General features: G+C 40.0%; 8 protein-coding genes, 3 long non-coding RNA genes and 1 pseudogene across 89 annotated transcripts; 5 read left to right on the top strand and 7 right to left on the bottom strand.

The window, feature by feature from the left end:
• The first annotated feature begins 3087 nt into the window (after window positions 1-3087).
• On the top strand, window positions 3088-52178 carry TFCP2 (transcription factor CP2). 10 transcript variants are annotated; one of them, XR_011440098.1, is made up of 17 exons: window positions 3163-3995; window positions 13061-13173; window positions 14042-14134; window positions 34345-34496; window positions 35026-35102; window positions 36142-36247; window positions 39245-39351; window positions 40414-40566; window positions 41655-41765; window positions 42108-42196; window positions 44069-44117; window positions 44497-44590; window positions 45469-45559; window positions 47412-47536; window positions 48166-48308; window positions 49543-50135; window positions 50513-50945. XR_011440098.1 is itself a non-coding variant. In XM_070271432.1 (17 exons), the coding sequence occupies exons 3-17, from the start codon at window positions 14118-14120 to the stop codon at window positions 50545-50547; spliced, it is 1401 nt and encodes a 466-aa protein (XP_070127533.1). In that variant the 5' UTR covers window positions 3163-3995; window positions 13061-13173; window positions 14042-14117; the 3' UTR covers window positions 50548-52178. The 10 variants fall into 10 exon arrangements, 6 of the variants coding, with proteins under 6 accessions (XP_001504347.1, XP_005611249.1, XP_070127533.1 ...); XR_011440097.1 differs by having other exon boundaries at window positions 50510-50945; XM_070271432.1 differs by having other exon boundaries at window positions 50084-50135; window positions 50513-52178.
• A 6293-nt stretch (window positions 52179-58471) lies between these two features.
• On the top strand, window positions 58472-73977 carry CSRNP2 (cysteine and serine rich nuclear protein 2). 8 transcript variants are annotated; one of them, XM_070271428.1, is made up of 7 exons: window positions 58521-58842; window positions 59711-59864; window positions 63478-63602; window positions 63830-64066; window positions 65158-65417; window positions 68653-68949; window positions 70563-73977. In XM_070271428.1, the coding sequence occupies exons 4-7, from the start codon at window positions 63916-63918 to the stop codon at window positions 71484-71486; spliced, it is 1632 nt and encodes a 543-aa protein (XP_070127529.1). In that variant the 5' UTR covers window positions 58521-58842; window positions 59711-59864; window positions 63478-63602; window positions 63830-63915; the 3' UTR covers window positions 71487-73977. The 8 variants fall into 8 exon arrangements, with proteins under 8 accessions (XP_001504343.3, XP_005611245.3, XP_070127526.1 ...); XM_070271427.1 differs by lacking the exon at window positions 59711-59864 and adding an exon at window positions 59470-59644 and having other exon boundaries at window positions 58584-58951; XM_070271425.1 differs by lacking the exons at window positions 59711-59864; window positions 63478-63602 and adding an exon at window positions 59470-59644 and having other exon boundaries at window positions 58509-58842.
• A 494-nt stretch (window positions 73978-74471) lies between these two features.
• On the bottom strand, window positions 74472-83036 carry LETMD1 (LETM1 domain containing 1). 5 transcript variants are annotated; one of them, XM_001504284.6, is made up of 9 exons: window positions 82526-83026; window positions 81801-81952; window positions 79833-79948; window positions 79141-79223; window positions 77599-77785; window positions 77374-77475; window positions 77117-77269; window positions 76623-76719; window positions 74472-75687 (listed from the first exon to the last, which is right to left on the bottom strand). In XM_001504284.6, the coding sequence occupies exons 1-9, from the start codon at window positions 82645-82647 to the stop codon at window positions 75617-75619; spliced, it is 1083 nt and encodes a 360-aa protein (XP_001504334.1). In that variant the 5' UTR covers window positions 82648-83026; the 3' UTR covers window positions 74472-75616. The 5 variants fall into 5 exon arrangements, with proteins under 5 accessions (XP_001504334.1, XP_023499336.1, XP_070127534.1 ...); XM_023643568.2 differs by having other exon boundaries at window positions 82633-83026; XM_070271433.1 differs by lacking the exon at window positions 79833-79948 and having other exon boundaries at window positions 82526-83036.
• A 14242-nt stretch (window positions 83037-97278) lies between these two features.
• Window positions 97279-145000, top strand: SLC11A2 (solute carrier family 11 member 2). Of its 23 annotated transcripts, none has more exons than XR_011440080.1 (18): window positions 97500-97648; window positions 109030-109101; window positions 110597-110745; window positions 111559-111684; window positions 112124-112243; window positions 113685-113791; window positions 114821-114891; window positions 114999-115066; window positions 116390-116545; window positions 117222-117380; window positions 118206-118292; window positions 119019-119138; window positions 119290-119439; window positions 119969-120042; window positions 120663-120816; window positions 122429-122482; window positions 128112-128277; window positions 129793-132424. XR_011440080.1 is itself a non-coding variant. In XM_005611178.4 (18 exons), the coding sequence occupies exons 2-18, from the start codon at window positions 105201-105203 to the stop codon at window positions 123808-123810; spliced, it is 1905 nt and encodes a 634-aa protein (XP_005611235.3). In that variant the 5' UTR covers window positions 97602-97648; window positions 105147-105200; the 3' UTR covers window positions 123811-125075. The 23 variants fall into 23 exon arrangements, 15 of the variants coding, with proteins under 15 accessions (XP_070127506.1, XP_005611233.3, XP_005611235.3 ...); XM_005611178.4 differs by lacking the exons at window positions 128112-128277; window positions 129793-132424 and adding exons at window positions 105147-105231; window positions 123604-125075 and having other exon boundaries at window positions 97602-97648; XR_011440083.1 differs by lacking the exons at window positions 97500-97648; window positions 129793-132424 and adding exons at window positions 98751-98955; window positions 144904-145000.
• LOC138924814 (uncharacterized) lies at window positions 98192-99465 on the bottom strand. The gene is made up of 2 exons (XR_011440094.1): window positions 99326-99465; window positions 98192-98493 (listed from the first exon to the last, which is right to left on the bottom strand). It is a non-coding gene; the product is annotated as an uncharacterized lncRNA (long non-coding RNA).
• HIGD1C (HIG1 hypoxia inducible domain family member 1C) lies at window positions 132353-170624 on the bottom strand. Of its 2 annotated transcripts, XM_023643562.2 has the most exons (5): window positions 169611-170209; window positions 167970-167971; window positions 145865-145962; window positions 141615-141749; window positions 132353-132507 (listed from the first exon to the last, which is right to left on the bottom strand). In XM_023643562.2, the coding sequence occupies exons 1-5, from the start codon at window positions 170106-170108 to the stop codon at window positions 132443-132445; spliced, it is 798 nt and encodes a 265-aa protein (XP_023499330.2). In that variant the 5' UTR covers window positions 170109-170209; the 3' UTR covers window positions 132353-132442. The 2 variants fall into 2 exon arrangements, with proteins under 2 accessions (XP_023499330.2, XP_001492695.2); XM_001492645.5 differs by lacking the exons at window positions 132353-132507; window positions 141615-141749; window positions 145865-145962; window positions 167970-167971 and adding an exon at window positions 164038-165398 and having other exon boundaries at window positions 169611-170624.
• Window positions 151535-162529, bottom strand: LOC138924813 (uncharacterized). The gene is made up of 3 exons (XR_011440093.1): window positions 162425-162529; window positions 159561-159646; window positions 151535-154386 (listed from the first exon to the last, which is right to left on the bottom strand). It is a non-coding gene; the product is annotated as an uncharacterized lncRNA (long non-coding RNA).
• A 14208-nt stretch (window positions 170625-184832) lies between the features above and the next one.
• Window positions 184833-185198, top strand: LOC100630500 (signal recognition particle 9 kDa protein-like; annotated as a pseudogene).
• A 16796-nt stretch (window positions 185199-201994) lies between these two features.
• On the bottom strand, window positions 201995-227883 carry TMPRSS12 (transmembrane serine protease 12). The gene is made up of 5 exons (XM_023643553.2): window positions 224716-227883; window positions 223549-223744; window positions 214902-215170; window positions 204738-204880; window positions 201995-202568 (listed from the first exon to the last, which is right to left on the bottom strand). The coding sequence occupies exons 1-5, from the start codon at window positions 224921-224923 to the stop codon at window positions 202317-202319; spliced, it is 1068 nt and encodes a 355-aa protein (XP_023499321.1). The 5' UTR covers window positions 224924-227883; the 3' UTR covers window positions 201995-202316.
• A 14252-nt stretch (window positions 227884-242135) lies between these two features.
• ATF1 (activating transcription factor 1) lies at window positions 242136-289305 on the bottom strand. 25 transcript variants are annotated; one of them, XR_011440085.1, is made up of 9 exons: window positions 287770-288168; window positions 281157-281255; window positions 263345-263464; window positions 260982-261082; window positions 253489-253619; window positions 250259-250441; window positions 250014-250173; window positions 247001-247119; window positions 242136-243617 (listed from the first exon to the last, which is right to left on the bottom strand). XR_011440085.1 is itself a non-coding variant. In XM_070271412.1 (9 exons), the coding sequence occupies exons 3-9, from the start codon at window positions 281247-281249 to the stop codon at window positions 243473-243475; spliced, it is 933 nt and encodes a 310-aa protein (XP_070127513.1). In that variant the 5' UTR covers window positions 281250-281255; window positions 287770-288168; window positions 288397-289305; the 3' UTR covers window positions 242136-243472. The 25 variants fall into 25 exon arrangements, 20 of the variants coding, with proteins under 20 accessions (XP_070127513.1, XP_070127516.1, XP_070127522.1 ...); XR_011440086.1 differs by lacking the exon at window positions 287770-288168 and adding an exon at window positions 287432-287627; XR_011440087.1 differs by lacking the exon at window positions 287770-288168 and adding an exon at window positions 287412-287576.
• Window positions 287057-310425, top strand: LOC138924812 (uncharacterized). 4 transcript variants are annotated; one of them, XR_011440092.1, is made up of 6 exons: window positions 287057-287235; window positions 299067-299282; window positions 302024-302882; window positions 307609-307746; window positions 307832-308089; window positions 308426-310425. It is a non-coding gene; the product is annotated as an uncharacterized lncRNA (long non-coding RNA). The 4 variants fall into 4 exon arrangements; XR_011440089.1 differs by having other exon boundaries at window positions 302024-306470; XR_011440090.1 differs by having other exon boundaries at window positions 302024-306470; window positions 307120-307746.
• DIP2B (disco interacting protein 2 homolog B) lies at window positions 298082-506191 on the bottom strand. 9 transcript variants are annotated; one of them, XM_023643546.2, is made up of 38 exons: window positions 505913-506191; window positions 407235-407306; window positions 390695-390823; window positions 373844-373969; window positions 363268-363480; window positions 360413-360568; window positions 359799-359918; window positions 356336-356533; window positions 354699-354790; window positions 352882-352992; window positions 351481-351604; window positions 350770-350879; window positions 347891-347993; window positions 346686-346750; window positions 344576-344669; window positions 343982-344101; window positions 342606-342720; window positions 341896-342035; window positions 341113-341249; window positions 338018-338098; window positions 335850-335977; window positions 333979-334093; window positions 329959-330160; window positions 324281-324390; window positions 324063-324143; window positions 320281-320404; window positions 318919-319040; window positions 317749-317860; window positions 315150-315259; window positions 314530-314660; window positions 312736-312904; window positions 311737-311907; window positions 310606-310667; window positions 309688-309745; window positions 307764-307838; window positions 306124-306301; window positions 304005-304128; window positions 298082-302190 (listed from the first exon to the last, which is right to left on the bottom strand). In XM_023643546.2, the coding sequence occupies exons 1-38, from the start codon at window positions 506010-506012 to the stop codon at window positions 301938-301940; spliced, it is 4731 nt and encodes a 1576-aa protein (XP_023499314.1). In that variant the 5' UTR covers window positions 506013-506191; the 3' UTR covers window positions 298082-301937. The 9 variants fall into 9 exon arrangements, with proteins under 9 accessions (XP_023499314.1, XP_023499313.1, XP_023499315.1 ...); XM_023643545.2 differs by having other exon boundaries at window positions 359796-359918; window positions 505913-506173; XM_023643547.2 differs by having other exon boundaries at window positions 352900-352992; window positions 359796-359918; window positions 505913-506172.
• Between the last annotated feature and the right edge of the window lie 479 nt (window positions 506192-506670).

The raw sequence follows: 506670 nt of genomic DNA, 5'->3' as shown, positions 1-506670 counted from the left end.
CAGCAGAGAGGCATCACTGTAGGCAAAGCTCAACTGAGAGAATCAGGGACCTGGACTGTAGTTCCTGGCTCAGCTGCTAATTTATATAATATTTGTTTTGTTACATATTCAATACCACATTTTTTTTGGTAAGTTATGAAGCATAACGATGAAACAAATAACCCATAGACCTATTGTCACCCAGCCCACTGACCCCATAAGGCATTTTAACCACTGCCTTGCTCAGAACAAGCCTAACACATTCTCTGTAACTTACAGGAAACCACAAAGAGAGGAAGGAGAAGATGGCTGAGACATAGGTCAAATCCAGTCAAAGGCGGCTGAAGTCAACATGGCAATCAGACTGGACCTGACATAGACCCCGCAGCTCCTTATATACTCATTATAATATATTACCATATTATAGAACACACTCACCAACACCAACACCACAGCAGTTTACAACCACCTATTATAACTATTATCCCTCCCCTTCATTACCTAGACCCCTTTAACAGCTGCTTGATGACCCCAGGAACTGAGAAGTTGATTTGTGAACTTAATTACCACTTTTCCATTCTTTGGCCGTTGAATAAAGCTTGCGCTGTTGAATGCTCAGCTTCCATTTCATTTTAAATCTGCAACACCAAACAGGAAAGAACTCCCCGAGGAAGGGACAGATTGTGGGTATGAGGCCCAGCCGTGGACCCCTCCTCGGAGCTCCTCCAAGTGTGGGTCGGAGTCCCACTGGAGTGAGGTGAAACTAGTAACGTTGCCACTCAAACACCACTGTCAAAGCTGCTTTTGAGTTCCTCCTCAGCTCATCCCCCTCCCGCTCCCCTTTCCTTATATGTGGCCACTACAGAGTGGTGGTGATCATTTCATTCCTTTTTCAAAGAAATGTGTGTATATTTCCCTAAATGATATATCACTTAATTTTGCTGGGTTTTGAGCTTCAAAAAATGATGTTACCTGTATGAGGACTTCTGCATTTCCCCCCTACATTTCAAAGATTGATTTATTCATGTGGTCGAGTATAGCTTTATTCATTTTTTAAAGCTTTATTCATTTTTACTGCTGTATAATATTCTATCCCACTCCAATTTATCCATTCTTTTGTTGGCGGACATTTGTTTTGTCCTATTTTGCTGCCATAAATAGTGCTGGGACAAACATTCTCATACAAGTCTCTTGGTATGTATGTGCAAGAGTTCTCCAGGGTTTATATATAGAGTGGAGTTGCTGAATCACAGAATAATTTTCAGGATAATTTCTAAAGAGGTTGTAGTCTGCTCGATCACTCTGCCCTCTCTTAGTCTCAGTTTCCTCACATTAAAAAAACAAAACAAAATCTTTCATGAGGATTAAATGAGACAATATATATTAAAGTCATACTAAAACTATAATACACCTTGCAATGTAAATTAATGTTTTTATGTATTTTTTTTTTTTTGAGGAAGATTAGCCCTGAGCTAACATCTGCTGCCAATCCTCCTCTTTTTGCTGAGGAGGACTGTCCCTGAACTAACATCCATGCCCATCTTCCTCTACTTTATATGTGGGACGCCTGCCACAGCATGGCTTGGCAAGCGGTGCCATGTCCGCACCAGGGATCCAAACTGGTGAACCCTGGGCTGCCGAAGCAGAACGTGCGAACGTAACCGCTGCGCCACCAGGCCAGCCCCTAAATTAAAGTTTTTAAATAGGATAATAATACCAACCCAATCTTAGAGAAGTGGAAATGGGCTAGTGGGAGACTGGAGCTAATATTCATTGAATAATTATTATTTATGTGGCATCTTGGCACTTCATCTAATCCTCACAACAATTTTAGAAGGAGGTATTATTTTTATTAATTTATGGATTAAGATACTGAGACTCAGAGTTGTAAAGTTATTTGCCCAAGATTATGCATCTAGTCATGGAGCTGTTGTTCAAACAAGGCATGGTTCTACCTAATAGATGTTTTAAAATACTCTGGATACAATGCTTGCATACAAAGGATTCTGCCAAGACTTGGATGCCAGAGTTCATTAAGGTAAGAAGATGGGTAAGCCAAGAGCCCTCAAAGAGAGAAGACTGCAGCTGAAACTGGGGGCAGGTTGTCAACTTCATGTCAAGCTCTTTCCTCTTTTTATTTCCTTTTTAAATTCAATAAGCATTTTTAAAAATTCCTATTGAATGCAGGTACTAGGAGATATTTAGAACACAAGCCTGAAAAAGACTTATTGTCTATTTTTTTGGAGATTACAATCTAGCGAAAAGGGCAGATATACACAAAATTATAATTCAAGGTAGATTGTAAAAAATTCAGTGGACTACAATGCACCATACTTTCACATATAGGCAATGCTTTGTAGTGAAAATTGTCAGGCTTTGGAATCAGCTGAGGTTGGCACACTAATTTAGCTCTGGCCAATTTAAACCCGTAGCCTCCTCTCCTTATTGGTAAAATGAGGGTCATAATACTTAACTTTGGAATGATAATTGTAGTTACAAGATTGTCTTAAGGATTACTGATAATGTAATAAATTCTTGGTATATAGTTGATGCTCAATAAACAATGGACATTATTTAATGCCCAAAGGAGGAAGGCAGGGCAGGTATGGCTATTCCTACATTTCAAATGAGGAAGCTAAATTTCAAGGAGATGAAACGACTATTTTGCAGTCACCAAACTAGTAAATGAAGAAATCAGCCCAAATCCTCATCTTCAGGCCACCACCTTTCAAAGACCACAACACTTTCACCCGCCTCACGCTTTCCTGTTCAAGTGCATTAGGAAGAAAGAGGAAAGTAAGATGATCAAGGGAAACAGGATTTAACCAGTCTTGACCTCCGGAAGGATGAGTTTAAGGAGAGAGAGTATTTCAGGAGCAAACGAGCACACGTAGCGAACACTTGCTAAATGGTCAACAGTCCGCCAGGACTGGGTGTGGAACGGGTACAACTAGAGCCAAGGCTCCACCCACGCCTTAGGGTGCCGACTTGGTAGGTAGCGGACGCCAGGACTCAGGTAGTCACAGGCAGGGACGTTTAAACCGGGACGCTTGACGCCAGCCGGGCCCTCTCCTCGGTCGCCCCGCCCATCTCCGGGGGCGGGGAGTCGTGGCGTAGCTAGCCTATCATCACTGCCGACGCTGACGAAGTCTCTTCTCCATTGGTGGACGACGGGGTGACGTCACGTTCGCCGGACCGGCAAAGGAAGAGGGCGCCATGATTGGCTGGCGGCGGCACGGCGGGTGGTGGAGGAGCTCGGCGAGTCTGGGTTTTACCCCGGTGGTGGACTTTCCCTTTCCATGTTTCGAGGCCTTTGGGGGCTGCAGAGGGAGGGGAGTCGGCTCGGCGGAAACCTGGATCTGGTTCTAAGAGCCGTGGGGTTGAGCAGGGGTGACCGGAAGTGATCTTGGGACTGACCGGAAGCGAGGCCTGGAGGGGAGAGGAGAGCGGGTCCCGGGAGGGAGGGGGCTTCCAGCGGGCGGGGGCCGGGGGAAAGGTGCGAGAACGGCGTGGGAGCGCCGGGTAGGCTGCGGGTCCCTGCTGCTGGGCTGTTTGGAGAGCAACGTGCCCACCACGAGCCTAAGGAGCTCGAGTGTGGGAGTCCAGCGCTGCCTCTGGGCAGTCTGGACTAGTTAAGCAAAGGGGCCCTCGTGCGGCTCCAGAGAGCTGGCGGGGAGGGATTTTGGTAGTTGGGGCAGCCAAGAGCAGGGAGGCAAGGGTACGGGAGATTAGTTAGGTTGTGCGGGCAGTGCGGTTGGGCTTGGGGGCGGCTGGGAGGTACTGTGTGGGAGATCTTGGCTTGGAGTTTTCTACAGTCCTGCCCCCATTGGGTAGAATCACACTACTCGCCTTTGTACAAGAGTCGGTGTCTCCTGGGGCAACGAAGGAGCCAGGATGGCCTGGGCTCTGAAGCTGCCTCTGGCCGATGAAGTGATTGAATCCGGGCTGGTGCAGGACTTTGATGCTAGTCTTTCCGGGATCGGCCAGGAACTGGGTGCTGGTGCCTATAGCATGAGGTGAGTGAGATTTTCCCAGACCCTGCACCTTCTGAATAACAAAGGCAGGATGGAGAATAAGGGGCGCGGGGTGGGGTGGGGTGGAGTGGAAAGAAGAGGTGTATAGAGTTAAAGAAGCTGTTTGCCGTTGGGGAAAAGGAGCTTGTTTCCTTTGTTGCTTTGAGTAGAGTATTGTGGAAGAAATGGAACAAGAGCTTGTAGACATGTCAAGTCTGTGCAGGATAAGTGGAAGAAGGAAGAATGGCCCTTGATTAGCAACCAGATGAATGTTGACAGGCCGTTGTGCCAGTGTGGGAGACTGGAGGCTGATGGTGTGTGTGTGTGCGTGGATAGATTGCGCTGGACTTGTTTGAAGAAGAGGCCAAACTGAGCATGTGAGGGATGTCTGGGAAGTTGAGAGCCGAGACTTAATAAACGTTGGTTGACTGCTTTTTGGGAGGAAATGAGACCTTGGTGAAGAAGTTGACCCATCTATATCTTAGCCTGCTTTGAGCTTTTACTTAATTCTGTGGTTTCTGATTTTTGAAATATAAGCTGTGAAGTGAAAAAGTGTCATAGAGAACTTTTGGATGCTTCTGGACCTTTATGTATCAAGCTAAATGTTGATAATAAATAAAAATCTCCTTTGAAAGCAGCATAACTTGCCACGTGATTTATTTGCATGCATTAGGTATTTCGTTCCCCCGATAGTTTGTTTCATTTATAAGATGTGCAAAAATCATGTCTGGAAATGTTGAAACATCTGCATCTTAGAGTTAGATGGAATATAATTGGGTTTCTAGATGTATTTTAAAGCTTAATCTCAATAAGTGAATCAAAAGAGACGTTAGAACTTAACACTTTGAGTTTATGGATTTATAGGAGAAAGATGCTTTTTAATGGAGAAGGACAAATTTTGCATTCTGATAGTGAGATCCTTTGAGAGTTATGTAATTGAAACTTCTTATCCCTGCTAAACCAAAGTGGGCTTTCCTCACTGAAGTAAAGTTATGAGTTAGAACTTAATAGTTCATCTTCAGGAATCTTTGCTTACAGTTAGGATAATAAAGGCTATCCCTGTATACATATTTTCATGATTTTTAGGGAAATTTGAGTTCTATCATGAAATGCTCTTAGTCTTGAGGAATTTAACTCTAGTTTTGCCTGTCATTATTTACGTAAGTCTGGCCATAAAAATAGAGATTAACTTGGTCTCACAGTAAATGTCCCAACCCTGAGTTTGCGTGTCAGTATCTGACATAATATTTGACAACTTATGCTGTTTGTGTAAAGATTACCACAGCAAAAAGTTTGTTTTTGTCTAGGTTATTGGAGTTTAGGATGGCGATCATGAAGTATAAGTGTTCTTGTTATAAAAGCAGTTCACATTGTCAACAAACATTTTCGCCTCTACTACATCTTCTCTCTACCACACAACCTTCCGTTTATGAGTACTTTCCTGTGTCGTACCCTGAGTGGCCTTCATAGGTATTAGTGGAATGGCTTGCATATTCACATGTAGAATTTTTTTCCAGCATCAAATCCACAAGAGTTTTCAAACATCACTTTATGTTTTCCCCAGGGCACACTGTGCCAATAATTTAAGTATTTTTTCCTTGTTTTTTTACCTTCCTCTTTTTCATCCCTTTTGCTCTTGTCACTTCTCTTGACTCTTACATACATTTAATCATTTGTATTGACTTGTGTTAACGAGATATTGGTTCTCAAACTTTAGTATTCACGAGAGCCACCTGGAGTACTTAAAAATAGTTTCTAGGGCCCCATTTTCCGTGACTGGGGCACAGACCAGAAATCTGATTTTTTAAACAAGTTCTTAGGTGATTTTGATGCAGGTGGTCCAGGGACCACATTTTGAGGAACACTGACTGGAGGAGTTTTTATACACAAAGACAGTGATCCTTTGCTTTTCCTCTTTCCTCTGTTAATTAGACCATGTGATCGCTTTTCCTGTACCTTTGTTAGGAAAAGTGTTCTCTTTGACAAGCAATTTGTTTTGTAAAATATTTTCCTTAAAGTATTTGTTTTACCCTCCCTCGTTTGCTTATTTTCTACATCTTGTAATAGTTTCGCTTCAGATGTGTTGGTTTATATTTTATAAAGATTCTTCTGAACTGGATTTCTGTTTTCGATTCTTAATCTTCCGCTGTATTCAGTAATATTCTTTTCATAAGTGGTTCTTTAATATTCTCCTTACATTTTCTATACATTTTAATACATGGCACAAATTTTATAGTTAAAATAAAGGACATTCCCTGAAAATATGCTGAATGAAAGAAGCTGGTCACAAAAGACCACATAGCATATGATTTCATTTCAATGTAATGTCCAGAATAGGGAAATCGATAGAGACAGAAAGTAGATTAGTGGTTGACTAGAGCTGTGGGGAAGAGGGAATGGGGAGTGACTGTGTATAGGTATTGGTGTTTTTGCAGGGGTGATAAAAATGGTCTAAAATTGTGGTGATGGTTGCACAACTCTGGGACTACACTAAATAAAATTGAACTGTACACTTTAAGTGGGTGAATTGTATGGTATATGAATTGTGTATCAATAGAACTGTTATAAGAATAAAAAGATTAAATTTTGTGTTTTGTTTTCTTAAAAATTTTCTTTCTCTCATTTCATTTTTTTTAAGTTGAGGTTTAATTGATGTTACATAGAATTAATCGTTTTAAAGTGAACAATTCAGTGGCGTTTAGTTTCTTCGCAATATTGTGTAGCTACCACCTCTATCTAGTTCCAGAACATTTAAATCACCCCAAAGAAAAACCCTGTACCTGTTAAGCAATTGCTCTCCGTTTCCCCTCCCCTCTCTCCCTGGGAATCACTAATATGCAGTCTATCTCTCTGGATTTACCTATTCTGTATATTTCATATACTCTAGTCTCCCCTATATGCTGGCGGTATGTTCCAGGACCCCCCAGTGGATGCCTGAAACTGCAGATAGTACCGAACCCCATATATCCTGTTTTTTCCTATATGTACATACTTGTGATGAAGTTTATAAGTTGTGCACAGTAAGAGATTAACAGTAACTAATAATAAAATAGAACAATTATAATAATATACTGTAATAAAAGTTATGTGAAATGTGGCCTCTCTTTCAGTCCAAACTTATTCCTGAATCTGTGTAACCATCCCTTACTTGCAGCAAAAGGCTTGGTGTCATGTGTTTCAGGGGATCCCTTGCTATAGTCTTCGTACAGGCTCAGTGCTTTCTGGCACAACACGTTGCCGCCATTTGGACCATGTTTTCTGTTTGTGTCTTCCACCCACAAATATAATTTCTTTTCCATCTTAACTAAGCACTCATCATGCACTGTGGCCGTAACTTGCAGCTTGAGGTGCAACAGCAAAACTAGCATGAATTTCTTTTTCCTCCTTCACAATTTCACTAATAGAGGATTTGTTCTTACTGTAGATCTTAGCAACCTCAGCATACTATTTTTTCTTTCCTTATTAAGTCAAAAACTTTCACCTTTTCACTTAAAGGAAACGCTTGACGGCTTCTCTTTCGGCATAGCTCAATTGCCAGCATCACTCTCTTACCCTTTGGGGCCATTGTTAAGTAAAATAAGGGTTGCTTGAACACAAGCACTATGATACCAGAGCAGTTGATCTGATAACTGAGAGGGCTACTAAGTGACTAACAGGAGGGTAGCGTATACAGTGTGGATACGCTGGACAAAGGGATGATTCACATCCCAGGAAGGATGGTGCAAGACTTTATCATGCTACTCAGAATGATGCGAAATTTAAAACTTATGAATTGTTTACTTCTGGAATTTTCCATTTAACATTTTTGGTCCATGATTGACCACCAGTAACTGAAACTGGAAAGTGAAACCTTGGGTAAGGGGGAGACTACTGTAAATGGAATCATGTGTGACCTTTTGTGTCTGGCTTCTTTCGCATAAGTTTTCAGGGTTCATCCACATTGTAGCATGTATTAATACTTTAGTACTTTCTTCTTTTTTATGGCTGAGTTATATGCCATTGTATGTATATATCATAATTTGTTTATCCATTCATCCCTTGATGGACATTTGGACTGTTTCCACTTTTTTTTTTGTGAGGAAGATTCACCCTGAGCTAACACCTGTTGCCAATCCTCCTCTTTTTTTTTTTTTTTTGCTTGAGGAAGATTAGCCCTGAGCTAACATCTGCACCAGTCTTCCTCTATTTTGCATGTGGGATGCCTCAACAGCATGGCTGATGAGTGGAATAGGTCTGCACCTGGGATCCGAACTCATGAACCTGGGCTGCCAAAGCAGCATGCTTGGAACTTTAACCACTTGGCCATGGGGCTGTTCCCAGGTTGTTTCCACCTTTTGACTATCATGAGTAACGTTGATATAGTGTTATGTTTATAAAAGAAGTGACCGTGAAATGTTTATAAACATTTGTGTACAAGTTTCTGTGTAGGCATTTTTTTATTGAGGTGTAATTGTATTAGTTTATATATATTATAAATTATACATATTGTACATTAGTATATAATACGGTGTTGATACTAACGCATTAGTTTCAGGGTTACAACATAATGATTTGATATTTGTATATATTGTGAAATGATCACCACAGTAAGTCTGGTTAACATCCGTCACCATACATAGTTACAAAATTTCTTTTTCTCCTGTGATGAGAGAACTTTTAAGATTTACTCTCTTAGCAACTTTCAAATACGCAATACAGTCTTGTTAACTATAGTCACCATGCTGTACTCGACATATGTTTTCGTTTCTCTTGGGTGTATACCTAGGATTGGAATTGCTGGGTCTATGGTAATTCTATGCTTAACTTTTTTTGTTGTTCCCTCCAAAATTTAAAGACTATTTTTTTAGAGCAGTGTTAGGTTCACAGCAATATTGAGAGGAAGGCGTCCAGAAATTTCTCATATACCCCCGCCTCCACACGTGCATAGCCTCCTCTCTTGTCTACATCCCCCACCAGAGTGGTATATGCTCTGTATCTACAGTGATGAAGCTACATTGATACATCATAATCACCCAGAGGTTATAGTTTATCGTAGTGTTCACTCTTGGTGTTGTACATTCTGTGGGTTTGGACAAATATATAATGATATGTATCCATCATTATAGTGTTAATGCAGATTATTTTCAGTGCCCCAAAATCCTATGTGCTATTCATTCCCCTACACCCATCCGAAATCGTGACAACCGTTGGTCTTTTTACTGTCTCCGTAGTTTTGCCTTTTCCAGAATGTCATATAATTGGAATCATACAATATCTAGCCTTTTCAGTTTGACTTCTTTCACTTAGCAGTATGCATTTAATGTTCCTGCATAGCTCATTTCTTTTTAGCGCTGAATAATATTTCATTGTCTGGATGTACTGCAGTTTATTTATCCATTTACCTACTGAAGGACATCTTGGTTGCTTCCAAATTTTGGTAATTATGAATAAAGCTGTTATAAACATCCATGTGTAGGTTTTGGTGTGAAGATAATTTTCAGCTTTTTTGGGTAAATACCAAGGAATACAGTTGCTGGATCATGTGGTGAGAGTATGTTTAGTTTTGTAAGAAACCACCAAACTGCCCTGCAAAGTGTCTGTACCATTTTGCATTGCCACCAGCAATGAGTGAGAGTTCCTTTTGCTCTACGTCCTCTTCAGCATTTGTTGTTGTCAGTGCTCTGGGTTTTGGCCATTCTAATAGATATGTAGTGTATGCTTCATTTTTTCAAGAACTACCAAGCTGTTTTACACAGCAGCTGAACAGCTTTGTATTCCCACCAGCAATATACAAGGGCTCCTATTTCTCTACATCCTCAGCAGCACTCGTTTCCTGTTTTTGTTGGTTTGTTTTTAATTAAAGCCATCCTAGTGAGTGCAGAGTAGTATCTCATTCTGGTTTTGTTTTGCGTATCCCTATTGACCATAATGTTGAGCATCTTCATGTGCTTATTGGCCATTCGCATGTCTCTTTTGGAGAAGTGTCTGTTCATGTCTGTTGCCCAATTTTAAATTGGGTTGTTGTCTTTTTGTTGTTGATCTGTAAGAGTTCTTTATATATTCTGGATACTAGCCCATTATCAGATATACGGTTTGCAGATATTTTCTCCCATTGTGTAGGTGGTGGTTTCACATTCTTGATAATGTCCTTTGATTCACAGAAGTGTTTAATATTGAGGAAGTCCAATTTATCTATTTTTTCTTTTGTTGCTCATGCTTTTGGTGTCAACTCTATAAGAATCTATTGCCAAATCCAAGGTCATGAAGATTTATCCTGTGGTTTCTTCTAAGAGTTTTATAGTTTAAGTTCTTATATTTAGGTTGTTGATCCATTTTGAGTTAATTTTTGTATATGGAATGAGGTAGGGGTCCAGCTTCATTTGTTTGCATGTGGCTGTCTAGTTGTCCCAGCCACCATTTGTTCATTCTTTCCTATTGAGTGTTCTTGGCACCCTGGTTGAAAATCAGGTGGTCACAGATGTAAAGGTTTATTTGTAGACTCTTAGTTCTATTCTGTTGATTGATATGTCTGTGCTTCTGCCAGTACCCACACTGTTTTGATTACTATAGCTTTGTAATAAGTTCTGAAATTGGGAAATGTGAGTCCTCCTTTGTTTTTGTTTTTCACTATTGTTTTCACTATTCAGGGCCTCTTGTAACTCCATAAAGTTTTGAGGATTGGCTTTTCTCTTTCTACAGAACAGGCCATTGAATTCTGATAGGGATTTCATTGCATCTGTAAATAGCGTTGGGAGTATTGCCATCTTAACAATATTAAGTTTATCAGTCTGTGGGCATGAGATGTCTTTCCATTTATTTATGTCATCTTTATTTCTTTCTGCAATGTTTTGTAGTTTCAATGTACTAGTCTTTCACATCCTTGGTTAATTCCTATATATTCCTATATATTTCTATATATTTTATTCTTTTGGATGCTATTATAAGTGGAATTGTTTTCTTAATTTTCTTTTTGGATTGTTCACTGCTGGTGTATAGAAGCACAACTTTTTTTTTTCTGTTGATCTCGTGTTCTGCAACTTTGCTGAATTCATTTATTAGCTCTAGTAGTTTTTTGGTGGATTCTGTGGGATTTTCTATATGTAGAATGATGTCATTTCAAATAGATAATTTTTCTTCTTTTCCAATTTGTATGCCTTTTATTTCTTTTTCTTGCCTAACTTTTCTGGCTAGGACTTCCAGTGTAATGTTGAATAGCAGTGGTGAAAGTGGGCATCCTTGTCTTATTCCTGATCTTAGAGGAAAATCCTTTTTTTGGTATGTATTTTGGTTATTTTCTTAGTGGTTATCATGGGGATTATAGTTAGTATCCTAAGTTTACAGCAATCTAATTTGAATTGATGCCAACTTGGCTGCAAGAACATACATTAAACTAGACTTATTGTGCTGATCATTTTACAATATATACAAATATCGAATCATTATGTTGTAGACCTGAAACTAATATAATGTGATATGTCAGTTATAAAGAACATACATTAACTCTGTTCCTATCCAACTCCATTTCCTCTCTTTATGTTGTTATTGTCACAAATTACATCTTTATACATTGTGTGCTTGTTACTATATATTTATAATTATTACTTTATGCACTTGTCTTTTACATAATATAGGAAACAAAAAGAGAAGTTAAATACCAAAAATGCAATATACTAGCTTTTATATTTACCTATGTAACCTTTGTAAGATCTTTGTTTTCCATTTGACTTTGAGTTACCATCCAGTGTTCTTTCATTTCAGCCTGAAGGATTCCCTTTAGCATTTCTTGTAGGGCAGGTCTACTTGTGATGAACTCCCTTAGCTTTTGTTGAGGAATGTCTTAATTTCTCCTTCATTTTGGAATTCTTGGTTGATAGTTTTTACTTTCAGCACTTTATCATTCCACTGCCTTCTGGCCTCTGTGGTTTCTGATGAGATATTGGCTGTTAATCTCATTGAGAGTCCCTCATATGTGATAAGTCACTTCCTTTCTGCTGCTTGGAGAGTCTCTCTTTGTTTTTCACCAGTTTGAATATAATGTATCTTGGCGTGGATCTCTGAATTTATCCTCTTGAAATTTGTTGAGCTCTTAGATATGTAGATTCATGTCTTTCATCAATTTGGAAAGTTTTTGACCGCTATTCTTCAAATATTTTTTCTGCCTCTTGCTCTCCCCCTTTTCCTCCTGGGACTCCCATAATGTGTTCACTTGTTGGTGTACCATGGGCCCCTTAGCTTCTGTTCATCTTTTTTTTTTTTACTCCTTAGCATGGATAATTTCAATTGTCCTATCTTTAAGTTCATTGATTCTTTTCTCTTACCTAGTCAAATCTGATGTTGAACCCCTCTAGTGAATTTTTAATTCTAGCTATTATACTTTTTTGCCTAGAATTTCTTTTTGGTTCCTTTTTATAATTTCTCTCTTTTTATTGCTATTCATTACTTGTTCATATGTTATTTTCCTGATTTCCTTTAGTTATATTATGGTTTCCTTCAGCTCTTTGAGCATGTTTAAGACAGTTAAAGTCTTTGTCTAGTATGTCTAGTATCTGGGCTTGCTCAGGGATGGTTTCTCTCAGTTGCTTTTTTTCCTGTCAGTGGGCTATGCTTTCCTTTGTCTTTGTATGCTCTGTAATTTTTTGTTAAGAACTGGTCATTTTGAGTATTGTAACGTGGTAACTTTGGAAATCAGAATTCTCTCCCTCTGTGGAGATTACTGTTGTTGCTTGGTGAAAGCTGCAGTCATCCATTTGTTGAGTGACTTTTCCAAACAATATATTCCTTGTTGTATGTGGTCACTGAAATCTCTTTTGTTATCTCTGTGATCAACAAGTGACTTGACAGAGATTTCCTTAAATGCTTGGATCAAATAAGAAAAGAAAAGAAAAAAGAATATTCTTTATCTTTCTCCCTCTCTCTCCACATACCTAGAATTATTTTTCTTTGAATGTTTAAGAGTAATTTGCAAATGTGATGCCCATTAACACCTAAATATTTCAGTGTGTACGTTTTAAAAACAAGAAATTCTCTTGCATAACCATAGTACAATGATCAAAATCAGAAACTTACACTGACACAACACTATTATCTAGGGGCCGGCCCGGTGGTGCAGCCGTTAAGTTCGCACGTTCAGCTTTGGTGGCCCGGGGTTCGCCGCTTCGGATCCCAGGTGCAGACATGGCACCGCTTGCCACACCATGCTGTGGTAGGTTTCCCACATATAAAGTAGAGGAAGATGGGCACAGATGTTAGCTCAGGGCCAGTCTTCCCCAGCAAAAAGGAGGATTAGCAGCAGTTAGCTCAGGGCTAATCTTCCTAAAAAAAAAAACCCAAAAACAAAAAAACCCACTATTATCTAATCTGTGGATATCTAATCTATCAGATCTTGGCAATTGTCCTAATATTGTCCTTTACAATAGAAGAATATCCAAGATGATGTGTTGATTCTGTTGTCCTATTTCTTTTGTCTCCATTAATCTAGAACAGTTCCTGAGTCTTTCTTTGTATTTTTATGATATTGACAATTTGATGAGTATAGGCCAGTTATTTTGTAGATTATCCCTCAATTTGAGTTTGTTGTTTGCTTATGATTAGATTCAGGTTATGCACTTTGTGTAGTAATACGTAAGAGGTGATGCTGAGTTCTTTTCTGTATATCATATTAGGATGCACATGCTATCGATTGGTCCCATTACTGGCAGTGTTAACTTTGACCATTTAGTTAAGATAGTATATGCCAATTTTCTCCATTGTAAATTTATTATTTTGCCTTTCATAATTAATAAGTATCTTGTGGGGAGATACTTGGAGACTATGTAAATATCCTATTACTTTTCAAACTTTCACCCACCCATTTTAGCATTTATTGATGATTCTTGCCCTAATCAGTTATCTTTATGATGGTTGCAAACTGATGATTTCCTAATTATGCCTTTCCTTTGACATTTATTAGTTTACTTTCTACTGTAAGAAAGAGCTTTCCCTTCTTATTTATATTTATCAGTGTAGCCTCATAGATTCTTACTGTATTCAATAGGTTATAATCTTTTACTATCACTATGTATTTTGATCAGATTGTTCCAGATTTGGCCAGAGGAACCCCTTCAAGCTGGCTCCACACAGAAGCCTTTTAAAATTAAGGTCTTGCTGATGCCTATTGTTCCGAGGTAACTATTAATAGCACACTCCTTCACTCACCAAAGTGTTCCTGTCTGAATGATAAATTATATGATCACTTTATTTAAAATGTAGATCAGATCATGTTACTTTTCGTGTCTGCTATTCTCCTGGCTTGCTCTGCTGTGGCAACATCTGGCCTTCTTACAGTTCCTCAGATGCTCTGCACACTCCCACCTCAAGGCCTTTGCGTTTGCTGTTGCTCTTCCTAAAATAGTCTTCTCCATCCCTCACTTGCTTTAGGTTGCTGCTCAAATGTCACTTTCTCACAGAGGCCTCCTCTCACCACCTTCACATAAAGTAGCAAGTACCTCTTTTCCTCACCAGCACTCGGCTTTCTCTGCTCTGCTTTCTCTTGTCCCAATATCTGATATGTTAGTCGCTTACTTGCCTCTTTCGCCAACTAGAATCAGTGCTCCATGGATGCAGGACTTTGTTTTGTTCTCGCTGTCTCCCTAGTGCCTTAGAACAGTGCCTAACAAATAGTTTGTGCTGATTGTTGAGTGAACGAACTGAGCTCACTCTCACTGTATTTTGTTTCAAAGGCAAGTAGTATAGTAGTTTCTGAGGCAACTATGTCTCTTGAACAGAACTGGTTTTTGTTGTTTCTTTTTTTCCCGTGCTTCTTTTTCAGTACTCTTTTCCTTCACTTTTCCCCTTCAGCTATCACCTAGCCGTCTTCCACATCTTCATCTCTTTTTTTGTCTTAGAGTTGGTCAGTTTTTACTGACTGTTCCTCTGCTTTCCCTTTAGTTCTGAGTCTCTTGTGATGGACAGTGTATTCCTCCCTTTGCCACAAAGTTTAAAAGTTTGCTACTTTTAAAAGATGGTGCTGCCGTAGGGCAACCTAGTGGTGTAGTGGTTAAGTTTGCACACTTCACTTCAGCAGCCCAGGGTTCACGAGTTTGGATCTGGGGCACAGACCTACACACTACTCATCAAGCCACACTGTGATGGCATCCCACATACAAAATAGAGGAAGATTGGCACAGATGTTAGCTCAGCAACAATCTTCCTCAAGCTAAAAGAGAAAGGTTGGCAACAGCTGTTAGCTCAGGGCCAATCTTCCTCACCAAAAAAAGAAAAAGAAAAAAGATGGCACTGCTGTAAAAATATCAAGAAATATGTAGGAATGTTTAACTTCAAATTGAGGATACTGTTGCCTCTGAGAGTTGGAGGGAGATATAACTGGGGAAGGATAAAGGATAAAGGGGGATTCACCTGTTCGTGCTCTATTTCTTAAGCTCAGTGGAGTGTACACAGGTATTTTTTACACATTTTTACAAAACTCTTTAGATGACTGAAATACTGCATAATAATAAGTTGTCCTGTGATTCATTGTCTTTTTACTGAAGGTTTGTAGATTTTTCTTTGCTTGCTTACAGTTTTCTTGCCCTCTTATAATTCTTAGGGAAGATGACCTACAGTCCAGCAATGTTTCCCTGCCTTCCTTTTCCTTCTTTGTTACCTTCTCTTTCCGTTTTCCACCTCTTCCTAGCCTGCCCTCATTCTGTGCTTTTTTTTTTGAGGAAGATTAGCCCTGAGCTGACATCTGCTACCAATCCTCCTCTTTTTGCTGAGGAAAACTGGCCCTGAGCTAACATCCATGCCCATCTTCCACTACCTTATATGTGGGATGCCTGCCACAGCATGGCTTGCCAAGTGGCGCCATAGCTGCACCCAGGATCCGAACCAGCGAACCCTGGGCCACCGAGGCAGAACGTGCGAACTTAACCGCTGCACCACTGGGCTGGCCCCCATGCCCTCATTCTTTATCTGCCTTGTTCGTAGTACCTTCCATTTGTAGGGATAGTTGACTCTCACTATGTGTCATCGGGCTAGAATCTGGGAGAAAAATTAATTTGGGACTTTGGATACACATTTGGGACTTTGGATACACAAGTTGGTGTTCTGATTTTCCTTTTACCACTGGTTCATGTTTTGAATGCACAAGTCCTGGTTGATTCACTCAGTCACTAAGCAGATTTTTATTCATTCATTCAACAAATATTTGAGTGCCAACTACATGCTAGGTTTTCTACAGCTTGATTCTGTAGCTTTGAGTCTTTTCCATATGCTCCCATATGCAGGCACTATGTCTAGTGCTATAGTGATTAAAAGATAAATCACAGAGGTTCTTGTCCTCATCTTCTCTACCAAACTGTAAGCAAGTAAAGACTGGTATGTATATAAAAAGGTATGATGCAGACTAGAAAATGATATGCCCAGAACACTTACAGATAAAGTGCCGTCGGAGTTCAGAACATGGAAAGACTACTTCTACCTCCTGAGGGTGGTCTCTGAAAGAAGAGCAGGATTTGGCCATGTGAAGAATGAGAGAGAAGATATTCCAGGCAGAGGGATTGTGGGAATAATGGAATTGCTGGATTATGGAGTTTGTGCATCTTCATACAAGATAATGCTAACTTGTTTTTCCTGATTACCTTGGAGTTCAAGTGTTTTGGTTCTTCTTCATTCTAGCCAATACTTTCTTTAGTCATTGTTTTGATTTTTGTCAATCTAGTGGATGTGGGTTTTATTGTGGTTTTAATTTGCATTTTCCTGATTTCTTATGAGACTGAGCACCTTTTCATGTGTTTATTAACCATTCATGTTTTTGTAAATATTCAAGTTTTTTTGTGTGGGGGGGTCTTTTTCGTATTAACTTATAGGAATTTTAAATATATTTTGGATACTCATCTTTTGTGAGTTATGTGTGTAGTCCATATCTTCTCCCAGTGTATGACTTGTCGTATCACTTTATGTGTCTTTGGCTACATGAGTTTGGCTACATGTCTTTGGTTCCAAAGTTCTTAATTTAGTGTATTATAAATTATCAATCTTTTCCTTTATAGGTATGATTTTTGTGTCTTGTCTAAGAAATTCTTCCTTCTCTAATGCCATAGAGTAATTCTCCTATGCTGTCTCCTATATTGTCTTCTAAAGGTTTTACGTTTTTGTTTTTCATACTTAAGTCTTTAGTCCACTTAGAATTGACTTTTTTTAAAAAGATTTTTTATTTTTTCCTTTTTCTCCCCAAAGCCCCCAGTACATAGTTGTATATTCTTCATTGTGGGTCCTTCTAGTTGTGGCATGTGGGATGCTGCCTCAGCGTGGTTTGATGAGCAGTGCCATGTCCGTGCCCAGGATTTGAACCAACGAAACACTGGGCCGCCTGCAGCGGAGCGCGCGAACTTAACGACTCAGACAGTGGGCCAGCCCTAGAATTGACTTTTTTAAAAATTGATTTTTGTATTGGGTGTTGGTAAGGATCCAATTCCATTTTTTTTCCTATAGATATCCAAATTTCCCAACACTACTTATTGAAAAGTTCATCCTTTCTTCCCTGGTTAGCAATACCAGCTCTGTGATAAATCAAATTTCTGTAAGTGTGAGGTTGGTTTATGGGTTCTATATTCTGTTATATAGGTTAATTTGTCTGTCCAAGTCAATATCATGCTGTCCTAATTACTAAAGCTTGAAGTAATTCTTGGTATCTGGCAGAGTAAATCTCTTGTTCTTCTTCAGGAGTACCTTGACTGTTCTTGGCTTTGCTCATTGATAGGAATTTTAGAATCAGCTTGTCAAGTTCAATCTGTTGGGATAGTGATTGGAATTGAATCTGTAGATCAATTTGGGAAAAAGTGACATCTTTATGATATTCAGTCTTTCGATCCTTGAACCATGATGTAACTTTCTAGTTAGGTCTTAGCTGAATATTTCTTGAATTTGACCCTCTGTATCTGTACTTTCATTGCTGATTCAGATTTTTGTTATTTCATACATGGACTGTTGCGTTAGCTTTGAACTGATCTCCCTATTTTTAGTCTCCTTTTTCCAAGAGGCAGCCTAGCATAAGTGAGCTCTGGAACCAGATTTAGGAGCTTGAATACTGGCGCCATCAGAACTGGGCACATTGCTTAACCTCTCTTTCATTAATTTAAAAGAGATAATAATAATAGTAGTCACCTCATAAGGTGGTTATGAATATTAAATGAGTTAATATATGTAAAATGATTAGGAGAGTGTCAGGCAAACAGTAAATGCTCAATAAATGCTAGCTATTATTGCTGTGATTTAAATTCTAGCAGTCTAACTCCAGAGCCTTCCCTGTTAATTCCTGTGCTCTACTGAAGAGAAGATGAACTCAAGATGTATTTTGTAGTTAAAAATTCATAGGGCTTGTTAGTTGACATGAGGATAAGAGAAAAGTATCAATCTCAGATGCCTCCCAGGGTTGTAATTTGAGCATTTTGCTGGCTTGTGTCACCATCCAATAGAAGAGTAGAAGACATGAGGGGAGGTAGGCTGGGCAGGTGTGGAGGAAGATCAAGAGTTCTCTTTCGGTTCTGGTCCATTTGATATCCCTGAGAGACATCAAAGAGGCAGTGTTAGGTGGGTATTTAAATGTGCAAATCTGGAGTTCAAAATAGAACTCTGGACCTAGTAGATATGTTTGAGCATCATCAGAATAAGGTGATATTTAAATGTATGGGAATTAATGAGAGCATCTGGGAATGTAGAAAGAGAAGAGCCAAAAGTCCTGAGGTTTTATAGAGGAAGAGGAGTTGCCACAAGGGAGTTGAGGAGATGCTCCTGGTAAGGTAGGAAGAAAATCAGGAAAGGGGTATTCAGGAGGCCAGAGAGGAGCGTGCTTAGCAAATGTAGAGTTTACAGCTGTGTTGAATGCTGCTGAGAGTCTAAGTAAGATGAGGCCTGAGAAGTCACATGACTTGAGTTTGGCTACATGGAAGTCATTGGTGACCATGACAAGCATTTTCCATGGAGTGTTGGAGTGAAAGCTTGGTTGCCATGGTTTGAGGAATGAATCAGAGAGAGATGAGGAGGTGGAAACTCTGTATATGTAGAGACTTTTAGTTATGAAAGTTACAGAGGAGTGTAACAGTAGTTGAAGGGGGATGTGGGAAGAGGGAGATGGATGGCATGTGCATTGGGACAATCAAGGGAATAAAGTTCTTGGGAATTGAGAACGGACAGATTCCAAGTCCATGGGAAAGGATCAGCCTTTTCTGGGAGGAGGAACTTTGTCTTTATTGTATCAGGTCAAAAGAGAAGACAGTGTCAAGGGCAGATAGGTTTGTAGGTTTGGTAGTGAAAGATAATTAAAAATGTTGTATGAGAGATTTAATTGGTTAAATTGTTGTGGAGAGGCAATTGCAAGTAACATGGAAATACCAAGGAGCTCTCCACAGGGGTTGTAGGTAGCCAAGTGCTCAAGACAGATTTGATGATAAATGATAGCAGCCTTTTCTGCACTATTCATCTGCAAGTGTAACCCAATCATGTTTGCTGAATAGCCTAATTATAAAGACCTAGATTCTTCTAGTGGGCATATTATTATTATTATTTTAATCATTTATTTAAACAGTATTTATTGAGTACTTACTATGGCCAGCCTTTATTATACTAGGGTGAAAAGACAAATGAGGTCCTTTTACTCTTGGAATTTGCATTCTTATGGGGGGAGGAGGAGGAGTAGGTAGGTAGATAGGTAGATAGATAGATAGATAGATAGACAGACAGAGAAGGAAATTTCAGAAAGACATGCCATGATGAAAATATATAGGATCTATTTTAGGTGGAGTGACCAGGAACATCTGTCTGTAGCCATGACAATTTAGCAGAGACCTGAATGATGAAAAAAACCCAGTCAGGCAGAAATCTGGAAATTCAACTTCTGGGCAGGGGAATCAATCATTGCAAAAGCTTTGAGTCCTTTTATTGGAATCAATTGATTGATACTATCATTCTATTAGGATGAATTGCACAAATAGCCATGTGTAAGCGTTGGAGTGTACCACCTCTAGAAATATCTTTGAAGCATTTAAAGGAGCTTTCAATTACATTTTTTTCTGCAGGAATGTTTTGAACAGTTTCTGCTTAATCTAGGCATTGAGTAGTAGAGAAGAAGGATACAACTTGGATAAAATTTGTTTTATTGTTTTCCCACTGTCAAAAACAGTGCCAGACACCTAAGTGCGCACAAAGTATTTACTGAATGAATGGATGAGTAAACTTGGATTTGTCTGGCTATCTGCTAGCTGTGTAACCTTGGGCAAATTATTTAACATCTCAAATTACTTGAGCCTCAGTATCTTCAACTGGCAAACAAGGAGGGGGAGACATTTCCTCCTACCCCACAGCATTATTTTGTGGGTTAAATGCAAATTTATGTGTAAAAAATCAGTGGTAGCAGTTGAGTGGGAGTAGAGGAGAGCAAGGGAAAGGAGCTGCAGTTTGTAAGCTGGAACTTTTAAAAACAGAAGAGAGGTGGGAAGTATACCAGACATGAGACTAAGAGGCAAACTGGGTCCAGTTTCGAAGGGCCTTGGGAGGGCTGTTGAGGAGCTAGCCCTTTATCATGATTTTGTCGGGAAGCTGCTGGAGTGTTGTAATCAGAGTAGTGACATTTTAGATTTACGTTTTTAAAGCTTCCTCTGGCTTCAGATTGGAGGATAATGATAAAAAGCTGGTTATTCCTGAGGATTGAAGCTTAGTGAACTGGGTATCTTCTGTTCTGCATATCCTTAGAAATGCAAATTAATTCTCTATCTATTCATAACAGAAAGGGAGCAAATAACAGTCCTGTTTTGATTACCTCATCAAGCCTAGTTGGGACGCCTCCAAGGAATATGTTGGCCATTTTAGAAGAAAGGGCCTTCATCGAAGATGTGGTCCGAAGGAGGAGCAGGAGAGCTAAAGCCTTGTCACCATTTCAGGGGACTAGTGTTTTGGTACTTTTAGGATATTCCCAAAAGTCGATAGCACTTAAAGCCTTAAAAAAGAGAAAAATGTCTGCTTGTCTCTCACTCTAGGGAGGAATGGGGGCTAGGGAGATGGCCGGCTTTTGAAGCTAGGCTTGGTAGCAGCGATGGAATGGGCAAGGCGGAAGAACTCCGAAGGTGGTAAGTGATGCTTGCCAGTGAAGAGGGAGGGAAGCTTAACTGCAAAAAAAAGGATGAACTAGTAGACATTTGGGGTCTCAAAAGAAGCTTTGAGGCTCAGCACCATAAGGGGCTAAATGTAGTTTCCCTTAGTCACAGAAAACAAAAACAAAACACTGTTTTTATTTTACCACTTAGGTCTTACTATGATGGTAGGTATCAGAACTTTGAATATTGAAATGGGAGTTCTACTTTCTGTATGAAAATTGTCAGATTCCCTGGAATATATAACCCATGAATATTGTCGCAGGTTGCCATTCATAACCTAAATGGGAAGAGTCAGTGATTTCAGAAATTTAATAAAAGAGCCTGGTACTAATGATGCCACAGGTGATGTTTTCAATTAGCAGTGTTTTAATGAGATTTGTAGCCTGGTAAGAGCTAATCCTGTAATGAAGGAAAAAAACTGAGAAAGCAGGCCTATATCTGGTAAATCTCCTGAGGTAGGGCTTTACTGATTCAGATTTCTTTGATTAAACTTTTAATATCTTACAAGCTCTCTGGAAGTAAATTTGCATCTGACATTGGTCAGATACTTTTTCAGCTTCCAAAATAAGTAAGGCTTGCAGACAGATCTGAAATCAGAAGTCTTTAGTGACTTTCTAAGCTAAAGGGAAATAAGAAGCATTGCCTATAGAAGTAAATAAGTAGTAATTGGCAAATAATTCAGCAGAGTAGAAATGAGGGACATTCAAAGACTTGGGGGGGAAAGAAATTAGTGTCATTTTTTGGTAACTTTGAGATGTACATAATGAATGACAACTATTCAAACCTTTGGTCTCTCATAACTGTGCTGATGAAATAGAACGGATTATACCTGGAAGCAGGCAGCCCTGATGGTCTTGTAGTTAAGATTTGGGGCTCTCACTGATGTGGCCCAGGTTCATTTCCCCAGTCAGGGAACCACAACCCCGGTCTGTCACTTGTCAAACTGTGATGGCTGTGTGTTGCTGTGATGCTGAAAACTATGCCATTGGTATTTCAAATACCAGCAGGGTTCTCCATGGTAGACAGGTTTTAGTGGAGCTTCCAGACTCAGACAGACTAGGAAGAAGGACCTGACCACTCCCTTCCCAAAAAATTGACCCTGAAAACCCTACGAATAGCAGCAAAGCTTTGAGCACTGTCTGATACAGTGCCAGAAGATGAGAGGATGGTGCAGAAAGACTGGACAGGGTTCAGCTCTGCTGTGCACAGGGCCACTAGGAGTTGGAATTGACTCGAGGACACTAACAACAGCAAATACCTAGAAGCACTTCTTAAAGTGATTCAAGAACGTTAAACCCAGGATTGAGATTTGGGGAAAAGTTCTAGAAACAGCATTCCTGAAGAAAGACTGTCAGATGACCAATATCTCTATCAAGGGCAGCATCAGCATAAAATTCAGATATGGTGTGTTTATCTGCTGCTCACTTGTGTTTTGACGTCATACTCAATAGTCCATGGTCCATGTTCCAGGTTTGAAGTTGGAGGAGAGTAGAGTAAAGCTACTTAGGGCAGGGTTGTATAAAACACCTACAAGAAACATTCTAGGCCCTTTCAAGTTACATTATTTTCACTATATATTCTTAAGTAACTCATTTATGCTTCCTTGAGTATTAGTAATACTGTAAGGACAATGAATTGGAATATCGGAAAATGATAGGTGTTTGTAGAATAATTTAGTATGATTTCTTGCTGTGCAGACATAGAAATTTAGATGACAATGATGCTCTGCTCTGTAAGGGGACCTTGTTTATAATTTGTGTATTCCTTGTTTATTCCTATATCCCTGCCACCTAAAATAGGGCCCAGAACATAGTGGGTGCTCAAAGACTATTTGCTGAATAAATGAAAAAAAAAAATGGTTTTGAAGGGATTTACTGATCCAATATCAAGCTGAGTGTTTTCCCCAGCAGTGGTGATAGAGATGCATACATCTGAACAAACTGCCTTACCTTTAGTGCTAATGTTTCAAGATGGCTCACTGGGTGCTTGTGTAAAATCACGTCTTGGTATAGAAACGTGGTCATCCTAGATGACATAGAGATCAAACGCATTGCCTTGGCTTCTTAAGACACAGCAGTCAGTAATTAAGCTCACCAACCACTCCCCCCAAGTTCTGATTTAATTGGTATGGAATATGGCCTGGAAAGGATTTTTAAAAGTTCCCCAGGTGATTCTTAATATGCAGCCAAGGTTGAGAGCCACTAGTGTTTATATGGCTTCCATACAGACCTGACTTTAATTTAGTAATGCAGTCTACAAGTACAGTGGAAGATGGCTTGAAAACTATTTTATTTCCAAGCATTTTCTGACTTAAAAAGCAGGATTTGGATTGCAGTTTTTAAGACAGTCTTCAGTCCAAATAGGTTGGCTATTAGATTTAACAGCATTCTCTGTTGCTTTGCAATGGAAAGTTATGTGCTGTATGAGTTTAACAATGAGAGAGCCAAAAGGGACCCAATAAGGATGAGCTGAAGAATCACTTTTCTGTTGAGTACCGTCTGTGTTTACTCTCTGTGTATTTGTTTCATTATCTATCCCTCTTCTTAAGTAGCTGAATCACAGTCTGATGTGGAAGACTTGTCTTTTGTTGTGTTAGTTTTTTGAATACTGTAAATAAACTTGATTTAATTTACTGCAAAGTTCTAAGAGAAAGACTAGAACAGTGTTTGTCAAACCGCAGGTTGCGGTCAGCATTTTAAAACATGAAGTCAAATAGAAAATACCAAAATTAATAAGTATTTTGTGAAAGTTGTTTCAGTTCTGTAGACACACAAATGTGTATGTGTGTCCTGGGTCTTAATATAAAGCTGACTGACTCAATGTGGGTGGTATTCAAGGATGTTTGAAAGCCATAGGACTAGAGCATGTGAGAAGATGGAGGAAAGAGGTGGTTGTCCTGTCGTTCCCTTCATGGGGCCAAACTATGATTATGCACATTTGTTTTCTCTCTCACACATTTTTGTGTGTGTGTTTTTTTTTACCCAGTTGCTTATTCTTTGGATCTGGCCATATTGTTCAAATTCTTTACTACTGTTTCTTTACTTGGAGAGTGAAAATAAGTATGTTAATTGGCAGTGTAGTTTTTATAGCATTAAATTGTTGTTTTAAAAGGTAATATAAATAGAGTGGAGTTGTCATACTGTTTTCTCAGATGGTTATGTGCTTTGTTTATTTTTCCTTAAATACTATAGTGACTTTTGGAATGTACCCTTTTGTTTTTTCTGTGTGTGTGAGGTATTTGTTTGTTTTTAACAGAGCTATTCGAAGTAAGGATGATTTAATATCTTCCTGTACATATTTGCCACTGCTGTGAAGTTTTGTAAAGAATGCTTTAGAAACATTGGAACAGCGGCCTATTCTTATTACTGAACAAATCACCCACAAAATGTAGTGGCTTGAAACAACAATTTATGACTTCTCATGAATCTATGGATTGACTGTGCAGATCTGCTTCATGTAGTGTCTGCTGAGGCTGCAGTCTTCTGGGGCCTGGGCTGGAACATTCAAGATGGCTCACTCGCATGTCTAATGCTGGGCCTTGCTGGGACGCTGGGATGGCTGGATCTCTCTCTCTTTTTCCGTGTAGCTCAGGGCTTCTTCCTGTCCTTGTGGCTGCTCCATGTGGTCTCTCCAGTTCAGAGTTCCCCAACACAAAAGTTTTGAAAAGCTAACAATCCTTCTTAAAGATTAATCCCTAGGCCAGAACTGGCACACTGCTGTTTCCTCCACTTTGTCTTGTTAAAGCAAATTACCAGCCCAGATTCAAGATGGAAGGAGGGCCACATAAAAGTGTGAATACCAGGAGATGTGGATCATCAGAGGCCATCTTTGGAGATTAGCTACGAAGGGGATATTTAGCAGCCTAGTTATGAAATCTTATGCAACTTTTCTGGTATATGAAACTTAAGGCTGCATTTGGATTATCTAGATTTTCTTTTCTTTTTTTTCCCCCAAGCTCTGTTTCAGCATTTGCCCTGTTAACAGTTAGGTAGGAACTGTCTAACAACTATTTAGCTGTAAGTTAGACATAAATGAAAAAGAAGTTAGTAAATTGTAAGTTGGTTAGGGAGAAGTGAGTACAGAATGGGGGAATAGATGATGTCTTAATGAAACTTTAGGTTAAAAACATTAGTAAGAACTAAAAAGTAGGGGCCAGTTGGGTGACGTAGTGGTTAAGTTTGCACGCTCTGCTTCAGCAACCAGGAGTTTGCAGGTTTGGATCCTGGGCATGGACCTAGTATCGCTCATCAAGCCCCCCTGTGGCAGCATCCCACATAAAACAGGAGAAGATTGGCACGTGTGTTTGCTCAGCAACAGTCTTCCTCAGGCAAAAAGAGGAACTTGGCAACAGATGTTAGCTCAGGGCCAATCTTACCAAAAAAACCCAAAACACTAGAAAGTACCATTTATTGACTACTGATGAAACATGGAATACCAAAGGAAAGAAAAAAAATGAGGAAAGAAGGAAAAGAAAATTACTTTATTTAAAAAAATTGATATATGGTTTTTAGTACTGAGAATAGTGTCTGACACTAGTAGGTACTCAGTAAATGTTTGAATGAATCATTGAAGTTTTCTTCTTAAAAATTGTTATCAATATTTCAGGAAACTTGTATTCCTCTTACTAGCCAGTTCACACATAGTTTAGAAGTGTATTCTGAGAGCATAGTTCATTAGAATCCTCTTTGGCCAAATGGATAAGATGTAGACTCTAAGAATTGAAAACCTTTTTTATGTCTTGACTTTAATCAAGAATATCATTTTAAGGAATTGTCTGTGTTAGAAAAAACTACAATGATGTGTCTTTTGGATTTTGTGTATAGAAGGTTTTGCATACCTAGATGTTATCTGTGCTTTTGCTATGATATATCTAGTCCTTATTTTGTCATGGCAGATAAGGTAGAAATAAAATTTTAAAAAATATATAGATAGGTTTATAAGCCAGTTGGTCTAGCCAGTATACTGGCTTTTATAGTTATCGTTTGGCTGCTGCTCTCTATAGCAGATGCCGTAGAAGAATATGCTTTGGACTATTATAGCAGTGAACTAGTGGTATTTCCTGTCTACTAGAGGGCACTATATACCAATTGGTGTTTTCTAACAATACATAGATCCTTAGGCCTATCCCAAGGCAGCTTCTAAAACCTGAACAGGCTCAAAACATTTAGTCCTTTTAGAATAATGAAATCATAGAATTGATTTGGAGGGTATTTTAAAGAGGCCACCTCAATTAGAAGGACCTACAACTAGAATATACAGCTATGTACTGGGGGAGCTTTAGGGAGAAGAAACAAAAAAGGAATATTGGCAACAGATGTTAGCTCAGGGCCAATCTTTAAGAAAATAAAAGAAAAAAAAGAGGCCAGCTCATTCAACTCTGAACTGATAATTTAATCTCTTTATAGAGTAGAGAAATAAGACTCCTTTGTTTCAGACAAACGTCCTGACTTCTTCACTTACTCTTCAAATGACGTGATGTTAGGTCCCCTCACTTCTTCTTATCTCTTTCCTTACATTTTTAAAGTCCTCTTTTTAGATTTCTTCACTCAGAACTAAGCACAGTACTATACTCAAATGTAGTCTGATTTGCATAGAGAAGAATGTCATTTCCCTCATCAGACTTTGTTTTTAATGAAACCAGATGTCAGCATTTTGGGCAGCCGTATCACACTGTTTGTCTCATTGAAATAGATTTTTTTTTTTATTGAGTTATTGATAGGTTACAATCTTGTGAAATTTCAATTGTACATTAATGTTTGTCAGTCATGTTGTAGGTGCACCACTTCACCCTTTGTGCCCACCCCCCACCCCACCTTTCCCCTGGTATCCACTAAACTGTTCTTGGTCCATAGTTTTAAATTCCTCATATGAGTGGAGTCATACACAGATTATCTTTCTCTCGCTGGCTTATTTCACTTAACATAATTCTCTCAAGGTCCATCCATGTTATTGCAAATGGAATGATTTTGTTCTGTTTTGCAGCTGAGTAGTATTCCATTGTATATATGTACCACATCTTCTTTATCCATTCGTCTGTTGTTGGGCACTTAGGTTGCTTCCACGTCTTGGCTATTGTAAACAGTGCTGCAATAAACATTGGGGTGCACAGGACTTTTGGGATTGCTGACTTCAGGCTCTTTGGATAAATACCCAGTAGTGGGATGGCTGGATCGTATGGTAGTTCTATTTTTAGTTTTTTGAGGAATCTCCATACTGTTGAAATAGATTTTTTTTTAAACCCTAGTCTTTCTCGCATATGTTGGGCCATTTTGTTGTTGTTTTTAGTTCTAAGTGCATGACTTTGTATTTATCTTTATTAAGTCTTGTTCTGTTAGATTTAGCCTCCTGTTCCAGCCAATTAGAGTTACTTTAAAAGTTGCTTCTAGGGGCTGGCACAGTGACACAGTAGTTAAGTTAGCACACTCCATTTTGGTGGCCTGGGGTTCATGGGTTCAGAACCTGGGCACAGACCTATATACCACTCGTCAAGCCATGCTCTGGTGTGTGCCTCATATAAAGTAGAGGAAGATTGGCATGGATATTAGCTCAAGGCCAATCTTCCTCACCCCCACCCCCAAAAAAAGATTCTATCATATAGGATATTTGCTTTCCCATCCCAGATTCCTATCATTTGCATATTTCATCATCATTCTCTTCAGTGTCCTCATCGAAGTCATTAAAAAAAAGATGTTGCAGAGAACAAGTTTCTCCGGGGTCCTGCAGCATAACACTAAACCTTCTTGTACACTTATCTGCACTCGTTAGATATGGTTGTGTAGTTATCTGTAAAGCCATTTAACTATTACAAAGTTCATACTTTTCACCTTGAACAGGGATATCAAGAGAGACTTTGTTTTATGTATTGCTGAAATCCAGAAATATTTATGCTTACAGCATTCCCTGGTCAAACCACATGAAAAAAGGAAAATGAATTAGTTTAGTTATGGCTCCTCGTGATCCCTCATGGTCTGCCTAAGTACTCATAAATTATTCTTTTACTAAGCTGTTCTACAGTCTTGCCTAGACTTCATGTCAGATCCCTCTGATGTAAGGTATGGAGAATATACTCTCTCCTCATTTTGGCAATTGCTGCTACAGACCTAAAAAGCTGATGTGATATTTGGCGTTATCAGAATCATGAGATTGTCTGATTTACAGAGGGTCACTTGTGTTTCGTCTGCTCATTCTTTAATTCTCCTGGCGTATAATTTCATCCAGGTACTTTTTGATAGTCCCCTTATTTATCTTGGTCATTAATCTACTTTTCCCATATTTGATCTTTTCTTTCTACTTTCAAGATGGTTTTTCTTTACAGAAAAGATAGAGGAAAAAGAAATTGAGATTTTCTTCTGTCTCTGCTTTGTATTAATTAGTAATGTGGCATTTACATCAAAGAGTGGCCCTGCGCCTTCCTTACCTTTTTTGCAAGTCGCAGCACATTCTGGGCTTCAGCTCAAGCTTGCTTCTTATTTACGGTATTGATGCCACTTTTTTTTTTTAATTTTTTTCTTTTTGAGGTAGATTAGCCCTCAGCTACCATCTGCCACCAATCCTCCTCTTTTTGCTGAGGAAGATTGGCCCTGAGCTAACATCTGTGCCCATCTTCTATTTTTTATATGTGGCATGCCTGCCTCGGTATGGCTTGATGAGCGGTGCATAGGTCTGCACCCAGGATCCCAACCAGCGAACCCTGGGCCACCAAAGTAGACTGTGTGAACTTAACCACTATACCACTGGGCCAGCCCCATTGCCACTTTTTTTTTTAATAGTTTCTTTCCTTTTATATATATTTATCTTGTGCATGTCCTTCTAATTCTGAGTTGATTGGCAAACTTTCCATCTAGTCTCTCTAGATACTTCCCCTCATTTTTCCTTCTGTCTCAGATAATGTGAGATTGGGAGAATTTCATTTTTGAGAACCTCAATCCTGTGTTCCATTTTAGCATCTTAGAGCATGGGTCTAAATCTTCTTCACTCTTTGAAGCCTGCTCTCTAAGAGCCCAGGAGTCACGTCTGGCTGTGTTCCCTGTTCTTCTTCCTGTCTGTCTGGCTTGCTTGCTTTCTTTTGAGACTCCCACCACTCCCTCTGTTTTGTTCAGTTTCTTCTTGGTCAAATTTGGTTCAGAATTGTAATTCCACTCATTTCTTCTGCCTTCTGGGTGAGAGAATAATTAGCAAGGCAAATTTTTTATTATATATGCTGCTTTTTAGTTGAATGAGATTTTTCACTAGATGTTCAGGTAACAGAAATCTTTTATCACTTTGTGACAGAGGGCTCCTACCAACAAAGTAAGCTAAGTGTGCCATTACTCACTAGTTAGGACATCTCACTGGCTTCTGTTAGAACTTGTCGGGCCATCTCTCCTTGCCACGTTTCCTCCCTGATCTGCCCTTCTGTCCTTCCCACAAATCCAAGGAAATTAGTCTACTTTCCTCTCCTTTTTAAAGTTGTTATGACCAGTTATTTACTGATACTTTTTCCCTTTGAAGTTGACCTCAAAGTAGGGTATAGTCTCTTCAGTTCTTGCCCTTTTATGTTATAATTAACATAGGGATATTGGCATGTTTTGTTGCAAATGTTTTATTTTCATCATCATAGAGTCTAAATGAGGATTATAAATAGGGAAGTTACAAATTCGTGACATCATACTGTCTCAAGTTAGTTTCTAATTTCCTTAGGTTCTGTGGACACCTGTCTGCTTGCCTCTCTTACTCCAGGGAGAGCTCATCAAACCTCTCCCTCTCTATGCTCCAGGGTCTCTCCAGAGGAGAGCATTCAACAGCTGGTAGGCCTAAAGGAGAAGGCTAAACAGTAGTTGGAAATTCATAGAAACCATTCAGAGGCTGCCTTATCTCAAAAGAGTAATTTACGCCTTAGGGGACCATGAAAGCAGCTCTTCGGGAATCCCAGTTACGTACAGGAAAGATCACTCCTGATATTGCTTCTGTTCCTCTGTTACTTCCACTCTGATGCTTTCTGCTATGCTTCCACTCTCAGGTGTGGATTTCCACCTAGCAGTGCGCAGTTTTAACATGTACTCGGTTTATCTTTTTAACAGGTAAGATTTCTATATCCTTATATTTAATCAGAGATACTATGAGATGTTGAGAATTCCAAAATGATCACAGCGTATTAGGGTTGAGTATTCTGGAGAATGCAAACAAACAAAAATATAAATTATACCAACGAATATTTACTAAGCACATAAAAGAGAAGTTATTTCTTCAAATGGCTTATGTTTCATTGGAATGAATTACATACATGAAGCAGTCAGAGAATATAATAAAATGCTAAATTATACATTGGTAGCAACTACTTAGAGTCCGCCAGAGTGGGTTTTCCTAATCTATACTCAATTTACCTCTGAGAAGGAGCAGACTTCTGTATCTGCAAAATTGTTTCTTGCTGACTTTGTTTGTTATTGTTTCGGTATAAGCAGGGGGCCTGGAACTGTATTTACCAGTGACCTTTAGCCTCCACCTCTAGGAATGTGCGTCTGAATGGTACTCTTGCTCCCACAGCAGAGTAAAAGAAGTGCAATGTTGCAAGAACATGAGTAATTCAAATATTTTTGCGGTTTTTAGACTTAAAATCTCAGATGAGAAAATATAGTTTTGTGTGTTTGGTTTAGCTGTAATGTTTTGAGTTAATTTTAGGGATGACTTTTAGAATCAATTTTAGAATTCCAGCCTCAAATGACAGTCCTTTGCTTAGTCATGAGGGGTTCGGTGTAATGCCACGTTATATTGAGAAGACTAGGGACTGTTGCTATATATTAACCTTGGTAGGCACTGACATTTGAGAAGAAAAAAACAACCCTGCGTTCGTAAAGGTTGAGCTGTTGCCATGTCGCAAAATCCGATTTGCCTTGATTCCTGGTAATCTTCACTGATCTTACAAGACATCATCAGATGTGATGTATTTGAGAATGATATGGCAGCAAAGTCACCCAAAGACTAACATCATGTTTCTTAAGTTTTGTAGTGTTCTGCTTTATTTTCTAAACTGTTTGCTGTGGGAGAGGCAGTAGCTTCCTGATTTTGAGAAGTGGAAGCGCTGAAACAGAGTACTTCTCTAGAAAAACCCATGTTTCTACAGTTTCATATAATCTCAAGGGAACAATAGTGTGTCTCCCCTGACAAATTAATATGGACAGAAAGAAGGATGCCTCCCCTTTTCCACTCTTAACGCCACCCCATATGAACGAAGCACACGACACCTCCAGGCAAAGGAAGGGGAAAGCCCCCTTTGTTTTTCTGGCCTTTGAAGTACTTTTTAGCTCAAGAAACCTGTGTTTCATAGAAACCAGTTTGCATCTTGGCTACCTGGATTCAACTAGTAACATATAGACATTAGCAGAAAGAAATTGCTTTCTTTTATTCCTCTGACCCCCACTTTCCTATTTTTTAGCATTCGTGCCATTAATTTTTTATTACTCCTATGTGGATTATTAGGTCAATAATCAGAACATTTGCTGCTCATTTTGTTTTCCAATAAGAATTTATAATGTTGTCTCTAAGATACACACAAGTGCAGTGATTTTTCTCTCAACAGTTGTTTTTGCCTGAATGTAATGACCCTATAATCTAAGGTTGGGGAGAATGTTTGGATCCTGCTGAGGGATATAGGTGCGTATTAATAATTGCCTTTCATCTATGGAAAGTAAAATTGATTTTGGTCTCTTTGTTTTATATTATAATTATAATTTTTAAATTATAGGTAAGGTTTGAGTGTATTTCATTTTGAGTGTGGGGAATGTTGACGAGAATCTCTAGATCCCTAACCTCTAATTTTTTGGGGGTATCTCAGTTGTTTATTTTATCTATGTGTTGCCTTTCTTTTGTACCTGGAAGTACTTTGTGACCTATACATGTTTTTTCTATTTTTAAAAAACTTTTTATTATAGAAAATTTCAAACATATATAAACAGAATAGTGTAATGAACTGCCTTGTACCCATCCCCCAGCTTTAAAATTTATAATATGCTGCTACTCGCTTATCATTTATACCATTTTTCATCCTCCACTCAATAATTTCTTTTTTGTCAAGGTAAAGTTTATGTATATTGAAATGCACAAATTTCAGATGTACAGTTATGACCATGTAACCCACACATCTAACATAATGCAGAATGTTTTTATCTCCCTAGAAAGTTCACTTGTATACCTTCCAAGTCAATCCCTACCCTGCCAGGAAACTGCTCTTCTCCTTAGTTTTGCCAGTTTTAGAACATCATATAAGTGGAATTATATGTTCTTTTTGTCTAGCTTCTTTTGTTCAGTATTATGTCTGTGAGATTCATCCATGTTGTTGCATTTCTTTGTTTTGCCGAGTAGTTTTCCGTGGTATGAAATCTACCACAGTTTGTGCATCTCTTCTCTTACTTATGAATGTTTGGACTCTTTCCAGTTTTTGCTTTTATGCTATGAACATTCATGTACATGTCTTTGAGTGAACTTACATTTTCATTTCTCTTGGATAAATACCTATGAGTGGAGTTGCTGGATCAAAGGGCAGATGCATAATTACTTTCATAAGAAACTGCCAACCCTTTTTCTAAAGTGGTTGTATCATTTTACATTCCTTCTGGCAAAGTATGAGAGTTCTGGTTGCTCCACGTCCTTGCCAACATTCGGGTTGTCATTCTTTTTAATTTTAGCTGTTCTAGTGAGTGCATGTACATACTCTTTAAAGTAAATTAAAATACATTTTATTTTGAGAATTTTGTGGCATGTCTTGAGATAATTGGAAATACTCTTTAATTTGGTACATCTCTTAAGATCTCTTTAGTTTTGTCTGGGATGAATGCTGATCATGACCGTACATCTCCAGGGCCCAGGATATTTGTCCCCACTAATCCATGGCTAGAGTTTACGAGGGAAAATTGTTGGTAATCCTTTACATCTGTTTTAGCCCATATGGTTTCCAAAATATTTTCTCATATATTTATTTACTCTTGACAGCGAATATGGTTCCCATTTTATAGATGAAGGGGACAAAGAATCAAGAGAGCTTGCATAAGATTTGCCTTCAGTTTTAGGGACTGAAATCCGGGACTTCTAACCTGGTGCAGTACAGTAGTCCCCTCTTATCCGTGGGGGATGTGTTCCACGACCCCCAGTGGATGCCTGAAACTGCAGATGGTACTGAACACGATATATGCTATGTTTTTATCTGATGTACATATCTGTGATAAAGTTTAATTTATAAATCAGACACCATAAGAGATTAACAACAGCTTCTCTTTCGCATAGCTGAATTGCCAGCATCACTACTCCTGCGCTTTGGGGATTATTAATTAAAATAAGGGTTACTTGAACCCAAGCACTGCAATTCCATGATAGTCAATCTGATAACCTAGACCGCTACCACATGATTAAAGGATGAGTAGCTATAAAGTGTGCATATGCTAGACAAAAAGATGATTCACCTCCCGGGTGGGATGGAGCGGAACAGTGCAAGATTTCATCATGCTTCTCAGAATGGTGCACAATTGAAAACTTATGAATTATTTCTGGAATTTTCCATGTAATATTTTTGGACTGCAGTTTACGCTGGGTAACTGAAACCACAGAAAGTGAAACCATGGATAAGGGTTGGGGGGCTACTGTACTCTTCCACTAGCACTTCAGAATGAGTAACATACTCAAACTCATTGGATGTGTATCTTTGGTTTGCAAGTTTAGATACACTGATACAGATATAAGAAGCTTTTCTTGGAGGAGGTAGCTGGTAGGAATATCTCAATATTAGTTGTATTGCCCAGAATGTATGATGACCTTGAAATATATTCTTGTCTTTGATTTGTTCTTTTCATGTAGCTTCTAGGAATTTTGACTCTTGTTTTAGTCCTTAGATCAGCTGATGTGGTTATAAAGATACTGTGGGTGGTGCCTTTCTGAGTCTGCTTTTCTCAGACTACATTACTGAATGTCTTAAATTGACATTTTGGAACTCTGCATACGGTTTTCAGAGCCCTTGTAGGAACCCCAGTCTACGGTTCCTAGAAACGTTCTCTTTGGGCACTTAGGTGTTTTTAGCAGTAAATATCTGTTATTGCCCACATTATTGTGGTCAGGGGGATATCACAGCAGGTAATCTGAACTGAATGGTTCAGATGAAACTCCACCAAAGTTAGTAACATTTATGATTTTCCAAAGCAAATTGCTGTTAAATTGTTTCAACAATGTCTCCTCTTGCACCATTGTCAGATGTTAACATAAGTCATTTGTTTCTTTTATTTCAGTGATGTCCTTGCATTGCCCATTTTCAAGCAAGAAGAGTCAAGTTTGCCTCCTGATAATGAGAATAAAATCTTACCTTTCCAATATGTGCTTTGCGCTGCCACCTCTCCAGCAGTGAAACTCCATGATGAAACCCTGACATATCTCAATCAAGGTTAGACGCATCCTTAATTTGTTAGTATTATTGCAGACCTGCTGGATCCATGATATTTTATTAGGTACACTTATATGTAAAAAGTACATCTTTCTAGTGTGACCTGTCGAAGTCAAACCTTTACTTCAGAGATTTGAGTTTAATGTCATATTTGATATGTGTTACTGGCCTCTTTTGTCTGTCTGCCCATTGTTAGTTCCCCTCTCCCTCTTTCTAATCCGTGTTCTTTGGACATGGGTCAATGGACGTCGGTTACTGTCTGAGAAGTATTACCCTACCCAGCTCTATTGTTTGCCAGTTGTGTGGTGTTAGACAAGTTACTTACATTCTTTAAGTTTCAGTTAAAATCGGATGGATAATACCTTAGAGAACTGTATCAATTAAATGATATAAATGTATGAAATTAGTTGTTGTTACTAATACTAATAATATTATACTCTTGAATATTCAACCAACTGAATTTTATTCTTTCTGAATCTTGCAAAGTTAATTGGTGATAGAAGTAATATGTGATTACTTTTTCTTCTAGGGCAGTCTTATGAAATCCGAATGCTAGACAATAGGAAACTTGGAGAACTTCCAGAAATTAATGGCAAATTGGTGAAGGTAAAAGAAAATGAATAAATCATTCTTCTGCACAGTATCTCTTTACTGGCCCTTTTTAGATAATATTCCTTTGCTTCCATAAAGGGCTTGGTGGTATCTCTTACTGGCCACAATCTGCTGGCAGAGTGGTAAATTCATAGGTTATTTCTTTGGGGTTGTAGTGTGCTGCCCTTTCCACATGGATTTTTCAGAGCTGCAGAAACAGAAGGCTTGTCACTTCATGTCCGGGTAGTCTCCTGGCTCAGTGAAGTTCTTTTTGGGTAGAATAAAATAACCTCCTTGAGATCTTTAGAGAAGCTCCAGTGTCTCTTTGGATTCTTGGTCTAGAAGCAATGAAAACAGAAGCTACTGTCGATGAATAACACTTTTCTTAGTTTAGACTGACATTAATGATTTTAAGACTTCACAGCACAATTGGGACAGAGGAGTTTGGCCAGCAGCTGTGAAAAGTGGTCAGAGGGATATTCATAGGCGGCTCCACAGAGTAAAAGTAACAAAAGGGAAGTTGATGAAAACAGTCCCTAAACCTCCCCTCAGTGTTTACAGGTTGTGTGGTGGGTTAGCAAGCAGGGAACTTGGTGAGTTTTTCCTAAACATCTGAAGAACTGAGCTGGGCATTCATGGTAGTGGTAGAGGTATGTAGTAATGCTTCCGATAGGAGTCCTTTATGCCTAGCTACCATTAGGACTGATGTGTAAACCAAGTTTCAAATAAGGTATCAGTAAACTATAAAGATTATGTCTGAGCACTTCCAAAATTTATCCTGAAGTAGAGCTTGGTATGGTATGGGTTTTAGAGTGAACAGGTCTTAAGAAAAATAATTTTAGAATTATTATAATTTATTTTAATATTATAGTTACATTTATTTCTATTTACTTTATATTTATATAGGTTTATAATTACAGGTATATGTAGTGTTACGTTATAATTATTATAATAATTCTAGAAAACAATTGGAGGTGACCCCTGCTAGTTTTCCTTTGTCAGCACTGACTTTTAAGGGCTCTTGTTATCATTTGATTTTGTGGCTTGCTTTTAGAGTATATTCCGTGTAGTGTTCCATGACAGACGGCTACAGTACACTGAACATCAGCAGCTGGAGGGCTGGAGGTGGAACCGACCTGGAGACAGAATTCTTGACATAGGTGTGTTAAGAGAATCTGTTGCCCAGGAAATGCCTGTAACTATGGACTAAGAGTTAGTTTTCTGTGCTTGATATTTACCTTGATTCACAATGCTTGAAGGGCTCAATTAGCATGAAGCTGAAAGTGGTTATTGACTAAGCATAAAAAATTACCTGTATGATGATAACAAAATTGAAGTTGGAAGTGTAGGCACTTCAGTTCCATAACAATTGCCCCTATTACTTCAGGGTGATTTTTTTGTTTGTTCTTTTAATTTAGTTGTAAAATATGCATAACATAAAATTTGGCATTTTAACCATTTTTAAATATATGGTTCAGTGGCATTAAATACATTCACATTGTTGTCATCATCATCACCGCTATCCATCTCCAGCACTTTCTTCATCTTGAAAACTGAAACACTGTTCCCATTAAACAATAATTCCCCATTCCCTCCTCTTCCCGGCCCCTGGTAATCACCATTCTCCTTTTTTCCTGTATAAATTTGACTAGTCTAGGTACCTCATATAAGTGAAATCATACAGTATTTGTCTTTTTGGATTGGCTTATTTTACTTGGCATAATCCTCAAGCTTCATCCATGTAGTAATGTGTCAGGATTTCCTTCTTCTTTAAGGCTGAATGATATTCCATTATATGTATTCCATCTTATATATAAAAATATATATTTATTTTATATGTACATTATACACACACACACACACACACACACCACATTTTGTTTATCCGTTCATCCCTCAGTGGACACTTGGATTGATGCCACCTTTTGGCTGTTGTGAATAATGCTGCTATAAACGTAAGTGTACAAATATTTATTTGAGTCTATTTTCAGTTCTTTTGGGTGTATACCCAGGAGTGCAATTGCTAGATCATATGGTAATTCTATTTTTAATTTTTTGAGGAAGCACCTTACTGTTTTCCACAGTGGCTGTACATTTTACATTTCCATCAGAAGTGCACAAGGGTTCCAATTACTCGGCCTCCTTGCCAACGCTTCTTTTCTTTTTTTTTTTTTTTTGCTAGTAGCCATCCTAATGGATGTGAAGTGGTATCTCACTGTGGTTTTGATTTACATGCCTCTGATGATTAGTGATGTTGGGCCTCTTCTCATTGCTTATTGGCCATTTGTATATCTTCTTTGGAGAAAGGTGTATTCAAGTCCTTTGCCCAGTTTTGAATCTGTTTGTTTTTTGTTGTTGTTGAGTTGTAAGAGTTCTTTATAGATTCTAGATATTAACCCCATATCAGATATATGATTTGTAATATTATCTCCCATTTTGTGTGGGTTGTCTTTTTGATAGTGTTGGTAGTGTCTTTCGATGCACAAAAGTTTTAAATTTTGATGTAGTCCAGTTCATTTTTTTTTTTATTCCTTGTGCTTTTGATGTCATGTCTAAGAAATCATTGCAAAATCCAATGTCATGAAGCTTTTCTTGGTATATTTTCTTTAGGTCTTACGTTTAGGTCTTTGATCCATTTTTGAGTTAATTTTTGTCTATGGTGTAAAGTAAGGGTCCAGCTTCATTCCTTACTTGTGGACATCCAGTTTTCCCAACACCATTTGTTGAAAAGACTGTTCTTTCCCCATTGAATGCTCTTGGCACCCTTGTCGAAAATTATTTGATCATATATATGAGGGTTTATTTCTGAGTTCTCTATTCTGTCTATTCATACATTTGTCTTTAAGTCCATCTTTAACTGCAGTTTTGATAACTGTAACTTTGTAGTAAATTTTGATATCAGAAAGTATGAGACCTCCAACTTTGTTATTTTCTAGGTTGTTTTAGCTAGTCAGGATCTGATATTTTGTTTTGAGTAGTATGTAAAAGGGGCCAGGTTTTTTCCCCAAATGCTGCAAATTCTTTTATTTTACTAATACCTGAGAGCCAGATTATTGGTTTGTTTTACCCAAAGTGAGAGATGGTGGGATTAGAATCTGTGTCTCTTGCTTTGCGGTTCAGATTTTTCCCTACTACTTTGGTACACAGAATAGGATTTGTTTTTCTTAAATCGTAGGGCATAAGGGAAGGCCCTTACAAACACACTTGCAGTCTCTCTTCATGAAGGTAATTTTAATCTTTGCATCTCATCTCATCAGAGAGTCTTTGATCTCTTATTGGTTATTATCTGCTGTTGGTAAACAGAGTTGTTAAACAAATCTAAGTACTACTAGTTTTACTTGAGAAAACACTGGTTCTCATACAGTTATTCTGACATCCTTTTGATAAAGTGACTTTAAGATGAACCCAAACAGCTAACACTGTGGAGTGGGACCCACTTAATGCTTTCTTGTTTGAATGATTGATACTAAAATAGTGGTATAGTTATAGCACAGTTATGGTAATAAATATCAGCCTGGCCTTACCTCCCCAGTTTGAATATTAATAGAAGTCAGAGAATGATATTTGAGTATATGACTTGTGGAATAGAAAGCCAAGTTCTACTAAAGCCCATTCATTGTTTCTTCCCTCTTGAGTGTAAGATTTATCACTCTGTTATGGGATTATTTGATAACTTCATAAATCAGCATCAATCTTTATGTTAAATTTTTCCCACTTCTATTGTGATCCAATGCTTTTTGCCTTTATTTGGACACTCTGCTTTATCCTTCTATAGCATGCTCTTAGTGTACATCCAGCAGTAACATTCATCTTAAAACTGTTAGTGAAGCAGATTACAAATTACAATTTTCATGACGCTAGAGCTAGACTAAGTGTAGACTAGATCTATCTTTAAGTAGAAGTTTGGCAAATTAAAACAGAAACTGCTTTTAAATTGTCTTATTTAAAAAATTTTTTTAAGTGGAAAAAAGAAAACTCAAAAGGAAAGTACCTAGGTCAATTTTTGCTCTAAACAAACACTTTTTATTGGCAAAAAGAGGTTTACGGTATGATACACAAAAATCGTGGTAACTAGGGACCAACAATAAGAATCAGTGCTTTCTCGTTTGAACCCAGGAACACTCAGAACTGTTCATTGATTACAATTTGTTTCTCAGATATCCCAATGTCTGTGGGTATAATCGATCCTAGGGCTAATCCAACCCAACTAAATACAGTGGAGTTCCTGTGGGACCCTGCAAAGAGGACATCTGTGTTTATTCAGGTAAGGCCTTGCAGATGGGGGTCCAGTTATGAAGAGCATCTCTTACTACCAATTTATTTCTTAAAGGATAAAATATGTTGAATTTGAAATCTTTAGAGGGTTCTGGCCTGACTATCAAGTGCAGACTCCTTAGCGTGTGTCTGAGAGCAATGAGGAGTTTCTGAATTGCTCGTCTAATTTCTCCAATTTATTGTTTCTCTCAAAAATGCTTGCTCGTGGCTGCACAATATTTTGAATATTTTTAATTTCTTTGAATGTGCTGTAATTTGCCTGACAATTATTTAGCATTTAGATTGTCCTAATTTTTCACTATTATCCATAAAGTTATTTTGATCATCTTTATCCTTAAATTTTGGTTTGCATATCTGATTGTTTTCTTTGGGTAGATTCCTTGAAAATTCCTGTTTGTCATAATGGTAACTAATAGTTTGTTGAGTACTTCCCATGAGATAGTCACTGTGTTAAGTAAACATGATTTTATACATGCTTTGTATAATGTATATGTGATTTTACTTAAGACTTTCAACAATAATCTTGTGGAGTAGGAATAGTCCTTGAGGCTTAGAAGTTAATAACATACCTAAACTAGTGTGTAGTTGATCAAGGTTCCGCCGTTGAGTCACCAAGGTCTTAGACTTTATGCAGTAGCTGAGCAAACCCTTTTTCCCCCCAGTGTCTGTGAACTTTGCTATTTACTATTTTTCCAGCATGGATGGTACTTCCGCTTTCTAAAATCTACCTTAAAAGCCAGAAGACAGAAATCATTTCTCTTTTTATGTTAACTCTATATTCTCTGAAGCAGTAAATGAATTTAGTTCCTCACAGTAGCTTTTGTTAGCATTAGATCTATACATTTACTTTGTTTACATTTGTAAATCATTTAAGTTTTCCTCATTTCCTCCATTAGAGTGTAAATTGTTCAAGATCAAAAAGAGAGTAAAAGTTTTTTCGTCGGTGTTCTTAATGCTTTTTAAAGGTTTGGCTGTTAGTAGTTGCTCGAAAATGCTGCTGCCTGGTTGGCCATCTAGCAGTGCTGAAACCTGGATGCTGTGCTCTTTTCAGGTGCACTGTATCAGCACAGAGTTCACTATGAGGAAACATGGCGGAGAAAAGGGAGTGCCATTCCGAGTACAAATTGATACCTTCAAGGAGAACGAGAACGGGGAATATACTGAGCACTTACACTCTGCCAGCTGCCAGATCAAAGTCTTCAAGGTATTCCTGGGCATCGTGCTGGTCCTTGGAACTTTTTCCCTCTTCTTTCAATTTTAACATTATTCACCAAGTCAGAAAGTCAACTTGTCTTTTTTCAAAAACTATGAAAACTCAATCTAAGTAGAGTCATTGAAATAATTACTGAGCTGCCAGGTGAAGAAATTTAAACAGGGATGGGCATGGGAGAAGGGGAACTTGAAAAAGGGAGTTAGAAGCAAAAGCATAGATTTTCATTGAAAGTTCTTAAAACCTGTTGAAGTTATAAGTTCTTGTAAAAGCTCACCAAAATTATGAGAAGTTGACATTTTTGGTTACATTCGTACTTGATCTTCATTCCTTATTTTGGTCTTTATTTTTATCACATGGTTAAATGTGTTCTCATTGCAAAAGATTCATGAATCCAGCAGTAGTCAGAGCGCCACACTGAAGCCCCCATTACCTACCACTCATACCCAAATCCCCAGCCTCTCCCCAGAGGTAACCACCGCCATGATTTACTCGTCCCCTTCTGTGCTTTTGTATATACTTGTTCGTAGGGGGAGAAACATATTTTCTTTTCTTTGAAACATAAATAGGAATTATTCATGAATTGTTTTGAGGCTTGCTTTTTTCAATTAACTATGAGCTTTAGAGATCTTTTCAGTAGCTATAGATCTTATTCTTTTTCAACTCCATCAAACATTTAAATTTCCTATTTTCAGACTTAGATGCAATGATGCTCTTGTCTTTTTATCATTATACATACATCTTTGCTTCACATGTGACTCTTTTAAGGTTTTTTTTGAGGAAGATTAGCCCTAAGCTAGCTGCTGCCCATCCTCCTCTTTTTTTCTGAGGAAGACTGGCCTTGAGCTAACATCCATGCCTGTCTTCCTCTACTTTATATGTGGGATGCCTGCCACGGCCCAAGTGGTACCATGTCCGCACCGGGATCCAAACCAGTGAACCCCGGGCCGCCGAAGCGGAACGTGTGCACTTAACCGCTGTGCCACTGGGCTGGCCCCAGTGACTCTTTATGTTTTCATAAGTAATATCGTTGGGTGAAAGGGTCAGTACTTGAGTTTAAAACAAAGTATTTCTAATTTCAGCCCAAAGGTGCAGACAGAAAGCAAAAAACAGATAGGGAGAAAATGGAGAAGCGAACACCTCATGAAAAGGAGAAATATCAACCTTCCTATGAGACAACTATACTCACAGAGGTAAAAGGATTTCTTTTGGTGACAATTTCAGTGAGTGCTTTTTACTTTTAAATGAAAAATCCAGTCATTTTGCAATGTGTACATATATCAGATCATTATGTTGTACACATAATGTTACATACAATGTTAAATGTCAATTATATCTCAATTGAAAAAAAAAATAAAACCATCACTTCTAGCCTGGTCAGAACTTACTTGTCTTGAGTATATTCTCTGTTACCTGTGGGGGCCTCTGAAGAATTAAGATTTACTAATTAAGATGTGCTATTCAATAACAATGTTTTGGTGGCACGCTAGGGTCAAATGCACTTTTGAGTTATCTAAGTTGTCCTTTGTTTTTAGTGTTCTCCGTGGCCCGAGATCACATATGTCAATAACTCCCCATCACCTGGCTTCAACAGTTCCCATAGCAGTTTTTCTCTTGGGGAAGGGTAAGTCTGGAAAATGAAATTGGCTTGTGTTGTCCTAAATATGTGTTCTTTTGTTATTGTTCCATAAACAAGATCTTTCCAAATCAACAGTACTTCTATTTGGTCAGTCTTTGATGGATTTATATGTTAACTGAGGTTTGGATTCTCTTCAAAAGAACTGAAAGAGTTTTATATAGCCCTTTCTCCTCTTCTTCTTTTTCCCTCCCATTAGAAAATAGCTTTTATGATCAGTTTTTAATGATTAAAGGTCTGATTTTTCTAGGCTTTTCACTTCTCCCTATTACTACTCATCTTGTGGTTATTTCACTTCCTGATTGTACTTTCACCAGAGAATGGTCATTGGGAATTGAAACATAGTTGTACAAACACTAAAATCTGTTTTGTTACTTATTAAGACTGATCCTAGGACTGGCAGTAGTTAGCTCAGGGCTAATCTTCTCAAAAAAAAAAAAAAAAGAATGATCCTAACACCTAATTATTATGAATCTTTGATAATTGGGGAAAGAACGTTGAAGGTGATAGCTAAAATGAAGTTTTGGAATTATCTATGGGATGCATTTAATCCTACGTTATTGGTTTTTACCATCAGAGATAATTGAAAGTTGGTACAGATGCCTACTCAAATTAAAATAAGTTGTCTTATAGCTGTAGCATTTAACACGTATTCTAAATAGGCCATATTGAAATTTGAAATAGTTAAGCTACTAAATGTGTGAGTACATTGTTTGGTTGTAATGTTTGTTTTTGAATTTATGTAGGCTCATGTTCAGCCTACTTCTAAAAGTACTTAATTAAGGTAGCTTAAATATTCAAAATGTAACTATTAAGAATAGAAATAGGTAGAAGTTGTAGAAGGAATGGATAACTAGGCCCCAAGATAAGTTAATTACTGCATTTGAATACTGAAGTTGAATTCTGCAGCTAAGTCAAAAAAAGAAATAGAAGAAGAAAAAGATCTTTTTTGAAGAAAAATCACTTACCATTCATATGGGATTATGCAGTCTACTTATAGGCAATTTTAAATAAGATACAGGATTTAAGAGTTGTGGTTTTAAATTTTTTCTCTTCTCTTTGTCATTACTTCATTATTAGGTTCAAATTTTTCTCCCATAAAAACAGTAAGCGTTGGGGAAGAGGGACAATCTATAGAGCAAAAGGAAGTAGAAGGAAAAACCAGGCATGTGGAGACGGCCTTTGGATCACAAATTAGACAGCGCTAATTTCTGAAGCTGCTTTAAAAATAATTGTGTTTTTCATTATAAAAGTGTGTGATCACATTGCATTGCATAATTTTCTTCTAATATTTTTTCCTGTATAAGTTTGTATGTATATTTATATATTTAATATAGTAGTAATACATTGATTACTTTTATATTCTGATATTTTTAGTTTACATTCTAATAAATTTCTTATGTTAAATGTTCTTTACACCATAATATATCTGATCAATTCCAACTTATTAAAATGATTTTGTTTTCAATTTCTCTAATAATAAAAAATGTTGCATAGGCAAGCAAATAAACACCCCTAAGTGTCTGATTTTCAGAGTCACTGAACCTAATATCTGAGAACCAAATTTTTCCCCTCAAATAGCTTTAAATTCGATATAATAAGGGCCTATGCAAAATAAAACCAGCTATCTCGGAGCAGGGGGAAATGTTGCAAATGACATAGTCCGTCCCCCCCCACCCCCTTTAAAGTCTTTAGGTTCAATTAACAGATAATAGAAGTATTGGGTCTAAGAGTAAGCATGTTTTGAGAGAGAGCACAGATTCTTTTAACTCTAGCATAAGAGTCATGAGGATGAAGAATGAGATGATGAACCCTAGTATATGTCATGTACTCACCCTTGCATTTTAAATGTTTCTTTAGAAATGGGTCACCAAATCACCAGCCAGAGCCGCCCCCTCCAGTCACAGATGTAAGTCTGAAGTTAAATGTCAGTTATTTGCAAAGTCTAATAATACTTGGATGACTGTATCAACTTTTAGGGAGTATTCATGCATTCATTAAACAAGTATTTATTGAATTTTATAATGAACCAGATACTGTACTAGGGACTGGAGATAGGAAACCAGTAATGCCGGACCCTTGCATTTAAGGAGCTTACAGTCTAGTGGGGACGATAAGGATGGAATTCCACGGGCATCTTGTATGGTTAGAGAAAGAAGACTGATGTGATATAAACAACTTCCAAGCAAAGGAGGTCTGCTGCGTGTGGGTGTGTTTGGCTGTGTGTTACCTAATGATGTAGCAGATGGGTCTATTTAGTTACCAAAAAAATGCTTTCTCTCTTTCAGAACCTCTTACCAACAACCACACCTCAGGAAGCTCAGCAGTGGTTGCATCGAAACCGTTTTTCTACATTCACAAGGCTTTTTACAAACTTCTCAGGTTAAATTTGCTTGTCCTTTTGTTTTCCCAAGCACAAAACATTCCTTTATATTCTAGGGCCTCCTGGCATCTCTGTGAGGTTTTGTGCGTGTGTGTGAGAGATCTTAGTGCATTTTTCTGATTAAATGAATTTCATAGAGCCCTTTAGACTTTCTCACTAGCTACTGCATCTGTGCTGTGAAATACTTAAAAAGAAAGACTTCTTAGTTAAAACTCACTTTAATTTTAAAATACTTATTATATGCAATACTTTTTAAAATGTATATCCCATACAGTATTTTATCAAGGGGCATACGCAGGTAGTTGGAAATTTTCCCCTTGATATCACTGTTTGTATTTTATTTCCATCTTCTACTTTTATTTAGCACCTTCTGTGTACCAGTTGTGGTAGAATACACAAATGGATAAGGGATACTTTCTGATCATTCATCATCTAGTATCAAAAAATAAACCAAATCAAATCAAAATAAAACCCTGAAAAAAGGGAAACAATTAGTTGTGATGCAGTAGAGAAGTGTGTAGAAAGTGAGGCGTTTGTGGGACGGTCTGGGGTTAGGGAACATGCATGATGCATGAGGTATGTCTTGGAGGATGAGGAGGAGTCTTTTGGTCAGACAGTGGAAGGATATTTCAGGCGGGAACAACTTGCTCATTAGACATCATCAGTATGATGACAGTACATGTGGAGAAGTTAATTGGGTGGGAGTTGAGGTCAGAGACGAAGTAGGGGCCAGGTCGTGGAGAGCTTATACACCATGCAAAAGATTATGGACTGTAACATACTAGTAATGAGTTGTCCTTGTAATAGAGCCCGTTTTAATAGTCACTAACAAAGAGAATCTTTGCCTTTATCACTCATTTTCTTATATTTACTCCAGGGGCAGATTTACTGAAACTAACTAGAGATGATGTGATCCAAATCTGTGGCCCTGCCGATGGAATCAGACTTTTTAATGCATTGAAAGGCCGGTATGTAATTAGTGTTAAAATATCAGTGAGGTTGGGTTTCAAATGGATTTGGATTCAGAGACTCTTCACAGTGCTCTTTGCACAGCTCAGTACATCTTGTCAAAACATTCTTTTTGAATGCCAGCTGTGCACCAAATAAACAAAGATGAAAAATATCTTTTCCTACACTTGATCCAAGGAATTCTCCATGATATCCCATTTTCCATTTCCAGGTAGTTTTTCCTTTCAGTAAATATTCATTGTCTCTATTATGAGCTAGGTACTGTTGCAGGCTCTTGGGATACATTGGTGAGCAAAACGGACAAGGTATCTATTGTCATGGAGTTTACTTTCTAATGGGGAGAGAGGTAAAGGTATAAACAATAAGTGTTTTGGATAGTGATAAGTACTTTGAAGGAAAACAAAACAAACAAATAAATAAAAACAAGGTTGTGGCCTATAGAGTACCCAGAATATGGTCAGGAAAGACCTCTCTGAGGAGGGGATATTTAAACTGAGTTATGAGAAGGATGGAAGCTATGGGGTCATGTGAAGGAAGAGCATTCTAGGCAGAAGGAACAACAGGTACAAAGTCCCTGAGTGAGTTTAACTGGAGAAGAGGTCATTCTCAAGTTTGGATAGGAATTACTTAAGTGTCTGCTTACAAATATTGCTTGTCATACAGAGTAATTTGTAGTCCCTATTTGGGATTTACAATTTCAGATAGGTAGTAGTAATGTTACTGGAACAAAACATACAGGTTAGGTTAATACCTCAGAACCACGTCAGTGACTAAATAGTGGAACAGATAGTGAAGTATTTGTGTTTGGGTGCATGACAAGAGATACTGTATCTACTGGTTGGCTGTAATCTTGGAAAATTTTAAATAAAGAGGTGAAATTCAGGAGTTGATGGCTTGGGGAAATAAAATGGATCTTTCATTTTTTCATGTATGATCTGAAGAGCATTTAGAAATAGGAAGGAATAAGATGATCTGATGAAGAGGTAATTGAACACCGTTGTCTAAGAAGTCAGTACAGAAAAAAGGCTCAGGCTGCTTAGGAAAAGGTAATGAGGGCAAGAAGATTCTCTGGTTTACCATATTGGTGCTTTTCAGTAAAAGGTGTATCTTAAACCTGACCCATAAAACAGTGGCTCACATATTGTGAACATTTCTAACCTTTACATCAAAGGTCACAGACTCAAATGACTACAGAGGACACATGTCAATGAATGACAGATCCGGGGTGTACTGAGGAATGCATGCACCATATGAGGAGAACAGCTGACTGTTTTCTTGTAAAAATAAAGGCCTTGGATTGCCAGGTCTGATTTTTCAAGAAAAGCCAAAAATTCAGAGGTTTATCTGATACCTTCTGTTGGAACTAATTCAGTTTAGGAAAACACACACACACCAATGGGGAGCTAATAAAACATAGCAAATGAGCTGACTGGCCCATGGGCTGCCAGTTTTCAACTCCTGCTCTATAGAATTTTTTTTTAATACAGTAATTTCATTCATTATACAATTTTTTTTTTTTAAGATTGGCCTTGAGCTAACATCTGTTGCCAATCTTCCTCTTTTTTTTCTTCTCCCCAAAGCCCCCCAGTACATAGTTGTATATTCTAGTTGTAGGTCCTTCTAGTTCTGCTATGTGGGATGCCATGTCAGCATGGCTTGAGCAGCGCTAGGTCTGCGCCCAGGATCTGAACCAGTAAAACCCTGGGCCACTGTAGCGGAGTGCGTCAGCTTAACCACTTGGCTACGGGGCTGGCCCCCTGCTCCATAGTATTAATGTAGACTCACCAGTTCTCCCTTAAAATTTGCTTACATGAAAAACGTAAAGCTAACACTCTTTTTTTTCCTCCTTAGGATGGTGCGCCCAAGGCTAACCATTTATGTTTGTCAGGAATCCTTGCAGTTGAGGGAGCAGCAGCAACAGCAGCAGCAACAGCAGCAGAAGCATGAGGATGGAGACTCAAATGGTTCTTTCTTCGGTAGGTCTTTCTGGACTGGCCAGGACAGATGTGGAGAAAGGTGAAGAGATGACTTAGGAGCATGTGTGATGGGAATTTATCAAACAGCAGATTCAGCATTTGCTAGAAATAATGGCAATTGCTAGTGTTTATTGAGTTCCTAATACATGCCAGGCCCGAGGTTCAGCACTTTTGTGTGCTTTCACTTTTTTTTTTCCCTGAGGAAGATTGGCCCTGAGCTAACATCTGCTGCCAATCTTCCTCTTTTTGTATGTGAGCAGCCGCCACAGCATGGCCACTGACAGACAAGTGGTGTAGGTCTGTGCCTGGGAACCTAACCGGGGCTGCCAAAGCCAAGCATGCTGAACTTAACCACTAGGTCCCTGGGCCTGGCCCTGTATCCTTTAATTTTTACAACAAGTATCTCCTCTTTGCAGATGTTATTGTCATTGCTAACATTTAGATGAGGAAAATGAGGCTTAGGGATGTTAAATAACTAGCCCCAGGTCACACAGCTAGTAAGTGGCTGAGCCAGGATTTGAACTCAGGCAGTCTAACTGAGTCGAGAAATGTGAGCATTCCTAGTGATCAGATTACCTTTAAGAGCAGAGAAACTTTGTACTGACGCCGTTGCTCTCTCCCTTTTGCAGTGTACCATGCCATCTATCTCGAAGAACTGACAGCTGTGGAACTGACAGAAAAAATTGCTCAGCTTTTCAGCATTTCCCCTCGCCAGATCAGCCAGATCTACAAGCAGGGGCCAACAGGAATCCACGTGCTCATTAGTGATGAGGTAGATTTTCAGTACAGCTGAATGACCAGACGACAGTGAATGTGTCAGGGCATGTGACAGGAGCAAGAGCAGTTCTACTGGGGCAGAGTGCTCTATTTTCTAGACCAGAGGTTTTCAAATGTTTTTGTTTCCTTGCTTCCTAAAATAATTCTTAAAAACCATGTATCCACTTGCACATTATTAGGTTGACTTAAAATTTTTTAAGTTTAAATAGTTGCAAACCACGTTTCTGGGCATATGACATTTAAAAATGAAATGGGTACTTCGCTATTCTAACTGTGTTACACGTAACCTAAATAGAAGAGTGATTTAATACCATCATCTGTTTAAAAAAATACATGAAGAATGTAAAGAATTTTATCATTTCTTTGTTTCCTTGAACTCATATTTCCATTCATTTCCCCCATAGAATTTTATCTTACCATAACCTATTTTTATGTTTAAACATGTTTTATTAATTACCCTAGCATATTTCTTTGAAACAAAATGTGTTTCAACAAAAAAATTTGTTTCAATAAAAAGTAAAAAATTATTTCTTCTGAATAGAATTATTATAATTATACAATCAATTAAAACAACAAATAAATGTATTACATTTTGTTAAGTAACTATTAAAAATTAAGAAAAAAACTTAATATTTGAGCCAGCTCTGATGGTGTAGTGGTTAAAGTTGGGCACTCTCTCCCCTTCAGAGGCCCGGGTTCATTTCCCGGATGCAGAACCATACCACTTGTCTGTCAATTGCCATGCCGTGGCGGTGGCTCACATAGAAGAACTAGAAGGACTTACAACTAGGATACACAACCATGCACTGGGGCTTTGGGGAGGAAAAAAAAAAAAAAGGAGGAAGATTGGCAGCAGATGTTAGTTCAGGGTGAATCTTTCCCTGCCAAAAAAAAAACCTTATTAGAAGTGCATCTATTAATGAGATGGACGGGATTTTTCAGTTCCCTACCCTCACCCCTGTGCACGATTAATTCATCTATTGATAAATACTGCCTATTGACTGCTAGAATGAAATAGAGTTCAGCATCAATTCCATCCTGCTTTTTTCCCCCAGATATAAGTGTTATGGAACCTTATTCACGTAACTTAATAGACAGGAATGGGTGGAGTTTTGTGATAACAGGATCACTGGGTTTCTTTTGAACTTCTGAGTTATGTGCCAAAAATTACATAGTGATGTTATAAACCATTATTTTGAATCATCTGTCATTTGACATTTTGTGATTAGGTCACTCTTCAATTCTGGCGAAAGGAAAGAATTGGAACCCATGTGACTCACACAAGAGCCGGTTACCCAGTCATTCGAGTTCACATTTGAGTGACACTTTGGCATCCTGGGGCTTTATACTCTGGCCAGTGCATCTTGGTAGCATTCCAGGAGGGTGAAACTCATGCCTTTATCTTATAAAATGGGAAAAAGGAGTTTGAGGAGGGAAAGTGGGAAAGGAAAACTGGAGAGGTTGTCAGGCAGTTTTAGGAAAGAATACATATGGGAGTTGAAGACCTAGAAGTTATTTCTCCCATGTGTGCCTACCTGTGTCTGTGTACCCCTTAGAAAGTCTTGGAGTTAACCCAGGAAAATGCATACTATCATTTTAAGATCACTGTTTTAGACTGCTTAGCTTTTAAAACTTAAAAACTAAACAGGGGAGATAACAAAACAAAGGATTATTTTTCACTTAAATCTAACAGAATAAAAAGCCACATAGTCAACATACATGCAGCAAATCAAAGTGTTTAATAATCAGCAAATTTTCTTGCTTTTTCAGATGATACAGAACTTTCAGGAAGAAGCCTGTTTTATTCTGGACACAATGAAAGGTAATAAAATAATAAGACAAACGCTTCTCTCTAAGGAGTTTAAGCGCTTTTTTCATACTTCTTTGAGGAGAGAGTGAAAGTATCAACCACCATATTTGAGGTAAAGTGACACTATTATTGACATACAAGTGATTATCAGACAGTGTAAGTGATGACTCAGCCGTTCTCTTCCCCCTTCTGTGGACAGATGAAGAAACTGAGGCATGTTGTTTCATAATGCATATTTATTAAAAGTATTCTGTGATAATTAACAAGTATACTGCCCTTTGTCCTTCTCTGTTTTTTTTTCCTCCTCAAAAGAACCGTATCATATTTTTTTCCCTCCTACTGTATTTTAGATGTGACTAAAAATTATTCTCTTTTTTTTTTTACAGCAGAAACCAATGATAGCTATCATATCATACTGAAGTAGGTGTGGGGCTTTCCATCCTGCGTTGCTGCTGCTTCCTTCGCCTCTCGGAAACCCCCTCTTGAAGGGGGTCTTGAACGGAGATTTGAAGGTTTGCCAGGACCAGACCCCTGACTGCGTGTGGAGGGGTCCAGGCCACGGAGGCGGAATCCCAGCTGTCTGTGTTGGCCTGGGCTCTTCTGGCAGACGTAGATTACTGCCCGACGTGCATTTCTGCAGCAGTTTCTTAGTTAACATTTTAGACCCTGTTGTTGAATAGCAACAGAAACTACACATCATTTAGGGTATGTGTAGGGCATAATGATGATGAGAATTGTGTGATGTTTAATGGAAAGATGTTAAATTTTGTGATATGGAGCCATGTAATTTTTTTCTAATATAAAAGTGAACATCTATATTCATCAGACTAGATCCTCAGTCTTTTTTGCATCAAACATACTGGCTTTTTGCCACAACTGCCCCCTGAAAACCTCATCAAAGAGGAGAAATACAGAGATAGAATAGAATTTTTCTTTTGGTTCTCTTGTACTATTATGACTAATAGTAATTTTAGCTAACATTTATTTATTGAACATTTACTTGTATCAGGCAGTGTGATAAATTCTTTAAATGGATTATCTTGTTTAAATCCTCTAAATAATCCTATCTGCAGTAGGTAATAATGATCCCTAATTGAAGATGAGGAATGGAGACGTACGGTGGCTAAGTAGCTTGCTAACTAACAGACAGCTCACAGGTAGTAACACTGAAATCCAAACCCAGGCAGCCTGGCTTTTAACCGCCACCTGTTACTGCCCCCCTTGCCATCGTTTCTCACTGTGGCTCTCCTGGTGAGTAGGAAATAACACTGAGTGAGAACTGAACCATCAACCACTGAAAGGGACGGACCACATCTCAGTAATGGTGAGCAAATCAAGACCTACAAACGCATCATTATCAGGTTCACAGGATTGGAGGTGGTGAAAACTAGGGATTATCTCTAACTCCCCAAATTCACTATTCTTTTTTTTAAGATTTTTAAATTTTTCCTTTTTCTCCCAAAGCCCCCCAGTACGTAGTTGTGTATTTTTAGTTGTGGGTCCTTCTAGTTGTGGCATGTGGGATGCCGCCTCAGCGTGGCTTGATGAGCGGTGCCATCTCCACGCCCAGGATTTGAACTGGCAAAACCCTGGGCCCTGAAGCGGAACACTTGAACTCAACCACTCGGCTATGGGGCCGGCCCCTGCAAATTCACTATTCTTGAATCTCCACCTCAAACTTTATTAATGAGTTAGGCTGACTCCTGCTTCCTCTTTCCCCTCTCTGCATCTTCTCTTGGTATAGGAACTTCTTTTACTCACGTAGTGTTCTTTTATATAAGCTTTACAAGAAATTCATTCCGATCCCATTCACATTCTTACCATGAATTTTTGTTCTTTCTTAAAGAATGATTGTGGGCCTGTGTGTATGTGTGTAAAACTATGGGTCTTCTGTTTTCGTTTGTAAGGTTTTATCCAGAAATCCCTTTACACATTATGTTGCGGTGAAAAAGATTCTGTATTGGATTTGGATCTGTGTGTGTGTGTTTTTAAAGCATTTGATAAAGTTTAAATGTTTTTATACAGAGATTTTTGTTCATTAAAATCAACCTGCAACATGGTCTGATTTCTTTTGGTTTGAAACTGGAAAATTAAGTCAAATGACTTGTTTAAAACTTGGCATATTAGGCCAAAATAATTTTTTAGTGAATGACTATGAGATGTCCTCTTTTGGGGGGACATTTCCAGTTGTGTTAAGTTCCTGTGATTGGTTCTTAGCTTCAGAGAAGTGGGCTCTCTCCTCAGTAGGTTGCTGCTTTTTTTTTTTTTTTCCTATTCTGTCTGTTAGGCTAGGAGGGTGGGACTAGATGACTTTTAAGGTCCCTTCTAAATCTGAATCTGTGACTCTTGTTTATTGCAAATGATACAAATAGAATTCTATTAATATATTTACCATAAATGTACACTTACTAATTTTCACTTGGAGTTAGGGGTGTTTTTTAGGGTAGTCTTCAAGTTTATAGAAATTAGTTTATACAAATGTGTGATCACAGATCCTTAAATTAACCAGAAAATCTTTCAGGCTTTCTTTGGCTCCAAAAAGTATTTATAGTGCTAATGCTATGTAATTGGTAAGAACTGGTATAGTGATAGAACGTTGTGATTATTCAACTTGTTTTAAAAAATTGCATCTGTTCACTGTTGATCCTTTCAATTAAATGAAGATTTTAAACTAACTTCCTTTTGCTGAGGAAGATTCGCCCTGAGCTAACATCTGTTGCCAATCTTCCTCTTTCTGTATGTGAGCTGCTGCCACAGCATGGCCACTGACAGATGAGCAGTGTAGGTCTGCGCCTGGGAACTGAACCTGGGCTGCCGAAGTGGAGCATGCTGAACTGAACTACTAGGCCGTTGGGGATGGCCCTAAACTAGCTTTTTCATTATGAAAGTAATACACAAAGTGATAAATTCAAACAGTAAAGAAAGGTATAACTTTTTCTGTTTACCTCCTGGTCCCACTCTGTAGAGGTAATCATTGCAAAAAAGTTTCTCCCACCATCTCTCTCTCTCTCGCTCACGCACACACACAGCTGGGCTCTTGTAATACTAATGATCTGCAATTTGCTTTCTGTATTTAACATATCTTGAACATCTTCCTATATTAGAATTTATAGTTCTACATCATTGTTTTTTTAAAAAGGGCCATTCTCTATGGATGCTATTTAGGTTAAGTCCATTTGAGCATGTATCTTCATAAGTTTTTTGCATGTATCTCTAAGATATATTCCTAGAAGTAAAATCTGCTGGGTTTTACCTTCTTAACAATGTGATAATTGATATTTAAAATGTAGTAGATGGTCTAAGGTTTCCATTTGACTGAGAGTATATGAGGAGAATAGTTAGATCTTAGGCCCTCCTGAGAAGTGGAGTAGCATCCTATTTGACTTAGTATTGTCTGTACTGTTCCCTTGGAATATAATAGGTTCCATGTAGAAGAATCTGCAGGGGCCAGCCCGGTGGCATAGTGATTAAGTTGGCATACTCCATTTTGGTGGCCCAGGGTTTGTGGGTTCAGATCCAGGCGTAGACCTACACACTACTCCTCAAGCCATGCTGTGGTGCCGTCCCACATACAAAATAGAGGAAGACTGGCATGGATGTTAGCTCAGCGACAATCTTCCTCAAGCAAAAAGAGGAAGATTGGCAACATATGTTAGCTCAGGGCCAATCTTCCTCACCGAAAGAAAACGAAAAAGAATCTGCAGAGTAAAGATAGTGTAAAGATTGTTGATAGTTATTGGGAAATAAAAGGAGGGAGGTCATTACAGGACTCTAAGGATTGAGTAGTAGTCACTACATGAAATGTGGCTATTAAGTAATAAGATTGAGCAATATTACGACCCAATAAGAATGTTTGCTCACATAAATGATTTATTCAAGAAGCCATTTAAAGGGAGGGGAAAGGGAGAGGGTCATATTGTCTGGAAAGAGATTACAGTGCAACAAATACAAGGCAACTAGAGCCCGAAAGACCTGAGGAAGTGAAGTCCACATGAGGGGGCAGACACGCCGAGTCCTGGAAGTCAGACGCTATCAGGGACTGGGCATGCTGTGAGGGTAGAGCATCGTCTCACCACTGTGAGTTGGAGGAGCATGGGGAAGCCTGGCAAGTGAAGAAGGCTTGGCATAATGGAACTAGCCATTTCTAATTTATGCCTAATGAAGGAGTGTTCTGAAAACGTTTTGTATCCCCAGGTATTCTGAGGGAGTCTTTTGTGCAGGGTTGCTGCAGAGATGGGGGCTGTCCTGCAAACTACCGTGAAGGGCTGAATGAAGCTTCAGCATTCGGTTTGGAAAGTAACACAAATTTGGGGTACAAATATTTGAAGTCAGGACTGAGCTGCTCCCTCCTAATGGTAGTACCTAACAATTCCAGATAGTTTGGGGACCGGAGAGCTGAAGATGAGCCATTTTGCCATTTTTCCGAGTTGTTAATTGGCTTCCTTGACCATGGATGGCTCCTCTATAGGAATTTGATCTGTCATGGCCTCTACTGTCTGTTATGAGAACTCCAGTCTCAGCAGGCCTGGCACAAATGCCCCACCAGCTGTGTCATTTATATACTAATTCGTGCAGAGTAATCCTGCATCTTTCTGCTTCTAAAAATGCTCTATTTTCTTAGTTGTGGGCTAAAGCTTGTCTTGCTAGAATATTTATTTTTAGTTTGTGATTAAATTTTCGTTTAATTATACGAACTCCAAGCCTTAAATGAGGCAGAATTTACTACCACTGCAAAATGGAATGAGCTGGAAAAGATGCCCTGTGTGACTTGAGATTAATTCCTTCAGCACCTGTTTTTTTCTATATTGTTAATACTTTATTTCTCCTCCTTGTTTCTTTAATGACCTTGTATTTTATCTTCGACTTTAAACTTCCATCAGTTTCCACATCCTCCTTTTTCTTTCTCCGTCTTTCCTCTTCACTTGCAGATCTCCTGTGTTGTCCCTTACGAACATGGGTCTATTCAACAAGTCACCTTGGAAACTACAACTAAGCCTAGCATTTGCATTCTCAAATTCAGCCATTTAAAAGTTGTGTATAAATTAAATTTTTCAATTGGATTAAAGTCAATTATAAGGGAACTTGTTATTTAAAAAATACTATTATTTATTGTATTATTGTGCTATTTTGTACTGTATGGGATCTTCTGGGACATGAGTAATAACCAGTTTATCTATTATGTGAATCTCTGTTTTCATATATTTGCATAACATGAGGTACACATTCTTCAATTTAATCGCTGCGGATTCCTGTTTTCTTTCTGAGTTCTAATGTCTGATTTTTCATTTAAGGATTTAGTTAATATCTTTCCTTAGACATCCTAGAACTTTACTTCAGACTTTGACTCACCTCCTTTAGGCTTATTAAGCTTGCCCTCTCTAAACTCACCCCTGCACTTGACCCCCTCAGACCTGTTATTTTGCTTTGTTAATTGTGTGTATGTGTGTACATTATGCACATATATAGATCAATTTGTGTATGTCCTTTTTGAAACCTTCTTTGATAAAACACACAGCTTCTTCGTTGTGTGTGCTTTTCAATTGCTGTGGCTCTGTCTTTTTCTCAGATTTGCACACACTGATCTCTTTTGGTTAGTGTAGAATTTGTCACAAAGAGGTGCCTGTCTCTCTAGATCTGGATTGTAATTAAATGTAAATCAGTAAAGTAACATACAACTTCAGGGCTTAATCTACAAGTTCTGTATCAGAAAAACAAATACAATGTCTTAGTTTTATCTTAACTCTTTTTCTCTAAGAAGCTCGGCACAGTGTCCTCTGACGTATTATCCCACGGAGGGCGTATTCTTGTTGATCTTTTGGTGGTAAAGAGTGGTTGATACAGTGTATACTTTGGTGTCAGATAAACAAATCTCAGATCTTGCTCTTGCTGGATGTGACCTTGGACAAAAAAATCTCTGTAAACCTCAACTTTCTCATCATAAAAAGGAGATAATACTTACTTCATAGGATTTGGGGGAGATTTAAAAGGATAATGAGTATAAAATAGTTATTTTTTACTTAATACACTTATTGAGTTGTTCAATAAATTCAGGATACTACTGACTACAAGATCACTCTTCGTGTAGACATAAGTGCAGACAGATGTGTAGACACCACCCAGGACATGAAATGGGACCTTGGTTTTCACTTGTGCCTGCTGTTCGTGACTGTATGTCTTTTCTTCCTATTCTGCTTTGACTTTTTTGTCCCCCAAACACACCACCTATCCGTGATTCGTGTATTCTGAGCTGGTCCATGCATATGTTGCAGCATGATCTGGAACAAAGCAGGAGCATTTAGAATTGGACATCCAATGTTATTATTTACATGTTAATTCCTCGCGGCATTTCTTTTCATTTTTCTCTGTAGTTTCTATTCTACTGCCCTCGAGCGTCCGTTACCTTCTACCGCATTTGCCCTCCATAGAGCCTGCTTAGACTGGAGGCAGAATTGCAGTTATTATGGACCAACTGGCATCATTGTCATAACTTACCTAGGGATTCTATCAAGACAATGAAATATGGTGAACAAGTGACTCTATGATAAGTAGTTATGATGTTTGTTAGAGGTCAAGATGATCTTTCGACTGATCTAGAGCTTATTGCCAAATTGGATTCTGCTATCTTCTCAAAGGATGTGCTAACTTTGTTCTGCCTATCTTCTAGTTTGGTATCATTACCCAACAAAGCCTGGGCATTGAGGCTGATGGTACCCTGCTGAATTTCCATGACTGCCCAAACTCTGGATGTGTAGGCACATGATATACTTTTTTAGTCTACCCAACATGGCCTTAGGCTGTCTTTTGATTACTCAGCCCACTGATTCTACAGTGGTCTGGGGCCTTCTCTTCCTTTTTGTCTTGTGTGTGTCCAGGGAAAACAGAATCATGAACATTTACATAGCACTGACTGTGTTGTAAACATTTTATACTATATTAACTGTTTAATCTTCACAAAACCCTATGAGATACCCATTTTATAGATGAGGAAGCTAAGGCACAGGGAAGTTATGCACCTTGCCAAGGAGTCACACCACTGGTGAGTGGAGGAGTTGGGGTTTATATGCAGTCCAGCTGGCTCCAGGATCCATGCTCTTGATCACGTTATATCACCCCTAAATTTCAGCAGATAGGGAGATGAACAGTACATGGTACCCTAAGGATGGCTTTTTTGTGATCTGCTGCTTTTTCATTTTGCAGTGTTGTTTTCTAGCCTCTTAGAGTCTCCGATGTCACCCAGGGGAAAGGACTAGGACTCATAGCATTTTTTCCAAGCCATCCAAGCTCTCAATTCTAAAACTGAGATGACTTGGTAGCCAGTAGATCTGGCGCCATAGTTCTTGGTTGCAGTGAAAGTGCACCAGGCTTTAGAATCAGCCTAAGCTGAGTTCAAACCCTGCCATCCATCCATCCAATAAATATCCAGTAAATATTTACTGAGTCCTAACTGTCAAATACCAGGTTTGTTCTGAGTGCTGAGGATAAGTAAACAAACCATACCTTGGTCTCATGGAATTTAGTAAAGTGAGAGAAGACTGAAAAGCAAATAAATATATGTCAGGTGGTAAATGCTAAGAAGAAATTAAGGCAAGGGGATAGAGACTAAGGGGAAGCACCATTTTAGAAATATGGTTAGGGAAGGTCTCTGATAAGGGGACATTGGAGCAAATATCACGTGAGGGAGTATGTGGCTAGCTGATGAGAGCGTGATTGTCCTGTTGAAGGGACTGCAAGGAGGCCAGAGGGCCAGTGTAGTTAAAGCAGAGTAAGGGAGGGGAAAAGAAAAACAAGATGACAAGATAGGGCGGGGGTTGGTGGGGCAAGAGGATACACCTACATCTTACAGGGCCTTATAAGGTCAAGGAAGAGACGTGTACTTCTATTCTGAGTGAGATAGGAAACCAAGGCTGGGTGTCCTTGGCAAATGACATATAAATTCTGAGTCTTCGTTTTCTCCATCTTACAAGTGAGTTGCAAAGTTGTGAAGATCACAGATCATGTAAAAAAATTTTTGAAAGAAAACACAAACCAACGTGTCAATACATATTGACATTGCTTGTATTTTCTTCTCTACACCTTGGGCAGGCTGCAGCAAATTATGCTGTTTAAGATCCCACGAGCGAGGATAAGGGGACATGAGAGTGTGGCCTGGAGAAAGGAAAGGTGGAGCTTTAGAGGAGAATTCGTTTAATCATTGAAGATCTGTAGTTGAGGGTCTCCCCTCTTCCTCTTCAAAAGGCTGCAGCGGCGCCAAACTCGCTTTCCCAGGGTCCGCTGCAGCAGAGACACCGCCTTCTGAGCCCGCTTTTCGGCGAGTTTCGGCTTTGTGCCGGTCTCAGCCTCCAACTCCCGGCATGCCGCTGGGCGTGGGGCCCGCACGCAGACTCCATTTCCCAGCCTGCCTCCGGGCTCGGTCAGGACGTGCCGGCGCCTATAAGAGCCAGAGCGCTGCGGCCGGATCCTATTGTTAGCCGGAGCCGGGGCGGTTCTGGGTGGCTGCTGCCGGGGGCGCCCAAGTTGCCGGAGCCGCCCGCCCTCCGCCTCCTGCCGGCCGACCTGCCCACCCGCCCTCCCTCCCCGCCCTGCCGCCCTGGGAACTCCCCGACCGTCGCCGCGGGCCCGGGACTCGCTCTCTCCTCCCTCCTTCCCACCCGGGCTAGGGCGGCGGCGGCAGCGGGGGCGGCAGAGACCATCACGGGAGGAGGCAGCTGCGGCGGGGCCGGTAATGGGCCTGGGGGTGTGGGGCGGAGGGTGCCGCCTCGTCCTTTCTCGGGATCGGTCCTCAGGCGGCTCTGGAGGAGCGATCAACCCTGCGCCGCGCGGATGGAGGGGTCAGAAATGAGGGAGGCTCGCACGGGAGCGGTCGGGGGGGCGGGGAGCCAGGGCGCCGCTGGGAAGGGAGAGTCGGGAGAGGCGTGGGAGCGAGGGGCACGGAGGACGCGGGCTCTGACTGCGGGGGCAGCTCGAGGGAGACCGATGTGCGGCTTGGAAGCCGGCAGGATTGCAGATGAGGGCTGAGTTCGGAATGGAGTGGAGATGATGTAGGATGGAGGGAAGTGAAGGAAGGGGAGGAGGAATAGAGGAAAATGTGGGAGGAGTGGTTGGGAATTTGTGAGTAGCAGGCAGGAAGGGCTGGGAAGGCTGGATAGGGGCTGCAGACGATTGGAATGAGCGGGAATGTTAGCAGGAATCAGAGAGAGATGGGTTCAACGGGGGTGTCCATTAAGGGGAACTGGTGACTTGACATGTCCTTTCAGCTCAGGTTCCTGATGTCTCCCATTTTTCTGACGTTGTGTGGGAAAACGAAAGCATCACTTGCCCTGGTTGCTAGCTTGATTTTTTTCCACAGGCCCAAACACGCAGCTGACTGCCATCCATCCCTTTTAGTGCCATGGTCTTGATTCATCCTTTTAAAGGGTTGTTTAGAGGGGCAGTGTGACACACAAACCGTTCTTCAATATGAAATGTTAGAAGTTATTCCCGAGAAACACAGTGTCCCCTTGTCCTGCTGTTTTCAGTTCAAGGTAAATCCATAGTTGATTCAAATTTTCCTTTTCTTTACTGACTTTCCATCTTGCAAATCTCCAAAGCCAGGAGGATGTTGGTGTGTGCCAGAGTTATAAATGACTGGATATCCTTGAGAGTTCATGGTTCCTGCAGCATCATGTTCCAGTTCTCCCACAAACATCTTGTGTCCTCTGTATGACGGTAGTTTAGACACAGAAAGCCAAATTCTAACCTTGTGTGAGTGAATGGGTGAAAACCAGGGAGTGAGGGTTGGAGGGGGGCTTCCTTGAAATACTTAAACAGGATGTTTTCACTTGAGCACTTTATAAGTTCACGATCCTGGTAATCACAAGGACACATGGATCCATGAAATTCACAGTATTGGAGAATCAACCACATATTATAAAAGGAGCAATGACAGGTCATTTTATTCAGGTTTATCGTAACACTTAGCAGCAAGCCTTCCTTCCTCTAATGCAGCTACAGATGGTGGCCCTGACGACCTTACTAGAGATTTTGGTCCCTTGACCTTTAGCAGAAGGTTGGGTTCCAGTTGAGTGGAGAAGCTTCCTCCTGTGAGATCTACCTTGTCTTATTCTTTTAGACTCATTTAAGAGAGAGGATTTTATTACCTAAAATTTGCAAATGTAATGTGCATCCACAAAACTGGGGCTGGGGGATTGGGACATCCCTCTTTTGCTAGTCTCATGTATGCTGGTTTTTTGTGTTTTGGGGTTGTTAAGGGAATTCTCACAGGCCTGAAAAGGCTTAGATCTAGTACTAAAATACACATATGCTGTAGATCTATTTTATTTGGTGTTGGCCTAATATCTTCTATATACTGTGGATCTGAATTGTTTCCTATACCTTTGGGAAATGTTCAGCTAGAAACACTTGAGAAGAGACTGTAAGGCATGTAGCCAGAAAGTGTCAGCTGACTTTTCATTTTACTGGCATTTGAAAGCTTTTATAGAGGTTTGCATTATTTTCTCCAAAAGCATTTGTTGTTTGAGTTGGTCATTTTGACAGTTAACTGTTAGTTATGACCTGTATTGCCAGTCTCACCTCGATTATTGCTGGAAGGGTTTAAGTGCTGGGAATATAACTTATAAGTATTTCTCTTGAACACAGGCATTGATCCTCTACCACTGAATAGCTGAGTAAGATGGGAATGACTGGTTTCTAATTATGGTTTGAAAGGAGGTTGGTTTGACAGATTGGAAAGTGTGGAACTATTCTAGTTGTTGCTGTTGCAGAGAAAGATCTCTTGGGGCCGCTGTGAAAGTGGGTGGAAGGTTTCTTGGTGCCCAGTGAACATCTTTAACGAGTCAGGTTCACACCAGAGAGTTGGACAGGGAGAGCTGGCTTGAAATTTAAACTTAGATTCGTTGTCAGGACAGAATTGATGGTTTGGTTTTTTTGTGGGTTTTGTTTTCGTTTTTGTTTTTATAATAGATCATGGAGTTACTGTCAGAGAAAGTGATGTTAACAGATCCTGGGTAGGGTGAAGAGAGCTAAGAGAGTGTGCACATTATTTACACATATAGCCATAGATTATTCTCAGGCATTTTTTTTTTTTTTAAAGATTTTATTTTTTCCTTTTTCTCCCCAAAGCCCCCCAGTACATAGTTGTATATTCTTCGTTGTGGGTCCTTCTAGTTGTAGCATGTGGGATGCTGCCTCAGCGTGGTTTGACGAGCAGTGCCATGTCCGTGCCCAGGATTCGAACCAACGAAACACTGCGCCGCCTGCAGCGGAGCGCACAGACTTAACCACTCGGCCACGGGGCCAGCCCCTATTCTCAGGCATTTTAAAGTAAATCTTTTTCTCCTAGGTTTCACATCTTTTTTTCGTTCTTACCTACCTCCTGTCATTGCCCAGAAACCACTATTCCAGAAGTGCAAGTGGGGAAGACATAGAAAAAAAGGGTGAAGGAGCCTGGAACAAGCAGCCAGCAATCCTTGCTGCAGTAGAGTGCACAAAAAGTAACCCAAAGAGAAATGATAGCCCTGAGGGCAACTGGGTTAAGACAGTGGAGACTCTTGATAATAAAGATGGTTTTGGACCAGACCCAACCTCCTGCAGGTCTTAAAGAGAAATATTCAAAGGGAACCCACACTCTTAGAAGCAAAGGGACACCCGAAGAAAGAACAGAAGTGCACATTTGCTTCCCATCATGAAGCCCTGAGTGCTTCCAGGCTGAGGAGAGAGCCGCTTTCCTGGGAGCACCGCCACCTGGGCCTCAGTTAAAACTGAAGCTTGACTCACGCCCTTTCTGAGAAAGCAGATTTTCAGCTCAGTCTGAGTTTTCATCTGGTTGATAAGGTTTTTAAGTGGGGAGGAAAAATGAGATTTAGTGGTCAACATTCTTATTTTTTTAAATCCCATCCACATAAGTACTCACTTGCATAGGTTCCCCTCCCACCCCAGTAATAGAATGAATGAGAAAATTGTTAGTTAATAGGTGTCTTTAAACCCAGCTGAAATCTTAACCCATAAAAGGTCCTTGGCTCTCCTCATTTTTACCATGTCCTAGGAATGTGACCTCTGATGGTAAGCTCGGTAACCTGAAGAACACAATTGATACTTTGGGCTCATTTTTAAATTTAATTACAATTCTTATCAAGCACTTGATTATTTTTTTTCCCCCTTGGCCAAATTTATTTCAGGAATGTGCTTGTCTGAGACCTGTGATGGCTGAGGTTTCCTAAGTACATCTTGTGACTTGAATGCAGAATTTTGATGAGATCTGGTGAGATAGATTAGGAAGTATCTTTCTAAAGTACTTATTAGGTCTGGTTGACTGTGTAGAACCGAGCCAAGAGCAGGCCTAGTGCTTCCAGGAGACACAGTCCAGAAAGAAAGCTCTGGAGCCGGCATCTCTTGACACCACAGTATATTCTGGTAGCTGCTCTGCAGTAATGCAGCCCTGTCTTTCTGGGCAGTGTTGTTATTCCTGCTGCATAATTAGCAACTAGTGAGATCATAGTCTGGGGAGATTCTGGCATTACTGAGGCAAAGCAGGGAGGTTCGTATCATCACATGTGGCTCTGGCTCTCACAGCATTTCTGCCAAGCAGATTCATATCCTTGGGAATTTAGGTCCAAAGATGGAGAAGGGGAAAGATGTGTACCTGGAAAATGGACCATCCCAGCCTCCTTGGTTGTGTGGCAGCATGTTGAAAACACTGCCTACCATATTGATGTAACCAGAGTAAATTGTCACTTCGTTTGCTATTTGTTTTCCCCTTGTCGGTCTCTTTACGGAGGGCAAAGATTGTAAAGCTAAGTTTTCCTTGCACAGAGGCTAAGGATAGACCAGCCGAGCCCTGTGTTTTGGAGCAGTATGAGATGGGGAAAGATTCTGGGTTTTGAAGCCAGAGTAGGTTCTAATCTTCTGTCCCTTCTTCAGAACCTAATCTGACCTTTTTAGGAGCCTGCTGAGACACTTTACATTTGTGAAGATCTGGATAAAGCCTTTCCCTGGCTGTCGATGTACTTTGAAATTGAGAGCCTAGAACAGTATTTCCCAAAGTGTCATTTGCCCCCTAAGGTACTCTGGAAAACAAAGGGTTCCATAATCAGGTGTGTAAAACCTTGTATTCTGTGTTTTCTCCCATCCTTCACCATGCTCATTAGCATATTAAAAGCCTCTAAGAGGTCCTCCCATAAGCATTTTGTAAACTATTTTGACACAGCAGTCCTATTTCCATGCAAAAGCTATTAATATCCATGGAACTAGTTTATTTAATATATACACTTTGGGAAATGCCAAGCTATATTTTCACCAGGAAAAATAATTGGATCCAGTCTAGGTTTAGGCACAGCCTAATTCTGCCTTTGATCCCCAGTCCCTCCTACTGGCCTCATGGAGAGCTCTCCTGTGTGATCAGAAGAGCAGCTACCGTTATCCCGGGGCTAATGAAGGCTAGAGCCCAGCTGGCTTGGAACCAGAGGCCTTCACTCCACTGGGAAGGTGCTCCTGTTACTCATCTCATTATTCTAAGAGTGACTGAGCCTGGAGGGGCTGAGGGGAAATAAAAGTAGAATGTTGGCTAGAATAAGCAGAGAAATGACCTAGTCTCGAGAGACTGGACGTCAGTGCTGGCTCAGGCGCTTGCTTCAGTTGGAGAGCCTTGGGTAAAGACTTGGGAGGGGTCTTTCTGAGGACAGGAATGCTGATTCCTCTTTTCCCCTGGGCAGAATCCTAATGCACCTGGCTAATTGGTGGTGAGCAGGGGCTTTGGGGCCAACGTGGTGGGCTCCCCAAGAAAACCCCTTTGAAACCAATGGATGCATTCACGGGCTCGGGTCTCAAGAGGAAGTTTGATGATGTGGATGTGGGCTCATCAGTTTCCAACTCAGATGATGAGATCTCCAGCAGTGACAGTGCTGACAGCTGCGACAGCCTCAATCCTCCCACAACTGCCAGCTTCACACGTGAGTGAGCCGCTCCCTCCCCACCCACGCTCACTCACACTCATAGCCGGCCCCCCTAACCCCCCATCCCAACACCCCCCCCCCCCCCCCCCCCCCCCCGCCCCGCACAGAGCATCAGAGCCCATTGCAGCTCTCCTAACAGCGTCTTCTATTCAGCTTGGGGATTTGACCTTGATCGTAATCTTTCCCCCTCTTGGCTCACCCTTGCTCTGTGGAGGACCTCACTGCTCTAATAGCATAGAGTTAAGTCTGATATATTCTAGCTGACTTTTTACTTGTGCTATGGTTTGTGAGTTAGTGGACAACTGGGGCAACTCCAGATTTCTTAATTCTTATGGCTCAATTGGTTTCTTGGAAAGAACTTCTGATACTATAGATCAGGGGTTTCCTGTGGGCCAAATCTGACTCACTGCCTGTTTTTGTAAATAAAGTTTATTGGAACACAGCCACACCCATTGTCTGATTGCTTTCATGCTAAAATGGCAGAGTTGAGTAGCTGCAGCAGAGCCCTTATGGCCTGCAAAGCCTAAAATATTTACCGTCTGGCCCTTTACAGAAGAAGCTTGCTATCCCCTGCTATACAACGCTGTCTAACAGATTCTGTTATTCCGCTATGATAGAAATGTTCTGTGTCTGCACCATCCACTATGGTAGCCATTAGCTGTACGTGGCTATTGAGCACTTGAAACGTGATTAGTGTAACTGATGAGCTGAGTCTTAAATTTTATTTCATTTTAATTAACTTAAATTTAAATTGCCACATGTGGCTAGTAGCTGCTGTATTGGACAGTGAAGCTGTATAGATTGTTACATCCTGAAAAGATTACCTAGAGATCCTCTTCCCAGCTGATGTCTAAAAATAGATTTTCTGGTCATCTGTTTGGGTAGAGTCAGTCTGGAGGCAGTGGTGTGGACCAGCTGATGTTCAAGGTCCCTTCCAACTGTGCGTTTATGATTTGAAAATTAGAAAGGTCCCTAGGTACAGGGAGCACCTTTGCAGAAGAATTGAGAGCCGAGATGGATGAGCAAGAACTGGTTCTCCACACAGGCCACCTCGGGGTTAGTAAAACTGCTCTGTGCTCCCTTCTCAGCCACCTCCATCCTGAAGCGGCAGAAGCAGCTGCGGAGGAAGAATGTACGCTTTGACCAGGTGACCGTATACTACTTTGCCCGGCGCCAGGGTTTCACCAGTGTGCCCAGCCAGGGTGGCAGCTCTCTGGGCATGGCCCAGCGCCACAACTCTGTGCGCAGCTATACGCTCTGTGAGTTTGCTCAGGAGCAGGAGGTGAATCATCGGGAGATTCTTCGGGAGCACCTGAAGGAGGAGAAACTCCATGCCAAGAAGATGAAGGTGCCTGAGGGGTCGGGGTCTGGGGCTTCACATGTGCCAAGATGAAATGGGAACCATCTAGGTCTACTGATTTTTTTTTTTTTTTGATTGTTGCCCTTGGCATGTCGAGATTCCAAATCTTTCTGTGAAAAGTCTCAGAAATGGAATCAAATCTCAGTCTGAGACACCATTCTTTTGTCTCTGGTGGGGAGTCTACCAGAGATAGCAGAATGGCTTCCCTAGAATTCCCTACCTTTGCCCCCTAAAAAACCCAAAGTTTTTTGAAGTTTAAAATGTGTAGGGCTGGCCCTGTGGCAGAGTGATTAAACTCGTGCACTCTGCTTCAGCAGCCCTGGGTTCATGGGTTTGGATCCTGGGTGCGGACCTACACACCACTCATCAAGCCACACTGTGGTGGCATCCCACATACAAAATAGAGGAAGAATAGCACAGACGTTAGCTCAGGGCCAATCTTCCTCACCAAAAAAAAAAAGTTTAAAATGTGAATTCCTTAAGACAGTCAAGTCTGCCACCCCTTGAATCTGAGGAGGCACAGTGTTTGTTTTTTTGTCAAAAGACTGTCCATTGCCCTGATGCACAGAACAGGTTTTGGATTTTTTACATTTTCTGAAAGGATCCTGCTGTTTCTATAACCCCCATTGCCTCTAGGTGATAGTCTTTTGTGTGTAAACAACAGCATTCCCAAATAGTTGTTTTGATTGTATAACTGTGGCTGCCCTCCATCTGATGCCTCATCAGCTCTTCAAGTGTAGGAGGGGAGCAGGGCTGGAAGACCCATCTCAGATGGCTCTTTATAATAAGCTACCCATTTGCTCTGCTTAGCACTGCTTGGCACTCCATAGCCATAGTTTCCACCAGTCCGCAAAAATTTCCCCCCGAATTCCTAGTTCCAGATTTGGAAAAGGCTGCTGTAGGCCTGGCCAAGTTCCTTGTGGGCCCGGAGCTGACCCATATTAAAACAGGTGGCTGCGTGATTTCCAGGGTTGTGGGTGAAATCCTGATGAGACACAGCAGAATGCGGTAGGGTTGGAAAACTGGTGGCCGAGGATGCAGGCTAATTAGATCTCATTCCTTTCTCCCTTTGAGAGCTATGTCTACTTCCCTCAGCCGCCTCCTAAAGCCTTACACCTGTTTTTCTAACTAGAATGACATTCGGGCTTCCCTTCTGTCTGAGGAATTCCATCACTGATCCTATCACCTTCCTGCTGCTATAGCAACAGCTGGGCAAATAAACACTCATTCTCATCATTTGCAGTGAAGGCCTTCTTCTCTTTCCCTAGGAGAAACCTCTCTCCTAAATCTGGTAGAGGAGTGGCCTGTCAAAACAGGATACCATCCTGGTCCACGGCCTCCCATATAGGAGGTGTGGGGACAAAGCCAGGCAAACTCAAGGCTGAGATAGCGGATTCCTACTTCCTAGCAGTTTGGGTGAGCAGCCGCAATCGTGGCATCTAATAATCTTTCTAGGTCAAGAGAAACGCCTTCCTCTGCCCTTCCCAGGTCCAGTGTACTCTTAGAAATTTTTCTTGTCTTCCGCATTCTATAGGGGAGGCAGTTGGTCTCCAAAATCAAAATTTGGCATCTCCTGTATGTCATCTAATATTTGTTTTCCTTTTGGGCTGCCACCAAAAAAGGGAAAAAAGCTGCTGGTGCTCTGCAGCTTTAGTTACCTATAATTTTTCTAATACTTACATTACTTTTTAAATTTTTTTGGCTTTTATATATATGGAACTTATTATGAAGAGTATGAATTGGGAATCTAATAACTTTTTTCAAAAGAATATCCAGTTGTCCCAGTACCATTTAGTGATTAGGAGATTCTTTTTCTCACTTGAAATGCCAGCTCTATCCTAAGACATTAAATCCTCATGGCTCCATGGGTTTCTTTCTATTGCATCTCTAATCTCTCTCCTTTGAGAGGACAGCAGGAGGAATGATGATTAGGAGGCCAACCCTGATAAAAGAGACAGGAGCAATCCCAGAGTCTGTGGAAAGGCCCCTTGTAGTTGGCCTGCTGGGAACAGAAATAATAGACGAGAGAACCCCAGAAGCACCACTTTATTTGTCTCCTCATTTCTCTACCACCTTCCCCAGAACGAACAAACAAAAAAACAGGTGTGTAGCTTAGAACCCAGGCCGATTGCATCACCTCTCTCCCAGGAGTTGTTCCTTTACCAGCATTACTCGGGCTGGCTGATGAAATAAGCCAAACCCTCCACTAGCCTGGCTTTCATCCTGCTGGTAGCTTCCAGAGCCCTGGGGCTTATGAGGCCTCGTTTTCTTTACTTGGATTCTCTAGTGAGTTTTCCAAACTCATTCAGCCACAGATTGTCTTTAGCCTGTCCTCCCACTAAGAGTCCCTTCCTTGGCTCTTTATCCCTCTTGGCCCAGAGACCCCAGATTTCCGCCTGTAGATATTACACTCAGTATCATATAATGCACCTTACCTCACATATGACTTTGCTTTCAAGTCAAAAAAGGATTGGGAAGGAGAAAGAATACATTTCTACTGGCCGTGGGTTGGAAGCAAGGGCTTTCTTTGATAGCCATTAATAATTTGCTCCTATTTGTTCTCCCAAGAAAACGAAGCCCAGGTAATCATTCACACCGTAGGGATTCCAGCTCATTGACAAAGACCTGGGAGCCTTGTACTACACTTTCATGTACTCTTCTTCCCAGAAGGTGGTTTTGGGTCCTTTGGGTACAAATGGAATGGTGTTTTGCAAGGTTATCTATACAGCCAAGGAACGTCCAGCCATTGACTTACCCCTTCCTCCCTGTGTTTGAAGGCATGTCAGCTGAAGTTAAGGGACACAAGGCTGGGAGTGGAGGGTATATTTGTTGGAATGGATTATCCTCTAGGAGAGAAGATGAGACAGAGGTTTTGAGAAACTTTGATCTAGAAAGGTGATGTCCCTTGTGTTAGAGCTGCATAAATCTTGTCTTTCTACTCTAGATTCTCTTGACCTACACTATCCAGTGTGGTAGCCTCTAGCCATATGTGGCTCTTTATACTTAATTAAAATTAAATAAAATTAAAAATTCAGTTTCTCGGTTGCTCTAGCCACATTTACAGTGCTCAGTAGCCACACGTGCTAGTGGTTACTACATTAGCACGGACATTTCCCTTACTGCAGATGGTCCGGTGGGACAGTGCTGCTCTAGGTGCGCACTGTGAGGAGGCGCGTGCTGACAATGCTCTAGAAGCTAAGCTTTCTTTCCTGTCTCTTGGCAGCTGACCAAGAATGGGACAGTGGAGTCGGTGGAGGCCGATGGCCTGACACTGGACGATGTTTCAGATGAAGACATTGATGTGGAAAATGTGGAGGTGGATGATTACTTCTTCCTGCAGCCTCTGCCCACTAAGCGGCGCCGGGCCCTGCTGAGGGCGTCAGGGGTCCACCGCATCGATGCTGAGGAGAAGCAAGAACTTCGAGCCATCCGCCTCTCTCGGGAAGAGTGTGGTTGTGACTGTCGACTATATTGTGACCCAGAAGCGTGTGCCTGTAGCCAAGCTGGGATTAAATGCCAGGTCAGTCCAACTTGGCCTGAGATGGTGTATCTACACCAGAGTCAGGGGGATGTGGTCTGGGTGCCAGTGAACCTGGAGGCTGCCCATCCACGGGTGGATTGCCTGTGACTATAAACACTCCCCATTTCCACAGCCCTCCTCCACCAGCAAAGAAAACGAGCATGACAGGATTCTTAGGCTGTGGAGACACTGATGATCTTTTCTCTTTTACACCTCAGAAGTGATAAGCAGCAGCTGTCAGCAGATGGAGGAACAGGGGTTAGTAAGTTTAACATTTAGTAGCTGTTCCCTGAATAGTGACTGATTTCTTGAGGTAAAGGAAGCAGAGAAACGAGGTAGGCCTTTAGATTTTATCTTGCAAACACGTACTTCACAGTACCTCCACTCCAGTTTTGTAAAAATTAACATAGTTCTGGGATCCTCTAATTCAGGATCAGACTTGGACTGGCAGAGCCTAAATCCATAGTGTCCTAAAAGGTAGAAAGCATCATCCCCTAGCTGGCCTTCTGACAAGGGACAGTTTGGAAGACACAGCTCAACTAAAAACAGCAGTAGTCTCCCAAACAAACATTTATCTGGAACCTGTATATTGAGGATGTGGATGCTGAGTCCTTGTGGTTGAACTTCTCCTAACCAACTTTTTCTTTCTTATTTTTAGGTAGGTATCAAATAGCTGTAGCAGATCTGGCCAAATACTGCTTTTCAGACTGAAGTCCCATAATGAATCAGTCTGTTGCACACACACTTGAGACCAGTCCTAAGACCTGGACTATCCCTAAGACCTGGATTGGGGAGTTCTTTATGTTGATACCGTAGGAAGACATTGTGTATTTGTACATACTTACTAGCTTTCTTGTGTTTTTAATTTTTTATTTTTGGTATGTGGGTTTTTTTTTCCTTTTTGGGATCCAAAAGGGAGATAAAGAGGTAGAAAGCATCTTCTTTCCAGATATCCCTGGTCTGTAAGTTAATTATCTTGGTAACTGCTTCAGAACCAAACTGGTCAGTCATCAGTGGAAAATGAAGCAGGTAGCGAAAAGCTGGCCATTCTTTTATTTGAACCTTCATTATAGCACCTTAGCAAACTAAGATACTCTTGCTTAGTTTCCCTAGAATGTACTGCTTTGGACTGCCTAGATCTTCTGCTTCCACTCCCATGCCTGTCACTGCAGAAGGCAGTAGGCTTGGGCCCCAGCCTCTTGTTTTCTCAATAAACCAAGTAAGTTCCGGAAAAATCTCTGAGGCACATTAATTTCTTCTGCTCAGAACCGTCAGCATTCAGAGAGCCATCTCTGGACTTTTTAACTACAAGGGCCCTTTGACATATTTTTGTCTACTTTTTGTTTAGAAAAGGAAACCAAAGCCCTAGAGAGATAAATGACTTTCTTGAGGTCACACTACTAATTATCGGCTGTGTTGGAATCAAAACACAAGTGGTGTGATAACTACCTTCTAGTGCTCTGTGAGCTCACGCTGCAAGTTTTGAATCGGTTGTTTCTCTTCTTATAAGAATACCTCAAATCCCAGCTGCCTGTGTTTGCCAGCCAGTCTCTTCTCTCCATTGTTCAGTCTGTTGGTCTCATCTTGCCTCAACCTCCTTGTCCCCTCCTCAGGTGGATCGCATGTCCTTTCCATGTGGCTGTTCCCGTGATGGCTGTGGGAACATGGCTGGACGCATTGAATTTAATCCAATCCGAGTCCGGACTCATTACCTCCACACCATCATGAAGCTGGAGCTAGAGAGCAAGCGGCAGGTGAGCCGCCCGCCAGCACCAGACGAGGAGCCCTCTCCCGCTGCCAGTTGCAGCCTGACAGGAGCTCAGGGCTCTGAGACACAGGACTTCCAGGAGTTCATTGCTGAGAACGAGACAGCAGTGATGCACCTGCAGAGTGCAGAGGAACTGGAGCGGCTCAAGGCGGAGGAAGACTCCAGCGGCTCTAGCGCCAGCCTGGACTCTAGCATTGAGAGCCTGGGTGTGTGCATCCTGGAGGAGCCCCTGGCTGTTCCTGAAGAGCTGTGCCCAGGCCTGACGGCCCCCATTCTCATCCAGGCTCAGCTGCCCCCAGGCTCCTCCGTCCTATGTTTTGCCGAGAACTCGGACCATCCAACTGCCTCAGCAGTGAACAACCCATCCTACTTGAACAGTGGGCCTCTGGTCTATTATCAGGTGGAGCAGAGGCCAGTCCTGGGGGTGAAAGGAGAGCCTAGTACAGAAGAAGTCCCGCCCTCTTTCCCTAAGGAGAAGGACCTCAATGTCTTCTCTCTCCCCGTTACCTCACTGGTGGCTTGTAGCCCCACAGACCCAAGTGCCCTCTGTAAATCAGAGGTGGGGAAAACATCCACCCTAGAAGCACTAGTGCCCGAAGATTGTCACCCTGAGGAGCCTGAGAACGAAGACTTCCGCCCCTCTTGGTCCCCCTCAAACCTCCCCTTCCGCACGGACAATGCAGAGGGCTGTGTGGTGGAGAAGACCTCACCGCAGAGTGAGGACCAGCGCCCTGAGGACCCTTCCCTGGAACTCCCTTTGGTGGTGTGACCCGGGGATGGAGGTTCTGCCTCTTACCCAGTCTCTATTTATTCCCTTATTTTATCTAACACATTTCAAAACAAAACTGTAGAAGCAGCTGCTGCTCCCATGTTATTTTATTGGGGTCTTTGGGGAAAGGGTGGGAAAGGATTGTTTGTACAAGTATTTTTTAAAGGGTAAACAGAACCAAGGAGACCAGCTCCGGCGTCCTGGGGCACAGGAGGCTGCCCTGAGCTTTCTGGGCCATTGGAACAAAGAACTAGGATCTCACAGGAGAAGCTGGGTAATTCAAGCAGCTATTTATATAGGGACCAGAACACAGTAATTTGAACAGCATGGCAAAGGCCCTTCTCTCCCTGCGCTCCAGGCGGGGAACAGGCTCATTTTTCTCCATGGTTGTTCTGATACCCTATTTTGGTGGATCATAGTAATACAGTTGGAAATGTCACCTGGTCGAACCTAGAGGAAGGGGTAGAAGGGTCTCTGCTTCATTACAAAACCTCGAGGATTTATCAAAATTTAACCTGCCTTCCCTGGCCCCCTATTTGGTAAATAAGTTAATATTTGACATGTTTTTGGTGTTCTCTGACCTGTTCCCCACACTGGGGATTCCTGGTCTGTAACTTGAATTGTTTCTTTCTCATCTTCTTAGGTACTAGAGTTAAACTTGCCTATTTGTCTTTTCCCCCTCCATCCTTTTTCCTTTGAAGAAAAAGAGCTAGATTGGCCGGGGGTGTGGTACCAAGAGCCTGAGTCTTGTGTGTGTGTCAGGCAGCGTCAGGCTGGGGCTCACACATCCACAGGAGGCATGTGTGGAGCATTAACTGTGTCCAAAGGAGGCAGCAGGAATGGGCTGCTGTCTGGAAAGAAGATGACTTTATCTGTGCCATGCTTGCTTTTTCACCCAGGTTTTTCTTCCCCCCCTTTGGGAGATTTGAGCTTTAAAGGAAAGTAGGATGTGGCAATTCAATGTCACCAACTAGTTTTTGTTCTTTTTTTCTGTATCTACCCTCGTGGTCCTTTGTGGATGTACAGGGTTAGAGAGTCCTTATACTATTCCAGTTCACCCCCAAGAACTGCAGGTGTTTATTGGACCCTCCATCTTGATATATAAAAATCGGAAGCCAAACCAATTCTGAAATGCTGCTACAACTCCCAGGTTCCAAAGAATTCAAGTTCTGCTTATAACCTTTGAGGTCTACAGAGTGGGATAGCCACTCCATCAGGGGGGATTTCTGTTCCTCTTATGTCCAGCTTATGTTCCAGGATGTGCTCCATTGAACACTGAATTCTTTTTATTAGCAAAGTTATTTGCCTCTGTTTTCAATTGGAGGCAGTATCAGGAGAAAAACACTCTTCTTTAGCATCCTTTGTACCATGCTTCACTTCTGGTATGGTTTACTAACTGGGAAAGAACAAAGAGAAAAACTTCTTTTTTGGAGGGGGAGATAACTGTTCCTACTTATCTTGCTCATAAAGCCTTTTCTGGTGGGATATTAAGGCCCTGGTATCTTAAAACAACCTTTTTGTATGTCGCAGCAGCATTTCACCTATAAAATCCCTAAACTGAGCCTGAAAGGCCTTGTACTTAACACAGGTACATCTTTTAACCCATTCTGCCTCTCCTGTTCGTTCCTGTTTTTGCTTGGTTTTACTTTTGTGGGGGAGTTCTTAATTAAGTACATAGGTCCTTATCGCTCCCCATCCTCTAGCCTCAAAAAACAGAGTTGAGAGTCTTAAGTACCTGAGATCTAGATGCTATCCCAGACTGAGCTACACCCTCCCACCTTAGATGGGTCCCCTCAAATACAAGACTGAGGCTTTACTGGGGATTTGACTCTGGAGAAGAGTCTTTCTGAAAGTTTGTTTTGGAAGGGGCAGTGAGCTCTATACATTCCCTCCTTAGGAAGGCTCCAGCCTAATCTAGGAAGTGGGTTCCAGCTGCTCAATAAGAGACACATTAGCCTCTGGGATCAAACCAAGAATTTGAATCTAATTATCAAACTCATTGCCACCCCCAAGATATTTGATTTTTCTGAAAAACTAGTTTCCTAATCTAAGTCCATCCCTTCTACGATTCTGACTCACACTGATCCCAAGCTTTTAAATGCTAAATATTAACATTTAGCATTAACTGTCTTGTCAAGCAAAAGGCCTTCTTTACCACCTAGTCCATCTCGTTTCTGGTGCTACCTGAGTTGGACAGAACTACAGCTCACAGTTGCTAGAAAAGCGAGGCCTCTGACCACAGAAGCAGAGAGCTTCAATCCCACTCAGTCTAGGCCTAGATGAAAGAAATGACTCATTGCAACTCTTACTATTTTCCAATTTCCTTTCTCACATACTGTACACAGGTAGTATTTTCAATGTGAATCCAAAGCTTGTCTGGTTCTCTGAAAATAATTTTTTTTTTTTTTTGCCTTTTAGGTCTTTTACATTGTGATAATGCTGTATTTAAAGAGAATATTTAAATGTAATATTAAAGAAATATTCAAAAGAATGGTGTGTTATTCTTTATCTTGGCAGGCCACAGTTCAGTTACTTGTTAGAGAAAGGATGCTTCTCCAGCATTATATATAAAACTAATTAGGCCAGTTAGAGATTAATGTTAACAACAGCAATGTTTTATGGTGGGAAAATAGAACATTCTCTTTGGAGCCTCAAGAGCTTGATGTGTACTATTTGCCCTTGTGCACCTCTTCGGCTGAGGCAGGCCTTGACCCTGCCCTGTTGGAACTTTCCCTTTCTGTAGTCCCTACTCTTGGGGCCCATTTTCTAATTCCATTACTTTATATATGTGTGAAATTCTCTATTCCTAGCTACCATCTTAAAATCCAGCAAGAGGATCAACTTCAAATCAGTTCCTTCATAACTTCCATCCCATCAGAAGGTGCTATTCTAACCAATTAATCTCCCCATTAGTTAGGTTATGTCAATCTTATAACAGGAGACTTAGCAAAATGATTAGAGTATGCATAAGTAATTTCCAGCAACTGGTTTCAGGCAGTCTTTACTTGGGTTCAAAAACAGTGCTTCATGCATTTACAATAAGTTACTACAGGTCACTGATGTACACAGACAAAAGCTAAACCCAACTTACTATCTTGACGCAGACCTCTCCTGGTCTCCTGGGCTGGGCAGTAATTAGTACCTTACAGGTTTGATCCATGGCCCAAAGAAGGCAGCCACTGTCAGTTACAGCTGGATTGCTGCAACACAGTGGAGGTAGCAAAGAGTTTAAGATCCACTGGGGCTGTAGCACAGCCCAGAAATTAAGACAAGGAGAGCGAAGCCTGTAAACGCTGGGGAAGGGGTCAAGAAGCACTTGTATTTCCTTTTATCTTTTCCATGAGAATGTTCCCATAAGTTATTCACTAAAAAAAAAAGTTAAGGGGCTGGCCCCATGGCATAGTGATTAAGTTCAGCAAGCTCCGCTTCAGCAGCCCAGGTTTGTGGGTTCGGATCCCGGGTGTAGACTACACCACTTGTCAGCCATGCTGTGGCAGTGACCCACATACAAAATAGAGGAAGACTGGCACAGATGTTAGCTCAGAGTGAATCCTCTCAGCAAAAAAAAAAAAATTTAAAGTTAAGGTGTTCAAAGGATTTGAAAAGGAAAGAGAGTGGTTAGCTCAGTGAGGAAGACAAAAAAAAAACCCCCTATTTTTGGTCATATCAGAAAGGATTGAGGGGAGCATCAAAACACTCACATGGATGCAAAAGCTCCAGTTTAACTAGTGCTGTTCTCCTTACAAGCCAGAAACTGTCTTTAACAAAAACACAGCTGGGTAGAATATGGCCATGGATAAGTCCTAGGCCAAATGAGGATTCCCACCTGGGGCAAAAGCTCACTTACAGGCATCTGAACTTAAAACATCACAGTAAGTGCTCGGTACAGAGGCTGCTGCCAGCTCCAGATAATTCTGAGGAAGCTGGGGTGACACTTCACATGGGCCGCCCCTGGGAACAGGGTTTGTTTCAGTTCTGGCTCCCACGTGGGTACCAGTGTGAAGCCTGAGGCACCTGCTTCTCTGCCTCCCACACACCTAACAGTGCACACACTCTGCTGACAAGTGCTGTTTGGTCCCACGCTGCTGTACTACGTGACTGCAGGACAATGCCATCCGCTCCATGTCCACTCAGCGCCTTGTCCCAATGTAGTTGGTGGAAAGCAGGACCACGTTGTGTAGCAAAAGGGACAGCTCAGCTTCTGAAAACACCATCAATGTTAATGGTTTGGCCAGGGAACAGTTTCCCTTCTAAGCACCTTGGTGTACAGGCCTTGAGACTACAGGCGGGAAGCCAAGTGCAGAGAGGTGTGACATTAACAGACTATTGTTCTCAAAGTTCCCCTGCTTCATTCCAGTCCCCATGAGTATGCTTTCCTTTCCTTCCACCCTATATTCATATCTACTCATCCTCATTTCTTGATTTCTTCATGTAATGGCAGTAGAAAATTCAGAGATGGTAATGGTACTAAACACCACTGTCACCCTTGGGATTCTTCTGGTAGAAACTAGTGCTCTGGGGACATTTCTCAGCTCCAAGGAGAGTAGGCCTACCCTGCTATTCACAGGCTTAGAAAGCATCACGGCCCAGCCAAAGGTTCCAAACAGGAGCCTCACAGGCCAAACCCACCCTCAGAAACTCTCTGTTTAGCCAATTGAGTGATTTTGTTTTGAATTGGAAGGCCTTTAGTCTAGTGCTGCTCTCCTGGAACAATTCTGCTTTCCCCCTCCACAGGACATTTGGAAATGTCTGGAGACATTTTTGGTCGTCAGAACTGAGGAAAGGGGGTGTGACTGCATGTAGTGGATAGAGGCCAGGGATATCACTAAACATCCTATGAGACACAGGATAGCCCCCACAACTAGCATCACTAGTGCTGAGATTGAGAAACTCTGCTTCAGACTAGCATGTTCTCACTCTCATGCTCCCACAAGCCCCACTACTCCCTCTTGTCTTGCTGAGTCTGCTTTACTACCTGCCTAGTTCCGGTAGGCTAGTGAGGTTGTGCCCTTTCAATTAGACATTTATGCTAGATAAGGGTCTTACAGTGCTTAATAATTGACTCCAAAATAATCTTAGAATAAAACAGAAAAATGACTTGGATTTTAGTGGCATAAGCATAGGGATTTGTCTTACCTTTCAGGCTGCAGGAAATCTGCAGCCATTCTCCCAGCCAAGTTCGACACCTGTCTTCAGCAACATGGGTAGAATTCAGGCCACGAAGATAACAAGCCTGTATCACTCAGAAGAGAAACGGTCCTTAATTATCACAGAGCGAGTATGCCAAGGAAGTGTAAATCAACAAATATTCCAAAATCTCCTTCAAATAAATTACAACCTCATCCCCACAAGAACCCTTTCAACATGGCAATCTGAACTATGATAGACAAGATTAGCAAAAAGGCCTATATAATCTAAAACAATGGTTTTTGAAGGGCCAGAAGAAACATAAACCAAAATTACTATGGGCAATTTCTTCCCATGAGTTAAGTTCACTGAGAAGAAAAGACATAGAAATGAGATGAGAGAATAAAAAACTTTGGCTTCGCTGTAACAAGCAAGACAAGGAGCTCTCTCTAAGCTCAGAAGCCCACCAAGGATGGAGGGTGACACTGCAATCAAGCTCTTACCGATTTCACTTCCTGAGCAGTCAGCTGGCCAATCCCCAGCTTTGCCAGAGCCTTGTCCAGGTGGTGAATCACAGTGGTATGAGTCTTTAAACGGTGTCTCAACAAGAGAGGAGGCAGATACGGTGTGAGAAGCATGGCTCGACTCAAGGCTTTCTGTGACACAACAACACAGGAGGAGAAAGCCATCAAAGAATTACCATAAGCAAACAGCGAAGCAAGGAGAGGCTGCGGAAAAGAGAAAGCCTCAAAGTGCTCACCATTTGCAAAGCATGGAGTTGGTTCATGCCCAGAGGATAGTTAGAGAAACAGTTTCTCAGAGCCAGGATATCATGTACTGCTGGGTGGGTGCCATGCTGTATCTTGGGAGAGGTAAGAGATTGGTAGATGTTAGGAAGGTCCTGACTAGCCCTCTTAGCTAGTTTTAGTGCAAACTGGATCTAACAAGATTCCTAGTTTGCAGGAAGGGTTAATTGGAGGAATACCTTGGTGCACAGCTCTGCCATATGCCACCGGAGTCCTGCATCAGAAATGAGGGGGATAACCCTTTCTAAACAACAAAGAATTTCTGGGTGGGACTGCTTCCGGAGAGCATGATAGATATCTAAGAAATCAATTTGTTGCTTTGGGGTCCAGAAATGTCGGATCAGAAGTTGCCTAGGAAACAGGTACCTAGAAGGAAAGGGAATTACAAAGTCACTTGCTGAAAGTGGCATCTTTCAAAGTGAGCTAAGAAGAAAGCATTTGGCAGACGCGAATACTAACTAGGAAGAAGAGATGGGGGCCCTACTTCCTTACCTCACTGTTCTTTTTTTGTGAATGAGTCGCAGACCAAGGTTTAAAAATACACTGAAGCACAATTTCAAGAAACATTACTGAGGTCCTGTGAAAAGCAGAAGCAGTGGAACAGCCTTGCACGCAGCATTCTGATACAATGACTCCTGAACTCATGGATGTGAACAGCATATTTGGGACAGAGCTGGAGAACTGCAGACGGAGCTGGACACTGTGTGTGATGCTGAGAACCTCAAACTGTAGCACAGGCTTCATGTGTGTGCAAAATAGAAGAGGCAAATTTGCCTTTTAATTCATTTCTCTACATGTGTGGTGGTGTAAAACCATGGCCACAAATTCTCTGGCACTCTTCCTATTGAGAAGTGAGGTCTATGTTCCCCTGCTTTTTAAATCTGGGTGACTGATTCAACCAACAGAATAGAGCAGAATGAGTCTTGTGACCTCCAAGGCTAGGTTATAAAATGCTGTGCAGATTCCTATTTGTTGGAACGCTCCCTCTTGGAGCCCTGAGCTGCCATGTAAGAAGTCCCACTACCCTGAGGCCACCACATTAAAGAGGTCACGTGTAGGCACTCTGGTTGACAGTTCAGTCTTCCAGCCATCCCTGCTAAGGCACCAGACATAAGAGTGCCTTAGACCATCCAGACTAGTCCATTTACCTGCTAAATAGCACTTTCAACACAACACGGAAGAGAAAAACCAATCACTCACCTACGCCCTCCCCAAATTCCTGACCCAGAAAATCAGGAAAATGGTGGTTGTTTTAAGCTGTTAAGCTTTGAGGTTGACTGCTACACGGCAATAGGTAACTAGAACAATAGGCAAGGTCACAGCTTACAAGTGTCACGTTTAGATATAAAGTAAAGCAATAAAGATTTTTGTTATCAGAATATGAAATGCATTTCTCTCCTGAAGCAAAAATTTGTCCCAAATTGGTAGGCCTCACAGGGAGTGGGTTGCTGCCTCTCAGGATGATGGAAAAGGTCACTATCTTATTGCACATCACACAGGGGCACCTAAGAGACAGGCAGAGTCTAGGCCACCTGCACCTACAGCTGTCCCAGTAACTCAGGGGTTACTGAGCGGCTTTCATGAACCTTGGGCTAACTGGAGCAGAAAGTTTGATAACCTCTGCCTCACTTCTAAAATACAAGGTTCTTCTTAAAATAATTTGTAATTTTTAAAAATCTACATGTCTTCAATATGCTGGGGACACAGAAGTCTGTACTCACATTAGCAAGAAGACCAGGTAGTTGGCAAAAGGTGGAATGGAAATAATACCTAGGAAAAGACACTTGGTGACATCTCGACGGAACTAAGCAGAAATAAACACAGATGCAGTTTTAATACAAGTAAGTTCTTAATACAATGGACAATCCCTCCCCGCCACTGTGCAGTAAACTTCCATCATGGCCCAGAAAAGGATCAAGGTTATTTCTATCTACCTCATTGGTAAGTTCTTTGAGGACAGAAGCCCTGATTTGCTCACTTTTGTATCCCAACTAAAGTCTAGTACAGGGCCTGACATCACACCAAATCCCTCAGTGAATTCCTCTGGATCTAGAGAATGGGTCCTAAATTCTTACTCTCAGCTTCAAAACTACCCATCAAGTCACCACCAAATACTACTTTCTTGCTGCCTTTTGGATCCTTGCAGATTTTTATATGTTCAGAAATGAACGGATTTTAGTATTTACAACTTTTATTCAGTAAGTGTGCCAGAAACTCCATGGAGCTCTGCTCTGGAGGGCTACACTCTGAATGAACCCATTCTGACAAATAATCTGACGTTCTTAGTTCAATACTTTGATCTCATGGCAAAGAGATCAGTGGAGAACAAGATAGGAAAGAAAAAAAACTTGCGATCTTGGTTAACTTTAGTTACTTCACCATGAACTTCTGGATATCTGCCCCCGGCCCATACCTGTCTCAAATGCTCCATCTCCCGGTATGAAAGTTGATGAAACTTTATATTGTGCTTCCACATATTTGTCTTTATTCTTCTAGCCTTTTTGGCATCAGCCCATAACATATGCAATCCTGCCTCATTAAAGTAGAGCACAGAGTATGATGTTATCCCAGGTTGAATCTTACCGCAGCCTCCTCCTCCAGGTTCACCCACAACACACACACTGGTCCCTCCCCAACACTACTCAAAATCACAGCTTTAAACTAGGTCACTTGAAACTCTTGTGAAGCCAACTTATTATCTTTTCTTTTCATCCTGTTCTCCCCCAGCACATCATCTCTCTTCCAGCCATGTTGGCCTTCTGTGATCTACTACGGAACGGTCTCCCTCTTCTGGTTCATTACTCACTCCCCTTCTAAAATAAAAATTCAAAGCTCCCTAACTTCACGAAGTCTTGCTCAATAAACCTTATATATTCTCCAACCAGGTATTAACTTATCTCCTTTCTATACAACACTTTTATAATTACTGTAATTCAACATATATCTACGATTGCCTTTTCTCTTTATAATAATTCTTACATTTATCTAGGACTTTAAAAATGCTTTCATATTTATGAACAAAATGATACAATGTCTAGGTTGGCTTCAAAATAATACAGGAGAGGGGCTGGCCCAGTGGTGTAGTAGTTAAGTTTGTGTGCTCTGCTTCAGCAGTCTGGGGTTCATGGGTTCGGATCCCAGGTGCAGACCTACACACTGCTCATCAAGCAATGCTGTGGCAGCATCCCACATAAAACAGAGGAAGATTGGCACAGATGTTAGCTCAGGAACAATCTTCCTCAGGCAAAAAGAGGAAGATTGGTGTGGATGTTAGCTCAGGGCCAATCTTCCTCACCAAAAAGAATAATAATGATAATGATAATAATAATAATACAGAAGGCGAGTGTAAAAATTCAATAAGATTGGCAGCCATGAGTTGATAACTGTTGAAGTGAGGTTAAGTAATGGAAATCCATTATATTATTCTCTCTACTTTTGTGTATGTTTAAAATTTTCCATAATAAAAGCCTTAAAAACCAACCAACCAAAATGCTTCCAAATCCTTTTCTCACTTGATCTGGTTATAAACCTGGAAGCAGACAAAGCAGCCATTCTTATCTCCACTTTACAGATTTTGCAAGTCCATAAAGCTAGTAGTAATTATGATAATATTCAGAGCTGACGATGTGGTAGTTTATTGTAACTGGTGTTACGGTAAAGTATACAGTAAAATAATAGCTATAGCTACACCTACTCTTAACCAGGCCCTAAGTACTTTACATGTATTGATTTATTTAATCTTCACAACCATGTGGTCAATAGGTAGGTTCTACTATTATCCCTATTTTAGAGATGAGAGAACCAAGGGACAGAGAGGCTACGTAACTAGTCCAATCACACAGCCGGTGACAAGCTGGGGTTTGAACCTAGGCAGTCTGGCTCCAGAGTGGACATTTGACACTACATCATCTCCTAGTAACTTGCAGAACTCTTGTTTGAACCAAAACATTCACAAACCAAGTATATGTAGTGCTATTTCCACAACATGCTACTTAGCATAGATTTATGACAAGCATTAAATCACATTTTCTTATGGGCCAAGTCAACTGATAAATCACAGGGCAGATCTGTGCAGCCATAGATCCCTGCCCTGGTGCATGACAAAGAATTTCTACTATAGTCGGATGAGTGCTTACGAAAAGTGTAAAAATACCTATATTCCCTCTGGGTGTTGTCAGAAGTCGTTTCTCCTAATATCTTTCTAGAAACATCCTCAAGAAGTGCTAACTTATAAGACTTAGTTTAATGCTCAAGTATTTATGAAACAGAATAATTCCAGCTCACACCCCCATAGAATAATCTGTAAAAGATCCTACTTCTTCTAACTCTGACATTGCCCAACAGCTGATTCAAGGGATTTCTATTTTAGTTTTGTTTTTACCTTTCATGAAGATTGTGTACAGGACATAGAAGCGGGGGAAATGACGACCCAAGAAACGATGGTATTTCCCATTAATCACTTTTGTCTTGGTTACCACATAAGAGATCAAGTTCTTCACATCTGTCTTTGGAGAAAGGTGAAGCTTTGAAGACCTAAAAGGAAGATCAAAGAGACTATCTGGGAATCAGTCCTGGAAGCCCCTTCACACCTGGGGTCGGTCCCTAATGTAGAACACTCAGCCTCGGAGATGCACGCTAAGACTTGAAACTTCTGAAATCCAAGGAAGATCTTGGGATCAAGGAGAGAGAAGCAATCAGACTGAGAAAAACAGATCAGGCCGACGAGAGGCCAGGCAGGAAGGGACGTCGAGGAGTGATAACAGTCTGCAGAGAGCGCAAGGCCTGAGGGACAACTGGAGAGGCAGGCTAAGGCCAGAGAGAGGCGGCGTCCAGGTATGTAGCGATAAAACCTGAGCTGAAAAAGGGAGGCTGACAGATGAGCTCAGGACACGCGGGGGATTCAGACCATATGGGGCACTGAGAATTGAAAGGGTCAGGAAGCCAGGTCACTAGCGGGGATTGGAGCGCGAATTCTGAGCAGAAGAATAAAAATCCGGGGGCCAGGGTGTGGACCCCTGAGAATTAAGAGACAGCATGCAAAAATAAGGCTGAGACACTGGAAGGGCCTGAACGCCAAAAATGCTTTTCTCTCTCCGGGTCCCTCACCCAGGGGCCCCCCAGGCCAGGCCAGAGCGAACGAGTTGCAGCTTCCGGGTGACATAAAGTCCAGGGGTGACCGCCGAACCCCACAGAGCGGCCCGAGCCCAGCACACTCTGGAGAGCGCCATCTTCACAGCGAGGGCGGGGGAGAGGAGAAGAGGTCATCTTCGGGTCAGCGTTCGCCTTCAGACGCATTCGTCCGACAACGCATGCGCCGTTTCCTGAGCGCTGATTGGTAACCGCAGACCGCTGGCCTCGCGCTACCCCGGCGGGGAGCCGACGCTTACACCGAGTGCGAAAGGACCAGGATTGGGTGCGGGCGGTACTTCGTGGTTTAAAGGCGCCGGAAACGGGCTGTCCCCGAGGGAGCGAGGGTATGGGTGCGCGGTTCTGTGTTTGGGCCTGAGGACGTCTCCTCTTTGAGGGTCTAAGGACCACACCCTCGATTCCCCAGGGCCTCAGAGCTTCCCAGCGCCGCCCTTGCCCCTCTCCGTACCCTGGGCTTCCGGGCCGGGGCGTGGTGGCTGGCAGATGTCGGTTTGGCAGTGCCCGGGGCCACGGCGCCTCCTGCGGGCTGGGAGGACCCGCGGCGCCCCCTGGTGCTGGCGGCGGGGCCGGGCCCTGTCCTTTGCCAGCCGCGGTGAAGGCGGCGAAGATCGGAGGCCTGGGAGCGGCCCCTGTGCGGACTAAGTCCGCTTTCTCCTGTTGTCGGCGTTTCCCAAACGAGGTTTGTGGGACAGTGTCTTCCGTTAAACGCCTGCTGAAAGACCACGCTCCGGTCTCAACTTAAATGTCACTTTTCTGTGACGCCTTCTCTGACCAAAAGGACACACATTTTCTCCCATCGCCCTGTGTGTTTTCCGTATAGCGCGTACCGCTTCCATCGTTTATACATGCGTCTCCTTGTTGGGCCGGATTCCTGAACCAGACCGAAGGCAAGCAGCTTCTTGCCCTGTTCGCTGCTGTACCCTGCGCCCAACACTAGGTGCCATGCCTGGCTCATAGTAGGTGCTCAATGAACATTTTTAATGAATTAATACCTGAAACCGGGAGGGATTCCCAGAAGTAGCACTTGAGCTGCCTCCAAGAGTTAACAGTCCTGTAGAGTACATCAGTTACCCTCCATGGAGGGCAGTAGAAAGAGCATCCCGTTTGGAACCAGGGGATTTGGTTCCAACATCGGCACTGCTGTTTCCTTAAGTGTGTATGTGACCCTGGACTTGTCACTTTAGCTCTGAGTTTATTCCCTCTGTAATAGTGCTTATTTTGTAAGAGTTTGTGAAGATCCAAGGAGAAAATGGGTGTGAAAGCTCCACATCTGTATAACGCTTTATATTAGCCTAGGCTGTACCTATAGGTTGTACGCTCACACAGTCAGAGGAAAAGTTCTGTAACTGGGTGGATCTCTGAGCGTTAGGTAAATGGGGTGGGTGCAATCAAAGTTGACTAAAACATGATCTCCATCTTTAGGCAATTTCTAAGTCCTCTCAACTACTATGCATTTCTCAAGAACGTTCAGCTGTAAAATTCTAGAACAGTCCTGGAAAGAAGGCTCTCTATGCTAGGAAACATTGGCCTTTCAGTTCTATTATAGGCCAAGCAACTTTATGCCCCTGGGCTTTTTTTTTTTCCAAAGATTGGCACCTAGGCTAACAACTGTTGCCAATCTTCCTTTTTTTTTTTTAAGGATTGGCACCTGGGCTAACAACTGTTGCCAATATTTTTTTTTTCTGCTTTATTTCCCAAACCCCCCTGGTACATAGTTGTATGTCTTAGTTGCAGGTCCTTCTAGTTGTGGGATGTGGGACGCCGCCTCAACGTGGCCTGATGAGCGGTGCCATGTCCGCGCCCAGGATCCGAACCTTGGGACACCGCAGCAGAGTGCGCGAACTTAACCACTCAGCCAGGGAGCCGGCCCCAATGCCCCTGCGCTTTTGCACCTGTTGCTCTTTGCTTGGAATTTCTTCCCTCCTTCCTCCTAGCTTGTCTTTCAGGTTCCAGCTGAAATGATGATAATGTCTAACATTTATCCAGCAGGTACTGTGTGCCGTCATTGTTCTTAGTGCTTTACCAGTAGTGAATCATTTAATCCTCACTACAAATTCATGAGGTAGATGCTGTTGTTTGCTCCAGTTTATGAGGAAAGTGAGGTTAAGTAACCTACTCAAGATATGAGTCAGGATTTGAATCCAGACGTATTGGCACGTGAATTACTGCTGCTGTGTATATAAACAGCACTGTTATAGGAGACTCTTTCTTAAGCCCACAGACTGAGGGTCTCCTGTTACTTAAAGTCATAATTAATTAGTTGTGGCATTATACATGTAATGACCGTCTCCCTATGGGATTCTAAGCTCACTGTATTTCTAGTCCCTCTCACAGTGCCTGGCACACAAGAGGCATTCATTAAATATTTATTAAATGGGTAAACATATGCCTGAATATAAGATAATATTTTACCTCTTAAAATAGTTCCTCAGAAAGGAAGTTGCCTTATATTTTGTGTTCTTATAAAGTCTCCTATTGTAGTCCATGGAATCTGATTTTTCTAAATATGATATTTTGTTTTGAATGCAAGTACTGTTTGGGGAAGGTGAAGCCTGAAATAACCTCAGTTGATGCCAGTTTTGCAAGCTTATAGAGGTCACTGGATGGACTCACTTAAAAATACAAAAAGGAGGCAAAAAAAATTAACAGATTTAGTAAATGGTTCTGGACTTAGGAACTCACAGTTTCAAGTGTTAAAAGTTGTTGCTAAGAAGCCTTTTAAAAAGCAACAGAAAGAGGTTATATTGTGGAGATCAGGAATATACAAGCATAGCATGAATTAGAAAAAAACAACTGTCCTCAAACAATTTAGATTTGTGTGAGGATGACATGATCTCCAAATTGGAGAGTTGACCATAGAAGTGACTTAAATGATGATGAAGGCACTGATAATTTGAATAAAATTGTGTTATAAGATCTGAATGAAAAGCATTATCTCTAAGTAAATATTTTATATATGATTTAAAATGTGTTTATGCTAAATATGCTAAATAATATTAGACAAACGGTCACAAATTAGTAACTATTTAAAATATACATTTGACCATTTTATATATATCAAGTTGACCAAAAACTATTTTTTTAGTTCTTCTTTTTGGGAAAACAAGGCATTACCTTATATTATATTTGGGCACATTTGTTAAAATGTACAATATATTCTATTAGGTGTTTTTTATTAGGTATTAGGGGACACAAAGATGGGCTGATATAAACTTGGCACATGTAGAGAACAAGAAGAAAACTAACTTGGCTGAAACAAATGGTTACATGTTAGGAATAGTTCATTTATTCAGTAATTCCACAATTATTGAGCATCTTCTCCAGGGCACGCATTGTTCTTCTTGCTTGGGGTAAACCAGTTGTCTTACAGATAAAGATTCCAACCCTAGTATAGTTTACATTATAAAGTGATTGAAGGATATGTTTGGAACACTAAAGCGAGTCAGGATCCTCACATGTGGAGATTAGAGATCTGGATTTGATTTGAAAGGTTCTGGAGAATCAATGCATTTTCCCCGGGGGAATGACAAGATGAAGGTGATGTTTTGTAAAGATTAGTCTAGAGTTGTATCCAGGATGGATTACAGTGGGAAGAGGCTGGAGGTTAAGGATATCAATAAGGTTATTATAAGGATGTGGACAAGAGAGAGTGAGGAACAGCCAAACTGCCCCAAAATGATGACCCAGATTTGTGGTGCAGTAAGATTAAGTGGTCCCAGATTTGTGGTGCAATAAATGAGAACAAGATTTGAGCGCCCCAAAGTCATCTGTCATTTAGCTTGTCATCAGCATTTGCTATTCCTTCAGCAACATTTGAGGAACTGCTCTGTAGCCATTCTGTTAGCTTCCAGGAAAATAAAGGCAAATGAGAGGTAGGCTTTTCCCTCAGAAAGCTCAGAGGTTTAGTAGAGAAGATTGACATTCAAAAATAATTGTGCTGTCATGTGATAGGTGCTGTAACAGAGAAATGTCCAAGGTACAGTGAGAGTTTAAACAAGGAGTAGTAAATCGATAAATTCTGGTGGTGGTGATGGTGGTGGGTGTCCAGATGAAGAGAAGTCAGGTTTGAACTGGCTCGTGAAGGATAGATTAGAGACTGACTGGCAAGTACTAGGAGGAAGGTCTTTCTGGGAAGAGTGCACAGATAGGAGAGACTGAAACTTCAGGGAAAAATAAATTTTTTTTTTGCTAGTAGAGATAACAACTGCAGGGATTTGCTATCTTTAGATACTAATTCATTGAGTTCCACAGGCTGGTTTGGCACAGGTTACTCTTCCCAAGGCACTGAATAAAACAATCCCAGGATGAAAGAGTTTTAATAACCAATGGTTAATACAATTTTATGATGCTCTCTCAGAATTCTGAGCAAGATTAAAACTTCTTAATTGCATTTCTTTTTTCTTCTGTGTTAAAAATGTTTTAAAAGGAAAAGAATAAAAAGTACTGTGTCATCTATGTATCCACCAGCCAAAATGAATAAATAGAATCATACCTATTTTCTCCCAAGTCCCGTTTCCTTTTCTTTCTTTAGGTATCCCCTTTATTATCAGTCCACTTTTAATAATTTGAATATATATATATATGGAGATGTATATATAACAGTTTATATATAAACAAATAGTATATGGTATGTTTTAATGTTTTAAAATTCATATAATTGGTTCCATGTGGCATTTAGTTTTCTGTTTTGCTTCCCTCAAATTTGTTTTCAAAATTCATCCATGTAGACCAAGTTCATTAATTGTAGCCGCTGTGTGGTGTTCCATCACATGAATACACTCCAATTTATCTGTTTGCTACTGATAGACATTTACGTTGCTTTCAGTGTTTCATTATTATAAACACTACCTTGCAGGGAACATCCTGGGATGTGTCTCCTTGTTCTTATGTATGAGAGTTTCCCTTAAGCAGTGTTTTCAGAGTGTTTTTTTTTTAAACCGTAACTCGTAATAAGAAATTCATATATGTTCATAATTCATCAGTTCATATATGAAATAAAAGTTTAACAAAATAATACCTACTTTTGCTATATGCACTCTATTTCCTATTCTATTTCATTTTTGTAAAATGCTGGGCATGACCCTCTAAATTGACTTCCTGACCCACTAATGAACTGAAAAACACTGCTCCAAGGCAGTAGGCTTTCTGGATCAAAGGATATGTGCATTTTCAACTTGAGTACATTTTGTCAAGTTGCTCTCCAAAGTAGCTGTGTCAGTTTTACAGGATATGAGAGTCCGAGTTTCTCCATAGCCTCGCCAACACATAAAATGGTCAGATTTTTAAATTATGTATATATGTATACAGTAGATGTGAAATGAATCTCATTGTCAGTTAATTTTGCATTTTCCGCATTACTAGAGTAGATTTTTGTATGTATTATTGGTTATTTGAATTTCTTCTTCTGATAATTGTCTATTTATACCTTTTGTCCATTTTTCTGTTAGGTGGTTTATCTTCTTTATTATTATTTTTGGTTTGTAGGGAGTCCTTTACAGATGCTGGATACCAATTTTTTTCTCATATGCATGTTTGTGGCAGATATCTTCTCCCTGTTTCCCCATCTGTTTACTTGTATTTTAACCTCATTTAAAATGTCTGTTATGGAGTTTTTAATGTTTGTTATAGTCAATTTTATCAAAATTGTTCATTATGACTTCTGCTTTTTCATAATTTGATTTAAGAAACTCTGTCAAGATCATAGAGATATGCTGTATTTTTTCAGATAATTTTGAAGGTTTTGTTTTACAACTTTAGGTCCTTAATTCATCTGGAGTTTATTTTGCCTATTTCTTTTCTGTCTTCTGAAACTTCTGGGGCTCACACTCTGAGTCTTCACCACATTTCTTTCTCACTCTAGTAATTATCTTTGGCACTCAAGGCATTTTACCTCCTCCCTCAAGTCTTTCTCGTAGAAATAACAGAATGAGACTATATCCGAGGCCCCAGCCTTAGAAAGCAGCTCTTTGAAGGCTTGTAAAGAAGAAGCAAGCAGCAAAGATGAGGTGAAGGGAGTCATCGGGAGGAATCTCTGCAGAAGACAATGTGCAAGGGTTCTTTCTCCTTCACACCAGGAACTTAAGGATTCTGGAAGAAGAACTATGCTTGTGGGGAGAAAAAAGCGTGTCTCAGAGGGCTGGCTCTGAAAGGAAGTGTAGACTCCTGACAGGATCCTTACAGCCTACTCTTACAGCACTCCACACCTCCTTTCTTACTTAACCTCTCTTTCCTACCTGCGAGCCCTGTGAGCTTTTTCTGTCTTGCACTAGAAAATTGCAAAACTGAGGCATGTAGAGTCACACGGAAGTTGTTGGTGAATCTAAGATTAGAACCCAGGGCTCCTGACCATCAAACTGAAAGCTTTCAGGGGAGTCCAGCTGAAACCAATTTGTGAGAGATGATGACTTGTGAGAGAGGAGGTTAGCGTTTCCAGAGGAGCCGTGTTCCAAAGTTACAAGAAGCCGCCTTTGATTTCTAGTGTAATCATTGCAGTCATAATCATCATCAAACAGCCTTTATCAGTGCCTGCTTGTAATGGGCAGTTAAGGTAGAACATGATCTAAGAATGTTCACACTCAGTGAAAATTAATATAAACAGATAAGCAAAGGACATACCCGTAGGACAATAAAAAAAGGTAGACCAATCTAGCTACTGTGGACAGCAAAGCATTAACATTAAACACATCAGAAGTCAGGGCAAATCATGGATAAGGGCATCACTGGGTGAAGAGCAGAGCCCAGTGGGGATTGGTTATAGGGGTTCTAAGTTCAGGGAAACTGCCGCCGATTAGGGAGGGTGGGTCTCTTGCTTTCTGACTTTTCTCACTCCCTTCCACCCTCCACAGACATGCCCCACCCCAAGCTTTTCCTCTTCCAGGCAACATAACCCTTGCTAAGGCCTGAGATCAGAGGAATTTTTACTTTGTGTTAGTCCTTGGCCCTGAATAGGGGGACCTTTACCCAGCATCAGCAGGAACCACCCTCTGGAGCCACTTTGTGCTGCCTGGCACGTCCACAGCAATTAGAGCAAAAGGACAGAGGTAAGAAGACTCCTGGAGGGAAGTGCTCCCCACCCAGCTTTGGCGGGTCACCGAGATCTCTCCCACCAGACTGATAGTCACTGTAGTGCATGGTTCATTGTTCCTCCCACACCAGTTACTGAGCTTCCCCTGGGTTCAATTTCTATGGGAAGAAAGAAGCCCCTGCTCGAGGTCCTCTCAGTCCAGCACATTTACACATTCAGCAAGATTCATAAATGTCTTACCTAGCTGAATCAATAATAGAAAGACTTCAAGGGTTTTGCAGTTTAATATCACTGTCAAAATCACTGTCATCACTGTCATATGTTTAAATGTAGGAAAACAAAGGATTAATATGTCCGCATACACATGCAAATGTACATATTAATAAACGCACATGTATTCTCCAGGGGGGAGATGCTGGCCCCATCTCAGGTGTTCGCACCTGCTCTTCCCTCTCCCTGGAAGTTCTTCCCCAGAGAGCTATTCACGTGACTTGCTCTCTCACTTCAGTCAGATTTATGCTTTGGGTCACCAATTGAGGTCTTCCCTAACTGTCCCTTCTGAGATAGTCCTTATCTCTGGCTCCTGCTGCCTCTTACCTTGCTTTTTATATTAATTTTTTAGTAGAATTTATCACTCCCTGACATAGACTTATTGACTTGTTTCTTTATTATTTGTCTCCCCAACAGAACATACGTTCTCTGAGAGCAGGAACTTTCTATGTCTTAATCATTGCTATATTCCAGTACGTAAAAGAGTAGCTGGCACATAGTGGATCCTCAATGCTGTATTTATTAAATGAGTGAAATGTAGTGGAACAAACGTAGGTGTTTGTGTGTCTTTTCTAATGTTGTGTGATGAAGTTAAACGGAAGAGACCAAGAAGTCTTTCTAAAGTAATCCTATTCAGCTTTAGACACTTGGTCATTCGGAACCTCTGACCCCATCCCTTGAGATTCCCCCACCAACCTCTTTTTCAGTCCAGGTGACTCAGGGAGGGCTGACCACACCACCTAGCTCCAGGGGTCATCTTGTGTCCCAGGCATCCCTGGGCACGGTTTTGGTTTGGGACTGGGCTCATGACCCAAGCTAGGTATCAGACAGCACCCTCCCTGAGACTTCCACTGGAACGCTAAGAGATACTCTACCGGCTAGCTGCGAGGATCACGTCAGCCCGGAGCAGATGGTGGCTGTCGATCCACCATGCAGGGAGAACCTGCCAGAGAATAAACCTGGGACTGAAGCAGAGCCCCGAGTGAGAGAGAGAAAGAAAGAGACAGGTGGACAGCGGCTTGGTGATATTATCTGAGTGCCCAGATCTAGCCCTGCCCAGAGCTAGCTGTACCATTGGGTTCCTCAGTTATGTGAGTGCTTCAGTTCCCTTTGAGCACAACCAGTCTGAACTGGGTTTCTATCACTGGCAATCAAAAAATAAAAAAACACAAAATCGTGCCTAATGCACATTCAGCTGTATAATTTATACTACATCATTTTTTCACCAGTTTACTGAATGACACATGCAGGTTTTTTTTTTTTTTTTTTAAGATTTTATTTTTCCTTTTTCTCCCAAAGTCCCCCGGTACACAGTTGTGTATTTTTAGTTGTGGGTCCTTCTAGTTGTGGCATGTGGGATGCTGCCTCAGCGTGGCCTGATGAGCGGTGCCATGTCCGCACCCAAGATTCAAACCAGTGAAACCCTGGGCCGCTGCAGCGGAGTGCATGAACTTAACCACTCGGCCATGGGGCCAGCCCCGACACATGCGGGTTTTTACATAAAACTTTTGGACATTTTTATAGTTTACGAAATAATCTTGTATATATGTATCAGTTAATTTTAACACAATTATGTGAGGTAAGGCATATGTTATTCTTTTAGTTGCTTAGACTGAAGCTTAGAGAAATCAAGCAATTTATCCAACCTCACACAGCTAATAAATAGCACAGCCGGAATTCTAATGTAGGTCTTCTGGCTCTAAATCCAAAGCCTGTTGTATGGCTCTCCAATGCTTTCTTAAGTGTTTATAGAGTTTCTTCGTGAATTTATTTTTTGTCTCCCTTAATGGAAAAGAAGCTCACTTGAAGACGACTGTGCTGTTTGCCTTGAGTCTTCTTTTAATTATACAGCTTCCTGGAATGAGTGGGTCTCAGAGTAGATGGTTGGCTCTCACTGACTGTAAGGTTAGAGTTTGCCAGATCTGCTTTCTCTCATCAAGGAGCTTGTAATCAGCTGACTGAAATAATGCATATGTATTACAGTAGTATTTTTCCACCTTTTTTGACTGATATACAGTAAGAAATATATTTTACATAAGCCCAGTATACACACACACACACACACGTTAGTAAAATAGTTTCACAAAACATTATCTACTTTAGTACTTGTGATAGTACTTCTCTGATATTTCCTATTCCATTTTTTAAAAATTCTGATTGTGGGGACTGGCCCCGTGGCTGAGTGGTTAAGTTTGCGCTCCACTGCAGGTGGCCCAGTGTTTCGTTGGCTCAAATCCTGGGCATGGACATGGCACTGCTCATCAAACCACACTGAGGCAGCATCCCACATGCCACAACTAGAAGGACCCACAATGAAGAATATACAACTATGTACCAGGGGGCTTTGGGGAGAAAAAAGAAAAAATAAAAATCTTAAAAAAAAAAAATTCTGATTGTGACCCACTAAATTGATTTCATAATCCAATAATGCATTGAGACCCGGTTTGAAAAGCACTGTTATGGGTCACATATATGTAAAGTCAAATCCAAGGCAAAGTTCAATATCACAGATGTTTACTGAGTGCTAGTGATGTGCTAAGCATATTGCTGGGTGTAGTGAATGATATAAAAATAATGTATAGCTATCTTTATGAAGCTTACAATCTAGTGACAGGAATTAGAGAATAAACTCAAATAATTAATGAAAGGAAAAATACTTGCCCAAAAAAACCCACAATGATTCAGGAGCAGAAGAGGTCACAGCCTGTGAGAATCAGGAAAGGCTTTAAGGAGCTGGCAGCCTTTGAGTTAGATCTTGAAAAATAGACAGGATTTCAGTACTAGAAGTGTGAGTGGAGGTAACAGCAGGAGCCAAGGCACAGGGTCAGGCAAGCCCACGGTGTATTTGGGGAAGAGAGAATATGAAATTCAACTGAGATGAAGGGTTTAAATGGTGGAGAGGGGGGAGATGAGGTGGAAAGAAGGCTAGAACCATGGTGTGGAGAATCTTGGATGTGAGAGGAAAAGTCTATTCTGTATTTAAATGTGATAATATGTGTAAAACATCCCCCATATGACATGAAGTAGGCACTCAATGTGAGCTCCCTTCCACTTCCTTCTCCTTTGCTCTGTAGGCAACAGGGAGCCACTGGAAGTTTCTAGGTAGGGAGGAGAAATGATCAGATTGATTAGGGGGATATTGAGGTCAGAGCAGAGGAGGCCTAAGCAGGAAAGTGGCAGTTGAAATACAAAGAAGGCGACTATTGACCTTGTGCAGGTAGACAATAGCAATTGGCATTATTTGATGTGAGGGAGGATGAGGAATCTATGATGACTTCCAGTTTTTTTTTTTTTTAAGGATTGGCACCTGGGCTAACAACTGTTGCCAATCTTTTTTTTTTTTTTTTCCTGCTTTATCTCCCCAAACTCCCCCTGTACACAGTTGTATATCTTAGTTGCCCGTCCTTCTAGCTGTGGGATGTGGGACGCTGCCTCAATGTGGCCTGACGAGTGGTGCCATGTCCACGCCAAGATCCGAACCCTGGGCTGCCGCAGCCGAGCACGTGAACTTAACCACTCGGCCACGGAGCTGGCCCTGTGACTTCCAGTTTTTAAGTCCCAGAAACTGGAAACAATAGGGAAATTGTAAGAACCAGCTGGTTTGAGTAGAGAGGAGGATAGTTTGGGACATGGCAATGTTGACTTTCTAGCTGGACATCCAGGGAGAAAGTGAGAGGCAGTTGTAACTCAGGTCAAAAGGCTATAGAGAGTGGCCTTTAGGAATCATCATCAGGAAGGTGAAATGGTACCGGGGCTATGAAGGGATGCTGCCAGCGTTGGAGTCCTCCCTGAGGATACAGCAGTGAACAGGACAAAGTCCTGGCCCTCAAGGAGGGATACAGACAAACAGCGAAAACAATTCCATGGAATAGTGCTATGGGAAAGGGAAGACTACCGTATATGTGTCATAGGACTACACACAAGACGTATCTCACTCAGACACTGGGATCCCAGAGGCTTTTTGGAGGCAGGAACATGTAAAGTGAGACATCAGTGGTGAGTAGGAGTTAGCTAGGTGAAGGATGGGCAGAGCAAGAATGTTCCAGCAGAGGCACAATATGTGAAAAGACGGAGGCAAAAGAGAACATTGGTGCATTTGGGGAATAAAAAGCATAGGAAGCATCCTTATGAGGTTGGTATCATACCCACTTCAGATAAAGAAGTGGAACACAAAGACTTAATAACTATTATCTAAAGTTTCCCAGCTGGCTGGACCTGGACTCCAGGTCTATTTTACCCTTAAAAGTTTCTTTCCGTTACTCCAACCTGTCCCGTGAATGTCTCTAATGCTGAGTGGGTTCCTAGTATTATTACATTGAAATTGCAGATTGTGCAGAATTAGAAGAGGACGAAGGATTGAATTTAAGGAATGCCTACTTTTAAGGAGTAGGAGGAAGAAAAGCAGCAATTGAAGGAAGTAGGGAAAGAGCAATTCAAATAGGAGAACTACCCAGAGGGTGCAGTATGACAGAAGCCAAAAAAAGACAGTTGTAAGAGGAAAGGTATAACATTTCAAATATGGATAATGTTGAAAAGTTAGTGGGTTCTGATTGTAGATGGCCAATGATGATCACATTTAGCTAACAAGAAAGTAATTCCTAGGGTGGATAACAAAGGGTGGAAAAAGAAATGAGTGTTAAGGAGGTGGAGTGAGTGCAGATCACTTTTTCAGAAACACTGATTTTCGGTTACGGGAAGAAGTAAGAAGGGAAGCTGACTCTGAGATGGAGGCCGTAGGTTTATTAGGAAGTGATCTTGGGATCAACACTAAGGAAGCCAGTCTGTGCAGAAATCAAGTTGTGATGCAGGACAAAGGTTCAGCCAACCTTCAAAGTTGTCCCTGCATTCTGTGAGTGAGATGAATCTTCATGTTCCTACATAGATCGGTCATTTGATGTGGGTTGCCTGAGAAAAGGGCCTGACATGACAGCAGAGGGCCATCTGCCAGCAGCATTCACACTCCAAACAGTGGGGGTAATAAGCCCTTCTTTCTCAAAGGGGGTCCTGCCTGTGCATTCCAGCATTTATCACAGGAATAGCTTACAAAGCTAGCAGAGTCAGGGGAGGAATATTTTTAGGATAGATAAGACTCAACTTTGGAAAGAGATACATAAATAAAAACAGACATATCCTAATTATTATTCTTTATTGCCTGACAACGATGACATATTAAAAAATGGGACAATACATTTATGGAACACCTCCTATATAGCTGCCCTTTGTTAGCACCAGGTGTACAAAGATAAGATAATCTCCCCTATGGCGAAACTCAGAATTTAGTGGGAGAAGAAAGCATTATTTTATTTGTGTTTGTATCTGTATCACCCAGCCTGTGCCTGGTATGTAGCAGGTTTTCAATAAATATATGCAGGCTGAGTTAGTGCTAGAGCACAGTAATAAGTGCTTGGGTAGCCCTAGAATGTAGGGCTAATGCTGCCTGGAGGCGTCATGGAATGCATCACAGAAGGGGATATTTTAAGGGAAACTTGAACAATAATAATAAAAATGAAGCGTTTCCCAGGTAAGGAAGAGGAGGGGTGGGAGGACTTAATTCCAGGCACTTGTTTCAGAAAAAACAAAAGCATGAAAAAGAATACTTGAAGAGGGGCCGGGCCGGTGGTGCAGAGGTTAAGTTCACACCTTCTGCTTCTCGGCAGCCCGGGGTTTGCCGGTTTGTATCCCGGGTGCAGACATGGCACCACTTGGCAAAAGCCATGCTGTGGTAGAAGTCCCATGTATAAAGTAGAGGAGGGATGGGCCTGGATGTGAGCTCAGGGCCAGTCTTCCTCAGCAAAAAGAGGAGGACTGGCAGTAGTTAGGTCAGGGCTAATCTTCCTCAAAAAAAAAAAAAAAAAATTTAAAAAGAATACTTGAATAGTGGACAGAAGGAAAGCATGGAAGGAAAAGCCTCCTAGTTAAATAAACGGCATACATGGTACAGATATGCATTAACATCTATTCAGAAATGAGTTGGCTATTGTGGTAACGTGGAATGTTCAGTGCATTTACATCAATAGGATTTTATGAAAGAGATCATTTTCAAGCTAGATTTGAATGGAAGGGAATTGGTTTAGGTGTACAACATGGAGGCAGTACGGGATGGTAGCTGAGTGCTAGTTCTTGGATCTAACAGGTTTGTGTTCAAAGCCTGGGTCTACTTAACCTCCCTAAGACTCAGGTTCCTAATCTGCAAAATTAGGTTCCTAATTTCCTGTCTCACAAATTTACTGTGAGGATTAATTCATGTTTGTGATGTGTTAAATACAGTGTTTGACACACAATAAGAATTAGACTAAAGTTGTCAGTTACTATAAGTGAGAACTGGGGACCTAGAAGGCAAGAGGGGGGTGTGTATATTGGGAGAAATTGCTGAGTAAAAGAAACAGTGGGATTATGGTAGAGTCTCATTGTAAAATCCATTCCTATTTTTGGAATTCCTAAACTAAAATAGGGCTTTTTCCTCCAAAACTTTAAGTCATGGATGACTTCATATGTACTTCTATTTTCCCTTGAGGGAGAACAAATTGGCACCCAACCGGATCTAAGGCAGCTTTGCCTTAGGGAACTTGACTGATGTAGACCAAGGACAAGGAGAGAGATCAGGTTGTAACCATATGACTTTTAGTGCTTGAGGGATCTTCATGTGGGGTCCAGGGCAAAAGATCCACAGTTCCTGCTACTGCCTGTGTATGTAGGAGCCAGAGTCCCTTGCTAGAAGCCTACTTTGACTCATATGAATTGATTACTGCTTTTCTTACTTTTCCATTCTAAGGTATTTATCTGTCACACTGATTTGCATATGTTTTTATGGTACTAAGCAGATTTTCTTTAAAACTACCAGTAAATTTCCTGAAGCCAGCAACTTCTTCCTTCCAGTGTCCTACCCCATTCTCCTCACCCCACCCCAACGCCTCTCCTTTCCTGGCTTTGCCTCCAGCTGGTCTACTAAACTATTTGCCTGAGGCAAATTCCCCCATTCTTTCATTTCCACTCGGCCAGATTGAGAAATTCTGGGCTTGCTCTGGACTGTTTATAGTCTCAGGGTGTTTTTTGGTCTTTGTTGTTGTTGTCGTCTTTTCCATCAGGCACTGAGTCCTGGGTTTGCATGGCTTTGTTGTCTGCCTGTGAATCACTGATTGACCAGGCTGATGCCAGCGGGTCCTTCCGATCCCAAAGGACAGACCAGGCGGCACTTTCAATCATACTCTGAGACTCCTCATAATTGCATTGGTGCTGCACGTACCTATCTGGAAAATAATTGTGGACTGTCAGGCTTGGGGTTAATTGGTTTCGGCTCACGTCTCAGGGGAGCAGAGTCCTAGTGCACAAGCAGCCCTGGTACAAGTGCCCGAACCGGTTTCACTCCAACAGGAGTGGCTTCCTGAAGAAAAGCAATTGCTTTTACTCTACCCCTTTCATCCACTGGCAGTCACAGGCCAGCCTCCAGCTCCTGCCAAAAGGGACACAGATGAAATCTGAGAACAAACGTTTTCAAACTCAACTGTTCATTAATATCCAGGAGTGGCAGATATACGATGCTTCCCTTTTCGTGGCAGGTCAAAGATGAAATTTGATTATGCTTTGAAGGGTGTGGTTTTGCCTTTTGAAATTCCCTGCTGCGTCGTTACCAATGTCTTATCCAGAGGAATTTAAAGTGTCCTTATCTAACCAAGGGAGGCGCACTTGTCTGCATATATAGAGACAAGAGCCGGCATTGGGAAAAGTCAAACCATTCTGCAAGATGAAGAAGCAGCTTAAGACAGAGGCAGCTCCACACTGTGAGCTAAGTAAGTAGCCGGCAAGTTAGCAACAGCTCAGAGAAGTTGCCCAGCTGAGCAGACCTGGAAGGGCCACAGGAATGGCTCCAGCCCTTTTGTTTTCTAGTTGCAGCAGAGGTTTCCAAAGGAAAGCTTCTGGTCTGGAGGGACTTCATCAAGCCTTTCTGAAACTCCCCGGATGTGTTATAGAGATTCTCAGAACTAACTTGTGCATTTTCTTTTCTCTCCAGGAGAAATTGTCTATAGAAACCAGCCTGTACCAGATAACTGATGATGCCCGGCCCAGTTTTTTTGGTCCCTGAGTCTGTTTTTATTTTGTACTTTATTTGGATTTTCCTTTTTGCAGTTCACTCTGCTTTTCTCCTCTCTTGGACTCTTTTCCCAACTAATAAAATTTTCTCCTAGCAGTTTTTACTTGAAGAAAGAAGTTGGAGGGGTTTATGCTTTTCCTTTCTAGGCCTAAGATTTGGTAGATAAGCTTCATTATCTTTAATGTAAGCGGTAGGGGGGTCTAAGAATGTTTCTGGTTGCGCTAAATGACACTCCAGAAAATTAGGGCAGTTTGACCATTTATTTTCTCCCCTCTAAAGCACCACTAGTCTGGCCGTCATCTTCAGAGAAAGATTGGGGTGTGAGGTTAGGCTGGGGATGGAGTGGGGTTGCTTATGGGCAGGTGGAGATAAAGCTCTGGGAAGAAGCGAGGCAGCTGTGTAGGATGGGGGAAACCATTCATTACTGAGGCTTGGGAGCAGGGCATCCGAGGCGGTCGAACTGGCTGCACTAGCTGGTGTTTCGCGGCGTTCCTCCCAGGTGTGGGACGCTCTTGGTGGGGCAGCAGATATTATGATGTGGCTCTGGGGGACAGAAGAAATGGTCCTGCCAGGTGGCTATGCTTTATAAGGTGGAGCTGTACCTCGGAAAGCCAGGTCTCCAGAAAAAAGGGGTTTAACTGCCAGTACCTGACGGACTAGACAGGAAATTTATCTGTTCCCGGGCTGCCCGAGCGGGAGCCTCCAAAGCCACGCTCTGTGGGTTGGACCAGCACAAGCCCGCACCTTCAGTACGCAGGTCCCGCAGGGGCCGCCGGGGCCCCGCCTCCTGGCTGACCTCGGGGTGGGCGGAGCCTCGGGCCACGCTGTCAGCTGGCCACGCGCGCCGGCCGCCTCGGGAATACGGGGAATCCAGCCAATAGGAATGTGCGGCTGCAGTCCTGTCGGCCAATCGCGGGGCGTTTTGGGGGTTGGCCGGCTTGGCGCTGGCTCCAGGGCTATGGAGCCGCTGGCGTGGGGGCAGCCTGTCAGGTGGTGGCGGAGCGGGTAAGGTGAGGGGCAGACGAGGTCAGGGGTCACGCGGGCGCTCAGCTCACCCCGGGCGGGTGGGGAGGACGCAGGGTGGCTCGGGGGCGGGCCTGGGAGCAGGCTCCGGGGCCAGTGTGGGGCACGGAGGGCCGTGCGGGGCTGCGAGGGGCGGTGCGGACAGGGAAGGCCTCAGGCGCGGGGTCCAGATGGAGCCGCATTGTTCGAAGGAAGCCCGAGAGTCAGGCTCCGGGGGTGGCGGCGAAGGCCAGAGGTCGCAGGGACCTGGCCCCTTCCCTGCTGCGGCCTCGGAGAAATGGCTGAACCCCCTGCTGGACCCGCGGCGGAGGCCGACGGGCAAGTGGCAAGTTTCCCGCTGCCGCCTTCGTACCTGCCGAGCGCCTGGCCCCGTCCGGCCCCTGGGCCTCCCGCTGCCTCACTTCAGCGGAAAAACGCCTTTTAGGGCAGCCGACGTCCATGGGGCGCCTTCTGGTGAAGGGCCGGGCGGGCGGCCGAGTGCTTGCGTGTGGGTTGGTTTTACGGTTTTTTGTGCAGCTGGCCGGCCCGGGGCACGTCGGTCGGGCCGTTATGGCACACGGTATGTGAGCGGGGTGGACGCTCTCCGGCTGCTCGCTTTCCTGTGTCCTTTCTTTTAAAGTTGTCGCTTACTTTTCGATATCCCGCCTTTGGATTCCTTTTCACTTTCAGTTTTCCCAAATACCCTACCTCATGTGACTGTTTCCAAGGGCGTCATTAGAGGAGACGTTGGGGAACCTGGGCTTGTGTTTTCCTTCCTGAGATGAAGATACCCTCATATTGTCCACTGCTTCCAAAGGAGTGTTAGGAAGTTAAAGGAATGTGACATCTCTTTAAAGGGGAAAGCAAAAGCAGAAATTATGTGGAAGGAGAGGCAAGCGGAATAGGTTTCCAGAAACTTTTGCTGGCCATAATTTTAGTGCATGTTGGTGAAACCAGGGGTTGCTATGTTTATGTTGACTCCTGTGGTATCTGAAGCCCAACCATTTGCACGACTTCTTGGCTTGTGTAAACCTTTGAGCAATTTGCTTGGCTTCTGTTTTTGCTTCTACATACTTAAATGGGGACTGATGATAATATCAATCTTATAGAGTTGTTGGTGAGTATGAAATGAGCTAATATATATAAAGTGCTTAGAACAGTTCCTGGCATGTAGAAGTTTTTATTATTACCTGCATATGCCTTCTTTCCCTTTGAAGATTCCAAATTAAAGAATTCTGACCTTATTACTTATCCTTTGCTCAGAATCCTATGAGCCTGTTGTTAATGAACCCTTAGGCCCATAGTTTTCATCCATGTCATTAAACCTTGATCTGAGGGTATAGTATAATTATGTGTGACTAGAGGCTTTCTGCTGGGTGTTTATTTTATCATTAAATAAGGTTGGAAATGATCATTGTACGTGGTCTTTTTTTTGAGGAAGATTAGCCCTGAGCTAACATCTGCCACCAATCCTACTCTTTTTGCTGAAGAAGACTGGCCCTGCGCTAACATCTGTGCCCATCTTTCTCTACTTTATATGTGGGACGCCTGCCACAGCATGGCTTGACAAACAGTGTGTAGGTCCACACCCGGGATCCGGGTCACCAAACCCCGGGCCGCCAAAGTGGAAGGTGGGAACTTAACCTCTGTGCCACTGGGCTGGCCCCACTTGATCTGTCTTTGATAAATGAAACTTGAGAACTTCTTTGGATATTTAGTTTTTCACTGGATAATATTTCATTTACGGTCCTGGCCCAGGCACAGTTTATTTTGGACCCCATACCAAAAAGGCCATGATTGCAGCATACTTGGTTTTTCATGTTTCCGGAATGGCTGTGGGACTTGGGAGGGGAATTTCTGGGCAGCCTGGCAGCATTTCTTGTTAATGAATGAGGAAGCTTGGTACTAATCTAATCTTATTCTGCTGTTAGGAAATCAGCAGTGGTTCCTTGGATTGCTCTGCAGAGCTGCTAAGCAGGCAGCTGTGGTTCAGTTTTGACTCAGTGAAGGTTAGAGGTTAGAGAATGGTATCCACAAAGTAGCATCTTTCCTGTTTGACTTTTTGTGCTTAGAACTTGAGTGGGTGCTGTGGAGTCAAAGACATCTTTATTCCCTGCCTCCTCACTATGTATATCAATACAAATGACTGGTTTATGCCCCTTCTGTGAGCTTAAAAGTCCCTCTCAAGTTCTCTTTGTGCTGTCTGGAAGGTTCTAATGGAAGACTTTTGTTTTCCAATTCTCCCCTTCCAAGGAATCTGCTATTTGTATACATAGCATTTTTGGGAACTAATCACAAAATGAGAAACTTTGAAGAACGTTGCCTATGCAGCAGTACGCTGGCACAATTTGGCTGTGGTACAGATGGTATAAGTTTAGTTATTTAACTTTGGAATAAGACAATGTAGTACTTCTATAGGATTGAAAGATGGATGTTGGCTTGGTGAGAGTGGAGGACAGTGTCTTTGTGAAACCTCTGTATTTGCGCTTGAATAAGGAGGAAAGGGAGTGATGTCTTTAAAAGGTTGAATGTTTGATGCAGAAAGGGAAGCCTTTTGCCCTAATATTTTTGTCATCTTTATTATTTGAGTCTCTGTGATTTGAATAAAATATTTTGAAAAAGAAGGCAGGGAGCATTTGAATGTGCAGAATATAAGCAGTTAGTAGACCTAAACCCTTGTCTCACTCATTGGATGCCATTTATTCTTTTGATAATTTAACAAACATATATTGAACAATTAACATTTGTTGGCCCCCGGAGACATAAAAAGAAGAGCCCTCCAGGTATCATCAGGAATATCATGGATAAAATAAAACATGTATGTATTATAAACTATATTTTAATAAAATCAGAATGGAATATAAAAATTGGCCAAGAATGATGAAAATATATTTATTGTCCAATTCCTTTCTCCTTTTAATTTAATTTACCCTTTTTTAGTATAAGAACCAAAGTTTCCAGTAAAAACTTAAATTAGGAAATTAGGGTTCTCAGTCTTAGTGCTTATTGCTAGTAGGTCAACTTGTATGGGTGATTTTATTTATTTCTTTGCTGAGGAAGATTCTCCCTGAGCTAACATCTGTTGCCAGTATTCCTCTGTTTTGAGTGTGAGCCTCTGTTAAAGCATGGCCATTGATAGACGAGTGGTGTGGGTCCTTGCCCTGGAACTGAACCCAGGCTGCCAAAGTGGAGCATGCCAAACTTAACTACCAGGCCACTGAGGCTGGCCCTTTGTATGGGTTATTTTTATTTGCTTTGGTCCCATTTATCACTGATAATCAAGTATCTGTGAAAACTCCTAGGTAATGAAAGGAGAAGGCTACTAGTTAATTATTAAAATTTTGACAGGCTCCAAAAAAGCAGAAGGAGGCATGTAGAAGGCTGGAGAATCTTGTAGTATGTGTCTGTCTTTATGTATAATTTTTCTTTGCTTTAAGAAAAGAAACATTGAGAAAAATATGTACTTAAAATTGCTAAGCCCGGTCTACATCTGGAGGGGTGCTGGTATCTGGCATTGGAATAAATGAGTTGAATTTAACCTAATGATAATCATTCTTCGCATTTGCCAGAGAAAAGCGACTCAAGCAAGTATGAGGGCAAAACATTTTTTCTGAGTCAAGAAGTGGGTATAGACTGATTTAATAGACTCTTCTTATTTCAGTATAAAGAGGTCTTTGAAATTATTTGTAGAGCTTGGAGTTGTGTTCCAGGACAGAGGTGTCAGGCCAAGGGGCCAGGTTGGTTCCCTAAAGGGAAATGCACTGCTGAGGTTGGTCCCCTAAAGGGAAACTCACTGCTGTAAACTTCTGGTTAGGAGGAAATCAGAGGAAGCTCACTCTGTGAGAGTTGGGAGGAACGAAACCAAGCTATAGCCTCTAGGAGTAAGACTTTAGTGACCCTGATATGTAAGCGAGTAGTCAAGGAGGTTTGGAAGCTGGTTAAGCCTTAGAGCACTGAGCAGAGGAAATGAAGAGTTCTATTTAACAGGTATCAGGCCCTTCTAATTCTGAAGTCTCTGGTTGATGACTGATATTTTTGTCTAAAAGATCAGTCCTTCTTGACAGCCTGGCCGCATTTCTCCCAGCTGTTATCGTCTTTGACACCCAGGCAGCCAGTTTCATTATCGGCTGTATTCTGCCACCACATATCTTACTCCCTCTCTCCTCTTCTTGCTGCTTAACATTTTCTCTTTTTCTTCTTTCTTTATCATTAGATGTTCTCAATGTTAGGTTTTTCTTTCAACTATAACGGATTCTCAGAAGTCCAACTCAGGTGAGAAACAGGAAACTTGATGTTGAGTTGAAATTGTGGTTCTCTGAGAGACTAAGTAAGATGTCTCCGATTTTGAGATTATTACTATGGCATCCAGAGTCAGTAAAACAAAGAACAGTCTAAGTTGGTATCTCAGTGGCCATTGTGCCAGAGTGAGAGAGTGAGAGACATATGCACATGCAGAGGCCCTGATGTGTATTAAGCACATTGTACAATAGCAGTACTGTTCGTACTTTATGAACTGGGCGTGCTTGTTTGGCTTTCAGTTGAAGACATTCTCACACTACCTGCTTAGGCAGGGAAGATTAGAGTTTTTAAGCCTTTTATTTTAAACGAACACCAGAGGGGCTTTTCACTGTTCCTTCTGTCCAGAAGTAGATGTAATCAGTCTTCAACCTGTCTTTTCTTTTCATTTTATCAATTTTATATTAAATTCATTTTCTTAAGAGAAAAATAGGGTACACTTATCCAAATTTAAAAAATAATTCCAAACTTTACATCCTCAAGAATAATTTAGGAATTCACATGGCTTTTCTAAGCTGTTTCTCTCCACTCATTGCCAGTTGGGGCAGATTGAGTTTGGGAACTAATTAGATGGATATCCTTGATGAAGAGACTCAGAAGATGGTGCTTTTTCATTGACCTGTAATGGAAAAACAGAGGAAGTAATAATCTCTCATTTAAAAAAAAGTGGCTAGTAATCTTCCTTATTAAAATACATAGGGTTCAGAAAACAATTAGCCCTGTTTGAACCACTTGAATATTTCAGAGTTTTGTTGACTCCAAATTGTCTCAGGGCAGGAGCTCACCTTCATGAAGAGCATCTTGTACAACACAGTTGTTAGATTAATAGTAATGGCTTAGTAGGAGTATCAAATACTTTAGCCTTAAAGTAGACCTTTAGGGAAAAGGGAATTTTAGAGGGATCTGGAAATCTTTACAGGTTCTTTAGGACAAATGAAGTGATACCCTTTAAAAAGTGGATTTAAAGCCTTGGTCTGTGCATCTGGCAGTTTCCACTTTGTTACCAGCATGTTGCTGGCGCTGAACGTTGTCTGAGGGAAGCTTCAAGAGGGAGAAGAGGTGTCTTTGCCAGTCAGCTTTAAACATTCCTGCTCACATTTAATCAGTTGCTTCCATGCAAACAGTTTTCTGGTTGTCTCTCTGAAAGTTCTTTTCCTACTTAATGTGGTCTTTGATTTTATTTATATAGGGACAGGGAGGAAAAAAGAGGGAAAGAATTAGAGGACTGTTCAAAAACGTTCCTCTTTAAACCTTACAGTTAATTTTGGGGAGACCTTTTGAACACAGCTCTAAAATCAGTGAAATGATTGTGAGTGCCTTTGCACTCTACGGGGGAATTTTATAGAAAAAAATTATTTCAAATTGAAAAAATTTTTTAAACCATAGGGGAAAAAAGTTTAAGTCATATGTATTTTAATATTCAGTATTTCAGACTTTCTTGGGGCATATTTTTAAAACAGGTTTGGGCTATCCAAATTGTTCTTCCAGAGTTCTTGTAAATGCTAAGAGAACATGGAGTTGTTAACTAGATGTTCCGAACTTATTATAGCTAGTGTGTGTTTTGGGGGATAACTTTTTATTTTGATATGCTTTCAGACTTACAGAAAAGCTGCAAGGATAGTATCAGGGAATAAATGATTTCAAGATAACATGATAAGAGTAATGATGGTGGTAAGCAGCAAGTGCCTTGGGGGAACATGAAGGAGGGCCATTTAACCCAAATTGGGGAGTCGAGAAAAGCTTTCCTGAGGAGGTGGCTTCTAATTCAGGTCAAACTCCCGAATCATAATTTCAGAGCATGGCTATTTGGGCGCTAAGACAAAGTAGTAGTAAGTTAAGCTTAAGGCAATATATGCCTGCCAGCTGGACAGCTGCAGCTGTCTGATTATCCATTACAGGAGCTTTTATCAGAGTTCAACTGAACATCCCTCAAGTGTTTGTTGAGAAGCTGCATGAATCCATATGACCTTCCATTTTTAAAAGGTAAATAATACATGTACACAGTAAAAGAAAATTTTAAGTGCAAAACGATAATACACTGTATATTGAGTGAGAGGTCTTCCTTTCACCTGACCTCATTTGTGCTCCCTCACTTCTTCCTCTTAAGGACAGCATTACCAGTTTTTGGCGTGTCCTTTGGAGATAGTCTGTAGATGTACATGTGTGTATTCTCCTTTTTACTATGTAATGATAGCACACTGTTCTCTGATGGATTTTCTACTTAAAAATGTACCTTGGAGATTGTTTCCTATCAATACATGTAGATCTGCCTTATTTATAATAGCTGCATGGTATTCCATCCTATGAATGTACGTAGTTTATTTAACCAGTCCCCTGCTAAGATCTAGGTTGTTTTTAGTCTTTTGATAGTGCAAACAATGCTATGGGAAATATCCTTTAGGATATTTAGTGTTTCTTTAGGATGCGTTCTTAGAAGTGGAATTGCTGAGTCAAAGGATATGTAGACTTTTGTTATTTTACACAGAAAATGTAACTTTATTAGCATTTTTATCTTGTAAAACAGTCTTACAACTTTTGATAAGGAATGGGAAAAAATAGTTATATTAAATTTAACCATGAGTGCCATTTTTCTGTTGTTGATTGCTGTTTGATAGGAAACTTACTGGCTTTAAGACAAGGTGGCACTTTATAGTTAGAGGTGAACTAGAATATCAAAGTAGTATTAATCGTAATTATCGAAATATTGCTGGGTTGATTCTGGTTGCTTGTATCGCAACCTCATCTTTTCCTTAATGTAATTAAATGACTGAAGTGACCTGGTGGTGCCATCCTAGAGAGAAAACCCATCTTAAGATTAACTTACTGCTTCCATGTGGTGTTACGTTGTCATGGAGACTTAAATAGTGTGCGGCTCACAAAGCATAACTGACCCTCACTGTTCCCTGTCCTGTTATGTTTTATGGACACTGTAAACAATGGAGCTTATGGTGTGCTGACTCAAAGTTTTGATGAGAAAGTTGGAATCTAGAGTCCATTTTCTCTCTTGGAATAATACATTCCTGAGATTTCAGAGAGATGACCAGACTTCTTGTATTTTATCCACTCTGTATGTAATTAGTCTAGGAATAATCACTTAGAATACTAATAATAATTAAAAATTTCATCATGACAGGGCTGGCCCCGTGGCCGAGTGGTTAAGTTCGTGCGCTCCGCTGCAGGCGGCCCAGTGTTTCGTTGGTTCGAATCCTGGGCGCGGACATGGCACTGCTCATCAAACCACGCTGAGGCAGCGTCCCACATGCCACAACTAGAAGGACCCACAACGAAGAATATACAACTATGTACCGGGGGGCTTTGGGGAGAAAAAGGAAAAAAATAAAATCTTTAAAAAAAAAATTTCATCATGAAATATTTCTGTCTAAAATTATTTGACTGTCACTTTTGCAGACTACAGGCTTGGAAAAACACTGCTATCTCAATTGTTTCTTTTTTAAATATAACTCTTAAAAGCCTATTTTGGATAGGAGTCGTCTTCAAATGTATTAAACATTTCTGTGCCTTCTTTTTTTTTTTTTAAAGAGTTTATTTTTCCTTTTTCTCCCCAAAGCCCCCTGGTACATAGTTGTGTATTTTTAGTTGTGGGTCCTTCTGGCTGTGGCATGTGGGATGCCGCCTCAGCATGGCTTGACGAGCAGTGCCATGTCGGCGCCCAGGATCCAAACCAGTGAAACCCTGGGCCACCGAAGCGGAGCACAGGAACTTAACCACTCAGCCACGGGGCCAACCCCTCTGTGCCTTCTTAAACAGGGTATCAACCATCACTACAAAAGTAATCTAATTTAATCAGTTCTTGGTGAGTAGGGCCATGATTAGAAACTTGAGTTGTTCTTAATAATAATAATATAATATTAATAATATATTAATAGTAATATTTTAAATAATAATGTTCTCAGAGCTGATTGAAATATAAGCAAGGACTTTTTTGGCTCATACCAAATGGCTCAAGACCTTTTCCTGTAAGAGCCATAGTCTCAGATCTGATTTGTGGTTTCTAATTTAGTATGGGTTAGGATAACCTGATAACCTGGCTTCTTAGAATTATATATAAAATAAAAGTAAAAACGTTCTGGGTGGGGCCAAGGAGCTCTGCTGTGATTGGAATCCAAGTGGCTACTGATACTCGGTGTGGTCGGATATGTAAATCCCATTTTGGTGAGGTGATCTTGTAACTGGCTGAAAGAGGGTTTGGGTTTAGAAAGTGTCATTGAGGTCTGTTGGCTGGTGTTTAGCCATCTGGTGGCTCAAAATCTGATAGGAGGGACGTGGCTAGTCGTCCATTATAAGAAAATAGTTGATATTGGTGACTATAGAGATGAAAGATTATGTTTTCCAAATTAACGAGTGGTGGTATGATTTACACCCCAGAAGACAGATGAAACGTAAAATCCCCTTCAGAGCTGAACTCTGTAATTTTATAAGATAGGTATAGAATATGTTAGTAGATTATCTGAAAAAGAAAGTAGAAGCAAAAAAGGGACAAGAGTGGAAAAGACTAAGCAGTAAAAGAAAGCTAAAGGAAGGCTTCATGACTTTTTCAGTAGGATAGTTGTTATTGAGATTTAAGTGTGTGAGGGGGTAACAATAAATATTACCTTGTCTTTTCCCTTCTAAATTTGGAATCAACTGGGAAGTAGATTCTTTAATTACTTAATTGAAATAAAAAAAAAAACACCCTTATTGGTGGGGCTGACTAGAGAATATGCCATAGATCTGTGGCCAAATGGGCTTACTAATATCCTCCCATCCCCCCAGTTAAACTTAACCCAATAGGATGCTGGACATCTGGGACACCCCATCCCCCACAGGTTGCTTATTGCAGGATGGAGAGAATTGCTGGCATCCTGCAGACCATGCCTGGTCCTGTTGGTCCTTAGCTCTCCTTGAGAGCCCAGGAGGGGAGGGCCATGGTCATTAGTTTCTTCTCCCAGTTGTTGAAGGGTTGGGGAATGAGATCTGAAACATTATAGCTGAGGTCTCTTCTCAGGGAACTTTGAGGCTGAGAATAGTGGTCCTCCACTACCAGTATGCTGGTGATGTGCTTTTCTCCCCCTTCCCAGAAAATTGAAGCATTAACTTAAATTGTTAGATCAAGAGAGTTACAGATCGCTGTCCTTAAAAACTCGTAAAAATGGGGCGAAATCAGTGTGGTTTTAGATATTTGGGTTAATCTGGAGGCAAAAGCAGAAACTGCGTGGTTGCCTAGCACCTCTCTGTGGATGTTCCTTAAGAAGTATTTGCCAAGGGGCTGGCCCAGTGGCTTAGTGCTTAAGTTCCCGCGCTCGGCTTCAGTGGCCCAGGGTTGGTGGGCTCAGGTCCCAGGTGCAGACATACAGACTACTCATCAAGCCATGTTGTGGCAGTATCCCACATTCAAAATAGAGGAAGATTGGCATGGATGTTAGCTCAGGGACAATCTTCCTCAAGCAAAAAAAGAGGAAGATTGGCAACAGATGTTAGCTCAGGGCCAGTCTTCCTCACCACATATACACACAAAAAAGTGTTTGCCTACTTCTCCAAAATACCTTCTGCTTCAGTTTGGTTTTGAAGTCTTCCTAGCAAAAATGTGTTTAAGACTTTTACATTTTTTACTAAATAAATTTTAATCATACTCTGATAACTAATTATTTTCGAGGTTATCTAATTCAGTAGAAGAATTACTTTTTTCACCCAGTAAATGTTGATTTGTACAGAGTAACAAAATGCTGGTTCTGAACTTGTTTGTTTTTGCTAATTCCTCCCCCTCCTTTTTCTCCTTTCCAGAATCCTATTCTAAGAACTCCGGCACTCAGGTATCCACCATGGTGTTGGGTCCTGAACAGAAGATGCCAGATGGTAATTTACAGCTTTGTGTTATTGTCTAATTTTTGTTTGGTTTTAGGCTTAAGTCAATAATATAAATTTACATTATTTTCCTGCTTCCCTATTCCAACAAAAATTGTCCCCATCTCTTCTACCCCAGCCGACAATATCATCATGGAGACCTGCTCCATTCAGAAGTCACCATCTGGTGAATTGAAAATGGGTTTATAGGCACAGAGACCTGCCTCATATCTTACTTCTAATTCTGAGATGAGCCAAAATAGCTACAAGTTTGGCTTCTATAGCAGTAATGCTTGCGGGGCAGTATTATTTGCAGACCTGGCATAAAGACGTCCAGAGTGCTTTGGCTGCTCCTGGCACTTGAGATGTGTATGGAGCAGTAAAATACTGAGTGAGCACCTTCTACTGTGTGTTTGATTAGAACTTCTTGAGTGCTTTGACTAATCGTTCCTAATACTAAATTTCCCCTTTAGAATTTCCATTCCTTTTCTGTAAATTTCCTCATCAATTCAGGGCCACTTAAGATGAAGTGGGTCAGCTCCCTGTAGAAAGAAAGCTTTTGTTTGGCTAATTGGAGGCTGCAGGGATTTCTTGGAAACACTGAGATTAGAGTTTCGTGGTTCAAAATAGCCATTTGATGGCTACAGCACACTGGGCTTTGTATCTTTCTGGCAGATTAGCCCTTTTCTCCAGGCCCTCCCCCTCCCTGCATTTAAGATGAACTGCAAAATGCAGATCTCGAGGGAACACTGATGCTCCTCTGAGAAGAGCCCTCCTGTCACGAGAGTGCCAGCACCCCGTGACCTGAGGCTCTTCACTGCAGACCTTAGTCAGGAGGCAGAGGGTTCTTGCGTGGTGGTTTCCCTGCAGCTGCAGATTTTAGCTTGAGCTGTGGGAGGATTTTGAAGCTTCCACATTTTTTGAGAAGCCTGACAGAGGTATAATGTCCAAGGATAATTCTTTGAGTAAGTCCTGCCCAATAATGGGGATGTTTGTGTGTGTGTTTGTGTGTGTGTATGTATGTATGTGTATGTCTTCCACTAGACTGATCTAGTTAGTTTCTTCTAAAAGTTACGATTTTAGGTACCAATGGGGCTAGTCTGGGAATGTTATATTTTGAGCCCTAGACATCAGTATTTTTAGAAGAAAGTGAAATAGGTCTGAAAATTGCCAATAGGAATAGAAGTGTGAAGGTAGGAAAACCATTTGTGAGATTAGTGTTAAGACTGATTTAGAGCTTAGTGACTGTGGAAGATGGGTGAGAGGGAGCTTTTTTACCATAAGCCTTTTTGTACTTCTTGAATTTTCAATGATGTGAATGTATTGCCTGTTCAAAAATTAATTTATTAAAAATATAAATAAAAATAAACTATTGGAAATCAATTGTGCTAGAGTCAGGCTGGTCTTGTGCATTTAGGTATTAAAAAGATTTAGTTTCAGTATTACTAAGGTAGAGTTAGCGTATTTGTTCATTTTTATTAATTTCTTCTCAAATCTGTTAATTCAGATGATGCTTCTGGAGACCATGGGGACTCTGCCAGTCTTGGTGCCATCAACTCTGCCTATAGTAACTCCTCTCTTCCTCAGTCTACTGGGCACTCAGAGGAACCCTTCACCACCTACTTTGATGAGAAAATCGCCATTCCTGAGGAGGAGGTTAGTGACAGGTTCTTGGAGGAGAATATTATTATTTAGGGAAAGCCTGTGAGTGAAAAGTCTGCCGGACAACTCAAGATCAACAGCCTTAGATCTAATTTTGGCAAGCAATCTCTGAAGACTGAAGTTTTGTAATCAGAATAAATACAAACTGTTGAGGAAAATGAGGGCCTTGAAAACAGTTGCCAAATTGTACTAGTGACTATTTTTTGATTAAGAAAGCATGAATTTCATGTTCCATTTTTACAGTGGCTTTTGTCCCATTTTGGTAATGGTTGGTCACAGAGGTATTGATATTGTTCCTTGGGTTTTAGAATAAGAGGCTGATGGAAGGAGCAGGGAAGGGAAGGGCTCTTATTTGGATAGAAAAGTGGCCAGCTCGTTGATAAGAATTGGATAAGATGGAAACTTGGACACACACAGTATCCAACATCCTAAATCCTTTGTTCTTGTGAAGCTGATATTGTTGCTTTATATGTGATAAAATAACAGATTAGTAGTGAATTAGATGAGTAGTTTGGAGGTGATAAAAAGTTTGATTTCTGGGGCTGGCCCCGTGGCCGAGTGGTTAAGTTCGCGCGCTCCGCTGCAGGCGGCCCAGTGTTTCGTTGGTTCGAATCCTGGGCGCGGACATGGCACTGCTCATCGAACCACGCTGAGGCAGCGTCCCACATACCACAACTAGAAGGACCCACAACAAAGAATATACAACTATGTACCAGAGGGGCTTTGGGGAGAAAAAGGAAAAAAATAAAAAAAAAATCTTTAAAAAAAAAAAAAAAAAAGTTTGATTTCTTTTCTTCTCTTGTATAGTACTCTTGTTTTAGCTTTCGTAAACTCTGGGCTTTCACGGGACCAGGCTTTCTTATGAGCATTGCCTACCTGGATCCAGGAAACATCGAATCTGATTTGCAGTCTGGAGCAGTGGCTGGATTTAAGGTGAACATCTAGTCCTACCCCTGTCCCTTTTAAATACACACAACACACACCCTCACATCCTTTTTTTCTACCTTGCCTGTTGGACATCAACCCTGGGGGCTATATGCAGATACTTCATTGGCAGTGACACTTAAGTACTTTCCCATCAGGTTTTTATTTTATTTTATCCACATAGTTTCCATGAACAAAGGGGAACCTGCAGATGGGAGAAACTAAGGCTCAGAAAGGTACAAGATGACAGAGAAGGTCGTGTGCAGAATCTGATACAGATCTCGGGTCACTTGATTCCTGACCTGGGCTCTTTCCTGAATGTAGTGTTTCCCATTCATGTTGCCAAACAACCAAACAAAAAAACCCCAGTTGTTTAATAGTGTTATGGTGGGATTTTGTTCAAAACCCGAGTTGTTTAATAGTGTTATGGTGGGATTTTGTTCTTTAGTTGCTCTGGATTCTTCTGTTGGCCACCATTGTGGGGCTTCTGCTCCAGCGCCTTGCAGCTAGACTGGGAGTGGTTACTGGCCTGCATCTTGCTGAAGTGTGTCATCGTCAGTATCCCAGGGTGAGTAATGTACTGTCTGTCTGTTACTCATCATAAGAATCTATGTGTCTGGCAATATGTGCTGGCTCCACTGTACTGAAACGGTGGAGAACATGACAGTCCCAAGGGAGATTTTATAACCTCTCTTGCTGCTAAGCTATGGTTCTTGGCTCCTTCAAAATCTAACTTGAGATTCACCTTTTTCCCACAAAGTTTCCTTAGAAAATTGCTGTTTGAGTAAAAATTTATCATTCACTTTGTTTTCTGGCATCTAGCAGTGCCCAGCCCATGGAGAGGGAGGCCTACTCTCTCTAAGCACTTTCATTCATACATCCATCCATATTACTCCATCACTTGGCGTTATACATATTTACTTTTTTGACTTTGCCATCAATTTGAAAAAAGTAAGTTTTTTCCTTTTATTACAAACTATATGTGGCAGGATCTTTGGATTTGCAACTAATTATTTTTCAATTTACCCTGACCCTGGAGGTTATGCTGTCCTCTAGATCTTCCTTCTGGACATTTCGGGCTTTCTTATGGCCACCTAAGGCAGGAATGGACCCTATGTCTGGAAGATAGCTTTAACCTAGCTTCATTTCTAGATAATATACTAATCTACCTCTGATTTGTCCTAAGTGTTTAGTTTCCTTTCCTGGCTGTGAGAAAGTATCTTTATCTGCTTTATTTTTTTCATATATGCTTCTCAAAAAAACCCTTGGTAATTTATCATTTCTTTAGCTTCTCTTTCTTCATGTACCTTAACAGTTGTTCTGTGTGACAGAGTTTTTGGATAGTAGGTACCTGGAGGTGGTTTTCTTTTCCTGGCCTCAGTGAGCCAGCATTAACCAAATTTGTCTTTCAGCTGGATTGTTTGACCAGATTAGTTTCCTATTTTGTTATACACCATCCAGTTCCAACCACTTTTCCCAGAGCCGTTTTGCATGTCCATCCTTTTTCACTTTCTTCTGTATTATTATTACATTAAGGATGGCACTAGCCTTTTCACATGTGTTTTGTCCCTTCAGCTATGGTCAGGATAGATATTTTCTTCTGCACTCATTTTCTGTTCTCTCCTGGACAATATTTTGACCATATTAGTATCTTCATTTTCCCCTAAAACTTTTAGAATTATTTTTAGACAGGAAATTTTAAGTGGAAATTAATGAATGGAAATTCCACTCCTCTCTTGAGTGGAAGGGAAAGAGAAAAAGTTAGGATCAGCTGCTGCCCTGACCTTGGCTCATAGGCTCTGCCACGTGGAAGCACCTTTGCCTTTTCCAGCTAGCGGCTACAATACGATGATGGGCCAAGTGGAGCAAAGTTCTGGTACTTCATCTCTAGACTGAATGCTTATAAAGAACTGTTTATGGGTCATTGCCAAAGTGTGAATTCTAAACTATGGAGGAAAATCTTAGAAATGATTAATTAGAATTGTGTCTTTCTGCTGTTTGGTATTTAGGTCCCACGAATTATCCTGTGGCTGATGGTGGAGTTGGCTATCATTGGCTCAGATATGCAAGAAGTTATTGGCTCAGCCATTGCCATCAATCTCTTGTCTATGGGAAGGTGAGGGGGTTTTCCTCTAGAAAGTAATCAGCATTTTGCTAGATTTCAAAGCAAATGTAAAAACAAAAACCCAACGCATTGTCAATTTTTAAGATTCAACTCAAGTATTATTTTTTTTTGTGGAACCTTTCTGGAACCAGTTTCTTCTCCCCTGGCAGATGTAGACTCGATATCTTCTATGTTCTTATGCCAGGTTATACATACCTCTATTATACAGTGTGTGGCATTTGTATTACAATTATTTATTTGTACGTCAGTTTATCCCACTAGAAGGTGAGCTCCTTAAAGGGTAAGACCATACTTTTCAGCTTTGTATCCTAAATGTCTGACATACTAGAACAATCAAAGTTTAAATGAATGTAATTCAGTTGATGGTGTGATCTAAACTACTGAAGGCCTGGCCTCCTGTCACTGTCCCTTCTCTCTTAAGTTCTTGCTTTTCCATGTGTTGTATATCTGGACAGTTGTTGGGAAGAGTGTTTCTCAGCGTTTTTCTTTCCTTTAATTTCCATTTCTTTTTGTGTGTGTTTGTGAGGAAGATTGGCCCTGAGCTAACATCTGTTGCCAATCTTCCTCTTTTTGCTCAAGGAAGATTGTCGCTGAGCTAACATCTGCCAATCTTCCTGTACTTTATGTGGGATGCCACCACAGCGTGGCTTGAGTGGTGTGTGGATCCGCGCCCAGGATCCAAACCTGTGAATCCCAGGCCACCAAAGCAGAATGTGTGAACTCAACTGCTATGCCACTGGGCTAGCCCCCCTCTTTTTGAAAAAAAAAAAAAATTAAAATTAAAAAATTTTTTTTAATTATTTCTTTTGGGTGAGGAAGATTGTCCCTGAACTAACATCTGTGCCAGTCTGCCTCCGTTTTGTATGGGGGACACTGCCACAGCATAGCTTGATGAGTAGTATGTAGGTCCATGCCTGGGATCTGAACCCACAAACCCTGGGCCACCATAGCAGAGCATGCAAATTTAACCACTGTGCCACTGGGCCAGCCCCTAATCTCCGTTTCTCATCTCTGACCTAGGGTTCCTCTCTGGGGTGGAGTTCTCATCACCATTGCAGATACCTTTGTATTTCTCTTTTTGGACAAATATGGTAAGGAGAGTGGGAATGGAGGGATTAGTCAAAGGAGCCACTTTCCATCTTGTGGCTGATGGGGAAGTCTGCCTTCTGTGAGCTCACTGCTGCATTTTTCTCTTTAGGCTTGCGGAAGCTAGAAGCATTTTTTGGCTTTCTTATCACCGTTATGGCCCTCACATTTGGATATGAGGCAAGTATTATAGGCGATTCATTACCTTTTTAAAACAAAATTTTTTTTCCCTTTTATTTTAAAAGATAGTATAATGCTAGGATGGTTTAATTGTATGTGTGTTAACAAAAAGCCAGTTCATCCCTGGGCCAATTTTGAAGGAATATGATCTATAGCAAAGAGTAGTGCCCAGGAAGGCCTGCAGGGACTCCTAGGTCAAAAATGACTAGACTTTCTAGGACTTTCCAGACTAGACTCCCTGGTTCCAAGTTGGCCATCCTGACAACAGAACAGCCTTGGAGAAAGTTAGGGAGGAGATTACAGGTTTATTCTTGGCTTTTAACTTAGAGGGTTCGGTTTTGCTATCCTGGTTTGTATTAACTACAGCTTGAACTTTCCCTGTATTACAACAGTTAAAACTAGGGGATATAGTGGATATTTCCTGATTTGTGCCCCAACCCAAACATTCCTGGGAATCAGTACCATTATATGCAGTAAGAGCATCTTTCTATGTCCAATCGTTATAAACTGATTTCTGCTTATTGGCCTGGTTAAACTTTAACAAATATATCTAGGGCCAGCCCGGTGGCGCAGCGGTTAAGTTCGCACATTCCACTTTAGCAGCCCCGGGTTCGCCGGTCCAGATCCCAGGTGCGAACATGGCACCACTTGTCAAAGCCATGCTGTGGTAGGTGTCCCACCTATAAAGTAGAGGAAGATGGGCACGGATGTGAGCTCAGGGCCAGTGTTCCTCAGCAAAAAGAGGAGGATTGGCAGCAGTTGTTAGCTCAGGGCTAATCTTCAAAAAAAAAACCCACAAAAAACCAAAAAATATATCTAATCTATGAGTAGATTATGCAGCTTGCTCTCAGGTTTCCAAGAGAAATGCTGAACCAGAAAAAGTACATGTAAGAAGTGTTAATGAATGAGTCTCAGCATATGCTAGTGGCAAACGTAAGTGATTTTTAGATGAACATAGATGAACAGAAGCATGGTAAATGTGGATAATCAGAATTTACTCTGTATTTCTGGATCTGTCTCATAGGAGTTATTGTGAAGCTCATATCAATAAGGCACTTAGCAGCCATTTTATTCCTTTAGAATATTAATTACATTCTATACTCATCTATTTTGTATATCTAGAATATGATACCCTGGTACTGAATTCTCTGACCTCTGGCAGCAAGCCCCTTACGCTGCTTGCTTTTTTGATAATTCCATATTCCTCATTGTCCTAGATAGTTGTTGAAGAAGAAGGAGTTGTAAGGAGTAAAGGATGCTGAGCATTTCCAGTACTTAGTCTCATTTTGCAGTAAAGGCTAATAGTTGTCATTTGGTTTGTAGTATATTACAGTGAGACCCAGCCAGAGCCAGGTACTCAAGGGCATGTTCGTGCCAGGCTGTTCAGGCTGTCGCACCCCACAGATTGAGCAGGCTGTGGGCATCGTGGGAGCTGTCATCATGCCACACAACATGTACTTGCATTCTGCCTTAGTCAAGGTGAGCAAGGCCGTTATCTCAGTGGCCTCTTGGATCGTTCATCGGGGGGCTGACCAGTTGCAAGGGACACCACTTAGTTTACAACAGTTAAGAGTCCTGAATGAGCAAGTTGTTTTCCCATGGTTGGACGTTTATAAACTCCACACACTTGGACTCTGTTTTTATCACCCTTGGTGACCAGAGATAACTGACTCCACAGAGAAGCTGGGACTAAAGTTCTTCATAAAAGGCCTGAAAGTGCACTCTTTCTCTTGTGTTTCCATCTCAGAAGCCTGAGTGGCCTTGTGGAGGTCAGGAGTAAAGGAGCCCAAACAGGCTTTTACCAGTCAGTCTTACACAATAGTTTGCTGAGAGATTTCAGAGACCTTTGTAATTAAGGTTATACACCTCTTAGGACTGAAATCAGCTTGTTTTTGTAGGTCAGTGGTTCTTCTAGCCACAATAACTAAGAGCTCACTAGTCACTTAGTCACTCTTCCCTATTTGGGGAGTGTGCAATGTCGTCAAAGGGTCATGAAGGTCTTACTCAATGAACTAGGATGTAAGTGAGTTCTCTCATAATTCATCTGGTCAATTGTTTGCTCTCTAAATCTTTTAGCTGACTCTAAACTCTTGAAATATTACAAGGAAACTTGTTCCAACTAGTCAAAAAATAACTGCTCTTGTTATCTCTCTAGTCCAGACAGATAAACCGAGCCAATAAGCGGGAAATTCGAGAAGCTAATAAGTACTTTTTCATTGAATCCTGTATTGCTCTCTTTGTTTCCTTCATCATCAACGTCTTTGTTGTCTCAGTCTTTGCTGAAGCATTTTTTGAGAAAACCAATGAGCAAGTGGTGAGTAAGCCAGGGTCATGAGTGGTAGTAAATGTGAGGGTAAGGTGAAGGCTGGAATGGGGTAGGAAAATATGACAATGACTTGGGCCTCAGGGGAAATAGATCTCTAGCCTCAGTGCTGACCCCTAAATCACTGCACTGGTCAGGGTCTATAGTCTGGGGACTGACCAAGCTTAGACCCATCTTTCCCAGCTTTTGGCTAAGAAGGGAGCTTGCCTCAGACTAAAGATTGCCTTATGCTGTTGGTGGCTTCACATCTATTTGGCTCTTTGTCATCCTCGTTTGTTTCCTGTTTATCAACTGCCAGTCCTGCCATTTGGTGTTCAGGACAGGTTGGGAAGAGTCAACAAACAGAAAATAGACCCTGTGGCTGGGACAGACTGTTTTGTCAATTTGAATTCTCTGTCACCTTGATTCCTGACCACCTATCTAGTTTTGATCACCACTTTCTTTCCCATCTATAAGACCTCTGATTTCTGGTTCTGCTTGGACTAAGGACTCCCTCTTCTGGGTGTCCTCTCATATTTGAAGCCATCTTAAGGGCCCTCTCCCCCTTTCATTATTTAAAATGACCCAGGATTTATGTATTACCATGCACACTCTAACTCAGTAAATATTTTTGATTACATGGGGGTATAGAAAGATTATGGAGGAAGACCACACGTGACATTACAGCCAGTCTCTGTCCCCATCACAACCTGTATCCAGTGTCTTACCTCCAGCCTATGTCTCATAAATGACTTGCATGTGATCTGTAGGAGACCTCTTCTTATCTGGTCCTTGCCTTGAAAATAAAAGTTGCTTCTAAACGGCTTTGTGTTCCAGGTTGAAGTGTGTAGAAACAGCAGCAGTCCCCATACTCACCTTTTTCCTAACGATAACACAACACTGGCTGTGGACATCTACAAAGGGGTAAACCTTCAGATTTGTGGTCTTTGCTCCTGAATCAGTATTCTGGGAATAGTATCCAGTCTTTTCTGTGGGTTCACTTCAGAGCTGAGGTCATCTTCTCTGGAATGTCATTTATTTCAGAGGTTCAGATGCCAGACAAACATTTTGGATTACATAGAGGGAATAGAGGATAAGCTGGAAAGATGAATTGTATCAGCAATTCCCAAACTTGTGTTGACAGTATATTGTTCTATAGGATATTAACTGGGGTGACTAAAGGAAGTGTTCCTGATAAAGTGCTCTTTATTGGGGTCTCTCAGTTCCTTTTATGTTGGTTACATTGTGAACCTCCAAGAGTAGAATTATTTATTTGACCTTTCTCTTCACTCTTATTACCATCTTCCAGAATAGCATGTTAAGGGATATAATTTGAGAAATGTGGTGCAGGCCTTTTTTTTTTTTTTTTTAAATATTTAAGATATAGGTTGAGGATGAAGGCTTTAGGACCTTGGAGAAGAGAAGGGAGTAGGCTGAGGAGTGACGGGACATCCAGCAAAATTTAGGTTGAAAGCCTTTATGATGAGGTCAGGACCTGGGTCTAGCTTTGGGGATAGTGCCCAGTGCGGCACTTGGTGTAGGTGGGTGCGTGGCAAAGAAGAGGGAGAAATGCCACGGAGAAGTGCTGTTTTGGGTGTTATCTAAGCTGATCATTGACACATACATATCTTTCTCTCTTGCTCCTCCCAGGGTGTTGTGCTGGGATGTTATTTTGGGCCTGCCACACTCTACATCTGGGCAGTGGGCATCTTGGCTGCAGGACAGAGCTCCACCATGACAGGAACCTATTCTGGCCAGTTTGTCATGGAGGTACGTGGTGTTTTGACTGCTATAGACTAGAGGAAGAGGACATTGCCTTTTTGTTACTTCTTCTTAATCCCATGCTTCTAAGGTCTTCCTGAACTTCCTTTGACCTTTTTCTTTTTCCAGACATTCATCCTGCTTCTGTGTTTTTTTCCAGGGATTCCTGAACCTAAAATGGTCACGTTTTGCCCGAGTGATTCTGACCCGCTCTATTGCCATCATCCCTACTCTGCTTGTTGCCATCTTCCAAGATGTAGAGCATCTAACAGGGATGAATGACTTCCTGAATGTTCTGCAGAGCTTACAGGTGAGGAAGGAGCTGGGGAAACTCACATCCCATTTAGTCAGGCAGTATAATGTATTGCTCTTAGGTCCCAAGCCTAGTGCTGGCTGCTGGGGAAAATTCAGAGGAAGAAAGAGGCGTGGTCTTGGTTTGCAGTAAATGTATATGAAATCCCTGTCATTAAAAGACTTTTAGAAATGGCATGATTTGTTAAAGCCTTTCGAATGGGAACTATAAGCTATAATTACATGTAGAACACAGAATTATTGTTCATTAATCCAACCAAACATTAAATAACTACTAGGTCCTATGGAGATTAAGAAGACAAGGCAGATACAAATATTTGTAAAGATCCTTGCGATCCTAATTGATGCTGGTTCATGACAACTTTACTGATTTTAGCATAATGCTCGAGCATGTTGGGATGATGGGAATAATTTCTCATGGGGTAGAGGAGACAGGGTCTTTGTTTCCCTTTTGCTAACAGCGCTGTTCTCTGGGGTGGTACAAGGACCCCAGTAGTCCCATCTGATCTTAATTCTTTCTTTTCCAGCTTCCCTTTGCTCTCATACCCATTCTCACGCTTACAAGCTTGCGGCCAGTAATGAATGACTTTGCTAATGGAATGTGAGTATACTCCTCTCAGTTCCCCAAAGATATGTGGGGGAAAGGTCTCTTTATCAAACAGTCCAGTCAGAAAATGAGTCATATAGGGGAACTATATGCTTTGAGAGATGACTGCTAGAGCTGCCCTCTCAATCTTTGGCTTAGAAGATGGAGACTGTGAATATAGTAAACGAGGGCAAGCACATTTTTCATTTCTAGGGGGAAAAGTTCAGCTTTTAGGGCTTTAACTCTTCAAACTCCAGCCCATGAAGTTTAAAGCACCTTAATTTCATGTTAAATGATCTCAATGAGAAAGGCATAAGCTACCTTTTATATACATCTTTAAAGGATATTGGGTATTTGAAATGATTTGTTGCATCTCTAGGGATTCTCATGACTTGTTGCATTTCTAGGAACTTAAATAATAGGGATTATTTGGTAGTTTATTTTTTCCTCTTTCTCCCTATCAGTGTTTAACTTTGGCTCATTTAACCTAATCTGAGACATATTAAGAACCATTTTTCGGTTCCTTTCGAAATGTTGCCTACTCCTGTCCTGTCTACCTGACAAGACACAGTGTCCTTTTCTGTGTGTGGACAGGTTAGACTATTCTACCAGTCACTGTGCTGTTTCTTTTACAGAGGCTGGAGGATTGCAGGCGGGATCTTGGTCCTTATTGTCTGTTCCATCAACATGTACTTTGTCGTGGTTTATGTCCAGGAACTAGGCCATGTGGCATTGTATGTGGTGGCGGCTGTTATCAGTGTGGCTTATCTGAGCTTTGTGTTTTACTTGGTAAGTCCAGTCGGGAGGGGGCAGGGGCATAGGTTTCAGGGATGGTAGAGGTGGGGCTGACTGACGCTTGGAAATGAGAAGACTGCAGGTAGCAATCTATCTCTGGGTTATTGAGACAATTTATGTGAAATTGTTAAATCAGGAATGGTTAAACAGTATTTTTAATCATAAAATTTACTTTGGTTCCTAAGAGCTATCATTTTTCTATTTCTGTCACTTCTGTCTGGTTTCTATTCTTACCAGTTCCTAACGAGAGAGTGTAGTATGTTTGAGGAACTAAAAGAAGAGCGGCAGTATAGAAAGTAGAGAGTGTACAAGCTGGGGTTGGAGAAGGGGCTGTGCAGTGTGATTTCAGAGCTTTGGGATGGGTCACAGGTGGATTCACAGCCCTCCCTGCTCAGCTCTGTCACTTAATAGCTGGACAATAAGGAAATAAGTAAATAGCAATATTCTCTCACTGAATTATTTTAGAATTATTTAAAAATGATGGTTATAAAACCATAGCCACATCTAAAAGGAATGTAGGATTATGTATACCCAGATGATAAAAATCTTTTTCAAAAGTCAAGTAAGTTATGTAAAATGGTAATAGTATTTGTCTTAGGATGCTAGGATTATGGATATGTTATTTTCTCTATTTTCCAAAACTTCTGTAATGTTACTTATATTAATGAAAAACAGCTACAGCGACAACAACAACAAATCCACCTCCCTGTTCTGCACAGGTTTCTCTGAAAAACACAAGGGTTGAGGATTAGGGACAGCAGAATGTATACAGTATCTGCTGCAGAGAATGGTTAAGGATGGAGGCTGGACACCTGCTGTGGATTTTTATATCACTTACCTAGTCCCCCTGCTAATGTTTGCCACAGCTTAGGTACTTGATTGAAAAAATACTTTAGTGAATATTGAAAAGTTATGTCCTGGATTGATATAGCCCTTCTCTTTTCTTCCCTGGTAAATCTTGGGCACACTAAGATTATGCTGACCCTGTAATCTAGGGCCTTACTCCAAGGAAACCCAAGTAACTGAATATGTCCTTGACAGGAATTGTTTTTATAATTTGCTGTAGAAGTTAAGGGAATCCTTCCTTCGTGCAAATTGGTTATGAGGGTCCTAAGTTGTCCTCAGTCAGCCTGAGACCGTTGAGATTGTTGAAGACCCATTTTGAAGGCTGAGGGCTGATTCTAGATTCTGTTTAGCTCCAAAACATGTACGTCATAGAGCAGCTCAAGAACTGTTCCAGTTGTTAGTCTGTCATTCATTCCCCCATCGTGAGGAATGGGGTAGGACTGAAGAAAAGTGGTCTTCAGGGAACTCCCAGTCAGAGAAAACAAACAAACCACAAACACAAAGCAGTATGAACAGAGGGAACTCAGTATTGAAAATAGTATAGAAAAATTTTGTTGAGGAAGGCAGATTCCAGGATGTTTTGAAGGGAGTGTGGGGTTGACAGAATGATTTGGGCAGCCTTGGTGGTAGAAGACAGGCAAAGCCAGATGTTCACGGAAGAGAGCAGGTTTGCATCTGAGCGGTGCAGTGTGAGCAGTCATGGTGGGAAAGAGGGCTCTTCAGAGAGGCTGGTAAATGATGACCGTATTTTATCTTCCAGAGTTGGCAATGTATGATTGCACTGGGCATGTCCTTCCTGGACTGTGGGCACACGGTAAGCATCTCTAAAGTCCTGCTGACTGAAGAAGCCACCAGTGGCTATACTAAGTAAACACTGGATCAGTCTGTCTGTCTTCCGCAGGTAGCCATCAGAGCCAGTGTGTTTCTATGGTTTACTGTGTGAACATAGCCAAAAGTATGTGCTGTTGCACAAACTGCATTTAGGACTCAACTATTTGCTGGGGAAGACTTTGTTTCATGTATGTTTGAAAGATGGGATTTTTTTTTTCTTCCTGACGTCCTAACCTGGGAACTGGATTAGGTAGGATCTTTGAAAAACTGACATTTGCTGCTATCGTTCCAACACTAAACTCTTAAGAGCTGCCCAAGGGCCAACTTGTTTTATCCTTTTGAGAGAGAATCCTCTATGCGTGATTCTTAACCAGGCTATGTGTTAAAAAAACGTACTTGGAAAATGCAGTAAGTTTTTCATGATACAAATTACCAAATGGGTATGCAAGTTTTGTTTATCAAAAGATAATGGATTCTAAAAGGCTGGGAAATACTTTCCTTATGCATACTCTTTCAATTCTTTTAATTATAAAAAATAAAATCTCCACTAGAGTGGTTTTGTCCATATTAAATATAAAAGTATGAGACATTTACCTCTATCAGATTCAGGATTCTTTCAAGTAATTTCCACTTCAGATTTCTGAGTGGAAGTTATGAAGGATGAGAAAGCATAAATAAATGGACAAATAGCAAAACTCACCTGTAGAAGGTGGTTACTAATTACCTTTGAAAATTACTTTGAAGATTTTCCTCAGAGATTGAAAGTTTATCAGGATTTTCCCAGGAGTCCCTGTTTTAATCATGTTAAAACAGACCTTTCCGGATGATATTTACTCTCGAGCATATAGAGTTGTAAAATCTTCACTGCCTCCTCCAGGAGGATAGTAATAAAAAAGATGGGAATGTTTATGAACTGACGTTCTCATCAGACTTTGGGGTGAGGCAAAAAGACTTGAAAGGAGAAGAGCAGCCATCTGTTTTACTCCTGAAAGCCACCTCCTGCCAGAATCGTCATGGTTTTCTGATGCATGTCCAAGACAACTTGCACGACAGTCTCAGGAGCTGTGGACCTAACCGTTGCAAAGCTCTCTCCCTCTCTCTCAGCAAGTCAACAGGTGTCACTATGGTTGCAAAGTTCTCTCTCAGCAAGGTTGCACTGGGCTACCTCTCTTCAACCATTCCCTCAGAGGGAAAAACTTTGAGACCAGACGGTGGAGCTCTGGAGTCAGAGGAAATGGGTCCCTTCAGCATGAAGCTGCTTCTCTTCAGCCACTTCTGACATTTTTACATGTGGAGCCTGAGACTATGTGATTGTCTCAAATCAAATCACATTTGTCTGGTGGAGATAATCAAGTCTGTTGTAGCCATTGACTTGATGAGGACAGTAATGGGAATGGCATTGAAGGACTTCTCAGTTTTGGAGCTTTCCTCCTGGAGTCCTGGTTGATTGATGTTCTCCGTTCATCTGAGCCCCTAAAGGCATTACTGATGATATTTTGCACACAGTCAAAAGCACAGACTGGATGGATTGTCTTTTACAAGGCATTAAGGGTAAACTACTGTGTTTCACTGACCATACCTTTATCTTAGCCCTTAAGTAATATAGCACAGGATCATGAAAGACAAATTTCCCTAACTGTTCCTCCTCATATCCGCCCCTCTCCCCTACCATCACTTCTCAAACTGGTCATAAGGGCACTCTGTGGAGACATCAGGGACTGACATCTTAAGCTCTTGTCTGGCTGTAGTAGGTGAAAGTCAAATTGACAAAAAAGATTCTTTGTAAAGACAGCACAGTAACATTTACCTTTGCCTTGAGTCTGGGTGAGTCCAGTCAGTCTCAGACTCACAAATATTTAGAAGCCCAGATAAAAGCTGCTTGTTTTCTTTTAAAAGTTATATTTATGATTTTCAGGGATGGAAAATTTCTTCCCAGTTAAATGGCATTTTATAATACTATGTGTGTCGTATTTTACACTCCCACACCGTATTCCGTTTGATCCTCTTAGAAAATGTACCTTAACAAGTACGAGTACTCTGGGTGCTATAAACAATGTTTAGAACTTGGCTTCTAATGCCAGCATGTGCAGTGTGTTTGTGTAGAATGTTTAAGGATATACAATTGTACTGTATGTAAATTGATCCCATAAATGTTCTCCATAAATGTGACATGAAATAATTGTGCTGCTGCTACAGTATACTGGAGTTAACAGTGATGGGGGTGCCGGCCCCGTGGCTGAGTGGTTAAGTTCGCGCACTGCACTTCGGACCCTGGGCACGGACATGGCACCACTCCTCAGGTCATGCTGAGGCGGCATCCCACATGCCACAACTAGGAAAAAAGGACCCACAACTAAAATATACAACTATGTACTGTGGGGATTTGGGGAGAAAAAGTAGAAAAAAAAAGTTTAAAAAACAAAACAAAACAAAACAAAAAGTGATGGGGAAGATCTGCAGCCCGGCTCCTGTGAGGTCCTGCTAGTGGCGTTAGGTGTGCTCACCACTGAGCTTTTAGTGACCACTTAACAGTGTGTAAACTTGGTTTGTAATTAAAAAAACTTTTCTTTTTCCAACTTGGTTTCCTGGGTATTTTTTTTAACTTTGAGAATACTTTATTAATGGAGTCTCAAAAACTTTGAAATACCAAAACATCAGTTACCACCTGGAATGACATATTAAGCCCACACTGTTAGTGATTTTCTCTTTAGAAGGGATAGAGGAATAAATATTTTTAGTCCCCAGAAGACTTGATTGCAGACCCCAGACACTAATTTCTGTTTACCCACTTAGTCAGATAGTTTTGCTATTGCTCAAGGTCACATCATTACCATAGTTAAAGTTGAAAAACATTGTTACTCTGCCCTTCTCTGCTCTAAGCCGAACATTTTTATATCTGTCGTCTTGTTTTCACCAGTGAAGTAAGGTTGTATATTCTGTATGTGCTACCAATAAAAAGTATGAGTATTTGAAAAGAGAAACCAAATTGTTTAGCTTAGAAATGAATGAGCATTTTGGCAGATGTGATATAAAGGGAAATATTGGCACCATTTAACAAAAACAAAGCTCAGGCCCAGTAAACTCCCAGCCCTGTCGCCAGACTCGACAGCAAAGTCAGCACTTCATTTGTCCTAAGAGTCACTAGAACTTCCTGTTCCCTTTCTCTGTTGCAAGCTTTCCCTCTCTGTCTCACAGGAGCCTAATATTGTAAGTGACACTGGAGAAGTGATCTGGGAATTCTGTTCTCCATGTTGTCCCTCATCATTTAGCTCTCCGTTCTTAATTTGGGTTTGATTTCAGAACTAAGATAGGATGCATAACAATGTGAAGGTCCCGATTTTGAGACATTTCCTTTAGCTCTGCCCTCTGGAATGCTTTCTGCTCCTTCATTGGATAGGAACAATGATTCTAAATGCGCCAGCTTCTCTTGGCACCTTAGCTTATGAACATTAAAAGTGGCTAACATTTATTACTATAAGCTAGTCCTGGTGTGAGCACTCATATGACCTCATTTAGTTCTTATAACAAGAAGATCAGCCTCTATATAGATAAAGCAACTCAAAGGCCAAAAAGTAAAGTAACTTCCCCAAATCACATCAGTAATAAATGGGCAGTTGGCATTTGAACTTGAATAGCTTAACTCCGGAGCCCATGTTATCATTCCCAAACCATCCTATATAATATATAGTACACCCTTCATGTGAGGCTAAGACATCAAGCTTTGGTGTGCAGCACAGCAACATCAACACATTGAAGCATTTGCTTGATACTCTGATTAGTGCTAGAATATGTTTTAGCTTAGAAACTGCCAACTGGCAGACTAATTTTGTTTGGCCTCTGCTAAATTTTAAAAAGTAACTTTGAATGCTTCTTGGCAGGCATAGAAAATGGGCAGGGCCCTCTGATTCTACCCCAGCAGTAACTAAGAACTTATAGTAAGCTTGCTCATTTGCATTACCTCTCTGCTCCTGAAAGTATTTTAGCCTATTCCTGAGCCATTTAACCCCATTTCTCAATGTCTCAGAGCCATATGACAAATTTCTCCAGTGATGGAGTTCTGTCCACCAAGTCCTCTAAGTGATAACCTCTGGGGATCATGGGACTAAAATAATACTGCAACCTTTGTTTACTACGCAATGAGGAAGCCCACCACCTCAGCTCAGCTGAGAAAAGGCTGCAATGGATTGTCCGTGTATTTGACAATTACTCTTGGTTACTAAAACGTAAGATGTAAGACCCAAAGTGAATTAAGCAAGCTGAGGTCTGAAAAGCTGTTTCTCTGCTCCAAGGCCAGTGTGACTCAGTAATTCCCTAGGCCACTAGTTGAGACTAGTTTTATCTTGGGCTCCATTTGTCTTAGCTTCACACAGTCATTACAATCCCAGACAATTTGTAATGTGTTAAAAACAACCCACTATACTCACTTGAAGACTAACATCAGATAGCATATTGATGTTCTTAGCATTTTCAAATTTATTCCCATTCTATAAATGAGTAGGATAAGGCTCCAGAAGGATCCATGATTTGCTCAAGTTCAAAGGAAGTGGCATAGTTAGAGCCTGAACCCAATTCCAGTGCTTTTTCCACTATACTGTAATAGGAATATTTTCTTCCAATGAATTTATAGTCCGCATTCTGCATTAACTCACAGGCTGTTGGTGCCAGGGGGCAGTAACATTCCTAAAGTCCTAAGTAGTAACAGTAGGGCTAAAATGAGACTCAATGATTGTCCCACAATGTATGCAGAGGAGAGAAGAAGAGTAAAATGCAACTTCACAAATCCCAACACAAAGCATCTGGATTCCGGTTTCCAGGACTGGGGTCTGGCAGTGTGTTTTTAAAGTAGCTGAAGTGATTCTGATTTAGCCTGACAAACATTTGGGACCCAAAGGTCATTTCCCTCTCTCTTAGCACATGCCATTTTATGGTGTATTTTTTTCCCTAATGAAAGGCTTTTCTCTCTCAGTGCTAAAGAATAATGGGGGGTGTTGGCCCCGTGGCTGAGCAGTTAAGTTCACGTGCTCCACTTCAGTGGCCCAGGGTTTCACCCATTTGAATCCTGGGCAGGGACATGGCACCGCTCATCAGGCCGTGTTGAGGCAGCATCCCACATGCCACAACTAGAAGGACCCACAACTAAAAATATGCAACTGTGTACCGGGAGTCTTTGGGGAGAAAAAGGAAAAATAAAATCTTTAAAAAAAAAAACAAAAGAATGGGGCCCAGATAATAGGGTTCAGGATTTAGACCATTTGAAATTTGATTTCTAACTCACACAGTACTAAAATACAAAGGCACTCCGTGTGTTTGCTCTTAATAGCCTTATCAGGAGCACCCATCTGAGGTGGAGTGACATGAGAATAGTCAAAGTGCAAATTTTGCTGAGGGTATTTGGCACTATCTCAATCCTTAACTATTTCAGCTCCTAGCTATTTTATGTACCATAAATCCTTCATGTATCTGTAAGCCATTTCTTTTCTGAAATAAAAATCAATATAGTGGTACTGAAAAAAGGCCTAGATTGATATGCTGATTATAGGTACTTAAGTGCCAATTTTAATATTCAAATACTTGCAAATCAGTCTAACCCTTTTCCATCTTTTTGTCCATAGTACCATCTGGGATTGACAGCTCAGCCTGAACTCTACCTTCTGAACACCGTGGATGCTGACTCACTTGTGTCTAGATGAGTGACAGCCTGAGAGACTGTATAAGAACCACTTTGTCTTAGTCCTTTTGTGCCAAGTGTCCTGTTAACATATCTCTGTTTGTTCAGAGGTGAGTTTTGTTCAAATGTTTTGAACAAAAGCCAAGATTTCCTCATGGGAAGAGTCTTAAAAGCTGACAGCTCTAAGTGTAGGTCAGAGACCCACCCACCTCACAACAGTCCTACAACAGCCAGAGTTAAATGTTTGGCCTGTGATGGCCACACACCCCCATGGGCTTGTGTCTTGACTTCTGGAATTTATAAAATATATATGTATATATATTTATATAAACCTGAACATATCAGTTTGGGTAGAGTTTTAAGGTTATATAAATTTGATAGATCTTTTGTATTTTTAAAAAACATTTTAGATAAATCAGATATTAGTTTTGTCTAGATCACAAGTGAGAAAAGAAAGGGAGTCGTGCTCTTTTTCAGAATGAACTGGTCAAACTGACTTACCTTTTAAAGTGATGGTTGATTATGGCCAGTTAAATTTCACTTCGATTTTGAATGACCAGACTCTTAGTAACTACTGATACTAGCAGATCTTTCTAAAGAAAACATTTCTTCTATTCGGCAATTATATTTAATCTTGGTTACCGGTGTGCTTTGTAATTATTCTCTTTGTTGTTGCTTTTCTTGAATTTTTCAGAGATATGATGGCATTTTCCAAAGAGCTTAATAATACCTAGTAACAAGATCCAGAAAATATACTTTAGCCAATGATCAGTTTTCCATGCTGCATTGTAACTCAGCCCCTTCTAGCATTCAAATTTTAGGTATAAAAAGAAGAAACTTCCAGCATTTAACTTTGTAAGTCCCAACAGAAGATAATGGAGGTATTAGTTTTCTTCCTAATGTTCGTATAGTCCTATCATGTCTTTTCTTCTCACTTTTCCCATTAACACCCCAAACACCATTTCTAGGTCCAAAGTCTGTTTCCAGGAGTGGCTAATATTTCTAATGTTGACTTAGAGGGAATGCTAAGCATTTTATTTTAAGATACTTATGCCAAGTAGCATGAGATTAGAACCAGACTGTGACTTGGAAGATTAGTCCATATGTCACAAACTTCCTGCCTACATATGGGTTATAGATTTTTTTTTTTGACCCCTCTGTGTAGCCAGGATTTTTTTCTTTAAAATTTTTATAATAAAAAACAATATTTAAAAATGGAAAGTTTTTGCATAATTATCTGATCAAAAAGTCAGAAGATTTTCAACACTGGACTCACATTCCTGCATAAAAGTGCAGTTGACTGGAATTGAATGGCAGCTATCCATTTGTAATAGAATATACTCCAGGGTGGCATACACCCCACTTCACTCATTTCCTTCCATTCCCAAAGGCAGTGAGTTTGCAAACCCTGTAGCCTTTGTATAACTTTGAGCATCATTTTCCTCTTTCAGCATAAAAGTTAAATATCTGACCTCTGCCTTATTTTAAAACTTAGTACCTTTCAATAAGACTTAAAAAAAAAAAAAAAACAGACATTGCTTATTTTCATTTTTAATGACTTGGCCCTCTAAGTGGCAGGGATTGTTCTAAGATGATACTTTAAAATTCTCTCATTTCTACTTCAGGGGCCTTTGAAACTTCTGATAAGAGCAGCAGCCTCGCAGCAACCCAGGTTACAAGTCCTTCTGATCTTAAAATGAAACTGAATTAACATCACTTATCGGCTGTCACTTGAAAAAGAGCCTTTTAGAATGAGTTTCAGTGTTTTGATTTTTTTATACACAGACAGCAACTCTAGATGAATCAATTTGTTGGATTTTCCTCCTTCCCTGGGCAATTTAATTTCTCAGTAGTTTCATTACCAGAAAATGTTTGGGGAAAGAAAAAAAAGGCAAAAAATATCCTGTTTTGCAACTCATAAAAAGGTGAGGTAGATGGTTATACAGAGATTAAGTACCTTGGGGATTTCTGTAGCTCTTCTCCCTTCTTCAACTGTATGTTACTAGGAACAGACTAGAGTTTACAAAGATTTATATATAAGTATACCTCTCAGGTTATACAACTCCTGTAATCAGAAAATTTGATAATAAAGCAAAGTGAATCATGCTAAAACCAGTAGAGGAGATTGATGTCTAAAGACTGAGTCTTGGGTAAATTTTTTTTGCTAAGTTTAGTGAACATTTAATCATTTTCTAATTTATGATTTACAAATCTGGATTTCTATATTATGTGCTAATATAGATATTAATATATTCACTCTTAAGATTAACCTAGAGGCATACACTCACTCAGTTCCTGGGGTTTAACAGTGTGGAGTCAATTTGTAAAAGGATGCTCTGACAATGTAGACCCAGAATGTCACAAAAGTGCAATTAAATAATTGTTGCTGAGCAGCAGCTGCTACATAACTGTGTGTAGGCCTAATATAAAAGGGAGTCAGGGCATCTCCGGGCATGTGAAATAGTTTAATTGGTAATTGAGGTATCAGGGGTTACAGTAGCCAATGAAAACAGCCTTCTCAATTTTAAACATTATGATACTAAGCCACCAAAGCTTTGCCCCAGAAGTACTGTGCAAATTCAGGTACTGTATATTATCTATTTAAAGGATCTTCCTGCAACGTGACCCTCCCTCTTCACCCAAGCTAATATGGGTAAATGAGCATCCTGCATACTTCTAACTTTTCTCCATGTATGATTTTACATTTTAATTTAAACACAATTTTTGAGTTCTCATGCATAGCTACTTTTAATATATAAATACTTTGCATTGCTTTTTATAAGCATTAAGTGTATTACTTTAGCTCTCTCAGAGTAAGGTTAGAAAATTCTGGAACCTATTGGGTTTTGTGAGAAAAGCCCATTCCTAATTAAATACTTCGGTTCCTCTATTTTTAATGCTGAGTATATATTGAGAGAGTGGAATCATTCCAGTAGCCTAATTAGAAATATCTTTTCGTTGTGTAATCAACGTGAAGAATGACATTTCTATGCCAGCTCTCCTCAATTTTCCTGACCTTCATGGAACATATTAGATCCAGCTGCTGGAATATTTACTCTAGTGGAATAAAGTAGTTGGACTCTTCCGATGCCTATTTTCCAAAGAGGACAGTGTTGACCAAAATATGTGTACCTGTTGTTGCCACTAGAAGAGCTTCATGATAGGTACAAATGACAACTTTTAAAATAATTACCTGTGCCAAAGGAGACGAGTGTATACATACAACAGGGGATTAATATCTCTAATGCAGATGTATTTTCAGATATTCCTACAATTTTCCCTTCCCCAAACACTGGATTTCGTCTTCCTGTCAGAGTAACCCTCCACTACAGGAAACATCAAGGAAAAGGAAACCACCACCACAGATCGTCTTACAGTGCATTCTTTATTTTATTTCAGCGAATACTTTTTTTTTTAGTTTTCTTTCCCAGGCTTTGAGTCTTAGGGAGTAAATCTCAGTTATGACTGTTATAACTTCAACAAAGTCTAGTTAATTTTTTAGAATGCTAGGGCAGTTACAGGGGAGTTTGAGGTCACAGGTATACTTAACATTTCATGTCTATTTTGGTTTCTTGCGTCTTCTGCAGTGTCATACCAGATTAGCAGTAGCACATTGGGACTAAATCTTTTCACCCCCACAATACTGCCATCTGGGGGAAAAGGGATTTTTTAGCAATTTACCTTTGTACTCCAAGAAATACTTCCAAGAAGTATAAAAATATGTAGATATTTAAATCTTAGACATTTATGTTTGTGGTAAAATAGTCAAGTTTCTATATAAGAGTAAGGTAGGTACACAGTGGTGAAACAAATTTAAATAATAACATGACCATTCTCCTCTGATGTAATTCTTGGTCATTCAAAAAGGGAGTTTATAAAGCCTTAATTACCTTGCCCTATTTGGGGAGAATTAAGCGATGAGCAGTGTGTCACATTTAATGTGGATATAGAACATTTTTTCTGTAGCCATTATATAACTGACTCCTAAATTTCAAATTGGTTTGGCATAATATAAATTATTTTCTGCCACTAACTAGAAAATAAAAATTTTGAAAGTTAGAAAATCATGTCCTAGGTTCTGAAAGACATCAGCAAGGATATTTTTGAGTTGACTATGATTGTTGATTTGGAAATCAACTTCTTAAACAATTGAGACTTACTATACAATACTATGAGAATTCTGTCTGATACTTCTGCAGTTTAATTTGCTACGTATTGAAAATTCTTCATAATAAATGGTTTTCAGAAGTCTTCTTATCTCTCTTGTATGTAACTTCATTTTTTGGACACATTGAAGAATCGAGGTCTAATGTAATCCTTATACATAGAATAGAGAACACCTAGGAACAAAAAGATGTGTATCAACAGAGTATCCATGGGAAACAGACACTGAATTTCTTCCAAAACTGGCCCACAGTTTAAAAACAAATGCCTTCCAACTCACTAATTTTTGGTTTGGATCATACAAATGGCTCCAGAAAATAAACCGAACAAAACAAAACTAAGAGGCCTTTAAGATCAATCTAAATCTAAATTTATGATGTTACCATGCCACCCTAAAGTTTGAATTTTAAAATATTGGTGAAAAAGTTAGGAAAGTGGGAAGATTAGGCTAGATACTAAGATAAAAATAATAGGCACCTCAACTTAGCAAACATCTATTCAGTGTCTACTTGTGCTCAGTATCCTGAGGAAAACAAAGGTGAGTGGATCTAATCCCTGCTTCTAGGGATTTACAGTCTAGTGGGTAAATTAGCTGTGAGTTTCAGCAGATGAGATAGATGTATATCTTCCACAAGGATGAGGTCCCAGGGCTATGCAGAAAGGGGGAAGTAGCTGGGGAAATAGCCTGAGGAATAGAGGAGCCACTTCACTGAATTCTAGAGATGTCAGCAAATGTTCATACTCAAAGCAAGTTAAGGAGTCACAGATTTAAACCACAAATTCACCCCACTTCCTGGTCCATAGCAATTATCAAGCCATCGGCTATACAGTAGATTGTCTAAACTAAATCCTTCATTTTCCTTCTGCTTTCTTTCTGACACTGCTGGTTAATATCTTTAAAGAGTGCACAGAGGATAAAGAATCAGTAAGTTTGTTCTCTTCTCAACGTGATAGCAAAGTGAGGCAGATGTCTGCATGATCTTCTAATGAAATAGTACTATAATATCATAGATGTATAAAATTCAAGCCAAAAAATTTTTAAACTTGAATCATTGTGGGTGTCTATGGAAATAACATTCTTAGATTTAGAGAGAATTATAGGACTCATTTCCCTGTGCTTATTAGACACAGATAATTCTTAACTCGTGTCTGCCTTTTAAATGTTGGTGTTCTCTGGAGTTCTGATCCCAACTCTTTTCTCACCTTATTCATACCTGTTCCTTCACTGGTAAACTAAGTCAGATTTCTAAGTTAGATCTCTCTTCTGAGTGTCAGACTCATACATTCATTATACTATATGTGACATTTTCACATCTCATAGATAGGTGGTCTCCAAACTTTTAAATTGTACATGAGCAAATATGTTGAGCATGTCCTCAAAATGTGCATTTTTTTATAAACAATATAAATGTAGTATGGTCAGTCTGTTTATTAGTAAAGCTTTTTTGTTTTTAAGATAAAAATGTTTGCTTCCCACATCCCCATGGATCTCCTTAATATATCTCCTGGGGTATGAGTACTCTAATTGGGAGACATCTGCCATAGGCATCTCAGTCAGTATAATATAAAATTAAGAGTTCAGGCTCTGGAGTGGATTGCCCAGGTGATTGAGAACAAGTAACTTTTCCTTTCTAAGCTGCAGTTTCCTTCTCTGTAAAATGAGATAATAACAGTACCTACCTCACAGAGTAAAATGTTGTTTAATAAAGACTTTATCTGGTCTTTGACCAGAGTTCCAGGCATAGAGCTTCTAATGGAAGTTCCAAGCATTTGGAACTTTGTTATTCATGAGTCCCTTAGATCATACCTGAATTTATGCTAACAAGGTGACTCATGGTGGGCTCCTAGGTAGCTTCAGGATGTGGCTGGTCATGCCAGAAAGACCAACCATGTGATTAGAGGGTTCTAAACCCCCAGGGAAGGGAGTAGGACCAGAGATTGAGTTTAGTCACATGGCCAATAATTCAATCAATCATGCCTACATAATGAAGCCCTAATAAAAACTCTGGACACTGAAGCTCAGTGGAGTTTCTTGGTTGGTAAACACATTGATGAGCTGGGGGGGGTGACATGCCCTGATTCCACAGAGAGAAACTTGTAGACACAGGCATAGAAGCTTGAAGTTTTGGACCCTCCAGACCCTATGTGTCTCTTTATTTGGCTGGTGCTGGTTTGTATACTTTATAATAAAACTATAATTGTAGGTATAGTACTTTCCTGAGTTCTGTAAGTTGTTCTAGTGAAATGTCAAACTTGAGGGAGTCTTGAGAACCCCTGAATTTGTAGCCAGTTGGTCAGAAGTGTGGGTGGCCTGGGGACCCCCAAAAGCTGATGTCTTAAGTAAGGGCAGTCTTTACGGGAACCATGTCCTTAAATCTGTGGCATCTGATGTGAGCTCCAGGTGGTTAGCATCAGTATTGAATTATATTGCAGTACACCAGATGGTGTCAGAATAGGTATCTATTAAGATTAAATGAGATAATGATATATGTGTAGTTTGCACATAGTAAGCACTCATTAAGTGTTAGTTATTATTGTTTTGTCCAGTATGCACTCACCCTCCCACTAAACCTGTTCTTCTAGGTTCTTTATATTTGTGAAAGGCAAAGCTTTCATCTGGTTGCCCAAACCAGCAATCTAGGAATCATCCTTGATTCCTCCTTCCTAACTTTTTCCAATCACTTAGACGCCAAGTCCTTAATACTTCTAGAATTAATCTTCTCCTATTTCCATTGCCACTGCCTTAATTCAGATCCAATTATCATCTAATTGTCTTTTTTGTCTTTATTTTTTCCCCTCCTTTGCAAATCATCTCAAGTCATTTTTTCTCCTTACGTTTTTTTCATGGTGAAATATAATATGCATGGAAAATAGTAGATAAAACTTAAATGACCAGATTAACAAATAGCTGTAGAGTGAACACCTGTAATTATGGACAGAAATAGAATATTGCAGGCAACCTAGAAGCCTCTCAGCTTTCCCTTTCTGATCATATTCCCCTCTCTTTTCCATAGGTAACCACTGTTCTGAGTTTTATGATAATAGTTTTCTTCCTTGTCTTTATGGTGTGACTGTTGGTTCAGTATTCCTAAACAAACAGTTTCATATTGCCTGTTTCTGATCTTTCTATAAAAAACGGATCTTTCTAAACTGCCATTCTGACTATGTTACTCCCCTGTTTAAACCCTTCACTGGCTCACTTCTTGTTATTCCTCTGCTTGCAACCATATAAATCTATCGGGGATTTGTTTTATATCAACTTAGCTGAGTGTAACTGTGTTTTCCAGAATTCCCTTCACTGCATATTTCTGGGTTAGCTTGGCTCACAAGAGACATTTTGCTTAGATTTGAAAGTGAAAGTTGAAGCAGCAGCTGCCACATTCCTTTTACACTTGGAAGGCTTGGTTTGGGATACCAGCTTGTGCATATTCCTGTTTACTGCTAGCTCCTCTCATTGTTGTTGGCCAGCAGTCAGGCCCATAAACCCTTCAGCTCCTTCTGGATCGCCTCCTCTAGCTTCTCTGGCTTCTAGGCCAGATGTGGATTGGCTCCATGATAGACGGTGCCAGCTTCTCCTACAGCTCACCCTATGATCAGAGTTGGAGTCAGTAAGAGACTGACTCAAATATCCATCTGTCCTTGTGGGTTCCAGCTCATCCTTGCATATTCCAGTTTATTTTTCCTTCCCAATCGCTGCCTTGCTAATAACTTCAGGTCCCAGCATTAGAAACACAAGCAACAGCCTAACATGGACTGTTTAACCAGCTCCCAAAATTGCTTAGGATCATATGTCTATAATAAATCCCTTTTTATCTATCACTACTAGTAGTTTTGCTTCTCTGTGTGAACCCTGATTGATACAGAATTTGGTATCAGAAGCTTCCGGAGGAACATAACCGTGAAGATAGGTTCTCTGGTCTGAGTTATCTGGAATTGGTTCTTTGATCTCATTAGATTTAAAGGTATTGATGACCATTTTTTTCAGTGCTAAAGAGGATGCTAGCAGTCCATGGCGTGCAGTAGCAAAACTTTTTAAAAAATTATTTCCTACAGATACCCTTAGTCAAGTGTCTATAGAAAGCAAGGCTTTGGGTGATCAAGCACTTGCTGCTATGGAACATTTAGTGGAAATAAAGAATATAATACGGTTGGTTACTTCTAAGTGTGCTGGAGAACTTGGGAAAACAATGGTGGGCTCAGGGCTTTTAATTCCTAGCTTCAAGGTCCTGTGAGGGACCTGAAAGTTTTATGACTTTCCAGAAAGAAACTCTTAAATCCTGCAGCCATGAGGCTGATATTTTTGAAATCCATACACAGGGTCTAATCCTGTGAGTGGCTAATCACAACCCAGATTAAATTCCCAACCTCACAAAGTCTCTTATGTTAAAGTTAGGGTATTGCTTTGGGAAAGAGTGGGACTCTGAAAATTGGGATAGGGACAAATGGGCAGATTTCAGTGGAACTGGATCCTCAAACCCCTATATTTTACTGAGACTCCTTTGCCAGTAGAAACAGCCCTTCCATCCCTGTCTGAAAATGACTGAATCTCGGACCAATAGGTAATCTCCACTAAATGAAGGTGAAACGCCAGAACTTCCTTGGTGTACTTCCAGGGTAGAACAGTGATTCTCTCCTGGCAGCGATTCTTCTTTACTGGGGCAGTTTTGTTCCCCAGGGAAATCTAGCAATGTCTGGAGACATTTTTGGTTGTCACACTTGGAGTGGGTGGGTGCTATTGGCATCTAGTGAGTAGAGGCCAGGGATGCTGCTAAACATCTTGTAATACACAGGACAGCGCTCCACAAAAAAAAATAACCCAGTCCAAAATGTCAGTCGTGCTGAGATTGAGAAACCCTGCCATCGAGGAAGGTATCCAAAGGCTTAGGGAGATTGGAATGTTAGAGTGGCTTTATCCTTCTCACTCACCCCCTAAATATATCTACTCCCTTCACCAACACTGTGAGAAATACATCTGTGAAGGGAGCCCTGGCATCCTTGAAGAGTTCTATGGTAACTATTTTTTTTTTAAAGATTTTATTTTTTCCTTTTTCTCCCCAAAGCCCCCCAGTACATAGTTGTATATTCTTCGTTGTGGGTCCTTCTAGTTGTGGCATATGGGACGCTGCCTCAGCGTGGTTTGATGAGCAGTGCCATGTCCGCGCCCAGGATTCGAACCAACGAAACACTGAGCCGCCTGCAGCGGAGCGCGCGAACTTAACCACTCGACCACGGGGCCAGCCCCTATGGTAACTATTTTTTGTAAGCTAGAAATGACAGTGGGAACTGCTGGGCTCCCTGCATTCACTGGGGACGATGGTCTCCTGAGGTGGCAGGGGTCAAGTGGCTGCATTTAACAGACAAAGACAAGGAAAGCATGATTACTGTGATGGGCAGCAAAACCTAAGCAGTGATCAGAATAGTCTAATCCACAAAGATCTTTAGCATTGGCTAACTGATTAGGGTGTCCCTAAAGTTGAAAGTGGTGGGCAGCATATAGGCAGAAAAGGTTTGATGAACAGAAGTTTGGCTTGACTCATCACAGGAGAGAGCCATGACACCTTCACTAATTCCAAGATTTGTATTAATTCACAGACTCAAAGTCCCTTGAATAATGGAGATGTCAGATCTCCTTAAGGAAAGACCCTGTTACACAGCCAAAAATGTAAATACTATAAATCCTCCTTCTGGCCTTCCCCAAAGGGACCTGTGGCCATTCACTAGGGTGAATAGTGAAATATTGTGGGAGATTGTTAAATATTGGTTCTGAATTGATACTAATGCCTGGAGAATTAGTGTGGTTTACCAAACTAGGAGTTTACGGAGGTCAAGTGGTCAATGGAGTTTTGTTGTGGGTCTATTTTGCAGTTGGCCTGGTGGGTCTTTGAACCCACTGTATGTATTTCCCCAGTTCTGGAAGGTGTAATTGGAATTGACATACTCAGCAATTGTCAGAGTCCTCACATTGGCTCCCTGACCTGTAGAGTAAGTGCTGCTAGGGTGGGAGAGCCAAAAGTAAGCCATTCTAAGTGGCTCTATCTACCAAATAGTAAACCAAAGCAATATTGCATTCCCAGAGGGATTGTAGAGATTAGTGCCATCATCAAGGACTTTAAAGATGCCAGGCTAGAGATTCCTACCATATCCCCATTCAATTTGCCTCTTTGGCTAGAAGACAGATGGATTTGGGAGAATGATAATGGATTTCTATAAACTTAATCAGGAGATCACTCTGATTCTGGCTGCTGTCCAGGTGTGGTTTCATTGCTAGAGCAAATCAATACAACCTTTGCTATTTGGTTTGCAGCTGTTAATCTAGTTGATTACTTTTTCCTGTATCCCTTTTAGTAACGACCATCAAAAGTAGTGTGCTTTTACCTGGCAGGGCCAGCAGTATACTTTCACTGTCCACTGTCAGGGCTACGTGAGCACCCCAGCCCTATGCCATAATCTAGTTTGCAGGGACCTTGATCATCTCTCCATTTCACAGGATATCACATTAGTCCATTAGATTGATCTGATCTGACTATCAAGGGGAAACTGAGTTGCTACCATACAATGGTTGGCTAAGGAGGAGTGTGTCTGGAATGCATGATATCTTCTGGGGCATTTCTTAGTACTCCCATGTCCTGTGATTAAAGACAGTATTGGGGAAACTACAGCCAATACAGGCAGGATCAGTAATGACCCAGACCATTTAGGAATGAAGGTATGGGTCATCACACCAAATAACCATGAATAGCCAAGGTGCTCACTGTAGGCAAAGGGGGTATGAAATGGCTAGTGGAAGAACGTAGTTTTAATACCAGCTATGACCATCTGAGCAGTTGCAGAAACAAAGTCTGTGATAGGAATATTTCTTCCTTATTTTTATATGAATACATTTGTGTATACATTAACCAGTTTTTTTTTCTATTTGTCACTTCCATTTACCTACCATCTAATATAAGAAGTGTTAATAGTAGTTAACCTTATATCTCAGGACTTAAGTCACAGGATATCAAAGGGGAATGCAACTCAGCTCAAAGATGAATCAACATCACCCAAAGATGGATGTAGGGATTTGCATCCTCTATTGGGAGAGAATTAGCATGTTTTTGGTTATACAAGGGATGGTTGATTTTGCCACTGTCTTTATTTGAAAGTTAAGTGTATTAAAAGAGGTGTGTATGATGTCAGGTTGACAGAGTGGACAGTAATGGATTTGTATTGTGTCAACTTAGCTGAACTATACTTTCCAGAATTCCTTTCCTTTTATTCCAAGTTATTGCACAAGAGACATTATGCATGAGATTTAGAAGGCAGAAGTGAAGCAGCAGCCAAATTCTTTTCATGCTTGGAAAGTACTGGTGCAGCATATTTTTGCTTATCTGCTGGCCCACCCTGTTGACCTGAGACAGCAATCAGGAGTGAGCTACTATGGCTCCTGCTGAATTTCCTCCTTGACCTTCTCTGACTCCTTGGCCAGGACAACCTGTAGCTCAAGGATGAAGGGCATCAACTCTTTCTGTGTCACTCCCATCATCGTATTTGGAGGTTTAGAGATGGTGAGAAATCCATAAGGGTTCTAGTCCATCCTGTGTGTTCCAGCTCGTCTTGGAGGTTCCAGGTTTTTCCTGTTTCTCCCACTTTACATCAATCTTTTCTGACTGCTTGCCCTGCCCACTTTAGTCCCCAGCTCCTCATACATAAGCAAGAGCCTCACAATTACCTAAGTCCAAATAACTATAATAAATCTCTTATTAGTTATGACTACTAGTAGTTCTGCTTCTCTCATCAAACACTGATTGATTCACCTCCCATAGGAAACTATGCAGACTTCCGCTAACATGCTATGCCCTTGTGCCTTTGTTTTTTCCTCTGCCTAGTTGATTCTTCCACATTCTTGGCTCATGATGTATTTCACATACTTAGAAAAGCCCTCCCTGGACTCTCAGCCCTAGTTGAATGCCCCTCCTTTGTGCTTGTGCCTCCATGGCAACATGTGCTCTCTCTGTCAGAGAACCTATGACTTTGTATTGCCTTCTGTTCCTGGTCTCTTCCTAAGGAGACTAAACTGTTTGAGGGTGGGGACTGAGTCTTATCACTCTGTCTCTAGTCCAGCACAGTGTCTTGCACATAGCAAGTGCTCAATAAATGTTTACTGAAGCACAAAAATGAGGACTCACTGTAACTTTGTAGTAAAGTTTCTTGTATTTTGTTCAAGATTTGCGTATCACAGCTCATAGTAATAAGATAATTACCATTTAACTCCCTGTACACAAGCCCCACATGCCTCACTACAATCCTAGACCTACTCTTAGGCTGATTCTACTCTGCACAGCATGAAGGGGATCTAAGAACATTGTGACTTGTTCTCATTAATGTAGACAAAAAAATTAGATAATTTAGGTCCCAAAGTGGTGGACATCTTGTTAAAACTATCTGATTTAGTTGTTGATAAAACCTGAATTAACCAGAAAATTTTATACCACCTGTTCTTTGGATTTGACTATGTAAGTATTGCTTAATTTATAGACTAATTTTAAAAGATTTGCTTATTCTCCTTGAAATAAAAGGAGAACAAGGATATTGAGACTTGTGTGTTCTAAAAACGTTTTCTTTCCAGTTAAACTACTTCAATATTTATATCTGCTGTTCAGATAAGCTAGGAAATATGACTGCTGCTCTTAGCTGAGGAATAAAGTCTGGGATCTATACCCACTGCTTTTAGCTGCATTATATAGGGTATGAACACTTCACTGCTCCTTTCACTATAGAGAATAACAGAACCCATAATCTAGTTCTCACCTGGTTTTGTGATTTTTATTGAGGTGTAATTAACATACCACATTACATTAGTTTCAGGTGTACAACATAATAATTCGATATTTGTATATATTGTGAAATGACCACCACAATAAGTCTAGTCACCGTAATAGTTACAGAACTTTTCTTGTGATGAGAACTTTTAAGATCTGTTCTCTCAGCAACTTTCAAATATGCAAGGCAGTATTATTAACTATGGTGGCCATGCTGTATGTTACATCCCCATGACTTATTTATTTTATAACTGGAAGTTTGTACCTTTTGTCAACTGAGGGTTTTTTTTTCAGTGCTTAAAATACTAAGAAATTAAGCCTATAACTGGGCAGCAACCTCAACCGAGGCAGGATCAGTGTCTTTCTTACCATGCTTCCTCTGTTATATCATCTTGACCCAACATTCCTCTTCTAAGATGAATGAATAAAATAAGTAAAAATACTCTCAAAGACAGCTGAACACAAACACAAATTAGGCAGATTACCTAGAGTCACAGCTCCTACAACAAATCCTTGGGCAGCAACTCTCATATGAATAAGATAAATGGACATTTTCTGATCTCTTCTGTACTTTAACTTGTAAAGACCATAGGACACCACAGTCATAAAGCCTGCTATCCCTGTGAATTAAAAAAGTAGAGGTTATATAAATAGCAGACTAGAATTCCAAAGAGATTAGAGAGTTGAATAAAAGACTGTCCCATGGATCAATACTTGGAAGATAAGCAGACAAGACACCACAGAATACTTTAAAAACAACCATGCTGGATTTGATCCACCAGATTTTAAGATGGATCCTAAACATTCATGGATTCAATATTTGCAGTTTTGTCTTTTCCCCAAAAACTGAAGCATATAGTGTAGCAACTTGTGTAGTAGTTGTAATTTTCCTGAGGCATGATTTTGAGTTGTGCATGCTGGAAGGGTTTTATTTGGGGCAAGTCACTTTGTCAGTGAGTGGACCAACCAAACATCCCAGCAGCCATCGCTTTTGAGTGTTTGGCTTTACTCCTCTCTACCTGTTATCAAATAAGGAGTAAATCTACTAAAATGATTAAAACTTTAATCTTCTGTAAAAACGAGACATTAAACTTTCATGAGAGATGAAAAGGTATGCATATTTGCACAAGAAGTTTGTGACTCTGGGAAGAACTATGATTCTAGAAAACTCCAGAAGCCCATACAAATATTTCTATATTCCCTACAAATGTCAAGGGGTGAAATACTCCTGTGAGAACCACAATCCTATGTAATTGGCTCTAAAACAGAAAACTGATCAACTGAATAGGGAAGACTTTAGAAAGAGATTTAAAACACTCTGAGAACTTAATCCATGACAAATCAAATAACAGATAAAGGAATGATTATTTAATAAACACCATTAGTACGGTTTATTGGTATAGAGAGCTAACTTGGATTTGTATATCACACCAGACCCTATAAAAAAATTCTGGATGGGTTAGAATTAAATGTAAAAATGAAACGAAAATAACAAAAACTAGAAGAAAATAGAATAGCATATTTACAACATCTACAAGAGGGTAAAGTAGACTTAAAATGACCAGGACAAAACGCTATATTGTGACGTAAGAATAAAGAACTTTTGCATAACAAAAGTGTGGGTTTACTTTTTGGGTTCCCTCTTTTATCTTATTGATCTATATGTGTCTATCCCTCCATCAGTACAATACTGTCATGATTATTATAGCTATATAATAAGCCTTAATATCAGGTAAGGTGATTCCTTCCACTTCATATTTTTTTAAAAAAAATTATTTTAGCCATTCTAGGACTTGTGCCTTTTCTTTCCATATAGATTTTAGGATAAGCTTGTCTATGTCTACAAAAAACCTTGCTGGGATTTTGATAGAAATTGAACTAAACCTATAGATCAGTTTGGAGAGAAGTGACATCTTTACTGTATGTTGAGTCTTCGAATCCATGAACACAATAGTCTCTATGTTTACTTAGGTCTTGATTTCTTTCATTAGCATTTTGTAATTTTCAGCCTACAGATTCTGTACATGTTTTGTTAAGCTTATACCTAAGCATTTTATTTTCTTTGGAGTGATTGTAAATGGTATTATGTTTTTAATTTCAGTTTCCATGTGTTTATTGTTAGTATATAGAAATGCAATTGACATTTATGTAGGATAGCAAGTTTTGATTAACTGTGTTGGCACATATGTGTCTCTCTGAGTGGGGGAGGATATATTTATTCTTTGAGGATCCATTTAAAAAGTGGAAATAAGAATCAGTGTAAATAATCACATTTATATGTATATTTTATAGGCTGATTAGCAATAAATGAAGTTGAAATAAAAATAGCAAAAAACAAGTAATAAAATGATGATGGTGGGCACACTGAGAAATAGGTAAGATGATGAAAGTTCTGTAAATTTAGTCAAATCTTTCTGGAAAGAACTCTGGAAATATATAATAAGTGATATTAAAGTGAATATGCTTCCTGCCCTGGAAATTCTACTTTTGGGAACACACTCCAAGCACATAAAAGAAAAGTCAAGAAGTTGACATAAGATGTTTATGGCTACAGTATGTATGAGGAAAAACTAAACAACACACATGGCCCAAACAGAGGAAAAACTGCCATAGCTATAAAAAAATTGTAAGTATAGGAAATACTAATATACAGAAATGTACATGTGAAATGTTAACTGAAAGAAGCAAAAAAAAAATCTGTCAACACAGAGTTTAAATACATAAAATGTACGCACAGACCTTAACAGTGATCATAAGACAATTTTAAACAATATAAATAGATCATAATGATGAAAGTTGTTGAGAATAACAAAAATGTTTTGTAAATTATCTGCACATGACACTCCATCTTATAGCAGGAAATACATAGTAGATATTGTTACAATAACAATAGCTAAACAAACTAGTCAATAATATATATATCCAAATGTTATCATTGTTTAGTTTTCTAACAAAAACTTGGCTCTCTTCCCTTATCAAATCAAGGTTCTGTTCTTACTTAAATTGGTCTTGTTTCTTTTAGAGATTAAAGTCAGAACCTTCACTGTTTTCCATATAGTGTCTCTGTAGTTTGTATATAATTGAGTTTAGCTGGAAACACTTTTATCTTTCTACTTTAATCACCCTAAATGTCTCTGAAAAAAATAATTTAATTTACAACAGGCACAGTGGTTAATCTGTTTGTTACAGTGATCTGTTCAAGTGGCATCGAGTTCTCGAATTGCTTTTCTAGTTAAAAATGCTAAGGAAGATGAGTAAATCACTATGAAATTACCTGCTTCCATTTCTTGTAGGTGCTATTACAAGCCTTAATCAAATTAAGTGAAACTTCTAAACACAGACTATTACTGTAAAGTAAAATTTTTATTCTTTTTGATATGTGACTAAGCACACTTAGGAAGTTGCTACATTTGCAGTGACACTTAATGGAAACATGACTTAGACCTGTTTAGAAGGTTTTATGGAATTAATGACAAACTTATGTAAATCTGATTTAAATAAGTTATTTAATAGTTTTCAGACAAAATGAACACAAGGAAAGAAGCATGATTGCAGTATACAATAAGAATGCTTAGGGCAGCTTAAGCATTCAAAAGAGAAGAAAGAGAAAGTGCAGATTTTAAAACATCATATTGCTGCTTAGATTTTGTGGGGTTTTTTTTAAAGTCCACATACATACATTTGTTGAAAATGTAAACATACTAAATATGTGTTGGGAAAGGATAAAGAGGCTAAGACTCCACATCTAATTATAGTACCACTTCTTTAATCTAGAGTTTACTTAACCATCAGCCTCAACATTTGAACACATCAGGAAGCCAGCAAAAAGGGCCGCTGAGCACGAACACCATGAAGTTCATGCTCTCAACTGTACAGGTAGGCCCAGGCTTTCATTCAGGGCTTCTTTTCTTTTTTTTTAAAGATTGGCACCTGAGCTAACATCTGTTGCCCATCCTTTTTTTTTGGTTCTTCTCCCCAAAGCCCCTCAGTATGCAGTTGTATATTCTAGTCGTAGGTCCTCCGGGCTCTGCTATGTGGGACACTGCCTCAGCATGGCTTGATGAGTGGTGCTGACTCTGCACCAAGGGTCTGAATGGGCAAAACCCCAGGCCAACCAAGCAGAGCAGAGCGGGCGAACCCAACCACTCGGCCATGGGGCTGGCCCCAGGGCTTCTTTACTCTGAATTGACTCAGTTCTTTTAAGTTTGGGTATCTAGCTTCTGGTGCCACAGAACATTAGAAGAAGTTTTTGGTGGTACCCAACAGTAATGGAAGAAACAGAAAAATCAGTAAACATGAGAGACAAGAACTTAAAGGTTGGAGTTACCTAGAGGGCAAAGAGACATATACGTCTCAATAGTCCCTAATAGACTTTATATAGTAAACTGATGCTGCTCTTGATGATTCTGGGTCATCATAGAAATGTTAAAGTCCATTCAGTCAATTCCATTTTGATGGGCTGGGAAAGAGTGATTTTAGAGAGACCTCTAATGAAAATGGATTAAACAAAATAAAATTTGATCCTTCATAATAATAATAGCTAACAATTATTGGGGTTTACCATATACTAGAAACTTATGAAAGTTTAACTCATCTTCCTGCTTAGAGGGAGTTACCTTCAATTATCTGAAAAAATTCAATTGTATAAAACATTTCAATCCTCAGAGATACCAGGTAAGGCATTACTGTGTTATTACAAACAGTTTTCCAGTGTCCAGTCAAGACTTGTACTTACCTATAGGGACAAAGGGGGAGTCCCTAGATTTCCTGATCAGTCGAGATAATTGGCCTTTGTCCTCATCTGCTGACCACTGGTTATCTGAAGACATTTTTCTCCCAGTAACAGTAGGGGATAAATGTGGTTGCTGTGAATCATTAAAAAGAATCCGTTTACCCTCTCCCAATATACTCTTGACTATGTGTTCTTCTGTCTTCATTTGCTTGACATGCCTGTCTGCTCAATTGAAATAAAGTCATCTTTTCTTCACCCTTTTCATTATAGAATTCTTTCATTTTGTTGGGGGAGGTAAAAGAAAAATATATAAAGAGAGGTAATGATGATAAGATTCTGTGAATACAGAAGAAAAACACAGATCATAGTTATGTTATTCAGTCTCCTTTCATTGCTCAGCATTTGAGATCATTGGAAACCTCAGAATTTCTTCCACAAACAGTAAGAACACAGTGTTTCTTTTACAAAATACCATTTTAAAGAATGCTAGCAGTGCCAACCTAGGCAAAAATACCCCCAGATTTACAGGTGATGGGAGAAGATCACTCTAATTCTGCAGAATGTGCAGGGCAGTATAAAGTCATTGAGGTATTTACCAAGCACCTGCCATGGGCCAGGTGCTATGCTGGACAATGAAAATAATATTCGTTGTCTACCAGGATGAATGAGGAAACTTGCAAGAGCAACTATAATCACAACACGGTTTAGCAGCACCTCAGTCTGTTATGCGTGCAACCCACAAGTTTCACCTCAAAATTCAAATATGATGGCTTCATCCTATGAATCAGCTTTCATCAGAAACTGTAACTTGGTAAGTGGCAGAAGCACAATACCTGTGGCGTACCCCACCACCTGCTGTCTGTCTCCTGGTGTTCCTTGAGCAGGGAGCTGTAGATCAGAACAGGCTTTGTAAGGCTAGGACACATTTACCTGCAATGTCCAACTAATTGATAATGAGAAAGCCCAGAAACACGCCCCCGCGAGGGAGTGGCCGACTGGTATTGGCCAAGGTTTCCACAGCACCTGCTGGAAACTCACTGGTGGCAGCACTTGGACCACAAACATTAAGCTTTGCAAGACGACATGAAGGAAACGTTAAGGCTTTTCAAGAAGATGCCCTTACTTAATTCTGCCTTCACAGGCGAGCTCCCAGCTTCCCCCTGTGGTTGTGAGTCAGCTCCCTGACTCCACGGCCCAAAATCGAGAGGAAAGTGGGGACAGGGTTACAACACTGGGTTTGGCGGTGGGGGTGGGGGTTAACCATCTGGGCCCCAGATTCTCGGCGTCTTGTAGGGATATACGCTCGCCAGAGGGGCGCCCGCTGTGGCCTGGAGCTCGCACTAACGCCGGGCTAGCCCGCCGGGAGTCACCTAGGAGCGAGGCTCTCGCCCCTGCGGCTTTACAGAGCCTAAGCTGCACGTGTGCCCTAAGGGGCAGGAAGTGATGTCACCGCGCCCGCGGCCAATCCCAGGGCAGGGTGGGCCTGCCCGGGAAGGGGCTGAGCCCCGCCCCTGTGCGCCTGCGTCGTCTCGTGGGCCTCAGGCTGACGCGGCTGTCGGGGCGGGTGCTTGGTAGACGTTCTCTTCGGTTCTGCTGCCATCGGACAGCCCGGGCCCCTTGAGGCTGTGAGGGGTCCTGGCCGACGGCCCGAGACCCTGAGCCCCGAAGACCTCAGGATGAGAGCAGAGGAAAGGTAGCGTTAGCGGTTTTTTCCTTATAACTTTTAAATTTTAAATAATTTCAGACTTACAGAGGAGTTCCCAGAATAGTATAAAGAACTGTATGTCCGACGCTCAGATTCCGCTTTGTTAACATTTAGCCACGTTTGCCGTATCATTTTTCTCTAGATAGGATTCCTTCCTATGAACCATCTGAGAGGAAGTTGCGTGCTGATGTGCCTTCGCCCCTAAGTACTTTCGTATGCATGTGGGGCGTTGACCCGAGGATCCGACTTGACCAGAACTTGAAAGTCGGAATCTTTTTTTTTTTTCACATTTTATTTTTCCTTGTTGTCCCCAAAGCCCACCCCACCAGTACATAATTGTATATTCTAGTCGTGGGTCCTTCTAGTGCTGGCTTGTGGGACGCTGCCTCAGCTTGGCTTGATGGGCGGCGCCATGTCCGCGGCCAAGATCTGAACCAGCCAAACCCTGGGCCGCCACAGCGGAGCACGGGAACTTAGCCGCTGGGCCCTGAAAGTCCAACTCTGCTTAGTAGCGAGGGGTCCCCGAGATCCAGTGTTAAAAATTCCTTCCCCACCTCCTCAAAAATGTTTAGAACCCCATCATAGATGTTTAGAACCTCCTCATAAAAATTTAGAGCCCTGTCATAAATGCTTAAAACCTTACCATACATGCTTGAAGCCCACCCATCAAAGCCTGTCCCCCCAGCATTTCCACGTCCCAGCCAGTTCTCCCTCACCTCTTGAATGTCCCCCCAAATCCTGAGTGGGGGAGACACCTCTGAGGGCCCCCATCCCCTGTCTCCCTGGAGATGGATCCATCTCGCAGAATAAAAGCTGATTTCTCCCCCAACGGCTGATGCCATAATTACTTGGCTTGTTTGTGTGCATCAGGCAGAGAACCCTAATTTTGTGCGGTAAAAATTGGTGACTCCGGCAGGCCCAAGGTCCTGTGACCGCCTGCCCAAGGCTCTGGAACCCTCATCAGGGTGTGGGGTCTTTTCATTGCTGCTCAGCGGCAGCCTAGACAATTTCATCTGGAGGCTTGATTGAGGGATTCCCGTTTCCCGCTGGGGTGCTCCAGGCCCCAAAGCTTTTTTATTCTTTTGGGAGAAGAAATAGCTTCTGGGTTTGGAAGATGTCTCTGGGCTCTGGGTAAGTAACTTCAAGAAAGTGTCCTTTATCTTGTCTCTCTGGTTTGATTTCCTGGAAATATAGGTTCAGCTTGTACTCTGGGGAAGCCTGGCGGGCTGAGACTCAAACCTTGGGCCTGAACCACCCAAGGTAGTTAGAGGCAGGATCAAAAGTTCGCTGGTGAAGTTGTTTCTGGATGTGGCAGGTCCCGGTGATACTGGCTCAACACAAGGTTGACGTAAGGGAAGCCATATTGTCGAAAAGAGACCACATTATAACTTTGAATGATCTCTGCCTAACTTACCCAGCTGGATTTGCACCCTCCAGGAGACCGACCTGCTCTGTAGATTTTATGCCCCCTGCTTGTGCATATACCTCCCAGCTGCAATAAGACGAGAACTTCGTTCTTTTGAGTTCCTTAGGAATGTGATGGGCCCCACACAGAGTCTATGCTGATAGCCATCGTCAATGACAACTGAAAGATCTGGTTTGGCGACTCCTGGGTCAACATTCCTAAGCCTCTCCACTATGAGCCATGGGCCTATGTAACTGCTTCAAGATTCTGTGCCCCCCCCTTAAGATGGTTCTTTTGGACGTGAGTTCACATCTTCCCTCTTGCTAGCAAGCTGTAATAAAATGCCCTTTCTCTGTTACCATCTTGCCTCTTTTGACGATGGGCTTTTGTCTGGCAGTGAGCAGATCATGCCTTTGTGCGCTAACACCGGCGCTGGTTCTGACTTGCCCCTGGCCATCTGGTTTAGGGTAGCTCCTGGCTTTGGTTCTCAGCTACTCCTGGCAAACTAGCTAGTGTTCTGGTCTATGCTATATATCGAATTGTGTTGTCTGTTAATGTTTGTCTGACTTGAATTGGCTATTTGGGCACCGAGTTTTTTGGTGACTGTAACAAACTGCCTTTTGATTAATCTTGTAAGGGTCTTCTGACTCCAAAGAAAAGAGGCATTGTTCTTCCAGTCCTTCAGGATGTTCCCAAGTATCTGGAGACTTCTGCTGGTTTACAGTTCAGGACTTAAAGATGCCTTTTACTGCATACCCCTGAGTCCTGAGTCCCAGGACCTGTTTGCCTTTGAATGGGCCGATCCAGAGACTAATGTAAAACAACACTGTGGTTGGATGATACTTCCGCAAGGATTTCAAAATGCCCCCACCATCTTCGGGGAAGCCTTAGCCAAGGACTTAAGGAATCTCCAGGTAAGTGAGGGAGTCTTATTCCAATTATGTGGATGACATATGATTGCTAGTAAAACTAAAGAAGCTTCAGACCAAAATACAATCCTTACTTTGAGCTTTCTGGCAGAAAGGAGATAGAAAGTGTCAAATAGAAATGGCAAGCAATAGGATATATTGGAGTATATGAGGAAACCATTTGGTGTAAACCTAATTCGGCCTGACTTTGTTTTTCCAAAAGGGCCTGACATGGCCATCAAGCATGCATTGTATATCTGCTTTAAACATTTACTTTGGCAAGAGCAAATGCCCTTAAGATAAAGGTACTTCCCCCGATATTGGCATTTCCTTATGGATAAGCATCTTTCCTCAGGCTGGGAACTGATTGCTGTGCTCGCCTTTGACCACCCAGCTCAAGACAACAGACCTGCCACCCTGCTGTGTCCACCCAGACAGCAGACCTACCTGCTGTGTGCATCAATCGCTGTGCTGACAGAGCAGTCTCGCGACTATTGTAAAAGGACATTTCAATCATATGTGAAACATGCTCTTTGGGGGTATATAAGCACTCTGTACACCCCACTTCTTTGGTGCCCTTTCTTCCTTTGGGAAGAAAGGCCCTGGGCCATGGTCCTCACATTTTAGCTCAGAATAAACTCACCCAAATTTTCATTTATAGATTGGTTATGGATTATTTTCGTCAACAAAAGTCTCTGAGAGAAAAGCACAAATTCCTCAACTGACTGTAAAGTACCTAGGATTTGAGTTATCAAAAGGACAAAGAAACTTATTGCCAGATCGAAGGGAGGCATTAGCTGGGGTGGCTATGCCCACCACCAGAAGACAGTCGTGAGGGTTCCTGGGCATGGCAGGATTCTGCTGTATCTGGATCCCTAATTTCGGACTGATAGCGAAGCCCCTCTATGAGGCTCTCAAGGGTGGAGACAATGAACGTCTTAATTGTCCTGCAGAATGCCATAAAGCCTTCCAAACCATTAATGAGAGTCTGCTTACCCACCCTGCTGTAGGCCTCCCATACATCAGGAAGCTGTTTGAACTGTTTGTTCATGAAAGGCAAGGAGTTAGCCTCGGGGTACTAACCCAGAATTTGGGTAACATGAGAAGAAGGCCTGTTGCCTATTTCTCCAAACAGTTGGATGTGGTGACTAAAGGACGGCTGGTGTGCCTGAGGGCGGTAGCAGCCACCTGTGACTTGTTACAGAAGGCAGAAAAGTTTGCTTTGGGTCAGCCCACCACTGTGCACACTCCTCACTGTGTACTTCCTCTTTTGGAACAAAAACGAGGATACTGGCTCACTCTGGGAAGCTAGGCAAATATCGGGCCATACTACTGGACAACCCGAATGCAAAATTAAAGGTGACATCCAGCTACTTTGCTTCCTGCTACAACAGGAGAACCTGTCCAAGATTGTACAAATAATTGAAGAAGTTTATTCTAGCAGACCCAACCTGACTGACAAGTCTTTGGAGAATCCAGATAGGAAATATTTACTGATGGGAGCAGCTTCATGGACCATGGATTTCGGAAGGCAGGGTATCTAATAGTAACTCATCAGGAACTCCTCGAAGCAGAAACACTCCCTCCGGGTATTGTTACCGAAGCAGGTTCGTTTTTGCCTGCTGCCTGGAAAGCCAAACACCAAGACGACGAGATTGCAGCAGAGAGAGAGTTTACTCACAAGGCAGCCACATGAGGAAGCGAGGGCATGAGCCTCAGATTCGCTTCCCCAAAAATAGGGACTCAGGGATATTTATGGGAAACGGGGCAAGGTGGTCTGAAATGTGGAGAGAGGTGACTGGAGGTGAGGAGAGGTGAGGTAATGATGATCTGCATAAGTGTAGTCAGACTTCACGCCTCTTCATAGGACCCGTGTTCACAAAATGGCGGTGTTAGCATGACCTGAGGGTGGAGTTTTTAGCCTTCTGACGTCAAAAGGTCGCCTATCGGCCATCTGTGCTGGCCTGGTTGATGAGTTGGTGGTCTCAACCGGCCTGAAGTGGACAAGGAGTTCTAATTCCTGAAAAACAGCTCACACACCCATTACCATGGTGACCCAGGCTCCAGGGAGATGTTATGTATAGGAGTTTAGTGGGAGTCAGGTAGCATATTGCCTAAACAGTACAGTTAACAATGGTGGGTTAAACAGCTAAAAGCTATAATCAGTAATTGCAAAAAGGAAAAAAAACTTTAGTACCTAGATACTTGATCATCAATGGCTAACTCTCTGCTGATTTCAGTATGTCTGCCCAGAAGGCAGAAGTCATAGCCCTCACGAGAGCCCTGCATCTTGGAGCTAAGAGAAAGTCAACCATTTATGCTGATTCTAAGTGTGCCTTCTCTGTCGTGCATGCACATGGGGCCATATGGAAAGAGAGAGGTCGTCTAACTGCAGGAAGAAAAGAGATTAAACATGCAGGAGGCATACTGGGCTTATTAGATTCTGTTTTGACTCCAGAAAAAGTGGCCATGGTACATTGCCCAGGCCTCCAAAAGACTGATAGTTGTATAGCAAAAGGAAATGATTTGGCTGATCAGGCTGCAAAACCGGCAGCCAGAACTGAAAACCCAAATCCTAAGGCCCTAGCACTCATCCTGAGTATGGATCCGTCTGTGTTTAAGCGTCAGTATTCAGAAACACATTTAAACAGCAGGCAAATGGGGATTTCGTACAGGCTCTTGAGGCTCAATGGCAGTCAGTACCAAACAACCAAAGAAGGCTGGGTTTATAATGAAAAGGGACTACTGCTTATACCCAAGCACTTAAATGGAAAAAAAAATCACTACTCACCCACATCAGAGAACCCATGAGGGAGAGATGCAACCATAATTGGCTACAAAAGTTTATTCTTGGCCCACAAATGCAAACGACTATCCAGAAGGTGGTACAAAATTGCTTGATTTGTGCCCGAAACAATCCCCAAACCAGGCCACCACCAGTAATCAAAGGGGTGCAAGCCAAAGGCACAGAACCAAGAGATGATTTACTGTTATGCTGAGAGCCCTGGGAAATGATAAATATCTGCTGGGTTTTGTGGACACCTTCACAGGATGGGTCGAAGCCTTTGTGGTCAAGACAGAAAAGGCTTCCGAAGTAACAAAGGCCTTACTAAAAGAAATTATCCCTCACTTTGAGTTGTCTCTTTCAATTCAAAGCAACAGCTGAGGAGCTGTCATAGCCAAAGGGACACAAGAGGTATCTGGAGCCCTCGGAATACAATGGACGTTACATGCTTCCTGGAGGCCTCAGTCTAAGGGAAGGAGGGAAAGGATGAACATACCTTAAAGAAAACAATTGCTAAAATATGTCAGGAAACCAACCTAACATGGGATAAGGTCTTTCTGGTTCTCCTGCTTAGGGTAAGAGTAGCCCCTAGAAGGAGGTCTCAGTTAAGTCCTTCTGAAATGTTGTATGGGAGACCCCTCCTTAAGACTAAGTATTATTGCAATCTTGAAAATGGTCATGTTGTAAAAGAATTGGATGCCATAAAGTGTGTACAGTCTCTAGGTGCTACTTTATCCACTATACATAAATAAGCTTCTAGCCGATTAGTGTTTCCAACCAACGTCCCCAGCATTGCATAACCCTAGGGGATTGAGTCCTGCTCAAGACTGGGAAAAGTCCACACCCTGAGGACCAACGGTAACCTAAGTGGAATGGACCCTATGCAGTCCTGGTTACACATCCTTCAGTACAATTCAAGGGAGTTAAGCCTTGGATACACCACTCACGAGTAAAAATAGTACCCATTTCCAACCAGGACCTCCCTCGTCCCCTTTATAATTCTCAAACAGGCAATGCTCTTCTTGGACAACAGGAAACAGAAGAACTGAAACCTTTGGTGGGCATGGAGGCCTACGGCGGGCAGTTCTACTCAAGAGTGTTCCTGTGACCCCCTAACTGATCTTTTCAGAAAAAGCAACAAAAACTGAAGGAACTCGTGGGTCTCCATGTACCAGGCTGAGTGGGTTTCAACTCCCTTTCTGAACCCGACTTCGACTGACCAATACAAACATCTCCAAACCAGGATGAGAAGAAGACGGCATTTGTTGTAGACAGCTGTCCCAAGACTCCAGACCAGGCCTGTGTTCTTAACCTTATAAATCCTCATTTAAATCTGTGTAACGTTTAAACCCTGTATAATTGTATAACAGATAATTTCTAGATTGCCTTACCTTTTTACCTCCCAGTACCTTACTCCTCCGGTTCTGTAAGATAGCTTAGAACCTGATTACAAAACTCTTTTAATTAATCACAAAAATGCCATTTAAGATTTTCCTGATGCTATGTTTGTTTTTGCAGTCCACATCTGAATGGGCCTCTAATGGCAATGGTTTTTTTTTACAATGGGCACATTCCTTTGCCACACATAAAAATCAGTCCAGGGGCCGGCCTGGTGGTGCAGCAGTTAAGTTCCCATGTTCCACTTCGGCATCCTGGGGTTCACCGGTTTGGATCCAGGTGCGCACATGGTATGGCTTGGCAAGCCGTGCTGTGGTAGGCGTCCTACATATAAAGTAGAAGAAGATGGACACGGATGTTAGCTCATGGCCAGTCTTCCTCACCAAAAAAAAAAGAAAGAAAAAGAGAAATGAAATACTGATATGTGTTTCAAGGTAGATGAACCTTGAAAACATGCTCAGTGAAAGAAGCCTCTCAAAAGTCCATATATTATGTGATTCCATTTATATGAAATGTCCAGAATAGGCAAACCTACTGAGACAGTAGATTAGTGGTTGCCTAGGACTGGGAGACAGTGTGGCAAAAATAGGGAGTGACTGCTATGAGTATGGAGTCTTCTTAGGGGGTGATGAAAAATGTTTTAAAAATAGATTATGATGATGGTTGCACAACTCTGAATATACTAAAAACCACTGAATTGTATACTTTAGGTAAATTTTATGATATGTGAATCATATCTCAATAAAGCTGTTGTTAAAAGAGAGTCACTTGGGAAAAAAAGGCACTTGGGTTGATCTTTTTCCCCCTGCATCAATGTGGTTAGCATTGATCTGGAATACAGTTAGATGGTTTTTATTTTTCCATTTTAGAGTTCCCCCGTTTTTCATTTTATTTTATGTAAGACCTTCTTTTACCTATTTTATATAAAACAGTGACATGGTTCCCCAAATCAAAACTATACAAAGGGTATATTAAAAATTGTGGGTGGGGCCGGCCCAGTGGCGCAGTGGTTAAGTTCGCATGTTCCACTTCTCAGCGGCCTGGGGTTCGCAGGTTCGGATCCCGGGTGTGGACATGGCACCGCTTGGCACACCATGCTGTGGTAGGTGTCCCACATATAAAGTAGAGAAAGATGGGCACAGATGTTAGCTCAGGGCCAGGCTTTCTCAGCGAAAAAAAAAGAGGAGGACTGGCAGTAGTTAGCTCAGGGCTAATCTTCCTCAAAAAATAAAATAAAATAAAATATTTATTTTAAAAAAAATGGGGGCTGGGCTGGTAGCCTAGTGTTTAAGCTCACACACTCTGCTTTGGTGGCCAGGGTTCACAGGTTCAGATCCCAGGTGTGGACCTAGCACCGCTCGTCAAGCCGTGCTGTGGCAGCATCCCACATAAAATAGAGGAAGATTGGCACAGGTGTTAGCTCAGCAACAATCTTCCTCAAGCAAAAAGAGGAAGATTGGCATTAGATGTTAGCTCAGAGCCAGTCTTCCTTGCAAAAAAAGAAAGTGTCATTCCTCTCTGCCCTTTATTTCTACTCTCTTCCCACCTACCCAGGACAGGTAGTCAATCTCACTAGTTTCTGGCGTAGTCTTCCTAAGTTTCTTTTTGCAAAAATAAACAGATACATACGTATTTTCTTATTTACCCTTCTTTTTTACAAAGAAGGTACCACACTAGAGATAGTTTTACCTAACATAAATTTTGTTTACTTAATAATATATCCTTTAAATTACACCCTATCACTTCATAGAGCTCTTCCGCATTCTGCTTTACAGCTGTGTAGTACTCCTCTTATGCAGCAGTACCCTGGTTTATTCAGGCACTCATATGTATGAGCATCTAGCTTGGAAACCTTACAAACAATGCAGCAATGAATAACTTTGTGCATCTGTATTTTCATATTGTTGGAAGTGTGTCTTCACGGTAAATTCCTAGGAATGGGGTTGCTGGTCAAAAGATAAATGCAAGCATAATTTTGTTAGAAGTTCCCCAAGAGTTGTACAAATTTGCATTCTAGCAATATACAGAAGTGTCTATCTGTGGCTTTCCCAAAAGAATGTGTTGTGAGGCTTTTGAAGTCTTTGCCAATCTGTTATGTGAGAAATGATATCTCACAGTAATATTCATTGGCATTTCTTGTATTGTGAGTGAAATCGAATGTATTTTCATATGTTTAGGGGCCATTTTTATGTATTAAAAAAATTGTGACGGGGCCAGCCCCATGGCCTAGTGGTTAAGTTTACATGCTCCACTGCCGCAGCCCAGGGTTTTGCCGGTTCAGATCCTGGGCGAGGACATGGCACCGCTCGTCAGGCCACAGTGAGGTGGCATCCCACATGCCACAACTAGAAGGACCTGCAACTAAGATATACAACTATGTACCAGAGGGATTTGGGGAGATAAAGCAGAAAAAAAAAAAAAAAAAAAAGATTGGCAACAGTTGTTAGCTCAGGTGCCAATAAAAAACAAAATTGTGACATTTGATAATTTTAAAGCTGTGAAGAGTTTGGGGGAGGGGGTGTTGGAAGACATCCTTGGACTCATCCAAGGATTTTGAGTCAGGGGATCATATATGGGAAGGTTCTACAAATAGAAATCATTTCAGCATGGAGAGATTAGTCAGGGACAAATGTGAACTCTCCTATAAAAGGCAGCCTGATTTTCCTTTTGAAACCTAGAGAGTCCAGACAGCATTTTCTCTGTAGCCCTCATTCAGTTCTTCCCACAACTATTGCGCCATTCCACACTGCTGTCGCCTGCCTCGGCTGGTTAGACCAATTTGGCGCCTGACTGAAGATCCCATTATCGTTTACATATTTGCCTTTTCTTTCTTTTCCAGGCTAGTTGATGTGGTAGGCAGAGTAATGCCTCCTCGCTGGTACCCCTAGAGATGTCCACATCCTCATCCCCAGAATTAATGAATGTGTTATGTTACGTGGCAAAGGGACATTAAGGTTGCAGGTAGAATGAAGGTTGCTAACCAGCTGACCCTGGGATGGCAGATTGTCTTGGATTATCTGGGTGGGGCCAGTGTAATCCCAAGAGCACCTATAAGCGAAAGTGGGAGGCAAGAGAGGCAAGTCAGATTCAGGGAGAGATTTGAAGATGGAGGAAGAGACCATGCGTCAAGGAATCAGGGTGGCCTTTCGAAGCCAGCAGAGGCAAGGGAACAGATTCTTCCCTAGGGCCTCCAGAAGAAACAGTCCTACCGACCCCTTGATTTGAGCCTACTGAGACCCATTTTGGACTTTTGTCCTCCAGAACTGTGAGATAATAAGTCTGTGTTGGTTTAAGCCATTAAATTTGTGGTAATTTGTTACAGCAGCACTAGGAGGCTCACATGGCTGACATGTGCCCAGCATTCTCCTCCCTAGCCAGTCCACCCCAAAGGATAGGAGAGAGTGACAGTGTAGAATTGAGGATCACAGCTCTGCTGAACTCCCCAGAGGGAAGTCTTTAGGAATGAAGAGGACTGAAGCTGGAGTGCTGGGGAAGTAGAAGGCAGCAAAGGAGGCTGAGATGAAGCAGCCAGAGAGGGATGAGAAGACTCATGAGAGAACAGTGCCCAAAAGCCACGGAGAAGGGGGAGGAGGGTCTCCAGAAGGATGACCAGAATCAGATATTACACAGCTAACGCACAGGATGAAGGCTTTGTGTTTGAAAAGCGGGAAATCAATAGCGACTTTGTGGAGACCAGTTTCAGGTGGAGGCCGAAACCCAATTGTAACAGATTGAGGAGTGAGTGGGAAGTGAAAAAATGGATTTGACATTTCCAAGAAACTTGAGCGTGAAGGGTGGAAAAGAAGGCAGTAATCTGAGAGGAAAGCAAAACTAAGGGTTTTGTTTGGGTAGTTTTGTTTTATTTTTACTTGAGGAAGATGTAGTGGATGTCAGGATGTTTTAACACAGGGGAAGGAATTCCTGGAGAGGAGAAGCATGAAGATGCACAAGGAGTCTGACTTGACAGAGGAAAGACCTGAGAGAGATGACTTAAGAGCCCAGGGCTACCCTTGCAGAGCCTGGGAGAAGACCTGATCCTTGGATCAGGAGTCAGGATCTGTGAGATTCCTAAATTTCTAGTTCCATTCAATGGCTCCTCTTTTTCACTTCTGTGAAATGAGTAGTGAAGTCATCTCCTGAGAGGAGGAGTATGGAAATGAATGTGGTACAGGTTTGGCCTCTGTGGCAGCTGCGGGTAAATGACAAGATTCCTGAGCAGCACTGAAAGTCTAACTCGGGTTTTATACTCTCTCCTGAGAGTGGGAACAGTGGAAGCATTCGTACATTTAACAAAGAGTAATTGAGTGCAGCAGAGGTGAAGGGGAGTTGAGACAAGTGCCCTGTCCTCAAGAAGCTTAGGGTCAGGTTGGGGAGACAGAGGAGTAACGCAGCAGCCAGCGCACGTTGAGAAGGTGGGAGGAAGAGGTGTGGGCCTGAAGGAGCAGAGACAAAGGATCTGACAATCAAACTGGAGGATTAAGAAAGTTCTTTTTGGAGAGAGTGACTTATGGGATCTTTTAGAGAACTAGTAAATTTTCAATGAAGAGAGGGTAGGGTTATTCCAGACAGAGGGCACAGCTTGTGGAAAGGCACAGAGGTGAACAGCCCAAAGGGCACAATGTGTAGAACCAGGGATGGGAATGGCTTGTAGAGGATTGAGGTACCGGCTGGGCCAGTTTCCGAGAGCCTTGCATTTTAAACTAAGGATTTTGAACTTTAATCTGAAAGCTAGAAGAAGCCGTCAAAGGATCTCAGGCAGGAAGTGGTTTTTTCTTTAGGTTCTGGGAGCAGTCTGGTGGGCAGATTGGAGGGAGTCGGGCTGAAGCCAGTTAATCCAAGTAAGGAGTGATGTGTGCAGAAGCGATAGAGGAAGAAAGGAAGGGATGGTGTGTGACTGGTTGTGAGAGGTAAGAGAGAGAAACCTAGGTTGATGTCCTGGTTTCTGGCTTGTGTGACAGTGACAACAATGGTTTTGCCATTTACTAAGATAAGAAAGTACAGAATCAGAAGCAGAGTTGGGGTAAAGGAGACCTTCTGGTCAGAAGTTGGCAGGTTTGTATGGCAATAGGAAAAGGGGGCATGAATAGGAGAGTGACGATGAATTGATTCCTTCTGCGCTCCAGCCTAGTTAGAGAAGGGATTCAGTGTCAGCTGGTAGCCTGAGACAGACTAAGGCAGGTGGAAGCATTAGTGGTCTCTAAGTTGAAGAACAGAGTTAGGAAGAGAGATAAAAGGCTGGGAGGCTATGTTCCAAGAAAGGACTTCAGAGTTTAAAATTTCATATGTGGCTCTTTGGAGGTGACAACAGTATGCTTAGCCAGGTGCTTGGCATGTCTATTTTTCTCCAGAAATGGTGTATTTATTTGTAGGAGAGTTTTCCAGAGAGAGGCTCTATACCTTTCATCAGACTCTCAAGGTATCTCTTATGACCCTATAAAAATTAAGAATTAGTACTAGGTAGCACCATTTTTACCCGATTTTCACATTTGCAGGCATACCTGTCATCCAGGTGCTTTGTGAGCATAAGGCAAATATTTCTTTATAAAATTTTACTCGAGATCCCAGAAGGGCTCCTACCCAGAATCTGAAAGAAAGAAAATAAAAACACAGTAGCAAAAATGTCGGCTGACAGGTTAACAATTTATTAACAGTATCCACTCTCTTTAATGTTTCCTCCCGCTTTTAAAACTACGTGAGCAGATGGGGTTGTATTCGCTGGCAAGTAATTTTGCATCATGGGCCTGTTAGCCCCAGTTCCATCAGATCCCATCTCTTGTCAGCAGAATGACTAAGATTGTTTCTCACATGGATGGACACTGAGGATATTATGTTAAGCGAAATAAGCACAATAGAGAAAGACAAACTGTATGATTCCACTCATATGTGGAAGATAAACGAATACATGGACAAACAGAACAGATTAGTGGTTACCAGGGGTAAGGGTGTGGGGCGTGGGCGCAAAAGGTGGAGTGGTGCACCTGTAAGATAGCTGACAATAACATACAACTGAAATTTTGCAAGATTGTAAACTATCATAACCTCAATTTAAAAAAAAAAAGAATTGTTATTCAGAAAATTTGCAACGTCACGTAGTCAGAGCACATGCAGAAGAATTCTTGACCTGAAATGACTGCAGAACCAAAGATTCCTCTCCCCACAACACCAAAGGACTGCACATGAGCAGAACTTGAAAGCTGGACTCTCTCATCAGAAGCAAGGGATCTGTCATCCAGGAAGATCCAAGATTAAAATCCCTTCCCCACCTTACCCTAAATGTTTAAAATCTTGCTATCAATGTTTAAAACTTTACCATAAATGTTTAGAACCTTAGCATAAATGCATAAAGCCCACCAGTCAAAACCTGTCCCTCTAGTGTTTCCTTGTGCCAGCCTGTTCTCCCTAACCTCTTAAATTTTACCGCAAATCCTGAATCAGAGAGACAGATCTGAGGGCACATGGCCCTCAGATTGATCTAGCAGATTTACGGAGCAGTGAAGCTGTTTTCCATTCCCAAAAGCTGATGCTGTAATTAATTAGCTTTTTTTAAGTGCACCTCAGGTAGGAGAACCCTATTTTTCTGTGGTGACAATTTGATATTTAGAATCATTTATATTTATAAACAACTATGCATACATTTGCTTTAATACTGCAGCATTGTCATTTTCGTTTTTGCTTGCTGAGGAAGATTTGCCCTGAGGTAACACCCATTGCCAGTCTTCCTCTTTTTCCTTGAGGAACATTTGCCCTGAGTTAACATCTGTTCCAGTCTTCCCCTATTTTGTATGTGGGTCACTGGTACAGCACTCCCACTGATGAGTGGTGTAGGTCCATGCCTGGAACCAAACCCAGGCCGCCAAAGTGGAGTGCACCAAACTTAACTACTAGGCCATGGGGCTGGCCCAGCTTTTGCTGTTTTATAAAGAAGGCTTTTAGGTTTTTTTGTTCCTAAGCCCTGGTGGACAATGAAATTGAAAAAAACTCTTCCTCTGGGATCAGAGTTAGTAATCTGTTCCCATAACTTGAGAGGTAAGATAGAATTTTAACTGAGTGCTACTTCTTTTACAGTCTTCTAATACCTGCTTAGCTTGACGGGCAACCTGGGAGCCAAGCCTAGAGGGACTTAGGAAACCACGTCTGTATCCACAGCACTCCGTGTAGAAGTTATTTGCAGCAACTGAAGCAGTTGCTGAACAGTTTTCTTTTTTGTTGACATTAGTTTGCTATGATTCATTACACTCTTCATTGCTTAATGGTTAAACAAGAATTGAATTTCAGTTAAGTCCTGTGTTTTCCAAAGCAATACCAAAGGGAAAGGCTTATGTTACTGTCAAGAGTACAAAAGGAACTATTATCTAATGTTTGCTTCACCTTCTATTCAAGTGTGAAATATGTAGGAATTTAGAAGAAACAATTAGAATGTTAGAACACTTAGGAACAGAATGTTTCATAATATTAGAAATCGTGATGTGGTGTTTTTGTTAGCCTTTAAAATAAGTGTTGGGCCCATGGGCTCAGGGCCTTAACAAAATTAGGAATAAGCTAATGGCAATAGTAGCCATCCCCAAATCTGCCATTCAGGCTCTGGTACCCAGCCTGCCTGCTTTCTTTCAGTTTCTTGAATGTACTGTGTTTCCTCCTTTTATTTTGTTCCATTAGACTGAAATACTCTTTATCCATCCTCTGGAATTCAGCTCAGATGTCACCTTCTCAAGGAAGCCTCTGATCCTCCTCCCGCTGGATAGGTCAGATTCTATTCTCCTGGCACCCTGCTCTTCTCCCTCATGGATAGCATTTATCACAATTGTATGTTCCATGAGACAGAACTAAGTCTAGCTTATTCAGGGATCTAAACCAAGCACTGGGAGCAGAATACATGGTAGGCACTCAATAAACATTTGTTGAATGAAGTTCAACATTTATTAAGCATCAAGTGCTTCACTTCATCACAGTAACCCTTTAGGAGATATTATTCCCATTAACAGATGAGGAAAGTGAGACTGGAGAAGTAACTTGCCAAAGGTCACACAGTCAACTAATGATAACAACCAGCTGGACCTTTGATACCAAAGCCATTGTCATTTTTCTTTTGTTTTCCTTATTGCATGCAGTTATCCCACTGAAAAGGCAGTGTTCTAGGCACAATACTGTGTGATCTACTCTTGGAAAGCAGACAGAGGGCCTGATCAAAATGCAGCCATGTGCTTATAATGGGCATTTGTCATGTGCATTCCTGCTTTCTCCAGTCACAGGCTGTCTGGCCGCACACCCAGTTGGGTGAGCAGTACGGGATAGGTTGCAGAGAGAACAGAGAAAAGAGCTGGGGACAGTGAATGAGACATAAGTTTTATTGGGTCTTACTCACTGGGAACGTCCAGAAACAGCCAGCCGGATGGAATTGTGCATCTGCTCCTACTACCGTGAACAGAGAGGGAGTTGCTTATGTAGGCAGGGGAAGAAAGGCTGTGTGATTGCAAGAGGGACTGTCCTTACATGGCCAGCATTCCAAGGATCAGCAGCTCACGTGGAGGGGCTCTGTGTTCCCTCAGGAGATGATGTTCTTTGAGAGAAACAGTTACAATACCAGATGGTTGGCATCCTGCCCAGAAGGGAGCCAGAAGGACACATGGTTCACATAGGACACGTAGGTTATTGTCGGGCAAGTGTGACCCTACACAGGCCCCATTTTCACTTGAAGAATATACAACTCTCCTTGTCTCCTTGTCTTGAGCACATGGTCTGGATGTGCTCAGCTCTAGGGACCTGTCCTGTGACCCATGCTTGAGCCAATCAGCATGATCCATCCCATCTAAACATTATGATGGGTTCAGGAATGCACTTGTGACCCAGTATTATCAGTCAGAGCCAAGTGAGACTCAATCTAGAACTTGGGAGTTTTTGCAAAAGTGGACTTGATCTTTCCAACTGGCCTTGGGTCCTGGAAACATGAAGATTGACACTACTTCCACAGACTCACCACCTGATGGGGCAGACAGACAGGATGGCTGACGTGACCCTAGACACTGTCTGGCTCCTGATGACATTATCTGAGCCCTGCTCAAGATGTTCCTGAGCCTTTCTCCCCTAATGATTGTCACTAATTTGAGTCAGGAAAGTCCTTTTTCTACTTGAGCCTTTTTGGTTTGGGAGTTCTGTCACTTGCAGTCAAAGGAATCATAACCAACACAGGACCTAAAAGACATTGGGCATGTTTGGCCTTTTTTCCGTTTCCGTTTTACATGGGCTTAAGTCACTTCCTCAGGCTCTTGGAATGATCATCAGTGGGTGTTTCCTAGGCCTGAGCAGGAAGGCAGTGAGAAGGTAATATGGCAGCGATGATTGCCAAAGTAGGAGCCGCAGTTCTGGGAATCAGGGCTTCTAGACTTGCTCAGTGGCTTGTGGAATGTAAGGAACTTTATTTGTTTCTCTATACCTCAGTTTTGTCTACAGAAAGTGAGAATAGTGTTTGCTACACCACTTAGACGAGGGCGAGGTAAGAATGTGCTGAGTGCTTTGTACTTTGTGGTCATTTGCCTTCCAACATGCTGACAACATTTCACCATGTCAACCCACGGCTTTTCATATTTCTCAGTCGCTATACCGACCTAATCAGTAGTCAGGTGGGTAGACTAAGGAGGTTCCTACTTTGGGGAGACTGTAGAGGGAGGAGATTCATGTTCATAGCTTAGGAGGCCTCAGGTGAGCGTCCTGACTCACCGTAAGAATAACTTTTCATGTTCAAGAGAGTAGAATAGTGAGCTTCCCTCTTTTCTGCTCTGTGGATTTCACAAATGGGATCTTTCGACTTGAAGTTTTCAGAACTCATTCTGATCCTTCCAAAATTGCTTTTTCTAAAACCTAGCTGTGTTTATTGTTACCTGGCTTTAGAAAGAAAAATCTGTATGTTCAAAGAGCTTGTTTTTCCACAATGAAGGAAAGCCCTCCCAGAGACATTAAGAAAAATGAAACCAAGCCAGCAAAGATAAAAACCATTTATTTTATTTCCATTCCTAAAATGCATGTGAATTGATTGATTTGATGTTTAAACATCTCTTTGCAAAATCTCAGAAAATACACTAAATTTATTAGAATACATACACACTATTGCTGAAACTTTTATTCTTAAGCCCTCTGACTGAACAACCTAATGCTTGTTTTCAAAGCACTTGTGATGATTTTCAGAGGTTTCCATGGTTGCAAGGAACAAAGAAAGCATCTTGGAACAGCAGTGAAAATTTGATCAGAATCATCCAAAACATACCTGTCTACTTCTTTAGTGACTCACAGGGACTCTTACAAAGTGTGCCGAATTATACAAGGTTTTCCTAATTACAGTCGCCTTTTCTTTGCCTGCAACTTACTATGTTCAGAGGAGTATATGCTAGATAATAACGGAAAGGAACCCAAGAACCTTAACTGCCTCAAATAGTTTTATGGATATACTAAAGTGTCAAGTACCCTCTTCATCTTAAGAATTGAAGACTAGAATGTGCAGGAAAATACACTTTAAAGGAATACTGGCATAAAAGCCATGCAGAACTAGGCGTGGTAGCATGGTACTTTAATTTTGAAAGCCAGCCTGGTGATACTAAGAACAAATAGATCAGATTTCTTTTTCAAAAAATCTGTGCCATTTAGATTTGGATTTTCAACTAGTTCATATTTCTTCATTCAGTTTATGAATTATTGAGATTTTTTTCACTTCTCCCTTTTTAAAGTCTTCGAGTGATTTAACTGCTTATTAGCACAAAGCTCTCAGAGAGGGGGTAAAATTAAAATCTGTTGGGTAAAACAATATAAATAAGACAGTTGGAAAACTTTTGAAGTTACTGAATAAACTAAGGTTTGGGGCTAATGGTAGATTTCAATTATGAAAGCCCACTGTTTCCTTTTAAGGGAGAGTTCAAAGCTGGCTTGTTTTGTTTTGTTTTTGATTCTCTGGGAGACAATAGAAAATGGCTAAGTAGGGTATAACATAAACTTTTAAGGATGAAATTCACCTTACCTAAAAAAAGGTTTCTCCTCTCCCTATTAGTTATTTTAAGTGTAAAACTGAAGCCTGAAGTTATTTGGGTCATTCAGCTCTCCACTCTCCACACGCGCTATTTCACAGCATATCCATAGATGTGAGGGCGCAGCAGCTCCCAGGACAGCGGGGCCTGTAAGTGCTGCATCTTCAGCTTAGAGAAGTTGGCCCTCTCTAGGGCCTTCCAGGTCTCTCTGGTTAGGGTGCACCCATCAAACACAAGGTACCAGACAGGATGTAAGACCTGTTGCCAGAAGTAATTCCAGGTTGAACGCTCAGCTGCTACATGCTCCATGAAATAAAAAGCCCCTCCCTGAGAAAGAAAAAAAAAGAAAACTTTTGAGGATTTTAGTTTTGGGAAAATAGATTTATAAGATGATTGAAGTTTCAGCTTTCAGTGGCCCCAGAGGCCAACTTCATGAGAAGACATGGATAAATTAAAATTTAATAAGACACCATTTTGGTCAATGGTTTCACCTTCTGTCAGATTTTATACAGAGCTGCCACTCTCAAGCAATTGACACTATATTTTCTGACCGTGAAAGTAATACATAAGAATAGCTAGAACTTAAAGCAGTTACCGCATGCAAGGTGCTATCCTTAATGCCAATCACGTGTAAACTCACTTAATCCTCACAATAAACTTACCAAATAAGTTTATAATACTACTTACTATGATTCCTATTTTTAAAGATGAGGAAAATGAGTCACAGAAAATAAGCAACTTGCCCAAGGTCACACAGCTGATAAATGTCAGAATCAGGTTTTGAACCTTCGTGTTCTGGCTCCAGATGCTAGCAATACTGCCTCCCTGGTATGTTTCTTTTAGAAAATTTAGAAAATACAGAAAAATTTAAGAAGAAAAATAATCACCCACCATTTTAGCACCTTGAGATAACTGCTGTTAGGATTTTGTGTGTACTTCTATAGGAATAGGTACTTTTTCCCCTAAAACTAGAATTGGAATATACATTCTGCTTTGTAACCTGCTTTAGTTTTTCTAAAACATTTAAAAAATCTGTACACAGTATTTCATACCACTGAAGGTACCATCTGTTATTTAACCGTTCTCATTTAGGTTATTTGCAATTTTTCTCTGTTAAAAATACTGTAACAGTGAACATCCTTATCCATAAATCTTTGTGACCATCTCTAATTATTTCCAAATAACTTGCTAAAAAGTGGAACTACTGAGTCAAAACTCTGTACCTTTTTAAAGCTGTTGGTACAGGTTGTCAAATTGCCCTTTGGAAAAGTTATAGCAAATTTGCCTGCATACCAGCAATGGAAGTGAGTGCCTGTTTCCAGTAAACTCTCATCAATACTTTTTTTCCCTGCATCTTTGTGAACTTGATAGGTAAAATGGTATTTCATTTTCAATAATATGTATATCTTTGATATTCTTAAGAGATATAACATCTTTTACTAAACTTTATTGTTTAAATTTAAAAAAGATTTGTTCTTTTCTGATTTGTCTGTCATATCCTTTTTCAGTTTTCTAATAGGGTGCTGGTTTTTTTCTTACTGACTAGTAAGGGCTTTTAGTATCATCAGATTATGTATATTACAAATGTTTTCCCCAGTTTGTTGTTTGCCTTTTATTTACTTTTTTTTTTTTTTACTTCTACTTCTTTTATTTTTAAGAAAAATCTTTTAATTCATCTGATAATAGCTCTCAGGCTCTGCTTTGCAAACCTGTGGGAGAGTCTGAATCCACCCCATGCACTGCCTGAGATGAAATAACCATGTCTTATCTTTTTGGACCATTGTCACAAGGATGTAAATGATATGATTACTTAAGCAATCAGTGGATACTGTGTGTAAATAACTGTCATGTAAGTATGAACAACTGCTACTTTCATCCAGGGCAGTCCTATATAAATATAGGTCAAGTATAGACACAATAGAGGCTACACATTATTAGGGAGTCTTTGGAAGTTTTCTACCTGTCTACCTCTGAGGAGAGTAGGGGGAAAAGGACCTGACAGTCACCTCGAAAACCTGTAGTGACTGTCCCACTGTTCTTGGCCTCTTGTAGCTACCCTAATCTTGGCTATCCCAGGCAGGGAGTTTAGAGATAAAGTTCTCCCAAATCCCATGGGTAAGTATAAGACCTGTATTCAGGAGTGGAAAACTTGGAATGTCATGATTGAACAAAAAAAAAAAGAGAATTTCCATAGAGTAGGACAGGAGAGTAGGGAGGAGACCCGGGTTTGGCGAGGTCATTGTTTGCCCTCTGAGTTAGCACAGGTGAACCTAGAAATCTTTGTCAGTCATTCAGATGACTATCAAGTAAACAGCTAGATATGCAGCCTGGAGTTAGAGATAGATCCAGGCTAGATATTTTGATTTGGAAACCATCTGTGTATGCGTGGTAAGTGAAAACCTTGGGGGTGCATGAGATCGCCTAGGGGATGTAGATAAGTGAAATGAGAGCCAAAAAAGAAACTCCAGTGTTTAAGGGATGGGCAGAGGAAGAACAGTCAGCAACAACAAGTGGTAGAAAGGCTGAATCAGAGAGATAAAAAGGCCCAGTGATAAGTACTGGTGCAGTGATAAGAATATTTACATTAAAGAAAGTCAGCAGGGCCGCCTCCGTTCCCAGGCTCCACTTCAGAGGCCCAGGGTTTTGCAGGTTCCGATCCTGGGTGTGGACATGGCACTGCTCATCAGGCCATGCTGAGGCAGCATCCCACATAGCTCAACAAGAAAGATTTACAGCTAGTACATACGACTATGTCCTGGGAGTGCTTTGGGGAGAAGAACAAGGAAAGAAAAAAAAAAAAGAAGATTGGCAACAGATATTAGCTCAGGTGCCAATCTTAAGGAAAAAAAAACAGAAAGTCAGACCTTCTAGCTGTGGACTTTGAGTAAGTGTCTTAACCTCTCTGAGTCTGTTTGCTCAACCCAACATGAAGACAATACCTGCTTCACAGGACTGCTGTGAGGCTTAAATGAGAATGTCATAAAGCTCGTGGTTACATTCAGCAGAGAGCGGGTGCTTTGCAGGAGCTAAGGAAGACTACCAAGAATATGATCCCCTTAGGAGTCTTACCAGGGCTATAAAATGGAGAAAATAATTACTTGCTTTGCAGGGGTGTTGTGAGCTTAGAAACACGGTAAACAAAACATCTAGTAAGTGTGCCCCGTTAGTGCCCAGTCTTAGGATACGAGAACCCAGCATTTGGGAAGAACAATCAGACCTTTTTCATTTACTGCTTTGATGTTGGCCTGTCCTTGAGCCAAAGGCAGAATTGTATTATTGCCTCAACACCCTACCTCCAAGTCCTTTTCCTCCTGAGGAACTTCCTCTATTGGAAATAAAACTGGGGATTATAGAACGCCTTTTCTCTTAGAATAGTAAATTCGAATGTTAAGATAGCCATACTTTATTTATGTTCAACTACATTTAGACTAAAATTATTATAAACTAGTTTTAAAAAAAATGATAAAGGTAATATGTGAAAATTACATACAGGTATAAGGAATTTCAAACTATACAGAAAGGTATAAAATGAAAAGTTGTTCTTCCCTGTATCCAAGTCCCTTCCCGAGAGGTGAGCACTGTTAGCTTCTTATCTGTCATTCCCAATAACATATACAATATAGGCATATATTCTTTCCCCTCACACAAATGGGCTTATACTCTACATAATATTCCCATGCTTTGATTGCTTTTTTTCATTTGACACTATCTCTGGGAGATTTTTTCATATCAACATAGATAACTCTTCCTTGTTCTTTTTAACAGAATTCCTTTATATTATGTGACCATTTACTTGAACAGCTTGCTATTGATTCACATTTGGGTTATTTCCAATTTGTACTATAACAGACACTGTCATGAATATCTTTTCATATGGATGAGTTTTTGCACATTTGTGCAGTATAGCTATCAGATAAATTCCTGCTAGATAAAAGAGAATTTGCACTTTAAATTTTGATCTTATCAAATTGCCTTCCAAAGAGGGCACTTCCTCCAACGTATATGGGGGCGTCCAATCCCCCAGTCCCACTCCAATATCACATTGCCTTTTAAAGTCTCTGACAGTACAGTAGGTAGAATTAGTTTGTTGTTTTCATTTGATCTTTCATCGTGAGTAAGGTTGAACATTTTTATCATATAATTAGCTATTGTTATTTATATTTCTGTTCCTGCTCTTTGCTTATTTTTCTCTTGTGGTTTTTTATTGATTTAGAAAATCTTATTGATCTATTGATTTATAATGTCTGTTATATGAAGGGAGTTCACCTTTTGTCTATCATCCCTGCCAAATACTGTTTCCAAGTTTGTTTTTGTACTTTAACTTTGTTTATAGTCTCTGCAGGAGTTTTAAAATTTTATGTATTCAGATTTATCAATCTTTCCCTTTATAGCCTCTTTCCCACTCTAACATTTTTTTGTTGTTGTTCAACAGTGCCTTCTCTAGTAGTTACTTTAGAATATTTGGTCCACCTGAAAGTGGACTGCCCTTGGTGATAGAGGTTCTCACTTATCCGGTCCTCCTCATACCCTGTCACTCACCGGCCTCAGCACCCTGCACACTTCCTGGAGGATTTGCTCCTGGTTCTCCACAGAGCACAGGACCAGGGTGCAGACCACCGCGTCCGCGGAGCCATCGGCCACCTGGTGCATGTTCTCCCCGGCAGCCACCACAAAGCGCTCGAACTGCACATGTCGGTTCTCGGCAACGCTCTTGATCAAGAACTTCTCAAAGTTGGGGTTGGGGTCAATACAGGTCACCCTGCACCCAGGCGGGTAGTACTTGAAGTTGGCCCCGGTGCCACAGCCCACTTCCACCAGGGAGAGCTTCCCGGAGGATCCCACAAACTCCTGCAGGTTGCTGAAGAGCTCCCGCTTCTTGCTGGCCATCTGTTCATTGTACGTCACCGTGAACCTCTCCAAGAAGCGGGGGAACCATATTTTACATATCCTATTCCACAAGCCCAGAAAGTTCAGCAGGTATATGGGAAATGCCAGGATGTAAACTGCCAGCTGGAGTATAAAGATGGTAAGCGCCATCACTCAGACAAGAAAAAAAACAGATGGCCAGTTAGAGACCTGATGGCTTTAAGTGCAGGGGGTAGGCTTCTGGCCACACTCCCCAGCCAATCAGGTGCTGCGGAAATAAGAACATGCTGTGCTGGAAAGACGCAGCTGAAGTAAAATAATGGGCAAGAGGCCCGTTTTGCCCAATGAATAGCTCTTTGGCAAAAGGTGACGATAGCTTAGTTTTCATAAAGCAACAGGAGAAGCTTCCCAGCTTTTCCTTAGCAAGAAGTTGACTACAATCTCTTATTCCAAATCTGTTCCTGCGTCTCCATCTGTGAGTGTGGAGATACTGCTGTAGTTTTACATGCACAGTGCACTTCGTCCTGTTCGGGTCTTCCAGTGACCTCTGCCAAGAAAACAAGTTCCAGGGGTGGAGCCTGGTTAAAACCACCCTAGAAAACCGCTGCCAAAGCCTCTTTTCTACAGGGTGCTCCCCTCCTCCCCAGATCCCACTCCTGTGACCGGTTCGTTAAAAGGAAGTGAGAGGGCATGCCTGCCTGGCTACAGTTAAGAAGAATTCCTCCTTTTCCTTTGTGGGCTGAGGCTCGCAGACGTTCGTAATTCAAAAACAGGATTGCTTTTCAGTCACTGTTTTGGGCTGCTCATCTTTTAAATGGCAAGTTTCAGCTTCGAATTGTGCCCAACCACCGCATTACTCGGCTAATTTAGATAAAAATAGTCCCGCAGAATATCCACGTTTGGGAACCTAAAGTATTCAGAAAACAGTTTGAAACATCCATGTGTTCTTAACAAGAAAGGCCGTGCTTTAGGGTGGTCAGGGAAGACAGAAATTTTCAAAAATATTGGTAACATTTATGTTTTTAAATTGGGTAATGGATAGAGAGAGTGTTCTGTTGTTTCATTGTGTTATACCCTACATATATTTTATAAATATTATATCTGTTCCACTTTAAACATGTTTTTTGAGGTGGAATTGACGTACAATAAACTGTACATATTTAAAGTGTACAGTTTTATAAGTTTTGATCTGTGTACGTGCCTATGGAACCATCACTTCAGTCAAGATAGTGAACATATCCATGATCCCCAAAAGCTTCCTCTTCCCCGTGTCTGATCCCTCCCTCCTGTGCTCCCCATCCCAAGGCAACCACTTCTCTGTTTTCTGTCTCTAGAGATAAGTTTGCATTTCCCAGAATTTTATGGAAATAAAATCATACATGGGTACCTTTTTGTCTGGCTTCTTTCACTCTGCGTAATTATCTTTAGAGTCATCCACATTGTTGCATGTATTTATTGATTTTGTTGCTGAGTAGTATTCCATTGTGTGGATATAAACAGTTTGTTTATCCCTTCTTCTATTGATGGACATTTACGTTGTTTTTAGGGTTTTTTTTTTTTACAAATTAAGCTACTGTGAACATTAGTGTATGAGTCTTTGTATGAACATACACTTTCATTTTTCCTGGATAAATTTCTGTGAGTAGAATGTGTAGGTCACATGGTAGATGTATGTTAAATGTTTTAAGAAATTGCCAAAATGTCTTCCAAAGCAGTTGTACCATTTTATATTCCCACCAGCAGTGGATGAGAGATTGAGTTGATCAACATCCTCACCAGCACTTGGATTGCTTGCCTTTTAAATTTTAGCCATTTTAAAAGGTGTGAGGTAGTCTCTCACTGTAGTTTTTTAAATTTTTAAATTTTTTTGAGGAAGATTAGCGCTGAGCTAATATCTGCTACCAATCCTCTTTTTGCTGAGGAAGACTGGCCCTGAGCTAACATCTGTGCCTATCTTCCTCTACTTTATAGATGGGACACCTGCCACAGCGTGGTTTGACAAGCAGTGCATAGGTGCACACCCAGGATTGGAACCAGTGAACCCCTGGCTGCCAAAGCAGAACCAGAGAACTTCACTGCTCCGCCACTGGGCTGGCCCCTCTCACTGTAGTTTTAATTTGCATTTCCCAGAAGGTTAATGATGTTGAGCATATTTTATGGGCTTTTTTTGCCATCCGTGTATCTTCTTTGGTAACGTTAAATTAGGTTGTTGTTTTCTCATTGAGTATTGAGAATTCTTTTTATACTCTAAGTCATTTATCAAATGTGTGATGTACAAATATTTTTTCCTAGTCTGTGGCTTGTCCTTTTACTCTCTTGACAGTGTCATCAGTTTTCCCCACCTGAATCCACCCCCTGCCTCTGGCAACTACCAGTCTGTTTTCTTATCTATGTGGGTTTTTTTTCTGTTTTAGATTCCACATATAAATGAGATCATACGGTATTTGCCTTTCTCTGTCTGACTTATTTCACTTAGAATAACGCCCTCAGGTTCCTTCCATGTTGTTGTAAAATGGCAAGACATCCTTCTTTTTTATGACTGAATAATAATATTCCATTGTGTGTGTATATATATATATATATATATATATATGTATATATATACACACACCACATTTTCTTTACCCATTCATCCATTGATAGACACTTAGGTTGCTTCCATACCTTGGCTATTGTAAATAATACTGCACTGAACATGGGGGAGCATATATCTTTTTGTTAATGTTTTCGTTTCCTTCGAATAGATACCCAGAAGTGGAATTTCTGGATCATATGGTAGTTCTATTTTTAATTTTTTGGGGAATCTCTATGCCGTTTTCCATAGTGGCTGCACCAATTTATATTCCCAACACCAGTGCACAAGGGTTCCCTTTTCTCCACATACTTGGTATTTCTTGTCTTTTTGATAATAGGCATTCTAACAGATGTGACGTGGTATTTTACTGTGGTTTTGCTTTGCATTTCTCTGATGATTACTGATATTGAGCACTTTTTCATGAATCTGTTGGTCATCTGTGTAGCTGCTTTGGAAAAATGTCTATTCAAATCCTCTGCCCATTTTTAAGTCAGTTTTTTTTTGCTATTGCGTTGTGTGAGTTCTTTATGTATTTTGGAAATTAACCCCTTATCAGATATATGATTTGCAAATATTTTATCCCATCTGGTAGGTTGCCTTTTCATTTTGTTGATGGTTTCCTTTACTCTGCAGAAGCTTTTTAGTTTGATGTAGCCCCACTTGATTATTTTTGCTTCTGTTGTCTTTGCTTTTGATGTCAAATCCAAAAACTCATCGTCAAGATCTATGTCAAGGAGGTTACCACCTATGTTTTCTTCTAGGAGTCTTGTGGTTTCAGGTATTGTTTTCAAGTCTTTAATCCATTTTGAGTTGATTTTTGTGTATGGTGGAAGATAGTGGTCCAGTTTCATTCTTTTGCTTGTGGCTGTCCAGTTTTCCCAACACCGTTTATTGAAGAGACTGTTCTTTCCCCCTTGTATATTCTTGGCTCCTCTGTCATAAATTAACTGACTATATATGCATGGCTTATTTCTGGACTTTCTATTCTTTACCATCAATCTGTATGTCTGTTTTTATGCCAGTAGCATACTGGGGGTTTTTTTGTTTTGTTTAAACATTGGCACCTGAAGTAACAACTGTTGCCAATCATTTTTCTTTTCTTCTGCTCTTTCTCCCCAAATCCCCCCAGTATATAGTTGTATATATGTTTTTAGTTGTGGGTCCTTCTAGTTGTGGCATGTGGGATGCTGCCTCAACATGGCCTGATGAGCAGTGCCATGTCCATGCCCAGGATCTGAACTGGTGAAACCCTGGGCCGCGAAAGTGGAGCATGGGCACTTAACCACTCAGCCATGGGGCTGGCCCCTGTTTTTATGCCAGTAGCATACTGTTTTTGTTACTGTAGCTTTGTAACATAGTTTGAAATCAGAAAGCATGGTGCTTCCAGCTTTGTTCTTCTTTCCCAAGATTGTTTTGGCTGTTCATAGTCTTTTGTGATTTCATACAAAGTTTAGGACTGTGTGTTCTATTTCTGTGAAAAATGCCATTGAAATTTTCATAGGGATCACGTGTAGATTGCTTTGGGTAGTATGGAAATTTTTACAATATTAGTTCTTCCAATCCATGAGCACAGAATATCTTTCCATTTATTTGTATCATTTTCAATTTCTTTCATCAATGTCTTACTTTTCAGTGTACAGGTCTTTCACTTCCTTGGTTAAATTTATTCCTAGGTATTTTATTCTTTTTGATGTACTTGTAAATGGGATTGTTTTCTTAATTTCTCTTTCCTATAGTTCATTATTAGTATATAGAAACACAACAGATTTTTGTATTTTTATTTTGTATTCTACAACTTTACTGAATTTGTTTATTAATAGTAACAGTTCTTTGGTGGAATCTTTAGGGTTTTCTCATATAATATCATGTCATCTGCAAATAGTGACAGTTTTCCATCTTCTTTCCAAATTTCTCTGGCTATGACTTCCAATACTATTTGAATAAAAATGGCAAGAGTAGGCATCCTTGTCTTGTTCCTGTTCTTAGAGGAAAAGCTTGTCAGCATTGAGTATGGTGTTAGCTATGGGCTTGTTATATTTGGCCTTCCTTATGTTGAGGTACATTTCCTTTATACCCACTTTATTAAGAATTTTTATCATAAATGAGTGTTGAATTTTGTCAGATGCTCTTTCTGCATCTACTGACATGATCATATGATTTTACTTCTTCATTTTATTAATGCGGTGTATCACATTGATTGATTGGCAGATGTTGAACCATCTTTGCATCCATGGAATAAATGTCACTTTATCATGGTGTATGATATTTTTAATATATTGTTGAATTCAGTTTGCTAATATTGTGTTGAGGACTTTTGCATCTATCTTCATCAGGGTTATTGGCCTGTGATATTTTTTTTCCTTGTGGTGTCCTTGTCAGGTTTTGGTATCAGCATAATGCTGGCCTCATAAAATGAGTTTGCAAGTGTTCCTTCCTCTTCTGTTTTTTGGAATATTTTGAAAAGGATTGGTATTGAAAAGGATTGGTATTAATTATTCTTCAATTGTTTGTTAGAATTCACTAGTGAAGCCATCTTGTCCTGGACTTTTGTTTGTCGGGAGGTTTTTGAGTACTGATTCAATCTCCGTACTAATAATTGGTCTGCTCAGATTTTCTGTTTTTTCATGATTCAGTCTTGGTAGTTTGAATGTTTTCTAGGAATTTATTCATTACTTCTAGGTTGTGTGACTTGTTTGCATATAATTGTTCACAGTAGTCTCTTTGATCCTTTGTGTTTTGTGGTATCGGTTCTAATGTCTCCTCTTTCACTTCTAATTTTGTTTATTTGAGTCCTCTTTTTTTTTCTTGGTGGGTCTGGCTAAAGTTTTGTCTATTTTGTTTATCTTTTCAAAACCCAGCTCTTAGATTCATTGATCATTTCTGTTGTCTTTTTAATCTCTATTTATTGTAGCTCTAATCTTATTCACTTCCTTCTACTAACATTGGGCTTTGTTTGTTCTTCTTTTTCTAGTTTCTTGAGGTGAAATGTAAGTTGTTAATTTGAGATTTTTCTTGTTTCTTGAGGTATGTATTTATTGCTATGAACTTCCCTCTTACAATTGCTTTTGCTTCATCCCGTAACTTTGGTATGTTATATTTCCACTTCCTTTGTCTCAAGGTATTTTTTAATTTCTTCTTTGACCCACTGGCTGTTCAGTAGCATGTTATTTAACTTCCACGTATTCGTGAATTTTCCAATTTTCTTCTTGTGATTGATTTCTAATTTCCTACCATTGTATCAGAAAAGATGCTTGACATGATTTCACTGTTCTTAAATTTATGAAGACTTGTTTTGTGGCCTAACATATTATGTATCCTGGAGAATGTTCCATGTACTCTTGAGAAGAATGTTTATTTTGTTGCTTTGGGATGGAAAGTTCTGTATATGTCTGTTAAGTTCATATGATCTAATGTGTCATTTAAGGCCAATGTTTCCTTATTGATTTTCTGTCTGGATGTTCTAACCATTGATGAAAGTGGGGTATTAAAGTCCTCTATGATTATTATATTGTTGTCTGTTTCTCCCTTTTGATCTGTTAGTATTTGCTTTATATATTTAGGTGCTGTGTCAGTTTTTTTTTTTTTTTAATGTTTACATTGATCACTGTGTTCTGGTATTGTCTACCTGATTCATCCATGAAAAAGTTCTCCATTGACTTTTAACCTAATGTTTTAGCAGCCACCAATGATTGTTGTCTAGCTCCGTTATTTCATTAGAGTCTGAATGATGATATTCTCTCATTTCTTCTTTGTTACTAACTGGAATACTTGTATAAATAAAATCTTTCCCTTATCAACAGTTCAGTTACTCTGAGATACAATATATTCAGGAAAGGAAGAATTAATGCTTGATTCTTTCCCCATATTTTACCAATTTTCAGAGTAGAGAGTTGACTCCTCGCATCAAACAAAGGTGAACAATGTGACATGGAGTGAAGAAAGCCAGACATTAAAGAGTACATAATTAATGATTCCAGTTATATAAAGTTCAACAGGAAAAATGAAGTGATAGTGTTTGAGGATTCATACATTATAAATATAATGTTATGAAGAAAAATACAAAATTTTGAAGAAAAACAAGGCAGTAATTGCCATTAGTCAGGGAATGGGAAGGTGTTTTGATGTAGATGGGGATCTCAGAGGGCTTCTAGAATTCTGGCAAAAGTCTATTCCTTGACCTAGGTAGTAATTACATGCATATTCACCTCATAATAATTCATTAAGTTGTATATATGTCTTATGAAATTTTTTCTGTATGTGTATATTTTACACTTAAATTTAAGTCTTTAAAGATTCAAACCAGCTGGGCCAAGTGGGGCCCTGGTTTAATTATGTTTATTTCTGAAAATATATTGATATCTTTAGTCAGTAAGAACTATGAAAAGCATGATCAAATGAACAGATATTTAAAAGGAATTCCAGAAAGTCCAATATCAATTCCTTTTAATAACTATAGAATTTTTCTGTAATTCAGTAAAAAATACCTTACATTGAATGCTAGCATCATACTTGATCTGTTTAAACTATCTCTTAAGAACCATGCTTCCATTAAAATTTGGGAGTAAAACCAAGAATTCTCACTGTCAATATTATTATTTCATTATTGTTCTAGAAATCCTGACCAAAGGAAATATAGCTGACCAAAGAACGCATAAATATCAGACAAAATTATCTTTATTTGTCAATGATTATAGAACTATAAAGCCCAAGAAAATGAAGTGAATTACTTTTAGAATTAATGTTAAACTCAACAAAGTAGATGAACATAAAAACCAGTTAGAAAAGATAATGGAAACAGTCATAGCAATAATAAGAAAAACAAAATACAAAAGAATAGCTTTTCTTATTGAGATGTGTGGCCTTACAAGAATAAATTTGTAAAAAGTTTAAGATATATAAAATAGACTTGAATATATGCTGTTTCTGGAGTGGAAGATTACATATGGTATGGCAGGTAGAATGATGGCCCCCAAAGATGTCAATGCTCTAATATCCTGAACCTGTGGATTTTGTTACCTTACATGGCAAAAGGGACTTTGAAGATGTGATTAAGAGCACATACTTTGAGATAGGAAGATTATCCTGGATTATCCAGGTGGGCCCAATCTAATCACATGAATCCTTAAAAGTGGAGAAACTTTGCCAGCTGATCACAGAGAAGAGCATGAAGATGAAAGAAGTCAGAAGATGCAACATTGCTGGCTTTGAAGATGGAGACCTATGTCACACTTTTAACCTACAAAACTGTGAGATAATACATTTGTGTTGTTTTAAGCCACCAAGTTGGCGGTAACTTGTTATGCAGCAACAGCAGACATTTGCATGGTTCACTCCCTCAATTCTTTCAAATCTCTGCTCAAATGTCACCTCCTCAAAGAGGTCATCCTATTTAAGACAGCACCCCCATTATTTTCTTTCTTCTGACTCTGCTTTAGTTGTCTTCTTAGCTCTTATCAATATCTGGCACATTACATCACACCACACCATATCACACTATATTATCTGTATGTTTGAGGATACCAGTGAGGCTGGAGCCCAGTGAGTCAGAGTAAGAGTGGTAAGAAACAAAGAAATAGGTAGTCAAGGTCTGTAACATAGCATGGACTTGGATTTTGTTTTAACTGTGATAGCAAACCATTAGAAGATTGAGAACAGGATCGAGACAATGGTGTGGTTTACATTTTAAAAGCATTACTCTGGTAATGTAGAAAATAGACTGTAGGCGGTAAGAATGGAATCAGGGAGACCAGTTATGTGACTATTGCTGGAGTTCAGGTGAGAGATGAGAGTGGCTTAGACTAGAGTGATATGATAGAGCAGTCTTAAATGGTTGGATTTGGAGTATGTATTTGACAAGATTTGCCAAGATTGGATGTGGAAAATGAAAGAGAGAGATGTTAAAAATAACTCTGAAAGTTTTGGCCTGATGGACTGGTTGTGGTGGTGCTTTATGAGAAGAGGGACAAGGGACAGTAGCAGGTTTTGGGGGGAATCAAGAAGTTGTGTTTAGCTGCGTTAACTTTGAGAATTTTATTGGGGCATAAACTAGAAATGTCAAGTGAGCAATTGGCTATATGAATCTGGAGTTTAGGGGAGGGGTTATCAAGAGAGATGAATTTGCAAGTAATCAACATTTATGTGTGACAGGATGGACATCTAGGGGATAATTTTAGATAGAGATGAGCAGTATGTCCTGGAGTACCCAAAGATTTAAGATCAGGAAAAGAGAAAGATCCGTGCAAGGTGACAGAGAAGGAGCAGTCAGTATAGTGAAAGGAAAACAAGCATATGGCGATTTCTTAGTAGCCAGAAGAAAACTATATTTCAAGAAAATAGTGGTGATTGACACTATCAAATACCACAGTGAGATTGAAAAGAATGAGGAGTGAGAATGGACCACTGGATTTGGCAGGTAGAGATCAATAGTGGCCTTTGATAGATTTTATTACAGTTGTTGGGATGAAAGCCATATTGAAGTGAATTACATGAAGAGTAGTAGAATTAATCTTTTATGGCTCCTGGGTTTTGTGTCATAGTTGGAAAGGCCTTCCCTACTCTGAAGTTATATAGGAATTCTCTCATGGCTTTTAGAACTTCTGTGGTTTTATTTTTTACATTTGAATCCTTGATCCTAATGTGGAAGTTGTCCTTGGGTAAAGTATGAGTTATGGATCTGTCTCTTTTCTCACTTGGCTACTCAGTTTGATACCGAACGCAAACACAGATTCATTTACCCATTGCACAGTAGGGCCTATAACGGGGAGAAAAAAAAAAAAAACCAAAAAACTGAAACACCAGGCTTTTGGCAAGGAAAGGCAGCCAGGTGAGGACATGGGAGTTTGAACTCAGATCCACCTCCTCAAAGGGAAAAAAGTAGCAGTTTTTATCTAGGGTTTTAGATAGGGGAGAGACAATAGGTGGCCTTGCTGTTTGGCGCCTTCGCACCAGCCTGCATTTGGCCTTGAATACTGAATCAACCTCTGGACTTTGAATTTCTGGGAAAGACAGTTCACCACATGGTAAGGAGAGACAGAAAGACCTGGTTAGTTTTAAACAATAGTTGATTATGTTGAATATGCACAGCTGCAGTTAGCAAAGCTTATCTCAGAGCTTTTGCTCTAGAGAAGATTTTTTAACTCTTTAGTTCTCAGTTTCAATCCCCCATTATCGGTTGTTTATTCCACAGTCTTGTGGGATTAAGGTCGTCATCTCAAATCTAGCTACTTCCTGCTGAATGGGGGTGTCACAAGGGGGCCATGGAATGGAAAATTTGACCTGATGGGTAAAATGACTTTTAGTATTTTTTTTGGTAGAGGTTTTACAAGACATTGTAGTAACATATCTTGCAAGTTTATGTATAAGTTGTAACAACAATAGATATCACAACAGAGGCACATACCAACAAATATTATAGTAATTAGAATTATCACTAACTTTTTCCCATCAGATCATTCCTGAACCCCCAAACCAGGAAGCTGTAATGATGTCATCAGGTGTTCAGTTATCTTTTTTTTTTTTTTTTTTTTGAAGATTAGCCCTGAGCTAACTGCTGCCAATCCTCCTCTTTTTGCTGAGGAAGACTGGCCCTGAGCTAACATCTGTGCCCATCTTCCTCTACTTTATATGTGGGATGCCTGCCACAGCATGGCATGCCAAGCTGTGCCATGTTTGCACCTAGGATCTGAACCAGCAAGCCCTGGGCCACCAAAGCAGAATGTGTGAACTTAACCACTGTGCCACCGGGCCGGCCCCTCAGGTATCTTTTTAGTGGTGATGTCTCTTAAGTTTATATCAAGTTGTCCAGTTTAAGTTTGCAGGGCTTCAGGGACAATGGTGGTTTCAGTTCTCAGTGATTCCAAAGGAAAATGATGGGATGGGAAAAAAAAAAGGAAAATGTCAGTTTGGAGATCTGTAGCAGATATTTGAGGAAACTAGAAGAATTCAAGATCCAGTCCAGTTTACAGATAGAAAACAAAACCTCAAAGACAATTAACAGAACCAAAATCTAACATCTACAAATGTGTATTATTCTTTCTATTAAAACATAATTTTTCTCTCTAAAGTCACCATCATGTTTACAAGAGATAGCCAAATTAAGACTCATTGGTTTGCAAAATAAGTCTAGCTTCAATAAACTTGGCCCAGTTATTTACATAAGTATAGCAAGAAGAGTGGTTGATCCTATAGGCTCTTTTAAATCTACTTTGCTGGATCTTTTTATAAGGAATCTCAGATTGAACTTTAAAGGCCTCTTGAAGCCAGGACAGCCAAGTCACGGACTTTTCATCAGATTCTGCCTGCAGTACCTACAGATTTGGGTGGATTCCTTTCTTCTGTTGTGGTCCCCAAAATATTGTGGGGTTCTTGCACTTGGGAGAGAACTGACCTTCTTTCCTCACCTGGTAAGGTTGCTGAGAATCCCATAAGCAAGGTACCAGGCCAATATTTCCAAGTGGCTTTATTCCATAAAGTCCAATCTTTGTTTTTCAAAGCTGTCTGGTTATATCAGAGTTTATGTATATTTTTCTCAAATATGACATTCCAGTCAAAGCCTTGGTAATATCACCGCTGTTTCCAAGTGTGTCCTGCTATAAGGAGAATAGGTTCTTATTGAACTTATGTGAATAACTATATTTTCATGAAAACAATACTTACTAAGAGTTTCCAAATTTTCTAGAGATCAGGTAGGGAGAAAAAAATGTTTTAATTTTGCTTATAAATTGTTATGTCATAGTTCCTTAAGATAAAAGAGAAAAGTTTCCTTAAACCTAGAAAAAGAAAACATTTAAAGAATCAGCAATATTTCAAACAAAAAATCATAAGCATTATAGTCATCCTCATCAGTTTATTCAGCACCATGATATCAACTTTCGATCTTCTGTTTACAGTTTTATGAGGCTATCAGTTTTTCTGTTCTGGTTCTGTAAATTGTTACCCAGCTCAGCTTCATAATCTGAAAGTTTATTAGAAATTTGCATTCCAGAGCAAGTGTTCAGAGACCTTTCTATGAATCTCTCTACAGATGAAACATTTGCAAAAATATCAGAGTAAAATAACTGTCTGCAAATAACAAAACACTCAAAAATGGCAATACACAAAGACACTTGGCTATTTTTGTGACATACAACTCTTTGAGATAATAACCAGATTTATGAGTGACAACCAGGACAGATCAGAATTTTTGGAATGTTATATAATCTTTAAAAACATTTATATTAATAATATTTATCCACACAATGTAATGTAGGAAGGTTTATTATTATCTATCTCATAATGTTTCCCATGTAATTTAACATATCAAATAAGCCTAATTAGTTTACTATCTGTCTTTAGAGAAAGAGAGAACAAATTCTTTGAGAAGTTCCAGAGCTGATTGGAAATTCCTAAAGTTTCTTTTTTTCAGTCAAAAGAAAGACTTTCATGTTTGGAGAAGTTTATAAAAAATATCAGAAGGTTTTAAAACACTTGTTCAAATAGGAAATAATGCTTAGTTATCCATTCAATCACAGTGACAACAGAAGATATCAAAAGCAAACAGAGAGTTAAAATAGTCCCAAAAAACCTTAATAGAGAGACTTCAGTCTTTTTGAACATAGGAAATTATTTTTACAAGACAGCTTTTCTTTTAGGTAAACTTACTCAAAAATAAAGAAAACCCCTTTATAACCACTTTATCAAAAGCGGACCAAAAGTTAAAGGGAATTATCTTTTTAAGAGAGAAAGCCAAATTCTAATTCTGCACCAGTTTACTTTTGATATTGAGACTTATTTACTTAATTCAGTTTATTTCAATCTTAACCAACTTGAGCATTTATAAAACTCCTCAGTGTTTTACTTCCACAAACCTTCTGTCACTTACCTTTTTTTTTTTTTTTTTTTTGAGGAAGATTAACCCTGAGCTAACACCTGCTGCCAATCTTCCTCTTTTTCTGAGGAAGGCAGGCAGTGAGCTAACATCCATGCCCATCTTCCTCCACTTTATATGTGGGACACCTACTACAGCATGGCTTGCCAAGTGGTGCCATGTCCGCACCCAGGATCTGAACTGGCGAACCCTAGGCCACCAAAGTGGAATGCGTGCACTTCACTGCTGCACCACCGGGCCGTCCCCTGTCACGTACTTTTTACATTCAGAATTTGTCCCATGTTTTCTTTCCTTTTTCCTTTCCTAGTACTTTAGGACAAATTTATCTTTCTTAACAGAACAAATAAAAATATCTCTATTGTTTGTACCTTCTTTACTGAAAACCTACATTTTACTTTCCTTGTATACAGACTTTTTAGAAATATGTGTTTTCTCATACAAAATTTCTCAGCATGTACAAAACATGTTTATCAATAAACCTAAGCATCTTTTAGTTTCTCTGAGATAAGAAACCAAAGGCAGACAAATCTATGCTTAGTAATCAATTTCTAATATTTCATCTTATGTGGAAATGACCTAGATACTCAACAAACTTTTATCATTTAACTTAATTTAGGAAAACTTTAAAGTTTCAAGTTACCAAAAATATTTTGGAAGCTGTTTCTCAAGAATATATACCACAAAATATAATTATTGCACCCAAAATTCCTTATCCACTTTTACATATCTAACCTGTTTCTTCCCAACAGTTGCGTTCAGATTACTCACAAAAAGTTCATGTGACATTACAAGCAGTTAGCCGTCATCTTAAGTACATACACTATAACATATAATTATTGTTAAAATGTCCTCCAAAAAGTTTTATCCTGTTCACATCTATTTAGTTTAATTGTTCCCAATAATTATATTCAGATTGCCTACAAAACTCTCATGAGATATCAGACAAAATCAGCTATGATTTTAAGTTATTATTTTTGCTGACAAATTTTGTAGCAGAGATAACATGTTTGTGCCATATCCAATGATGATAACTCTGAAAATGTATCTATTTTAATCAAACCAACAAACTTAAGCTTTTATTTACCAAAGATCATTTTATATTATGTAAAATAACTTTGTCTTTTAGGATTTTTCATGTTAATCAAAGACTGCATTCCATTGTGAGAGGCTTTATTTTGCTAGCAGGGCCACTGACATCCCCCAATCTGGCATGTTTAATTATTTATTTTCTTTTAAAGAGGCAGTAAATTACTCCTGATTTCATTTAGAAGCCTGAAAAGATTAAAATAGGCTTCCCATTGGTTGTTGAATTTTATAGCCAGCCTTTTCTAATTATATATGTAAATACATCAGTTTGGGTAAACTGAAATTGCCCCATTTTGGCCATTTTCTCTCTGGCGTCTAAGAAATATTGTGGCTATGTGGTGTTACAAAAGAAAACCATCTTCTCCTGGGACATGGGCTCATAGTTGAAGTCAGCCCATTTAGCCAAGAGGCAGCCCAGAGGGCTTTTCTTTGGGGACAGATGGAGTTCACCCCAATCCAGAATGACAAACATACAGACACTCAGACACAGGCGGGATCCCAAACAGAACAGATAAGTGCACCCAACAGATTCTGGGTAGTCCTATACTATGTCTCTCTTAGTTGGCATGCAGGCTCAGACAGAGCTCTCCCTCCAGGATTTCCACTATGAGAGACAGGGAGTTCACAGCAGGCCTGGCTGAGGCAACTTACCCTACTCCGTTGATCACCAGAAGCAAAAACAAACAAACAAACAAACAAACAAATGTAGAGGTGGTTTACTTGCCAAAAGAAAAATGCCTAGGGCCAGTGGTGCCAGGTCAGATGGAAAGTACTGGGGACAGTCCCTAGGGTAAATCGCCTAGGCAGCTGCTGGCCTGCTTCCCAAGAAAGCCCAGTCGGCCTGGGGCTGTGGGCTTCCTGCTGGCTCACCAAATTATTACTGAATTCAAACACAGGTTCATTTACCCGCTGCACAGTAGGGCCAATAACTGAAAAAAAAAAAAAAAAACAAAACCCTGAAACACCAAGAGTGTGGCAAGAAAGGAGGTTTACTATTATCTAAAGGCAGCCAGATGAGGAGATGGAAATTTAAACTGAGATCCACCTCCTGGAAGGGAAACAGGTAGGGGAGGGAGAGTATGTGGCCTTGCTGTTTGGTGCCTTCCCACCAGCCTGCATTTGGCCTTGAATAGTGAATTTTGATGTCTGGACCTTGAATTTCTGAGAAAGACAGCTCAATCATGCACTAAGAAGGGACAGAAAGACCTGGTTAGTTTTGAACAACAGTAGGTTATGTTGAATACGCACAGCCGCAGTTTTTGCTCTAGGGAAGATTTTTAAACTCGGTTCTCGGTTTCAAATTGCCCCAACACCATTTATTTTTTAATCTACCTTTTCTCCATTGATTTGAGTCCGTTGCTGGTTGTACGAGGTAGGTTGGTGGATCAGATTTGTCACCTCCTATCCCAAAGCCATTCTCTTTCCCTATCCCTTTCTACCCTGGCCCATAATGCTGCGGTATCAGACCTGGGAGAAGCTCAGCCAGGCAGCTGAGAAGGCTTACTGTGCGGACCCCTGGAAGATGCATGTGGTTCTCAAATGTAGGCATTCTGATGGGAGCCTGTGTATTAAAGTCACAGATGATTTAGTTTGTTTGGTGTATGCAACAGACCAAGCTCAAGGTGTAGAGAAGACTGAGAAATTTCAGAGTCAACAAGTGTGACTTATGGTAGCTAAGGAATCTTGCAGTATTGCCATAACACAGGCTAAATGGTTTGAAGTGGACTCTTGTTGACATGTCCTTAGGAAATAAATATTTTTTGAATTTGAGAGTGTTGGACAGAAAATACTTTATGTAACTAAGTAGACTATTTAAAGTGGAGAGATTTTTTTCCCACTTCGGTTTTTTCTTTTTTTTTTTTTTTGAGGAAGATTAGCCCTGAGCTAACTGCTGCCAATCCTCCTCTTTTTACTGGGAAAGACTGGCCCTGAGCAAACATCCATGCCCATCTTCCTCTACTTTATATGTGGGACACCTACCACAGCATGGCATGCCAAGCAGTGCCATGTCCGCATCCAGGATCCCTACCAGTGAACCCCGGGCCGCCGAAGCAGAACATGTGCACTTAACCACTGCGCCACCAGGCTGGCCCACCCTCCAGTTCGTTTTTTAGTGTTTACTTAGCTTAGGAATGTATATACTTTCAGTTAGAAAGCCTTTATTTATTTTTGGAAATTGAACAAGAAAGGCATCTATCTTGGAAGATTTTTTGCAGATTTTTTGATGTTTGACAAGGTATGTAATTATTTCTTGGGTAAAGTTGTATCAGTAATTTGAAAATGAGTTATCAAGACAGGCTGATTCTTCCTTAAAGCTTATCTGTCTTTGAAGAACATTTAATGCAATCATTTTGTTGGGTTGATATTTCTTTGGGAACATAATGACCAATAAATATAAAATATTGATAATGACCAACAAATATAAAATTTGGTAACTGGAATTAACTATGCACAACACTATGCCTAATTATGTATAACAGTGTAGTCTCAATGATATCTAAAGGTAATTATGAGTAACAAGTATGCTTTACTTTGAAATTTCCAGGATTAAGGGGCAGGCCCGGTGGTGCAGCGGTTAAGTTCACACGTTCCACTTCGGCAGCCTGGGGTTCACTGGTTCAAATCCTGGGTGTGGACATGGCACTGCTTAGCAAGCCATGCTGTGGTAGGCATCCCATATATAAAGTGGAGGAAGATGGGCATGCATGTGAGCTCAGGGCCAGTCTTCCTCAGCAAAAAGAGGAGGATTGGCAGCAGTTAGCTCAGGGCTAATCGTCCTCAAAAACAAAACAAAACAAAAAACCAAAAAACCAAAAAATAAAATTTCCAGGATTAAACTATATTTGTGAATGTAAAGGATTTGTAACATAAGCTTGTTAGTTGTAACTTACTTTGAATCCAGTTTTCAGTGATAAAAATAACCAGTTTCCTTGTCATCTAAGGACTTATTGCAGAATCTATAAAGAGCACATATGTGTCAGACATGTGCTCCCAGTCCATGACTTGCCTTTTCCTTTTCTTAGCTGTGACTTTTATTTTGATAAAGTCCAATTGATAGATTTTTTTCTTATGGTCCATGATCTTTTTTTGCTTCTTTGTTTTTTGGCTCACTAATTGCCTTTTCCATGGTTGCAAAGACTTTCTCTTATATTTTCTTTCTACATGTTTTATAGTTTTAGCTTTTATGTTTACATCTGTGATTTATTTCAAGTTATTTTTTATATAGGATATAAGGTAAAGGGCAAGGTTAATATTTTGTCCAGTTTTATTGAGATATAATTGACTTACAGCAGTGTATAAGTTTAAGGTATACAGCAAAAAGGTTAATATTTTTCCATACAGATATCTAGTTATTCCAGCACAATTTGTTGTAATGGATATCCTTTCCTCGTTGAATTATCTTGGCATCTGTGTCAAAAATCAATCAGTCATACACGTGTGGGTCTATTTTTGGGAATTCTCTTCTGTTTTAGTGATCTAGATGTCCATCCATATCCCAGTATACCACACTATTTTGATTAGTGTAGCCTTATAATCTTTAAATCAGGTGTTTAAGTCCTCTGACTTTGTTTTTCTTTCTTGAAATTGCTTTGACTATCCTAGGTACTTTGCATTTTTATATAAAATTTGTAAATTTTTAAATTACATAAATATACAAATATTTCATATTTTTAATTACAAATTTAATTTTAGTGAATATAGGAATATTCAAATTTTCTAGTTCTTGTGTCTGTGTTGGTAACTTGTCTTTTAGAAATTTGCCCCTTATTAAATCTAAGTTGTTGAATTTATTGGCATAGACCTGTTTGTAACATTTTCTTATTATCCTTTATTTAATTAATTATTCAATTTTTTTTAAAGATTTTATTTTTCATTTTTCTCCCCAAAGCTGCCCAGTACATAGTTGTGTATTTTTAGTTGTGGGACCTTCTAGTTGTGGTATGTGGGACGCTGCCCCACCATGGCCCCATGAGTGGCACCATGTCCACACCCAGGATCCAAACTGGCGAAACCCCGGGCCACCGAAGCAGAGCACATGAACTTAACCAATTGGCCAAGGGGCCGGCCCCTAATTACTTAATTTTTTTTATTGCGGTCATAATAGTTTACAACATTGTGAGATTTCAGTTGTACATTATTATTTGTCTGTCACCATATAAATGCTCCCCTTCACCCTTTGTGCCCACCCCCCAACCCCCTTCCCTCTGGTAACCACTGAACTGTTCTCTTTGTCCACGTGTTTGTTTATCTTCCACATATGAGTGAAATCATATGGTGTTTGTCTTTCTCTGTCTGGCTTATTTTCCTTAACATAATGCCCTCAAGCTCCATCCATGTCGTTGTGAATGGGACGATTTTGTCTTTTTTTATGGCCGAGTAGTATTCTGTTGTATATATATACACCACATCTTCTTTATCCAATCATCAGTCGATGGGCACTTGGGTTGCTTCCACTTCTTGGCTATTGTGAATAATGCTGCAATGAACATAGGGGTGCATAAGTCTCTTTGAAGTGTTGATTTCAAGTTCCTTGGATAAATACAGAGTAGTAGGATAGCTGGGTCATATTGATACCAACACTGATATCAGTTTCCCCACATTAAACCCAGCATATATAGGGTTAAAACAAAAACACTCATTCCCTGCTTACTCCCTGGCTTCCTGGCTCCAGAATCCACTATCCTCCATGGAGACGGACACCATCAAGGACAAGAACCTGGATCATCTCCTCCCCGCAAAGAGATACAGGCTGGTGGGAAAGCTGCTGACCAGCAAGGCCGTATACTCCCCCTCCCCTACCTAAAACCCCCCAAAAAACCCTTCCTTTTAGCTTTTCAGGGAGTTTGGGATTTCAGCGTTAGCTGCCTTCTCTCCTTGCTCAGCACTGTGCAAAAATAAAATTCCTACTTTCTTCCACCACACCTGGTGTCAGAGATTGGCTTGCTGCGCAATGGGTGAGCAAACTCACTTCAGGTTCAGTAACAATATGCTATTTCTATTTTTCATTTTTTGAGAAATCGCCATACTGTTTTCCACAGTGACTGCACCAGTTTGCATTCCCACCGGCATTGTATGAGGGTTCCCTTTTCTTCACATCCTCTCCAACATTTGTTATTTTTTGTCTTGGTGATTATAGCCATTTTAATGGTATAAGATGGTATCTTAGTGTAGTTTTCATTTGCATTTCCCTGATGATTAGTGATGTTGAACATCTTTTCATGTGCTTATTGGCCATCTATATATCTTCCTTGGAGAAATGTCTGTTCACATCCTCTGCCCATTTTTTGATTAGGTTGTTTGTTTTTTTGTCATTCACTGTGAGTTCTTTATATATTATAGAGATTAACCCCTCATCAGATATATGATTTGAAAATATTTTCTCCCAATTCGTGGGTTGTCTTGTTTTGATCCTAGTTTGCTTTGCCTTGCAGAAGCTCTTTAGTCTGCTGAAGTGCCACTTGTTTACTTTTTCTTGTGTTTCCCTTGTCTGAGAAGACATGGTATTCAAAAAGATCCATTTAAGACTGATGTCAAAGCATGTACTACCTATATTTTTTTCTAGAAGTTTTATGGTTTCAGGTCTTACCTTCAAGTCTTTAATCCGTTTTGAGTTAATTTTTGTATATGGCAAAAGATAATGTTCTACTTTCATTCTTATGCATATGGTTGTCCAGTTTTCCCAACACCATTTATTTAAGAGACTTTCCTTTCTCCATTGTATGTTCTTAGCACTTTTGTTGAAATTAGCTGTCCATAGATGTGTGGGTTTATTTTGGGGCTTTCAATTCTGTTCCATCGATCTGTGTACCTGTTTTTGTGTCAGTATCACGCTGTTTTGATTACTATAGATTTGTAACATATTGTGAAGTCAGGGGTTGTGATGCCTCCTGCTTTGTTCTTTTTTTTCAGGACTGCTTTAGCTATTTGGGGTCTTTTGTTGTCCCATATGAATTTTAGGATTCTTTGTTCTATTTTGATGAAGAATGTCATTGGGATTCTGATTGGGATTACATTGAATCTGTAGATTGCTTTAGGAAGTATGGACATTTTAACTATGTTTATTCTTCCAACCCATGTGCATGGAATATCTTTCCATTTCTTTATGTCATCGTCAATTTCTTTCAGTAATGTCTTATAGTTTTCATCGTATAGGTCTTTCATCTCCTTGGTTAAATTTATTCTTAGGTATTTTATTCTTTTTGTTGTGATTGTAAATGGAATTGTATTCTTGAGTTCTCTTTCTGTTAGTTCGTTATTAGAGTATAGAAATGCAACTAACTTTTGTAAGTTGATTTTGTATACTGCAACTTTGCTGTGGCTGTTGATTATTTCTAATAGTTTTCCTATGGATTCTTTAGGGTTCCCTCTATATAAAATCATGACCTTTGCAAAGAGCAAAAGTTTAACGTCTTTGTTTCCTATTTGGATTCCTTTTATTCCTTTTTCTTGCCTAATTGCTCTGGCCTAAACCTCCATACAATGTTGAATAAGAGTGGGCACATTTGTCTTGTTCCTGTCTTCAGAGGGATGGCGTTCAGTTTTTCCCCAGTTGACTATGATGTTGGCTGTGGGTTTGTCTTCTATGGCTTTTATTATGTTGAGGTACATTTCTTCTATCCCCATTGTGTTAAGACTTTCTATCATAAATCGATGCTGGATCTTGTCAAATGCTTTCTGTGTGTCCATTGAGACAATCATGTTGTTTTTATTCCTCATTTTGTTAGTGTGGTGTATCACATTGATTTGCAGATGTGGAACACTCCCTGTGTCCCTGATATAAATCCTGCTTGATCATGGGATATGATCTTTTAGATGTATTGCTGTATTCGGGTTGCCAATATTTTGCTGAGGATTTTTGTATCTATGTTCATCAGCGATATTGGCCTGTAGTTTTTCTTTTTTGTGTTGTCCTTGTCAGGCTTAATTAGCAGGGTGATGTTGGCCTCGTATATGTTAGGAAGTATTTCGTCTTTCCCAATTTTTCAGAATAGTTTGAGAAGGATAGGTATTAAATCTTCTTCGACTCTTTGGTAGAATTCTTCAGGAAAGCCGTCTGGTCCTGGACTTTTATTTTTTGGGAGGTTTTTGATTACTGTTTCAATTTCTTTACTTGTGATTGGTCTATTCAGATTATCTATTTCCTTTTTTCCTTTTTTTTTAGAGTGGCTTTTCACTTTCTTTCTTTCTTTTTTTGAGGTGATTGGCCCTGAGCTAACATCTATAGCCAATCTTCTTCTTTTTCTTCCCTAAAGCCCCAGTGCATAGTTGTATATCCTAGTTGTGGGTCATTCTAGTTCCACAAGGTGGGATGGCACCACACCATGGCTTGATGAGCAGTGCACAGGTCCACACCCAGGATCTGAATTGGTGAACCCTGGGCTGCCAAAGCGGAGCACGTGAACTTAACCAGTTGGCCATGGTGCTGGCCCCTATCTATTTCTTCTTGATTCAGCTCTGGGAGATTGTAAGAGTCTAAGAATTTATCCATTTCTTCTAGATTGTCCAATTTTTTGACATATAGTTTCTCATAGTATTCTCTTATAATCTTTTGTATTTCTGTGGTATCCATTGTAATTTCTCCTCTTTCATTACTAATTTTATTTATTTAAGCTTTCTCTCTTTTTTTCTTTGTGAGTCTGGCTGAGGGTTTGTCAATTTTGTTTATCTTCTCAAAGAACCAGCTCTTTGTTTCACTGATCCTTTCTACTGTCTTTTTTGTTTCAATTTCATTTATTTGTGCTCTGATTTTTATTATTTCCCTCCTTCTGCTGACTTTGGGCTTTGTTTGTTCTTCTTTTTCTAATTCTCTTAGGTGTACTTTGAGATTGCTTATTTGGGAGTTTTCTTGTTTGTTAAGGTGATCATGTATTGCAATGAATTTCCTTCTTTCTTTTTTTTTAAAGATTTTATTTTTCCTTTTTCTCCTCAAAGCCCCCCAGTACATAGTTGTATATTTTTAGTTGTGGCATATGGGATGCTGCCTCAGCATGACTTGATGAGCCATGTCATGTCTGCACCCAGGATCTGAACCGGCAAAACCCTGGGCCTCTGAAGAGGAGCGTGCGAACTTAACCACTCGGCCACAGGGCCAGACCCTGAATTTCCCTCCTAGGACCACTTTTGCTGCATCCCATATGAGTTGGTATGGTATCGTCTCATTTTCATTTGTCTCCAGATATTTTTTGATTTCTCCTTTAATTTCTTCAATGATCCATTGGTTGTTCAGTAGCATGTTGTTTCGTCTCCATATCTTTGTCCTTTTCTGAGCTTTTTCCTTGCAGTTAATTTCTTGTTTCATAGCAGTATGGTCAGGAAAGATGCTTGTTATTATTTCAATCTTCTTAAATTATTGAAGCTGGCCTTGTTTCCCAACATATGATCTGTCCTTGAGAATGTTCCATGCACGCTTGAGAAGAATGTGTATTCTGCTGGTTTTGGATGGAGTGTTCTATACATACCTATTAAGTTCTTCTGGTCTCCTTCTTCATTTAATCCCACTATTTTCTTGTTGACTTTCTGTCTGGATGATCTCTCCATTGATGTCAGTGGAGTGTTGAGGTCTCCTACTATTATTGTTTTGTTTTTAATATCTCCTTTCAGGTTTGTTAATACTTGCTTTATGTACGTTGGTGCTCCTGTATTGGGTGCATAGAAATTTATGTGTTATTTCTTCTTGGTGGAGTGTCCCTTTTATCACTATATACTGCCCCTCTTTGTCTCTCTTTACCTGTTTCATCTTTAAGTCTACTGTGTCTGATATAAGTACGGCAACACCTGCTTTCTTTTGTTTGCCATTAGCATGGAGTATTGTCTTCCATCCCTTCACTATGAGTCTGTTTGTCATTGGAGCTGAGATGTGTTTCCTGGAGGCAGTAATTTTTGGGGGGTTGTTTTTTAATCCATCCTACCACTCAATGTCTTTTGATTGGAGAATTCAATCCATTTTACATTTAGAGTGATTATTTATATATGAGGCCTTAATGCTGCCATTTTATTGCTCATTTTCTGGTTCTCCTGCATTTCCTTTTTTTCTGGTGCTGTGTATTTCAGACTACCAATTCAGTTAGGTAGTTTACTATGCTGGTTTTCTTAGTTTTCCCCTTATTTATTATTTGTGTCTCTGTTCTACTTACTTGTTTAGTGGTTCTCATGACCTTTTTATGAAAAATCTCATAGATGAGATGGTCCATTTTCTGATAACCTCTTATTTCCTTAGACTAAGCCAATTCCATCTCTTTCCTCTTCCCTCCTAAGTTGTTTCTGTCACATCTTATTCCATCTTCTGTTGTGAGTTTGTGGTTAAAATGACAAGATTATATTTATTTTTGGTGTTTTCCTTCCCTTTATCTTTAATGTTGTACTTGAGTGTTTGCTAACCTGTTCTGATGGATAGCTTCAATTTTCTGATTTTGTCTACCTATTTATCTCCTTACTCAGGGCTTTGTAACCCCTTTCTTCTTTTTTTCAGGTATGAGGGCCGTCTTGAGGATTTCTTGTAGGGGTATCTTGTGGCAGTGAACTCGCTTAGCTTTTGTTCTTCTGGAAAGTTTTTATTTCTCCATCGTATCTAAAGGATATTTTTTCTGGATAGAATATTCTTGGCTGAAAGTTTTTATCTTTCAGAGACTTGAATATATCATTCCACTCTCTCCTAGCCTGTAAGGTTTCCACTGATAAATCCACTGAAAGCCTGATAGGGATTTCTTTGTAAGTTATCTTCATCCGCCTTGCTTCCCTTAGTATTTTTCTTTGTCATTGACTTTTGCCAGCTTCACTACTATATGCCTGGCAGTAGGTCTTTTTACATTGATGTAGCTAGGAGATCTGTTGGCTTCTTTTACTTGCATTTCCAACTCCTTACCCAGGTTTGGGAAGTTCTCCATTACTATTGCTTTGAACAAGCTTTCTGCTCCATTCTCCTTCTCTTCTCACCCTGGGATATCTACAATCCTTATGTTGCATTTCCTAATTGAGTGGAATATTTCTTGGAGAATTTCCTAATTTCTTTTCAGTCTTAGTTCTCTCTCCTCCTTGATCTGAAGCATTTCTATATTTCTGTCCTCAGTAATGCTGATTTGTTCCTCCAAAATATCAGCTCTATTGTTGAGGGAATCCATATTCTTCTTTATTTCATCCATTGTATTTTTCACCTCCAATATTTCTGATTGGTTCTTCTTTATACTTTCAGTCTCTTTTGTCAAGTAGCTCCTGAATTCGTTGAACTGTCTATCTGCACTTTTTTGTAACTTTTTGATGGCTTTTGATAGCTATTTTGAATTCTCTCTCATTTAGATTTTAGATTTCTGTGCCTTCAGGATTGATTTCTGGGTACTTGTCAGTTTCCTTCTGGTCTGGAGATTTAATATATTTTTTCATACTGCTATATGGCATGGATTTGTGCTTCCACATTTTGGTTGCATTTGATCACTGCTTGCACATGCCACCACTGTGTAGGTGTCAAGAGCTGTATGTTTTGAGCCCTCTGCAATCTATGGCGTAGCTTCCAGCTGCTGAACTGTGGTGCTAGGAGGTGGGGAGGGGCACTTTCTTTCTCCTGCACAATCTTGTGGGCTTCTCACTCTGCCCTCGCTATCTACTCTCCTGGGGTATTAGCTTGAGGAAGACATCCCTGCAATAGATAGTCACCTCTGTGTGGGGCTGTTCCCTGGGCTATGAGGGACCTTGGAGGGTGATAGTATTCCTGCAGAGGGCTGCTCCCTCCCCCATTTCTTCTCAGAGCTGCACACAGTCCCTGGGTTGCTGCCCTTCAGGAGGAAGAGAGTTCTCTTACCTCATTCCAAATCCTTGGGGGAGGGGGCTCCAGCACCTCCACCTTCTGACGTATGGCTGCATGGGTCTTTTAGACATCTTTTGTGTTGTGTGGCTGTCCTCTGTTGGAATATCAATGTCCCTTTCATCGTATCTTAGAAGTGAGAGTTTACAGAGAGAGCTCACTCTGCCATGATGCTGACATCACCTGTTTTATTATCCTTAATATATTTGGGATCTATAGTAGTGTCCTCTCTTCAATGCTCATGTTGATCATTTGTGTCATTTTTTGTCACCTTAGCTAGAGGCTTATTACTTTCATTGATCTTTTCATAGAATTAGGTTCTTGTTTCATTGACTTTTCTCTAGTGTTTGTTTTCTATTTCATTATTTTCTGGTCTTTATTATTATTTTTTCTTCTACTTACATTGAGTTTAATTTGATCTTTTACTTCTTTTTCTTTTTTTTGGAGGAAGATTAGCTCTGAGCTAACTACTGCCAGTCCTCTTTTTTTTGCTGAGGAAGTCTGGCCCTGAGCTAACATCCATGCCCATCTTCCTCCACCTTATATGTGGGACGCCTACCACAGCATGGCGTGCCAAGCGATGCCATGTCCGCACCCGGGATCCAAACCAGCAAACCGCGGGCCGCCGAGGAGCAGAATGTGTGCAATTAACCGCTGCGCCACTTGGCCGGCCCAATCTTTTACTTCTTAAGTTGAACGTTTTGATGGTTGGTATTAGCCTGTTCTTCTCTTCTAATGTAAGAGTTTGAAGCTGTAATTATTCACAATATCCAAGACATGGAAGCAACCCAAGTGCCTATCGACTGATGATTGGATAAAGAAGATGTGGTATATACATATGATGGAATACTACTCAGCCATAAAAAAAGACAAAATCGCCCCATTCACAACCACATGGATGGACCTTGAGGGCATTATGTTAAGTGAAATAAGCCAGAAAAAGACAAACACCATATGATTTCACTCACATGTGGAATATAAACAAACTTATAGACAAAGAGAACAAATTAGTGGTTACTGGGGGAACGGGGATGGAGGGTGGGCACAAGGGGTGAAGGGGCATACTTATGCGGCATATGACAAATAATAATGTACAACTGAAATTTCACTATGTTATAAGCTACTATGACCACAATTTAGACAACAACAATTTGAAGCTGTGCAGTTTTCTTATAATGCTGTTTCAGGTGCATACACTAAGTTTGATGTGCTGTGTTTTCATTTTCATTCAATTTAAAATATTTTGTAATTTCCCTTGTGATTTGTGTCTTTGACCCTGTGGATTATTTAGAAGTTGTTTAAGTATTTGGAGCGCTCAACGATATCCACTGATATTGATTTCTAATTTAATTCTATTGGGGTCAAAAAACAAACTATGTGTGATTTCAGTCTTTTGAAATCTATTGAAACTTGTTTTGTGGCCCAGAATATATTCTTCCTTGGGAAATGGTCCATGTTCATTAAAAATAGTGTGTGTTCTGTGGTTGTCAGCTGTAATGTTCTATAAATGTCAATTAGGTTAAGGTAGTTGAAAGTGTCATTCAGATCTATATCCTTATTAATTACTTAGTTGCTCTCAGTTATTGAGAGAGATGTATTACACCTACAATTATGATTGTGAATTAGTTTCTCCCTTTACTTCTTTCAGTTTTTGCTTCATGTATTTTAAGGCTCCATTACTAGGCACAAATATTTATTAGGTACACATATTTATAATACTTATAGCTATTTGATATCTTTGCCTTTCTATCATCATGAAGTGTCCCTCTTTGTTTTTGGTGTTTATTTTTGTCCTGAAGTCTATTTTGTCTGCTATGCATTTAGCTACTCCTTACACTTTCTCATGCTTACTCTTTCTAACTTTTTAAAATTCAACCTATTTGTACCTTTATATTTAAAGTGCTTCTTGTAGGTGTCATACAGTTGATTCTTGCTTTTTTTACCTATTCTGATAATAACTGTCTTAAAACTTTTTCATATTTTAAATTATGGTAAAATACACATAATGTATAATTTACTGTCTTAGCCATTTTCAAGTATACAGTTCAATGTGGCATTAAATACATTCACATTGTTGTGCTACCATCACCACCATCCATCCATAGAACTCTTTTCATCTTGCAAAACTGAAACTGTGTACCCATTAAACGATAACACCTCATTCCTCCTTTTCCCCAGCACCTGGCACCCACCATTTTTTTCTGTCTCTATGAATTTGACTAGGTAGCTCATATAATTGAAATCATACAGTATTTGTCCTTTTGTGACCAGCCTGTTTCACTTAGCATAATGTCCTCAATGTTTATCCATGTTGCAGCATGTGTCACCATATTCTTCCCTTTTAAGGCTGAATAATATTCCACTGTATGTATATACCACATTTTGTTTATCTGTTCATCTGTCAGTGGACATTTGCGTTGATTCCACCTTTTGGCTACTGTGAATAATGCTGTCATAAATATGAGTGTGCAAATATCTCTTCGAGAGCCAGCTTTCAATTCTTTTGATTGTAGACCCAGAAGTAAAATTGCTGAATCGTATGGTAATTCTATTTTTAAGTTTTTGAGGAAGCACCATACTGTTTTTCATAGTGGTTGAACCATTTTACATTGTCATCAACAGTGCACAAGAATTCCAATTTCTCCACATACTAATGAACACTTGTTCTTTTTTCTTTTTTCTTTTTTTCTTTTTTTCTTTTTTTTGATAGTTGTATTTGCTTCTAAGATTGGAATAAAGTAAAGCTCTGCATTCTCACCTTTTCTATTCAACATTATACAGGAAGTCCTGGACAGTACAATAAGGCAAGAAAAAGAAATAAAAGGCATGTAGAAAGGAAAAAGGAAAGCACTCATGATTCACATGCACCATTATGTATGTAGAAAATCCTAAGGAATCTACAGAAAAGCTATGCAAATTACTTAGTGAATTTATTAGCAAGGTCATGGGATACAAGATCAACAGATAAAACCAATAATATTTATTGGAACAATTGGAAATTTGAATTTAAATAAATACCATTTAAATAGCATAAAAACCATGAAATATTTGGAGATAAATTTAATAAAAATGAGTAAGACCTATACAATAAAAATACAAAACATTGCTGAGAGAAATTAAAGATGGCACAAATGGAGAAATATACCATGTTCATAAATCAGAAGATTCCATATGATTCAGATGTCAGTTTTCCCAGATTAATCTCTGAATTCAATTTAATTCCAATAAAAATCCCAGCAAGCTTTACGTAAAAATTAAAAGCTGTTTCTAAAATTCCCATGAAAATACAAAGGACCTAGAGTAAGTAAAAACAATTTTGAAAAAGAAAAACAAAACTTGAGGACTTAAACTATGTTATTAAAAAGTTGCAGTTATGAAGACAATGTGGTTTTTGTGTAAAGATAACTATATTGATCAATGAAACAGAATAGAGCCCAGAAATACACCCACCATAAACGGTCAACTGATTTTTGACAAAGCTGCCAAGGTAATTTGATGAGGGAAAGGATGGTCTTTTGAACAATGGCTAGAACACCTGGATATCCTTATGTAGAAAAGTAAACTGCAGTCCTTACCTCACATCATACACAAAAGTAAACTTGGAATTGATCATAGACCTAAACATAAAAGCAACAAGTATAACACTTCTAGAAGAAAACATAGGAGAAAATCCTTATGACCTTGGTTAAGCAAAAGTTTTTAGGACATAAAAAGCACAAATCATATATGTCATAGATAAATATGGCACATGTGTTATATAAATTACATTAATCATATGATATATAAATATATATAATAAACTGGATTTCATCAATACTTAAAACTTATGCTCTTTAAAAGACGCTTAAAACTAAAAGGCAAGCCACAGACTGGAAGAAAATATTCCCAGTACATATATCTGACAAAGGACTTATATTCAAAATATATAAAGAACTCTTACAACTCAATAATAAGAAGAAAAACAACCCAATATAAATGAGTAGAAGATTTAAATAGACATTTAACAAAAAAAGACATATAGCGGCTAGTAATGACCCTCAGCATCATCAGTCATCAGATAAATGCAAATTAAAAGTACAAATAGATGCCATCAGTCATCTAACCAAATGGCTAAAATTTAAAATACTGACAATACCAAATGTTAGTATGCATATAGAACAACTGGAAGTCTCAGACTTTACTGGTGGGAATGTAAAATCATACAGCAACTTTGGAAAATAGGCTGTTTCTTATAAAGTTAAATGTACACTTACCATATAACCCTCAGCAATTTCACTCTTTGGTATTTATCCAAGAGAAAGGAAAAATATGTCCACGTGATGTACACAGATGTTCATAGTAGATTTATACATAATAGTCCAAAACTAGAAACAACTCTAATGCCCATCAATACACAAATGGAAAGAATAAGTTGTGGCATATTCATATTTGACTACTCAGCAGTAAAAAGGAGTGAACACTGATAAATGAAACGACATAGAAGAATCTCAGAAATGTTGTATTAAGTGAAAGAAGCCAGACTCCAAAGATTACCTACAATATGATTACATTAATATGAAACTCTAGAAAGGACAAATATCATCTCTGTTGATAGAAAGCTGACCAGTGTTTTCCTGGTACAAGGGTGAGATTCCCTGGGAAGGGGCAAAGGGAACTTACTGAGGTTCGATGTCTTGATTATGGTGATGGTTACACAGGTTACACAGGTGCAAAAGAAGTGAGATGCAAATATGGAATGGGAAAGGTATCAAATAACCCTTTGGTGTTGAATTTGAATTGGAAGTATCAGTATGAAATCATGCTTTAAAAAATGTATTTCTTAGTTCTGTCCAATTAACCTAGAATTAATGACCGCTCAGTAGCAATGACTATATATTTTGTTTCTAAAACCATTCCCCACTAAAAGAAATCAGGATTCCTTGGAGAAATGAGTGATTTTAGATATGGGACAGGAAGACTACAAATTTAGCCTAGAACACCTTGTTGTGCTAGAAAGGAAGTATTTAAAAGCTAATGGAGGAATGTCAAAAGAACCCAGAAGCCACTTTGAATGGATGTCCACAGGCCAAATTTGGGCACCAAAAAGTATATTGATGGTAACTGGATTACACACTAAGTTCTTTTAAAAAGCCTGTGAGTCTATCATGATGCTGGGGAAAAAACAAAAAAAGAAGAGTGGGGAAGAAAGCCCTTTTTTGCAGAAAAATGCCAGGTAATGAATGTAAAAAGAATGAAAAATTAGGAAATGGGCATTTTGAAACCCCTAGTGTAATAATTGATTTGAGCAAGGATCATCAATAAATGTTAAAACCACTGGGTATAAATTTGGTCAGGAATGGGATATTCATATCCTCTCAAAGGTTACTTATTAATTATGAAGGAAAAAGGTATCTTTACAATAGGGAAATATGATGGATACCACTTTATTGAACTGATCAGAGCATTACTTATAATGGGACAAACTGACATTGTGTGCCTTTTGATGGAATGCAGTAAGAAGTATATTATGGATGTGGTATCATGGTCAAAAACCTTTAATCTGACTCTAATCATGAGGAAATCTGATTAAATTCAGAATGTAGAGAATTCTATGACATTTGACTTGGACTCTATCACTCTCATGAAAGACAAAAAAGAGAAAAATAAGGACAGAGGAGACTGTTTTAAAGGACATTGTAGAGACAGGGAAAATAAGTGCAACATGTGGAGCCTGGGTTAGATCCTGGAGTAAGGGTGGTGGGGACTAGAAAAAACATTTTTGAGACAATAGAGAAATTTGAATATAGACCTACATTAGATGGTGTTATTAAATCAATTAAATTTCTTTGGTCTGATCATAGTGTTATGATTATGTTCTTGTTCTTAGGAGATACTGAAGTATTATGGATGAAGTAATATGATGTTAGCAATTTACTTTCAAATCATTTAACCAAAAAAAAAAAGTGTGTCTGTGTGTGTGTGTGTGTGTGTGCAGAGAAAGAGGAGCAAAGCACCTAAACAGGGCAAGATGTTAATATTTGGGGAATAAAAGTGGGCAATCATGGTACTATCTTTCAACGTTTCTATAGGATTGAAATTTTTAAAAATAGCTGGGGTAAAAGAATGCTTCAGAAGAGTTTGTAAAAATACCATTGTAATAAGTGAAATAAGCAAGATTCCTGGGAGCTGTCATGTAGCAGGGCTATGGATGATTTTCTTTCTACTTATTTCTGTACTTTCTCAATTTTTAGTAATGAGGCTGTAATATTTTAGGAATTAGAAAATAAAATAGTATACTTAAATTTGAGTTTTTAAGTAGAAAAGAGTCCTTTGTTCCACTAAGTTTTTCAGATGAAAGTAATGAGATTTGTCCAATAACATAGTAATCTATATAATGAAAAGGATCATGTGAGTCATGGATGAGATAATAATAATGGTTATCAGTTATTGAGCACCTCCAATATGTCAAGTACTTCATATAATCAACTTATGTAATCATGATGACAATGCTGTAAGTAGGTGTTAATAATTGTCCAAACTCTTGCAACAGCTAAGTAACAGAATGAAATCTGAAACAAAGTCTGTCTTCGATTGCAAAGTCTATATTCTGATAGTCTCTGGTGGTAAAGAGAAATGTTATATAACTGAATTTCGGTTGGCTGAAATATGTGAAGTAAGCTGGGCAAAAAGATAAGTTGTTGGTAGGAGCCCCTGCCTGATTAGAAATGCAGACCTAGAGAGTAATTAGGACATACCTTTGAAGTGAAAAGTAAGAGCCCCCTCCCCTTCCCCCTACTCTGTGCTGTCTATACATTTCAGAACAGATTCTTAGTGTTAACATTCAGGGCTATCAAGTGAATCTGAATGATACTCAGGCAGTATAAATAGGAGAAAACTAATGCGTTATGCTGATTGCTATACAAGCATTACCAACTAATTCCTTATAAGAGCTTAATCTAGGGTCTCTTTTGAGAAAGAACAGTCAATATCCCCTCAGTGTTGCTCACAAGTCTATAAAAATCATAGTCTTCTACCCCGTGAGTGTGAAATCAGTAATGATCCCTAAGGGAATTAATAGATGGAAAACTCCTGCTTACTTTCAGTTAAATCCTGAAATTAGGTTAAAGCAAAGCAAAACAAAACAACAACAAACACTTGGTTTTAGCTGGTTGAATGTAAAAAGAAGGATGAGAAAGTAATTATTATTCCTTTACTACATAGCTTCTCCAAAGTTCAAGGGAGATATGAGTTGCTTAATAGTAGATACTAATTAAGTCAACTTTTTCTTTTGTTTTAATAATTCATTTTATAGATTAGTCATCGTAAAGTTTATCCCAGGTTGGCTTCCCTCTTTTTACCCAGCATGCTTCTCAGTTACCTCACCTCGCAGTAAATTCAGAGGACCCAAGGAATACGAAATTTTTGCACAGGCTTCCACAAAATAAGGTTCAGAAAGTAGGTTATAATGCTGCAAAAAAGTCAACATTATACATTTCTAACTAAAAGTTAAATTATTTTGATGTGTCTGTACCACAGTTCTCTCTTGACATAGAAAAGAAAGTGTTAATATTAAATAAATTGTTTTAATTAGAACTTAAATACTAGGCAAATACTTGTTTCTCAAAATATGTGTTGAGAACCAGAAACAAGACAATAATTCAACATGATAATATATCATACAAATAAACGATTTTGAATAAAATAAAATCTAACAAAAGGAAAGTGTGTTGATTAATTTAACAAAAGAACTGCTTTCATTTTAATTATAAACTCTTTATTATTTGACATTTACATACATAAAGTATATATTTAACTGGATATTTTATACACACTCTAAGAAAGTATTCCAAATGCAAAATTATGATTATACAGTAAAACAAACAAGATATATCAAGGAAGCATGTGATTCAGTGCCAAATTTACAATCATATATCGAATATGTCACAATCCTTTTATTCCAAAAAATGTTCACATGAGAACTCTAAAGTGGGCAATTACTTGCCAAAACAATAAATGATTTTCATTATGTAGAACCTGGAAAGGGACACAATGCAAAAATAAAGATTCTTCAGAATTTCTTTATGTAGTTGCTAGTAAGACAACAGAACCGAAGGCTATGAGGACCTGTCCAAGTAGAATATTTATATTAAATATGCCTTTATTGCTTGCCGGGTAGAGGTGATTTGTCAGCCACTTTTGGTAGAAGGATGGCCCACTATAGATACCAGGAAAGTTTTTTCGACCACAGCCATATCCAAAACTGGTAATTCCCATTACAAAAAATCGTTTGTGTTCTGGTAAGTAGCACATTAATGGTCCACCACTATCACCCTATTAAAAAAGTCCCAAAATAGAGTTAGTTACTTTTAGTAGTCTTTAAACAACAGTAAAGCTGGAATAAATGAATCACATTAAACATACATTTATACACATTTTCAGTATACCTCCAAGTTATAAAGATCCATAGATTTTCAGTTTTATAATCCAGCTCACACAGGAGGTATTCAGTCTGGTCTGGTATTTAGAGGAACCATATAGCTGGTGGGTAAACTTCCCATCTGCATAGTTGTGAACCAGAGTATCAGAAATCAAATAGTTTGGATTTTTTAGTAAAATTACTCAAGAGAAATATAATTTAGGAAGTATGCAAAACATTGTAAATACTGTTTATTAGAATACTTCTACTGCTTAAGGCTGTGTGTGAAAGGTATAACTTTAAGATACACGAGGGATTCTTTTAGGTGTGTGTGGTTTGCTAGCTAGAGGAGAGGAGTAAACTGGCATCTTGCAAGAGAAGGCATCTTTCTAAGTGTTGACAATGACTGGTGCAGGATAACCTGAATAAATGACTAAGCCTCTCAAATAGTATCACAAATAACAAATCTCTATCATATTTTATAAAACTGTCAATGCACTGAAACACTATTACTAAGGACTATTAATCACTCAAAACAACAAGGACACTGAGATAACCGTTTCAGTGCCTGGAGGTTAAGGACTGTGTTTCGAAGGTGTTTTCAGATTCTCTGCATTAGGTAAGCATTGAATAATTATTTTCTGACAATGAGAATGTTTCACTTATGAATGTAATTCAATTAGATTGGACTCTTCACTATTTTACTCAGCAAGATTCTTAAGGAAAAGGACACAGGAAAGATAAACCCTGGGTTGCAGGAATCAAAATGAGTAGGAAAAGATCAGAGCATGGAGTACTGCTTGGGAGGGAAGTGCTGGTAGATTTAGAGTTAGTAAAGAAAAGAGGAATAAAGAAAGATTCAAAACGCACAAGAGGCAAAACAAAAAAGAGATAAATTGGACTTCATAAAAAGTCAAAAACTTTTGTGCTATAAGCAATAGCATCAGGAAAGTGAAAAGATAGTCCACAGAATGGGAGAAAATACGTGCTAACCACAAGTCTGGTAAGAGACTTATATCTGGAATATATAAAGCATGCTTATGACTCAATAATAAAAATATGAATAACTCAATTTAAAAATGGGCAAAGGATCTGAATAGACTTTTCTCCACAGAAGATATACAAATGGCTAGTAAGCATATGCAAAGATGCTCAGCATCATTAGTCATTAGAGAAATGCAAATTAAAACTACAATGAGATACCACTTCACACCAACAACTTGGCAATAATCAAAAAGACAGACAATAATGGGGCCGGCCCGGTGGCGCAGCGGTTAAGTTCGCACGTTCCGCTTCTCGGCGGCCCGGGGTTCGCTGGTTCGGATCCCGGGTGCGGACATGGCACTGCTTGGCAGCCATGCTGTGGTAGGCGTCCCACGTATAAACTAGAGGAAGATGGGCACGGATGTTAGCTCAGAGCCAGGCTTCCTCAGCAAAAAGAGGAGGACTGGCAGTAGTTAGCTGAGGGCTAATCTTCCTCAAAAAAACAAACAAACAAACAAACAAAAAAGACAGACAATAACAAGTGCTGACAAGGATGCAGTGAAATTGGAACCCTCATACATTGCTGGTGAGAATGTAGATTCATATGAAATTTCCAGAATAGGCAACTCTATAGAGATTAGTGGTTGCCTTGGGCTGGGGGTGGGTAGGAAGAGAATGAGGAGTGACTTGTAATGGGTAGAGACTGCTTTTGGGGATGACAAAAGTGTTCTAAAGTTAGATTATGGTGACGGTTGTACTACTCTGTAAACACACTAAAAACCCATTGAGTTGTACACTTTAAATGGGTGAATTGTATCTATGTAATATATGTCAATAAAGATGGTAATGAATAAAAACAGAAAGAGATTCAAGGCAAATTTTGCCTAAGGTTGACCATGATTGTAGAAACAAAGGAATTAGGAAAGCAAGAGAATTTGGATTGTTGGAATAGTTAAAAAGGAGGAAAAAATAATTTAGTATTTTTAGTCTTATCAAGACTAAATTATCAATTAAGTCTTCACCAGGAAGTGACCAAAGGCCTTGTTCAAGGCCCCTTCCAGCTTTAGAAAATATTTCTCAGGAAAGTTATTTGGTCTTACCCTGCAAGTATCAAAAATTCCATCTTCATCACCTGCACAAAATGAAGTGTTGGGAATCATTTCTCCATAACTCTTAGCAGAATTACAAAAGTTTCGAGAAATAAAATGCACTTCTGCTTCCAGTAACATATTTGTAATATTACCTATTAACAAAAAAATACCAATAAATTATTTTGGAGAACAGGCATTTTGACAGTGATATAAGATGTTCATGTTGCAATGATTTTCTTTCCAAAGTGACTGATTCAACAATTATGTAAAATTATATCCATATATGTATGTATGTATGCCTAGGCAGATTGTGGAAGAATGTTCATCAAAATGTTAATTACAGTCCTCTCTAGATAGTAAGAATTTCAGGTTATTTTTATCTCTGCTTTCATATATTTCTTTAAGGTCTCACAAAAGGATCTATAGTTTTTATGAAATAAAGCTATATAAAATGGTCAAGGGCTAAACAGGTAAATGCCGAGGTCAATCTTTCTTATGTTGTAAGTGGTGAATAATTTTTATTAAATATTCTAATGGTGCTTAGTCTTGAAGGATGGTGGACATGAAAATAAAATTTTAAGATTGTAAATTCATGTACTTCTCTAACTTCTCTGGTAATTCCTGAACATAAAGTGGTTCTTTGCTATGGAAAAGATGGGAAAATACAAGACAACACTTCAGGAACCATTAAAAGATAGATCATTGTAAGATTTATCCATAGAAAACCTGCTGTACCATCAGGATCCGATTCCATCAGCTCATCTCAGAGTTGCAGTTGTCACATGTGGTAGGTGAATATTTTGTGTGCCCTGCATCCTTCCCCAGCTTTTCTAGTAATAGACATTGTCTTCTTGGCTGCAGGTGGGCAGATGACCCAACTGTTGCATTCACAGAATTCCATTCTCCTGGTGACACTGATTGGTCTAGGGGTAACTATATTTGGTATAAGTCTAACCAATTAGAATACTTCTCCAGAATTTTTTTGATCTAGAGCTGCCAAAGAAGAAACTTTTCACCCTAGTCACAATACTGTTTAGCTATAAGCCCAAAGCAGCCTGCAGCCATAGTTCCAGCCTTATGAGGACAGGCAGCCTGAGAAAATAAAGTCATCATGCAGAGAGAAGAGGAATAGGAAATAGAAATACATAAAATATGTCCTAATGGCATTCAGATTCCTGGATCAAGGTTTCCTAAAGGCCAACCACACTTCTGCTATGCATTTAAAAATAATTAATTTAAAGTAATACTTCCTGCATATGAAAGAAAATATGTAACATATAGAATATAATAATGAAATGAATACCTGGGAACATACCACCCAACTTATGAACCTGAACAATACTAATAGAAGTGTGATATTGGTGCAGGTCTATTCAAAATCACCAGAGACTTTCAAAGTGGATAGAAGAGAGAGAGAGCTCAGAAATAGAAGTTTGGGTTTTCTCTTCTGCTCCACTGGTCACTTAGAATATCCTTACACAGAGGTGACATCAGCATCATGGTGGAGTGAGCTGTTCCCATAGTCTCTCCCCACTAAGATACAATGAAAAGAATATTCATTAGCCAACACATGACACCCACACAGCACAAGAAGGTGTCTGAGAGATCCATACAGTCATACATCTGAAGGTGGGTTACTGGATCCCCAGGAAGCAGTGGAAGGAGGTGAATGGATCTCCTCCTGCTCCCAGTGGCAGTGTTCTACGGCACAGGACCTCATGCATTGACCAGCACAACCCTAAGAGGAAATGGGGGAACAGGCAGGCCTCCACAGGAACACTTTTGCTTTTGGAATTGCATCCCAGCCCACAGGAATGCTCCACGCTGAGGCAGCTCAGCCACCACATGGGTGCCCCCACTAAGCCCAGCAGCGCAGGTGGGCAGCCAGGGAGTGCGGAGCAGGCTCATGTGTGTGAAACAAAGTGCTCTTCCCATCTCGCTTGGCACACCAGCTTGTCCAGGGCAGTGGATCTGCATCAGAATGCCTGTACCTGCATGGGTGACCCACCAAGCATTGATGGCAGACGAACCCTATCAGGCCAGCTTCCAGTGGACAGGTGCAACTTCCAGCAGCAAATTCAGAAAACCCAGCTCCTCCCCACCTCCCCACTGCCCCCACTGCAGTGGTGGCAGGTGGAATCTGCAACCTGATACTACCACTATGTGCCAGCAAAGGTCTACTTCATCAAACACCATGAAGAAATAAATTAACACTCCAGATCAGAAGGAAAATGACAGGTCTCCAGAAAGCAATCCTGAAGCCACAGAAATTTACAATCGAACTGACAAAGAATTCAAAATAGTTATAATAAAGAAAGTCAACAAGTTACAAGAAAATTCAGAAAGACAGTTCAGTGTAATCAGGAATAAAATTAATGAGCAGGAGGAATTCTTCACAATAGAGATTGAAAATCTAAAAAAAAAAAAAAAACAACAGAAATGCTGGAGATGAAGAAGACCATAACAGATGAAAAAGCAATCTAGAAACCTTAAAAAACAGAGCTGACATTATGGAGGACATAATTAGTAATTTGGAGGACAGAAATATAGAAATGGTTCAGGTGGAGGAGGAAGGAGAACTAAGACTAAAAAAAATGAAGAAATTCTACAAGAAATATCCAACTCAATTAGGAAATGCAACATAAGGATTATGGGTATTGCAGAGGGAGAAGATGGGGAGTAAGGAGCAGAGAGTTTGTTCAAAGAAATAATAGTTGACAACTTCCCAAACCTGGGGAAAGAACTGGAATTACAAGTAAATGAAGCCAATAGAACTCTTAATTACATCAATGTAAAAAGACCTCCAAGGCATATATTTGTAAAACTGGCAAAGTCAATGACAAAGAAAAAATATTAAAGGCAGCAAGGCAGAAGAGAATAATCTACAAAAGCAACCCCTATCAGGTTTGCAGGAGATTTCTCAACAGAAACCTTACAGGCTAGGAGAGAGTGGAATGACATATTCAAAATACTGAAAGACAAAAAATTTCAGCCAAGAATACTCTATCCATTGAAACTATCCTTCAGATATGAGGGATAAATAAAAACTTTCCCATATAAAGAAAAGTTGAGGGAGTTCATCACCACAAGACACCTCCCTCACAAGAAATGATCAAGAATGCCCTCATAACTGAAACAAAAAGGAAAAGGTTTACAAAGCATTGAGCGAGGAGATAAATAGACAGACAAAATCAGAAAATTGCAGCTCTCTATCAGAACAGGTTAGGAAACAATTATAACATTAAAGATAAAGGGAAGGAAAGCATCAAAACCAACTATAAACACTTCATTTTAATCACAAACCCACAACACAAAATGGAATAAGCTGTGACAACACCTTAGATGGGGAAGAAGAAAGGGATGGAACCTGCTTAGGTTAATGGAGATAACAGGCTATCAGAAAACAGACTATTTCATCTATGAGATCTTTTATACAAACCTCATGGTGACCACTAAAGAAAAAAATCAGAACAGAGACACAAAATATAAATAAAGAGAAAACTGAGAAAACCACTATAGAAAATCAACAAACTGAAATGGCAGTCAGAAATACATGGGAAGAGAAACGAGAAATATAGAACAGCTGGAAAACAAGTGATAAAATGGCAGTATTAAGCCCTCATTTATCAATAATCACTCTAATGTAAATGGATTGAATTCTCCAATCAAAAGACAGAGTGGTTGGATGAATTAAAAAACAATACGCAACAATATGCTGCCTCCAGGAAACACATCTCAGCTCTAAAGGCAAACACAGACTCAGAGTGAAGAGATGGAATATGATACTCCAAGCAAATGGCAAACAAAAGAAAGCAGCTGTTGCCATACTTATATCAGACAAAGCAGACTTCAAGATAAAAAAGACAATGAGAGGCAAAGAGGGGTAGTATATAATGATAAAAGGGAGATTCCACCAAGAGGACATAACACTTACTAATATATATGCACCTAACATAGGAGCACCAAAGTACAGGAAGCAACTTTTTTATTTTTGAGGTGAGGAAGATTGGCCCTGAGCTAACATTAGTTGCCAATCTGCCTCTCTTTTTATTTTCTACCCAAAGCCCCAGTACCTGGTTGTATATCCTAGTTGTAAGTCCTTCTAGTTCTTCTATGTGGGATGCCACCACAGCATGGATTGACTAGCAGTACTAGGTCCGTGCTGGGATCAGAACTTGCAAAGTCTGGGCCACCAAAGCAGAGCACGCGAACATAATCACTACACCACTGGGTTGGCCCTGGAAGCAACTATTAACAGACCTAAATGGAGTAATTAACAGCAACACAATAATAGTAGGGGACCTCAACACTCCACTTACATCAATGGATATATCATTCAGACAGAAGATCAAGGAGCAGTGGAATTAAAGGAAAAACTAGACCAGGTGGACTAATAGATACATAGAAAACACTCCATCCCAAAACAGCAGAATACACATTCTTCTCAAATGTACATGGAACATTCTCAAAGATAGACTATATGTTGGGAAACAAGGCAAGCCTCAATAAATTTAAGAAGATTGAAATCGTATCAAGCATCTTTTCCAACCATAATGCTATGAAACTAGAAATCAACTATAAGAAAAAAGATGGGAAAATCACAAATATTTGGAGACTAAACAACACACTACTAAACACCCACTGGATCAATGAAGAAATCAAAGGAGAAATAAAAAAATATGTGGAGACAGACAAAAATAAATCATACCAACTCTTAGGGGATGCAGCGAAAGTAGTTATTAGAGGGAAATTCATAGCAATACAGGCCCACCTCAACAAACAAGAAAAATCTCAAATAAGTAATCTTAAACTAAACCTAACAGAACTAGAAAAAGAAAACAAACAAAGCCCAAAGTCACCAGAAGGAGGAAAACAATAAAAATTAGAGCAGAAATAAATGAAACAGAACCCTCCCACCTGGAAAATAAAAAAAGAGTAGGAAGGATCAATAAAACTAAGAGCTGGTTCTTTGAGAAGATAAACAAAATTGACAAACATTCAGCCAGACTCACTAAGAACAAAAGAGAGAAGGCTCAAATAAATAAAATTAGAAATGAAAGTCAAGAACTTACAATGGATACCATAGAAATACAAAGGATTATAAGAGAATACTATGGAAAACTATATGCCAACAAATTGGTTAACCGGGAAGAAATGGATCAACTCTTAGACTCATAAACCTCTCAAAAGTGAATCAAGAAGAAATAGGGAATCTGAATAGACCAATCACAAGTTAAGAGATTGAAACAGTAATCAAAAACCTCCCCAAAAATAAAGTCCAGGACCAGATGGCTTCTGTGGAGAATTCTACCAAACATTCAAAGAAAATTTAATACCTCTCCTTCTCAAACTATTCCAAAAAATTGAAGATGATGGAACACTTCCTAACATATTCTACGAGGCCAACATCACCTTGATCCCAAAGCTAGATTAGGACAACACAAAGAAGGAAAATTACAGGCCAATATCACTGATGACATAGATGCAGAAATCCTCAAGAAAATATTGGCAAACTGAATATGGCAATACATTAAAAAGATCATACACCATGATCAAGTGGGATTTATACCAGAGACATAAGGATGGTTCAACATCCATAAATTGATCAATGTGATACACCTCATTAACAAAATAAGGAATAAAAGCCACATGATCATCTCAATAGATGCAGAGAAAGCATTTAATAAGATCCAACATCCATTTATGATAAAAATTCTCAATAAAATGGGTATAGAAGGAAAGCACCTCAACATAATAAAGGCTGTATATGACAAACCCAAGCCAACATCATACTCAATGGGGAAAAACTGAAATCCATCCCTCTGAGAACAGTAACAAGACAAGGGTGCCCACTCTGGCCACTCTTATTCGACACAGTACTGGAGGTTTTGGCAGAGCAATTAGGCAAGAAAGAGAAATAAAAGGAGTTCAAATAGGCAAGGAAGAAGTGAAACTCTCACTATTTGCAGATGACATGATTTTATAGACAGAAAATCCTAAAGAATCCATCAGAAAACTATTAGAAATAATCAACAGCTACAGCAAAGCTGCAGCATACAAAAATCAATTGCATTTCTATACTCTAATAATGAACCAACAGAAAGAGAACTCAAGAATACAATCCTATTTACAATCACAACAAAAAGAATAAAACATCTAGGAATAAATTTAGCCAAGCAGATGAAAGACCTATACAATGAAAGCTATAAGACATTACTGAAAGAAATCAGTGATGTCATAGAGAAATGGACAGATATTCCATGCACATGGGTTGGAAGAATAAACATAGTTAAAATGTCCATACTTCCTAAAGCAATCTACAGATTCAATGCAATCCCAATCAGAATCCCAATGACATTCTTCACAGAAATAGAACAAAGGAGCCTAAAATTCATGTGGGACAACAAAAGAACCTGAATAGCTAAAGCAATCCTGAGAAAAAAGAACAAAGCTGGAGGCATCACAATCCCTGACTTCAAAACGTACTGCAAAGCTATAGTAATGAAAACAGCATGGTATGGCACAGAAAGAGACCCACAAATTAATGGAACAGAATTGAAAGCCCAGAAACAAAACCACACATCTGTGGACAGCTAATCTCCAACAAAGGAGCTAAGAACATACAATGGAGAAAGAAAAGTCTCTCTATTGCTTATTTTTAATTCTACTTTTTTATTTCTTTAAGCAATTCACATATACTTATTTTATATTCTATACCTAAAATATTAATATCTGATATCCTTGGGGAGCTTAATCTGTTGTTTTATTTCTGTTGATTTTCATTATTATGATTTGTTTCCTTATATGTTTGGTGATTTTTCTGAACGGATATTTGGTTGATTTTAATCAGTGGGAATCCTAAGTGCCTTCTGACTTGGTACTACTTTAGCTCATTAATATGTAATATATATTATCATTTCATATATAATATATTCATATATAATGTTTCAATGATTATATATTTTAATTGTCACAGTTGTTTGGTTCTTTTTCATAACTCCTTACTTTTTATTCATACTTTCAAGCACATCTTTTATTTCTTATAACATATTAAACATTTTTTATATTGTCTAATGATTCCAATATCTAAAATCTTTGCAGGTCTTATTCTGATGTCTGTTATTTCTGCTGACTCTCACTCATAGTCCGTTGTTTCCTTTGGGGTTTAGTGAGTTTTAAAGTTATAATCCATTCATTTTCATTGAAACTTTGATGAAATTCTTCGAGGTCTTAGATGAAACTGAATTTCTATACAAATTATTTGCATTTGATTTTCTCAGGCACCTAGAGACATTAATGGTCTAGGACCTATTCAAACTAAATTCTAAGCTTGACGCTTTCTAGTCTACTCAGAGTGATCTTGGGCAGCAAATCCATATGAGTGCTATTTGTAGTTATGTATTTTCTGGGAAATTTCCTATCTTTTCCCCCTTCTATTAAGCAATTTTTCTAGCAATCCTGGGGCTGGTGGTAGGGGTTAAGAATGCTTTGGTTATATCCGGTTCATTTTTTTTTAAAGCTTTTTATTTCAAAATCATTATAATTACAGCTAGTTGCAAAGGTGGTCCAGTGAGGTCCAGTGTACTCTTTACCCAGTTTCCTGCAATGGTTATATCCATGTAACTGAAGTATGATATCAAAATCAAGAAACTGACATTGGGACAATGTGTGTATGTGTGTAGTTCTATCCGATTCTGTTGCATGTAGTCACCATTATGATCAAGATACAGACCTATTCCATCATCACAAAGATCTCCTTCATGCTACCTAACCTTTTGACCTCCAGCAACCAGTAATCTGTTCTCTATCTTGATAATTTTGTCATTTTGCAAATGTTGTATAAATGGAATCAAATATGCGACCTTTTGAAAAGAGGTTTTTTTCACTCAGCACAATGCCCTTGTGATCCATCTAAGTGGCTGCATGTATCAATAGTTAATTCCTTTTAACTGCTCAGTAGTATTCCATGTTAAGGATATATTGTAGTTTGTTTAATCATTCACATATTGAAGAACATTTAGAGGTTTTTTTTTCCAGTTTTTGGATATTACAAATAAAGCTTTTATGAACATTTGTGAATGGGTTTTTGTGTGGACATACGTTTTTATTTCTCTGGGATAGATGCCCAGAAGCGTGGTTGCTGGGTCATATGGTAAGTGTATATGCATGTGTATGTTTTTAAGAAACTGTATCTCTCTTGTTTGGTGCATACACATTTAGGATTGCTATGTCTCCTTGGTGGATTTTCCCTTATATCATTATGTTATGTTCCTCATTATCTCTTGTAATTTTCTTTGCTCTTAAGTCTACTTTATCTGATGTTAATGTAGACATTCTTGCTTTCTTTTCTTTTCTTTTTTCCATTCCAGCTTTCTTTTCATTAATGTTGCCATGGTATATCTTTTCCTGTCCTTTTACTTTCAACTTATCTATATCATATTTGAAGTGAGCTATGTATATATGAACTACATACTGGGTCATGAGTCTCACTCATTCTTAGAGTATATCCCTGGGGCTCCAGCTTTATGGGAGTCTCCCCACACACACTTGAGCAGGTCTTGTCCTTTAACCCTCTCAAGGCCTATGAAACCACAGAAATTGATATTCAATGTTACCAATTTGGCAACTACCCTCCAGATGAAAGCCAGCTTCAGTGCTCCAGTTATCTAAGTTCCCATCTTCACACTCAATCCTTGATGTATGTATTTTCCCTCTTTCATAGTTTTCAGCAAGAAGATTGGTGTGTATGTAATCTATCATGCTGCTGGAGAGCCAACTTAATCCTCAAAACAACCCTCTGATAGGGATTATTGTTCTCATCTTACAGATCATGAAAATGTATGACATTGTGAGAGATGATATAGATAGTGGAAACACATGAGTTTTGAGGCAAGCTGACCTGGGCTTGAATTTTGATTCCTCATTTAGTTAGCTGTGCAACTTTGGGCAACTTATTTAACCTCTTTAAACCTGTTTATTCATCCATGTTATAGTATTTCTCATAGTGTTGTTGGAGGACATTAAATGAGAAATGCATTAAAATGCTTAGTACTTGTTAAAAGTATCTAGCCATGAATAAATGGTAGTTGCTGCTATCATTGCTGTTCTAATTGTTGTTAAAGATTCAATAACTTGCCTATGGTCATGCAGCTGGCACACAGCAGGGATGAGATTCAGACTTAGGTCTGTGGTTCTAAAGCCCATGCTCTTTTCCCTATACCATATTGCTTTTCTTATCTTCCTTAGAAAGTACTCATGGAGGAAAAAAGAAAAATAATAATTCACAGATCTTTCATACATTCATCCCTATCCTATCTAAATAATCCACAAATATTTAAATAGCCAGGTTCTGGGAGTAATAGAAAAAGAGTCTCAGCACTTGATCCTATGTATTGCTAACTAGACTTTGATTCCCTTAAGTGAAGTTTGTACTTAATGTAGTACTTAAATATTCAGGCTTTAGAATAAAAAGACCTGGATTTGAGTGCCAGCTTCTCAACCTCTAAGATCTATAATTCCTGGTCTGTTAAGTGGGAATAATAGCATTAACTCTCTAATAGGAATATTGGGAGGATAGGCTAAAATAAAGTAATATATTTAGAACAGGGTCTGAAACATGGTAAATGATCCTAAATGGTAGCTGTTGTTATTACCAAAGGCAGAGATCTATTTTCTATGTTTTTTTATTCCTCCCATTACCTCATTCCGTCAACAATTAGTGCCCCTTTGTGCACTAAAGAAAATACATGGCAATCAACCTGTTTGATACTCAAGAGGACATCAAATAAAAAGGACACTAAATTTGATTCCTTACAGCCAGAAGCTTTTTATTTAAGATAAGCAGTTCTGCCACAGAGCTGGCTCCATCACCTATGAGTCTCAGAAACTACAGAAATACTTGGAACCATCATTCTCTCTGAGAATGTCTAAAGGTTCAAGTATCTTGGCATGTATGACCAGAAAAAGTTTCTCTTTCTGCTTTGGAGGATAATTTTCTCTCTCCTACAAGAAAGGAAAAATACAGACAAGAAAAAAAGACATTTCTTTTGCACTGGTTTATAAAGTCCTATGGTTCAAACTCATGATATAAAGAGAAAAAGAAATATATAAAAGGGTTAACTCTCTTCCAATAATCAGGAAAATTTGTGTCAGTAAAATTCATATTATAGTTACCTTCTTCTTCTGTTCTTCCCCAGCCACTTATAAAGCACCTTGTGTTCCAGTCCAGGTTTTGGAAAACTCCAAAAGGTAGACAAATAGGCTGAATATAGTCATTGTACTTAACTGCTTTTTTTAAATGAAAAAGCGCAATATCATTTACATAAGTTTCCAAATCAAAAAATGGATGGATAATGATTGCTTTAACTTTTATCTTCTTTGTGTGAGGATGACTCCTATTTATGTTATTGGTTCCAATCACAGCTCTCCACATTAAAGGATCTCTGAAAGAGAGTAAATGTTCTTATTATAAACATGTTTATTTAACTCAGTAAATATTCTTAATCTCCCACTAGCTTTTGTTTTTCTCATGTTAGATTAATAACCAAAAAATTTAATCCTACTTTCATGTGACATAAAGTCACATCAAATAAAAACTTAAATATCATGCTGTAGGAAAAGAGCAAAAGATAATGAGACAGAAAGGCCAAAAACAGATTCAAATACATGAGAATTTAATATATTATTGAGGAAGCACTTCTTATCAATGGACAAAAGGATGAATTATTCAATAAATGGCATTGGGACAATTAACTAAATAACTAATTTGAAAAGTGAAATAAAATTAAATCCCTGAAAAACACTAAAATAAACCCCAAATGGATTAAATATTTAAACACGCAAATCCTCTTAATAAAGACTTCCTATCTCTTAGAGATACATAAAGTGGTATGTCTGAGATTTGCTTCAAAATAATCGGAGGGGGAGTTGGGAGGACAAAGGTAAAAAAGGATCGGGCATGAGTTGATAACTTGAAGCTGGGTGATGAGTATATGGCAATTCACTAAACTATTCCCTCTACTTTTGTAAATTTTTGAAATTTTGGAAGGAAACATTTGGATATTAAATCAGCATGAGAATTTTAAAAATTAAACCAGAAAGAAGATATAGGTGAACACGTAACATTGACATGAGAAAAGACATTATACATTCCAGTCGACTATATCTCTATGAAAAGCACAATTCTGCCTTTCGTAATTCTATTTGAGCAAGTTGGAACATTCCAGTGGACTGTATCTCTGTGAAAAAGGACTTCCTAAAGCATGACACTAAATATAAAAACAAGAAGGAACTAATGAATCTTGTCAGTCTTAACAAAAAGCAAGCAAAACCAAACCAAACCAAAAAGTCTTCTGTAGGTCAAAAATTAACAAAAACCCAAGTGGTTAATAGTTGTTACATCTGGAATTAGATTGGGAAGAAGGAACTTTTACTTTATACACTTGTTTACAAACACTGAAATTCCTTCTCACCCTTCAAATTGGCAAAGTTTATGTGTGTGTTTGATGATAATGCTCAGTATAGACAAGAGTGAGAGGAACAAAGGTAGTCGTATTCATTGTGGAAAGTATAAATAGATGGGCCCTTTGGCAGTGTATATTAATAACCTATAAAAGTTGCATTGTATTTGACTATTATAAGTTTCTAGAATTTACCCCAAGGAAACAGAAAATATTTAGCTGTCTTAAAAGTGGACTTAGGGGCCAGCCCGGTGGTGCAGCGGTTAAATGCGCACATTCCACTTCGGCGACCGGGGTCTCGCCAGTTCAGATCCTGGGTGCGGACATGGCACCGCTTGGCAAGCCATGCTGTGGTAGGTGTCCCACATATAAAGGAGAGGAAGATGGGCATGGATGTTAGCTCAGGGTCAGTCTTCCTCAGCAAAAAGAGGAGGATTGGCGGCAGATGTTAGCTCAGGGCTAATCTTCCCCCCCCCCCCAAAAAAAAAGAAGAAAATAAGTGGACTTAGAAACCTCTGAAAAAGTTTGTAAAATTTTTTTAATGTCCTAGTTCTATTTTGTTTAAAAATAAATTACTGCTTTAAACTACTTTGACATAATGTTTCTTTTCCAAACTTACTGAATTTATATATTTTTTGAATTAAAATTTTTTTCCACTTTTATTGAGATATAATTGATGTATATCACCGTATAAGTTTAAGGTGTACAGCATGATGGTTTGATTTTTATATACTGTGAAATGATTAGTACAATAGGTTTAGTTAACATCCATTATCTCATATAGATACAATAAAAAAAAAGAAAAAAATTTTGCCTTGTGATGAGAACTCTTAGGATTTACTCTTTTTTTTTCCCCTTATTGGCACCTGAGCTAACAACTGTTGCCAATCTTTTCCGCTTTTTCTCCCCAAATCCCATCAGTACATAGTTGTATATTTTAGTTGTGGGTCCTTCTAGTTGTAGCATGCGGGACACTGCCTCAGCATGGCCTGACGAGTGGTGCCATGTCTGCGCCCAGGATCCGAACTGGTGAAACCCTGGGCTACCAAAGCAGAGCACACAAACTCAACCTCTCAGCCACGGGGCTGGCCCCAGGATCTACTCTTTTAACAACTTTCTTATATATCATATAGCAATGTCAACTATAGTCATCATGTTGTACATTACATCCCTAGTATTTATTTATCTTATAACTGGAAGTTTGTACCTTTTGACCATCTTCTTCCAATTCCCTCTCCCCCTACCTCCCCACCTCTGGTAACCACAAATCTGATCTCTTTTTCTATGAGTTTGGTTTCTGTTGTTGTTGTTTTATTAGACTCCACATATAAGTGAGATCATATAGTATTTGTCTTTCTCTGTCTGACTTATTTCACTTAGCCTAATGCCTTCAGGTCCATCCATGTTGTTGTAAATGGTAGGATTTTCTCATCTTTTTATGGCTGAATAAAAAATTGCATATACATTTACCACAACTTCTGTATCCATTCATCCATTGATGGACACTTAGGTTGTGTCCACGTCTTGGCTACTGTAAATACTACTACTATGAACATGGGGGTGCAGATATCTTTTTGAGTTAGTGTTTTTATTTCCTTTGGATATATTCCCAGTAGAATTGTTGGATCATATAGTAGTTCCATTTTTAATTTTTTGAGGAACCTCCATACTGTTTTCCATAGCGGCTGTACCAATTTATAGTCCCACCAACAGTGCCCAAGGTTTCCCTTTTCTCCACATCCACATCAGCATTTGTTATCTCTTGTCTTTTTGATGAAAATGGCCATTCATATATCTTCTTTGGAAAATTGTCTATTAAGTTCCTTTTCCCATTTTAAAAATTGGATTATTTGGCTTTTTTGCTATTGAGTTGTATGAGTTCTTTATATATTTTGAATATTAACCCCTTATCAGATAGATGGTTTGCAAATATTTTTTCTCATTCCATAGGTTGTCTTTTCACTTTGTTGACAGTTTCTTTTACTGTGCAGAAGTTTTTTAGTTTGATGTAGTCCCACTTGTCTGTGTGTGTGTTTTTTTTTTATTTTGTTGCTTGTGCGTTAGGTGTGATTTCCAAAAAGTTCTTACTAATACCCATGTCAAGGAGTTTTTTCCTATGTTTTTTCTAGAGCTTTATGATTTCAGGTATTACATTTAAGTCTTTAATCTATTTAGAGTTAGTTTTTTTGTGAGTGGTGTAAGATAGGGGTCAAGTTTCATTCATTTACATGTGAATATCCAGTTTTCTCAGCACCATCTATTAAAGAGATTGTATTTTTTCCACTGAGTATTCTTGGCTCCCTTGTCAAATATTAATTGACTGTATATGCATGGGTTTCTTTCTAGACTCCCAATTCTGTTCCATGGGTCTATTTGTCTGTTTTTATGCCAGTAGCATACTGTCTTAATTACTATAGCTTTATATTATAGCTGAAATCAGGAAATGTGATGCCTCCTGCTTTGTTCTTTCACAGGATTTCTTTGGCTATTTGGTGTCTTTTGTGGTTACCTATAAATTCTAAGAGTGTGTTTTCTGTCTCTGTAAAAAATGCCATTGGAATCTTGATAGGGATTGCATTGAATCCATAGATGGCTTTTGGTAGTATTGGCATTTTAACAATATTAATTCTTTTGGTCCATGAACATGGGATACCATTCCATTATTTGTGTTTTCTTTGTCTTTTGACAGCAAAAGAAAAAACAGATAAATTGGGCTTCATCAAAATTAAAAACTTTTGTGCATCAAAGGACACTATCAAGAGAATGAAAAGACAACCCATAGAACTGGAGAAAATATTTGCAAATCATATATTTGATAAGAGATTAATACCCAGAATATATAAAGAACTTTTGCAACTCAGCAAACAAATTTATATATCTGATATGGGACAAATATCTAGAATATATAAAGCACTCCTACAACTCAACAGCAAAACCCAAACAGCCCAATTCAAAAATGGGCGAAAGACTCAAATAGACATTTCTCCAAAGAAGATATACAAGTGGTCAATAAGCACAAAGAGAGATGCTCAACATCACTAGTCATTAGGGAAATGCTAATCAAAACCACAATGAGATACTACTTCATACTCAGTAGGATAGTTATCATACTAGTAGTATAAATGTAAGAAGTATAAGTGATGAACTAGAGATATGGAGCCTGATACTCTGAATCTACTTCTAATCAGTGGAGAGTATTGGGAGACAGAAGAAACATATTTAAGAGATAGTGCACAGAGAGAGTCAACTAACTCTCTGGGTAATGGAGCTGTTGGTGATGCTGTTATCTGAGAAAACAGAGAAGGTATAAGATGAGAGGAAAGACAAAAAAATTCTATTTTTGGACTTGTTGAGAATGTGGCTCCAATACATGGTGTATAGCAGGGAGCTAGAAAAATGACTTAGCTGGAGAGATTGGGAGTTGCCAGCACATGGTGTTGCTGAAACAGAAGTAGATGAGACATCTGTAGGAAAGAGTACAGATGATAAAGAAGAGGATAAAAGGTGGAACCCTAGAAAATATTGCCATTTAAAAGATGACAAAGACTCATCAAGGAAGAGGAAAAAAGAAAAATAAAAGACAGTGGTGTCTTAGAAATCAAGAAAAGAGATAGTTTCACGGAGAGCAGTGGTCAACTTTGCCAAATGGTACAGAGATCAAATAGGATGGGGACCGAGAAGAGGTCATTGGATTTGGCATAGAGGTGAATCTTTCATAGTGTGTTTTGGCCACAGAAATCAAAACGCAATTGGGACTTTATGAGTTACTGCAGATGAAGCAAAGGGGAATCTTCCTTTCAAGGTGTCTAATAGTGAAGGGAAGAACAGAAACAGGTAGAGTTTGTTTGTTTTTAAAATAATGATGAGGTGACCTAAACATGTTTGAAGGCTGTAGGGAAGAAACAAGAGGAGGAGAATGAAAAATACTAAAGAAACAATGAGGTATAATGAAACAGCATAGGTTTGAGACCTATGAATTTAAATCAGTGGGCTGCCAGTTAACAGCAATGTGATCTTGGGCAAGTTACCAAATCTCTCTGATCTGTGGATTCTTCAAGTGTAAAATGGAAATAATAGCTGTCTCAGAGGGTTGCTAGGAGGGCTTTTTTTAAATACAGAATTATATATAACATCCCTTGACAGTACCTAATCTCAGCAGGTCTTTGATAAATGGTTGTTATTAGAAGGAATAAGAGATAATTGATGATACAGGGTTTAGGAAATGAGAGGCAGCAGGAATAGAAGGGGGCAGAGTTGAGACAGGAGGAAGACAGGAGGAAACTCCTGAAAAGTAGAGACTATGCCTCAATAATGTCTACTTCCTCAGCACCTAACCAACTGCCTAGTATATAACATATATTCAGTAAATGTTTGTTGAGTAAAGGGGTAAAAACATCAATAAGATTTAGTCTTGCGAACTGAAAGTGGAATATGAACATTATCTTCAAATGCTTTGAAGAGTAATTAGGTTTAATGTATATGGCTTCAGAAGGCAGAATGAAAACCAACACATTTAGTTTAACATAAGCAAACGCTTTCTAAGAATTGAGGCCGTCGGAAACTGAAATAAGATTCTTTCCAAGACAGCAGTTCATCATCACAAGAGGTGTTTCAAGTAGAGAGCCACATGTTGTAGTTATGGATGCGTGTGTGGGTTTTCATTCTGAGACACCTGGATTTGATCCCTGATTTTGTTGCTTTCCAACTATGGAACCATGAACAAGGTACTTAAGAATGCTGAAGTCTCAGGGTCTCCCTACAGCAAACAGTAGTTGTGAAGATTAGTGGGAATTATGTATGAAAAAATGCCTGGCTCAATACACTGAAGCAATAATTATTTCAGACTAGAGAACCTTTTACTTCAATATTCTAAGAAGGTTTCACATACAGGACAGAGGACTGAATCAGACCATTAAAATGCCTCTTTGAACTCTAAGATTCTATGACAATATAATAAAGCTATATTATTTGACCAAGGTCCTAAATCTAGTAGGTTTTGGAAGCTTACTTAAAGCCACTTCACAAAGTGTCAGTGGAGGACTAGGATACAGGTCTTCCTGCTCCAAACTCACTGTTCCCCCCACTGTGTCAAAGGAACAGACCGTAAAGGCACAATGTCAGGACTTAGGTGAGAAGAGCTTTTCCAAGAATCTTCAAACCATACCAAGCAGGCATTTCCTCCCTTGGTTTAAGGTTTGAAAGCTGTTGAAAAGGAGTTTTTAAAGACAGCATGTTAGAAAGCAGTTGTAAAACACCCACACCTGAAAGAACAAAATTGATTCCTAACTGAAACTTTTTTCTATATCACTCTCTGTACTCTTGGTTTAGACTTTAGTATCTTCTCATTTTTCTAATCTCTATTCTTCAAAAGGCCAATTTATGGAACTGAAATGCATGTTTTAAAAATATAATATACAGGGGCCGGGCCAGTGGTGTAGTGGTTAAGTTCATGCACTCTGCTTTGGCGGCCCACAGTGCACAGGTTCAGATCCCAGGCAATGCTCATTAAGCCACACTGTGGCCACATTCCACATACAAAATGGAGGAAGACTGCTACAGATGTTAGTTGGGTGACAGTCTTCCTCAAGCAAAAGGAGGAGGAGGATTGGCGACAGATGTTAGCTCTAGGCCAATCTTCCTCGCCAAAAAAATAAATTAAAAAAAAATATATATATAAAATATATAGATTAAAACTTTATGTGCCCCATCAGGGTAGTTGCCCTCAATTGAATTTTGAAGTTGTTGTTAGTTCCTCTTAAAGAATTTTCATTCTTCTCCAAGACAGCTCTTCTCTTAAAAATGAAAGACTCTTTAAAGGGAGACTATATGACAGGCACCATGGTTTCCCAAAGGATTTATCTGAGTTTCATATTAAATGGTTAGGAGGGTTATAAAATTCTATTCTGAGGTAAATCCTGTTTCTCCAAGACAAACATCATCCATAGACTCAATAAACATTTATCATGTCTCCTGTAAGTAGGCCAAGTCCTATATTAGTACCAGGAATACAAAATAACACATGTAGTCCTTGTCTTCAAAGAACGCGTGAGCTAATGGTGGGAAAGACAAACACGTTGTTACACTATAATAACCTTAAAAGCTAAAAGAAAAACTTCATTATTTAAAGGAAAGTTCAACAAACTCCAACCCACAACTCAGATCTGGACTGTCTGCTGTGTTTATACAGCCCACTAACAAAGAATATTTTTCACACTTTTAAATGGTTTGGAAAAACCTAAAATGACAAAATAGCATTTTGTTCAAATTTTAGTGTTCATAAATAAAGTTTTATTGAATCACAGCACACTCATTCAATTATGTATTGTCTGTGGCCACTTTGGTTCTACACTGGCAGAGCTGAGTAGCTGTGACAGAGACCATACAGCCTGCAAAGTGTAAAATATTTACTATCTGTTCAGAAAATGGTTGTTGACCTCTGATTTAAAGGATTTTATTTCAACAAATATTTAGTGTACTACATATAAGGCATTATGGCTACTTGTAAACATATGGCTTAACTGAACATAGCTGAAGTCAAATGGTCCTCTACCACTTCAAAATATCCCTTAACGGAAATGCAAATCAAAACTACAATGAGATAGCTCCTTGCACCCATCAGAATGGCTATAATTAACAAGACAAGAAACAATGTGTTGGAGAGGATGTGGAGAAAAGGGAGCTCTCATACACTGCTGGTGGAAGTGCAAACTGGTACAGCCACTATGGAAAACAGTGTGAAGTTTCCTCAAACAATTAAGACTACACCTATCATATGATCCAGCCATTCTAATGCTGGGTATTTATCCAAAGAACATGAAAACACAAATGAGTAAAGATACATGCACCCCTATGTTCATTGCAGCATTATTCACAATAGCCAAGACTTGAGAGCAACCTAGGTGCCCATCAAGTGACAAATGGATAAAGAAGATGTGGTATATATACACAATGGAATACTACTCAGCCATAAAAAAGATGAAATCTTGCCATTTGTGACAACATGGATGGACGTGGAGGGTATTATGCTAAGCTAAATAAGTCAGAGGGAGAAAGTCAAATACTGTATGATCTCACTCACAAGTAGAAGATAAAAACAACAACAAACACATAGAGACAGAGATTGGATTGGTGGTTACCAGAGGGGAATGGGGGAGGGAGGAAGGTGAAAGGGATGATTCGCACATGTGTGTGGTGATGGATGGTAATTAGTTGTAGGGTGGTGAACATGATGTAATCTACACAGAAATTGAAATATAAAGCTGTACACCTGAAATTTAAGTAATGTTATAAACCAGTTACCTCAATTAAAAAAAAAAAATCCCCTAAGAGAATAAAATAGGAGTTGTGTTCTGAATACATACCTAGACTGCTTAGTGCAGTGGGCAGCTGTGAGGACCCACCTATCTTTCACTAAGCTTCCCCCACATATATGAGTAGGACCTTTGCCAGATTGAATCTGCAGGCTAACTATCCATGGCCATGCACCAGCTTGAGCTTCTGTGCCCCCTATAATCCGAGATCCTTTCAACACATTGGCAAGGGGTGCTGTTCCACAATCTAGAAATAAAAATGATATATTATTTGGACTGAACATCTAATCATATGTATTACTTCCTAATCTTAATATGGTAATATAATCTTTTAAATTCCTATTTAAAAACTGATCATGCAGGGCCAGCCCCTGTGGCCTAGTTGTTAAGTTCAGCGTGCTCCACTTTGGCGGCCCCAGTGGGGTTCAGTTCCTAGGCCTGGACCTACACCACTTGGACCTGAGCCATGCTGTGGTCGTGACCCACAGGCAAAATAGAGGAAGACTGGCACAGACGTTAGCTTAGGACAAATCTTCCTCAAGCAAAAGGAGGAAGATTGGCCACAGATGTTAGCTCAGGGCAAATCTTCCTCGGAAAAATATCAAACAGAAAACAAACACCTGATAAAGCAAGCTGAATACCTAAAGGCATGCCCATATTTTGAAAAGAAACATCTTAAAGGAGAGCTAAGACAAGCATGCCTTAATTGATTACTTACAAATAGAAAGCCATTAAATCAATACGATTCATTACTTTTAAAACTCGGTTGCCCTAAAGTATAAAAATGAGATAAGTTTCTCTATCCAGATATCACTTTCTTCCGAGTGAACTGGCGATTAAAGAGCCTAGGACTGGTGGATCAAGAGTTCAAGTTCTAATACTTCCCATTTAACTTGTTGGATTCATTTTTCTCAACTGTATTATGGAAAGGTCACCTAATAGCCCTTTCAATTCTGAATTCCAATTAATTATTAATCTGTAAAATGGGAGTGACAAGCCCCAGATGTTTTGAGGAGCATGTATGCCACCCTACACAAGTGTATGGCATTTCTACTCTTACTACTACTACGGTCATCATTATAATTGGAGTGCACAGGTCTATAAATTTTCAGTTAAAGGCAGGTGGAACAACAGAAGAGGAGGAACCCAAATTCAACCAGCTGAGAAGTGGGGAAAGGCAACAGAGAGCGTCCACAGAGAGGAGCAAGCCGGTACTGCCCTTGGCTTTCCATCCTTCCTCTTCCGGGTCCTGGCGCCCCTCCTGCTCCCAGGGCCTCGCACGCCGGGCCTCAGGCGCCGTCGCCGGCCCAGCGGCCTGTTCCCGCCAGGGGCTGCGCTTCCTCTCGGCAGAGAGCAAGTGGTGTTCCGAGCAGACAAGCGAGCTCCCCACAAACAACAGCGCGGCGCTCAGCAGTGCCGGCCTCATTTTGGACCTCTGGGGGCAAGATGGCGGCAGGCATTCCCACCCGCGCCGGGCCGGCAGGCTCGGGCCTGGGCGCCCACGTGTGTGAGGCAGCAGTGGCGGCTGGCTAGGAGAGCCCAGCACGCGAGGCAGGCGCCGTGCCTGCGGGGGCGGGAGCCTGGGAGGCTGGCAGAGTTGCCCGGATGAGGGTGTCCCCGCCCCCACGTCCTCCAGTTGGCGTCCACTTACACGGAACGGATGTATGTGAAGTGGCTTGCCGTCAGCTAGGGTCTGGGGTTTCGTTAATTGGCCATGCTTTCCTGGGCCGGATCCACACGCTTAGACAATACAGTAGGACCGTTGTGGTGGGAGGGGAGGTGCTGGAACCATTGGGGGCTACTAGCTCAGACTTGTAGGGCCAGGAAGGCTTCCAGAAGCAAGGGCACGGAAACCTAGGCCGGTAAGCTGGGGAAGGGAGAGAGAGCAGAAGCCAAAGCAAGTGCGGAGGTTGGGATTTGAGACAATAGAGCCATTGGGAGGAACTCAATATGTGTGATACAGATTGAGCTCACCATTAATTGTATTGTAGTAGTTTGCCTTCAACTGATCACCTCAGGGTGAACTGATAAAGTCAAATTTAAGGACCTGCAAATTTGAGGACAAAGCTTGACCGAAGGTAATTGTACCGCCTCTCCCTACAAATACACGCACACATACTTCAGTCCCTAGCGGCAGAGGTGCGTTATTCCTTGTCCCTGTCAGAACCCCTGAGATGCCCCTCGACATTCCAAACACTGGGAAGAGGGTGCAGATAAGTGTCCAGTTAATCGAGCCATTCAACAAGTATTAACCTCGCACTGTGTGCTCTTCACCAAATAAGTATCACACCACGGTGGGTATGTTAAGACCAGACCCTCTGACCCAGAGAACTTGATAACTTGACTAGCAGAGAAAATTAGGACTAATTCGCTCGGGAAGTGAAGAAATAAACCATAATACCCAAGCCTAATACAAATTCAGACACAAGGGATTAGTCTGTGGGCTGTGGCAGTCTGGAAGATTCCTTGCAGGAGAAAGGTGTGAGCTGGGCCTAGGTTGAGGGGTGACATCAAGAAGAGGAAGGAGATGTAGTGAAGACAGGCGAGGCTAAAGGAAGAGGGAGGAAAGAAGGAGGCAGCCCAACAACATGGCAGAAGGCCAGGCCTGAGGCAAAAAGATGTCTGAGAGTTTCACTGTGGTGGGTTGACCCACGGTTTTTAAAAACAATGATGTCTAATGTTTGGTTTTATATTGTTTTATCGTTGTTATTTTGAGCTGTGCTGAAGGTTGCCTCTGTTAACCCACACCTTCAGTAACGAGGGAACAATGTGGGCTCTGGTGGTCTGGGAGGTTGGTCACATGCTGGGGAATTAAAGTAGGGGTCAGTAAAAGAACAGCCACTTTGCTCATATCTTCCCTCTGAGGTTGTTATGGTTGGCTGCATTAAATCAAAGGAGGCTATTAATTGGGGCTTATAAGTGGTAACTCGTGGGAAAGGGAACAGAGGCTCAGAGCTGAGCTGAAATCAGTGGGTGGGAGGCAGGTGACATGGAGAAATGAGTTGCAGCATGAACTGACCCCAAGGCAGACAAGAAACAAGTTTCCTCTTCCCCAAATATTTCAGTGGAATGTGATACCTGAAAGAAGGGAAACACAGTTGGGATGTGTTTCTGTCTATGCAGGATGTGATCAGATTGCATATGGTTTTGTAAATAGGGCAAGATGATGCATCTTGCTGTGACAGATAACAGAGATTCAACAGATTTCTTTTACATATCCTGATCAAAAACAGGTGCATGCAGCCAAGTTATGAAAGGGCAGTGAAAAAAACAGTGGACCAGTAACTGCAAAGGTCCTGTGCCTGGATTTCCTCTGTTTTCCCAGGTCCTCACTCTCCTCTCCTGCATTTCACTTCCTTTCTTTGTGGGCTCACTCCCATCAGCAGACAGATATCCTGTGGTGTGGTAGAGAGCCTCCAAAATGACCTCCAACCAGCCCTGTCTCCTAGTATTCACACCCTTGTTTGGTCCCCGCCTCTTTAGTGTTGGCTGGATTTAGTGACACACTTCGAGCAAATAGAAAGTGGCAGAGGTAATGGTCTATCAATTCCGAGATTAGGTTATAAAGAGATTGTGACTTCTGTCTTGACCGTTCTCTCTCTCGCTCTCTCGCTCTGAGGGAAGCTGGCTGCCATGTTGTGAGCTACCCTATGGCCCTATGGAGTGGCCTCCGGTGTAGCCAATGATGAACTCATAGAGAACCAAATCATACCACACCACATGAGTGAGCTGGGGAGCATATCTTCCCCTGGTCAAACCTTTGGATGAGACCACAGTTCTGGCCAACACCCTAACTGCAGCCTCATGGGAGACTTTAAGCCAGAGTCACCCCACTAAGCCACACTCCAGATACCTGACCCACAGAAACTGTGGGATAACAAATTTTTGTTTTAAGCCACTAAGTCTTGGAATAATCTGTTATGCAGCAACAGATAATGTATCTTTTTTCTCCTCCTTTGAAGGAGGATGAGGGCATTAGTGCTGGGGCCTGGGGTTGGCTGGGGCGTGTAGCGGGGACAGGGTTGACTGGGTCTGGAGGTGGGGAGGTTTTATTCTTTCTAGTTGTCCTTCTCCACTTGGGACATGTCTGGCTTAGTGCTAGAAATCTTTTGAATAAAAATATTTTGTTATGTAGACTTTAAATAACAACAATATAAACATCCATGTAGCTACCACTTCATTCTCTGTTTTTGTTTTATTAAATATTTAATCCGTATGAAAAAGTCTTTACAGTACTGTTTATATACAGTTTAAAGAATAGCAATACAAGGATACCCATTTAAGTAAAAGAACTTTGTTACTTTTGAATCCCCTGTGTACCCTTCCCTGCTTCTGTCCCTTTCTCTTTCCCTTAGAAATAACCAATGTTATTAATAAACTATAAACAATGAATATATTGTTTTGCTTTGCATGGTTTTGAGCTTTATGTCAATTGAATCATACAGTGAATTTTCTTTTGCAGCTGGCTTTGCTTCATTCAGTATTAGGTTCTTAACATTCATTTATGTGATTATCTATAACTGTAATTCATTTATTTTTACCATACACGTGGTGTGAATATACCATGTATTTATCTACATTGGAATCTATTATTAATGGACATTTGAACTGTTTCCAGATTTTTGCTATTACAACTAATACAATTATGCATGTGAGCACGAGATTCTCTGGACTCAGTACTGGGTTGGGATTGCTGAGTCATAGAGAATACACAGCATCACCTTTTCTAAATAATGCCCAATTGTTTTCCCAAATGTACCAATAAACTCTCCAACTGGCAGTCTGTAAATGTTCCCACTGTTCACATTATCACCAACACTTTTTAATTTTTTACCAATCTTGTAGGTATGAATTGAGAGCTCATGGTTTTAACCTGCATTTTCCTCATTTTGAACGAGTTTGAGATTTTGAATATCTTTTCATATATTTACGGGACATTCATTAATTATCTCACATTAAATATCTGTTTAGGTCTTTTATTAATCTTTGTCTAAGCAATTTCATTAACTGGCAGCCCCTAATCTTTTTACTGTCTCCACAGTTTTGCCTTTTCCAAAATGTCATACAATTGGAGTCATACAGTATGTAGCCTTTTTAGATTGGCTTATTTCACTTAGCAGTATGCATTTAAGGTTCCTCCGTGTCTTTTCATGGGTTGACAGCTCATTTCTTTTTAGTGCTCAATAATATTCCGTTGTCGGGATGTCCTGCCGTTTATTTATCCATTCACTTATTGAAGGACATCTTGGTTGCTTCCAAGTTTTGGCGATTATGAATAAAGCTGCTGTTAACATCTGTTTACAGGTTTTTGTATGAATATAAGTTTTCCAGTCTTTTGGGTAAATACCAAGGAGTGCAGTTGCTGGATCATGTGGTAAGAGGATGTTTAGTTTTGTAAGAAACAACCAAACTGTCCTCCAAAGTGGCTGTACTGTTCTGCATTGCCGCCAACCGCGAATGAGCGTTCTTATTGTTCCGCATCCTCATCAGTCATTCGTGTTATCAGTGTTTGGGATTTGGGCCATTCTAATAGATGTGTAGTGATATCTTACTGTTTTAATTTGCATTTTCCTGATGACATACAATGAGGAGCATCGTTTCATATGCTTATTTGCCACCTGTATATTTTCGTTGATGAGGTGTCTGTTAAGGTCTTTGGCCCTTTTTTAAAAAATTTTTATTGAGTTTATGATAGTTTACAACCTTGTGAAATTTCAGTTGTACATTATTGTTTGTCAGTCGTGTTGTAGGTGCATCACTTCACCCTTTGTGCTCCCCCCCCCTTTCCCCAGGTAGCCACTAATCTGTTCTCTTTGTCTACATGTTTAACTTTCACGTGTGAGTGGAGTCATACAGAGATTGTCTTTCTCCATCTGGCTTATTTCAGTTAACATAATTCCCTCAAGGTCCATCCATGTTGTTGTGAATGGGACGATTTTATCCTTTTTTATGGCTGAGTAGTATTCCATTGTATATATATACCATATCTTCTTTATCCAATCATCAGTTGATGGGCACGTAAGTTGCATCCATGTCTTGGCTATTGTAAATAATGCTGCAATGAACATAGGGGTGCATGGGACTTTTGTAATTGCTGATTTCAAGTTCTTTGGATAGATACCCAGTAGTGGGATGGCTGGGTCATATGGTGTTTCTATTTTTAATTTTTTGAGAAATCTCCATACTGTTTTCCATAGTGGCTGCACCAGTTTGCATTCCCACCAGCAGTGTATGAGGGTTCCTTTTTCTCCACACCCTCTCCAACATTTGTTACTTTTTGTTTTGGTTATTTTTGCCATTCTAATGGGTGTAAGGTGATGTCTTATTATAGTTTTGATTTATGTTTCCCTGATGATCAGTGATGATGAGCATCTTTTCATGTGCCTATTGGCCATCTGTATATCTTCTTTGGAGAAATGTCTGTTCATATCTCCTGCCCACTTTTTGATCGGGTTGTTTGATTTTTTGTTGTTGAGTTGTGTGAGTTCTTTGTATATTATGGAGATTAACCCTTTGTCAGATATATGACTTGCAAATATTTTTTCCCAATTAGTGGGGTTTTTTTTTGTTTCAATCCTGTTTTCCTTTGCCTTGAAGAAGCTCTTTAGTCTGATGAAGTCCCATTTGTTTATTCTTTCTATTGTTTCCCTTGTCTGAGAAGACCTGGTGTACGAAAAGATCCTTTTAATACTGATGTCAAAGAGTGTACTGCCTATATTTTCTTCTAGAATCCTTGTGGTTTCAGGTCTTACCTTTAGGTCTTTGATCCATTTTTAGTTTATTTTTGTGAATGGTGAAAAAGAGTGGTCAATTTTCATTCTTTTGCATGTGGCTGTCTAGTTTTCCCAGCACCAGTTGTTGAAGAGACTTTGTTTTCTCCATTGTATGCCCTCAGCTCCTTTGTCAAAGATTAGCTATCCATAGATGTGTGGTTTTATTTCTGCTAGTTCAATTCTGTTCCACTGATCTGTGCACCTGTTTTTGTACCAGTACCATGCTGTTTTGATTACTGTAGCTTTGTATGCTTTGAAGTCAGGGATTGTGATGCCTCCAGCTCTGTTCTTTTTTCTCAGGATTGCTTTAGCAATTTGGGGTCTTTTTTTGCCCCGTATGAATTTTAAGATCCTTTGTTCTATTTCTGTAAAGAATTTCATTGGGATTCTGATTGGGATAGCGTTGAATCTATAGATTGCTTTAGGTAGTATGGACTTTTTTTCTTTTTGAGGAAGATTAGCCCTGAGCTAACATCTGCTCCCAATCCTCCTCTTTTTTCTGAGGAAGACTGGCCCTGAGCCAACATCCATGCCCATCTTCCTCTACTTTACATGTGGGACGCCTACCACAGCATGGCGTGCCAAACGGTGCCATGTCTGCACCCAGGATCCGAACTGGTGAACACCGGGCCACCAAAGCAGAACATGCACACTTAGCCGCTGCACCACTGGGCCAGCCTGATCGTGTGGTTTTTATTCCTCATTTTGTTGATGTGGTGTATCTTGTTGATTGATTTGCAGATGTTGAACCATCCCTGTGTCCCTGGTATGAATCCCACTTGGTCGTGATGTATGATCCTTTTGATGTATTGCTGTATTTGGTTTGCCAAAATTTTGCTGAGGATTTTTGTATCTATGTTCATCAGTGATAGTGGCCTGTAGTTCTCCTTTTTTTGTGCTGTCCTTGTCAGGCTTTGGTATCAGCGTGATGTTGGCCTCATAGAATGTGTTAGGAAGTGTTCCATTCTCCCTGATTTTTTGGAATAGCTTGAAAAGTATAGGTATTACATCCTCTCTGAAAGTTTGGTAGAATTCCCCAGGAAAGCCATCTGGTCCTGGGGTTATATTCTTTGGGATGCTTTTGATTGCTGTTTCAATCTCTTTCCTGGTGATTGGTCTGTTCAGATTGTTTCTTCTTGACTTAGCTTTGGGAGGTTGTAAGAGTCTAACAATTTGTCCATTTCCTCTAGGTTATCCATTTTGTTGGCATATAGTTTTTCATAGTATTCTCTTATAATCCATTGTATTTCTATGGAGTCTGCTGTTATTTCTCCTCTTTCATTTCTGATTTTGTTTATTTGAGCTTTCTCTCTTTTTTTCTTTGTAAGTCTGGCTAGGGGTTTGTCAATTTTTTTTATCTTCTCAAAGATCCAGGTCTTTGTTTCATTGACCCTTTCTACTGCCTTTTTTTGTTTCAATAGCATTATTTCAGCTCTGATTTTTATTATTTCTCTACTTCTGCTGACTTTGAGCTTTGTTTGTTCTTCTTTTTCTAATTCAGTTAGGTGTAATTTGAGATTGCTTATTTGGGAGTTTTCTTGTTTGTTAAGGTGTGCCTGTATTGCGATGAATTTCCGTCTTAATACAGCTTTTGCTGCATCCCATATGAGTTGATATGGCATGATATCATTTTCATTTGTCTCCAGATATTTTTTTATTTCTTCTTTAATTTGTTCAATAGCATGTTGTTTAATCTCCATGTCTTTGTCCCTTTCTCAGCTTTTTTCTTGTAATTAATTTCTAACTTTATAGCATTATAGTCAGAGAAGATGTTTGTTATTATTTCAATTTTTAAAATTTATAGATGCTTGCCTTTTTTCCCAACATATGGTCTATCCTTGAGAATGTTCCATGCACACTTGAGAAGAATGTGTATTCTGCCGTTTTTGGATGGAGTGTTCTATATATGTCTATTAAGTCCAACTGTTTTAGCTTTTTGTTTAATTCCACTGTTTCCTTGTTGATTTTCTGTCTGGATGATTTGTCCAGTGATGTGAGTGGGGTGTTGAGGTCCCCTACTATTATTGTGTTATTTTGGATATCTTCTTTTAGGTTTGTTACTAGTTGCTTTATGAACTTTGGTGCTCCTGTGTTGGGTGCATAGATATTTATAAGCATTATTTCTTCTTGATATAGTGTCCCTTTGATGTTTATGTATTGCCCCTCTTTGTCTCTCTTTACTTGCCTTATCTTGAAATCTAGTTTGTCTGATATAAGTATTGCGACATCTGCTTTCTTTTGTTTGCCATTAGCTTGGAGTATCATCTTCCACCCCTTCACTCTGAGCTTGTATTTGTCATTGGAGCTGAGATGTGTTTCCTGGAGGCAAAAAATTGTTGGACCTTGTTCTTTAATCCATCTTGGCACTGTGTGTCTTTTTATTGGAGAGTTCAGTCCGTTTACATTGAAGGTGATTATTGATGTATGAAGGCTTAATGCTGTCATTCTGTCACTCGTTTTCCGGTTTTCCTGCATTTCCTTTGTTTCTTGTCCTGTGTGTTTTGGTCTACCCATTGATTTCTGCAGTTTCTTATGTTGTGTTTCTTAGTTTTTTTCTCATTTATTTTTTTGTGTCTCTGTTCTGCTTTTTAGTTTAGTGGCTACCCTGCAGTTTGTATTCAGAATCTCGTGCATAACATCGTCCGTTTTCTGATGGCCTCTTATTTCCTTAGTCTAAACTGATTCAGTCCCTTTCCTCCTCCCTTCTTATTGTTCTCATATCTTATTCCAACTTGTGTTGTGAGTTTGTGGTTAAAGTGACAAGATTGTCTTTGTTTTTGGTGTTTTCCTTCCCTTTATCCTAAGGCTATAGTTGAATATTTGCTATCCTATTCTATGTATTTGTCTCATTACTCTGTGTTTTGTGACCCCTGTCTCCCTTTTTCTCTTTTTTCAGGTATGAGGGCCTTCTTGAAGATTTCTTATAGGAGGGGTCTCGTGGCTACGAAGTCCCTTAGCTTTTGTTTGTCTGGGAAAGATTTAATTTTTCCCTCATTTCTGAAGGATATTTTTGCTGGTTAGAGTATTCTTGGCTGAAGATTTTTATCTTTTAAAGTTTGAGTATGTCATTCCATTCTCTCCTAGCTTGTAAGGTTTCTGCAGAGAAATCTGCTGAAAGTCTGATAGGGCTTCCTTTGTAGGTTATTTTCTTCTGCCTTGCTGCCCTGAGTATTCTTTCTTTGTCATTCATTTTTGCCGCTTTTACTACTATATGCCTTGGAGTAGGTCTTTTTATATTGACAAATCTAGGAGCTCTGAAAGCTTCCTCCACACACATTTCTCTCTCATTCCGTAGATTTGGGAAGTTCTCTGCTAGTATTTCTTTGAGCACGCCTTCTGCTGCATTCTCCTTCTCTTCACTTTCTTGGATACCTATAATTCTTATGTTGCATTTCCTCACTGAGTCAGATATTTTTTGGAGACTTTCTTCATTTCTTTTTAGTCTCAGTTCTCTCTCCTCCTCTGTCTGGAGCAGTTCAACATGTCTATCTTCAATTAAGCTGATTTGCTCCTTTATGGTGTCCACATGAGCATTCAGGGAATCCGTATTTTGTTTTATCCTTCCATTGTGTCTTTCATCTCTAGTATTTCTGACTGATTCTTCTTTATAGTTTCAATCTCTTTTGTGAAGTAGCTCCTGAACTTGTTGAATTGTTTCTCTGTATTCTCTTTTACCTCACTGAGATTTTTGACGATAGCTATTCTGAATTAATTGTCATTTAGTTTACTTATTTCTGCATCCCCACAACTGAATTCTGGGTGCTTGTCATTTTCTCTGTTGTCTGGAGATTTGATGAATTGCCTGATGCTGGAACTATGGGCTTTTCCCATTGTGATATTATTTGGTTGCAGTTACAGCCTGTTGCCACTGGATGGGGGTCAAGAGCCATGTATTCTGAGCCCTCCACCTTCAGCCTAGATGGTGCGGCACAGCGTGGGCGGGGGGGGGGGGGCGTGGGGGGGAGGTTTGTCTTGCACGCAGTCCCCCATTTCCCAATCAGCTCTCGCTGGTTTCCTGGGGTCTTGGCTTGGTGAGGTCACCCCACATGAAAGCTTTCACCCTGTTAAAGGGCTTCCCTCTAGGCTGCAAGGGCGCTAGGGAGTCCTGGGTGGTCCTGCAGATGTGTGACCCCTCCCCTACTCCTTCCCTCACAGACCCTCCCGTGGCAGTGATCCCAGTCTTTAGGGGAGGGAGCGAAGTTCTCTCTTACCCTCTTTCCAGCTCCTCTGAGGGAGGCTTCAGCCTCTCTGACCTCTGTCGTTTAGCTGCTGTGACTCGCCAAGGATTCCTGTGCTATTAGGGTATTTTCTGTTGGAATATGGTTGCTCCTTTTTGTTGTATGTTGGAGGGGAGAAAGTCCCAGGCAAGCTCACTCTGCCACGATGCTGATGTCACTCCTCCCTTTCTTGTCTTATTTTATTAGCTAGGACTTACAGTACACTGTTGAAAATCAGTTGTGAGGGGACAGCCTTGCCTTGTTCCTGATTTTAGTGGGAAAGATTTGAGTTTCTCACCAGTAAGTATAATGTTAGTTGTAGATTTTTTGGTAAATATTTATCAAGTTGAGGGAGGAATTCCCCTCTATTCCTTGTTTACTGAGAATTTTTATCGTGGATGGGTGTTGGATTTCATCAAATGCTTTTTCTGCATCTATTAATATGATTATGTGATTTTTTAAATTCTTTAGCCTGTTGTAATAGATTACACTGATTTTCAAATGTTGAACTAGCCTTGCATACCTGGGATAAATCCCACTTGGTCATTGTGTATAATTCTTTTTATACGTTGTTGGATTTGATTTGCTAATATTTTATTGAGTATTTTTGCATCTTTGTTCACATGAGATATTGCTTTGAGTTTTCTTTTCTTGTAATATCTTTGTCTAGTTTTGGTTTTAGGGTAATACTAGCCTCATGGAATGAGTTAGGAAATATTCCTTCTGTTTATACCTTCTGAAAGAGATTGTAGAGAGTTGGTATAATTTCTTCCTTAAATGTTTGGTAGAGTTCATCAATGAACCCATTTGGGTCTAGTACTTTCTGTTTTGGAGGATTATTCATTATTGATTCAATTTCTTTGATATATCCCTATTCAGATTGTCTATTTCTTCTTGTGTGAGTTTTGTCAGATTGTGTCTTTTGAGGAATTGCTTCATTTCATCTAGGTTACCAAATTCGTTGGCACAGAGTTGTTTAAGAACTGTTCTTTAATTATTCTGTTAAATGTCCACATGATCTGTAATGATGTTCTCTCTTTCAGTTCCTGTATTAATTTATGTCCTCTTGCTTTTTTTTCTTAGTTAGCCTTGCTGGAGGCTTATCAATTTTATTAAGCTTTTCAAAGAACCACCTTTGGTTTCATTGATTTCCTGTTTTCAGTTTCATTGATTTCTGCTCTAATTTTTATTATTTATTTTCTTCTGCTTAGTTTACTTATTTCTGATGAATAGAAACTCTTAATTTTAACATAACCGAATCTAGCAATGTTTCCCTTTGTTTTGTACTTTTTGTGACTTGTTTAGGATGTACTTTCTGTGATTTGTTCTCTAAGTTGAAGTCATAAAGCTATTCCTTACATTATCTTCTAAAGGTTTTATAGTTTTTGTCTATTTAAATCTTCCATCCACCTGGAGTCGATTTTTGTGTATGGAGTGAGGTAGGATTCTAATTTCCTTTTTTTCTTATGTGAATAACCAATAGTTCCAGCACCATTTGTTTAGTTTTTAAACTTTTTTGTATGGAAAATGTAAAATATATACAAAAATAGAATAAAATAATAAAGCTCATGTGCCCGTCACACAGCTTTGACAATTAGCATGTCATGGCCAATCTTGCTGTGTTTATATCCCTATCTACTTTCCCCCACTACCAAAATTATTTTGAAGTAAATTCCAAGAATTATTTAATTTTGCCTATGATGTTTTAATATTTATTTTAAAAATATAAGGTATTTTAAAACATAATTCCAACACCATTATCACACTTAAAATATGAATAATTCTTTAATAGCAACTCATTAAATGAAGCCAGCATTACCTTGAAACCAAAATCAGCCGAAGACATTACAAGAACAGAAAACTGTCAACCAGTATTGCTCATGAACAGAGACACAAAAATCTTCAATAAAATATTAGCAAATCAAGTCCAGAATATATAAAAATGATTATATGTCATGACCAAGTGGTAGCTATCCTGATAATGCAAGACTGCTTCAACTTTAGAAAACCAGTTGACAAAAATCTACTGTATAAACAGCCAGCCCTGGTGGTCTAGTGGTTAAGATTCTGCACTCTCACAGCCACCACCTGGGGTTTTTTTCCTGGTCAAGTACCACACCACCTGTCTGTCGGTTGTCATACTGTGGTGGTTGTATGTTGCTGTGATGCTGAAAACTATGCCACCAGTATTTCAAATACCAGAAGGGTAACCCATGGTGGGCAGATTTCAGTGGAGCTTCCAGACTAAGACAGACTAGGAAGAAGGACCTGGCCACCCACTTCCAAAAAAACTGGCCATGAAAACCCTGTGAATAGCAGTGGAGCATGGTCTGATGTGGTGCCAGAGGGTGAGAGGTTGGCCCCAAAACACTGGGCAGGGTTCCCCTCAGCTGTACACAGGGTCACTAGGAGTAGGAATCAACTTGATGATGCTAACAATAACCAAAAAACCACATAAACAGACTAATGCAGAAAAGCCACGTGGTCATATTAATAGATGTAGAAAAAGCATTTGATACACTTCAACATCTATTCCTGATAAAAAATCTCATGAACTAGGAATAGAAGGAAATTCCTCTAAACTGAGAAACAGCTTCTACAAAAACCCTACAGCTTAGATTTTATTTAATGTTAAGACTGAATGGTTTCCCCCTAAGATTGGGAACGAATTAAGAAAGTTCACTCTTACTAATCCTGTTTAACATCGTACTAGAAATCCTAGGCAGTACAATAAAACAAGATAAAGGCATTCCGATTTTAAAGAGATAAAACTGTTGTTATTCACAGATGACATTATCTACACAATGTCATTGAAAAAATGAAAAAAAAAAGCTCCTAAAACTAATAAGTGAATTTAGTAAGGTTGCAGGACACAAGGCCTCTATCTGCTAGCCAGGAACAACTGAAAACTGAAATTTAAACATATAAAATAACTATAAGAAAAAAGAAAAAGTAGTAGTAATTAGGTGTATATATATATATATATATATAGCTAACAAAAAACTTTCATGGTTGCTATGCCAAAAACTACAAAACATTGAAGAAAAAAATGAAAGACGACCTTAAATGGAGGTATATTGTGTTTATGGATTGGAAGCCTCAATAATTGTTAAGATATCGGTTCTTCCCCAACTGATTTCTATATAGGTTTAACACAACCCCAATCAGAATCCCAGCAGGATCTTTTCTTTTTGTGGATTCGGACAAGCTGATTCTAAAATTTTTATAGAAAGGCAAAGAAACTACAATAGCCAAAACAATTTGGGGAGAAAAATTTAAAAAATAAAGAATTCATACTACCTGATTTCAAGACTAATTATAAAGCTACAGTAATCAAGAGTGTAATTTTGATGAAAGGATAGATGCATATAGATCAATGGAACATAGTTTGTATGAAGCCAGTCCTTTGAAAATTTGTCGAGATTTACTTTATTGCCCTATACATGGTTCTATTTTCATAAACACTCATGTTTTTGAAAAGAAGTATTTCTAGTTGTGTATTCCACAGTGAATTTCACTGATTATAAGATGCGCAATTTTCACATTTAAACATCTCTGAAATCAGTATGTACCTGGCCATCAATGGCATGTCACAGTTTAACTGGCAGTGTTTTTTCTTTCTTGGTGGTATTTAAGATAATCGTGTGTGCCTTAGAATCAATGGGGCTTATAGTTGATGAAATTCGGTACATTAGGTCAAATTTTTTAATTGTTCAAATCTGTCTTTGCAATTTTCCTGCTTTTTGTATCAATTAGGAGAGAGGTATGTTAAAAATCTACTAAGATAGTGAATTTTTCTCTCAATATATTTCTACATTTTGCTTAATAACATCCTGACTTTGTATTATTAGGTGCATTCAAGTTTAGATGTGTTTTATCTTCCAGGTGAGTTGAACATTTTATCATTTTTGTAGTGACCGTCTTTGTCCCAAATAATAATTTTTTCTTTAAAGTCTATTTTGTTCAATATAAATACAGCTATAACTGTGCTTTCTTATTTAGCTAGCATTTGACTGGTATAACTTTTTCCATGCTTTTACTTTCAACTTTGCTGTCTCCTTATATTTCAGGTTTACCCTTCTAAACAACATATAGCTGGATTTTATTTCCTAGTTCAACATGACAGTCTTTGATATTTAACTAAGATGCCCGGTGCATTTACCTTTATTATGATACATACACATTTCTACCATTTTATTTTGGGCAATTCATCCTGCCTGTTTGTTTGTTTTCTCTCCCTTCTTGTCTTCCTTTGGATTGATGAGTGTTTTTACTGGGCATAGAATTCTAGATTTTTTACTATGTACAATGATATAGTGAAAAGTAGAGGGCACTTTTGTCATTTCCCCAAGTAGTTCAAGCTTGTGAAAGACCATGTTCCATGTTCATGTGGTATCCTTCACCAAGCACAATGCTTTGTACATAGTTAATTCACAGAAATTATATTCAATTACTTATTTATGATGGCAATATGTAGTGGGCAAAGAAGTGATGTGGGCTTTTTCTTTTTAAAATTCATTGTTGGAAAATCTAAGTCAGTTTTGTTTAGTGTTTAATAAACTTAGCCTAAATTTTATTCACACGGTGTTTTCTGAATTAAAAAAATTTTTTGGCAAGCATTTTTTCCAGATGTGATATTAAATTCTAAGAGGTGGGGGCTGGCCCAGTGGCACAGCAGTTAAGTCCGCACGTTCTGCTTCTCAGCGGCCTGGGGTTCGCCGGTTCGGATCCCAGGTGTGGACATGGCACTGCTTGGCAAACACCATGCTGTGGTAGACATCCCACGTATAAAGTAGAGGAAGATGGGCACAGATGTTAGCTCAGGGCCAGTCTTCCTCAGAAAAAAAAGATGTCTGTTGAAAACAATGCTTTGATGCTTAGATTTTTCCCAAAACAAAGTATTAAATTACTATAGCTAAAATCCACACTAAGTTTTCTTTGGTCTGCTTGAATTTAGACTGGTTATTAAGGTACCATTTATGAACTTCTAAAAAAGATACAACTGGACATGTCATTTATGGATTCATGTAGCAAAAATAAAAACATGGACTGGATCCACACGAAATTCATGTTAGCGGTTTCCTTTAGGGAGGGACACTGGATTAGGGACAGAAAGGTGGGGAGTTCATCTGTGCATTTTTCTTCTTTAGAAAATGATCTGAAGTAAAGATAAAACGTTAACATTTGTTAATTCTGGATGGTGGGTGCACAAGGATTTGATATGTTCACTTGTGTAGTTTACTATACATTTTTCAAGTTTGTAAAACTTCTGTGATTTTAAAATACAGGTTGCCATCTAGTGGACACATTTAAACAGAACTTGAAAAACAGTGCAAAGCAGCTTTTCAGACTCTTCAACAACACAGGTAAGAAGGCACATTCTGGTAGTTAAGACCACAAGCTTTGGAGTTGATCAGATGCAGTTTTATTTACTGTGTGACCTTGGGCAAAATATCAAACCTCTGTGTGCCTTTGTGAGTTTGAACCCCAGACCCTCATTCCTTTAACAAACATTTTGGACCCCTCCTGAGACCCAGGTGAGCACTGCCCTAGACTGTGGGGATGCGGAAGAGAACAAAAGAGAGTCTCCCCCTAGAGTTCAATAAAGGGGTGTGTTGCCAGGGCAGGGGTTGGAGAAAGACTACTATTTTAGATTGAATGGTTGGAGATTAGGTTTAAATCCGAGATCCCTAGTTATTAATGCTCATATAACCTTAGGCAAGTACCAATGTCACAGGATGACATTAATATTTAAGTTCCACAAGAGCTATAACACTGCTTTGTTCATCACTCTTTTCCTAATAATGCTTGACATACAAAAAAGGCCTTCAAGAAACACTTGCTGAATGAATGAATGCCATTACTGTAATACAATTTCTGGTGCATAGTAAGCACTCGATAAATAGTAGATATTGAGGAAATGGTATGACTGTGTATATCATGTATGTGGGTAATCCTGGATTTACAGCAATTTAAATTGATACATATTTATATAACATACCAGTTAAAAACTGTTGTATACATTTATTGAAGACAGCAAACTACTACATAAATCCTGTCAATTTTGAGGGAAAGGATCTCAACCATGAAATGGCAAAGGCCTGATCTCTAAGGCCTACTGTTTGCCGCAAAGAAATTTACACTGACAAAAGGGGGGGTTCGATTTATCAATGTCTCTTTAAAAAAAGCAGTTAAATGACATCAATCTCCTCCAAATGACTCTCCCTCCAAGATTCCTGCCAAACTCTCCCCAGAGCAGCTTCAGAATTCCTCAGCCCTGATGTGTTCCTTCACTGTTTTATAATAAAAACAAGCAGTATTTATTAATAAACACCTACTTTGTATAAGAGTAAATAATGTTATGATTACTGCAATTAGATTTTGATATACTTTGACATTTTCTTTCACTATAACCCGTAACTTTTCCTTTAAATTAGCTATCAAGCCCTAAGTCAAATTTTACTGACTTTATCTCATTTACAGCATCTTTTCTGGGAATTTGAACTGCCATTACGACAACAACATAATTCCAAGCTGTAATATATATTTTTATATCCTTCCTATGTCTACAAATTTTAACTAGAGAAAACTACAGGTTTAATCAGTAACTTTGATTTAATTGCTGAATGAATAAACAAATATAGTAAGATTTCCAAAGCTCTAACACATGCCCATTTTTCATGTTCTATTCAATAAAATTAAAAGGTTATCTTATTTTATATGTTTAAGATGTATTCATGGGCAATAATGTATTTCCATCAATATAAGTTAATAAATTTAAGTAAAATAGTAAATTAAGATAAGGAAATAATTTCATTGGTCTGTTGCACTTTTGAAGTCTAATTTCAGATTTGGACTATAATCGTCTTTAAAATTTCATAAGCCCCACACACTGGATTCAAATCAGGAAAACATCTAGGAAGATAATTTGGTATACATTTATGGAATCATTGGTGATTTGCCCATGCCTGTGACATACAGCTAGACTAGGTAACTTGATCTAGTGAGCAAGGCCCTACACCCAAAGTCTGAAGGCAGCGGAGAGTTTACAAATATTTGTGGATGTCCCGCTGTTTGTTAAGGCACTAAGAGCCAGACTATCTCTGTTGCAGTCAAGCATAACATCTGCCCAATATATTATCTTTTAAAACACTCTTGATATAACCCAGTGACCCCATACCTCTTCATAGTCTTCACGACTAATGGGCCACTAGTTTGAGACTCTGCCTTTACACAAGGTAGTAAGTAATATAAGCAATCCCATTGGTGACCAGACATTTTTTTCTTTTCATCAACTGCTGCCAAGTGAATGGAGTCATATTTTGAAAGACCCTGTTAATGAAATTTTTCATTAGGATTAATCACAAATTTATGAATTGGGTTAAGATTTCTACATAACAGTCTCTGTAACTACATCCTCAATACTTGCAGAAGAAAAGAATTTAGCTATCTTTAGTTTATTATAATTGCTTCTGACTGAATAAAAAAATATAAACATACCCCCTCTTAAAATAGGTAGTGTAGACTAGAATGTAAATTTATCCTCATTTTAAAACTAGAAATGCATTATAGTTAGTATAATTAACAGAATGGCTATCAGGAAGCTTGTCATTCATATCTCAAGCAATATATTTTACATTCAGCAAACTTAATTTTATCAAATGTTCTTTAATTTCATAGACAATATGATACATATTGTATAAGAAGCACACAACAGTTTTGCAGTACAAAGTGTATACAAATTGGAATACAGAGGTTAAACACTGGTGTACTGACAGCATTTCTGAACTTTGGATAAACTGCATACAAAACTTACAATTCAAATATTAGCCAATCTGGAAACTTTACTTCCCATAATATAAAAATGATACTTTGAGAGATGCAAAATATTTTTTTTACTAAAACTATATAAACATTTAAAATAATCATTAAAAACTCAACTTTAGAATTTATAAAGATTAACTATAAAAATATATTGGCAGTCACTTTTCTTATAAATGTACCATTCACTACATTACAAAATAGTCTCTAACAGAAAATTGCCTTAACTGTACTATTTTAGAATCTGATAAACCTTACATTAAATCAGTTATAAAATCCTCTTGGAAAACTTTGGTATGTGTCTTTTCAGAAGGTTTTTGAAAAATACTCTAATATCATCTCAAGGGCCTGTAAACATTCCATTCTATTAAAGCACAACAGAGTAAGTAATGTATATTCAACTGCATACAGAATTACAGAATCAAAAACCAATTTATATCTGTAGAAAATCACCTTTCCCAGAGTAACCAAAAAACAAACTATTTAAAAGTATCAAACTTTTAAACAGTTCTCTTTCCATTCTGATGAAAAATGTTATGAAATCACCGCACTCCATTCATGTACCTTAGACGCCTTGAGGACAAGGCCTCAAAAACCCTCTCGAGTCCAATAAACAAACTTTTAAAAACCCATTTAAAAAGACTTGACAATAAAACAAGAATAGATAATCAGAACACATAATTTATATATTGAGTTATGTATTAGCTTTTCTATTTGTAATTTAGAATTTATTGGCAGAAATAAAATACACACACACACACACACAAAATTGAAAAGGTAAATTTTAGGAAACAGTAAGAAATGCAAACCTACAGGGTAAATTGATTTATTTTTAAAAATTCAATTTACCAAATTTCATCTTATCTGCCATTTTTGGGTTATTGACAACTACTGTTAATTAGAAAATTCCAATTAGTGAAAGTTCACTTCCTGCTTCTTGAGTACGTTTAATTTTTACAGAGCTTCCAGTTGCGCCAGTAACTTCCTTGAGGTCATTCTCCGCTTCATCCTCTGTCACCAGATCTCTTGCATAAGATATCTTTGAGTTGCAAAAGCTAAATAAAAAGCTTCGTTGTTGACCTTTTAATTTATAAAACTCCACTAAAAAGAAAAGAAATCCATCTAATTTTTAGGCAAGTCCACAAAAATATTTTGTCTTAAGAATCAAACACTTTTATGGGAATAAAGATCCTTCAAAGTTTTTAACTCTTCTATTAGAGTTTTATTTTGATTTTCCAGGACTGCAACTCGATTTTCCAGGCATTTCACGTATTCTTTCTTCTTTCTGCGACATTCTCGAGCAGCTTCTCTAAATACAAGTATTAAAAACCAGTGTTAGAAAGAAGTTTACATTCTTTAAATGGTAAATATACTTCAGCAATTTTCCCTGATCTTTTTTCCTCATTTAAAAAATTAAGGTATCATCTATATACAGTGAAATACACAGATCTTAAGTGTAGAATTCAGTTTTGGCAGATACACATACCTGTAACCCACATGCCTATCAAGACATAGAACATCTGTATTGCCCCAGAAAGCTCCCTCATGCCCCTTCCTGATCAGTCTTGTCCCCAGGCAGCTACTGTTCTTATTTTTATCACCACAGATGAAGTTTTTCCTATTCTAGAACATCATATAACAGAGTCATATAGGACGTACTTTTGTGTCTCGTCTTTCACTCAGTATATTTTTGAGGCTCATCCAAGTTGCTGTGCAGTGGTTTGCTCCTTTATATTCTTGGGCATATTCCATTGTATGACTATCACCACAATTTGTTGATCCATACTCTTGGGCTGTTTCTAGTTTTAGCTGCTATGCATGTTCTTGTGCCAGTCTCTTTGTCAACATATATCCCACTTCTTTTGGCTAAATACCATGGAGTGAAATTTATGGGTCCTCTGGTAACTTTTTTGTCTGAGGAAGCCTGCCCCTGAGCTAACATCCGTGCCCATCTTCCTCTACTTTTATATGTGGGATGCCTACCACAGCATGGCTTGACAAGTGGTGCCACGTCCATACCCAGGATCTGAACCGGCGAACCCCGGGTCGCTGAGAAGCAGAACGTGCGATCTTAACCGCTGAGCCACCGGGCCAGCCCCGCTCTGGTTAACTTTTGACAGATTCTTTAATTTATATTTATCGAGTTTTAATTACAAACAGTGCTTGATACTCAGTTTTGTACATGTCTTCTTAGACTATTTCTGTGAAGTCACATACAAATTTTATATACATATAGAAGTAAAAAGTATTGAGTATTTTTTTATAATATGTACTGTAGATATCTGCAACTTGCTTTTTTACACACACCATTTTAATGTTTCTATGGCGGTACACAGATCTTTGCCATGTGGACGTTTCATTGTTAATTAATTTTCATTTCCCTAACTACTAGTGAGATTGAGCATCTTTTTAAAAGTTTACTGGTCTTTTGGATCTGCTCTTATGTAAACTGCCTATTCACACCCTTCGTCCATTCATACCTTCTGCCCATTTTACAACTAGAAATTATTAGAAAGACAAACAACCTAAGAACTCTATGTGCATTATACATATTAATCCTTTATCTGTTTCTACATTATTTTCTAATCTCCCATTTGACTTCTGATATTTTTATATCTTATGCCATAATGGTCTTTTTTAGCATCTTTTTCTTGGCTGAGATTAAAATGCCATGCACTATGTATTTCTCTCTAAATTTTATTTTAAAGATTTTATCGCTTAATTTTTCACAATTAAGTTTTTAATCCAGCTGGAATTACTTTTATGTATGGTATAAAACAGGAGTCCAATTTAATTTTCTTCCAGATGTGGAGTTGACTGTGTCAGTGTTGTTTATTGAATAGTCATCCTCTACAAGTGTACTCAACTCGCACAAGAAGCTATTTCTGGGCTTTCTATCCTGTTTGTTAATGTTATTGTCTGTCCCTCTGCTGATACCACGTTTTGATTACAATGGCTTTAGAGTATGCTGCAATGCCTAACAAGATAAGTAACTTCTTTTTGTTTTTGACCATTCTTGGATACTTATTTCTTCCATGTAAACTTTGTTTATTTTGTCCAATTCCATAAAGATCTATAGAGATTCTAATTTGAATCACATTAAATATATATGTGAATTTTGGAAGAGTTAACATTTTATATTAACTGTCTTCATCCAAGAACACCGTAAGTTTTCTATTTGTTCAGATATTGTATTACCTCTTAGTTAGATTTTTTTAAATGTGGATCCTATGCCTTTCCTGTTAAGTTTACTAAGTATTTTATGGTTTTTGTCACTAAGATGAATGTAATATTACTTCCCATTATTATTTTCAAGATGGTAATTCATAGTAGAAAAACGCTTTACTAAATTTCCTTATAAATTACTGTAGTTTTAAACCATTTTATTATGAAGTCGTATACACACAACAGATCGTATGTAGTACAGACTTAAGTTATGAAGCATATTAATAAAATGAACATATGTAAACCTAATACCCAATTTAATAAGAGAGAATATATCCATACTGCTGAAGGGCCCTCTGTTCTATTCCTTGATTCCATAATCCCCCTAGCCTCTTGCCCAAAAGCAATCACTAGTTTCAATCTTTTGCTTATTTTTATAGCTTTAGTACATATGTATATGCCCCTAAATTATTTATCATTTGGTTTGCTTATTTTTTTAGATTTATTATAAAATATCACACTGTATGTATTCTGCTGCAGCTTGCTTTTTTCACTCAACTTTATTTTTCTAATATTTATTCATGTTAATGTGACCATTCACTCAATCATTACAAAGGAACACTATTACATTGTATAAATATAGCCACAATTTATGTACCCATTCTGTTACTGATGGATATTTAGGTTGTTTCCTGATTTTTGCTCCTATTAACATTCTTATACATAATTCCTGCAAAAGTCTCTCTCAGTCACAAACACAGAGTAAAACAGCTGAATTCCACTGTTCCAAATCCTTGCCAACTCCTGGTTATACATTAAGATTTTTGTCACTTGGGTGGGGACAAATGGTATCCAAGTATGTGGTATTAATTTTCATTTCTTTGATTACTGATAAGGGTGAACAATGTTTCATATGATTATTAGCCACCTGTGTTTTCTGAGAAACGCCTATTCATATACTTTGCCAATTTTTTTTCTGTTGGGTTGAACTTTCCCTATTAATTTAGAAGATACTTATATGTCTTCAAACAAGTTTTTTTTGGTTAGATATGTTGCAAATATTTTTTATAGGTTTGAAGCTTATATTTTCACTTGTTTTATGTTATCTTTTGATGAACAGAAGTTATTTTTAATGAAGATTCATTAATCTTTTGTTAATGTTTGTGTGTGAGTTGTTTTAAGGAATCTTTTCCTATACCTGAAACCATTTAAGATTATATATTTTCACCTAAAAGTTATCAAATTTCATCTTTCACATTAATGCTTTTAAATGATGTCTGGAATGATTTTTGTGTACGGTGTGAGGAAGAAATCCAGTATTTTTTTCACATATAACTATTTATCCCAGCACCATGTACGAAGAGCCCTCCTTCCCCTAATCACCTGCCCTGTCATATCAGGTTCACGTGGTCATGGACCCGTTTCTGAGCTCTCTAATCTATTTCACTGGTCATTTTGTTTATCTCAATGCCAGTATCACACTATTTTAATTATCACAGCTTTAAATAAAACTTGATATCTCCTCACCTTATTCTTGTCTGGAATATTTTGGCTGTTCTTGGCCCTTTACTCTTCTATAAATTTTAGTATCAACTTGTCAGTTCTTCAAACAACCTGTTTGGGTTTTGATTGGAACTGCATTGTATCTATGGATCAATTGGGGGAAAAATAGTCATCTTTATAATACTGAGTTTCCATATCTATGGACATAGTATATTTCTCCATTTATGTGGATCTTCCGTAATGTCTTTCAAAAACATTTTAACATTTTTCCATAAATTTCCTGGACACCTTTTGTTAGATTTATTCACAGGTAGTATACTTGTTGATAATACAAATGGTATTTTAAAAATAATTACTAAACTCTTTATTGCTGATATAAAGAAATACAATTGATTTTTGAAAACTGATTTTATATCTAGCAACCTTATAAACTCATTACTTCTCTAATATTTTTTAAGTTCATTTGCTTTTTCTTTCTTAGGCAATCTATAAAAAACAGTAAGAGTTTTACTTCTTTCATTTAAATCCTTTTAATTTTTTTCCCTTTTTTTCCTTTTTTACTAAATTGGCAAGAATTTCTAGCACAATGTTGAAGAGAACTGGTTCTTTTTCAAGCTTTCAAATAAACAGTTTGTAAATGTAGATATTCTAAGCAGATGAATATATCTTTGCTAATAATAACAATTTTTCTTTTCCCAATTTTTTTTTTGGTGAGGAAGATTGGCCCTGAACTAACATGTCGCCAATCTTCCTCTTTTTGCTTTAGGAAGACTGTCGCTGAGCTAACATCTGTGCCAGTCTTCCTCTATTTTTTGTATATGGGACACCACCACAGCATGGCTTGATGAGTGGTGTGTAGGTCTGTGCCTGGGATCAGAACCTGCGAACCCCAGACAGCTGAAGAGGAGTGCACGAATTTAACCACTTTGCCACTGGGCCAGCCCATGTTTTTATCATTTTTTTTTTTAAAGATTTTATTTTTTTTCCTTTTTCTCCCCAAAGCCCCCAGGTACATAGTTGCATATTCTTAGTTGTGGGTCCTTCTAGTTGTGGCATGTGGGACACTGCCTCAGCGTGGTTTGATGAGCAGTGCCATGTCCGCACCCAGGATTCGAACTGACGAAACACTGGGCCGCCTGCAGCGGAGCGCGCGAACTTAACCACTCGGCCACGGGGCCAGCCCCTTGTTTTTATCATTTTTATAGTCTCTTGATCTTTGATGATTTTCAGTGACATCCTTTTTTTCTTTAAATATAGCAGGCGTACTTCTTTCCCTTTCTCCATTAGATAACTGAAGACTTTACAAAACTCGGTCATTTGTCTGCCCTTTCTGCTTGCTGACTCTTGTTCCTGAAAGGCAGTGTAGTATTATCTAAGACTTCGGACTCTGAAATCTGGACCTGTGAGTTTAAACCCTACCTCTACCACTTGCTATACAATGCAACCTTGGGCAAGTACCTTAACCTCTCTAGGCCTCAGTTTCCTCATCTCAAAAAAAAAAAAGAAATAGTATTGTGAAAATTACGTAAATGCTTGGCACATATTATGCAGCCCTAATTCCTTGGGTAGCCTGTGATTTTTTCAATTTGTATTTGTTAGAACTCAATGTACAAGAATTCATTAAAGCCTGTGTTGAGATTGCTTTCTTTTAAGCAATTGGGGGCGCTATGGACCCAGACCCATTTTTAAACTACAATTCTCAGTTTATGGGTGTAGCACTTTTTGGGTTTTGACCTCATGAAGAATCATCTCTGATCTAGTTCCCCAGCCTGCATAGGCCCCAGGCTCTGTCCCTAGTCCCCTCTGCATACCAAAGCCATACCAAGCACAAAGATCTGAATTTATCTCTGGGAGATCTAGGGGCTGCTTCAGTGCTTATTAACCTCCTGATCTTGTGCTTCTGGTTCCTCCATAAACTCAAGAGATTCTCTTACCTCCCTGCGGGCTCATCCAATCATTTAAAAGGAGGTTTTTATATTTCATCAAGCTTTCAAAAATATTATGTAGCTGAGGTCATATTCTCAGAAAGAGAAGTCTCATTCAAGTAATTTTTTAGAAGACTTTTGGGTTTCCTAAGTACACAAACATATCATCAGCGAAGAAAGACAATTCTTCTTTTCTAATATTTACGTAACTTATTTCATTTCCTTATCTTACTGTGTTTGTTGGAACCTCTAAAACAACACAATCCCTGCCTTGTTATCAAGTTCATTTACATTGATGCTCGCTCTTAATTTTTAGTAAAGAAACATTTTATCTTGAAGTAATTAAATGCATCCATCTGGTCCTTTTATGGTAATTTTTATCGCTGTAGAAGATTATCCTTTTATTCTAATTTTCTAACATTGGTGAGGAGCAGAAAATAGAATCCTAATGTAATTTTTAAAAATTTGTTGTATCTGTGGCTATTTATCCTTTTTTGTTCCTATTAGTTTACTGGTGTCTTTTCTCTTTTTTTCCCCCTGAACACTTTGCAGAGGCAAAAGCGTTATATTCTTTTTCTCAAAGAACCAGTGGTTTTTCATGCCTGATGTAAGAATAGTGCATATAGCAATGTTTAAAATACATTTAACATGAAAGTAAATGTTTCTGGGGGTTAAATTACTGCTGTGTTTTCATAATCAAAATTTATTTTTAAGAGCATTTGTGTGTCAGTAAGTATAGTAGGTATTATGCAGAATTCCATTAATTCTTTGCTCTTTTTGCTATAGTCAACGGCAAGCAGCAAATTATTTTTATTTGACTTTGTCAACCCAACAAGAACAAAGTATCTTGTTTGAAAAGCTTTGGTTAACAGTGCTATTCAAAGCACACAATAAAAATGGAAGCACTTTAGGTTATATATTAACTGAAGAGATTGAGCAATGGGACTCACTGACCCACTGGAAATGAACTAGACATAATCTAACACTCAGTAAAATAAAGTTGATATAAACCTCTCCCCTCATTTCTAATATACAATTCCAGTTAACATCTGATTATGTTTCAAGATTTGCAAAAACATTATCCATTCTGGCAGTATAATTTTACTACCTACCTGTTTTTCATCAACCTTATTTCTCTTTTCAATTGGGGGTCATCTGTCTTAGTTGTCTGAGATGTAAGAGTCACAGGAGATGTCATCACCACAGTTTGTGGCAGTGAAGTAGCTGAAGGTGTGGTACGGATCTGATATGTCTGCATATCACCTGATGCAGCTGTGTGGTCAGAAGAATGAATTAATTCATAAGTGTCTTTGAAAGAACTTTGAGATGCTTTCCATAGACACTTACGCATACTTACTTTGTACAACCACCTGGTTGCTGGGCACAAGTATTTGCTGTCCATCAGAGGTCTGTGCATACTGGAGAATTGTTGTACCTTGCTGAGTACTGCCTGAATTTGTCATGGTTAATGTCTGAAGTCCCTGTACTCCATCTGTGCCTGGACTGGCCAGCTGTAAGGCTCCATTTGGGGCAATGGCAACTTTAACCAAAGAGAGAACATAGCTATTGTAAGGCTATACAATACACTAATTGCAAAGGATTGGTGAAAAAAACAAACACTACTTATTAAAACAGGTTTGAAAGTAGTTCCACTTGATAACTATTGACTACCTTGGGTAAAGTATATGTAAAAGAAATAAAACAGCATTTCTTAATAAAATTTTATAGTTCAGATGCACTAATCTTAAATTTAGACTCAAATTGTCCAATACAACTGATTGGTCAAAACACATTTTGGGCTCTATGGAGCACTCCATGCTAATTGATAATGCTGTCACAGAAGTTCTGGGGGCGTTAGAAGAGGGGACCAATGGCTAACTTTTAAAGGAAAAATAAGTAGAAGGAAACATTAACATAGTTTGTAATTTTTGTTCAAACGAAGCATTAAAAAGATTGTAACTTAAGAACATTTTTGAATAGACAAGTGTGCCTATGGGAAAAAATTCAAATAGGATGAAAGGTTACATAATGAAAAAATAAATCTTCATACTGTTTCTTAGCTCCTCTCTAGTGGTAACCACTGTTAAACATATTAAATGTTATTTACTTAAGTCATATTTTAAAAATGTAATCTATTATCACCAATAAAGTTAAGTCATCAGAAAGCCACTATATAGATCACATTACTAAGCTCCTCACATGCATTTTTTACTGAATTATACTTATGTTAATGCTTTCCCCTCAAACCTTAAATGAAACACCCATAAGGCATGATCAAATAGAAAACATTTTAGCGTTATGCAATTCCCACATAATAAATCTCCTTTAGAATCTAATGTCTCATCTCTGTACTTTCTTTTCAGATTATAATTATGCAACATTTGTTTTTCCTGTTATGCTTTGGCTACCAGGAAGCCAAAATATACTTTGTGTGTGTGTTTTAATTGAAAATAGCTTTTTCAGGAGTTTCTAATTATCCCTCCCCAACTATAACACAACAAATATTCCACGTACTTTAATTTATATGACTTTAGAAGACATTAAAATTTTTTAGATGCAGAGATTTGTTTTAAACTTATATTAGCAATCGCTTTCGATCTCCTTTCCTGCAATACACATATATATTTATAGAAGTAAAAAGTCCCATTATCTATCCCTATTTATTCCACTGGCCACTTCCCACTCCATTCTTCCTAATCCTTTCATATGCTCATATAGACTGATATATTAATATATATCAAAATGTGTATCTAAACACACATATGTATAAATATACATCTTTTGATGTTAAGTATATGTGATAATACAGAACCATTTTCATTGTTGCAACATATCTTCCTGTTCTTACTTAACATGTGTATTTACCTGGTTGAATTTACTCTAAAGTTGCACTGTCTGATATGGTAACCATTAGCCACAAATGGTTATTTAACTAAAATTAAACAAAATAAAAAATTAAGTTCCTCAGTCTCACCAGACACATTTCAAGTGCTCAACAAGTCACACACAGCTTAGTGGCTACCGTACTGGACCATGCAGACGTAGAACATGTCCGTCATCAGGGAAGTTCTATTGGATCATGCTGCCCTAAATACTACCTTGCGTTGCACTTACTTCAATTATAACATGAAATATTAGCCTAAGTTTCTATGTAGTTTTCATAATTCTAATTTTTAAGGGTTTTAGAATAATAATATAGATTAATATATCATAAATAATTTTTAACTTGCAAATATGCTGCCTTAAAATTTTTTTTAGAAATTAATTTTTTTGCATATGGTAAAAAAAAAAATTGTATTGTTTAAAATGAAAGTAAACCTCCCAACTGCCTCTGATCTCTGCTCCCAAATTTCCTTCCTTGCAACCACTGTTACTGGTTTCTTATGTGTCCTCACAGAGGTATTTTATATATATTCTTTAAGTCATTCATTCACAACAAATTTTACTGAAAGCCTATTATGTGACAGGCCCTGTGTGCCAAGGATACAGCTGTGAACAAGACAAAGCTGTTTCCATCAAAGAACTTACATTCCTTGAGAAGAGATCATAAATAAGCCAGTCTACATTACGTATAATCTATAATTAAGCTAATATGGATTCTTTTGGTAATTATAAATAAATGCTATAAAAATATAAGAAATGAAAGAAAACTAAAGGGAGAAGCAACATATTTTAAAAGGAGTAGTCTCTTTGAGGAGGTGACACAAGCATAGCATAGCAGAAGTGAGGATGCAAGCCCCGGGAGAAGAACATGTCAGGCGATGGGGATAACTCCAACGATCTGGAAACAAGCTTCACATGTTTGAAGAACAGCAAGAAAGTCTGTGTGGCCAGAATGCCATCAAGGGGCAGATGAGATGAGATCAGAGTGGTAGGCAAGGCCAGATCCTGAATGTAATGCCTTGCGTGTGATGGAAAAGTCACTGGAGGATTTTGAGCAAGAGTGGTGTGATCTAATTGACATTTAAATAAATTGCCTTGGTGGCAGTATGGAAACCTATGAGAGCAAGAACGGAAGCAAGACGACCAGTTGGACCCTTCTGCAATAATTCAGATGAGAGTGTAGACCAAGGTGTTGCGATGACTGGAGATGGCGAGAGGCAGTCAGACGGGACATGGATTTTGTGGCAAGAGCCAGTCAGACTTCAAGAACAGGGATTAGGAGCGGCAGGAGAGATTCTCTACAAATGGACAGCACCAAGTGATTCTTGGGGTGATGGGATTACATCTTGATTGTGGTGGTGGTTAGACAACTCCATGTATTTGTCAAAACTCATAGACTTATAGCTGAAATTAAGTGTAATCATTGATAAGCTCTGTATCACTTACAAGCTGTGTGACTTTAGGGACATTATCTAACTCTCTAAGCCTCAGTTCCCTCATAAATAGGTAACTGCCTAACTCACAAAGTTGTTGTAAGGAGTAAATGAGATAATGCTAAAAAAGTATTTTACATTACTTCTGGCTCAAAATGTTATCCTTTAGTAATCACCACTATTAAAGTACGACAGTCCTTCTACGCACCACTTCTTTACACGAAGTTAGTTTTTGTATGTCTATAATGTGGAAATTTATTCCTATACGTACTGTACTGTCCGGTGCTAGTCTGATAGATGGGAGTTGGAACAGACATAGAAGTGACAGCCGAAACTCCAGGGTTTTCTCCGTCTCCTTTTCTGCCCCGTGTGTCTTCAGAAGATAGGTCTTTTAAAATTTTTCTGTGAAAAACAGAACTCTATTAATGTTGGTAATGAGAACAGCTTTACAAAAAGAAATTGCTAAACCTTTTTCAATCTCAGGTTAAAAGTACAATAAGCTACTAGACACCTCAATTGTTGTGTCAAGGAATCATTTTGTTTAGCAAATCCTATTATAATGAAGTACTGTAGGCAAATATATTTTAGTTTATGGCTACCTGAAAAGAAAAACTGAACAAATACTCATACAGAGTAGCTTTCAACGTACAAGGCCCTTGGAGAGATATGAAATGTCTCTTCCCCCTACAAGAGAGAGGGCTCCGTTGTGAGGTATTTCATTAATTAACAAGGTACTATTCATTTTCTAAATAGTGTTAGTGACCTTCATTTAGAAAGATCAAATTTAATTTTTCAACCTACAACCTTAGAGTGGAAGAGAAACTCATAGTTCTCAGGAAGAAACAATGAGATTAGAAATACTACTACAAAATGCAGAGAGTATCAGTGATAAATAAAACTGCTTATTTTAACACGAAGTAAATATATCCCACAGGCATCCCTCAGACTTGGTAAATGGGGCTCATGACGGGAATAAGAGGATGGAAAAAGATTGCTTGCTGAGAAGAAGGGTCTTCCAAAACACAGTGGGAGTGAAGGAAGAAATAAGCATTTTTTGTTTCTAGGGGGGAGAAAAAAGAAAAAAAGAAATGCTTACTCAAGAATTCCATGTTCATTGTAGAAAAATCAGAAACACTGAAATACTTATGTGAAAACAACAACACAAGAATCACAAAGGAAAAAAACCCTTTAGCATGAAAAGGGATCTTTTGTGTTATCTGTATCAATCTTCTAGCCAATGCAGGAATTCCCTCTCTAACACTCCTAACAGCCCCTACTTCTAGGAATAAGGCATCTCCAATCTCCAAAAAGCAAACCATTCAATTACTGAACAGGTAGAGCCCTTCCTTATTCAGACGCAAAGCTGGTTCCACCCAGTGAAGCTAGAGAAATTTAAGCTTAACCCTGATTCTGTATCCATGCCCTACTTTGCAATATTTGACAATTGCTACAGGTCTTCTGTATTCGAGGCCAAATAATTTTAGTTCAGTAAATAGTTTTAGTTTAGTTCTTACACTTGCAGACTGTATTAACCTAAGTTCCACCTAGAGAATAAAGGAGGTGGCAGTCCCATAGGACTCTGTGTTAGGCATTTGTAGAAGAGTCACAGTGGTTCCTAAACCTGCTTATGTACTAGAATCATCTGGAGAGGTTTATCGAATCCAGATAGGTGAGCCGGTGAGGAGAGAGCTCCAGAATCCTCTTAACAAGCTGCCTACACGGTCTTAATGCAGCCAGCCAAGCATGAGACTATGGAATGCTGTGCCCATTTCTTTTTCAATTTTTAGTTATGAAACATTTTGAGCATAAAGAAAAACACAGAAAATAAAATATCTATAAACCATATACCAGGAATCAACAGATGCTAATATTTTGCCATATTTGCTTCAGAGATCTTTTTTTTTAATTAAGATTACGATAGTTTACAACCTTGTGAAATTTCAGTTGTACATTATTGTCAGTCGTATTGTAGGTGCACCACTTCACCCTTTGTGCCCTCCCCCGACCTCCCCTTTCCCCTGGTAACCACCAATCAGTTCTCTTTGTCTACATGTTTAACTTCCACCTATGAGTGGAATTATACAGAGTTCGTCAGACATCTTATTTTTAATAGGAATTAAGTTACAGATATACCAAAATGTCACCACCCAATCCTTTTCCTTTCTCTTCTCCCTCCTCAAAGAGTACCATTATCTAAAAGTGTTGCATATCATTCCCATATGTATTACTTTATTTTTTACTACAGAGCATTTAGAGATAATATTTACCATTGATTTGTGTTCTTCCTCATCCTCCTGACTCAACCTTGGAGAGAGCCTTAGGGAGCCGTTTTTGGGACTTCTCTATCTATATTTTTTCTGGTGATCTCATCTGTCCCATGGTATACTGATGATCCTTCAAATGATATTTCCCCAACCTCTCTCCTGACTCCTAAATCCAATTGTGTATTGAATACTTCCATTTAATAGGCACCTCAAACTTAACAGATCCAAAATCTAATGTCAGATATCCTTCTACTCCTGGCAGTCTTCCCTATTTCAGTAAATATCAACTCCATTCTCCAAAAATTTTGGAATCAATCTCTCTTTCTCATAACCTGTATCCAATTCATAAGCAAATCTGTCTTTATCTTAAAAATAGATCCAGAATCTTACTCACGCTCATTCCCTCCACTGCTGCACCCGAGTCCGTGCTACCAGCAACTCTTGACCGTACAGCCTCAGTCGCCTCTACAGGTCCTCCTGTAGCTACCCTTCCCTTGCTACAGTCTACTCTCCACAGAGCACCAGTCACCTTTTTAAAATGTCAGATAAATCACTCGTCTGCAGTGGCTCCCTATCTCGGAATAAATGGCATGGCCTACAAGGCTATAACTTGTCCCCTATGACCTCTTCAACCTCAAGTTCAACCTCTTTTTATATTAATTTTTTCTCCCCCCAACTTATTATAGGATTATCAATTTTATTGATTTTTTCAAAGAACCAGCTTTCAGTTATACTGATTATCTCTATTAGTTTTCTCTTTTTAAGTTCATTGACTTCTGCTCTTCATCTCTATTATTTCCTTTCTCCTGCTTGCTTTGAGCTTATTTTACTTTTCCCCCCATAGTTTCTTAAAGTGGAAGCTTAGATTATTGAGACTTTTCTTCTTTTATAATATAAACATTTAATGCTATAAATTTTCCTTTAATTATTTCCCACCGACTTAATTACATCCCAGAAATTTTGTTATTTTGTATTTTCATTTTCATTCAGTTAAAAATATTTTCTAGGGGCTGGTCCAGTGGCACAGCAGTTAAGTGCGCACTTTCCGCTTCGGCGGCCCGGGGTTCGCTGGTTTGGATCCCAGGTGCGGTCATGGCACCTCTTGGCAAGCCACGGTGTGGCAGGCATCCCACATATAAAAAGTAGAGGAAGATGGGCAGGGTTAGCTCAGGGCTAATTTTCCTCAAAAAAAAAAATTTTTTTCTAGCACAACCAGAGACACTCACAACTAGAATAGACAACTATATACTGGGGGTCTTTGGGGAGAAGAAAAAAAAAAAGATTAGCAACTGTTGTTAGCTCAGGTGCCAATCTTAAAAAAAAAAAAAAATCCTTTAAAAAATATATATTTTCTAATTTCTATTAAGATTTCCAGTTTGGTCTATGGATTATTTCTAAGTGTGATGTTTAATTTCCACATGTTTGAAGATTTTCCTGTTGTCCTTCTGTCATTGGTTTTTATTAGTCTAATTGTTGGTTTTATTACTTATTGCTTTTTATTAGTTTACTGGTTTTATTAGTCCAATTCAAATGTGATCAGAGAACATACTTTGCATGATTTCAATTCTAAATTTGTTAAGGTTTGTTATGACCCAGGAGGTGTCTTTCTTAGTGGTTGTTCTTTGTGCACATGGGTGAAGCGTTCTAAAAATGTCAACTAGATCTCGCTGGTTGATGGTATTGTTCAGTTCTTTTGTAATCTTGCTGATTTTCTGACTACAAGTTCTGTTGTATACTGAGGCAGGTGTACTGAAATCTTCAATTGTAACTGTAGATTTGTTGATTTTGCTTTTCAGTTCTCTTACTTTTTGAGACATGTATTTTGAAGCTCTGTTATTAGGTACATACACATTTAGGATTGTTATAGCTTCTTGGTGAACTGACCCCCTTATCTCTGGTAAATTTTATTTGACCTGAAGTCTATTTTGTATGATATTAATATAGTCACTTCAGTTTTTATTATATTTCTATTTCTCTTGGGTATGGAAGTAGGGGCTCTTAAGGTAAATATGTTCAGCATTTTGAAGAACTGCCAGACTGTTTCCACAGCGACTGTCCCATTTTACATTCTCATTAGCAATGTGTGAGGGTTCTAATTTCTCAACATCCTTACCAACTATGTCTTCTTTGATTTTAGGCATCCTAGTGGGTCTGAAGTGGTATCAAGGTTTTGATTTGCATTTACCTAATGATAAATGATGGTGAATATTTTTCATATACTTACTGATCCTTTGTATATCTTCTTTGGAGAATTGTTTATTCAAATCCTTTCCACATTGTTTAATTGGGTTATTTGTCTTCATATGTAGTCTTCTGGTTGATTAATGTGGGATGTCTTTTCATTTATTTATATCTTTTAAAATTTCTTTCAACAAGGTTTTGTAGTTTTCAATGTACAAACTACAGGCACTTGAGCCACAGTCTGTCCTATATATAGTTCAGTTCTCAAAGTCTAGGTATGCTAGGGAAGCCCATTTTTATTCCTTATTTGCTAAAAATTTATGAATGGGTGCTGAATTTTATCAAATACTTTTTCTGAATTTATTGAGTCGATTATATATTGTTTCTGCTGATTCTCACTTATGGTTGTTTATTTCCTTGTACTTTTGATGATTTCTGACTATGAATTTACATTTGGTTGATCCTAATCTCTAGTAGTCCAGAAAGCTTACTTGGGGAAGCTTCCTTTCAGATGTTCTAGCCTCCTGCAGTAATCCCAGTTTAGTACAGAAATCTCAGGTTCAGAGGTTTTCATGCTTGCTTCTGCTTATCATTCTGGTTTCAGCTCAGGTATCTGTATTATATGGTTTTTATGTTTTCAGGGGAGTGATAAGAGATTTCTATTATTTCCTATAAATGCACAACACATTAACAAGTATTTTATCCACGAACTAACTCTTTTGCGCTGGGAGAGTCCAACCATTTGGAAATTAAACCTTCTATTTGTATTCTTTTGGTGATTGCCCCCAACAGTCTAAGGCAAGTCTAAAGGTAATCAATACAAGACTGCAATAGGCCATTCTTGTCTTACATGTTTCTGCCTGGAACATTTCTTTCCATTTTGTTTCTAAACTAGCCAAATTCATCATTATCATTGTTCTAAAAAAGTCAATGGTAACTTATATGAATATCTTAGTTCACCATTCTTTCTTACATTCACATTCTTTCCATTTAGTTTCATTTTCTTCTTCCTGAAGAATACATTCTAGTAATTTCTTAAATCAGTTTGAAATGATTTTTATTTCACCATTGTTTTTGAGTGACTGTTTGCGTGGGTATAGAATTCCAGGCCAACAGTTACTTTCTGTTGGCACTTAAAGATTTTAGTTCATTGTCTTCTAACGTTATCATTCAAAAATCTGTTGTCAGTGTAATGATCACTTCTTTCTAGGTAATTTGTCTTTTCTCCTTGGAAACTTTTAAGATCTTATTTTTATCTTTGATGTTCTCCAATTTTAGTTCATAAGAAACATGTAGATATAGGTTTATATTAATTTATCTTTTTGAGGACTCTGTTTTCTAAAGCTGAGAAATTCATGTCTTAGAAATTTCTGTCATTACCTTTTCTCTCCTAGAGAGAAAAGCAGCTGGAAGTGCTCTTCCACATTCTCTCCTTTTGGAAGTATTATTAGATGTATGTTGTATGTTGGACCTTCTCACTCTACCTTCCATGTCTCTTAACTTCTCTTGATCTTTCTGTGATCCATTCTAGGTTAATTTACTCAGAGCTGTTATCTTCCAGTTCCCTAATTCTCTCTTAAGTTATATCTAGTCTGCTTAAAATTTATTTAAAATTCCTCAATAGACTTTAGCAATTATACTTTTCATTTCCAGTAGTTTTACTCAGTTATTTTTTAAATCCCCCCTAATCTCTTATCCTAGTGTTAGGGTTTTGATTCCTTCTTTATATCTTTAATAATTCAAATTATACTTATATTCCCTGATAATTTTATTATCTGAAGTTCTTTAGGGGTTTAATTCTGTTTATTGTATCTGCTGATGCTTGCTAACAATGGACTACTTCTTTCAGCTTTTAGCAGTTTCAGATTATCTTTTTAGTAGGGTTTATTTTTACCCCAAAAAATTCACAGACAAAATTCTGTCTGTTCATTAATTATTTATTCAATAGAGTCCAAATTGCTTAACATGGTGACAAGGTTCTAAGTGATCTGCCTCCTCTTTACCTTTTCTGGCTAAACCTCCTCTTCCTCCCTGCACTTTAAGTTCCCAGTTCCCAGAACAGGCCAACCTCCTTCCTATCATACAGTCCACCTTTGATTACACAGTTCCCTCAGCATAAGCAGCTCTTTTCCTTCCCTACAAAACCCTTTCCTGCCCTTGTTTCACAAAATTTATCAGGTTGGTGGTAATCCAAATCACATTTTTTTTTCTTAAAGACTTTATTTTTCCTTTTTCTCCCCCAAGCCCCCTGGTACATAGTTGTATATTCTTAGTTGTGGGTCCTTCTAGTTGTGGCATGTGGGATGCCACCTCAGCATGGTTTGATGAGCGGTGCCATGTCCGCGTCCAGGATCTGAACTGGTGAAACCCTGGGCCACCAAAGCAAAGCGCGTGAACTTAACCACTCGGTCACAGGGCCGGCCCCCCAAATCACATCTTTTAAGAATTCTTTCCTACTTATTCCTACTTATATACAGGCAGGAATGACTATACCCTACCCATAGTTCTCTCCTAACATCTTAAAATCTTACTACATTTGTTTGTATGTTTCAAAGATACCATTTCATCTTACCATCTAGTCACCAGGTTTGGTCAATTCTACCACAGAAGTCTCTCAACTCTACCCATACCAAAGATATCCCACTACCCACATGAAATCACTCATATTATTTCAACAGCTTTTTGTCAATTAGTTGTACTACTTCCAGCTCTCCACTGAACAATTATTGAGCAGCTACTTTTGTATGGTCGCTCTGCTAGTCCCTGGGATTACAAAAAATAATACGTGGACCATACCCTTAAGTAAACTAGAATTCCAACAGGATGACATAAGTACTGTAACAGGGGTCAGTAAAAGGCTGCTATGGAAGAAAGACCTAACCTGGTCTTGGCAAGTTGGAGAAAAGGTAATCAGAGAAGGCTTCCAGGAGGAAGTGAGGCCTAAAGTATGTGCAGGAATTATGCAGAACGTAGAAGAATGGGTTTTAGCAAAGGGACAGACAAAGGCCCAGAGTTAAGAAGCTAAGAAAGGGAACACAAAGTAATTCAATTTCTAAAAATTATGGTCCTTCTTTCATATTGCTATTCGAGTTAACTATCTAGAAGTAAATAGGGAAATGTAATACTTTGCCAGAAGATAAGTCTAAATTTCTCTTCAGCATAGCAACTTGGGCCCTACACATAATCTGGCTCAAATCTCTCTCTGTTAACAATTCCCTTTGTATACAAACACATGCTCCCTCTTTATATAGTTTGCTGTGCACAGCAGCATTCAAACTCATTTGGTAACACATCCAGAGTTTGACACAAGAGTACTCACCTGTAAGATGGGCGCCGTGCTAGAATCCCGTGGGCTTTCTGTGAGGAGCCTATACTGTCAGATGAGTCCTGCGACTCCTCACTTTCTGATAAAGATGATACCTGAAAAACAGAACTGGTTTTACTATGAGGAACAATGCAGGTAGAAAAAGAATCCAATTTAATTTTTGATTTCAGAAAAAATGATCTGTCTCCTGCCACCCAAATTTGTTAGTTAATAAATCTAAGGTCTAAAAGAAAGGAACAAAAGGAAAAAGGAGAAAGTTTATTTCAGGATCCAAAACTAATTAAAGGAACATACAATACAGCAGGCTGAGACCTAAGAAGAAAGTCTATCCCCAAAACAGAGCACGACTACTTCACTAGAGTTGTAAAGACCAGTCTCTGATCTCTACCCTATTTCTATACTGATGCACATTACTCTAAGTTTTTGTTTTCGCTTTTTTTTTTATCATTAATGCTATCTGATTTGGATTTTAGACATGCTAACTTTGAAATGCTATTAGATCACCACCTAACATCTAATTATTAGATAATGACATTGAGGAAACTGCTGAATATAGAAGCCTGTGAGTCAGGGAAGAGGTCTGGGCTAGACATAGAAATTTGGGAGTCAGAGCTCTTTAGATAGCCCTTGAAGCCAAAAGACTGGATGAGCTCAATAAGGGGATAAATATAGAGATGATCAAGGACAAAACCCAGGAACACTCAAACATTAAGAGGTTGGGAAGAACCAGCAAATGAGACCAAGAACAAGCTACCAGTGAGGCAGGAGGAATAACAAAGAGGTGTCTTTGGAAAACTAGCAAAAACAGTATATTGAGGAGAAAAGAATGATCAGCGATGTCAAATGCTGCTAATGGGAAAAGCAAAACAAGGACTAGGAACAGACCAAGATAGAGGTCACCGGGAAGGGCAAGTATGAACATATGCAATTTAAAAATCTGAAATAATTAGCTTTGTCTCACTTCACACTTAATGAGTTAACACATGTAAAGCATTTAGTGCATGACACATGGCGAGCACACATTAAATGTTAACTATTATTAATAAACTCTTTAAAACTACATCAACACAATAACCATATGCAAGTTTTAAGTTATAATAATATCTTACAATTGAGAAAACAAGTTATTTTCAATTTTTAAAATGTATTAAATTTCCCAACATTTGCCCAAAGTTGCATTTCACACCTGACTTCATCCTCATTTTAAAAAATAAAATAATCCAAACAGGTTTCCAGAAAGGACATAATCAATTCTCTACATTCCTTAATCTCTACAGAAAGCCTTTACCTAATTTGTTTAGATTTAGATCTTAAATTTCCAGAAGAGTTTGTTTTACTTTCTATAATCTCTTTCAAACACAAGTTCTAGGGTACAACTACTTATTTATATCTTGTATTAAATGTATATCTTTTGATAGAAAATAAAGAACTGGCCACACATATACTAATAAAGAAATAATAACAGTAATGAATAATAACTTAAAGTAATAAGAAAAATAAGCGACTTTTATGTTTCCTCAAGTATCATGGATATACCATTTCTAATCTAAATCTTTCACTATTTTCAGTGTTTCTCCCTAAATTGAACTCAAGAAGAAAATAATTTCTAAAACTAAGAGATTACTGGTAACTAAGATCAAGTATTTCTCTTTAATGACAGCACTAGCAACTAAGAGTAAAATCTTCACAGAAAAACTCGAAAATCCATGCAGCAGCCACCTTTCATATAGAAAACCACATAAGGATGCAGCTCTAGCGCTGACAACACTGCCAGGTACTGTAGATTCAGGAGGAAAAAACGAGGTATACAGCTTTTCTCCAGGATAGCTGATTCGAAAAATGAGAGATAACCAGAGGCGTTCTGAGACTCCCAGGAGCCAGACGACAAAATGGGGAGAAAGAGTAGAAAGAAAAAGAACCCAGGATGGCTCTTTCCTTCCTACTGTTGTCAGGTGTCAATATGAAGCTAGAGAGATATAAATGAGACTTTCCTCTACTATGAGAGAACTCTCTTTTATTTGACCTCCATATGCTCACATCACCCTTGCTTCAGAATTCTCTCTTTTCATGAAGGTATCTGGGATAAAAAAGTGCTTTCTCTTAAGAAAGCCATTCATTCTTCAAATTCTAAAACTTGCCCCAAAATTGTCTTGTATTTTCACTGGGTAGTATATACATACATGAAACTAGAAATTCTAAAACTTTTCTATTTGCCTCATTTTTTTCTATAGTCTAATTTCTAAGACAACTTTATTATCTTGGTTTATAATATTCTAAGTACAGCAACTTCCATGTGTCCAAAGACTCAGGGTATAAAAGTCCCCTCTCTCAACCACTAAGTCTTTGAATTTCTGTACCGTTTGCACGTGTGGTGGGTGAATTACAGAAGACTGAGCTGTCTGGATGACCCCCTGAACCTGTACTTGCTCTCCAGGAAGAGGTACAATTGTCACTGGCGCAGATCCTCTTAATGACATCTAAGAACAAATAAAAATTCAATTAACAAAATACATATTGTACCTATGCACATAAGATAGCTGAGTTCTTAACACTGGAAAACACATTTTAGAGCTTATTATATTTAACCACATCTATTAACCAAACATTACATGTCTTCTATGGGCCAGAGACTGCACAGGAGATTGAGAGTACAAACTAATTATGACAAACAGAGTATGAGATATAATATCAGAGGAAAAGTAGAAAGTACTGTACCGTGGGAGCAAAGGAAGGGTGCTACTTCAGCTGGGTCTCTAACGATAAACAATTCCCTGAAGGTGTGTATGGGGGAGGGGGTTGGAAGGTATTTGGGGTAGAGGAATTGACTGTACAAAAACGTGGAGGCTCTTTAGAACATGCTATTCTGAAGAGATCTGGTTAAAAACCAATCAAATCAAAACTCAAAAAGTGAGAGAAATACCAACTTTGGGCAGTGTCTTTAAAGAAAAATTAAATATCCCAAGTAACTAATTGAATCATGAAATTATTATTTATTTCTCGAAATACCACAATAAAATGCTACATCAAGAAAAGCCCACCCATCATCCTTCAAGGCTCAGCTCAGGTTCTGCCTCTTACAATAAGTTTTCTTAGATATTTTCAGTTAACAGAGATCTCTCACCTTCCTCTGGACTACTCTGGTTCATACCATTCATCTTGGACTTAAATCACAAAACAAAATCCAAGGCTGCTTCTCAGGTCCCGAAAGTCACCTTCCTGACTGCTCCCCTCTTTGCTTTCTTTGTGTTGGGCCCCAAAACAATGTCTTATTCCCTTTCACTGAAGGTTCTTTTCCCCCTCCCAAGATTGGATTAAATTCCAGTCTCATCATCCCCCAAAATGCCCAGGTCATGAAATTCTGTATATAAAATCTTATCCAGGTACTGAGAACTGCAAACTCTCAGCACAAACAACTCCATCCCATCCCCCAACCCCACCAGACATGACCCAACTCCAGCACAGCTTCTATCAGCTCAAGGCCATGTCCCAGGATGACCCTCGCCCCCTTAGAATGCCTGCCTGAGAAAGATCAATGCTGCCAAAATAATTTACTGTTTGTTACAGCCCAACCTTGACTACAGCCCCCTGACCTCACTTTCCTTAGAGCATTTACTTTAGAAAACTTGCAATTGCAAATCCTTTCTCTGACCCTAAATCTTCTACAACCCAGAAATGTCTTTCTCAAGGACCTGGGAGCCATCCCTCTGAAATGTAATCATCAAGGATAAGGGCCCTGTCTCCCTGTCTCTGTGGGAGGGTAGGAGCCTAACTTTGATAAGCACCAATTAGCAAACAGATGGCTTAATCACAGGGACCAACCTCCCCACCTAACATCTTCAGCACTTTTCCTTTAGCACACCTCAGCCTTCAAAAAGGCTCCCACCTTTTGTTTCAGCAGAACTGAACTCAATCTACACTGGAGTCTCTCTTTCCTACTCCATTAGTCTGAATGAAATCCATCATGCTGCCTTTAACAAATGTCTGGCTCTGTTTCTCTTTGACATTATCCCAATACAAGGATACAGAAATTAAAGAGTAAAAAGAAACAGGATGCATAGATCTTAAGGGTCCAGCTCTAGAGTTACCATTACCCTCAGAGAAAATAAATGACACAACTAGAAGGACATGCAACTAAGATATACAACTACGTATGGGGGGTTTGGGAAGATAAAGCAGAAAAAAAATTAAAAAAAAAAAAAAGAAGCTTGGCAACAGTTGTTAGCTCAGGTGCCAATCTTTAAAAAAAAAAAAAAAAAAAGAAAAGAAAAGAAATGAAAGGTCCCCTTACTTTTCAGACCCCAACAGAAGCCAATCACTCAACTAATTGGGAGAGTTGGAGATGGGGTTAAATTACATTTTTAAAAGGATAAAAACAATCATTCTTCCGGGGTTTCTGGCAATCCTTATGATTTTGTGCAGACTGTGGGACTGGCAGACAGAAAGGAAAAAAGGCAGCAGATTTTGTTTTAGCTAGGAGTAGTCCTTCCCCTTAAAACGCTCAGTACTCAGGGTCCCAAAGCCTGATGTCTTCCAACTCCCACTCTCAAACTTAAACATCTAAATCTTGAGATCGTTCTCAAAGGAGGAGGAGCTGGTCCCCCAATTTTAACCTGAGTTTGAAAGACAGATGACTGCCTCCACCCATTACTTTTCAGTGCTAACAGGGCTTTCTGCAATGATGGAAATGTTCTACATCTGCACTATCCATTATGGTAGTCACTAGCCACATGTGAGTATCAAACATTTGAAATGTAGCTAGTGTGACTGAGGAATTGATTTTTAATTTTATTTAATTTTAAGTAACTTAAAATTGAAATATCCACTTGTGGCTAGTGACTACCATATTGAACGGCACAGTTCCAGATCTTAGAACTATAAAACCTATTAGTATACTATGGCTCCAATCTCAGAAACTCTTTTAGGAGAAGTTAGAAGCAGAAAGGGGCTGGCCGGTGGTGTGGTGGTGAAGTTCGGGTGCTCAACCCTGGTGGCCTGGACTTCGCCAGTTCGGATCCCAGGCGCAGACATACTCACTGCTTATCAAGCCATGCTGTGGCAGGTGTCCCATATATAAAGTAGAGGAAGATGGGCACAGACGTTAGCTCAGGGTCAATCTTCCTCAGCAAAAAACCCCCAAGAACTAGAAGGACATACAACTAGGATCTACAACTATGTATTGGGGCTTTGCGGCAGGCAGCGGTGGGGGGGGGGGGGGGGGATTGGCAACATGTTAGCTCAGGGTCAATCTTCCTCACCAAAAAACATACCTTTTTAAAAAAAAAAAAACAAACAAACACCAAAGAAGCAGCAGAAAGAGAAGGATTTTTCTGGAGCTGCTCTGGTTAAATGGGGGAGCTGCAGAACTAAAGTTCCCTGATTTCCTCTCACTCCTGGGGCAGCTGCGCCCAAAGCTCCTCTTATAAAAGGGACTGGGCAAAATTTAGCACAATCCTTAGCTACCTAATTAGGGGATCCCTGGACTGTAAACACTTGGGTGAGGGAGGGCAGGAGTTGGTAGAGTGGCATGGGAAAGAAGCTTCTATTTAGCCAGAGTTTGAAGCCAAAGTCTTGTAACTCCAGAAAGGCACACACAGTCTTTGGAGTCAGACAGGCTTGGACTGATTTTCAGCAAAAGGTGCTCACTAGCTCTGTGATGCTAAGCAAAGTACTTCACTTCTCAGGACCTCAGTTTCCTCCCCTGTAAATAGAACTAACATTATCTTTTTCATAGAGTTACAGTGAAGATTAAATGAGTAATAAGTAAAAAACAAAAGGTGGGGGAAAAGGTAAAGAGGAGGAGCCTACATATATGTCTCATATTTGGATCCTGGTCAACAAACTGTTAAAAAATGTGTGTGTGTGTACACACACAAACACACAATAAATAATCAGGAAAATTTAAAACACTAAATGGATATTTGATGATATTAAGGAATTTTTTAGGTGTGATAATAGTATTGTGGTTATGTTCTTTAAAGGAGTCCTTGGGGCCGGCCCGGTGGCACAGCGGTTGAGTTCGCATGTTCCGCTTCTTGGTGGCCCAGGGTTCGCTGGTTTGGATCCTGGGTGCAGACATGGCACCACTTGGCATGCCATGCTGTGGTAGGCGTCCCACATATAAAGTAGAGGAAGATGGGCACGGATGTTAGCTCAGGGCCAGGCTTCCTCAGCAAAAAAGAAGAGGACTGGCAGTAGTTAGCTCAGGGCTAATCTTCCTCAAAAAAAAAGGAGTCCTTATATTTTAGAGATACACACTAAAATACTGAAGGCTGAAATGATATCTAGGATTTGCTTCAATATAATCTAGCTGTTGAGGGTGGGGGCAGGGGTGGGGAGGAGGCAGGACAAGAAGCCCTGAGTTAGTAATTGCTGAGACCGGGTGATGGGAACCATGAATAGTTCAACCTAATAACCTCTTCTTCTGAATATGTTTGAAAATTCCCACAATAGGTTTTTTGAAAAGTACCCAACACAATAGTGGTTGGTCCTGTCTGGTTCCAGAGCCCAGTGCTCTTTCCAAGACATCTTATCCCTCTTGTTGCCAATCAAGGAGTTTTACAACCTCTTACTCTGTATGGTCTCAGTTTGCTTCCCACACATCAAGTGTATCTGTTTTGCTTTTTCATTTCAAGGAAAAAGAAGGCACAGACTATTTTGACATTTAGAATAATGATTTGTTAATTACTACAGCATCAACTGTGGCAAACCCTTAAGCCCAGGGTATCTGCTCAGTTCTTAATGGATTGGTACTATTAATTCAAAACAAATGAAAAATAAAATCAATCAGATCTTTACGTCTTTCAGTTTACTTTTTTTAATTGTTTTTTAAAGACTGGCACCTGAGCTAACATCTGTTGCCAATCTTTTTTTTTCCCCTTCTTCTCCCCAAAGCCCCCCCGTACACAGTTGTATATTCTAGTCATAGGTCCTCCTGGCTGTGCTATGTGGGACACCACCTCAGCATGGCTTGCTGAGTGGTGCTAGGTCTGTGCCCGGGATCCAAATTGGCGAAACTCTGGGCCGCCAAAGCAGAGTGCATGAACTTAACCACTAGGCCATGAGCTGGCCCATTAGTTTACTATTTAATGTAAAGATAATTTAACTGTAATTTTGTGGTTTTAAATTTTTTCCAATAGTTAAGCCTATGCTGTAGACTTGCCCCAAAATGTCACTCTTCCAAGGTCTCAAAAGATTCAAAAGATTCTTGGACAGTCAGGATTTACACATGGTAAACACAAACTGACTGAAGTAAAGAATTCACACTCAACAGCATGCTCTCAGGAGAATGCTAAATCCATATAGCTCCTAGACAATTATTTACTTATCATTTTTCTTTAAAGCATCTCCTTTTGTAAATTCAAATGTACTTAGAAAGAAAACCTTATTGCACTATGATAAATACAAAGTAGTACCACTTGCCATAACTATATGGTAACTATAGAAATAAATATAATAAAGACAGTGTTATTAAATATATTTTTAATTTAAAAACCAAACAAAAAACGGTAATTTAAAAACAACTACTAAGAACTTCTTACCCATGGTCTACAAAGCCCTGCATAGAATGGGTCCTTCCTACCTCTCCTGCTTCATCGTAAACCATGTTCCCCTAGTTCTGCTCACAGTGCAGCTTGACAGTCCCTTCTACTTCTCATGCTCCTTCCCACCACAGGGCCTTGGCATAAGATATTCCCTCGCACACCAAGAAAGGTCTTCCCTTCCTTCCGGGAAGTTAACACCTACTCAACATTCAGATCTCAACTCCCACGTCATTTCCTTAGGGAAGCTGTCCTATTCCCAACAAGGTCAAATCCCCTGTTATAGGCTCTCGTACTAGCCTATGTAGCCTATGTGCTATCCTTTGTAGTAGCACTTCTCGGGGTCACAGTTTTACACCTGGGTGAATATGTGGCCCATGTCTTGTCTCCTCCACTAGACAGCAAGAGCCATAAGGGAGAGGAGCTTGCCTCTTTTTGCTCCACACTGTATTCCCAGCTAGAGTCTTAACCCAACTGGCACATTTGATGCTAAATAAATCATTGTTTAGTGAATTAATAAAGTATCTCCCAATTTTGGACATTACGACTTAGTGAAGTTATTCCTATAATTTCTTCTGGGTCTATCTTTGATTTTTCTAACTTGAATTCTCCATTTCCTCACTTCAAGACATCTGAGCAATTTTTGTACTTCCAGCCTAGCAACAGGAAAGGGTAGGGCACAGAAGATGAAGCTAACTTTCTCTGCTTCCTCAGGTCAGCATGGCCAGGGAGAAATGGTTTATATTCTAAATTTGACTAGGGCTATTCTCATTGTTGAGAATCCATCTTGTTCCAGCCAATGCCCTAACTAAATAAGAGACCTAATGTTTCTGAATTCAACACATCAAAATAAAAATATTCATCCATGCACCACCTAAAGAGATCTGCAATACCACTAGTGGCGGAATGTGTACCATATTCTGAGAAACGCTACACCAGAGAATTGGAGGGGTGAGGTAGTTAGACGAGCAAATCTTGGCAATATTATTTTTTGAATATCAGGATTAAGTTGGGATTAAACAGATAACAAGACTCAGTAAGTGTCACCTATGTGCCAGGTGCTGTGCTAGACCTTTAAGATAGAAACAACAGACAACAGACAGTTACTGCCTCCAGAGCCAACCACAAAGATACTGATTAAAAAGTATATTTTAAATATACTATTTCAGCACACATATGCCTCAACATATGGAATTTATTTGTTCTTAAAAGCCTGGCTGAAAAGCAAAATTTCACATCAAAAAAATGTATGAGAGAGTATATGGGTGTTTATGGAAAGAGGACGGAGATGTGCGGCAAAAGTTTAAAAAAATAAAATCATCTAGTTTTCCGTCATCTAGAAAAAACTGTCGGGAAGATAGAAATGAAGAAGGTAGGACAAAAAGGAGACATACTGTTATATTCTTCTCGTTGAGAGACGATTCTCAATGGGTTTCTTGGGTTTCTACATGTCTTCCAAGCAAAGGCACTGACAACTTTTGTTCTGGATTCTCTTTTCAAGGATGTTGGTATGGTGAACAATTTTGGAAGATGAGATAGTACTCCCTTCAGGGCAAAGGGCAGATTTGTACACTGTGCAGAACAATAAAAGTAATGTCTCCCTCCAGGGCAAATGTTGGACAGGTTTGCTAGGAGCTGTCTTTAAAAGTTTGGAGTTTCCTAAGCTTGGAGTAGCCCCTCAGCAATGATGCAAACCCACTGCATGTGCAACATCCACTTGAGCCATTCTGCATTACCCCATGGGGCTGGAGGGCAAGGGGAACTGAGCAAACATGAAGCTCAGGCTGTTTGCTGTGCCACAAGTTATAAAGTCCTTTTTCTCTGAATCAGGATTCTCATGTCTTCTGCCAGCATCCATGAAGCTGAGGCAATCTAGCTTGTTAGCTTGCAGGCAGGGTAAAATCTCAGATCCTTCATATTTTGTGACACTTCTCTGTCCTCTGCTTCACTCATATTCTAAAGACTTTAGATTCTAAAATTATCAGGCCAAAATCTGAGACAGAGGAAGAACAAATAAAGAGTAAACAGAATCACCTATCAAGGCAGACATGAACTGCTCCCAAAGGAGGGAGGGACATAAAAGGCCAGGGTTTTCTCTAGGTAAAAACAGGAGACCCCCCTATTAAGCTGGGACTTCTAAAGAGCCACACCCTTGGGGTAAGGTCACAGAATGAAAGTTGTGTGGGTATTGGGGAGGGAAGGGCTGAAGAAGATGTAACTAGCTCTCCAGCAGACTTACAGCCCAGATTAACATCACCTAGATGGTCCAAAAAGACAAAAAAGAGCCTCAAACCCTGAAACTGGTTCCCCAGGCACCTGGCAAATAGTAAATTCTTTCTGGAGAAAGGCACTTTGATCCTAGGACACAAAGAATTCCCACAAATAATTTTTCAAGATTAATGGATAGTAAGGAATAAAAATAACCAATCACACAAGGCACCATGACCAAGAAGCAAAAACACAGCAGAATCAGACTTAAGTGATTTTAGATACTGACATTATCAGACACAGATTATAAAACAATTATGCTTACTATGTTTAAAGAAACAGTAGATTATGTTTCAAGATAAGCTTGAAAATATCTTCAGGAAACAGAAAACTATAGTGGATTTGAAAAAACTAAACAGATTTTCTAGAAATAAAGATATAGAAATTTTTAAAATCACTGTTCAGCTATATCCCCAAATTAGACAAAGCTAGAGGGAGGATAGTGAGCTGGATGACAGGTAAAAAGAAATTATCTGAACTGCAACACAGAGAGACAAAGAGATGGGAAATATTTGAAAGATTAAGAGACATGGAGGACAGAGTGATAAGGACAAAGAAAGTGGGTCACATGCAAAATGTGAAGAGACAACGGCTGAAAATGTTATAGAGCTAATGATAAGACACCAATCCACAGATTCAAGAAGACTAATAACTCCCATATGAAATAAATAAAAAGAATCCCACATCTAAATACAACATTAATAGAAGCTGCAAAACAACTAAAGATCAAGAGAAGACTCTAAAAGCAGCTGAAGGAAAAAAGATTATGTTTAAAACACCAATAGTCCACTGACTTCTCAAAGGCTGTCTCAAAGAGGAGACAGAAGCCAGCAGGATGATATTTTAAATGTGCTAAAAAAATAACTTAGAATTCTATGCCCAGGGAAAATATCTTTTAAAAATGAGGATGAAATAGGTATTTTCAACAAACAAAAACAGAAAAGTCACCACCATTAGCAGATTTATATCAAAGGAAATTCTATAACAATGGTTCTCAACCAGTAATGATTTTGCCCCCCTGGGACATCTGGCAACATCTGGAGACATTTTGGGTTGTCACAATGGAGGATGCTACTGACATCTAAAGGGCAGAGGCCAGAGAAACTATTAAACATCCCACAATGCACAGTCCCCCACAGCAAAAAATTATCCAGCCCAAGCCAGCCCTGATGGCCTAGTGGTTAAAGTTCAGCGCTCACCACTCTGGCAGCCCGGGTTCGCTTCCGGGTCACGGAACCATACCCCTCGTCTGTCAGTTTCCATGCTGTGGCAGCGGCTCACGTGGAAGAACTAGAATGACTTACAACTAGGATATAACTATGTACTGGGGCTTTGGGGAGGAAAAAAAAAAAAAAGGGAAGATTGGCAACAGATGTTAGCTCAGGGCAAATCTTTCCCTGCAAAAAAAAAAAAAAGAAGAAGAAGAATTATCCAGCTCAAAATATGCATAATGCTAAGGTTTTTCTAAAGCATATACTTTAGAGGTATAATAAAAGGTAAAATAAAAGTAATCTCAAATGGAAGCTTAGACATGTAAAAAGGAATGAAGAGCTAAGAAAGTGATAAATATGTGGGGGGGGGAAACAAGTAATGTTGACTGCATAAAATAATTATGATGTTTTATGGAATTAAAAGAAAGATAAAATTAAGTCCTAACAATGACAACAAGTTAGAGGATAAATGGAAACAAATGTTCTAAGGTCACTGAATCATCTGAGAGGAGAGTAAAGTTATTGATTAACTTTAGACTTTACTAAGTAGGTATCCTGAAATTAGCATAATCACTGAAAAAGTAGTAATCAAGTTTATGTACAGTCCAAATTTATACCAGTGATGGCAGGATGAAACGAGAAGAAATAATTCAAAAGAAAACAAGAAAGGAGAGAAAAAGAAACATGGAACATGTGGGTCAAAAAGCATGAAATAAGATGGTAGGTCATATGTATCAGTAATTATGATAAATGTACAGGGCCCAAAAGTTCTATTAAAAGTCTAAGATGGGACCAGCCCAGTGGCGCAGCAGTTAAGTTCACATGTTCCACTTCGGCAGCCCGGGGTTTGCTGGTTTGGATCCCGGGTGCGGACATGGCACCGCTTGGCAAGCCATGCCGTGGCAGGCGTCCCACATATAAAAAGTAGAGGAAGATGGGTACGGATGTTTGCTCAGGGCCAGTCTTCCTCAGCTAAAATAGGAGGATTGGCAACAGATATTAGCTCAGGGCTAATCTTCCTCAAAAAAAAAAAAAGTCTAAGAAACTACAATGGAATATTATTCAGCCATAAAAAATGAAATCTTGTGACAACGTAGATGGACCTTGAGGGCATTATGTTACGTGAAATAAGTCAGACAGAGAAAGACAAATACCATATGATCTCACTTACATGTAAAATCTAAAACAAATCAAAAAACCCCACCAAGCTCACAGAGAACAGATTGCAGACTGGTGGTTGCCAGAGGCAGAGGGTGGAGAGAGTGTGAAATGAGTAAAGAGGGTCAAAAGGTACAAGCAGTTATAAAATAAGTAAGTCATGGAGGTGTTATGTACAGCATGGTGACCATAGTTAATAATACTGTACTGCATATTTGAAAGTTGCTGCAACAGTAAATCTTAGAAGTCCTCATCACAAGAAAAATTTTTCTAACTACGTATGGTTACAGATATTAACTAGACGTATTGTGATCAATTTGCAATGTACACAAATATCAAAGCATTATGTTGTACATCTGAAACTAATGTGTTATATGTCAATTATACCTCAAAAAGCAAACAAAAGCAAACAAAAACCACAATGAGATACTGCTACATATCCACCAGAACCATTACAATTTAAACTCACAATACCAATTTTGGGCACTTAAATGGATCAATAGTGCTCTCATACATTTCTGGTGGTGCTGTAAACTGATACAAGAAGTTTGTAAAACTGGTGGCAGTATCTTCTTTAATTAAATGTTTGCAAACCCTATGACCAAGCAATTCATGTGCAGCCCAGACATGTACACGAATGTTCATTAAGCACAATTCACAGTATCTAAAAATTGGAGGGAAAAAAGTCTAGGAGACTAGATTTTTTTTTTAAATCTAGGTATATAATGTTAACAAGACATACACCTAAAACATAAGGACACAGAAAATTTGACAGTGAGAAAAAAAGATGCCATTAAGATACTACCAAATTAATGCCAAGTTAGTATCAAATTAGACTTGAAGGTAAAAAACATTTCTAGAATTAAAGACAAAGAGACAATTCTCCTGGAATATACAATAATTTAAAATCTACATTCATTTAATAACACTGCCTCATAACACACAATCACACAGCATAAATTGACGACCACTAGGAGAAATAAGTCCACAATTATAATGGAAGATTAATACATTTCTCTCAGTTAATCACAGAACCAGCAGACAAAAGTGATAAAAGACAGAAGATTTAAACAACACAAGCAACAAAGTTGACAATAATTATACATAAATCTGCATCCGACAACTGCAGAATCTACTTTCTTTTCAAGTGCATACTAAACATTTTTAAAATTTTACCACGGATTCTCAGATTTGTATTGCAAATTAATACCTGATTTATGAATTTTGTGACCAGAATCACTCACATTCCATTATTTAGTGGGAAGAGAAATCAAAGAATCACACAACTGCTTCTTAAGTAAAATAAGTACTCGATTATATTTTTTAGGAAAATGCACTGAATATGAAAAATCTGAGATACAAATTCAATATTTTTAAATGAATTCACCAAAGTTGGAGTCTTCATCTTAAAGACAGAAACTTGCTGGTCATGGTTCCGCTGAATAGTTGTAGTGATACAATGTACTAAATTTTCTTCCAAGGGGCAATTGTTGTTGGTTCTATTACCACAAAAGCAGCTTTTATCAACAGAGAATGCTACTATGTGTACTCGTATTTCCTTTGAGAAACTCACATGTACTCAAGACCTGCTGGGTTTCCAAAATCCAGACATTTTCAGTAACCTCACCAACTCTATCTTAACATAGTACAATACTACTTTGCCACTACTACACTTCACTTGTAGATTAGAACATTCACTCCATATTTTGGGGAACATTCATCTCTTATCATAGATTGTCAAGGTAATACCTCTGGAGTTGTAGTGGACACTATGATGCAACTCCCAGATCCCCTTTCACTAGTAAAAGACTTATGCCCCAGATGCTGGCAGACAGTATTCAGTTGTCAGCCCTCTCTGGAATTGCCTTGGCTGATGAAAGTCACCTCAGCCGAGGTCGCGCACACATCTTCCCAGGTCAGTCAAGAGCCAATGACTGGTGCATGCAGGGATATAAAGGCCTCGTGGCCCGTTACCCCCATTCTGAAGAGTCATCTCAGCCTCAAAGCTCCCTATGGCGTCAGTTGAGGCCTTCATTGAGACAATCACAGTCCAACTTCTCCCTCTGCCCAAACCTGCTTCCTTCTCTTCCTTTCTTTCCCTCCAACAGGTGGTAATCCCAAAAGGACCATATAATAAACCTCCTGCATGCTAGTCTCCACCTCAGAGTCTGCTTCCCGGGAAACCCAAACTGTGACAAAAGTCAAACTGCTGGAATTCAAACCACATATCTAGCCTGACTAGTTGTATGACCTCTAGAATGGGGATTACAAAAACACAGTAGGTTGACATGAGGTTTGAAGGCATTAAAACACGTAAAATGCTTAGAAATGCACCTGGTACACAGTGGACACAGTAAATGTTAGCTGTTACTATCATCGTTTTCCCATTCATACATGGTTAAAGTATAAAATCTCTCTACAATATGAGAATTACTGAAAGTTATGAGCTGTAAAAGACCTTAGAGATCACCGTCTGACATCCTCAATTTCCAGATGATGAACGTCAGTCTCAATAAGTGACTCAGTCACTGTTCCAGACTCACTAAGTGACAAAATCACGATTCAGACCAGATCGTCTGATGGCATCCATTGTTCTTTCCACTAAGCAAGGATGCCTCTCAATCTACACACACTTTGTAATTAAATGAAGTTCACCTTGATGCCGTCATTGAACCTCAGCTCTCCTCTGAAGAACACTGCCTCTCTCACAGCTCTCTCCTGCACTCCTCATAGCAGGCGCTACAGATAGGGTGGGTGTTTCCTCTGCTCTTCATTGCTACTTCTAGACCACTGTCTCTTCAAAGTCCTCCTTGAAAACTCCCAAGTTTGAGGCTCACAGCAGCAGACTGTCCTTGTGGCTGTCATGTCCCCACATTTCTTTCAGCATTTAGTACCTGGATCACTCTATTCTCTCCAATACTACTCCTGACATAATTTGGGGTGATTTCAATATGAAACATCATCCTTCCATGCCCGGGACTCTGTTTATGCTTCCTCTCCTCCAAAGCCATGGCTTCCAGCCTCCTCAGCCATCCACTCCCATTGTCAGACCCTAGACAGGCACTGTGGGCAAGACAATTCTTCCTTGTGCAGAAATATCCTCTTCAATGCCAAACATTTGGCATCTCTGATCCCTGCCCAATAAATGCGAGTGGCAACCCCGCCCACACACATATTTCCAGACATCTCAGTGGGGAAGCAGTATCACTCCAGTTGGGAACCACTTACTTAAATCTTATAATTACCAATAACTGCATCCCCCCATAATCTCAAATTCAAGTATCTCTCTGAGTAGCACCTACTTCCCCAACTCACTACCTCTACTATTTGGACTCTCAACAATTCTGGGACTCCCCAGGAACCTATAATCCATCGAGCCTACTATCTTTCCCTTGCTCTTGACCCCATGAAGTCCCCACTTTCTTCCTTATACAGTTTAAACTTTGTGGTGCAGCACCATAATCACTGTATTGCATCCACCTTCAATGTCCTTTTCTTCCTTCACTGCAGTCCCTTGACTAAACAGCAACCCTGTTAACTCACGTACTCTATGCCCGTAACCTTCTTGCACGTACCTGAATCTGACTGGAGAACAACACACAATTAACCTTAACAGTCTCACTTTAAATTCATGATCAGCAGCCTCAAGGGGACTGTTAATGCTCTCCGGCGATCCTACCACATATCCCCAGTCCACTTACATCACCTGTTGTCCTAGCAGACTATTTCATACTTTTTCCTTCCTCTCTATCTTCTCAAAGCATTTTATTTCACTGAAAAACAAAGAAGTTACCAAAAGAAACATGTCAGAGTATCTCATCCCCACTCTACCCACCTAACTTGTAAGTATTTTCTTTCTTATTATGAATGATATACCTGTGCAAATACAAAATAAATTTTTCCACTTGTAGACTAACTCTCATCCACTTCCCTCCTCAAGGACATCATCCCAGGATTGTCCTCTCTCACCTGTATCATCAAATTTTCCCCTTTTATTACATCATTCCCATTGGTATACAAATAGGCTGTTAATTCCTCCCATCTTAAAAAGTAATAATACGGACCTACACACCATGCTGTGGTAGCATCCCACATACAAAATAGAGGAAGACTGCTACAGATGTTAGCTCAGGGCCAATCTTCCTCATCAGAGCAAGGGTTTCCCTGGTCTTCCTTGCTTTCCCCAATCTTTCTCATGAGCAACTATTGGAGGTCCTTGGAGAAAAACCTACAAGTGGGTGTTACCCTTATGTCTGTAGCTCCCAAGGGTTCTATATTCTCACACTAGCTTACACTTAGACTTTGGCAATTCATTAAAAATTTAGCTAAATTCTTCTTTCCCCCTATACGACAGCTTTGCCTTCTTCCTGTGCTCTGCTACAGGTGAGCCATGCCCACATCCCACCTCTGTCGGTTTGACAGAATTTACAATTTAGTATATTACAGCTTATTCTTGTTCTAGGGTGGGAGCAATACCCTTTCCAGCTTTCCACATCCTAAATGGAAGCTAGAAATCACCCCATGAGTTTAAATACCACCCAAATAACCACAACAACTAAATTTACATTTCTAGTCTGGGCCTCTCCCCTGGACTCTAGACCAAAAATATGCAACTGCCTACTGGACAAATCTACTTGTTTGGTTTGGCAAACAAACTCTAAGGTGGCCCCCATGAGCCCCACCTCCTGGTATTCACCCCTTTATGTAATCCTCTCCCCTTGAATATCGGAGGGACCTGTGACTTGCTTCTAACCAAAAGAATAAGGCAAAGATGATGGGATGTCATTCCTGTGATTATGTTACGTTTTATGGCAAAGGAATGGGATATCGTTCCCTTCATTATGTTATATGAGACTACATCCTGCTAGTAGACTCATTCTTATTCTCTTGCTGGACGGCCGTGTTGTAAACTGCTTATGGAAAGGGCCACTTGGCAGAGAATTGCAGGCAACCTCTAAGAGCTGAGAGTGGCCTCCGGCCAACAAAAAACTGAAGCTCTCAGTCTTACAGCTGCAACAAAATGAATTCTGCCAACAACCTGAGGGAGCCTGGAAGTGGATTCTTCTCCAGTCTAGCCTCCAGGTAAGAACCCAGCCCTAACCAATACCTTGATTGCAGTTTGGTGAAACTGCAGCAGAGAACCCAGCTAAGAAGTGCCTGATCCCAGAGAAACTGTGAGATAATTAATGTGTGCCGTTTAAGTCACTAAATTTGTGGTAATTCATTTTGCAGCACAGAAAATGAATACAGATAGTATCACAAACTTAATATACCTAAAAGCCAATTTCCTGATCGCTAACATCCCCCCAAAAAGAAAAGAAAAACATGCTCCAGTGTTGTCCATTCAATAAATGGCAACTCCATTCTTATAGTTATTCAAGCCAAAAACTGTAGAGTCAATCTTGAGACTCCTCTTTTTCTCTAAAACCCACATCCAATCCAAAAGCAAACACTGTTGACTTTACAACCAAGTTCTATCCAGAATCTAATTTTATCTCACCACCACCACTGCTACCAACTTGGTCCAAGCCACTGGCGTCTCTCATGCATGTTACTGTAAGAGCCTCCTAACTGATTTTCCTGCTTCCACTCCACAGAGCAACCAGAGCGATCCTATTAAAATATCAGTCAGATAATATTTTTTACTCAAAACACTCCAGAGGTTCCCCATCTTTCACAGATTAAAAGCCAAAAATCTTAAGAGTGGCATACAGGCCGACATTATCAGGCACTCCCCTCCCAGCCCAAACCTCTCTGCCTCATCTTGTATCACTCCCCTCATTCATCCCTCTCCGACCACACTGGCCTCCTGGCTCCTCCTTAACCATGCCAAGCACATGTGAGTCTCAGAGTTTTACAACTCCTCATCCACATCACTGAAGAGGTATCTCCACAGACAGGACTTCTCTGACCACCCTACATAAAAAGGCAAGTCCTCCCATGCCCACCAACGAAGCCCTATCCCTCCTACCCAGCTTTATCAGCCTCCACAGCACATATTACCAACTCACATCTGTTTTATTGCCTGTCTTCCCAAAACTAGAAAGCAAGTTCCATGAGAGAGTCTTTTGTTTATTGCTATATCCCCAGCTTATACCAAATGACTGAATAAATATTATTGTATTAGATACTCTCTCCTTTACAGAATTTAGAGTCTAATCAAGTAGTCAAGCCACAAGAATTTGGATATAAAGTTAGTGATGTTATCTTTAAAAATGACTATAAAGTTATTTACCACCTAGAAACGCACTTATTCTACCTTACTGTAAATATGCTTCTGAGGAAACTGTGAAAACATACACATCTAACCAAAATAACTGAAATATATAACTAAGCCAACTGAATTAAAACATTTCTGTGAAGGAAGTTATTAACAGAAAGGTAACTAAAACACTCCATCATGATTTTTCCAGCACCACCTGGAGAAGATACCATTATTCTTCACAGAGATAGCCAAAGAATAGAGAAGAATGCATCAAGCTTGAAGGATTAACCCTTTAGGTCCCTGGTTCTCAAACTTTTTGGTCTCAAGACCTTTTTACACTTAAAAATTATTGAAGACCCCAAAGAACTTTTATTTATATGGGTTTTTAATACTAATACTTACATTTAAAATTAAAATAGAAATTTAAAAAATATTTAATAATTCATTTAAAAATAACAATCCATTTTTAATAATAAATTAATAACAAATCTATTACATGTTAATAACATAATAATATATTTCCATTAACTAATTCCCCCCAAAAATTAGTGAGAGAAATGGTACTGTTTTACATTTCTGCAAAGCTCCTTAATGTTTGAGTTCTTCTTATTGGCTGAATTCTCTTATCTGCTTCTACATTAACCATGTTGCCACATGTTGTTTTGGTTGAAGTATGAGAAAAAAAGTCTGGCCTCAAACTGATATGTAGTTAGAAAAGGGAAGAGTGTTTTAATAGTCTTTCCAGATGATTGTGGATATTCTTCCTTGATACCACATCAAAACTCAACAGGTTATAGTTTCTTAAAGGTGGTTTGCAATGTACAATCTGAACTTAATGTATTCTGTTAACATGAAAATCCATTGGTCTGTCTTGCACTCTGAATGGATCTTATACCAATGCATGATTTTATAACACAATTTTGTAACTAAGGTCTGAAACTACTGGGAAGCTGTCAAGTTCATAATGGTGAATACAAGTTTTCCAAAATTCTAATTTTTGCTCAAAAGTTCAAATCTTATCACTGGCAACAAATACTCTCAGTTGTTTTCCTTCAAGTGGATCAGGTGCATGAACCAGACAATTTGAAATTAAAAAATATCATCAGTTCTGCAATATGTATGCCTGTCAATTTAAAGTCTCTAATAATATGCCTGTTTTCTAGTTCAGCAAAAATATTTCTCATATATCCACAATAAATCGACTGAAGATGGTTTACCTCCTGAAACTATTAGTCTCTGTTTCAAGTTAGTTCAAAGAACCAAATAAGTTTTCATTTTTCTTATGCAGCAGCAAAATTATTCTGAAAAAAAAAATCTACATAATCATGTACCACATAAAATGAAATCTACTTCTCCAAGTTTTGAGAAGTATATACATAATAAAACAACACTAAATATACTCTGTATTAAAGAAAATAAAACCAAATGATCTTGACAAGATATTTAAATGAAATCTACCTTCTTCCTTCCATACATTTCAACATTTTATGGGTTTTTTTCTTTTTTTATTTTCTTGCTGAGCTAACATCTGTGTCAATCTTCCTCTATTTTTTAATGTGTAGGCTGCCAGCACAGCATGGCCACTAACAACAGGGTGGTGTAGGTCCACGCCTGGGAACCAAACCTAGGCCACCAAAGCGGAGCATGCTGAAATTAACCACTAAGCCACGAGAGCTGGCCCAATTGGTTCTTTTTTTAAACATCTGTAATTAGAGATCTGAAACGACAGATTATTCTGCATACAAAATATTACTAACTGGCTCAATATTTCGGCTGAGCCTTGCCTTACCTGTTGAGCAATATGAGAAATATGAGCTCCCTGAACTGTTGAACCAGGTTGAGGTGCTGTCTCTGAAGTGTTACTCTTGTGGGAATCTTCCATAATCAACTATAAGGGAAAAAAAGTCAGTTAAAAGATGCTTTCTAATTTCATTTTCAAGAAATCTTAAGACATTTCTTTTCTTAACATGCACACATTTTCAGAGGAACAAGACATAGCTTTTCTATACTATGGGCTGAGCTCAATTTATCCATGCTCAGTATGTTCCCACAACTCAGTTCTGGGTGCATAGCGATCTAACTATAAGATCTTAAAAAATGGCAAATAAAAAGTGCAAGAAAATATGTGCAGTATACTGCAGAGGTGTGTAAAAATTGATAACTTGGTTGCCTCCATGGAAGAAAATTGGTAACTATGGTACAGGAAAAGAACCTTTTCCTAGTGTAGTCTTTTAAATTTTTTGAATTCTGATCTACATGATCATGCTTAAGTTTAAAAAATGGCAAACACGTACATAAATTATTGTGACTAAATTTTCAAATGTTATCCTACTCAAGAAGTATGATGATTATCTTCCTGCCCATGGACACAAGCATTCCTTTCTCCAGTCTAGGGAATAGTTTCTGATTGCCCATATAGTTTTCTCTTCTTCCCCTAAAGACTGGTCGCAAGCTAATATCTGTGGCCTTTTTTTTGCCCTTCTTTTCTCCAAAGCCCCCTGCTACATAGCTGTATATTCTAGTTGTAGGTACTTCTAGTTCTACTATGTGGGACGCTGCGTCAACATGGCTTGATGAGCGGTGCTAGGTACGCACCCAGGATCCAAACCAATGAAACCCTAGGCCACCGAAGCAGACCATGTGAACTTAACTGCTCGGCCACAGGGCCGGCTCTATGCCCTTATAGCTTTATACAGAGAATTTACTGAGTAAAAGTTGAGCAAAATAAATAAGTGAATGACTGAATGAATAGGTAAATAGATAAATAAATAAAACTACACCTAAGGAGGTTCTAAAGATGTAGATCATCTAGATAATCAACTGCAAGACATGTAGGCTGGGTAAGAATGAGAATAAATGGGTTACGAGAGACGGAATATGTTAAATGGGAGGAGAATCACTTAGAAAAACTCATAAAGGATTTGGGTAGAATTTAAGGTTTTCATGGTTATGTGCAGAGACATAAAAAAAGAGAGGGCTGGCCAGCAAACATATGGCAAGATATGTTTGCTCAGTATCACTAATCATGAGGGATATGAAATCAAAACTACAATGAGATTATCGCCTCACATCCATTAGGATGGCTAATATTAAAAAAGCAGAAAATAAGAGTTGGTGAGGAGAAATTGAAACATTTGTGCGCCGTGACTGGGAATGTAAAATAGTGCAGCTGCTATGGAAAATAGTATGGTGTTGCTCAAAAAACTAAAGATAGAATTACTATATGATCCAGCAATCCCACTTCTGGGTATATATCCAAAAGAACTGAAAGCAGGGTCTTCAGGAGATATTTGTACACCCATGTGCATAGCAGCAGCATTTACAACAGACAAAAGGCAGAAGCAATCCAAATGTTCATCGATGGATGAATGAATAAACAAAATATAACATATACATACAATGGAATATTATTCAGCTGGAAAAAGGAAGGAAATTGTGACACATGCTACAACATGGATGAACCCTGAAGACAATCTGCTAAATGAAATAAGCCAGTTACAAAAAGACAAATACTGTATGATTTCACTTATATAAGGTACCTAGAGAAGGTAGAATGGTGGTTGCAATGGCTGGAAGAAGGGGAAAATGAGGAGTTCTTGTTTAATGGGCATGAAAAAGTTCTACAGATTGGTTGCACAACAATGTGATGTACTTAACACTACTGAACTGTATACTTAAAAATGGTTAAGATAGGGGCTGGTCTGGTGGCGCAGCGGTTAAGTTCGCAAGTTCCACTTTGGTGGCCCAGGGTTCGCTGGTTTGGATCCTGGGTGCAGATCTACACACTGCTTGGCAAGGCATGCTGTGAGGGTGCATCCCACATATAAAATAGAGGAAGATGGGCATGGATGGTAGCTCAGGGCCAGTCTTCCTCAGAAAAGAGAGGAGGATTGGTGGCAGATGTTAGCTCAGGGTTAATCTTTCTAAAAAAAAAAAAAAAAAGTTAAGATAGTAAATTTTATGTTATATGTATTTTACCACATCTTTTTTTTCTTTTTTTAAGATTGGCACCTGAGTTAACAACTGTTGCCAATCTTTTTTTTTTTTCTTTCTGCTTTTTCTCCCCAAATCCCCCCAGTACATAGGTCCATATTCCAGTTGTGGGTCCTTCCAGTTGTGGCACATGGGACATCGCCTCAGCGTGGCCTGATGAGCGGCACCATATCCGTACCCAGGATCCAAACCAGCAAAACCCTGGGCTGCCACAGCGGAGTGCACGAACTTAACCACTTGGCCACAGGGCCTGCCCCTAACATTTTTTTTTTAAAGAGAGAGAGAGGGCAACTAGGTACTGGCTCTTAGCAGGACTGACTTAATAACTGTGAAGTTTAGGCCTACATATTCTTTCTTCTTCCTTTTTTTTGAGATCAGAAGAAATTCATTCTTAACATCTGTATCGAAGCTATTGTTTTTAGTCATTGAGAAAAGGTATAAAATCACCTCAAACACGAAGTGTCTTTTTTCCCCTCTAAATATGTCACTAGCCTTTTTTTCCTAACATGAAAAACATACAACAGAAAGAAAAAAGGATGACAAAATCTTAATTACAATGTTGTCTAATTTCTTTTCAGTCTTATCTTTCCATAACTTTTAAAAAGTCATAAACATACTGTATGTACAATTTTGTATCCTCACATTTTGTATCCCGTTTCCATTTATCACAAATATTTTCTACATTTTAAATAGAAACATATTTAAAAGCTACATAATATTCCACCCAGTGAATGTACATAATTTGTATTTTTTTTTTACCAAACAAAATAATACTGTGATTAATATCTTTGGTACATAAAGCTTTTTCTGTAATTAAAATTAAAATATTTAAAGTTTTCTGAAAGAATTATAGCTCATCAGAAGTACATAAGGCAGCAATGGGAATCTTTTAAAAAGTCATTATTAACGCAATAGGTGAAAAATGGTACATTGTTTTATATTTCTTTAAATCTCCATTAGTTGTGTGAGCTATCTCTTCATATTATTTGTCCATCCGTCTACCAGAACTTAGTGTTTTTCTTATTAGCCTATATTATTTCTTCATACAAATTTTATTTCTATCATGTTGATACAAATATTTTTCCAATATGACTCAACCATAATTATTTAAAAACTTTTAATTTTGACAAATTCATCTAGTGTTTCCTTTCTTTCTTCAGCTACTTTTAAGCATACATATACTCCTTTCTTCAGGAAGAGTGCAGCGATTTTTAATCTACACTGATACAAGTGTAATCCCACAGACTAAACACACAGCATCAAAGATGGAATTACATATTTTCTACATCCTATCTCCAGTGAAAAGGCCTTTTAAACACTACATTTCAGAAGACATAAGTTAGAATACAGAGAAAAGAAAAAAAGATGTAGTACTAAATCACTGAAAGAAACTATAAAAGATTTTTTAAATGTTGTTAAATTACTGGAAATGATACTTGTCTATTTCACTGTGACTCACCGATTTTTCCCCCCATAACAATATCATTAGGAAATTCTACATCTAATGGAAACTACCATGATCAACAAAACAACACACATTTCCTAGTAAAAGCTGCCACAGTCAACAAACAACATTTTGGACAATTATTACGACCACATTTTCTATGGAAAAGAAGATAACCTATTTTCTAGGATTTTTTAAAAGAGTAATCAACTACTCAGCTTTTTCCCAAAATGAAAATAGCCTTAACAGTTTCATCTCATTATAAACAACAATACATACACTCTGTATTTTTTAATGACGTTATGAGTATAACCTTTATCTGCTCACTTTTTTTAGCTATCATTTGTAAAACTTAGGTTAAGATTAACAATGATAAAAGTTGCTCAACACAGGATAAATTTTACGTGTACAAAGGCATTTTCTGTAAAAATAAAGTAAGCCCCAGGCAGAGCTGGAAACTTAACATGAGACACCCCAAGTCTGGCAGAATCACAAAGGGGCAGTGAAACGCAGCTTCAAAATGGAAGTGAATTCAATGGAAATGAATTTGGGGAGCTGAGAAATCCCAGCAGGCTGTGATCTTGCTGACATACTGAGAATGTAAGTAAAGGCATGCCACTTTAAGAAAACTTCTGAAGAAAGGAAAATTATATGCTAGGCACTAATCTAAGCTTTTTTATCTATCATCTCCTGGATTCTCTAATTTAGAGGTGTGTAAATTGAGGCTCAAAGAAATTGTCATTTACTGTGGATTTCACAGTAAGATGTGAATGCAAGACCTGAGGCCAGACTGTTTTAACCCAAAGTCCATGTTCTTTTATTCCACACTGCCCCTCTTCCAGGAACACCCTCACATTTCCACATTTTCCACCTCATTAACTCCTACATTCAAGTTTCATCCCAAACTATGTCCCCACTGCTCCAGGTCCTTCCTTCCTTCATGCTTCCACTGTGCCTTGCAGAGATTTCTAACCAGGTTACTTAACACTCTGAACTGTGTTTACTGGCATGTCTGCTTCCCCGAGTCTTAAGGAGCCTAAGGGCAGGGCCTGTATCATGTGAATGCACGCTCTGTGCCCAGCAGAGACCCTCACACACACGGTAAATAGCCAAAATTCAATAAAGACTGTATAGTATTGTCATCTGATGAATGAAAAGGGTCTTAGTTTCCTCGTAGAGGATGTGGAACTATGATAAGATTGAGGGCAAGGAGTCTCTTGTTCAACATTTCCACAAGTGAACTCAGATCTCCCCTCAAAACAGCTCCGATTAGTCATACCGAATTTCTTTCAAATCTTCAAATGTGCTTGCCTTGCTTTCTCTCACCTGCAGGCTTTCACGGAATACACTATTCCGTCTGCCAGAAACACTACTCCTTCTCTTCATGTGGCCTATTCCTACAAGTTATTCTTCCAGGCAGACTGTCACGTCTCCCCTTGACAGGTCTAGGAGCCCAGGCTGTATCCCCCCAGCACGCTACCCTCTTCTCATGGCACTTAGCACAGATTGCAAGGGCTTGTTTTCTGTCTCCCCCACCAGAATGCAAGCTCTAGGGAGTCCAAGACCACATCCTGTTCCCAATACAGCACTAAGACCTTGCACATTTATTATTGCGGGATAAATCAATGTATTTATTGGGTTTACCTACTTAAAACTGATAGAAATAAAGGTTAAAGAAATATCTTTAGAGAATTACTTCAACCCAGTTTTAGAAACAGGGCAATTCAAGCACAAGAAAACACCCTACTTTAGAGCTGGAAATTCATTACAAATACACGGGATGACCTGTGGAAAAAAAAGCATTTTTAGAAGGGGCTGCCATCTACTGGTGATGCAGCAGACCTATCACAGACCAAACAGAACCTCAAACAGCTCCCAGGAACAGAGCTAACACATTCAGCTTCAGGACAACAGTCTAACGGCACATTCTAAAGTCTATAGGAAACACAGCATTTTAGTAAAACTGCTTATTTCTGTTGGTAACAAAATTCTCAAAATGCATTTTGCAAACATAAACAAACATAGTGTACAAACTCTTATCACAAACAAGGCCAGTCGACAAAGATGCTTGCCAGATCTATGCTGAAAAAGCCTCAGAAGCGTAAACGCTCTCAACGACTACCCTTAGCCCATTGCTCCTCAAAAGTTCACCAACGACCAGCCACCATTTGGCATCTACAATAATTTTAAGTTGATTGAGCCGCGAGCTTCACGGCCTAGCTGCCGCTGTGAAACGCCATGCTTAGTTTTACGACACGGGAGAAAAGCAAAGGGAAAGTGTCCTCGGTTGGACCGTGTGTCCAGAGACAGACAGACGGGCTGCGGCCATTCCCCACTCGCCTTCCTCGCTCCTCGGCTGCACCTCCCCACAACCGCTTCGTGTGTCTGTGCGACTCGTTTGCCGTCTGTCTCGACTGTAAGCGCCATGGGGGTAAGGGCCGTTCCGCCCTCCCCGGCGAGGCGGCCCGGGCCTGGCACCCCAGGACGCCCGGTGCGCTCGGTGGGCTCCCTGGGGAGAGAGCTGGTCTCGGGCCCCGCTCGGCGGACTAGGCGCGGAGGCCAAGGCCACGCCGCCCTCCCCGCGGCTTCCCGCCCCAACCCCGAGACCTTCGACGGAGGGCGCTCGCCTTGGGCCGCGGAGGGGCGGCTTCAGAGGCGAAAACCAGCCCGCGGCCGGAGGGCTCCGGTTTTAATCTGATTGCGGGGCGGGAGGGGGGAGGAGACGACGACTGAAGGGACACCGCGGGGCCGCGGCGCGAGAACCGGAAGCGCGCGCAGCCGGGGCAGCGGGCAGCCCCTCCCCCTCCCCCCGCGCGCCCGCCGCGCCCCTCCCCCCCGCCGCCGCCCGCGCGCGACCCCCACCCGGCGCGCGACCCGGCTCGGCGTCCCCGCCGGCGGCGCGCCCCCGCGCCCGCCCCCTGTCAGGGGATACGGGGGCACGTCCCCACCCCCGCCTCCCGCTTACCTGTGGCTGCCGCCTAGCCGCTGTCCGGGGCGGGAACCTCCACTCCCCCCTCCCAGGTGGATCCGAATTCACTATCCACTTCCCCACCCCCACACGCGGCGGGGGACGTGCCTCTTTCTCAGGGGTCAGGCGGGGCGGGGAGAATCTGTGTCACTCAACAGCCAACTGTCCTAGGCTGCCGTTTCCTCGGCAGTCAGGGCCGCCACTAGCGGCATGATCTACACCAGGCCGGGGGCGGGGGAGGGAAGGGGGGCAAAACTGAGTCAGTGAGCGTGGGGGCTGAGGTGGAGGCGGTCCCTCCGTGCGGGCCGCCGTCCGACGTCACCGCGTTGCGCACGTGACGCGCCGCCATCTTGCGCCGGCTTCTTCGGAACGGAGGGCTGTCTGCTGAAGGTGTTGCTGTGGCGAGAGTTGGAGGTGAAAGTGGCCTGCGGTTCCTTTTCTTTTCGGGAGCTCTGCCCCGGCGCCTCCCACACGTCTTCGGAGGCCGTCACCAGCTCGGGGGGTCGCGAGGCCGCTCGAATTGGGGCCGTTTCCCTCCGTTAGTGACGCCTCTCCTCTCAGCTCCCACGCGCTCTGGGTGGTCAGGCCCAGCGCTGTCGTCCCTGGCCTTGACCCCCGTCTCACCTGTCCGCTGCGTGTTAAAGGAGTGACTTGAAGGACGGAGGCTTGTCCTCAGCTTCTCTTGGTTCACCCAGACTCTTTCTAATCCCGTGCAGTTGCGTTAAGAGTTGTATCCCTTATCCCATGGGAAAGGATTTTCTACAAAGACTTATTCAGGAAAACACAAGGTGCCGGTCCGGTGTTTTGAGCTCCACTCCGTGTGTCACGCCGAATACAGATTTACCCCAACTGTTAAACGATTTAGAAAAAGCTACAGACAATGGAGTGTCGTAAAGTAAAATGTTACTCTGTCATTTTAGTACATTGCCGAAACTCACAAATATTTTTCAATGTGTGCCTGCCTTTCTGGAGAAGGGATTATGCATTAGTACGAATTTTCTCATTAGGATGAAATTTTCCATTTCCTTGCAAAATGTTGTCTTATGGCTTTATAGTGATAATAAACAGATGATAAATGATAAACCTGTTAGTATGCTCTTGACAAAATAAAAAGTTCCCGGAATTTTTCTGATATTTCACCAGTTTGAGATCTCCAATGTAGGAAACTGGTTTAGTGGATAGAGCCCTTCCTGAAAGTTTTCACCTTTAGGGCCAGATAATGTGATTTAAAGCTCAAGAGTTAACTCTGAGTTACTCTTAAGAGCTCACTAAGGTTTAGCCATTGTCATTTATTCAGCAAACATTGTAGACTCAAGTTAAAACAAGTGACTGCCCCTGTTTTAGATTTTTCATCAGGCAAATTACCCCAACCTCTCTAAGCTTGTCTTCTCATTATCAAAATCTGGGAAAGGATAATACTCAGCCCGTGTCCCAGCATTATTTAAAGAATCAAACTGGTAAATATCATAGGAAAGCAAAGTGCCCTATAAAGCTAAGGAGTGGAGAAGAGGTTCTTGGATATCAGCTTTTCTTGATTAACAAGTTCCAGCGTCAGTCATTCTAGAATTTAGAATGTTAATGGCTGGAAGCAGGTTGTAAATTTATTGTTCTTTTGCATTTGGTTGTTTCTTCAGTAAAAGAAGGATTGGGGGGACTGAAAAGTGTTACCTTCAAAAGAAACAATTTTACTGAAAGTTTCAAAATGTGAATGGGCTGCTCCCTGTTAAGTTCCTCAAACACCTGTAAAGCATTTTAAGTCTAAGTCAAATATTATGCTGTGCTACACTGCCAGTCACAATATTTCCACCATCCTTGTTTGTTTCTCATGGAGGTGTCACGAGCTGTACTTACCACTGTTCTGAACCTGAGGGATAACTGTAGGTAAAGAAGAAAACATCTTGGTTATGATGTACACAGTTCTATCTAAATAGTAAGAGCCCTATAAACCAAATGGATGGGTCTTGACTTTAGAAGTGAGGGAATAAAGTGAAACAAACCTATCTTTCAACAGCCAAATGTAATTGTTTTAAAACAAACTGGTCAAGCCAGGGATGGCACCTCTTTGGCTCTTCTGGTGCACCATTTTCTCGCTATGTGAGAGAGACGTTATAATGAAATGTGCTTAATGATACTACCTATCCCATAGAGTTTTGTAGATTGAATGAGTTTAATACGGGTAAAGTTAGAGCCATGCCTGGCAGAGTAAGCGCTAAGTAAATGTTGGATATTAATTTGGAAGATACTGTAATGTAACTACTGGAATTTGCGCTAAAAACCATTAAATGGCCACATTTCCTGAGAAGCCTCCTGGGTTAACAGAAGGACTGAGCTGGAGTGAAGGACTTGAGAGCCGTGAAACAGGGTCTGGACCAGCCCATTTCTCGAAAGGCAGAAATTATTTAAAGCTAATAGATGTAGGTTTTGTGGTCTAAAACGTAGGCTTGTTTTTGTTTCTTTTTGTTTGTTTTGTCCTTTTTTAATACTCAAGTCTAAACACACAGGAAAACTTAACCAGGGATAGGTCCTAAATGCCTGCAGGGGTTGTGTGAACTGCAACCCAACAGTTTCAGCTAACACTCCTGAAACAGAGTTCTCCCAAATAACTTAGCTCTGAAATTGTTTGTTGCCTCATGTTAGCTATGCCAGAGATGAATGCATAGAACTAGTCTGTGAGGCCCTTGGAGTAGTGGACAACTGCAGGGCTGTCCATCCACCTCTCCTTTTTATGGGAACTTCTCACAGTCATCCATATCTTAGCAACAATGGGCACTTGATCCACGCTGGGCCATCAGAGTCTCCCCTGTGGAGATTTGTCTTTGGACAAAAATTAGTCTTTCTCTAGGTAAATGGACCTAAAGCTTAGGAGCTTTGTAATGAGTCTCTTCCATCTGCAGATAATGCACATGAGTTGAGAGAGCAACCCAGGGGCTTTCTAGGCCCGGGTTCCCAAAGCTGCCTGAGACACAGCTGCCTGCCACAGCCCTTAGGTCCCATGAATCACCCTGTGTCCTCGTAATGAATAGCACTTTTCCATTTAAACTAGCACATTTTGATTGCTGTCATTTCTAGAAGCCTAAGTAATACACCAGCATACAGGAGAAATAATTTCCTTGTGACCTCTTCCCCTTCTCTGTACCCCACCACTACCATCTTAGGTCTAAGCTATCATTTTCTGCCTTGTATGTTATAGTGGCCTCTAGCTGGTTCCACTAGTAAAACTATAATGGACAAGTCCTGGTTATTGTGTTCGTTGGATTGTATAAGCAAAAAAATTATTTACCTTCAAGATTGTGATTACAGAGTTGTGGCAAGACAGCTTGGAATTGAAATCCACTTTACTGGAGGAACCTGCCTGGTCAGAGCAGCCTGCAAGTATCACGCACCTTTGTAAGTCCCGAGGGAGTGAGGCGGAGTGAGGCTGAGTGAGGCTTTGAGGGCAGGAGAGTCAAATCCTTACCCAGAGGAGGTAAGTCTGTTCACATGACAACAAATCACTGGCCCTTCCAGGAGGAAGAACCCCAATGTTGTCAACTTACTATCAAGTGGCCAGTTAGTCTCCTGGAGAAATAATGCCACATTGGGAGCTCAGTGTTGGTCTCTGCCAATGTTTAGTTGAAGATTCAGAGATAGCAGTAGCTACATCAGCCTTGGTAGGTGGGAGTCCATGCTATTGGGCCCTTGCTTAGCCTCCATCTCTGCCACTCTGGCTACTCTATTCATGTGCTCATTGTGTCAGTTTTGAGCTGGTCAGTAGCTGGCTGACATCAACCAGCCAAGTCATTTTGTCTATTTGGATGTTCAGTGTCTCTCCCATCATGGATGCTTTTTAGTGGGCATTGACACGTGAAGCAAAGATCTTCATACTTTGTCCTCCTTCCCCTATATCCATCCATATACCTCTACTCCAGACATTGTTGTATCCAATCTTCCAGTCTTTTTCCCTTCAAGACACTGACCAACTGGCCAAGCCATTTGCCACTGCCCATGAGTGCATATTCGCACTTTGAGCCACTTCTTCCACACAAAATGGGCGATCACTTTAATATCTGCCCATTGGGAAGATTTCCCTTGCAACTCCCTTTCAAAGTCACCTCTGAGAATAGCCATACCCACCCATAAACCACCCATAAATGAAACTTGGGCTTTTTCCACCTGCCTCAGCAGGACCCTCCGACACCTCGCCCTATGTTCCACTGTGGCCATAGGTATGAGCTAAGTGAAGAATGCTGGTGCAGCTGTACTGGGTACCATGGGGTTCTTGGTCGCCTGCTCATGCAGATTGCGTGTGTCCTCTGATCCCACTTATGCTTGATCCCAGATGTAACATTTCCATCTTATGATGGATTGGTGCTGGGCTCATCTGACTTTATGACTTGATGTGTCTGGCAGAATCCAGCCAATGATGGACAGTTCCAAATGCATAGTCACTTGGTGTCCCCTGGTCAAGTTTTCCATCTTCACCATGGCCCAGTAGCACACTAGCAGCTGTTTTTCATAAGGCGTACAATTCTCTGCTACAGCTGGTATGTTCTTACTCCAGAATTTCAATAGCTTGCATTGTGATTCTCCCACTGGGTCTTGCTATAAACTTCACACTGCTACTTTTCTGTAATATATTGGATATGCCAGATCATATGCCTCCAAACCTTACTCAAAACTGTACCTGGTATATCATCCACAGTAGCATTACTAGGCATGTAATGCATTATCTCCAGAACTTGAAGAAGCCTACCAAGGATTGTGCTGCTTTCTTTGAGAATGGGAATGCAAGATACAGTAATTTGCTTTTTCTGTCTTAGGGGACATGTCAGCATGCCCCTGATCGCTAGACTTCTGAATCTTCACAGAGTTTATTTCCCATCCCCTGGATTATGTGTGGCTTACCAAGACCTTCAGTGTACTAACCACTTCTTGTTCCGTCTGTCTGATCAGAGTGATGTCATGTAACATAACTCTGGGGCAAAACTATAAACGTATATTCTTGTCCCTTCTGTGTGAATGTGAACTACTTCTGATTTTCTTTTTTTTTAAACTTTAAAAAAAATTGAGATATAATTGACGTATAACATGATATTAGTTTCTGATGTACAACATAATGATTCGGTATATGTATATATTGCAAAATGATCACCACAGTAAGCCTAGTTAACATCCATCACTATACGTAGTTACAATTTTCTTCTTGTGATTTTTTTTCTTGATTGGAATGGAAAAGGACACATTTGTCAAATCAATGCCTACATACCATGTACCTGAGACCATGTTAATCTGATGTAGCAAAGATATCAGATCCAGTACAATAGTTACAATTGGGGTTATTATTTGGTAGAGCTTGCAATAGTGTACTGCCATCCTCCAGGGTCCATGAGTTTCTGCAGCAACCAGACTGGTGAATTAAACACAGCTTAAACAAGGACCGCCATCTCTGAATCCTGACACCCTTATGGATGGCACTAATCTCCACCATTCTCCACTGAGATGCAATATTAATATTGTTATTGATTTATCTTGGCTGGGTTAGCCGCAGTTTGAGAGGCTTCCCCTATTTCCGGACTCTCAATTCTATTCCATTGATTGATAGGCCTATCCTTATGCCAGTACCACAGTGTCCTTATTATAGCTTTCTAGTAGGTTTTGAAATACTGGAAGTGTGAGTACTCCAACTTTGTTCTTCATTTTCAATATTGTTTCGACTATTCTCAGTCCCCTGCAATTCCATATGAATTTTAGGATCAGCCTATCTATTTCTGCAAAATAAGTGGCTGGGATTTTGATAGAAATGGCACTGAATCTGTAGATCAATTTGGGAGTATTGCCATCCTAACAATATTCAATCTTACAATCCATGAACATGAGGATAACTCCATTTATTTAGGTCTTTAGTTTCTTTCAATGATTTTGTAGTTTTCACTGTACAAGTTTGCACTTTGGTTAAATTTATTAAGTGTTTTATTCATTTTGATGCTATTTTAAATAACATTTGTTTTTAAATTTCATTTTTGGAATGTTCATTGCTAGTAAATAGAAGTAAAATAGATTTTTTATATTGATCTTGTATTCTGCAGCCTTGCTAAACTCATTTAATAGTTTGTGTGTGTGTATTCCTTAGGATTTTGTATATACAAGTCATTTAATCTGTGACTGCATGCCTTTTGTTTCTTTTTCTTGCATAATTGCCCTTGATAGAATGTCTAGTTCAATGTTGAATACAAGCGATGAGAACAGACTTTCTCCCCTTGTTCCCAATGTTAGGGGGAAAGCATTCAGTTTTTCACAAGTGTGGTGTAAGCAGTGAGTTTTTCATAGATGGTCTTTATCAGATTGAGGATTCACCTGCATTTTCGTAGCATAGTTTCACTGGATATAGAATTCTGAGTTGACAGTTTTCTTCTTCTTGCACATTATATCATTCTTTGTTCTTCTGGCTTCCATTATTTCTAAGGAGAAGTTGGCTATCATTTGTATCATTGTTCTCCTATATGTAATGTGTCACTTTTCCCTGACTTCTTTGAAGACTTTTGCTTTATTGGAGTTTAGCAGTTTGCCCATGATTATCCCTAATGGTGGTTTTCTTTATATTTATACTCCTTGGAGTTTCTTGAGCTTCTTCAGTCTGTAAATTTATGTCTTTCCAAATTTGGGAGCTTTTGCCATTATTTCTTCTTCAAGTATCTTTTATATCTCATTCTCTCTCTCTTCCATCTGGAATTCCAATTGCTAATATCTTAGACCACTTGATATTTTCCCACAGGACTCTCAGGCTTTTTTTTTTTTTTTTTTTTTTAGGAAGCCTGGCCCTGAGCTAACATCTGTACCAATCTTCCTCTACTTTGTATATGGGATGCCGCCACAGCATGGCTTGATGATTGGTACATAGGTCTGCACCTGGGATCCGAACCTGTGAACCCTGGGCCACCAGAGTGGAGTGTGTGAACTTAACTACCACACCACTGGGCTGGCCCCTCAGGCTTTATTATTTTTTTCTTCATTCTTTTTTCTGTCTGTTCTTCAGATTAGGTAATCTATTGATTTATCTTCAAGTTCACGTATTCTTTACTATGCCATCTTCAATCTGCTATTAAGCTCATTAAGTCCATGAATTTTTCATTTCAATTATTGTACTTTTCAGCTCTGAAATTTCTATTTGATTCTTTTTTATAGTTTGTTTCTCTGCCATGTTCCCCATCTGTTTATCTATTGTGTGTTTATTTCCCTTTAAATCCCAGTAGATATATAGCTCTTGACTGCTAATGACAACATCTGAGTGGAGTGATCTTGTGGCTGGTATCTATTGACTGATTTTCTTTTGCCTTGAATATGAGTCATATTTTTCTGTTTCTTCACATTTCTAGTAGTTTTATCATTGGACTGGATTATATTGTTTTACAGAGTGATTTTTTACTAACTTTGTAAGATGAGTGGTGACACTTTCTTTTCTATATGAAAAGGGGATTATCTGTTCCTGTGTGTTTGGTAAAATTCAGGTTTTCTATTTCTTGAGTGAATTTTCAAATTACATAGTTTGTAGAAAATTATCCATTTCATTTAAAATTCAAATTTACTGTAAAATTATAATAATCCCTTAAGATTAAAAAAATACTGTTGTGTTACCTACTGGTGTGTGTGTGTGAGGAAGATTCGCCCTGAGCTAACATCCATTGCCAATCCTCTTTTTTTCCTTGAGGAAGGTTAGGCCTGAGCTAATATCTGTGCCAGTCTTCCTCTACTTTGTATGTAGGATGCCTCCATATCATGGCTGCCGAGTGGAGTAGGTCCATACCTGGGATCCAAACCCATGAACTGGGGCCATCAAAGTGGAGTGCACATAACTTTAACCACTTGGCCTCGGGGCTGGCCTCCTATTAGGTTATTTTTTTTTCTGATTTTGTTGAGCCTTTTCTATTTCCTTTATTGTCTATTTATTAATTTGTTTTTCCTTTCATTATTTCCTTCTACTTTCTTAGAGGGGGGTCCTTTTTTTCTTTTTTTAGTGGACAACAAATTTTAGTCTTTTTTAATAAATACATTTAATGTAAATTTCCCTCTTATATCTGCTTCTTAGGAGTTCCCATTATTTGCAGATTTCGTGTTATATGTTGTCAGCTCTGTCATATTTATTTATAGAAATTATCTCAGAAATGAGTGTTCATCTTTGTAGACTGAGAATGGAGGTTCAGAGAAGTGAATGAGATCATCAGGCCTCTAGCAACTTGCTACTATCAGGATCTTGCCTCTACCCAGTTTCATTTGAAAAAATGTGCTTCCCTCTCTCAAAGGCTAATCCTCTCACCTGTTCTCTGGATCCTGCCCCTCCTGCTTCCTCAGTGACCTTACTTTGTCAATTATCACTCATTGCTGTATTTGGAAACTTTCTCTCTCCACTGGCTCTTTCCCCTGACAGAGTTATATTTTTCTTTCACCTTTAAAAGTCTCCCTTGATTCTCTGTCCCTCTTTCAACTACCCTCCCATCTCTGTCCTTCCTATGCAGATAGGGCTTCTGGAGAGTATCCTCTGTTCAGTCACACTTCCCATCACTCCTCTCCTGAGCCAGTTTTCTGGCTTCTGCCTCCTCAGCTGCAAGTGAAACCACTCTGACCAAGGTCACCAGTGTCTACCTAGTTGCCAGACACAGCAGATGCTTGCCAGTCCCTGTTTTACTAAGCTTCATCGTAGCCTTTGGCATTGTTGATCACTTCCTCCTCTTTAAAACTCTTCCTGCAATTTCTATGCGCATGCTCTTTCTTGGCTTTGCCCTTTTCTCTCCAGTTATTCCCTCTCTTTTGTGGACTATTCTTCCTCCCCAAGCCTTTAAATGCTGCTGTTGCCCATGGCTTCATTATTGGTCCTTTTCTTACTCTAAACGATCTTCCTTGGCAATAGCATCCACTTCACGGCTTCAACTACCACTTTTAAAAGGATGCCTCCAAAATATCTAGCTCTTGGCCAGAGCTCTCCTGAGGCAGAGACCTAAATATTCAGCTGCCCATTGGACCTCTTCACTTATGGGTTCCACAGGACCTTAAAGAGCATGACCAAAATGGAGCACAGCATCTTCTTCCTCGAGTCTATTCCTCCTCCTTTGTTCCCTATCTTGGTAAATGGCCCCACATCTACCTAACTCCCCAAGTCAGAAACCTAGGAGTTATTCTGGATTCCTTCTTCCTTACCCTGAATATTCAGCGGTTGAAATCTTACCATTTCCCAGGTTTGCACACACTGCCCTCCGTCTCCATCCTGTCACTGCCTTATTTGCAGGGCTCTTGCTCTGTCACTGCAGTCCCAACTGGTCTCCCCACCTTGGGTTTTACCTCCCTACCCACACCAATCCATTTTCTATATGATTACCAGAATAATCCTCTCTGTTGCAAATCTGAGCATGTTATTCCCTTGCAATACATCCCTCGTTGGCTCCCTTTGGCCTTCTGGATAAAAGTCCAAAATTCTTAGCATGATACACAAGGCCCTTACTGATCTGTCCTTCACTCAAACCTCCATAACTATCTTTGACTTTTCTCCCTTCAAACTCTACAGCCTAATAACAAATTGCAGTTCCCAGAATGTGCAACTCTGCCTTCCCGTGTAGTCTTTATCTAGCTGTTTCATCCTTCAACACTCAGTTCAGATGTTACCTTCTCCAGCACATATTACTCACTATTCTCCCTCATCATTGGATTGGGGGCCTATCCTACCTGCTCCCATAGTCCACCTCTACTGTAACCCTTACTGTATTGGTTTTCCTGTATCTCCTTAAGGGCAGTGACTTGATATTTTTCACTCTCTAGCTTCAGTTCTTATCACAGTGCCTGGTGCCTGTGGGTAGACGCTTGATAAATGTGTGTCAAATGAGAAAATGTTCTCAGCTGCCTAAAAAGCTTGGACCATAATTTAAGGACCAGTTTCAGTGTCTGAGAACATGCACAATTTGATGAACTCCCATCAAACTTCTTGAAACCAGGAAATGGAAAAGCAAATGATCACTTTAAGAAAAGCGGAAATCCAACCCAATGACAGATTAGAAAAAAATTAAAATTTACAATCAATAGTTTAAAACTACCAAATGCCACATAGGTAGGACGAATACTAAGCTATAATTTTTCCTGACAGAAGGCTTCTTAGTTTTCAAAATGACTCTCTACTGTTCCTTGATCTTGCCTCCTTTTATAGCACTGATGGCTATAACTTTGGATCTCTGTGTTCATTTTCCTTAGACCACTCGAGCTACCTTTGGGTCTTATCATCTGAAGTTAAATTTAAAATCTATCAATTCCAATTTGTCAATTTTCCCATTGTGTGAAGCATTAAACACAATCAGGCATCAATATTTATTAACACAAGACAAAGGAAACACATTCAATGAGTTAATAGAACACTGTCCAGCCAGATGTTAAATTTAAAAATGTATATCTAGTCTAATTTCAAATAAATAAAAAAAAACCTTTATACATAATTACACAGTACTATCGTTTGAATTTGACACTGGTAAATATCTTGACAGAAAGTAAACAAACAGCATTTAAAACTAAAAAATTAATCTTATATCTTTACACTCTCTTCCTCTGGACAAATAACATGGCCCATCTACATATACCTAAACCAGAAATGTTGTATGAATGAGAAAGAAAGGCCTGTTGTGTATTTGGAGTACTGCAGCTTCTGGCTCCAAACACGCTTGCTTTTACATCAAAGCAGACAACAAAAACAACACTAAGGCATAGATCATGTTGGAGTTTGAGGGTGAGGTGATAACTCCTCATTGCTTTAGTCTAAAAGATTCCTGGAAATTCAAGGAAAGTAATTCATTTGGCCAAGAATATTGAGCACCATGCTTGGGGCAGAGACCTTAACAAAAAACCTAAGGCCTCAGGCCCTTTGTTGATTCAACAGAAGCAATAAGCAAGCATTGCCCAAGGACTAAAGTTAAGGAGACACACTCACGACCAATAGACAGGCAATGGTCCCTAAACAGCCGGAGGCAGCACAACTTCAGGAGGAAAGGACTTGGTACTCATGGGACCAGGGCCCTTTGAGGCAGGAAGTAAATAAAGACTGCGGATTCACTGATGCCCATTAGCATGCTGGTCACTGCCTGGGTCTCACTGATGCAGGAGATGGCATTTGTGCAGCTCTAAGAATAGAATCCCTAGGGCCTAGGAATTTTCCTGAGGCAGCCCCTTCCTGATCTACTTCAGTTACTTCTGCTGAGAGGCAGAAAGAGGTTCAAAGACTTTCAGATGAATAGATTTCTCTTAACTCAAATGGAGGCTTGCTGTTAATTTCGTTTTCTCTTTCACAGGCATAAAAACCCAAACAGAATGTGTTCCAGAGGATTGGCAAGGCTGATTTTATCAATAATGGCCTTCTGTGACTGCCTTAAGAGTCAGTTCTACCACAAAGGTTCTACCTAACATGGAAAGAGCAAGAGAGTTGTGTCATCAAGAGAAAGTTTTCTTATCCAAGTCTGCAACAGATGAGGTGTTAAATCTGCAGATGACCCGCAAACACCTCTAAGGTAATGACTGGACTCTCTTCCTCTTCCAGGGGGTACTTTACCAGTGTTACTGATGAAGTTCCCCAAAGGTGCATCTCAGCTTTCTTTCCTCCACTAGCATATTCTGGTTTTGGGGGATATGCAAAAGATCAATAAACAGCCACAAGGCAGAAAGCAAAAACTAAAGATAAATCAGAAGCCTGAGGAACTAGGAAGCTAGGTGATCAGCCCCTAAGTAACTGGCAGCTGCCGCGCTCTGAGATTAACGGAGCATCTTATCTGAAGGAATGAGCATAGATCGGCACTGTCCAATATTGTAGCCAGTAGCCACATGTGGCTACTGAAAACCCGAAACATGGGTAGTCTGAATTGAGATGTGCTTAATACACACTGGATTTCAAAGACTTAATAGGAAAAAAACAAGTGAAATATCTCATTAATAGTTTCTTATATTAATTCCATATCAAAATGATAGTATTTTTGATATATTGGGTTAAATATATTAAAGTCAATTTCACCTGTTTCTTTTTACTTTTTAAAATGTGGTTACTAGAAATTTAAAATGACAGATGTGGCTCACATTCTATTTCTAGCAGACATTCTAACTTGGGCAGTAAGAATTATCAAAGCAACTCATAGGACAAACTGCCTATATATTTTTTTTAGAACTTGTGGATTATGGAGATAGAACTATTTAATCCTCAGGATCCCTTGCTTTGTTGAGTGAATCATTAACAAGTGTTTTAAGAAAATTACTTTTCAAATAAGCAGGCTGTTTTCTCTACAAACCAAACCGGTGCTAGTCACTGGGATTTCTTGCCCCCCGGCAGTGTGCTTTTTCTGCACTTCCTAGAACCTCTCCCATCACGTGTAAATTAATTTCATCCAAAATGTTGAAAAGAGATCTGGAACTGGAAAATGTCTTGAGGTCCGCCCTTTGCGGAGAATGAGTTGGGGGGAAAAGAGGATTATGTAAAAGGGATAAAGTGGCTTTGGGTCACAGACAGTGTAAGGGCAGCCCCCGAGAGGGCTGCCATGGCAAAGGGTCTGGTCTTTGCATTATAAACCTTATTTTCAGGGTAATTACAAGTCTTAGAAATTGTTTAAAAACATATTTTAGTTTACATGATGTTACAGTGGGGTAAATAATATGTATTATTAAAATAGCCTAAATAAATATTTACACAATAGACCAGAGTGGGTCAAAGAGAACCATTCTGATTTAACAAGTTAACTCTGTTCACTTTGAGTTTTTTTTAATTTTTAAAAATATTTCTGTAAGAAAAAAATAATAAAATTCAACTATATTCAAATACATGAAGTATCAGACCAAAGAAAGGAAACCAAGCCGGAGGCCAAACTCAGTCCCAGGCTCAGTCCACTTGGCCTGGGCACCACAGTTATTTCAAAAGAGTTTCTTGCATACATCATACTTCCCCTATTTCAGCATAAGCGTGGCTATTTTGGCAACCCAATCTGGTCAGTTTTGAGATGTGTAGTTATGTGGCCTTATGCTTTCATGTGACTGTTGATCCCACTGCCTTCCCAGCCTGTCATTCTTTTTCTTAAAATCCCTGCCCTCATCTATTGGAAGAACAGAGGACACTCTTCAGTTTTCAGAAAAGAGAAGCTTATATGTATAAACTGTAGACAGAGTTTACAGTGGGCCTGGAAAAAGAGGAAATTCTAAATTCTTACGTAGTCACTCTAAATTTGAAAGACAGTTTCAACACTGGGGGCCAGAGTGAGTTATTGTGGTTCTTTAGAATAGGGTGGGATCTAATGAATCTTAGCTTTTTCATAACACTTTGATTTTTAAACTGAGATTTTCCAGCTTGTAGAAACACGCTGAATTCTTAAAAGCTTAAGCTGATTCCGGGAATGCAAGCTTTAAAAACAAACATAGGCAGCTTTAGTTTATAAAATACACCAGCCAACAGAGACAGAAAACGTGCAGCGAAACCTGCAAACAATTTGCACTTTTTAGTTACCTATTCAGTTATACTGCATTAAGAGAATACTGAAATTCTCTCAAAGTAAAACTGTTTCTACTTTGGTGGTTATAACTATACAAGCCAATTCAAATTTTTAGCTGAATTATGTGTATTCTTATTTACATGTTTAAAACACTGGTCAAAATGTTTTACAGTCAAGAATTATATATATAAAGTAATTTTCATATTCAGTGGGTTATCTGACTTGCTTATGGGTCGACTGAAAGTAAGCTGAGTAGTTCCATGTTAACAAAACCCGCAGAATGTCTAGCTGTGGTAAAATGGCAAAATACAGTACAGAGCGGGGAACTGTGTAACTCAGACCACCCCCTTTATGTGAATTCATTAAACTCCCTTACAAAATTCTAAAACAGCATTAGATAAAAATACAAGTATATACAACAGATGAAAAAAATGTAACATGCATGTAATTGCTTTAGTAACGTGCTGCTCACGCTATGTCAAAGCTCATGACTAACAGACTGTTAACATTTTTTTCATTTGCCACCACAGAATTCCCCTTTCCTGTGTGTCGTGTGATTGTAGAATCCCACAGGATGAGATGAAATATATAATGTAGCCATCTCAGCTTATTTCCCATCATTTGAAAGCTTGCTCCTCGTCACGGGTCTTTGGTCCTTGCGGTTTCTCAGGGTGGCCCCTGTGATCCCCACAAGGCTGGTTACATGTTATAAGCCACGTAGATGGGGTCTAACTGGTCAGCTAGGAAGCTGTCACGGAGGTGCATCCTCTGCTTCTCTCCTCTAGAGTTGATGGGGATGACGCCCGGGTCCACCACAACTACGACGCCAACAATGAGGTAATGCTCTTCCAGGACCACATTTGTGACTAAAGGAACCAGATCGAGGGCTTCCTGTTCAGAGCCACACAGCTCCACAACCACCACAAGCAAGTTGGTCCACGTGAACACGGCACTGAAATTTCAAAGACATTCAGTTACATGTCATTACATTTACCAGTCATCTTTTACAGTGTCTGCCCAAGACTGAACCCCAATTCCCTGAGAACTGCCTTCTTTGCTGGATTCAACCAGAAGGCTAGCAGTCACATCTGTGACATAGAACCATTCCTCTCTGATTACAGCTGAACCAGCCAAAATCTCTTGAGAATTTGGAAGTGATTGAAAGTTATTAGCTGCTCACTTGAACTGAGGACGTGTGGACTTGAAAAGTTCTGGGCTAGCCAGGTGTCCAGGGAAGCACAAAGAATGGCTCTTCAGGGAGGAGAGAAAAGATGAAGTGGATGCCCACGTGGCTCTAGAGAGTGAGACGATAGTGGTTCCTGATGGCCTTGTTTTTACTTTTTTTTTTTTGGTGAGGAAGATTGGCCCTGAGCTAACATCTGTTGCCAATCTTCTTCTTTTCGCTTGAGGAAGACTGTCAGTGAGCTAACATCTGTGACAATTTTCCTCTATTTTTTCTATGTAGGACACTGCCACAGCGTGGCTTGATGAGTGGTGTGTAGGTCTACACCCCAGATCCAAACCTGCAGACCCCAGGCTGCCGAAGTGGAGTGCACAAACTTAACCACTAGGCCACTGAGCTGGCTCCTCTACCTTTCTTGAGATCCACAGTTAGATACTTTTAGGAACTTCTGTGATAACCAGGTATTCTTTCCATTAACTCTTTTTTACTTTTTGTTGAAGAGAGTTGCTGTTCTTTGCAACATAAGAGCTTTGACTAAGATAATATTCTTACACCCATCAGGAAGGGAGTTGGCCTGGCCTCATTTGAGCTTAGTGCCCCACACAAGTGTCTCTGCTGTTGTGCCATACAAGTGCCACAAGGTACAAAGTGAGTGCTGGGTTAGAAGGTATGACCTGATATGCAGTGTTAAACTGCTTTAACAAACAGAGTCCGATCATTAAAGAAAAATGTACACAATATTTGGTTGCATCACCAGTCGAATGTCTGAAATTAGAGGGTAGCCATGGCATTCTGCATTATTCTCATACCCCTGGGCGGTGTTCAGGTCTGAGGAGAGACTCTGACCAAAGCAAGAACATTTTTAGACAAAGCAGCATCTGGAAAACATGAGCAACCATTAAGAGAACTGTGGCTGTTTAGCATGAGGAAGGACACACTGACTTAAATATGTAGGAAAGAAACTGGATGGATTCTGCATTGTCAAGAATCCAGAAGGAAAGCCAACAGGAAAAACAGAGTTTTAATTTTAAGGAATTTTAAGTTAATGTGAGGTTGGATGATCCTTTGTCAGGGATAAGGTAAGGGGAATTCCCGCACTGAGAGGGAAATCGGATGAGATGATAATGATCCTTTTCATCTGCTTACCATCTAACAGTTGACAAGCACATTGTCATTTGATCCTCCCAATAATCAGGAAGTGGCAGAGGAAGCATTTTACAGATGAGGGAAGCGGCCAACGTAGGCCTGTAAGCTGGGTGTTCTGACTTAAAGTCATGGTTCTTTCCACCACATGAAACCGACTTCTAGATACAGGTGATCAGTACTTCCCTTCCAAGGGTGAGAGTCTATCACTAGTGAGGACTCAGCTCCACAGTGGTTCCTTGGCACCGGTCTCAGTGTCTCCACGGCTCGTCTGCCACAGCAGACGGCACACGAAGCAAGAATGAGTTCGTTTACTTTCTTACTCCCCTTGGCATTCTCTGTGTGTAGGAGGTACTTGGTACCGACGGCTGACTACTTGGATCAGTTTTAACTGACACTACAGCTGAGGTGGGAAGCATGTTCCGTGAGGGGGCACTTACCATTCAGCTATGCTCCTGTGGATCCGAGACACTGAGGTCTCGATATCGATCGGGTGGTATCGCAGTCCTCTCAGTTCCAGCGTTTCATCCAGGGCTCCCACCACATACAACGCATCGTGACGCTCTGACAGAAGGGAAGAGAGAAAGCTGGTTCCTCAGATACACTGAGTGCAGTACAGTGGTGGCTGAGAGCCCAGGGTTCAGGCTGCCTGCCTCGTCGCCTGGCTTCACCACTCACCAGCTCTGTAACCGGGCAAACCACTTAAGTTTCTGAGTCCTGCTTCCAGGATAATAACAAATGGCTGCTGTGAGGATTGAATGAGATAACCCACATAAGGGAGTTAATGTGATGCCTGGTACACTGTAGATGCTAAAACATTAGCTATTATTATTATTACTGTTCTGTGCCAGGAATTGTGCCAAGTGCTAGGAGACAAAGATGACAAAGCATGATTCCTGCTCTGAAGATACTTACTGTCTAGTGGGGGGAACACACACACAAACAGGCGTTCCGTCCTAACTCAGTGAGCCCGGTGATGGGGGTGCACAAGGTGTGAGGAGAGTGGAGGACACCCCCAGCTCAGCTCCGAGTTCAGGGAGGGCTCCTGGGAAAGCTGAAGCCAGGCTGAGTGTTTAAGGATAAACAGGAATTAGCCAGATGAAGGCTGGGGGAGGGGAGGGCAGGGAGGATTTGAGACGGAGAAGAAATGAACATGTGTCACTGTTTCTAGACATCTTCAAGGGATCCAGATACAAGGAGTAGGATTATAGAATATGGGGAGATGAGTCCTGGTTATTCACAGGCTTGTAATCCGGCTAGGACACAGCAGAAATTTCGTTCTTTTTTTGGAAAGATTTTATGCACACACTGTATATACAAGGCGACATGGTTTATGTCTATATAGATACTGCATTATGAAGAACAGAGATGATTTTGCTAGATCTACTGAATGCACTGTTTTCAGGAAAAGGTAAATTTCCGAAAAATTTAGCAAAATAAAGTGGTAGAAGCTGTGGGAGAGAGAAGGATGAGGAGGTCCAGCAGAGTCCCATCATACAAGAAGAGTTCATAAAGATTGTAATAACAAAATGACAAGAGAAACACAGTAGTTAACAATGAGTGAGTGCTTTCTATGGGCCAGGCACTATTCCAGGCACCTAAATGCATCATGTCATTTCATCTCACATTGTTGCCACGAGGCAGGAAACATCATCACTCCCATTTTCCAGGTAGAAAACTGAGAGGTTCAGTGATTGCTCAAGGTCACACAGCAATTGGCAGAGGTAAGCTTCAAAACCAGGACACCTGGTGAGGGATGCCTCCTCCTTCTCCAGTATGTTATCCTGCCTCCCCATGAAATCTGGAGAAACTATGGATGCTGGATGGTGCGGAACAGATGCAAGGAGCTAAGGAGAAATGACCTGGCCCCATTCACGCCGTTAAAGTCCAGTGAGTTATTCGTAGCCATTCTTCAAGTGCATGATACAGTTAGTGTTGGGTATTTTTAAATGGCTATTCAGGCCATCAAGAGGAAGGGTTGAAAGCGGATAGGAGTGAAGCCATGACAGTCAAATAGACAGAGGATGACCAGAGCCTTGCCAAGAAGCAGTCTCGATCCGACATGAGACACCGAAAGGACGGAGCGCTTCAGCCAGACTGCTCCTCTGTACTGACTCCCCCCTCAGGGATTCGGGCTGTTCCTCCTGCTCCCAGAATGGTGCACAGGGAGGAAAGGAGCCAAAGGATGAAACAGCAGTCACAGGAGCTTGTCCAGGGGCTGGCATCAGCCCCACCGGGGCTGAGGGTCTGTGTTCTGCCAGGGGCATTGACTCATCATCAGGCCATCTCCATGACTGCCCGGCCAGCTAACCCACAGCTCAGGGATGCTGACGTGGTGCCCTGGGTGCTTACTTCCTAGGTTCTCTTCCTGGGGCAAAATCTTACTCTGGATGAATATAAATTCACGTCTGGGTTCAAGAGTCGTCCAAGGGAATAATTAAATACACACACTCCACAACCCAAGGGCAGGCTGAGCAAGGCCAGAGAGCCCTACTGGGTGAAACGCAAAGTGGGACGCGCCTGCCCCACCGAAGGGGGAAGAGCTGGTGGGGAAAATACCTCCAGTGGCTGCTGTGAGCTCAGTCCGGCGGACGAAACCAAGGTATCCTGTCCGAGCCCAGAGCGTCTGAGCAGCATCCCCAAAGCTGAGGCGAGTGTTGAAATGATCAGCTTGAAGAGTCTCACTATCGTAGATGGTGTAATAGCCACTGGCCGTATGGGGACTGTTCACCCAAATCTACAAGAAAAGGGCAGTGGCCACATTTTACCAGGAACATACGACTGTATCAATTCAATTCTCTTGGGACTGATTATTATGGTTTTTGAATCTCATTTTTATATTAACACAACTGAACAGTAAAGGCAGCTGACATTTATCAAGTGTTTACTGTCTGCTGAACAGTGAGGTAAGTACTTTATATACCTAATCTCCATCAATCCTGACATATATGACATGACAATATAGTTTGTACTATTGTTATTCCCTTTTTATAGATGAAAAACAAGGAGTTGGGGCCGGCCCAGTGGCATAGTGGTTCAGTTCAGGCACTCTGCTTCAGCAGCCCAGGCTTCGTGGGTTTGGATCCCTGGAGCAGACCTACACACCACTCATCAAGCCATGCCATGGCAGCATCCCACATAGGAAATAGAGGAAGACTGGCACAGATGTGAGCTCAGAGACAATCTTCCTCAAGCAAAAAGAGGAAGACTGGCAACAGACGTTAGCTCAGGGCCAGACTTCCTCACCAAAAAAACAAAAAACAAAAAACACCAAGGAGTTAAGTAGCTCACCTAAGATACAGAAACTAGGAGATTCATACCCAAGCCTGTGTGGATGCAGAGGCCATGCTCCTAGCCACCACGCCACATGGCCTCCCTGGCTCATTTCTCAGCCTCTTTCCGAGTTCCACAAATGCATCAGGGGGTTACTTCTGTGCTTCTGAAACTAAGGTATAAAGCCCCCAGGAAAACACTACAGGGTATTTGAAACAATGGTAATCATACTAGTGTTTATTGAGATCGCATATGACAGGCACTGTTCTATGTACATTACAGATACAGGTACCAATACCGTCAACTGTCATACAGTTCTACTGGGAGGGCGAGGTAGCTGCAATTATTATTATGGATGAGGAAACCGAGGCCCGGAGAGGTTAAGTAACTTGCCCAATATCGAGAAGCTGGTACCCAGCAGAGCCCAGATCAGCTGGCCCCTGCACCTACAACACGCCTCCCCACAAGCTACAGGATGAAACATCAGTGTCTCTTAAAGATCTGGGGGAAGAAAAGCTAAGTCTCTCAAAATATATTTATACTAATACAAAAATGGATACATTTTGGAATAGAATATAAAATTTGCATGAATTTAAAAACTCTTTGATTTGTGGCTCTTTCAGTGCCAGCCCTCAACAGGCGCAACAGGTGGGACTGGCCCTTGTTCCTTTCCAGCTCAGGGAGCGTCAGTGGGCCATCGGACTAGTTCTAGTTTGGATGCCTAAATCGCCTCGTGAGCCTGGTCTCATCTGCCCCTTCTGCCCATTTCAGTCTCGAGCCTTACGGAGACAGACTAAAACTCTTTTGGAGGATGAAAATTCACCATGAGGGAAGAGCCAAAGCCACGGTTTCACTGACATCGTGAGTGTGAGCCCCACAGTCTTCCACTGCTGACTCTTCAGAGCAAAGGTGAAAACGGTACCTACCTCTCCAAGGTGAGAGTCTCCCACGGGTCCTTTGGTCTCGGGATTAACAATAACCACTTTCACTCCAGGCAGGATCTAAGAATCAAAGGGAAAGCACAAAGACTGGGTTCAATGAATCTAACGACCTCTAGGAAATGCACTGACCTGTTCCCCCTCCCCCGTGAGGTGGGCGAGTGCACGCAGGGCAGGAGCTAAGGAGTGGCACCCTCTGGACGGTCCTCAGTGGAGACCAGAAGTCTAAGATTCATCCTCAAAAATACACCAGGGAACCAACCAGGCTAGCACCTCCTCAAAGGGATGAGAAAGTGCAGACCAGAACCATGACGGTAAGAACCTGTAGAAGAACTTAACCACGTAACGGCCTTTCTGCATGATCTGTCTTGCTCACTGCAGTGACGACAGTAAAGCCGCTTAAGGCAGAACGGGCAGCAGGGAGGGATGGCCTGAGACCTGGCTCCAGTCTAGGGCCAGTGCAGGAGTGAGAGGGGCTCGAAGAGTAAGAGGACGGAGGCAGCTCTCAGGAGAACGGAAGGCCATCACAGGCCTGCGAGCTCCCTCAAGAGGGCAAAGCAAGAAACAGGTGCTGGCTGAGAAAATGGCTCAGGGTCTCTGGTTACCTGTATTCTGTCCCTTAAACCTCCCATTTTATCTTGGGTTTCTAGAGCATGCAGTTACTTGAGAAGCCTCACAATGATTACCTGGGCTCATGCATATGAAACCTGAACGAAGGAAGAGAAAAGACCCTTCCCACTGTCTGGGCCACGCACTGCAGCAAACCTCCCGAGGGGCCCAGCCGCTAGCTGAGGCAGATAAGCTCCGACAAGATGATAAGAAGATCAACTGAATTCCACTTCGAAGAGTGAAACTGGAGTTAGCTCCCCAGGGGGCTGATCTGCTACTGGCCATGTTAGGCAGGATCCCTCCTGTCCTTCCCAGTTTTCTCCTGTGCTTTTCAGAATGACTGGAAGGGATGCTGAGGCATCATCATCATCTCTTCAAAACGATGAGAACCTTGATAGCTTAGCTGACGTTCTATCACCCTTAGTAAATTGTTCAAAACTGCTACAGACTGAACGTTGTGTCCCCCCCAAATTCAGTTGTTGAAACCTAATCCCCAGTGTGACACTATTAGGAGGTGAGGCCTTTGGAAGGTGGCTAGGTGATGAGGGCGGAGCCTCATGAATGGGGTTAATGCCCTCATGAAAGAGGCCCGGAGATTTTCCTTGCCCTTCGGCCATGACAGGACACAGCGATAAGCCATCTGTGAACCAGAAATCCCTCACCAGAATCTCCTGGCACCTTGATCTGGGACTTCCCAGCCTCCAGAACTGTGAGAGATGTTTCTGTTGTTTATAAGCACCCAGCCTACAGTATTCTGTTACAGGGCCTGAACGGACTAAGACAATAACTAACTCTCTCCTTCAACACTTTCAAGCCTCATCCTAATCTAAGAAATCTTATCCCCATAGACAATTACTCTCGAGTATCCTACTCTCTTCCGCATTTTCTGTTTCAGCTTTAAATACGTGTATGTCTTCCCTGATCTTAAACCACATCCCCCTGACACCCTATTTTTCTCCTTGTATCATTTATACAGATAGAATTGGCTCTTTTTAAGTGTCGTTCATCTCTCCCCCTTGAATATAACAAACGTTGAATTTGCTGCTTTGTCAAATAAGACTAACACATCAGCTGGATTTTTTAAAAAATTTCTGGAAATTAAGAAAGTTCAAATCTAGTATTCTTCTTGTCTATGTACCTATATGAATTTGAAAATACTGGCTAAGTTGAAACTGTTGAATTATCTCCAGATTTCAATTAAGTCTTGCCCTGGGTGCTAATACATTATATTGCTTCAGTTTTCTTTAAAATGAACCGCTTCTCCCCAAAGACCACCTTCCCAATGGTTAACAGAACAAATTACCTTTCCAGACTCTGAGAGGAGCAAACTCTGGGGGGCACCCCGTTCCACCAGTCGAACCCTGCAGGAGAACAATATTTACTATACAGAAGCCTTTTAAAAACTATTGCACCATGTCTGCCACAGCTACGCACTGCCTTCCCAGGACCTCTGATTTGTCCCTCCTCCTCACGCTACAGCGGAGATTCTCAAACTCGGCATTACTGACATTTTGGGTCAGATAATGTTTTGTTATAATTTTTTGTGAGGGGCTGTCCTGTGCCTTGTAGGACGTTTAGCAACATCCCAGGCCTGTACCCACTAGATGTCAGTAGCAATCCCCTTGTGGTGACAACCAAAAATCTCTCTAGACTTGTCAGATGTCCTCTGGAGGGCAAAATCCCCCCAGGCTGAGAAGCCTTGCACTGGAGATGCTCTACTTGCGCGGGCGGGGCCAGCCCTGGGGCACAGCAGCAACACAGCCCAAGGCAGTGGGACCAGGAAGAGGTCCTGGAGCCCTCGGGCCAGGTGTTCACCTTGGAAGCTGAGGAGGAGGAAGGCTGTTCTCCTGGGGTTCAGACAAAGCGCCGTTTCGGAAACCCTCCGCAGCCTCATTTATCTTGTCTGTCCCAGCTTTTATTTTTAAACTCCCACAGGAAAGAGTCTATCCATTTTAGTTTAATTTATATCAAATGTCACAAAGTACCTTTACACAGGCAGGAACTAAGTATTACATTTTAATATTAAAGAACAGTGCAGCAACTGTGAGAGTTAAAGCTTTCTTCTTACAAATGTAAATCTTATCAGGTATTAACAATGAAAACAAACCCTTCCCTCTTCCCACCCGCCCTGGGAGATGAGGGAGAGGCTGGCCTTCTCGAGGCTCAGAGGTCTTAGGCTTCGGAACTCTAACAGAGAACGAGCATAATAAATCCACTGTACCTGTCATGTCTTAGTGATTTCAGATCTACATACACAGTAGTTGGATCAGGCCCTGAGGTTCCCTAAAGAAAAATAAATCAATGCATTGTTTATTTAAAATTTAAATGGATTATATTTCCATATTTTACATTTTCAAATCAAGAAATAGATAACTGAGCCATACACATGAAAAACCCAAACTCTATTCAGAAAGCTCGCCCTCTCTTCAACCAGATGAGGCGGGGTTGCAGTCAACGCCTGAAAGAGACTCGGTGGCCTGGCTTTATCCTCATGTTTCTTCCCTTTCCTTCCTGGGGAGGGTGGGCCAGAGGCTGCTCACAAGGACTAGAGCAGCACCGAAAGGCTCCCAGGCTGAGGAGGGTCCTCATCCCAGGACTCAAAGCAGGGATGAGACAGGCCAGCATCCACGGGAGTTTCAAAGCCAGCACTGGCCTAAGCTGACAGCAAGGGGCCCAGGAGGGGGCTCCAAGGGTAAAGCATCATGATGCTAATTCAAAGTCCCTTGACCAGTCACAGAGGCCCTGAGAGCATCCCCCATGTGTGCCACCTTTCACTCCCACTCTTGGCCATGCCTGTATTTACCTTATTAGCCTCCAAGCTACATAAGATCAGACTCAGTTTTCTGTTATTTCAGTTCCTTTTTTGTTATTTACCCACCAAGAATAACATAGCAAAGTTGCCATCTGGCTGGAGAAAAAGAATACAGGCTTATTTGTGCTTCCTTTGCAAAAAAACTTATAAAATATAGAGGAGTCAGAAAAACAGAAGCTAAGTTATATAAATAAAATTCTAATAGGACTCAGGAATCTTCTTGATTCATCGTCATGGACCATAAAACGACTATTAAGAGTAAACATTTACATTGGTGTCAACTGCTGGGCATAGCTCCCAGCACGTGGCACCTAGTAACTCAGTGATTCTACAGAATGACCCTGTGAAGGATGATACTATTATCTTCACCTTACAGATGAGCAAAATGAGGCCCAGCAAGTCCAAATAAAAAGCCCACAGTCCCACAGGCAGTAAGTGGAACCACGGCTCACACCAAGCAGCCAGGCTTCGCAGCCTCTGCTCTGGAGCACCACACATTCCTCCTCCATTTGTCACCACGCGAGATTTCATGACAGTCACCTGTAAACATATCGCTACATTGACTCTTGATCCAAAAGTGGTGCTGACCGCCCGAGGGGACAGACCGATGTCTTTAAAGAGCTTGGAGAAGGACAGCTGGAGGGCAATGCGGGGCCGCTCCTCGGCCACCACCACACACGTCCGGATGCAGGAGAGGTTGATTCCCCTGGTCTGTAAGACACCAGGCACAGGAGCTGAAGTTAGTGGGGTCACAAAAGACCTGAAGAGGTAGGGCCATTGCTCTGTCTTCAGTCAGGAAAACCCAAGGAACTGTGTATTCTCACCTCAGACATCCAGAGAAACGACAAAAGTTTTCAGAGGGAAAACACCAAGGCATTCCACTAAAATTACTACCCACTGGTAAATGTGCTCATTCTCTATTTCTTTCCTCTTTCATCTGAAAATCTTAACTTCTTCAGCAATCCACTTTTATCCCTCCCCATTTCTGTACCTTAGATTTCCCCCATTTCAAAATGGAGAGATGGGACTGAGAGAAAAAGAAATCTAGCTCCCTGGAGATTGAATCTCGTCTCATTTTTTCCTTCTTAAGGTCATATTTCTCTATTACTGAAAATTCAGTGTTTTCTGAGTTTCTCCAATGTCAGTCAGACACATGATCACTGAAAACACACATGAACGAGCTGCCCTAATCTCTGGGGCAGGCCTCAATCTCTAACATTTCTAAGGTTGCAAATTCCACTGGAAAAACGCTATTGGAGGTCACAGTTCCTTTTCGTCTTCACATAAAGTCATTTTCATTCAAGCCTCCCAAACAGCTCTACCTTCTCCTCCACAAAGTAAGACTCAGATGAAAGACTCAACGAGTGCAACAAATTAGAAAGTGGAAGAGAGAAACTTCCTGAGGTTTACAAAACACCTGTCTGATGGGCTAAAAAAAAAAAGCAGGCAGATATATCTCTCAACCCTACATGGATACCACCAGGCCTGGCCTCCTCCCGTAAAACCTCTCAGGACTGGCTCCTTGTTGTAGCTTCTTACCTTTAGCACCTCCACCTGGTTTCCAAGCCCTTTGGTGCAGAGCTCCATCACCGAATAGGAGCAGAAAGTATCCCTTATTTTGTACTGGTTGACAGTGGAGAGCCAGAGGAAAAGGTTGTTTTCTAACTCCATAGGAGGAATTAAGATGGACTGGTGACCTGAATAGACACTGCAATAAGAAAGGCAGGAGCTGATATTGTCAATTCATCCTGGATGACCTAATGTTTTAGAACACCATCAATTCAAACATTTACTGAGCACAAAGGACAGTGTGGGGTCATATTAGATATAAAGGTCTAAGAATCAGCCTTGTTCCTACGCAACTCACAAACACAGTAACTATAAAACAAGGCAGACTGCTATGCACAGGAAATGACATGGGCATAAAGGACATTAGGATCACAGAATAAAGAGCAAGTCATTCAAACTGGGGAAGCTAGGGCGGAGGTGTTTCACCAAGTAGGTGTCACTTGAGCCGGGGCTTGAAGAATGAGCAGGAATTTACAGTGGCTGGTAGAAGTGGGGATGGTGATGAGAGCATTCCAGGCAGAGGAACAGCATGTGCAAAGGCATGGAGGTATAAAAGTACATGGCATGTTTAAGGTCGTCAGAAACACTATCCCAGTATGAAATACTAGGGCAAGGACGCATGAGGGGTGGTGGGAAATGAGGCCAGAAGGGTTGAGCCAAACTGTGAAAGGGCTTAACTATTGTAGAAAGGAGTTAAGACTCTACCCAACAGGCAGTTATTGCAGCTTTAAGTTGGGGCAAAACTAGCAACAAGGAGGAGGGATCAGAGACATGAGACACTGAAGGCTGAGAGACAGGAGAGGCTGTAATAATCCAGGTGAGAACTGATCAGGGCTTGAACCCCGACAGTGCAGCCAGAATAAAAAGCAAGGAATGGCAGGGTCACATATCGTGCGTGTAAGCTATAGCCATGAATCCTCAACTTCTTAAACGTGAGTACAGATCAGAATCACCAGAAGCCTAAGCATCCTGTATTTAAAAAATAGTGGAATTGTGGTCTCCACCTTTGGAGATCTAAGTTAGTAACCGTGGGGAAGGCCCATTAATTTGTTTTTTTTAAAGACCCCTAGGTGATTCTTATGTATAGACAGATTTAGGAACAACTGAGACAGAGGACACGACATTTAATTGGATGTGAGACATAAAGATATAGAAGTCGAAGATAACACCCAAGTTCCTAGTTTGGGCCCCAGGGTAGATGATCCCCTCCCAGCAAGGATGGGGACACAGAAAGAGGATGTTGAGTTGCAGGCATCTGTGAAGCATCCATGGAGATGTCCACTGATGTTTCAGATGTAGGTCTGAGATAAGGTTCCCTGGGCAGACTGTGGAAGGACTGGGGACCTGCTGGAAACAATCTGGCTGGGACAGACGTGCTACTTTCTAGCCACATGCTGTCGTCCCATCTTGTTATATTCCTTCCTGCCAAGCCTCGGGGGTGCGTTCTGGCTGTCAAAGCATGACATATTTCACCCAAGTGTCATCCTTCTACTTGGCTCTGCTTCTAAAATAAGGATTACAGGATGGAGCAGAGAGCAGGCAATAAGATCACTGACCTTTTGTATGAGGCATAAAACTAACAGGAAAAAAAGAGAATACAAATAAAACTAGATGAACATCAGAGACACTTTAGGTGTACAAATTCTGGAAACATCAGCATTTTATTGAAACTTTACCAAATTAAGGGAGCAAAGGGAAGGATGAGATGGTTATGGCCCCAAAGACGTCCCCATGCATTCTGTTTGTTTGCCTTTCCGTTCCTACCTGCAGAGACACCAGAGTGCAAAGCCAAGTCCACAGTAAGGGTCAAGGCAGATGGCTATCTGCCGAGAAGAATATAACTCACACTGGAGCTTGATGGCTCTACAAAGAGCATTGACCGCACAGTGGGACATCTGGAAAGTGAGGAACAGGGAACAGGATGGAACTGGCAGGCCACAGAAAAACAGCTCTAACGATAGTTTGGGGAAGTTCTGGTTCCCCCCCAACTCCTCAATATCATGTGCATTTTTCATTGCTTCAAAAAGCTTAATCTAAGTCTAACTTAAGGTAACATATTTCTGTTCATTAGTCCATTCTGAGTTTCATGAAATACGAATCTGTGATTTCACACTGGCTTTCACTGTAACTCTTACTATCTGTTAGCCTCAGTGCTGGGTTCAGAACACTGCATAACACAAATTCCCGGGGATAACTTACTCCGGAAGAGCCAGTGCTTTTATTTAAATATAGCAGGGACCCTTGATCCTCCGCCTACTGGTCACTGGTACAACCATTTGGCCTCTCCATCTGAAGTCCCTGGGGGCATGGTCATCTCTATTTTCTGCAGACCTGGCATTTTACCAGCACCCAGCGAGGGAGCGAATATGCCCAGACTACTCTACCTTCACTCCTGTAAGCATGCCAGTTGTGGAGACACTGAAATCAAGATAAGCCAACATCTCAGGAGTGGGCGGTTTATACAGCTGAGGTAACCTTTTCCTGGGTAAATCATCTGCAACGAAAAGAAAACTCTGATGTCAATCAGACATGCTGGAACATGAAAACCATTGCTCTTCAACTGGTTTTCTGTGGCTTTGCTGTGGCCAAATTTAGCTCCTGGGATTTGCTAAAGCTTAAAGCTTCTCATGCTTAACCAAGCAGCTCACATGTCACTCCTAGAGGTGGGACACTCGACAGTGTAAGCAAGCGAATCTACATCAGGTAAACATAGTTACTGGAAGGTTAGTGAGGGTATTATAACACAGTAGTTGAAAATACGAAGGAAGCTGACTGCTGGTGTTCCAATCCCAGCTCTGCCATTGATCACAGATGTGACCTTGGAGGTATTTAACGTCTACGTGTCGGTTCCCTCATCTCTAAAATGGTAATGATAGGGGCCTGCCTGCTGGCACAGCGGTTAAGTGCGCACGTTCTGCTTCAGCAGCCGGGGTTCGCCAGATCGGATCCCGGGTGCAGACATGGCACCGCTTGGCATGCCATGCTGTGGTAGGCGTCCCACATATAAAGCAGAGGACGATGGGCATGGATGTTAGCTCAGGGCCAGCCTTCCTCAGCAAAAAGAGGAGGACTGGGAGCAGTTAGCTTAGGGCTAATCTTCCTCAACAACAACAACAAAAAAATTAAATGGTAATAATAGCTTCCCTCATAGAACTGGTGGAAAGTTAATGCACATAAAGCACTTTTAAAACAACTGACTAAACACTCAAAAAGTTTTAGTAGCTGTTATCATGCTGGTTTCCAGTTAAAGTTCATTAATTACACTTTAGTGCATGTTATATTAAAATGGACTGCTTTAAACGTTGTTTTTCTCAAAGTTAACATGGCAGATTTTTAAGAATGATAATCTAGAATTAGGAATTATTTCCTTTGATCATTTATTTATATACCTCTCCCTTCCCCCCAAATTTGCTTCATAAATGTGTCAAAACCAAGAATGTCAAGGATGTCTCTGGCCCAACCATGCCTCCTCAATGACTGCTTTGGCTTTCTGGATCAAGAAACAATTCTGCCTCTGGCTTTTAAATCTATCACTGGGCACCCACCTCTGCTTAAACTAAAGACTTCCTCTGTCACTTTCAACTCACCTTTGTGTCGGGCAGGCTCACTCATGTGCCTAAAGTAACCTTCCTATTGTCTGCATCACAGCCCATTTCAGGTCTTGAAATGTGACCACGTCCAATAACCACAGCAGATCTGCATCACTAACACCAGCACGGCCCATCTGCGTGACATATTCTACACGACTGTGCGTATGTCCCTCAGTAACAAACGCAAAAAGATCTAGTTCAGCATCTGGCACACAATAACCACAAATCCACGTCATCCCTACATTTAAACCATATAAACGCTCCTGAGGTGGACACCATGTGGTACTTACTGAAACAGGGAGGGAGGAAACTAATGGCTAATGCGCTTGGAATGGAGCCAAACTGGCTGGGCCTGAACTTCAGTTCTGCTACTGACTTAACCTCCCTGTGCCTCAGTTTTCTTATCTGTAAAATGAGGACAAAAACAGCCCCCATCTAAGAGGGTTGGTATAAGGATAAATTAGGTAACACATGTGAGACTCCTGGCAGGCTGTAGGACTCAATAAAAGGCGCTATGATGACGATGATGACGTGCAAGGTGTCCTACGTTATGCTGTTTAACATTCACGACCCCATGAAGTAGTTATTACAGCCCCACTGGTTAGACAGTTCTGCCCAAGTGAGCAGGGCTACTGAGAGAGTAACAGGGTATCAGGATTCAAACCCCACCTGCCTGACTCCAAGCGCACCCTCTGCCCTACACTACCACTCTCCAGAGAGCCCCGGGGCTCACCCCTTCTTTACTGCGCATACCGTCTAAATTGGTGTCCCCAGGGGATTGGTTCCAGGACCCCTGAGACCAAAATCCACAGATGCTCAAATCCCTTAGTCGACCCTCCGTATCTGCGGACGCAGAGCCCACGGGTCCAGAGGGCTGACAGTATGCTGCATTCGATATTCTCGATAAATGTGAGAGGCAGGCAAGGGTTGGGGCTATTGTAGGAAGGGGTGATCTCGGACAAGGTTATACAGAAAGCAAGTACTGAAGCTCGAGCTAGAACCAGGTCTGCCGGTTCCTAGTCTAACGCTGTTTCGAGTACATCACATCTAGAAGTCAAGGATCAGGTCTTCTCAATATTTTATATGGCCCTATATGCTCATGGTCACATCCAGCATAAAAACCTAAGCACCCTTTGACAATGCCAAGAGTAACAGCAAGACACTTTCTGTTTCAAGAGTCCTTAGCACACTGTGATCTGCTTCTTCGGGTCTGGCTGTGGCAGTTTCCAATGCTTGGGTAACACAAGCTGACTGAGCATTAAGTTTGCCTCCGTCTTAGCAGGCGGAAAGTACTGCGACGTAAGAGCTGTGTAAACCCCTTTGGCGTGAGAACCTAGGAAATCTCAGAGGGAATGCTCTTGTCCCTCAACAGCTCTGGAGGAATCTGCCTCACCTGTGTCAATGATGGTTGGCCACGTCTTCACGTCCACAGCTGCCGCCGCCTCTCGGGATCTCAATAGCCTCATTAGGGTCTGCGTGGTGAGAATGCAGACTGCTTTGCTGACCTAGAAAACAAATGGACAGAAATAAGCACAGAAAGGCTTAGCCCCCATGTCGCACCATAGGCTCTGGCTGCTGCTAAAAGCAATTTGCACACCACACCAGGCAGGGCACGATCAGTGTTTCAAAGAACACATGTAGGACAATGGAGGTTGGTGTTTGCCCTCACATTTGTCCTCTGGAAATGTGTAACACTTGACCGTCTCAAAATGACGGAATTGTTCACAACGCAAGTTATTGTTTACAACAGTGACACTCAAATATTCCATGGTTATAATCTCAGTATAAATCCCACAATCTTTTGATTTCACGAAGGTCATAATAAAATAAAAACATGGATCTTTAGTGCTCCGGGAATGAGAAGAGCCAGCCCATCTCTGAAGGGTCAGCGTTTCAACAGTCTGGCGAACAGTGAAGCTCTCTAGACCTAGAGCAGACCCTGAATCCGGGGGGCGCCGGGCTCTCACAGAGGCTCGGCTTTCCTGCTTGCTTACACATGGAAATGCAAAGGCACCGACTTCCCCCATAAACTGTCAGCGAAGGGAACTTCCCTCCCTCCTGCTCTGGCTCACCCTGCAGAATATGACAGGAGCATCCTGCTGAATTGAACTTGATGATAAAATCATCTGCGGCGAACACAGTTTTATTAGGCGCAGGCTCCAGTTGCTCACAGAGAGCATCAGTTCTTAGAGGAACAAATGTCACATAAATTGCAATTTTGTAACTCTTTGCTTTAAAGTACATTAGGATATGATGCAATACAGTTTTACCTTATTTTCTTCAATTCTCATATCCTGTAGAAACTTCTACCACCTCTACAGCAAGATTTTAATGTTCGCCTCTTTCAAGTTTGTGATAAATGCACACAATTCTCTCACCAATAACCATGTTCCCTCACTGAATAATGCTGGTCACTTTCATCAGACTAAGGAAAAGGAGGTCGTTTTCAGGAGACAGATTTGGCTTCCTGACTCAACAAAACTGAAACACTAGTAAGGATCCTCGGTTGTCTGAATCTGGACTTTATGGGATGAGGACAAGGCAAGACCCACTCGGTACTCACATCCACAATCATGCGGACCGTGGGCAGCGTGGCAGTTAGGTTCTGGGCGTGAGGAGGCCGCACGGTCACAGGTATGCACCCTGCATACAGGCAGCCGTAGAACGCAGCGATCAACTCGATGCCTGCAAGACAGAATCACTTAGCTGCCTGGCAGCACTGAGAAACTAAAAGGCAGATCTTCCAAACCAGTTTATTAAACCACTTGCCAGATGGGTATTTAGACCATAATTTAGCAGAGACCCTAGCAGAAGTTTTTTAAGTTAAGAAGGAATAGAAGGTAAAGAAGGAAGCATATAAAACAACTTAAAAAAAGATAGAGAAGCCAAGAATAAGTAACCAGAAACAAAGTCAGAAGTCAAGAAAGCTCTTGAAAAAGGTATTTCGATATCATTATTTGATATTACTGAGGAGAAATCAGAGATGCTGAACTGGGGAAATAAAAGAATGGGGAAAGGAGAGATGGAGAACCCCTGAGTTTCCTGTAAATAGTTAGAAGGCTGCTAAGTGAAGAGCAATTAGACTTCTGAGAAGTCGCTTCGTCAGAGGGTGCAAGTTTTAGGGAGGTAAAATGTGACTCAATACGAAGAAGACTCTGCAATGTCAGGACCGGGAGGGTGGCCTGCACCAGGCAGAGCTCTGCCCCATCACCACGTCACTGACTGGTGGATGGAAGGCCATCTCACAGGAACACCGTAGGAGGATTCTTTTACCAGATAACCTTCTGAGGAATCCTAGTATCAGTGTAAATAAAATAGCATAGTAAGAATCACAGAGCAAAATGAAGCAAGGGAGATAAGAGACCAAAAAAAGGTGGATGTATGAGTGGGTTAGCTGGCAGAAGAATAAAGAAAGGGACAACTCAGATATTTTACCTAAAATTTTGAATATTTACATCAAACTACCATCAAATAATTCTGAGTCCCTCTTAGTGTGAAGAGAGGGTTGTTGATTTAAATTAGAGCATGGAAGATAAAAAGCAGCATTTGAGGAATACCAAACATTAATCATGGTATGAAGAACGTGAGGTCAAAGAGTTCATGCCCAACAGGCCTTTGGAAACTAGATGAAATGGTCTCATTCCTGAACACTCCTAGAAACAAAGCGTTTCTTTTGAGGGTTTCCACAAGTCAGACGTCCTCATTCATTCATTCCTATTTACCACAGTGCCAGGCACTAAGCTAGGCAGTGGAAATGCAAGAGTAAATACAACATCGTGCTGCCCAACGCTGGGCAGGGGGCGGGGTGGCCGGGTTTACACCTTGGCCCACGCGCACAGGCTCCTGGAGGCTGTGAGTTCCTGTCCTCTTACAGCTTGTAGTCTAGAAATGGAGCGCAAGCCTAGTCTACCAGCCCAACACTCACCAGGTGGATAGAGCAACACCACGTTGTCTCCTGCATTTAGATGTCCCTTATCACCAAGAACAGACGCAATCCTCTCTGCTCGCTTATGCAGCTGCAGGCAGCTGGCTGTGCACACAGGAGTGCCCTTGAAACAGAAGCGGATCAAAGCTCAGTAAGGAAATAAAACAGTAACAGATTAACACAATTCCACACTATATGAAAGGCTTGTGCCTTGGGAGATTATCTTTAGCAAGTTATAGATTCAGTGAAAATTCTGCCAGTACCAAAAGACAAGTGCGGGATCCCTTTTCTCTTTCAATGTCTGAAGGTACTCAGTGAATAGCAACATTAACTTAAATCAAACATGTATTTACAGCCTGTCTCATTTAAGGTAGTTTTAAAAATACGTAAGAACTTTTTGGGGACTGGCCCGTGGCCGAGTGGTTAAGTTCGTCTGCTCCACTTCGGTGGCCCCGGGTTTCGCTGGTTTGGATCCTGGGCGCAGACGTGGCACCACTCATCAGGCCATCGTGAGGTGGCGTCCCCCATACCAGAACTAGAAGGACCCACAACTAAAATGTACAACTATGTAGTGGGGAGATTTGGGGAAAAAAAGCAGAAGAAAAAAAAAAGAAGATTGGCAACAGTTGTTAGCTCAGATGCCAATCTTTAAAAAAAAAAATACATAGCGAATTTTTTATTTAAATGACGAAATAAGAGGGGAGGAAAAATAAAGGAAATAAAAGCCGATGAGGGCAGGAGTGAGGTCAGGACAATACACACTGGGTATGTGGGCTCCTACATTTGTTGTGCATGAAACACAAGTTTAGCTCTGAGTTTCCTAAGAAGAAAGATGGAAACAAAAACAGTCACAATGAATCACAGTCCATCAGCAGATTAGAAGGCGGCCAACTCTCCCTGATCCTGAGAATAAGTTCTCCGGCGGGTCTTCATAACTATCCTTACTGTCGATTCAAGTCTCACTGAGCTAGGCTTTTTGAACCCGTTCCCTTGTGAAACATAACACACCAACGGGAAAGTGCATAAAATATGAAGGAAGAGCTTAATGAAAAATTATACAGCAAGCATCTGCGTAAGACCCAGCAAGACGCGAGAAAGACCACTGACAGCAGCTCAGAAGCACCCCCTGGGGCCCGCCGGGCCAGCCTTCTCTCTCCCTCCATAGGTCCCTACTGTCTTAATGTTAACTGCTGATTTCTTTTATTTAAAATATTTTTACCACCCATGAAATATTTGATTTTATATAACTGGAACTGTACTGTACATATTTTTGTGTTTTGCTTCCTTCTCTCAACATTATCTTGAGACAGCGCTGCTGCAGGGCACAGGTGTAGTTCATTTTCGTTGCTGTATTTAATCGTATGAACATACAACAATTTATTCATCCATTCTACTGCTGATGGACACTTACTCTTGTACATGTATCCTGGTGCATAAATATACGAGTTTTGGTTGGGCTTAGACCTAGAAATGGCATTGCTGGGTCATTGCATATGCTTATCTTCAACTTTACTGGATAACGCCAAATTGTTCTTTATCATGCCAATACCACAATGTCTTAATTATTGCAACTTTATAACTCAAAAAAAACCCCTCACAATATAAAGTTTTACCGAGCTGTTTCTTTTACAAATAACTTTTTTATTTCATTAATATAAAATTGTACAAGTTCATTATAGAAAATTTGGACAATATAAATAAATATAAGATGTAACCACTATTAACATTTCAGTGTATATTTTCTTATTTTTTAAAAAATGGGTATATTTATACATAAATTCACATGCAACATTAAAAAGAAAGCTATCTTATTGTACTATATTCCAGAAGCTGTGTAGTGCATTGGTTAAGAATGTGGGTTCTTAAGCCAGTTTGGGTTCAAATGAAAGAGCTAATTTCTTAGTCTTCCCTCTTACTAGCCCTGCGACCTCAGGCAAGTCATTTTATGTCTCTGTGCCTCATTTTCCTCAATCCTAAAATGAACTATAACATAGAAAGCACCCAGAATAAGGTCTTCAGTAAGTAATCCAATATTTATTGAAGTTTATGTCCTACTTTTTCTGCTTATATATTATGAATATTTTCTGGGTCATCAAATATTTTTCTATATCATTGTTTTGAAAGGCTGCATTGTATTTCATCATGTTTATATGCCATAATTTACTCAGTCAATTGTCTGTTGTTGAACACTGAGGTTACAACAGGAAAATGAATATCCTGTTGGCTAAAGGCAGGGTTAAACTCATAGGGCCATTTCTTACACCATTCCTCATTTTGGTCCACGGTACAGCAGCAAACTAAACTTCAGGAAAAACAATTATCTGAGCCTGAGAGAACAGTGATGTATGGTTACTAAGCTTTCTAGAGGTCTGGGCTAATCCGAGGTAAAATGTTAGAATATGCAGAAGAATAAATGGACTACATGTCCTTTCGTCCTCCATATATGTTATTTCCCTAACCAAGGAGCAAATTTGAATTTATGCTCGCTAACAAATATCTGGAGTATGGATTTCACAGGGCTCTAATTTTAACTATAAGTGGAGTGGGGAGCAAGCTGGACTGACATCTTCTTGCTGAAATGCAAGGACCCTAACCGATTCATGGCTTGAAGAGAAGCCCACTTCACGCAGAAGTGGAGCAAGAAGTCCCAAAATTTTGTACCACAGAGCAATGTTTCTTAATATTTTCATTGATTTTTCACTGAGATGCACAGGATATTCCTATCATTAAGTTCTATCATTGTACAAATTCTCAAAGGTCTGTGTGTGTGTGTGTGTGTGTGTGTGTGTGTGTACATATCAGTATCAGAATCTAAGGGGCTGGGGCAGAAAAGGGCAATTTGGGTAAGTCCTCTAAGAGATTCCAACAAGCCCTCCAGTCTTGCCCCTGCTGGTGAGAAAGACTGTTATATGCCGTGGTCAGAGCTTTTAGCCTCTGACTCAGCCATTAAAACAAACACCTCTCAGCCGACTCCGACAGAATGCACAACTTAAAAAACACAGCATTCTGAGCCAGCCCTGACGGCCTAGTCGTTGAAGTTCGGCATGCTCCACTTTGGCACCCTGGGTTCAGTTGCCGGCATGGAAACACACCACTCATCTGTCAGCCATCCTGTGGCAGCGGCTCACAGAGAAGAACTAGAAGGACTTACAACTAGAACATAGAACTATGTGCTGGGGCTTTGGGGAGAAACAAAAAAAAAGAGAGGAAGATTGGCAACAGGTGTTAGCTCAGGGTGAATCTTTCCCAGCAAAAAAAACCCAAAACCCAAAAACAATAATCTAGTGAACTATCCATCAGAAAGCAGTAGTTAAATGTACTCTTGAATAATTTCCAATTTGTTTTTTATCTGTTAGCAATAAATCATTTAAGTATGTACTAAAAATAAATCTGGATTTTAAAATGTTGATCTAAAGTAATCTTATTCTTGGCATAAATCAAAGAATTAAGAGTCAAATTTGGTATAAAATTACAGGACTTAGTGCATTCCGAGTACTGTAGGTCTGTGTAATTCACTGTGGCCCCCACCGTTCCTAGCAGAACTCCATAAAGACGACTTGACGTAACACGAGAAGAGACAGCACTAAACAGCACCCCAGGAGGCCTCTTTCAACTTCGCAGTGATTGCACAATTTATCCTCGGATGTCAAAACAACGAGAAAACAGTAACTCCTTCCTCAGAATCGGCAATAAAAATTTTCTGATGAAAGAAAGAGATCAAGAGTGCCTAAGACACTCCCACAATATTCAGCTGATTAGAAATACAATTGAATTTTTAATACCTTGGCATTTAACAGCATGAAGAGTACATGGTCAGGAGTTGCCTGGGCTCGCCACTGCAAAATCTCCGCCAGAAACTGGTGCTGAAGTCATAAAGCAGAAAAAAGAATCGGGGTCAGCAACTTTTTAGAAGTTGGACAATGCACCTCCCATCTGTTACCTGAAGTATAAGTTCTGTCCTTGGCTTGTTTGTAAAAATCAATGCTTCTGGAGCACTCACCTTCCTCACCAAATCATTCTCTTCGATTTGCCCGAGATCCCTGCCTGCAGCTTGTGCTATGCGTTTTCCAGCAACCAGATTCCCAACCATCACAGAAGCAGGGCCTACACCTGTAAGTAAAGGCAAAAATCAACTCTCTGAAGATGGTAATTCAAGCTACATATTGCCAAAGCATTTCCAGGCTAACCAAAACTGGATCAAACGTTCATTCAACAACACTGACTGAGCGCTCTCCAGGCACTGGGAACACAGTAGCAAACAAGAAGACAGCTTGTATTCTAGTGGGGAAAGGCAATCAATAAACGCATACAGTTGTCCCTCAGTATCTGCGGGGAATGGTTCCAGGACCGCCCCCCATACCATTATCCACAGATGCTCAAGTCCCTTATGCACAATGGTGTAGTATTTGCATATAACCTATGCACACCCTCTCATATGCTTTAAATCATCTCTAGATTACTTATAATACCTAATAAAATGTAAACGATATGTAAATAGTTATTATATTGTATTCTTTAGGGAATAATGACAAGGAAAGAAAGCCTGTACATGTTCAGTACAGATGCAGCCATTGTTGGCTTTTCCATCCACGTTTGGTTCAATCTGCAGATGCGGAACCCGCAGATACAGAGCGATGACTGTAGAAAAACAAATGATGTCACGTAGCAGGAAGTGCCAGAAAAAAACAAAATAGGACCAGAGGACACAGGGATGGGGGTGGAGAAGGGCAGGTGGGCTCCTGTAGCTTGGGCATAGGGAAGTTTTCACTCTGAGGACAGTGGGTTGCACTGGTTCCCACTGATAAATAATTTCATCTGCTCCAATCACGATACAATCCTAAAAGTGGGCTTAACAGTAGTGAATATCTAGTCTGGAAAGAAATCTGCTATCTACGAGGACTGTGGGTGAGTTCATCAGGAATATCAGAAGGGCTGTACTGAAAGTGAATAATGAAATCCAGATTGTGGGACATTCTGCAAGACAACTAGCCTGGGATCTTCAAAAAGGTCCGTGTCCTGAAGACAAAACAGAGTTGGGAGCTTTTAAATTAAAGGACATGACCACTAAACGCAATGCATGACCTTGAGTGGACAATGGATTTTTAAAAAATCAGCTGTAACAAACAACTGGAGAAATCTGAATACAGACTGTATACTATTAGGTGACATTGTATTAAGGTTACATTTCTTAATTTAAAAAAAAAATTTTGAGGGTGAGGGGCTGGCCCCATGGCTGAGTGGTTAAGTTCGTGCGCTCCGCTTCAGAAGCTCAGGGTTTTGCTGGTTTGAGTCCTGAGTGTGGACATGGCACCGCTCATCAGGCCATGCTGAGGCGGTGTCCCACGTCACAACTCAAAGGACCCACAACTAAAAATACACAACTATGTACCAGGGGGCTTTGGGGAGAAAAAGGAAAAATGAAATCTTTAAAAAAAAAATTTTTTTTTAAATACTGAATTCAGAGGATGTTTTTAAAGATTTTATTTTTTTCCTTTTTCTGCCAAAGCCCCCCAGTGCATAGTTGTGTATTTTTAGTTGTGGGTCCTTTGAGCTGTGGCATGTGGGATGCCGCCTCAGCATGGCCTGATGAGGTGCTATGTCTGCGCCCAGGATCCAAACCAGCGAAACCTTGGGCCGCCGCAGCGGAGTGCGCAAACTTAACCACTCCGCCACAGGGCCCAGCCCCCAAGGTTACATTTCTTAATAGGATAATGGCATTGTGGTTGATTAGGAAAATTTTAGGAGAATGTTTCTGTTCTTCAGAGAGACCTTGCTGAAATGCTTAGGGGTGAAGTGTCATGATGCCTCCAACAATTTACTCTCAAATTGTTCAGTCAAACAAAATGTTAACAGTCGGTGAATCTAGGGCAAGGGTCACGGGTGTTCATTATACAGTTTTCTTTCAACCTTTCCACAGGTTTGATTGACACTTGGGGAAAAAAAAGGGAGACCCCTCCCCCCCTCAAGAAAATCAGTGCTCCGGTGCTGCTGCCTGTCTTCGTGGGCACTTAAAGACTAAGACACAAACTTATCAAACTAGGAAGATGGCTAAAAGATAACACGACTTATCACCAGCTGAGCTTGGAATAATGCTGACACTACACTTGGATTAAGGTTAACTAACTTTTATTGCCAAAATCTGTTGATCAGAAATGTACTGGAACAGCTGGAACAAAATCATTTAAATCACAGAATCACTCTTAAATATTTGAGAAAGCTGCGTAAGGAGTATACAGGAATTCTGTGGCAATTTTTTTGTAAGTGTGAAATTATTTCAAAATAAAAAGTTAAAAAATTTTTTTAAAAACCTCAAAAAGGATAATGTACTCCAACACACTGACCGCTGAACAGTTTTAGTCTACAAAGTGTCTACTGTAATTTTAAGTATAATATGCAAAATTCCTTCCTAAGAAATTGCATAATAAGTTGTAGATATATCATGTTAGAGACAGTCTTTTACAAAGGCAGGGACTCAGTGCACATGACCGTAAGTTGCCCAATCCTGGATTCACACTGTAAAATTAATAAAGGCATGATATTTTAAAAAGGGAATTTTTCAGAGCAGTTTAAAACAACAAAAATAATTCAGCAGCAATTTCTTGCGGTCCTTCTTTGTGCATTTCTTGAGTCTATGGGTCACAGAGAGTGAAAATTGGAAGCAATAACACCTCAGAGGCTAACTGCTCTTTGCTGTACCTGTAAACATGCCTTATTATTTTTCCCACAAAACTCAACTTCCTGTGGCAAAGACCACTAGTTATCAACCCCAATATCCATTCTCTTCTTCCTTAAAAACAGAACCCTTAGTTTTTTGTTGGGCAAATGCCTGGAATAAAGACTATATTCTATGGTGTGGGAGAGTAATATGTAAAGTACTATGTGCAATTTCTAGAAAATATATTTAAAGGAGAAGAGTATTTCCTTCTTTGCCTTCTTCTCCCACCTCCTAGCTGGAATGCAGGAAGGATGGCTCAAGGTCAGGGAGCCTGACTGGACCCTGAGGCAGGATGCCAAAGACGGCTGTGGCAGATTGTGTTATTTTCCTACAACCCTTCCTCTCCTCCGTGTCCTTGCTGTGACTACAGGGGAGGGTACACCTCCCTGCTCGACTGACTTTGGACACGGGCCGACTTGTTTTGGACAATGAAATGTTAGGGGACAAGATACAAACAGAAGCTTTAAATATGCTTGTGTGTTTGGCTTGCCTTCTTGCTTATGCCATCTGCCTTGAGAAAAAAATGACCCAGGTAGTTGCTGGTCCCATGATGAGGAGACACAGGGAACAGTTCTGAACCCAACCTACAGCCTGGAGCCAAGCCAAGCCCAGACGACCCCAGCCAAGCTCAGATCTACATCCCATGAATGAAAAATAAATGCTTCTTATTTCAAGCCACTGAGTTTTAGGGTTATTTGTTATGCAGCATATCTATAACAACAGTTGACTGATGATAAAAACAGAGCAAAAAGATGGGAAGCTGGAACCACAATGACTGAGGAGCTCCCATCCCAGCCCTGGACTGTCTAGCTCTGGACTTCTTTTACCTGAGAGAGAAATAAACCTGTCTCTTGTTTAAGAGGCTGTTATGTTTTTCTGAAACTTGCAGCCAAAACCAGTCCTAACGCATTCCCATTCTTTACACAATAGCTCCAGTAGGCATCTCAACGAGATTTTTGTCATCAGGCTGCCTTGACACCTTTTCCATCTTCCTTTTCCTTTCCTTTCCTTTCTTACCTCACTCCTACCCATCTCAACTTTCCTGTATTCTTTGTAAACGCCGACTTCTCATGCTATCCTCATGTCATCTCCACACCATCTACACCATGATTTTCAAACTGCCATGGTCCGATCCATATGCATCCCGTTAAGATCTGAGCAGGCAATCACAACAGACAGCAAAAAATACAGAATCCAAACCTAATGCTTCCATCAGACAGGTGGCTACCGTGCCTATGGGGGCTCAGGAATAAATCTTTTATACAGGTTTTACCAAATAAAATTGGCTGAAATCTGGTTAGCAAAAGCAATGTTTGAAACACCTACTATGTCTCTAAGCATCTTTCAAGCATCTACTATGACATGAAAAGTTTTGTTAAAAAAACCCTAGATTAAAGGCTATTTAAAACAGTATCTTACTCATATGATGAATATAGGACTTCAGTCTAACAAGATTTGAGATGGAGGAAGATTTCTGTGTTTTATACATCTGTCAGACACTGAAACAGGGAACGTGTTTGAAAATACTTCTTTTTCTACATTTCTTAATTAGTAATGTACAGACTTCTTGATTGTGACTACCCCTTTACAATATTAGCTTCCATAAACTCTTATTTCCATTAGCAGAAACTGATAAATATCATATATAGTTTAGCTCAACGTACATCGTTACTGAGATAAGGTTAGCGGATGAGTTGACGATATCTAGGTAAACAACTGTGATATGGTCTTCAGCCACCAGACCACTGAAGCAACTACTGCAGAGTGCATTAACATTTCAATATCTGATGAAAATTTCCTAGAGAGTCAGAGGCTTACTTTACATTTTATTACTGTACGTCATGTTCACCTTTCAGCAAAAGCTGTCTCACAGAAATATAATTAAATGCCACACTTCTCATTTTTATCTTCTTTTCCCAACATTTGGAGGCTGATGTGCTGATGCACAGTGTGTGTGTGTGTGGATAGTGGGATCTGTAAAGGCCAGATTTTGGCTCTTCTGTGTTTTCAGGCATACAGGAAACAAGGAGCCTCTCATTAATTTCTCATTTAAATTAAAAACATCAACAAAACTGAATGATTTCACATTGGATTGAACAGATATTTTAACATGACTGACTACCAGTTACTCATGCCTTTAGCCTCCTATTCAGTTAACTCTATAACATAGGTCTGCTCAGAAATTAGGCAAAAGGGTAAAACTGACTATTTGGTTTTTTCTCTTTTACATATGGCAATTCACATACTCTTATTTGCGTCTTGAATTTATTGGAATATGGCAAATGCAAAACATGCTATTAATCTTGTGCTTCTAATCCAGAAAATTTCTGAATTAAGAATCTTGCTCCTCAGCAGCGTTATAGGCCCAAATCAGACGCCTAGAGCTAAAAATGAGTGAGGGATAACTCTAGGTAAGAGATGCCCGACAGAAAGCCAGTAGAACACAACGACTCAGGGTGTGGACTTTAGTCACAATCAGTGTGAATCTCAGCTCTGTCACTAACTAACTAACTATATGACTATCTATATGACTTTGGGCACAATTCTTAACTTTTCTGAACTTTACCTTCCACAGCTGGGGGCAAAGCTTTGGGATCACATCTGTAAAATGTAAAAACTAGCTAGCGTTTGGCTTTTAGCAAGCACTCAATAAATACTAAGTATTCTTATTATCAGAACCTTACTCTACTTCCACAAGGAGGATTCTGATCATCTTGATGCCAGACCTTACAGCCAGGGGAAATGGAGGCACCTACCGAGAATTACTCAGAAGAGGGAGCCAACAGGAAACCCAGAGAGGCCTATTCAGCAAGGTCTCCATCCTCCGTGCTTTTGGTCAGCTGATACTATACTTTTGTTGCTAATCATTGTAAAGTCTAACTCTAGAGAAAGAATCATGGTGGTAGAATTCAGCTTCTTGAAGCTACAATTTTAATGTTATGTTGTCAAAGTCAGCACATTACCTGGTTGCTTTTGCCGGGGTTTTGGCAAATTGGTCACACATGTATGCGGGCACATGAGAATATTGCAAGGATGTAGAGATCCCTCCAGAAAGAGCTGTTTCGTCTGAGATATATGAATCCCTCCTAGTGGAGTTTTTGGCAATGTATTGGCAGGTACCAGAGCAAGGCAATAAACCCCTACTTGATGAATGCTATCGATTGCCTAGAAAAATAAAAAAAAAATTCAGTGAGATTAATTTTACTACATTTTACAGCCTCCTAAGATAATCCATTATTTTACTCTATGATTTTTCTTTCTCTAACTAGTCTAGATCTAGAATATTAAGATCCCATACATGTAAAGGTACCTAACCACTTCAGCGATGGCAGAGATCTACAGAAGGGTAAGACAGGATGCAAATGGTCAGAGGTGGATACTGATTTTTTTTTTTTTTTTGAGGAAGATTAGGCCTGAGCTAACATCTGCTGCCAATCCTCCTCTTTTTGCTGAGGAAGACTGGCCCTGAGCTAACATCCGTGCCCATCTTCCTCCACTTTATATGTGGGATGCCTACCACAGCATGGCTTGCCAAGCAGTGCCATGTCCGGACCCGGGATCCAAAGTGACAAACCCCGGGCCACCAAAGCAGAACGTGCGCACTTAACCGCTGCGCCACCAAGCTGGCTCCGTGGATACTGATTTATAAACCTCAATATGTTCTCTCTTGAGTGAGATCAGAAACCTAGAAATTTGTTTTGGTTCTTTTAATATTTTCATTGTCCAACATGGCTCAATGAAGAAGAGGCAAAGTACTTTTATTATGAACACAACAGAAGCTCTGTAAGTGGGTCCCTCCTGAAGTGGTTCACCAGGTTACCAGGAATCCCCTCTGTGAAACATCCAGGTGAGCCTGCTGCACAGGGAGCCCTGGAGGCCACCAGCTCCCTGACTGCGCCTCTGCCCCCAGCCACGCGCCTCTGCACGTGCTGAGTGTCAGCTGTGCTGGCTTCGATGTCTTTCACGCCAGCTGTGCTTGTTATTGTGTTCACATCATTTAAGTAAGTGTTCTATCAAGTGGTAAAATATGAGTGCAAAAAGAGAGAGTTATCTTTTGGAAAGACTCATTAAAGGTGAGCTCCTAATAACTACCATTGGTAGGTATGGGGAAAAGCAAATAGAAAAAAACAAAAGACAAGTTGCAATTTGTAAAGCCTGGGTCTCAAGTTTTCAAAAATATTACCAATGTGAGGCATCTAACTAACTTTGCAAACTGGAAAACAGTATTACTAACTTTTGGGATGATGACAATCCATCACTTTTTATGGGAATTTATCTGTTCTGCTAAAAGACTTTGAATTGCCAGGGTTTTATAAATGCATTTTAATTAAAATTACCTTTGTTTTGAGAATTTTCCAAATACAAAAATAAAAATTAGAAATTACTCCTGAAAATTATTAAATGTGTAAAAGCAATTACTCAAAGGGTGGCTACTAGGTTGTGAAACAGCTGGTACGATATGCAATTTTATGCACATCTTATGCCAACTGATGTCAGAGAGCATATGGGGCCAAACTATTGTAAATCTCCCCTTAATCTCTATTTTATATGGCAGGACACGGGATGGAGCACTGCAGGACATGGGAGTGGAGCATTGGAAGAGAACAGGACTCCACAAAGTTCATTTGCCAGTGGAAACTTCTGACATGAGAGTCAGAACTAACCAAGAAATGTCTTTCCTTCAACAAGCATACTTTTTTAAACTAAGGATAATAACAACAGGAAACAGTTATTACATCTGAGTATGGGTTAGGGATTACTCTAAACAATTTACCTGTATTATCTCATTTAGTCCTCACACCACCCTATAAGGCAGGAGATGTTATCATCCCCATTTTACAGATTTAATTCTTTATTTTATCGACGAAGAAACTGAGGCAAAAAGTTCGGTGGAGCTGGGATTTATGCCTCACGGAACCTCACTCCAGGTCCATGCTCTGTTACTGTATTTTTATAAGAGCAACTCTTGAACATCCTAAGAAAACAGATGTCATAAAAAGGTGGGGCTTTTTGTTTTTCTTTGCATCTTTTTACCTCATACTACATCTTTTACCGGATAGGATCTAGAGTAATGACTGACAAATGCTATCCTGGATTCGTCACTGAAAACACACCATCTGGGAAGTCATCTATTCGCCACCTTCCGTAGAAGGTGCTGAGTGCGGTATGCAGTTTATATTAGGAATGGACCTGGAATCTAACAGCCTCTGGGCTCTAACCTCCCGAACATGTGGTGTCCTTACACTCGGCTACGGATCCAAGTGCCCCAAGCTGAGACGCCACAGAGATGGAAATAACGCCCTCTTATTTCACGCTCAAATCAGACCCCAAATGACCCTTACAGGAATTTGGATTAGTAAATTAGTTTTAATTTAATTCCTATGGTTGCTTTCCAGGGAAAAGTAACCAATATCTTGGGGGATTTCATTTCAGTTTCCTGCAATAGGAAAAAAACGTGTAATTCACCACAAGATTCTACCATTATGCGCCAAAGTTCATTCTGAATGAAATAAGCAGTCTGTTTGCTCGAAAATATGAACAGTATAAAGAAACATTCTCTTTGCAAGCCTAATTCTTAGCCATCCTTCTGAGATCAGCTCAGGCCCATCTACTTCATAGTCTTTTCTGTCTAGTCTACCTTCAGTACATTTTCTTTCTTTTCTCTGATTTTCCGCTACAAACAACCTATGCTATACCAGCTGATAATTCAGAATCACAGACCCTGAGGTTAGGAAGAAATCGTAAAAGTCATCTAGGCCCATCACTCATCTCATGCTTGCATCATTTCTAAAACATTACTGCTAACTGGCAGTAAATAAATCCAAACGCCCCAAGCAGACAAGTAAGTTATAGACATTGGGACACTCCCAATAACGTAGGAGTTGCTATGGCAGGGACAGTCCTTGCTTTCTTTGGATCATCCATTTATTCAACAAATATTAACTGAACTGACCACGATGGTGTGCTGGCACAGCTACTAGGCTCTGGGGATTGAGCAGCGAACAGAAGAGAGAAAGTCCTGGCCTTCATGGGCCTTATATTACAGTGCATGTAGAAAACAATAAATATAAACATACTTAGATGGTGACAGTTCAAGTAGAAAAACAAAGAAGAGCGAAGAGACAGAGTGACAGGGAAGGTTAAAGACAGAGTGGGCCTCTCTAAACTCCTGACTGGAGATTATGACTATGATTATTATTTTTGATGTTAATCAGCATCATCATCATCATTTACTGAATGCAGGCACTAAATACTTCCATTAATTACCTAATTACTATCAATTAATCCTTCCAATAAGCTCTGTAATATAGATGATTTTATCCCCACTTTACAGGTTAGGAAATAAACTCAGCGAGGTTAAGTAACTCGCCCAAAGGCACAGACGTGGTAGGGAGTGAAGGTGGGATTCAAAGTCTGTGATTCTGAATGAAGACTGGGCTCTCTCTATCATTCCAGCCTGCCCCCTCTAGAACTACATCCCTTACACCGAGCCAAGTCCTCCTCCTGCCCTAGTGGTTTATCTCACCTAGATCTCTAAACTCCACATTAAAGCTCCTTCAGGGTAAGAACAACGTCTTATATTTTCTTGCATCCCTCGAACTCTAGGCACCACTTATAGCCTGTAGTAAGACTGTAGCTGTTGACGAAAGGATTGATTACTGAAAAAGATGTGTTCCACATATGGATTGTTAAAACTTTCATGGGTAGTAAACACTCAGGCACAAAAAAGTGAAAGAATTTGCTGAGGCAAATCAATTTAATTGTTCTTGGCAACTGGAGCAGAAAAATACCATGTGGTCCACAAAGAGAAATGGTATCAATTATCTGATTTTGCTAATAGTACCCAGAATATTTCAGTAGTGATTAAGAAGAAGAAAATACGGTGGCATAACTGGCCCATCAAAGAAAATGCTTCATTAGTGGTTGGGGCCACTCTGACAACAAAGCCACTCCACCTGGACAAAGACCCACGGCGCGCTCACCTGCAGCACGCGGCTCATCCACTGGAAACTGTCTTCCTCAGACGCGTCAGGTCTTTGTTCCGCGACCACCACGATGCGCTCATCATAAAATACAGACACAGAAAACACAGCAATTCTAAGAGAGACAGATCAGACACATCAGCACTCCCTTCACAACCAGTCCTAGTTGCTTTGCTCAGTTGGAATCACAGAGAGGGGACATCCCCACCACACTACCCAGGAATGAGTAGTTTAGAAAAGAAAATGTCACAATCATTACCATCAAAACAAGGACTCAAATAACACGTATTAAGCACCACTGTTGTGAATGTTGGGACATAGTGATAAATAAGACAAAGTCCCTGTCTTCATGGAGCTTGTGTGTCAGAGAGACAGAACAAAAAAATCAATATAAAATAATGTCATGTGTAATACACACTGGGAGAAAACTAAGGCGGGGTAAGGAGGTGGAGTGGTGTGCGGGGGGCGGACTACAAAGGCAGGGTGGTTGGGGAGCGCCTCCCTGAGGAGTGGACACTGGAGCAGAGACCTGAATGAGGTGAGGACGCGAGCCATGCGAAGATCTGGAGGAAGAGGTTTCCGGGCAGGAGGAACGGAAAGCGAAAAGGTTCTGAGGTAGGAACGAGCTTGGCAGGTTTGAGGAACAGCAAGAAGGCCAGTGTGCCTAGAGCAGAGTGGTGAAGCAGAGAGTGGTGGGGAGAGGTCAGATCCAGGCAAGGGCGGTCACAGAGGACCTGGCAGGCCAAGGGGACGGGGATGTTCTGAGTGAGGTCTCCGCTCAAACGTCCCCTTACTAGTGAGGCATTCCCAGACCACCCTATATAAACCGGCAAGCACACTCCCACCCGCTGTGTTCTTTCTGTAGAGCACTTATCAGCATCTCACACATTCTCTGTTTCCCTATGTGGTTCCTGTCTGTTTCCCCCAACGAGAATGTGAGCTTCACAAGGGCAGAGACTTGGCCACACCCTGAGCATCTGGAAGAGTGGCATACAGTTGGCACCCAATAAATATTTGTTGAATGAATGCACGAAAGAATGGGAAGTCACTGGAGAGCTGAATGTGCCAGCATGTCCAACCATCTCCCTTTCTTCCTTCCTTTTACCCACACATTTACTGAACACCTACCGTGTGCCAGGCACTGTGCTGAGTGCTGGGGATATACTGTGACCAAGGACAGAAGGTCTAGTGCCCCGTGGAGTTTACCTCTCACAGGATGCCACATCATTATAACAAACTACATGCTTCAAGAACGGGTTCTGTATTGGTTTAATTAATTTTTCTTACTTAAAAAACTACAGGGACACTAAGATTGCTTTAAAGACATATGTCCATCATTGTAAATAGGACATCAATTACTCAAATATGTACCAAACATCTTTTCTTGGATTAATAAGCAAAGAAAAAAGGATATGTAATTGACTTCATCCATGGAATCTGAAATTAGCACTTATGTACTACGTCAGTCTCTGCGTTAAGATGGTATAATAATTTAGTTAGAGGTGAGTACGAGAAACAATTCCTAGACGTGAAACTCCTGTGGAGTAGCAGCTATCTCACCTAGACTGAATGGGCCTACTTCTGTATTGAAGGAATGCAGGAAGTTCAATGTTTTAGAATTCTCAGTCCTCAGGATTCAACAAATAGTAATAATTAAAAACTGAATACAGGATATGGTTATGTCTTATTCCTCTCAATTACAGCCAAAGAACCAGACATTTTAAGATAAATGCTCAAAGCCCAGTTTCTGATATGTTTAACCAAAAATAATCATTTGGAAAGAGAATCTACAGAATACAACTCAAATCACCCTATAAAGAGATATTTAGAATCCACTGGAATTGCTAACACTGGAACTTTGTACTACTCACCTTCCTCTATAAACAGTCTTTATTGATTCAACAGCCAATCCAGTAGCAACAATGTCATCAGCATTATGTCTGCGACCACTAACCATCAGTAACCCATCCATTTTTCCAACCACAAACACCAAGCTGCCCTGAAAGGTAACAAGGATTTACCTTGATTTCCATAGTTCAAATACTAAAACAGACATTTTACTTCCTGCTTTGAAATAGATCTCATTAAAAATAGAAGAAAGAAAACAATATCATATTTTATGGATTCTAAGAAAGTGTTTCACATCTTGACATCTCAGAAATCACGAGGGAAATCAGTGGCATCTTACACTTAATGGGGTCTCATGCTACATAAGAAGGGGATCCGTTCATATCGATTCTTAGGGAGGAATTTTATAAGAAAGCAACTAGGATTCCACACAAGCAGTTTATTTTCCCAGCCATGATTATGTATTAGTTCATCTTTTGTACCTATTCATGGGATGGATGCAGAGGAGAAAAATTTTAATTCATTTAATACTGGAATTAGGAAGAGATTAAAACAGTTTTAATGTGAGAATGACTGTTTCAGGTTCAAGGGTAATGCTGTTTCCATCTGGCAAGATTAGCAATCAGCGAATAACGAAAGGTCTAAGGAACACTATACGAGCCCCTCCTTTCCAGGAAGATAACAAGCTGCAGGAAAGTCTGCTGTCAATGCCCTTTTTAAAAGGCTGTATAAATAATTTTACTATCTGTTATTATCAATAATTCTCCCAGACCCATTTGCAATAAATTAATTTTTCCCATTACAGAATTCCTAAATTTCTTGGACCATTTACATATATTCAAAGATGAAGTAGTCATCTCCATGTGAATGTCACTCACTGATTTACTGGGCACAATATAGGGCCACACAGTGACTGACCTAGGTAAGTAAGATATAACCTCTGGTCTCAAGAAGCTACTGGCCCATCCCAGAAGACAGAAGAGAACCAGCCATTTCCCAAATAGTCTGAAAAGAGCTACAGGAAGTAAATAAAGAGAACGAGACAGTCACAGCTAGTCCCCCAACGTCCGTTTCTCTATTTCTTTCACAGTAATAGAATTTTTAGCTGGGCATGGCTGATGAAAATAAAGACTGCATTTCAGCCTCCCCTGCAGGTAGGCGGCCATGTGACTAGTTCAGAACAATGAGATATACGTGGAAGTGTCGCTCAGCAGCTTCAGGGAATCTTCCTTAAGAGACAGTAAGACTGCACGCTTTTCTCTGTCCTGTTTCCTGGAAGGCAGATGTGATGGCTGGAGCTCCATCGTGGACCTAACTAGTGGAGCTGGGTCTTTGAGAATTTCTTGGTGCTGAGTGAAGAAGTCAAGACAGCAGGTATAGACTTCTCTTTCTAGGACAGCAGTTCTCTTAGAGGTATGTCCTCACCTCCACTGCCCCCATAAATAGTGGGGAAGAAACAAATAAAATTAGACCTTTTCTTATATAAGGTAAGCTGCTAAGAGGAGAAGAAAGAGAGGGTAAGGCGGTAATTAGTGATGGATGAAGGTATAAGGGCTTAACTGCGATAATGAATGCCTATTACTTATAAAATAAAATCCACGCTTCCCATGATGTCACGCGAAGCCCTTCAGGATGGAGCTCTCTGCCTTGCTTGTTGGCTCACGCAGCTAACTGCGAGCTCTCGGAGAACAGGTTTTATATCCTAATTATCCCTGTAAACTCAGTGCCTATAAATACCAGTTGCTGAAAAACAAATTGCTTTCATTCAAAGAATTCAAAGTCAATTCATTCGAAGAATTGACTGTCACACATGGTGTAGTGCTGCCGCTTTGTATGAAAATGCTTTGTACTCTATTTACTATGGTTTCCCTTTGCTATTGAAGGTAACTTTTTCAGCACTATTCTAAATTATTGAAACATATTAATCAAATCAAAGAAAGCTAGCAAGAATAAGTGACGAGAGTTTTGAAAATAAAAAAGAAATGACTTAGTTTGAAGGACTGAAATGAACTTGGGTAACGGAAACAATAAACATTAACTCATTTTATAACATTCTTATTATAGGAACTGCCCTAAATATAAAAGTGTCCTTGTAACACTCTTGAACTAATCAGAATATGTTCTGTTCTGTGAACTAAAGTACAAATATTTGGATCAGATGCACCAAAACAAACATGAAAGTATCACTTACCGGCCCCACAAACCCCAGCAATCCTGACCGGATGAATGGCACGTCCCCAACAGGAGAGCCTGTGGAATTCACTGGAATCACCTAAGAGACAGAAGGAAGAAAGTGAAAATCTGAGCTTTGTCTTAAAAATTGCGTTTGATTTTTTAAAAGTCTTTAAAAAAATTATAACAGTAATACATGCTTGTTGAAAAGCTGAAATTATATAAATAGTGAATCCAGTAATCCACCTCCTTAAGAGATAACATTTACAATTCGTAGTTTCTCTCTCTAGAATTTTTTCAGATGTGGATATCAACATATTAAAATTTTTTTAAGGGATTATATTATAAATAGTGTTTTGCAACTTGCTTTTTCACAAACTGTATGTTACATATTTTGCACATAATATCTGTATTTTGGATACCGTTACAGGTTGGTAACAGTCGATCAGCTCCCTTTGTACGATAGTTCTGTAACGCACCATCGCATGGGGGACGGGAGAGCACAGCCCTTGGAGTCAGATGTAAGCTCAGTTTCTGGTTCTGCCACTTGCTGGTAATGTGGACTCTGGGTAAATTCCTGCACTTCCCTACGCTTCATTTCTTTGGCCATAAAATGGAACTCCCAATGCCCTTCACAGGCTGACGGTCAAGATGAAGGGAATAGAAACAGATCTGCAGACATACGCACAGTGCCTGCCCAAAGTCACCACTCAGGAAACTACTGGAATTAGTACTATTAGAATGTACCTAGTCTTTCTGGCTGTGTAGGTCATTCTAATTTTTCACTATTAAAAACGGTGCTTTACTAAAGACTCCTGTACATATTTTTGTGCGTTTGTACAAAAGGCATGATGAGTCTTCCATTTTAACAGGCTATGCTATAAAATTATTACAGCAATTTACACTCCACTAATACCCATAAGAATGTTTTTACTATACTTTGTCAATCTGGTAGGCAAAAAAAGATATCCCACTGTAACTTTAACTGCATTTCTTTATAAGCAATATGGATTAAATTCTTTTCCTTTATTTACTGGCCATTTGCATTTCTTTTGTGAATAGCCTATTCATGTCTCCTGTCTATTTTTTTCTATTTCACTGGTTTTTTTCCCTTTAAGTTTTAAGATTTCTTTTTTATACAGGGAACAATTATAACAAGAGCTAACATTTATTAAATGCTTATCATGAGTCAGGCATGTTCCAATTGCTTTAGCTAATCCTCAAGACAGCCCTAGGAAAGAGGATTCTTATTTCCCTTTTACGGATGAGGATGTGAGGCGCAGAGTTGCATCTGCCTCCTAGCAAACAGCTAGTAAGTGAAGGCGATGGAAAATTAGCTCTTTGCTCTCATGTGTTACAAGAGTTTTCTCACCAGTAGTTTATTTTTAAAATGCACTTTTATTTTCTGACCAGTCATTACTAGGTCTTTTGTCCTGGTGAGATGTTAACCCACTCTCAGGGTTTAAATATAAGAATCTAGTAAGAAAGATACTAGAAACTTTAATTTGTAAAACCAAGGCAACCGTTTTCTCCTTTTTGGGTTAGGATTTTTATTCTACTTCACTAGTATTATATTTATACTGCAGATTTCAAAATTTCGTCATCACTATGAACCTGGCAGTTTGAGATTAAATCCGAGAATTTTGACTAGGCATTGTCCTCACAGGAATGGCAACATAATAAAATATTATCAGTATCTTCGAATATTGCTTGAGGATCTCATTTACAGCAAGGAAAATGCAATGAAGAAAAATTCAGATCTTGGAAATATATGTAATCCAAGCACTTAAAAATAAGAGAAATAGAGTGAGATCTAAATTAGTAAAATGTATACATACTCAGCAGAGGTAATTAGTCACCTGAGAAAGTAAACCCAGAGACTGGCAGTGAACATATGCTTTAAGAGTCTGCAAAGATCTACTTCTATCAAGTTGAACTGCTCACAACTTTTGAAGATAGGCCAAGAAGGTAGTAGTAAAAAGATGATGATGATGATGGTAATGACAGACAGACATTTAATAATTTATACCATTTTAGGTTGTGTAAACACAGACGATGGTCAGCCCAGGAGCTCTTAACCTTCTTCAGCCACCACACCATTCATATAGCTAACACTCTTCCCCGGTTACATCTACTGCTACATAATTTCATATGCTGACTTTCAAGGGGGACAGATGTGCCCTGCCATGCTGAAACTGAGAATCACCAGTCTAAATGAGCCCAAAAGGAAGCTGGAAGAACTGAAAAGCGGCAGTGGTCATATAGGCCCCGTCTAGTAGGAAGGTGACATGGCCCATAAACCAGAGTTCTCTGTTCCCTAAAAGGTACCCTGAGGCAGGTTAATCCCAATTATGAAATACAGACAATTAATTATGCCTGTTCTGATCTCCAGGCTCACCAGGCACCTTTCATCACAATTTGGCTTCATGTGCAGAAGTGCCTGCAGGGAAACAATGTGCTAGTTCCTCTAGAATACGAGCTATTTGAGGAGCTTTGTGTATTTTCCTGTTGTACCACAAGCATCTAGAACAGTGCCAGATACATAGAAGGTGCTCAATAAATATTTGTCTGAAAGGCTGAAGAATGGGAGCAATCTGCCCTGTGACAGGACAGTTCATTTTTCATCAGTAACCCGGCATTCTGGTTTACATCAGTCTCTACAAGCTCGGTTAACGTGAGTCTACTCTCAAGAGATGGATCCATTCTCACCATACTCTCAAGATTAAACTTTTGGGTTTATAAAGCTCAAACCATGGCATATTCACCAGAGTGAGTTTTTGTGAGGCCTCTTACTCTTTATTTACCTAGATAAGCAATAGCACTTCCTGTGTGCCAGGTGCTGTTCTAAGCACTTTATAAACATTAACTCTTTCAGTTCTCATGACAATCCTATGAGGTAGGTACTACGATTGCTCACATTTTAAAGATAAGGAAATTGGGGCACAGAGAGGCTAAGCAACTCACCCAAGGTCAGCAGGGAGTGGCAGACTTAGGATTCGAACTTGAGCAGTCCACGCTCTCCACTGCTACACTATGCCATGCCCATCAGCCAGCTCATCTGCCCTGGGATACCTGACCTCCCCAGTCTCCCTGAGAAGCTTGCATAGCACGTACCTCAAATGTATTTTTTGTCACACCAGCAAGCCCAAAGTACATCATGCCTCCTGTTCTGGAGCTGACACAGATTTCTCCGATTTCATCTGTTTTGCAGAGTTGGGGAGGTCCATCGGGTCTCACAATGCACATCATCCCTGGTGTACAGAAGAGACAGTTAAGGTACAGAGATCTGGAAAACTCCTGCAAAATAACAGCTCGTCCCTGTGAACCCAGGAAAACTTAGCATTTACTGAGTGTCATTAAGTAAGACTACCAAACAGGAATGTTAAAAATAGACCTGACACTACAAAAATATACCTGAAATTTCTATTTTTTAACCCTGATGATAAATAATTTTTAAAATTCAGCAGCTAAAACACAAAACAGATGCAGACTGAAACTTTTAAAGAGAGTGACATATTAAAAATGACTGCAAAGTCCAAAAAATAGGTTAAATGAATTTACCCCTAGGCAGGTCAAACTCAAACCCTCAAGAAAGCAGTGTGCTCTAACTTTCTGCTGGCCCCAAGGTCTTGGCAATTAGTGAAAACCAGACAATTTTAGCATCACTCAGTCCTTAGCTTTCCATGTGAACAACTGTCATTGAAGCATTCAAATTAAATCATTCCATACTGTCAGGAGGCAAGTACAATCAGAATCACCTATTAGAGAGGCTTTGAGAAATGAAGTGACTAAGTTCTGAATTTTAGATTCCTGGTTTTGAATCTCATATTTTATTAGGCTTGAGTATCTCTAATGAGAAATCTTTATGAAAAACCAAATGTGCTCCTGAGAACTCACCACCGGGCATTACGTGTCCCACGTCCTGGACCGTCAGTGCTGAATTTTTATCTTCGGTATTGACCCGTATGACCCCATAGCTCAATCCGTTCATTGAGAGAATGGCTCTTCCCGGCAAAGGGGCCCCTGGAACTCCAGGCCTGAAAACAAAATAAACTCATCAAATCTGGCAAATTAAATGATAGTAAGAGAAAAGTATGAATATGTAGGAAAGCAAACATCCTCTGGCTGCTATACACAAAAATCCTCATTTTCTCTACCAAAAACATGCAGAATTAATCAAATTCATATGGACAAAGCATGGCCAACTTTCATTCAGGTGGAAAAAGCAAATTTTAATCAGGAGTTCAGAAGAGATTGGCTTGTGTGTACTGTATATGTACTTTCCATACTTGAGCTATGATCAAGAACAGCCTATTTCAGTCTAAGTTGCTAACTAAGGATTCCAAAGAGCAAAACAACACAGAAAAAGAACTAATTCACAAATGCAAGATGAGAAGAACTAAAGTAAATCTTCAGTTTGCCAGTTACACTTAGGGCGAGAGTGGGAAAAATAAATGAGATGCTTCAAACTGCTTTATAAAATCATTTCCACTTTCAGGCTTATGAAGCAGAAAATTAGCCAGCACTCCTTAGGATCGCCTAGTAAATACTGCACATTGGATCAAAATTGTAAATTACATCCGGAGCACCAACATTCTGAATAATACCTTCGGATTGCGACAGTCATGGCTTCCGCAGAAGTAGCACATGGACAGATGGCCTCAGGCTTCAATCCATGGCTTTGGAACAGGCTCAGGAAGGCATCACAGGATGACACAGACCCTAAGGAGGAGGAACAGATCAACTTGAAAGCTGAAATTGTGCTTTTCATTACTACAGGAAACTGGCAAAGAGTGGAGAGCCGACACATTTGTTTCTCACGAGAACTCTCATGGTACACCATTAATTCCATACAAATATTTTACTGTGCCTGTTAGATGGCTGATACACTTCAAGGACAAATGAATGCTCATCCAGCCCACGAAAGGTGACAGATGCTATTTAAAGTTATAACCTGGAATCCAGCTGCTCCCACCAAACTGCCCGATCAGCAGCAGAGATGCGTGGCAGGCAACAGGTTGCCAGTTTGGAACTGAGCAACTCTCCCCGAAGTCACTATTTCAGCCAGTGCAGGACTAATATTCTGGCTTATTTCCACCCTCTTCTGTGTGATATTCTCTGCCTTGTTTCTTATTAAGGTCAATCCCATGTCTGTGTTTTATACCAGGATGATCATTGTGACTACTGACAAAAATCCGTTTATGAAAAAGAGCACAGCATCTAAAGCTTTACCTGATTCCACTGTGTGGCGGCTCAGGGTGTCTGTGCTTGTGGGGAAAAGCTGGTAACACGGTAAGATTTCTAAAAGCTTTTGCAAATTCCTTTGATTTGATGATAAGGGGAATTTTCATAAAGTCCAGACACTCAGTTACATCAAGTCACCTTCTTAATGCTCATTTTAATTACATGATAGAAAAAGGATATAAATGAGTGAGCAAGGAGGAGTGGTTTTAAAAGCTTGTGGACCTACAGGATGATGAATGGATAAATAAAATGCGGTATATTTATACAATGCAATATTATATGGCAATAAAAAGGAATGAAGCATGAACACATGCTACAGCACAGATGAACTGGAAAACATGCTCAGTGGAAGAAGCCTGTCACGAAAGACCACGTAAGCACGACTGCATTTATATGAAATGTCCAGGATAGGTAAATCTACAGAGACAGAAAGTAGAGTAGCAGTGGCCTAGGGCTGGGGGACAGAGGGTGAGAAATGGGCAGCGACTACTCATGGGTATGGGGTCTCCTTTTGGGGTGATGTTGTTATAAACTTAGATCACGGTGGCAGTTGCCTAACTCTGTGAATATACTGAAACCACTGAACTGTACACTTTAAATGGATGAGTTGCATGGTATGTGAATTATATCTCAATATGGATGTTAAGAAAAAAAAAAAAAAACTTACAGAAAACAAGGCAAAAACCTCAACCTACCAAAAGAAAGGATATTCCCAGACCCACATCCTAGAAATACTCACAGGGATTAGCTCCATCAGTCACAATTAACATCCGGAGGGAACTCAAGCTCACATCTCTTTGGTCCCGATGTGCCATCATAGCCCAGTGCAAGTCTCGACACTTTACTAAAGCTACCTTGGCTATAAATTCAAAAGGGATAAAGTTAACACACACATGCCCGCTAAATGGGTACGTATTTAATACAATAAAAACATTTTTACTTATTTTAGGGATCACGATGTTCACTTAGAGAAGATAAAAAAGGTTTCAGAGAAATTGTGCCAGGTGCTCCAAGGTAGCAGCAACTGACAGGACACACAACCATTTTGCTCACTGTGACCTGTAGGCAGGCCACATTTCCCAGCCAATGAAGCTTTGAACACCAAAGCACCCAATAAATCTAATTCAGGGCTCAGATTCAGGCAAATTCATCTTAATTCTTAAGAAGGACATAAGCGAGATGAAATAGACAACATACCTAATTTTATAGTAATTGAACTCTAAAATTTGTCAAGCCACCTAGGCAAAGGATTATGTCCCCAGAGAGAAATTTGAAAATCCCTGAAATCTTAGCTCAAACAGCTACATAACGGAAGCTTAGATGCTGTAACTACCTTTGTGGGCATGTACTCTTTGGACCCAAGAGAGAGGGCAAGTCTTCATAACGGAATAGGGTACGCTAATTGTATGCATCTTATTCATTACATTCTGAAAAGCAAAGAAAGATAAAAAGCAATCAATACCTAAGACATACTTAGCATTTTAAAATTGAGCTGATATTTTGTTAAAGACTGTAATCATACAAGTAATACTCAAATACATGCTCTTTGAAAAAATCTGAAATATTAACTTTAAGGTTGAAGTCTCCTTTGCCACCCACCCTCACACCTGGTCCCCTCCTCTCCTCCTCAGAGAGGATCACCGTTATGAATCTGGGATGTTTCCTTCCAGTCCTTTTTCTGCATATTTACATATGTATTTGTCCCCATAGAAACGTAAAGGATTTTTAACATATAAGATGTATTACACATACATCGGCAACTTTCTTTTTTTCCCTTAAATTGTTTTAGAGCCAAATCTATGCACATCAGTATAAGAGAGCTACACAATTCTTTTGAACTGCTACATAGTGTTCCATAGTATGACTATACTACCATTTATTTGGGCATTTCTTTATTATTGACAATTTTTTTGCTATTACAGTGTTTCAAGGGACATATTTATACTCCCTTCCCTGGGCAGGTGTGCAAGTGTTTCTCCAGGGCAGACACAGAAAAGTGGTCCTGTGGGGCCTCAGGAGAGATGCTCTTCAAATCTGACAGACACTGCCAAGCTGCCCTCCCACCAACTCAGTGCCTTCACCATGGTCAGGCTCACCACATACCACAAAGGTGTGGGCAGTACAAAGCAAGAAACCCAAGTTTCCCTGTTGCTCAGAGAGGTCCTGCCCAGACCTGTTAGGTGTTTGGGTAGATAAAGCCGAGTGAGCTGAGGGAGTAACGCAATTTGGTATCTCTCCTGCCACCCAAACCAAACATACCTAGGACTCCCTGTCCCCAAAGAGACTCAACCTCAAGAGAAAGTAACTCTTAGTATTTAGACTGGCCATTTTGTTCACGATCTAAGTGGCCCAAAGAAACGAAGATTATAAGCTTCTTTTTCCTCCCCGCCTGAAGTTTCTAGCTATGGTGACACACTTTTGGATTTCAGGGAAAGAACAGTTTTTATAACTAACTCTTCACACATGTCCCTATCTTGTTCTTTGTGTCACAAGGAGAAGATCCCTCTAACTTCCCACAAGGGTTTTTTAACTGCTGATAAAAAGCAAAATGGGAAGGGCTTCAGAAAAGAGCTGGAAAGTAGCATCAAGGACTAAGGCTATTACTAATCTGAGGGTCCTGGGTGAAAACGGACCCTCCTCCTCTTCCTTCATGCTTCACTTTCAGCTCTTTCTCAGAATCCTGTACCGTGTAAGGAAGGTGGACGAGGTCCCCTCGGAGATCCTTTTCAACTCCAGCATCTGTTATCTCTCCTCTCTCCCTACTCCTAATCAGCATGCTACATATGATAGCTTTTCCCACTTGAACTGTCCCCTCTCTTGACCTCCACCTCAAAAATATCTCTGTATGGCTAAATCTTATTTATTTTTCAAAGTCCAACTCAACTTCACCTCTTCCATAAAAATAGCCTTGATGCCAGAGCTGAGAGGAGCTCACCTTTCTCTAACCCCCATAGCATGTTACCTGCTTCCTCTGTTACAGAAAGTAGCCTGAGCTACCTCATCACTCCATTCTTTCACTGCAGCACGGAGTCATTCCATACATTTTGTCCAATGGAAAGGCTGGATGTTATTAGCTACAGTTGCCAAGTTCTAAATATATTTATGTAATCCTTTCTTCAGAAACATACTTTTTAAATCATCAATAAATATTTAGAGACTTGTAGAATCTTTTAGGCTTTGAGCCATCATAGCAGATGTTTTAAAAACTTTTGATCCTAAGTTCTCCCACATACTATTATGTGAAGAAAAAACAGAATTACATTCTCCTTAAAAAAAAATTACTATTTGTACTACAAAATTAAACTCCTCTGGAGAATATTATTGATCTTTTGGGGGCTTAAATTTCAATCAAGCACTGAGAGATGCTCTGGTTACCCAGCATGCAGATTGACCTGAATCCTGAGCACAATGTACCCTACAGGCCTTAATTCTGAGGAGCTTACCGCAAACATGCCATGCCACAGCCCAGCATCCTTCTTAAAGTCTAAAACATTTACTACTGTTTCCCCTAAAATAGAAAAAACACACGGAAATCATCTTTAGTGTTAAGTAGCAAAGTCATGTCACTTGCCTCTATGAAACAACTGAATTGGTACTTTGAAAGAAATTACTAAAAGCTCTCAGGGTCTTTTGATTACTTGAGGGTCCCCTCAAGTCGGCTCGGGGACTGATCAAGAGACAATGAGTTCAAAATTCCTTATGGCTTAGGCACTATCTTCCAAGAGATAATATTTTTTCCCTAATTATATAAAGAACATATGTTTACTTTAGAGACTTTGGAAGTTTCCTGAACACATGTAAAAGATTACACTTCCTAGAGAAAATAAAAAATGTTGGTTGTATATATATCTGTAACTTTTATCTACATAGACACACATATTTTAAGCATGCTTATAGATAGATAGCTAACATAACAAAAGTGGCATACACTGCTCTGTATCTAATTTGTTTCCACTTAATGATATATTGAAACAATTGCCCCCTATCTTTAATATTCAAGAACATGGGTTGTAATGCCTGAGGGTATATAACCCATTATATGAACTGTTATAATTTGATCAATCCTTATTTTTTGGCATTTTGATTGCTTCCATTATATATACACTTTACCAAACAATGCTACTCTATAACACACATGTATTAACTTGTTTCATTCTATGAAAGGAAAATAAAACACTAAAAAAATTAATATTGTAAAGAATATGCTAAGGCAAATAGTTCTCACACAATATATATCAACACATCTAAAATTCAACAATATAGAATACACTTTTGTGTTTGAATTTGTGCTTTCCCGTAGCTAAATTTCTTTGACTTTAACTCCAAACCATACAGCTGGTGGCAGCTCTATACACAGGGCAAGATGGAGACACCTGACGCGCCGCAGCTAAGAAACACATGGTTTTAATTAATTTTCTAATTCTGCACTCAAGAATCATGTTTTACAAATTTGGTTTGCCCAGAATTTTAGTTCCTTTAAATTACAGCATATTTGTGAAAAAGAAGATAGCAAAAGCAAGCCAAGAATGTGTCTTAGAACATGTCACACTGAATTTGGTCATTAACTGGAATCCAATCACTGGGGACTCTGCTGTAGTCACATATATCTGAGGCTCACAATGAGGGCAGTCATGGGACGAAGTCTGACCTTCAGAATAATTGCAGGCCTGGGATAGAGCTTGGCAGTGAGACAACATCGCAAGGCGGGACACCGTGACTCCCATTACACTCCCTTCTTTGCTTGTTTTATACTAGAAAAAAAAACACCAAACAAAACATCAGAAACACAACAAAATGGGTAATTTCAAATGACAAAACTAGAATCCAAAAACGAAATTCAGATAAGCCATGATAACGGGCCGAATTTAACATGTTTCACAGGAATATTTGAGGCTACGCATTTGGGCCCTGAACTCTAATCACACAAAGATAGGACTGGGGAATGACAAAGCTCAAAAAAGCAGGTGTGAACAATTCTTAAAAGTTTAATTAGTCGTCAGTGTGAAGTGGCTGCTAAAGAAGCTAAAACAAATATGTGACATGAGCCGCATTAATAGAAGCACGGTATCAAAGACACGGTGCGCCCAGCACTGCAGTCAAAGGTGCGAAAGACGGGGTCCCTGTCTACCAGAAGCTCCCAGTTTGGGAGGGGGGAGACCTACATATGGCTTATTTACTCCTGCAAATCAATCAACTATAGTTTTGTTCTCACTTCAATGCTCCATTTAAGTTGCTTTTACCAAGATCAGTAACTTTTTGACTGTTAAATTAAAAGGACACATCGCATATTTGGTTTTATCAGACCTTTCTGTAACATCTTCTTTTTTTTTTTTTTTGAGGAAGATTAGCCCTGAGCTAACTGCTGCCAATCCTCCTCTTTTTGCTGAGGAAGACTGGCCCTGAGCTAACATCCGTGCCCATCTTCCTCCACTTTATATGTGGGACGCCTACCACAGCATGGCTTGCCAAGTGGTGCCATGTCCGCACCTGGGATCCGAACCGGCGAACCCCAGGCCGCCAAAGCAGAACGTGCACACTTAACCGCTGTGCCACCGGGCCGGCCCCAACATCTTTTCTTAACGCTTCTCCTTTCCCAGCTTTTGTGATACTCTTCTCTCCTATTCCTATTCTCTTTCCCCCGTCTCTTTCCCCTCCACTTTCTCTGCCCATCTCTTAAATGTTGGCTGGCATTCCCTGAAAGTTGTGTTGTTCTTCCTCTTCTCCGTTCACTTTATCCAATCAGGGTACCACATTCCTGATGACTCCTAATTCTTTATCTCCAACCCAGACCTCTCTCCAGAGATCCAGACTCACAGTCAACTGTTCACCTTGGGTGACCCATAGTTCTGTGAAACCCAATGTATCCAACACTGTCTTCACACCCACCCCTCACCCACGAAAACACCTCTTGCTGTATTTTCTGTCTTAGTGAAGGATGCTGCCATCTCCCCCAGATGCCCAAGTCAGAAACCTGAGAGTCTTTCTTGCCTCCTCCCTCTCCAGAGTCAGTCACCAAGTCCTGCCTCTTCTACTTCTTTACTGTCTCTCAACTCCATCTACTTTCTCTAGCCCCATCACCACAAGCTTGGGCAGCTGGGATAACTGTAAAAGCTGGTCTCCCTGTTTCCCTTCTTAACCTCAACCAAACCAGATAAATCTTTAACAACATATTTATTCTTAGCACCCTTTAAGAGCTCCCCATTGCCCACAGGATACTTTAAACTCGGGAGCAATGTCCTGTGGGTAGTAAGAGGGTTCCAAGTGAAAACTGCAAGTTAATTCAGAACAGCAGAAGCCTAGAAACGGCCCCAGAGGGCAGTAGTTTCACACGAGGCCGGAGGGCTAAGCACCTCTGCTTAATCCACATAATAAAGGGCCCTTCACCTTTTAGGAAGAACCAATAAAGAAGACTGAAAGGAGTGGTCAGCTGGCAGGAGAACTGAGAGCAGTCAGGGAAGCCGGGGAGCAGTTTGAAGGAGGATGGAGCGATGACCCATGTCACCATTGAGAGATGATACGGACCGAGAGTTGATCCCTAAACTTGCTATTTTAATCACCTATTTACTTGTTCTGTCATTTAAACATACTCAGATCTCTTCCATCTTTCAAAGCGATCCTTGCATTCAACATTACCACATCACCTCTCAAAGCTACTGCCCGCTCTCTTCCCTCTTACAGCCAAAGTTATCACCAGAGGGCTCAAGGATGGGTGGAGTTTTTCCCCAAACCTTTTAAAAAAAAATTTATTGATTTGTTTATTCATTAATTTAGCAAACAGTTGGTGAGCATTTACTAATATGTCTCAAGCAGCATGCAGAGTAATCAAGAGCACAGCTTTGAGAGTGAAAGAAGTATCGGTTTGAGTCCCAGCTCTGCCATTTCTGAGTCATATGAGCTTTGGTTGGTTATTCAAGTTCGTTTAAGTCTTAGTGTCCTCACCTATAACACAGGACAGGTTTAATAACAGCCCCACCTCACAGGGTACTTGTGAGGCTTGACTGAGATGATGCATTTAAAGCACTTAGCCTGGTGTCTGGGATGCGGCAGGACTGAATCCCTCAACCGCAACATGTTATCAGTCAGTCAAGTTCCTACACTACCCTCCAATACCAAACCCTCTAGCCGTCTGTTTCTTCCTGCTCTTTATCTTCTGTTAAATTTGTTCAAGGACAGTTCTCTTCCCTCCTCATTTCTCCAGTCTCTTGCTTCCCACCCGCTCCCCTGAAAGCAGCAGAGAAACATCTCTGCCAGTAAATCATTTCTTAAACCTTTGTACTTTAAGTCTTTTGTAACTTTCTTACATGGCAAGGATCAATTTCTTTGCAGCCTTTGCCCTGAATGTGTATTGATGTTAAAAATAATTAGAATAGAATGTCCACCACAAGGCATCTTCTAAGCCAAAAGATGGAAATCTAACAAGCCAGGAGGAACTTCTAACATGAAAACTGCAAAAAGTTTAAAATTTTGTGAGATAGCAACTGAAGCCAAAGAAAAGGCCAGAATGCATGTTCTCGTCTCAGGACTTACCTCGATGTACGCTGGTTCTGTCCCAGCAGGTGAGATGTGGGGCTGCCAGTCCTTAGGTGGCTTGGAAAGGTACTTGGAATCTGTTACAACCCATTTGAGCCGAGGCCAACCTTAATCAAACCCAAAATAAAAACTGAATTGCCTAAGCCATGAGGGAAGAAGTTCACAGTGAATTGGTCATTTTAAATATCAAGAGACCAAATCAAGGTTACTTTATAATCAGTAAAATATTTTTATTAATTTTTAGTGATAAATCACCAGACAATTATACCTTCTTTCAAAAGTAAAATCTTTCCACATGCTAATTCCAGGCCTTGACATTACCTCGACAATTGGGAGGTCCATTTGGCAGTGGAAGTCCACTGAGGTTAGTGGGCTATCCTCTGTCTCTACATGTAGCATTTAGCTTTAGTGAACAGAGTGGTAGCTTTTTCCAACCATCAGCATAAAGGTTAAGGGTGTGGGCTGTGGAATCAGATTTGGGTTCAAATCGCTGCTCTGCCATTTATTAGCTGTGACTTTGGGCAAGTTACTTAACCTCTCTGTGTCTCAGTTTCCTCACCTGTAAAACGGGGATAATAATGGTACCTACTTCATAAGATTGTGAGAATTAAATAAGAAAATATATGTTACTTAGCTATTATTAAATTAAAACACTAAACCACTCAGCTTTAACTTTTAACTAAGAATTCAGGTACAAATATCACTAACCTTTAAACTGTACAATTTCTCCATTCTGGGTTTTTGGCAGCCCCTTTAGACAAACTTCGCTGGTAAGAGCTAAGGCAACACCACAGCTTCCTAGCAAGAAGCCAATCTGCTGCCCTCCAGCATCCTGCGGAGAAAAGATAACGAGCGCGGTCGGGGAGCGAACGTGACACACCCATGCCCAGACTGTAACACTTCAGAATGCTCTGGCACTCATGTGATAACATTCATGAAATCCCACTGATATCTGGCAATTGTCAAAATCCAGTGACAATATATGTTCTTCCAAATACTTTCTACAATACAATGATTTCCTGAGTGCAAATCAAATATTTTATTAATCTGACATTACTAATGACAAATTCTACCAGCCAAATGTAACCATTTTATTCAAAGGTCAGCAATGCTTCTCTTTTAGATTAGAAATAAATGCTACATGGTTACGCGGTCTTGATCTAGCCAAATTCCCAATTCAAAAGCAAAGCAATTCAGGTCAAACCAAAATAAATAATGTAAATGGACACCAAACGTCCAAATTTACAATGAAAGTTATACCCAAATCCATACCTCTTTATTATCCTATTTTAAAGGAAGTAGATTTAAGCTTTACAACAACAGCAGAGAAAACAAAAGATATAGTCTAAAGTATTTCCATTAAAATATCATCTTAAAAGTATCATTATGAAACCACACAAACACTGCCAACTTAATACTTTCAGAACAACCCTATGATTTCCCAACCAATCTAAACACACTCTATCCTATCAACTAGAGTTTCAGGGACGTCAACGTTTTTTATTCCTTTCATAAAATTTTTTTCTTGTAAATCCATAGTCTCCACCATATTCATCTTTATCATCAACTCTCAATAATGTAACTGCATGAGAAGATTAGGATCAAACAGATCATAGAGAAATCAGTTAAACTTGGAAATTTGTTACATACTCTTCAATTTAGCAGAGCTGATGTGTTCTCAAAGTGAAATCCTACACCTAGAGTAGCAACACACCACGAGTGAATGGAAATCCTTGGGCATATGATACAGCTAAAGGAAATCCCTTCACAAAAAGGTCTCCCCGATCATAAATGTGGATTATCTATAGTCTCTGAAGCAAGAGTGGTACTCTTTATAAATGGTAATTGTTGAAAAGTCAATTATGTCCCCATGATTTTTAAGTGATAGATAATACTATAAAAATTCTGAGTTGAAAACGTTATTTTCATGAAACTTATAACTATCAATAAATAATTTTTCTACAACTTTCATGTTTTTAGAAAGTGAAACTGAGTGCTTAAGAAAATGGTCAGTCTGTTTCTAATGTCGTGACCAAGTCATTCGATCCAAGAACCCGACGCCCAGCATGTCACATCAGGCTACATTCCTCTTAAATTTAGCAATGTTACCTTTCTGGTAAGAGGTACCTCTATAGGCACTGGGATCACTTCTGCCAGGAGACATCCATAAAAAGCCACCATAAACATGACCGGATCATTGTTGGGGTAAACCAGGGCTACCTAAAATGCATAATGACATTCAGTAACAGAGGAATAAAAACAGACTAACACGTGCAATGTCACACCCTAAGATATACATATATGTTATATACAACATTTATCAGGAACACAATAAATCAAACTATTTAATAGCCAAAAGGAAATTAAGTTATTGAGAAGGATTCGTAAATCTAAAAAGATCTCCGTCATTTCCATAATTATATTAGACACATTTTAGGAACTATAATGTAAATCATCATCAAGTTAAGAATTTTTCAACCATTCTATTGGTGATTTAGCAGTGAATAACTCACCTTAAGTAGTAAGTTAATTACTTGTGAAACCCAAGGCAGTTTACTGTAGTGCAGGGCTAACACAGTAAAATAAATGTAAGGAATCTCTCTAGACAGACCAGCATATTAAAGAATAAGCCTTACATCTCTCAGAGAGAACCTACAAGCACTGATTGACTCGATCACCACTTTAGAGCCAGCCTAAAGCTTCTTACTCTTTAACAAATTCATTGCATTAATCCTTACTCACTTAACCAACAATGCAAGTATTCTAAGCATGAAGGCATTTGTAATAGGTATAAACAAAATGGCAGAAACCACTATGGATATAAAGTTAATTCACTTACAAAAGATAAACAGTGAAACTCCTATAATACATTCAAACCTGTGATCTCAATCTGCAATGCATCCACAGGGATAACCGACGCTTAATTTATTCAAGGAATGCAAAAACACAGAAGTCACTATCATTGTGGAGTTTGTTACTTGGCTTGGATGTTCATAGATTAACATTTGAAACTTAATTATGTCACCAGACTCTTACTTTCCCTTCTTTTGCTTTCAAATTCTCTTAACTCACTCTCAAGATAAGTTCAATTCTGAAACTTCTAGAGATCTAAGAAAATACTAATTCCATAAGATATTTAAACAACCCATTTCCTCCCTGCACAAGTGTCCACGTTGTTAGGAAGACACAAAGTTACCGTCTTAGGGTCCAGTGAGGATTAGGAAATACTCAGGTGTCACATTTATAAGTGGAAGCCATACTTTAGATGCTCTTTGCCACAAGGCAAAAGTATTTTCAAAAGGCTAGTTTAGGAGATTCTGTAATTATTAGCCTACTAAAAAGAATTCTGCTGCGTATTCAATGTATCATTCTACAAATTCCAAATGAAAAGGAATGTTTGATGGTAAGAAGTAATCATATTTAGAAAGTCATTAATAGGAAAAAACCTTCAAAAATTAAAAAAAATGTAAATGTCACCTCCGATTAAAGAAGAAATTAAATGATGTCAACTTGTTTCTTCTTAGAATTCTAGTAACATGAGTCTCCCTCCCTTTCTACATAGAACCACAGGAAATTGTTTTAAATTTTATTTTTAAAGAAAAAAAATCAAAGAGTAAAATTTACTGCTACTTTTGTTATCTAAATATTGAAATACTTATTTCCAGAAAGGCTTAGGATTCTCTCTTTTTATTAGCACCTCAAGAGTTTATTGATTAGCAGCTACAGAAAGGGACATGTGAATTTCCTTCAAGCTATGAATGCAAGAATTATCACCCGGCATTGGGCTAACCTGGACTGGAATCAAATCATTTCCATTTTCTAAGAACTAGACTTACATAAATTGTGCTGTTGCACATTAAAAATCCAGAATGTGCATATTAGAAAACAATAAAACATCACCTCCCTAAAACCAAAAAACCAATTACCCTGTCTCCAGGTTTTAATACAGGTTCATTCTTGGTCCCTAGCTTATTAAGCAGTGTATAGGCCAACTTTAAACTTCTGCTCCACAGCTTCCCTGGAAAAAGAAAAGAAAAGCGTCATATAGAAAAACAGGCCTACCTCAGAGAGAAGGTATTCAGTTCATCAGCACATTTACTAGGACAATGGCCACTGCTAAATGACACAGACAAGCACAACCCCAACACACAGAGCCCCCCCCAACACGCTTTATATTCCCTCTAGTTTAGGCAAGCCAGTCATGCCGCCAAACAAAAAGAACATCACCGGAAGCTCACTCTGGTTTAAATAATATTTCAAATTCTTTTCTGAAGTAATCTGAGTATCTTCAGAAATAATTTGATGTGAACTGATCACATTAAAAGGGAAAGAAATAATTTTTTATCACAGGACTGAAAATCAGACTATTTCTGTTATAAGCTTTTTCTGAAGAACCACTTACACGTATGGTATTAGATACTTGAAGGAACCACAAAGTGAAAGGAGGACTCAAATGATTAAGCATCCCGTACCACTGTATTTCAGTGAAAACAGACGACAAAATGAAAACTATGTGAAACGTGGATATTCTCATAGATGTTAAATAAACACGTAAAGATTTGGCCAGCTGACTGCTTTCTTTAAGAGTTACATGGATGAAATTAATATACAGCTTCTGAAATGAATGCTAAAAACTATTTTGGGGGAAAAACTCTATTCTTCCCCTCTTCTCGCTCCCTCCCACCAACCACCCTTAGACATTCTCATTTTAGATCATGAAGAAAGTGAAAGAGAAATCATGTTATTTTGAACAGATATGTTTTACATACAACTCATCCAGAGGGGCATCTAAGTTTTAAACTCACGTCAATCTGCAAAACTCCTTTAAATATCTATTTTTCCTCTTAAAATTAGTCTATATCTAGGTCTATGGACAACATGTTCCACTTGTGAAGGGAAAAAGGAATCTGTTTGAATCAACTAGTACAAAATCTCACCTTCTTGTTATTTAAAAAATGAAAAATAAAGTTATTTTTAAAAGAATTTACAAAAGAAACATACGTTGCTTTAAAAAGTTATTTTAAAAAGAAAAATAAAAACTTTAGCTGGGATGCAAAACTAAATGGAAAAGTACTGATTCCTTGATCATTATAGAATTTTGTGCCTGTTACAAGCAAGAGGCAGGATGAAGTAAATGACAAGGATCTATACAGTAATCAATTTCAATGTTTAGATAAAACTATCTGATGTTTACCATACACCATTAATCTGCCCAATTGTCTTCCTAATCATCTTCTAATGTTAAAACATGAGTGGATCTACAAAGTCTCTTTCTTTTTTTTGCTCTTTTAAATATTAGCTGGTTTGTAAATGTCACTTTAGCAAATGAAAATATTTGGTGAACAGCTGTACTTTTAGAACTTAAGATCTTTTAGACCCACAACTAAAATATACAACTATATACTAGGGGGATTTGGGGAGAAAAAAGCAGGGGAAAAAAAAGATCTTTTAAATTGTTTTTTTACACAACGATGTTTTACTAAACATGAAGATAAAACACTCCCCACGATAATCTGAGGAATTATTAGGAGAAAAGGAAGGAGCTGGCATCTTGTAAACTCACCATATGTAAGCGTGTACACTGGTTTCCCGGTCACGTCCAGGGCGGTCAGACAGGGGCACTTGGCTTGAGTCGTGCCCCAGCGCTGCAGGGCAGACTCAAGAGCAGGAGGCCAGTTACAGATGACTCCTAAGGGCTCTCCCTTTACTGGGGTCATCTGCCGTCCCTCAGGCTTGGGCTGGTTGGGGTCTGGCTGAGGTACTGCATCAAAAAAACCCCAATAGGTTATGAAAATAAGATCTGAAAGAAGTACAAACACCAACTAACACAACGTAGGTCTCCACTCGCAAATATATTTCCCCTTTCGCTTCACCTTTATCTGGTTTAAACTCACTCTGAGAAAAGAAAAAATATTGTTAGAAATGGTAATCCACAAACTGGGCTTTAATTCACTTCCCCCACACAATTGTAAAATCATATTTAATGTATTTTACACAACAAATCCTGACCGTGACAAAGCAAATCACTGAACATGCAGAAAAGCACAAAGTGTAAACTTCCTTTCAGCAATTTTATAATTTTTAGTAAACTTGTTTCTAATTCTTTGTGTCCAACGTTAGAGAGCTGGGTTCCACTTCACCAGGTTATGTTTAACGAAAAAGCATTGGGGCCAGCCTGTGGCCGAGTGGTTAAGTTTGCGCCTCCGCTTCGGGAGCCCAGGGTTTCACCGGTTCAGATCCCGGGCGCAGACATGGCACCGCTCGTCAGACCATGCTGAAGCGGCGTCCCACACAGCACAACCAGAGGCACTCACAACTAGAATATACAACTATGCACTGGGGGCTTTGGGGAGAAGAAAAAAAAAAGATTGGCAACACTTGTTAGCTCAGGTGCCAATCTCTTAAAAAAAAAAAAAAAGAAAAAAGAAAAAGCACTGACCTGCTGAGTCAGAAAACAGAAGTTTACATTCACTTTTTATTAGTTTGACCTCAGGCAAACTCAGTTATCTGAGCCTCATTTTTTCTCATCTTTAAAATGGGGACAGTAACAGTTATACCACAGGGTCATTATTAGACTCAAACAGATAACGGCCATGAACAACATGTTCCTTCCACGTCTCCGTACCTTCGCACACATCTCATATGGCCAATCCCTCTGCCTCCTGGTAAACTCATACTCATCCTTCTCAGGATTCAGCTCAGACAGCACGCTCCTTGGGAAGCTGTCCCTGGCCATTCCTTCCTCAGTGCTCCCACACTACATGGCAGTCCACCCTTATTAAAGCACTGAGGACCCCCAAGAGCTTCTATTACTGAGCAAGTTTTCCCTCCCCCAAGACTGACAGCTTTTTGAGAGAAGGCATGCTTCTTATTCCTCTTATGGCCTAGAGTCCTAACACATAATGGTTGCTCAATAAATATTAATTAAATTGAACTGAATTTGGGAGAGAAAATAAAACACTAGATTATTACCATGGTCATTTTTACAATAAAAAAGTATTATTCAAATAATAAAAAGCAAACAAACCCTACATTTTCATAGAAGGAAAGATAATTTACACATGGAACAAAAAGTCAAGTATTTACTGAGTGCCAATTACGTGCACAGGATGTGACAAACATTGAGAAAATAAACGTTGCACATATCATTCCTTGAACCAACATTTATTGCATGTGATAATGGTAGGTGCAAGGAGTGCAGAGTCCATGCCCTCCAGGAGTGTCTGGAGTGCAATGGGGTCACGGACTCACACACAGAGCTAAGTAAACACGAGCAGTGCACGACAGGAACACGTACAGAGAGGGCAGAAGAGAGCCACAGTGCCCAGCTTAGGGGGTGCGGTCCCCCCCCTGGAGGAGGGAATGCCTGACCTGAGTCTTAAAGGAAGAGTAGGAACTAGCCAGGTGAACAGGAGATGAGAGAAGAGGCACAGGAGGGAGAATGGACAGAATGAGCAACAACTATCAGATGGGAAAGTGAAATATGAAATAAACTGTATTTTATAGTTCAATTTAATGACAGATTTCGGAAACTTAAAATGTCTTAATTCATTTTCTACTGACATAAAACTAATGAAATAAGTTTCACTTCCCAATTCACCGCCCTAGGTAAATAACATTTCAGCTGCCCTTCTACTTTATACATTCTCAGACTTAAACACCAGATTAAGTAAGAAAATAAACATGGTTAACTCTAAATAGTTTTGTTTGTACACGCAGACTGTATATACGGTAGGCACAGTCTTCCGGTCATAGAAGTCTGTACATTATGGCCATCCACTACGCCTCAGTGCAGACCCTGGGGCCTATTCTTTCAGTCTTCCAAACACATACAGGTATTTTTCTTTTCTAAAGGCAATCATTATGCAAATAAACAATTGTTGCCTATTTATAATTAGCGGAAAGCTGTTAGCCCTATTCTGCCAATGAAAACTGTTCAAGTATGATTCCTATTAACCCTTGACGTTCATTTGCCTGGCCAATACACAGTGCTAAAAAGACTGGAGAGGTTATTACTGGCATGAGCATCTTGAACATCAGTGCATCAAGATGTCCATAGTTCAATGAGGCTAGTGACTCCTAAAGAAACAGAAATTCACCTTAATCTCATACATCAGGCTGCTTGTTGCTTCCTGCTGCACAAAGTGGGCTAAGACTGGTCTACTATGGTGCCTAGTTCCATTAACAGGTCTAATGTGATCAAAGCTTACTATTAGTTCTTTTGACAAAAGCATTTGGTAGGTAGGTCTATCCATCACCTAGCTTCAGTAATTATCCAATGGCCAACCTTGTTTCATCTATACTCCCAAGCATTCCCCTTCCAATGCTACCTATTAAATTCTAGGCATCATACGATTTCATCTATAAATATCTTTTTAAATTATTGAATGAATAAATCACTATTACCACTTCTTCTATGAAGCCTTCCCTAACCACAGAGATGGAACTGATTTCCTCCTTTCTCCAAACTGCCTATATGAGTTGATACATATTTATTGGCTAAGCTCAGTTTTCATTTGTATATAGTTTAGCAGTGTTCTAAACCGTAAACATGAAGGAAGAAGGAAGTGACTGACTTTTCACCATCCACCAGGTCGTCTTGTAGAAAGCAGACATATATATGTGCTGACTGGCTGATTTAATGAAAGGACTATGTTACATCAAAAAAGATAGGGCAAACTTTTGAAGTTGAATACGACATCTGTATTCTAGAATAACACCAAATATAGATAATTTAAAAAATTACGTATTTGGGAAAGTTCCTAATTTCAAAGAACATATTTCAAAGGATAGTTCTATGTTCCATAGTTATCTCTTTGCCTTTCTCTCCCCTCCATCCCTCCTTATTTTTCATCTGAGACGCAAAACATAAATGATCCTTAGGGAAAAAAGAGCAGAGAACTATGATCTCTTTCAACCAAAACCAATGCCTTGTTCATCCTTAAATCCTACAGTATCTTACGTGTAGTAAGTGCTCAGAAAATGTTTGCTTAAGGAACATATGTTTTTGGTATTATTACTACTACCTTCCACAATTTCTTCAGAGTCATCCACAAAAAATTCCTTTAAGGGAGGCCTTTTGGGTCGTTTCAGAGTGTTGAGAAGCTGCTGGATTTTTGTGGATACTCTGCTATTGACAGGAACACCTATAAGGGAAAAAATGGTAAGTCAAAATTAATTCATTTTGGGGATACTTCAGTTCCTCAATGCTCTTAGGAGCTTTTATTTCTCATAATATTTGGTCTTTGCCCACAGTCTCATTCTATTTCAACCGGGCCAAACAGGTACAAATATGTACATAATAAGTTTTACAACAATAGAGAACAACTATGGCACTACTATTAATACATTGCTTACAGATTTCATCTAATCTCCCTTTTCTCTTATAGCATCCTTTTCTTTTTCCATACTTATTTTTTTGCTCAAAGTATCTTTTGAAAGTACAGACTGAGTGTGAACGAGTGTCAGTGCTGCCACAGTGCAGACTGCTGAAAAGAGGGCATTCGAGATGACTTACGTTAGAGGGCCCACTGCAGCGGAGTTCTGTAGCTGCTGGACCGGTCAGGCACTACTATTTATAATTTGAATTGTTCCAGTTTAACTAATATTCCCTATTTAGCTACCAAAAAGAACTCCCTACCATCAGCTGTATCCATAAGGCTGGACCTGTTGGACCCTTTGTGCATGCCTTTAACTATCCCCGAGGCGGGCAGATCAATATTTGCTGGGCGTATTGAGGAAGATGATGATGAAGAGGAGGTAGTTGTAGTGACGTCAGGGGGAGCAGAGAAATTCTCTAAGAGGGGAGAAAACAAAATTTAGAATTATATTACATTAGCAGTAAAAATAAGAACCTTCACATCTTTTCTTGTTTTTTTTTAATAAGGAAGAAAACTACATAACTCAGGCATTCACTCTTGTCAATCTTTTAAATCAAATTCTACTAGCAAGATATAATGAGAGAGCAAGAGGTTAAGCCAGGGCATATCAGCTTTCCAAAATTATTATTTTCAAGAACTCAGGTAGCCTTAGTAAGATCAAATTACTTATCAAATGTTTCTCAAAAACATTCTTTTCCACACAGAAAGTCTCATAGAAACTCAATGTTATAAAAATAATCATAATAAAATAAAAATTGCAACTGGCTTCCAAATTAAACCAAAGTGAGTATGATCAGAATGGCTACAAATATTCCAGTCTCTTGAGCATTTCTTCATGTCTGTGTTGATTTATCTATAATGTTTCCTTTTCCATTGAAGATTTCCACTGGGAGTGGGTCAGATCGCTCAAGTTCCCAGATGAAGAAAACCAGATAAAGTCCACTTCTAGTTTTTATAAAATAACCCAGAGGTCACTTGGATCTCCCTGACAGACCAGGTTCTTCCCTTGTTCTAAGCAGGATGAAATAGTGTTGCTGTACTCTGCTTCAAGTAGGGATTCTTAATATAAGGAAACTGAATGGTATAAGTTGGAAGAGAGCCATTCAACAGGGATGTGTTACAAAAAAGTCAGAAGAAGAAAACATTTGGGGAGTAAGAAAAAGAAAATTAGAGGAAATAAAATATACAACTCACAAGAATAATGAAAAGCCACTCAAAACTAAAAAGGAAAAAATCATAATGTAAACCATTTCTAAAATCAATTTGGGAGTAAGGTCTCTATGCCTCAAAAGTCTGTAATTACTAGTTTAATAATTTTGAAGGTTTTAAATATACTAGCACAAGCATACTACAGTATCTCCTTTCTGTAGGATAATGTGGTAAACAAAGCATTAAAAACAGACATTTTTATTTGACCCAGTAATTCCACTTATAGGAATACATCCTAAGAAAATAATCAGACAAATGCACAAAGTTGTGTGTTCAAGGATGTTCATTCCAGCAGTCTTACAATAGTAAAAACTGGATACTACTTAAATGTCCAAAATAGGGAAATGGCTAAATAAACCAGGACATAACCATACACTGGGATATTCTGAAACCATAAAAACAAGAGTATAATTGTATATTAACAATATAAAAGATGTTTGTGACACACTGCTAAGAAAAGCAGGTTGTGAACATTATGTTTAATACAATTTCATTTTTGTAAAAACAAAACCCAAACCCTACACATTTATATCCAAATAAAGTCTAGAAGGATATATACTAAAGTGATGACACGAAAATGTTATCCATGGGAAGTGAATTTATAAATTATTTTTCTTTTATCTGTATTTTCAAATTTTTCTATTAGAAACATGAATTACTTCTGATAGCGCAAACATCCAAAAGGCAGTAACGTTGGATAAAATGGTTCTGTGAGTGCCTGAACCAGTAACTTTCCACAGAGCAGTAGAAGCAATAGAAAAATATGAAGTCAGATGAAATCACCCTGTTAACAAAAATTCAGATGAAGTTAACTGGGCATCGTCAGGACAATATTTTTAACAAGTGAAATTGCTTTCTTTTAGACAAATGTAGAAATAAAACCTGCCCTAACCCAGGCTGTGTGGCTTCCCCTCCCACAGAAGAGGTGGTGAGCGGGCTCATCTAACTGCCTGCAGAGGTTCAGTGAATCACAGGGCAGAGCTAAGAGTGCAGGACAAGCCATCAGCTGTTGGCACTTGGCTTTTTAATGAGGGCAATCATACTCTCAAGATAGCTACTTTCTTTAAAAATTACAGGCTGGAATTGAAAATTTTCTGAGTTCTTCTTTTCAGAAGTCAATTAATAGAATAAAGAGAGATATATATAAGGTGATACAGAAAGGTCACTGATATGAAAACTAAGACACCAAATGTCACAGACACATGATGCTTATGCATCACCTTGTGCAGTGTGCACCAACTAGTGAAGCAGAAGCAGAGGTCTCAGCTGTATATTTATCTGCAGACATCACAAACTCTTAAAACACAGACACACACAAACACAAAGCAGAGCCAAGCAAAAGCTACACTCCACACAGAAGCATCGGCAGCACAAGGCAGCTCACAGAGAACCAACATCCTCAGCCTGCACACTCCCGTTGTAGCAGTAACACAGCAGCAAGGACAATAAATCCAGTCTTTATGCTAAAGACAAAAAGGCCTCACTGATTTTTGTCTTAGTGCAGAATTTGCCTGAGTTTAACGTTTTTTGTTTGAGAGAATGGAGACAACAATCCTGGGAAAAATCTAAGATGTTACATATTTTAACATCTTTTAACAGATGGACTATTTCTCAACAGGGATAAACCCACGCTAAGACTGGTGTTGTATCTTGCAGCTTGAGTATTGCTTATGGAAATAGCTATGGCTTCAGGTGGGCAATACTATGCACCAATAATGCAGATGGTATCTATCACTCCAAATGTATTCCTGGTGTTTCCTTCACTGCTTTATTAACTGTTGTGTTCTTTCTGATTCTATTTTTTAAAGCCACTCTGAAAAACCTAATACAAATCATCAACTGTTTCCTGGATACTGGGGGCCGAATGGAACACAATTTGGGCTTCTTGGGTAGATTCAGCTCCTACCTATTCGAGTATTGGCAAATACATCAGCTAGAGACCCACTGGTTCCTTTGACCTCTCCATGGGACAGCGTAGAAGATGCAGATGAAGAAGTGGACGATCCCTGAATTGAACGGTTGATCCAGGACTCAGCATTCTGTAAGCTCTGTTGCAAGGCAGCAGAGAGCGCAGCTTGGCGTCTCAGAGAGCCCTCATCCTCAGAGGCCGAAGACGTGTCTGTGTGGAATTAGAAAAAAAGAAGTTCTCGATCCTGCCTAGAACAGAGACCTTTCAGTTCTTGCTCATTGGTCACACATTCAATTCTGACAGCAGCAAAACATTCACATTCTTAAGGTAGATTAATATGTAAGGTTTCTCAAGAACCTCAAAGAAAGGTCTATAGACCAAAACCTGCAAAAATAAGACAGCTGAAATCTACAGGTAATTTTAACTTCTTTTAAAAAACCCCTTTTAGAACATTTAAACTTCATTCGCTGTTTTTCTGTTCTGAGCTTAATTAGTATCTAAATTCTTCTGGCTTATCTACTTATGTTCAAATAATACTGTAGTGCTTATATATCTCCTCAATCTCTTAATTAGAGAATCTTATGATAGGCTGCTACACTAATTTTGACAAGTACGTATTAATTGGTGTCTACTTAAAAGGAAATGATCTTGATAGGGAAATATAAAAATTTATTTTTGTTAACAACTTAAGTGCCAAACAGTGAGCTAGGTGCTAGAGAACTGATGCAGACTAAGAAACAGGGCTTGGCCTAGAGGCATTCATGGTTTTGGTGGAAAAGCCAGCTAATCACAGGGCACAGGTGAGCTTTCCAAACATGACAGGAGAGGGCACAGATCTGTATTATTCTCCTTAATTCTCAGACGGAGAAGAACTGTGAGAAATTCACTAATGTCTGTATTTAGCCTGGCTCTGACTTAGGAAAATAAGGCCTAAGTTGGAAAAGCATGTTGAAAAAAATAAAAAAACAGAAGTTCAACCAAATATAGGATAGCCAGGGGGAGCAGAAGTCAAGAACTTATTCCAGGACTCTAAGCTTACAAGGCATATAAATTGAAGGGGCATTTGGTCTGAGGTGAGACAAACCCTTCTAAATGTTGGGGATTATAAATTATGGCCTGTGGATTAAATTTCATTCATTTTTTTTAAAATCAACTATTCTGTGGTTAGTCCTGCCAACACCTTCCTCTAACTCAGGTGAAACTGTAGGTCCATGTTCTACTTTGGTTCAGAGAGCAAGAGATAACTAACAGTGCTAGAACACTGCTAGTGCTGACAACGGAAACCTGAACTACAAAAGATAAATTTAATCTAGAAGTCAAATTCTGCAGGTCCAGAGTAAGAGACAAAATTAAAATAATGACTATATCCTTGCTTCCTGCTCTGGGCTACCTCCAACTTATTATCTCATAATGAAGGAGATCTGAGGCCCAAGACGGACTGTTTTTGATTTTTTTACAATGTACTACGTAACTACAATATGTGCTGGGAACTATGTCAGGTTCCGGGGAATCTGAGATGTGTGAGATCTTATGAGACAGTAAGTGCCCTAAAACCTTACAGTCCAGTATAGGAGGCACACAGCTCCGCAGACTGTTTCAAAGAATGCAACAGATGCTAAGAAACAGGATAGCAAAGGCTTTCACAGGAGGAGGGGCACCCATATCAGTCCGGGATTTCAAGTACTTCTATTTAAATGGAGCAAAGACTTTGAGGAGGCAAGGGGCAAAAGATGAAGCTGGAGAGGTAAACAGTGACCCAGGCTGCAAAGGATAAATGGACGAGGTTCTTTAAAGGAGAAAGAGAGCTATAATGCAAAAGAATGGTGACCAAAGGAAAATATGGAGAAAGAAAAGCAACAGCACCTGTAACCTTTTACTTAAGGAAAGTGTCTTGCATAATTTCCAGAAATTATATTAACATTTCAACTGTATCTTGAGAGGCAGAAACTTCTGTTCTTGCCAACTCACTAAAGAAAAGGGGGCAGGTGGGGAGGCATGGGACAGATGAATCTGAACCTAAGAATAAAGTATTTTCAGGGTAACACACGTCAGGACCCCACAAACTCCACTGGATTTGCAGGCTGTCTTTATTGCATCATTTATTTTAATCTAAGTCAGTCTAAAGTCAGAATAATCCAATTTTCAAAAGATAGTAAAACCAGTATTTTCATGATTAGGTTTACCGAAAATTGGCTTCATTATGTTTCTACAGTGAATCAATTATGTAATTAGGTGTATTGTTTCAATTCGATTACCTCATTTGCCTGCCAGTCCTCCTCAAAGTGTTTAGTGACTACAACTGCGGGGCAGCTTATCGTAGTGGGAAAAACATGGCTTTGGATTCGTCTTCTGTTGGAACTCTGGGGTCCACGACTTACTAGCTATGTGACTTGGGGATAAAATTACCCATCCGCGAAGGCTATTTGTTCATTGATTCAACAAATACTACCAAGCTCTACACTAGTTGCTAGGAATAAAACGGTGAGCAGGAACACAGTCCCTACTCAATAGGACTTAAGAGTCTTACAGGAGTTCAGGGTAGGCGCCCAAGGAAGTCAGACCTAAACCCAGGCTGGAAGGAGGAATTAGTTATAAGGGACAGAGAGGTGGGGAGAGAGAAGAGTCAGCAGAGGGAACTGCATGTGGGAAAGCTGGGAGGGACAGACAACAAAGCATATCAGAAGATCAAAGACATGAGACTAGCTGAAGCACAGAATGCAAAATTGGTGGTGATGAAAGATGAGGCTGGACAAGTGGACAGCGCTGGGTTGCTAAGAGCCATGTAAGACATGCTAAGGAAGCTCGCCTTTATGCTCACTGCAGCGGGAGACCACGAAACGAGACAAGGTACAGAAAGCACCCCCGGCGGGGCCAGCACACAGCAGTAGGCCAATAAACGTCAGTTGCCCTCTCTTCTCCGAATAACCCACCCTGTGTTACCTCAAAGGCACAAAAGTGTGGTGGGCCAAGCTTACAGCTGACCATGTGTTAAGATCACGTAAACTGTAAGCACTGCTCTGGGACTCTCTCTTTTTAAAAATAAAAATGAGCTCCCTTAAATATTTATATGTTTACTTAGTAGCTTTTTTTTTTTTTAGGTAACTGTCACCCAGGAAATTGCAATAGATTAGTAAAAATTGGGGCAAGATTAAATTAATACAAATAAAGTTAGCATTTTCCCACTGATTCTGCTCTGGGTGAACACGAACTCACAACTGTTACCTAACATAACCAAAGTCCTTGCTAAGCTCTTGTATATGATGAATTCAACGGGTCTATACAACAGAAAACAATTCTGAAAACATGGTTTGCCCTTCAGTTTATAACTTGTGAGATTTTAACACAGCGTCATTTAATACTAATCACCAGAAGCCTAAAATTCATTTATAATCAATTAGAAAACACATAAACAATGAGCTTGTTGATTTTAAGGGAAGAAAAGTCCTGAATTTACTAACTTCTTAACTGCTATAGCACTTTTAGACTTCAGCCATGTGTGGAAATGACTTCCCTCTTCTTCATTGCAAATACACTTATTATAACTAAAAAATGTTTATTTAAAAAATTTAAACACCTACCGTATCCACTCTACTCCTGAGAAATGAAAGCATATATCTCTACAAGGACTTGCACATGAATGTTCATAGGAACTTTATTTATAATAGCTAAAAATGGGAAACTACCAAAATGCCCATCCACAACTGAATGGATAAACAAATTGTGGGACATCTATATGATGGAACACTACTCAGCGATAAAAAGGAATGAACTTCTGAGACACACAACAACATGGATGAATCTCAAAATAATTACACTGAGTAAAAGAAGACAAACATCTCTCTACCTCCCCCCAAAAAGAAGTACGACTGTATGATTCCATTTACATAAAATTCTAGAAAATGCAAACTAATATATAGTGATAAAAAACAGATCAGTGGTTACCTCAAGGGGATGTGGAGAGGTGGGATTACAAAGGGATTATGAGAAAACTTGGAGACTGATGGATACGTTCATTATCTTCATTGTGGTGATGGTTTCACAGTTTTACTATGTCAAAACTTAGCAAAGTATATACTTTAAATATGTGCTGTATGTCCATTATAATTCAATAAAGCTGTAAAAAAATAAGCTAATTTAAAAAGAATTGTGGGGGTGAAAACAATGCCTTGGTGAGAGGATGGTAATATCTGAGAGTCAGTCCACACAACCTGAGGGGTACTGGGCAAGTCTGGCAAGTTCCTGGAAAGAAAGTGCCTGCCACGGGGTTTGGGCAGCCAACACCAAAATTAGGCCCAGACACCAACTCAGAACAGCAGGTAAGGCAAGATTCACCTAAAGAAAGATCTCGTCCTAACAACGAGTACAAAATATGTCACCTAAACTAAGCCAGGAAATGGGAGCATCAAAGAACAAATAAAGGAAACAACCACAAGGACACCGAGTGTATGATATTCTGGAGCACACGGAAGAAATGTGTGTGTGTGAGTATGTGTGAGTGTGTGTTTTGGGTCGGTAGGGTGGGAGGGAGTGGTGTCAGGCAGGAAAGTGTCATTTTCTCTTGCATTGGTGGGTTAGGGAATTAAAGAGTTCCAGAAATACCTTCAAGAGAGGCAAATGAAGTTTCTCTGTAGGCAAGGAAAAAGTTTGAAGCTTAAGGAGGAAAATCTGTAGAGACCCAAGAAGGGGCAGCCTAGGAGTAACAGCGTATCTAGAAGAGAAGACTAAAAGGTTAGCTCTGGAAGCAGGCCAATCTGACCTTAGCTTGGGCTACAAATTCTGGGCAACTTAAGCTAGCACTAAACCCAACCAGTGTGGGTGCTGATTCACCAGACAAGCCTTATGGAGACTTTCAAGCATCCCACGATAATCCATGTGCACAGAGAGCTGGCTGGGACTGACAACTACCATGCAGAGCCTAACCGGCAGGAGGTCCATGAGTTGCCTGACCATGAACATCCAAACTGGGATGCTCCTGAGAGAAGGGGAATGTGCTATTAATAATTACTGTAGGCTCACTTTACCTACAAGGGATCTCCAAACACTGTTTTTCTAGGTATTTCCCCATATTTACAAAAACTACAAAACTCATTAATATGACAAATAACATTAGGGAGAGAAGAGAGTTTTTTTCACTTACTGCCTATTTGAAAAGTTAGAGCAAACACTCAGCAATTGTTAAGAGCTCCAAATTACCAGAAAATACTTACTGACAATATGGTAGAATGAGGCAATATGCCGAGCGGTTCAGAGAAGGGGCTTTGAAAGTCTGACTGCTCTGGACTCCATCTTAGCTCCACCCCGAGAGCAGGTGGGCCAGTCAGTTCTGAGGGTCTCTACTCTGCTGTTTGCTGTTGTTATTCTTTACCTATTGATTCTCTCTCACGGGGAGTGTTTTCTGTTTTGGATTGTTTGCTCACATTCGTGGATCTTTATCTGTGGGAATCCTCCATCCCTGGGTTGAGGTTGTACCCTTCCAGAAACCATTTGTGCCCGAGGGTTATCATCAGCCTCTTTTATTGTTAGGTAATGTGTAACGTTGGCTCTTACCAGACAGGATAGTGAAACTCAGATCTTGTACCCACTGACCACAATTCTTAGGGAAGGTCCCTGCCCCGTTATTCCAAGGCCAGGCACAAGGCAAGCTTTCTTGACAACATCTTCTTTTGCTAGCAGTTTAATTTTTTCAAATTCACTCTTCTGCTTTAGATATAAGTTCCTCCAGGGATCTCAGCTCCAGCTTCCAACCTGATACAGGTCCAGGTTTTATCTTTTCTACGCTTGTGGTAATTAAAATGTAGCTCCCTTGTTTTCTGCCTCCCCTCCCCTCAGGGCAGCCAAAGCTAGCTCCGCCTCCCGACTCTGATTTTCAGTGACTGTTCTCTCTCTCTTGCTCCTGTGTGTATGTAAAAGGAAGCTGGTTACATTTTATCAGCATTTCTAAGGGAAGTTTTCTTTTTCCCGTTTCTGGGAGAGAATTTTCAAGTTATCTAATTGACCGCACTGCTAGAAAAGGAAGTCTGGGCAAGTCATTGAGCCTCTCTAAACGTGTTTTCTAATCTGTAAAATGGGATAGAGGGTTGTTGAGAGAACTAAAAATGAAAAAATATATGTTAAGCACTAAGCCTTTTGACTAGTACACTGAAGGTACTCAATAAATGGTGACTATGAAATTACTTTTACTGGCCAACTTTAAATTTTACAATCAGCTATTGAAATAAATTCAATTTGATAGAGTGAGGTTTTATTGTACTTTGGCTTAAAGAATACTGAATATTTACTAGTCTCCCAAGTAACTGTGGACCATTGCTCATAACTCACACCAATAATGAAAGTATGCTATTAAAATGATCCAAATCTATTAATTAGAATACATTTATAGAGGTCTGATTTGTCAGTTCTGTTTACTTTGTGATTTTGAATAAAATTAGAAATACTTGGGAAAAACTGCCCAGGTTGGTAATTCAGACAGGTAATCTCTTTTAAATTCAAATTAATCTTTTAAGTTCAAATCAAGAGACTCATAATGTGCTTTGGGCTATAAGCTCTCGGAAGGCAATAGCTATTCAATTTGTTTGGAATAATACCCATTCCAGTACCACTCATACAGGAGCATGTATTCAGTAAAAATGGATTTCCCAAACATGACTCTTTAGTAGAGTAAAAAGCAAAATCTAGAAGACTTGAGTCTGACACACAACTGCTGTCAGACCTGGGGTAAATCCCTGAGTGACCACAAAACTGTTTCTCTCCCCATCTCTGAAAAGATCTGCCCTTCCTACTTCAGAAAGTGTTTACGAGGAACAAGTCAGGCCGGGTGGCCAGGTCTGTGAAGGCCCTTCGCATGCTATAGTGTGCACTAATGCCATAAGGCATCATGAAGGGCTGTTAAAAGTATAACAACATCCCAGTCTGCGCACAGGCACCAGAGGAACAGAGAGAGGTTAAGTCCCTCCCTGCCTGGTCCCATGGATCACTGCTATAGTCACCTTCACGCCTGGTCCTATGAGAGACGAACGTCTAAACTTCAGCTCCATGCCACCCAAGCCAGTCGAAATAGCTCACTGCGCTTTTGGGTCATTATGTGGTCTATTTGGTCACCCTCAGAATGCAGTGTAGGGTAAAGTCCACATGGGTGCAGAAAAAGCTTAGCAGGGGAAAAAAATATATGCTGTAGTTTTTGCATTGTGTTTACCCGTATGAATGAGTAATAGCGTTGACAAAGAACCCCTACAAAGAAAAAGCTGAGGTAATTGCCTCATGACATTAGTTAATGATTTCAGCACATAAAGAGAACTGGATGGCAGTAATTCAAGTGGTCTAAAAGACTCTGGAAAAGGACACAGGCACTAAAAGAACCACAGATTGCTACCAACTTGGAGAATTTAAAGTTAGCAATCCACTAGATAGAAATTAGTGTACATATCAATAAGCAAATTTTAGGTTGACTGACATTTTATTACTTGAGAATGATTTATGAACAAGACAAATTATTCCCCATGCCAACTATTTACCATATTTTCCAGACTATATAATACTATAAATGAAGCCAAGATTTATGACATATTTTACTCCTTACATCCTTTTTATTAAATCCCTCCAAAAATAGCTCAAAATTGCCATCAACTCAGTAATTCAATATTACGTGGTGAGCACCCCCAAACAAGCTGACTGACTGGTGAGCGCAAGCAGGTGTCCTAGAAACCAGGTTCACACCGGACAGCACACGCAGAGTGAGGGTCTTGACCAGAAAGACACTTTGTGATGCGTGGAGGATCCCTCAGTGCACAAAGAAAAACATGACTAAAACACTGTGAAATCTGAGGTTAATTTTGCCCTGCAGAGGTAACATAACTTTTCTAGAAAGAAAGTCATAGCAAGGTCATTTTTATAGCTGCCTAGACCCTGGTTTTTTAAAAATAGCCTATAAGCAGCAATAATTAATGTCAATTCTCTTCTTCCTCCCTAACCCTAGAGTGCAGCCCCAGTATTCTTCTAAACTCCAGTGTTTCAGGGGCTTTCAGAGTAAATATGGAAGCTAAAACCCACCTGCCATCCTGGGCTAGGCTGTAACAGGTTCTGGGAGATAGTGATACAGGTGTAAACTCAGCAGGAATAGGAGACAGCCAGGGCTCTAACCAGTGGCTCTCAGAAGCTTGGAAAGCACAGAACCTGAATTCTAACTTGGGAGCGGCCAGTTCCATCCCCTAAAATGAAAGGTGCTAACAGACGCCTTAGGACAGTTCTCCCCACAATCCCTCACGCTAGAGCACAGTATTTGTCCTAGGCATGTACGTAATTGTTGACCAAGGGCATCAAGATCCGGCTCCATGTGGGGACTGTGAGAAATTACCACGTAGGGTACTCTCAATGTTTCTTCCCAACGGGAGAGAATTCCTCTTCTATTTGACAACACTCATGTCCCTAATAGCACGTCAAGGTTTCTAGTACACTATTCAGAGATCCCCAGAAAAGGAGATAAATGGATGGAAAACCTTTTGATTACTCTGCTCTGCTGAATATAGGTCTTAGGAGAGAGGACCGCATATTTACAATCATAAAATTATTAAAACACGTAAGGTGATCAGGAACATTATGCCACATCTTTAAGGCTGCAGACAGAGCAGAACGTTAGTGTTTAGAAATACAGAGGCCTGCAGTGAATTCCAAAGGACTATGGTCTCATTCAGCAATGAACAGCCACGATTTGTTTCTAGAGTTGGTAAATTCCCCTCAGGCAGTGACTTTTGTAAAAGGGGATAAAAAAGGTTTCCATTCCTTCTGAGCATTCTCAAAATCCTTTGCTGCACTCTCACATTTAACCCGAGGCCATGAGTGCAGACTGTTTACACTGAAACTGCATTTCTTTAATACAGCTATGGAGAGGATTGTTTCTAAGAACTACAAGGCACATTGCTCCCTACCCTTTGCCATTTACTACAATTGAACCCTCAGCTGCACTGCAGCAGAATCTGCCAAGAAGGAATAGCTACTAAACTGAGAGCCCTCTTTGTGCAGGGAACCCAAGTGGTGCTGTACTAAGGAAGGGAAACCATCCAAGATTCTGAATGAGTGGGCTGGAAGTATGCACCATTATAGACACAAAATGTCTTATTGTGATGGCCTGCTAGGGGTATCCCGTGTTACGTTTTGAGAAACACTTGAAGCCACAGAGCTATTTCTCTTTCAAACATATTGACACCACAGATGTAAAGAAAAAAAGCACACACAGTTAATGAGCCCACAGCACATCCAAATGCTCTGAGAAGTTAGCCAAAACCTAGGAGAAAACTACTAATATGAACCTAGACCAGGGAGAGGATCAGTGTGAACAGCTCAACCTGACAGCTGGGAATCAAAGTCAACCACAAAGACGTGACCTTCCCAGGACTCTCCTCAAAAGACACGCTAAGTCATTTAGACCAAAACAGGACGGGGAAATGATTTTCCCCCAAAGATTTCACTGCCAGTAACATGACAGGAGGGAGACAGACACTATATTGAGGCTCTGAAATAGATTTACTATGTTTAGTCTCAGGGGTCTAGATTGAGAACTTGTCTGGGATTTCATCTAAAACAATTTTTTTACGGTTTGTAAAAACCTTGGGAGAGATTCTGAATAAACACGACAAATTAAAGTTGTTGCAACTGCTCCTCAATTATGAAGTTATAGCTCTTAAATTGACTTTAGGGGCAGGAAGGATTCCAGAACTAGGGAATGGGGATGCGATGAAGGTGTTTAGAGCTCATGACTCCAATATAAAAAGCGGATTCTTAAATAGGCACAAATGTATACAAAATATATTAACACAAACACATAAACACACTTATGTATGTTTTTCAGATCTATTACAACTCCGCATGACTGCTCTCCCATCATCTCCAATGACACACAAAATTTTGTCCCAAGTCCACTTACTCCTATGACTGTTGCAGACAAAGCATCTCATTTAGGGGCACAAATTTGATAAGGAAATATATGACTATGGGTCATAATTTGCATGTCAATGAAAGTATTTAATCACAGCAGGATTTTTTAGACCCTGAGCTTTAGGCTGTATTTATTTATGACTACACGAATTTGGGGGTTATAGCAAGAATATGCCAGAAATTGAGAAAGAAAAAATTTTTTTAATAGCTTTACTCTTAAGGCCTCTTTTTGTGTGTTGTTCACAATGCAACAACCAAAACCTGCCACCTTCAGTGTGTGCTTTCATATACCTCTGATGACGAGGAGAGCGTTCCAGCTCCCACCTCAGAAAAGAAAAAGTAGAGGGGCTGGCCCCTTGGCCGGGTGGTTAAGTTCGCGCGCTCCGCTGCAGGCGGCCCAGTGTTTCGTTGGTTCGAATCCTGGGCGCGGACATGGCACTGCTCATCAAACCATGCTGAGGCAGCGTCCAACATGCCACAACTAGAAGGACCCACAACAAAGAATATACAACTATGTACTGGGGGGTTTCAGGGGGGAAAAAAAATAAAATCTTTAAAAACAAAAAAAAAAGAAAAGAAAAAGTAGAACTTATTTCAGGAACATCAAAGCAGCAACTGTCAGAGAGAAAGGTTCTGATAAACCTACCAGGAGGTGTGCAGGCGTCTGCAGGAGACTGGACAAATGTGGACCGCCTTTTGGTTGGCATAGGCAAAGCCATTTTCTGTTCTTTATGCTTTGCCAGTGCGGCTTGAACTGCTTCTGTGTGGATATCTGAAAAAGTAAACATTTGCATTTATTAGCTCCTGGCTCTGAAAGTGCTTACTTCTGTGGACTGAACTCTCACTGCCTCAACTGTTGAAACCGGGATGTTTAGGTGATTTTTATTTATCATTTAAATGTGTTATAACAATTAAAAATAAAAATGAAAAACAGAGACAAAAGAAGTCAAGGATAATTTTACAGAGGAGGAAAATGAAGCCCAGAAGGATTATGTGACAGCTTCACGCAGCAGACAGGGAGCTGATGGAGATGCGGGTGGGGTGAGGGTAAGGAATCTGCCAGGCATCCGCGCCAGGCAGGAACTCCCACCTGCAGGTGCAGCTGAGTGCTGTGCACGTGCATAGAGGACACCCACTATTCTTTGAGAAAAGCAGCTTAGGATTAGCTTAACTATCTGAAAGAATACTTGGTTGAGACCACTCAGTTCTATGCCACAGGAACAGCAGGGCTAATTTTGATCTAGAAAAATGTAAGGGCTGATGTTACTACACTTTGGCCACAAAAGAATTCAGCTCTCGGGCCAGCCCCAGTGGCCTAGTGGTTCAGTTCAGGCTTCAGCTTCAGCAGCCTGGGTTCAGTTTCCAGGTGCAGACCTACACCACTCTGTTAGCAGTCATGCTGTGCTGGCAGTCCACATACTAAAAAATAGAGAAAGATTGGCACAGATATTAGCTCAGGGTGACTCTTCCTCAGCCAAAAAAAAAAAAAAGGAAAAAAGAATTCAGCTCTCCACCTGAATGTCTAACAGAAATCTCAAAATTAACATACCCAGACAGAACTCTTGATTCTCCATTCCCACCCCAAAACTCACTCTATATTTCTACAAAATAGGGTCATACTGTACACACTATTTTGTATTGTGCTTTGATTTGTGTAACAGTTACAAAGTCCTACTGCAGTAGATAACAACTGAGGTGGCTCCCCAGTTAACAACAAACAATTCCCTCTTCTCAAGGAATGGGCTCCATCCACATGCAAACCATCCTCAAAGGCCGATCTGTACTATGCAGATGTGCCCCTTGGAAGAGTTGGACCAATCAGATCCTTTTGGGGGAGAATTTAAACTGAATCAAGAAACTGTAGCTCCTAACGTCACTTTAACAACAGTGCCCTAGAAAGAAGGAAGGTCCTTGTACTTCAAGGTTGAGATTCCCCAGAGCTGTCTCTTCCTTTCTCTCAGCTGTTCCTCTGCTTCTGTGACCTACCCCAGCTATTTAAGGCAGCCGGGGTTGGCCTGTTTCATGTAACCAAAAAAACCTTCACTGATATAACCAGAAACATCTTTCTGTGTAAATATAGACTTACGACATAATTTTAAAGGGCTGCATAATATTTCACTGTATGAATGTGCCATAATTTACTTAAGCAACTCTGTTTTCAAATTTTTGCTACTATTTACAGCAACTATTCACAGCAAGAATAATTCAGTATTTTCACCTTAGCACCATACCTAATCCTTTTTCTTTAGGATTAATTCCAACGATTGCTGAGATGTATTTCCTAAGAACAGGATTTTTCTGCTACAAAACTACAGTACATTTATCAAAATTGATACAAACTCTTATATAACCCACAACCCACATTCCAACTTAAGTCAACTGTGCCAACATTGCCCTTTATAGTTTTCCCCTGATCTGAGATCCAGTACAGAATCACACATTACATTTAGTTGTCATGTTTCTTACAATACACAGAAAGTAGTTTTGAAATTGCTATCTCATACCACTAAGAAAAATAAATCTTCTAAGTATAGTTCAATATTAGTGTAAGTACAGTTCAATAGTGTTTGTAGTTCTTTAGACTGAGTTAAAGTATTATGTTCAAAAGCTATTTGGGCTAGTTCTCACCCCTTCCCCTTTGGTGTATCTAACAGTATCTATCGAATAATACAATTAGATTCATTTGTTTTCCTTCATATTCCATAGGTCCCTCCCAATGTAGCAGATTAAACATTATGCGACAAAATAAGAAATATACATTTGGTTTCTGCCCTGGTTCCTGACACTGAGCTCCTAAAACCCTTGTAATCTCCTGAGTGATAGGAGCATCTTTTGTTCCAATTAGGAAACTCTTGGTAGGCTCCTGGATAGCTTCAGGACGGGGGCTGTTCACCAAAAAGACCAAGCCATGATTTAGAAGCTTGGAATTTTCAGCCTTACCCTCCATCCTCCAGGGAGGGGAGGGGGCTGGGGATGGAGCTAATTATCAACTGCCAAAGAAGTATTCAAGTATGCCTCCATAATGGAACCTCCATAAAAAACCCAAACAAAGGGGTTTGGAGAGCTTCTGTGTTGGTGAATGAATCCAAGTGCCAGCAGGGTACGGCACCCCAAACTCCACAGGGACAGAAGGCTCCTGGGCTTAGGACCCTTCTGGATCTCACCTTATGTACCTCTTCATCTGGCTGATCATTTCTTTCCCTTACAATAAACTGGTAATAGTAAGTAAAGTATTTCCCCGGGTTCTGTGAATCATTATAGCAAATTATCAAACCTGAGATGGGGTTTGTGGAAACCCTGATTTATAGCCAAGTCTGACAGAAGTGTGGGTAATGTGGGAACTCCCTGCTTGCAATTGGCGTCTAAAGGTGTGGGTAGTCTTGTGGGCATGAGCCCTTAACCTGTGGGGTCTGCACTAACTCCAGGTAGTCAGTGTTAGAATTGAATTTAATTGTAGGACACCTAATTGGTGTCTGCAGAGAACTGGAGAATTGCTCGATGTAGAAAACCCACATGTGACAGCCAAGAGACACATGAAAAGATGCTCAGCATCACTTATCACCAGGGAAATGCAAATCAAAACCACAATGAGATATCACCTCACAACTGTCAGAATGGCTATTATCAAAAAGACAACAAATAATAAGTGTGGTGACAATGTGGAGAAAAGAGAACCCTCATACACTGTTGGTGGGAATGTAAATTGGTGTAGTCACTATGGAAAATAGAGGTTCTTTAAAAAATTAAAAATAGATCTACCATATGACCCAGCAATTCCACTTCTGGGTATTTATCCGAAGAAAATGAAAACACTAATTTGAAAAGATATATGCACCCCATGTTCATTGCAGCATTATTTATAACAGCCAAGATAAGGAAGCAACCTAAGTGTCCATTGATAGATGAACAGATAAAGAAGATGTGGTGTGTGTGTGTATATACATATATATACACACTAGAATAATACTCAGCCACAAAAAAGAATGAAATTTTGCTATTTGTGAGAACATGGATGGACCTAGAGGGTATTATGCTAAGTGAAATAAGTCACACAGAGAAAAGACAAATATTGTATGAATTTATTTATACGTGGAGTCTAAAAAGCAAAACAAAACAAAAGAGAAACTCATAATTGCAGAGAATAAAGTGGTGGTCACCAGAGGGGAAAGGGATGGGAGGTTGGGCAAAATAGGTGAAGGGGATTAAGAGGTGCAAACTTCCAGTTATAAAATAAACAAGTCACAGGATGTAATGTACAGCATAGGGAATACAGTCAATAATACTGTAATGGCTTTATATGGTGACAGATGGTTACTAGATTTGTCATGGAGATCATTTGGTAATGTATATAAATGCTGAATCACTATGTTGTACACCTGAAACTAACATAATATTGTATGTCAACTACATGTCCATCAAAAAAAAGAAAAAGAAAAGAAAACCTACATATTTGGTGTCAGGAGTGGTGTGAGTAGAGAAACAGTTTTCCTTTAACACGGTTCTAAAAGGTAACCAACAAGATGTGTCACTGTCCCCAACAACCACTTCTATCCCCAATTCTACCCACTCTCTACGGGTAACCAATCTCCTTAGTTATTGGTTTATCCTTCCTATATTTCTTTTTGCAAAAAAAAGCAGATAACGTGTCTATTTTCTCATCTTTCATACACAAAAGGTAGCATATTATATGCACTTTTCTTGCACTACATATTTTTTCACTTAACAATATATTCTGGAAATCATTCTCTATCACCTCCTAGAGTTCTTCTTCATTCTTTTTTACAACTGCATCGCACTCCATTGTAAACCATAGTTTATTCAACTATTATCCTATGTGTGAAACATTTAAATGTTTCCAATATTTTACAATTACAAATGAATGCAACAAACAGCCTTGTGCAAATATATTTTTATACTGATGAGAGTATATCTCCAGGATAAATTCCTACAAGTGAGATTCCTAAATCAAAAAGTGAACATGTTTTTAATTCTGTTACATCCTGCCAAATGCCCCTCCAAACGACTTGTCTCATTCTGCATTACTAACAGCAATGCACAGGTGTGCCTGTTTCCCCATGGCCTCACCTTCAGAGTGTGCCATCCAGCTTTTTGAAATTGTTGTCAGTTTGGAAGCTGAGAAACGGTACCTCAGTAATCTTAATTTGTACTTCTTTTATCATTAGTGAGATTAAACGTCATTACAGAGGATTCAAGGGTCATTTTATGTTTGTTTGTTTGTTTGTTTGTAAGTGAAGTGAATGTTCATGTCACTTGACCATTTTCCACTAGGTTTCTGAGTTTATTTTCTCTTTAATTTTTAAGAGTTCTTCATATGTAAGGGATATTAATATTGGCCCTTTATCTCTGAGATATGTTAGAAATATTTTCTTTCAGGCTGTCATTTTTCTTTTGACATTGTTTGTGGTGGTTTACTGCCATGCACTAGTTTTTAAAAAAATTTTTATGGAAGATCTCAAATCAATGACCTAACTTTATACCTAAAGGAACTCAAAAAAGAAGAACAAACTAAAATCAAAGTCAGCAACAGGAGGAAATAAGGATTAGAGCAGAAATAAACAAAACAGAGAAGAGGAAAAAATCAATGAAAATAAGAGTTGGTTTTTTGAAAAGACCAACAAAATTGACAAACCTTTAGCTAGATTAAGAACAAAAGAGAGGACTCAAATAACTAAAATCCGAAATGAAAGAGGAAATATTACAACTGACGCAACAGAAAAGATTACAAGACACTACTATGAATAATTATATACCACAAATTGGATAACCGAAAAGAAACAGATAAATTCCTAGAAACATACAACCTACCAAGATTGAATCAAGAAGAAATAGTAAAATCTGAACAGACCTATAACTAAAGGAGATTGAATCAGTAATCAAAAACCTCCCAACAAAGAAAACCCCAGGTTTCACTGGAGAATTCTACAAAACATTTAAAGAAGAATTAACACCAATCCTCAAACTCTTCCAAAAACTTGAAGAGAGAACACTTCCAAACTCATTTTATGAGGCCAGCATTATTCTGATACCAAAGCCACACCAAGATACTGTAAGAAAAGAAAACCACAGACCAATATCCCTGATGACTGTTGACATCAAAATCCTGAACAAAAAACTAGCAGCACAGTAAAAGGACCATATACCCTGACCAAGTGGGATTTAGTCCTGGGCTTCAAGGATGGTTCAACATACGAAAATCATTTAATGTAAGACTCTAACAGAACGAAGGACAAAAACCACATGACTATCTCAACAGACGCAGAAAAAGCATTTGACAAAACTCAACACCCTTTCATGATAAAAACACTGAACAAACTAGGAATAGAAGGAAATTATCACAACATAATAAAGATCATATATGAAAAGCCCACAGCTAACACCAAACTAAGCGAAAAACTGAAAGTTTTTCCTCCAAAGATCAGGAATGAACATGGATGCCCGCTCTCACCACGTCTATTCTACGTGGCACTGGAAGTCCTAGCCAGAGCAATTAAGCAAGAAAAAGAAACAAAAGGCACCCAAATTGGAACGGAAGAAGTAAAACTGCCTCTGTTTGCAGGTGACATGATCTTATGTAGGAAACCCGAAAGATGTCACACACACACACAAAAACTGTTAGAATAAACAAATTCAGCGAAGTTGCAAGATAGAAAATCAACATACAAAAATCAGCTGTGTTCCTCAACACTAACTATGAGCCATCTGAAAAAGAAATTAAGAAAACAATCCCATTTATAACAGCATCAAAAAGAATAAAATAGTAATAAACATAACCAAGGAGGCAAAAGACTTGTATACTATGAAACATTGTTCAAAGAAATTAAAGAAGACACAAATAAATGGAAAGACATCCCATGTTCATGGACTGGAAGACTTAATATTGCTAAAGTGTTCATACTGCCCAAAGCAATCTACAGATTTAATGCAATCCCTATCAAAATCCCAATGGCATTTTTTCAAGAAATAAAAAAAATCCTGGGGCCAGCCCAGTGGCACAGCAGTTAAGTTTGCATGTTTTGCTTCAGCAGCCCAGGGTTCACCAGTTCAGATCCTGGGTGTGGACCTACACACCGCTTGTCAAGCCATGCTATGGCAGGCGTCCACATATAAAGTGGAGCAAGATGGGCATGGATGTTAGCTCAGGGCCCATCTTCCTCAGCAAAAAGAGGAGAATTGGCGGCAGATATTAGCTTAGGGCTAATCGTACTCAAAACAAACAAACAAAAAACCTAAAATGCATATGGAATCTCAAAGGACCCCAAATAGTCAAAATAATCTTGAGGGAAAAAAAAAGAACAAATCTGGAGGCCTCACACTTCCTGATTTCAAAACATATTACAAAGCTATAGTAATCAAAACAGTATATGATACTGGCCTTAAGACAGACATATAGACCAATGGAACAAAACAGCCCAGAAATTAACCCTTGGGTATAGAAGTAAAATGATCTTCGACAAGAGTGTCAGGACTACACAATGGGGACATGACAGTCTCTTCAACAAATGGTGCTGGGGAAACTAGAATATCCACATGTAAAAGAATGAAGTTGGACTCCTATCTTAGACCATATATAAAAATTAACTCAAAATGGATGAAAGACCCGAAAATATAAAACTCAGATGAAAACAAAGGGGGGGAAGCTTAATGACATTGAAATGAGCAATAATTTCTTGGAAATGACATTAAAAGCACAGGTAACAAAAGCAAAAAACAGACAAATGGGACTACATTAAACTTTAAAACTTCTACACAGCAAAGGAAACCATCAATGGAGTGAAAAGGCAACCCATGGAAAGGGAGAAAATATTTGCAAACCATATATTGCATAAGGAGTTAATATTGAGAATATATAAAGAATTCCTACAACTTAATAACAACAAAACCTCCAAGTAACACAATTTTAAAACTGGCAAAGGACTTAAACAGACATTCCTCCAAAGAAGATAAACAAATGGACAATGATCATATGAGAAGATGCTCAACATCACTAATCATCAAGCAAATGCAAATCAAAATCACAATGAGAGAGCACCTCACGCCATTAGGATGGCCATTATGAAAAAGAGAAAAAAAGTGTTGGTAAGGACATGGCGAAATTGGAACCCTCATTCACTGTCGGTGGGATTGTAAAATGGTACAGCTGCTATGAAAAACAGTATGGAGGTTCCTCAAAAAATTAAAGATAAAACTACCATATGACCTAGAAATCCCACTTCTGGGTATGTATTCAAAAGAACTGAAAGTAGGGTCTTGAAGAGATATTTGTACACTCATATTCATCGTAGCATTATTCACGATAGCCAAGATGTGGAAGCAACCTAAATGTCCATGAATGGATGAATGGATAAAGAAAATATAGTATAACACACAATGGAATATTATTCAGCCTTAAAAAAAAAAGAAGAAAATTCTGTCATATGCTACGACATGGATGAACCTTGAGGAGATTATGCTAAGTGAAGTAAGCCAGTCACAAAAAACAAACACTGCATGATTCTACTTATATGAGGTATCCAAAGTACTCAAATTCAAAGATGTAGAAAGTAGAATGGTGGCTGGCAGGGGCTGGGGAGAGGGGAAAACGGGGAGTTGTTCAATAGTATAAAGTTTCAGACATGCAAAATGAAAGATTTCTAGAGAGCTGTTGTGAAACAATGTGCATATACTTAATATTGTAATATGCACAAAAACTGTTAAGAGGGTAAATTTATATTATGTGTTTTTTACCACAGTAAAAAAAAATTTTTTATGTAGCCTTTCTTCACTGATGTTTTCTTTCGGTATTTATATGGTTTCTTTTTTAAATGTAGGTCTCTGATCCATTTGAAGTTTTTGTTTGTATATGCTGTGAAGTATGGATTTAATTTAGCTTGTTCCAGCTCTCCTAGCACCATTTATTAAGAAGTACATTTTCACCCCAGTGGTTTGCAATGCTTTCTCTATCATACACTCAATCCCAGATGTACTTTGGTCATTTCTGACTTGTTACACTACTCCATGGTCTGCCTGCCAATTTGCGTTGCCATACCACGCTGCTTTAATCAAAGAGCCTTGAAAGTATGTTTTAATATCTAGCAGGTGTAGTCACTCCTCATAGGTCTTCCTTCTCAGTATTTCCCTAGCTATTCTTACATGTTTATTTTTTCAAATAAACTTCAAAAGTATATTTTCTAGTTCCATAAATAAATTTGATAGCATTTTTACTGGAAATAGATTATAGTTGTAATTTCAGGAGTCCTAACATCTCTGTGATGTTGAATCATCCTATCTAAGAACAAGATGCTTTTCCATTCACCACGTCTACTTTTGTGTCTTTCAGGGGTGTTTTAAGGTTTTCTTAATAAAGGTTTTAGACATTTCTCAAGTTTATTCCTAAATATGTTTTATCTCCTTTATTGCTTTTGTAAATTAGGTTTGCTCTACCATTATATCTTTTAACTGGCTATTGTTTGCATATATGAAGGCTACTGATTTCTGTACTAAGCACGAGTGGATAATAAACACATCCTCAAATGCCCAGTCATTAGTAATAAGAAAAATAACACTTCTACCAACAGGGTAGGAGAGTGTCCATTTCCCCACAGCTATGGACAACACTGGACCTTTTTTTTTCCCCTTTCCCAAAAAAGATAAGTGAAAAATGTCATTTTACAGTTTTAAAGTAGCTGCTCCTATTCTTGGCTTGTTTTTCTGAAGCGGTTAAGACATGGTTCCTAAGTGGTAGAGTGTGGCTTCAAGGACCAGGGGCAGAACAGACACCAAGCGCCCTCATCTGTTAGGACATTACTTTAGATAGCTAGGTAGGTAGGTAGGTAGACAGACGGGGAGGTAAGCAGGCAGGTAGACAGGTAGACATGGACAGATGAAAAGGCAGATGTGTGGGTGGGTTGAGTCGTCAAGTAGAGAAGTACAGTTCAACGAGTTACCTGCAAGCCAACAAGTGGTCACACCATTTTTACCAATTTCTAAGGTACTGATCACTTTAATGTTTTTCATTAAGGCAGAGGCACCAAGTATTAAGCTCTGGAACATTAGGATATCACATTAATTTTGGTACTACTCTGTGTGCTGGTGGGGAGGGACAGTGAAACTTTAATTTGCATTTCATTTTTTTACCCTGGAATATCTATATAGAAAACAGCTCTTCATTTCAAAATGGCTCAGACTTCACGAGCTCTAGGAAGCCTGCCCGACAGTGTCCAGTGCCCAGGCTCCCTCCTGTCACTCCCTCTTCCATGCTGCTTCTCTACCTTGTAAAAAGGATTCCTGTGTTTTCATCCGTGCTCCTCTAGCATCTAAACTGTGTTTGGCTCACAGGAGGTCTATAATAAATGCTTGCTGAACTGAACTCAATTTACCTTTCTTGGTACAAGAGAGTGTATTAATATAGAAATAAAATGGCCCTGGTGTACCAGTGGCAGTCACCTTAGCAAATGTTACCAGATCAGAGATCAGATATGGACAGAGACAGGAAAGTTCTGAATTAGGGTTTCAGAGGGACTTATTGTTGCATTTAGCTCCCAGCATTAAGTCAGAAGAATCCATACTTAGAGTGAAAGTCATTAGGAACAACGTGATTTAAGGCTTTAAATCATTTATCCAGAGCTATCACTTCAAAAACTCTGCCATTTTGTTTAAAATTAGTATGTAAACTTTATATGTATTTTGCATTTTACCACAACAAAAAAACTGGAAAAAAATAATATACATATTGGAAAAAAATCCATACATATATAATGAAGTGAAAATTTTCCCTAGACCCATCAATTCCCAAAAATAATGCCACCTCCATAGTTTGGTATATATTTTTCCAGGTTTCTGTGTCTGTGTATATACTAATAAATGTAATTACTGTTATTATTAATACTTACAAAAACTGGATATGCTACATACTGTCTTGCATTTATTGCTTAAAAATATCTTTTGTACATCTCTCCATATCCACACTAACAGATCTACCTCAGTTTTTTTAATAAGCCTTCATAGAATTTTAAATCAGCTGCCGTAGAATTCCATGGTGTGGACATAGCATAACTTATTTAACCATTGTATTATTATGAACAATACTACAACAAACATCTTTGTATATGTATCTTTGCACACATATGTTGGTGTTTTTATAAAATAAATTTCCAGAAGTGAAATTTCTGGGTCAAAGTCTATCAATATTTAAAGTTTAAAAAATATTGCCAAACTGTTGTGCTATCACTTTTAAAATCTCAGTACCAACTTACTTTGGCTCTGAAATGAAGTAATTTTAAACTGCATTTACATTTATGATACTATTTTAGTGTGCTGAGGTTTACTTAGGTGAACCACAACTGCCACAGTTAATGGAATCTATGGTGCCATCTTAGAGAAAACATACCCTGATTTCAGATATGTTAAAACGTGAAAAGTATCCTTCTTATATTAGATGAAATGCAGTTCTCAGCTGTCGTAGAAAACAAATGATTAACTGCTTATACTGAGAAACAGCAATTCCCAACAGAAGAACAGCAGCAATCAAATGTTTGCACTTATTAATTAAACACACATTTTGAAAGTATATTTTTACATGAGATATAAAACATGTGATAGCAAACTTGCTAAAACTTGGGAGTTATTCACATTAAACAAGCTTCAGACGGCCCATAACTTTTGGGTCATTAATAATTAGAGGATGCTCTTCTCTGCCACAAAGATTCCCAGCATCAGACCACAGAACAAACCAAACCACTCACCTATTTTCTAACATTATAAATTCTGGCCCAGACACTCGTGTCAGAAGGAGATGTTCACAGTTTCTGTACTAGGAAAGCCTCTTATTGATAAAACAGGCAGCTCTCTTAACTGGGTTTGACTCACTCACCAGCATACAATTCATCTTGATCTTTGATAAAGAAATCACTTCTGGAAATAGAGAACCTGAATAGACCAATCACAAGTAAAGAAATAGAAACAGTAGTCAAAAACCTCCCCAAAAATAAGAGTCCAGGACCAGACGGCTTCTCTGAAGAATTCTACCAAACATTCAAAGAAGACTTAATACCTATCCTTCTCAAACAATTCCAGAAAATTGAGGAAGATGGAGCACTCCCTAACACATTCTATGAAGCCAACATCACTCTGATCCCCAAACCTGACAAGGACAACACAAAGAAGGAAAACTACAGGCCAATATCACTGATGAACATAGATGCAAAAATCCTCAACAAAATTCTGGCAAACCGAATACAGCAATACATCAAAAAGATTATACACCATGATCAAGTGGGATTTATACCAGGGACACAGGGATGGTTCAACAACCGCAAGTCAATCAACGTGATACACTACATCAACAAAATGAGAAACAAAAACCACATGATCATCTCAATAGACGCAGAGAAAGCATTCAACAAGATCCAACATCCATTTATGATAAAAACCCTCAATAAAATGGGTATGGAAGGAAAGTACCTCAACATAATAAAGGCCATATATGACAAACCCACAGCCAACATCATACTCAATGGACAAAAACTGAAAGCCATCCCTCTCAGAACAGGAACAAGACAAGGGTACCCACCTTCACCGCTCCTATTCAACAGAGTACTGGAGGTGTTGGCCAGAGCAATTCGGCAGGTAAAAGAAATAAAAGGAATCCAAATAGGCAAGGAAGAAGTAAAACTCTTGCTGTTTGCAGACGACATGATCTTATATATAGAAAACCCCAAAGAATCCATAGGAAAACTATTAGAACCAATCAACAGCTACAGCAAAGTTGCATGGTATAAAATCTACATACATAAATCAGTAGCATTTCTATACACTAACAATGAACTAACAGAAAAAGAACTCAAGAACTCAATCCTATTCACAATCGCAACGAAAAGAATAAAATAGCTTGGGATAAATTTAACCAAGGAAGTGAAAGATTTATACAATGAAAACTACATGACTTTCTTGAAAGAAATTGACGATGACATAAAGAGATGGAAAGACGTTCCATGCACATGGATTGGAAGAATAAACATAGTTAAAATGTCCACACTACCTAAAGCAATCTACAGATTCAACGCTATCCCAATCAGAATCCCAATGACATTCTTTACAGAAATTGAACAAAGAATCCTAAAATTCATATGGGGCAACAAAAGACCCCAAATTGCTAAAGCAATCTTGAGTAAGAAGAACAAAGCCGGAGGCATCACAATCCCCGATTTCAAAACATACTACAAAGCTACAGTAATCAAAACAGCATGGTACTGGTACAAAAACAGGTCCACAGATCAATGGAACAGAATTGAAAGCCCAGAAATGAAACCACACATCTATGGACAGCTAATCTTCAACAAAGCAGCTGAGGGCCTACAATGGAGAAAAGAAAGTCTCTTTCAAAAAAAAAAAACAAAACCAAATGGTGCTGGGAAAATTGGACAGCCACACGTAAAAGATTGAAAATTGACCACTCTTTTCCACCATTCACAAAAATAAACTCAAAATGGATCAAAGACCTAAAGAATAGGCCTGAAACAATAAGTCTTCTAGAAGAGAATAGAGGCAGTTCACTCTTTGACATCAGTTTCAAAAGAATCTTTTCGGACACCATAACTCCTCAGATGAGGGAAACAATAGAAAGAATAAACAAACGGGACTTCATCAGACTAAAGAGCTTCTTCAAGGCAAGGGAAAACAAGATTGAAACAAAAAAACAGCCCACTAATTGGGAAAAAATATTTACAAGCTACTTATCCGACAAAGGGTTAATCTCCATAATATATAAAGAACTCACACAGCTCAACTACAAAAAATCAAACAACCCGATCAAAAAATGGGCAGCGGACATGAACAGACATTTCTCCAAAGAAGATATAAGGATGGCTAATAGACACATGAGAAGATGCTCATGATCACTAATCATCAGGGAAATGCAAGTCAAAACTACACTAAGATATCACCTTACACCCATTAGATTGGCAAAAATATCCAAAACCAAGAGTGATAAATGTTGGAGAGGTTGTGGAGAAAAAGGAACCCTCACACACTGTTGGTGGGAATGCAAACTGGTGCAGCCACTATGGAAAACAGTATGGAGATTTCTTAAAAAGTTAAAAATAGAAATACCTTATGACCCAGCCATCCCACTACTGGCTATCTATCCTAAAGAACCTGAAACCAGCAATTCCAAGAGTCCCATGCACCACTATGTTCATCGCAGCATTATTTACAATAGCCAAGACATGGAACCAATCTAAGTGCACATCAACTGATGATTGGATAAAGAAGATATGGTATATATACACAATGGAATACTACTCAGCCATAAAAAAGGACAAAATCGTCCCATTCGCAACAACATGGATGGACCTTGAGGGTATTATGTTAAGCGAAATCAGACAGAGAAAGACGAACTCTACATGACTCCAGTCATAGGTGGAAGTTAACATCTAGACAAGGAGAACTGATGGTTGGTTACCAGGGGAAAGGAGGGGGTGGGGGGAGGGCAGAAAGAGGGAAGTGGTGTACCCACAACATGACTAACAATGTACAACTGAAATTTCACAAGGTTATAAACTATCATAATCTTAATTAAAAAAAAAAAAAAAAAGAAATCACTTCTGAAGTTCAGTCCCTAGACACAGCTGACTTCGGACATCTCTGCCAGAACCACATGAAAGCTGGGTGGGTATCATTTTCCAGCACTAACGTTTGAGCTGACTAAAGTGACAGAAATACTCCTTTAACATCCTTTTCTGTTTTTGCTGTTTTGTTTGAGGTGGCTAATTGCTCAGAAGACTAACACTAAAGGAGCTGTCAGAATGACTCACAATCAGATCACTTTTCATCTCAGGCACTGTGTATTTTCCACATTTGTGATCATAACACACATGTATAGGAAGGTGCATCCTGCCTTGATGTGCAGAAAAAAAGAAGTACTAAATAAGTGTATTTGAAATGTCAGACCCTCTTGGCTAAGCACAAAGAACAGAATCAAGTCAGATGATCTAAACTCTGAATAAATATAAGATCTTTACACCATGTCTGAAACATGAAACACGAAGTCTATTTAGATTTGATTATGACTGGTTGAAATGTTGTAGGTGTTAATAAGCCTCCACCAAAAAAGAGAGGATTTTCCAGTTAAACTCACTGACGATAGATCCTTTCTCTGTACCCATCACTGTATTCTGAATGCCTAGAATTTTACTAAACATACCCTCCATTCTTAAGTGATTTTAGCACATGACTTATAAATGTAACCCTTCCTATGAATGGAGGGGCAAAGAGGCGAAGTCCAACTCCCACCAATGTTTGCAACTTCTTTGCTCCACTTCTGCTGCTACTCTTGGTTTCTTCTTATTCATGGAAGCCAGGATTCTCAGAACGTGCTGAGCTTTTCCTTGCTATTTAATTGAGCAACTCCTAATACATTGAAAAATGTGACTTTTGCCCAAAATCCATGCTTGCATGCCTCCTCTTTCATGTTCCCCATCATGACAACATTGCAGTACTCTCACAGCTTCCAGTATCTCCAGGGTTTTTAAATCACCTCTTCTCCCCTACTTTCCCTCCTCTCTGGCCTACTTCTCATTACTACCCTAAAAAAAAAAAGGCCCAGGGAGACAAATCTCCCAAATCCGACCATTAAACTCTCTTCGTGCACCTAACCAAGAGACTCTGCAGTCTGCTTCCAGTATCTGATCCACAGACTATACTTCCTGATATGTGGGGTAAATCTGAAAGAATTAGTGTAAAAGTAGAGGGGCTGGAGATCACAGTTGGGTTTTAGTAGGTGAAGTTGGTGAAGTCAAAGTTAAACAGGTGAAGGTCAAAATTTCACACTACTGAATGAGCTCACTTCTATCCGTGATCAGCTTGGACACAGGACGCAGAAAATCATCTTTTTGGTTCCTGACTATTCCTTCTATTTTGTGCTGTAAAAACAAATAAACAAGAAAACAAAGGGAAAAAACCACCCAAAACTCCCAGAAGGCCAGGGATGAGAGTTGTAAAGGTTAAAAGCCTCCTGGACTGGTCAGAACACGCTGCTGCTGAACCTGGGCCCCAGGCTCAAAAGGCAACACTGGGTGTCTGGGAAATCAGCCTTGGGTCCTGGTGACAAAACAGGAGCTCCTGATATGCTCGTCTACATCCAGCCTTACCTCCCTCTAATTCATTCCTTAACTAACCACTGCTTTTATTCCTTCCTTTCTCCACAATATCTATTTAGCTCTTATATATGCCGGGCCCTGTGCCAGGCACTGGGGCACAGCAGTGGCAAAGCATGCAGCCTGCCACTGGCGTGAGCTCCTAAACAAACACAAATCTGTTGCTGCTCTGCTGAAAACCTTCAACGGTACTCAAGATTCCTCAAGATTAGGTCCCTGGTCTTCTGTCTAGCCTCACCTCCCACCTCTTCCTGGGCCCTTGCATTCTACCTTCTGGCCATAATGAACTACTTTACTGATGCTATTTCTCTAACTCTGTCTGTCTGCCATGACACACAGATTGGATGTCTTATTCTCTGAGAAAGCCTCCCCAGCTCGCTCAAGGCCAAGTTAGGTTGCAGGGAAAATTTTGGTGTGGCACGCAACCTCTATTTTTTTGATCGAACACCTCTCATTCCTTCCTTCCAGTGTGTGAAAATATACATCTAATATAATCAGCCCACAAATGGCTGACGCAGCTCTGCAACCATGTCGTTTTCTCTAAAGCAGTTTCTGAGAGGATGTGATCTACACCCTGCTTTTCAATTCAAGAAAAGGTTAAGGAAACCTTGGCTGGTGTAAGGGAGTCAAAGATCTGGAGAAAGTAAAATATCATTCCAGTTAGTCTTCTGGTTTATTTCTGCTACTTCTTAAAACAATAAATGCTGCAGAGACTATGTTAGTACACTGGACCGTAGACGGCTGGGGGCAGGCCCGCTACGCCATGCGTCCTCCTGAGGGTCTATGATTTGTGTGTCTGCTCATCAGTCCTGGCCATGGTATGGCTGTAGCAGGCTCCCACTACCAGACACAGCACGTTGCCTTTTCCCTTGCCATGGGTACCTTTTGGGTCAGAAGAAATGAAGTTCAAGAGTTTACTAATTTGAAATTTCATTGTTTTTGTTCTAGCTCCATCAGTTAAGAGCCTAATGAACAGCTCTGGCAAATGCAGAAGGATTTGCCTCTTCCCACAGAGTCCACTGAGCTCTCCCAGGACCACCCTATGCCACCCCAGCCCTCCACTTTCTTATTTATCTATTCATATCACCTTTGTACTCATCTGGCTCCCCGTCTGCCCTTGAGGGTAGAAACGTCTTATTAGTTGCTGTATCCCCAGCAAACACTGAGTAGAATCTACTATACCTGGCACGTTACAGGTATTCAATAAGTGACGGATGAATGAATTAATAGAGACCTCTTGGCACTTCAAGGGAAAAACACAACAAACATTGGGAACTCTCAGGATTTACAGTTCACGCCACAGTCAGTGAACACTGCTCCACGGGTAACTTCCAGTTCCTTCTCACCTGATCGGTATCGCTCATCCCTGGCTCCCCCAGATCGAGTTCGGTGGTACTTAGAAGGAGCGGAAGTTTGAGCTGCAGATGGAGCAGGTGTCTGGTTTCTATGTTCCTTCTGCACTGCTGGATCAGCTTCTAAAAAAGGAAGTTCGGAAGATGGTTATCCAATAACAATAATAGCTAATGGTTTCTGAGCACTTTATAGCATTCTCGCAACACTTCGAGGTAGGCACCATTACCCCATCAACAGTAAAGGGTTAAAGAGCTTTAATGCACATACATAAAAATGATGCAAAGACATCCAGGCTAAAAAATATCATCTTAGAGCCGTAACTGTCAACAGGCAATAGGTGGGAAGCAGCAAGAAGATATTTGTAAAGTGAAAAGGCCATTCCAGAGACTCCAAGAACTGGTGGGGTGGGTTGGGGTGCATATGACCCCACAATCCTGCACAGGGGTACAAAGAATAACTTGGGGAGCTTTAGCCTTCCCAACGTAAGTTACTCCAAATAAACATGATTTAAACAAAACTACGATGCTTGTTATGCAAACCTAACCTTAAATCAAGTCTACTAACACTGACTTTCCAGTCCCTAGCCCGCCCCCATACTCTGCTCTCCCAACATTTACTGTTTATCAAGAACATGGGAAGGGGGAAATAAGTAGGTAAACAGAAGAAAAACACTTTAAGTTCTGATCTTTTACAGCCTTTCTCTTTTTCAAATGGTGTTAGCTCCTAAGTCGTAATTTTTTTTAATTGTAGTAAGAACATTTAACATGAGATATACCCTTTATATACTCCCTGCTTCTATGAGTTTGACTACTTTAGATTCCTCACATAAGTGGAATCACACAGTATCTGTTCTTCTGTGACGGGTTTATTTCACTCAGCATCATGTCCTCCAGGTTCACCCATGTTGTCACATATTGCAGGATTTCCTTTTTTTTTTTAAGTCGAGATACAATATACTGCATTATATTAGTTTCAGATGTACTACCTAACAAGTCAATATTTGTATATACTGCAAAATGATCACCACAATAAGTCTAGTTAACATCCACCACCATACATAGTTACAAAATTTGTTTCTCACAGTGAGAACTTTTAAGATCCACTCTCTCAGCAACTTTCAAATACATAATGGAGTATTACTAACTATAGTCACATGTTGTACGTTACATCCTCACGACTTATTTATAACTGGAAGTTTGTAACTTTTGACCCCCTTCACCCATTTCACCCACTCCCCAGGATTTCCTTCTTTTTTAAGGTATATTTTAAGTGTCTTAAACAGCATTTAGTTGTGCCCTCAAGGCAGCTTACGCATAACCAATTATGTGCCCACTACAGTAAGATGTCACCCATCCAGCAAATGCACTGCTCCATACCACAGCTGAGAATCGGCCAATAAAGCAAAAAATAAAAATGCAGACTGAGGGGCCAGCCCGGTGGTGCAGTGGTTAAATTCGCATATTCCACTTCGGCGGCCCAGAGTTCACTGGTTCAGATCCCGGGTGTGGACTTGGCACCGCTTGGAAAGCCATGCTGTGGTAGGCATCCCACATATAAAGTAGAGGAAGATGGGCACAGATGTTAGCTCAGGGCCAGTCCTCCTCAGCAAAAAGAGGAGGACTGGCAGCAGTTAGCTCAGGGCTAATCTTCCTCAAAAAAAGAAAAGAAAAGAAAAGAAAAAAAATGTAGACTGAAAGCACAGAGGTCTAGGGAGTGAAAGCAACAGTCTCATGTACCTCAGGAAAGGCTGAGGGCATCATGATACTACAGGAAATGAGACTCATAATGACAATATCGTATCATCTTTAAAAGAGGGTTGGCATGCTGGAAAGGCCAGGTGTAAGAGCTCTAGTGGACAGTTCCAGCTGGGCCCAGTCTTCCATGTGCCCCTGCTGAGGCACCAGGCGTGTGAGGGAGGCCATCTCGGACCTTCCAGACCAGCCCACCCACCAGGTGAAAAGCACCTAGTGAACCCAGTTGCTCCCATGTGGAGCATAAGAATCACCCAACTGAGCCCTGCCCAAATTCCTCACCCTCAAAATCATAAGACATAATTTAAAATAAACCTTTTATATTTTTAAAAACAGACTATTTTCTTTTAAAGATTGGCACCTGAGCTAAGATCTGTTGTCAATCTTTTTTTTTTTTTCCCTTCTTCTTCCTCTCCCCAAAGCCCCTCAGTACACAGTTGTATATCCCAGTTGTAGGTCCTTCTGGTTGTGCTACGTGGGACACCACCTCAGCATGCCCTGATGAGCGGTGCCATGTCCGTGCCCAGGATCCGAACTGGCAAAACCCAGGGCCCCCGAAGCGGAGCACGTGAACTTAACCACTTGACCACTGGCCGGCCCCTGGATTATTTTTTATATACTGTTTCTAAGAAGGGAAGGAAGAGTATATTTTAGGATATTTTCCACTAAAGTGCTTTTATGGATCTAGAAATGTTTATTTTTGATGGTTTCTGGTAGCTGAGATTTTTATTACAAAATATATTAACTGAGCACAGTATGTTTCAACACTGAGATTTTGAAATGTAATGTCTGGTGTTATAAACTGAAGTTTTCAATCAACCTAAATTCTCTTGATAATCCATTTCACAGAAGAGCTATACTGAATTCTTAATATTTTCATACCTTGTTTCATTTGTTAGCTTTATTACTCTAGAACAGGAGTCAACAAACAGTAGCCCATGGCTGTTTTTATAAACAGTATTACCAGAACACACCATGCTCATCTGTTCATATTATTGCCTATGGATGTTTTCACACTGCAAAGCTGAATGGTTGTGACAAAGACTGTATGGTCCTCAGAGACTAAAATATTTACTATCTGGCCTTTCACAGAAAAGGTTACCAACCCTGGCCTATAATAATAAAAGCTAACATTTAAGTGTTTGCTTTGTGCCAGGCACTGTGCATAGAGAAGTTGTGCACATCTTATCTTATTTATTCCTCACAACAACCCTACAAAGTCAGCACTATCACTATCAACTTTTTACAGAAAAGAGAATAGAGACATGGACTAGTTTATCCAAAGTCACACAGCCAGGAAACGGCAGAGCTAGGATTCAAACCTAAGTCTGTATAACTCTGCCAGTTCCTAACCACAAAATTCTCCCAAGACTCTAAAGAGAAAGCAATCAGAATAATTTAGTTTAGGAGCGTCTAAATGCTTCAAGATTTACAGTCAGCAGTTAGATAAAACTGTTTTTTAAATAATCACCTGCCATCATTTGAAAGATTCTACAAAAAGCCCCTCCAAATAAATTTTTCAGCCACTCAATAGAGAAATGATTTAAAACATAGTCCAATTAACTTTATTTATTTTTTTAAAGATTTTATTTTTCCTTTTTCTCCCCAAAGCCTCCCACTACATAGTTGTATATTTTTAGTTGTGGGTCCTTCTAGTTGTGGCATGTGGGACACGGCCTCAACATGGCCTGATGAGCGGTGCCATGTCGGCACCCAGGATCCGAACCGGCGAAACCCTGGGCCGCTGAAGCAGAGTGCGCGAACTTAACCACCTGGCCACGGAGCCGGCCCCTCCAATTAACTTTAAATAGAGAACAAAAAATAGAAAGGGGCTATTTTTATTTGTATAGTCAGATGATATATACAGGAAGGAAATCAGGTTAGCACACATCAGCTACTTTGCTTGTAAATACACACAGAGGCAACGGTTTGACTTAAACAGAGCACCAAGTTTAAAACACTAGCTTTGTATCAATGGAGAGTGGGGTCATAGTGAAAATATTAATATAACTGAATTACCTATCACTGATTATTTTCTTAATTAAATAAGCAGATTTGCAAAAACAGACCAAATCATTCTGCTAAGAAACACAGGGCTTCCCTATTAGATAGTTAATAATCCAAAGGGTGAAAAAATGAACACAGATTCTCATTTCACTAAGGATGCACACAAATGTACGTATTTTTTACCATTCCTCTCTCACCTATGCTTTTACCTTGTATTTTTCTAAGTAATTAATTAGGAGAAAGAAGCCAATGTGGGCTAAAGAATAAAAATTGCGGAACTGAGAGTTAATATATTTGTTTGAAGAAGAATTAGAAAGAATGAACATTTGCACTCGGGACTATCTAGAGGTTATCACAGCTCAAACCACAAGGAAATGTAACACAAATACAAACATCTGATGAGAACTGAGAGTCAGATGACATTTAGCCAAGAGATCTACTGAACTGGTACTGAAAAAACAAAAACAGGCCTCACAACACGCTATTCACCAGGCGCCACCATAGGATGCTCTGCAATGTGCACTCAGCTCCCTCAGGAATCTAGTCATCCCAGCGGACCAGGTCCCTTTTGGATCCAAAATCATGACAGGCATTTCGTTGCAGCTACCAGAGGTCAAGGTGTAGTTTCAACAAGCGGCTGGCAAGTTTGTTCAGTGAGCATTCCTCTATTGCCCAAAGCACAACACCACAAAAACACGGATTTCGGACAGAACCACCTTGGTTCAAATGTGTCATACACCTGCTTCAAGTTCAAGAGAGACTATCTAAAAGAGACATAAAAGGAAAAAGAAGAGTAAAATGGATTCTTAGGAACTGAATCACTTTAAGAATAACAAGGGAGCTTAATAATGAAACCCTAGATAATCTCTTTGAATGTGAAGAATCACTCTCCATTTATATGAATTTTACAGATTTTTATTTCCATGTGTTGGGGTTTTTTTTTTAAGACATAAGATTTACAAATATATTTTATAAGTGCACTGAAAAAATTGGAAGCAAATACAGTAAAGTGTTAATAGCACCTATCTCTAGATGATGAGATTTTGGACGCTTTATATATTTTTCCATAGGTTTTACTGGATTTCTACAATTCAGAAAAGTTCTCTTCAGAATATAAAAATAATATATGTTCATTATAAAACATCAAGGAAATAGTTAAGTGTAAAAAGAAAATAAAAATATTGGATTTTCTTAATTTGAAGGTCACATCTTCAAATAGAGCAGATTCTTACCAAAATAAGTTAAAATAATATTCAGTTTTCAGCTTCCTAGATAAATTATGACTCTATGAAGCGGATTTTCTAAATCAATCTTCTAAAATCAATTGTCTCCTTTTTCTTTCACCAAAAACAACTGGCAAATCAATGCATGTTTGGGGGTGAGAGGAAGGAAACTATGTCCTGGCTGGAGTAAAAGAATTTTGGAGGCTTACTCTCACCTTAGCTTACTGGCCAAGGCAACAATTTATCATGGAAAGGGGCAAGAAACCATGGATGTCAGGGCTCCTCAGAGAGAGCAGGGAGGTGTGGGCACACAGTAGCACAGCAGGGTCTGATATAACAGCATGTCCACATCAGCCGGGCAGGCAAGATGCTGCTTAATGATGAGTCATTCTTTAGCCAGGCTTTCACACTCCAACCAGATCTCAGGAATTAGCTGGGACCCAAAAGCAGAGATTTCTATATTCTGAGTAAGACATGCACGGTTTCACTACCATGGTAAGAAGCTAAAAGCAAAGACAGAATTAACTACATGTGTCAACATCATGAGATATTATATACCATGAAAAATATGCTGACTATGAAGACATGAAATGGTCTAAATGAAATGTCATGATAAAAGAACATAAAATATTATGTATATAATATGATTCCAATTATGTACATAAAAACTATTCATACACAATTATAAGGATCATATGGGACATAAAGTCCCCTAAGTAGCTAGAATGAGGTAATGACGAGGCACTCTGGAGTTCTTTAAAATTTCATTATTTTGTTTACAGAAAGAATGATGTGTAAAATGAAAGGAATTTTAAAAGACACGAAATACAGATAAGTGCTGGAACAAGAGCTGCGAATCTCATGTATCAAATCTTCTTCAAAACTTCCAAATTCTAGTGTGAAACATACTTGAGATCCAAAGAAAAAGACAGTTCACTGATTATGACACCGCGACAGCGCCAGTTTGGGGGTTCCTCATCTTTTGGTTTGTTATACAGAATATCCACTAGGGGTCACCATTATGTTTAAATAGTGATGACGATACAAGGTTTAATGACAGTAAGTTGAAGAAAAACCACAAATTTTAATTCCTTCTACAACACAAAGCCTTCTTTCTCAATGATCAACATGTACAGAACTTATTGTCCTTTGGCCGAAAGAGACATCAGAGTCTTCTATGATTCTATTGTTTGAACATAATAACGAAGATAACCTCAAAAAGAAGCTGATATTTAGTTATAAAACTATGCAAAATTTCCATTCAGGAAGATGGAAGGCCAACCTCAGCTTCTTATCTTTCAACTCTGCCTATGATTTATTTAAAGATATTCTCACCTGTAAGAATAACAGAGTGAAGTAGGATGTGCTCTGAGAACCAAGTAACATAATAATTCAACTTTTTGGAGTGACCAGAGCAGACATGCTCACTGGTCTTGGTGCTGGCATCCAGAGAAGAAATATACTAAGTAAGTGATCACCAACGTACGTATCTCTTCTCCATCGTGATACGTGCTGAGACGGAAAAGCACAGGCCCTCTGAGCCCCATACACAACGGGGAATTTAACCGGTATTGCAGTTTCAGGGAAGGCCTGTTATACAGGAGACACTGCTGTAGGCTTTAGCTTGGCAGAGAGAGGGGAGAGCCATTTTATACAAAAGTAAGGTATTTGTAGAAGTCCAGTGAGGGAGAAAACCTTGACAAGTCTCAGAAAGATGCAGGGGCTAAAGCACAGTGGAGAGGGGGAGCGATACAAAATAAGAAGAGGGGGGTGAGATCACTTGTCCTAAGCCAAAGGAGTGCCTCTGAGGGGGTGTAAACAAGAAATGACAGGATAACAGTGATAGTAGTATTTCTACAGCTCTTTAAACTTTCATAACACGATCTCATTTTATCTTCACAATAATGCTATCTGATAGATACCATTACAGAAGCGGGACACCCATCACAGATTAAATCTGTTTTTCTATAGTGACAGTGTGTCGACAAGCACCTTAAATCATTACTGAGCCTCTACTCCCACTCCCACCCGGTGCGAGAAGGGCAGGTGAGGGTACCTTGAATCACTCGGAGAACCTTCCTTGGGAGCTAACGTACCCCGAGTCCCTGAGGAGAGCCTTCCTTAGAAGGATGGGCGACTAACCTCACTGTCTAGGGAAAGGGAGGAAGGAATGAGAGTGTTTGCACTTGGAGTTTGGAAAAGGGGCCACCATCTGATTCCTAGGAGTGGATTCCGGGAGTTCGTAAAGTGGTGAATGTCTGAGCAGATCCTGACCCAGAGCTTCCTGGCCACTTGGCATCAAGAAAATGGCTGTGCATGGGGCTAAAAGAGCACAACATCAAGAGCTCTGCCCGGAGAATCCAAGTGGGGTGCCTTGGCTGAGTTGAGCAGTGTGGGCTCCTCCACCAGAGTGGCTGACATGGGAAGCAGGTAGAGCCCTGGGTCAGCATCACTGGTCACGAGGTAAGGACCAGTTTTCAGCAGCACCCTGAGAAGCAGCAGCAGACTACAGGGCTCTTCCCTTTTGGGTGTGGTAGCTGCAATGACCACCTCTCCTCCTGCACTACCTATATCCCAGGGGGTTCTTGGACAATTCAGGAGGAAAGAGAAGCCCCAAGGGGAAGATAGCGGACTTCCTTCTGATAAGGCACGTGGGGATAGATATGACTGCAACGTGTCCTCCAGTTTACAGCAATTATGATACTATCCAAACCTGGTAAATGAAAGAGAAGAACTAGGACTGGAATAAAAAAGTCAATGTTCTTTCCATTATGCTGTGATCCTCACTTGGGAAGGAACTTTCAAATCAAAATGAGATAGATAAAATACAATAGATCCCACCCCACGCCCCTCCACACCCACGCACACAAAGAGGCACATTCTTAATATTTATATAGTTGGAAACATTCTATAGCATTCCAAAATGCAGCTCCTGATTTCAATAGCCGGTTTTAAGTTCCCGTCCCTTTGAATTTCCACAGTACTTTGTTTAGAACTCTCTTACAGTGCTTATTTTACTCTCTCTCTTATGATCCTCATTTGTATACCTGTCTTATCTCTCCTACTATAGTATAAATAACTTGAGGTTAGAGGCTAGTCTTAATTCATCTTGTATCTCCTGCAGTAATTGGCTCTCTGTCTTACACACTGCAGATGCCCAATATTTTGGTCAAAATGAATAATTAACATCTTATCTGCCTCCTCACTTCCACCAATGATAGTGAGTGGCTGGGAAAAACAAAAGACAAAAATGAAGAGATACCAATTTAAAGGAAATGGTTAAACGTTAATGTGAAAAGCCTGCTTATTTGTATATCTCTAGGCCACACAAGTTTTATGCAAAAATTTGTGCCTCTCACAATTTTTATACAATTACATGAGGTCATTAAGAAAAACAGGATCACAGACTATCCTTGAGAGGAATTATCAGACTTTAGAAAGCATAAAACACAAGGGTTTTCTTTTGTTGCATTTTAACTCAGCCATATATACATTTGCGCCATCTCAAAGGCAGGACTGAACTTAGAACTGTGATGGAAGGGGTGTGGAACCACTGGCAAATGCAGTGTATGTATATACACTGGAAGACCAGGGAGCAAATATCCTCTGGCAGCCACAAAAGAAAGCCAAGTTCGGGAAAAACCTTTGGGTCACCAGAACTTCTTACCAGGAAGAACAGCTAGAGAACGTCAACAGAATGCCAACACATAACCACATCATAAACTGCTATGTCTTATCACTCAAAGGGCAGTAGGTAAGAGTCTGGGGGAAAAACGTGGAAACCTAGGGGCCAGTCCCGTGGCCAAGTGGTTAAGTTCCTACACTCTGCTTAGCCGGCCCAAGGCTTTGCCTGTTCAGATCCCAGGCACAGACATGGCACCACTCATCGGGCCATGCTCAGGCAGCGTCCCACGTAGCAGAGCCAGAAGGACCTACAACTAGAATATACAGCTATGTACTGGGGGTCTTCGGGGAGAAGAAGAAGAAGAAGAAAAAAAGAAGACTGGCAACAGATGTTGGCTCAGGTGCCAATCAAAAAAAAAAAAAAGTGGAAACCTAGGCCAAGAAAGAACACGTTAACAGGTGAGATCCAATTCTGAAGCAGGAGACAAACAATTAAACGAAGCAAAAGCAGAACAAAGTGAAGGGATGGAGGGAGAAAAACAGATACGCCAAGGTCACAAATAATCTCAAATACACAAAGACAGAGCGGAATGTGTACGCCAATGCCATCAAAACCAGAAGCTGCAGCAATGTCCTAAAACAAAAGATGTGGGTCTGGGGGAAGACGCCCCCAGTGCACTGCAAGGCAATTATAAATAGTGGAGAGCTGCAAACAGAGCTGAGGCAGGGCTCCTCTCAGACTCACGCAGAGGAGGGAGGCCCCCAGTCTCAATACTTTAATCGGGCTGGTGTGGAGACGGTAGGATCAGCCGGCTGCTAAACAGCCAAAACGAAGCACTAAGGTCTTTGAGATCATTCCGATTGACGGAAATTATCTCTGCACAAAGTTTGAACAAGTCTTAAATAGAAACGTTAGGATAAAGAACTCTGATTAAACATGGCGGAATGAACACTTCTGTCTATCCCTATTCCTTCCCAAAACACCACCAGAATAATAAAGGCCTGTGGCTGGACAAGAAGATGATCAGTTCAGATAGACGCAGGCAGAGAGAGAGGACCAAGAGTTGTCTCCTCAAAAATAAGAACAAGATTGATGAATCAACTAGAAAAAAAAGGAAATGTAATCCTACTAAACCAAGCAACTTAGCTGTGAACAGTATTCACATACTCATAATAATGTAAACATGGAATGCTGACTTAACAACAAAAAAAGTAATATACTGAGGATTCATCCCAGAGTAAGCACGAGATGGGAGATGTGAAGGGGCAAAGGGAAGGGGGGTGTCTGTGTGGTTGAGGGAGGACTACGTGAGAGAAAACTCTAATCTTTTATAGTAAAAAATGAAGAAATAATGCTTCAAATTGAAGAAAAGTCAAGAAATAGCAGTAAAATGTTACTTAGGAAAACAGAGGTAAATGCCAGAAGAAACCACTGAAAGAGTTGAAAGAAGTTGTCTCTAGGGAAGGAGAGGACACTGCTTTTTGTTGTTACTGTTACAAACCTTCTGGTACTATTTGACTATTTAAAAAAGATGCATTAATTTCACCTGGAAATAAAAATTAAAGAGAAATGCTAAATCTGAGGTGAGAATCAACATACTGTGCACAGTCTCTTGAGGTTTAGTAGTGTAAATTAGAGATTTACTGAGGGTGGAGACAAGGTGCCAGGACCAATTACTCTCCAATCTGTAGATTAATCTGCTTCTTTCATTACCTTTCATTAGGTTCATCTTCACAGATGTTCACTAAAGGAGAGCCTAGAAATTCTAAGTGTTCTTTCTGTTTGGTTCCACAAACATGTATAAAATATCTACTATGTGTCAAGCACTAATGCTAGAAACTGTGGACATGAGGAAGAAAAATAATAATAAAAAAGAATACTCCTAATTTTAAAGTCCTTAAGAGTCCAGTAGGGGAGTAAGACAAACAAACTATAACCCACGAGACAGTCAGAGAGAGCTTTGTAAAAATGCAACTCAGGGGCTGGCCCAGCGGCGTAGTGGTTAAGTTGGTGTGCTCTACTTTCGTGGCCCAGGGTTCACAGGTTCAGATCCTGGGCGTGGACCTAGCACCGCTCCTCAAGCCAGGCTGCGGTGGCATCCCACATAAAACAGAGGAAGACTGGCACAGATGCTGGCTCAGCAACAATCTTCCTCAAGCAAAAAAGAGGAAGACTGGCAACAGATGTTAGCTCAGGGCCAATCTTCTTCACACACACAAAAATGCAACTCAGGTAATGGGGGTAGGGACTGCTTTTGAACAGGCTAGTCAAGGGAGCCTTCTTTGTGGAAGTCCTGGTTGAACAAAGCCCTAGTAGACTGAGGGAGCAAGCCAGAGGGTGTCCCGGCAGACTTGTCGGTCTTGTCCAACGCTGTCTGCTTCCCAGGGTCTCAACAGTACTTGGAACAGAGAAGGCACTTAGTAAATATGTGCTGGTCTGAGGTTCTATGCGTAACCCCTGTATCAGCAGAATAAACTCTTTATTAAAGCTAGTTGGAATTATCAGTTACTTATACCCAAAGTATTTTAAAGATTAGACCACAGGACGAGCCCAGGGGAGTTGCCTCCCTACTCAAAGCCTTCCATTTTCCTGCATCTCCAACAACAGTGGCCAAGAGTGACTAATTTAGAGTGAGAGCGTGTGTGGTTTGAAAATTCAACTCTTTGGGCCATGCCAAAAGAGAGTTAATTCTGGCCCCTTCTCCCTGCAAGTCTGCTAATTGAGGCGTGTGGGAAGCCTTACATCCAGGCTCTAGTAGCTTCCAACTACTGAAAGATGTTCTCCAGGCTATTCCTTCTGAAGAGCATATGGCTCAGAAGGAGTAGGAAATGCAAACCCGTCCCACCTTCATTTCTCCCAGGCCTCTCGTAGTGAGAGCATCTTGAAGCCCTGAGCATGATTTCAACCTTTATCAAGACAGGAATTTTTCATACAGGATGGCACTTAAATACCAGATAACACTTGGGTTTTGCTTAACTAAAGAAACAACAAACATTTCCAATGTTGGGAAGTTTTAAGTGATTTTCAAGGATAATTTTGACACATCAGATTTTTGTCAGCCAGTGATTTTTGAATCTAACTCCTTTGATGCTAGTGAATTAAACGATGCTTGTTATTAACCAAAATTGTTCTCAATTTCCACTGTTTAATTTCTAAGTATATTCTTCAACCTTGTGTTCTCTTTCATGTCTCCCCATTCTCCCTATTACATTGTTAATTTTCTTCTGAAGTCCTATTTTAAAGATTTATGTAACTTGTGGGAAATCTAAAATATATATAAATATGCATCCCAAGATAACTCAACTCCAAATCAATTCCAGACAGAAAATCATTCACTAAACTTTTAGATAATCTAAATTTTTAGATAAACATGTGCACATGTTCCAGTAATACAATGTTGCAGGCAGTATTAATTTTTTATTTCAAAAGAGATTAGCGGAGAAGGTTATACACTACACTCAAGTAGCCACCCTCACAGCAAAGCCTCTCACAACTGGAGTGAAGGAATTCGAACAAGGTACTAGAGTCAGAAGAGGCTGAATCCCTCTAGAAGTAAGAAGTAGAAAATTCCTACCAAAAGCATCAAAATGACTTTCACGTCATTTAATTCTATATTAGAAATTAATACTATGTAGTAAGTTTAAAATTTGCATTCCAATGTCATTAAAAAAGATCAAACTAAATGCATTCTTCGAAATCTGCAGAGACAGATGGGATAAACATGCCAAGGGGTAATCTCCTCTTTTGCTCAGAACCTACATAATATAGATTACCCAGCCCTACAAATGATCCCTTTCTGCGAAAAACATGAACAGACTTAAGAACAAAGGTGGGCAAAGGGAGAAACATGAACTGAGAGCATTTACCACTAACAAACGCTCACTAAAATATGTAACTACTATTTAGGGACTTCAGGAAGAAGGAAACTGAGCTGAGAGGAGGCAGTGAGATAGACAAAGGAACAGTGAACAAAGAAATGAATATTGACAACTGTTAACCACACAAAACAGTAATAATAATACTTGATAACTGAGGGGGTATGTAAATAAGGTGGTACTAATATATAAGATAGGGAGTGGTGGTGGTCAACATTAAAGCATTTTTAAAGTTTTTGTCTTGTTTGGGAGGAGAATTAAGATGTCTAGCAACTCTAGACAATTTAGATAAAAAGAAAAAAAGCCTTAGGATAAAAAACACTACAGGGATAAAGATAGTTACTTATGATAAAAGGAGCAATGCACAAAGACAGACATAATAATTCTTAATTTGTGTGTACCTAGTAACATAGTTTTAAAACATATAAAGCAAAACTTGACAGAACTACAAGGAAAATTGACAAACCGACAGTCATGGTACAGATTTTTCAACACACTTCTATCAGAATTGATAGATCAAATAGCCAAAAAATTAGTAAGAATAGAAAAGATCTAAACAACACAATTGACTACTTTGAATTAATGGGCCATAACCATCCACTCAACAAATAAAATACAAATAGATGAGTTACACAAATTTACCAAACACCGGGCACATCTTAAATAACAAAGACTTGATTTTGTATGTGCGTGTTCTCGGACTGCAGTCAGATTAAGAAACACTTATCTTAGGAAAGAAGACAGACGATGGAAGCATCCAACTCAGGAAATTTTTAAAAAGTCAAAAATGGTAAACAAAATGAATACAAAGAAGGAAACATATGCAGGAGCTGAAAATGATAAATTGGAAAATAAAGACATACTAAAAAAAAGATCAATAAAATCAAAAGATCATTCTTTGAAAAGACAAACTCTGGAAGACTCATCAAGAGAAAAAGCAGGAGAGAGATAAGTAAACAATACAAACAAAGCAAAAGCTTTAAAAAACAAAGAGAATATTGTGAATAACAAAACAATAACTTTGAAAACTTACTCAAAAGAGACAATTTCCTAAAAAAATTAAACTTAGCAAAACTGGCTCATGAAGAAACAGAAAACGGATAGGACGTGGTAAGAGATAGAGACAGGGAATGAAGGAGACACTGAGGAGGACTTCTACGTCTCTGCCTTGTTGGGCTCATGGAGGGGAATTCTATTTACTCAGAAGGGGAAAACCAGAAGAGAAGCAGAGGAACAGGCTGGACGTCATTTCAGTCAGTTTTTGGTGGTGTGTGTGTGCGCACGTGCAGGCAGAGGTTGGTGCCGGTGGTAGGGGTGGTGTGCTGAAGTATTAAATTTAACGGACATGTTTGGATACGCTGAAATGGAGGTTCCTTCAAGATATATTTTGGAGACATTAAGTATGCGGTTGGCTCTATGGATCGAGCTCAGGAGAGATCTGGGTTAAGATACATATTTGGGAATTGCCTGTATTTAAATGACAATTAAAGCCACAGGTACGGCCGAAATACTCTAGAAAGATCGAGCGTTGGTTCTCAAAATGTGGTCCTAGGAAAAGCAACTTCAGCATCACCTGAGAATTTGAGAGAAATCAAATTCTTGGGCTCAGCCTGGACCTAGTGAATCAGAAAGCCTGAGGACCGGGTCCTGCAGTCTGTAGATTATTAACAAGCCCTCCAGAGATTCTGATGCAGGCTAAAATCCGAGAACCACTGATACAGAGTGAGATACCAAGAGGGCTTGGGCCTTGCCTTGAGAATTCCAACATTTAACAGAGGAAGATGAGCCTCCAAAAATGACTAGGAGTAACATGAACAGGGGAGTAAGAAAATGAGAAGAGTGTTTCAAAAGAAGCATTTCAAGGCGTAGACTGGTGAATACTACTGAGATATCACTTCTGATAGCGCCAGAAGGGACTAGAATGAGCTGAGAAGTGAGCAGGAGATGAGAAAATAGAGATAGTAAGTACAGACAGTTGTGAGCAGTCTGACCATAAAGGGGAGATGGAGAAAGGAGAGATGGAAGTGGCTGACAAAGGAGGATTTCTCTTTTTTTAATAGAACAGTAATGAGCATGATGAACAGCTGAGGGAAGAATCTGGTTGAGAAGGAGAGTGTGACTGTATGAGAGCGACAGGGAACTGACAGCAGTGGCAGACCTGGGGGCAACGTAGCTGTCTGCACCAGCAGGAGGAGCATTTTATTACTTACCGTGTCTAGAACTGCTACACACAGTGACAACTAAAGAAGACCAACTTTTCGTTGGTTTTATTATTTTTTTAATTTTCTACAGACACTGCACCCCTCATTACCTGGACTGGGGGTGGCCTACTCCCACTGCCCTGTCCTTGATGTGACTGATGATAGGTAAGATTTCTGGAAAGGGAGGAGGGGATCGGATCCAAAGCACAGGTGGAAGGACTGTCCTTGGATAAGAGGGACAAGTCACCTTTTTAACCAGAAGGAAGGAGGTAAACATGATGGGCGTAGATGTGGCAGGTTTGAAGTCTGGTAGCAGGAAGCTGAAGGAGCTACCATCAGACGACCCCTCGAGGTCGTCTAGAAGACCTTCCCCACTGTGAGATAACTATGTCACATTCTCTTGGCCTACTGCAACTAAATGTCTGATTCGCCAAATCCATACTCACTAAGCAACCCTCTATTTGTGACTTGGCTCCCCATGTAGGCCTGCCCACGGAGCAAGAATGTGCTGACCACACAGACTTGACTGTGCCTTATTGGTTTCTCATGGTAAATTGATAAATTGGTTTTTGAACATGATTTGGTTTCTATGTAGCTTGACTACAGATAACAAACAGATCATGATCCTTTTCGTAGTTACATCTCTTACTGAGTTATTTTCTCAGGATCTGATTGCTTTTGCACAAAATGACTAAAGTAAACATCTGGGCCTTTAGAGGCATGGGCCAGATCCACAATTAAGCAGCCAATCAGAGTACTCCCCTTTTCTGGCATGCCTTGCTCAGCAAAAGCTGGCTTTTCATTAGCTGTCACTGGCCCAATTTGTATCTCTTCTCTCTCAATTCATTTCTACATCCATCTGTTCATTAAGCTATTTTAAATTGGCTGTCACTGCACTGACCTACTAGTTTTTGTATGAAGGAACTTTTAAGAATAATGCAGGAAATAAAACAAGGCCTTCAGTGAAATATAGTGATATACCACCATTATTCATTTATTTATTCCATTATTCATTCAACAAATATTTACAGACTATATACCCTGTGCAAGACTTGATATTAAAACCATGGGGGATACAAAGTCTTCAAGGTATTTATAATCCAGAAGTAAAAGCAATTAGTTCCACAAAGAACAGGCTTGTGGAAATGAACTCTGATTGCAGGGGGGAAATGAGAAATAAAGAAAAAATTCCTTATAGTAAAAGTGATTAAAGCAGAAATAGGCTACCAAAGGAAATCCTGGACTCTGAGTAACTTTAAAAATATGACGACTTAGAGACAGACAGCCTTGTCTAGAGGCAAAGGTTACAGCAACCCCTCTGGAATTAAGCACAAAAGTGACTCAGGACTTTCTGATATAGAAAAAACACACCAGTCTCTTTGAAGAAGGAACGTCAGGCTGTGAATTAATTTAAAAGTTTACTTAGGGTTCTTACCCCTAAATCCTCAGGGACTCCAATCCTTGAGCTGCGTTGCAACTCTGAATCTGTCCTTCCTTCTTATCTTTGCTCCCTTGCTCCACTCCAACACAGTTCCTGCTCAGGCATTAATAAGACTAGTTTTTCCACGACCTGGAATTTTCTGCCATTGAATCATGTCAGCCATGCACAGAGCCAGTATCACCCAAGGTCTGTGTAAATGATTTGATGACCTTGGGTATTTTAAAAGTGCCTAGCACACAGCAGATGCTCAGTTAAGATTCATTTCCTCCTTTCTTTCCTTCCGTTTTTTTCTCTCCCCTGGTGAGGAAGGGAGGGAGAAAACAGGAACCAAGAAAAGACAGATCTCCTATACGATAGCATTCTTTGGTGTAAAAATACTGAGAAGGTTTAAACCATGTCTCATTGCCTACCTTGTGTCTGCGGGATGTAGGGAGACAGGAGTTTTGACCTTTTCTTTTCATATCCCTTCTGTGTGATGTCCCCTAAAATAGCAAGAAAGAGAAATAGGTTATGCATTATTCTTACTCTGTGGTTGTTCACTGTAAAAATAAAATTAATTACAGAGTGTTATAGAATTACCACATGGATAGTAGGAAAAAAATGCATAGTTCTTTGCCAAGGATTTTGCTATGTGTGATTTCCCACAGGCTTGGAGCTGACTTCTTGTGGAAAATTGTAGGGCTTGTCCCTACACCAGTCTAGCATAGCAATATGCTGCATACCCTGTCAGCGATTCCTGAGCTCCAAGGTACCCCTTGTTGCCTTGGTATTTAAGATATACCAAAATGGAATGCTGCAGGGCTGGGACACACACGATCTTCTCTCCAAAGTTTCAGTTTGACCAAGTGAATGCAATTGATTTGGGAGGTGTTCAATTACACTGCTGTATAGAACCACATAAAATCAAAAGTCTAGTTAAGGGGAGAAGTCAGGGTTCAGGCACTAGGATGCAATATTTCAAAGGCCCTTCTGTACCCCAGTATCTATGCTGGAACCTAGGGTGGGAATTCCCACACCCTCTCCCCTCAGTTCACTGGTTTGTATTATTTACATACATGTATGTTTTTTTCACAAGGTTAAATAAGAAAGTATAACTGAAGCACACAAAAAGTACATATACAATAAATGCAATAAGGATAAACTGATTAATAGAGGAGAAAACGTGTGGTTGAAGCATCAAGCAAAATGCTAGGTACCAAAGAAAGGGTAGCAAATGGATGGCTAGAGAGCAGAGTTGAACGGAACAGGAAATGGAGGAGAACAAGGGGACACTCAAGGGAGAATGAGTAATTCAAAGCCAGGGGAATAAATATATGAGGTGAGGTGACATGATAAGAGTATTGTTTTCCAAAAGAGATTTTTTTTTTTTGAGGAAGACTAGCCCTGAGCTAACATCTGCCAATTCTCCTCTTTTTGCTGAGGAAGACTGGCCCTGAGGTAACAACTGTGTCCATCTTCCTCTATTTTACATGTGGGACGCCTACCACAGCATGGCTTGCCAAGTGGTGCCATGTCCACACCTGGGATCCGAACCGGCGAACCCCGGGCTGCCAAGAAGCGGAACGTGCACACTTAACCACTGCACCACTGGGCCAGCCCAAGATTTTTTTTTTAATTCACAGAAATCTTTATTTAAAAGTCAAAATCTGGTACAAAAGTAATTTATATATTCAAACTTACAACATTTACTTATTATATAGTCAATTTGAAGGAAAAAGCATATTTTGATGGACAGAGAGATTTGAAGCCAAGGTGATGCCTGTCAGTTGCTCTTGTCCTCAGCATCTGCCTGATGGAGGAGATGGTGGAGAGGTGACAGGGCTCACTGAAGGGCTTAAACAGGGGAGCAACACTCACAGATCGTAGTGTACAAAAGTTCACTCTCCCTGAAGAGAATGTGACCAAGGGTAGAGACTAATTGTTACCCCAGGGCTACTACAGTGATCTGGGCAAGTTAGCAGTAGCTTAAACTAAAGATAGTGGTAGAAGGAATGAAAAGAAGTGAACAGATGGAGAGAGCCATTAGCGAGGAAGACCGGATAGGATTTGGTGATCGGTTGGATGTAGGGTAGAGAAGCTTTCTGGCTCGAGCAATGAGGCAGATGGTGGTGACATTCTTTGACAGAAAAATACAGCAAGAAGTGCATGCTTGGTGGGTCAAAGAAGATGTGAGTTGAGCCTAGGAAAGGCCTATGAGACACACAAGAGGATATGTCCTATCAACAGTTGGATATATGGATCTAGAACTCAGGAAAGAGATGGATTTGGAATCATCAGGATATAGTTGAAAAATAAATTAATACAATCTCTTTGTAGTAATTGGGCAATTTCTATCAAAGTTTTGATCTAGCAACTGCACTTCTAGGAATTTATTCAGTAAAAATATTCACACAGGTGCACAAAAATCAATATGAGAATATTCCCTGACCCTTTATTTGTAACGAGAAAACCAGAAGGACTCTAGATGCTCACATTATAGACTATCTTTATCAGTGGCTCTCAACTAGGAGTGATTTTGCCCCCAGGGGACAGTGACAATGTCTGGAGACATTTTTGTCACAACTGGAGGAAGGGGCACCACTGGCATCTAAGGGATAGAGGCCAGGGATGCTGTTAGCCTCCTGCAATGCAGAGGACAGTCACACAACAAAGAACTATCCAACCCAAATGTCGATGGTGTTGAGGATGAGAAACCCTGATCTACATAATAACATGCAGGTATTCCAAACATACTGGCACAGGAAGATGTCTAAGATATATTAAAGGTAAAAGGCAAGTTGCAGAACAGTAGGTATAAGAGGATCTAATTTTGTAAAAAATAGTAATAGATATGTTTGTATATATATGGGAAATAGTGTGGAAGGTTGTGTATATGCTAAATTAACATTTATCCTAGGGGGAACAGGATTATGGGGGAATTTTCACTTGTTTCATATACATTAACAGAGTTTGATGTAAAAAAACAAGCCTGAATGATTTGCATAATCTCAAAAATAAAGATTTTTTTCATTAAGAATGAATCGTTCTGGGGGCCAGCTCCATGGTGTAGTGGTTAGGTTCAGCGTGCTCCGCTTTGGCGGACTGGGTTCAGAGGTTCAGATGCCAGGCGTGGACCTATACTGCTCATCAGCCATGCTGTGGCAGCGACCCACATATAGAGTACAGGAAGACTGGCACAGATGTTAGCTCAGGGATAGTCTTCCTCAAGCAAAAAAAGAGAAGGATTGGCAACAGACGTTAGCTCAGGGCTAATATTTCTTAACACAATAAGATGGTCACAGTATATAACAAGAAAAAAGGTAAGATACTAAACAGTTTACACTGCATATTCAACTTCTGGAATAACAATACTTTCACACACATATGTATGCACAGAAAAAGTCTGGATTTTTACACACTGAAACAGTAACTGGTTAGCTATGGCTTGCAAAATTATAGATTAGTTGTAGCTTTTTTTCCCTTTTCACTTGCCTGTATTTTTTAATTTTTCTACAATGAACATCCATTATTCCAAGAAACAATAGATATTTTAAAACTGCAATCATGACTACTTATTAAACTATACGAATTTAATCATAATGGCCCTTCATCTCTATTTCTCTAGTGAAATAAGAGAAAATCACAGTGCATTTTTTGGAAACAGAAACCAAAGCTTGTCAAATTAGCAAACTGCAGAGTTTAGGTCATCTCTAACAATACACACAGCTACCAGAGATGTGCGAGCCTACACGGGAAATGAGTCTTTTATTGCAAAAGTCATTCTCCTGTCTCATTTTCTGCTCACAAGCTCCCCTACCACCAACACACACACACGCGCGCGCACACACACACACACACACACACGCACCACTCCCCAGAGAGCACAAAGATCACTTCCGCAGGCTCAGAACACATCTGATAAAGTGAAAGGTCTTTAAAAGCCTTCTTTAGTGCTTAGAGTCTCAATCATTCACTACCAATAAATGATCGTGGGACAAACTTAGTCTTGGTATCTCAGACATTAATCAACTACTGACCATCTCAGGTTTTGAAAAAAGTCAGTCAAGAGAGTCTAATTCGTCAGCCAGGCCAATTAACTCCATCAGATCCTAAACGAGCAAAGATGCTAAAGAGACTTAGGAGACGAACGGCACGAGGACGTGACGCCTGTGGTGATGAGCCACACAACAACTTAGAAACGCCCTCCCACTTTGCTCTGACCACCAGACCCTGCTCAAAAAGTTACCTCCTCTGTGACGCCTGCCACCACTTGTCAGTCACTTCCTCCCTGTGCCCCTACAGCTCTGCACACACTTCTACGATGCCGCTTAGCACATCACTGCTATTTTAATTACTTGTTTACACATCTGTGTCCCTACCAGACTGTGCACTTGAGGGCAGGGGCTGTATCTTGTTCATCTCTGTAGCTCGCCCACAGACTGGCACAACAGACAACTGAATGAGTGACTGCATGAATTAATAAGATGGGGGCCATGAGTAAACAAAAAATCAAAGAGATATGAGTACTTGGGTCAAAAACTGAAAACGGGAGAAAAAGAGATCTTCATGTCAGCAGGAGCTGAAAGGCCCAGGGAGAGAAATTCAGTGAACCAAAAGTTTCCTGAAACTTGACAGCTAGACCTCAAAGGTAGCCAGGAAGGCAACACGGGGCCCACCAAAAGAGAAGAATAGCACCCAAATCAGTAGGCACTACAAGCCAAGGGAACTCCAACAGATTTCGATGCATCCCTTGGCCAGAGAGCAAGCCCAGACAGAGGAATGCAGCTATGCCATGTAACTACATTTGTTATTTCACATTTCTGTCATTGCCCACCTACAGTCTGTGCCCTTATCATTCTCACCACCTGTAGTTAAGCAGTTTATGCTGCACTAAAGCAACGTTTTCTAAACTTGCCCAATTTTTAAGAATTACTTGAGGAACTTGTAAAACTACAAATTCCCAGGCCCCTCCCATGAAGACTCTGATTCACTGAGTCTGTATGTCCAACAAGTGCCTTCCAATGAGTCTTGAAAATCAGGCAAGTTTGGAAACTGCTGCACTAAAGAATCACATGTGGAGTGTGCTGGGCGGTTCCGCTGACTTACTGTGAGGAGGGTACAAGAGAAGAGGGCAAGAACGTCCTCTCGGCAGCGACAGCCCCACGGGCGAGCTCAGAGCCTCGGGAGCTCACAGACACTAAGTCACACCACAGGCATTCTCACTCACAACAGATTTTTTGCTATCTGGCATATAAAACAAAAAGGAGTGCCATAACTATACCTGTCTAAAATTTGCATTAAAATGGCATAGATCTAAGTTAAACCTGTTGTTCAAGTTTTTTGAGAACTAAACAAATAAAGGGAGGATTAGACTTCCCCTCCCACTAGGGTAACACATTTCTCCACCCTCGTGTACACTCAGAAGAGTAGCCACTTCCAGGGGTCTGCAGCGCCTGGCAGGTGTGCAGGCACCTGGCCTGAAAAGATGATACTGACCCAAACAACCAGGAGACAAGCCCTGGGCCCCAGTCCGGGGACCCACATGACTTGAGACTGTCCAGCTGCTTTGGCACTACCACAATCCTGAATAGCCAACACCAGACATATGGAAAGATATACCTGTGTGGGGCAGACAGAGAGGAACTATGATCCCAACTTCTCTCTTGGCCACCTGGATCAATGAAAGCAGCTTGGCTCAGGGAGTCCACAACTCATCTTCAAGGGCACTGACAGAGGGGGCTGGGAGGAGGTGTATGAGCCTGCAGCCACCCCAAGCCTCTTAAAGGTCAGGGGTGATAGGAGGAACAGTCCTCAAGTCGGCTGGCCATCCGAGCGTATATTTACACTGATGAGGTGGTGCCGCGCCGAGGTTAAGAACTTAAAGGGTTTGAGTTAAACAGAACTACTTCTGGATGGAGCACAGCCTTACCACTTCCCGGCTGTCTGACTCTAGACAAGTTTTACTTAACCTCTTGATAAATCTCAGTTTCCACGTCTGTAAAATGTGGAACAATTATATCTACCTTGCAAAGTTTTTATTGTGATTGAAATTACTTCGTATAGGGGCTGGCCCCATGGCCGAGTGGTTAAGTTTGTGCGTTCTGCGTCAGCGACCCAGGGTTTCACCAGTTTGAATCCTGGGTGCGGACATGGCACTGCTCATCAGGTCACGCTGAGGTGGTGTCCCACATGCTACAACTAGAAGGACTCACAACTAAAAATATACAACTATGTACCAGGGGGCTTTGGGGAGAAAAAGGAAAAATAAAATCTTTAAAAGAAAAAAAAAGGAAAGTATTTCTTATGGGGTCTGGGCTACAAACATTTCCTGAAAGCACCCTGAAGCCTACCCTACCAGCCAGGCGGGGACAGGGGGAGGCAACTATGTCACAAAGACAGGAGACGAAGGAGCATTACTAATACTAACTGAGCATTACTACACAAGCATTACTAATCCACCATAATTATGTGCCATGGGAGAGATGTACACCAAACGCAGTGTGGAGTGCAGAAGAAAGCACCGTGAACTCTGTCTGGGTAGGAAAAGGAAAGCTGCAGAGTGGTTGACATTAGGTTTGGGTCTGGCCTTTCATTCCAATGTGAGAAATACAAGGTAAACTCCTAAGGATGGAGTCATTTAGTGGTTTCCTCTGCTGCTGATCGGCTCTGTAGGGGTATGGCCATGTTTGGTAGTTCCTTTATGATTCTTACCTCCCAGAGAGAAGTAGGGCAATGCTAACTAATTTTCATAGATGACCTTGTTCAGCACCATGAGCCAAATAAACAGAGTTTGGGAAATTCTGGAAGGTCATTAAGTCACATGTATGTATAAGCTTGACGGACAGAGAACAAGGGTTACAGCTCCAGCCATAAACTTTCTGTTCCAATGGAATAAACAGGTGTGTGTCACTGTAGCCCTGCCTCGAAGTCATACCTATTCAGTCAGAGGTGGGTATGGCTGGGGGGACTTTGTGGATGCCGTGAAAAACCTTTGTGAGCACCAAATGGATGATACGCTCACTGTTAAAGAAAGATAAACAAAACAGTACCTATGTCTTCAAGAAGCTCCTGGTCTAAACAAATAACTATAATAAACGTGACAAGTGCTACACTAGAGATTATGTACAAAGTCCTATGGAAGTAGAAAGGAAATAATGGTGATAAAAAATAATTATAATACTCAATAAGAATAAATAAATAAAATAAATAACACTCATTGAGGGCTCATTATGCATCAGTTTGTCACAAGAGCCTCACCACAGCCCCAGAAGGCGATATTATCATCATTTTATTGATGAGGATACTGACACACAGGAAGTTTAAGCAACTTGCCCACAGTCATACCTAGTAAGGGCTGTGATCAGGCTCTGAACCCAGGCAGACCCGGGTCCAGGCCCCCTCCTCCTAAACACTACCCCACATTCACGTTCAGAGAGAAGCTCCAAATTTGGCTTCAGAAAGATTGGGAAGACTTTACAGAAGTTACTCTTGGGCTGGGTCTTGACGGACGACTGTCAGGAGAGACAGACACTAAGGGTGAAGACAGTTCCTCAAACCCACAGCTGTGGAAGAGAGCGACATGCTTGGAGCAACAGAAGGATATGAACGCTGTAAATTCCATCTCTGAGGAACAGGACACTGGCTCCACTGCTGCTCCTGAGGCCCAGCCAAACAGCAGGACTCCACCATCTGTGTCTCTACGTGGAATCCTCAGACACTTGAAGTTGAGGGCTGATATTCATCTCATGGGTCATCAACTCACTTCCCCGTTCATTAAACGCCTCTATGTAACACAATCCTCATTCTAACTTTTCAAAATATTCTGAAATCAATTCATTTGATTTGCCTAAAAAGTCTCTTCAATAAACAGAAAACGTGTTACCTTTACAACAGACCAAAAAACCGAGATGTGAAAAGATAAATATCTTGCTTAAGGACACACAGCTAGACTAGAACCCGGGTCTCTGGCTTTTTCTTATTGTTCTTTGCCCATTGTTTATTTGTAGGTGGCTCCCAAACCAGATGCAATAAAAGGATAAAACCTATTGTTCATAAAATGAACAACAGGGGATAAATAATTTTTATGATTCACTCCAAAATATGACTTTCCACAAGGCATTAAAAAATTTCTCCCCCTCCTCAGCAGAGCCCTGGGTGAACTCTCTTTTAATCATCTTTTAAATGAGACAGTCAACTGTGGAAACTATGTTCAACTGTAGTTAAAATAGCCAGCAAGGGGGGCTGGCCCCGTGGCCAAGTGGTTAAGTTCACACACTCCACTTTGGTGGCCCAGGGTTTCACCAGTTTGGATCCCGGACACAGACCTAGCACCACTCAGCAAGCCATGCTGTGGTGGCATCCCACGTAAAATAGAGGAGGATTGGCACAGATGTTAGCTCAGCAACAATCTTCCTCAAGCAAAAGGAGGAAGATTGGCAAAAAATGTTAGCTCAGGGCCAATCTTACACACACACACACACAAAGTCTTCTTTTAATTCAACCTTGCTAATTTTACAAAAGGTTTTCAAGGAAATCAACTTCAGGACATTCAAATTTCCATTCTTAGTGGATGTCCTCTCATCTTGTTTAGGACAATAACTAGACATTTTCCATGTCAAGAACTTGAGAATAAGCCCAGATTGCTTTCTCCCAAAACTCAAATCATAGAATTGTTTTGGCTGCACAATTCTGTTTTCTAGGTCAAACATATATGACTTCTTACAGATGGTATTTCACCTAAGGCACCAAGCAAGTTCAAACAAATAACAAGCAACAGAGTAAAACACTTGAAACACACCAAGAAACTGAACTCTAAGTCTGACTACATCAGCAGGCAGCTGGCTAAATTAATCCATCTAATGCAAAAGGTATGTTCATTTGTCCATTAGAAAAACCATGTCTGCTCATAAGAAATTTGCTATACAAATGACTTGAGTGTTTAAATGGAGGAGGAATCTCTGGGATGGCTCTGTCAGTAGACAAAGCACGGGTTCTAGCATGAGGCAGGCCTCAGTTTGGACCCTGAGCCTGCCATTTACTGGCTCCTTGACAAGTTACTGAACAATTCTGCCTCAGGTTCATAATAGGGAAAACTGGAATAACTCCTACCTGGTGTGCCTGTGATGAGTCTTGAATGACAGAACAAATGCCCAAGTCCCTGGCACACAGCACACATTCAACTGGTTTTAGTTGACACCACTCCAGCCCCAGCCCCACCCTTAAGTCCTAACAATAACTTTATCCTTAAAAGGGTTATTTAGAAAATTCTGAGTTGGTAGTTTCTGCTAAGAAAAAAAAAAAAGAAGAAAAGGAAGAGGAGAGAATGCATTAAGTGTCTCTAAAGACACATCACGGTGCTAGGTCCTTAGATATAAGGGCCAACAAAGTTAGTGCCTTTGGGTGCTAACAGTTTAAACGAAGGAAAATTGATATCAAAGAAGAGGAACAAATACCTAACAGAAACGAGCAGGGATTAGTTAAAATAAATATATGTAAATAAAACAGTACCATTATGCACAAAACAGGATTATATGTATCTCACTAGGGATGTTGTAATTTTAATTTAGGCCTAAAGCTGCAAATGCCTAGGAAAAAGCTCCCAAGAAAAAAAGGGTAATTTTTTTATGGCTGCTTCTTTTACCTGAGTTTTATCTTTAATCTTCCTCAGAAAATTAGAAAACTAAGTCTTGCAAGAATAGCTAGGTGTAGTCGATTACTCTGCCTTTCTTCCGGCATCCACCAGAATATTTTTAAAAACCAAGCAATAAGTAGTAACATCTACATCAATTATTGAATCTGAATTAAACAGTGCATGTGACAGGCATTCTTCATCAATGATGTAGAAAAACCTAAGTATAACCCCTTGCAAGTGCAGAAATAAAGTGAAAATTTATAAACAGATGAAGAATTTTGTTGGTAGCCAATTCATACTGCTCTGGAAACCACAGATGCACAGGGTAAAAAGCTAAATGGAGAGAATACTGCCACTGCTAAAGTATACGGAGCACAAAAACAGCAGCTCGCTTAGATCAGAGTGGAAAGAGCCTTTCCAATGAGACAGAAAATAGATAATCTTTATGTGCTTGGCACAGATGTATGATCACAGAGTCCAGGTGTCAGGAGACACGTTTTCCTCCGTTTAGCTTGATACTAGCTCTCTGATCTGGCACAAGCCACTATACTTCTCTGGGCTGCAGTCCTCATCTGTAGGAATGAGGATCAAATGAGCTCTAAGGCTGCTTTTGGACAATGTAGATGAATGCCACTTGCCTGGCAATGTTACGTGCTGCAAGTCAAAGCCAACGAAGATATTCAGTAGGCAGGAGGATAGACAAGCTCTAGGACAGATTTATAGATTTTCACCATCTGTGTAGGAGGTGGTACCTGAAGGTTTGGGTGTGAATGACATCATCAGAAGGAATGCAGTGTGAGAAGAGAAGAAAGCCAGAAGAGGAATGGTGGAGAAAACTAACACTTAAAGAATGGGCAGAGGAAAAAGAGATGATATTGGGATATAGTGGGGAGACCAGGAGGGAATGGGGGAATAGAGAGAGAGGAGGAAGAGGAAAACAGAGAAGGAGAAGATGAATAATGTACACTGTCACAAATGTAAAATGAAGACTGAGAAATACCTGCTGGACTTGGCAGCTAGATCATCAGTGGCTCAGTTAGGAACACTTTTCAAGGAACAGTGAAGGAGGAAGACAGATAATTTAGAATACTGAAGAATGGATAAGAGGTGAAATTAAGAGTGACAGATTCTTTTTCTTTCAGTATGTTTTGCTATAAAGTGACTGAGATATGGGGCTGTATCTACCGGAGGCTACAGAGCCCAGGCGAGTGAGTCTTTTTTCTTTTTCTTGAAGATGGACAAATTTATATGTTATAGAGAAAGAACTATTAGAAAGAGGCTGAAACACTGATTCAACCAATGAATACTAAGAACTTCCTACCTGTAAAGCACTACTTTAGAAGTACAGGACAGAAGATGGACATGGTTCCAAAATTTATAGTCCCATGCACATGAAGTTTATAGACTCTTCTACCACAGAGGGCCATCCAAAAACAATTATGTAACTAATGACTTAACTATAATTTTGATAAGGGCTACACAGAAGTCATCCAGGGGGCTGAGAGCTCTGACAGAGACTTCAGCAGGCACATTGCTCAGCGCAAACCAGCGGGCAGGTTCAAACCCCAGACCTGACCTAGTCTGGGCGGGTGGGGAAAGATGCTCTGAAGAAGTAACATTTAAGCTGAGACCTAAAAAAAAAATGAATTCGTTTAAATATTTTGAAAATGAGAGGGGGGAGGGGCTGGGGCCTGCAGTGGTATGCTAAGCACAACCTTGAGTGGGATGGGTCTGGGAGGGAGCGCAGCTGAAAGCCAGTGCAGCAAGCGGGGTGGGACGAAGCTGGGAAGGCTGCCAAAGCCCAGGGCCTGCAGGGCGCTGGAGACCACCTGAAGGATTTGGGACTTTTTATAAATGAGGGAGAAAGCCATCGAAGGGCTTTAAGGAGGAGAGCAACATGATCAAATGGAGCAAAGGAACAAGGTAACTGATAAAGACTGAAGTTCTGAGAAGATTAGTAGTAAGACCCAGAGCTGGGGGAACAGGTCATCTCAGGGGCTAGCTGCAGGACTTCCCGACCCAGGCGGGAACGTGGTGCGTCCTTGACTTGTGAGCACTCTATGGGTGAGGAGCCGCTTATCTTCAGCCCCCGGGGCAGCCTGGTAGAGCTCAGAGGAGCTGGAAACCGTGCGGCATCACCTCACATAGGCAAACAAGCCTTTTTATCCCACTGTATTGAACAAATATTATCATTTTCTGTGTTTGTCCAGATGTATAAAAGACTGGAAGCATTGTAGGGCTTTAACATATCTCTTTCTCTAAGAAAGGAGATAAGGATGAATAAGTAAGTTAAGATGTTAGGGGAGGCACAGGGTGGGGGGGGCAGGGCAGAAGATGACAGGACACTGGTCACTGGTCTGATAACCTTTACATTTCTTTCTGGTAGGAGTCAGAGCAAAGGTTTTTGGTCTCTTTTCCCCTCTACATTCATTTAGTACTTAGGACAGGTACCATTCATCTCTAGCATTCACATGCATTAAGTCATTTAATCTTCAAAACAATCCCATGAGGTGGTATTATTATTGTCCCAGCTTTGAGGTGAGAAAGTGAGGCACAGGGAGATTAAGTGACCTGCACAAGGACATAACACTGTGGGAGAGGCAGCTTCAAACCAGATGGTCTGGCTCCAGGGTCGAAGCTCTTACCCACTACTCAAAACTGCCTCTCTAAGGCTTTGCTGAGAGGGACTGAGGAGCTGGAAACAAAGAGTTTTAGTAAAGATACAGAGTTGCCACTAGAGGAATGGGAGGCACATGCTCTGAAGTCGATACAGTCTGTAGTCCCAGTTCCGCAAGTTGCTAGCCAGCTGTGCCTGAAAAAATTAGTTAACTCTTCTAAACCACAATTCCCTCAACTATAAAACAAAGATAATAGAACCTGTACGTTGTTAAGAGGATTAAAGGGATAATACATGTAAAGTTCTTAGTTTCTAGCACAGAGTAAGCATGCAATGACATCCACCACTCTAACGGCGGAGGGATTTAGCTAAAGAAAGGCAGAGCCTGCCAGGCGCTGCTGAGGTCTAGGGAGACGGCGAACAGAACCTTTAGCCGCAGCCATTTCCAGTCTGCTGATTTTCTCCAGCAGTCCCTGGGAGAAGGCTGATGGTTTGAATAATTTAGAGCTGGGGTTTAAGAGGAAAAGGGGATTGAAGAAAGGGAGGAAGATGGGATCCAGGCTAGCAAGTATTTATTGATCAATAATCCACCAATAAAAAATGCTTGCTGAATAAATGATTTGCGGTACTATCAACCTAACTTCTACAAGTTTTTACAGTTTCTATGGGAAATACACTCAGGATTCCTCTTGGGATGGCAGAAGACATCACCCTCAGGAAGAAATAACAGGATTCCAACAGGAGAGTGAGCAGAAAAGAATGGGGAAGGGATCAAGAGGCTATGGCAAGGCTCCCTGCTGGGTGAATTCTCCTTCCTACTTCCCATCCTGCTTTTCTTTTCTCACTTTGAACCTATTAAAGACCAAAAGGACCTATTAAAGACAAAAGCCATGAAAAAAGTGATAAAGAATAGAGAAGACTAAAGATTATGTTTTAGAAGAAACATTAAAAATTGAAATTTTCTTGGCATTTCCTCATAAGGCCCCGGGGAGAGGCAGAGACTGCAAATGAAGAGACTGCTGCTGAGGCAGGGAGCAGCTCTGGGGAGTTGGTGGTGCAAGGTGAGGCGGGACCAGGTCTGGGAAGAGAGCAACTGAAGGGACAGATTACTAAAGAAGAGGCAGAGGGAGGAAGACAGAGAGGAAGAGAATAAAACCATCAGAGGCAGCGAGAGGGAGGAAAAGGGAGTTCCTAACCCAACAGGGTCCACCCTGGATCAGATTCATCAAAGCCAGCCAGATGTGCTGCTGGTTCCTCTTTTACCATGGCAAAATTTAAAGTAACTATCTGGTGCTCACTATTTTTAAAGATTAAAAGAAAAACAATCCACGCCCCTCAATGCAGCCTCAGCAAAAGAATAAATGTTAATAATACTCTTAGGAATAGAGGCTCCCTGAGCACAGGTGGAGAAATAAGCAAAAAAGAATAAAAGTGACCTTGCAGCTATATAATCTATAATAGAAAGCTGTCATGGCATTTCAGTAGTCCAAGAGTTGATGAGCTTAACAGGTAAAAAAGCAGAGTGAAAAGAGAGAAATACGATGAACAGCTTAAAGATTCTTATAAATGACTTGTAATTTTATAAACACCTATACACCAATGTTTAGGAGCTGTAACTTTTCGTTTGGCTAATTTAGTACGGTTTCTCTCTTTCCATGTGTGTCTATTGTTTCCCTAGAGATATTTAAATCTCCAATATCATTACCAAAAAATCTACTTCTTTCCTGCAGTTTCACTTGGAGAAAAAAAACAATAACAAATTCCTTCCTAAAATAGCAAAGACAACAATGCGAGGAATAATACTTCAGAGTTTGAACAGATATTTCCTGTACTTCACTCAATGTACCAGTGACAATCAAAATTAGGAAAAAAACACAGCTACTGTTACCTACCCTCAGTAACAACAAAAAACCCAGTACACCATTCTTTCTCTACCCTCAATCCCCAAACAACAACAAGATCCCACCACACGTCTGAATATAGTATTATGAAAAAATAACAAACTTTAAATGCTGTCAATATATGGAAACGTGAATATTAAGCAAGACAAACATTTCTCACAATGACATTGGTGACAGTAGTAAGAAAAGCCATTATTCCAGAATACAAGCTAGAAATAATCAAATATTGGGTTTGTTCAATTATGTTTAGGTGTTATAGCTATATACTTAGATTTTTTTTTAACTTTATCATTTAAGCTCTTGCATTAAAAATACTTTGTCATTGTGAATTTGAAAAACTATTTCTTTATTCCCTTTCCCATTTAATAAAATAACTGTTTTTGTAATGCAGTTTTTCAGAATGAAGCTCTTTTAAGAATGTAATTATGTCATTTTAACAGAACATGAAAGATGAGGAAACACTTAGAAAAGCCAAGCATAAGCAGTTTGTGTGCCAGGGGGTTTAAGGAAAGACAAGCGCCCCCACCATCTCTTCTTCTGTAATAGAATCTTTAGCTGGGCAAAATACCACTCAGGATAAAGACCACATTTCCAGTCCCCTCACAGCTAGGTGAGGTCAAATAAATAAGTTCTGGCCAATGCAGTATGGACAGAAAGAATGTGTGCAACTTCCAGGTCCTGTTCTTAAGGGGAAAGGGCACACCCTCCCTTTCTCTCCCTTCCTGATGGTTGAAATGGGATTGTGGTAATCAACCATTTTGGACCGTGAGCTGACAGCCAAGTCCAAGGACAGTGAAGGAACAGGATGGAAAGAGCTTGAAGCCCGACAACTTCATGAAGCTGAGTGGCCATACACGACACAGAAACCAACTTCTATCTTGTTTAAGTACCTGTCTGTTACATACAGTCAAACCCATAATCCAACAAATACATAGGACAAACTTTTTACTGCTAACCCTCTCGATAAATCTTTTTTCACACCCAATCATCTTACATCAATGAAATTTTGATCTAAGCTGAATTCTTACAAAGTAAATCTGGTTTACTTATTTGAAGTCAGAATATTGCGAAGCAACTCCTACACTAATATAAAATTATCTAAATACACACATTAAGAGTCTTGAATTGGGTTTATCAATACATTGTGCTGGTGTTAATACTTGCGATAGATGCTGTTTCCAAGAAAGGTTTGAGCGCAATCAAAATTGTATCTCTACATTGTACTTGCATTTATTTTTATTCTTGAAGTTAAAACAGCAACCATTTGATAGGCTAAGAGTTCCCCATCAAAATATTATCTAAGTAAACTATCAGTTAAAAATAGACGTGTGAACACAAATTCCAATTATTTAATTTGCCAATTGTTGAAGGACTACAGCCTGGAAATAAGGAAGCTGTGTGAGGAATGATGTTTTCCTCTGTTTTCAGACTAAAAGCTTACTGTACCAGAGCCATTAGTAATTCCAGGAAATTCTCCAAGCTTCAACCACAGCAACTCTGCTTTTACCGATTATACTCCATCGTGCTTCAGACTGTGTTTGAACAAAAGATCCTAACCTTAGTCAAAAGATTTTAAAACTATTGAATATATAGCTAATAGGCATAGAGCAATGGCCTTCTTTTCAGTGGTAGAAAAGAAATGCTGTCAGGAAAAGGAAAGGAAGAAAGATAAATCATTGGAAAGACCTGATTTGATGAAAAGAAGTAATGAGATCATCCTTTAAAAAAATTTTTTTAATCTTTAAAAATTTCCAGGGGGTCAGCCCAGTGGCACAGCAGTTAAGTTCACATGTTCCGCATCAGCGGTCTGGGGTTCACTGATTCAGATCCCAGGTGTGGACCTACGCACTGCTTGTCAAGCCATGCTGCGGCAGGTGTCCCACATAAAGTAGAGGAAGATGGGCACAGATGTTAGCTCAAGGCCAGTCTTCCTCAGCAAAAAAAGAGGAGGATTGGCAGCAGATGTTAGCTCAGGGCTAATCTGGATCTTCCATACCTACGTGATACTCTGGAAGTTAGACAGTTCTAGGTTCTAAGCCTGGCTCATCACCTCCCAGGTATGTTACATTGGAGAAGTTACTTGAGGTTCCTGGGTCCTTGCTTTTTCCATCTGTAAAATGAGGAAACCACACTTGTCTCACGGGTCTGTTAACAGGATAAGTGAGATACTATAGGCAAATCTCCTAGCAGAGTGCTTAGTCCAGACAGACATTCAATAACCTCTAGTTTCCCACTCTGCCCCTACCACCAACCATGAAAATCTCAGAATAAATTACAATGAAAGGGTTCTGATGTGGGTTATATGTCTTTTTGCAAGGGTGATGTTTATGCTGAAGATAGCTAAAATTACTTCCCTAGATAAAAACACATTCACACAAAAATTTACACATGCATACTTACAGCAGCATCATTCATAACCAGAAAGCGGAAACAACTCAAAGTTCATTAACTGATGAATGGACAAACAAAATGTAATATTATCCAGCCATAAAACAGGAATGAAGTACGAACACATGCTACAACAGGGATGACCTTTGAAAACATTACGCTAAAAGAAAGAAGTCATTCACAAAAGATCCTATTTTGTATGATTCCATTTATATGAAATGTCCAGAATGGGAGAAGGAGAAGAAGTGACTGCTAATACGTATGGGGTTTCTTTTGAGGTTGATGAAAATGTTCTAAAATTAGATTGTAATGATAGTTGCTGCACAACACTATGAAATTACTAAAAAACACTGAACGGTATGCTTTAAATGGGTAAACTGTGTGGCACGTGAACTATACTTCAATAAAGCTCTTTAAAAAAAAAAAACTTAACTGCACCTAAAATTTAACAAATCAAATCACAGCTATTCAAAATATACCATCATTGAGAAAACAGCTTATACTGTGGGTATGTGTATATAAATGCGTAAGTCATTTAAAAGAATCTTTAGTAGTTCATCATGTTTATTTCTCTCTACTCATTACATACAATGGATGCCTTACCTCCTGTGCATCTAAAATTATACCAGCTATGTACCATACTTGGGAGAACTGAGAAGAGCTACTCAATTTTCTGCAGAGCTTAATTCTCTTGTGGAATTCCAGTTAACATATATCCTTTTTAAACAAACAAAACATTTATGAAAATTGACCACATCTAAGACGATAAGGCAAGATATAAAAATTTCCAAGAAATTTCATATAGGCCACTTCATCTGTCAAGAACGCAATCAAGTTATAAGTCAATAAAAGATAATTTTTTTAAAGGTCAGCCATAAAAGTAGTCTACTACTGTGCCATTTACTTGTGTTATATACCGTGCATGTAATACACGTATACTGCCACTTGATGTTAGCTCTTAAGGAAATGGGCTGAGGTTGGATGTACGTTTGCATACTGCCAACAGACTTCTTAGTTATATTTAATACATTTGTTTCTCAAAAAGTGTCTGTAATCAATCACATTTAGGAGCATTAGGGAATTTGCTATTTAAAGGATTCATGGAGTAAATGTTTTTGTATTATAAACAATTATTGCCTAACTTGTCTGTACTGAATTCTTTCAAAAGCTTATTCTGTATTTAGCAGAGTATTTAGTGTACTATCACTGTCTGGGAGAGTACAATCCATCGGGAGATTGCACGAGATGCAAAACAATGCAGAGAAAGGAATTTGGTGTTCTGGTCAGTGCCAAGGTCAACATTTCCCCAAAGTGTTCTTCTAACTCAGCAAGCCAAGGCCTGGAACCAGTCCATGGCTTTATCATCATTGTGGATTTATCCTTGAGCATTTCCAGAGAAAAGATCTCCACTGGGTCCTATCCCAGCAGAAAAATGGGACCAGGCTTCAATCACCTGAGGCAACCAACTAGCTTAAAAATCTGAAAGACAGCCAAAAATCTTCCTCATCACTAAAATGGCGCAACAAGTCAGCTCTCCCCTCTCCTCTCCAGGCTAAATGCCACTGAAGGACTTCAGCCTTTTGAAAAGACTCAATTCCCAACCACTTGACTTGCTTTTTATTAGACTAAGCAGTTGTCAGATGGAGACAAAACTCAGCATCCACTGCTTGCCTAGTTTAATAAGCAAGCTTAGTTTTCTCTCTTCCCAGTTTCCCACTCTACCTAGTCCTCTTCTCAGACCTGGACATATCAAAGGCAACACTCTATTCTTTGCTAATTTATAAAGAAGCATGACCTTGCCCATTTTTCTCTTTAAATAAACATCACTTGTTTAACTGCTTGAGAAAAATTTATTGTAGATATTAAATTAAATATTGAATTTTAACTTAGATACCAATTATACTGATGAGATATGTATGTATTAAGTAATATAAACTTTGGTACTATCATGCCATTCATGAGTGTGCAAAGTCCTGCTCTATTTCTGCCTCATGTCTTTCTACTAATAGATTCGTAAGCAGGAAAAAGTGGGAACTACTTCAGTAAATTAATATACAAGCTTCAAGTTTGAAATATATGAACCTACTCAAGGCTGACAAGAGGGATTTCCAGAACCCCAAGAGCTCCTCTGAGAGGCTAATAACAAGAGTGAGAGAATTTCTGCTCTCTGATCACAGGATCCGAATGTTGAATTATATAACGGGAGCAATAACTGTGGCAAACCAGGACAGGACAGAGCAGAGAACAGAGCGGTGAAGATGGTGCCTAGCACCAAAATCATACGCAAACAGATTCGGCTTCCTTAGAGACTGCGCATGAGACAGAGTAAGACTTAAGTGCTAGAATAAAAACAGCAGGTTAAATATGACCAAGATGTAGCAAGAATGCATAAAAACATTATGAAGGCCAACAAAAACAACCTATAGATGCAAAAGAAGTGTTCACTGAAAGGGCTAAGACGTAAAAGCCAAATATATAAAATCATAAAGTATTTTATATAAAATATAAAAAGCACACATACTTTAAATTGAAAGGCTCTCTCTGGTCAGCCTGTTCCGTACCTTCTGAACTGTCCACATAAACAGACACAGGCATGTGCACACATACATGTTACTAACCACTCATTCAGCCAGTGCTGATCGCCTGCTAGGAGTCAGGCACTGGGCTAGGCCTTTGAGGACCGCCAGAGCAGACGAAGGTTCCCTTGTGGAGCTTATATTTGAGGGAAGAAACAGACAATAAACTATAAACTATAATAGGTAGATAAATTACAGAGAATGCTAGGAGGTGGAAAGTGCTACAAAAAAGAAAAAGTTTGAAAAAGGAGAGCAGGGTCTGGGGGATGCAGAAGGGGGAGGCGGGCTGCAGTATTAAACAGGGCAATCCTTCAGAACTCACTTGAGAATGCGAGATTTGAGCAAACCCTGAAGGAGTCAGCCACACAGACACCTTGGGAAGAGCCTTCCGGGAGGGCTCTTCCAGGAAGGGAGACAGCTAGCAAATCAGTGAACTGAGAAACATAAACATGTTTTAAACTTTAACACTAGACACAAATATCAGGGTTCTCCCAAACACTCATTCATCTTTGGAAAATAATTTTCTGAGGGGGTTAAAAAAAGATAAATAGGAACGCTTGGATTTTATAGACACATTTTTAAAAGCAAGTCACTGATTTAAAAACTATTTAATTAAAATGGTTATCGAATGTTTCCTGAACTACCCAATGGCAGGGAAGGAGAGAGCCTGTGGGCAGCTAACGCTAGGCTGGCTCCCGGGGCCCAGCCTCTCTGCTCCTCTGTGGGGCCTGACGCAGCCTGCGGCTTCCAGGGAGGAGATCCTCAGGGCACTGCTATCAGGCCGCTCCCCCGCACAGGAAGCACATCTAGTTTGGGACTGGTAACAGGGAGGTTTGTTTTTCTCATTTGTAAAGTGTTATTTACACCCACATTTATGCACACTACAACAATGGCTTTTCTGTAGAGAATGGGAATCAACTTACTCTAGTATTAATGCTATTAATAATGAAAACAGTAAATTCTAAGAAAATACTTTGTCCTCATCAGATACCAGCTAGTAAGGGCCAAAGGGTGGTTTTGGAAATCATTTGAAACATCAAAAGATACCTAAATTAACTGTCTTAGCTGTATGTACAAAACTGAGGGGTGGAGAGGTATTTAATTCAAACAGACATGATTCCTGAATTTACTTGTCTCCTACCCTGAGTGAGTAAATGTTAATTACTAACCATCAGGAAAAATAGCTCTTTCTGGTTCTATAAACTGACACCACCTCCCAGCCATGTGAGGTGGCTTAGTAATTAAAAACAAAGGTTCCCAATATTTCAGGTTTTTTCCTGTTCAGTTGAGCTGCAGGAAATGGAAGCAGTTGAATGTGAATGTAAATACGGATGTCCTTACAGAACTGCTGTCATAAATTACATGACCAGGAAAAGAGCAAGACAATACAAAAGATCATAATCTCAAAATCTCCTACTGCCATCACAGAAAACAGGTAATTTTTATAGAAATGGTGTTGGTGATAACAGTTAAACTAATAAATAACAACCAGTGACTCCAATCTCCCTAGGCAAAGGCTATAATTACACCCTGTCAAGCTTTCTGTTATACTCTATGATATCTGGTTAATATGAAGAAATAATAAAATCAGAACATCCCCTCAGGCGAAACAATTGTGCAGTGGTCAAGAGCACTTAAAATGTTTATACGCTTTGACCCAATACGTCTTCTAGGAATCTGTACAAAACAGAGACAAAAATTTGTCCACTCAATGTTATTCTTATAGTGACAAACTGTGAAAAATCTAAAAGTTCAACAATTGGGAATAGTTTAAAAAACTATTTTGGAATATTATGTATCTAGCAAAAAAAAAAAAAAAGATGTTTACTAAGAATTCCTCTAGCAGAAAGGAACTATCTTTGCTTAGAAAAAACTTTTTAAATATACAAGGTAGACCAGGATAGTACAGTGTAAAAAGCATTGGTTTTGGAAAAAGATGATCTGGTTGGTGATCTGGTTCCATTCCTATCCAGCTGTGTGACCCTCAGCAAGTCATTTCCAGCCCTCTGTTAGCGTCCGCCTCTGTAAAATAGGGATATGAATATCCAACTTACCTACCCCACAGTGGTTTGTTTGTGCATGTGTGTGAGGAATGAAAGGAATGTAATAAATCTGAAAATCTTTTGAAAGGTGTTAGTAAAGGATCATCATCATTAAAGCTGCATCTGAAAGAAAGAATAAAAAAGGAAAGGAGGTATTTTATATTTTTACTAGATAAAGGAGAAAAGGAAAGCAGGCTGCCTTGTAAAATTACCCGTTTATAGCTGACCAGAGAGATGCAGTAGCAGCATTCGTGAAGAATCTGGAGTTGTACAAGGATACATTCTAGAGCAATGTGAGAAGCAGCTGAAAAGCCAGGTAAGACAATCTGTTCCAAAAGGCCCTAAGGAGAGGAGGAGAGTGGACAGGTGGAGGAGAAGGGTAGTAGTGTGTGTGGGGACCAGAAGAAGGCCAACAAAAGGACTTGTGTTGAGATTCTCCTTAAGGGTGTAAATCCAGGATTAAGACTACTTAAGAAAACTATGTTCAAGAAGAGTATGTCTTGTGAGGCTATAGCCACTGTTCCCAAGACACTATCATTATCAGTACCTTAATTAAGTGGATTACCCAGATTTTATAAATCGTCAGGATTCCTAGTTCCTCCTTCCTTTAAAGAAAAAAGAAAAAGTCCTTTGCTCATTAATGCAGAAATAGGTAGGTGTGGATGACTCAATGGCATTAAAAAAAGGAAAATAAGTCAAACTCATATTTAGAAATTACTTGAGTTATTTCTGAATCTTACATCATCAGTCACGTGGCTGCTTTGGACCCAACCTGACAGAATTAAGTGTGACCATGTTCTGCAAGAGTGCCCACTTCATTCATGCCAGTGCTCGGAGGCAGAAAAGTATACTTGCCGAAGGTGATAAAGAAAACTCTGAAGGGCTGAAAACAATTAAGGCAATGAGTAAAACCATCAAAAGAACTTTACTGTTCAGTTTGCAACCTTCTCCCTTAAATGTGAGCATTCACTGCAATATAATGTATCCTTCATATTCACAAAGAAGATTGAAAAGATAATTTTTATAAACGAGAAGCTCTAAAATATTATGAAAGCACTATTGTATCGGCTAAACAGGAGTCAGCACTCATTACACACAGGCCACTCTGTGTCATCTGTGACAAAACCTGAGACCACGCAGGAAAGGTCCAAGAACCACCTCCCTCACCGGCGCGCCCCCCCCCCCCCGGCTAACCCCCAGAGTGAGTTCTCACAACACCCCTCCTCTCACACTCTCAGTCTACTGCACATCACACGTCCCAATGCCACCGTCTCACTCAAAGAAGTGGTGCTCATTTTTAATAACACTCCTCCAGGCACAGAAGGCCACAGCACTATCTACTACGGTTATATTAAGATAACATTCCCACTTTTAACCTTTTCCCTCTCTAGAGTATCAGAATAGCGAGTAGCCACTGTCTGCAAACTCTAACTATGAAGAGAGTGGATGAATTAAGAAAATCAGTTCTATGAAATACCATAATGCTGACAATGAATCCAAACATTTCAATATAATAAGATGCCATATTTTCAAACACTTTTGCTTAAATTAAAATAATTTTTAGAGGCCAGCCCGGTGGCACAGAGGTTAAGTTTGCACGTTCCGCTTCAGCGACCGGGGGTTCGTCGGTTCAGATCCAGGGTGCGGACATGGCACCGCTTGTCAAGCCATGCTGTGGCAGGTGTCCCACATATAAAGTAGAGGAAGATGGGCATGGATGTTAGCTCAGAGCCAGTCTCCCTCAGCAAAAAGGGAGGGTTGACAGCAGATCTTAGCTCAGGGCTAATCTTCCTCAAAAATTAATAATCATAATAATAATTTTTAAAGTAATTTAAGAAGTTTTACTGCCAACTAAATGACAGATTTCCCATTCCAGTGTGCACTATGCAGGCCTTAAAAAGAATGAAGTAAATCTATGTTGATATAGAAAGTCCTCTAAGATACACTAAGTCAAAAACAAAGAACAGAATAGTTTGTAGAGGGGAGCCCCTCCGTGTAAAGAGCATATGTCCACATGTATATGCTAGTTTTCCATAAAGGACAAATTAATAGGAGTCACAAAAAATTGGAGAAATGTGTGTTTTAAACTACCTATATAACAAAAAAACCAGCTTAGGTAATTTTTAAAAGAGGTTAGTGGAAATTTTTACTGATCTTATATAAATATCTGACTACATTTAAAGCAAATATTACCTATTCTGTCATAAAAAGTAAAAATAACCACGTTTCAAAGAAAGAAAACTGAGACAAGTGGTAGCTATTTTTAAAAATACGCAAATCAGACTTATCTAAATACCTTGGGTTATCAAGCTCCTTAGTTACTGAATCCTCAGTCTATTTTAGTTCCAGTTGAAAACTGTCTTTTTTAGGATCATCCACACCAGGGTAACACTGAAAGTCTCCCGGTCTTGGACACATGTCAAAGGGCAACTCCAGCACTTACACAGCCATCAGGATGAGATGAGCAGGAAAAGCTCTAAAGACTGGCTACGCGGAGTAATAACCAGCCTCCAACTATCCATCTACGTTGCCGTTGCTAACTTTTACCACCAGGCAAAACAGACACAATCCAACTCATACAGTCAAAACTTTGTCTTTAAGACCCTCTCCCAATTTTTCACTTTTTCATTTCTACTTACTTCTTATTTTATATTTCTAAAACAATTCTATCCCTGTCAAAGGTCTCCTTTTACATAATTAGTGAAGCAAGCACCAATAAATGAGATGGGATTCTCGCATGAACCAAAGTCTTAAAGCCGTGGAGCTCTCAGGCTGGAATACTCTGTGCAAGACGGTAGAATCTATTGGCAAAGTGCTATAAAATTATTCAGCTTTACTGAATATTGTACATATCTAAAACACAGCAGGAAAGAAACCATGCTCCAGGACTTAGGAGATTACAAAGGCACAAAAACATCCTACTCTTTGATGGTAGAAGAGGGCAGGCTGAGGGTAAAGGAGAAGACAGGGGCCCCTCACTATAGTCCCAGGAGACCACGTGCCAGAGACCACCTACTTAACTCTCTTCTCGTACATTTTCACTTTAGTCCATCTGAAGATAATGTAAATCAACACACAGCCTTTCGTTTAATACATTTAATCGTCACAAATTAAGAGAAAAACATACTTGAGCAACATGGATGTAGTACTGCCCTCAAAGACCACATTAAGTATAATCTTTTGTTCTTGAAGTTTTCTGTCAATAAAACCTTACCAGTTTACTCTCCAGTTCGAAATGTATTCATCAACACACAAAGGGACAGGAAACCTACCAGCTATGCACACCACTAGCTTGCTAACACACATTACCTGAGTCGGAATGGTTTTCCTCTCATTAGAGCCAAGAGCCAAAGTGTTAATTCCTTTTAGACCTTGAACCTGAGCTCCCTGATAATTTTATATGGCCAATTTAACTTAATGGTACTATGAAAATAATTTTTTAAACATATCATGTTATTCAAAGTACAGCTCCTTCCTCTCAATAAGAGGAAAATGTCAAAGTAAACCAAAAGAATCGTATTACAGGTAAAAGCTAAAAGGTAGATCATGGATTCTGAAAGACAAGCCCTTTAAGTCTTGTCATTAAGACATACCAGGGCTGACAGTGCTAAGTTACTTTATGTTGTTAAAATAAACCAGATAATCTTATCTCAAAGTCAGTCAGGCAAAATAAAACCAGCAAAACATCTAAACTGATGTAAGACGAAGATAAACAAGCAAAACATATTTTATCACACATCAAACTATAAATACCTCTTAATATGTTACATGTGAACTGGGCTAAGCTTTTAAAACACATTATTTTAATATTTCTGATGACCTTTTCCTATTTGACAGTTAACTTGAGCTCTTGATTAATAATGTGATCCAGCCGCTTCACACTTCACATAAAGCCTTATACTGATAAGTATATATGCCTTAATCTATATCACATGACAAGATAATACATGTACCAAGCTTCACACTAATATATATTGGCTTTACTTCATAAAATTAAAGAAAATTCTGCTAAGTTCTAAATTTGGCCTAAACATCAGCCAAATGAAAAAGGGAAGAGTTTCTTTCCTACTAGAGGCCTCATCTATTAAATATTAAACCTAAATTAATTCTCAGAAAATCCTTTGAGGTAAACAAACACTATCCTGATAGATGTACGAATCAGATCAAAGAGAAAAGAGCAGAAGATGTCATGGTTCAAATTTAAACTCAGGATGACATTTAGTTCTGTGCTCTAATTACTGAGGCAGCAGAGAAGGTTGGTTGGGCTCCAACACGTCATACTTGAAATGAAACAAAGGGGCGAGTTCCCACTAAGGCCCACACACCATCTCCATTTGCGGCCTGGGTGACTCACTGATCTCTGATGGGCTCTTTCTCCTATGTAAAATGGGTGGAATGTTTCTATGGCTGGAGCATATCTTTAATGAGCTGCTGCTTTGTGTTTAACACAATCAACATGTTCTGTATTTTTAGAAGACTAAACTCAGCTCTGGTCTTATATCAGGACAATAAGTCTAGCGTTGTACGTAAGTTCTACTTTAGTATACGGGTTTTAATTCCAGCAAGCGTAAAAAACAATGAGCGAGGTTGTAGGAGGGGCGTGAAACTCAAGTTTAGCTCAGATTGAAATTTAGCTGTCTACAAAAGAAAAAAAAAAGGAATTAAAATCACCATACCAGATGGATAAAGAAAAAGAAAAAATCAGTATAATAAAAACTTAACTTCAGGTTAGCCCCCAGCTTCTTGGCCTTCAAAGTACAGGGAGAAGTGAGACAAGTTATTCAATTCCTACTCTTTGAAAAGGTGGTATATCTAGTTTGTAAAAGGAGTTTCCCATTTAGGTTCCGGTCCATAAACAGGCTAAAATTTTATAACATCAAAATTCGATCAATCTGTAATTTTATATTAAAGTCTAAATTCCTGTTTTTTAAAAAAATCCTTTCACTGGAAATGATGATCACAATAATGATCTTCTAGTAACAGGTGCTGTAACAATTAAACCAATGATTCAGTCCTTGGGTCACAACTATGACCCCTCAATCACTTCTTGAGTGGGGGCCACAAATGGCATCCGTAAACAGAGAAGGAACCCACACTGCAAATGTTGTTCTGCCTGTCTCCTCCACCCTCTTACTTTCACCAGTTGCAAGGTAGAAAAGAGAAGGAAAGCAGCATAGGAATCTTGAAAGATAATTAGCTCCTGATTAGCGTATATCTCCACTGTAATATTCAAGTTCTCCTCTTCAACTCTTCTAATTTTTCTTCTCAATGGTCCTAAATCACTCAATTGTTAAAAATTTAGGTAACACAAAAAATCCTCCCACTGGTCCACAAGAGTCTACACTATCTGGCCCCTCTCCACCCTCATCTATGGACCCCATCTCCCATCGCTGTCCTACATCACCCGCCTCACTCTGTGCAGTTCTTCAAATACACCAAGTTTTAGGATTCTTGCCCCAATAATGTCCTGTGCCTGACACACACTTTCCCTAGGCTTTCTCATACACTGGCTCCCTCTCATCATTCCAGGACTCAACTCAAATGTCAACTCTTCAGAAAGGCTTGTTCCTGACCACCCTAGAGAAAGCACTCTCTAACCCTTCAGTTTTACCTTATTTCATTGAAAACAGCAAATAACACACTATAGGAATTACTTGCTAAGGAAAATCAGCCATCTTAAAGCACCAGCAGGATTATCACAATTTTTGCTTTCTTTTTAAGACTGGCACCTGTGCTAACATCTCCCCAAAGCCCCCCAGTACATAGTTGTATAATCTAGTTGTAGGTCCTTCTGGCTCTCCTATGTGGGATGCCACCTCAGCATGGCCTGACAAACAACGCCATGTCCACGCCCAGGATCCGAACCAGCGAAACCCTGGGCCACTGAAGTGGAGCACGGAAACTCAACCAGCCAGCCTTGGGGCCAGCCCCAGGATTACCACTATTTTAAATTAATAAGATACTTAGCAATCACTTCATTTAATCAACTGACTTTAAAGATGAGGAAATGTAAGTTCTGAACATTAAGAGATTTTCTCTTATACTTCACTTCACCAGGCCCCATCTCCATTCTCCAAACTTATAACATTCTACAGAAACAGGCACAAAATCCAGTTGGACAGTAGGGGCTATAAACACAGGACTCAGCAGTTGGGTTAAGATGGGATTCTAGTTAACAAGGTCTGGTTATGGGTGCCTGTGCCCCACCCAGCAGACGTATACAACCCAAGGGACAGAAAGATACCTCGTTCAGATAGCATTCCCTAAAAAAGGTCCTCCTTTTTAGGAGGGAGGGTAACTAACATTTCAGTCTAGCTTTGCTTTCGTCCATTGCTATTCTACAGCTACCAAAATAAATCCTAAGCCTATAGATTATATTTTTATGAAAGCAAATGATCTCAAGAGACAATCCTCTTTAAAATTTCTTTCCCATACCTAGTTTTCAAACACAACTAGGAAAGAGTTTAAAGTATAACACAACTTGTCCTTTTATTCTCTTGAGACTGACCCCAAAACAGAAATGTAGGCAGAACACTTGTAATTGGAAACCCTAAAAGAACGGTGGGAAGAGGAGACAAGACAAGTGTGGGTGCCATACAATGTACGTGCAGATTTTCAACTCTCAGAAATGAATCGTAAAAGGTTAAAATATTTTTAGGGTTGTTGCTTCCATATAAGATCTCAAAGCACATGAGACACTAAGGAGAGGAGAAAAAACTGAAAATAGAGAGACCAGGACTGAACTAGTAAGGCAGTACCAGCAAATTCCTAGGCTATCACAATCTGGCATACGTCATTTCTATGTACTTCTATGAATTAAAATGATGATGTTTTATTTTGGACAGAATCCAATAAACTGTATCATGAAAAATCTTCCCTCTCTGTCAAAGAGAGTTCCATAACCTCTAGGTAGGGCAGGTATCTAAAAGAAGGAGGGCAAAAAAGTAACTGCATTAATTAGTCATCAAGTAAATATTTTAATAAAGACCATATAGCAAGAGAAGGGTGAAGCATGAGGGTGGTCAGAGTCAGCAACAGAGTATCCACAGAATCTAGGAGAACAAGGGAATACGTGCATTAAGTCGTCACGTTGTACACTCTAAGTAAACAAATAAATAAGAGGACAGGGAAAGGGTAAGAGAAGAGACAAGGAACCCCTCACTCTGTGTCAAGCTCCGATTTTATATAGAAGCTTCTATATACAGTTGGCCCTCCATATCCTCAGATTCAACCAACCAAAAGGCCTACATGGCTGCGTCTGTACTGAACATGTACAGACTTTTCTTTCCGGTCATTATTCCCTAAACAATACAACAACTATCTATGAAGCATTTACATTGTATTAGGTATTATAAGTAATCGAGAGATGATTTAAAGTACACGGGAGGATGTACATAGGTTATATGCAAATACTATGTGCCATTTTACGTAACAGACTGGAGCATCCTCAGATTTTGGTATTGTCGGAGGCCCGGAACCAATCCTCCGAGGATACTGAGGGAAGACTGCACTTCCAACTGGAGTCAAGAAAAACACTTGCCTAAGGCGCACAGGTGTAAAAACGAAGTGGTTGTATCTGGAAGAGAGAGAAACCTAAGAGCAGACCAGATTGAGTTTTAATTAATGTATATTATTTGTTTTTATAATACATTCACCCATGGTTCAAAATCCAAAGATGCAAAAAGACATACATACAGTGAAAATATCACTCCCTCTCCTGTTTTCCAGTCAAGTTCTTTCCTGAGAATCTTCCTAAAGATGCACATACAAGGAGAAGTACATTTTGATCTAGATGTTCATAATAACATTTTTGCAAAGTGTCTTTCTCTTAACTAAACTCACTGGCGCCACATATACCCATCCATTACAACTTCTCTAGGGAGTTTTCTCTAAGACATTTTTAAAAGTATCACGGGAACTGGCAGAGTAAAAGTGACAGACTGTAAGTCTGGGTTCTAGTCTCAACCCTGTCAAGTTTGGGAAAGTCCCCTTACTTCGCCAGCATTCTCCCTTATCTCCTTATCTCCTGGCCACCTGGAGTCCAGGCCACTGTCAGCTCCTGCCTGGACTTACCCCGGTCCCTCTGTCTCCAAATAATCGACCCTCTTGCCTTGTCCAAGCCATTCTACCCAGGACTGTAGCTGAAATAATTTTTATTTTATTTTTTTTAACATTGGCATGTGAGCTAACATCTGTCGCCAATCTTTTTTTTTTTTTCTTTCTTCTTCTTCTCCCCAAAGCTCCCCAGGTCACAGCTGTATATTCTAGTTGTAGGTCCTTCTGGCTCTGCTTTGTGGGACGCCACCTCAGCATGGCTTGATGAGCGGGGCCATGTCCACACCCAGGATCCAAACTGGTGAAACCCTGGGCCACCGAAGCAGAGTGCACAAGCTTAACCACTCGGCCACGGGGCCAGCCCCTGAAATAATTTTTTAAATGCAAATCTTGCTTTTATGTAACTGCTCAACTTCTTTGCAATTTTTTACCATTTCAGGAACAGGGTACATCGTGATCATCCACAGTGAGATGGCAGAGCCTTTACAGATCGCTTCCTGAGTCGGATCCCCTCACTGAACATGTGAAAGGACTGAAAACCACAGAGACAGAGTGAGTGAGCCACAGCTAGAATGCACAGATTCACAGAATGCCACGAGTATGTGAGAACTGAAAGGTCATTCATTCATGCATAAATGTTTACTGACGGCTGGGCACTGTGCTAGGTATCAGCAACTGCAGTGAACAGACAGATAAGACCCCTGACTTCATAAAGCGTATATTTCTAGCTACATTTCCAAAAAATAAGCAAGTAAATACTCAGGATAATTACAAAGGCACCATCCTCTCGGGTCTGGATTATTGCAGTCAACTTCCAAGCAGTCTCTCTCTTCTCTTGGCCTCTGCACTATTTTTCACACAGCAGAGTGATTTTCTAAAAATGTGAATCAGATCACACCCACATTTTGTTCAAAACTTTCCACACTCAGAATAAAGACCAAACCCCCTACGACGGCTCACAGGCCCCAAGCGATCTGGCTCTTCTCCCTCTGCTCGTCCTCGTTTACTCCACTCTGGCCCCATGTCTGCTGACTAGTCTTCCAAGGAACCCAGCTTGTTCCTTCCCTGGGACTCACTTGCTGTTCCCTCTGCCTAGAACACTCTTTCCCCAAGTCTTGACATGATGCTTTCCCACTTCACTGGAATCCTTGTTGAAACGTCTCCTCCTCTGACCACTGTCCAGAACAGCACCCCTCACTTCACTCCATCCCCTTAGCCTGCTTCATGGGTCTACACAGCACAGATCACAGTCAGAATACATTTGTGGTCTGTCTGCCACTCCACGTAAGCCTCCTGAGTGTGTCCACCTTGTTCACTGCTATCTCCCCAGTGCCTACAACAGTGTCAGTCCCAGAATAGACCTTCAATAATCACATAGTGGAAAAAACAGATGATGTGACAGAGAACACACTGAGGTGTGTAAGTGGTCACTTTGGGAAGGGAGATCAGAAAAGGACTCTCCAAAGAGGTGACATAAAGCCGCATCCTGAAGAACAATAAGGACAAGAGCCAGGAACAGAACAGTCCAGGGAGAAGGAACAGCAAGTATGCAGGCCCCAAGGCATGAAAGATCCTGGTGTGAAAGGGGACAAGCAAAGCCACTGCATAATGAAGAAGGGAAGAGCAGTAGATGAAGCTGGAGAAGCAGGCAGGACCTTGAAGGCTGTGGCATCAGAATAAACTGAGAGTCAGCAATTTATTCTTCATGAAATGCAGCCATTAAGGACTAAGCAAGGAGCTACATGATATGGTTAAATGTTTTTAATAGAACACTCTACCTGCTGTGAGAATAGCGTAGAGGAGACAAAAATGGAAGCAGAAGGACCAATTAGGAAACCCCAAGTCGTTTTCCAGTTGAGAAATGAGATTGCGTGAGTGGTGGAAGCGCAGACAGAGAGAAGTGAATGGATCTGAGACGCGCACGGAGGCAGAACTGATGAGACACGCTGATGCGCTGCATGGGAACGGAAGGATTTAAAATGAGTCCCAAGTTTCTGACTTGAACAACTGGGTGTATTAGGGTCCACTTACGAAAATGAAAAAGAATTGGTGGGGGGAGCCAGAACTTTCTTCTGCAACTGTGAAGTCTGATCTCCAGGGGGAACTCAGAGGACACGTCTGGGCTGCAGATACATATTTAGGAGTCAGCAGCATAAAGATGGAATTTAAAGCCCTGGGAGCAGGTGAAATCACCTAGAGAGAGAGTGCAAATAAAGGCCCCAAACTGAGCTTGGAGGCATTCCAGCATTCAGAGGTCAGGCAAAGCAAGTGGGGGCAATAAAGGAGAATGAGAAGGGCTGGTCTGTGAAACAGAAAGAAAACGACTGGATCCCAACACAGCGGACCACGGCGCTCTCAGCGAGAACGGCTTCAGTGAAGTCGTGAGGAACAGATGCCAGAGTGGAGTGGTCTGAAGAGTGAATGGAAGAGAAGGTAGAATAAAGAACAGACAACTCTTTTGAAAAGTTTTGCTGTGAAGTGGAGAAAAAAGTGTCACTAGCTATAGAGAGAGGTTGATTTAACAAGGAACAATTTCTTTCTAAAGATGGGGTACCCCAGAGAGTAGCTGTATGCTAACAGGGAGGCTCCAGAAGAAAGGGAGAGCCTGAAGGGGGGAGAAATGGCGATCGAAGAAGCAGGAAGGTCCCTGCGCAGGAGGTGGGATGCGCAGCACAAAGGGAAGGGCTGAAGCAGTGAGGGTGGGGACACAGGAAACTTGCTACACTATAACCAACCAGGGGGACCTGAGAAAAGAGTGGCCCCACTGCTGAAAACAAATTGTACCTGTGGTGGAGGGAAGATGAGGGTGTCCCTCTGGACAGATTTCTATTTTCTCAGAGAAGCATGAAACTGGAGCTGGCCGGTGGCCGAGTGGTTAAGTTCCACACTCTGTTTCAGGGGCCCAGGGTTTCACCGGTTCGGATCCTGGGCGCGGACATGGCACCAGTCATCAAGACGTGCTGAGGTGGCGTCCCATATGCCACAAGTAGAAGGACCCACAACTAAAAAAATGTACAGCTATGTACCAGGGGGCTTTGGGGAGAAAAAGGAAAAATAAAATCTTTAAAAAAAAAAAAAAAGCAGCGTGAAACAAAGCTATCAGCTGAGAACAGAAGTCTGTGAGGTTTGAGGAAAAGGTATGAAATATCCTCTCAGAACCTGAGAAAACAAACTTATCTGCTGGGCTTCCAGGCAGTGATGGAGCCCATCTGAAGCTTGTGGTTATGTCTACATGGAATTCTAGTAACATTTTCTGGACACAGTAAATATTTCCTTCAATCAATTTTATTATCCAAATTGATACCAAGAATTAGATTTGTAATATCACCTTTGGACATCACTGATCTAAGTAAATGCCCTCCTCACAACAGAATATTATGGACTCTGCACATTCACAGAATTTGATTCAGTCATCCAATTATCAGCATCTTTAAAAAAGAAACCAGACAACAAATCAAACAGAAAAAAGAATGTACATAATCAGGGGAAATGTGACCACAGACTGAATATCTTATATATTTCTGGATTAAAGTATATACTGATGCTTGAGATATGCTTTAAAATAATGGGGGGGAGAAAGTGAGGGGTGCAGAGAGGAAGCTGGATTAGCCACGTGTTGCTGTTGATACTGCGTGACGGGTACACAGAGATTCCCTACACTACTCTCTTTACTCTGATACATGCTAGAAAATTTCCACTAAGGAAGGTAAAAACAACAATAAAAGAAATGCAGAATGCTAAAATGGAACCAATATTTATTTTATGCTTCCAAAATAAACTAATATTCCAAAGTTCCATAAAATTCTACTTTGCTTCCTCAACAACCATCAAGAAAAGAAGCTATTACTCCTCCAAAGAAAATTCGCTTCACTTCAAAACTTCCCGCCCTTCTCTTTTTTCAGGATCAAGCCTGCCCCATGGAGCTGTGCATCTCACTGTGTGAGGTCTGCCTGGGGCAAGTGCAGCCTGGGATGGGGTATGCTACTGCCTGCCTCGGGCACCCAGCTGCAGGCCCACCAGCTCTCACATTAAGCTCTGCCTCGATCAGCATTTTCTTTTCTTCTTCTTCTTCTCCCCAAATCCCCTCAGTATTTAGCTATATATTTTAGCTGTAGGTCCCTGTAGTTGTGGCATGTGGGACGCCACCTCAGTGTGGCTTGATGGGCGGGGCCATGTCCGCGCCCAGGATCCGAACCAGCGAAACCCTGGGCCGCCTGCAGCGGGGCGCGTGAACTTAACCACTCGGCTACGGGGCCAGCCCCTCAATCACTATTAAAGGTGATATTTTGGTCTCAAAAAAGAAAAGAAAGAAAAAAGTAAAAGAAAAGTTATCATCTTTTCTTTCCTTCCTCAACAAATTTCTAATCTCCACAGCTCATGGAACCACCGCAACAAACAAGCTTGCCTTTATTAAAACTTTCCTTTCAGCCAACAAGAAGTAAAGTAAGGACTGGGACCACAGCATCCTTGACAGTGGGAATGGAGTGGACAGCCCTCTGGGCTTCCCAGTGTACCCGCTGCCTTGGTCAGGTTAATTTATACCAGAAGTAGCTCTTAAGGACGCTTACCATTGTGGTGACTGTGGGTAGCAAACGGATGCTATGGAGGAGAAGTCAGCAGTGAATAATTCCCTCCTGGGACACAAGGTAAGTAGAATTTCTTTTGATTCTACTAGCAATTCTCCTCTTTCCCTTCCCACATCTCTTTTTACCCCTCTCCCTTCTAAAACCAAACTTGCAGCAAATAAGATGAACTGGACACCACACGGCTATAAAGAACCAAAATCCTACTGGACACCACTGCTCTGTTCAGCCTCGCCAGCCGGAGGGTTACCTGACTGGTTTTACTGACAGAACTGGTTGCCCAGGAGGGTGGAGATTACCTCTGAGAGCCACACACAACATTTTCTCTTTGCAGTAGCAGTTTTAAAAGTCCATCAGTTTTCTAGCTTATGAACACATATCTGTTTCAGTGATTCCCAAATCTGGCTAATTACAGGAATTTTTAGGGGGGTTTTTTAAGACTCGGGGCTGAGAAATCTGTATTTTTAAAAGTTCTCAGGTAGTTGTGCTCACTCAGGTTTAGAAACTAACGGTGTAGCACAACCTAAGGTACAAACATAACTCATAATTCAACAGAGTGACCTAACTCTAAAATCTTCAGTTATAGTGAACACAATCAAAACATTGACTCCAAAATAAAACCGTAATTCTAGATAACAGACCAAGAAAAAACTGAATTGTTAATTCAGCAAAAAAACATTAATAAAGAGCTAACAAATTACAAGGACTAAAGCAGGGTCTGTAAGACAGGTATTATTGACATTTTCGGCTGGATAAGTCTTTGCTGACAGAGGGTGCCCTGTGCATTGCAGGATGCTGTTATCATCTGAACATAAATTCTATGAAAATATTATGTTAACATAATGCGTGATTTATGTTAGATGTCTAACTTCTATCCACTAGATCCCAGTAGCAATCCCCCCAAGCCATGACAACCAACAATGTCTCTAGACATTGCAAAATGTCCCCTGGAGGGCAAAACAGCCCCAGTTCAGAACCATTGGACTAAAGGAATCACGTCAAAAATAGAAGAAAGAAATGCTAAAAGTAGACTGAGGATGAAGATACAGATAAAACTGTCTTCAAAACATAAAGCAACAGCATAAGGAGCACTTATTAGCTCTTTATTTTTATTAAAAAGAAAACTAAAGGAAATGGACTTATACTACAAAAGGGAGCATCTAGAGTAGTTAGAAGGAAAAACCTCTGAACTCCTAAGGCTTCTTACAGCCAGGAAACTGGAGGCTCTTTCCTGGAGATAATCAGAATGAAAAGACTGTGATATGACTCAGAAGGTTTGGGACTAGAGTGTGTAGGTCTGAGAGCCCTATGGAGGGCCCTTCTTAACCTGAGAATCTCCCCCGCCCTGGAGCCCGAAAGACTCCTTCAGAAGGAAGCACTTGACTCATAGGTAACGTCTCCCTCTGGACTTCCGGTGATGTGACCAGTTTCTGAAGGCACACACAGCAAGCCAACAAGGTTAGCAGGTTTGTGGCCCTTCCCTGATGCTTTTGTCCCTCAAGGCAAAGGTGAGGCTGTGAACTGGGCTTCTCCTTTGTGCCCAAGGGCATTCCCAGCATTTGTCTAGCACCCTTCCCAAGGCTGCCAGTCAGCAGGAGTGGAGATCTGACCAGTAATGGTATTCGACTCAGACCAGCACTCCTACAGGGTTTATCTCAGCAAAAGAAAAGGCAAAGAGAAGAAATTAAAGGAGAGAGAAAGAAAGATGAGTCAGAAATTACTTTATTGTACCTCAGCAGTTCTCCAAAACGTGGTTCCATGGGTTTCTGAGCATCCCCCAGAATTTACAGGAGTCCACAAAGTAAAAAGTATTTTAATAATGATATTAAGACACTATTTGCCTTTTTTACTATGTGAAAGGCTATTTGGAATTTTTACCTCTTGTTCTTTATCCATAACAATGAATCTTAAACTTTACACTCTTAAATTATTTGCACTGATGGTATAAGAGAAGCGGTGAGTGAAACTGCTGGAGGCTTAGCAAGATGGTGGTGACTTAGGCCATCCCCTCACAGTGGAAGCTACTGATTTTATTACATCTTGACCCCAGAGTCCACATCTTTTTAATATTCTGTGTTGTCTCAAGGAAAAGCACTTGCATAACTGAGTTGTGAGCTGAACTGGCTGCCTTTTTATTTAACACCATTTCTACTTGGAAGAACGAATGATGGACAAACTAGGGTTATTGAGACTTGAGTATCTGGCAGATGTTTTCTTGAAAATGAATCAAGTGAGCCTGTCACTGGCAGAAATAACAACAACGATAAATTTCAGTGAACTGAAGTGATTTCAAGCAAAAGTCAAAATTTTAGAAAACTTAAGCTTGACAGCTTCCCAAGATTTAGCATTTTTTCTCATGAGATTGGAAGTGATATTAACAAATATGACTTTTGATACTATATAATGAAATGCGTCATAATTTGGAAGATGTACATAACTCAGTGATTCAATATTTTCCAAATGACCAATGCATGTTAACAAAAATTCAAAGAACAAGACAGAAAACTGGACTTTAATGTAACATAGTATGATAAGTTAGTCAATATGGTTTTATATTCTACCTTGTAACTACCCTTTAATAAACTACCACTTGTTGAGTTTGGGTGTAGTATCAAAGAAGACTATCCACAGCTGTATGAGAAGACTAACTTTTCCCCTACATAGCGATGTGAGGCCAGGTTTTCCTCATATACTTCAACCAAAACAATTCATTGTGACGTTAAATGAAGAAGCAGATATGAGAATCCAGACACTAGACTCAAGAACGTAAAACAGTGCTTTTCTGCTCATTAAATATTTTTTGTTTTGGAAAACATATTTCTCATAAAACATTAATTTATGATAATCCATAATAAATTTGTCATTATTTTAAATTAAATATTTTTAAAATATTTCCGTTTTAATTTCTAGTATGGTAAATAATGATACAATCCACATAAACAAAAGCTCTTTGAGTATCAATAATTTAAGAGTGCAAAGTTTGAAAACCACTGTTGTAGATACAGAACAAGAGGTAACAATTTTAAATAGCCTTTAAAGATAAAACTGCAGTGATACATAAATAGGGGACTGCTTCATCTTTTAAAAGTTATGAAAATTCAGCAACAAAAGAACTACTGATACACAGAACAACCTAGATGAATCTCCAGTGAATTATGCTGAGTGAAAAACATCCAATCCTAAAAGGTTACACATTCTGATTCCACTTACTGTATATAACATTTCCTGAAATGACAAAATCACAGAGAACAGGTTACAGACTGCAGTGTGTGGAGTGGGGTGGCTGAGGGGGAAATGGTGTGGCTATAAAAGGGCAACAGGAGGGATGCTTGGGGTAATGGAGATGTTCTGTATCTTGACTTAACACTGTCAGTAGCCGGGCTGTGGTATTGTACTGTAGTTTTGCAATGTTACCATCGGGGAACTGGGTAAAAGGTAACTGGGATCTCTGTATTATTTCTTACAACAGCATGTGAGTCTACAATTACCTCAAAATAAAAAATTTAATATTTAAAAACATACGAAACAGAGAAATCAACAGAATGTAGCATGACTGATTATCAAAAATCTAGAAGCTATAAATCCTATCTACCAACTCAAACTGATTAATATCTTTAGACTACTAATATTTTTTCATATCTTAGGAATAAAAACTATTCCTCAAGGCACCCACTATAAGTATTAATTCATTACAGTCCTACGACATGCCAGGCACTGCTAGGTAAGAGGATATAAAAATGAAGAGGAAATGGAACCTGCCCTCGAGGTGTGCATAGTGTAGCAGGGACAACTGAATGGCAAACCAGTGCTCAGAATGCAATCTGGAACACGCCAGAACAGAAGAACATACAAGGTTGAATGGGGGCATAACTCCATGGGAGACAGATGGGTTGACCAGAAAAGGTGACGACTGAACAGAGTCCTAAAGTGGGAAGAGGCTGTTGCAGGCAGAAAATAGGAAAGAAAAGGGCAAAATACACTGCACGATTTTAAAGAAGAGAAAACATGATTAGATTTGTGTTTTATAAAGAAACCGGACAACACTGCAGAGGAAGAGACAAGTTAGGAGCCTACTTTATTAGTCCAGGGGAAAGACAGGGCAGGTGAGATCTACGGAGAGAGTGGGGCTGGAGAGAAGGAAACAAAAGTGATGTGGGGGGAGAACTGACAGAACTTGCTGACCTAAGACGGGGTAGCCAAACTTTTTCTGTGAAGGATCAGAGAGTAAATACGCAGGCTTTGCAGACCACAGGGGTCCTGTCACAAATAGACATATGTGCTTATTTTAAATAACCACTTAAGAACGTAAAACGCTTTCTTGGCTCACAGGTCTCTGAATGGATCTGCTGACCCCTGACCTGGGGGATAAGCAACAGAGGAGGAGGAAGAGCCTGAGACGATGACACACGTTTCTGGCCTAACCTAGTGGAGAGGCTGAGGTGCCACTCACACAGACTGTGAACACAAAATAAAAGGCCAGGGGTTTCCAAGTTGTTGTTGCTGAGAGGGTGAGTGAAGAGGTAAATTTAGTTTTAGATGGCCCAGGTAGAATTATTAAATAGAGTGCTGGATATATAAACATGGACTCAGAACTGAGGTCTGGGTAGGAGATAAAGATTTGGAAATCATCAGGATACAAATCAGTTAAAACTGTGTAAGTGGCTGACAGCCAAGGTGAGAGTATCAAGTGAAAAGAAAGTTGGCTACAATCATGGGAAACACGAGGGTTTGGGGGTGGGGGGAGGGACAAAAGCAGCCTGCGAAGAACACTAACAAAGAAGAGCAAGAGGGGCAGGTATACTTTTAAATGCTCAAGGACAGGAGAGAACCAAGCTGAGGACCTTCATTAACTGCCCAGGAAAGAATGCTAAACCACACATGTGTCAGAAGGGCAGTGAGGACTGCCCGAGGACAGAAAATACCCGTTTCTGGTAAACAGAAAGTTGCTACAATTTCCAAGAGGCCAATTGTTGTAAGGTCTCTTCCCCAAAACAAAGGTTTACTCCTTGGCCTAGTTACGCTCTCATTTCCTATCCGGGCACCAACCCAGTCTTCACATGAACCACTCACAGAAGAGGGAACCAAGTGCTAGAGCAAAGCGTTTATTCCTCACTTCTGAAGTCCCCTTCCACGAATGACGTGCAACAGGTCTGCCACCTGTAACGTCTCTGGCATTTCTTTGCCACTTAGATGAGTCTATTGCGGGGAGAGAAGGGACTGATCCGACTGGCAAATCTGGGGAAAGCAGACAGCCCAGTTGCGCCCTTCTTCCTCAAATGAGGGAGCTGCCTGGAGGAGCTGGGTTGGGTGGAAGATTTGTATATCACATGACTTCTCCAATCCAGCATGATGGTGACGAGGGTGGGGGTGGGTCTGCCTGACTCTGGAATTCAGGTAGCAAGCCAATTTGGCTGTAATACTAAGCTGGTTCCTTCACTTTTGCCTTTATCCATAATAAAGGTGATATCATCATGGCCCCCCATCTGCTAGTGTTTTCGTTTTTTTCCAACTTACTCTAAACCTCGGTAGGGGAGAGGCACTACTTATTGCTCTCCTCTCCCTCCTGGGTCCTAAATCAAAACCTAACTTTTGATTAATCTAATTAATCTAATGTACTCCTAATAAAATAATTCGAGACTTTTACACAGGTTACATTAGTTCTCCATTTTCCTTTCGGATAGAAGTTTAAGTATTTTGATGGCGAGAGTGTTGTACTTCACATTTGTTTATAATAGGAAATGGCCGAGAGATTACCACATCAAAGATATAATCAGAGCTGAAATTAATTTCAAACAGTCCATCCACTTTCAGATTGCAAGATTTTGGAAAGAATTTCCAAGAAATCTTAATATTATCAAACACAGTCAAGGAAATCACAGCACAATTCTATCTTACGAAAAACACATCTCTAAAATGCCCTCCGAGTACTTAAATATAATGCATAAATATTTATTTCTGGTGACTTGAAAAATACTTGAGAAGACACATTATTTGAATAAATTTAATGATTTAATGCAAAATAACCCCACACTATTATACACTACACTGTGTCATTTTTAATCTGAGGAAGAGAAAATACACATTCTGTAGAAAAAGGAAATGTAAACAAAATTAGACTAACTATTTGGAAAGACTACCTCCCATCTGGGCTCTGCCTGTCTGAACTATGACAACCGTGGGACTCCATTAGAAAAATAAAACTGCCTTGAAACAGTACCTGGAGGGACTGGCACTACAATGGGCTGCTCCACCAATCACTGCAGACATTGTCCAGGGATCAAGGCATGTGTCCTCTACTGTTTCCAGTATCTACTGTACATTAAGGATAAAGTTATACAGATTGTGTAATAATCATACTGAACGAGTCTGGGTGAACACTGAGTTGCAGGTGGCTACAGACCAGGGTAGGCCAGGACTACAATGGACTTGCAATGGGATGGCAGGTGGAACAACCAGACCAGGGTGCTCTACTAAATCTGCAAGCTACTCGGCAGGTACTCAATCCTACTTGTCTCTTTACACCCTGAAGCACCTAGCACCGAGCTTTACATAGTAAATGCTCAAGTGGTTATCTGTTCAATGGAACTGAGTGTTGTGACTGATGAAGTCAGAACTCTGGCTTCTGGATAACTGGCTGTATTTGGAGACTTTGTGGAATTTACTTCTAGGTTATGTGCTAATAGTCTGGGATAGATTTAAGGGGAAGCCTAAAAGGATACTTAACCATTTAGTTCTGCCCAAATGAAAGCACAGAACGCCCTACATGGCTGTATATTGATTAGAGCACACACGCAGAATGGTACATGTCTAATCAGTTTTTGAGTGCCAAGAGTGTTCTTTCTTCCAACAGCTCTCTCCAGCTAAGCTGCTGACACTGGGCATATTCTCAGACTCTCAACTGTCTCCTGGAGCTGTTCAGATCTGATTTAATACTATCAATGAAGAATCGCAGCATGAGAGGAGCTAGATCAAGATGCTCAATGAAAAGCAGCCACTTACGTAAATATTAATTTACAGAAAGAGGCATCAAATGTTTTCTGTTATTTTAAATCCTGGCGGCACAAAGGAGAACCAGCAACCAACATTTTAAGCAAACTAATTTTATAGCCTTTCCAGCTTACAGAAGTGATAAATCAGAGCTCTAATTTTCATTATCTGGGAGACGGAGAATGGAAGAGAGGAGACTGAGAAACAGTGCTGTAAAGGGGAAGGGCCTTCTAAACAGAGCTGTGTTTTATTCATTTTGTTATCTGTCCGAGGAGCGCTTTGACCACAGCAGTCAGTAAATGTTTCCTGAATCAAACTGCTGCAAAAGCATTCTCAGCACATTGCCAATCCGGCACTGCAAGGGCAGCAGCCTAACTCTCTCCCCAGCAAGTGCTTTCAGTTCCGCTTACCGCAAAATATTCTCCTAGGAAATACATCTTAACTTCATAATATATAAACGAAAAACCAGAATCTCCTTTGTAAAGGTATATTTTTTTTAAAAAAAAAGGAGCAATATACTACTCAGACAAGTTTGAGGTAACTATGATCTTAGTCTGGGGGTAATATTTGTATATCAGCAGGTGACGGGCATCTTAGCTTTGAAGAGAAAAGTAAAACAGTAGATCCAAGTTTGTGATTTTTTTTAAGTTTTGCTCTGTTTGTACAGACTAGATGAAGACAAATGAGAAGTATTTGTGTTCAAAGGAAAGGGCAACCTAAGGAAAACAGTATAACTGGAGCTATGTTGTAACAAACTCTAAAGAGCGAACATCTGTAATGCTGTCATACGGCTGCACCCATAAATGTCTTTTCCTAAAGGACCAGTTAAACTAAAGGTTAAACTGGAAAGACAGATGCATCTTTTAAATAAACTCCCAGTCCAGGATGTATGTTAAAGTTGTATGAATAATTAAAAGGCCCAGGTTCCCAGGGTCACAGAGAATTTGACTCTCATCTACCTACAGGCACAGTCATTCTTCGAGAGGCTGCCAACAATAATACAGTCTCTGTGAGACTTTTCCTGGCAACCCCATCCTCCCCCAACCTCTCCCCTGTGTTGCTACAGCACTTTCTCTTCAAATCTCTATTATCACTGACCTCAGCAAATAATCAAATTTTAATTTCCTTTTTATTACAATACAGTTCTGATTAGACTGCGAGCAATTTGTGGACAGGAACTGGACTGCAGTCATTCTGCTATCCCTAGTATCTGCTAAACAGTAGGCAGTCAATTAAAGTTCTGTTCAGAGAATGAAGCCAGAACTTCTGAGAATATTGTTCTACAAATTTAAGGCTGCTCACTGAAAAGAAGGCTTCAAGTAACCTGAGGTATTGAAAGAAATTATTTGTTTATGCATCATATATTCACATATTGTCTGCCTGTATCTTATTCCTTAGAATGTCAGCAGCTGTCTCATGCAGAACAATGTTTGTACTCAGTAGGTGCTTAAATATTTACTGATTCAATTAATACATCTAGAACACTCTGGGTTTTCAAATATACAGACAGACATACATATGTAGAGAGAAGGAGAGAGAGAATGAATACATATACTGTACAGAATATAAAAGACAAATTTCCTAGATCTGTTTTCAAGATATGAAAATTTTAAATAACATATAAAGGAATCATGACACAGCAAAAAATCAGTCAAAGTACTGAATCTCTCAAAAAGGAATCAGAGAACTTAATTCAGGGAGGTGACAAGTTTCAATAACCAAAGTGCAAAAGATTTCTGACTTTAACAACTAGCAGCAGGTGTCAATACAGAAGTTTAGTTATTACTCCTTCTTGGAAATTAGATGATTTTTAAACTTATTAGTTTCATAATAAATATAAAAACATGTAAAAACAAGATCTTTTAAAAGACCAGAATTTATCTCATACTTTTATAATTCTTAAAATAGTAATTACAAAAAAAGTACAAAAGCAAAATCTATAAAGAGACCAATATTTATCTGATATTTATATAATTTTTTAAATAATAATTATAGTTCATTTAAAGGTGGAGTAAAGCTTTGTATAAGAACCTGAATCTCAAGCCATGATTTAGTAAAAGGTAATACTGAGAAGTCAAAAAAAAGAGAGTGACAGTCAATAGCAAGGGTAAACAATTTTTTTTTTTTTTTTTTTTTTTTTGAGGAAGATTAGCCCTGAGCTAACTGCTGCCAATCCTCCTCTTTTCACTAAGGAAGACTGGCCCTGAGCTAACATCCGTGCCCATCTTCCTCTACTTTCTATGTGGGACACCTGCCACAGCGTGGCCTGTCAAGCGCTGCCATGTCCGCACCCGGGATCCGAACCGGGGAACCCCGGGCCGCTGAAGTGGAACCGCGCACTTTATCGCTGTGCCACCCGGCTGGCCCCGAGGCTAAACAAGCTTTAATTGCCACTTGTAAAGGGGTTAAGAGCCTCATCCTTTCCTTAGAGCCTCACCCCCAACCCACTGGAAATATGACAAAAGGGCGGGCCAAGAGAAGGGGTCCAACAGTTCAGATGGTGGAATTCACAGGTGCATTCTCTCCCATCTTCAAATGTCTCGTAGGCTAAAAAGGATATTACCAACCACATAAGATGGCCTTGGTTTTCAATAACAAAATGTCACTTAACGTGTCACAATGAAACTAAATTCTCCTAAGAAGTCCAATATACACTACAGATTCACTTTTACATTGTAGAGGGTGGTGAGGAGAGAATGGCCCAGGATGCAGAATTTCCTTATAGGTGACATGTTTAGGAACTCTCTTTACTGTCCAGTAATTAACATACCCTTGGATAAGATACAATAAGGACTCAACATTTAGATGATTCTGGAAGAGAGAAAAACAATAATCACATCCACTAAAAATGAAACTACCTTCATCACTAAACTTTCTTCATTGACTAATAAATAAGGAAAAATGCCTTTGAGACACTGGCAATCTTCATTAATGTATATAATTCAAGATTTATTACAAATCCATTAAAAGTATAATTATAACATAGATCTAACACCCCTTTCTCTTTTTTAATGGAGTACAACTACTTTTAGCAAAAACATACGCGTTTTCTGGGCTGAATCATACCCCCTCAAAATTCATATTGAAGCCCTAACCCCCAGTATCTCAGGATGTGACTGTGTTTGGAGACAGGGCCCTTAAAGAGATGAGTAAGTTAAAATAAGGCTGTGAGGGTGGGCCCTAATACAATCGAACTGGTGTTCTTACTAGAAGAGGAAGTTTGGACACACAGACATCGGCGATGTGCACACACAGGGAAAAGACCATTTGAGGACAAGGCGAGACCATGTGAGGACACACTTCCACTGCATGCAAGCCAAGGAGAGAGACCTCAGGAGGAACCAAACCTGCTGACACCTTGACCTTGGACTTCTAGCCTCCAAAACTGTGAGAAAATAAATTTCTGTTGTTTAAACCACCCAGTCTGTGGTATTCATTATGGCAGCCCCAGCAAACTAATACACAGAGTAAAAAGACATTTTCCAAGTGATCAAGAAGTGGAGTGGCAGGTGGTTAGCTGCCCAGAGATTCATGTTTCCCTTCACAACAGGGCTGGACAGCAGCTGACAAATACAGACGACACTCCCTGTCCGGCAACAGGAATGCTCGTTTTGGACTTCGCTATGCATCTGAGATTTTGGTTTTGTCTGTAAAGCAGCAAGTATTACACCATAACACAGATGATATTTAAACCTGAAGTTTCATTTTCTTTCTTCAAATTGCAGGACTGAGAGTTGAACACAGGTTGAATCATATGAAACTGCCAGCATCTGACCGTTTTTGACTTATAAAAATGGAAATTTCACATGATTAAACCTAATACGTCTGGTCTACAGAAAGGCGAACCAGGTACTACCGCATCCCCTGCTCACTACTCCAATCTCCCCACAAGGTTTAACACTGACGGATGCTAACAGCTCAGTCTCCGACTGAGAGGCAGATCTACGGAAAACTTCTATGGTATTGAGTACCAGCTAGTTCTCTGTTTCCACAAATCCAGGTCATTAACTAGTTTCTCTGTTGTTTGACACTTTTTCTGCCTTGAACTACAATACAAGACACTGCCCAAGTCTGACGAGTGCACAGGCCCCGTGGTTCCAAACAGCATAGCAAGTGCTGAGAACTGAAAGGACACTGGAACCACTGCCCACAGAAAGGTGAAACCAAACCTGAGATCTGAACCTAACCAAGCTGGCTGACTGCTAAAACAGGAAATCTCCACATTCTCCAGAGGCTTTTAACAGGATTCAAAGCCCACGACATAATATTCAGTATGTCCAGGACACAACCCAATATTACTCAACATACAAAGAACCGAGGAAATATAGCCAATTCTTGGGGGAAAAGATCATCAGTAGATGCCAAAACCAAAACTAAACAGATATGAGAATTATCAAAGAATTTAAAGAAGTTATTATTATAACCATGCTTCATCAGCTAAAAGTAACCACTCTGGAAAGATGGATGTTCTCAACAGAGAAGCAGAAACTATGAAAAAAAAACAAATGGATGATGGTACATTCTATAGTCTGACTGTGGTGGTAGTTACATAACACCATAAAAGTGATAATATTGCATAACCACACACACACAAGAGTGCATGTATAACCGGAAAAATCTGAATACGTTCTATGGATTGTACCAATATCAGTTTCTTGGTATTGATAATGCTCTATAGTTATAAAAGATGTTAACACTGGGAGAGGCTGGGAAAAGAGTGTGTGGGACTTCTCTGTATATTTCTTTGCCATTTCCTGTAAATCTATAATTATTTCAAAATAAAAATTGTTTTTAAAAGAACCAAATGGAAATTTTACAACAGAAAAGTAAAGTATGTCAAATAAAAAGACCACAGGATGAGCGAAATAGCAGAACTGAGATAACAGGGGAAAAATTCAATGAACATAAAGATATAGCGCTAGAATGATTCAATCTGAAGAAGAGAAAGAAATGAGATTGAAAAAAACTTAACCGAGCCTCAGAGACCTATGAAACACTGTCAAAAGGCCTAACATCCATGTCACTGGAGTCACAGAAGGAGAGAAGAAATCAATCAGTCGGTGAAGAAAACATGGCTACAAACTTCCCAAACTTGGTGAAAGACATAAATTTACAAAGTGAAGAAAACTCCAAAAGGAAAAACCTAAAACTATTTCCAGACATGTCATAATCAAATTGCTGAAAACCAAAAATTATTTTTAAAAATCTTAAAAGCAGCCAGAAAAAAATCATATTACACATAGGGGAACAATAATTAGAATAAATGAGGATTTTTCATCAGAAACAATGGAAGCCAGAAGACAGTGGGACAATATTTTTAAAGTGCTGAAAGACAAGTACTGTCAATCCAGAATTCTAAATTCACTGAAGATATCCTTCAGGAACAAGGTAAAATAAAGATAAAGAAAAGCTAAAAGAATTTGTCAACAGCAATGGGAACTTTCTTTACCACCTTCACAATTTTTCTGTAAATCTAAACCTGTTCTAAAATAAGAATTTTATTCCTAATGAACGGAATTTAATTGGGACTACACTGACTTTACAAATTAACTTGAGGGAGAAACAACCTTTTTTTTTTTTTTAAAGATTTTATTTTTCCTTTTTCTCCCCGAAGCCCCCTGGTTCACAGTTGTATACTTTAGTTGTGGGTCCTTCTAGTTGTGGCATGTGGGATGCCATCTCAACACGGCCTGACAAGCAGTGCCACGTCCTCACCCAGGATCCAAACTGGTGAAACCCTGGGCTGCCACAGCAGAGTGCATGAACATAACCACTCGGCCACGGGGCCAGCCCCCAACATCTTTTTAATTTATGTACTCTATGAGCTTTTAAGATAGCATAAAGCAGAGTATTAAAAACAGTTGGTAGTGATGTGAGAACAATTACACCCAGTAAAATAAATTAGAACTCTTAGAGCACCATGGAAATATAGGAACATGATATATAAAATATAAGAACACTGGAACCACAAATTAGTTCATGGGGTTGGGAAAACAGTCTCAGTACATGGAGAAAAATAAAACTTGGTTACTATTCTAAGCCATACACAATGATGGACTCAGATGGATTAAACACCTAATGTGAAAGGCTGAATTATAAAATATATAATTAAAAATGTAGAATATCTTTATTATACTTAACAAGACCCAGAAAGCCATAAGGTAAAAAATTATAGTCTTATTACATCAAAGTTAGCTTCTGTTCAACAAAAGGCACCACTGACAAAATTGACATATTATGACAGACTGGGAAAAGGCAAATACCAGGCTAAGACTCTAAACTAGACAAGAGGCTTCTGTAAATCAACCAGGAAAAGACAGGAAGCCTAAATACACATTTGTTTGTTTCTTTGGTGAAGAAGATTGGCCCTGAGCCAACGTCTTTTGCCAATCTTCCTCTTTTTTATTTTTTCTCCCCAAAGCCCCAGTACATAGTTGTATATCCTAGCTGTAGGTCATTCTAGCTTCTATGTGGGATGCTGCCAGAGCATGGCTCAATGGGTAGTGTGTAGGTCTGTGCCCAGGATCCGAACTGGCAAACGCAGGCCACCAAAGCGGAGCACAGAAACTTAACCACTCAGCTGGCCACAAGAACCCTAATTAAAGAAATGGATGAAGGATATGAACAAGCAATTTGCTGAAAGGACATTCCAAATGGCCCTAATGGTATAGAAAGAGATGCTGCAACTCAGTAATTGGAGAATGCAAATTAAAACATCATTAACATACCACTTTACCCCTATCGGATAGGTGAAAACAAGAAAGGTGGATAAAGCCAAGTACTGACAAGAAGATGGAGAAATGGAATCATTTACACATGCTGACAAAGAGCCAAAATCTGGCAATGCTTAATCAAATTAAGCACAAGGATCCACTCTTGTGCATATATCCAGAGAAATTCTCCCCAAAGAACCACAAGAGAATAGTGCAAGGCTGTTCATCCCATTGCCTGTGGTAGTGAGGAGTTGAAGGCAATCTGGGTGTCCACCACTGAGAGAACAAATCACTTACAGAAGAGTAAAGGGTGGTCAGAAACAAAGAACTAGACATATACACAGCAACAAAGATAGTCCTTAAACAGCACGGGGGAAGGGGGGGCGAACAAGAAGGAGAACAAAGACTACGGCACAACACCATTTAGGCAAATTTAACAACACTACATACTTACAAAAATACATATAAATACAAGGATATAAATCACACACATTAGAACAGCTGACTATGGGGGACTGGGAACAGAAGTGGGAAGCGGAGGTAAAAGGGAAATTAATTAATTTTAATTAATTTTAAAAGCTAAGAGAGAGGACTTGCACAGACCAATGCTGATGGTGTGCCGTGAACTGAGATAGACGATTAGCTCAATCTTCGCCACCTAAGGACTAAAAACTAAATTAACCACACGTCACGTCAAAGTTTCAAGACTTAAGAATTGAAGAAGTTATGGCACAGAGAAGAATGGTTTTAAAAAAAAATGAAAGGAAACAAAGTGGAAGAAATTACATCTCAACAAAATGTAAGCATGTGTTGAAACGAACCAGTAGCTCCCAAACGAATGAACCAAATGAACATTAGTGCATTGGCCTTCTGTTGGTTCCTTGAGTAAGTCAAGCTGTGGTTTATAATTTTAAAATTTTTAACCATCATTCTACAGCTAATTTTATTGAAGTATAATAGGTTCCTTTGGGGCAGCCAAGTCAACTAAGATACTGATTTTACGAGGTAGTTAAAATGGATTTGGTGGTCCTTAAGAGTTAAAATTATTCCCTTGGCACCAACATGACTAAGTATTTATTTGACTAACATTTCGGTATCGTATTACAATCAATCAGTCCCTCTCCCCCGCCCACACACAATGACCATAAAGTCATAGTAATGAATGTATTTAGGTGACAGGTTAATCTGACTATTAAAAAAATTTGAGGATATTTTTAAAGAAAATTAACTCCATAACTTTTAAATATACAAATTACATTGCTGAAAAGGGATGGGAAAGCCCTGCTCTATGCTTTTAAGCATTTGCTCCAACTCTGTGTACAGAAGAGACCTAAGTGATACTTTCTTCTGATCCTTGTTATCATATATACCTCCTCACTAGATCCCACAGTCTTCTGTATTCTGGAATCAAGTATAACAGCTATTTAAGACTCGTTCCAAAGTCTGGAAGAACAGCTTATGACCCTTCTCCCCACACACTACCTCTTCTTATTCAAAAGCTTTTTCAGACATGAAGTAGAGGTTTCAGGTAATGCTTATGGTATTTAATATTTAAAAAACAAAAAACTTAAAAAAAGCTTTTTCCTGGGGCTGGCCCCGTGGCCAAGTGGTTAAGTTCGCACACTCCGCTGCAGGTGGCCCAGTGTTTCGTTGGTTCGAATCCTGGGCACAGACATGGCACTGCTTGTCAGACCACGCTGAGGCAGCATCCAACATGCCACAACTAGAAAGACCCACAACGAAGAATAAACAACTACGTACCGGGGGGGCTTTGGGGAGAAAAAGGGAAAAACATAAAATCTTTAAAAAAAATTTTTAAAAATTAAAAAAATAAAAGATTTAAAAAAAAAAAAGCTTTTTCCTGGCAGTCAAGGTCAGAGAGATAACTAAAACAATTCACATGTCACTCTGGAAAGTGATTCCAAATATCTGAATTATGATACTACATTATTTATTCTCTTTAATTCAATCAACAAGCACTTAAAGGTCCCAGAGATAAAAAACACAATCCCTTACTACCAAATTAAGAACCCTAAAAGGAAACAGCCCAAGAGATTGAACAGTATTAGTCAATTAATTTCCCCAATTATATGATAAAATAAATTTATATATACAAAAATTACTTTATAGACAACCTCTCAGGAATATTGTTTCCATAAATCAAGGTATTTTGTCATCTTAGAAGCAATGTGTTTATGGGTGTGCTAATTTAATTTACTCTACTCTGAAGAGTTCCAGAGAAGCTATTTGTAGCTCTCCTCCAAAAAAAAAAAAAGAGAGATAGCAGCCGGCCCTGTGGCCAAGCTTTTAAGTTCGCTGCGCGCTCGGCTACGGTGGCCCAGGGTTTCACCAGTTCGGATCCTGGGCGTAGACATGGCACCGCTCATCAGGCCATGCTGAGGCAGCATCCCACACAGCACAATCAGAAGGACCTACAACTAAAATATACAACTATGTACTGGGGGGCTTTGGGGAGAAGAAGAAAGAAAAAAAAAGAAGAAGATTGGCAACAGATGATAGCTCAGGTGCCAATCTAAAAAAAAGAGAGATGGATTTGTAGCTCTCTTTAAACAAATAAATTTAACTATGTGAAAGTCACAACCAGAGACAGAGATAACCAATAAAGGTCTGCATACGGAAGCATTAGAAGATGTCCACAGAAGATTCTTGCGCCTTTAAAATGTCTGGAAATACTATGACAAACTGTAGAATATATACTATAAAACACACTCATCAGCTTTAAGAACCTAGAAATGTTTCTGATTCAAAATGATGGCCCCTGAGCATAGATAATGAAGGACAACAAAAATAAAATCTCAAATATTCACCAATATTAATTCCCTTGGCTGAGTGGAGGAAAGAAAAGGATCTTGGGGTCTTTTCTTACGCAATCTATATTGAGTAAATAAGTGGGAAAAGGCTGATGATTTAAATATAATTTACTGCAAATCTAATTTGCATAGGGGTTAGAGGTATGTGTTCTTATATAGGTTGCTATTTTCTAAAATTTTATTCTATGGTATAAATTTAGGAAATACTGAGCCATAAATACGTTAAAACAGTTTATTTGCCAGACACAGGCCTAAGCTTTTAATATGATACTGTTTACTGTGAATCTCAAGAATGAAAAACGAAACCACTCACTCTTTCAGAGATGGAATATCTAACAAGATTAATGATCGCTAGAATATAATAAGAAAGACTATTTTCGACTGTAAACTCTCTGAGGGTAGGAAACAAGACTTTTGTTGTTTGTTTATTCTTTATCCAGTCTTACACTTGTACATACACAAAGAATGACAGCTAGGTGGAACTGGGTGTGCCACATCTCATGCCTTCTAAGAGGGCAAAGAACACATCCTTTGTACTCACCCCTACTCCCATGGCCAAAACATCTAAAATGCCTTGCAAGTGCTAAAGATCTACAGACTAGTAACATGATAATAGTTTTAAAGCACCAATTGTTGATTAGACCAATTTTGGCATAAAACTGACATAATACTCAAGAAAATACCTACACTTCAACCTTTTAAACCTCATTACACTACCTTCCTCTTTTCTGTGAAGATTAACTTCTAAACTAAAGGAGAAGAGAGACAAGGAAAAATGAAATGTTATCCAAAAACTTCATGACTCACTCAGTGGGAGAATACTTCATAAGAAGTCTGCCTCTTGTAGGGGTGAGGGTGCAGGGTCACCTCATCAGCCGTGTTCCAAGTTTGGAACTCCACCAACCTTGTTATACGATCTTGGGTATGGACAGAATTACACCCAAGTTGAAAGTGCCTTGACAGTGTGTTCTCCTTGCCCTCAACTGTAGCTCGTGTCCCCCATTGTAGAGACCCTCTATTTTACCCTCTTTAGAAAACAAATCTGTCGTCTTCTGCTGGATGAGGAATTCTCTTGGCTGCATGAAGGAAGGGAGAGAATCTGGGAGTCTGAACTTTTCTTAAGCAAACTCTCAATGAATCTTCCTGTCTGTAACCTACTTTTACTGCTACTTCCGGAGGGAACCAGTCCACCCCATTTCTAAACCTTCTGGATTTTCATAGTGCAAATCATCACCTTGCTCTCCCAGTGCCACTTAGGATTCAGCTTTCTTGGTCTGCTGTCAGTTATCACTTCATCACCTGCTCTACAAATTTCAGAATTCTGTTGCTGTTGTATCTTCTGCAGTTCTGGTTTGTCCCTGTGAATAATGCCTAAATTTTTTCTTTACAATCATTTATTGAGGTACGAGAAAGAACAGAGGGTGTTAGGCATATTCATTCTGCCATCTCTGACTGGAAGCTCCCCAAGCTGTTCTTGAGATGCTCCTTGTTAGTAGAAAACAAGTCCAGAAATACAGTGCTGTCAACTGAGCAACCTCAAGCAAACTACTTCACCTCTCAGGACCTCGATTTCCACAACTATAAAAAATGTCAGAACAGAGAATTCCTATTCTATTCTTCCAATTTTAGGAGTGTACGATTCTCCATTATTACCTTCAGAGCACAGAAACTTTTAAATCACTCTCATGTCTTCGGCCAGCACTGCTGTATCTAGAACTATTTAATTTTCTCTATTGTGTGTATTACCCCTAAGGGTAAAGGAGATTGATCAAAACAATGCAATATCCAAAAAGTTTTCAAACTAGACTGAGTTGATTTATATAATAAAACTCCATAAATCTTGAAAGCTTTGACAATTTATATGGGATTGCAGTTCACTTTTTACTATCTATAACACCAACATTTATGTACTTCGTTGTCCTTGTTCTTGAAGAAATAGTTAGCTAAATAAATCAGTAGTGCCAGTTACTCAACTCAACCTTAGGAGAAACAACAGAAGTGCTGGAATCTGTTTACTAAGAATTGCAAAGCTTACATAACCTAAATTCCTCCAGGGCTAAGCAGTCCATGCATGTAGATGTAGTCACAATAATGGTAATAAAATTTTTGCCGGTTTTTGCCAGCCACGGGCTCCAGCAGATCCCTCAGGGAACATCTCCCCCAGAGCAACCATCAGCCACAGCTCAGCAGTGGCAGCCACCATTGTGCACTCCCTGCAGATGTCCTCTGCCTAGGAAAGCCCTGCCACTGTTGTGAGAACACGACTGTCCCTACTAAGACTGGTACAACCAATGCTTCAGATCTTCCAGGCTAAGAGGACAGAGCAGGGACGGCTTCCACCCAAAAGGGGAGCTATCAGCCAGGCGGCAGCCATGTCCCTGGGGGATCCACCCAGTCCCACTGGGATCCACACACCACACAAAGGAAAGCAGCCCCCAGACCGCAGGCTAGACCATGTGCAGAAGGCAAGACGGGCAAGGCACACAAATTACACATCATTTCAGAATTTCCCAAACACTTTTGCTCACTCTATCTCATTTGCTTCTCAAAGTCTCACAGAGTAGGAAGAGATTATTATCCCTGTTTTATGGATAAAGGATAAAAGACTTAGCAACTCAGAAAATCTCACTATATATAATATCAATTAGGACAATAAACTCAGCCCTCCTAATATAATGTTTGTTTTATTATTCATAATCTTATTCTACCTAAAAAGTAAATACCTGTCTTCCTAGCGGCAAAAGCCTACAAGGAGGAAGACATAGATAGGTGAGGACTTAGTACAAAGACGAGAAGTCCAAGAGATATGACACGGGATAAAGGGTGGCAAGAATGAGAGAGAAGCAGTCAGGACACGTGCTAAATCAACAGATACAATTTCTAAAGATGTGTGTGTGGTTTTTGCTGTTATTCAGAAGAGTTTCTCGAGCAGCTAACAAAACACAGCCAGAACCCATCCTTTGATGGGTGTTTTGTACCCTGGGGAGGAGGGAAACTGACAAGAAGCAAAGGGAGAGAAGGGTTACTCTGCTCAGTGGAGGCACCTAGAAATAAAGGAATATGCGGTGCAAAGAGTGTGGGGTAAAAGGAAATAAGGAGAGGTAAGAGGTCCAAAAAGCTGGAAAAAAAAAACCTATGAAAGATGACTGGGACTGGACCAAGATGAGGGTAAAAGCCGGAAGTCAGAGGAAACAAGTAGATAAAAGGGGACCAGCACCGGAGGAAGAGCCGAGATAAAGGACAGAGCAGGGAAACTCCAGTCAGAGAGGGCAGAATGAATATGCCTAACAGACTGTTCTTTCTCATACCTCACAAAATGACAGTAAAAAGAAAAAAAAAAGCATTAATGACAAGGTCAAAAAAGGACTGAAGAGACAGCAGCCACAAAATTCTGAAACTTGGAAAGCAGGTGGATAAGTAATAACTGCCAGCAGATCCGAGAAAGCTGAATCCTAAATGGCATTGGGGGAGCAAGGCAATTCATACTACGAAAATCCAAAGGCTCAGGAAAGGGCTGGGCCAGTTCCCTCTGGAAATGGGGCTAAAAGTAAGTTAGAAAGATTCGTTGAAAGTTTAAAACAAGTTAGACTCTCATATCCTCTCCCTGCCTTCATACAGCCAAGATAGTCCCCTTCCATCACCCTGGAGGAAGACCTCACATTCGCATCTAGAGGGTCTCTCTAAATGGGGGACACCAGGCAGGGTTGAGGGCAAGGACCTCATACTGAAAAAGTAAGAGACATGTAGAGCTGTCTTTCAGAGATGCACTCAGCCAAAGGGAAGGAGTAAACCCCAAAAGGTGACATAGGGTCCAGAAAATGGATGACGCAATACAGGAAGCAAAGGAAATCTCCAGGAAGCTAGAGAAGGGCGATCCATTGTACCGTTGTGCACAGACCCAGAGATTCACCCATCCAAACCAGGGCGGTCAGAGGACTCCAGGATGGACTTGTTCAAGAAGGTGAAACGGCTGGAATACTTAATGCGAATGATCATATAGAGTGGAGATTCATGCAACTGGGAAAGAATTGGAGACATAACAATGCCAAATACATAGCAAGTAAGTAAATAAAAAACCTAACAATTCCAGAGAAAACAAAAATTTAAGCAGGAAAAGAAAATAATTATAATAAAGCACATGATTTAGCTGTCAACAGCATTTACCATAGTCATAATAAGGTAAATACTGAATATGAATCTAACATTTAACTAAAATTATGCTATATCTATGTGGAGAGAGAGGAAGGTGATATGGAAAGTGTGAGTGGGTGGCTGAGGTAGGAAGCCAAAACATAATTCAAAAAAACTGAGAATGAAGAAGTAATGTATGCAAGTTACTTAAAGGTATGAAGGTAAAACCTAAAAGAATCAATTGAAAGAAGTTATCTCTAGGCAGGAAGAAATTTTGTGGAAGGGGTGAGTATAGGACTGCTGTTTGTGGTGAAATCTTATAAAATTATTTAACTGTTTAAAATACGTAAAACTTTAATACAAATAAAATTTCAATAAAAATTTGAGAATGAAAGAAAACAGAAATGAACCAACAGTTCTCTTTCAAGGAGATTTTTTTTTTTTTTTGAGGAAGATTAGCCCTGAGCTAACATCTGCCGCCAATCCTCCAATCCTCCTCTTTTTGCTGAGGAAGACTGGCCCTGAGCTAACATTCGTGCCCATCTTCCTCTACTTTATATGTGAGACGCCTGCCACAGCATGGCTTGACAAGCGGCGCCATGTCCTCACCCAGGATCCGAACTGGCAAACCCCAGGCCACCGAAGCGGAACGTGCGAACTTAACCACTGCGCCACCGGGCCAGCCCCTCAAGGAGATTTTTTTTTTTTTTTAAAGATTTTATCTTTTTCCTTTTTCTCCCCAAAGCCCCCGAGTACATAGTTGTATATTCTTCGTTGTGGGTCCTTCTAGTTGTGGCATGTCTGCCTCAGCGTGGTTTGATGAGCAGTGCCATGTCCGCACCCAGGATTCGAACCAACGAAACACTGGGCCACCTGCAGCGGAGCGCGCGAACTTAACCACTCGGCCACGGGGCCAGGCCCTCAAGGAGATTTTTTTTTTAAAGACTTTATCATGGCTGTCAGAATAACATTCCTATTTAGATGAAACTGATAGTGTCACTAGATATATAATTCAGTCCAACCTTACAAGAGTCTGGCAATGTTTCTCAAACTGACCTGCAACATACAGGCTGCCTCAGGCTACAGTCAGAATTTAATGCATTTATTCAAAGAATGTATACTGAGTGCCTAAGTGCCAGGCATGGTGCTGTGTGCTGCGATACCACGGTCAGCAAAATTGACACAGTCTCTGCCCTCGTGGTACTTCAACATAGTGGGAGAGAGATTTAATCAAATGATCACACAAATAAAATGACAGTTTAAAAACAGCTTAGGTGAAAGGCTACCAAGACCACTCACGGGGAAAGGACAGTCTCTTCAACAAATGGTGCCAGGAAAACTGGACATCTACATGCAAAAGAATGAAGCTAGACACTTACCATACACCATATGCAAAAATTAACTCAAAATGGATTAAAGATCTAAACGTAAGACCTGAAACTATAAAACTCTTAGAAGAAAACATAGGGGAAAAGCTTTACGACATTGAAATGGGCAATGGTTTTTTGGATATGACACCAAAAGCACAGGAAACAAAAGCAAAAATAGACAAAGGGGACTACATCAAACTTAAAAACTTCTGTGCATCAAAGGACACAATCAACAGAGTAAAAAGGCAACCTACGGAATGGGAGAAAATATTTAAAAATCTCCTTTTGTGGGGTTGGCCCCGTGGCCGAGTGGTTAAGTTCGCACGCTCCGCTGCAGGCGGCCCAGTGTTTCGTTGGTTCGAATCCTGGGCGCGGACATGGCACTGCTCATCAAACCATGCTGAGGCAGCGTCCCACATGCCACAACTAGAAGGACCCACAACGAAGAATATACAACTATATACCAGGGGGCTTTGGGGAGAAAAAGGAAAAAAATAAAATCTTTTAAAAAAAAAAAAATCTCCTTTTGTGACAACGTGGATGGACCTAGAGGATATTTTGCTAAGTAAAATAAGCTAAATGGAGAAAGACAAATACTGCATGGTATCATTCATATGTGAACTCTCAAAAAAAAAAACCACACACACATCAAACTCATAGAAACAGCAGAAAAGTGGTTGTCAGGGGCTGGGGGGGTGGGGGAATAGCAAGAGGTTGGTAAAAGGGTACAAACTTTCAGCTACAAGATCAATAAGGTCTGAGGATCTAATGTAAAACATGATAACTACAGTTGGTAACACTGTATTGTATAATTGAAATTAGTAGTAAAGTAGAACTTAAACGTTCTCAAAAAAAGATAAATATATAGATAACTGTGAGGTGATGGATGTGTTAATTAACTAATGGGGGAAATTCTTTCACAATGTATATGTGTATCAAATCACTGAGGGACACTTTATGTTACAAGTTTATATGTCAATTATACCTCAATAAAGCTGAAATTTTTAAAAATATTTACAAATCATGTATCTGACAAAGAGTCAATATCCAGAATATATAAAGAACTACAACTCAACAACAAAAATAAAATAACCTGATCAAAAAACGGGCAAAAGACTTAAGTAGACATTTCTTAAAGATAATATATAAATAGCCAACAAGCATATTAAAGATGATCAATATCACTAACCATCAGGGAAATGCAAATAAAAAACACAAGGAGACATCACCTCACACTCACTAGGATAGCTACTACTAAAAAAAACAGAAAATAATAAGTGGTGACAAGGATGGGAAGAAATTGGAACCCTTGTGCACTATTCATGGGAATGTAAAACGGTGCAGGTGTTATGGCAAACAGTATGGAGGTTCCTCAAAAAATTAAAAATAGAACTACCATTTGATATAGCAATCCCATCTGGGTACATCCAGAAAAACTGAGCGCCGACTCTGGAAGAGGTATTTGCATGCCCAAGTTCAGCAGCGATTCACAAGAGCCAAGAGGGAGAAACAAGCTAAGTGTCCTTTGAGGCATGAATGGAGAAAGATGTGGTATATGCATACAATGGCATAGTATTCAGACTTAAAAAGGAAGGAAATCCCGGTACCTGTTACAACATGGATAAACTTGGAGGACATTATGCTAAGTGAAATAAGCCAGTCACAAAAGGCAAATGCTATTATATGATTCCACCTATATGAGATGTCTACAGTAGTCAAATTCATAGACAGAAAGTAGAATGATGCTTACCAGGGACTGGTAATCAGGGGGAGAGAGAAAAGGGGAGCTGTTTGATGGGTACAGTTTCAGATGTGCAAGATGAAAAAGTTCTGGACATCTGTTTCACGCTAATGTGGATATGCCTAACACTACTGATCTGCACGCTTAAAAACGGTTAAGATGGTATATTTTATGCTATGTGTTTTTTACCACAATAAAAATATATATATATTAAAAAGAAAAAGCTTAAGTCAGATGCAAGCAAACAAGTTAAGAGGCAATGAGTGGGAAGAGAGGCCTAACGACTAACACAGGCCCTCTGGGGCATATGAATCAATTCAATGTAAACATTTATGGCTGCTTACAAGGCACTGCCCTAGGTTCTCTGGGGGTTACAGAGACCAAATGGGATTGCAGCCCTGCCCTAAGAACCGAAACCTATGAATTAGACTTACTCAGCACTGAACTATAACACAAAGTGGTATACGGTAAGCTCTAGACTACAGGTGCAAATGCTACACAAAAATAGAGAAGGTAGAATTTGACTCCCAAAGTGAGGATGGAAAAAACACCTGTATAAAAACATGAAGAGATATATCACATGCCTGGCAATGTTTCAGTGCTGGAGAGAGAAGATGCCAACACTGCCCACAATGAGTTCACAGTCCACAGCTCAGAGTCTAATGGAAGTGGCTGACAAGTAAGAGACAAAAAAGTGTGGGAGGTGCTACAAGAGCATGGAGAAAAGGAACTAAGAGGTGGTATTTGAAAGGCACCTAGAACCCAGCCTGGGGAGTGAGGGGATTGGGGAAGGAGTCACCTGAACTGAGACTTAAAGACGAGAGCAGCAAAAGGAGTAAATTGTGTAAAAGAACAGAGATGTAAAAATACACAGCTTGTTCCAGGATCCAAAAGTGCTGCTACAGGGCTAGAGAAGAAGGCAGGCAGGGCATTCTAAACAAGGATTCTAAACAAATGATTAAGAAAAGATACAGCGCCCACGGCTACGCGACGAACATTGTTTATAAAGTTGAAAAAATAGAAATAGCCTAAATGTCCAAGAATAGGGAAAGGGTTAAATATGTTATGTTACAAACATACTATGAAATAACATGCAATTATTAAAAATGATTCTGTAAAAATGCTTACTGGGTGCCCTTTCAATAGATATACGCACAACCTTGCAGGGTTATCTCATTCTACAGGACTCTTGGGCTTTCTCTGTTATTGACTGAGCTATTTTACAACTTTATAAGTTTTAGAAAATTGATAATAATGCAAACGAATTTTGACCAGAGGAAATGTAATTGATACCCACCACTTTGCCCCACCCCGACTCCCCCTAGAAGACCAATGTTACACGTATTAGTAAACTCATCTCAGCATTCCTGACTGCCTTTACAAGTGTCTGCCCTTTGAATTCTCTTTTGAGTAGGATGTAAAATTCTTTGATGTGTTCATTTATTTAAAAAAAAAGTTGTGAAAATGTATTTATTGAAATGTAAAGAACAGATTACAAAAGAGTATGATTCCATTTGGCAAAAAGGAAAAAACAGATTTAAATTATATTTAGTCCTTACATGCACGCATACATCCCTGCATGCATGAGCGCAAGTGTGTGTATGGAACTTTAGGGATATATGTCTGTGGTACATGGCTAATTTTTTATTTATTTTTGCTTATCTATGATTTTTTAGTTTCTAGAATGAAGATGTATTGCTCAGCATGGGAAAAATTAAGAAAAAATTTTAATCAAATTCAAACCTAAAGTGAATGAACTGATCTCAAACAGAAGTATTAGAAACCAGAAAAGCACAGCAATCAGAGGCCATTCCCTATAGAGGTCAACAGTCTTATACACCTCAAATACCACACTAATACTAAATAGTACAAGGCAACAAACACCCAAAATAACAAACCCCAGATTACTAGCAAAGGGTTAAATTATGCTATGTTTAAAAAATTAGAGAAGTATGTCATGCAATTTAGGTTAACTTCCATCAACTATGACTCAAATTCAAATAGCTTTTGCTCCTAAAATGTGCTTATGGTAAGTATCAGCCATCTTGAGAGACGTACATATTCAAAATATCCTATTATTCAACAATAATAAAAGAATTATTACCACATTATTATTGCTTTATTCTTTTGTATCAACTACAGTGACTGATGTAACATTGATTGACACTTTTAAAAGAAAAGGGATAAGTGAAAAAAGTCAGTCACAAAAGACCACATATTATTGTATGATTTTATTTACATGAAAACTCGAGAATAAGCAAACCCATAGAGACAGAAAGTAGTCTAGTGGTTGCCTGGGGCTGGGGAAGACGGAAACAGCAAGTGACTGTTAACCGGTTTGGGGTTTCTTTACTGGACGTTGGAAATATTCTGAAATTAGGTAGTGGTGATGGTTGCAGAACTCTATAAATATAGTAAATACCACTAAATTGTACACTTACTTTAAAAGTGTGAATTTTATGGCATCTGAATTACATCTCAATAAAGTTGTTATAAAAAAAAGAGGTAAAGGAAAGGAAAAATACAGAAGGTGACCAAAAAGAAGTTTGAGAGAGGACCAAGTGTTTAATCCTCATATGTAAAACGAAAATAACAATATCTACCTTGCATGGTTTTTGCAGAAATAATGTGTAAAGCACTTCTCAGTGCCTGGCACAAAGCAGGCGCTCAATGAATCAAAGCGATTACTAATGTATACATTACGTAAACTGCCTTTTTTTTTAAGGTTTTATTTTTCCTTTTTCTCCCCAAAGCTCCCTGGTACATAGTTGTATATTTTAGTTGTGGGTCCTTCTATTTGCGGCATGTGGGACGCCGCCTCAGCATGGCCTGATGAGCGGTGCCAGGTCTGCGCCCAGGATGTGAACCAGCGAAACCCTGGGCTGCTGAAGGGGAGTGCGCGAACTTAACCACTCGACCACAGGGCCGGCCCCCCTGTAAACTGCTTTTGAGTACAGACTTCAAAACAAATAAATGACAGAATCTGGCCTTCAAAATACTTCACGTTTTGAAAACACTACTGATAAACCTTAAGTTTGTAGCTAAACGGAATCCCTAGAAAAATAACAATTTGTCACTTGCTTTGAGACGTCAGTAGGCAGCACCTGTCACCGACCGAAGTCGTGTTTACTAACTGCACAGAAGTCAGCCAGTGTGCTGCCTGTGGATTAACAGCCTCCACAAGCACCAACTGACAACTCACTCCCTTCCTGCTGAAGCAGCACTGTTGAGAATCTGGTTCTACCCGGTCTATTCATTTCCTTCTATTTAAGGTAATTTTTCACTATGGTAAAATGAATCATAAGAGATGGAGAAGCCTGTTAGGTTATCCAGACCATTCCCCTCAGGAACCCTGGAATATGGGAAACTTTTATAGAGCTATTAATATACTAATGGTGATGAATAATATCTTAGAGGCTAATCCTTCCATTAGACTGGGTGTCTCTCATTAAACATTCATAGTTAGATTCTGAGTAGTTCAACTTCTCAATTCACTTGTGAATCTCACGGTCTCATGAAAAAGATGAATGAAAAAAATCAGTGAAGAAACTGTCCCAATCTGCAGGAAGCTTCAAGTCTCAAAAAGCAAGCTGGCCCCATGAGTATGCTGTTATTAACCCTAAATTTAAAACGCCCAAGAGAGCTCATGGAAATTTTAAAAACTTAATGTTGTTCATTACACACAAAACTAATGAGGCCTAAAAAACAAAACTCACAGTTTCCAGGCATCTCATTTCCTTCACTAAGAAAAGAACTGACACAAAGTAAATGGCTGCTATTCTGCAGGCCGAGGGCCGAAGGAGGAAAACAGAAGCCTAGATAACCTGCAAACTGAAGGGTCCCTAGAAAATTTACAACTGCCAGTAATAGTGAAGGCAGGTTTAAGAAAATTTCCAAATCTGATTCAACTAGGTACCTTGATAATTAAATCTGGAATACGACTTCTCCTCCCATAAGGAGCTTAAGTTTCCGTATCTAAAAAAGAACATGTCATAAAATTCAATTCTTTAAAAATTATTCAGAATGGAACAAAATTAAGAGCACACAGACATAAACTACACATTTCCACGTGTAAAGGAGATCAGCATAAAATGAATTTAAATAGGTTAGCAACATCCTATTAGACATAAAATCACGAACAGCTAACCACACAGCTTTTTTAACAGCCTTCACTCTCACCCCTGACTTGGTCAGTGGAAGGGAATTCCAATTTACGGTCCAAACCCAGAGCGGCTGTAGTAAGAGAGTTTCATTGTTCTAGAATACTTTCTTTGCTCAAAGGTCATGCAGTTACTTAATTACCATAAAATTTAAACTTTAACTCAGAGACATGAACAAGCGGTGACTTGCATTAAAGAAACATGACCACATATTTCTGCAACACTGGAAAACTGTATTTCCAGAACACACCTTGTCACTTCTTAAAGAACTTAAAAAACTATTATTATATACTGTGATGTGTGAAAAAAACTTCTTTGTGTCTTCCACTTTAAAACGCAGGTCAAACCAACACATCTTGGAGCGTAAGTCCAACTGTATGCACTCCACATGTGTTTGTGCATGTATACATAAATATACATGCACACAGAATGATGCATATAAATACAATTTTAAAGGACATCCTTGTTAAATTAAAAGTTAACAATGTAGCTAGTTGGATCTGTAGTTCCTCCTTACCACTCGCCATTAATTTCTGGTTTTTCTTAAGACTGTTTTATCTGAAAAACGCAAGAAAAATACACACAAAAAATGTAGAAGTCACCTATAATTCTCACCTTTTTTGGAAGTACATCTAGTAAAAAGTGAAAGTTTCTTACTCTGCCTCTCTAAACCCAATCCCAGAGGAAATCACCATTAAGATTAATGTGTTTTTTCCTACGCTTATACAAAATTTAATATATACATGTTTGTTTTAAACAAAAATGAAATCATGCTATACATACTGTCACAGCTCGATTATTTTCACTTAACAATATTTCATAGACCGTTTTTTAGCTCAGTACATATACAGCTCTAGCTCCTTTTTTAAACAGACAAATAGGAAAGATAAACTATCATTTCACTATTTTTCCCTTGACAAGCGTTTAGTTGTTTCCCTACTTTTGCTCTTACAAATAAGGCTTTGACTAACATCTCACTACATATATTTTTACCGTTCATGCTATTATTTTTGTGGAAGATGCTGCTAGACACGCAACTGTGTTCCATTTTACAAAAAATTAACCCTGCTTTGAGTTACTGCCAAATTATCTTCTAAAAGAGATGGTACCAATCAGTACAGTATTTCTTTTTTTGTGTGCTTTTTCTCCCCAAATCTCCCCAGTACATAGTTGTATATTTTAGTTGTAGGTCCTACTAGTTGTGGCATGTGGGACGCCACCTCAGCATGGCCTGATGAGCGGTGCCATGTCTGCGCCCAGTATCCAAACCAGCGAAACCCTGGGCCGCTGAAGCAGAGCGCACGAACTTAACCACTCGGCCACGGGGCCGGCCCCTCCATTAAGTACTTTTAAATTACTCCTGTCTAGTGTTGTACATTCAGTTACACAGGGAAATTACGAACTCCCAAAAACCTTTCATTCTTTTGAGTCAAACTTTAACTACCAATTGAATCAATAATCAATGGTTAAACACAAGTTTGTCACTTCTATAGAAACAACACCCTCTTCCCCCCAAAGAAGAGTGAAATTCATGGTTTAGAAAGTGGTATAAAGCCAAGGGATGGAAGGCCTTCAGCTAAGATGCTGGTCAACAGTGCTGTGAGTGCCAAGGAGGAAGGGGAGTAAAAATAAGCCAAGGCGACTGGAAACCTTTGAGTAAGCAGCTTCAGTAAAGTGGGAAATAAAGCCAAATAGAAAGGGGTGTATTTTAAAACAAAGTAATGCATTTCTAAATTATCTATACATAAAACCAGTTGTAAGTTCAAAAGAGACATCTCATTTATTTTTCTTCTCCACACTGCCTCCTACATTAGCCCTAAAAGGTGAGACAGGGCCATGATGCAATCATTCTTGGCTTAAAAGTATCCCTGTTTGAGAGCAAACGTTTGCTAGGCACCCATTATCTGCACAGCACAGGTTAGGTACTTTGCATGCATTACCCTATTTAATCCTAACAAGGATGTGAAGGAGCTATTACTGGACCCATTTGCCAAATAAGTAAATTGAGACTCTCAAAGAATAAAATAACTTGCCTAAACACAGTGTTGGAAATATCTAAATCAGTCAGGTTCTATGTCTCATTCCCCTGTGCCTCACTCCACCAAGGCAAATATGTGGCATTCATGTCATTCCTGCAATGAGAGCAGACATTACTATTCAGTGATCCAGGCATGGCCTCAGAATTCTCCACAACATGTGACTTCAACGGAGGAAGGAGTAAGCATCTAACACTATACACCATCCCTGCAGTATACCATGCTGCCTCTCACTTAATACTAGTTAACGATAATTCCAGAAGGACAGGATCAACTTTTGCTATAGTTGTGCATATTTGCACGTGTGCATATCCAATGAACTGTTTTCATCTTATTTGAGAAAGGAAGCACATCTGGTTGGCATAGGAGAGGGTAAGATGACAGAATCAGTGCAGAGTGGAAACAGTTGACAGGCACGGCAGCCTGCTATATTCAATTGTACTCATATCTTTTCTACAGAAGGAACTGCAAAATCAAGAGAAGGAATTCTGCTTTTGTTTCTAACATGCTATATGATTCCTCAATAAATTTTATTTTCTTTGTATTTTGATATTTCTCTGGCAAAAAGATGTTCCAGAAGTGTATTCTATAAGTCTTTTTTAAGGCATAAAGGAATTCTGAAATCTATAACATTTACACTTATAAACAAAATATAACTAGTTAGATAAAGCAAAAAATGCGAGATAGCATAAAAGTAATTAAATTATGATAAAAAAATAAGTGTCACATTATTCGTTCATTCAAAAAATATTCACTAAACCCCTACCACATATCAAGTATTTTCCTAGACGACAGGAACAGAAGAATAAACAAGATTCAGTCCTTGTCCTTAAAAACCTCAGTTTAATATCACTTTGGGTGATAAAGACAGACGTTGGTAACTTTTTCTTAAAGGGCCAGATAATAAATATTTTAGGACTTACTGGCCAAAGGCAAAATCAAGGCTATTATGTAGATACTTACACAACCATTTAAAATGTAACCATTTTAAACTGAAACACCATCCTTAGCTTCTGGATCATAAAAAAACCAAAGGTAATTGACTGGATTTGGCCTTCTGGCTATGGTTTGCCCATTTCTGCATTCAGGAAGACTGACATAAAGTGGTGGCCTGAAGGGGACAGCAATCAGTTTTGCAAAGGCAAAACCAAAATGCTTCACAGAGAAGTTGTGCTGATCTGAATTTCGAAGAATAAGTAAAATTCCTCCAAGAAAATAAAGGCAAGATAAATCTTCTGGAGAGACAGAACAAAAACTGAGAAAGCAACAAACAGTTTGGCCGTCAAAACAATCTTGAAAAATAAGAACAAAAGCTGGAGGACTCACACTTTCCAATTCTAAAACTGATTTTTGACAAGGGTGCCAAGACAATTCAATGGAGAAAAGAAGAATCTTTCCAAAAAACGGTGCTGGGACAACTGGATAGCCACCTGGAAAACAATAAACAGGGACCCCTACCTCACATCCTTTACAAAAATTAGCTCAAATGGATTAGAGATCTAAATGTCAGAGCCAAAACTCTGAAACTCTTAGAAGACAACATAGGTGTAAATCTTCACGATCTTGGATTAGGAAATAATAGTTTCTTAGATAAGAGACCAACAGCACAAGCAACCAAAGAAAAAATAGATAAATTGGACTTCATCAAAATTAAAAACTTTTGGGCCAGCCCCATGGCCTAGTGGTTAAGTTTGGCATGCTCCACTTTGGTGGCCCGGGCTCATGGGTTTGGATCCCAGGCATGGACCTACACCACTCACCAACAGCCATGCTGTGGTGGCACTACTCACATACAAAACAGAGGAAGATTGGCACAGATGTTAGCTCAGGGAAATCTTCCTCAACCAAAAAGAGGAAGGTTGGCAAGAGATATTAGCTCAGGGTGAATCTTCCTCAGAAAAATATAAATAAATAAAAACTCATGTTCAAAACTTTTTGTTCTAGGGGCCAGCCCGGTGGCGTAGTGGTTAAGTTTCTGTGCTCCGCTTCAGCAGCCTGAGGTTCATAGGTTGAGATCCTGGGCACAGATCTAGCACCACTCATTAAGCCATGCTGTGGCAGCATCCCACATAAAATAGAGGAAGATTGGCACACGTTAGCTCAGCAACAATCTTCCTCAAGCAAAAAGGGAAAGATTGGCAACAGATGTTAACTCAGGGCCAATCTTCCTCGCCTAAAAAACCCCAAAACAAACAAACAGAAACAAAAACTTTCAGTTCTATCAAGAAAGAACCCATGAAGTAGAAGAAAATATTTGCAAATCATGTATCTGACAAAGGTCTAGCATCCACAGTATATAAAAACCTTACAATTCAACAATAAAAAGACCAATAACCCATTTACACACCTACTAGGATGGCTATTATCAAAAAGACAGATAATAAGTGTTGGCAAGGATGTACAGAACTGGAACCCTCCTATGCTGCTGGTGGGAATGTAAAATGGTGCAGCCACTTTGGAAAACAGTCTATCAGTTCCTCAAAAAGTTAAACATAGAGTTACAATATGACTCAGCAATTCCAGTCCTAGGTATGCAGCAAAGAAAACAGAAAATGTATGTTCACATAAAAACTTGTATGTGAATATTCACAGCAGCACTATTCATAATAGTCAAAAAGTAGAAACAGTCCAAACATTCACCAGCTGATGACTAGACAAACAAAACATGGTATATCCATACAATGGAATATTATTCAGCCAAAAAAAGGGGAATGAAGTACTGATACATGCTACAACATGGATAAACACTGAAAACATTATATTAAGTGAAAGAAGTCAGACACAGAAGGCTACATACAGCATATTGTATGATTCCATTAAATGAAATGTCCACAAGGGGCAAATCCATAGAAACAGAAAGTAATGAGTGGTTCCCAGGGGCTGGGGGAGGGAGGGTTGACAAGGAAGTGATTGTGAACAGGTAACGGTTTTTCTTGGGGGTGACAAAAATATTCTGGAATTAGATAGTGGTGATGGTTACACAACTTTGCGACTATACTGAAGATCTCTGATTTGTACATTTTAAAAGAGTGAATGTTATTGTATCCGAATTTGATTTTTTTAAATTGAGAGACCAAAAAAAAAAAAGAGAGAAACATTTTGGCACACTTGGGGAACTAAAAGTACTTTTTTATGATCACTTCCAAAATTCATCTCATCATTTCTCCCCTAGACCACTGCAACAACTCTCTAAGTGGTCTCTGAGCTCTACTGGGATTACCACACCCAGAATCTGTCTTTCAAACAACAAGGGCTGCCCTTCTAATATAGAAATTTCATCATGTCACTCCTCTGCTTAAAATTTTTCAATGGGTCTGACTACAGGATAAAATACAAACTCATTAAAATGACAGGCACAGCTCTTAATGATTCTTCAGGTTCATCGGAGGCCACTCTCCTCTACCGACCCAATGCTGGAGCCAAACTTAAGCCCAAAGTTCCATGAATTACCTGTCTCTCTCCCATCCCCATGCCTCCTTCTGCCTTCCTCATCTTGTCTACCTGGCTAACCCCTAGTCATCTTCAGGTCTCAGTTTAAGCTTCACCTTCTCTAAAAGGTACAATTTGGAACTAGTGGCAGAGACTGTTAGTTGATCTGCAAAATTCATCCTCCTCTTCTCCTAAGTTAAGGATCCCCATTTTTAGCTAAGCACATGGGCAGGTGTGGAGTCATAAAGCTAAGCTCTCACCAATGAAATGTAAGCACAAGTTTCCATGGACCGTCTTTAAGAGACAACTCTATGCCTCCTCTTCTTTATTCCTTTCCCCATCCTGCTGCCTGGATGAAGAAGCTGCCATCTCAGACCATGAGGTTGAGGCCGCTCATGGTGGAGCAACAACATGCATACTGTACCCTCATGAAACGCCACACCAGCCCCAACCCACCTAACTAAATATTTACATAAGAGGGAAACAAACTTTAATCTCACTTAAACCACTGTTAATCTGGGTTTTCTGTCTATCTCAGCTGAACCTAACTCTAACTAATATAGACCGTTTCTCTGTGTCCCTTACTTCCTTTGGCATAGTCCCACAATAGCAATGATAAGCACTGACACTGTTTTTTGAGTCTCCCTTTAGTCTAGACTGTGAGCTCCCAAAGAGAGTGTTACCTAATTTATCCCTGTCTTATTAGCCTAACACAGTATCTCACACACTGTCTTGGCATATTAGCAGGTATTCAAAAGACATGTACTGAATTTAATTATATTGGTGACCAAGTACCAAGTCATTAACTTCTACTATCCTGCCCTTTCTTTCCTTTCAAAGTCCAAATATGAAAGCAATTTCTTTTCTGAACATATCTCTCAGTATTTCTCCCAAACTTTTGCCCCAAATCTCAAGCTGAGCTATATTTTCCCTTTTTGAACACTATCAGTTGAACACAAAATGCATTTTTACAAAATTACAGTGTACTTAGCATCGCTTCCATGTTCAGCAGCTCTAAAAGATTAGAAATAAATTCATCATTGACTCAAAAATCTGTATTAAGTATCTACTGTGTGTCAAGCACGAGCAAGCAGCTAAGAATATCAATTAGGCATTCCTGGTTCTCGGCTCTCATGCTCTGCTCAGTCCAGTGTATCACTCTGAGGACCCACTCCGGCTCAGCAAGAAACATCAAACTGCTCTAAGGGGACTTGCCACTCAACGAACGCCATGTTTGTGAGAGGTGACTCAAGCCAGTCTGTGACAGGCATGTACCTTGTCCCTTCTCTGTTCTCTATCTCCGCCTTTCCAGCCTCCTATCTTCTCCAGTCCTTCCAGTCTGATGTCTAACTAAGAAGCTTTTCCTGCTTTGACCCTCCCAATTTATTTCCTGGTCTACTTTCTATCTCCCTAGTCCCTTCATGGAAACTGTTTTTATACAGCCTTCTTGATAACTGACCTCTGCCTTGGTCCTGCCTACTCTTCTTGAATACTATCTCAGGAGGCAAAGGCAGTATGCTGGGTTTCCTATCAGAATCTCCTGCCCCAGCCCCCTAGACACGTCAGCCCTTTAGGAGGTACGGTATCACGGAAAGACCACTGGCTTAACAGCCAGAGGCATGAACAACTATGGTCTTAAGAGAACTATTTAACCTCTTGAGCTTTAGTTTCTTCAAATATAAAATGGAGAGTCTACCTACCTATGGAGTTATTATAAGGACTAGAGAAAATTCATGTAAAGGGCCAAGGGCAACACAGAAGATTTTTAGTCATCATGACTTATTTTAATACAAAGAAATGTCATGACAGATTTGAAATCTTGTAATATCTGATAACAATAGTAATAAAGAAAACCTAGTTACAATTCCACCATATTTACTGAGCGCTACCTCTACCTAAGTTGTGCCAAGTGATGTAAATAAGGAAGGGGCCAGCCCCATGGCCAAGTGGTTAAGTTCGCGCACTCGGTTTTGCTGGTTCAGATCCCGGGTGTGGACATAGCACTGATCATCAGATCACGCTGAGGCGGTGTACCACATAGCACAACCAGAGGCAATCAAAACTAGAATATACAGCTATGTACTGGGGGGCTTTGGGGAGAAGAAGGAGGGGAAAAAAAAAGACTGGCAACAGATGTTAGCTCAGGGCCAATCTTTAAAAAAAAAAAAACTGTAAACAATGAAGCCTGCCCTCAAAGGATTTCCATTCAGGTAAGGATGAAAGCAAGTAAAAAGATAATTAGAATACAATGAGCAAGGACCCAAAGAGGGGTAAGAACAAGGTTTAAAACAAAAGAGCATAAAATATTTTAGATACAGATTGAACACACCCAGGGAAGAGGGGAAAGCAGAAGGCACAGGAGGAAGGATGGGAGCAAGAGCAGCCACAGCGAGTGTGGAGGACTCCTCTGTGAAATTTAGAGAACAGCCGCTGTCCACTGACCATTTTACACGGAGAACTTTTCTCCTTTTCAAATGGCCAGAACCAGAAACTGGCCTACTGACTTGTATACTCATGTAAGATTTGTATACTCCCTGCTAGTCCCTTACCTCACCCTCTTCCAAATCCTACTGTCATAAAACATTCACACATGAAATGCAATGTCCAAACACAGCACACCAGAACTGGAGTAAGGCTCAGCAGCCAAAAAGCAGTGATCGACTCAATTTGAACAAACTGTTAAAAAAAGAGAGAGAAAAATTAATAAGCCAATTGGGGAAATTCTGAGCACATGCCTGAATGTTTGAGGAAATTAAGACCTTTTTTTAAGTGATAACGGTATTACAGGGTTTTTTTGTTTTTAAGAGTCTTTTGTTCTTTGTTAGAGTTGTTCTGTTTTTGTTTTCATTTTTTAGAGATACATACTAAAATATTTATGGATAAATGATAGGTCTGGGATTTGCTTTAAAATAGTATGAGGGTGGGGGGAACCTGGTAGGGATGTAAATGAAATAAGCCTGGTCATACACTGGCAATTGTTAAACTGGGTGATGGCTGCATAGGGATTTGTCATACCCTTCTCTCTACTCTTGTCAAAGAGATATTCCATAATAAAAAATATTTTTTTAAAAAGCACTATTCTAGACAGTCCATAACAGTAGAGAATAACACTCATGAAGTTTCTTGCCTCCTTTTCTTCATTTAAAAATCCATGGCAGAAGAAATATTTCAAAACTTAATTAGTCCCCAGTTCCCTTTGTTATTGTAAGATATTACAGATACATCTTGTTTCCTTTTTGGAAACCAGGAGACAATGCCTATTGTTATTTCTCTACTCTTAACGAAGACAATTAATTCTAGGATCCCCACATTGTCCTCCAAAGGAATCAAAGGGTGGTTTAACACAGAAAATTATGGCTGTATTCTTGGAGGGAGATTAACTTTTTAGTAAAGAAAAACTTTGTGGGTTTTTGCTGAGCAAGATTAGCCCTGAGCTAACATCTGTGGCAATCTTCCTCCATTTTATATGTAGGTTGCTGCCACAGCACGGCTGAGGAGTGGTGTAGGTCCACACCCGGGATCCAAACTGGCAAACCCAGGCTGCCAAAGGGGAGCAGGCTAGACTCAACCATGCCATGTGGCCTGCTCCAAAAAACTTTTTAAGAAACAGTGCAAGTATTACGTGTTTTTTTTAAATCATTTATTTTTTTAAAAAGTGCAAGTGGTTGGCCTGTATAAACTGAACTCCTGGTGTCTACTGCCAAACACCAACTGGAAGAGCCACCTGCAGAGGACAAAGTTTAGACAACAGGAGAGGGAACTTCAAACCCAGATAGGACTTAGAACCTAAAAGGAGAAAAGTGGGATAAAATAATTTTTGAATATATAAATTTCTAAACCTTGTATCTTTTTTATTCCAGCTCTTTTAAAAATTCTGTCTTCCAGTAGGATTAATTTTTAGTTTCAACAGTAAAAATTTTTTTATGGCTTTGGGTGTATAATATTTGCAAGTATATATATTTGCTAGGTAGAAATAATAAATCGATTGATCCAAATTGACCAAAAAAAAACAAATTCTGTTTTCCTGAAAGCATATGTAAATTCAGCTTGTCCTTACAAAAAAGTAAATGCTTTTACCTTATTTCTTTATCCTTTACGTCCTAATAACAGTAAACATTTACTGAGTTCTCACTATGGGCCAGACACTTGTCATTAATTCTCTCATGTAATCCTCACAACAACCTTATGAGGTGGGTTCACTATTATCCAAATTTCAAAGATGAGGGAACTAAAGCTTAAGGAGGTGAAATAACATAACGAAATTGCCAAACTAGTAAATGAAAGAGCTAGAATTCCAACTTACTGTAGAACCTGAGATCTTAACCACTAAATGGTACACACCTTTCCGCCTTTTGGTCCTCAGTACCTACATTTTTAACTTTCAGCTTGCAACTCTTAGTTTCTCTTAACTCTGGAGAAAAATAAAGTCAATTTTTACTCGTTTATATAATCCCTACTTTTTAAATGGACAGAGTAAAACATACCAAGATCCTAAGCCACTGTGTGCAATTTAAGCATTAACGTGTATGTGCAATACTTCGCATAAAAACATGACTCTACTAAGCCAATATCATCAAGGATTGAGCTTTCAGAGTCTCTCGGGGCTAGAAATAAAGTTTCACTGATCCATCGATGTGCTCAGCTGGTTCCTCTTGCAACCAAAGATCCACATTTATTTGTAAGACGGCTGGCACCACTGGGGAGGCAAACCATGGCCATGACGCTGGGCAAAGCTAACTACAACAAAACTTCAGATCTCATTATCCTCTTATGCACTGTCCTCCAAGTAAGTGACCTCTAGCTTGACGCGATGTGTGTACAATTTTACCAAAATGACACTGTAAATTTTTCAAAGTTTATCGTGTAATCAAGAGAGATCATTAAGAGTAAAAAGTCAAGCCACAGAGAGAAGACATTTGCAATGCATACAAACAAAGAACTCATATCCAGGATATATACAGAATGCCTACAAATCAATAAGAAAAAAACAATTTAAAAATTGCCAAAACACTTGAATAAGTACTTCACAAAAAAGGATATCCCAAATGCCAATAAAAATATGAAAAGGTGCTCTATATTATCAGACATTCAAGAAATGCAAATTAAAACCACTAGGGAAGAGGCCAGCACAGTGGCGCAGCGGTTAAGTGCGCACGTTCCGCTTCTCGGCAGCCCGGGTTTGCCAGTTCGGATCCCGGGTGCGGACAGGGCACCATTTGGAAAGCCATGCTGTGGTAGGCATCCCACATCTAGAGGAAGATGGGCACGGATGTGAGCTCAGGGCCAGTCTTCCTCAGTAAAAATAGGAGGATTGCTAGCAGATGTTAGTCAGGGCTAATCTTCCTCAAAAAAAAAAAAAAACCACTAGGGAATACTACTACAGTACTACATATTTACCAAAATGGTTAAAAGGAAGAACACTAACAATACCAAGTGTTGGTAAGTATAGGAGCAAATGTAACTCTCATACATTTCTGATGAGACTGTATACTGGTATAAACACTTTGGAAAACTTTGATAACATCTATTAAAGCTGAACATACACATATCTACGACCAAGCAATTCCACTACTGGGTATATATCCAACATATGGGCAGTGACAGACAGATACAAGGGCATGCATAAGAGCCCAAACTGGAAACAAACCAAATGTCCATAAATAGTAGAATGAATAATAAATTGTGGTATAGTCATACAATTAAATACTGTACAGAATGAAAAAGAATTAGCTACTGCTCTAAGTAACAACATGGATGAAACTCACAGATATAATGGTGAGCAAGAGAAGCCAGACACAAAAGAGAAGATATATATGACTTCATTTATGTGAAACTCAAAAACAGGCAAAACCAATCAAGGATGACAGAAGTGAGAGGAGTGGTTAACTTTGGGGAGGTAAAAACTGCGATGGGGAAAGAGTTCTGGATGGTGGTAATTAATGTTCTCTTTCTTGATCTGGGTGGTAGTTTCATGGGCGTGTTCACTGTGTAAAAATTCACTAAGCTACATGTTTATTTTGTGGACTCTTTTTTTTGTATCTAAGTTACACTTCAATTAAAAGTTTACTGTAGAAAAACTGAAAGCTATCTATAATTCCAACAATAAATGAATATTCAAATATTATGGCATATCCAAACCAATGGAATATTACATACTTATGTTTTCAAAGAATAATGAAATAGAAAATGTTCAAAATAGATTTTTTAAATTGATATAACTGAATTTACTATATTACTTAAATTTTTAAAAAATATCTAAATAGAAAAGTGACTGAAAATTTACTTAAATAGTATTAGTGTTTATATTTGGGTGTTAGGTTTAAGGAAATATTCATTTTCTTCTTTAGTTTTTTTTTTTTTTTTCAGTTAAGCATGTGCTATTTTATAATGAGGGAAAAGCTATTTTAAAAATATTAACAGCCTGCCACAGACATTGAGATTATCTTAACCTTAATGAATTCACCCATGAAAATCTATCTCGGTGGAGGATCTGTAGCGTCAAAACCACTGAACCAGAACCAACGATACCAGAAACAACTAGAAATTTGTTTTGGTTATGTGTTTCATTTTCTTTGTTTGGCCAAAGTGAGAAACAGTGTAATCATAAGTCTGATTAAAGCTTTGTAATTGTTCTAGCACCTGTTCAACTTTGCTGATGAACAACACACGTGTGACATACTAAAATCCAGACAGGATTTAACAAGTAAAGTATATCAAACACAGGCCCTGTTATTGTCAAGGTTTCTAGGTGTGGTTGCAGCTCAAGTATAATAAGATCATTTACATCTCTCTGAGTCAGTCACCCACTCCTGTCTGTGTGTCTCCTTCCACCTCAGACGTGGGCAGGAACCTAACACTCTATACATAGCACAATCTGAGCAAAACTGAGTAGATTTTAGGAGTGATGACTCAGGAATATCAAATCTTTTCCTTCTATGCGGGAAAATGAAGAGAGGACAAACTATTAGCGAAATACACATCTATAAAGATGAAAAAACTTAGTTTTTGAACACATTTATGAATTCCAAGACCACTGCTGCCTTTTACCATTCTATTTATGAGATTTTCTAGTTGAAAGGCCCTAGTTGTGTGTGTGTATGCGCGAGTGTGTATGTGTTGCTTTCCCACACTACAGGTTAGAGAGGAGAAGAAATTAGATTCCAGAAAGTTCAAAACCTAGAAAGGTCAGATAGCTGGCAATCACACACATGCCTCAAAAGTTTATAAAGATCTGGCAGAAGTTTAGTCCAAAATTTAAGGGAATAAAAAATGCTACGGTAAGCCACAATACAGAATTAAACATTTTCTATTTGTATTTCTCTTAGTCTGCCTTTCTCTGTTCTCCAAACAGAAGCTGTTTGTGACCATGGATTAAAAATTTCCCAACCAATTTTAAGCACATCAGTTCAGTTCTCATATTGCAATGATGCAAACGGCAAACCGGAATTACAACTACTACTAACATCTGAAGCACTTTTCGGGGTTTGGATTCTCATTCAGACAAAGTACATGTGGATCCCTTTCACTTACTAACTTGTCTTAAAAATAACAAAAACGTTGAACACAATATTTTGAGGGTCATTTTCTCTTCTAGACTCTATAAATTTTGTTAGGGATGGGGCCAATGAATTAATAAGAGCATTACATTCTGTATGGGAAAAACTAACATTACAGCACACTCGCAAATACTTTTACGTCAGCCAGGACCAAAACATCATCTCTAAAAGGCTTTCCCCCCACGGAAGGGCACAGAAAGATCATGAGTACTTTGGTGAAAGATGAAAAGGAGATGATACAGGAAATGAAGCGTTCACATTTTCGGAGTTAATACAGACATTAAGTGGGTTGCTGCATCAACCCCAATTTTCACTTTCTAATCTCTTGAGGCATACGATAAATCTGAGGTATTATCAAGAAACTTTCTTCATCCACCCCAACTCTGGAACTTGACTTTCCTGAACTAAGACTAGCTTCACGGCCAAATTTTTCTCAAGTTTGTACAGTACATGTTGCTGCAAACGATGACGCAAGTGAGGAGGACCTCTGGGATCCCTCCAAAACTCAAGGTTTGGGTTCGTTCATAAACCCAACTGAGGAAAACGGATTACAGTTTCTCACAATTGAGCCGGTTCCATTATCCAAATTTAATTACCATGGTGATCACCAGAAAAGTCCCAACCAACTCCCATCATATGCTTAAATGAACATATCACCGCATTTTACACTCCAGGAAATAATGACATCTGCCTTAGAGAGAGAACTCCAGGGGCCTATGGCTGATGTTTGTCAGAGGGAGGCATCTTCAAACAAAGGTCAAACAAAAAAGCAGTTTAGAGGTATTTAAAATGGACTTCTCCTTATGCCTGAGGCCAAGTTTATCAGCTCTATCATACACCAATCAAAATTGAGTCCAAATTTCCCAAGCTCTGTGATCAGTTGCTCTGAATGCCTCTCTTTGCTCAGTCACCTTTGGCTCTGGGTCAGTGAGGCACAGAAAAGTGGTTACCCCAAGTAAGCCTATGTAATTTAGGCAGAGTAGCAAAAACCATTATCAAAAGCATCGCATGCCTCAGTCTGAAAAACCTTAGCAATAAAAACAAAACAAAAAGCAAAACCGTCACAATTCAAAAGCTCAATTAACTATAATAAATCTCTTAAATCTTTTCAATTTAAAACATTCTTTGTCCTTAGATAGCAAATTCTTTTTTTTTTTTTTTAAACAAAGCTTTATTTTTTTTTCCCTCCCCAAAGCCCCAGCGCATAGTTGTATATCCTAGTTGTAAGTCCTTGTAGTTGCTCTATGTAGTGTGCCACCCCAGCATGGCTTGATGAGCTGTGCGCAGGTCCACACCCAGGATCCAAACTGGCAAACCCCAGGCTGCTGAAGTGGAATGCGTGAACTTCACTACGCCACCCGGCTAGCCCCACAGATAAAAAATTCTTTAAAAATATTCTTTGTCCTTAGATAGCAAAAGTTTTTGATGAGTCTCCTTTAACCTGCATAATGCTGACAAAGGAAATTTGAGTGACTCATAGTAGATGAAACGAAAATGAAGTTTAAACAGCTACAAACCTGGCAGAAACACTGTAATTCCAGCCTGGAAGTACCCACAAATAGACTTATTTGACATAGGTGGCATTGCCAATGAGTCTACAAAATCACTAAGTTTGCAAAAATCATAGTTAACACACGAAAGTTGCACTGATTCTTTCCACGTTATTAATGCAAATTTCTTTTTTTAACCTTTACCCTTTCTCCAATGGAAAATAGTGTATATGTTTAACTGTTTTTTAAAATTCTAGGACATAAAACTAAGAGCATTTAAGGGACAATGGAAAATACAAAGAAGTTTATAAAAGAATTTTCAATCATTCACAATTTCCTATCCAAAGGTTTTGTTCTATTTCATTCTAGACTTTTACATACGCATCTGAAAATCCATGAATAAAGGTATAAATACATATATATTTAAATATAAAGATATACAAAAGAATGTTCATAGCAGTGATGTTTGCAATAGCAAAAAACTAGAAACAACCAGAATATCTGCCAACTGGTGAACGGACTAATAAACGGAGGTGAATTCATGCAATGGAATGCTAGAGCAGCAGGAAAACAAAAGAAGAACTACAAAAACTTGCATCAGCAGAATGGACCTCACAAACAATGCTGAGCCAAAAAACAGCAAGTCACAGAGGAATACAGACAGCACGATTCTAGGGGAAAGTTCAGAAACTTGCAAAACTAAATATTTTGTTTGGGATATACACAAACTATAAAACAAAATTAGGGAATGAGTAACAAAATCCAGAAGGATGGTTACATTTGAGGGTGAGGCGAGAGTAACAGGAGAGGCCCACAGGGCGTTCAGAGGTATTTTAAAGTTTTAGCGCTTAAACTAGATCATGGACAATTTATTACTCTTTCCTAATCTGTGCACACACAGAATATATACTCTTTTGTATGTGACAGTCCATAATAAAAACTTAAATACCTAGGAAGACCTATTCAAATGCAGAAGAAAACAATACCAGTTACTTCTACTAATCAACCTAGTCACTCACATGAACCATGAATGACCACGAATTACCTGACGTTTGGGGAAACCCAACAAAACAGAAGAAACAGGCCAAGGTGGACCAGTGGAAGACCTCGTCCCAAAGGAAATATGAGCTATTTCAGGAATCAGAAGAGAACTTTTTAAAAATTCTAATTAGCATGCTCAGACAGATTCAAGAGGATATCATGTCCATAAAAATCAAGAATAAACTGTTATTAAAAAAGAGAGTAAATTTAAAAAGAGAGAGAGAAACACAAAACAGATTAAAAACATGACACATGGAAGGGAAGAAATAATAAAACAAAATCCCCCTGGGCTCTAGAAAGACACCCAATCAAGACAGATTGAAAGAGTCTGCAGAGTGACAAGCAGGACAAAACAGAAAGACACGCACCCAGGCACACGCTAAGGAAATTTCAGTCCTCCAAGGACAAAAGCAAAGCCTAAAAGCTTCTAAATATGAAAAAAGGGTGCATTCAAAGAAATGAGAGACAAAGATATTTTTGAAAAGCAAGGACTTAAATTTCAACATTCGTGCACCCCATATTAAAAAGAACTACTCCAAATTTTTAAGAAAGACAAGAAAAATGACAACTTAAAGTATGAGAAACAATAGCAACAAGTAAGACCTAGAAGCAGCATAGAAAGCTGAAAGGAAATTAACAGAGGGTTCAGAGATCTTGTGTGCACCGCTCTCTTTGAGGCAGGGGTTTGGTGATTGAGTATTACGTTCCCTTCTCCAGGTGTCCACTGGCACTTCCAGGTTCTGACGTAAGTGGTATTTATTTAATGATGATATTGCAAAAGCAGTATTTGTGGAGAATAAGCCTAAACATTTAGGCTTAATTTGTACACACAGCATGAAGACTACTTCTTGTTACACAAAACAATATAACTTTGATAATATACAAACAATAGGACTACAAAAACTCAGGAGGAAGAATAACTGAAATGGGTAAATTTCTCATTGTTCACAGCAGAGAATCAAGAGATGTCTTCTAAAGTTGACTTATTATTATTGAAAGTTGACATTATCATTGACATTATTATTATTATTGAAAGTTATACCATTAATACGAGAACTATTAAACTCATACAAAGTGGTATATTTTGGGAAGTGGAATTGGGGGTGGGAGAGAAAGGAGGCTCTTTTTCCATTTCATAGAGTTTTCCAACAATGTTCTCATGCCATTTTCTTTAATTAATAGGAAAAAATGCATAGTATTCTTACAAGTATTCTCATACCTCACTTCCACCTCATTAACCCTTAAATACGATAGTCTTTTTTCCTGTTTCATGCACACAAATACAGTGACGCAGGAATGCTCAGGGCTCAACAAGGGACAGTTTGAACCTCGAAGTCGAGGCGGACGGCACTGTGGTCCCCAGGCCCACCACCCCTCAGAGTGCGTTCCTATCTTTACAACCCGGCTTCTCCGGTTTTTCTGTAAACCCCAGGTCCTGTCACCATCCTTGGGGCCCCTGTCCTTCACACTAATGACCTGCATGACCGCCTGATCTCACAGTTCCACACAAACATCACAACTGTGTCCAGCAGACGCAGGCCGACCACGCTGGCTGCGGCGTGGCTCCCACTGTTTCTTTCACTCCCCTCAAACACCCCTGCAGCTGCTGTGGACCCGGCTCCTGGCACATTTCAAAGCTTCTGTCTTTCTGCAGAATCTTTTCCCTTTAATCTCACACCAACTTCCTCTCCCAAAATCAATCTTTCCAACCAAACCCTTCTTCCTGTCTCAGACAGAGAGGCGCTCCTCTCCCCACTGCACCAGGACCACAGCCCCGCCACCCTGCTCTCAGGTTCACCCTCTTCCATCCTGAGGGTTCTAACCCATGCCCAAATCTCCCTAGCCAACTCAATCTTTGCTTAGTCTCTTTTCTTAGCCTCCCTAGGCCTTTAAAGATTTCTCAGTCTCTTCTCTTATTAAAAAATAGTAACAAAGTAAAATAAATAAGTACTCCTTTGAATCTGCCCTTATTCTTTCATTCCTTTTTCCCAACTTCAAAATGAGAAGCCTACACTCCTCATTTCTACGTCCTCATCACTTTTTAATCTAGCCTCTGATTTAACCGTAGGACTGGAACAGACTAATCCAGTCATCTGGATGCCCTCATCTAATTCTCCGAGGCTGTCGGGAGCTTTAACACTGATGAGTATTTACCTCCACAAAAGCAGTGCACTACCCACCCCACTCACCTCCTGCTCCCGTGAGCACCTCTGGCACCCTGGATGACTGTTCTTTTTCCTCTAGCCTCCTAAATACAGGCATTCCCCATCACCTTCATTTTTGACTTTCCCTTTCGAAAGTCTGATTCACTCTGATGAACCTCACAAAGATGCTGCCCAAATCCTTCAACCGCTCCAGGACACAATTCACCATTTCCAGCGGCCTACAGAACCGGCTACCTGAACGTCCTGCCAGTGCCACAGATCTCATCATGTCCCAATTATATTTACCTTCTCCCCAAACCAGCACCTCAGGTGTTTCTATATATAACACCATCATTCTCCCGGTTACTCAAACTCAAAACCTATTTCCTCACCCCTCTGTCTTTCTTCTCCTCAGCGTTTTACAAAAGGGACAATAAAGATAAGTAAGATATGGTTTCCAGGCTCCAGGAAGGATAAAGAGAAATGTAAGCAGGGCCAGCCGGGTGGCGTAGTGATTAAGGACACGTGCTCCACTTCAGTGGCCCAGGGTTTGCAGGCTCAGATCCCGGGCGCAGACTTAGCACAGCTCATCAAGCTCTGGCGGTGTCACACATGAAATAGAGGAAGATGGGCACCGACATTAGGTCAGCGATCCTCGAGCGAAAAGAGGAGGACTGGCAACAGATATTAGCTCAGGGCAATCTTCCTCACAAAACAAAAGAGAGAGAAAGTAACGTAAGCAAATAACTATAAAGTAATTTGATAAGCATTGCAGAAGATAAATGCACAGGATGCTGAGGCTGGGGGTGAGAGAGGGACAAAGGGGTGAAGAGATGTTATTAGGAGAGGAATTCAATAAGCTATAAATGTAAGAGTCAGAACTAAAATCCTGTTCTCTAACCCTCACTAGGCCAAAATAGCAATGGCACATATCCTGAATAATGAGGTGTATTCCTTGCTTTAAGAAAATTCAACATATAAGTTTTGACTGACTGAATATAAATTAGGCAATGATGATTCTCACTATACACAGATTTTCTTTAAATAATGTCTCTTCCAATGACTTTAGAATGGGATTTCCTTCTTGTAGATTTTCATAAATATACTCCAAGGTCATCTCAGGAATTAAGAGAGAAAGAACTCTCATGTAGCCACTTCATCTCCCAGAGGCTACCAGAGGTTAAATCACTTGCCTGAGGTCGCAAAGGCTGTAAATAACAGAAATGGGACCTGAACCCAGTGATGTTTTCCATGCTACCTCACTCACCGCCTCTGACGTGTCTCTCATGTCAGAATGTTTTCCCAGTTGATTCCCATAAGAGAAAACAGAAATGAGAATCTGTAAAAAGGGTCCAGACATCAGGTCTCTTTCAAAATCCTGAACATCATCTCCTAGACACACACACACATAATATAAATTCCAGGAAAACAGAGATCTGGTTATAACTTAGTTCTCTGTAAAAATGAGAAATGGGTCCTTAGCTTGTTGATGTCAAATTGACCAGAAGACTCTTGTTTTCAGGGTTCTCCTCAAAATGCTGATAAAGTCATTTTTCTTCCCCAGGATAAAGGACTAACTGGGTTCTAACTATTCAGCTAGTGGCTAAAAAACTTAGAATTTAGGGGAGTGGGAGGCACACAGGGTTTTCCCACATCGGAATTGGGATTACTTAGAAAAGATGAATTCTAAGTATTGAGCCAATTGTGACGATACCAAGTTCCAATTAGCATATCTTAGTCAACCTCTAATTTCACTTTCTGTCAGAGAAAAAAACAGTTACTTCTCTCCATCTCCTAAAAGTGGCACTATGCCTTTTACACTATGAACTTGTCTTCCTTGATAGGGCAGTTAAATAAGTGATTAGAGTTTGCAACTTGCTCTCAGCAAAACCCCTTTTAGTCCTAGAATCTGCTCCCTTTCTAGGGAACATGTTTTAACATGTGAGAAATACAAAACCAGAACCAGCCAGAACTCAAGTCCAACTCCGCCCTACCTTGTACAGCCTGTCAGAGGTCAATCTGCAACCATGGCTGGTAAGGTGAACAGCAAAAGAAAAAAAATCAGCCTGGTTGGGTTATTTAATTCCAACTAAAGTCTAGAAGACTGTGAGAACCATCCTTACTATTGCATCATCCCTTTCGGAAAGTTCCTGAGAAATACGTAATCTTGAACTTGATTAGACTGAAAATAGAGAATTCTGAACAAGGGAGAACTTATTACTACACAACAGTTAGTTAAAACAAAACGGACATTTTAATATTCTTTCAATTTAATTCTAGATAAAACCTGATGAGGTAAACAAATATGATGTCTTGTTCTTTATGACTCACTGCAACCCTGTCACATCCTCTTTCTCACTACTACCTCTGCTCCTACACAGACGAACCATTTTAGAGAACAAGCTGTCAAAAGTTGGGAAAGCAGCTTCCCGTCCAATGAATCAGAAATAAATCACTGGAAAACGAGCCTGGTTAGGACCAGAGAAGTGGCTAACAAAGAGTTACTCTACTTCACTCAAGAGTCAAGTTTCTGTTCATTTTATCTCCCGCACTGCCATTCCTTCTCCCCACTCCCCTGGAGTCCAAGCACAGTTCCCTGCTGTCTCTGGGGCAGAAGGAAATGGCGTTCACACAGGTGAGCGGATTCCCTTCTCTCTGCTCACAGCCACTCCCTACATTCACAATGAGACTAGAGACCTCTTGTCTCACCTACTCTTACTCATCCTCTCTGGCGCATCCTTACCTCATCCACCCTTTATGTCACTGACCACATTTGTGTGTGCCTACAATTATATGTCTATGACTTTCTGCCTAAGCATAGCTGCTTAAATGGGGGTGGCTTTTTTGTATGTCTTCACAAAGCATTTTCCAAGGATACACACATGACACTCATTCTTAATTTATTTTTAACTCAGAGAACACTCATAAGACCATCAGGAGAGAACTCCCTCAACTTCCTCCTCCATCACCTATAAATATCTGCCTCTGCTCCCATCCTTTCCTCCTTCCCTTGGATTTAAGCAGAAAAGGAGTCACTCCTGGTCTCGTGGACAATCACTCCAGCGGTGCTCGGGATCCCAAACTTTCCTGACTGGGGGAGACCCTGTTCCATCACATCCTTTCTACTCTACACCTTCAACCCCTCCTCTCCAAGACCTCTCACCCTTCTACCCTACATGAACATGCTCGTCTCTCTCTTCTTAACATAATGCATTAACTGAGCCATCAGATATTTACTGAGCACCTCCTTTGTGCCTGAAGCTCTCTTCTGGCCTGGAGATAAAGCAGTGGATAAAACTAAGCTCCTCCTACCCTCATGCAACTTACTTTCTAGTGAGGGGAGCGACAAAGAACCGATAAACATGTAAGCATCCCAGGGGCTGCTCTTTCTCTCCGTCCCTTCACAGAGCCAGGCTAGAGAGAGAGCCGTGTACACTGCCTGCCTCTACTTTCCTTCCTCTTCCACCTCGGGTTCCTCACTCCCCTCCTGACAGCTTCGTGGTACCCCAACCCCAACACCACTAAAAGCTCAGACGAAGATCACCACCAACGACCTTCTCTACTCGAAAATCTCAAGGGCATTTCTCAGTCTACTCTTAGTTAAACTCTCCGAAACAACAGGCCTCGCTCCCTCTGCCCAGGTCAACATTCCTTAGGGGTCTGTGAAAGACGCAGCTCAGTTCACTCGCAGCCCTCTGTGCTGGAGGAACTCATCTGTTCTCGTCCTGTTTTAGATAAAGATGGAAATCAACTCTGGGTTCACATACCCAGTTCAGATACTCTATTAACTAATCACAACTCCTGCATGGAGAGGAGTCTGGGGAACGTCAGACAACAGAGCAGCACAGCGGCATAACAAGCACTCACAGGGCTCCCCAGGCGCTGTTCCAACCGCTGTACTTTCATGGATTAACTGACTTAGTTCTCACATCAACCCTACAAGGCGGATACTTTTATATCCACATTTTATAGGTAAGGAAACTGAGACAACGAAAACTGACTACAAGGAAAAAAGCAAGAAAGAATTCCCACCTCTAAGGAGAAATTCTTTTTTCCACAATTGTAAGGGAAAAGTTAGAAGATAATCAAATCAAATTCAGGATTCTGAGCAATTTATTTCTTCTGACAATAGTGATCTTCTGTTAATTAACTTTTAAGGATCATCTTAGTCATGTTTTCAACATGCTAATCATTTTCATGTTTTTTTCAATCTTTATTGAAATAGGATAATCTTAATTACTAAGATGTTTCCCACGTTCTATTTCTCAGCCACAAAGATAAACTTGAAGTTCATGATAGAATAATAAATAAATGGAATATCTGAGATTTTATCGTATTTATCCCATGTGCAAAATTACAATGAATTTACTGTTTGAACAGTATCTTGGACACAGATACTCAATAGGCACCTGAGAGACAACTGGCAGGACCCAAGATAACAGGGTTGTGTGTGTACAGTTGGACATTATGGTTGGCCCACGAGTGTCCTCAGCAGTCTAGCTGGCCACACTGTTTGCATACACTGGGATAAATCGACTATAAGTCTGACTTACTTCAACAAACCCAGTATTTACCTTATGGCCAAATACTTCACTTCCCTGGTTTCCCAACATTTTGTGAAAGATGTAATGTGGCCAAGAAAAGATGCTGGAAAACCAGGTATACAAAATATTTAGTTTTTCCCAACCAGGACTGACCAGTTAAACCAAACGAAGACTGCTGAAGATATCTGGCCTACAGAAAAACCCACCCAATTAGCTTATGCCTCAGATCAGATCCTGTGGCTAATACATTTGGTTAAGGTAGAGGAAAAAGAGAATCAACACACGGGCAGAGCACAACAAAACACAGGAGGGAGAGCGGATGTCCCCCAGGCAGGGAGCAGAGGCAGTCCGCAGCATGGCTCCAGCTCTCACACAAGCACCTGGCCTCGCGAGGCATCTTCCATAAGCATCTACATAATAACCATCAGCTGAACTGAATGAGCAAAGTAGCCAGGTAGGCTGACAAAACGGAAAGTTGTCACACATCATCCAACTGTAAAAGTCACATGGAAAATCAGAGGGCAAGATCAATAGGTGAGGGAAACAAAGGAAAAACAAACAGATTTTAGAAACCAACCAAATGCCAGGAAACACCATGAGCCCCTGAGTTCCAGCCTGGCCAGCTCCCGCAGGGGGCCCTTTTCCTCCCTGGCAGAGGCCCTGGGGACAGAGCCTATACTTAGACTTCTTTACTCTGTAAAGCTGCCACCATCTAAGGAATCCCGTTGGAATCTTCCCACTGCGAAGTCCATCTGTTCACTGAACAAGTGTCTACAAGAGTCTTGTGTTCCGGGCCCTGGGCATCCAGCAGGGAACAAGACGGCAAGGTCTCTGCTCTCGAGGGAGTGATATTTTACTGGGACAGAATCAGATAATCGACGAACAAATACACGAACCAGATCCTTTCAAATGGTGCTAAGTCTTAATTAGAAAATTTAAAACAGCAAAAAAGAAAGTAAAAAGAGAAATGAGATGGAGAAGGACAGGAGGAATTGCTCATTTAAACTCGGTGGTCAGGGAAGTCATCTCTGAGCTGAGACAGGAAGGAGGCAAAGCTGCTGGCCAAGCAGAGATCCTGGAGCACAGCATTCCAGGCAGAAGAGAGGTGAAGAGCACAGCCCGGAGGCAGACCAGCTTGGCGAGTCCAAGGGAGGAAAAGGCCTCCCTGCCCTCAGGTTCTCGTTCAAATGCCATCTCACCACGAGGTGGCCCTGACCATGTCCACTGACCAGGCCCAGTATGCTGTATCCTGCTTCACGATTTTTCTCCATTGCACTATATATTACTTATTAATTTCTGTCTATTCCTACAGAATGTAAGTCCCTTAAGGGCAGGGATTTTTGTTATTTTCACCACTGCTGGATTGCCTCCACCTACATGGCACATAGTAGGCACTCAATAAACAGCAGCTAAATAAATAAAAGGAAAGGGAGGGAGGGAGGAAGGGGAGAAAGAAGAGCTTCAGTCTGGCCGAAGCATGGTGGATGAGCGGACTGGATGAGAGGCCTGTGTAGGCCTTGGAGACCATGAAATGGAGTTTGAATTTTATTTTAAAAACAAAGAGAATCCACTGAAGGGTTGTAAGGCAGGGAAGCAAGATGATCTAATTTGTATTTAAAAAGCTCACTGTAGCTGCTCTGTGGAAAATCAGTCAGAGAGAAGCCAGCAGGGACACTAGGTAACTAGGAGCTAGCAAAGCTGGAGATGAGGAAACAGGCGAGGCAATGACCAGCAATGACCAGTACAGAGAAGCAGATTTAGGAGATTTCTTAAGGTAGCATCAAAAAAAACTTACTGACGGACGGGCAAGATATGGAGAGTTAGAAGGAAGCAGAGGCATCAAGGATGTGTCAGTTATCACCACACTGCTTCACAGCCCCAAACCGACCCTTCATTACTTGCTCTGTGAAAATTCGGGTGGACCCTTGAAGGATTTTTCCTTTGCCTGATGCCTCAGTGTTAAGCTCCGTCTGTAGAGGGCACTGGAAAGACACTGAAGAGGAACAGGTTTTTCTTTCTAGTTCCAGTGTGCTCCTCTGAACAGGATAAATAAAACATCAAGAATTTCATTATTTCTGATGTCCTCTGAAGTCCTAGCCAGCTGACTTTAAGATCTTTTCTAACTTGAGACAACTGGCAAGACAGCTGGTTTAGGCTCATGAAACTTTAATGTTTTCATAATTGTTTTTCCTACACATACAAGGATTTGGGCACTTTATTCTGTTCGCCCATCCTTATTCAAATGCTAATACCATATGACTTTGAGTATGGCAATTTTAGAATCTATTTTAACACATGGTAAAGCAAGGACCACCTCACTATTTTCTAAGTTTTCTTGGCTATTCTACACTTTTTCTTTCATATGAACACTGAGATCATTTTATCTGATTCCCCACCCCCAAAAGAATTCTCCACTGGAGCTGTAATTGATTTCGATTAAATTTATACATATTTAGTCTTCCCATCCAGGAATATGATATGTATTTTCATTCTTTTCAGATCTTGTTTTTACATCCTTAAGATTTTACAATTTTCTTCAGATAGATCCTGTGCCTTTCTTGTGGCATTTATCTTTAAGTATTTTATAATTTTTTGACAGTATTATAAACAAAGTATTTTTCTCCTCACCAAGGCCATTCATTTCCATACTCTCCCCTGCCAACATCCCAATGATACCAACGAATGTTTTTACTTCCCACCCATCCCCGCACTGCCCTGTGCCACAATGTCTGATTTTTGCTGAAATCATCTAGAATATTTCATTCAGATAACCAGGTTTTCTTTTGCAAAATGTCTCGTCTACTTCAAGGATCCTTACTTAGCATTTATATTACACATTCCTGGTCACTCCCAATATACGTAATTATATATATTTCAAAGGCCATTGTCCACCACTGTTTCCTCTCCTCCTTCTGCCTTGGGGGTCTCTGTGTTGTACTACCTCTTTGATTAGAGTATATCGCTCAGATTGGAGTCTATGAGTGATATAACCTCTGAACCCCTGCACGCTCACATAGAGCTTTCTTCTGTCTGAAAGGTGAATAACATCAAGACTTGCATACAGGATTCTTGGAGTGTAGACCTTTCTCTAAAACGTCTACAGATATTTCTTACACCATCATCAGAATTCTAACACTGCAAATGAGAACAGTCTGTTTTCTTCTTATTGTTGTAGTTTTAACTTTATCTATCTAGGAGCTTGCAGAGCTTTTTTTTCTTTTTTCTTTTTTTTAAAGGTATGCTTTTAGGTGAGGAAGATTGGCCTTGAGCTAACATCTGTTGCTAATCTTCCTCTTTTCTTTCTCCCCAAAGCTCCAGTTTATAGTTGTATATCTTAGTTCTAAGTCCTTCTAGTTCTCCTATGTGGGACGCCCACAGCATGGCTTGATGAGCGGTGTGTAGGTCCACGCCCAGGATCCAAACCGGCAAAACCCAAGCCACGGAAGCACAATGTGCAAACCCAACGACTACGCAGCTGGCCCCTGAGGTTTTTTTTTTCTTTATCACTGAATTCAGGAATTTTATCAGAACATGCCTAGGTTTGTGCCTTTTCTCATCACTCTCGCCTGGAACACAGTGAAATCACTCAATCTACAGTCTTTTTCAATTTGCAGGGAATCTTTTTTCAGCTCAGGCCATTTTTATCACCTATTTCTCCTTCTAAAATTCTTATTATTTGCATTTTAGGTTCCCTAGATCTACCCAAGTCCTTTAACTTTACCTTCATGAGTTCCCATTCTAACTCTTGGTATTTTTGCTCTAAGCTTTGAAATTGTTATTTTACTTGACCTGAGTTCAAAAAAGAGGGAGGCAGAGATGTGCTCAAGCTGCCATCTTACCAGAATCACTTCAAATGGTATTGTTTAAATGCTATATCACTGAAGCAGAAAACAAAAACGCTTCCAAGTGCTCAAAGACAATTACCTAAATTAATATTCTTAAAACCCAAACAGCTATTTGTTGACAAGTTACTAAATTGAAAGCTCCTGGAAAGCGGGAAATCTGCCGTCTGTGCATCTCTCATCCTCTCAACAGATCTTACAAATATATGTGCTGAACACATACATTTATTGATATCTTGATACAGTCAGCACCTCACAAGTTCCTAAAGGCAGAAGACCTTGTCATTACACTAAAGAAACGTAAAGTCTGAAGAGGCAAAAATAACATAAATGAAACAAATAAATAGTGGTCAATTAAGTGTGAAACTGTGTTCCTGGATACAACAATAGTCTAAAAATAGAAGAGATTACTATGGACTAAAGCAGTCAGCTGGTTTCATGATGAGGGGGACGTCAGCCAGGCCGCAAGACAGGGATAAATTTTAATAGGAAAAAAGGCAGTCCTGACAAAGGAAACAGTCACGGCAAAGGCACAGAGATGGAAATGAGCCAGCAGGGAAAAGTGAGGACACCAGCCTGCAATAGAAGAGTCTGTCAGCACTGGTAGGGAAATGAGAAGAGACAGGGAGGGTGAAGACAGAGCCCAGACTCACTCACTGGTTGAACAAGTTCTGGAAAACACTTACACTGAAGGATGCCGCGTGCTGTCCTCAAGCAGCTTACAAAGGGAGATGAGAATATTTACGCAAATGATAATTTCATAATTTAAAGATAATTTGAAACAGTTATAATATAGGGGTAATATTAGAGCTCAGAGAACCAACAAATGAGGAAGTTTTTTTTAACAGGAAGTTCACCTTCTAGTACTTCCCTTGGTCTCCTTGAAGAAAAACAACGAGCAAAGAACTATGGGAGCAAAACTCATACCAAGGCTTTTTCTACATGTTCAATCTAAAAATGAAAGTTTCCTCCTAGCCAGACAGGAAGTCCAATAAAGTAAGAATGACAACTCTTTAAAATTTTAAGACAGGAAAAAAAAATTTTTTGTAACTATATATGGTGATGGATGGTAACTAGATTTATTGTGGTGATCATTTCACAATACATACAAATATCGAATCATTATGTTGTATACCTGAAACTAATATAATCTTGTATGTCAATTATGCCTCAACAAAAAAGAAATTTTTAAGACAGCCTGTTTGCCTCAGTCACAGATTTACTCAACAAGAAATGATCAGAAGCTTCTACCTAAGAATTCCTGCTGGGTTCATTTTTAAAAAGGAGATTCAGTGACAAGACTGGTCAGCACCATAATGCATTCATACCTGACCTGAGTTAAAACCCAAAAGTTCCAGTCTACGAATAACTTGAGACAACATAGTCCAAGGTTCTCAAAAAGAAAAGGTAAAAACCTACAGATGCTTTAATTTATCCCTAAGAGCAAGAGTCCTCTGAAAATACACAGCTATTAGAGAACTATTTCTTCACAAAAAAGTAACTCCAAGAAAAATCAAAGTACGTCATTTACAGAAACCTCTATACATTAATTTTAAAATTAAACATCCTAAAAAAAACAACACTAAAAAATCTTTCTGAACCAGAATGTAACCACAATACTACATCCACAGTCCAGACGCTCAAGGACATGCAAAGACGCCAGACCTGCGGAATTTCACTTAGGGCTGTCCTTGCGGCATCCAGAATATTCTTCTCCTCGGTTTCCCCTTTGCAGCTTCTCATCATTCCCATCTCGATTCAAGGAGGAAAAATTACTTTCAAATCAAAATATAAGTATATAAAATTATCTTTTCCTTTATAAGTAGTCTTACAGGATCTTACTCAATATTTTTTGTTCTTTTAAGAAACACAGAACACATTTTGCCAGAAGTTAGGTTGGCATGAAGGAAACCCTCCAACCATATTTTCCAGGGCTAACCCCTCTGCTCCTGGCAAAGCAAGGTCAGAAATAACCTGCCTCACTCCTCTTCCTACCTATTTCTCTCAGAACAGGATAGAACACTCCCGTTCTTTTCCCTCCAGGGAGACCCACCTCCAAAACTCCACAGACAGAAGCTGCATCCTAAGAGAAACGGGGCCCAACAATTAAGATAGAAAAGAATTTTGCCGAAATTACTTGAAACCTGATTCGGGGAGATGGAGGCGGATGGTAGCGTGGAAACTGGAGTCTGGATTCAAGCTGATGGGTTCCAACCACAGCACACTGTACTTTAGGCTTCCTGTTCTTTAACAAGTCTCTACAAATGGAAGTCACGCCTATCTTCAGGCGTTGTTAGGATCAGAAGCACATTTCAAAGACTAGCCCAAGGTCATACAGTGAGCAGCAGAGACAGGACTCACACCCAGTCTAAATGACTCAAGTCCAGTCTTCTTTTCCCTTTGTCCTTCATTTCAGAATGTGACTGTTACTGGTAGGGAGAAAGGGAAAGATCAGGCCGGATGTAACAAGAGGGGATCTGGCACACACTGCCTTCCACTCAGTGTTCAGGTGCTTTTCACCAGCTCAGTTCCCTCATCACCATGATAATAGGAACTATTTATTCAGAACCTACCAACCAGCCAGGCAGGATATATAAAGTGCTCAGCACAGGGCCTGTTACATAATAAGCACTCAATAACTGATGGCTACTTATACAGAGATCTTAACTTCCTAAGAGAACTTAGGAAAGGCTGGCTTCTCACAGGAAATTGAGTGGAACAGAAGTTAACCAGGCAGAAAAAGGGGAAGAACATGCCAGAGTGGGCATTTCTCAGAGAAAGGCAACGTGTACAAAGGCAGGGAAGTGAAAAAGCACAGCGCATTCAGGGAAGTGCAAGACATTGGGCATGGCTAAAGAGGAGAGAAAAAACCTGGAAGGAGCAGCAAATGAGGCTAAAAGGCAGGCAGGTCTTGGTACACAAAGGATGCTTGAATTTCATCCTCTGGATGGGGGAAGCCACGGAAAAATGTTAAAGAGGAAAGAGGACATGATGATCATTCCATCATAGACTAGAGAAGGAAAGGCTGGAGCAAGAAGAGACTGAAAGGAGGCAGACAAGTTAGGAGACTACTGCAATAGTCTCAGCAAGAGATGGTAAGAGCCTGAACAAAGACTGAAACTGTGAATGGAGAGGAGGAAGCAGAATCAACAGGACTTAGTGACCCATTAGAAGTTGAGGGTTGAGTTAATCCCCAAGTTTCTGACCTGGGTAAGTAGACATTCTGAAGTAGGGAGTATCTGTGGAGCGGGCTGAAACAAGGAGTACAGTTTTGGACTTATTAAGTTACAGTTGTCAGGGGCAAACCAAGGGGATATCGGGAGCAGAGGAGAGTCAGGGCTAGAGATACAGACTAGGGAGCCATCCTGCAGCCCTGACAGCTGAGGCCCTGGGCATGGAGGAGATTACTCAGCAAGTGTATATGAATGAGACGAAGGCTAATGACAGAAATCAGGAACACCCACATCAGGAGGAAGAGAGAGAAAAAGAAGCCCAAGACAGAGCATAGGAAGGAACACTTAGGGAGCCATAAGGAAATGGTGCCATAAAAGCTAAGGAAGGAGAGAGTTTTATAAAGATAATGGTGCACAGTATCCAATGCTGCACAGAAAGATGCTGTCCCCAGTATCTTTCCAGTACTTTTCAGTGTGAAAATAAGAAGTCACTCATGGCTTTGGAGACAGCTGTTTCAGAGGCTTCATGAGGCAGAAGTAATGACTGAGGAGGAGTGAGCAAAGGTAAGAAATAAGATAAAGGAAACGTAGGCTACACTTTCCAGGATCTATGAGGAGAGAAGGTGGGCACATGAGAGGAAGCAGATTCCAATACAAGACTGTGGGACGCTGGGTTTTTTTAAGATGGGAGAAACTTCAGCATATTTATAGGCTGAAGGGAAGGAGCCAAGAGCCAAGTGTTAAGTGAGAGGCTGAAGATAAGAGGAACAGACAAAGACAAAAAGGCTATGAATGAATAGATCAATCAATGAAGTGAGATCCCAAGATCCCAGAAGAGAAGGGCTGGGACTGAGAAGACAGTCAGAGGGACGTACTGTACAACAGGAGGAGGAGACTTCTTCCTCTGGGAAAAGAAGGAAAGGGGAGGAGGGTGGGAACTGATACAGATAAGTCTGTGAGTGCTGCCAAGGGAAGCCGAGGGGGTCTGGCTTTCCTTACAAGCCAGTGAGATTGAATGGTGATAATACATAAACTTGGTTCTTCCTTTGCTTCAGTTCTCTTTAAGAAACTGCTGAAAGTTGTAGACTGCTCCCAAACAAGGCACAAAAGCATTCACACTCAAAATCCTGCACATGATTTCACAGACTGTCCAGATCCGCGGAAGTCAACCCAGGTATCCAGAGAGTCTGTGAGCCGTGACGCTGGGGAATCCCAGAGAACTGGCCTTTCAGAACCTACCTTGTCCATTAAAGAGCATCCAATGGAAAGCAACTTACTCCTTAGAAACACAAAGATAGGAAAAACTCTCACTTAAACCTCTATGAAATAATCACTCAACAAAAAGAGATGGACTCTTTGATGTGGCCAAAAGCACTAACTTAGACGCTGGGGATAAAGGATCCAGGCCACCCCCGCCTTTAGGAAACGCAGAATTTCAGAGAGACAGAGCCTTGGGTTTAGCAATGGCTTTAGAGGAAAGCAGCATTTTTTAAAGCCGGAAGATCAATCTAGAGCTAAAGAGAGACAAAAATCAGACCTGTGGGTCTGAAGATAGAAGACTGAAGGAGGGTGGTGGTAAATGCAACTCAAAAGAAAAGAAGATACGAGGAGACTTTCGAAGGAGGACTCGAAAGATCTGTTCCCTAAGGACAAATGGAGGACTCAGAAAGGGAAGAGCCAAAATGACCTGAAGGTTCTGAGTACTCCCATGCGCCTTTTCATAGCTTGTCGATGCCTGAGCATCAGAAACTATGCTTAAATTTCAGAGCCATTTGCCAGAACCTACAGGCTCGGAAATGTCCACACGCCAGATGTCTGTATGAAACAAACGAGTTACTCTTTTCTGCTCTAGTCAACTGCTTGCAGTGACCCGACACGTGTTGAACTAAGGGTAGAAGGCAGCAGCAGCAGCAACTGATGGTGGAGTGAAGCCTCACTTGTAAAAAATACATACACAAATTGATTGCATTCACCACTTCACATATAACCGTATTCTACTAAGTACCACAAGATATTAACACCAGCCAAGTCACTATGCATCCACACGCTCAGAAACAATAAACATGACATGTACCGAGCGTTCACTGCGTGCCACGCACTACACTCGGTTTTTCTCCTATTACCTCCTTTTAAATCTCCTTGCAACTCGAATGAGGTTGTCATTCCTTTTTTAAGAATTGAAGCCACTAAAACCAGGGAGGTTAGGCAGTCTGTCCAAGGTCACAGAGCTAATAAGTGACAGGCCAGGACTTGGGCCCAGGCCCACTAGATGCCAAAACCTGTGCTTCTTGAATGACTGCACAACCTCGCCTTGTGCCAAAATCAAATCCCCAAGACAGAGACTTCAGCCTTCAATTTGAATCAAATTGAAGGGAGCAAAAACATACTGCACTCCTAAAACAGCAAGAAAGAAACAGTGGGGCAGTCATCAAAGGAAGTTTAAGACATGAACAACCTCTGTAGGAGCTTACATTGAGGTGAAATGAAAGACAATTTAATTAGAAAACACACGGAGCCAGCCCTGATGGGCTAGCAGTGTAAGTTCAGCATGCTCCACTTCGGGTGTGGGTTGGGTTCCCAGGGGCAGAACCACACCACTCGTGTCAGCTGCCATTCTGTGGTGGGGGCTCACACAGAAGAACTTACAACTATCCACAACTATGAACAGGGGCTTTGCAGGGGATGGGGGGCAGGGGGGGAGGTTGGAAACAGATGTTAGCTTAGGGCAAATCTGCCCCCTGCAAGAAAAAAAAAAAGAAAGAAAATATATAATTGGCAAAAATGATATAAACTGCAAATACTATACGGTTTGAAGCAAGAGGGCTCACAGTGGTCAGGGTCAGGTTTATAAAAAAAAAGTAGTACTTCAGCTGAACTCTTAAAGAATTGCAAGAAATTGTGCAGACAAGCAGGAAGAAGTATTTCAAAGAGCATTCCTGAATTAATCATGAGAGAGGACAGGACCATGGAGAACTGTAATAATTCTATGAAACACAAGTATAGTGCGAAGGTCCTTTTTAGCCAATCATCTGAACTTTCAACCCTAAGGTGCTACTCCTCACACAGGCCAGGATAGAAAGCAGCCACCAAAGGCTGGGCCGAGAGTGAAGACTTCATCATTTCTCTTATTCAAAAATAAGCTGGCCCCATGGCTGAGTGGTTTAAAAGTTCCTGCACTCTGCTTTGGCAGCCCAGGGTTTTGCCAGTTCGGATCCTGGGCGCGGACATGGCACCGCTCATTAGGCCATGTTGAGACAGCGTCCCACACAGCACAACCGGAGGCACTCACAACAAGAATCTACAACTATGTACTGGGGGGCTTTTGGGAGAAGAAGGAAAAAAAAAAAGACTGGATTGGCAACAGTTGTTAACTCAGGTGTCAATCTTTTAAAAAAAGAAAATCCAGCTCCATGCTACGGGACTGTCAAACAACAAAACTAGTTTTTCAAAATATACACCAAAACTAGGGAGTCCGAACAAACGCCATCCTTTACAGTTAGAGTCGTTCTTCCCATGAATTTGTCTGTCACTTCTCTTCTGGAACTGCCCTCAATACCAGTTTACAATTATTCTAAGTTTTTTGACAGTCAAAACTAAAATCAGTTTATAATCACTCTCATTTTTTCAACCACAACAAGTCTGAACTCCAAAAGAACATCAAGCAGCTTTTCTCCACTTGACTCCAAGTAACCTGTACAACAAAACTCCACCCTCACAGAATTAAAATTTGCCCCATGAGGATTTTCAAAGGAATGTGCCACAGGCTCCAACAGTAATTCCTAAACATGAGTTCCAACCCAAGATGAGCACAGCCCACCAAAAATACAAATGTTCAAGTTTCAGGAGTAGATCACTTAGATAATGCTTGGCTTTGGTTATTGAAAAACCCATACACCTGCCTTCCTTAATACTCCTAGCATCAGGTATGACATCAGCTTAGGCGTGTAAAGGTGTATCCCATGAATTCATGACTATGCCACAGGTCTGGGGGGAAATGGCCCACTTTCCCAGGAGAGGTACCGCAGGAGGGAGTCACCAGTTTTCTGGTGACTTAATTCTCCTTGCCCACTTCTGAGACCGTGAAATACAATCTCCATCCAGCATCTTCCCCTTGTCCTCTTCAACTCCCCGACTTCTTCCCCACTCCTAAAGAACTCCCAGGAAGAGCCCGCTCTCCTCCCTCCGCCTGCAAGGTGGACCCCAGCGCCGTGCTGGAAGGACTGCGGAGGGAGGCGAGGGAACCGGCAGGAGAAAGGGAGGACGTCAGTGGGTTTGTCGTGTTTGTGTTCAGAGAAGTGTTCAAACAAGCACAGGGAGGATCCCTTCCTGTGAGCGTTATTTTATCTCAAATACCTTTCCAGTTGTCATCTTTGGACTGCTCTCAGAAGATGTGCGCTCCATCCGACATGCCACGGAGGATGGTATTTAGGTCCCTCTTTCCTTCACACTTATGACTGAACCGCAAAAGCGACATCCCAGCCCTCTCTACCAGCCCCACCAGCCCACCTTGTATCTACAGGCCTCTATGGCTTCTTGTTCACAACGACGACAAAGCAGACGGCTTCCTGTTTTCTTAGAAGGCAGCCTCTGTACAGAATTCTATGGTGGTCTCATGTACTGTTTTGTTGGTATATTTTTTCTTTTTCTCCCCAAAGCCCCCTGGTACATAGTTGTATATATTTTAGTTGTGGGTCCTTCTAGCTGTGGTATGTGGGACGCCGCCTCAGCATGGCCTGACCAGCGGTGCCATGTCCGCGCCCAGGATCCGAACCGGCGAAACCCTGGGCCGCCAAAGCGGAGCGTGAGAATTTAACCGCTCGGCCACGGGGCCGGCCCCTTGTTGGTATCTTTAAGTGATTTCCCTCCCAGACTCAGAGCTCCTCGGAAGCTAACACAGTACCGTGCTCACCTTTGTATCTCTAGCACACAGCAGGCACAGACTCAATCTGCTGAGTCAAGTGAATGAGAGACTTGAAGGAGATTTCAGAAAAAGGATCAACAGGACTATTTGGAGTTGTGTGCATACAACTGTTTTGAAGCATTTTCCTAGAGTAAAAATTAGAGTTACTAGCTTGAGCAATAAGAGTAAAGATATTTAAATCATTCAATGGTAACAGATGTCATAATCACATGGCAGCTTAGCATAATGGCACCTATTAGATGAGCAACTTTAGACAAGTGTTCAGGCAAAACACTTAGCCTTTCTAAGTTTTCCATTCTGTTAAACCAAAAAAAAAAAAAAAGAAAAGGCGAGAGAGGTGGTAATAATACGTGTTCTCCCTAATCACAAAGTCACAGTGAAGCTCAAATACAGAATGTATAAGATCAATCATTACACAAATATAATGTATTATCAGACAGATTTAAACAAATAATTCTCATCGTTAGTGTTACTTTATGTGCACACGCTTGACTAAAACACGAATAAAGTTCAGACAACACAGCATCTTATCAAACATATAATAAATATTACAATATATGCGCATCATGAAAAAATTTTCAATCCTGGGAATACTTGCAGAAACCTCCTACCTATTCATCTACAGAAAAGCTCATGATTATGCCTAAGTTCAATTCTAAATGATTCTCCAGGCTATTCTCTCCGGTGCAGAAGCAGGAGGCTTTACCCACCAAGTCCAGGTGACCTGCCTGAAGCACCAGACATAGCACAGGGCTCCGCAAGGCGCCCTGCAGCTGACAGCCCAAGGAGGCACGGAGCCGCGTCTCAGCTCGGAACATCTCAGCTCGGAACATCTCAGCTCGGAGCAGCTGATCCAGGACCAGAGCCTGAAAACACAGGCCAGCACAAAGAAAATTCTTTAACAGGATACAGCTCAGACTGTCACCATAGTTAGGACTGACTACAACCTGAACCTAAAAAAAATGAATAAAGTCAAGGAATGAGTGCACTAAAGCCAGCAACACACGATAAACACATAGCTAAATGCACCTTTTTTTTAGAAGAAAAAAAAGTACTTTTGTCAGAGCAGTAACTGTAGAGAAAATGTAAAACAAATAAAGGTTCATTCAAAATTTGCTACAGACATACAAATAACACCATCGTATAGATTTGGGGCTGCTGGGTTGTTCTAATTTCACTTGAATTCCTAAAAATGTCTACCAACTTCTCCAATGAACCATCTTCTCTACCTTTAGCAAGACAGACAGATGGCCAGGATGCTGACACCGCAGGCCCAAGGTTTTCCAGCCAGTTATCCACAGCTAAAAGAGATGAATACAGGATAAGGAAGTATAAATCTATAAGAAACCAACTCAAACGAAGGCATACGCCAACCAAAACAATCCTGTGCTGGAAAGCAAACCATGCGCTTGTCCTGAAACTGTGTAAGCCTTGGCATCCCCAGGCTGCGTGTAGGAGTCTCACACCTTCTGAAGGAGAGAAAGGTGAGCTAATCAGCGTGAGTCCTAGAAACAGTTCCTCGGAATCATCTCTAGAAAGACCCAGAGAAGTAAACAACGATCAGCTGGAAGCAGATACACCAGGAATAAGGAGCTTCCAGGATTTCCCTCTCCATGTGAAAGCAATCAACTACTATTTTTAATTTCATTCTGACGCAAACATGCAGCCAGACCTCTCTCTTGCTGGCTAATCAAAGATAGCTGATTTGTTACTATAAAGGAACTCTTCCACAAGTCAGATTTGAATGGAAGTCATCGCAGATTTAATGGCAATGCTCTAGTCTAGATGAATGAGGTACCTTGAGAGGCAGAACGCATGGTAATGCCCTAAACACTTCACAGAAACAAATACTGGGGACGGGCCAAAGAATAACTTGCCAACTGATTAACTGAAAAAGTAATACATTGGTAATTAAGTGCAAAGGAAAACTGTACCTCCCTATACACTAGGAAAACCTAACAGGGGGTTATTAAAAATAATGATTTCCTTCCATGCCCAGCTAGATTTATAACCCTCAAATCTACGTCTGGTTTTCCGCTGTAAAAGACTGCGGCGTGGGGGAGATAATGCCTTGATAAGTAAGCAAAGTGTCAGAACTCTCCTGGGAACCTGACACAGTCTTCTTTTCCAATCAACAATTTTTAATCCACTTGAAAAAATGCTGGTGAAGAGGCCCTTTGGCCCTCAGGAACTCAGTAAGAATATGCAACTCTGGGGACACCACCACAGTCCTGACATCAAGCTTGGAGAAAAGGCCGCTTTTGTCTGAGGCAGCCTGTGATAAAAACAGGAACTTTATGGAGAACTGATCACAACTGCACAAGAAGCCGGATCACATGCCCAGAACAGCGCAACGTTTCTCTCACTGTCGTCCAAGGGACTTTTCTAACCACAGTGGCTTGACTTATTCCATTCTTTTAATTCTCAAAATAAATCCAACCCTCCTCTACCAATCCATTGTCAAAAGAAAGAGGGTGCCGGCCAGGATTTGCATGTATCCGGGAGCCACCTCTCCTCCCCTCTTCAAAGACTCCAAAAGGTGACGAGATGCGGAAAATTCAGCCCGAATACAGGCACCAGGAAAAACCCTTACGACAAAGGTGGTAGAAAGCAGCCCCGTGCGTCCCACTCTGGGTTAACGCCGCTGCTTCTCATCTCCCTAGGACCCTCCACGGCCCACCCCGCTTCTGTGCACTCCTGTCACTGGGGAGGCATCTCGCATTGTTAAAGGAGGAGGAAGAAGAAATGCTGCGGATTTCCCATGTGCCTTTCTCTCTTTCCGAAGGGGGGGAGGGGGGCAGAAACAGGCGTGGGGCCCTCCCCTCGCAAAGGGTAGCGGAGGACAGGAGAAAGCTGTCAGCCGCCGGCTCGCAGCCTCGCCCCCCCGCCCCCGGGCCCAGACGCCAGGGCAGAAGCGGGAGGGCGCAGCTTTGTCTCGGGTTTTGGGGGGCAGGGAGCGCAGAAGCAGCCCGGGCCAGGGGAGGACCTCCCCCAGCCCCCGCTTAGCCCCCGCCCAGAGAGCACAATGGACCGCCCAGGAAACCCACTCCGCGGAGTGGGAGAGGGGGGAAGACGACCCTCAGAGCCCGGGCCCGATTCCTGGCGGCCTCCTCCCCTCCCGCCCGCGCGGCCACCAGGGCGCGCGGCGGGGCCCCGGCTCCCCCGGCCGCGATCCGCAGCGGTGCCCGCGCCCCCGCCCGCTCCTACCCTCCGAGAGCTCCAGCTCCAGCTCCGCCAGCTGCGCCCGCACTTCGGGCGGCAGCGCCGCCACCGCGGCCGGCGCGGGCTCCAGGCCTCGCTCCGCCATCCCGGCTCCGCCAGCCACACTCCGGAAGACAAGAGAGGCGGCCGAAGGAGGGACGGACTGACGCGGGCCCACACCCCGGCTACAGGATCCGGCTCCGGCCGCCGAGCGCCGCCGCTGCTGCCGCCGCCGCCGCCGCCGCCATGAGCGAGGGTCACGTGAGCGCGGCGGCCCCGCCCACCCGGGCCGAGGACGCTCCGCCTCCGCCGGCAAGGCCCGCTGAGGACTCGCGGGCCTGTGGCGCCCTCTACTGGGCGTCTCTGAACCTACGAGCCCAAGCCTGCCAACCCCGGATTCTCTTACGCGAAATGGGCTGATGGTGGTGATGTTCGCGTGGACGCGTAGCGTTTGTCTTTAGGAACTCATGAGCAGGAAGATCTGAGGGGCCCCAGGCCTTACTTTTCCCGGTTCTCTTCACTTAGTAGTGTATGCCGTTGTCTTGCCCGTTCCTCCATTTTCCCCTGATTGACACCTACCCATCTATAAGGACCTGAACACAGGCCGCTTTTACTGGGGCTTCCCTGTCCTATGGTCTTATTGTTTTTATTTCAGTTGCTGTGCTTAAGACAATGGAGGGAGGATATGCTTCCTCCTCCCTAGACTTCCAACTACTTGCAAGACGGGAACTTAGTCTTCTTTATCTTTTTATCCTCCTCAGTGT

This window comes from Equus caballus, chromosome 6, assembly GCF_041296265.1.
Source record: "Equus caballus isolate H_3958 breed thoroughbred chromosome 6, TB-T2T, whole genome shotgun sequence".
In the NCBI taxonomy this organism is placed as follows: Eukaryota; Metazoa; Chordata; class Mammalia; order Perissodactyla; family Equidae; genus Equus; species Equus caballus.
Note: the sequence above shows the minus strand (reverse complement) of the source record. Positions and strands in the feature narration are given on the sequence as shown.

Excerpts from the sequence above, each read along its gene's own strand:
- CSRNP2 (XM_001504293.7), top strand. The coding sequence starts at position 63,916 with ATGGATGCATTCACGGGCTCGGGTCTCAAGAGGAAGTTTGATGATGTG. Across the intron at positions 65,418-68,652 it reads TCCATGCCAAGAAGATGAAG|CTGACCAAGAATGGGACAGT; the intron begins GTGCCTGAGGGG and ends GTCTCTTGGCAG. Across the intron at positions 68,950-70,562 it reads AAGCTGGGATTAAATGCCAG|GTGGATCGCATGTCCTTTCC; the intron begins GTCAGTCCAACT and ends TCCCCTCCTCAG.
- SLC11A2 (XM_005611179.4), top strand. The coding sequence starts at position 99,412 with ATGGGGCGCCTTCTGGTGAAGGGCCGGGCGGGCGGCCGAGTGCTTGCG. Across the intron at positions 99,533-109,029 it reads TCGGGCCGTTATGGCACACG|AATCCTATTCTAAGAACTCC; the intron begins GTATGTGAGCGG and ends TCTCCTTTCCAG. Across the intron at positions 112,244-113,684 it reads GTCATCGTCAGTATCCCAGG|GTCCCACGAATTATCCTGTG; the intron begins GTGAGTAATGTA and ends TTTGGTATTTAG.
- DIP2B (XM_023643545.2), bottom strand. The coding sequence starts at position 506,012 with ATGGCGGAGCGAGGCCTGGAGCCCGCGCCGGCCGCGGTGGCGGCGCTG. Across the intron at positions 359,919-360,412 it reads CCTTATGGATACAGCTGATG|GTGTTCCTGTCAATAGCAGA; the intron begins GTAGGGAGTTCT and ends TTTCCCTTATAG. Across the intron at positions 302,191-304,004 it reads CACAGGAGCATAGCTGAATG|TGCCGTGTTCACGTGGACCA; the intron begins GTAAGTGCCCCC and ends TTGAAATTTCAG.
- TMPRSS12 (XM_023643553.2), bottom strand. The coding sequence starts at position 224,923 with ATGAGGCCGGCACTGCTGAGCGCCGCGCTGTTGTTTGTGGGGAGCTCG. Across the intron at positions 223,745-224,715 it reads GGAAGGATGGAAAGCCAAGG|ATTGTGGAACAGCACCCCTT; the intron begins GCAGTACCGGCT and ends TTTTATTTCTAG. Across the intron at positions 202,569-204,737 it reads GAATTTTTGATACTTGCAGG|GGTGATAGTGGTGGACCATT; the intron begins GTAAGACCAAAT and ends CTTTTTTAATAG.
- ATF1 (XM_070271421.1), bottom strand. The coding sequence starts at position 287,231 with ATGGCGCTTACAGTCGAGACAGACGGCAAACGAGTCGCACAGACACAC. Across the intron at positions 253,620-260,981 it reads GCACGGCGCCCATCTTACAG|AAAAATTTTAAAAGACCTAT; the intron begins GTGAGTACTCTT and ends TGTTTTTCACAG. Across the intron at positions 250,174-250,258 it reads CAACCAGGTGGTTGTACAAA|CTGCATCAGGTGATATGCAG; the intron begins GTAAGTATGCGT and ends CTGACCACACAG.
- TFCP2 (XM_014740851.3), top strand. The coding sequence starts at position 3,874 with ATGGCCTGGGCTCTGAAGCTGCCTCTGGCCGATGAAGTGATTGAATCC. Across the intron at positions 14,135-34,344 it reads CTGATGCCTATTGTTCCGAG|TGATGTCCTTGCATTGCCCA; the intron begins GTAACTATTAAT and ends CTTTTATTTCAG. Across the intron at positions 50,136-50,509 it reads TATTCTGGACACAATGAAAG|CAGAAACCAATGATAGCTAT; the intron begins GTAATAAAATAA and ends TTTTTTTTACAG.
- LETMD1 (XM_001504284.6), bottom strand. The coding sequence starts at position 82,647 with ATGGCGCTCTCCAGAGTGTGCTGGGCTCGGGCCGCTCTGTGGGGTTCG. Across the intron at positions 79,949-81,800 it reads GTACACAATCTTCATGAAAG|GATTGCATATGTTATGGGCT; the intron begins GTAAAAACAAAA and ends TTAATGAGGCAG. Across the intron at positions 76,720-77,116 it reads CTGCTCAGGAAGTGAAATCG|GCTTGTTATCTTCGTGGCCT; the intron begins GTAAGAGCTTGA and ends TGAGTGATACAG.
- HIGD1C (XM_023643562.2), bottom strand. The coding sequence starts at position 170,108 with ATGGCGCTTACCATCTTTATACTCCAGCTGGCAGTTTACATCCTGGCA. Across the intron at positions 141,750-145,864 it reads CTCCCCCTTTGTCCCTATAG|GGATAGCAGGCTTTATGACT; the intron begins GTAAGTACAAGT and ends TTTAATTCACAG. Across the intron at positions 132,508-141,614 it reads TGTAGGAGCTGTGACTCTAG|GTGTTCTCTATTCTATGTAT; the intron begins GTAATCTGCCTA and ends TTTTGTTCCTAG.